Here is a 561,386-nt window from a genome sequence, read left to right as displayed (position 1 = left end):
TCAAGAGTCGGATGCTCATCTAACTGAGCCACCCAGGCTACCTGACATAATCATTTTTAATTATAATTTTGCAACCAGGGTTAGTAACCAAGAAGCAAAAGACTTACAGTAAATCCAATGAGGGAAACAAAGTAACTTCTAGGGGGGGGCGGGGGGGGGGGGAACGCAAAAAGGAAAGAAGGGTGAGAAAAACCAGACAGGCCATCCTGAGAAAAAGAGCATTTAAAAAAAAAAAAAAAAAGGATTAACAGAACAGGTTAACGTTGAGGCTGTGGGGAAGCAGCTGGCAGATAGGAAAAAAACAACCACCACCACCTTGGCTAACTAACAATTAGAAAATGACTTAATAAAGAGATTGGAAAGAATATAGTATCAGAATAATAATGACTATTTTAGGAAAAAACCTAGTTCTGAGAACGGATTGTCTCTCATTTTTATTTTTTTAATTTTTTTAACGTTTATTTATCTTTGGGGGGGGGGCATGAGTGGGGGAGGGGCAGAGAGAGAGGGAGACAGAATCTGAAGCAGATTCCAGGCTCCCGGCTGTCAGCACAGAGCCCGATGCAGGGCTCGAACTCACGAACCGCGAGATCATGACCTGAGTCCAAGTCGGACGCTCCACCGACTGAGCCCCCCAGGCGCTCCTCCTCTCGTTTTTATTGTATCAAGGCTGGGGGAAGTCTGATGGAAAATAACAAGCAGAAGGAATGAGGACTAAACTGAGTCTGAAAGAAATATGGTCGGGTTCGTGTGCTGAAATGCCCGAAGGTGATGGCTTCCAAGAAATGAAACCACTAACATAAATGATTTGAGAAATCGGGCATAACAGAGTGTCTTAGAGGAGAGAATGGCTGGAAGGAATACAAAGAAAAGAATGAAATCTAGTTCAGAGAGAGAAGGCAGGCCATCTGCAGCATTGACCGAGGAAGAGGCTTTTGTCTGACGTTTAAGCAGTGAATCGTGGCTCGAGGCAGCCACTTCCTGGTATATGTTGCACTGAGTTTGGCCTCAACAATGACTGCTGCCTTTTTTTTTTTTTAAACTCACAAAATCAAAGTATCATGGAGCTTTTCCAACCTGCCTGAGGCTCTAGGCAATGAGAGAAAAGGATGAATCATGTGTAAGAATACGGCTTTGATGAAAAAGCCTTCAATCATCCGATGACATGATCGATGTAACAATCCCCATGATGTCCGTCTGACTGAGAAATGACTATTTTTGGACTTCACGTAGAAGAAATGTATCATAAGAACATTCATGGGTATTTGTGGCGTAGGTCCACTTAGAGCATCTCGAAGTTCCATTCTTAGATGCAGCCCGGTTTTTGTATCTGTTCTTGTGGTAACATTCGTTTTATAAGAAATCATTATAAGGGGCTTTTTTTTCTGAAAAAGCAACAGCAGCAGTAGTAGCCAAAACTTAATAGTGCTTACCGTACATATGCCACTTCACACAGGTCTTCACATCCATTAATTCCTGTAACCCTTACAGTAGCCCTAATAGATTGGTGCTGTTATGATTCCATTTTGCAGATAAGGAAACTGAGGCACAAGGCGGTGAAATGACTTGTGCAAGGTCACAGGGCCAGATCGAAGCAGAGCCGAGATTCTTCTGTACCAAACTCCCACGTGACTGCTCCCACACTTGGCAACTATTCATACTTTTCCTATTTGCTTCAAGTCTTCTAATAATACATAAAAGAAATATAACGCTATACAGGAAGTTGCTGTGACATGCCTATCCCCCGTCTCATGAACGTGAGGCATAGCCTTTAGCCCCTTTTAAAACACTTTTTTCGGGGCGCCTGGGTGGCGCAGTCGGTTAAGCGTCTGACTTCAGCCAGGTCACGATCTCCCGGTCCGTGAGTTCGAGCCCCGCGTCGGGCTCTGGGCTGATGGCTCAGAGCCTGGAGCCTGTTTCCGATTCTGTGTCTCCCTCTCTCTCTGCCCCTCCCCCGTTCATGCTCTGTCTCTCTGTCCCAAAAATAAATAAACGTTGAAAAAAAAATTTAATAAAACACTTTTTTTTTACTGATGTGTCTTGTATCTACAGACAATACGTAGTATTCATTTTTCATGTTTCAAACACTTATAACTAGTAATATACTGTATTTCCTTTATGCAACTGCTGTTTTTCTCTATTATGATTACGAGCTATGTTGATACAGATTGATCTCTTAGACCGCACCACCCAGTTCTATAGCCGCTGGCTGCATTTGGACATGAGCAGTTGAAATGTGGCTGTTCAAACTGAGACGTACTTTAAATACAAAATACATAGTGGAATTCAAAGCCAGTATGAAAAACAGTAAGTACCTCTACTCATTTAACACTGATTACATGTTTAAATAATATTATGGACATATTGAGTTAAATAAAATATATTACTCATATTAATTTCACCTGTTTTTGTTTGGTTTGGTTTGGTTTTTGGGGGGTTTTTTATAATGTGGCTACTAGAAAATCGAAAACAGCATATGTGGCTTGCATTTACGGTTTGTGTTCTATTTGCATTGGGGAGCTTTGATCTACCTCATTCCTCCCAGTTGCCATCAGCCTGGGTTTTGCTCATTGGTGAAGGAGCAAGCCCCACATCTGAATAATAAGAACGAATATTTACTGTTCACAGACACTTTTCTAAGTAACTTGTATGTAATAACCCACTGAGTCCTCCTGGGAGGGTATGGGGCCGCACACAGGGAGGTCCTTCAGCTCTCCAAAGTCACACAGGCTGAGCTGGGCCTGGAGGCAAGGCAGGCTGGCTTCATAGCCCTGAACTTGTAACTACCAACTTGACCGGGAAGGCTCTTTGAGCAACAGTGTAAATCTTCCCAAGGAAGCAATGACCCAACAGCTGAACTTGGCGAGGTCTCTAACAACAGACAGTCCTTACGTATCAGGGAGCATCTGCCTTTTGGGACTCCGGGCAGAGCAGTTATGAACAGACTCACTTTTCAGCTTTAATGAAGCCGGCACAAGCAGATTGTTCTGACATCTGCTCGCAATGTTATGAAGTCAGCTTTACTCTTGGCCACTAATTATATTAACTATTTTTAGGGCGAACTGTCAATGCACCCTACGTGTTTATGCTTCCTACGTTTTCAATGTGTTTTCTGTAGCCATATCTATTTATACTTGAAGTGGTTTTTCGTTTTTTGGTTTTTTTAAAAGAGATGTCCTCATTATGCTGCCAACGATAAAGCTGAGACTTGTGATTAAGTTACAAAACACACCGGGAGGGGAAAGATGATGTGCGATTGCCATGGGTTTGTTATCGATGAGTATCACATTGCTTTTTGAATTCTGAATAAAAACTTCACTTCAACCTTTTGAATCATAAAGTTACAGAACCAGTAGAGACCCGAGGTCGCCTGGCTGTTGGTGAAGACCGTTACAGAACCAGTAGAGACCCGAGGTCGCCTGGCTGTTGGTGAAGACCGTAGATTTGGTGTCAGGCCAGCTGTGTGACCCTGGGGCCAATATCTTAACCATCATAAGCCTTGGTTTCCTCATCTAAGAAATGAAGATACTAACATCTGCCTCCTGGAGCTTTTCTGTGGATTAACTGGGACAACAATCGTGACTCTTCCTTGTACCTATTTTTACTCCACAGTGGTTGTGGTAATTACTATTATTATTACCCCATCATTATTTCCCCCAGATGGCTCCAAGCCATTTCCCCAGATGCCTCTTCAAGCACACCTGGTCTGATCCCAACAAGCCCTTCTCCTCCACTCTCTCCCAGAACTCTTAAAACTCCTCCCTGACGTGGAGAGGTCCATGGGCAGCAAGAAGAAAACCGCGCAGACCCTCCCTCCCCTTGCTTTTCCTCTGGGGTGTTCTGGGCAATTCTTGCCACAGAAAGCTGTACGAAGGACCATCACTAAAGAGCCTCTGTAGCACACTCTCCAACTTCGTACTTCCTTCTACGCTCTGGCTTCCCTGGGATCCGCCTCCGTAAACCTCTCCTGATGCATCTGAAAACCTTAGTATCGATGCTTTTCTTGGGAATAGCCACCTTGCTCTTAAGTGCTATGGCTCATCTTGCTACCTGAACGTGGGCCTGCTTGCCTCTCTTTAAGACCCTTGATGGTAGACTGAGGAAGGTTGGGGTTTTCCCAGCTCATGACCTCTCCCACCCCCTAGCTAAGCTTAGGATGGGTGTCCCGTTGCCCAGAAATTTATTATACAGCTCCCATATCATACTTGTTTTGTGAAGTATAATTACAAAACCGCCACGGGTCCCCTCCCTTTGGCCTAGGATTCTAGAGGCAAACCAGACCTTTGGAAGTCAGCCATGGATCTGAAGTCAGAAAGCAGTTCTCTGCCATGACCTCGAACTAAAGATTTTACAGATAAAGAAACTGAGACCTAGGGGCTTAAGGAACTGGCCCACAGGTATGGAGAATACCTGACCACTGACTTTCCTCTAGGATATATTTACTCCCGGCATTAGTCAATCCCCTTCTGCCTTGTATCGAAGTCAGGACGGCCTTCCCCACCCCCTGCCCACACATTTAACATTGCATCCGTCATCTAGAAGATGCATATTAAATGTTAGATTATTAGTTCCTCCCCATCTAGCCACGCGGAGCTTTTAGAGACATACAGGACCTGACCTGCTCGGTCAGGGTTTGCTGCCTCTCCCCCTGGAGGCACGCGCGTGGTGTAGGAGCTGTAGGTTCTTCATCGCTAGGTTGTTAACGCCCGTAGAGCCCAGTGCTTCACTCACTTAACAGGTAGTGGGTAAGTTGTTTACTCTGCGTGTGGTTCCAGACGGTTCTTTGGGAGGCTTTCTGGAGGGCTGGCCACGTGGAGCCTTACGTATCTCAGTCTTCCTTTTTTAGCTACTTTTGGACTCTCCTCGTCATGGGAATAGGAATAAGATGTTATTTCTGAAATAAATCTATTTCTGACTACTTAATAATTTAGCTGCTCCGTTTTACAATCAAATCCAAGCCAACCCAGACCCGTCAAACGCCCGTTGCCTCATAACAGCAGCCCCACCCCCCGCCCCATTGTCCCGCCCGCGCTGTCGCCCCGCCCACGCCCTAGTGCGCACGCGCACAATCCTCTTCCAAGTCCCTCTCCCCGCCCCGCGGGCTCCTGGTGGTGACGTCTGGAATCCGCGACGCTTTGGGGGAGCTGACGGCCCGGGTCCTGCTGACCGGCGACGTCCCGAGCGCCATGGCCTCTGCCGGGGTGGCCGCCGGGCGGCAGGCCGAGGACGCGTTACCGCCGCCGGCCGAGCCGCCGCTGCCCGAGACGAAGCCGCTGCCGCCTTCGCAGCCGCCGCCTCCGGTCGCCGCGCCTCAGCCACAGCAGTCGCCGGCGCCGAGGCCTCAGTCACCTGCCGGCGTGAAGGAGGAGGAGAATTACTCCTTTTTACCTTTGGTTCACAACATCATCAAATGGTAAGAGCCCAAGAGAGGACCAGCCACGACACGCCCCTCCCCCTCCCGGCTTCTCGTCACCTGTTTCAGAGCTTCAGTGGCCGAGGTGCTCTCGGGTACACTCCCATTTTACCGACGGGGAAACAGACCCGGGGGAAGAGGCCTTTCCCAAGGCCACACCTAGTCGCACCGTGAGCTCAGCAAACGGTTGAGCCCCGAGAGCTGCCAGACCTCGTGACGGCCAGGCGCTATTCCTAACAATGACGCCAGTGTAGGGACTGAATGCACAGGCTCTGCAGTCACTACTCAAGTTTGCATCCCAGCGATCTGGAGCAGGTCAGGCTTCTCTGAGCCTCCGTTTTGTCACCCGATGTGGGTCATCTTCCCTGTGTGGCACGCTGCTAAGTGCTGTGGGGTGTACGCCGTAAAAAGGGCCCACTTTCCACCCCCACGCTGCTCACCAGTCTGAACGGAAAAAAAAAGACATGAATGGGAATGACCCATAATTCAAAGAGATTGGAGGGTCGATGATAGGAATCGTTAAAAGAAACACAGATACAAGTTGCCCTGGAGTGCGGTGTTCTTACAGAGTGCCAAAGACGGTGATGTATCGTTCTGTTGGCCAGGCTTCAGGTCAGCCCGTTTTCAAACTGACCCTGTAAAGGGGGAAAAAAAAAAACAGTACAACCAAAAGTCTTCTTGATCCCCATGTTTGCCTAAATTATTTTTGCCGTCGTGTTACTAAATCCACATGGCACTAGGGGTCAGGGACACTAACAACTTATTCAGCCATTAAAACACCAAAATAAGGTACATTAAAACCGAGTTTTACTGGTATAGTAACATTCAGGTGAACATGAACGCGCTCTTGGATGTTTTGCTGGAATGGAATTGCTCCCCACGATACGAAAGTCCAGTGTGTCAACGGCCCAGCTTCTTTTGAGGTTAGCCAGACTAGATTCACTTGCTGTGGAATGACTTCATGCTTTTCCACCACTTTTCGAACAACTGCAAAGCCTTAGTTCTCACGTTAGACCCTGCCTTCGTTTGGTTTCCCTGGGCGTGAGCGTCTTGTTGATAGGGTGAGGCAGACTCTGTTCTGTTCTCATTAGCCTGCGGTCCTCAAGTGGCACTTCCCGGCAGCAGTGACATATGGCAAAGAAACACAAATGCAGACGCCCAAATCCCAGGGCAGTTCTGGATTATAAATGGCTTATCCAAACTCACCCAAATATATTGGCTTTAAGAAAAATGAAAACACAAGATGTATACAGTCGCAGAGACAGTTCCTGGGCCCGTGAAGAGTATATTCTCGCACCCCAGTAGAGCAGTTGGGTTGGGCTGGCCTTAAACACGGAGCAGTAAGGTACACACTAGAAAGAACATGGGCTTTGAAGTCAGGTAGTCTGGGATTCAAATCCGCACACTGATGTTTGCTTGCTTTGTAATCTTTGTACATATGTAACCTTCCCAGGCCTTAGTTCATCTCTCTAATACCTGAATAATAAGAATGGACCTCAGGGCGCCTGAGTGGCATGGTCGGTTAATCCTCCAACTTCGGCTCAGGTCATGATCTCCTGGTTCGTGGGTTCAGGTCCCGCATTGGCCTCTGTGCTGACAGCTCAGAGCCTGGAGCCTGCTTCGGATTCTGTGCCTCCCTCTCTCTCTGCCCCTCCTCTGCTTGCTCTCTCTGTCTCTCTCTCTCAAAAATAAATAAACATTTAAAAAATTAAGAAAAAAAAAAGAATGGACTTCAAACAGTGGGTTCAGATTACAGTTTTATAGTATTCGAGTTAGGTGATCTTAGCTTCTCTGAGTCTCTTCTCTTGTGAAATGGGATAACATACTTAAATCATGAGATCGTTGTGAAGTATACTCAAGAGCAGTGTTCTTTGAAAGATGGTGAGCTGATCACATGTGTTTGTCTCTGTACCCTCTGAAAGGACAGTGAAGAGTGTTTAATGAAACCAAAAAGAACAGGAGAGGAGGCAGTTATCACAAAATAGACGGCCAATGGCACATCCATCCATCAGCCCCAAGAAGCATCCATAAGCAGCTGCCTTTGACCATGGCTTCCCCCCTGAATCTCAGGAGTTGGCAGTTCCAGGGCCCTCTTGGAAACAGAGGTGAAGTAGAACTATGAACAGGAGGATTACCTAAAGTCTGTTTAAGAGTCAGATCCCATAGTTCTCTTCCCCGCTCCAGGCAAACAGGTGACTACCCTTCTTCCATCTTGGCAGACAAAGGGTTACTCTCTCCCAAGATTTATTTTTAAGGATAAGCCAGAGCATCTCTGGACTGGGGAACACCAAGCACATGGCAGGAGTTGGAGAAAGGGAGCCAATCCTGAAAAGAGGGATTAAGAGAAAGTTCACAAACTGAATTCTGAGACCCAGCCCTAGCTTTCTTTCCTGACCTGGCTTCGAGACTGGCAGCCAAAGAGACAGAGATCCCTCCTCTGGAGTGTCTGATCAGCCCCAAAGAAAAGACATTGGGGGCTTCTCAAGAAAGAACTTAGTTCATTTTAAGAAACTAAAAGAAGTATCACTCTTTTTTTTTTAAGCTTATTTATTTATTTTGAAAGAGATAGGGAGAATGAGCAGGGGACCCGACGTGGGGCTCGAACTCATGAACTGCGAGATCATGACCTGAGCTGATGTCGGATGCTTTACCGACTGAGCCACCCAGGTGCCCCAAGAAGTATCACTCTTACTAAGAGCTTGTACTGAGCCTTTTAGTGTTTTACTTTTTTTTTTTTTTTTAATATTCTCCATTATTTATTCATACCCTGCTTTTTACTAGCAATATAAAATATTTATGTTTTCTATTCGCATTCAGCTTCCCCCTCCCCATCTGATGCAAGTCAAAATCAACACTTTATCATAGGATCATGCCTTTTTCTTCTTTCATTTAGTATAGTGAAAGCAGTGCACTGTGCACATAATCCAAATAGTATTTTACTCTTAACTTTATGACTGGGCAGCCAAGGTCACCAAGCATGTGAAGAAAAGCCCTAGCAAAAGATAGGACAAAACAGAAGAGCAAAAATCCACTCGGAGGAAAATGACTCAGAGAGAAGGAAAGATGCCTTCGCCGTGAAAAAAAAGCTAGGATGTGATGTTACAATACGTATTGGCGTGTATTTGGGTCTTTAGGCTAATGAGGAAAGGAGACAGACTGTGGTAGGGTCGGTGAAGGCAGAGGAGGCCTTGGGAAGCCTGGAGGAGTCGGAAGGCTTGTTGGGATGGATGCCAGTGGGGAGTCCTAAATTATGAAAGGGAGGAGGAAGAGCGGGGGCAAGGACGTGATGCAGCGGCCTCTTGGGGGCGGGACTGGGGCAGAAGCGCGAGGCCAAGGGAGGGAGAACTGGAGGGCCGGGAAGAGCCAGCGCGCCCAGGACCACATGTGCCCCACCTGCACGGTCGTTCTGTCCTCTGGGGAATGGGGAGCTAGCGAGGACTTCCGGCCATGGAGTCAGATTAGTGCTCGAGATGGAGGTGGCTTCTCTGCCTGGAAGCCAGTGAGGACGCCGTCCTGGCAGGCCTGGCCGGAGGCGGTGAGGGCCAGGACCCGCTCGGTCATGCAGGCCCTTGATCTCTTCCTCCCCTGTAGCTTCCCCAGGGGCCCTTTTATTACGTGTTTACTCCTTGGCCAGGTGAGGAAGCAAGACGCTGCCGTGAGCTTAGGCCTTCTCTTCTCATAAAGAATTCAGAGTACTGTACCCTCAAGTACACAAAAGTCACAGTTGCAGACTCAGAATCGTGTGAAGTGAAGTTCCCTCACCAGTCGTAACTTCTACTAATTGTGAGTATCCTGGCAGGAACTGTATATGCGTGTCTTTTAAAAAATTTCTGGAAACTGAGATCCTACCGTACTGTGTTTGTTTTGCACTTGTTAGTCCGTTTTGGACACCTTTCCATTCTCACACACGAAGGCCTTCCCCAGGAAGGTGGCTGCACCACCAGTTACGTAGCCAGTGTTCTGTTCACGGACACTCGCGGGTTTTCCTGGTTATTGCCGTTGCCGGCCACCCCGGGACGCACCCTTGTATTTGAGAACGTTTATGAGGAGGCGAACCCGCAGCGGTGGAATTGCCGGAGTGGAGGGAACGGGCGTTTTTCATTTTTCATTTTCACTCACAGCCATCGCTAAGTGAAGAGGGCGACATCCTCTTAGCCGTTTCTCCAGATCACAATCCTGTAGACTGGACTCCTTCGATTAACCCAAAATGGCCCAGAAATCTACCATCCAGAGAGCATTTTTTTAAAATTAACAGTTGTTGGGGCACCTGTGTAGCTCAGTCGGTTAAGCATCTGACTTCGGCTCAGGTCATGATTTTGCGGTTCATGAGTTCAAGTCCCACGTCGGGCTCTGTGCTGACAGCTCAGAGCCTGGAGCTTACTTTGGATTCTGCGTCTCCTTCCCTCTCTCTCTGCCCCTCTCCCATTCGGTCTCTCTCTCTCTCTCGAAACTAAATAAATGTTAAAACAAAAACATTTAAAAAAAAAACAAAACCCGCTACAGTTGTAGTGGCACCTAGGTGGCTCAGTCGGCTCTTGATTTCGGCTTAGGTCATGATCTCACGGTTCGCAAGTGAGGCCCCCGAATCAGGCTCTGCAAGGACACCATGGAGCCTGCTTGGGATTTGCTCTCTCTCTCTCTCTCTCTCTCTCCCTCCCTCTCTTTGCCCCTCCTCCAGTCATGTGTGCACTTGCACACTCTCTTTCTCTCAAAACAAATAAACTTAAAAAAAATACATAAAGATTACAGTTGTAAAAAAATTAAAACTTTCAGCTGTAGATAGATTCAAAGAGCAACCCACAGATACAAAATGACAGCTGGGCCTGTCCCTCCCCTCCTCCACCTCCCTCCCGGGTCCCCAAACTGTACCGCCCTCCATTTCATGACCATGCCGTCCTTTCTGTCAACAGTTCCCTCCCCAAGGACACTCCGTGGTGTCCGGCTTTTTGCTGTTGCACTCAGAGCTGCACTGACCCTCTTTGTAAATGCCATCTTGTAAACCCTTGAGAGTCTCTAGAGTAAATTTCTAGCACAGGGATATGTGAATTTAAAATTTGGATCACAACTAGCAAATTCAGAAAGAATGTGCCAGTGTGCGCTTTACTAGCAGTGTATTTGTGTCTTTCCCCCCATATCCCTGCCCTCCCCATTCAGCTTTTTCACTGGGGCTGATCTGATAGGTCAGAGAGGATATGTCGTATTGATCTGTGTCTTGCTTTATCACATAAGCATCTTTTCATATGCAACTTATTACGTCATTTGTATCCCCCCCCCCCCCCCGCAAACTGCCCACTTCCTATTAGGTCGTGCCTCTTTTATTTTTTTTTTAATTTTTTTTTCAACATTTTTTATTTATTTTTGGGACAGAGAGAAACAGAGCATGAACGGGGGAGGGGCAGAGAGAGAGGGAGACACAGAATCGGAAACAGGCTCCAGGCTCCGAGCCATCAGCCCAGAGCCTGACGCGGGGCTTGAACTCACGGACCGCGAGATCGTGACCTGGCTGAAGTCGGACGCTTAACCGACTGCGCCACCCAGGCGCCCCAGGTCGTGCCTCTTTTAATGCGCTCTTTGTACAGCGGGGAAGGTATGCCTTTGTCAAGTGTATTGTAAATATTTTCCCCAAGTTGTTCCTCTTCTTTTGCCTTTGTTCCTGGTTTTTGTTTGTTTGTTTGTTTTTGTCATTTGGAATCATGTCATTTTCTGTGGGCAGATTTCGTAAGCCTTACCTTTATGGCTTCTGAATTTTGGTCCTTACTAGAAAGGCCTTCCCACTCTGATAAAACGATAAATATCGATCCCCTTTTCCTAGGGCTTTTAGGGTTTCATTTTTTACTTTCAGTTCTGTGAAGCTTCTGGAATTTATTTTGATGGAAAGAAGGGGGCCCTGCTTTTTCATCTTCCCACTTCTCTGACTGAATATTCATTGTTTTCTCTGCTTGAGTCGCCGCCTTTTTCGTGCACTGAATCCCCATATGTTTTCTGTTCTGCTTCTGGACATTCTGTTCTCCAGCACCAAACTGTTTTACTTCTTAAATCTCCGTGGCACGTTTAATGATCTCTCCAGGCTGCTCTTCCCTCTTTCCTTTCTTGGCAACATTTGCCCATAGCACCTTGACCTTTCCTGGCCTGCTTCCTGTAGCTGGTCTGAGATCAGAGGAGATGCTGAAATGCTGAGATTTGGTTAGTGGAACATTTAGGCTGGAATCTGTCCCTTTACCTCCAAGTCTGTTGATAACACTCATGGTCCAGGTCTTCCAACCTCATTTTTGGATCTTACAGTCACTTCTTAAATTTTATTTTAATGTTTATTATTTATTTTTTGAGAGAGAGAGAGAGACAGCACGATCAGGGGAGGAGTAGACAGAGAGGGAGACACAGAATCCAAAGCAGGCTCCAGGCTCTGAGCCGCCAGCAAAGAGCCCGACGCGGGGCTCGAACTCACCAACTGTGAGACCGTGAGCTGGACACTTAACCAGCTGAGCCTCCCAGGCGCCCCATGGATCTTATTTAGTTTCTTCTTAATTAGAAACTTAATTAGAAACTGCCTTTATCTCTCCTGTCTCTAATTCATCCTGTACATGTTATCAGTTTAATTTCTCTCTGCTCACCAGTCTCTAGGGCTCCCTCCTCTTCCCATACTATCCTTCCCAGCTGGTATCACTCCGTTCAGGGCGCTGTGCGGACCTTCTTCAGAGGCTTGCCTGGACCACGCAGCAGAGAGCCCAGAGCCCCAGAGCGAGTCGCTGTGATCCTAGTGCCTCTGTGTGCGTGGAGTCATCCAGCCCCGTGCACACTCCAGGCCCTCTGCAGCCGTGCCCTCCTGCTCTGTCTCTGCCCAGGGAAACGCCACATATGCTTATGGACCTGCTCAGAGGCCACCTCCCACACTGGAGGGCAGGTGCGGGGAGGGGGAGGGGTGGGGAGCACTCCTACTTCTTGTCTTCCTGGCTGGGATGCACCTCCCTGGCGCTGGAGAGAGGCTCCACAGACTTGCAGCCCTCCTGCTGTCTGCCCCGTGGTTGAATGAATAATTAAAACTACACATTTGTGTTAATTTTAAAGAATGAGGAAAGGGGAAAGAGAAATGTCAGTTTTATGCCGGTAAGAAATGTTAGCACTCCCAACTCTTTGAGACCTTTCCTGTCATGTATAGAAATCACATTGTAGAAGTACCTGTTGAACAAAGGAGGAATAAAATGAGGCTCGTTGGACCAGGGAAAGTTCATTGCTTTTCCCCCTCAAACTTGCCAGATCTAATCTAAGTCTGGAACCAAGTGTCCCAGCCTAGGAATTCTGAATTGCAGTTGTCAATACCTTGCCTTGATGGCTGTGGCTCACCTAGTACAAGTATTCTATCAACGTGGGTACTTAAACAATTTTTCAAGTTGAATTTTTTAGTTCCTTAAAGTGTTCTAGGCTGCTGGGTAGGTAAAGGGGAACCATCCGTGACAGTGCAGAAGTAGTTTAAGTGACGAGAACAGAGCGTTGTCCTTTACCTCGCAAGCTGGGGCCATATCGCTGAAAACAAGTCCCTTTGCTGTCGAGGCAGGTCAGCAAGACCTCAGAGCCCAGGCGAGACCACTTTCGTGGATACGGGATGTTACTGAGCTGCTGCTTCCGATGCAAGGTCTATTTTCATCTGACCGGCCCTCCCTGCCAGCTGAGGCCTGTCCTCCAGTTGAGCAGGAAGCAGCCCTCACATCAGTGGAGAAGGCTGTGAAAGGACCCCGCCGGCTCCATGGGGTTTGTCTGTGCTCATGTGACCGGAGCCCTCTGTGCCCTTCATTTCTCCTTCAGGCGAATCCCAGCGAAAAGGGGGAGCACCCAGACAGGGAATATTTACAGCCTGTTTGGAAGAATTATTTCTGGGCCAGCTTACAGGCCTGTTACCTCCTCTGCCACTTCATCTCTGTTCATCCAGCATAATTTAGGGAGCACCTGCCTGGAACACAGGCTCCGCGAAGGCAGGCACACAGGTCAGCAGTGACCTGGTGCAGCAGGACAGGTGCCGCGGGGAGCATTTATACGGAGTCTGGGGACGAGTGGGAAGTTGGGCCTGGAAGGGTCACAGGCTGCTTGTAGCTGGCCCTGAGTGGCCCCCTTCAAGTGCAGACTTGCCCGGCAGGTGTTATCTTGGAATTTTTGAGCTCAGACTTGGATTCTGTAGAGGTGGGTGGGGCAGAGGGTTTCAGGAGGAGAGGACCCAGGTCTGGAAGGGTCTAGAAATTGGTGCCAGTGAGAGGAGGAGGCAGGGTTAAGGAGGAGGAGTGGGCAGGACTGGAGGCTGGGTGCACATCAAGCACATGGAATTGGGGCATGTGGACGCACGTGTGGGGCACAGCGTTCCAGCTCAGCGCCCTCCATATGAAATGCGGCGTACCGAGGAGGCTGGGGGTCCACTTTGGACATTTGCAGGTGCCCCCAGACTCCAGGGAGAAAATGTGCAGGAACCGTTGGCACAAGGGTCCTGAAATTCAGGAAGGAGGGCATGCTGGGAGTTGTTGGCATCTGAAGAGGTCGAAGTGGATGAACACGTTCTGGGCTATTCTGTAGAGCAGTGTTTTTTTCAAGTTTCTTTTAGCAGCAGAGCCTTTTGTTGCCTCTTCCTAAAGGGAACATTTTTCACATGTAATCCTGTGGGCAGATAAAAGCAAGGGTAGGAGGTTCAGAGCCCCTCTTGGGCGCTGGCAGAACTGAAGCAGGGAAAATACCAACGGCTGCTGGCTGTGTAACAGCGTCGCTGAGGGTGTGAGGGACAAGTGTCGTGTCCACGGTCACGGTACAGTGTTTTTGGAGGGCATTTTGGCAGTCTGTCAAAAATGGTAATGCACACAACCTTCAACCTAGAAATTCACTTCTGAGAAACCATCTTATCAAAATACGTGCACAAGTACTTACGGATATAGGTACAGAAGGTCCGTCGCCATTCTGATTGCAAGTGGTAAGTTACAAACATCCAAATTCCCATCAATAGCCAAATAATTTAGCTGCATAATTGTACATGTGGTAACATGGAAAGACATCCAAGGTGCAACTTAAGTGAAAAAAGCAAGAATGGTAACATTTTTGTCAAACAAGTAACAAAAAAGTCTGTATGTTTTGAAGCGGGTCCGAAGCAGTACGTATCCCATGTTAACAGAGGTTATCTCCGGAACATGGATTAGAGGGACCTTCCTTTTCTAAGCCTTGGAGTCTGTTTCACTTGACTGGTTTTCCCTCAAGCACCTATTAAGTAAAAACAACAGCCTCCCCCTCCCCCGCCACCAGCACCACCACTGGTTTAGAAAGACTCCAGTCTCTGAAGCAGCGTGAAGGGAGGAGAGGGTGAGAAGGACTGGTCCCAGGGTGGGTCGGCCATAGGACAGTGGGGGCGTGACACCGGGGGGTCACAGACATTTTGAGGAGGAAGAAATGGGAAGGGGTCATGCTACCGCATGGTCTCAAGTTTGGGAGGAGGTTGGCTTCAGTGACCGGCTGGGTTCCCTTTGCTTCTAAGTTACCAGTGGACACACTTGCCCAGCTGATGCCAGCTGGCATCTTCAAGTCCCAAAGCACCCGTACTAAAACCTGAAGCTGCGCTGCGCTCAGCACCATTCTCAGGCCACCTTCCAAAGCCTGTGATGTTTGCCCCGAGGCTGGTGACACACATACAGAATGTCTGTGTGCACATGATGCCGAGTATCGCCCAGGGTGTGCTCAAAAGATGGAGAAGAAGTGGCCTGTCCATCAAGCCACAGCAGTAGTATTTTTGTCCACCTTTTCAAAACTCCTGCAAGCAGGACCAAAGTTCCCTAACCTGGCCCTTACTTGCACAATTTTCGTGCTTCTCGGCCTGGCCTAGTCTCCTTGTTTTTTTTGTTTTTTGTTCCCCACCACCCCCACCCCCCCTTCTAAAGTTGGCTGATGACTAACATTGAACACAAAGGCAGGCCCACTTGGAGCCTTCTGCCTTTATTCACTCAATATTTGGGCCTCTTTTCTTTTGGTGCGAGTATTTCACAGTCATCCTGGCCTAGCAGGTTCTCGCTTGGTTCGAGCCAGTTCCTGAATAGAGTGTTTTCCTCGCTCCAGGAGCTCTGGGTTATTTACCTTCACCAACTAGGGCAGGCTGAGAAGCTGGCAGCAGGGGCCTTTGCTGTAGGCTCCGTGCCCCCCTTTCCCCATAGCTTCCCTCCAGGCAAGCTTTTATGGGGCTCCTTTACCGAAAGTTTACCGGGTAAAGGATATAGGCAACCCTTGAGATTCAGGGGTTTTCAGAAGCGAGCATCCTAAGCCTGGCCCACTTTTTCTTTCAGAATGAAATCTTCTTTGGGGGCCAGGTTATGTTTTGCTTCCAGACCTGAACTGTCATTGCTTCTGTGCAAATTCTCATTTTATGTATTTTCATTTGTTTGCTTTTACCAGGTCCTTTCAGACTCATGATGTCCATCAGTTTTCTTAAACCTGTATTTTTTTTTTTTTTTTAATTTCAAAACTCCCTTGGGACTTACATTCGTAACAATGTGTTAACACATATGCCACCCAAGTATAATGATTTCAGAGATCCAGATGGATTCCATGCAGAGTGGTAGATTTGAGCTGAGATCTAAAATGATTAAAATAAAAGATGCCCCCCCCCTTTGCTTCTTTCTAAATGATTTACAATTCTCATGAATACCAATTACTCCTCCCTAGAAACTGGGATAAGGTGTACCATTAACTGTATATATTTTTTTAATTTTTTTAACGTTTTATTTATTTTTGAGACAGAGAGACACAGCATGAGCGGGGGAGGGGCAGAGAGAGAGGGAGACACAGAATCGGAAGCAGGCTCCAGGCTCTGAGCCATCAGCCCAGATCCCGACGCGGGGCTCGAACTCGCGTTAACTGTATATTTAAAGCGAGGGCATCAAATGACAAGAAATGTTTGGCTGGTTAACAGCCCCTAGAATGAGCGATTCTCTATCTCTTGCCTCTGAGTTAGAGCTATTGGGAAATAGTGAACGGGGCCCTCTCATTTGCTGGGTGTGAGCGTACCCAGTGGATCACCAGGGAAGATGGATATTCTGTCTGCGTAAGCAGAGACATGATGAATAATAAACATGAATTAGCACCATCTGGGTTGAAATTTCCCATCAGGGATGGACGCTTATTAAAAAAAATAAATGATCATTGACAGTTTTCTCCCTCCTATGCCTCAAAGGGTGACTTTCAGCACAGCTTACCGAGTTGGCTTTTAGCTTCAGTCCCAACTGTCTGTTTGCAAAAGCTCATCCACTCGCTCACTTTTAAAAAATGTACAGGAGCAACCGACAGGCTGTTTCTTTGATCTTAGGTGAGGGTTTTGTTCCTGTTGTTAATTTAGTAGTGACAAGGGGAGCCCGGATCTCTGGGCAGCTGACAATAGCTAGCTGGAAGATGAAGCGAATGATCCTGTCTTTAAAATGAGCTTGACCCGAAGGCAAGGAATTTACATGACTGGTAGGAGAAGCTTGGTACCTGCTGAAAAATTTCCAATAGCTTGTAACTAATTTAAAATGTATGAATAGCTCCGTGGAAATGGGTGCTTATGTTAACAGGTTCAAGCATCAAAACATCAGCTAAAATTAGCTCTTGCTAGCTGATAAGGTTTCCTGATTGGCCTGGAAATGTCTCAAATTCGAAGAAATGTCGTATTTCAGCAAGTTTTGCTTGCCATTTCTCCCCCGGTGTTGGTAATGATGTGTGCATTCATTCTTGCAACAAATGTTACATGAGTGCCTACAGCGCCCGGGGGCTGGGGATACAGCTCTGAACAAGGCAGACACAGCCCCTGCCCTCGGAGCTAATGCAGTGTCAGCGTCTAATTTTGCGGGCGCGCCGAGAGGAGCTGCGATGGCAGTGCTAGGTGTGGGGGTGCCTTTAGTGAGCAGCTGTCACCAAAACGGTAAAAGAAAGCTGTGAGACCATGAATATTGTTTTGAAAGACTGAAAGACTGCAGGGTGGCTTCCTCCCTCCTCCCCCCCCACCCCCCCCACCCCCCCACCCCCCCCACCCCCCCACCCCCCCCCACCCCCCCACCCCCCCCCACCCCGCCCCGAAATAGTTTGTTTCCTTTTACATTTGGGCCGGTTGTGAGCCCAGCACCTGGTCCCTGTCCTGTGGGGGTGCACAGCCTAGTGAGGGGACATAGAAAACAAGGCATTCTAAAAGATGACGTAGGAAGACCGCGAGTTCTGTGGGGTACAGGGGAGGGAAGCCAGGCGTTGCCGCAGTCTGAGCCATGAATGCTAACGACCTCCCTCTGCTCCCTGCAGTATGGACAAGGACAGCCCCGACATCCACCAGGACCTGAACGCCCTCAAAACCAAGTTCCAGGAGATGCGGAAGGTCATCAGCACCATGCCCGGCATCCACCTGAGTCCCGAGCAGCAGCAGCAGCAGCTGCACAGCCTCCGAGAGCAAGTCAGGACCAAGAACGAACTTCTGCAGAAATACAAGAGCCTCTGCATGTTTGAGATCCCCAAGGAGTAGATGAGGCTGGCTTCCAGGAATGCCCGAGAAAGAAGGGGGAGAGCACTTGGCCTTACCGTGTTCCCTGCCACCCTACCCCCCCTCCAGAGCGTAGCTCTTTCGGACTCCAGCTGTGAACTCTGTAACGGAGAGGCGGGGGCTGGTGTGGCTGCTGCCGTAGCTGAACTTGGCATTGACTAGTGTGAGCAGCCAGCGTGCGAGCTTGGCTTTGTCGGGGCCTCCTTGTAGAGTATATATCCATATGTCTAGATGCATAATAACTCGAGTGCCTGCTGGTGGAAGGAAGACTGTTCCCGGAGGCTGGGGAGTGGGTAGAGGGTTCTGCCCCTGCCTCCGGGGAGGGGCCATCTGCCGTGTATTCGGGCTCCGCGGGCACATCTGTAGTGCGCAGTGGGGAAGGAGGCGGCTCCTCTTTGCTTCCTCCCTCCCTCTTCTCCCACCCCTGGGTATGCTCAGTGTGTACCAGGTACACATTGTTCTGTTCACAGCAGTGTCATGAAACATTTGCATAGAATTCACTGGACAAATGGGGGCTACGCTCAGACGGCACGGGTTTAAAACGGTAAAGCCGTGAGGCAGTGAATACTGTTTTGAAAGACTACAGGTGGTTTCCTCCCTCCTCCCGCCCCCCCAGAATAGTTTGTTCCCTTTTATGTTTGAGCCGGGGAATGTAACTGTGTCTTTGGGGGGCGTCAACCCAGAGCCCTGGGCAGCCCCCGTCTCCAGGTTCTCTGCCACCTACGTGTTCTTGTTACTTGTAGGTCTTGCTCCCTTCGTCTCCGTCCCCTTCAGTCGTTTCTTGCTCAAGAAGGACCAGCCCACTTCAGACCCCACAGTGCTGCCCACGGGGCCGGAGGGTAGTGTTGTTTCTGCACAGGCTCACACAGGTTCCCAGGTGAGCGGGCCTTGCCTCTTCCAGCGTTTCAGATTCCTGCGGTCCCGGTTTAAAAACTCAGTTTCCCCTCTGGCCTGGTCACTGAAGAGTCAGCCACCAACATTCGCTGCACCGCAGACAGAGGCGATGGTGACGTGCTCTTTGCTCGGAGAATTGCAGCTCTGAGTGACAGCTCTGATCACCCCTCAGCCAGGTGTGAGGGTATGGTTCTGGATCGTTCTGAAGGCGCGGGGATAGCCTACACCCGGAAGGTCTACAGCCCAGTTCTGGTTCATAAATATTGATTACACCCCTCATTTCTGCCAGATGGGACCCTTATTTCTGCGCTCTTCCCTTGACTGTCAAAGATGAGGGGAGAAGTAACTGCGTATTGGTGAGAACTAGAAATGGGCACGTAAGCTGTGCTGACCAAGTCAGGGGCTTAACAGATGCCTGCCAACTGACCTCTTTGGCAGGAATATTGGTTGAAGATGTTTTTAGCAGGGGCCCCATTTGTGTTGACCTGCGGACCTGTGAAGGGGGGTATCCGGTTTCAGTGGCCTCGGGCAGAAGAACAGGCTCTGAACTGAGGTGGGTAGTGGTCACCTCTTAGACCAGTTCCCCCCGGAGACTGTTATTTAACTGAATCAGTTATTTTCGCCAAATCTCAGAGCAGCGTATGGGCCAGTTTTAAGGCTCTGACCAAATACGAAGCACACGGAACTACCAGACCCCCGGGGCCTTTCTGCAAGGCTGAAACAGACCAGGGCTCTCCCTGGGGCAGAGACAGAGCCTTTCCTGTATTCCAGGGTTTTGACTTACGGCGTTTTTCAAGAGTATAATTAAAAGAACTTGTACTCTGCTCTCAGGACATCTTGGTTTCTGTACTGAGAAGTTCATTATAGGACACCTGTCTTGGATAGTTGAGAGGGAAGATGTTCATTTTGCTTAGAGGAGAGAGAACAAACTGTGAGAACCTCCACTCTGCACCCCCTCCCCCTCGGCATGTACACGCCAAAACCAGCGTAAAAACAGAATTACCTCCCTACGGAGCTGCGTCTGGCCCCGAGGACGCAGCTGGCCTGGTGGGTCATCCCTCCCGCCTGGGACTGGCCCCTGGGCCCGGAGGGGAGTCCAGTCGTGGCAGGGAACAGCCCTCACCAGGGCAGGGCTGAAACCGCTCCCTGGGATAGTACTGAATGCCCTTCCCAGGGCCGAGCACCTCTCGAGACCACCGATGATTTGCATTACTGGGTGGCAGCACTTGTGCCAAGTACTCTGCAAACACCTCACTTACTCCTCATGGCAACCCCACGCAGAGGGTGTTCTCTGTAATTCGGGGGCGACGAATTTGGGGCTTGGCAGGTGTCCCTTGCCCCGAACTTGCAGGTACAAGTGGCAGGGAGAGCTGGGTCCCGAGTCGGGAACGGGTTCCCTCAACTGCCGAGGGGAGACCAGGAGGTGGAGAAAGCGCTGGCAGCAATGTGCTTCCAGGGGCTGGAGGGGCGCGTGTGGCCAGGGGATCTTGAACTGTCTCCAGATAGCCACGTGGCAGGCCCCGGAGAGGAGTTAGGGGACATGGTTCTTACAGCGGCCGACACTGGATTGGTCTCTCAAGGCTCCATTTCCTTTGGGAAAGCAGGGCCCTGGTGACACCTCAGGCCGACTGTGGGTTGCAGGTTTGAGGACGTTTCATTGCCCTGGACCTGTAGGGAGTCTAGGACAAAACAGCCTGGACACATCCCAGAGGCCCTTTGTGGCTGCAGCTCTAGCAAGGACCTGAACCCTTCATCGTCCTGGCTTTCTAAGGAACCATTCCCACATAGATGGGCTTTGGCCCAATCATCTGGAGCTTTTTTGGAGCCATTTCTCCCATGGAGGTGGGGGGGGGGGGCGCGATATTTTCAAAAGGCCAGGGTCATCTCCGGTCTGGGGAAGGGGAGGCTAATGCCACAGAAGTAAAAACCCCACCCCTCCCTTCTCACCCTTCTGTACCTGAGCCATTTCCAAAAGCAAAGAAAGCATGACTGTTTTAAATTATTTTATTTTATAAAAACAGTAACAATAACTTTAAGGACGGTCATACACACACGGTACAAACAGCTGGGTAAGATTTTGTTCATGTCCACGATGACATCAGAACTTTTAAAGTGCAAGGTGTGTGTTTTGTTTTCCTTTGTGCAATTTCACACACTCATGTAAACAAGTCACTTGGCTATGATCTGACCCGCACCTCCTTAAGTTTTGGGAGGGCAGAGGCTATCAGTAGCTGTCATGGCAACCCAGGATCACAGACAAGATAATGCCCCAGGTGTCCCGTCTGCCCAGGGGGCAGGACAGGTTTCTCAAAGCCCAACAGGGGTTAACTCACTCCCCCCACCCCCGTTCTTGTCTTTGTCGGAAACAAGACAAATTCACCCTCGGCCGGCCTGTGACCGACCCCCTGTCGCGGGAGTGGCAGGCGCCTGCGGGGGAAGAGGGGGAGGGGGGGGAGTCCCAGTCTCGTCCAGTTCTCTTTCCTTCCAAAGCAGATGACTGTCCCTTCTTCGTTAGTGCCTCCCCAGTGTGCGCGGGCCCAGGGCCGCGGGGAGGGAAGACGCTAGTCCGCGCGCACGCGGCCCCGGGGCGCACGAGCTGGCCCGGACGTGACTTTGAAACAAAACGGTCCTCCTCAAGTTCGGTCACCGACGCGGGGGGGACTGGGGGCTGGGGGCGGGGGGCTCCTAGCTGATGACGCAGCGCTCCTTGTCCTTGGCCTGGCTGCCGCCGCTGGCCTTCTCACGGATGTACATGAGGTCGCTGTGCACGCTGGGCCGGCGGGCGAAGGGCGCCACGATGCCGAAGGCGTCGCCCGGGTCCCCGCCGCCGCTGCCGGCTCGCAACAGCTTCTTGTTCCGCAGCGCCTTCTTGTGCAGCACGTCGCAGTACTGCACCGACACCTTGCGGTGCAGGTCCGGGCTCATCTCGCTGGGCAGCTTGGCCATGGCGAAGAGCGCCCGGAACATCTGGTCCAGGCTGCTGTTCTTCTTGGCCGAGATCTCGAAGTAGGCGCAGCGCTGGGGGTCGTCGCCCACCAGCTGCTCGATCTCGCGCTGCTCCACCTCGCGGTAGAAGTCCCGATCACCCTTGTTGCCGCAGATGACCAGCGGCACGTCCACGTTCTCCTTGGTTTTGTTCTTGAGACAGGACTTGGTGTCGAGGATCTGCTGCTTGAGCCTCTGCACCTCCTCGAAAGAGTCGCGGTTGTCCAGGCTGAACACCAAGATGAACACGTCTCCTGCGGGGAACACGGAGGGCGGAAAAGGAGCCGGTGAGGGCGGCGGCCGAGGGGACAGCTGAAGTTGGGCCGACAGGGGGGCCGCCCCGGCGCGGGACGCCCGGACCTCTCCACGTGGCGCGCGGCGTCGCGACCGGCCCTCGCCGGGCGCCCTCGGACCAGGGGTCGCCGCCCTCCCGGTGGCGCAGCTCCCTCCCCGCCACCGCCGCCCGAACCGGCCCCGCGCTCACCAGTGAGGATGGAGAGGCGCCGCATGGCGGGGAACGGGTGGTTGCCGGACGTGTCGAGGATGTCGAGCTGGTAGACTTCGCCGCGGATGGAGTAGAACTTGCGGTGGAAGTCCTCGATGGTGGGCGTGTAGGCGTCCTCGAAGCGGCCCGTGAGGAAGCGCGACACGATGGCCGTCTTGCCCACCTTGGACGAGCCGAGGATGACCATGCGGTAGCAGTTCTTGGCCGGGATACTCAGCTCCGAGTCGCTCGGGCACATCTTCTTGATCATCGCGGCCAGTTTCATTGGGCGGAGGGGCCGCGGGGGCGAACGCGGGGCCGAGAGAAGTACGGAGGGTGGCTGGGGGCGCGGCGCGGCGCGGCTGGGAGGCTGTGCTCCGCTCGGGCTGGGGTGTCGCCTGGGGCTGGGCTACGGCTCGAGCTGGGCTCCGGCTCTGGCACAAAGTCGCTCGCTCTGGTTCTCCGCGCCTGGAGGCCGCCCTTATATGCAGCCTGCGTGGCCGCCCCGCCCCGCGCCCTCCCAGCCTCTGTGCGTCACGCCCCGCGAGCCCCCGCCGCCCCTCCCGCGACCTCCGCGGGCCTCTGCCCGCTGCCGCCCGCTGCGCGCGGGGAGAAACCGAGTCCCAGGTCCCGCTGGGGCTAAGGGCGCGCAGACCCGTTTTTCCACCGCGCGGGGCCCAGCAGCCGCAAGGGCGTCGGGTCTGTAGTCCCGGCTGTGCCTCTGACCCTTCGTGGCTTGGGGCAAGGACCCCACCCGAAACGCGCACCCACACAGACCCGCACGCTCACACTCACTCTTCTTTGGGCCTCAGTTTATCCGGAGAGTAACAACAGCAGTCCAGTCATAGCAGCGGCTTGATCGCAGGCGCTAAGCAGGGCTAGGCCCCTTGCGCAGGCCCTTGCGTACCCACCTTCTCTCCACCGTACGGAGAACCAGCCCCCCGCCGAAGCCCCCTTCCCGTCTGCAAGCGCGCTCCTGTTTCCCGGAGGCAGCGTTGGCGCCGAGGTCGGCGCTGCGCGCTCTGGCCGCCAGAGGGCAGCAGAGGCCCCGCGGGCGCAGCAGGCAGGCCGCAGGCGCCGCTCTCCCGGCTGGAGCGGGGAACGGGGAACGAGGGGCAGGGTGGGGGTCTGCGGAGACGCGGGGCGCGAGGTTCCAGGCCGGGATCCGACATGAGCCGTTCACCGCCCCGCGCTCTACTGCGGGCCTCAGGGTCTCCTTTCGCCCAGCCGGGGATGCTCTGAAGCCGGGCAGGGATTTTCGGGCGGGGGCTGTCCGCATCCGCATCCTTTTCCTGGGCGGACCTACAGGACCAGAGACTTGCCCTTCGTTGGTCAGGCCTCGGCCAACGTCCCTTCCTCCCTCCCGCGTAGCATTTTGTGTCTTGAGAGTCTCTTGGGCGAACATTCCCATTTTAGAGCTGGGGAGCTGGGCCTCCCAGACACGGAGTAAGTGAGCGAGCGAGCGAGCGAGTGCATGAGAAGGCCCTGGGCACAGAGCAGCCTCTCGCCTTCTCTGCGTCCCGGGTTCCTCTTCTGGAAGATGGCGGTTCTGCTTCCCATTGTGGATGAGAAAGTACAAGCGGTTTAGGGGGCAGGAACTTGGTAGTAATAACAACAGTAAATGACCCATGAGACTGCAGGGCTGGGAGGAGCGGGGCGCAGGGGCAAACCCAGCAGGCGGCAGATTGATCAGTAATCAGGAGTGGGTTCACCTTATCCGGCCTCTCTGTGACAAGAGTTCCAACTGAACCTCACACCCTCCCCAGGGCGACGCCAGAAGAGGGTTTCTTTGTGCCATGCGCTTTTACGTGGTTGCTTCTGGCAGCCTTAAGGAGCAGGAGCTATTACTGTCTGTATTTTACAGACGGAGAAACGGAGACTGCGGGGCTGGGGCTTGAACCCAGGGAACTGGCGGTCCTGGCTCTTAACCACCGACGGCACGCCTCCTGTGGCTCTGTCCCCCACCGTGGGACATCCGTGGCCCATTTCTCAGAGTACACCCCCCATAGCCCCACCCCCTCCACACTTGTCCCCAGGCCTTGTGTCTCCTGTTGATGAGGGGGTTCGAAAGCACGTATCACAAGAGGAGCACCCAAGGGCTCACCCCTTGGGTGTCCTTTATGCAGGAGTTATGTGACAGGCCAGCTGGACTGGGTCCCCCCACCCCTCTTGACCCTGCCCTCCCCATCTGAGGTGAGAAAGAACTGAGCCGGTGCCCTGCACGCAGGGCCGCTGCGGACAGTGGGGCAGGGCTTTTCCCCACAGAAAGGGACCAGACAAGGATGCCAGCAGGGGTGGTCACGGGAGGGGCTCACGTCACCCCCAGATGAGGGGCCCTCCCTCTGCCTCCCGCAAAGGCGCGGTATGGGCAGCTGGGCTCTGAAATCCAATGGCTTCTAGCTCCTTCCTGATGGCCCGTGCCAGGCGGCCGGGAAGGCCACCGTGATGAGCAGAGGCTCAAGGGCGGCAAGGTCAAAGATTTGAACCCAGCTCTCCCTAAGGAGATCCAGTGGGTGGAACCCAGCCTGGATAGAGCCTCCCTCCCCCCATCCCAGGGCAGATGTCAAGGTTGGTGCTGACATCGTGCCCCCCAGCCCCCTCCAGCTGGTAAGCGCCAGTGGCAGGTACTGGGCCCAGCCTGGGCTCTCAGCCACAATCCCCGGTACTTTCTGGGCACGTCACCCCACCTCACAGATGCCAGGTTATGACTTGTCCTACGTGCGCCGAGTTAAGCCCTGAGCACATCCGTCATCCATTCCCCAAATGGATGCCCCCCAAAGCCTATGCACCTGCCCACCATTGTGCGTGGCCCGTGGGGCCTCACTCCCCCAGGGAGCAAGCAGGGGTGAGGCTTGCTAGTTTGGGCTGCCTCTTTTCTGGCTTTTTTTTTTTTTGCAAAGGCCTACCTCTTTGTTACAAAAGTAACACATGCTGAGGTTTTTGAAGCACTGGAACTTCAGAAAGGAGCTGGCCGAAAGGAACTGGAAGCTGGACCCCCCCCTTAATGCCCACACCTCACAGGAATGAGGCCAACTCTGAGGCAGGCACCCACCCCTGCACACAGGGATGACGCCCCCCGCGCATCACCAAGCTCTTCGTTAATTGAATTACGCTTTTCTGTTCTTCGGGGTGGCCTTGGTGACTTTACGGCAAGGCCCTGCCACAGGCTGACTGAACCCGAGTGGTCCCGGGGTGGGGACATGCCATCAGCCTGTCTGATCCACCCGTGGACATTCTGGGCAACGCGCTGGGGGAAGGAGGGGACGTGTGCACACCTCCCCTGCTCCCCCCACCCCAGCTTCCCAGATTCCCACCGCCCACGTCCCGCCAGCCCAAGCCTTGTTTTTATGTTGCCCAGGTTAACAATGGTTACAAATGATTTCCTTTTCTGTGTGTTTGGTCATAAAGCAACAAACAGCATCCGTGAGGCTGAGCCTGCTTGTAAATATCATTTACTGGCAGGGCAGCAATTTTCCTGCTCAAAGTGAAATGGGAACTTTTAAAAATATTTGACTACACGGGGAGGGCACGTTAGACAGTGGCCAGCTGGCCCCCAAGGCGAGAAATCTGCAACACGGCAGGGCCTGATGGCAAAGAGCGGTGTAGGCGTCCTTGAAAAGCTATTCGAGGAGAGCGCCGGGCAGGCCCCCGTCGGGGGTGGAGGTGAGTGGCTGTTTCCCGAGAGAACGCTGTCTGTCGTGCCAGCCGCAGCCCATCCCCGCCAGCCCCTTGCACAAAGGTGTCCTATGTCACCCTGGTCCACAGCCGCCACCTGAACGGGAGAATGGCAAAAAAGAGCTGGTGTTCCCCTCGGACAGCCTGCCTTCATCAAGCCCAGGTCACAGCTGTCTGGCAGCCTGAGCCCTACTCCCTTTACAGCAGACCCTTTCAGGGGAGCCAGCTCAGCGCATGGCTCTGGCCCCACCCTGGGCCCCTCCTCCCACAGCCGTGTGGACCCAGGGGTCAGGACGCCTGGGGCTTCTCTGTTCTGCCCTGACATTGGGGTGGGGGTGGGGGCAGCATATCCTTAAAGGCTATGTGTGCAGAGGGACCTGTGGAGGAGTAAGCTCCCTGCTCTTAGGGGTATGACAGCTGAAACAGGGATTGAAGCATTGGGTAAGATCAGACTAGATGCCTCCTGTGGGCCCTCAAGGTCTGAGATAGACTCTGGATTCCAGAAGCCAAAGAAAAGGGCTCCAGGAGCTCCCTGGGTGACAGGGGAGGCCCAGCCTGTACTGCTTGGGCGGTAGGTGCATTTACGAGGCAGGCATGGCTATGGTGGCCCCTTTACAGAGTGGGGGGCTGGGGCTTTAAGAGCCCGTGGGCAGGTGGAGTCTGGGCTCACGGCAGTTTCCCAGCACGAATGAGGGAAAGGCCGATCCTGTGTCCTTGGAGGGCTGGCGGCCTGCAGGTAAGCCTGGGGCCAGGAGGAGGGGCCGGCCAGCCCTGTCCACTAGACTCTACAGCCAGGCTTGACCAACAGGCCCCACGTGATCACATGGCCTGCTCCTCTGGTGATTTGAGGCTCACGAGGGATTAGGAGAGAAATGTCAGCATTAACCAGAGATGCGGAGTTCACCCCGGGGGCAGGGGGGGGTGAAGGGAGACTTGGGTGCTGGGCCCGGGACCTCCGGTTCCATCCGGGAACCCCGACCCCAGGGCATCGGGATCCCCCACCTCTCCTCGACGCCTCCCACCTCAGCGGGAGAGAGGGAGCGTGAACTTGGGGTGGGACAGACCTGCGCCCCCGGGACAGGTCACCAAGCCTATGCTGCCAGACGGGGGTGACCCCAGCCTGTGTGGTAGTCTCGAGATACAGCCAGTGAGGGGCGGGGCCCCAGAGCAGGTGCATGCCGAATGTCCGAGGTCCAGACCGCCCGGCCCTTCCCCTCCCCCTGCAGGCTCAAGCGTTGCTAGCAGCTCTGGGGGAGCACGTTAGCCTCACTGGTCCCCTCCCACAGCCTGTTCCACGTCATCCTTCAGGGGCATGCTATTTCCATCCAGTGCCAGGCCCCTCATAGGCCAAAGGGGGTTGCACTGTCACCACATTTGGGCTTTTCTGTTAGCCCTCAGATCACCGCACAAGGATGATGTCTCCAAGGCCAGCTCATCTGGGCTGGACCTGGCGGCTTGGGGTTCAGAGAGCATGAGGGTCACCGCCCAGCTTTCTGCAAATGCCCCACGGGGTGCCAACTGGGCCCGCTCATTGGCCCGACCCCACGGGGCCCAGCACCTCCTGGCTGATGCTCCTCACTAGCTGGGTCCTTCACAGCCTGCTGCTTGTTCTGACCACAGGGCCTTTGCATTCACCCTTCTCGTTGCCTGGAATCCTCCCGTTTGCTCCCTCTGCTCCTTTGGGTCTCAGCTCAAATGTCCCCTCCTCAGAGGGCCCCCCGCCCCGATCTCCTTGGCTGACGACAGGCTCCCACCCCCACCGTGTACCATCATGTCACCATTTACATTTTCAGCATAATGTGTTTCAGTCTCTGACGGCAGCTCACAGAGGCTGGGAGCTCCTTGGCGTGTGGGGCTGCTGGGTGGTGTGAGGACACCTCCACCTGGAGGCTGGGCTGGCTCCCCAAAGGAAAGGGGCGGAAGACGGGGTGCTGGGGCAGGGGGTGAGACGGGAGGCACAGGAAGCTCAAACATCTGGGCAAGTCCTTGCCCTGCCGAGTGCGGATGGTGATGCTGGCCTCAGGGTTGAGAGGCTTCAGGCAGAAGGAGGGCCACACCAGCCTGGCCTGGAGCCCTCAGGGGAATGCTCCCTTCCCAGGAGCCCCAAACTCCTTCCCCATCCCCACCTGGCCGGACAGAGAGCCCAAGGGGATGCTGGCGTCAGGGTGCCTTTATTGTTGACTTAGGATGTTCTGGGGGCAGCGGGGCTGGGGGCTCAGTGGCCAAATGGCCGCGTGTCCAGGGCCCCCAAGGCAGAGGTTTCCAAGGCACTGAGCGGCCCTCATCAGGCGCAAACACGGAGCCGCGGCCAGTCGCTCTGCTCCCCACCGCAGGGCTTGGCACTCGGGGCAGGCCGGGGCGGCAGACCCTCAGTGAAGTGGCCGCGGGCCCGGTCAGCTCCTCTTGCGGGACGAGGAGGCTTTCTGCTGGTAGATCTGAGCGGTGAAGGGCCTGTGGGGAGGGGGAGGGGCTCCATCAGCAGGTCTCGGGGGTGATGCCACCGCCCCAGGCCATGCCCCCCACGGCAGCGTGGACAGGAGGCCCGGGCTGCCGCGTCACCGCCTGCCCGGCCCCCCAGGCCCCACTGGGTCCGCTCTGAGCTTCCTGTCGGCCGCTCGGCCGGTCACACTCCTCGTGTGTGACGGCAGGCCTACTCACTCCTCGTACTGGATGGCGACCATGTAGATGAGGGCCACAACCACAGTCAGCAGCAGGCCGGTGGGGCTGGCGTGCCTGCGGAGAACACATTATCAGCTCCCGCGCCCGGCCTTCTCTCTCGGACCAGGGCCCCCGCCGTCCTGGTCCTGACCCGATAACCGCCGGCTGACCGCCTGTCCGGTAGGGCTCGGTCCTCCAAGGGGAGCCCACGCTCCCTTTTTTCATGTCCCCGGCCCCCGGCTCAGGACGCAGCAGGGATGAAAAGAACGTCCAGCCTCTCAGACTTGCCCGAGTGGCCAAGCATGTCCTTTTCTGCAGAGGACGATGTTCCGGCGGGGGAGGGGGGGGGGGACAAATGCTATGACTGCCCTCCAGTGACAGTGTTCTCAGGGTGTTTTCTAGAAACGGGTCCAGGGCCCCCCAACCCCCAGCTGCATGTGGAGGGTCCCGGGGACCCTTCACAGGCTCCCTGCCGGTGACCGCCACACGGAGGAGCCTGGGTGCATCTGCTGTCCAGCTGGTCCCGCTTTTTCCAGTTACCTCTGATCCCAGAGGCTCCACAGGGGCCGGGCTACAGCATCCAGATGGCCGGGAGGAGAGAGGGAAACTAGTTCATGGGGCCACACAGAGCCAGGGAGCCAGCAGGGAACACGGCCCCAGGTGGGCTCTGTGACCCCCGCTCTACCTCCTTCACAGAAGTCCCAGGCTGGGGGCCCCGGGACTTGTGTGCACCGTGCGGAGACCCTCTGCCCTGCCCACTCTCCTCCGCCCAGGGCCTCACCCTGTCTCTGTCTGGGTGCTCCAGCAGGGACAGCAAAGGCCCCACCCTCCATTCTGTGGACTCGATTCCAATCGTCCTGCAGGGCCAAGGGGTCTGCCGCCCCTCACCACTGCCGGGTGGAGATGCCAACCCCAGAGACCCTTCTGGGGCTAAAATGAAATCTGCCCTCCGGGAGCTTTACTCACGGGCCCTGGTTTGTTTTTCTGGAGTGAGCAGAGCCTCCCCACCCATAAGTCAGGCACCCGAGGAGCTGGGGAGGAGGCCCAGGAGGATGGGGCCAGGGGGCAGGGGCCTGCACCCCCCGGGACAGCCCCACACCGGGCCCTGGAGCGTGAGCCAAGCGGGTACCCCTTCTCCATTACCCCCACACGAAACTTCCCCACTTTCCACGTGCTCTCACACTCTTGACCTTGACACCCTAACAGCCCTGTGTAGAAAGGATCCTCTCCTTCTGCAGACGGGAGGCTGAGGTCCAGACTGACCCACATGCCTGGCCCCGAGCCTGAGGTGATGGCAGGGCTGGCCCTAGGGAACCGGCTGTGCACCTTGGGGAGTGGGGTGTCCCACTCGGGCTAGGGGGTTGGGAAGGTGGGGGCCCAGAGACAGCAGGAGGCCCCGGTGCCCAGTGCCCCCAGGAATCCTGCTGCCCCGGGCCCACCAGGGCTCCCCCAGCCGTGGGGCCCCTGGTGGGAGACAGATGGGCTGCAGGAGGCCTGGAGCAGCCCTGCCGGGTCAGCGTCTGGCAGCCCCAGGCAATGGCGCATCTCTAAGGAGCTCTCAGAGGAAAGGAAGGGAAAAGGGAGGGAATGTTGGGTGCACCGGCCCCGGGGGGAATCAAGAGGCTGCAGGGTGGGTCCTAGGGAGACGTTCTGTGGCCTGAGTGAATCTAGGGGCATGGAACCTTCCCACTGCCTGAGTCAGGTGAGAGGGGCTGGGCTGGGGCAGGGGGACAGGTCCCTGCGAGACCCACAGGTCCCCCTCTAGCTCCTTGCGCTCAGGGCCCAGCGCTCCCATCTGGGCTGCACCTGAAGGCAGGGGTCGCGAGGAAATATCCCGCTCCCGACACGCCACCATTTGAGACTCGTTCCTTGATGTCCTGGAACCTTTCTGGTCTCTGGGAGCCCCTGCAACATTCTAGGCACGTGGTTTCGAGCGTCCAATAAAAGCAGAACGCTTTCTGCTGAAAAACTGCCCATGGAAGAAGCCCTAACGCAGAAAACGGACAAACAGGAAGTGCTCCGGCGGGGGCGTGGTTTGAGGCCCAGAGCGCACAGCGCCCCCTCTGCCTCCCCGCCTGGGGCCTCTGGACAGCGTGAAGGTGAAGCATGAGCCCTGGCGGTCACTCAGGACCTGCCAGCCCTAATGTTCCAGGACAGGGTTGGCAGTCTGTGGTGTGTGGGCCAGGAATGATTTGTACATTTTTAAATGGGTAAAAAAAAGAGAGAGTAGACTATCCCACGACACATGACAATTCTATGAAATTCAAATTACAGTGTCCAAGAATGAAGCGGTGTTGGTCCCCGACCACAGCCATTCATTTACCTACTGGCTCGCGGCTGCTTTTGAGCATCTGAGCTCTGCCTATGGCCTGGGAGCCCCGCCTCTCCGGCCCTTCAAGAGAAAGTTCGCTAACCCGTGTTCTAGGATGTTGTTTGTTTCCATGGAGAAGAAAGTCCCAAGGAACACCTCGGCTCCACAGATGACAGAAGGCTGGCCCGTCTTCCTCAGGAGGCAGGGAGGGCGGGCAGGAAGGCCCGATACTCACATAATGGCCCAGCCCAGGTAATTGGCCGTGCTGCCCCAGTACATGGGGTTGTCCAGGATGTTGAATGGGAATGTGGTCACTCTTGCCTCCATGAGGATCCCGAAGTAATCGCCTGTGGACAAGTTGGGGCAGGACCGGAGGGTCACAGCCTGGCTGCGCAGTTACTGAGGGAGGCCCCCAGGGTGGGCACCACGGGTCTGCCCTCCAGGAGGCCCCAGCCCAGCCAAGGAGCAGGTTGTACAGCGTACTGGGTCAAGGGACAACCCAAGCAGTGGGTCCGCTCGGGTCACCAGCATGCAGACACCTCACAGGGCACAGGGTCCTGATAGCGCTAAGGCACTGAGCCTTCCCACACCGCCATCTGCTCCTTTCCCCTGTGCCTTTGCACATGCTGTTCCCTCTGCTTGGGATGCCTTTCCCTGCTCTGTCTAGTGAGCATCTTTCCTCCTTCGGCACTTCTCCCTCAGCTGATGTCACCTCCTGCAAGAGGCCCTTCCCTGCCTCCTACCCGGTGTTTCTGCCCCCACATCCTCCCTTCTCACCCAGTAGGGGCCTGGGTGAGCTCCTCCCACCCCAGGGATCCGGGGGGCCTGCTCTGCCTCTCCACCCCAGCTGCCCACCACGGCCTGCAGCCAGCCCAGAGCAGCCGGTCGCGGTGGAGAGCGCGACCATCAGATGGCCGACCCCGGACAGGCCTATCCTCCACCCCTCCGAGACACGGTGACGAGGCCTCACGTTGAGGCCGCTCCAAGAGGCCCAGGGACACGGTCTCTGGCACTGGCCGGTAGGCAGCCCACACCGCCACGGGCACGGTGCTGTTCATCCGAGGCAGAAGCAGGGCAGGGGCAGGCAGAGGAGTCTGCTGTCTGGGGACAAAGGGTGCGGGGGCACAGGAGCTGCCCGGGGGCTGCGGAAGGCTTTCTTCCCAGGAGGCAGGAAATGGGGCTGCGGGCCTGGAGGCGGATGGCACAGAAACCCGCTTTGGGGCTGACTCACAGGAGGGAAGTGGCCGCTGTGCCCTACATCCAGAGCCCAGCGGCACTTTCCGGCCGTCTCTTCTGGGTGGCGGTGTGCCGCCGGTGACTGCTATTGTCAGGCTCCTTCCCACTGCCCGCCCACCCTGCCTGGCTCCTCTGGGCGATTCGCCTCACACGGCCTTGACTAGGTCCTGCCCCGCATGCCATCCGGGGCTCCACCGGCTCCTTCCCAGCTCTGTGCCCACACCTGTGCCAGGCCCGCATGCCACGGGGCTGTTCACTCCTGGTCTTCCAGGACCTGGGCTGGACAGGACGGCGGCCCCCCTCCCTCTGTGGCCCTTGGCCCCGGCTCTGTGAGGCCTACACCGTGATCCCCACCTCCTCCCTGTCCCCACCTCACTATCCAGCCAGTCCAACCTCCTCATTGCTGGGATGAGATCTTTCCAAGCCCTCCTATGGCCTCCACGTGCCCAGGAGTGAAGCCTCAGGCCCCTGCATGGCCTTAGGGGACACATGTGATGTGGCCCCCACCTGACCTCCAGCCCTCACCTGACTGCCTCTCCCGCCCGACCGCCACCACCCCCCCCCGCCCCCCACACACACCCCGGCCAACCTGCCTGCCACCCTGTCCCGGAACTTGCTATTTGCTCCCAGGCCTCCTTCCCACTGGCCCAGTGCCCCACCCCCACCTGGCAGACCCAGGAGCTCCCACCTTCTCCTCCCAGGTTCCTGCCTGCGTGCCCCTCCCCTAGCACCGGGCACCCTAAAGCTCTGGCCTGAGCACGAGGCGCTAAACCACCTGCGGGCCCCACTGCCACAGGTGCCCAACAGGCCCAGGCCGGTCCTCGGCACAGGCCTCCTGCACACGCCGCTCCCGGAGGTCTCGTCCGCCTGTGAACACAAGCTCCTTCAGAGCTGCAGGCTCCCCGCTGCAGCCCGCAGTACCCCGGGGCCCCAGGCGACTGTGGATAGAGAGACCCAGGCAAACCAGGAGGGTGCCGGGGACATCCCTGGGCACTCGAGGAAATTGAGGCCAGGTCTATGAAGTGGGCTGGGGGCTGAGATTGGCGAGGATCTGGGACCCCCCAGATCAGCCCATCAGAGGGGTGGGCACCTCCCACATGCCGGCTGCCTGCTGGGCCCCCTCTGTGGGCCGCCTCCTCCTTTCCGTCCCTGGCCCCAAGACGGCCCTTGCTCTTCCAGCCTCCCCGGCTGCTCTCTTCCTTGGGCTTCCAAGTTGCTAGAAGCTGCTGAGGTCATGAGGACCTCTAGCTAGGCCAGCACTGGGCTCCCAGCCCAAAAGCACCTGAGCCGTAGGCAGTGGGAAATGCAGAGCAGGAACGGCACCCCCTTATGCCACACCCAATCCAGACCCGCACCAGCCCTGGCTTGGGGCCCAAATGCAGCCAGCGGAAATCCCACCTGGCCTGGCGGCCGACCAGCTGGATGAGATAGGAGAGCCCGGCTTCCCAAGCTGACCAGGCAGGGGCCTGGTGGAGGGAAGGTGCCCTGAGCCCCAGAGTTAGTGGCAGAGCAAGAAGGTGGCGAGGTCCTCCCGTGCACCCCACGAAGATGTCACAGAGGGCAGGGAGGTCGGCCACCCAGCCCCTGCTCCCCACTGAGCCCAGGGTACGTCTGCTAGTGCCCCCCCCCTCCTCGGGGTCTTACCTAGGAAGGTCCCGGTGAAGCCCAGTGCAAAGAAGCTGGAAAGCACAAACGTGCTGCCTATTCCCAGGAGCGCAAGGCCTACGCGGTAGGCCGTGGGGTTATCCAGGCTTTCCATCTTGGGCTGGCTCAGCATGGCCTGCGTGAAGCTGGGGGGAGAGTCAGGAGATCACTGCCGGGGAGAGGGGCTCCCCCAGCCTTGCCCCCCTCTGTCTCCCAGGTGACCCCCAGAATAGCCAGTCCAGGGGTCTCAGAGCCTGCTGGGGCCAGGCCGGTGACCCAAATGAGTGAGGTAGGCTGCAGGTGGCTTGTGGTGCTCCTGGAGAGCACCGTCCTGCCCCTGCAGCCCCCATCCCCCTCCTGCCACCAGTGACCAGAATGAGGAGCCTGGGCCCTCCTAAATTTTTTTATTTTTTAAGAAGCCAGAAATCATGACTTGTATGTAAAATACTCTGATTATTAGAAATAGGCAACAATGACAACTGCTTTAGACTCCCATGTGACAGCGGGCTCGATTCAGCCCAGAGACCACCAGTTTGCAAACTCTGATTCCTGTCCAGTTAGAACCACTACTTCAGAGGCAAATGTGGCTCAAAACAGGAAAGATGCATGCCCCTGGCGGTGCCCACGTGCCCTTGCACTTGGCAGATCGTGCGTGTGGTGGTGGCATCGCACGCCCCTAGAGTGGACACAGTGCCCAGAAGCCTGGGGCACACTCTGCCCCCTTTGCGGCCTCCACAGTCCCTGGGCAGGGCTGGCTGCATCCCAGGTGGCACCTCAGAGGCCCCTTAATGTCTTCCTTTCACCTCTGAAATGCCCCCATCAAGCTCCTTTTGGGGCCAAGCCATTGGAGGCCTTGTTAAATGGCAAGTGATGAAAACAGGGGGGAAGGGACTGGGCTCGTGGGTTTGGAAGTTCAGGTTCTCCAACTGGCTACTGAAGATGGGAAGGTATGGTGCAGGCAGGGCAAAGTGACTGGGCTCACGGTAATGCATAGAAGCAAGGTTCAGGGTCTGCCTCACTAGTGGGGAGCTGGCACTGGGGGGGGGGGCATACTCAAAGGAAAGGATGTGTGTGGGAGCAAGTGCGTGCGTGGACCACTAACATATACTTCCCACTCCCCCATGATCATAACACTCAGAACAGACATGGGGCTCTCCTGCCTCATGCAGGACAACTGCTTGTACTCACTCTTTACTAGGTACCTCTTACCTGGGCAGCTCACTATCTACCTACCCACCCACACATCCATCCACCTGTCTAGCCTCTATCCATCCACCCTTCCATCCATCCACCTACCCATCCATTAGTCTATCCTCCATCCATCCATCCATCCATCCACCCATCCTTCCATCATCCACCCATCACCCATCCATCAGTCTATCCTCTGTCCATCCATCATTCCATCCATCTGTCCATCCATCCATCCATCCATTCATCCAACTATCCTCTATCTATCCATCCATCTGTCCATCCACCTACCCACCCATTAGTCTATCCTCCATCCATCCATCCACCCATCCTTCCATCATCCACCCATCACCCATCCATCAGTCTATCCTCTGTCCATCCATCATTCCATCCATCTGTCCATCCATCCATCCATCCATTCAGCCAACTATCCTCTATCTATCCATCCATCTGTCCATCCACCTACCCATCCATTAGTCTATCCTCCATCCATTCATCCTTCCACCCATCCTTCCATCCCTCAATCTATCAATCTATCCCTCCATCAACCCATCCATCCACTCACCCATCCATCTACCCCATGCATCCATCTATCAGTCTATCCTGTACCTATCCATCCGTCACAAGGTACCTCTGTTTGCAAGTCTCTTTCAAGCAGAACAAATTCACCATCCTCACTCATTCATTCCACTGGGAAATTCAAATTATTATAAAACCATCCTTATTTGAGCTAAAAAACCACCCCCTTCGAACTCTCTTCCTCAACTACTTTCAGCTCTTAGAGAACAGAGGCTGCTTCTGCTTCGCTCAAGTATCTCCCAGGCACCTGGCACGCACCAGACAGGACGGGTTATGGTTCACATCAACTGAAGGAAAAGCAGCACCCGCCACCCACTACCTCCCCTCCCGCTGCACACAGAGGCCCGCATGGTGACCTGTCAAACAGCGGCACACGTATGTCAAAGCACACCTATACACCGGTCACGCTGCCCACACCCCCGGCTCTCCACCCACCACCGCCCTCCCTCAGCCTTCCTGCTGCCCAGGCTCAGGGTCACCCCGAAGGTCCAGGCTAAGCCGCTGGGATTGGCTCAGGGTCACGCACACCCTGTTGTTGTCCGTGGTCACCACACTCATGCCCCACCCCTCTCTGCCCTCACCTGACTTTCTGGGAAGCCAGCAGCCCTCACCCTCTGGGCAGCCCCGTGACGCAGGCACACCTTCAGCCCCGCAGACCCAGCAGCTGAGGCCATGGAACAGGCAGCTTCCCGCCCAGCCTCCGCACCCTCCCCACCTCTCCTGTGCGTAGGAGGGCGCGGGCTCTGGTAAGGCTGACCGCCCCACCCCGAGTGGGGCTCACCTGCACACCCAGCAGAGACGGAGTATGTACGTGGGTGGGTGGGGGTGATGCTCAGCCCTCTGTGCTCTTGTGGGCTCGAGTGAACCCCCCCGCCTGACCCTTGGCAGGTTTAGCACCTGCTCCTCCCTGCCTGGGGTGCCCCCTGGCCCCCAAACCAAGGGAAATGAGGCAGAGCGGGCACCCCCTGGCCAGCCCAGCGTACCCATCTGCCTCGAGTGCTCTGGGGGGGGGGGCACCTTATGGCAGCCCAATAAAAGAGCCCCTGGCAAAGAGCGGCACCGATTTTCAGACTTGGGTGCCCCGAACCTTGGCTTTTGCCTCTGTAGACGGTGACGGTAACCCCTCATCGCCCTGTGTGGAGCTGCGACCGATGTCTGTGCACGCTCTGGTGAGCGTGAGACACGCCGGGCTCTCCTATGGGGCTTGCGCACAGTGGGAAGGACAGAGGTGTGAACGCAGGGTGACACCGTGCGATGAAGCACCAGGAGACACGGGAGGGGCGGGCACACCTGACGGGCCTAGGAGAGGCCACGGCAAGGCTCGAGCTGGGATCCGATGAAGAAATTCATCAGGAGAAGGGCGGAGAGAGAATTCCAGAAAGAGGAACAGCCCAGGCAGAGGCTGGGGGCAGAGCCCAGCACAGGAGCTCGGTATGAAAGCAGCCTGCGGAAGAGCCTGCGGAAGAGCCTGCACCCTGGGGTCGTCTGGAATGTGCTCTGGTGAGTGGGAAGTCACTGGCGGGGAGGAGCAGAGCAGGGGACACCGTCAGCTACTGCAGCAGGAGGGCACGAACTGGGGGCCCAGGGGGCCGAGGGAGCCCAGCCACCGCCCAGAGGGGACCGATACGGGGTCCCAGAGAATCCGGCCTCGGTTTCAGGCTCCGCGCCGGGCTGGCTCCGGTTCCTCCACCAGAATTCACTCACATCCTCCAAGAAGCCCGTGAGTCGCCTGGCTCTGAGCGCATGCCGCAAAGGCAGCTATGAAAATGGAAACTTCTCGCTGACGTGCTGGCCTGACGCAGCTTCCCAGGGGGATGACCCTGCAGGAGAAGCCATCTGCTTGGAAGCAGATGGAGATTCCTAACAAAGGGAAGATCTAGGGCCAGTGATGGGCAGAAGGCCCTGAAGCGGCTGGGCAGCTGCCCAAGACTGGACCCGGGCCTCTGTCCACGTGTGGCTCCTTTTCCATGCCTTCTCCAGTGGGAAGATGGGAAGAGAAGGGGCCAGCGGAAAGCACCTTCCAAGCTCCTCCTTCCAAGCACCCACTCCCCGCAAAGCTCTGCAGGCCATTCTCTCTGGGGTCAGCAGAGAAAGCGGGCAAGGCCCTTCCCGAGGGTTCTATGCAGATGCCCTGTGCACTGCCCGGCCCACGGGCTCTCTGGGACCACAGGCGTCAGGTTTCCTGGAAGGGCAGGGCCCGGCCCCAGTCAGGTGATCCGTCGTGTTCTAGATCCTCCATTAAGCCAGGAAGGCACAGTCCATGCCCTATGGAAAATTAATGGAGGGATGAGTGGCTCTATGAGCCACGCTTCATAATAGAATGAAATAACAGGAGGCAATTTCCTTTGGAAATATTCTGCACCGGGGGTGGGAGTGGAGAGACTCATTCATTTGTCTCGGGTTCTATTTTTAAAACCTGGATTGAGCTTTCGGTCACCCGTGTGACTTGAGGATGTCTGTGCTCTGCTCCCCTGAAATCCCGGAACCCAGAGTGGAGGCGGAGAGAGGGTGTCGCAGCCCGTTGTGTCCCCACCACACCCCAGGCACCCGGCTCGGCCAAGAGACCGGCTGGTGGCCATGTCTGTCTGCAACTGACCAGCGCTGACAAACTTCAGCCCTTCAAGGACGCCCTCACGTGTTCTCCAGGCGAACCTGAACGGCGATTCACTTCACAGTCTACCTTTCAGGCTTAGGTTAGCGCACTCCTCAGGGTCCAGCCACGTTGAGCAAAACGATTCATGAACGTCTGGTGCGCGGACTTATCTTTTTCCTAATCCACATTAAAATAAACCTACAAGGGGCGCCTGGGTGGCTCATTCAGTTAAGCATCCGACTTTGGCTCAGGTCATGATCTCACGGGGTTCATGGTTCGAGCCCCGCATCGAGCTCTGTGCCGACAGCTCAGAGCCTGGAGCCTTCTTCGGATTCTGTGTCTCCCTCTCTCTGACCCTCCCCTGCTCATGCTCTGTCTCTCTCTGTCTCAAAAATAAATAAACATTAAAAAAAAATCTTTTAAAAAATAAAATAAACCTACAAGTGCTAAAGCAAAACAAAACAAAAATGTTCTCCTACGTAACCCCTTGAAAAGTCATCAGGTGTCTAGGATTTAGGGCTATGATGCTGTACTGATCCCGCACATTTGATGAACACAGCACCTTTTCAGAGTGTCTCCAAAACCCATCACAGCCAAGAGAGGGTCTGTCTTATCTTACAAATCAGGAAACAGAGCGGTTGGTGGGGTGGGGCAGGGGAGGAGCCCAGGCGACAACCAGCCTCTTAGTGGGCCTCAGGGGGCAGAGGGGTGGGCGGGCGGTGGTGCTGGGGGCAGGGCCCTATTTTTGCCTTATTTTTGCTTTTGCCAGCTGGAGGTCCTCGGCCCCCACTACCTGGGCCTTGACCCCAATATCTGGACCTACCCTGTTGAGATGCAGTGTCCTCGAAATCCAACAGCCAGGCTCCGTGTGCCTCAGAGTAGCCTAACCCAGACTCCCCGGCCCCCCTCCTGGTCAGCAGCCAGTTCTCCAGCTCTCCCACCTGCACTGAGGGGCTTCAGGCCTCTGCTTCCAAAGGTCCCGACACAGGCCCCACCCACAGCTCCCCTGGGCCCCGGCAGGATACACAGAACTCTAGGCATTCGAGATGAAAGGTGTCTGAGGGGACCCCCTCATTCCCACGTCAGTCACTTGCCCAATCACAGGACTCTGAGTCTGCGTGGACCTCTGGCTCCTCCCCAGCTCTGGCCTCCGTCTCCACCTGCCTCCTGCCCCAGCCTCCTCCTCCTGGAGAAACCTCCACTCCATATCCCACATCTAACCAAGGCCCTTCCCCAGCCTGCAGAGTTAAAGCTGACCCCACCTGCCCCTCCTGTTCCCGCCGCCTAGAACTCCTTTCCACCACGGGGTGGGCAGGCCTCTAAGGGGCTCCCCAGTACCGGCCCACAGAATTCCTCCCGCTGGGTGTGGACTGCCCTCTGAACACCAAGGCATCACTTCCTGATGGGGCTAAGTGAGGGCATTTTCAGATGTAATTACAGTTCATTGGAAAGGAGATTACCCTGGTCAAGTGGGGATGTACTGGGGAACCTTTCACAGAGGGCCTGGAGGGCAGAGAGAAGTCCAAGAGACGTTTTCTGCTGGCCTGGAAGAAGTCAAAGCACTGTGCCGTGGGGAGGACCGCATTCCCGGCAGCAGTGGGGACACTAGGAGCCGAGCACCGCGGCCCTACAGCAACAGGGATCTGAGTCCTCCTGCAGCCCGGGAGCCCCAGGGAGGCCCCACCCCATTTTCCAGCCCTGCCCTCACTGGACCCTCTGACAGCCCTCCTCTGCAGTGAACTGTCCCCATCCGCCCCATTTGCTGGCGCCTTTGAGTGGCCACTTGCCCATCGGGCCTGCCCTGTCCACATCCTGTGAGAGGTTCCAGCAGGGCCCTGGATTCAGGAATGACTGGCACACAGATGACAACAGGGACAGAGAGCCACACGTGCTGACACCCACCAATCTGGCCAGTCCGTGCACGCCGTGCACCTGCCCCCGGGGCAACTAGCACACGGAGGGGGAGAAGGTGCCCTGGCCCCGGCCCCGGCCCCGTTTCTGCTGGAGGTGCGCCCCACGCTGTGAGTGGAAGTCACCTGCTCGGCTGTCCCCATACTTTCATGTCCCTGTTTTCACCAGACCTCGGCAATTCTGAAGGGTCCTGGAATACAGCTCCATTGAGTGACTGATCAATATACCTGAGGCCCCTGATGCCCTGTGCACCTGCACATCTGCCGTGAGGCCGCGATCCTGGCGGAAGGTAGGCAATTGTAGTGCCAGCCCCGGGGAGCCCGGGCCCCGCCTGGCTGTCCACACATTGCCACCCTGGCTTCAGGCCACCAGGCTCCCACTGAGACTGGCTGTGCAGGGGATGCAGCCGGCAGGGAGGGGGCTTCGACAGAGGCCCCCCAGCCCGTCAGGCCTCCCTCTCCTTCACAAACAGGTCAGCGCTAATGGCCTCCAGATAAGGAGTCTACTCATCGTGTCCGAAGCCCCCAGACCACTCTGGTTGCCCGGCTGGGGCAGACCGGCTGACGAGGATGCCTGGCCCTCCCCCCCCCCCGCCCCCCCGCCCCCCATCAGCGGCCACGGGGCCCTGACCACCCAGCAGACCCGCTGCTCAGTGGTCTCTTGCCACCCCTGCCCAGGGCTTTGACAGCCACGTGATCTGAGCTCCATTCAGTTGCGTGCACGTGCTGTATGTGCTCTCTGCTCTCCCCCCACCCCCGCCCCGCCCCGCCCACGGAAGCTGTGGCTTCCACACAGATAAGAACAGACACATTGGAAATGTCCAGAACAGGCAAATCCATAGGGACGGAAAGCAAATTCAGATTTTCCAGTGCCCTGGGGTGAGGTGGGGGGGGGGGAGGGGGCGTGTGTTTCATGGGTACAGGGTTTTCTTTCGGGGTGAAAAAGTTCTGGAATCAGCCAAAAGTGGTTGTGCAACATTACGAGTGTACTAAACGTCACTGAGCTGTATACAGTCTAAAATGGCTAAGTGGCAGGTGTCGTGCTATGTGTATTTTACGACAAAAGAAAAAGAGAACACATCTGGAAGAATCAAATGAAGCCATGTGTGGAAAGGGGTGCTCGGGATAATGTGGGGGCGCTGTCGGCTACGGGCAGGAGCTGGTCTTGCCAGGATTCTCACCAGCCTTTCTGGAAGCCCCACCCACCCGATCACCAAGCTGGCAGAGGGAAGGGCAGTGGGAGAAGGGCCGGAGGGGAAGGAAAGAGCCTGCTGGTGGGGAAGGTGAACAGAAAACAGTCCTGCCTGTGAGCATCCTCTCTCTCCTCCCAGAAACTTTCTGGGGTGGCCAGTCCAACCAAGAGAAAAGTCATGGCCCGGAAGACAGACCCCGGGCCACACCAACACCAGTACCGAGAAGCCAGGGAGAAGGGAGAGCTGAGGAGCTATCATCTATAAGAGCTGGACGTGGCGGGACTTCCTCCCAGCTCTCCCAGGCCCCGGATGCAAGAATAAGCCAGAGAGGTCTTTGCTGGTGTATACACGTCTGAAGGTGGCCCTGTCTGCTTGGTCTCCTGGGAACCCGCAGTGCTGGGCTGGGGGCCTGCAGGAAGGAGGCACCCCTGTCAGGAGACCAGGGACCTGGGGCCTTCTAGCTCTTGCCGGAGAAGTTGCCTGATCCAGGCATCACAGATCCTCTGTTACCCACTTCCCACTGGCTCCCTAGAATGAAGCGTGAAGGTCTGACCGTCACTGCCCCAGCCCGGGATCCCCTGCTTGGCCACACACTCGGTGAGGAGCTGGTCAGTGAGGGACGGGTCACCCCTCCTCGGAGAGGATCAAGGACTCCTGCTCCGTTTCAGACAGGAGACCAAGATGGCCTCAGTGACCTGCTCAAGGCCAGCCCATCGAGAGCAGAGCTGAGGCCCACCCAGGGCACCTGCCCCTCCCCCAGGCTGCTCTGACTCCCACCGTCTCCCAGGGTCCCGGACGTCATCCTCCAGGTGGAGCTGGATGTCCAAAGGTGGCAATGGGACTTTCCTTTCATGGAGAGCAGGGGCTGGCAAACCACAGCCTGCGGCCAAATCTGGCCCCGCTGGCTGTGCTTGTAAATAAAGTTTTATTGGAACGCAGTCACACTCAACTCTTTACATGCTGACGGGCTGTCTCCAGTAGTTACAACAGAGACCGCATGGCCCTCGGAGTCAAAAATACTTATAATCCGGCCCTTACGGAAAAACTTTGCTGACACCTGACACGGAAAAGCACACAGTTATGGATCTGAGTTAGAAGGGACCTTAGTCACCCACTAGTCCAGGGGCTGACAAACTTTTTCACAAAAGGCCAGAAAATAAATATTTTCAGCTTTGTAGGCCGAGAGGCAAAACCTGGGATACCATGTAGACACTTATAGAACCATTTAAAATGAAGCTCTGTGGGGCGCCTGGGTGGCTCAGTTGGTTGGGCGACCGACTTCGGCTCAGGTCATGATCTCGCGGTCCGTGGGTTCGAGCCCCGCATTGGGCTCTGTGCTGACAGCTCAGAGCCCGGAGCCTGCTTCGGATTCTGTGTCGTCTTCTCTCTCTGTCCCTCTCCCACTTGTGCTCCTTCTCTCTCAAAAATAAATAAACATTAAAAAAAAAAAAAAGGGACGGCCATTATCAAGAAATAATAATAGCAGGCACTGGCGAGGGTGGGGAGAAACTAGAAACCTCGAACAAGGCTGGTGGGAAGCTCAAACAGCGAGAAACGGTATGGCAGTCCCCCAGAAAAGCCAACCGCAGAACCACCGTATGCTCTTCGAGGTATGGAAGAATCAAGGGCAGGGCTGGCCCACGTCCACAGTGGCGTGAATCCGGGAGCCGACAGGTGACAGTGGCCCAAGAGCCCGTGCCCGGATAGATGGGTACACAAAACATGGTATCTGCTTATAAGAGAATATCATTCAGCCTCAAGAAGGAAGGGTAGTCTTTAAAAAAAAACTGAGAATCCTTTTACTTCTTTACTGGTTTTACTGAGATAGAATTGACATATCCCCTTGCGTGAGGTTGAGGCACACAGCGCGATGACTTCATGTACGCGTGTTATAAAACGATTAGCAAAATAAGGTGGGTTACTCCTCCGTCCCCTCACATAGTGGTCGTGTGTGTGCGCGCGCGCAGTGAGGATTTCTAAGACCTACTCTGTTAGCAACTTTCTTTTTTTTTTTTTTAATTTTTTTTTTCAACGTTTATTTATTTTTGGGACAGAGAGAGACAGAGCATGAACGGGGGAGGGGCAGAGAGAGAGGGAGACACAGCATCGGAAACAGGCTCCAGGCTCTGAGCCGTCAGCCCAGAGCCCGACGCGGGGCTCGAACTCATGGACCGCGAGATCGTGACCTGGCTGAAGTCGGACGCTTTACCGACTGCGCCACCCAGGCGCCCCCCTGTTAGCAACTTTCAAGTATGTGAGACGGTATTAAGCATATAGTCCTCATGCTGGGCATTAGATCTCCAGGACTTACTCATCTTCTAACCCCAAGTTTGTCCCCTTTGACCAACATGTCCCCCTACTTCCCCCACTCCCAGGGCCTGGCTCCCACACATCTACTCTCTGGTTCGATGAGTTGGATGCTTTGAGATCCCACATATGAGCGGAATCAGGCACCGTTCGTCCTTGTGTCTAGCTCATTTCACTTAGCATTGTGAAGCAGATTCTGACACGTGTTCCAACAGGGACGAACCTTGAGGATGTTGCGCTAAGTGAAATAAGCCAGACGCAAAAGAGGAAATACCGTCTGATTCCACCTGCACCTAGAGGAGCTCGTGAGACGTAAAAAGGCAGGTGGCTAGTGGGCTTGGGCCTTTGGGGCACCGTTTGCCAACCCCTGAACTAGTTCAACAACTAGTTGGGAGGCAGAACAGAGAGGGTATGGGATTCATTCATTCATCCATTCACTCATTCATTCATTCCGAAGGCTGAGAGTGTCTGCAGGCCCTCTGGGCAAAGGCTCCCCAGGGAAGAAAACAAAGGGAAAAATCAGTTAAGCTGGAGAGTGGCTAACAAGGCTGGACTGCGCCACGATCGGGGCTGCGGAACAAGGAAGGAGCCTGTTCGGGCCTCCCTGCCGGCTGAGTTTTCCGAGTAATTGAGGGAGGAACCCCTCAGGAGAGGAAGGCTGGTGGCAGCACAGGAGGCCCGAACATGCCCAGCAGCCAACGGGGAGTGCGGGTCTCCTAACCGGAGCAGACACGAATTGGCTGTTGCCGCCTGCACAGCTTCTCTGCTGGGAGGGCACCTTCCTCCACACCCCTTCCCCTCCCTCCCCGCCCCCCGCCCCTTCCCCTCTCTTCCCCCCACCCCTTCCCCTCCCCCTCCCTTGCCCACATCCCTTCCCCTCTCCCTCCCTCTCCCTGCTTCAGCACCCCTCCAAGTGGGAACCCAAAGGGACGTCCGTCTCAGCTGCACAGTGAGAGAGGTTAGCGCAGGAGGGCAAAGTAGCCCCTTGCAAACTGAAAACCCGACCCGGTACGTGAATTCACTGCCCGGGCTCTGAACCCCCCCTGGCTCCCTCTTTCCTACCACATCACAGGTGTGCCCTGACCCCACAATCTTCCCCGACCTAACCCCACGGGCCACCCCACCTCAGCCCGTGCCCAGCCAGGCCAGGGACACCGAAGGATCACCGGGGGTGCATGTGCAGGTGACGGAGGCAGGCCCCCCATTTCATAGGAGCCCTGTGGCCACATGCCGGTCAGGGCCAAGAGTGGGCTGTCTGGGCCAGACCCTCTCTCCCCGCCCCCAGCACCCCAGGCAGTCACGTCCCCATGGGTGAGCGCGGTGGGAGGGAAAGCCAGACCTCGCTGTAACCCTGGCACTGTGACCGCAGCAGAGTGAGTGAGGCCCAGGGGAGAGAAGGACAGGGCCAAGGAGCGAGCAACTCGTTTACGTGTCTGGTGCACTCCTCAGTGTTCAGGCTGCACTGGAGCCTCTGAGCCGTCCTGTGGCCTCTCTCTCCGGGGTCAGGGTTCAGCCGGCCTCCCAGGGCAGGCTCGGTCCACTCTGCATTGAGCCTGGGTGCTCACTGAGCCCCTCTGAGCCCTCTGAGCCCTCTGAGCCCCGGAGACCAACAAGTGGCTGGAGCGGGTCGTCGCACTGGGGCTTCCACACACAGGGTGCAGCTGGGAGGTGCTATGGATGCCAGGAGCTAAGGCAGGAGGAGAGGCCAGACCTGACAGAAATGAGGCAGCAGGAAGAGTCAGGGAAGGGGCCCTGCCAGGGGAAAGGGGGAGGTGACCCAGACACGGCCGGGGCCAGGTGAGGAACCCGGGTGTCATTCTTTACCGCACAGGGGAGCGGGATGGGGGTGCTAGGCAGGGCTGACACAAGTTGACGCCCGTTCCCACAGGATCCCCGAGGGCCTCCATGCCGCGTAATCCAGAGACAAGAAGGGAGAAGGGTAGATCTCAGAGGTGGACCCGGGGTATAGATCCCAAGTCCAGATCCCAGGGTAGATCCAGGATAGACCCCCAGGGGGATCCTAGGTGTGCTGCTGGACCGAGCAGGGAAATAACAACAAACAATTAAGGATGCCTCCCAAGTTACCGGCTTGAGCAAGGGGTGAGACAGAGGCTCCGTTACCAAGGTGGGCGGGAAAATGGGAAGTCGGCACTGAGACACAGACAGGCTCCCTGAGAGGGGCCAGCACATCCGAGTCAGCTGGGTTTGCCTCCTGGCTCAACCGCTCCCCAGCCTTGGCCCCCAGCTGACGCGTGGGCTCCCATACCCACCCCCAAAGGGTTGTGGTGAAGCGTGGGGAGCCATGGTAGGAGCCCAGCACGGCTGCCCGAGCCTGGTGCTCGGGGATGGTAGCAATTCAGGGCACTGACGGATGCTTCTGGAGACACCTGGTCTGCTGCCTCTGGGCTGAGGGCCGTGGGGCCCAAGCCCTCCCCGGGCCACGTGCAGGCCCCGGTGGGGACCCAGCATGCACTGAGACCAGGGAGCCAGGACAAGGGCAAGTTCTCTCCAGCCCTCTACCCTTCCCCAGCCTCACCACAGTGACCGGCCCTCCTCCCGGCCCTGGGAGTGTGTGCCTGGAATCCAGAGAGCAGCCCTGGGGCAGGGCTCACAGAGAAGCAAGCCCCCCATCTGCCAGAGGGGGCCTGGTCTCTCAGCTTGGGCTCAAACGGGCTACTGACTCCTGCCCAGCTGAGGGCAGCCCAGGGCCCCCTTCCATTTTAAGGGGCGACACCCCACTCAGCAAGGGTAGGCAAATAGGTCCAACCCCCCTCCCTTGACCCCTCCTACACCCATGAGCCCAGCCCAAGGTCGCACTGGCAGTGTGACCTCCTAAGTGCATGGGGTCTCTTCTCCCTAACCTGCTGTCCAGAGCGAAGCAGCCTGGTCTCCCGCCCACATCAGGCTCCGTGAGCTGGAAAACCTCGAACAAACCATTGCTTCCTGCCAAGCCTCACTTTCTTCGTCTATACAATGGAACCCTTCTCTGCTCGGAGACTACAAATGTGAAAACGCTCCCTGGGGTCAGAGGGCCTGGAAGCTGGTCAGCACACGGGCCATGCAGGCCTGGAGGCACCCTAGGCAGGGCCTCGAGCCAAGCCCCTTGCCCCTCTGTGCGGGGAATAAGGCCTCTCTGGAGAAGTGTCTCCAGTGTCATTTAATCCAGGGCAGGGGCCACGCCCTCTCTGAAGACCAGGACCCTTGGGGTAGCCATCCTGGCCTGGCCTGGAGTGGAGGAAGTAAGGAGACGACAGGCAGCCGGAAAGGCAAAGAAGCAAAGGCCACGAGTCAAATGGGGCATCACGCCCACGCCTCCCCTCCGCTCCCCAGGGCCCACAGGGGAAGGCAGGGCGTGGGGAACGTGGCGAGCGGCCGCCACTTGGCTCCCCAGTGATCGCTCCCACGTGGGGGCCGGGGCCACCAGGGCTTCTGATCTGTCATGACAAGTCGGACCTTGCAATTCTCCTGTGCCATCATCGCTCATTTCTTACAGCACCGCACGGGCCATGTTCAGTCCACGAGCCAGTGTGGCGCCCACAGGGGTTCTCACAGAGCAGTGGAGGTAGGACCCCGGGCTCAGGGGTGGCCTGCAGGGCACCGCGCCTCCTGTCTGAGCATCAGCACCAGCTCCCGCCACCAGGCCCGAGGGCAGCGCTTTATCATCTGGAATCAGTTCCCCTGGCAGGAAGGTAACACGTCAGGTCCAGACATGAGCTGAACAGCTTGCTGTAAAAAGCCTGCGTGAGGCCCAGTCCCCAAGTGTCACCTGCCTTCTGCCCTGACACTTCCTGGAGGGGACTCCTGCAGCAGCTTGGTCTACACATTGAGACTGGGGACCACCTGGCCTTGTCCGCGGTGCTCCTCCGTGCCTGCACCCCAGGCATGTGGCGCTGTCGCCTTCCTGGGGCCACGAGGACTCCTCTGCGGATGGGAGTCTGATGGCCCAGAGAGGGAGGGGGTGACTGCGTTCGGACGCAATGCTCCCCGTATCTGGATGGACCCACGTAACACTGCCTGCAGGGGCTGCCCCCTCAGGTGCCCTGGAAGCCTCCAATGCAAATGGACTTTATCTGGTCGGTCGGCCCGGGAAGTGCTTACCAGTGCGAGCGCAGGACGTTCAGGAGCAAAATGGCAGCACCCAGGGAGTAGCAGGCCAGGTAGGGGGATCGGAAGACCTTGCTCAGCTTGCGGGTTCTCTGTTCCCATCTCGCCACCTAAACGGTGCAGAGGAGAGAATAAGGCAACACAAGATGTTCACTGGGGAGAATCCCGGGGCCGAGGGGGAAGCGGGGAGCAGGTCTCTCTGTGCTCTAAAGCTCTGGAGCCCCCATTCCAAGGAGGGAGAACTGCATACAGCGGCTGCGTGTGGATCTCAGCCCGTCTGGACGGACCACAAGGGCCTTCTGGAAGCACACAACAAACACATCGAGCAGCAAAAAGAGACCTGGATCGGAAGACGCACGCCAGCCAGAGCAGGGCTCTGACCAGCCTCTGGGCCTTGCTCCAAACCCAGCGTCCGCCACACACATTCCCGACAGTCTCGGCACATGACACGGAAACAGAGAAGGAGCAGCCGGACAGAGACACACACAGGAGCTGGCGAACGAAGGGAGGCCGAGGGGGAATCACAGACCCAGCGCCTACGCCTCGTCTGCAGGGCGCTCTCACCCCTGGGGCAACCCGCACCCTCACCTCTGCTTCCCCAGCGCCCCCTGAGGCACAGACTTGCAAGTCTTTAATTTTAGCCACAGAATCCTTATTGTAGTTTTTCAAACGGATCCTATCTAGACTCTCAACTTTCAGCAGCTAACAGCGGAGTGCAACGAACAGACGGCTCTGCTTGTCTCCAGGACCCCAGCCTCCTTCCGCACACATGCTGCCATTGGACTTCCATTGCACCTGCCGCCTGGTGGGGGGGGGGGGGGAGGGGGCGCGAGGGCAGTGCAAAAAGGCAAATACACAGCAGGGGATGCTGCAGGGGAAGTGGCTGGGAGTCAAGGTGGTTGGTCTCTGGTTATGCGAGCTGGTCACCCACCTGGCCCTGAATGTGTGTGTGTGTGTGTGTGTGTGTGTGTGTGTGTGTGTGACATATGGAGGGTCTTGAAGGTCCAGGGGGCCCTCTGTGGTCCTGGGATCCTACAGGAGGACCAGATCCTGGGGGCTGCTGGGGCCATTATCTCCATCACGGCCTCAGCAATGACTCTGTCTGCTGCCCAGTTCCACTTCCCAAACGGATCTGTCTTTCCCGGCAACTAATCAGTGAGACAGTGACTAGCAGATCAAGGCCACTGACTCTCTGACTCTCTCCCTAGAGGAGGCGGCTCCTGTCCTCAGATTTCCTGGGTGGTAGAGGGCTAGAGGGAGAGGGTGTAGGCTGGAGTTTACGGGAAGGAGGTAAGTGAGGTGGTTCCTGGGCCTTCCCCTCGATGGCAGATCCGCTGTTGCCATCACTATTCAGTTCTCCCAGAAGATAAACAAACCCTTTGTCCGGCTCCAGGCAGGCGGCCTCTGCTGACCCCACGGGAAGCTGGGGCCTCATTCGGAAAGGAAGGGTTGAGCGTCCAAGGGGCTGCGAGTGCACCACCCAGTGGCCTGCAGGTGGCCACAGGGGGCGCGGGGTCAGACTTCATACTTCTCATGGCCATTTCGAGATTTTTAAAAACATTTTCTGAGATAAGACTCAAAGCGTTTTTCAGCTGTACAACCATCGCCGGGGTCAAATTCCACAACACGTCCATCACCCCACACCGAAACCCTGCACCCATTAGCTGTCACTCTGCACCCCCTTCTCTAGCCCCTGGCAACCACGTATCTACTTTCTGTATCTGTGGATTTACCTCTTCTGGAAGTTTCACATAAACAGAACCTTGCGACCTTTTGTGTCTGGCTCACTTCACTTAGCATGATGTTTTTGAGGCCCATCCACGTTGTGGCATGTGACTTTGTGACCGAATGATATCCCCTTGTGTGGACAGACCACATTTGGTTCATCCACTCAGCAGGGGATGGACATTTGGGTTGTTTCTGCCCTCCGGCCACTATGGATAACACTGCTGTGAATATCCAGGTAGCAGTTTGTGTGGACGTGCGTTTTCACTTCTCTCGGGTGCGTCTCTGGGAGTGGAATCCCTGGGTCATAGGGTGAATCTCTTTTTGACTCGCTAAGGAGCTTCCAGAATGCTTTCCTCAGCAGCTGCACCATGTCGCATTTCCACCAGCAGTGTGTAAGGGTTCCGATTTCTCCACGTTCTCACCAACACTTGCTATTTTCTATTTTAAAAAACTGTAGCCGGGACGCCTGGGTGGCTCAGTCGGTTAAGCGTCCGACTTCGGCTCAGGTCACGATCTCGCGGTCCGTGAGTTCAAGCCCCGCGTCGGGCTCTGGGCTGATGGCTCAGAGCCTGGAGCCTGCTTCCGATTCTGTGTCTCCCTCTCTCTCTGCCCCTACCCCGTTCATGCTCTGTCTCTCTCTGTCTCAAAAATAAATAAAAAACATTAAAAAAAATTTTAAAAAAAACTGTAGCCATTCTAGTGGGTGTGAAAGTCACACCATTTGAAATCCCCCCGAATAATGATAACATTGAACACCCACGGGCCGTTTGTGTGTCTTCTTTGGAGAAAAGCCTGTGCAAGTCCTTTGTCATTCTTTCTATTGGGTTGATTATCTTTTTGTTGATGAGCTGCACGAGCTCTTTATATATTCTGGATACCAGCCCTTTATCAGATACATGATTCACAAATATTTTCTTCCATTCTGTAGTCTTCACTTGCTTTATAATGTCCTTTTGTTTTAGTTAAAAAAATTTTTTTAACGTTTATTATTGAGAGACAGAGAGAGACAGAGCATGAGCATGGGAGGGGCGGAGAGGGGAGGAGACACAGAATCCGAAGCAGGTTCCAGGCTCTGAGCCGTCAGCACACAGCCCGATGCGGGGCTCAAACTCACAAACCGCGAGATCATCGCCTGAGCCGAAGTCGGACACTTAACCGAGCCACACAGGCGCCCCTATAATGTTCTTTTATGCACAAAAGACTTTTATGTTGACAAAGCACTTCACCTTGTAGGATTCAACCCAACTCAACCAACTGATGTGTGCTCAGCACTGCACCAAGTACAGCCGTGGCTCAAAGACTCAGTAAACCGCCAGGCTGGCCCTCAGGAAGTTCAGCATCTCCCAGGATAGCACATGGAGTAGAGTTTCCATCTGTGTGCCTGATCCCATAGAACGAAATCCAGCCAGGCAGATTTGCACTAAATCCAGAGGCTGTCTGGGGTGGTCAGACTTCAAGACAGGTTGTGTGGCCTGCACAGGGTTCCTGCTGAAGGTCCCCCTGGAAGACACGGTCACCCTCCAAAGCAGCCAACCAAGGGGCACAGACCAAGGGGTAAAGAGAAGCCCTTTTGGCGTGACTGCCCGGCAGAAAAGTGGACGGAGGTGTCCTTGGCCAGAGGAAGCAGCCTGGCATCAAACAGGAATTCCAGACTCAAGCCACAAGGGTGGGCAGGACACCCGGGCAGAGGGAGCTCTGGTGGGAGGAGGAGGGCTGGTGACCATCCCAGAACCCTGGGGATGCCAAGAGGCTAATGATAAAAATCATAATAACCATGAATTCAAGCATCTCACAATTTTGAGTGCTTTTGCTTGAGCTCGCTTAACCCCCAAAACGAGCCTGCGGTGGGTGATATACGGCCCATTTACCTGTGAGGAAGCCACGGCCTCCCACTGGTGGGGTCACAGAGTCAGAAAGAGGAGCAACAGAATGACCCCTTGGGCTCCTTCTATCCAGGGAAGGCCCCTCTCTCCACCCTGCCAGCTAGCCAGCTGTGGTTCAAATCCGCGATCTTTGGCACATCTGTTCCTTGTATGTGATTTTTAAGTTTACCGCTTTAAAGGCCATTGATTTTTTTCCTCCCGGTCGATGGGATTATGCTTTCAAAAGGACATGGAAATCTGTTAGAAATTACATAAGGGGTCGCGTACTTCTAGCTGAGGGGCTTGTGACACTCCCAGCAAGCCCAGTCTGGAAAGCGCTAGACGGGGAATCGGGAACACTGCATGCTAGACTCAGAACTGCCCAGCGTGTTCTCCACGCTCGGGGAGGCGTTTCTCTCTCTGGAGCTGTTTGCCCAGCTGCAGAAGGAGGATGGAAGTGGCAGCAGGTGGCATTCTGTGCTCCTGGGGATGGCTCTGCCTCCCAGAAACCCGCCACGCACCGTACGGATTGCACAGACACAGCGTGGGCCACTGGCACATCCTACCGTGCAAAGGGACACTTGTCATCGACCATATGCTGAGCAAAAGGAGCCAGATGCAAAAGAGTGCCTTCTGCCTAATTCCATTTACACGAGGTTCTAGACCAGGCGGAACCCACTACAGTGACAGAAGTCAGAGCGGTGGTTGCTGGGGCTGGGGGCTGGGGCTTGGGATGAGGGCTGGGGGCTGGGGGCTGGGGCTTGGGATGAGGGCTGGGGGCTGGGGGCTGGAGGCTGGGGGCTGGGCGCTGCGGCCACGTGGGGCGCTGGACTGGAGGAGAGGGCGTGTGTGGAAGGAAATGTTCTATACCTTGATCAGAGTGGTGGTTACACAGGCACGCCCCTTGGTCAAGACTCAAACTGTATACCTGAAATTAGTGCATTTTAGAGTATGTATACTATACCTCCATAAAGCTGCTTTTAAAAAATCCAATCCTTGTTGAATCTGAGCTCTAGGGTCAGACGAGAATGGCTGTCAGTGTCACATACCCTGGCAGGCTCTTCTATGTGTGACACCACGGGGTCCTGAGTTCAGCCTCTAAAGGAGGGGCCTTTTGGGCTGCCTGGGTGGCTCAGTGGGTTAAGGGTCCACTTTCAGCTCAGGTCATGATCTCGCGGTCCATGAGTTCGAGCCCCGCGTCGGGCTCTGTGCTGACCGCTCGGAGCCTGGAGGCTGCTTTGATTCTGTGTCTCCCTCTCTCTCTGCCCCTTCCCTATGCATGCGTTCTCTTCTCTCTCTCTCTCTCTCTCAAAAATAAATAAACATTTTAAAAAATAATAATAAAGGAGGGGACGCTCCCCTGTTTCTGTGGGGCTCACTGGATGTGTCCAGGATGCACACCGGACCCCGGCCCAGAGCCCACACTCCTCACTTCTATAACCATAGCACACTCCTGGGTGACCAGGAAGAGGGTCCATTCTTCAGCCCTGCAAACCGAGGGCTGGGAAGGGCCTAGACGAGTACTCAGGCTTCTGGACTCCCAGGCTGGACCCTCTGCCAGGCCTTGGCTCTTCTGGGGATGATGGAACGTCTTTCCTCCGAAGGCCCTTTGGGGACCACGTGGCCACCTCTGATCTCCCAGGTGGCCCTCCACACCCGCCCCTTCACCTGGGGAACAGTGGGGTAATAAATGTGCTTTCTGAGCAATCTAATAACCAAAGGTGGCAGACCCCGGGACCAGGCAATGTGGGAAAGACGAAACGAGGAGTCCTATGAATAACTACTATCTGCCTTTCGGTCAGCCTGTGTTAGATTGGGCTGTTATTTCAAGGCAATCAATAAATCAGCAGCCAGTGGCCTTGCTGAAGCCAAGGTTAATTTGCCTCCCTGCCTGGCAGCCCCACCTTCCCTTCCTCGGGCGCCCAGCTGCACACTTCATCCAATTAAGGGGCCGGAAGCAGTCAGCACAGCTCGACTGCAGGGGGCTGGACGCCAGGGGCCGAGCTGTAGAATGACGCAGGTCACTGTCCCGCGGGCTGGACGGGTGGGCGTAGGCACAGGAGGCAGAAATGACCAAACGCTCTGCTGTCACCGTGCCCGGCGTTGCTTGTCTTCTAGATTTCCAGAATCCCCCAAATGGAGATGGGCGTTCCCAGCCCTCCCCTACCCTATGCCCACGTTCCCTCCTCCTGAAGTTGCCAGATAAACACAGGGCCCCCCAGGTAAATCTGAATTTCAGATAAACAGCAAATAATCTGTAGCATAGGTTGTCCCAAATGTTGCCTTTGCTGTTTACCTAAAACCCAAACTGAACTGGGGCTCTGTGCTTGTGTTTGCCACATTTGGCAACCCTGCCTCTCCCACACCCCTGAGCAAGGGTCACCAGGCTCAGCTCTGTAACGGGGAAGCCTTCCAAAGTGTTGATTCATTTTCTGTTTTTTTGCAAATGTGTCCCGCGGGCTCTGTGCCGGAGCAGAAGAAACAGGACGTGGGCGGGTGGAGCAAGAATGGAAGGGGATGGAAATCCAGGGGCACAAGTCACAATTCCTGACCGCCCCCAGCCGGCTGTGCGTCTGCAGGCAAATCACGGCTCTACCTTAACCGACTCAGCTGTGAAGTACAAAAAATAAGGTAGCAAATCCCTTCTCCACCTCCCAGTATGGTGGGCGGGCCAGAGCGCGTATGGACGAAAGCATGCCAGCCCTACAGCCTCGTCCGGGTGGAAGAGACTGTCTCTCCCTCATGTCTCTGGCCCCCGGAGCAAGTTGGCATCTTTTATACTCCTGCGCCCCCTCCCCACCCACCCACCCACTGGTGCTGATGACGATGCTGGGTCTGGCCTGAAAGGAGGCAGCTCCAAAGTCTGTCCCCAGAAGTGAGCACCCGTACCTCCCAATAGGGTGTACGCTTCTTTCTGCCACTTTCCGGGGCTTCGTTCTTGGTATCCCTTGCAGTAGCGTCCGGTGGCTCAGACAGAGGTTGCAACTGGAAGCCCAAGAAGCGTTTGGGTCAAACTCACAGAACTTTAAAAACATGTGACCCAACAACAGTTCACCATGCAGAGTTTTCCCGTTAAAAGCCTGGCATCCGGTCCGAGGCGAAAAATCTGGACAAGGAGGCCGCACACAGCAACCCTTCGAGAGGCTGCGCGGCCTACTTCCGGGCAGATGGGGCGGGCGCGGCGGTCCGGGTCGCGGCGGGCTGCGTGCAGGTGAGCTGCCGGCCGCTGGCAGCCTGCGCGTGTGTGTGAGCAGAGTTACACGAGGCGCACGCCAGGGCCGTGCCTGTGTGTGTTGCCCACGCGCCAGGACTCCTCACACGGCCTCCAGCAGGCACACCACGGTGACTTCAGACGTCAGGCCTGCAGCGCGTAGGCCCGGCCCGCCGCGTGCCCCTGAGGATGACGGCCCTCTTAGCTGCAAAGATAACCCTCATCGGCGTCCACAGGGAAGGAGAACTCTGCTTTCAGCAAGTCCCCGAGACAACGGGATGGGTTCCAGCCAGGAGCCCCCCCATCGCACGGCAACGTGTCCCTCCCGCTCAGACCCAAAGCCTGCTGGGTTTAAGGCCCAGGGAGCAGAGGCGCGAGCGTGGAACTAGAAACGTCAGTGACGCTCGGCCTGGAAGTCCTGTGTGTGTAAACGATCAAGGTCGTTGCCAAGCTCAGCAGGCCTGAGAGCCATGGGCTCTTTACAGACCGCGTGCCCTTGAGCCACTCCCTCCGCTTGAAATATGAAGAGTGCCTACCACGGAGAGTTGTGAGATTATAGAAGATCTGCATGATTGCTCAGACCGGGGCCAGATAAGAATGCGTCCTCAGGAGATCCTTACTCGGGGATGCTGGCAGGCCAGTGGCACCTGCTAGAACCAGGGGGTGCCAGGACCTGCCAAGCATCCTGTGACTGTGTGAGTATCTCACTGGGAACACAGTGGGTGTGGGTGACAACAGCTGAGAAGAAGGGCTGTGGCCACAAGGGATAGAGAGAGGGACATCTGGGATGTGTTTTCAATTTTTTTTTTTTACGTTTATTTCTTTTTTTTTTTTTTGAGACAGAGAGAGACAGAGCATGAACGGAGGAGGGGCAGAGAGAGAGGGAGACACAGAATCCGAAACAGGCTCCAGGCTCCGAGCGGTCAGCACAGAGCCCGACGCGGGGCTCGAACTCACGGGCCGCGAGATCGTGACCTGAGCCGAAGTCGGCCGCTTAACCGACTGAGCCACCCAGGCGCCCCTGGGATGTGTTTTCAGACAGACCAGGGCAAGTCTCCAGCTCTGGAAGGCTATGAGAAGCATCCTTCAGGAGCACCTGGTGGCTCAGTTGGTTGAGCGTCCGACTGTTGATTTCGACTCAGGTTATGATCCCAGGGTTGTGGGATCGACCCTCACGTCAAAGCCATACAAAGTCATTCATAACAAATGGTGCCTGTTTTCGTGTAAAATGTGTAATTTCATAATGATAATTAAAGCCAAGGATGAGGGGCGCCTGGGTGGCGCAGTCGGTTAAGCGTCCAACTTCAGCCAGGTCACGATCTCGCGCTCCGTGAGTTCGAGCCCCGCGTCAGGCTCTGGGCTGATGGCTCAGAGCCTGGAGCCTGTTTCCGATTCTGTGTCTCCCTCTCTCTCTGCCCCTCCCCCGTTCATGCTCTGTCTTTCTCTGTCCCAAAAATAAATAAACGTTGAAAAAAAAATTAAAAAAAAAAAAAAAGCCAAGGATGCCTCAATCATTGAAAGCACCAGCACCTGCCCCCCCTTCCTCTGGGAGTCCACAGACAAAAGCAAGGGCCATGGGAGGAGACTCTCAGAGTCCACGCTGGGGCCTTGAGAGCCATCTCTCCGACTTGATGAGGACCTTTTCTGGACACATACCTGCCTCTCAAATTCCCTACATGTCCTTGCAGTGAGGGCCCCTGAGGGCGGATTTTTGAAATACACCATTTGAGGTGAGATAGAGGCTTTTTCACTAGATGACCAACCGTTAAGCGTTCATCATGGCGGCCAACGGGACAGGACGCTGGCGAAAAGCATCGGGTTCTGGGTTCAAACACGAGCGAGGGCAGATCACGTTCCCTCTCTCTGCCTCAGCTTCCTGACCTGCACGGTGGAGCTGTACACGATCACATAATACGCTATCGCACAGCCTTGCTGTGAGGATGAAGTGAGTTAATGCACACAGAACGCTTGGAGCACACGTCTGGAGCGTGGCAAACTTTCAGATGTTAGCAATGCTGTTTGTTTTCATTCTGATGTGGGCGGGTGGGGAGTTGAAAGACCTAAAGAAGGCCTGGCTGTCGGCCTGACAGGCCACCACCATGCAGATGAAGAAAGGCTGATGGCTCAGTCAGTTGAGCCAAATGTCCCAGATCATCCCAGCCACAACCAGGACCTTCTCATACCTCTGAACTCCTGGCACGTGCTCACTGAGGAAGTTTGGGCCTGGCTTAACCGTCCGAATGGCATCCCACCTCTTATCTGTACCTAGTGTTGTGTCCGGCACAGAAAGGACCCCAGTGACCACTGGGGTTCGTGAATGATGAATGCGTGAATGTACGAAAGCTCAGAGGCCTTCAAGCCAACATGACTGGTGAGCAGCTTCTCTGACCTTCTCTCTGACCTGCTTCTGCCCGTCCTATAGACGGACTCCGTGGGGCCCACGCAGGCGGTTCCATCTAAAACTGAGCAAGGGCGGGGCACCTGGGTGGCACAGTCGGTTAAGCGTCGGACTCTTGATCTCGGCTCAGGCCATGATCTCACGGTTCATGAGTTCGAGCCCTGCGTCACTCAGCGATGATGGTGTGGAGCCGGCTTGGGATTCTCCTTCTCTCTGCCCTTCCCCAACTTGTTCTCGTTCTCTCTCCTTCTCTCTCAAAATAAATAAACAAACTTAAGTAGAAATGAGCAAGGGCTTGGAAGGGCCAGGAGGGACAGGAAGCCACTGACTGGAAGCTGATGGAGGGGGGGCGGGGGAGAGGGAGGGCCCATGAAGAGGGGAGGGTCCAAAGGCCCTGGAGGAAGGCAAGGCTGCCCAGCCCCAGGGAGCCCTGGGCTGCCCACATCTGCCCTTCCCTGACACCCAGCTCCCCCTGGTCCTTTAGGTGCACACAGCCCTGGCTCCTTTGTGAGCCCCACCCCCATCTGACCAGAGCACCCTCTCAGTCCTTGGAACCCTAAGTCTGGGCCAGCCACCCTTCCACGACACAGAACCAGTGGCACAGGGTCGCATCCAATGGCTTCCATAGCTACACGCCCTTTCAGTGCTGCCCACAACCTCATGCAGTCATTACCTGCTCACTGGACACTGCCTACCGGCTTCTCGAGTGAATAAATCAATTCCGAGGTACATCCGGGACTTTCCCCCTTGCAGTGAATTCGCTTCTGGACTTGACTGCCTGAGAGAGGGTCCCCGAGCCATACTCTGGAAGCCGGGGCACAGAGCTTTTTATTAACCTGACACCGGCCGCCCACCCCCAGGCAGCCTGCAAAATTTCAACCCAGCAGCACGACCGTCACACCTGAGGGGCCCGTGGCACACAGAAGGTCTCCTGCCTGAGCGTGAGACCATTTAATGTTTTATAAAAACAAAGCAATCACTAAAACTCAAAAAACAAAATAAAGGGACCTAACTATATATGAAATTGTTTTCAAGCGATTTAAAACAGTATTTTGGGGGTGCCTGGTTGGCTCAGTTGGTTAAGCGTCTGCCTTCAGCTCAGGTCATGATCTCATGGTTTGCGAGTTCAAGCCCCGCACTGGGCTCTGTGCTGACAGCTCAGAGCCTGGAGGCTCCTTCAGTTTCTGTGTCTCCCTCACTCTCTGCCCCTCCATGACTCATGCTGTCTCTATATCTCTCATAAATAAATAAACTTAAAAAAAAATTTAGAGAAAACATAGTATTTTGACCAATCCCCCCTCATGCAATAAAATAGCCTAAGGACAAAAAGCCCCAGAAAGAAACTCTAAACTGCACCCAGTAAACATACTGTTAGCAATAATAGAGGTATTGTTATTTTGACTGTATATAAATTATGTTAACATACTTAGGAGCCAGACTTCCCCTGTAAGAGAAGAGATACAAAAATAAAATCTCTAAAGTTAAGCAAAAACTTTCAGAGTGGGAATACCAGTATGAACTTATGATTTCTTTCTTTCTAAGAACTTCGTGTTTCCTAGCTTGATCCACAAGACACGCCTCTCCATTCGCAACGAGCACCTGTAACATCCAGATTGTGGTCTCTAAATATCATTTTCCACTAAAAGTCACCAGAGCTTCTTGGTTCAAAGGCCAATTCCAAGTCTATAATAGGAAACGTACAAGATGTTGAATGTGGGAATAGAAACTGACAAAGATGCATGCAGAAATGTCAGAACACTGACGAAAACTTCAAGTTGAAATATGTCAAATATATGCACACACACACACACACACACACACACACACACACATACACACACACACGGAAATCATCAATCTCTTTGGAGCTTACTAGGACACTGACACAGTATTCTGAAACTTGGTTTTTAAAAGGGGAAAAATTAAGCATTCATCCTGCCGTTGCTAAGTGCACTTCATTTCAGGGTAACCAAAGCACTGATGAGGAAAAGTTTCTATGTACAGAAGAATCACAGCTAATAAATGCAAGAAGAGTGAGAGGATGAAAACACCACCATTTGGCAACTCCTAAATGAGATAAGGACCCAGGTGACACGCAATACGACGAAAACCATCGGGAAACATGGGGGGTCTTGACAGTGGAGGGCCAGGATGACCTCTGGAATCCGCTGGCCCATCTCTGTCACTCGAAGAGGGGCTCCCAGACAGGACGCAACAGGAAGTGTGAGGCTCAACAGCAGGGCCATTCGTAGGGCAAATAGTCCAATACTGGCAACTTCATGTATTTCTTTTTTTTTTTTTTCAACGTTTATTTATTTTTGGGACAGAGAGAGACAGAGCATGAACGAGGGAGGGGCAGAGAGAGAGGGAGACACAGAATCGGAAACAGGCTCCAGGCTCCGAGCCATCAGCCCAGAGCCCGACGCGGGGCTCGAACTCACGGACCGCGAGATCGTGACCTGGCTGAAGTCGGACGCTTAACCGACTGCGCCACCCAGGCGCCCCTACTTCATGTATTTCAAATGAACATGCAGCACATTCTATAAAGGATCCTCTAGATCTATCCATTGATAGGAAAGAACATGTTAAAGCAGAAGAACATGTTAAAAAGCATCACAAAGATATAATCACCCAAACCCAGAAAAGTCTGCTGGACAAATGACTCCGTTTCTTCATTAAATAAATGACATAGAAAGAAGGGACGGGATACCACTCTAGATTATAAGGGATTTAAGAATGCAACCAAATGCAAGGTAGTTCTTATTCGGATCCCGATTCTAACACACCAATTGTAAAGAGATACTTTTAAGACAATCCGAGAAAACTGAACCTGGGATGAGTATTACATAATATTAAGATATTACAGTTGTCCTCTCTACTTCCAGCCAAGATGGGTGGAGTTTAGCCTCTCACATGAAACAACCAAAAAACAGATAAATACACAATAGATTTCCAGACACCAGACATGAAGGAATGAAGGACACTGATTTAAACTCAACCACATCAATAATCACATTAAGTGTTAGTGGCCTAAACATCACAATTAAAGACAGATCATTGGACTGGGGGGGAGGGGAGGAAGATCTAACTATATGCTGGCTACAAGAAATATACTTTACTTATAAGGTTAAGAAGTAAAACCATGGTACGAGAGACACCAGGCTCACACTGGTCGAAAGAAACCTGGAGTGTTATGTTATTTTCAGGTGTACAATTCTGTCCATTACTCGGTGCCTGTCACAACGTGTTAATTATACTGGAATTTTTAAAATAAGCAAATAGATCATTTTTTAAAAGAAAGCCAGCATATTATATTAACATCAGACAAAGTAAGTTTCAGGGCAAACATTCATACCAGGATAAAGAAGATTTCCTCAGAATGAACCAAGAGGACATAACAGTATGTTCTAGGACCACAATGGAATTAACTAGAAATTAATTACATAAAGATCTCTAAAAAAATTCCCAAACGTTTAGAAACTAAGTAACACATTTCCAAAAAACCACATGGGAAAAACAAGAAACCAAGAGGGAAATTGGAAAGATTTTTGAACTGAATGAAAATAAAAAAATAAAAACCGACCACAACAAACCCTGTGGGACAGCCCTAACGCTGCACTTGGGTCAAATTTATAGCACTGAACATCTCTATCAGAAAGAGAAGAGGGGCACCTGGGTGACTCAGTTGGTTAAGCATCCAATTCTTGATTTTGGCTCAAGTCATGATCTCATGGTTCATGAGTTCAAGCCCTGCATCGGGCTCTGTGCTGACAGTGCGGATCCTGCTTGGGATTCTCTCTCTCTTTCTCTCTCTCTCCCTCTCTCTCTGCGCCTCCCCTATACATGCTCTCTCTCTCTCTCTCAAAATAAATCAATACACTTAAAAAAAATTTTTTTAAAGAAAGAGAACAAAGTCTGAAATCATTAGTCTCAACCACCTTAAGAAACTAGACAAAGGAGAGAAAATAGAAACCATGTCAGTGTAATTTTGGAGTGGAAATCAATGAAATAGAAATTAGAAAAACATTAGAGAAAAGTCAGTGAAACCAAGCAGGTTTCCTGTGAAGACCAATAAAACCTCAATCCAGACTGATGGAGAAAAAAGAAGACACAAATTATCAATAGAATGACAAAGAGGTGACATCACGACAGAGTCTGCGGATGTTAAAAGGGAAATAAAGGAACATGTGAACAGCTTTATACCAATAAGTTTGACAGCTTGGAAAAAAATGCATATATTCCTTGAAAAACACAAATTACCAATGCTCACTCAAGAAAAAAAGTATAGGGGCGCCTGGGTGGCGCGGTCGGTTAAGCGTCCGACTTCAGCTCAGGTCACGATCTCGCAGTCTGTGAGTTCGAGCCCCGCGTCGGGCTCTGGGCTGATGGCTCAGAGCCTGGAGCCTGCTTCCGATTCTGTGTCTCCCTCTCTCTCTCTGTCCCTCCCCCGTTCATGCTCTGTCTCTCTCTGTCTCAAAAATAAATAAACGTTAAAAAAAATTAAAAAAAAAAAAAAGACAGACGAATAGATCACCGGCACAGAACAGAGCGTCTAGAAATAAACCCACTCATCTAAGGTCAACTGATCTGTGGCAAAGTGCAAAAGGCAATTGGGTGGGGAGAGAAGAATGTTTCAACAAGCGGGCCTGGAAGTCACAGGCGAGAGTGAACTTCCAACCGGAACTCAGACCTCAGGTACAAAAATGACCTCAAAATGGGTTATAAAGCTAAACGAAAAACCCAGGGCTATAAAAGTTGTGGAGGGAAACATACTAGAAAATCTTTATGACTTCTAGTTAAGGCAGTGATTTCTTAGGTTACGACAGGAAGCGTGATTCACGAAAGAAAAAAAGTCGCTAAACGGGACGCTAAGGGTGAGGTCCCTGGTGGGAGGGCCACCCCACCGTTCCCTCCAGGTCCGTGAGACCTTGGCACGGGTCTGGCTTAGCGAGTGGCTGCGGGTCCTGGAGTCCTCTCTCCCCACATGACCGCGGCGCCTAGGACACAGTCTCCCCTGTGTGGGACGAGCGCTCATGAAGGTGGTGGACACTTGCTTTCCTGTCCCCTGCCGGTGACTCCACACAGCAGCCCTATGAGGGGTGTACACCTGGATGCCTGGTCCCCGAGGGCCACAAACCCAGGAGTCACCTTCACGGCACCCCCTCCCCGACGTGGACTCCAAGCCTCTGTCCTTGGCTTCCCCTAAATACTTAAGCCAAGTCCAAAGTCCCCAGAGTTACCTGGGAGACAGCCAGCACTCCTGGTCCCACGGGGGGCCCGGGACACTTGTCACTCTCTGTCAAGAACTCGCACTCCAGGGGAGCCTGCGTGGTTCCATCGGTGAAGCGTCGGACTTCAGTTCATGAGTTCGAGCCCTGCGTTGGGCTCTGTGCTGACAGCTGGGAGCTTGAAGCCTGCTTCGGATTCTGTCTCCCTCTCTCTGTGCCCCTCCCCCGCTCATTCTCTCTCTCTCTCTCTCTCTCAAAAATAAATAAACATTAAAAAAAAAAGAGCTCGCACTCCAGGGGTGCCCCCGCTTGAGGCTGGGAGGAGGGGTAAGGGTGAGCTCCCATGAGTTTGGACAGGGCCCTAATGGCATGGGGCCCCATTCCCCTCACAAGGCCTGTAACACCTGGGGACCCCATGCCCCGGGGAGACTTCGCAGCTCGCCCCCTGCGTTGGCCGCCTGTGGCAGAATCAGCTCTTCCTCTGAGAAGGTGTTGATGCTCTCTGTACCTGAGGGAGAAGCACAAGGCCAGCACCCCCAAACCCACGGGCAATCCGCCCTTCGGCAATGCTAAAACCAGGCCCTTGCAGGTCAGGGGGCAGGTAAGACCCGCCTCCAAGCCCAGGGATGCTCACAGAGAGAATCTGGGGCTGCCCGGGACTGGACAGCAACACTGTATTGGGCTACTTTTCCTGTATCTGTCCAAGTTCCTTTAAAAATTAAAAACAGGGGCGCCTGGGTGGCTCGGTCGGTTAAGTGCCTGACTTCAGCTCAGGTCACAAGCTCACAGTTCATGAGCTCAAGCCCCACGTCAGGCTCGGCACTGAGTACAGAACCTACTTGGGATTCTCTGTCTCCCTCTCCCTGCCCCCCCCTCACTCACGCTCTCTCTATCTCAAAATAAATAACACTTGAAAAGATTTTATAAAAATTAAAAACAGGATTACCATATGATCAGACACCCAAAGGAATTTGAAGCAGGATGTGCAGCGCCTGGGTAGCTCAGTCGGTTAAACGTCCGACTTCGGCTCGGGTCAGGATCTCACGGTTCGTGGGTTCGAGCCCCGAGTTGGGCTCTGTGCTGCCAGCTCGGAGCCTGGAGCCTGCTTTGGATTCTGTGTCTCCCTCTCTCTCTGTTCCTCCCCCACTGGTGCGCTCTCTCTCTCTCTCTCTCTCTCTCTCTCTCTCTCTCTCTCTCTCAAATAAATAAAGATTTAAAAAATTAAAAAAAAAGAATTTGAAGCAGGATCTTAAAGAGTTACAATGTTATTCACAACAGCTAACATGTGGAAGCAACTCAAGGGGCCACTGACTGATGAGCGGAGAAGCAAAATGTGGTATCTCTATACGATGGGATATTAATCATCCTTAAGGAAGAAAATGCTGCAATGCGCTACAACGTGGATGAACATGCTTGAGGACGTGATGCTAAGTGAATAAACCAGACCCAACAGGACAAACGCCATACGATTCCACTTATCTCTAGATTCGTCTAGATATCTAGAATCGTCAAATTCAGGGACAGAAAGCAAAGGGCGAATGTTTTTAACACCATGAACTGTACACCCAAAAAGCGGCGAAGATGGTAACCTTCCCGTCACGTGCACCTTAACGCAATTTTTTTCATGTTTATTTTTGAGAGAGACAGAGTGCACATGGGGGAGGGGCACAGAGAGGGAGACACAGAATCTGAAGCAGGTTCCAGGCTCTGAGCTGTCAGCACAGAGCCCGATACGGGGCCAAAGTCAGACACTTAACCGACTGAGCCGCCCAGGCGCCCCGCCAGCTTAACACAATTTTTAAAAAGAGAGAGAAAAAAGATATTTAGAAAAAACGTTTTAAAAAAGAAGGAAGGAGAGAGGGAGTCCCTGCGGGCCAGCTCTGAGGTGAGAACCCTTGCTGCCTGCCTAGCTCCCATGACAAGAACTTGGAACAGCCCGGGGTTGGACAGCGACACTCTATTTGGCTACTTTTCCTGTTCCCGGGCCTTGGATCCTCTGCCTCCCCTAGTCCTGCTGCTGAGAGCCCCAAGAGGGCAGACCCCATCCCTGCAGGTCCCCGGACCCCATGCCCTCAGGGTGACGAGGGCCAAATGCAGAAGTCACCTGGCCAGGGAAGGGCACGTCCACCCAAAACACCTGCCCTTCCCCATATCCAACCCCACTCGGGAGACGCAAGCCGCCCCAGGTACCAGCAGATTCCGGAGCTCTCTCCCTGCACTGGCCCCCAACAGGATCACTGTACAACTCACCACGTTCTGCCTCGTGGCCACCTCTCCCGCCCTGATATTTGTCTGGGGAAAGGGGGAAGTGGGAGGGAGGAAAGGAAAGCCCTGAGGCTCTGCTCCTCTGAGAAGCTGACAGCCTTCTGAAGGGCTGCAGCCCTGGCCCAGGGAGGGTGGGGAGGATGGACAACCTGGGTTCAAATCCGGACTCTGCAGTGGGACCTTGAACAAGGCACTCCACCCACTCCCACGGAGCCTGCTGCATTTGGGACATGGACGGGGCTGAGTGCTGGGCCCCTCCCGCCACCCTGCCTTCCAGGGGGCTTGGGCCACATTTGTTGACTTGGAAGATGGTCACACAGCTGTGACTTGGGTGGGACCTCATCCTGGCATCCAGTCTGCTCTCAGGAGGGGACAGCTTGGCTGCAGGAACCCATAGGGTAGCCCACCCCCTCTGATCTGCTCTCCCTATCCATCCCTGCACCATGGCAGAGGGAGGACACTAAAGGAATGCCACCTGTGCCCACCTTGACAGGAAGCAGAGAGGACACCCAGTTCACCATGAGACAGCCCCTGGAACTCTTGTCACTCACTGGACACACCATGTGGCTTCTCATAAAAAGACGGCCACCATGTGTCCTGGGGAGCCCAGGGCCAGGGCAAAGGTGGACTTATATATCTCAAAAACACAGCCCTCGCTTAAGCAGACCAAAAATCTATTTTTAAATTTTACTTAATATATACACTAAAGGGGTAGGAAGAGGTAATTACCTTATCAAAAGATCCACTATGAGATCCATCTAAATAGATGCACTTTCCTACCACACTTAAATGCTTGATTTAGGATCTTTTTAAAAACTTATTTCAAATCGCGGCGCCTGGGGGGCTCAGTAGGTTAAACATCTGACTTCGGCTAAGGTCCTGATCTCGCAGTTCATGAGTTCGAGCCCCGCATCGGGCTCTGTGCTGACAGCTCAGAGCCTGGAGCCTGCTTCAGATTCTGTGACTCCCTCTCTCTCTGCCCCTCCCCTGTTCGTGCTCTGTCTCTGTCTCTCAATAATAAATAAACATTAAAAAATTTTTTTTTAATTTATTTCAAATAAAGCAAGGCCCACCTGTACAAAGCTGCTGGAAAAATAGCCCAGGAGTGGCTCTCCAACTACTAACCAAACACAGTGTAAAATCTAGTCTGCCTTCTTTGGTCAATATTTACATGGACTTCAGCCTGACTCAGAAAGGAAATTTGAAAGTATTTGGTTGGAGGCCAGAGTGGTTGTCTGGATACGCAGGGTTTCAATCGCAGCTGGGGCCTTTCCTGGGAATCTTAGGTGGGGCCAGGTGTGGAGATACAACATCAACATCAACATCAACATCACTATAATAATATTAACAGTTACGGTCAGCCAGCCTTTTTTCTTTGTTTTTGTTTTTTTTTTTTTGAAATAATATTAGTTTTAATCAGAAGAGAGTTTTTTTTAGGTCAGATTTATAGACTTAAAACTAAAACTCACATGCAATAGAAATGTACCCTTTTTAGGGCACCTCGGTGGCTCAGTCGGTTAGGCAACCGACTTCGGCTCAGGTTACGATCTCACGGTTTGTGAGTTCGGGCCCCGCGTCGGGCTCTGTGCTGATGGCTCGGAGCCTGGAGCCTGCTTCGGATTCTGTGACTCCCTCTCTCTCTGCCCCTCCCCCATTCGTGCTCTGTCTCTCTCTGTCTCTCAAAAATGAAAAAACGTTTAAAAAAAAAAAAAAAGAAAGAAATGTACCCTTGTTAATGCAGAGTTCTGAGTTCCAACAAACACATACAGTCATGCAACCACAGCCAAATGAAGACAGAGGACATTTCCATTACCCCGGAAAGTTCCCTGTGCCCTTCGCAGTCAGGCCCTTCCCCCACTCCTGCCCCCACAACCCCTGACCTGTTTTCTGCCCCCTCGTCCTACATGTGGAACCATGTAGCCTCTAACCCCCACCCCCTCAACCTCCTCGGAGGGAAGTTTTCTTTTCTTTTTTAAAAATTTTTAAAAAGTTTTCTTTATTTGACAGAGAGAGAGAGAGAGAGAGAGAGAGAGAGAGAGAGAGGGAGAGATGCACAAGCAGGGGAGAGGCAGAGAGAAGGAGAGAGAGCATTTCAAGCAGGCCCCATGCTGATAGCACAGCTTGAACTCACGAACCGTGAGATCATGACCTGAGCCGAAATCATGAGTCAGACGCTTAACCAACTGCACCACCTGGGCGCCCTTTTCTTTTTTTTTTTATAATGTTTATTTATTTTTGAGAGAGAGCATGAGCAGGGCGGGGCTGGGGGGCAGAGAGAGAGGGAGATAGAATCAGAAGCAGGCTCCAGGCTCTGAGCTGTTAGCCCAGAGCCCAACCCGGAGCTCGAACCCAGGAACCATGAGGTCATGGCCTGAGCCGAAGTCAGATGTTCAAACGACTGAGCCACCCAGGTGCCCTCTTTTTTTTTCTTTTTTTTTCCCCTTTCTTTCTTTTTTTTTTTTTTTTTTAATTTTTTTTTAAGGTGGGGACCTTTCCACCGACCCGGTGCCTGCGCCTCACTGGTTTGCTCCTTCCCGAGGCTGTGAGGGAAGGGATCCGTGGCATGGGTGGACGGCCACGTTTGGTTTATCCGCTCCCCGGCCGAGGGACACTCAGCTGTCACGGGACTCTGCTATGGTAAACAAAGCTGCCGCAGACAGGGTTGGCTGTGCACGTGCTTTTGTTTTCGTTCGCCCTGTGGCCTGCTGCGGCTACTGAGGAGCAACTGTGTCCCCTCCACCGGCATGCCAGTCCCTAGGGGGGCGGCCAGGCACAGGGGCGACAGGGAACACAGCCACCGCTCACGAGAGCACCCACACTCCACAGCCCAAGGCCCGGGAGCACGTCGGGGGCAGCAGCAGAGCAGAGGCACAAGATAGCGAGGGGCGAAGGCCTGGGGGGGCGGAGGGGACAGAGACCCCATCGTGGAAAAGAATCTGAGCTGAGACCTGAAGGCAAGACAGAAAAGAAAGGGGTGAGTGAGGAGGAGGAGTCCGGTGGAGGACCCAGCCCACAGGCGGGGAGGGCACGGAGGATGCAGGCGAGCGGCCTGCAAGGAGGGTGGGCAGGGAGCCATGGGGGGGCTTATAGGGTGGGCGGAGGGGACACAGGCCTGAGCCCCTCAGCCTCAGACCCACTTCCCACCCCTAGTTCCACGCCTCCCCACAGCCCAAGCTGCCCACCATCCGGGAGGAGCCCTCGGAAGCTCCCCAGGGTTGTGGCCGCTGGGCACCCCTCCTCGTGGCCAGCTGCCCGTCACCCACTTAGCGGGCCAGTGACGACGAGCTGTCTGCCTACTTGCGGGGTGCGCCTGTGATCGCCAGGCCTCAGCAGCAGCGGAGGGGTGGAGGGGGCGGGGGGGTGGGCGGGCTCTCATCCCCAGGAGCCTGGTCCCCAGTCCCAGCAAGCGGGACAGAGTGGCGTCCAGCAGAAGGCCACTCACCGGTCTCGAAAAGTCGGCCCCAGAAAAAGCAGAATCCAGCACATATTCTCAAGGCCTCCAGCGAGAACTGTTTATGTGCCCATTTTCCAGGCAAGGACCGTGAGGTTCAGAGAGGGGAAGTGACCTGCCCCAGAGTGCAGCGATGGGGCCAGGACTGTACCCAGGGCCGCCAGCTTGGTCTGCAACCCCAGAAGGATTTCTTCTGAGCCCCTTGCCCGGAGAGGAATGGGCCGCCCACCCTGGCTCTAAGCCCAACCGATGGGCCGTGGCCACGGGGGCCCAGCACCCAGGCCCCCACCTGCCCAGCGCTGCCTTCCAGAAGGTGCTTCAGGGCCAGCGAAGCCCCATTAGTGAATATTAGAATATTAGTGTCTGAGCCAAAAGGTGCAGCTAATCTTGTTATCCTTTAAGGCAAGCCCTGAGGAAAGTGGTTTGCCTAATTGAGCTCCCTAGAAGTTAATCCAGGAAAAGGGGCCCCGTCTCCGTGGACCGACATGACACAGCCCGCAGAACGCTGGCCTGCTCGGGTGACCCCGGCTGAGCGCGCTCACCTCACCGTGGCCCCCACATTACCTCTCCGGGCCTCACCCTGCCACCCCACCTGCCACGACCTACCCACCTCCCAGGGCACCCAGAGCTGGGCAGGGCCTGTTTCTGAGAACGGGCCGCGCCGTACCAAGGACACAAACAGGTCGAGTGCAGGGGCTTTGCGTTCTGCTGGGCTTGTCTTTCACGAAGGAAGAAAGACGAGGGCGTGGCCTCTCAGGTTTCTGTGGCTGGTCCACGTCCGTTTGTCCGACCCTCAGCAGGTGGTGAGGGGGCAAGGACTGAGTGTGAACCAAGGCTGAGCCAAGGCCGGGCCTGTGTGCAGCCGTCGGGGGAAGGGGGACAGGACCCAAGGCCACCAGGCCACACTGGGTAGCGATGGCGGGGGGGTGGGGTAGGGGTCTCCGCTTCCTTTCCTCAGAGATGCTGCCCTCTCTGGAGCCTCCTGCGGCTAGAAGGGGTTCAGACACGAGCCTGTGCTCCTCTCCAGCTGCCTTCCCTCGGAGGCCGGCCTCGCCGCCTCCAATCCAGTTCCTCAAACGCAGACCAACAGTGCGGGCATCCCTCGGGAGCGTCTGAGAAATGCAGACTCTTGGGCCCCACCCGGACCCGCCGAGTCAGTCTGCATTTTCACCGCGTCCCCGGGGATTGCCGAGAAGGGCTATGCTGCCCCAGCATTCGGAGGGACCTCACACTCCCACTCGGTTATTGACTCAACCCCGAAACCGCTTTCACCGCCAGAAAGTTCCATGGCATCGCCCTGGCCGTTCCCGAACACAGCGTGGTGGCTCTCTACCAGGCCCACGGCACCGTCGTGAAGGGACAACCCCCGAGATGCTCCGCCTCTAGAGGTGGCGGTCCTTTGAAGCAGTCGCGGAAGACGGTGCTCGCCACCTCCGGCCCAGGGCCCCTCCGCTCAGAACACAGCAGCGGCACCTCCCTGACAAATACTTCAAGGCCGGTCCCTGTGGCAGAGGCCAAATCAAGCTCATGCCTTCTTTCGACCTCTGAGCTTAACCATGCACGTGATTTAAGGCGACCCTAGTGACTGTCAGTTGCTTGTAACAACATGAAGCTTTGCCACCAGGGTGCTGGGGAGAGCTGAGAGATCCAGCTTTAAGGAACTCAGCTACTCAGCCTTGCTAGGAGAAGTCTTAACGTCTCTTCTGGGAATGGCCTAGAGGCTGGAGAGAGCACTGGACAGGGTTCAGGAGAAGCAGAGCCCTGCTTTGTGCAGCATACCATCCAGGGACTGTCCCCCAGAGTCCTCACCACGATCTGTGAGAAAAGCACTTCATCTGATCTGACACATAAAGGAACAGAGGCACAGAGAGGGTGAGTGACTCAGCCAAAGCCACACAGCTGAGCAGTAGTAAAGCCCAGCCTTGAATCCAGAACCTACGTTTCCAATCAGTAAGCTCCCAGGACAGCTCTCCTTCGGGCTGGGTCCCCCCGATTTGCCGGGACACATCACAACCTCAGTTTCCTTGTGTGTAAAGGACAGGGGGTTAGGCTAACATCCCCACCAGCTCCAACATCCCGCAGGTCCGTCAACGACAGCAGAACGGGGCTGCCTCCTTCACTGCTGGCCAGCAGGCGTGGGCGCCAAGAGCATTCTCCCACCAGACAGGAACTTCACCCCCACCTGAGACTGGGGCAGAAACACGGGCAGCTTGAGCCACCACACTGCCACCTCCGGTGTTTGCGACAAGGGAGCTAGAAATGTACGTGCTTTGGAAGGCTGCATCCAGGCAATGACAGGTGACCACACCTGTGCTGTTCCTGAGTGAGCCCACCTTGGCCCCGGGCCCTCATTAACCCCACGGGGCATTTTCCACTCCAAAGGGCCACTCAGTGTCCTCAGCTTCCACAGTGGGCCGTCTGACCTGCACGTCCTCCGGTCCTGAGCCAGGCCGTACCCCCTGGAAAGCCCGACTCTCCCGGGCACGTTGAGTGCGCCGAGTGGGACCTCAGCCATGGGTGCAAGCCATGAGGCTACAGCTCCATGTAAAGTATTTTGAGACACCTCACCCACCCCCGGGGGGACCCTCAAAAGGTCAGATGCAACCACCATGAAGCTCTACACGGTCCTGGCGTCCCAGCTCACCCCAAGAGGCCATGCACCTGCACGTGTCCCCAGCACATCCATGCCACCTGGATTCCATGACTCTCTCATACCATTCCTGCCACCGAGAAGAGCTGTCCCTGACCTCTGCCTGCCAACATCACACCTGTGCAGCCGGCCAAGCTTTAGACCCTCCTCTGGTGACCTCATCCCTGGCGGGTCCAGTCCCCAGGAGCCATCCCCACTGGCCTGGGGAGCAACACCATTTGTCCCGCGTCCTGGGTCTTGGCCTCAGCTCCTCCACCAGACTCTCGACAGCAAGGCCTAGGGGCTGGGTACATCCGATGACTCATTCATCCATTCCATTCGAGAACAAACCCTACTCCTGCCTGCTTCCCAACTTTTGCTCAGAATGTTCTCTCTTGTGATAATGAAGTTGTGCTGAGGTAGGAAATGTCCCCAGTTTCAGAGACGCTACAATGAAAGGATGAGGGGACACGTGTCACTGCACTCATGACTTCAGCAAATGTGGCAAGATGTTCTGGAATCTAGGTGAGTGTTGGGAGGTTTGTCCTCTCCACTGCTGTATACGTTTAAAATCTGTCAATTAAAAAAGTTGCCCCTGCCTGAGAACCCTATCTCTCTCCTGCCTGCCTTTTCCTACCGAAATCTCCCCAACGAAGGGGGTCTGTGCCTGTGGCCCGGCTGCTCTGTCCCCTCCAAGCCCTCGGGCCACCTGCCTGTGCCTTGCTCACAGCATAGCAACTTCTGGGCCCTGAAATCTATACCCACCTTACCTCCTCAAGCATCCTCTGAACCCTAGGAAAGGGGGGGCCATGCCTTGTTCCTCCCCAAACCTCCCGGGTGCCCTGCACTCGGACACTGGCTGAATCCCCGACGTGCTGAGTGCCCAAGCTGAGTGCCACTTCTGCATTTGCGGTGGCCCAGTCACGGGGGAAGAAAGGAAATGGCAGCATCAGGGGAGAAGAGCGTGTGCCGCAGCCAAGGTAGGGGCAAGAATGTGCTGGACACCATCGCCACCACCCTGGCCTGGCCAGCCCAGCCCACACTCTCCCTCCGGCCCTGGTGCCGGCTCTGCAGTCCTGAACCCAGCGGGTGCGCATTCAAACGGCCTGGGCTCCCTCCCAGGCACAGCAAGGCCTTCCCCAGGACATTTGCAGGAGCAGGTTTCAAGCTGGTGACAACCTCCCCTGGCCAGGCCAGGGGGCGCTGGGCGTAATAGGATTTAAGCAACCCAGAGCACTTCTAATGTTTGCTAAGTCTGCTAAGGGCACAGAGAGAAAAAGACAGAGATATGGCATCTGCAGGGCTGTGAACAGCAGCATGCAGCAGCCTTGTCTCTCTCTCTCTCTCTCTCTCTCTCTCTCTCTCTCTCTCTCTCTCACACACACACACACACACACACACACGCTGTCCAGCCCACCAAGCCCCTTGCTCATGGACACAGCACAGAGATGCTCCAAAGCCAACCAGCCCCAGAGGAAGCCACTGTTCATCCTGGGGTGGGGGGGGGGTGGTGAACAGCTACAATTGTTACCACTGGGGGGTGGGGAGGGGGGTCTGGGCATAAGAGGGAGGAGTGGCTTCCATTCAGGGGGGAAGGCTGAACTGGCCTCTGATCAGACAGCGTGGCCCTTGGTGGCCTGATGGTGCTCACAATCTGGAGCAGTCCACGGACGCCCAGTTACTTCCCGGTAATTGCCAAGCTTACATGCCGGCGAAGGCCGTCTCTTTACCCTCACAGTTGCCATCAAAGCTGAATTGGGATCATTTCATTTGCTGCATGCCGACCCAGGCCTCTGTCCACTGGGCTCAGTTTCTCCCCCTCCCCCCCCCCCTTTTAAAGGACAGAGAGGAGGTGGGGAGCGGACTGGGCCTCCGCACGAGTCTGAGCGAGCTGCAGGATGAAGCTGGGCGATCCGGTGACGAGGCTCGGGAAGCCTGGGCCTTTCTCGGCCCCCCCCCCCCCCCGAGCTGAGCGCCGCTCTGTGGCTCCAAGCGTCCTTAACAGCAAAGCTCGGCTCCCCCATCGGGTGGCACCTAATGTTCCCTATTAGCAGCTCGCTGTTAATACAAGCGGCGACGGCAGAGACGCGAGAGAATTGATTCAACAGCAAACAGTTCTGCCAGGCAGGAGCTCCGAATGCTGGTTCACGCCTGCTGATGACAGCGCGAGTATTTACGAACCAGCCCAGACTCAGCTGCAAGCGAGGGCCAGCCTCGGCCTTCCCGCCTGCGGGTCTGTCCTCTGGGCGACTCCGGGGTACCTGCTCGTGCCAGGCGTGGCCCTCAGAAGGCCTTCGGGGTGGAGCAAACATGCCAGAGAAGGCGATCTCCGGAGAATGGGTGCTGGCAGAAAGAATAGCGTGGGCTGGGGGTGTCGAGGAAGCCTCCCTGGCAGGGCGACCCTCACCCCGTGGCCTGAAAGATAAAAACGAGACCCACACAGAACACAGAAAGAGGGGCGCCTGGGTGGCGCAGTCGGTTAAGCGTCCGACTTCAGCCAGGTCACGATCTCGCGGTCCGTGAGTTCGAGCCCCGCGTCGGGCTCTGGGCTGATGGCTCGGAGCCTGGAGCCTGTTTCCGATTCTGTGTCTCCCTCTCTCTCTGCCCCTCCCCCGTTCATGCTCTGTCTCTCTCTGTCCCAAAAATAAATAAACGTTGGAAAAAAAAAAATTTAAAAAAAGAACACAGAAAGAAGGTTCCTCCGGGCAGGAAAACATGGAATGGCGCTCTCTGTCCTGCTCTGACCGCACTGCTTTCCTGCCGGGGTGTCCGCACTGCCTGAAGCCCTCACAGCCAAATCCGGGGCAGTGAGAGTGCCAGGGTCACCCGGTCCCCCCAGTGCCTGGGCTTTGGAAGAGGGGTGGGGACAGAGCAGGCGCAAAGGTTTTGTTCTGGATCTCGGACTTGGTATCTAGCAAGGTGAGGTGTCTTCACGACAGAAGCCAGGGGTACTAGGGAGGGACAAGTCTAAATCATGCAAATCAGTGACTGAGCTGGAGGGAGAGAATTGCAAATGCGGTGGCAAGGGAAACTGGCTGTGGGGGGTGAAGGCGGCAGACAAAGGCCCTAAAAGAAAGAAGGACACCTGAACTCCGGAGAGTGTTACGGAACCAGAAGCACCAACACATGAGCCGAACCCAAGAAACCCAGAGAGAGACAGGCGGTGAGGGCGTCATCGACCTCCCCCATCCTCACAAGAACCCTCTGCGGGAGGTCAGGACCCACAGTCCACAGACGGAAGACTCAGGAGTTGGTCGAACTGCACACACCAGGCCGTCCGCAAGGGCCACCGGCACCTTGGACGGGGAGCCCCGCGGGCTGGGGTTGGGGGGTGAGGGGGGCGGGAGCAGGATTCCTAGAAGCGTTGAGCAGGGCTGGGGATCATCTCGCCCCTGCCCTCGAGGGACCCAGAGGCCCCATGGCCCGTGTCCAAACTTGTCCCAGAGTCCATGGCAGGCAGTGGAATGCAGAGGTGACACAGGCCAAACACACGCCCAAATTCAGTGACATTTGTCCAGAAGGCTTACTGACCAGGAGTGGGACGGACCCCCTGCAGTGACAAACAGCCATGGCATTTTTAAATAACGTCTTATTCTCAATACTTTCAGATTCCTGGATAAGTTGTAATGTCAGCCCAGGGTTCCCACGTGCCTCCAGTCAGCTCCTCTGAGGTGGTCACCTCCCGGACCCACGGCCTACTGGTGACAACAGCAGCAGAGACATTTCAGCCATTCTTTGGGCAAAAGCAGTTCTGTTCTGCTGGGTGGGCGGATGGTCAGCTTTCCTGCCCAGCATATGGGAGGGAGCCGTGTCCCCATCACCGCCACACGGCCACACTGAGCCCGCGTGGCCCCCCAGTCCCTGTGCCCCCAGACCATGCCCACGCACCCTCCCGGAGGCTGTGAAGCGGGGAGCCAGTGTGAGCTCAGGGAGGTGTGCTAACTCCACCCAATCGCAGCGAGGAACATAAAAAAGCAGTGTCCTGAGGAAACCCAATCCCCTTCACACAGCAGTGTGACTGTCCCTGAAAAGTGCCTGACAGCTGAGGGGACAGAGCACTGAGCACGAGGACTCTCTCTTCTCGCAGGGTACAGCCTGGGTTCAAGATACTGTGTTCTGTGCTAATCACCCACCCCGCCGGAACATTTCTCGTGACCTCCAAGGACGGGGACGTCTTCGGTTCTCTGTCACCCGCAGGGAGGACGAGACAGAACAGCACAACGTCTGTCTGGCCCGGTCCCTCTGGGGACGACCTCGTACAGCTTCCCTGTGCTGCCATGCAGACTGAGCTTAAACACGAGCCCCCGCTGGACGCGCAGACGCACGGCTGGACAGCGGTTAGGGTCTCCTGTGGCACTCAGGGGTCAGAGGTCAGGCGCACCAGCCACCGGGGAGGTCTGCTCTGAGCCCCGGGGGCTTGGGCCTTCACACACTCGCCTCCCTGCCAATCTCCGTCACAGTCACGGCCACACTGGTTCTTGGACCCCGTTCCACTGAATGCAGATCCGAGATGTACTTGCCCGTGTGAGCAAATGAGCAGGATAAGGATGTGTAACCACAGCACCGTTTACGGTGGTGAAAGTCCATGGGGGAGACGAATAAACTACAGGACACCCATACGACAGCATCCTGCGTAGCAACGGAAAAGAATATCGTAGATCTATGGACAGGAAAGTGAAAATCTCCAAGTGCACCAAGAGCTCCTTGAAGAGTTCGGTAGAACGGGGCTTAGTGCTGAGGAAACACAACATTAGTTCCCATTACTCTTCTTTTTTTTTTTTTTTTTAAAAAATGCTTAACGTTTATTTTGAGAAAGAGAGAGTACAAGGAGGAGCAGAGAGAGAGAGGGAGACACAGAATCTGAAACAGGCTCCAGGCTCCGAGCCCGACGTGGGGCTCGAACTCACGAACCGTGAGATCACAACCTGGGCCGAAGTCAGACGCTTAACCGACTGAGCCACCCAGGCGCCCCAGTTCCTGTTACGGTTCTAAGATCAGCAAGCTCCGCTTTTATGAAGGAAAAGAAGGTGGCCACCCTTGTAGGAAAGAGAGTTTCTCCGCACAGAGAACCTCCCAGAAGGGAGGGCCAGGGAACAGAGTTCAAGGGAGACATTTTTATCCTATGACCCTTGACACCGTTTGAATTGTTACCATGTGCATGTGTCACTTACACTTACAATTTTAAACACAATAACTGCGGGGATACTACAGACAACAAACTGACCCTGTCCCCAGGGGTGAGGGGCAGATGGCTATTCAGGTAAGGCAGGGACCCCAGGTGGCCACCCCAGATGGCTGATCTTCAAGGTCAACCAAGGTATGCAGCTTTGCACAGGTGCCCACTCCCAGGGCCCTCACCCGTCCAAACCTGGGGCTGGTGGGGAACGCTTACTCCTGCCTCAGGTTGGCGTGCTTTTGCTTCACACATGATTCTAACAAGCCTGACTGCGTGGCTGCCCAAAACAGCAGGAAAGCGGCAGATCGGGAGGGAGACGGGACAGGTGCACTGCAGGCGGCGAGAAGCAGGGGCGGACAGGGGTCAGAAACACTGGAACAGGCACGTGGTCCTGAGAACGTGTAGCGTCTGGGGCCGTGTGCAGAGGGGCCCGCATCCTAGCTCCAGGACCCGCATCATGATGACACAGTTCCATTAGCCCGTCTGTGCTAGAGAGGAGGGACTTCAGAAAGAACATATGCATGATTGTTTTTTAAAGGGGTCTGGGTACCCCAGAGGCCCCACGGGCGGGAATGGACGGCAGCCCTCCTGGGTGAGGCCTCCTGTCCCTGGTGGAAATGCGCTTGCTTCATAATTAACAAGGGGTCAAGGCCAGCCTGCCATTCTTTTCTTTTCTTTCCTTTCTTTCTTTCCTTTCTTTCTTTCTTTCTTTCTTTCTTTCTTTCTTTCTTTCTTTCTTTCTTTCTTTCTTTCTTTCTTTCTTTCTTTCTTTCTTTCCTTCTTTCTTCTTTTAATTATCCTGCTGCTGTTTTGACATGGAGACCCAAGGTCTAAAATTAGGCCACTGGATCTCACACCTGACTTTCCAAGCTCCCCGGGGGGGGGGGGGGGGGGGCTGTCTCAGTCTGACCGCGGAAGGTGTCAAATCCGTGCTCAGGGAACAGTGTTTTCTGAACACACTGCTCCAGCCCGGCACAGGCTGGAGTAATATCTGTCCCACTACGCGCCAGGGGCAAGGCTGAAGGGTCCTCACCCGGGAGGCACAGTCAGGGTCCGACGCCCCCACTCACCACTTCCAGAAACCCCAAGCTCAACCCATTCTTCAAAGTAACCAGCGTGTAGGTTTCCATGCAGGTGTGAAGGCACCTGGTGGGCTGGGGATGAGAAAGGCTGTAAGAGCCCCTCACGGGGGCCCCAGCACCAGGCTCTCGGGGACCCAAGAAGCCACCCTCCACACGGGCCATGGCTCAGATCTGCAGCCAGAGAACAGGGGGCCAGGGCTCCAACAGCCCCCACGAGGGAGACCGGCCCTTCTGTCAGCCACCTGGCAGTTGGGGAGAGGCCCCCCAGGTCTCCAGCTGGGCTCACAGCGCTTAGCTTCTGGAATGCAGGCAGCGCTTGCTCTTTGCATGTTCTCGCCCATAATTATCCTGTAATTATCCCTGGAGGCCGTGAGGATCAGAGAGAGAGAGAGAGAGAGAGAGAGAGAGAGAGAAGGCTAATGTGCCCGGGAGACCGCCATTCCCAGCTGCCACCTGGGTTTTGTTTCAGAGGGACGCCTCAAATGCAATCATGCTCCCGCCTCCCTCACCCTCTGGAGCCCCTCTAATCATGCGTCTTTTAAGCCCATGGATGCCCCTGCCGCTAACCCCCCGCTCAGCTCATCACGTGGGCCCTCCGCAGCATCCTTCACGGCCAACAGCTCAGCAAGGTGAGGCCCCACAAACCATCCCAACCCTGCACGTCTATTTGGAAAGTCTAGCAAAATCTAGATCCTTCTTCTGTGGCTACCTATCCGTTCCCCTTTATTGCTTTTGCCTGCCTTGAAAGATGTCATATCCTTGCTGCAGCAGGGGATGGGCTACACTGGGGAGAATTGGTTCTTCCTCCCGCTGTCCCTTCCACGCAGCACATACCCTGCCAGGGGGCGGGGGCTATGCCAGCCTGGATGGTCAGAGGCTCCTGGGGGAGGGGGCATGAAACCTTCAAACTGAGAGGCCAAGCCAAGGGGCCTCGCAGCAGAACCCTGCCAGCTACGGCAACGCCAGGCGCCTGCAACGCCTCCTCTCTTCTCTCCTCTTGTCTGTTTCTCTCGGAGTCACAGCTCGTGCAGGTGCTCAGCTTTTAGTGTGAGGGGCCAGCACTAGGGCCCCGGACCCCTCCACCCCTGCCACCTGCTACGGGTGCCGGATCAGGCCTCCCTCCTCCAGAAAACACGTGAAGGGCTTGGCGGTCGACGAAGGCACCGACAGATGTAAACATCCTAGGCATTTACATCCTGCCCCATCCTGCCTTTGAGCTAGCTGTCATGGGCTCCAGAGGCATAAACGCGGCGCTGTGGGGAAGCAAGTTCTGGCAGGTGGGGAGCTCTGCCAGCAGGGGTGCGGGAAGCTCGCCTCCAGCTGGGCCCCAGCAAATGGAGCCCTTTCACTGCAAGACTGTATCATCATCAACCAGTGCAGGGTCAGCAGATATTTTTACAAGAACCGACAGCACGGAAGTGAAAGCGGCTGGGCTGGGGGGAGGGGGGAGGGGGGAGGGGGCGGGAGGCATATGTCTATGCATTTATTCACCCGACACTGATAGACTGTGCACAGCCTCTGTGCCATCTGGGGATGTGACCACAGCACGCATCTGCAAGAGTGCGAACGGGCACCCTTCCAAACCCCGCCCAGGGACCAAATCACTGAATTCTCAGAGACCCAAGAAGCAGATAGGCTCATTATGCCCATATCACAGAGGAGGAAACTGAGGCCAGCCGGTAAGTGGCAGAGCTAGGATCCACCCCGGGTGTACCCCCCACCATCTCTCCAAGAAGAAAGGTGACATCTAGGAAGAGAAGGCGGCACTGGGAAGTGCAGGGGCGGACGGGCCAGGCACGTGCTGGAGGACAGAGCTGCAGCACACGTGGCTTCTGCCCCCAGAGGGAGCCTGTTCAGCAGCCCGGCGAGGGACCACCTCCTCCAGCGCCAGGACAGCCCAGCACTGACAAAGGCCCAGGCACCCATTTGTCACTGGCTCATGGGACACCCTTGGACAAGTGCCCTCCACTCAGGACACTTTCCTCTTCTGAGAAGTGAGGAAGAACTTTTCCAGAACCAGTCTTCTAGGCATGCATCACAAAAGAGGGCAGGGGCCCCGTCTCTAAGGTCCGGCAGAGGAGACATTTGTTTACAGCCGAGTGTTTGAATCTCCCCCTTTCCTCTGGCCTCTGCAGGACCCGTACTGGGGTGCCATTCAGAGAGCACTCCCGGCTTCTCTGAAGGCTGATTTGGCCTCATCGGCCCCGAGGATGGCGGCCTGTCCATGCTGACCGCCCATGCCTGTCATGACGACCCCGGGGCCCAGTCAGGCCCTGAGCTGCCCTCCATTGATGTGTGTCCTCCACAGCTGGAGCAGTCTGTTGTGCGTTAGGCTCTCTGAAAACGTGTCTGTAGCGCCCTCTCTACACCGTCTGGCTTACTCATTTCACATATGAGGCCTCTAAGCACCGGCCACTTCAATGGGAACTAGGGCTCAGCCACGAGCAGCTGACGCATTCCTTGTCGGGGAGAAGACAGGACACATGGGCCTCACATCACACCACCTGCCCAGGCAGTGGGGCAGGGAAATGACAGCGGGGTGACAGGCAGGTAAGGAGCCTCCCCCATAACAGGGCCAGGTGTGTTTCAAGTTAACGACACAGTCATCGGGCCGTTGGACCCCCAGCCCTGCGACCCCCATTGCCCAGACAGGAGAGCCCCCAGAGGGGAGCCTGGGTGGCTCAGTCAGTTACACATCCGACTCTTGGTCTCGGCTCAGGTGATAATCGCGCAGCTTCGGGGGTTTGCGCCCCGCGTCGGGCTCTTGTGCCGGCAGTGTGGAGCCTGCTTGGGATTCTCTGTCTCCTTCTCTCTCTGCCCTTCTCCACTTGTGCTGTCTCTGTCTCTCTCAAAATAAATAAATAAACTTTAAAAAATAATACTAATAGGGGCACCGGGGTGGCTCAGCCGGTTAAGCATCCGACTTTGGCTCAGGTCATGATCTCACAGTTCGCGGGTTCGAGCCCCGCGTCGGGCTCTGTGCTGACGGCTCAGAGCCCGGAGCCTGCTTCGGATTCTGTGTCTCCCTCTCTCTCTCTCTACCCCTCCCTCGCTCACACTCTGTTTTTCTTTCTCTCAAAAATAAATAAACATTAAAATAATAATAATAGTAATAAAGGAAAGGCCCGAGGGAAGGGTCTGGTTGGGGGTACCAGCCACGGCCGGGACTGTTCCGGGACAGAGCCTGCCTTCCGGCGGATTCCTGCGTGCTGTCCAAAGCCTCCTCCTTCCTTCCAGAGGCCTCCCGAGCTGAAGAAGAGAGCCGAGGTGCCCTTCGTTTGCAGGGAAAGCCCCTGGTGGTGTTAATGGGGGAAGAGAGAGCCTCTGTAGACTATGCTGTCACCACGGCCCATGGGCTGCCACCTCTCACAGGGAAACAGAAACCAAGACTGTGTCTTCAGCAGGAAGCAGGATGCTGAAAAGGTCTGGAGAAGCCCACAGCCCCCGCAGGTCCCCAGGGCCCTACCAGAGCTCGACACCTCGGACCTCGCATCCCTCCTCCGTCTCGCTGGACCCCTGGCTGCCCCCAGAGCCTTTGGCGCTCACCGACCCCTCTGACCCCCGCCTCTGTGGAGCCTGTCGGTTTGCCCAGCCCTCCCCTCGTGGGGACGCACCCATGCAGGGGGCTCGCTCCTCCCATGGCTTCCCCTGCGTGGAGCCCACGCCTCAGACTGAGCCCCAAGCCCAACAGCCCCGCACTGGGCTCTGCTGGCCTTTGTCCCTACCCCATGCTTCATTCTGCAAAGGACGTGGGGTGCTCACGAAAATGCACACAGCAGACCGACCAGAAATGAGAAATAAAAAATGGCGCTTGGACCAAGGCTGGTGATGCACATGGAAAGACCCGGAGGAAGAGAGCCGGGGGCTGGCCCAGGAGCCCTGAAGGCCATGGCCACGGGAAAGTCATTTCCGGGAGTCTCGTTCTGGAACTGTGACAGGGATGCTCTAGCAGAACATAGCAGACCGTGGTTCATCGGGCTCTAGAATTGGCTTCCTCTTTGTCTCTAACACCTGCCAGCTCCCAGAGCTGTGTGGAGCAAGTGCCCTGAGAGCGTTTGAGGGATGAAGGGTGCGAAGCAAACCTCAGCAGGACTGCAGGGTGGGCAGTGGGGGGCGGTGGGCAGAGTGGAGCAGAGAGCGGTGCTGCGGGAGCTGGGTGCCACGACGGGCCACACTCCCCAACCTGGGCAGAGGCAGAGGTCCAGGACTGGCAGGTGTTCCCTCGAGGCGGGGACCTGGGGGAGGTAGCCCTTGGTAAAGGCACCAGCATCCCAGGGCCCGTGGAGGCTAAGTGATTTGCTCAGGGCCGGCAGGACCAGGACTGGAGCCCAGGCAGCCTATCTAAGGCCACGCTCGTCCCTCAGCGGCACTCCGCGGCAGGAAGTTGTTGGGAAAGGGGGTCCACTGGCTAGGAGCCTGGTGTGAGTGAGGGATGGAGAACATTTAGCTAGATTGCAGTTCAGGGCTAGACTCCTTGCCATAGGCCTCTGGGCCTTCACACAACAGTGGGTCCTCAGAAGCGTCCAAAAGCCAGTGTCACAGGCATGAAGGGTGGACGGGCCATCATGGTGGGTGGGGAGGCAGTTTGGATGGGGTATTTGGGGCTCTGGAGTGGGGTGAACATTCAGGCCTGTCGGCGAGTCATGGCTAGGATCCCCAGGAAACCCGGGGCACAGGATAGAGCCAGAGAACAGCCTCAAATACATAGAAGCAGAAAAGACTGTACTATAGGGGCACCTGGGTGGCTCAGTCGGTTAAGCATCAGACTTCAGATCAGGTCATGATCTCATGGTTCGTGAGTTCGAGCCCTGCATTGGGTTCTGTGTTGACAGCTTGGAGCCTGGAGCCTGCTTCAGATTCTGTGTCTCCCTCTCTCTCTGCCCTTCCCCACTGTCTCTCTCTCTCTCTCTCTCTCTCTCTCAAAAATAAACATTAAAAAAAAAAAGACTGTATTATAGCCTACCTCCCCCAGTTTCTACATGGGGAAACTGAGGCTCAGAGTGGATGAGCCTGTCCCAGCTGCCAGGTGGTCAGTACATGGCTGGACTGGAACCGCACAACGAGATTCCGTCACCCACGCGCTCCTGGGGCCCGGGTGGCCCTCCTGGATCGTCAGAGCCTTGGAGCCCTACTGGCCGCTCTAGCTCACCTGATATCTCGCCAGACCTGCCAAGACCCGGCCTCGTGGCCAATCACAGCAAAGACACAGCTGGCCCAGGCTGCAAGGCTCCCAGATGGCCAGGACCGGGACGAGTCTCTTGTGCAACACCCCCCACACCACCACTGCCAGTCCAAACGGTGACCAGCAGGTATCCGACAGAGCCCAGCGAGCAGGCCCTGGGTTCAGCAGGGAAACGCTCCAACATCACACCCCTGGGCACATGGCCTGGCCACGCCTGGGAAGGGCAAGCCCCTAGTGACGGTCCCCTAACCCCGCCACCCCCACCTGTGGACCACCAGGCCCTGGGCCCTACCCCTGATGCATATGTTTCCTCACCAAGGAAACTGAGGAGCAGAGGCAGGTCTATGCAGCCCCACGGCCCTGTCAACCACGCTATGCTTGCCTGAAGCAGGACTGAGAAGGGCCAGGAGGAGGACGAGGGTGCAGAGCCCCCAGGTGCAGGCATCAACGCCTTGTGACCAAGCAGGCCCTGACACAAAGCCACACACAGCCAGGAACAACGCAGGGACTGGGCCGGGGTCTCTGACGTGCCCACAGATCCAGTGGGCGTCATGCCTCCCCGCCTCCATCGGCTCCCTGCCACCCCCAGCGCAGGTACAAACTCCCCGGAAGGCCCCCGAGACCACCCATCCAGCCTCAGCTCCCACTACCACCCCCGACCTTCCCGAGCCTCGGATGAGGTGCGGCCCACTCTCCTCCCACCTCTCCTCCACTCACACCGCCCCGTGCTCCCGCACACTCGCCCTCCCCACTCTGGAACTGCCCTGTCACCGGCCATCTCCATGGGCCCTGGAGCCTGGGCCCAGCTGGGCACAGGCCAGGGACCCGGCGGCCACGAGCGATGTGACCAGCAAAGGCCAGAGCTTGTGTGCACGCTTTCCCATCTCTTCCGTCCTCTACAAACAATTCCCTGTCCCTTCCTCCAGGCCCCATGGTCACATCACGTGATTGGCAGGGCCAGCATGCCGGCCAGTCACCAAGCATTTCCCCGGCAGCGGTCAGACGGGACCCAGACGACAGCTCACACTTATCTGGCTTTGACTCCGCCTGGCACCGCCCTGCGTTCTGCACATGGATTACTTCACTCATCTACCACAACCCTGGGACAGAACCTTACAGTGAACCTGTTTCACAGATGAAGAAACCGAGGCACGGAACTTAGGTTGAGGACTTCGCCTGAGGTCATGCGGTCAGTAGCCGGTCATGACTTGGACCAGGCCATCGCCTCCCAAGCTGGGTGGGAAGGCCCCTGCAGGCCTGTCTGAGCCCGTCCCGAAGGACGAAAGCCACAAAGCCGCAGGACAGCTCCACAACAGAAGCTCCCGGCCGCCAGGCCTTGAAGAACTGCCAGGCACAAAGGGGACAGTAAGAAAGAGCGAGCCGCTGAGCTGGCTCAGGTACTGTTCTACCTACCTTCTGGTCCAACCCTTGAGGCCCTGACTACTGTACCCATTTTACAGATGAGAAAACCAAGGCTCGGAGAAGCCAGAAATCTTGCCCAGGTCCCTCAGCTAAGAGGTATCATCAGCGAGACAGCTTCATATGCTCAGAAACGCACGCCCCACCCCTCCCTGGCCCGGCAAGATGGGCCAGGGGGACTTGTGGGGGGACAGGGGAGGGGGACATGACTGCCCTGAGCTCCTGAGGCTGAGCAGACCGAGGATGGGCCACGAGGACACCTGTGTCAGCCCTACCCCAGCAGAGCCTTCCCTTCCAGGTGGCTGGCCTTCATGGCCACGCGCTTGTGGCCCTGCCCACAGGAAATCCACGTGTGGTCATAATATTGACACGGGCAGCGTCTATAGCAGCCCAGAAGACGAGCTGCCCAGAAGTCAGTGCAGGATACACTCGAGCACCCCAGGCTCCAGGGGCAGGGGGGCCGCAGGGCAAGATCCCAGCAGGTATTCTGAGGGCCTCTTCCCGCCAGCAGGGCCCCAGCGTTCTGCCTCATCCAGGCCAGGCCATGCTGTCACTGAGGGCCGTGTGTGCACCATGCAGGCCCTCCAGGGGACGGGATGGGGGCAGCAGGGTAATGCGCAGGAGCAGAAGCCCCAGCTGCCAGGCCCAGTTCTGCTCCCACAGCTGTGCGACCACGGCAAACCAAGCAGCCTCTCTGGTCTTCAGCTGCGGCTTCTGGAGAATCTGGGGCGGTGCCCTCCGCGGACGGCACTGTGCCTACCTAGGGCTGCTCTGCCCCTTCACTGTAGGCCACCGTCTCTTGGTCCCTACCCTCAAAGACTGGTGGGGAGACACAGAGCAGGGCCGACACATCCAACCAGCTGGCTGACCGGGGCAGGTGCCCACCCCTACCCACCTCCTCCTCTGTGACCACGCCCAAGATTCCTACCTACGTGACCAGAGACAGATTCTACAGGTCACTGCCATTCGCCGCTGGGCACAGGTGGGGGGGGGGGGGGCTCCATGCTCTGCTCAGCAGGTAGGCAGGGTCGTAGAGGCAGCACAGGTGGTCCCACGGGGTGGGAAAGAACTCGGATGTGCGCCCTTCCTCGGCAGTGAACCACGGCCCAGCTCAAGCTGCCTTTCCCGGGCCAGCACGTCCTCTGGGGGCTCCCCGGGGCCCTCAGCATACATCTGACCCTGGAACTGCTGGGGCGCCTCCGGGGAGACCAACCCACCCTGCCCCTAGCCTCGTGCAGGCACACAGACCTCGAGAACCGGTGGCTGGTAACGAGTCACACCCTGCTGATGGCATCCAGCCCAGGCCGGGTGGGAAGGGGTGGGCACAGGCAGGAGGGTACAGGCTTTCCTGGACAGCAGGGGCTTCTGGGCCTCACCGGGATCCATATGAGTTCCTGTGGGTATGGCAGGCAGGGGGCCAGGGGACGGGTCTCAGCACTTCAGCTGCACTGGGCAAACCCTCTCCCCTCCCCTCACCCCTCCCACGGAGATGTGACCACCACTGGGGCTCTGTGACCCACCGTGCTCGCCACCAGGATACTCGAGAAGTCCCAGGCTTTTGGAGGGAGAAGAGCAGACCCCCCCCCCCTCAGGAAGAAGGGGCAAGTCTGGGCCTGAAATAGAGGCATGGTCAAAAAGGCAATGAAAACTTCATGAGCAAATAGGGACGCCTGGGTGGTTCAGTCGGTTAAGCGTCCAGCTCGATTTTGGCTCAGGTCCTGATCTCATGTTTTGTGAGATTGAGCCGCACAGCTCAGAACCTGCTTAAGATCCCCCCTCCCCCCCCTCAATAAATACATCAACTCTTAAAAATAATCAAAGAAAAAACTTCATGAGCAAATAAAACTAAAAGTTACAGTAACCTCCGATATGTGTGCTTTTCCCACGACCATCAAACATTAACTCGGATAACCATCCCACGAGACTGCCCCTGACGTCTGATGCCGAGTTCAAGTCCGGTGGTCATCCATGCTTCTGACCGATGCATATAAATTAGGGGGTCCAGTGACCACCTCCTCCTCCCCCAGTTTGATTAATTTGCTAGGGCAGCTCACAGAGAAAAATTCACTTCCGAGGTTACCAGTTTATTATGAAGGATGTTAACTCAGGAACAGCCAGGGGGAAGAGATACAGAGAGCGAGGTGTGGGGAAAGAGTGTGAAGATTCTTTTTTTTAAACGTTTATTTATTTATTGGGGGGGGGGCGGTGGGCAGAGAGAGAGAATCCCAAGCAGGCTCCATGCCAGGGAGGAGCCCAACCCAGGGCTCGATGCCATGAACCGTGAGATCGTGAACTGAGCCAAAATCAAGAGTTGGAGGTTTAATTGATTGAACCACCCACCCCAAGGGTGTGGAACGTCTATGCTCCCCAACGCCTCCACTCTCCCCTAAACTCCACATGTCCACCAACCTGGGGAAGCTCTCCAAACCCTTTTGGGTCTTTATGGAGGCTGCATTACACAGGCATGAGAGATCAAAGCATTGTCCACTGTAACTGAACTCAATCTCCAGCCTCTCTCCCCTCCTGGGAGGTCGGGGATGGGACTGAAGTTCCAACTGTCTACGCAGGGTTGGCTCCACCGGTACCCAGCCTTAGGTGACCCAGGGACTTCCCATAAGATACCTCATTAACATAGCAGAGACTTTTTTTTTGCGGCTCTCATCGCTTAGGAAATTCAAAGGCTTTAGGAAGCCTGTGCCAGGAACAGGAATGAAGACCAAATGTATGTTTATTATAAATCACCTAACTCCTTCTGCTCGTACTTTGCTTTATTGCTTACAAATCCCCTTCATGCCTCTTAATCATGGAATGCCCATGACAGCTCTGCCTGCCGTATGGGCGGACAGATGGGGACTCAAGGCAAAGGGACTGATGCCTATTACGTGCCCGGAGTGTCACCCGCCCACCAAGCTGTATTCCCATCTAAGCCACAGGATAACCCTGAAGGATAACACCCCACCCCACCCCCCAGTCATGAAGCCGAAGGGCTGGCATCCTCACGGTCCTCACTCCATGATCCTCTGCCTGTGAGCACAGCCCTGGAAGGCTGGAGAACCTCACACTTGCTGTGTGTGCCATTTCCCGGCCAGTGGCCAGGAGGGTGAGAGCAGAGGCTTCTGCATACCCAGCCAGCACGAGCGGGCCCACCAAGTGGCATTTGCAAGCAGGGGCATTGGGACAGAGTGAAAAGTAGCAAAGATGTGTTAGCAGGCGGGGTGACCACCTAAACACCTGCAGAGCCTTGTACGGGGTCAGAGCCCCGGACAAGAGGCACCTGACTTCAGAAACTACCGTTGGGACATTTGCATAGGCTCCACCTCCCACCCTCTGCTCCTTGCCTACCCCCCCCCCCCAGGCCCTTCCTAATTCCCCATTTTCCAACAGCTGGCCTGGATTCTCCACTCCTCTCCACCCAGGACTTCCAGACCAGCTGCTCAGCTTTGGTTCCAGCCTCTCTTCATGATCTCTGCCCCCTGCCCAGTGCACACCTCAGTGTCTCCCAGTCAGTCCAGGCTCCCTGGACCACCAAAACCTCAGGAGCCCAGCACCCCAGGCCTATACTGTCCCCTTGTTGAACAAACTACAACTGTTATCCCATGTCCAGCAGGCACACATGCACGGGAGCCTTCCCTGGAAGGCAACGGGGCATCACCCAGGGGCTTTGGAACCCAAGCCCCACCTTGGTCACGGCGCCTGACCACCTCCCATCTTAGCCCTCTTGAGTCTCCCTGTGCCAAGACAGGGAAGGAGGAGGGCAGGAATCGGAGACAAAGGTGGCAAGAGCGGGGCCGCCTCTCGGGCAACTTGGTGAACCGGAACTCCCCAGCAAGGCAGAGGCACCCAACAACGTAGCAGAGCCTGCGGGTACCGCTTGGTGAGGCGTGGCCCCAGAGCACTGGCCAGCAACGTGCATCCCCCTCATCTTCTGAATCAAAGTCTCTCCCTGGCTGATTCCTGACTCCTGGGGACAAGGAAGGGGTCACCAGCTCTAGAACTCCCTCTCCAAGGGGTATCTGTAGGCCCTGGAAACTTTCTGGGCAGGAGATTCTGGAACAAGTGAAAGCACTTGGCCTAAAGCTTGGGAAGTGGCTGGAAGGATAAAGGCCCTGGGAGTTTCCACTGATGCAAGAGCTCTTCTGGGCGTGCCTGTGACCAGACAGCCCCCACGGCTGCCCCTCCTCTGAGCCAAATATGACACCGGACACTTCATGCCTCCAAACCCTTTTGCACCCATTCCCTCCCCGACAGCCTTGCTGCCAGATGGCAAGGAAGTCGGGCAAAGGCTGCTCCCCCAGACCTAAGATGAGGCAACTGAGGTCTAGGGAAGCAAAGTGACTTGCTCCGGTCACAGAGCAAGTTAGCAATAAAACGAGACAAAAAACTCAAGCCCTGGAAATTTTCCATGGAATCTCGGCCTCAGAAGAAGACCCGGGAAGGAGGCAAAGCCAACAACACCAGCAGGCCAGCTCCCAGGCTGCTAAAACACTCATGGCTGCATCTCATTACTTCCCGACAGGGCACTCAGGGGGGCATTAGTGGGGTCAGGACCTGCCACCCTCCTCACAGATGGAGAAAGGAAGGCATGACCTTGCCTGGCCCACCACTCCCCGGGCTACTCAGAGCTCACCCTCGATGAAGGAAGGACACGTGTCCATCCACCCCTTCTAGCGCTGGGCTAGCCCCTGTCCTGAGCTCCAAGACACCGTCCTCCACTTCCAGGAGCACTCAGTCTGAGGGAGGAGGCGAAACATGAATGCACAGGGCACGTGGGCGAGCAGAGCAGCTGGGCGGGAGAGCCACAGAGGGGATGCTCAGCCCTGTCTGCTCGGGCTCAGGGCTCAGGGCAGGCTGGCACAGAATACCCAGGAAAGGCTAGGGTAATAAAATTCTGCCCCGGACCCCTCCATGAGGGAAGGATCCCAGGATGTCCCCTTCCCCAAGCCACTCAGCCAGGAGCCCTTTCCAACGTGCACATTTCAATCCCACACGTACTAACAGTGCCTCACGCCCTCACAAAGCCACAAAGTCCAGAACGAAAAACAAATCATTAATGGAAAAAGGTGCTTGGACCCCCACCCCCCACCCGGCACGGAATTTGTAAGAAAACTCAAATGGCATCTCCAGAATATCAGGAAGCTGAGAGCAAAGATGAGGTCATTGCAGAAAGCTGGGTCCACCAGTGTTTCGCCCGGGCTTCACGTAGGAGACAGCCTCCTTCCGCTTTTCCCACTTCTGCTCTTAACTATGTCGCTCCAAGGGATCCTGGCAAAGACTGTGAGCTGACCCAGTTCGAGGCGCCATATGCACTTCATCACCACGTTGCTCAGACACAGGGAATCTAAAGTTAGACATGGCCAATGTCACGACGCTCCCCCGCCAGGCCACTGCCCGCAGCCCCACAGAGTGACGAGTGCAGCTCTCCGTTCAGACAGGGATGGGGCCGCAGGGGTGGCCAGGACTTCATCCAGCTAAAAATACCCATCTACTCCCTGGCTCAGAAAAGAACACACACACACACACACACACACACACACACACACACGTCATGGGGCATCTTGCACTTGAGCCGACATTGAGATGTCAGAGGGGCAAAGCACGGGTCCCTGGTGACAAGGAGCTGACCTCCCCAGCCATGGAGCCAAGACCGGACATGTCATTAGTTCTGCAGAATCCAGCTCTGAGCACAGCTCAGGCAGGGACAGGGAGAGCGCCAGGGCTGGGGGAGGGCTATGGTGTCCCAGGTGATACCAGTCATAAGAGACAAGTGGCTGGCCAACCAGTTCTGTGCTCTCTTGGCTCTAGGAGCCAAGGTCTCAGTCACGTCCAGCCAGCCAGCCAGCTCTGCGCAGTGAAAAGCCCTTCCTGTGCCACGGGCTATACCAGCAGGCCCAGCTCAGCATTCCCACAAAGGCAAGACGCACCCTGGCAGAGGCAGATGTTTTCAGATCCGGAAACACAGCCTCAGAGCCCAGTGGGTACATGGCCATGCCCTGGGAGCCAGCTCTCAAAGCCAGGTGGGGGCGAGGGTCTCAGACAGTCTGGGTTCACGCCCTGTCCCAATTCCCCAGCCTGTCTGGATGAGATGCACACACACACACACACACACACACACACACACACGCATGTTCATGTACACTCACACACTCTCACGTGCACGGCCACACACTTACACACTCACACACACACACACTCACACACACACACACTCACTGCCAGCCTGTAGCAGACAATCGGGGTGGCAAGCCAGTGTTCAGGGTCCTGCCTCCGGGGCCCCAGGCCCATCTGTCCACCTTCTCTCCATACACACCCCCTTCTCTTGGGTCTTCTCGACTCTTGCCCCCACCCTTCGCCCCTGCCACTTGTCTAGAAAGCCCAGCCATACCTCAGCAGGCCCCATGCAGCTCACAAGCCCGGGAGATTCACAACCCCTCTCTTGTCTCCTCTCTTCCAGATTTGTCTCTACCGGCAAGCTTTATTATCAGTCAAGCCCTGACTTTTAGATCGCACTCCCGATAAACGACCTTACCTCAGTGGCCCAAGAGCAGGTTTCCAGGCGGGCAGGGACGTCTGCTTCCCCTGGACCCAGCAAAGGGACATTCCAGGGCAGCACTTGGTAAAGTGGGTGGGTCACAGTGTCTCAGAGCTCGATAGGACCTCAGCTGAGGGTCCTCACCTCACAGATGGAGAAACCAAGGCCCAGAGTGGGGTGGGAACTACAGGGGATGGGACCCGGGCCTCCCTCCCAGGGGCCCTCCCAAGGGCCAGGCTGGTGCCCTTGCTTCAGCCCAGCGGCGTCTTCAGGGTCAGCTCCCTGGCACCTATGGGGGTCCTCTGGGGCGCCTGAAATTAGCCAACGGATTGCTGGCTGGGGCTCTGAAACCAGAAAATGAGGGAGCAAGGCAAAGGCACACTGAAGGCGGCAGGCCCACCTGCCTGCTCTGCGCTCGCCTTGCCCACAGCGCCACCTACTGTCCTGCCTTTCTGGCTCCCTCCAAAGTCCCCGGCCGCCAGCTCAGGTATTGAGCCAACAAAACACCCCTCTGCGGAGGGACCCCCCACCACTGGCTAGATGGCCAGTGCCCCTACTTCCTGGAGAGGAAGAGCTGCCTCCTCCCACGCTCACCCTCTGCAGACAGGGTGCCCAACCCAGGACCGACAGGCTCTGGGGAAGCAGTAAGTTCAGGGCCAAACCCAGGAGAGGCCTGGCCAACAGGCAGGCTGGCCATCCTGCAGATGCGGGCTGCCCTAGACACAGGCTGTAGATCCCACCCTCAGAGAGAGAAGTCTGAGGCTGGGACACAGTGTGGGACAGCCGGTCGTGGGGGGCTCTGGGGGGGGGGGCGGGAGGGGCGCTGCATGTGGACCCTGGAAGGATGGGTGGTGGGTCTCAGGCAGGAGAAACCCCGCAAGCAGGCTTGGGTGTGAGACAGCAGGCACTCCAGGAGGAGCAGAAAGCTGGGCCAGGCTGGCCGGGGATCCCCATTCCCACCTGCCGTCCCAGCCGGATCAATAGTAACGCCCCTGTAGCTCTCCCAAGGGCGAGAGTTTAGCACGGGTCCAAACATGCTGATAGGCTCAATCAGCTTTGACGTCCGTGACAAAGCAGTCTGCCTTCGATAATAGTTAAGACACCAAAGCCTGCAAACCATTTTCTTTCGTAAACAGCGAGAGGGCTCAAGGCTACCTCATCATCACCTGCCTCTGGCTCGCTGCGTTCTGACTCTGGAGGGAGTTCCCAGAGCTGGAATGGCGCAAGGCTTCGTCTATCTTATCTCTACCGAGATGCCGTGAATAGCTGGGCGCACTGTGTTTCACTCCCCCCACCATCCCTTCCTTTGCAGAGTCTCAGTACGCAGATGCAAATGTCACAGATGGAGACGCCCCCTCCTCCGATGCCACGGCAGAAAACTGGGGAAGAGGCCAGCTGCTGAGAACCCAGTAAACGCTGGCTGCAGGTCTGTGCCGGCAGCGCTGGGTGCACACACGGAAGGGTGAAGCAGAAACTCTGCCCTTCCTCATGGCACACGGTGCCGGGCACAGGCCAGGGTCGGGGGGACAGGGGAGCAAGGCGGGGGCTGCTCCGGCTCTCTTGGAACACTCGGGCCAAGGGGAAGGCCCAGGGGAAGCAGTGACACCAGAGGGAACACAGGACACATGCAGGGGACACAAAGGGCTGCCTCACTCAGACCAACCAGGGCAACCATGCCCCTCAGGGACCCTGGCAACATCTGGAGACATTTGAGGCCATCGGGACACCTAGTGGGTAGAGGCAGGCGACAGTGTTAAACATCCCACAGAGAAGAGGATGGCCCAGAATGTCAACAGTGCCAGTGTTGGCAACCTTGACCCGGAGGGTGGGCTGGGGAGGGGGTTTGTGAGAAGCAGGGACAACTGCCTGGAAGAGGTGACACGGGGTATGCAAGAAGCCCCCGGCAAGAGGCTGAATCACCAGGGAAGGGCAGGGACCAGGATGACTGAGTGTGCAGACAACGGGATGCCCAGCAGAGGGGCTCCAGGGGCCGGGGAAAGGGCTCACACCTTCTGCTGGAAGGTGTGGGGCACCTACCTTTAAGCAACTGAGAGCTGGGGCACTGGGTGGTTTGGCCCTGGGCCCTGGCCTGTGTTCGTTCACAAAGGAAGGAGTGTGCGGTGTGGAAGGCTGGAAAGGCACAGGGGGTGCCGGGGAACCTGGCTGGGAGGCCACAGTGCCGACTGGGAGAGCAAGTGGACTGCTGAGGACAGGTCCTGGCGGGTGGGCGACAGTGAGGAGTGAAGGCTGGCCCCTGGATCTCTGCCCTGGGCCCCTGGTAGGGGAGCACACAGGGAGGTTCTTGGCCAGAGTTCAAACAGCAAGCTCTCTTTTGGGCCTGGACGTGCCCAGGTGGAGCCACAGGTCCTGGTGCCCTGAGATGACTAATTGGGAAAAGCCCCAATTAGTCCCTCTGCAGCACCTGACCTTTTCACCATTTTAATTACAAACCTATTTGTGACCTCTAACAATGGAGACCGGGCAGCTTTATTCCCTGGGTCCTGCAGGCTCGCGCAGCACCTGGCACACAGTTTGTTGTGTGCTATGAACGTTTGTGGAATGAGTGAATGAATGAATGAATGAATGAATGAATGAATGAATGAATGACAGGCAGAGGAAAAGCTGTTCACAAGGAACAGCCGAGCGAGCCAGAAAAGCAGTGTGAGGCACAGGGTTTCAAGAAACAGTGAAGGTCAATAGTGTTGGTTTCCCCAAAGCTTCAACAAGGAGAGGGCAGAAGCAACAAAGAGTCCTTTGCGGGGAGAGGAGGGGGCGGGAAGAAGAGAGAGATGGGCCCGGGGGCGGTGCCGGTGGGGAGGATGTGCCTACGCATCTACCCGCCTACACTGACAAGTGGGCAGGCCCCTCCAGCCAATGGCGTAGCTTCTTCAAGGAGCTACAGCCCCGGGGAGGCAGACAGTGGGCCATGGAAGAATCGGAAGGCCCGGAGCCAAGGCCAGGCTCGGCCTAGGCGGCCACTCTCTGTGACTCCAGACATCATCACCAACCCCAGCCATTCCACTGCCCTGAATTCTAGACCCTCAAGGCCTGCGTCCCCACCGAGAATCTCCCAGGCACGGGCAGAACAGAGGTCTCTTCCCCACGGCCCTCAGCCCCTAGGTTGTCCCACGTGGCCATGCCCTCTACAAGTCTGTACCCACACATCCAACCAATTCTCTGACGCTAGCTGGCGGGCGAGCGGGGGGAGGGGGAGTCCTACAATTCAACACAAGTCTGACACTATCTGCCCAACTCACAGACCTCAGGAAACCATTTTATTTGCTTGATGACCAGTTTATTACAAAGGATACTAAAGGGTACGAATTGTCACCCAGAGGAAAAGATGAATGGGGGGGGGGCGGACGGGGAAGGGGTGCAGAGTGCCCACGCTCTCTCATGCCACTCTCTCCACATCTTCATGTTCACCAACCCAGAAGCTCTTGGAACCCATCGTTTCGGGTTCTAATGGAGGCTGCGTTACAGAGGCAACTGATTACATTATTTGGTAGCCATTGGCTACTGAACTGACCTCCAGCTCCTCCCCCCTCCCCGGAGGTCAGGTGGTTGGTTCCTCTGGCAAGGTTGCACCCTTCCCCAGTCCTTAGGATGGTGTGGGGGGGTCACCTCATTAATAAGCCATTAATAAGTCACCTCATTAACGTAACACAAGACACCTTGATGACACTCAGCACCTAGGAAATTTCAAGGGTTCGGACAGCTGTGAGCCAGATTGAAGACCAAATACCTATTTCTTAGGTCCCAACTAGAACTCTCTTGCACTTCCCCACCAAACCAGGGTAAATCCCGTTGACTCTTCCTGCTCTCAAATCATGCCCAGACTCTGACCACTTCTCCCACTCCCGCTGGTGCCACCCTGGTCCAGGCCACCATTGGGTCGCAAGCGCTGTGACAGCCTCCAGCCCCGCCCTCGCCCCACCCTCACCCCTCATCTGCTCTTACCAGCCCACGCCAGCCTAGGAAACCGGAGTCAGATCAGGCCATTCATTCCACGGCTCCCCACTCAGAAACCATCGCACGTGCTGCCCACGGCCTACAAGGCCTGCTCTGTTAGGCCAGCCCCCTCCCTGACCTGCCGCCCTCCACGCTCTCTCTGTCGGATTCCAGCCTTGAAACCACCCAGGACTTTTGCACTTGCTTCCTCTTCTCCAGATACCCGAGGGCTCCCTCCCACACGAGGGCAGGTTTCTGCTCAAAGGTCACCCCTGCCCTGACCAGCTTCCCCCCTTTCCCTGCCTCATCACCAACCCCCCCCAGCCCCAACCTGCTGTATGCAGTGCGTGTTTTTACCCACACGGTGTCTGCCTCCTGGAACGTCAGTTCCTTTAGAACCAGGGCAGTGTGCCGCCCGCGCCTGGCATGCAGTGGGCCGTCAGTAAGTAAGAGACGAGTGGACCTCTTGGAGGCTGGTTTCCCAAGGGGATAATAACAGCCTTTGCTGTGACAATCAGCTGAAATCCTGCGTGAACCGCACTCAGCACAACGGCCAAGCACGGGGAGGGAGGACTGAATCGACGCTCATCAAAGGCTTCCACAGGTGTGACCTCCCTTACTGCTGGGATTCCCGTCCCCAGGGTGTCACAGAGCTGGGGTCCCACTCAGACCAGTTCTTCCAGCCTCCCGGTCCCGTTCCCACTGCCCAGCCAGCGGCAGCCCGCTAAACCACAATGTGTTTCCGTAACTTCTCCCATTCTGAACGGACCGAAAAGCTCTCCCTCCCGCTAATGACCACACACCGTGCCAGCGTACAACTTCTGCAGAAACAAGGCAAATCAAACGCTACGACAAAAGAAACAAGCCTTACGGCGCGCGCACAGACACGAGCTGCCTGCCTCGCAAACCTTAAGCGCCTCAACCTGGCTGTGGGCCACCAAGTGACTTCAAAACGAACTTGCGAAGCCACACTGTTGGAAGGCCCAGCGGGAAATAACGGAAGGGGCTTGTGCATGAAAAAGTGTCCCGGGGACCCACTGCGCACCCAGCAGGCCGGCGAGCCGAGCCCCCAGCGCGGGGAGGCCAGTGGGACTGGCGGTCAAAGCCAGGCCTTCCGGGGGAGGACGGTGAACAGGGGAGAGCACTGCACACTCCTAGCCGACCAGGTTCTCCTCGCAGGGACCAACAGCCTGTCTCACACCCTGCACCAGTTTCCCGTGGCTGCTGTAACCAATCACCACAAACCAGGTGCTTTAGAACAACAGGAATGCACGTTCTCACAGCTCCGTGGGCCACAAGTCCAAAATCTGTGTCTCTAGGCCAAATTAAGGAGCCAGCAGGGCCCCCCTCTCCCAGAGGCTCTAGGTGAGAATCCAGTCCTGGCCTGGGCCAGCTTCTGGTGGCCCCGCCTTCCCCACCGGTGGCCCCGCCTTCCTTGGCTGGTGGCCGTATCACCTCAGTCTCCAAAGCCAGTGCGTTCACATCTCCCTCTGCCCCCCGCCCTTATAAGGACACATGTGACTACATGTCAGGCCACCCCAACAATCCACGGCAATCTCCCCATCCAGACATCCTTAACACCTGCAGAGCTCCCCTCTTCTGCCATCCAAGGTAAACCTTTACAGGTTCCAAAGATCGGGGTGTGGACATCTTTCGGGGGCCACTTTTCAGCCTGCCACATACCCTTTTTACCCTTCATTGTCTTCTGCTGCCGGAGGAAAGCTGGGGGGTGGGGACGGTGAGTGGCAGAGAAGGAACGGAGAGCAGAAATGAACAGGGAGGCGGTCCCGTGTGGGGTGTGGCGGGGGTCCCCGAAGTCCCGAGGAATGGTTTTAGGCAAAGCAAGCCCTCAGAGCTCATCCCGCCCCTCAGGTCGCCTTCAGCCGGGGGCCGCCACCAACCACCTCAGGGTGGGCCCAGCGTGTTCAGGGCGGCCAGAGGAGGGACAGAACATTCCGAATGCGGCCTCCTTGAGATGAGCAGCCCCGCCCCCACCCCATCCCCCGCTCCCACCCACCTCCGACCTCCCCAGATAGAGAAAAGACCTAACTCATAAACCAGATGAAAAACATGTCCTGTTCTGCCCCTGGGACCAAGTGGTCACCTGAAATGAAAACAGTCTGGAACAGCGTGTTGCTAACGCTGAGCTTGGCCTTATTCTTCAGGCTACCCTCAAGGGGGATCACAGGATGTCCGTGGCTCTGCATCAGCAAACCCGAGATCAGGCACAGGGCAGGAGCCTCAGGGGGCACCGCCGCCGCCCCTTCCCATGCTTCCAGAAACCCCACGAGCTTCCCCCACATCCTGGCAGGGGCCAGGAGAGACTGTCCTGCATTCCCACACCTTCCTCAGAGGGTTCGGGGCCCCCTTCCCACACAGCCTGGTCCCACCCGGCTCTCCGTGCTCCAAGCGTCCCCTGGGCGTCCCCAGGACCCACAGAAGAACTGGGTGCTGCTCTGTCTCCTGTTTTCGCTGCCACCCAGCCCACAAAGTCCAGCGATGTGCGGACCCTTTTGCAGGAAGCCTCATTCAGGACAAATAATCATGTTTCTGGAGCACATCCGAGGGGGCGAGGATTCCCAAGAAAGCGGCTTCCCTGCAAAGCATGGCAGAGGAGGAGGGCAGCCCCCAAGCCGAGGCCGTCTACTTCACCGAGGAGAAGGCTGAGATCGTCGGGCACAGCTGGGCAGCCGCATCACAGGACAGCCCCACTGGCCCAGCCCACAGCAGCCCAGGGCTGTCGCTGTCAGGATGCTGTGGGATCCCCAAAATGAGGGGCTTCCCTGGTCCGCATCCCCTACCTGGGCTCTGAGACTGATGGGGAAACAGAAAGGACGATTCCACGCTGGCAGAGACAGACGTGGGGAGGGAAGAGCCATCCATCTGTCCGTCCGTGCAGCTGGCCCAGATAATATGGGCGCAGGGTACTTACCACATTCCAGAAGAGCGGGTTGAAAGTGATGGTGAGGATAGCAGCCACAAAGCAGGGATCCGAGGGGTCCACGTAGCCCAGCAGCCGGGTCATAACGCAGAGGTCTGCCTGCAGGGACACAGCCAGCGTCAGCAGGAGACCTGCTTAGTCCCCGCCGGCCCCCACCTGCGGGACAAGGAGGAGTGACAAGCCTCCGGAACTCGGAAACAAAGTTACCCTCCGGGAACACGCCGGGAGGCGCGGGCACAGGCAAGTCCAGCGAAGGTTACTACTGTGTAATCATAAAACGGAAGATAAAAGGCGAAAGCCAATCAGCCGTGTGGTGCCCTGTCGAAGGGTGGCCGGGCTTGCAGCAGCAGAGCGGAGTGCGGGGACGCTACGCCCGGAAATCGGTGGCTCTGAGACAGGATGAGCAGCCAGCACCCTGCAGGGGGGAGTGACCCCGCCGGGACCAATGTCTGGGTCACCAGGTGCTGTCACTGGGACCGTGCAGAGGGCTTTGGAGCAAAGCCGAGGGGCTGGCAATCAGGTAAATGCAAACTGAAGCAACATCAACGAGCCTCCTCTCGCCAAACCTGACGACAGATAGTCTTGAGCGCTGAGGAAGGTGTGAACTGAGAGCTGTGCTCCTACTGCCTGCGATTTCACTCCCGAGCACCTGTCCCAGGGACGCGCCCATGAGTGTGCAAAGCGCATGTGCAAAGATGTTTCCATCTGGCACGCCTGTCACGAAAAGCATGACCACTTAGCTGTCCACCTGTGGAAGAAGGATAAATGGAATGTGGCCCATTCCTAACGGAGCGAAACTACAGAATTTAAACAAACTGGCCGTTTGTGTCAACTTGTGACATATATATTTTTTTAAGTAGGCTTCACACCCAGCACGGACCCCAACGCAGAGCTTGAACTCACCACCCTGAGATCAAGAGCTGAGCTGAGATCAAGAGCTGGACGCTTCACCGACTGAGCCCCCCAGGCGCCCTGACTTGTGATATTCTTCAAAACATGTGCTGGGGCGCCTGGGGGGCTCAGCCGGTGAAGCGTCCAACTTCAGCTCAGGTCATGATTTCGCTGTTCGTGAGTTCAAGCCCCGCATGGGACTCTGTGCTCACAGCTCAGAGCCTGGGGCCTGCTTCGCATTCTGTGTCTCCCTCTCTCTCTGCTCACCCCTGCTCACACCCTGTCTTTCTCTCTCTTTCCCTCAAAAATAAACATTAAAGAAAAGCATGTCAGATGAGGGGCACCTGGCTGGCTCAGTCAGTGGGAGGATCGACTCTTGATCTGGGGGTCGTGAGTTTGAGCCCCATGTTGGGTGGAGAGATCCCTTAAACAAATCTCAAAAAAAAAAGTCAAATGAATAAAGAGAGCTGTAGATTTCCCACAGCATATATACACATGTTTAGAAAATAACACAAACCATACGGTGCTAAATGCTCTTTCTGTGCGTGTGTTTTAAAAAAAAGACTGGCATGCAACATGCTAACACATTCACACTATTTTCCACATCCGTAGTGGGGTCTCCTGCCCTCCACTTTGACACTTGGGGCAGGATCACTTTCTGTGGCGAGGCCGTCCCTGCACCCTAGGGTGTTCCATCGCACCCCTGGCCTTCATCCACTGGGTGCTGGTAGCTCTCCCCAGTTGTGACAACCAAAAATGTCTCCAGGCATGGCCCCGGTGCATCCCCCCACGGGCAGAATTGAGACATCCTGCCTCTGGGGACAAGAAAACGGAAGAGCTGAACACTTGGAACACCGATTTCTTTCTTCAAAAAAAAGGTAGGGGGTGCCTGGGTGGCTCAGTCAGTAGAGAGCCCAACTCTTGATTTCAACTTCGGTCACGATCTCACAGTTTGTGAGTTCAAGCCCCGCATCAGACTCTTCACTGACAGTGTGGAGCCTGCTTGGGATTCTCTCCCTTTCTCTCTCTGCCCCGCCCCCACTCATGTGTGTCTGGGGGGTGGTGCACGCTCTCTCTCTCTCTCTCTCTCTCTCTCTCGCTCTGTCTCTGTCTCAAAATAAATAAATAAAAACTTAAAAAAAAAAAAAGATAGGGGCGCCTGAGTGGCTCAGTCGGTTAAGTGTCCGACTTCGGCTCAGGTCATGATCTCATGGTTCATGAGTTTGAGCCCCGCGTCAGGCTCTGGGCTGGAGCCTGGAACCCAGTTCAGATTCTGTGTCTCCCTGTGTCTGCCCCTCCGCTGCCTGCACTCTGTCTCTTGCATTGTCTCAAAAATAAATAAATATTAAAAAAAAAAAAGATAGTAGGGCACTTCTGATTTTGAGTGGCATTTGCTGTATCCCTGCATTACTCTTTGTACTTTTCCTTTCTGCTTTTAGAAAGGACTTGAGGGCCAATGCACTGAAAATATGGTGACTCTCCACGTCAAATCAAAGTAAAAATAAGCCTAAATTGTAAAATGAGTCTAAGTCCATCAGAGTGACAGCGTTGTCATAATGTTGGCTTTTTTTTACATTTTTTTTTTAACGTTTTATTTATTTTTGACACAGGGAGAGACAGAGCATGAACAGGGGAGGGTCAGAGAGAGGGAGACACAATCTGAAACAGGCTCCAGGCTCTGAGCTGTCAGCACAGAGCCCGATGCGGGGCTCGAACTCACGGACCGCGAGATCATGACCTGAGCCGAAGTCGGCCGCTCAACCGACTGAGCCACCCAGGCGCCCCTCATAATGTTGGCTTTGATGGTATTTTCTGTTCTGTTTCGCTTTGTTTGGGGATCCTAATAGTATCCTTTCAAGGAATATCTCCGTCTCTACCTTTCTTGGGGATTGAGTAGGCAATGCTCCTGACCTGGTCGGCCCCACAGGTCACCCAGCCCTGGAGGACAAGTAGCCCCCCTACTCCAACTCTTGCTTCACCGAGCCCCCTTCTCCCGGCGTAACTCAGCCTGCCATCTAGACAGTGCCCAAGAGTGTGGCGTGGGAAGATTCTGGAAAGTCACTGAGCATGGAGGACACGGCCCGGCACATCCTTCCCAGGCAAGGGCAAACCTTCACCTCTACGAGGCCAAGGGCAGAGCCAAGAATGAATGAACCCAATGAATGAACCAGCAAAGCCACAAAGGCACCACTAAGTAAACACGTGGATGAGGTGACCGAGGGGCAAAGTGGCCACACGGGCACACAAGCCCATTATTAATAAACAAATGACGCAGGAGGACCCACTCAGCGAACGGGGAAGGGTGACATTCAAACAGACCCTGGCCTCACAGCGACCACAGCCTCTGGGCACCCCGGGTGCTGCCAACACCCACGAGGCCAGAAACCCCTTGGCCTGCCTTCCAGCTTCCTCCTCCGTCTGCTCCCAGGTCAGAGGTCCCCCTGCGCCAGTACCAAGCTCTCAGGGCAGGCCCCTCATGAAGCCTCGGGCCATGACAGAAATTCCAAGTTGCCCTGGAGCACACGCCAGGAGAGGCGGAGCCACTCATGAAGGACAAAACAGTCAGAACAGGCCTCAAAACAGGCTGCCCAACCTAGAGAGAGACATGCACACCTCAGCCCCAAAGCCTCTAGAACCCGGGACTGAACCAAAGGGCGTTCTGTCTTCTGTGTGAAAAGAAACATTCATCAAGCACCCGGGCCTGGAAGGACCCGCCCATTGAGAGTCTGTGATGGGGCTGAGGGTGGGGTTTCGGGGGGGATGGAGGGAGAGCTGGTCTGGGGAGCCACCAGAGTGCTGCTCTGGGCCTGCTCAGCCACTTACAGAGCAGCACCTGCCTCACTGCCCCTCCTCCCCGGTCCCCATCTCAACCCTCAACACCCGGCCACAACTTGCCCGTCATTGACCCTTCTCCCCTCTCGTCCATGACTCCGATATGTCCGTTGACCCCACTGATCCCACTGCCCTCAGGCTGGGGCACTCTAGCCCCAGCCAGCTTCCCATGCCTCACCTCCTGCCATGCTCTGATCCCCAGGCCTCCTCCCCTGCCCCGGGCTCACCCATCCCAGCGCTCACTGACAGGCGACGAACTCCCCTGCGTCCATCTCACCTGCCACCCTTCCTGCCCCACCCTATCACTCACACCAAACACCTTGCTCCAGACCCTTTTACCATGGGTCTGCACATGTCTGAAATACTCTCCACGCCTCTGACACCTCTAGGCAAACTCCTACTCATCCCTCAAGACCCAGTGGGAGGGGCGCCTGGGTGGCGCAGTCGGTTAAGCGTCCGACTTCAGCCAGGTCACGATCTCGCGGTCGGTGAGTTCGAGCCCCGCGTCGGGCTCTGGGCTGATGGCTCAGAGCCTGGAGCCTGTTTCCGATTCTGTGTCTCCCTCTCTCTCTGCCCCTCCCCCATTCATGCTCTGTCTCTCTCTGTCCCAAAAATAAATAAATAAACGTTGAAAAAAAAAAAAAAAGACCCAGTGGGAGCCTCTCCTCTAACTTCACCCAGGGCACTCTCTTTTGTGCCCTTAGTGTCCACCCTGTTGTGAGGATTTGGTCATCTGTCCCTGTAGCGTAATCGTTCCTCCAGGCTAAGGGCCATTTTTTTCCTCCCTCTCCGTATCTTCCATGAGTAGTTCTCATTTCATCATGAGCAAAAACCAGGGGCTAAAGGTACATCCCTAAGGGGCCCTCCAGCTCAGCTGCCTGTGCTCCTGGGACTCCGGTCCCCTCCCTCCTGGTTTCAAACTGAAGGCAGGAAATTGCCCAAGTGGCCGCCGTGGAGATTCTGCCGGCGGACAGCCGGCAGGCGGCCGGCGGATCCCCCTGCTTCTGAGGCCGCAGACTCACCAGCCGCCCAGATGCTGCGCTTCGGAAATATTTTTACGGCATCTTTTACACTGGGAAATCCAGCAGTGTTCACAGGCATTGGCGGGAGGTGGTTTGGCCAGACCAGGGGCGGGGTAGGGCTTTCTCAGGTTCTCAGAAACCCCAGGGATGGGATCTCTTCAAGACAGGTCAGTCTCCCCGGGTGGGGCCTGCCCGTCCGTAGGGTGGGAGGTGTGTGTAGAGAGGAGCACCAGGGATTACTAGGAGTCCTGAAGTCCTGACCCCCCCCCTTCCCTGAATTCCACTACCCATCGTCCCCTCCACATACTACTCACCCCATTTATCAACCCTATAAGCCAGGCGTCCTCACGATCCATCCACCCACGGCTGCCCACAAAAGGTCCTCTAAGACCCAGGCTTGCCCTCTGAATCATCAAACAGCGGAGCTTAGGGCCAGCACACCTGACACGTGAAATGTACTTTTCACCCTTGCTAGCTTTCACAAGAGCGGACACTTCCCACGGGAATTCATACGGCAACGGGACAGACAAGGATTTTATTGTTAGCCAGACTCCCTTTTAGGGCCACTGTTCTTCTAAGCCAGAACTCTCTGTTCCTGTTCGCCTGCCCTCCAACACAGTTAAGGCAGCGTTTGCTCAGGACAATGAAAAGAACAACAGTCAGGGTCTGAAGCTGGCAGTGGTCTATTCTCACGAAGTACGGAGAAGTAAAATATCCTCTCCCACAGCCCTCCCTCCAGCCCTCTCCCCCGCCCTCATCAGCATCCTCATTTCAAGGATAGGCAAACTGCGTTATCTGCGGGTGTGATTCTCAGGGCTCCATTCCATGCCCACACAGCCTGCGCTGCCTTGGGATTCCCAGCTCCTCATCACTTTTTGCCGCGAGCTAGTGGCTGGCCGAGGACAAGAAATCTCAAAGTCCCAGGCAAACCTGGCATGCCCTCAGCGTGGCGCCTCCCGTCCCACGGGCTGACCCTGTGCCAGCGTGATCAAGCCAGAGGAAAGAGGGTGAAGCGTGAGGTACAGAGCAGAGTCCCAGGTAGCTGGAGACAGGGTGCAGACGATGGCCAGGGCGTCACGGCTGGAAGCCCAGGCCTGGGGACACTGAGCAGGAGAGAGCCGGACCGGTGGTTCAGCGCAGGCCTAAGAAGGCGCAGCCACCTGGACTGTGACCGCCTGGGAAGCAAGGTGGGGCACTGACTGGGAGGAGCACAGGGAACTTTCTGGGGTGATGGAAATATTCCCCATCTCAACTGGAGCCTGGATAGCCAGTCAGGAGCTTGCGTGTCAGACCTTCCAACTGGGCGCTAAGGTCTGGGCATTTCACTGCATGTAAATTACACCTCCCCAGGGAGGAAAGTGAGCAAGAGCCTCAGCCTGGGAACTGGGAACTGTGTCCCCTATTTCCCCACCAGGCCCTTGGGGGAAAACAATGTCCTCTGGAAATGCGGCAGATATTTTTAAGGATTCAACTCAATGTCTTTCTGAGCATCTACTAGGGAGGCCCTACTCTGGGCGGGGGTCTGAGGACTGAGACCTCCTTCAAGAACCTTCACGATGCCAGGTCCCACAATCAAAAAGCATTTATTTAAAGTTCACATACCTCATCCCGGCAAGCACTATTGTAATGCCCACTTTGCAGATAAGAAAGCCAAAGGCTCAGAGAAGCTCCCAGATCACAGGAGGAGAGCAGAGCCAGGCCTTGGCCAGATCAGCCCTTCCGGATTCCTGACAGAAACTGGGGCTTTCTGTTGGGACTCAGAGGTGCTGCAGCCACTGCTTGCTGCCGGTGGGGCAAGGACAAAAGTCTTGAACGCTCCCAAAGAGACACAGCAGAGGAGCAGGAGAAATATGCTTCTTTCTTTCACCCTTTGTGGGAGCTGAAGCAGAGAGGGGAAACTGAGGTACTGAAAGGTTAACCAGCTAACACCTGCCGAAGCTGGCAGCAGGTAACATCAAGCAGGATCCCCCAACTAGGGCTGAACGGGTTAAAACCGAAACCTCGGCTCCCACCCAGGTCTCCGTGCCCTGGGGTCAAACTGTCTTGCTGGGAAGGAAGCATCCAGTCACCTCGGTCACCTTGAGAGCGGGGGATCTGCGTTGCCTGGAGAAGGGCCTGCTCAGCAGGGGAGAATGACTAATGGTCCACAGGGGTATTCCGGGCAGCAGAGGGGAGGCCCTTCTGGCTTCCCACTCCAGAGACCTGAAGGTCCTTTCCTGATTGTCATCACTTCCCAAAACTCACCTGAAAGGGCGGACCTCCCTCCTGAAACTGGATCAGCAGAAAAGAACAAAACACCCCGGGTCACACTTGAGCAGATCAGGAGGGTCCTGGATCCCTGGTCCCTCGGTCACCCCTGCACACAAGTGGGCGGCCAGCCTTGACTAAGGGGAGGGTCCCGCACCCCTCCCGTCCCTGCCCCCAATCTTGTTAAAGCAGCCAAAGTCCTGGCTTTCTCTACCGGCTAATTCTAAGAATGGAACTCCGCTCCAAGGTCACAGACTGCAGACCTCTGTGTTTGAACAGAGGAGAGGCGCTACCTACCCAGCCACGGAAGAATTCCACTCAGGTCACGGACGAATGGGCTCAGCTCCCGAAACGCTACGAGTCGGCAAGGAAGCGGCTCATGGCAATTTCACTGTACTGCCTACAGGCTTTGAGGACACTTCAGGGAAGGATTCACCGCAGGTCAACAGCACCCAGGGTCACATTGTGACATCCAAACAAACAGTAGAGGCCCAGAGAGTCAAAGTCACATCGATCGCAAGTGGGATCCACACACCACAGACAGCAAAGGGCAGGAGGAGCGGGGTGAGGGTGGGGGCTGCCTTTCCCGGGGGACCCCGCGGGCCCCTGGCGTTCTCGGTCGATTCAGGCAACATTTACTGGGCAGCTTTTGGTTAGAGCCCTGTGTCTGACACAAGAATGAATGTGCTGGAGTCTTTTTCCTGAAAGAAGTTTTATACTCAGGCAGGCTCCCAACCGCATTTTAGCTCCTCTGCATGGGAGCGGAGGGGGGGGGGCATCTGGCTCAGAAGAAGGTCTCCGGGCAGCTCACAATCTGGGCTGGGGTCAGGGTACTCCCACCCTCCAGGAAGGACCACTTGGGCAGACCTTCCGTGACCAGTCTCAGCCCAGGGTTTCCCTTTGATGAAGTAGGGGTGATAAGACTGCCCCTCGCCCCCCAGGTTACATTCTGGGCAGAGGAGAGAACGAGTATCAGAGTACGAGGTGCAGAGGGTGCTTCTAAGGCTGAGGCTCTTCTGTCCCCTCCCTCTGTTTTGCTGGCAGACAGACATCTCGCCTCTTCTGGAGAGGCCCTCCAGGAATACAGTCATCCTAAGGAAAAGGTAGAGAGGGGACACGGATCCAAGGAAGGTAGCCCCCAGCTGGCATTTGAAGCGCTCCTAAATCCCACAACAAAAAGAAATGGCCAGCAGCTGCTCTAATTCCCCCAAATCCGCAACTCCTTTCAGGAAGGGGGAAGATGTTCATTCCTGCTTCACTCAACTCGTGTGTCCCGGGCCAAGTGCAAAACCACTCTGGTGGCTCACGTGCACCCTAATCAGTGAGCCCCGGGCCTGGGAGTGGCATCCACGGGTCCCGTGCTTCTCAAGGCCCTCACCTCACCTTGGGTGCCCTCTCAACTGCGCAACGTGATCGTGAGCTGCAGACCCCTTTTCTTTCGTTCACCCTCAAGGGCCCAGGACACACCCCACTAGGCCGATGCTGCTGAGTACATTTATTTAAATAAGTGTCATATATTAAGAGTAATCGTGACAATAAGCCAGCTGACCTTCACTGGGAAGTTACCGGGCACCCAGCCGTGGCTTTAATGAGGCAGGACAGAGAGCACAGTCCTAAGACACGGTGCACCCCAGCCTGGTCGGGCTCCACAAACCCTTCACAAGCTTGGGCAAGTCAAGTGCCCTCAGTAAGCTTTGTGTGTTTGTTTGTTTTATTTTTTTTTTGTGTTTGTTTATTTATTTATTTTTTTAGAGAGAGAGAAAGGGAGGGGCAGAGAAAGAGTGACAGTGAAAATCCCAAGCAGGCTCCGCACTCTAGGGCAGAGCCTGATGTGGGGGCTCAATCCCACGAACCCATGAGATTGTAACCTGAACAGAAATCGAGAGTCGGACGCTCAACTGACTGAGCCACCCCCACGAGCCCGAGTAAACTTTGGTTTTTTTAATGTTTATTTATTGATTTTTGAGAGAGAGAGCGTGAATAAGCGGGGGAAGGGGCAGAGAGACAGGGAGGGAGAATCCCAAGCAGGCTCCGCACTGTTAGCACAGAGCCTCACTCGGGACTCGACCTCACAAATCGTGAGGTCATGACCTGAGGAGAAAATCAAGAGTCCGGTGCTAAACTGACCGAGCCACCCAGGTATCCTGCCCTCCATAAGCTTTGAGGTAGCGGTACCTCCTTCACAGGACTGTCAGAAGGATTAAATGAGATAATGCGAAGAAAGCATTTGGTACCGTGTCTGGCACCTGGCAGAGTCGGATCGATGTTAGTTATTGTTGCTGTGTTATTCAGTCCACACGACAACACTGTGAGACACGCCCATCTTGCAGATTAAAAACTGAGGCCGACACATGAAGAAAACACCGACGGAACTGAAAGAAGAAACAGACAAATCCACAGTGACAGTTGGAGACCTCTCTCAGAACTGAGGGAGCAGCTAGGAAGCAGGTGGGAGCAGCAGGAGCGAAAATCAGTAGTGACGAGGACGGCCTGAACAATATTGTCAACCCCTTGGCCTAGCTGACGTTCATAGAACGTCCCGCGATAACAGCAAAACACATTCTTCCCAGGCGCATGGAAACATTCACCAAGACAGACCAAATCGGGCTGTAAAACAAATCTTAAATTTCCAAGAATCAGGGGGCACCCGGGTGGCTCGGTCAGTTAAGCGTCTGACTCTTGATCTCAGCTCAGGTCATGATCTCGTGGTTTAGGCTCTGTGCTGACAGCGTGGAGCCTGCTTGGGATTCTCTTTCTCTCCCTCTCTCTGTTCCTCCCCCGCTTGTGCTCTCTCTCTCTCTAAATAAGTAAACTTAAAAAAATTTTTTTTCAACGTTTTTATTTATTTTTGGGACAGAGAGAGACAGAACATGAACGGGGGAGGGGCAGAGAGAGAGAGGGAGACACAGAATCGGAAACAGGCTCCAGGCTCCGGGCCATCAGCCCAGAGCCTGACGCGGAGCTCGAACTCCCGGACCGCGAGATCGTGACCCGGCTGAAGTCAGACGCTTAACCGACTGCGCCACCCAGGTGCCCCAAAAAAATTTTTAATAAAAGAATCAGAAAGCATAAAAGAATGCTCCTGAATCATGACAGAATTAAACTAGAAATCAATAACAGACAGATATTTGCTAAAGAACACACTTCCAAATGATCCATGGGTCAAAGGGGAAGTCTGAAGGGAAATTTTAACATATTTTGAACTGAACGAAAATGAAAATGCAATATCAGAAATTGCGGGCCAGAGGGCTAAGAGATAAGTGTTATCTTGATGAAAAAGAAAAGGCTCAAAGCAGTAACATAGGCTTCACCCTTAACATAATAGAGAAAGAGAAGGAAATTAAACTCAAAGCAAGCAAAAGGAAAAAATAAAAGCAAAAATCAATCAAACTGAAAACAGAAAAAACACAGAGGAAAAAAAAAAATCAAACCCAAAACATGTATTTTGGGAAAAAATACCTCTAGCTACATTGACCAAGGGAAAATGAAGACACAAATTACCAATACCGAGAATATAAGAGGGGCCTCCCCTACTGAACTCACAAACATTAGAGGGGTAATAAAGGAGCTTATGCCCATAAGTCAACAACTCAGATGAAATGGTCCAATCATGGAAAGACATAAGCCAACAAAGTTCATCCAAGATATAGCCCTATATCTACTAAAGAAAATAAATTCCCATTTAAAAACCTTCCAAAAAAGAAAGCTCCAGGCCCTGATGGTTTCATTGGATGAATTCTACTAACATTTAAGGAAGAGATAACACCAGAACCACACAATTTCCCCCAGAAATCAGTACAGGAGGGATGATTTCACAACTCACACTAAGAGGCCAGCATTACCTTAATACTAAAACCACACAAAGGCACAACAAGAAAACAACAAACCATACTCCTCATGAATACGGCCACCAAAATCCTCAACAATAAAACAAAGCAAAGCAACTCTAGCAACATACACAAAGGATTAACACATCAGGATCCTGAGTCACCCCCGGAATGCAGGGCTGGTTCAACAATCAAAGCATCAGTGTGATTCCCCACATTAGCAGACAAATAAGGAAGAGCCGCATGATCATTTCAACAGAAGCAGAAGAAACTGAGGTTCTGTGAGTTTAAATGCCTTCTCCAAGGTTACAATGAGGGGCAGAAAAAAGCCCCAACCCTCCTGTCTTGACTGATCCAAAATACCGAAATAAAGATTATGTCCTTGAGAACTTCACAAAATAAGTCATCCAATAAAACGGACTGATATTTATTTAAATAAAGTAATAGCATCAGAAGATTTTTAAAAAATTCATTTGAGAGGGAGAATCTTTTTTTTAAATTTTTTAAATATTTATTTGTGAGAGTGCATACATGAGTGAGGAACGGGCAGAGAGAAGGAGGGGGAGAGACAGAATCCCAAGCAAGCTCCACGCTAACAGCAGCAAGCACGATGTGGGGCTCGAACTCACGCACTGAGAGGCCATGACTTGAGCCAAGACCAAGAGTCAGATGCTTAACGGACTGAGTCACCCAGGTGCCGAGAGAGAGAAAGAGAGAGCGAGAGCGAGAGCGAGAGAGAGAGAGAGAGAGAACATCTTAAGCAGGCCCCACGCTCAGTGCAGAGCCCAACGCGCGGGGCTTGATCCCACGACCCTGGGTCAGGTCTGAAATCAACAAGAGTCAGAGGCTCAAATGACTGAGGCACCTGGGTGCCCCAACATCAAAAGATTCTTTAAAAACAATTCGTATCGCAGGCAAACATCTTCCCCGAAAGGCAGTCAAGACATCCCACACCTGCCACAGGGATTTTGTCTCCAATGGTTTTCTCAGGCTCCTGTATCACCAACGAGGACCGTACAACTGTCGCCCCCATTTTACAGATCCAGAAACTGAAGTGCGTCTCTTGACACCTACGCTAAGTGACACCATCCATCTGCTCACGAGAGCAGGTGAGTCCGTATGGAAAAGGGCATGAGAGGGGCGCCTGGGTGGCCTGGTCGGTTAAGCGTCCAACTTCGGCTCAGGTCACGATCTCGCGGTCCGCGAGTTCGAGCCCCGCGTCGGGCTCTGTGCTGACGGCTCAGAGCCTGGAGCCTGCTTCGGATTCTGTGTCTCCCTCTCTCTCTACCCCTCCCCTGCTCATGCTCTGTCTCTCTCTGTCTCAAAAAATAAATAAGAATTAAAAAAAAATTAAAAAAATTTTAAAAAAAAGGAAAAGGGCATGAGAGGCGCCCATGCGACTGTGCCCTGCCACACTGGGTTCTCCAAGAAGCCGGGACCCCTAGGCCCCACTGGAGCCATCTGCTGAGTCCTGGAGGCACCCCTGCCTGTGAACAGCAAACTGGCAGGCTGGGGAGCAAGGCTCTGGCAACCCATGGCAGGGAGGGTAGGGAGGGCCAAAAACGACCTCGATCGGTGAGGTCACAGCAGGTAAACTCCTCATCCCAACGAGGGACTTTTTGAACTTAAAAACAAAACCAGGGGTGCCTGGGTGGCGCAGTCGGTCAAGCGTCCGACTTCAGCCAGGTCACGATCTCGTGGTCCGTGAGTTCGAGCCCCGCGTCAGGCTCTGGGCTGATGGCTCGGAGCCTGGAGCCTGTTTCCCATTCTGTGTCTCCCTCTCTCTCTGCCCCTCCCCCGTTCATGCTCTGTCTCTCTCTGTCCCAAAAATAAATAAAAAACATTGAAAAAAAAAAAAACCCAACATTCCGTACCAGCTGGAACAGGCACAGGGTAAGAGCGTCGTACCCAAGGGTTGCCCTGTTCCGTCGAATACGGCAGCCACCTGCCACAGGTGGCTATTGAGAACTTGCAGCGTGCCACATGACGAAATAGTATTTTTCAGGTATTAGGCTAAATAAAATATTCTGTCAAAAGTAACATCACTGATTTCTTTTTTTTTTTTTAATTTTTTTTAACGTTTATTTATTTTTGGGACAGAGAGAGACAGAGCATGAACGGGGGAGGGGCAGAGAGAGAGGGAGTCACAGAATCTGAAGCAGGCTCCAGGCTCCGAGCCATCAGCCCAGAGCCCGACGCGGGGCTCGAACTCACGGACCGCGAGATCGTGACCTGAGCTGAAGTCGGACGCTTAGCCGACTGAGCCACCCAAGTGCCCCTTAGACAAGCTTAAATGATAAACGGGACACATTTTATTTCTATCGGATGGTGCTGGGCTAGCACAGATGTCCATGGAGTGAAGAGAAACCTTGGTGCTCACTTGGGCCAGGGACTGATTAAAACCAGAGATTTTGGGGGGCGCCTGAGCGTCTCAGTCGGTTGAGCATCCAACTCTTGATTTCGGCTCAGGTAATGATCCCAGGGTCATGGGATTGAGCCTCGCATCGGGCTCCCTGCTGAGTGTGGAGCTTTGCTTGGGATTCCCTCTCTCCCTCTCTCTCTGCCTCTCCCCACCTCAAAATAAATAAAAAATAAACATTAAAAAAAACAGAGAGATTCTGATTGAAGGAGGAGAACTACCACAAGACAAATACATAATAATGTTGTGTTGTTGTCGTTTTTAAGAAAAAAATCCTTCGGTAACAGGAAGCTTATCTGTATCAACAGCAGTGGAAAAAAGTGAATTTTAGTCAGCTGGGGTCACCCTGACCTGTCCCTGGAAACACTCCCCGTTCTCTCCGACCGCACAGCCCCACCAAGCTCTGGAAGGGAGAGAGCAGAAAAGCCCTTCCCACACACACCCAGTTAATCATCCCTTCCCCGTGGCTGATTCTCACCCCTGCAGCCAGGTCTAGAACACAGGCCTTGCTCAGATTAGCCGGCAGCACCCTAGCATTCCACTGGGCCTGTGCTGGGCCCGCTGCCCCCTCCCATGGTGGCCCCCGGCTCAACGACGTCCCACCTCAGGTCAATGGCGACCCACCCTTCCACCCGGAGTCATTCATCCAGGAAGCATCCACCCCCTAAGCCAGGTCCCTCTGGCATTCCAAACTCCTAACACTTGCTAAGGCAGAACACAAGAATCGCAGTCCCACCACGGACCATGTGGCCCAGAGATCCCTGGATGGCCATTTACAGTTCATGAGTGTAAGGGGGCACCTGGGTGGCTCACTTGGTTGAGCGTCCGACCGTGGCTCAGGTCATGATCTCGCAGTTCACGAGTTTGAGTTCCACGTCCGGCTCTGTCCTGACAGCTCAGAGCCTGGAGCTTGCTTCCGATTCTGTGTCTCCCTCTCTCTCTCTGCCCTCCCCCACTCACGCTCTGTCTCTCTCTCTCTCTCTCTCTCTCTCAAAAATAAATAAACATTAAAAAAAAAAGAGAGCATAAGGATTCCATGGGATAACATCATCCTCACGAGGCCACCTATCCACTTGAAGTCATCCTGCACTCTCTCAGGGTCAGATGCTAGCCTGCTCTTTGTTGGATGAACAAATACTCCCCCCCTTCAAGGCCTTTGCCCTGCTGTCCCTCCACCCACGGCATCTGGCCCCGCTGGCTTATCACTCGGGTCTCAGATTGCAGGTCAACTCCTCACAGATACAGGGATTTCAATCCCACCTCTCCGCCAGCTACTCTCTAAAACATTGACCAGTTTTACCCCCATCAGAGAAGGTTCTATGCTTCTGGGCTTACTGTCTCTCAAAGTTCTCAAAGACTGGCTGTATCAGTGAATGAATAAAGGGGGGAAGATGCTCTAGATTAAAGAAAGGCCGCTTGGGGCAGAGGCACATCTCCCGGGCTCCTTAGAGAGTGGCTGACAAATGAAACAGGTAGAAAGGTGGAAGGGTGGAAAGGAAGCTGCTCTGACAGGAGGGAACACCCTGGAGAGGAACAGCCATTAGAAGGGGGAGTCTGGGGAGAGACAGCAAGAAAACACAAACTCTCTGGCCTATGACTTTGCAAAGGGGCTGACTCGGGCAGCTGGGTCTCCAGCCAGCAGGGCCCATCCCACCCCATCCTAGCACAACACTGAAAGGTTGTAAACTCTTTCTACCCATCCAGCCGGGAAGGAGGCGACACTCTGCAGCCGGCTCAGCGCCAGGGGGTGGAGATGCCAGGGTGCAAACCTTTCTCTTGACTCCGCTGCAGAGCTGGCCTCCAGCCCGGGGAAGGGGGGACGCAACTGCGGCAGGGGCCTCCCATGTCCCACACAGCCACATGCTGCCACCACGCACACTCCCAAATACACCTGCGTGGCCTCCCTCACACGCTTCCACGCCCAGTCCCAGTCCCACACACTCACACTCAGGGCACACACTCTTGGGGCAACTGACCACACAATCCCAGAGGCGCGCGCGCGCGCACACACACACACACACACACACACCCCGCCCCCCACACACAAAATCTCAGGCACTCGTTCTGAGACATCCACGATCCCTCTCTCACGCGCGCACACGCCAGCGCCCCGCCCCCGAGCGCGCAGTCCCGCCCCCACCGCGTCCCGCCCCCGCTGCCTGGTAACGGGTGGCCCCGCCCACTGGGCGTTGGCGGCGGCGGCAGAGCCCGGAAGACCCACCTGGCAGCGGGATCCCTCTCCCCGCCTCCCCAGCCGCGCGGCCCGGTCAGTACCTGCCTAAAGTCAACATTGCCGAAGCCTCCGCAGCAGTCCGGCCCCGCCACCGAGCTGCCCATAGGCTCCGCTCCCGGGCCGCCAGATGCTCTCAGCCGGGCCGCCTCTAGAGAGCCTACGCCGGGGCCTCGCGGCCGCCGCCAACTCGCCCCCCGCCCCCCGCCCGAAGCCGCCCTGTGGTGCCGGGAAGCTCTGCCGCCCGGGGCGCTTTGCCTGTGACCCCAACTCCTCCCGGCCTTCTGGGAAATGTAGTCCCCTGTCCTCGCGAAGCGCCACTTTCCTGGAGTTCGCGACGGCATCTCGCGGAGCCCAGAGCTATTATGTCCCAGGGTCGTGCGCCGCAGTGACTGCCAGTTCCGAGGCGGCTCTCGCCTAGACCCTTCGGTCCCCGCTCCCGCACCCGGCCCGCAACTGACCTGGCCTCCCTGTCCTTGGCTGGCGGTGGGGCTCGGAGGCGGCGGCTGCGGGTCCTAGGTATAAGTAGCTTCCTGCGCAGCCCCCTGCGGACTTGGACTTTGGCCCAGGCTCGGGGTCCCCTGCCCCCTTCTGAAATTTGCTTTCGCCCAGAGGCGGTACAGGACGAGCACACTCTGTAGCCTCCAGCAGAGGCTACTCCTCGGGACCCTGGGCCCCCGCCCCTGCGGCCTCCCTATTCTTTGGCTCGGTCAGAGACACCTCCTCCACTTCTTTGTTCATTCATTCTCTGGTACACTCACCGGGTGCTTGCTGAACTTGTCTGTGTACTGCGGGTACAGTAGGGAACAACACAGGTCCCTGCCCTCACTGTTTCCTAATGGAAGAGACAAAACATGAATAACGGATTATAACTTGGGTAAATTCTATGATGGAAGGAAACTGGGGGCTGGGTCAGATGATAAGGCAAAGTGCCTGAGAATCCCTTGAGGGGGGCCTGAACACAGGAGAAGGTGCAAGGCATGTGAAGTGTGAGGGCAGGACAAATTGGGAAGAGAGGCAGTATGTGCAAAGGCCAGGAGACAGGACAGGACTAGGGATATTTCAGGAATCCAGAAACGGCTGATGATCTGTGGAGTGGTGGTGGACGAGGTGCCCACTAGAAGGGGAAGGAAGTTTAGAAAAGTAGGTGGGGCTTTAAATTTTTTTTTTCCAACGTTTATTTATTTTTGGGACAGAGAGAGACAGAGCATGAACGGGGGAGGGGCAGAGAGAGAGGGAGACACAGAATCGGAAACAGGCTCCAGGCTCTGAGCCATCAGCCCAGAGCCTGACACGGGGCTCGAACCCACGGACCGCGAGATCGTGACCTGGCTGAAGTCGGACGCTTAACCGACTGCGCCACCCAGGCGCCCCTAGAAAAGTAGGTGGGGTTTTAGATGGTCAGGTCCCAGAGAGCCCCTTCTGTAGCCGGGTGTTACGTATATAGGGAAATAGACTCAGATTCCCAGAGATTTGTGCAGTCACCCAGCAAGCTGCCAGCCCACGCAGGACGTTTGCAAGGCCAGCTGCTTCCTGATTTGGGTGACTTGCTTCTCTCCCCCTTAGCCCTGGTGTGCTTGCCCCTGTGCTGACTGCTTTACACCGAGTCCCAACCTTCACCACATCCTTAGGATGGAGCAGGTCCACCAACAAGACAGGAAGGGCAGGAAGGACCCTGGCTTTGGAGCATGCACCAGCTGTATGACTATGGGCAAATTTCAGTTTCCTCAAAAGTGAAAGGGAAATACATGTCAGTGAAACTCAGCACACATGATCTGACCCACGGGAAGCACTTAATTACCACTGGCCACAACAGAGCTGAGTACCCAACAGGTGCTCAAAAGCTGGTTTGCCTCCTGATCAGTTAGTTACCAGAGGCGGGAGGGCTCTCTTCCTCGGGGTGTCCAGGCAGGGCCTCCTGGACCCAGAGTCCGTTCTGGGGAGCCTGCCAAGGTGGAGTGCTCCTAAGGGCCTTTCCCCTACCCCCACCACGTGTCTACTTTGCCGAAGCTCCAGTTTCCTCCTGACCTACCTGGCTGCTCTGGTTGTTTTATGAAGCCAGAAAAATTAGTTTGTGTGTGTTTGGTTTATCTGGGAACAAAGAAAGGTAAATGTCAGAGGTCACACCAGAGCTGATGCAACTAGAGAAATCCACTCCTCCACCCCTAATCCACCCCCTGCCACCTTCTGTGAAAAGAAAACACCCAGGCATAGAGAAGCCAGACTGCAGACTCAAATGTGATTGGGGCTGTTCAGATCAAAAGCCTCCTGCGGAAGATAGTTTGGGGCAGAAGTCTTTGCTCGACCACTGGAAAACTCCCAGGTCTGAAAGCTTGCAGAAATCATCCAGGCCAACCTCTCTCACTGGAATATTCCTTTCTCAGCATCCCTGGCAAATAGAAAAGCCACTTCTGTTTACATGCCCCAAGTGATGGGAGACTCATCACTTCCAAAAGTAGCCTGTTCCACTGTTGAACAGGGTGTGTATTAATGATACAAACCCAAAGTCACCCTTCCTGAAGTGGTAACAAACAGAGCTCTTTTCCACCCTCAGGGTTATCTCTCTTTGCCCCTTGGTTACTCTTCAGATATGGGAAGCCATTTATCACACAACATCTCCTAGTCGGCTCCAGGGCAAACATCTGCTGATGACCTTGCTGGCCAGTGGCTGGACACTTGCTACAAAAGGAGATCAGAACTAAAAGCCACTTCTTCATTTCTTCATTGCCTTCCCCTCCTCTCCCTACCCTCCCCTGGCCTTGGATCTGGCTGCGTGGCTCCCAGCAATCACTAAATGGGCTTCTATTACTGAAATCAGCGTTTGCATATTGGGTGACTTTGGGTAAAACTGAAGCCTCTCCCTATTCTGAATCACAAAATAGGCATAATATCTCTTGAGCAAGACTGACACGGGGATCAGCGTCGGTAATAAGCACAAAAGCGCCCAACACGCCGTGGGTTCTCAACAAATGTTTGTCTGCCTCTTCTGTATATAACGGAGGCTCAGCTCTTAGATCACATTCGTTACCCTCGTGGACATGCTGGGGTCTAGGGCCAGCCCAGCTCAGAGGCCCCCTGAGTTCCCAGGAAGAGAGGGGGTGAGAAGCCAGCAGAGCAGACAGCCTGGGGAGGGGGGGGGGGGGCAGGGATGGGGGGCGGGAGTAGGCATCATGCACTGGAGACCTCATGCATGCTGTCTAAAACCAGGACGATAGGGGCGCCTGGGTGGTTCAGTTAAGCATCCCACTCTTGATTTCGGCTCAGGTCATGATCACATGGTCATGAGATCTAGCCTCTGTGTCAGGCTTATCGATTAGCATGAAGTCTGCTTGGGATTCTCGCTCTCTGTCCCTCTATCACCCCACGCCCCCCCCCACCCCGCCACACGCACGCACTCTGTCTCAAAATACATAAATAAAAATAAAAACAGGAGGGTAATGAGGAGCCATAGCCACAATGCCCAATACCTCCCTCCTGTATTCAGGCCCCCCTGTCCCCACTGTGCCCGAGGAGTGTCCAGGAACCAGAGAGGAGCAGGTTCAGCGGGAGCCGGGGTGGGAGCTGGGGCAGGGCAGTGCTAGTGGTAATGAGTAAACCCTCCCTTCCTCCCCAGGCTCAGGAAGGAGCCTCTCTCCCAGTGACCTCCTATGGCTGAGAAGAGGGCTCACCTGAATCCATCCATTGAAGGCCAGCAAGGAGTGGGTACTAGCAGGGCATCCCTGACCCCTCAGCGTCCACAGAGCAGACAACTCCTGCCTTCCTGCTGGCCTCTCTGTGGTTCCTGGAACACCCCAGGCACACCCTCGCCTCAGGGCCTTTGCACACGCTGCCTTGCGCCTTCTGCCTGGAATGCTGCTCCCTCAATGTCCTCAGAGCTCCCTCCCTCACCTCCTTCAGGTCGAGTATCACCTTTCTGCTCTGTGAACATGTCAACCTCCCCCTCCAGTCTCCATCCTCTTCCCAACTTTATTTCCCTCCACAGCCCCTATAGTCATCTAACAAATTGATTTAGTTTGCTTATTTATTCTGTGTAGTATCTGTCCCTCTCGCTAGAATGTGAGCTTCACGAGGATGGAGATTCTTATCCCTTTTATACACAACTTTCTCCGTGGCATCTGGATCATGCCTGGCATAAAGCAGGCACTCAATAAGGAAGGAAGGAATGAATGAATGAATGAATGAATGAATGGTTCTACCACTCCCACATTTGGGGTGTTCTTGGGCAAACCACTTTTCTGGGCCCCAGTGACCCTGTCCATGGAAAGCGGAGAGGGATGGGATCTGTGAGCAGGAAATCAAAGCATCAAGTGAGACCGGAAGTCCCCCTCCCCCCCAACTTTCTGGCTGTGGGCCTGGGGCAAGTGACTTACCCTCTCTGATGCTCAGCAGAAGAGAAAACTCTACCAATTAAAACAAACAGCCAAGCTCTTCAAGCTCTTACAAAGCTACAGACTCAGCTTAAGCCTCGGAACTGCCCTGTGAGGCGGGGAGTGTTATTCTGGCTTTCCAAATGAGGGAACCAACTTCTGGGGAAGGGACCGGCCCACAGGCAGACAGCTGAGTCAGTGATGCGCTTCAAGCCAGCCAGCCCAAAGCCAGCCCTGGCCTTTTACCAGTGTGCAACCCTGCCTCCCTAGGATGGAGGAAATGACCTAAGAAGCCCAGCACAGGACCCAGTGCAGGATCAGCACTTATCCAAATACTCAATGCTCAAAACACATCGTGCTTCTGCTCCTATCTCTTTCCATCACATCCACCCTTCAAGGTCCAGTTAAAGTTTCATCGTTTCTAAGAAGCCTGACTACTCCTCGAAGGACTGAGGTAAGTCATCACTCCTCACCATGGCCTCCAGAGGTCCCATATGGCCCCGCCATTCCAGTTCTTGTGTCTGTATTCCAGCCACACTGACCTCTTCTCAGGTCAGGTGGGTGAAGGAAGGCCAAAACTGAATTCTAGTCCAGTGAAGTCGTCCCTCAAAAATGGAAACAAGGAGGGGGGCGCCTGGGTGGCTCAGTTAAGCATCCAACTCGATTTGGGCTCAGGTCACCGTCTCACGGCTCTCGAGATCAAGCCCCGAGTTAGGCTCTGCGCTGACAGCTCGGAGCCTGGAGCCTGTTTCCGAATCTGTGTCTCCCTCTCTCTCTGCCCCTCCCCCACGCATGCTCGCTTGCTCTCTCTCTCTCTCTCTCAAAAATAAAAAACATTATAAATAAATAAAATAAATTAGATGGTGAAACTAATAAAATCTTGTGGGGTTAAAATGTTTGTCTCGGTAACTGAGGGAAAAAGCAGGAAAAAACCCTGTGGGGCTACACATTTGAACGTGAGGAGCCAACTCTATACCGTGATCTCCTCAGAAATGGCCCTCAGGGTACCTGGCAGGCTCAATCAGTAGAATACCTGACTCCACCCCAGGGTCGTGAGTTCAAGCCCCATGTTGGGCGTGGAGCCTACTTTAAAAAAAAAAAAAAAAAAAAAAAAAAAAAAAAAAAAGTCCTTCCAGCAAGTGCAAAACATACATTCTTTTCAAGGTCATATACAACATTTGCCAAAATCAACCATATGCTGGGGCATAAAGCAAATCTCAACAGATTTCAAGGGATTCCAATCACATAGTTTATTTTCCTAAACACTGGGATTAAGCTAGCAAGCAAATCCCAATGTTTGGAACATCTCCCAACGTCTGGAAATTAGATAATACGTTTGTTTTTTAAACCCCAAAGATGAGGGACACCTGGCTGGCGACTCTTGATCCCCAGGTTGTGAATTCGAGCTCCACATTGTGTGTAGAGATTACTTAAACATAAAATCCTAAAAGGGGCGACTGGGTGGTTCAGTCGGTTGAGCGTCCGACTTCAGCTCAGGTCATGATCTCACAGTTCATGGGTTTGAGCCCCTGCGTCGGGCTGTCAGCATGGAGCCTGCTTCGGATCCTCTGTCCCCCTCTGTCTCTGCTGCTCCCCTGCTCGCTCTCTCTCTCTCTCAAAATTAAACATTTGAAAAATAAAATCCTAAAAAATAATAAACCTCAGAAATGAGATCCATTTGCTTCCACGCGAGCCAGGTGTCCATCCAGGTGGCTGAGGGTGTGAGAACTATACCTTTGGGTCAGGTGACCCACCCCAATCAAGCAACGGTGGCCGGGGAATGGCGAGCGACCAGACTCCAGGAGAAGATGGCATTTCCCATTTATTGGCTTGGTTCCAGAAACACTCTGGTGGGGGTGGGGGCGGAGCTCTGAGTGCTACTGAGTGCTGGGGAGGCAAACAGGGGCTGCCACGGGTACAGGAACAGGCAGCCGTGGCCCCAAATGCTAGAAGGTGACTTGGAAATCTCAGCAGGGGTGCACCCAGAAAGGAGGCGGGGAAGCAATGAGAACTAAGGGTTGCCAGGCCTCAGCAAAGACATTGCCTCTTGGGGCACATGGGTCATCTTAATGTGTGAAGTCTGGTTTAGGATTATTTCCTTAGGATTCACCCCCAGAGGCAAAGGGTCCAGACAGCCAGACTCCTTTCCCAAGGAGTGCAGCGACATGGATGAACCTAGAAGGCATTCTGCTAAGAGAAATGAGTCAGACAGAGAAAGACAAAGGCCATATGATTCCACTTATATGCAGAATCCAAAGAACAAAACAAATGAACCAACAAACAAGAAGCAGAAACATCCATAAATAGAGAGAACAAATCAATGGTTGCCAGAGGGGAGAGGGAGCTGTGGGGGGGATGAGCCAAAGGGGGTGAAGAGGGAGAGGGAGATACAGGCTTCCAGCTCTGGAATGAAGAAGTCACCGGGACAAAAGGCACAGCATAGGGAATACAGTCAGTGGGGTTGAAAAAAATAGCGATGGATGGTGACCCACGGTCGCTACACTTGGCGGTGAGCACAGCACGTGGACAGACTTGTCCTATCACGATGTCATACACCTGAGACTAACACAACATCGTGCATCACCTATACTTCAATAAAAAATAAATAAGGCTTTGTGCCTCTGCAGAAGGGTGAAGTTTCCATTTCCCTGACCTGCCCGCAGCGAATATTATTATTCCAAACATATTTACATTGATTTAATAGTTGAATAGTTATACCTTACTTAATTTGGTTTCTTTCTCCCATTATTTACAATTTTGGGCATTTTCCCCAAGTGCTTTTCTTTCTGATTAGAATACTGCTTATTTGCACTATTTACCAATGCACTTCCTGTGCCTTCTTTCAAAAAGACTCATGAGCCTTACTCTTTTTTTCTTGTTTTTTTTTTTTAAATTTTTTTTTTCAACGTTTTTATTTATTTTTGGGACAGAGAGAGACAGAGCATGAACGGGGGAGGGGCAGAGAGAGAGTGAGACACAGAATCGGAAACAGGCTCCAGGCTCCGAGCCATCAGCCCAGAGCCTGACGCAGGGCTCGAACTCACAGACCGCGAGATCGTGACCTGGCTGAAGTCGGACGCTTAACCGACTGCGCCACCCAGGCGCCCCTCATGAGCCTTACTCTTTAACAATCTCTTGAACTTCTCAATGACACGAACCAGACTGCTGCACATTTTAAGTGATTAAAAACTTTTTTACCTGGAAAATTTCCCAACCCACCAAAAACTTGCAGGAATTATACAATAAACCGATATACCTTTCACCTAGGTTTGCCTATTATCGTTTCCCAGCATTTGCCTTGTCTGTTTATATGTAATTGTTTTTTTAATGTTTATTTATTTTTGAGAGAGAGAGAGAGTAAGAGTGGGGGAGGGCCAGAGAGAGAAGGAGACACAGAATCTGAAGCAGGCTCCAGGCTCCGAGCCTGATGTGGGGCTCGAACTCACCAATAGTGAGATCATGACCTGAGCCAAAGTCGAATGCTTAACCAACTGAGCCACCCAAGCACCCCATATGTAATCATTTTTTTTTTTTTTATCAACTATTTGAAAGTAAATTGCAGACTCTTCGCGCTAAATACTTCAGTGGCTATTTCCTAAGAACAAAGATGTTTTCCTACGAAACCTCGAGACTGTGACCCAAATCAGGAAGTGTATTATTGCTACAAGATCATATCCAACATATAGGTCACATTCGAATTTCACCGATTGTCCCGAAAACATCCTTCCTGGTGCGTTTTCTCATCAGAGCCAGGCTCCAGCGCAGGACCACGTGTTGCCTTCCGCCGGCTTTGATGTGGAACATTCCTTTCGCCTGACCTTGTCTTTCACGACACTGACACTTTGGGAGAACACAGGGTATTTTGCAGACTGCCCCTCGGGTGGGTTTTGTCTCCCATGATTCCCCGAGGCTGTGCCTCTGGCGGCCAGGACGTCACCGAAGTGCGGCTGCGCCCCGCCTCCTCCCCCCCCCCCCCCCCCCCGCGTGTGGTGGTGTCGCTGCCCATCCTGGGGCCGTGAGCTTTGATCGCTGTGAGCGTCTGATCGCTCCTCCGCAGAGGTGTGCGTGTCGTCACCCGCTGGCGTGTTCTTGTTTTCATAAAACTGGGGCTTGGCAGCCCTGTTCAGGAGAGTAGCGCAGGTACAGCTGAGTTCCGGCGGGGCCACCCCCGGGAAAGCTGTCATCCCACCCCCTCACCAGTGACCCTGCTGCCTGCTCCATGCGTCCTTGGTACATGGCATCCCAGCGGCAAGCTGACATGCTGTATTTACCGAGGAACCCCAAGGCCACCTCCCGGTCTAGCCCCCACCCCTCCTCAGGCGATCTCTCCATCTGTGACACGAAGTGCCCGCGTGAGAATCTGTCCGGTTTCCGGAGGAGGGCACTCAGCATTTGAGCCAGACCATTTTTTGCGGTGTGGGCGGGTCTTGCAAACATGGAGTGTCCCCGGCCCTCGCTTTGAAATACCCGTCCCCCCAAACATTTCCAAATGGCTCTGGGAAGGGGGTTGCGGCCCCCAGGCGAGAACGGCTAGAGACAACAGCCAGTAACATCAGCTGCTGTCTGCTGAAGGCTTCCCACGTGCTGGCCTCGTAGCAAGCACTTGATCTACATCATCCCATTGGTACTGCACACAACCCGTCGCACAGATGAGAAAAGTGAGGCCCAGAAAGCTTAAGCAACAGCCAGGAAGTGTCGGAGCCAGGACCTCCACCCCAGGAAGCCTGACCCTTAATGTCCCATCCTGTGCAAGGCTATCCGCCCACGGAGGCAACGTCACATACGGGTGGTGAGCCCGGGGTTTCGGAGTTAAACCTGAGCGTGAGATTGAATTGTCGCTCAGCGGGTATTCACCCTCATTCTTCCCCTCCCGTTGTGGGGAGAGCAGACTTCCCCGCGCCATTGACTTTGGGCCTAGGCGGCTTGCTTTGGCTAATGGAACAGGAATGGGTATAACATAAACAGAGCCCTCAAATGGGCTTGTGCGGTATGCTCTGCCCTCTGGTGCTGTGGTGACCTACCATGAGAAGCACAAATCCTGGGTGACCACCGCCCCTTTAGCCTGAGCCCCAGAACAAACCAACATGGAGGAGACCAGCTCACACTAGACCAGCCAACCTACCCTCACCCCACAGACACGTACAGGAGCATAAACGCTCTCCGTAAGCCCCTGCGTCCGGGCTGGTTTGTTATGCAGCATTATTGTAGCAAGAGCTGACTGATACAACCTGGGTTCTAAGACCAGCTTGGGCAGGGTGTTTTGCCTCTGCTGACCTCTGTGTCCTCATCAGCGTAATGGTACGAGGCTAGTACTGATCTTCTAAGCTTGTTGTGAGGGTCAAAGGTGATAATGCTCTCAGCACAGTGCTTGGTGCACAGAAGATGTTTAGCAAATCGATGCTCTTCAGTAATGCTGTCACTGCTGCTGCTATTACCGTTAGCTGTGACCGTCAGGATTCAGTAACCGCCACACTCAAGGACTCTGACAGTCTGAGGTTAAGGAATTGGAAGGAGACGTGGCCCTAGGTTAAGGGGAGCGGCCCCTAGGAGCACTCCGCCCTGGTCCCCGAGTTGCCCTCTCCCTGATTCCTACTCTCCCCAGTGAGAGCAGCTGGAACCGGCTGCCTGGGCACCAGATGGCTAAGTGCCTGTGGTGAGGCCTGGCCGGGTCAAAGTGACCCACAGGCCACGGGAAACTCAGAGCCAGCCTGTTTCCCTCTCCTCCAGCCCAGGACTTAGGTAATCAGCACTTTTAAATTGCAGGCTGGAGCCCAGCTACCGAGCCCAGCCCCTCATGGGAATGTGTTACTGTTTGGGTCTGTGTTTCTGCACTTGTACGTGTCTGTGTGTGTATGAGTTGTCTGGGTCTATGTCTCACTGTGTAGGTATAAATGTCCGTTTCGGGGTGTGTGTGTGTGTGTGTGTGTGTGTGTGTGTGTGTGTTTCCAGGTGGGCGAATGTGCTTCAGCATCTATGCGAGTGCGTGTCTAGTTCACACGTGGATGCGACTGTTTCAGTGTGAGTGCAGGTGTGTGTCCATGTGTGCTTGCCTGTATCTCGGTGCCAGCGGGTGTGTGTAGGTGTGATCCGTGCAGGGGGGAGTATACGTCCATGTGTCAGAATGTGTGAGTGTGCATCTGTGTCTCCAGGCCAGTGGGTGTATTGTCTCCAGACTCAGGGCATTGCTGTCCAGGGGCTGCCTGGGAACTGACCCAACGGCAACGCCCCTCTCCTGTGCACACTGGGACCGGACACACCCGAGGTCCCAGCCAGGCTCTGCCACTTAACCACTCATTGATCCTGGGCAAATGTCCTGACCTCCCTGAACCCTCGATTCCTCACGGGCTTGTCATGAGGGTCAAAGGCAACAAACAAGCCCTTTGATGGGCTCTCTGTAGGCAGCCTCTGCTGACCAAAGGGAAGCTCGGTCATTCAGAAAGAGGAAGGGGCGAACCGTGGCGGGGCCAGGGAGGTGCAGGCTGGCGGTGACAACAGTAGATGCACAGGGAGGGGGTCCCCATGCCTAGTAGCTTGCAGGTGGTGCCACGGGGCCCGAGGCTACAGCTTTCCTACCCTTCATGGCCACCTCGTGTTTTTCTGTGTGTTTTGTTAATTAATACACCTTAGAGTACTTTTAGCTTTCTGGGGAAAGTGAGCAGAAAGTACAGAGACTTCCCATATACTTTAAAAATATTGGCAGGGGGGATCTGGGTGGTTCGGTAGGTGGAGCACACAGCTCTTGATCTCGGGGTCATGAGTTCAAGCCCCACACTGGGCACGGAACCTACTTTAAGAAGTTTTTTTGTGTTGAGATAAACTTCATTTTATTAACCATTTTCTTTTCTTTCTTTCTTTTAAAGTTTATTTATTTATTTTGAGAGAGAGAGTGCGAACAGGGGAGGGACAGAGAGAGAGGGAGGGAGAGAATCCCAAGCAGGCTCTGCACTGTCAGAGCAGAGCCCAGCACAGGGCTTGAACTCACGAATCATGAGATCATGACCTGAGCCAAAATCAAGAGTCAGACACTTAACCAACGGAGCCACCCAGGTGCCCCTTAACCATTTTCTTTTCTTTTCTTTTTTTAACAATTGGTAATCGATGTATGAGAAATGCCGCTTAAAGCACCTGCAGTGGTCACTTCAACCTTGACCGCTGGCTCGCTGCTGATGGAGGTTATGTCTGCCGAGCAGCCGCAGGACAATGTCAACCAGTGAGCGGCTTGCGGGTCCTCATCTGGCAAAGACCCCAAGTCTTAGAACCTTCAGCACGGACAGTTTTTCTTGCAGTGTTTCTCACAGCCTTGGTAGGTATTCAAACTGGTCCCTCCACAGTGAGATTCTTTTCCTTTGCACCTCTGCTCAAGTTAGCACACACCTTCTCCAAAGATTTTACGTTATGGCTGCTCAGAGTCATCCTAATTTGGTGATCCACCACCTTGGTTCCGCGGCTGTCTTTCCACTATCTCAAGAAGCGGAAGCCGTGCTGTGGCCTCCTGACTGACCGGTTCCTCATTCCTCATTCCTCGGGGAGAGGGAACAGAAGGGAGGCAGGGGCAGGAGTAGGTAACCCCACCTCTGCTGCAGCTGCCACCCCATCTTCCTCAAAGAACTATTTTAACCATTTTAAAGTGTACTGGTCAGTCATTTTTAGTCACATTCACAATGCCGTGTGACGATCTAATTCCAGAACATTTCCATCACCCCACGTAGCCGTCACCCTGCACCCCGTCCCCACCCCAGCCCCTGGCAGCCACTAACCTACCTTCTGTCTCTACAGATTCGCATCTTCTGGAAGAATCACACAACACGTGTGACCTTTTGTGTCTGGCTTATTTTGCTCAGCATAATGTTTCTGAGGTCCATCCACATGGGAGCACGTATCAGTATTTCATGCCTTTCTATGACTGAATCATATTCCGCCGTATGGCCATACCACATTCTGTTCATCCGTTCATCCGTTGCTGGATACTGGGTTGTTTCCGTATTTTGGCCGTTGTGAATAATGCTGCCGTGGACATTTCATGTACAGGTTGATTGGTTTTATTTGTTTCTTTTTTTAATGGATTCCATTTTCATTTCTCTTGGGTGTTCTCTAGCAGTGAAATTGTTGAGTCATACTGAGGCTTTTGAGAAACTTCCAGACTGTTTTGCACAGTGGCTACCCCATGTTACATTCCCACCAGCAGTTCGTGAGGGCTCCAACTCCTCCCCAGCCTCAACAACACGTGCTCGTTTCTGCCTTTTTTTTTTTTTAATTTTAAAAATGTTTACTCATTTTTGAGAGAGACAGACAGAGCATGAGCAGGGGAGGGGCAGAGAAAGAGGGAGGCACAGAATCTGAAGCAAGCAAGCTCCAGGCTCTGAGCTGTCAGCAGAGAGCCCAATGCGGGGCTTGAACTCACAGATTGTGAGCTCATGACCAGAGCTGAAGTTGGACACTTAACCAACTGAGCCACCCAGGCACCCCTTGTTTCTGTCTTTTTGATACTCGCCCTTCTCCTAGGTGTGAAGCGGTATCTCCTTGTGGTTTTGATCTGTATTTCCCTAACGGCTAATGATGTTGAGCATCTTTTCCTGTGCTATCAGCTATCTGTTTATCTCCTTTGGAGAAATGCCTGTTCAGATCCTTTGCCCATTTCTAATTGGGTTATTTAGCTTTCTATTATGGAGTTCAAACGTCAAGGGTAATTACACAGGAGGAGTCATTTAAAACGGAATGTTGGCCATCTCAGCTTCTCAAGGGTGTCAGCCCCTGTCTCTGAGGAAACCCTGTCTCTTAACGGCCTGCTCCTGCCCTCCGGCGTTTTCACATACACACACCCATTCCCCATCTCTGGGGGAAATGGAGCACTTCTCCCCCTTCGACCTTGCTTCCAGGCAAACCCAAGACCTGTAACCCAGCCAAGAGCTCTTTCGACTATTCTTCCAAAGGAAAGTTGCTCTTTCTCAGAACATCAGGGCTGCGACTGCCTTGTGTGTTTGCAGAAACAGCTACAGCCAGCTTCTGAAAAGTGGAATTACGTGTTTGTTCTTCCAGCCACTACACGTGAATGACTCCTAATTTTCCATTGCTCAGTTGAACTTCCCTTTCAGACCCCAGACTCTCCCACCCACTGGACTCCTCCCCACAAGGGGGTGTGTGGTCTTCCAGGCACCTCGCTCCCAGCCCCCTCCACTCCTAGTCCGTGACCCTAGGCCCCCATTCTCTGCACCACCCAGACTCCTCCCTCTCTCCCTCCCTGCCACAACGAATCAGTCATCAACAACCGTTTCTCTGAAAGAGCTCTTCTCGGCCCTGATCAGCTCCCACCTGAACAGTCACCACAGCTGGCCTCCCTGCCTCCACCCAACAGCAGGCAACTCCCCTGCTCAAAACCCTGCAATGGCTCCTTACCGCACAGACCAAAGTTCAGTCTTGTTGTGCTGGATCAGTTCCTTCATTTATTGATTGATTGCTTCATTCATTCAGTAGCCTGAGCACCTACTATGTGCACAGCACTGGGACACAGTAGGACAAAAGACAGGGTTTAGAGAAGAAGCAAATCATTGCAGGGTGACCAATGGTACAGTCGGCCTGTACGGGGACAATAGGGACAGAGAGGCGGGGGCTAAACCCAGCATGAAGGCAGACTCTTGGACGAGGTAGCTCACAAGGACCCACTCCTACTCCAGTCACATCAAAGCACCTCCAACTCCCAGAATGCACCGTGATGCCTTTAGAGACCCACCGAAGGCCTTTGGGCAAAGTCCTCCAGCCTGTGACCTGGTTGAAGTGCCTCCTCCTTTGAAAAGTGCCCTGATCCTGTGCAGTTGACCTGACGGTCCTGCCTTTGGAACACGCCCAGCCCTACAGAGACCTCGTTACAATGTTAATCTCATCTCGTTGTTATTTTAACTATGATTTTCTGGTAAGTGAGTTGCCATCTTGGTTTTATTTTCTGCTGCCACAGACGTGCCAGGACACAACGTGTGCCTCTCCCTCCTTGCACCTCAGCCGTCCACCAAGGAGAAGGCAGCCTTTTTTATCTAAAGTTCTGGCATCTCCTAATGCAGCGTTCTCAACCAGGTACGATTTTGCCACATACACACCCCCAGGGACATTGGGCAACGCCTGGAGACTTGGTTGTCACAGCTGGGAGGTGCTATGGACATCTTGTGGGTGGAGGACAGGCACGGTGCTCACATCCTACCGTGTGCAGGATAGCCCCACCACCAAAAGCCATCTAAGCCAAAACAGAATAGTGCCGAGGTTGAGAAACCCTGTTCTAACCCCAGGTGTGGGTGGCTCCAGAGAAGAGGGCCCTTCCCCGGTCAAGTGGGCTTCCTGGAGATGGCCCATGCTCAGGTGTTTATGTTGGGAAGGTCCAGGTGCTCCAAGGGCCTTGACTGGCTGCTCTGTGAGGAGAAAAAGCTGTAGACAGGGGCTTGGAGAGATGACGAAGGGAGACCGCTGGCCATCACCTCTGAGGGCCAACAAGTGTCCACAATATCTCTGGGCACACAACGAGACTCCATTTCCCAGCCTCCCTTGCTGTAAGGGATGGCCACGTGACCAAGTTCCGGCCAATGGAACGTGAGAGGAAGTGATGACATCGCTCCCAGGCCAAAGACCCTCCTATGTGCCGGCCTCATCTCTCCTTCCCCATCTCCCTGCTGAATGAGAGGATCCCGAAGACCTACCTAGAGGAAGCAGAGCCACAAGACGGAAAGGCTGCACCAAGCTGACCCCCATGTGCTCACCAGCTCCCACCAGCCCACACCCAACTCACACGAACAAGAAATAAATCTTCACAGTGCTGTACCCTGAGACTTCGGGGTTTCCTCGTTATAGCAGCTAATCTTATTTAACGAAAACCAGACCGGGTCCGCCGAAATGTGAAAGGCGGAAGACAAAGGTCCCCTTCGATTTTTTAGGGCTGACCAAGCCCTAAGTTCCCCGGTGATCCTGAGCAATTGTAGTTTTTGCCAACCTTGGTATGTGGGCCTTGGAGCAGGGTTTCATCTGACTTTGCAAAGGGAAGGGATTTCTTATACCCGGAGCATTGTACAACAGTCTGTTCCAATGAACAATTAGTGTCCTCTTTTTTGATGGACCATGACCCCCTAGAGGGAAGGGTCTGGGCCCGATTTGCCGGATGTCACCAAGGCCCAGTAAAGGCCTTAGCACACAGCAGTCCTGAGGAGCAGTTATGAGCCTCTCTGAGCACGCAGGGTCCCTGATGGGCCCGACCCACCCTCTGCCTTCACTTCGGTCTCAGTTAGGAACACATTCGCCTGCAAAAAACAAAACCCAGCCGATAGAGGCTTAAACACATAGGCAGGGGGTTCTTTTTCTTTCTCACATAACACAACCAGAAGCAAGCAGCTGCTAGGATCAGGGACTGTGACTCCACCTTCCCTAATATAATTCACCCTCCATCCTCGTGCTTTGGCCTCGGAATCACAAGATGGCTGTGCCATGGCCCTAGTCCTCACACCTGGATACAAGACAAGTCCACGGACGGGGAAAGGTCACGGGCCCCGCTAACTACACCTGCCTGTTTTCGTCCGGAGAGCAAAAGCTTGCCCAGAAATGCCCCGAGCAGACCTTCTGCTTCAGGACTGATTGCCGGGGTCACATGATCAGCATGAGCATTTGGTGACAGAATGGTCACGGCTGGCTCTCTTGATCAAAAAGCCAAGCGATGTTTTGTCAGCACAAACAGAACAGGTATTAGGAAGTCGGTCGGCGGGGTCTGCCTCAATCCCCAGTCCTGTTTCTGGGGCTGTTGTCAGAAAGTCCCGTTGTTCTAGGACTGAGAAGGCCACCAGGCCTGGTCTTCTCCAGGCCCGAGGCTCTGTGAGGAAATAATGGCAGGAGAGTTCATGGCTCCCAACCCTGTTCTCCCACATCTGCCTGCTGCCCTGTCCTGGTGCTTCTTCCCAGTAAGCCTTCAGCATAGACATGACACCCTGTTCGCATGGCCTCTCCCAGCAGAGACCATCCCAGTCACTCTGGCAAAACTATGGAAGAAGAGTCCATGGGTCACTCCCCCAGGGAGGGCAGCTGGGTCACTGGTTTCTGCAGAATAAACATCGCGTTCCCAGTTACTCCCATTTGGGAAGCTGTCACATCGCCCCAAAGCCCTGGTCTTCTCATGTGTGCTGCAAATGACCACTGAGACTCACATCTAGAATCCAGAATTCCAAGGAAATAGAAATAAAAACAGCCAGTGGAACGAATGGAACTACAAAGAGCCAGGCAGACAACGCTTAGCCAAGTGCGGGCATCAAAGGCCAGGGGACTGGGGAACAGGGTAGCATTAGCCAACGCGTGCCAAGTACCTACTATGCACGAGGTACTAAATGGAGCCCGTCACAGACCTCAGTGAGCTCCGGTCAGATAAGGTTTCTCTCCCAGCCTGGTGATTCCCTCGCTGTACTTAAACTCCTCGTGCCTCAGTTTCCTCACCCATGCGATGGAAATGACAGCCGTCCCTATCTCACAGGCCCACTGGAGAGGCTCAGTATATTAGTGTCCATGGAGCATTCAGAAGGGCTGGTGCCAAATAAGCCCTCGACATACGTGTGGCAGAATTGTGATGCCCATTTCACAGGCGAGGGGATGAAAATTCATGAACAAGCAAGCACATTTGCCCATGGTCATGCAACCAGGGAAAGGCGGAGCCAAGGGCCAAAGCCGGGTCTCTCTGACACCAGCCCACACGCTCGAAACCACCAACCGGCGTAATAAACGAGCACAGATTCTACGCGCATCAGACGGCCCCGTGGGTCCCCCGTAGGAGACCACAGGCAAAGCCAGGGACGAGCGGTGAGACTGTGGCACTTCATCTTGCAGCACACGGCCCAGGACATGCCTCTCTGGGCCTGCGTCCCCCGGCAAAGCAGTCCAGAAGAGAAGGGCTGAATGACTTGCAAAGCCTCAAGTCACTCCCATCGGTGGGTCTGGATTACATGCGTCCTGGGACACGCTGCTCCGGGGAAACTGGGAGGCGTGGAAAATGGCTCCCCTGGGGACTGGTGAGGTGGGGAGGGAGGCCCTATAATATCATCTCCCTCTTCCTCGCTCACAGAGCTCTGGTCTTTGCACAGCGACGTGCCCAACTAAGACTGCATTTCCCGTCCTCCTTTGGAGCTGCCGTAGCCAATGATCTGGAAGCTTTTGAGTGGGACTAATAGAGACCCTCTTTAAAGAGCCAATTAGAGTAGGAGGAAGGTCTGTGCTCCTTCTCTTCTCTTCTTCTTCTTGCCTATAAAACAGATGAGACAGCTGGAGCTCCAGCAGCCATCTTGGGCTATGAGGTGACTTTGGAGATGGAAGCCATAAACTGAGGACGGTGGAGCCTGGGGCTCTGATGATTTTGTGCAACTGCCAAGCCAGCCCTCGACCCCACCTCCAGTCATCTCTTAAGTGACAATTGATCCCTGACTTACTTAAGGAACCACAGTCAGTTACATTTTCTACACCTTTAGAATCACCCAGAACTGGGTTTGAATTACGCCTCTACCACTTGCGTGACTAGAGTGAATCACTGACCACTCTAAGCCTCAGTTTGCTGGTCTGCTAAATGTCAATAATACTTCCATTCTCATAGGGTTCTTGTGATAAAATAATCCACGTAAAGTGGGTCCTCCAGGGCAACCCACGGGAGCTGGTGTTAGGAGCCCTGACTCGCTAGTTCCCACGCACCTCTGTGGCTGTCACCCACTCCCACGGTGGCTTCCTCTTCCCTTGGACCCTTCCAGACCATTCCCACATGGTGAGCACCAGCTGCAGGCTGACCGCCTTGGGGAGACAAAAGCGTTTAAACACATCTCTATTGTGGGCCCCACTGCACACGGACGACGTGCCCAGAGGAAGAAGATGTCCTTGAAGATGCAGGTCAAGTGTCGCTCCCTCTGAGAGGTCCTCAGACACCCAGCCCAGCAGAGCTCTCCCTTCTTATCCCTCAGCACCCAGATTTGTGTAGTTCTCCCACCAAAGCAGGGAGCTCAGACTAAAGTCTCTAGGTGCCTTGATATGTAAGGGAAGGGTACAGCCCGGCATCCATCGAGAGCAGGCAGGCCCGCCCACTGCTCCTCCTGGGCCCACAGCATCCCACCAGTCTCGGGTCTCAGATGGGGCCTGTGTGCTACCCCCCGTCCCATTACCCAGCTGTAGCTGCTGCCCCGGTGCCCTCTCTCTCCCCTTTACCTGTGAAACCACCACTGCCCGAGGGCTAGGAGAGAAGTCCTCACCTCTGACTTCTGGGAGATAGAGTCCTGGCCACAGAGTTTTCCCGTGGTGCACAGCACGGCCTTCAAGGCACGAGACCTGCTTGCCCAGCTAAGGCGCCCACGATGTTGGGGAGAGCAGGCACAGCCTCTGAGAGCCTGCCTCCACCTCCACCCCACCCCGGCAGCCCGGGAAACATCTCGCAGGCGAGCGGTGTGGTCCCGCAACAAGCCCGGGGCAGGCCGAGGCAGGCACTGGGAAACTGGAGAAGCAGGCTGCCAGGGCTTAAGGCAGGCAGCCGCTGACATCACAGACAGGAACAGCAGATACTGTGCGTCTCCTGATGGAAGAACCCAGCATTGCCTCCGAACCCTTCTCGCCAGAAACAATCCACCCCGAGTCTGCGTAAGCACTGGACCCAACCACCAAATTTCAGGAAATACAGGAGACAGAAGAACATACCAAACGCCACCACAGGCGCGCAGCCAGGAAAAATCCAGACCGTGGAGACTCTGGGGGTCAAGAGCTGGTTTCTCCAACAAATAAATTGCAAGGGATCAAAGAGATGGACAAGAAGCCCATAGATTAGAAGACACACCATTATTTTGTTTTATTTTATTTTAAGTAAGCTCTACACCCACCATGGGGCTTGAACCGATGATCCCGAGTTCAAGAGCCGCACGCTCCGCCGAATGAGCCAGCCAGGTGCCCCGAGGCTTTGTTCTCTAGAGGGAACTGTCAAAATATTTGCAGACACAATAATACGATGTCTGAGATTGGCTTCAAAGTAATAAAGAGAGTGTTGGGTAGGTGTGGGAATGGAACAAGGTTGACCAGGGGTTGATAACTGTGCAGCTGGGTGACAGGTCCCGGGGGTTCTTCACCCTGTGCTCCCTGATTTTGTATCTGCTTGAAATTATCCCTAAGAGAAAAGGTGATGTCTTGGCCAAGGGCGGTTCTGCCCCTAGGGGATGTTTGGCAACATCTCGAGACATTTTTAATTGTCACAAAGGCGAGTGCTCCTGGCATCTCTGGGGTTGAGGTCAGGGATGCTGGACGTCCTACAATGGTCAGAGCAGCTCCCCCAATGGGGGGTTATCCACCCGCAGTGTCGGCGGTGCGGAAGTTGAGAAGCCACCCGGTCAGTGCTAAGCCGAGGAGTGCTAAGGTCTGCATTTGGGCAGCCCCTTCCAAGGGAGGTCTGGAAGCGAGAAGCCAGAGCAGGGAGCTGGGCAAGGGCCGTCGATGGTCCTGGAGAGGAAGGATGAGGCCCAGCCAGGACTGTGCCCTGAGGAGCCAAGGGGGGGCGGGCTGGCTGCTCTCTGACCGTCTGTGAGCATCGCCCCAACAATTCAGACAAGGCAGTTACGGACGAGGAAAGCCTCTGCCCCGTTCATCGATGGTGATGAGGGTTCTGAAGAAAAATGAGGCAGGGAGGGCATGGGGGGGTGCAATTTTAAGTAGGAAGGTCCCCTCACTGAGAAGGTGACTTTCGGGTAGAGTTTCGAGGGCGTTTCAAGGCAGCCATAGCAGCTGACAAGGTACAGACGTTCCTGACCTTCACCTTAGGAACCATCGCTACACAGGTAGGGACGTTTCAGAACAGGCCCGGTGCTGCCCTTCCTACCCCGTGGTCTAGCCCGTGGTGTGTGCCAAGTGCTGGGTGTGATTCTGGTTCTCTGGACAAGCCCTCCCTGAAGCCAGAAGAAGTCGAAAGTTCTCAAGGGCACGGGTATTAGCAGGGAGGGGCATGGGAGCCCGGAGGATTTGCAGAAGCAGAAAGCACTGAGGCAGAATCCAACGCTGCTCGTGCCAAAGGGATGAATCTTTTGCCAGAAGAAAGGGTTCTGAGGGGCAAAGACGAAGCCGGGCTCCCAGGAGGCCGTGCTCAGGGCTCAGCTCTGGCGGGCCCGCAGGAGGGCGAGGGTTGACCAGCTGGCCAGAGGCCCCTGCGAGCCAGTGGCCAGAAGCCGCATGGGGCGAGAGGAACCCACCCAGCTGGTATGTTCCGTTCATCCAGACCACAAAGACCCCCCGACTCGGTCCCAGGCACTCAGGAGTCAGCAGGGGTGCAGCCTCAAAGGTGGGGAAGAGGCAGCCCTGGAAAGTCTGAGGAAAGGGGGAGGGGAAACCATGCAGAGGCCTGGAGGAGGAACCCCGGGGATATGCAGAGGACTGAGCCCTCCAGGGGCAGGTGAGGTTCTGGAGCCTGGGGGCCCCACACCAAATTTGGGGTTATTGTGAGGGCATCTGGGGAGCCGTGGGGGGAGGGCAGTTGATCAGACCACATCTGATTAAATTCTGTATTGATTGTGGTAAAACACACATAACCAAATCTGCCATTCAATGTTTTAAGTATGCAGATGAAGCAGCATCTCGTTCTTTCGGTCACTGCCCTCTCCCTGGCTCCACAACACTCCCACCACCCCGAAAGGAAACCCCGAACCCCTGGGCAGTCACTCCCCATCCTCCCTCCCTCCAGCCCCTGGCAACCAGCCATCTGCTTTCTGTCCCTGTGCATTGGCCTCTGCTGGCTGTTCATATACAAGGAATTATACAGTAGGGGGCCTTTGGGGTCTGGCTCCTCTCGATTTAATTTCTCAGAGGCCCCTCTGGTTGCCACAGGGAAAAGAAGGGTCTGCAGTGGGGTGTCGCTGAGGCAGGGAGGCCAGAAGGAGGCTGGAGCCCTCCTCAGGTGAGGGATGCTGGCCAGCCTGGACACATAGGAGGTAGGGAGGTGAAGAAGGAGGGGACCCAAGTGTATCTAGGAGGCAGGACCACCAGGACTTACTGACCTGGGCCGTGGCAGGCAGGGACGTCGCGGAGTCAGGGAGGACTCAGGGCTCGGGACCTGAGCAACCCGGACAATGGCGGTGGCGGAGGGAGATGGCAGAGACCAGGAGAGGAGGCAGAAGACACAGGGGCGAGTACATCGAAGTCCCCCCCCCAAGAAATTAAGAGTCAGATATGGAAGGGTTGCTGCGGAGACTTTTAACACAAGCCAAGTCTGGGCCCGCTGGAATGTGGGGGGAGGGGAAGGTAAGTGAGACATTGTGCTGGGGACATATGCAGTGCTCATCAATGAGGGTGGGCCATCCACCTCCAGGTCCCTTTTGTGGAACTGGTCAGTTTCTCCTGCTCAAGGGGACGCAAAGCGACAAGAAGGCAAGCACACCTGCCCTCTCAAAGCTTCAGGGGACCCACTCACCTGTCTACCCAGCGGAAATATTTCTGGAGGCTCAGGGCCACCAGGCACTGTTGCACAGGTTGAGCACTGTGCAACAGAAAAAGGGTACTTTTACGTAGACTGGTGTTCTCCCTGGAGTTAGGCAGTGCACAACGTGCACAGTGCTGCCTGGCAGTCATGGTCATTGTAGAATTGCCATGTTTGTAAGTAACGGGGCTCCCTTGAGAAGAGATGGGAATGTTTGTGAGAAACAGGACAACGTTCTCTGCTTCTGAAGGTCAAATGAAGTCTGGCATTTAAACACAGCTGTTGGAGTTGCCCTACATCCCGTGTTTTCTTTCTAAGAAGAGGAGCTCGGCCAGGGAAATGTCAACTCTGAGGCACAACCAGCTGGCTCACACACACCACAGCCATTGATGAGCCGTGCTATGTCACCACGTCCTCTGGGGCAGCGGGAGGCTCCCCGAGTTGTGCACACAGGACCCGACTCTCAGGTCAGAGAGGACCCCTGCTTTGTTCAGTCTTGGGGCCAACAGACAGAACCTCCCAGGGCTGGGCTGCCGTGTCGGGTCATCGGGGCTGCGCACTGCGCAGCAGGGATCTGCACTGGAGGCCGGGTAAACATGACCTGCCCTTCGGGCAGCTTCGCGGGGCAGGTCAGGAGAGCCCCGGGCCTGGCTCAAATCCCAGCTCTGCCGCTGGCTCGTTGTGCGACCTTAGGCAAGTCACTTCGCTTCTTGGAGCCTCGTTTCCTCTTCTGCAAAGTGGGGACCTGTTGGGGCTGCCGGAAGGGGCAGGGGGTGTGTGTGGAGGGTCCCTGACTGATCCTAGGTGCTGGGCTACGATAACCCTTGTCATGATCCCCGTCCCCGTTCTGGGGGAGCCGAGGGGAGACACTAACATACACTCACTCACACACTCGCAAATTCACACACAGAAGCCTCGCCGAGTTTCACAACCCTCTAAATACCCATCCTAAGCCTCTTTAGTTCTTCCTCTTTTAAGCAAAGTATCTAAAATACAGAAAAAGCGGGGCACCTGGGTGGCTCAGTCGGTTAAGCAGCTGGCTTCGGCTCAGGTCATGATCTCGCGGTCCGTGAGTTCGAGCCCCGTGTCGGGCTCTGTGCTGACAGCTCAGAGCCTGGAGCCTGTTTCGGATTCTGTGTCTCCCTCTCTCTCTCTCTCTCTGACCCTCCCCCGTTCATGCTCTGTCTCTCTCTGTCTCAAAAATAAATAAACGTTAAAAAAATTTTTTTTTTATTTTTTTGCTTTCAGTCTGCCATTTGCCTGTTAATTTTTGTGTGTGGTGTCCTTCATGAGACAGAAATCCTTCATTCTTATGTAATCAAATTCACCGCTCTCTCCTTTGTACACATGTTCTCTCTCTCTCTCCCTCTCTCTCTTTCTCTCTCTCTCTCATGCATGGGAGCACACTTCATGTTTGGGACATTTGCGATTCATCTTCCCCACCCCAGGATCACAAAGCTATCAACCCATGTTTACTCCTATTAGCTTTACCTCTTGGACACAGTATATGCAGTTTCACTTTTTAAGAGTTGGATCTTGAATTCACTGGGCCCCTCCTTTGCTCTGCTGTGAGGTGGGATCGACCTTGTTCCAGAGGCTGAACCATCACTACTCTTAACCAGCCATCCTTCTCCCAGCTCTGTGATCCCACCTTGATCCCCATCCCACGGAGAATGGAAAGGAATGTTTTCCTTTCCACTGGAATGCACGCACCTCGGCGGGGCGGCGGGTCCAGATGTCCATGAAAAGCAGTGAACTAGGAGCACCCGAGGCTCCTGGGAAAGATCGTGATGCTCAGTTAGAGTGCTAAGGAACGGAATGAGACCTAACGCGGCACCAATTGAAAACCAAGTGGCGAAAAAAAAAAAATTAAAAAAAAAAAAAAAAGGGGGCGCCTGGGTGGCGCAGTCGGTTAAGCGTCCGACTTCAGCCAGGTCACGATCTCACGGTCCGTGAGTTCGAGCCCCGCGTCAGGCTCAGGGCTGATGGCTCAGAGCCTGGAGCCTGTTTCTGATTCTGTGTCTCCCTCTCTCTCTGCCCCTCCCCCGTTCATGCTCTGTCTCTCTCTGTCCCAAAAATAAATAAACGTTGGAAAAAAAAAATTAAAAAAAAAAGAAAACCAAGTGGTATATTTTTACAAGTACAGAAACACACCCAAAGATGAAATATCAGTTTTCTTAAATTTTTTCATGTTTATGTATTTATTTTTGAGACAGACAGAGACAGAGAGACAGAGTACGAGCAGGGGAGGGGCAGAGAGAGAGGGAGTCACAGAATCCAAAGCAGGCTCCAGGCTCTGAGCTGTCAACTCAGAGCCCGACGCGGGGCTTGAACTCAACTGTGAGATCACGACCTGAGCCGAAGCCGGACGCTTAACGGACTGAGCCACCCAGGCACCCCAAAATATGTTTTCTGAAGTGGGAGTCTTGGTTGGGGGGGACGGGAGCGGGGGTTGGAGATACAAGGGAACCCGTCACAGAATAAAATGAATGAGAGGTGGTCTCCCACGGACTGGTGATGATACCGCGCCAAGACTTGACTCCTGCACAGCAGCCCAGGAAGTGCAGAGGGCAGGACAGACAGCTCCGGAAAGCGTGAGGGGCTCCAGAGGGACCAAAGCCTGAGTCTGAGGGCACCAAGTGCAGGATGATGGGTTCTCCAGGGGCAAGAGGCAGAAGGGGCCTGTTTCTTCCCTACCAGAGTGGTCATGGGGCCAAGGCTCAAACTGCCTTCAAGAAATCACACCAGGGGCTCTATTTCATAGCTGAAGAAGGACCCTTAGAGAACCAACGATTTTATTCTATTCTATTCTATTCTATTCTATTCTGTTTTTGGTGCGAAAGGTGATTTTATTAAAGCACAGGCACAGGACCCGTGGGCAGGAAGAGCTACCGAGAACCAACTATTTTAAATGTTGAAGTAGGGGCGCCTGGGTGGTGCAGTCGGTTAAGCGTCCGACTTCAGCCAGGTCACGATCTCGCGGTCCGTGAGTTCGAGCCCCGCGTCAGGCTCAGGGCTGATGGCTCAGAGCCTGGAGCCTGTTTCTGATTCTGTGTCTCCCTCTCTCTCTGCCCCTCCCCCATTCATGCTCTGTCTCTCTCTGTCCCAAAAATAAATAAACGTTGAAAAAAAAAATTAAATGTTGAAGTGAAGGCCACAGGAAGGTTGAACCCAGTGAGCTGGCCTGGAACCACATCTCCGGCCCCAGCCCGGGGTCTCTCCCCGTAGACGACCCTGGACCTGCCCCAGCGTGGCGGCTCCAGACCCGCAGAGCGCAGCCGGCTGCCGCGGTTCCCTCTGGACACTTTGGCTCGATGCCCAGGCTCGGCCCAGCCCTGCCACGGCCGCGTGAGGAAACAGCTGCCCCTTGGCCTTCCTGGGATCCGGAAGCGGGTTCAAAGCTTCACCCCACGGGCTCTGTGCAGGAGGCCCGAGCGGCAGCCCAGGCACTCAGTGGCCCCTGCTTTTCCATATTTATTGGGTTTTCAGATACGCACTCGGGCTCCTGTCACTCGGGCTGCGACTGCTCTCCCTCTGGCTCGCTCTCTCTCACGGGCTTCTCTTCCTTCCTGAGACCCACAGACAAGAAAACCAGCTTTGCAGAGATGTCGGGGCAGAGATCTCAGACAGGGGGGGCCGGCAGGTACTGAGGAATGCCCAGGAACCCAGTGTGGTTGAGGGGCCGTGACAGAGGCACGGGGAGGTGACACAGGAGGGTGGCGAGCTGGCAAGGCCAAACCCCAGCCAGGGCCGACCCCCAGACTGAGGCCAGAGCTGGCCAGCGGGGCGAGGGCAGGCCAGTGAACCCTGGCCTGCCCATGCCTGGGCCTAGCCGAGAGTTCAGGGGCATCTGCTTCCTGGTGAGCCATCTCCGTGAGCCGGGCCGCGGCTGTGCAAATGCAGAGCTGGGGCTGGAGAGGGTGGTCAGGACAAGGTGCCCCAAGAGCCTGGAGGGCCTGCCCTAGCCCTTTAGCGCCCCCTAGACTTGGCCAGTGAAGAAATGGGGGCCCCATTATAGGGCCGGGTGGCTGGGGGATCGTGGAGAGCCGCTGAGGATGGTCACCATTCAGCCCATGGGAGGTGAGGAGCTACTATTATACCCATTTTCCAGCTGAAGAAACCGAGGCTCAGAGACATCCTGCGGTTTGCACAAGGTCACACAGCAAGGCTGGGATGCGAACGAGAGTTCTTCAGGGAGAATTCTCTCACCACTTTGGCCAGGGCCTGGGAGACCTCACAGTCAGCTTCCGGTCAGCAACCACACGCTCTCCCCAGCTGGGAACTGGACACGAGCCACACAGCACACAGTTACGTTCCAAATCCAACCAAATGTTACCAGGAGCCTGGCTGGCAGGGCCACAGGCTTTCCACCCTCACCTCCCCCACCAAGGGACTCCAGCAAAGTTCCGGCCCTGGCGTGGGAGACCTGGCCCAAATCGGGCTCTGCCCCAACTGGCCAGAGCTCCCGGGCCAGGCGCAGTCCCCCTTCTGGGCTGTGAGCTACTCGGTTGTGCGACCATGCCACGATTTCCCTCACCCAGTCCACGAACAGTGCCACTCGCGTTGTTTCTCACCAGTGTTACCACCAGCAGTGCCACTGAGAATGTTCGGGAACACTCGCACAGAGGTCCGCGGGCTCTCTGGGCTCACCCAGACCTCCTGAGGCTGAAACTGCCTCCCGACAAGATTTCCCAGGTGATCCGCATGCACCAGCTCCAGAAGCCCTGCTCCGGGGTCCACTCCTTGAAGCAAAGACGCATCTCCCTGACTGTGCTAAATAAGGCCACGTTGTCTCCCCAAGTGGCTACACCAGTTTGCATCCCCACCACGAGTGGACGAGAGCTCCCGTGGCTCAGCATCCTTGCCAAAGCTTGGCATCATCAGACTTCTTAGGATCTTCCAATCGAGTACAGAGAAAACGGTCCTCTGGTCACCTAACAATTTTCATTTGATTCATTTCTTAACTTTCACCTCCCCTCTGGCTCTAACACCCACGCAATCACTTTCGACGCTAATATCTGTTTTCTCCAATACGGACAAAAAGAGACGCCTATCTCTGCGAGCGTGTCTCCTTACATCAATGAGAAAGAACACCCCCCCCCAGCACAGCTCCCCGGGGAGCCAGTGGCCTCCACGGTGGTCGGTGTTTGCTCTCCCCCCCACCCCGGGCCCCGCCCCCGTCCCTCAGGAGCTTTGACTGCCAGGGTCACATAGGGAGAGAGCAGTGGGGGTGGGATGCACACCGGAGGGGCGTCCTGGGTCTGACCTCGCGCCCGTCCCAGTGTCGGTGAGCAGGCAGTGCGATGCCCTAGGGACAGCAGGCCGTGCTGCGGAGCCGAGAGGCCAGTGCCGTCTGTGGTGAGGCATTGTCCGGCAGGGAGAGGCACGGAGGGTCTCAGCTGGCCCTCAAGAGGGGACTTCAGGGCGGAATAGCTTGGGCTGCCCTTGGCTCCCGGCACCTGTCAAGAACAGCCACTTCTGGGAAGAACGCAGGCCTTGGGCTCCCAGGCTGCGGAACGGTGGGTCCCTCGGTGCCCTGGGGCGCCTCGCCCCACTAGGCCTGGCCCTCAGGAGGGGCCGCCGCCACCGTAGTGTCCAGCCCAGCCTGCCCAGAGCACTTGCCCCGCTGAGCCCATACATCTTGGGCACATTCCGGGAAATCCAGTCCAAGGACCGTGGACACCCCAAGGGGAGATGACGTGAGCCACACAGTCAGGCTTGCGGCGTTTCGAGGCCCAGCCTGGCTGCCTTGCGGCCCTGTGACCGATCTCAGCACAGCAGCACAGGTGGCCGGCGTCTGTTCTGGACCGTGGGACGGGGCTGTGAGTGCCTCAGGGACCGCGGGAGGAGTAAATGCCACAAGCACTCGGTCTGGCCCCTGTGGGCTCAGTGGTGTCTCGGCGGGGGGGGGGGGGGGGGGGGGTCCCCTCACAAGCAGACCCTGAGACAAGGATGCCGGAGCAGTGACTTCTTTGGGAGGTGACCCCCGGCCCCCCGAGAACCCTTGGCACCTGAGCCTGCCCGTCTCACGGGCTGAGAGAGTCCCAGGGAACGCAAGGGCCAGGGGCCATGTGAACCGGGAGGACACCTCCACGTGCAGGAGGGCCCGGCCCAACTCCTGACTCTGCTCTTTCCTGGCCGCTGGCCGCAGGCAGGTTACCAAACCTCTGGAACTCCGTTTCTTTCCCCGGAAGATGAACGAACACCTCACAGAGCAGCTGGGAGGGCGCGGAAGGAAATCAGGCAAAGCGCTTGCCCGTGGGCATCCCCAGTGAGCTCATCGCTGCCCTGGTTGGTCCAATTCCCCAGAAACTGTTCTGGCTGCTGGCTATGCCAGCCGGAACCCCAGGTGCCCAAGATCCGCAGGTGCAGCCGGAGGGCGACAGAGGAAGACACTCGAGCACCAAGCCTGCTCGGCCTTCGGGACCAGGCTCAGGGGAACTGGTCCAGGAGGCACGGTCAGAGGCTGGCCTGGCCCCACAGCCACTGGGCTCTTCCTCCTCCAGTACAGCCCCACCCCCACCGCCGCCACTCCCCTCTTCTCTCCCGGGCCACCACGTGCCTGCCAGGGGTCACCCTCATGTACTAGTGACCTTGTAGGACCCACGCCGGGGTCCTGACAGCCACGGAGAGAAGCCGTTGGCAAACATCAGCTTCTCCCCCTGTCAGATGCACAGCTTTAACCAAAAAAATGTAAGCAGCGGCAAACCCCTGCTGTCTGGGATGTGAGCCAATATTCGACACTCGCCACGACACAGGTTTATGTCCTCAGAGCGACATCCTACAGCATCCCATCCCCTTGCTTATCATTCTTTAAATTTTTTTTTTTAGTTTTTTTTTTTTTAATGTTTATTTTTGGGAGAGACGGAGAGAGACAGAGTGGGAGCAGGGGAGGGGCAGAGAGAGAGAGGGAGACACAGAACCCGAAGCAGGCTCCGGGCTCTGCACTGTCAGCACAGAGCCCAGCGCGGGGTTCATACTCATGGGCCTCGAGATCATGACCTGAGCCGAAGTTGGACGCTTAACCGACTGAGCCCCCCAGGCACCCCAATAATAATCTTTATATAGATGTGAGCTTAGGTAGACGCTGAAAGAAAAAAAAAACCCTGAGTGAACCCACACCAAATTGCACTGCGAATGGAACTATGTATGTAAGGCTTCACATTCTCCTGTAAGCACTTTTTTTTAAGTTAATTTATTTATTTTGAGAGAGAGAACGAGCACAAATGGGGAGGGGGGAGAGAGAGAGAGGGAGAGAGAAAATCCCAAGCAGGCTCCACTCTGTCAGCCCGGAGTCCCATGTGGGGCTCGAACCCACAAACCAAACTGTGAGATCATGACCTGAGCAGAAATCAAGAGTCAGATGCTTAACCGACTGAGCTACCCAGGCGCCCCTACAGCAAGCACTTTTGAGGAACTTAAGAACCTGTTTATTGTAGGCAATCTAAGGTCCCACCGTGGAACTAAGGGACTCGGGGAAGAGGAGGGGGCCACCAAAGCCTCTTGGGAATCATTTAGACGTCAAGAAGTTGATTCCCCGCGTCGGGCTCTGGGCTGATGGCTCAGAGCCTGGAGCCTGTTTCCGATTCAGTGTCTCCCTCTCTCTCTGCCCCTCCCCCGTTCATGCTCTGTCTCTCTCTGTCCCAAAAATAAATAAACGTTGAAAAAAAAAAATTAAAAAAAAAAAAAAAAGAGGGGCACCTGGGTGGCACAGTCGGTTAAGCGTCCGACTTCAGCCAGGTCACGATCTCGCAGTCCGTGAGTTCGAGCCCCATGTCGGGCTCTGGGCTGATGGCTCAGAGCCTGGAGCCTGTTTCCGATTCTGTGTCTCCCTCTCTCTCTGCCCCTCCCCCGTTCATGCTCTGTCTCTCTCTGTCCCAAAAATAAATAAACGTTGAAAAAAAAAATTAAAAAAAAAAAAAAAAAAAAGAAGTTGATTCCCCTGAACTTGGAAGGGCTGCAGTGAGTTTCCACCGAGCAGACCTTACACATCTACAAGCACTGTCCTGTTTCATTGACCACCTGCTCCAGGCCAGACACTGTGGACTGATTTTACTCCTCTCGGCAAAATTTCAAGATGGTACCAGTTCCCCACTTACGGGGTGGGTAACAGACTCTGAGAGGTGGTTCGCTCAATGTCTCAGGGCTAGAAGGTGGCGGAACTGAGACTGGCCTTCGGATCTGCCCTGACCCTTCTCCAGAGGACATGCTAAGCCACTCACATCTGAGCGCAGGGCTGGTGTCTGCGAGGATTTTCCCCACTTGGCCATTCTTGAGAACTGAAACTCTGGCGTCTCTCTATTCCTTGCCGGTGCTCAAAAAAATGCCAAAGGAAGGGCAACTCGGTCCCAACACCAGGTGAACAGTGCCACCTGGTGGAAGACAAAGACACTACAGGTAGTGCATGAGCCGTGGGAAATGGTCTCAGGTGCCCGTGAGATTCAAAGCGAAGGGTAGAGTTGTTCCCTTTGAATTCATAAAAGGGACAGGAGAGAAGGCCCAGGGTGTTGTCACAGATGAAAATCAGAGGTCTGGCCCCTCCTGGGTGCTTCTGACAGTGAACCCAGACTTCAGAGGTGTTCCAGCATCCAACCCAACTCTCGAGTTCTCTCCACAGCGTCCTGCCAGGAGACCATCCAGCCTGGCCTTGAATACCTCCAGAAATGGGGTGCTCACTCTCTATTCGTCTTCTTCACAAAGTTCTCCCTCTTCTCTCCTCATCACATGTGCTCTTTGCTCCTCCTCTTACCTCTGTAAACAGTTCATCTGACCCCTCTCCCCTCTGGCAGCCCCCCAGAAGTTCAAAAAACCCACCAGCCAGGTAGGCTTCCTCCAGCGTCACTCCTGGGACGTATGCCTGGTTCTTCTCCCCAGCATGGCTCTCCTCGTGTTAAGTGCTGGTATTTAGGGGGTGGGAAGTGAGAGACAGAGCACAGCCATTTAGCTGTTTGCTCTGACTGGTATGCTCGTCCCCCAACACTTCCCAAGGCTGGAATCTTTACCACTCGGGTCTCAGCTCGGATGTCACCTGCTCAGCAAGGCCTTCCCTGACCGCCCCAGGCTAAAATAGCCTCCCCTCGTCTCACTCCTGCCCATTCCCTGCTTGATATTCCCAGAGACGTCTTGCTATCTACAACTACATTGCATGTTCGTGACCCTCCTCACTCTACCCCCATCCTGGGCCATGAACTTCACGATGCTGCGGGCTTTGTCTGCTGTGTTGGGTGCTGAGTCCGGGGCCCCAGGGATAGCAGATGATCCACAGACACTGCATTTGCTCACGTGAGTCTCCCCAAGTCTGGGAGCCAAGCGGGGCTGTGGCTCCAGTGGGGCCCCCAGAAGCAGACCTTGTGACAAGGATCTGAGGGCAAGTATGGGCTGTTATGGGTTGAACTGTGCACCCCAAAATACATATGTTGGAGTCCTAACCCCCAGCGCCTCAGAATGAGACCTTACGTGGAGACAGGGTCTCTTCACAGAGGTGATCAAGTTAAGTCATTAGTCACAATTTCATTGAGTCTTAATGAGGTCATGAGGGCGGGACCCAATCCAATATGACTGGTGTCCTTACCAAAAGGGGAAATTTGGACCCAGAGACAGACATGCACAGACAATGTGAAGAGACACAGGGAGAAGACAGCCATCCGCATGCCAAGGGGAGAGGCCTGGAGCCGGCCCCTCCCTCACAGCGTCAGAAGGACCCGCCCCCGCACCCCCACCCCCACACACACCTTGATGGGACTTCCCACCTCCAGAACTGTGACACCGGAAGCTTCTGTTGTTTAAGCCCCCAGCCTGAGGTGCTGTGTTATGGCCGGCCTGGGGAGCTGCCACAGACATCCACAGAAACTGTCACAGGCAGAGTTGGGATCCCCACTAACAGGGGAGAAGGCCAAGCCTGGAGGTGGGAGTGGCTTGTCCGCGGTCACCCAGAGCCAGGCCACAGACTCAAGTCTCTGAACTCCACACAGGGTTAGAACAAGTCCCCCATCCCCGGCCCCCCTGGCTCTGCTCGGGCAGTGCGGAGCCTGTTTGGGATTTTCTCTCTCTCCCTCTCTCTCTGCCCACCCCCCGCTTGTGTTCTCTCTCTGTCTCAAAATAAATAAACTTTTTTTTTTAATTTTTTTTAATGTTTATTCATTTTTGAGACAGAGAGAGACAGAGCATGAATGGGGGAGGGTCAAAGAGAGAGGGAGACACAGAATCCAAAGCAGGCTCCAGGCTCTGAGCTGTCAGCACAGAGCCCGACGTGGGGCTCGAACTCATGGACCGCGAGATCATGACCTGAGCTGAAGTCGGACGCTTAACCGACTGAGCCACCCAGGCGCCCCCAAAATGAATAAACTTTAAAAAATGTTTTTAAAAAAGCACTGTTCTAGGCAGAATAAACAGACACAAAAGGTCACGTAATGCATGATTCCATCTACGTGAAGTGTCCGGAACAGGCAAATGGACAGAGACCGAAAGTGGATTCGTGGTTTCCAGGACGCGGAGGGAAGGGACAATGGGGAAGCACAGGCTTTCTTTTGGGGGTGATGAAAATGTTCTGGAACTAGATAGTGTTGGCTGTGCACTGCGAATATACTAAAGACCAGGGAAATGGACACTTAAAAATGGTCAGAACAGTAAATTTTACGTTATTTGAATTTATCTCCATTTTTAAAAAATATTTCGGTGGGGGCGCGCCCGAGGGTCTCAGTCGGTTAAGCGTCCGACTCTTGAACTCAAGTCTTGATCTCAGGGTTGCGAGTTCAAGCCCCGCATGGGGCTCCACGCTGGGCATGAAGCCTTCTTAAGAAAAAAAATTTTTTTTTTCTTTTTTAAGAAAAGAAAGGCAGAAAGGGCTTAGCAGGCAGTAGAAAAGTGAAATCAAAGGCCTCGAGGCCTGAAGCTACAGGCCGTCTTCCAGGAATTGCAAGAACTGAGCAGCGCGGCTGGCAAGAGAGAAGGCATCACCCTAGAGCCAGGAAAGGGATTTGGTGCTGAGTCGTATGCCAGTGGGCAGCCATGGTGGGTCCTAAGCAGGAAAGTGGCTGGGAGTGGAGGCAGGAGGGGGTCAGGGCTGCGAGGGTGAGGGAAGCGAGTCTGGGGAGGGGCAGCAGGACTGAGGGGGAGGTGAAGCCTGTCAGAGGCCAGCGCCAGGGGACAGCAGGATGGGAGGCAGGGGAGAGAGAAGACTCGGGCTGACAGCCAGGTTTTAGGTTGGGTGACAGTCTCTGACGGCCTCCCAGGTGGGAAGCACCAGGCAGGAGCACTCTGGGAGGAAGATGCATAGGTTCGTTAACGTATTGGCTCGGAGGCGCCCAAGAAACATCCAGGACTGGGTCCAGGAAAGTCTGGGCAGGTTACAGCAGCCCAGAAGAATCTGACTTGGAAATAAGGCCACTGTTTCAGGTTCTGTGTCTCCATCCCTATGGCCCTCCTCCTTTGCTTCTCTCTCTCTCTCTCTCTCTCTCCCTCCCTCTCTCAAAAATAAATAAACATTAAAAAAAATTTTTTTTAAAGAAAGTAAGGCCGCTAGATGGAGGAGATGACTTGGGACAGTGGCTCTGAAATTTTGTGACAACCCAGAGGGGCGGCTTGCCCTGTGGGCTCTGAAACCACGTGGCCTGGGCTCAAATCTGAGTGCTGCCATTTTTTTTTTGTCATTCCAGGACAGGTAACACTGAGCACTGCCATTTAGGAGCTCTGTGGCCTTGATCTCTCTGAGCCTCCTTCCCCGTTTGTGAAGTGTAGGTGGTCCTAGCTCCTATCTCACAGGTGTGCAGGGGGGACTCGATGAGTTAACATTGACGGAGCGCTCAGATGGGCACCTGCCGATCACGCAAGAAATGTTGGCTACCAAGCAGTGCGCCAAACGGCCGTTTAGGGAGCCGATTAAAGAGGAAGCTTCCTGTATTCCGTGCCCACAGGCTCCAGTGTAGACAGTTTCTGATGAAGCCTGCCAATCTGGCTTTTTAACAAGCATCCCACCTGCCCACCCAGTGCCATCCTGTTGCAAGTGGTCACTGGGCCTCACAGAAGGAGGATGAAAGAGCCTTGGGGACGCGCATAATATGAGGAGCAAGAAAGAATACCAAAGCACACGAGGGTGGAATTTCAGGAAAAGACAAGTGAGCCATAGAATCAAATGCTGCAGAAAGGCTCGGCCAGATGGGGACAGAGCAGCCTCTGCCCGGCAGACAGATAACAAGAGGATGACTGGCCACCTGTGGGGAGCTGGTTCCATGAAGTGGTGGGAACCGGACCAAGGTAAAGCGAGGCCATTAGAATGCATTCTATCCAGTCTGACTGGTGTCCTTATAAGAGGAAATTTGGACACAAGCGTGACAGAGAAAGGACCATGTGAAGACACAGGGAAACGTTGGCCATCTACAAGGCAAGGACGGAGGCCTCAGGGGAAACCAACCCTGCCTATACCTTGATCTCAGATTTCCAGCCTGAGGTCAGAACTGTGAGAAATAAATGTCTGTTGCGGAAGCCCCCCATCTGTGGTACTTCACTATGGCGTCCCCAGCAAACTACTGCAGGAGGTGAGTCAGCAAGGCTCATAAAGATTCCAGATACCACCAGAAATCTGGGGCAAGCCTCTGAGGAGGAAGACAGAGACTCATATCAATAAACATGAAAAAGCAAAAAAGAAACAAACTCTGAAGGAAGAAGAAAACTTTAAAAATGAGTAACAAGATCAATAATATCTTCGGAAAGATGAGAGAATTACAGCAATAAAACAAGAACAGGATGTGGCAAAAAAAGAATCTTCATAGAACAGAAAAGGGTCCATGAAAATTATATCTATATCTATATGTTATACTTATACTATATATTATATTGTTGGTAAAATGTATTTATAGATACATAGACATACAGAAATTAAAATATCAGTGTAAGGGTTAAAAAATAAAATTGACTTTTTCAAGTGCAATGAGATAATGAAATAAAAAATGGAGAAGATCAGAAAATGGAGCAGATCTGTACAGGAGCATCAACATCTGAGTTTTAGGAGTTCTCGAAAGTAAGAACAGAAGACAAAGAGGGAAGAAATCATCAATCATGGAAGTTAAGAAAAGGTTCCAGATTGATGGGGCTTTTCCTGTCCTTTGCAGATTGAAAGGGCTCCCCGAGAACTCAAACAATGGGTGAAAATAGGAGTCACATCAAAACATCATTGTGAAGATCAGTGACAAAGAGAAATTCCCGCAACTTCCAGAGAGGGGAAAGAGGACTTGGTCTCCTACAAAGGACCAGAAATCAGACTGACTTCAGACTTCTCAACAGCAGCACTAGAAGCCAGAGGGTGATGGACTAGTGCTCCGGAAATAGTTGAAAACGAACTACTTCCCACCTTCAATTTCATACTCAGCTAAACTAGAAACCAAATGGCAAGGTAGATTATAGACATTTTCAGACATGAAAAGTCTCAGTAAATGTACTTCCTACATACTCTTTCTTGGGAAGGGTGGAAAACCAAAATAAAAGGGGGAAAAAAAAACACACAAGAAAGGAAATCACAGACCTAGGAAACGGGAAATCCTCCTGGGGAGAGAGGTAAGAAGTGACCTGAGAGTGATCTAAGCTGTGCACCAGGCAGAAAGGGTGGTCAGGCCAGATTAGGGCAGGGCAGAAATCTCTGGAGAGATTTCTTCAAAATAAAACTGATGACACATATGATACATAAGAAGCGAAATTTGGTCCAGACAAATGGCCGAGGCAGGGGGTTGGGTTCACGGTAAGCACATACAAAACAAAGCAAAACCTCTCTGTTCTAGCCGCAAGGAGAACTAAGTGCTGTGCCGGGAAGCACATTTCATCTCGGTAGACCGCATGACTCAGCGGGGAGTGGCGTTCACTTGGGCATGATGTCCACACCGAATATTGCTTGTGTCTGGTCAGGTTCTCCGGGGAGCAGCAGCTGAGATGATGCGAGAGCACAGAAGTTTGCTGGTGAGTGACGCCCGCGAGAGATAAGAGGGAGGAAAGCTGAACCGGACAGCGAGGTCACTGGACTACCACGCAAATCTGCAAAAGTCTTGTCCAACCCAGCCAGGAACTCCAGAGCAAAGACTGCCCGCTTCAGGAGTTCCACGCTGGGGAGAAGTGGCTTCGGTGCATGCCGTCCCCCGTGCTCAGGAATGGCCGAGGGCTTTCCCAGAGAGCATCACTTCAGCCCAGATGCTGCCCTGAATCCCAGGGGTGCCACAGCTGGACCACACTCCTTGTAGCAGAACGCATTTTTTCTTAAAGGGCGGCACAAGCACTGTACCTCCCTGGATGACACTTTGATCCAAGTCATGGCTAATTCTTTTTTTTTTTTTTAATTTTTAATGTTTATTTATTTTTGAGAGAGAGAGAGAGCATGAGCAGGGGAGGGGCAGAGAGAGAGAGGGAGACACAGAATTTGAAGCAGGCTCCAGGTTCCGAGCTGTCAGCACAGAGCCAGACGCGGGGCTGGAACCCACGAACTGTGAGATCATGACCTGAGCCGAAGTCGGACGCTTAACCAACTGAGCCCCCCAGGCGCCCCCAAATCATAACTAATTCTAATAGAGGGTGGGGGGTCAAGATAGCCCACGTTTGTTTTGAAAGGGAGGAGGGAGAGTACTATATCTCCATCTTCTAGAATGGGAAGGCTGAAAAAGCAACAAGCCGTAAGATGACCAGTTTATTTAGAGGCATGGAGATAAACAGCAAAAGAACCAGCTAAAAAGTTCCAGAAGTGGCTTCCTCTGGGGAAGGAGGCAACTGAGGGAACGAAGAGAGACTGTTGTTAAAACTATTGTACTCCTTAAGCTGTAGGCATGGATAATTTTGAAATAAAAGTTAAAGTATAAACCATCAGAACAAGACTTTGGTTAAGAACTCCAAGACCTTCAGCAAAGCTGGTCAGGAAAATCACTCTGAAAAGACGGCATCTGAGCTGAAAGGTGAAGGCTGAGAAGCAGCCAGCCTAGAGGAAGGCAGAGGAAACAATCTGTGCAAATGGCCTGGGGCAGGAGCAAGCTTGGCAACTTACAGAACCAGCAATGAACTTAGCGAAGAAGGGGGGAATGTGGGGGTTGATGAGGTGAGAGAGTAGGCAGGGCTGGGTCATGCAGGAGAAATGGGGGTTTTATTTTAAGGATGACAAGAGGGACACCTGGGTGGCTCATTTGGTTAAGTGTCAGCTCAGCTCAGCTCAAGATTTCAGCTCAGGCCACGATCTCACGGTTCACGGGATCGAGCCCCACGTTCGGCTCCATGCTGACAGCGCAGAGCCTGCTTGGGATTTTCTCTCTTGCTCTCTCTCGCCCCCTCCCCTGCTCACTCTCTCTCAAAATAAATAAATAAAATTTTTTAAAAGATGATAGGAAATGGGGTGGGCAGTGTGGTATAGGGCAATGATGTGGCCTGTTTGAATCCTTAAGCACTTTGGCTGCTGTGTGTGGACTTTTCAGGAAGGACAGAAGCACCACAACCCTGAGGGCTGTGGATGGTGATGGCAGCAGGATGGGGGACAGTGACGGGCTAGGGACTTCGTTTGCAGGTAGAGTGGGCTGACCTTCAAGGACCAACATGGTGCCAAGGGGGCAGAGAGAGTCAAACACCCAGGACCTCACCAGGCCTGTGCCCAGCCCACAGACACTTTTTCTCTTTCTTTCCTCCTAATGGGGCTTCCTGGCGCTCTACCCAGGTCCCAAGGCCTCAGTCCCAGTCTGGGCAGACCCGGTGGGCCCTGTGGCGCATTGGGCCAGCGGGTCCCACGCAGCCCCTTCCTCTAACCTCAGCACTGACAACCAGAGCCATGAATATCACCGAAAGGGAGCTAGGGGCCCGAGTGGCCCACGGCAACCGCATGCCTGGTCTTTTCTGGGACAGCCCGGTTTACGCAGAACGGCTGAGCCTCCTCTCACTTCAGAAGTGGCCCCGTGTGGCCGGTCAGTTACAGCAGGGGCCGGCAAACTTCTGCACGGGCCAGTTCTGCAGGCCACATGGTGCCTGCCACAGCAGCCGGGCCTGGTTTTGTGGCACCGAGGCCACACTATATACCGTGTAAACGAGTGAGCGTGGCTGGTCCAATAAAACTTTATTATAAAAACAGGCAGCGGGCTGAATCCGGGCAGGATGGCAGGCCAAAGTTTGCTGGCCCCCAGATTAAATGGTCACCCTACTTAACCCTCAGTTCGGACCGGGGAAGGGAAGTGTTCTCTTCCCTTGCAGGAATTCCCAGGCCTTAGAAGCCAGGATTCTGGAAGAATACCTGTTTCCCCTACATCCCGCCATGGTGACAGGATGTTTTTCCTCATCCTCCCCTGCTTTGCCCTCAGGGCTTCCAAAGGCCTGTCCACCCTTATAGTACTGGGTCCTCCCAGTGGTCTGACGGGCTGTGACTTGCTCATCTGCACACAGCAAGTTGGGAAAAGTCAAGCTGGGCGGACCCCAGGGCACACCAACCCCTTTAGGACACATCAATCCCCAGGAACGGCCCCACATGTACCCTGCCCGCCCCACCCACCCATCGCAGCCCTCGGATTCCACCCCCACAAGTCTCTGAACTGAACCCCCTGCACAGGGGGACAGGTGTTGGGTAGTAGAAGCACAAAGGGGGGGTCAGCACTCTCTGCCCTCCACATCCTGTTTCCTCCCCCAGGCTGTCCTGGGGCTATCATTCCAGCGTGGGCTCCCGGGCTCCCAGCCCTCTGGGTAAAGAAAGCTGGGGTCCAGTGTTTTTACTCCCTTTGCTGCTGTAACAAAGTAACACAGAGGCGCCTGGGGGGCTCAGCCCGTCAGAAGTGATCTCGCAGTTTGTGAGTTTCAGCCCCCCCTCCCCCATGTCCGACTCACTAGACTCACTACTGATCGGCTCAGAGGTTGGAACCTGCTTCAGATTCTGTGTCTCCCTCGCTCTCTGCCCCTCCCCTACTCACCCTCTGTCTCTTTCTCACTCAAAAATAAGTAAACATTAAAAAGAATGTTTGTAACATTAAAAAAAAAAAAGTAACACAAACTTGGGGGGCTTCAAATGGCAGAAATGTTCTCTCTCACAGTTCTGGAGGCCCGAAGTCTGAACTCAGGGTGGCTGCCCGGCTGTGCTCCCCCGAGAGGCTCTAGGGGACGGTCCCTTTTCATGTTGTCATGGAGCCTCCCGCCATTCCCTGGCCTGTGGACACATCCCTTGAATCTCTGCACCACCGCCTGTCTTCCCCTGGCCTCTGTCGGTGTGCCCCGTGTCCTCTCCTTTTCCTGAGCCAAAACCAGGAGTCGGACACTCAACCAACTGAGTCACGCAGTTTCAGGAAGGCGGTGCCCCCCTTCCCACCCCCCTGTTGTGTTGATCATGGTCAAGTGGCCCTTCGCGCCCATTCCCACCTCCTTCTCCTGTGTCTCTCGGGACAGTGAGGCTGGGAGGCTGAACCCATGTTCCTGGATCCCTTGCAGCTAGGGTGGGAAATTGACTCTCCATGTGCTGTCATTCAATGTACCAGCCCAGGAGACCAGGAAGGAGGGAGTGAGAGGGGGGCTTCTCCCCGCAAGGAAGGCGTTTGCAGCAGCCGCCTCCCAGGCTCCAGGGTGCTGCTTTCTGAGTACTGAGAGGTTGCTATGGTGACAACGGCACCCTGACTTGGCTCCTGGACTAGATCTTGATCCCCCACCGTGCACATGGTAACAGAGCCAGCAGCTCTGCTGGGCGGTCAGCTCTGCAGCCTGGTTCTGCAGGCCAAGCAACAATTCTATTGTTAACTGTTGCATTCGTCAGGACCAGCAAGGTTATGCTGTGGTAGGAAGCGATCCCAAAACCTCAGCGGTTTTTAAGCCTTAAAAGAACAACAGTTGAGCAACGACTTTTTAGATACAGCGCTAGAGGCAGGATCCATCAAAGAGTCGCTAGGTTGGCCCTCGTTACATTTTAAAATTTCTGCTCTACAAAAGACACGTCCAAAGAATGAGGGGGCGCCTGGCTGGCTCAGTCGGTAGAGCACGACTCTTGATCTCGAGATTGTGTGTTCGAGCCCCGCGTTGAGGGCAGAGATTACTTAAAAAAATCTTTAAATAAACAAAAAACAAACAAGTAAATAAATAATCCACAGCACAGGCATCAGATGCTGACAAGGACGTGGAGCGAGGCAACTGTCATTCCCTCCTTGTGGGGATGCAAAATGGTACAGCCACCCCGGAAAAACCGTTTGGCAGTGTTATGGATGGATATCTGTGTCCTCGCAAAATTCATACGTGAAAGCACCGGCCCCCAATGTGACTATATTCAGAGACAGAGCCTTTATGGAGATAATTAAGGTTAAATGAGATAACCTTAAATGATTCAGTAGATTCCTATCCTTATAAGAAGAGACACTGCTTAGAGCTCTCTCCTCTCTCTCTCTCTCTCCTCTTTCTCTGTCTTCCCCACCCCTACCATATTAAGTCACACCAAGAAGAAGGTGTACCTCCAGAACTTTGAAAAATAAATTGCTGTTGTTTGGGGCACCTGGGTGGCTCAGTCGTTTGAGCGTCCCAACTTCGGCTCGGGTCACGATCTCACGGTTCCTGAGTTCGAGCCCCGTGTCGCGCTCTGTGCTGACAGCTCAGAGCCGGGAGCCTCTTCCGATTCTGTGTCTCCCTCTCTCTCTGCCCCTCCCCCACTTGGGCTCTGTCTCTCTGTCTCTCAAAAATAAATAAATGTAAAAAAAATTAAATTAAAAAAAAATAAATTGCTGTTGTTTAAACCACCTAGTCTGTGGCATTTTGTGATGGTAGCCCCAGCTAAGACAGGCAGTTTCGTGACAAAACAAAACACAATCTTACCATGGAATCCAGCCACCACGTTACCCACACGACTGGAAAACTTACGCCCTCCCAGAAACCTGCACAGAGATATTTACAGCAGCTTTCTTCATAATCTCAACCAAAACGTGCTTCAGCAAAAATAGATGGATACCCTGTGGTCCATCCACCCACCGGAATAGGATTCGGCTCTAAACAGAACTGAGCTCTCAAGCCATGAAAAGACACGGGGACAAGTTAAATGCAGATTACTAAGTGAAAGAAGCCGGTCTATAAAGGCTGCACACTACATGATTCCAACTATATGGCATTCTGGGAAAGGCAAAGCTACGGAGACAACAGAAAGATCCGTGGTTGCCGGGGCTTGGAGAGGAGGGAAGGGTGATCGGCAGAGCACGGAGAGCGCGGACGATTTTCAGGGCACTGAAACTGTTCTGTATGATACCATCACAGTGGATACATGCCAGTGTGCCTTGATCAGAACCCTTGGAACCTGCACCACCAAGAGTGAACCCTAAGGTAAAGTGTGGACGGTGGGTGATAACAATGTGTCAGTGTAGGTTCATCAGCTGTGACGAATGCTCTGCTGTGGTGAGGGACTCGAAGCTGGGGGAGGCTGGAGGGAAGGGTACATGGGAAATCGCTGTACTCGCCATTTAATTTTGCTGTGAATCTAAAACTGCTCTAAAAAATAAAGTCAGGGGGCGCCTGGGTGGCTCAGTCGGCTAAGCATCCAACTTCGGCTCAGGTCATGATCTCACAGTTTGTGAGTTCGAGCCCCATGTCAGGCTCTGTGTTAACAGCTCGGAGCCTGGAGCCTGCTTCAGATTCTGTGTGTGTGTGTGTGTGTGTGTGTGTGTGTGTGTGTGTGTGTCTGCCCCTCCCCTGCTCTCACTCTGTCTCTTTCTCTCTCTCTCTCTCTAAAATAAACACTTTAAAAATTGTTTTAAGGGGCGCCTGGGTGGCGCAGTCGGTTGAGCGTCCGACTTCAGCCAGGTCACGATCTCGCGGTCCGTGAGTTCGAGCCCCGCGTCAGGCTCTGGGCTGATGGCTCAGAGCCTGGAGCCTGTTTCCGATTCTGTGTCTCCCTCTCTCTCTGCCCCTCCCCCATTCATGCTCTGTCTCTCTCTGTCCCAAAAATAAATAAACGTTGAAAATAAAAATTTAAAAAAAAATTGTTTTAATAAATAAATAAATAAAGTCAGGAAGGAAGGAAGGAAAGATGGGAGGGAGGAAGGGATTCCTCTCACCCATGCTGCATGTCTGACCCAGGGGAGCAGGAAGACCCCCCACATGTCAGAGTCACTCCAGGGTCCAGGCTGACCAAGACTCTGTCCTGACGTGGGGTCAGCAGGTCAGGGAAAGGGAAAGTGAAGACTTGCACACCAGCCCTTGAAGTTGCTTCCTAAAAGTGACAGGCTCACTTCTGCTATTTCATTGGCCAGAGCAGGTCACCTGCCACCCCTGAAGCAACTTCAGAGCAAGGAGGGAGTGCATCCTGTCTTGCCTGGTGCTAGGAGGGGAACCAGAGTGCTCCTGATAGCCACAGACCACAGTAGTCTCCAGGAGTCCCCGCAGAAACCTTCCCCTCCCTCTTTCTCTTACACACACACACACACACACACACACACACACACACACACACTCCTCCTTGGCAAGATCCTGATATCCTCGTCACTCCTGCCTCACCTGTTAAGAACAGGGGCCTTGGGGCACCCGCGTGGCTCAGTCAGTTAAGCGACCGACTCTTGATTTCAGTTCAAGTTCATGATCTCGCAGTTCATGAGTTCAAGCCCTGCCTGGGACTCCACTCTGTGACAGTGTGGAGCCTGCTTGGGATTCTCTCTCTCCCTCTCTCGCTCTGCCCCTCCCATGTGCTCTCTCTTGCTCAAAATAAATAAATAAACTTGTAAAATGAAAAAAAAAAAAAAGAACAAGGGACCTCAATGTTCGGCAGGAATCATTTCCAAATCAGTCAATCAAATATTTATTGAGAAACTACCCTACGCCCAGCAGAACCAGAGGTCATGGTTTACGGCCAGAGATAGTGAAGCATAATTTACACACATGAAATATATCCATTTTTAGCAGACTGTTTTATGGGTTTCAGCAAATGTATAACAGCGTGCGACCACAACCCCCCTTGTGACATTGAACACTTCCCTCACCGCCCCCCCGAAAAGTTCCCTCATGCCCCCTTGTGGTCAACCCTTTCCCCACCCCCAGCCCCGGACAACCACTGACCAGTATTCTGTCCCTATAATCTTGACACCCCCAGAATGTCACCTAAATCGAATCATAGTACCTAGGCTTTTGATCTGGCTTCGCGCACGCACCATAACGCATCTGCGATTCACCCTTGCTTTTTACACGTACCCGGTGGTGATGCCAAGAGTTCACTCTTTTTTATTACCAAATAATATTTCATCATACGGATGTATCACGTTTTGCTTCTCCGTTCATCAGCTGATGAACATTTGGGTTGTTTTCAGTTTGGGGCAATTACGCAGAAAACCGCCATGAGCATATGTGTGGACATATGTTTTCATTTCTCTTGGGTAAACACCTAGAAGTGAAAAGGGTTGCGTCATATGGTAAGTGCATATTTAGCTGCATAAGAAACTGCCAGAGCGTTTCCCGAAGTGACTGCGGTATTTCACCTCCTCGCAGGCAACGTACGAGAGCTCCCATTGTCCCAGATTTTTTCACCAGTACTTGGTATTAGCCGATTTTTACATTTTAGCAGTCCTAGTGGGGGTGGCGTGGTGTCTCCTGGGGGTTTTGACTTGATTTCCCAGATGACCAAGGACGCAGAGCCTCTCGTCACGTGCTCGCACACCTCCTGCACGTCTTTGGAGAAGGGTCACATCTTTCGCTCGCGTTGATGAGGTTCTTTTCGTGTCGTCGGGTTGCGAGAGTTCTAGGTTCGCTTTGCCAAGCCCAGCGCGCACGGGAGCCAGAGCAGAATCCCTCTGTGCAGGAGGGGAGGACTGTCACCCGCCTCCCGGGCCCTTCATGCATCTTCAACACCAGTCCCCAGACGTACGGGGCCTTTCCTGCGTGAAGACCTGTCCAGGCTTTCTTGGCCCTAAACCCCATCCCCGGGCCCAGCATCCAAGCCCCCAGCCTGCCCAGGTCTACTCTCTCTTCTCCTTCCGTCCACCCCCTGCTACCTCACAGCCTTCTCACTGGGGAGCCCACGTGGTTCCAGCACATCGACTGTTCCACGGGCACCCGAACCTCGCCCAACCTCAGGGCCTTTGCATTTGCTGTGCCCTCGGCTTGCAACACCCTCCCAATGACTTTGTCCCTCCTTCCATCAGGCCTCTGCTCAAAGGTCACCTCCCTGACCACGCCACCCTCAGAATTCACCCCCCATGTCTCGGCACCCTCGTCTTGCTGACATCGCTGTGCTGCTATTTGCTCACTTGGACCTTGTCCGACTTCCACCAGGCTCCGGACTCCCGAGGGAGGGAAATTTGATCACGCTGTAACCCCAGAAGCTGGCACGTCATCAGCCCTCAATAAATACGGGTTGAATGAACGCATTTACCGATGAGGGTTCCGTGAGCTATCGAGTTTGAATGCCCCTCACACCTTGCCGTGCTTCCGGGGCTCCAAAAGCTACAGTGACCCACCAGGGCCACACGGAGCAAAGGACACCTGAGCCCACATCCCTCCCCACCGAGCCAGCCTCCCGCCCACCCTGCCCTGGGGCCGGCATCCCAGAGACACACGCCCCAAACACCCAGACCACACACAACTCCGGCGCCACCCCTCCGTGCTGAGTCACCCACAACACCGACACCCCCGGCCCCACGCCTGCGGGAATTCTGCTCACGCTCCCACGTGCAGGCGGGTGGCCTCCGTGCCCACAGGAATTCTCTCCATACGGCCATACACACAGGAGCATTGCCTTGCACACTCGAGAATTTCACTCGCGCACACACACAGGCGCACGGATTATGCGCACCCTGCGTCCCACACCCTCCTGCCGATGTGCCCGCAGCAGCAGGCCGAGGTGACTGACGGGCCCAGGACTCCGGTGGGCCTCCGTCGCCATGACAACAGACAGCTCCTGTGTCTCAGGCTGCACGCCACGGCCCGGGGAGGGGTGCGCGGCACAGCCGCGGTGGATACTTTCCAGAGCAGGAGTGACCCAGGCCTCCTTGTTAGACCCCTAGCGCCGGCCCCTCACGGCACAGAGCGGACCCTTCAGATGTGTATAGAAGGAGCACTGTCATTGTCCACAGAAAAGATGTGGCCCCCACTCTCGCGTGCCTGCTGTGTGCCTGGCACAGGCGTGTGCCCAGAAGCTTGCACGCGCTTCCTGCCACCCCACCCCACCCCCCCCCCCCCCTTTCTCACGATGTCCTGACGTGAATGCTGCCGGGAAACCCATTTTCCAGGTGGTGAAACTGAGGATCAGAGAGGGAAAGTCTCTTGCTCGGGGTCACACGGTGAGTCACCAGCAGAGCTAAAATCGGAACCCAGGTCTGCCAGATCATGAGGGTCCTCTTTCCACCGCCCTGCACTGTATCTGAGCCAGGAGGGCTCCTTCAGGAGCGGCCCGGCTGTCCCCTCATCTCATCTTTTTGCACACACCCTTTCCAGACAGGAGCAATCAACGATCAGCCCTCACTAGTGGAAGAATTGGGACTACCCTTATGGAGCTTGATAAGTAGTGAAACCCCTGTCATGAGTGGCATTCAAGCTATCAGAGCTGCTATAGAGAAGGATCAGGCATCAGGGAGTAAGGGGTGAGATGAGATGGCCCCTTAAGATTAGTCTTTGAGTCACAAATGACAGGAAAAAAATTATTGGCAAACGTAACTAGAAAGAAACCAGCTTCAGGAACAGCTGGATCCAGCTCTCAGATATCAACAAGAACCTTCCTCTGGATTCACTTTATTCTCAGAGCAACTTTCCCTCCCCCCAGGGTGGCCCCCACAGCTCCAGATCTATATCATACAACTTATAGCGCCCCCCCCCCCCCCGCAAAGCCAGCTCAGTACGTGTTCATCAAGTGAGTGCTAGAAGCATGAATAAGATTGGGTGTCTGACTCTAAGCAAATCCCGGCCCCGAGGCATCGGTGGTCACCCTGATGCACTCTGGCTTGGAAATTACTGTGTACCTGGCGGTGTCCTGAGCATTTTACAAATGTTAACTCACAGAAATCACATGGCAGCCCCAGGAGGCTGTCACAATCTCCATCTCATGCATGGGGAAACTGAGTCACAAAGGAGTGAAGTATCAGGCCCGAGACAGGGCTTGGAGCCACACAGCTCCTTAACAAGCTGAGCTCGGCCGGAGGGGGGGGGTGCTGTACCTCTAAACAAAGACAGGACTGTTCTCCGGAAGCCAACTTCCCCCAGGGATGCAGAGGATGGCCCCGGGGTGAGTGGCCTGTCTAGTCCAAGCATCCCCACCTGTAAGACGGGCAGATTACTCCTTTCAAAAGGGTAGAACTTGGGGCGCCTGGGTGGCTCAGTCGGTTAAGCGGCCGACTTCGGCTCAGGTCGTGATCTCGCGGTCCATGAGTTCGAGCCCCGCGTCGGGCTCTGTGCTGACAGCTCGGAGCCTGGAGCCTGTTTCGGATTCTCTGTCTCCCTCTCTCTGACCCTCCCCCGTTCATGCTCTGTCTCTCTCTGTCTCAAAAATAAATAAACATTAAAAAAAATTTTTTTAAAGGGTAGAACTTATGCCAGTGCTAGAACTTTCTGTAGCAAGTTCTGTAGAACATCCTAACCACACGCAGCTTCCGAAAATTTGAAATGTAGCTCATGTGACTGAGGAACACTGCATTAAATGTTTTTGTGTTTCATTTTAATTAATAGAAATCCAAATCGCCACACGTAGCTAACGCCACGACACCTCTACGGAGCAGCACAACTGTACTGTTCTAGATGAATACCGGATATTAATTTGGGTTCTGTTCTATTTTTACCCACCCCTGCCCCACGCTCCGATTCCAGGCAGACTCCTTGCATTTCCTGTCTAAGGGAGTGTTGCTGGTCTCTCCACCAGCCAGGAAGTGTCGGTTACCTGTCCTGACCCACAGTCCTGCCAGAGGTGGTAGCCAGGCTGTGTGGCCCCAGGACCTTTGCATCACTCTGGAGGGGAAAAGGAGTCCCAAGAATAGCGGAGATGCAATTTTCCACCAGTCAGCAGAATGGGGGCTTAGAACAGGATTTAAGTTGATTGAAAGAAAATTATGTAGGCTTTTTCTGGGACACCTGGGTTTTCAGCTGGGCCTCTATCACGTGCACATGCACCTGCTCCCTACCAGTACGGGAGGGCTGCATCTGGGCCCACATATATATGTACATGCACCAGCCCCACCCCCACAGACACACACAGATGCGCGTGGACACACAGGCAGCCGCCACCTACGCTGCGGACTTTTTCCTCCCACGCTCCCTGCGTGCGTCTGCATCCACGGGTGACGACTTTCTGTGCCCTCTGGGGAGGCTCGAGGGGACCTGTGGCTTCCCCAGGGAGGATCTCAGCTCCACTCCAACCCACAAAGGAGCTGTGGAGAGGTCAGACGGGGCCAGGCCAGGGCAGCCACTGCTCCCAGCATCCCTGGGGATCCCAGGCCCGAGTTGAGGTCCAGCAGCTCACAGAACGCCAACATTGTCCGGGCTCCCCTCCACCTGCCCTGTCCCCCACCAGCCCCTGGGCCCCCGCCGCTGGCCTGCAGGAGTGAACGAACACCTACCCACCGACCCTACCCGATCACGTCCCAGCTCTGGTGAGCAGCGGGCAGGGAGGGGGCTCAGGGTGGTAGTCGAGAAATCCTAAAATGTACGTGTATTAGTTTCCTGTGGCCGCTGTAACAAATTACCACAAATTTGGTGGCTTAAAGCACAGACATTTATTCTCTCAGTTCCGGAGGCCAGAAGTGTGAGATCAGTATCACGGGGCTGACTTCCAGGGGTCAGCAGGGCACCCTCCCTCCGGAGGCTCCAGGGGGTAAAATTCATTCCTTCCCTCTTCTTGCTTTTGGTGGCTGTGCCCTTCCTTGGCTCCAGCCGCATCACTCCAGTCTCTGCCTCTGTGGTAACGTGTGTGACATCATGTGTCACACCCCCCCCCGTGTGTGTCACTTCTCTTAGAAGGACGCTGGTGATGGCATATAGGGCCCACCCAGATCAGCCAGGACGATCTCCCCATCTCAAGGTCCTTAACTAAGTCAGACCTGTTAAAGACCCTTTGTGGGCCACAAGTTCCAGAGTTTAGGATTTAGGTATGTTTGGGGGCCCATTTTCAAATTAAAAAAAAAATTTAAATGTCTATTTATTTTTGAGAGAGAGAGAAAGAGAGCAAGTCAGGGAGGGGCAGAGAGAGAGGGAGACACAGAACGCGAAGCAGGCTCCAGGCTCTGAGCTGTCAGCACAGAGCCCAACATGGGGCTCGAACTCATGAACTGCGAGCTCATGACTTGAGCCAAAGTCGGATGCTCAACTGACCGGGCCACCCAGGCACCCCTGGGGGCCATTTTCAGTCTGCCACGGTGAGCCACACGGACTCTGAGCTGGAGCTCTGTGGCCAGCTCCTAAAGCCAGCCGGGTAACCGAGCAGGGCCATTTACAGCGACAGCCTTTGGAGACCCTGTGTGGTACCAACGTTGTGGGTCTGGTGGGCCTGTGGTCACAGCCTAACGAGAGCTCCCTAGAATTGGGGTGGGGAGTTCCAGAGAAGCAGAGTGGGGAGACAGGGAGACAGGACTGGGTTCCAGGGCAGGAGAAAGGAATGAATGTGGGGAAAAGGCGTACCGTGACCTGGGCACTGAGTGACTACCACAGATAGTGTCTCTTTTTATCTTCCCTCAGCCCTCCTTGACAGATTAGGAAACTGAGGCTCACAGAGATAACAGCTGAACAACCCCCACAGGACAGGTGCTATCAGCTCTTGGCTCCTACTTACACAGGGAAGAAGTGTCAGCTCAGAGAGGTGAAGTGACTTGCCCCAGGTCACACAGCAGCAAGTGGCAGACTTAAGTACCCCCTGGCTGACTCCAGGACCCACCTTGCTGGTGTCTCACCAGACTCCTTAAAACCAGAGTTTGAGGGGCGCCTGGGTGGCTCGGTCAGTTAAGCGTCCGACTTCGGCTCGGGTCATGATCTCGCGGTCCGTGAGTTCGAGCCCCGCGTCGGGCTCTGTGCTGACAGCTCAGAGCCCGGAGCCTGTTTCGGATTCTGTGTCTCCCTCTCTCTCTGCCCGTCCCCTGTTCATGCTCTGTCTCTCTCTGTCTCAAAAATAAATAAACGTTAAAAAAAATTAAAAAAAAAAACAAACCCAGAGTTTGAGCTGCTTTTGGAGGATGGACAGGAATTGGGGGAGTGGAGAAGGAAAGTGAATGCATTCTGAGAGCTGAATGGACCAGTGGGATTCTCTCTGGTTTCTGGAAGGAGGTGACGTGGAAGGTGAGAGCCAGTGTCTCTGCTCTTGGGGAGGTGTCCCCTCTCAGGGCCTCCAGGACAGACGCCACCAGCTGGTGGTCCCCAGAGAAGGGGTAGACCTAAAGTGCCCATTTTTGCCCATAAATGTTTCTCAAGCACCTGCCATGGCCCCTCCCTCCCTGGTTTCCTCTCTCTCCTGTCTGCTCCCAGCCCACAGGCCCTGGCGACGGCAGGGATGAGACAGGGCTGTGCACACACACACCTGTCCCCACACAGCGGGGCCTGAGAGCAATGATCAGACGCCCACAGAGACACAGCACCAGTGGCTCAGGCCAAAACTCTGGAGTGCCCAGGACGCCTCTCTTTCTCTTCCCACATCTGCAAATCCTGTCAATTTTACCTTCAAAATATATTTGGGATCCGTAACTCCTCACACCGTCCCGGCTCGCACCCTGACTAGGCCCTGTTGATGCCCATCTGGAGTCACGCAGCCGCGGCCTGGCGACATCCGTGCTGCTGCCCCCCGCCCACGTCTGTTCTCTTCGGCCTAGGATTGTTGTGGGGGCCTCAAGGGAGATCACCCACTCACCCAGCGTCAGAGCCAGAGGCCTCGCTGTGGCCACCCAAACCTTTCCTGACCCTCTGTGCCCTTGCACCCACTCCAGCCCCCCAGGGGCTAAGCTTCCCGGCACACTCCTGCCTCAGGGCCTTTGCACTTGCTATTTGCAGGGCCAAGCATGTTCTTCTTTAGTTCTCCACGACTTCCTTACAGAACTAAGAAGTCACTTCCCCACTCTCCCACCCCCTCTACGAGTCCCTGACACATAATTATCCAGAGTCTCCCTATTTACTTTTCTGTTTTATTTGTCTGACTCTCCACCCCCAAAAGTCGACCCCAAGAGGAAGAGGAGTTGTGTCTGCCTGGGTCACCGGTGCACCCCTGCCCAGCCCAGCCCCCGGCATCGCAGGCACTAACACCCGTGGAGCGAAGGGACCACATAGGCACAGGTGGACACCCACGGAGACTGGCAGGGGCAGGTGATCCACACATATCTATACACTTGGGGGCGGCGAGGCCCAGCCGCCCACACGCATGCGCACACAGGCACGTACGCGTCCTGCGGGGAAGCCGCTCCCGGTCCCCGGAGGCCCTGGACAATGGCCCTGACCCCGGCCCCGGCAGCATAGACGCCTGGAGCGTTTGTCCCCAGCGGAGGCCACTGGGTCCTTCCCCAGCCGTGGCTGCCCATCCCGCAGGTGGGCACCTGACGAACCTGACGCCAGTTCCCGGGAAGAGAAAGGACAAGTTCCCTGCGGCTGGACCTCCGGGCACAGAGAACGGCCTCACAGCCTTCCACACATCAGCCAGATCCCCAGCCCCTGTCTCGTCCTCTCCGTCCCTGACTCCGCGCGCGCCCAGCCCAGGTGTAACTGTCCCACTGGGCACAAGGGGCCAGAGGGCCAGAGCCGATGAATGCGGCTCCCTGCCCAGCCTCCCGATCCGCCCCCAGTCCTGGTGGCCACCCTGGGTGCCACGGGCGGAGGAGTGTGCAGCCGTCATGCGCACTCCCACCAGCCAGGCCCCTCCAGCCCCGTCTTGGCTGGAGGAGCTTATCACTGATGACTCTCCCGACAAAGATCGATAGAAAACATTTTATCTCCTTCCCCAGGGGCAGCTCAGCCTCAGAGCAGCGCGGACTGCGGTTACCATGGCGACCCTCCCGGACCTCCCATCTCCCCCCTCCCCCACTCCCCACTTCCTAATCCCTCCCCTTCCTCCATCACCCCAGTCCCCCCTCCCCCTCCCTCTCTACCCCACTCCCCACTCCTTCCCCACTCCCTCCTCCACCCCCCCCAGGCTCTGTACCCCCACTCCCCACTTTGCACGCCCTCCCTACCCCCAGCCCCCCATTGCTTACCTCCCACCACCTTCTCTTTGCCCCCACCCCACAGCCCAGGACCAGCATTCTCTCCCCCTGGAGGCCTGGCAGCTGGACAGAGCCTTTACCCCCTTCGGCTCCAGCATGGCTGTGCCTGAACCTGACAGGGAGCGGCCTGGGGGCTGTCTACCCAGACCAGACCTTGCCGGCCCTCCATTTCCCCTCCAGACTGCAGCTCTGGAGCCCAGCTCAGCCTCGTCCATCAAGTGCCCTCAGTGTTCTGTGACTAGTGGCCGTACTATTAAGCTCAGTTTCCTCTCTGTACCTTCATGGGGATCACAGTACCTCCCTTACAGGGCCCCTGTGAGCACCGCCCGAGCGCACGAACCTGTGAAATATGGTGCACAGGGTGTGGCCCCGGCCATGGTTGACAGTCGATGCTCAAGAAATACCAGCCGCTGTTGGTAAGTCTCAATCTGCACATCCATAGAATGGGTATATGAGGGATGATGGTTGTAGAGACTCAATGACAGATGGGAACAGTTTGACCCACTGCCTGGCACATTCTAAAGACTGAATTCTCAGCAAAGACCCTGGTCTGGGCCCTGCTGACCACCGGGGATGTGGGGACGGGGAGGAGGTGGGAGGAACGGCTGTGCCCTGACTTGCTGGCAGTGGCCTCGAGGCCTCATCAGGGTCCAAGTAACTCATGCCCCACCCCACTCGGGGGCACTTCTGTGTCGGCTGAATACTGGCCCCCAAAGACAGCCCCAAACCCCGAACGCTTTGCACGTGACCTCAGATGGCAAAAGAGACTCTGCAGTGATGAAGACAAGGATCTTGAGATGGGAGAGGAATCGCGTATCCGGAGGGCCCAATGTCATCACAAGCGTCGTCTAAGGCAGAGGCAGCCGGAGATGTGACAAAGAGGAGAAGGAGATGTGACAACAGAAGCCCGAAGCAGCAGTGACTGAGGAAGGGGCCACAGGCTGAGGAACGCAGGCGGCCCCTGGAATCTGAAAAGAAAACGACACGGGTTCTCCCCCTGGAGCCTCCAGAAAGAACCAGCTCTGCTCAGAGAAACGGATTCTGGACTCCTGACCTCCAGAACAGTAAGAGAACGGATCTGTGTTGTTTCCAGCCACTAGGTTAGTGGTGACTTGTTACGGCGGCCGCAGGCAACATACACACACACCTCCCCGTGCCTCCCCTCCTCATCTATAAAATGGGCTGATTTAGTACTTCCCTTGCTGGGCCCTTATGAGGCTGAAATGAATTGGTAGGTACAAAGAGCCTAGAAGAGGAATCGGTACTGTTTTTAATCATTGCTGTGCAAAAACTATCTGCCAAACCCTGAAGAGGACAGCACTCCTGCCCTCAAGAAACTCTCCACCCCGAGCAATTAAGACTCATAAAAAATAGCGATCACCCAGAATTCCATGGGACAGTAAGCGTCCAGGCACCCGGCTGAGGGAGTAAAGGCCTGATTTGACCCGAGGAGCTCCGGGAGGGCACCCTGGAGGAGCCCACTGTTTTGTTTTGTTTTGTTTTTTATTTTTTAATGTTTATTTGTTTTTGAGAGAGACAGAGCGCAAGTTGGGGAGGAGCAGAGAGAGGGGGAGACGCAGAATCCGAAGCAGGCTCCAGGCTCCGAGCTGACAGCACAGAGCCCGACGCGGAACTCGAACCCACGAACCGTGACATCATGAGCTGAGCTGAAGTCAGACGCCTAACCAGCTGAGCCCCCCCAGGCGCCCGGACCCTGGAGGAACCCACTCTCGAGTTGAGCCTGCAAGGGTGTGGAGGGAGCCCCCGGACAGAGCAAAAAGAGAAAGGTGCAGAGAGAATAGCAGGTGGGGACGCTGGGAGGAGGAAGGGAGGGGGCTGGGAAGGACACGGAAAGGCCAAGCCAGGCTTGGGCGGGTTGCGGGGTGGAGGGAGGCAAGCCCGGGAGGAACACACTGGAAGGGAACAACTGTCTGGGCCACCGTAAGGAGGGCGGATGTTGGGGGGTTAAAACTGAAGGCAAGAGACCGGTTCCAGAGGCTGTCATTGGGGGACGACCAAAGGCTGAAACCGTCAGGATTTCATGACCACGGGACCAGGGGTTGAGCAGAGGGAGGAGGGTGACAGTTTCTCCACTGAGGGGAGTGGCTGGGGGTGGGGAGCAGTTCCTGAAAAGCATGACAGTTCCAACTAGTGCTATAACTGAGCACTTAGTACACCCCGGGGCATGAGCAGAGCCCTTGATCCACCTTATCTCCAGCTCGGCCCCCACAGCTCTGAGGGTGAGGGAGCCCTGAACAGCAGAACAGGGGAGGCGGCGGGAGGGGGGGCGCTGGAGGTAGAGAGGGGGTCATGGAGTTGCTTTTAAAAATTTTTTTTTAACGTTTATTTATTTTTGAGACAGAGAGAGACAGAGCATGAACGGGGGAGGGGCAGAGAGAGAGGGAGACACAGAATCGGAAACAGGCTCCAGGCTCTGAGCCATCAGCCCAGAGCCCGACGCGGGGCTCGAACTCACGGACCGCGAGATCGTGACCTGGCTGAAGTCGGACGCTTAACCGACTGCGCCACCCAGGCGCCCCTAGAGTTGCTTTTATAAACACAAGATGAAAAACTCTTTGGGGACTGCTTTTGTAATACTTTTCTATTATTAAAAAAGAAAGAAAGAAGGAAGGAAAATATATGTTTTCTTAGTGGCTAAGTGCTTTTATTTTTACCACTGGCAATCACAAAAAATTCTGCAGGGCCCAAAAGTATGGCAAGTCTCACCCCTCGATTTAAGAGAGACCCGTGAACTACATGTCCCTTGGGCCTGTGCGTATGTAATAAAAGCTTAAAGACCAGCAAGGGGACAGTGGGGGTGGGGGTGGGAGTCTGCCATCAGGAGCAAGGCTGCATTGGCAAAGTTTTATTTCTTTTTAAAAAAAATTTTTTTTCCAACGTTTTTATTTATTTTTGGGACAGAGAGAGACAGAGCATGAACGGGGGAGGGGCAGAGAGAGAGGGAGACACAGAATCGGAAACAGGCTCCAGGCTCTGAGCCATCAGCCCAGAGCCTGATGCGGGGCTCGAACTCCCGGACCGCGAGATCGTGACCTGGCTGAAGTCGGACGCTTAACCGACTGCGCCACCCAGGCGCCCCGGCAAAGTTTTATTTCTTGAGCTGACAAGAATGGATTCAGGGGCGAGCGCTGAATTACTGTCTTATCTTCTTGAATATTTGAAATCTTTTTAAATTTTTTTCATTACTTTATTTATGTTTGATAGACAAAGAGAGACAGAGCATGAGCAGGGGAAGGGCAGAGTGAGAGGGAGACACAGAATCCGAAGGAGGCTCCAGGCCCCGAGCTGTCAGCACAGAGCCAGACGCGGGGCTCGAACCCACAAACCGCGAGATCATGAGCTGAGCCGAAGTCGGACGCTTAACCGACTGAGTCACTCAGGCGCCCCTTGAAATATTTTACGATGAAAAATGGCGAGCAAATGGTATTCTCCAGCTCTCCACTGAAGCTGGTCTGAGGTACGGAGTCATAGTCAATTACAGGATTGCCGTTCTAGCCAGCCTCAGGCCCTTGCATCACATCCTGCTTCTGTTTGCGTACCCCCAGAGACAGGAAGTTACCCTCTCCCTCCAGGTGGCGCGGGGTCCTCTTTGAACAGCTCTAACTGTGGGAAAGTTCTTCCTCATAGAGCCAACATCCTGCTCCAGATCCTCCTGCCCACTGGAACCACACAATCTGTATACAAGGCCAGGGCAATCCTTCGGCTCTTTGGAGATAGTGGCCCTGCTCTCATTCTCACCTTCCTAATTATTCTTCTCCAGGCAAAGCAGCTTCGGTTCTCTCTGAGACAAGCAACGGAAGATCAGCTCACACTAATTTATGCAAACGGGCGAATGTATTGGTTTGTGAAACTGCAAGTCCAGGAGTTTCTGAGCTTCAGGCATAGCTGGATCCAGGCGCCCAGGTGGTATCTCTGGGTGTATCTCCAGACAGCTTCTCTCCATATTGGCTTTATTCCCAGGCCCACAGCCAACTGGCTTAACAACTCCTGGAGGGCCTGGCATAGCTCAATGCTTCCAGCAAAACTCCCAGAGGGCTTGGGTCCTGTGGCCTTTCCTGAATCAGTTACGGTGGCCAGGCAAATAGGGCATTTTGGTTGGCTAAATCTGAGTCATATGACCATCTCTGCATCCCAGAAGTAGATGTGTTATTACCACCAAAAGACAAGGTTCTGGAAAGAGACCCATAATGGCTGAGACAAGATGGAATTTTATCCCCCCCCTCCTATAATTCTCGATGCAACCGTTCTTGGGCTGACCCAGCTAATCCAGGTGATGGGGGTCCCCAGCAGCTGAGCATTTGTTATCTGCATTGGAAGTAAAAACTGTTAAAACGTGACCAGATTTGCCACTGTCCTGACGGCTTACAAACTTAGCCCCCACCCCCCGCTGTTTAGCACCACCTCTCCCCCGGCCCCTGCCGTGGGCATCTTTTCCATCAGTTTCACTTACACAAGTTGATGGTGAAGGAAATCTTCTAATCTTAACCAAAGCTGTACAATCTCACAAAGTTCGTGAGAAGGATATTGGAGAACTCCTGGGGGCTCGTGCCCCGTGGCTGACAAATCGCGGCTCCATCTGGCTGGGTCAGCCCCATCTCAACAAGGAAAACCCCTAACATGAAGTGTCTCAGAACAGGATGGAACTCAGTGGATGGAATTCAGTGGCCTGAAGAATGCCCGGACTAAGCCGACAGCTACAAGCACTGAGCTGACCAATTCTGGGAATGTTCTCTCCCCTCTCTGGGCCTCTGGTTTCTCATCTGCAAAATGCAGACAGTGAGTCTCCACCTCACAGACCAAAATGCACAGGGCCTGGCACATAGTAAGTGCTCAGTAAATGCTGGCTATGTACTTATGAATGGGAGGCTGCTGCACATCCTAAATTCTGCCTTGAGCCCCCAGGTGCTTTGGCCCTAAGACGGGAGGCTGGCCGTGCGGTTGAGCTCCAGCAGGGCACTTGGACACCCCCGAATCCCGCTCTGTACTTTCTTGCTCTAGGTACTTCCCCTCCCTGGCCTCAGTTTCCTTGTGTGAACCAGGGGGCTATTTGAATGGGGGTGTCTACCCAACGAGGCTGAGGCTTGGTGAAAGGCTCGCTTTGTATTCTGTTGAGTGAGCAAATGATAAATAAGGCTGTTCGCTCAGGATGCTGGATCCAATCTTGAGAAAGATCCTTCCCCTTTTCCTGTCCTCCAGCCCACAAGGGTCTTTCTCCCTCCCCTAGGTAGAGGTCTTTGTCTCCTTTCAACCTGTGACAAAACTAAGGGTAGCCCAAGGCCAAGGCCACACAGAGGCGGAACTAGGTCTTAAGACCCCTGGGAAGAGGGAGGGTATCCAAATTCAAATGCATCTGGGGATTTAAAAGAGGGTATAGTGGGGCGCCTGGGTGGCTCAGTCGGTTAAGCATCCGACTTCGGCTCAGGTCATGATCTCACGGTCCGTGAGTTCGAGCCCCGCGTCGGGCTCTGGGCTGACCGCTCAGAGCCTGGAGCCTGTTTCAGATTCTGTGTCTCCCTCTCTCTCTGACCCTCCCCCATTCATGCTCTGTCTCTGTCTGTCTCAAAAATAATAAACGTTAAAAAAAAATTAAAAAAAAAAAAAAGAGGGTATAGAACAAGAAGTAGAATTTATATTCCTTAACGGTATCTCAAGGGTGACTGGGTGGCTCAGTCAGTTGAGCATCTGACTCTTGATTTCAGCTCAGGTCATGATCTCATGATTCGTGGGTTCGAGCCCCACGTCGGGCTCTGCACTGACTGTGGCAGAGCCTACTTGGGATTCTCTCTCTCTGCCCCTCCCCTGCTCTTGCTCTCTCTCTCAAAATAAATAAATAAACTTAAAAAGAAAAAAACAAACCAGGTATTTCAACTCACCAAGAACTTAGACTCCTTAAAGGTACTCAACTCCGAGATTTTCAAACACTTTGCTCTCCTCTCCAGTCCAAACAAACCCAGCACCCTGGATTCCACATTCAAGCTGCAAGTTTGAGACTTGTACCAACAGCGTCTTTACTGGGAGTCTGTTGCACGGTGGCCCCCTCCCTCCTGGCCCTCTTACCGCATCTGGCTAAGGATGACGAAGCAGTTCTCAGCAGAAGTCTCTCGGGCACTGGCTTTGCTGACAGTGACCCCTGTTCAGTTCCCTGCTGTCTTCTGAGAGGCCCCATGCCCTCCCCTGACTAAAATCACTCTTCAGATCTCAGCTCACAGGTCACCTCCTTCAGGAAGCCTTTCCGGAATTCCTTGACAGGCAACGGGTGAATAAACTCATGTGCTGGATGACCTTGGACAAGTGACTTCACCTCTCTGAGCCTTGATGATTTTCTTATCTGTAAAAGGAGTTATGATGAGGGAGAATTCAGAGAATGCATGGAGTGTGAGGCTAAACAATGACTCACAGAGATATTCATGTCTTAATCCCTGGCCCCCGTGGATGTTCTCTTATATGGAAAAAAAAATCGGGGGGGGGGGAGGGGGAGGGGGTGAGGGTGGTGTCCTTGCAGGTGTGATTAAATTAAGGGTCTGGAATATACAGGTGTCCCTAATGTAATCACAAAGGTCCTTAGAAGAGGAGGCAGGAAGGTCAAGGGAGGAAGTAGGAGGCGGGACAACAGAAGCTATTGTTTTCTTGCCTTTTCTAGCTTCTGGAGGTCACCGCGCCATCACAAGCCATGAAATGCAGGTGGTCTCCAGAAGCTAGAAAAGACAGGGAACAGATTCTTCCCTAGGGTCTCCAGAAAGAGCCAGCCCTCCCAACACCTTGACTTTAGCCGTGGGAAGCTGATTTCAGACTCTTCTGGCCTCTAGAATGGTAAAGAGTAGATGGGTGTTGTTTTAAGCCACTGAAATTGTGGTCATTTGTCACAGCAGCTGCAGGAAATAATACATACGGAAGGCAGCGGGTGCACATAGGTGCTCAACAATGGCAGTTGTGAGTATTTGGACCCCACGCAATCTCCTTCCCGCAGCGAGGCCGCCTCCTCCAGCTCCCACTGAGGTTCCTGGCGTCAGGCCTGCCCCTGGGCTCTCCCAAAAGCAGGTTAAGGCAGGGAGGGCAGGAGAGTGGACCATGGTGGGGGTTAAAAAGCCCCTGAACGGACGAAAGCGGCCATTCCCACTCAACTAGTATTTGACCTCTGGGCTTAATGCTTCACCCACCTTACTTAATTCAATCCTCTCAACAACCCCAGGAAGCAGGTACTGCTGTGACCCCCATTTTACAGATGAGGAAACCGAGACTCAGCAAGTCAAGTGGGTTGCCCAAAGCTGGCACAAAAGAGCCAGATTTAGAAACCAGGTTGGTCTCCCCCCAGCTCCCCCCAGAACGTGTGCTTAGAACTAGCTTAAAACGGTGCAGCTCACTTTGTGACCCAGCCCCTTTGTGACCATTCGCCACTCTCCGTGGGAGATAGGTGACTGAGCCTCAGTGGGAAGGGTGCAGGTCTTGGCTCTGACACGTTAGCTTGGGAACCTGGGCGGGTGATTTCACCACTCTGTGCTGCATGAACAAAATGTGATGAGTGAGCCAGCCTCACAAAAGGGCTGCCAGGATCGAATGAGACAACCCATACAAAGAAGGACAGTATCTCAGGGCACCTACGTGGCTCAGTCGGTTGGTGAAGCAGCTGACTCTTGATCTCGGCTCAGGTCACGATCTCATAGTTCGTGAGTCTCAGCCCCGCATCTGGCTCTGCACTGATGGTGTGGAGCCTGCTTGGGATTCTGTCTTTCCTTCTCTCTGACCCTCACCTGCTTGTGCTCTCTCTCTCTCTCTCAAAATAAATACATAAGCCTTATAAAAGAAAGAAAAAGAAACAAAGAAAGAAAGAAAAAGAAAGAAAGAAAGAAAAAGAAAGAAAGAAAGAAAGAAAGAAAAAGAAAGAAAAAAAGAAAGAAAAAGAGAAAGAAAGAAAAAGAAACAAAGAAACAAAGAGAAAGAAAAAGAAAGAAAAAGAAAGAAAAAAAGAAAGAAAAAAAAGAAAGAAAGAAAAAAGAAAAAGAGAAAGATACAGAAAGAAAAAGAAAGAAAAGAAAAGAAAAGAAAAGAAAAGAAAAAAGAAAAGAGAAAGAAAGTATCTGGCACAGAGTAAGGGCACTGTACCTACTACAGTCCCTATTTTACCAATGAGGAAGCTGAGGTTAGATAGGGGACCTCACTAGCCCCGGGTCACCTGGGAGCTCTGATGCTTTGCCCTCCCCTCCATAGGACCAACAGACCCCAGAGGCTGGGGGGCTGGTGGGGAGGCTCCCAGAGCAGGTGTCTGTGGGTTTCTGCCTGAGCCCTGGTGAGTCAAAGCTTTAGAGCAGCAATTGTCTATAAGTTCACAGGCTCATTCACTCACTCGTTTATTCAACATTCCTCTGCTTAAAATCTGCCAACGGCTTCCTTCCCGTGGCACCAGAATCGCATCCAAATTCCTCACCAGGCCCTCTGTAGCCTTGAAGACCGAGGTCTTCCCTTACGGTTCTGCCTTCAGTGTGCCCACCACCTATCTCCTGGCCCTTTACACATCGAGCTGTCTCCTGCCTCAGGGCCTTTGTACTTGATCTTCCCTCTGCTGGGAATGGTCTTCCCCTGGCTCTACTCATGGCAGGCTGCCTTCCTGTTTTTCAGTTCTGTGCTCAGGCCCCCTTCTCTCACTTCCAGCTAAGTAGCCCCTATCTGTCGCTTCACCTGCTAATTTGCTTCCTAGGACTCATTACTCCCTGAAATTATCTTCTTTACGTATGTAAGCATTTGTTTGTTGTCTGTCTGTCCCCCACAGGAGGTTAGCTCCCTGACAGCTTGGGACCATTTGTCTCTGTTGATTCCCCAGCGCCCAGCAAGGTGCCGGGAACCCAGTAAGTGGAGAAATGTATGTCCGACCTATTGAGTTTAGACGTCAAAAATGTTTCCCACCCTGTAAAGAGGAGGTCACGGTGACGGCTGATGGTGGGGCGAGGGTGGGAGCCTGGCCTAGGAACCAGGCCAGAGACTGGAAGCATCTGAGGGCAAGGTGCCAGTCCAAATCCGCCCGAGGTTCCAGCCCTCACCCAGCCCCCAGTCCCACGGCGTCCCCAGGACTCAGGCGGGGCGTGCGAGTCCGGGAGGGCTCCACCTGGATCCCACGCAAGGCGCCCTCCCCCCAAAGCCGGCGGGCGAGGGAGGGAGGGGGGTGACGCGCAGTGGGGCGCGCGGACCGCCAGGGGGTGCTGTCGGGGCGCGCACGGCCCACCTGGCGCCCGGGGCCTCGAGCGAGCGCAGCCAGGCCGCCCGGGAACTTTTTTCCTCCCGCTCTCGCTCTCCTTCTCCCCCCGCGCGTCGCCCGCCCGCCCGCCCGCTCGCTCTTCCTGTGCGGAGGGGATCGCATTTCCCCGCGGCACCCGCGGACACCAGGCAGGCCCGGCCGGGTGCGCGGCCAGGGCCCGCTCCCCGCGCCGCCGGCTCCCCGCGCCCCCGGGCGCCGCCCCCGCCGCGGCTGGGCTCGGAGAGTCGAGTCGGAGAGCGAGGCGGCGGCGAGGGCGAGAGGCGAGCCGAGCAGGCCGCCCTGCCCGCCGCCCGAGCGCCGGCGCGAGGAGGGGGCGCCGCGGCCCACCCTCCTTCCTGCCTGGCCGCCGGCCGGCCGGGCCGCCGCGCCCTGACCCCCATGGCCGCCCGGGCCTGCGGGCCGCGAAGTCGCAGCGCGAGACCCAGGACCCCCGAGTGAGCGCGGGCGCCGAGGTGAGCACGGAGCGCTGGGGCGCGGGGGCTGCGGGGGGCGCTGCCGGGGTGGGGGCGGCGCGAGGCGTCGGGAGCCGAGGCAGGGTGAGGAACGGAGGCGGGCTCGGGGGCCGAGCGCGCCGCGGGCCGCGATGTGGGGGTCCGCGGGGTCACCGCTTTGTGTGGTGTGGGGGTGCGCGAGGTCACCGGAGGGCCGCCCCGGGGACGGTGCGTGGCGTGGGGGCGCGAGCGGCGAGGGGCGCGTGTGGCCCGGGGCTGTGTGTGCGCCGGGGCGCGGAGTGCTGCCGCGCGGGGCGTGGGGACGCGGGGGGACACTCGCCCGGCGCCGGGGCGGGAGGGGAGCTTTGTGAGTGCGCCCGGGGTGGGGGGCGGGGAGCCGACTTGAGCGTGTGGGACTCGGGGCCTGGCGTGCGGCACGGCGTGGGAGGCAGGGCGCCGGGGGCGGTGAGGGCCGTGCGTGGGGGAGATGGGGCGCGCCGGGGGTCTCCGCGGTGCCCCCACGCGGGCATCGGCGCCCGGGCCTGTGCGCAGGCCCCGCGACCGGGCAGGAAACGGCCCTAAGGCCCGGGGAGCTCCGGCGCGGCCAGGCCCCGGGCTCACGGGCCCTTCGGGGGTGACGTCACGGTCGGGGGCACCGGACGCGTGAGCCCCGAGTCCCCGGACAGCGGCGCGGCGAGCCGGCCGGGTCCACGGCCCCCCGCGCCCTAGGAGGCAGGGGCCCGGGGAGGAGACGTGGAGGCCGGGCGCCAGGCGGCGTCGCCGAGTGCGGAGGGGGCGAGGGGGTGTCAGGGCGCGGGGGTGACATTTGGAGCCTTGGTCGCGCCGGGGGCCTCGGAGGAGGGGCGGAGGGGAAGCGAAACATCAGTCAGGCCCGAGGCCGCTGCGGCCCCAGCTTCCTGGGGCGCCCGTTTTCCCAGCGAGCCCGTTTCCCTTCTGGGGGCTGGGAGTCCACGCCGAGGGCTGGAGTGCCGGCCGGAGCTGTGCCCTCTTGGAAGCCCTCGATCGGGGGAGAGGGGGCGGGGAGCGCCGGGGTTTCGGCTCCGGACGGACAAAACCGAGCGTAACAATGCGCTATTGGGGGGCTGGGGGAGGGGAGGCAGCGCGCCTGAATGGCGGACCCGGGCCCCGAGCTGCCCCGCTCGTAGCTCTCCCTCCCGCAGCGCCTTCCCCGTGGTTTCGGCAGGCTCGGATCCCAGGACCCACGCGGGACCCGCACGGTTCCCTCCCACGCAAAGTGCCGCACCTCCACCCCCCTCCTGCTTTTATTTCTCCAACGCAGCGGTGTGTTGACGATTCAAGGGCATTACATCTGGTTGCAATCCAGTTTTCATGCCGCTGCCGGGCTGTTAAAACCTCGCGCTGACGTCAGAGCAGGGGAATTACTTCTTTTATTTTATCTTTTTTTAGTTGTCTGCTGCCCTGGGAGGCGAGGCGGGGGTGGGTTCGGCGAGCTGCGAAGTGGGGGCGCCAGCGCCCTGGGAGCCCCAGGCCGGGGGCTCTGCTTCTCTTCCCCCACCCCATTCTCCATAAAGACCTCTCTCTCTGCCCAGGTCGGGCTCACCCAGGGTGGGGGCAGCCCTCGCCGCAGACCCAGTGGAGGCCCCTCCCGATTGACCACACAGCTGTGTTTCCAGAGGCTTCCCTGGGATGTGGCTCTGGGGATGTGGAAGCTGCAAAAGAATCTTGCTTCCCACCCCGCCCGTTTGACGGCAGAGGGTGTATATGGGACCCCAGGAGCATCCTTAGGAGCTCTGGGTGCCACAGACGAGTGAACACAGGTCTCTGGGAGGCTCGTTCCCAGAAATCTGGCCAAGCCTCTCACAGGCAAAAAAGCCTTGGAGGGAAGCAGTCTTATCAAGAGATGAGCCAGGCCCCAGAAGCCAACTCTGGAGTGGGCTAAATAGGGCTTTTCCAAGAACCAGGGGCCCCTCTGGCTTCTTCCCAGAGTTGGAACTCACCCACTTCAGACCGGACCAAGAGGCTCTTGCAGGTGCCCCCTCCCCCATTCCTTTTAGACGCCCCCCCCCCAAGTCTCTACCCATGGTTTTCAAACTCTTGCCAGTAGGAAGAAGTACATGTTAGGTCACAATCCTGTTCACCCCACTATCTAAAACTGAAACAAAAGTTGAGTGAAATAACTCTTTTCTCTACTTTGCTGAGCGGATACTTTCTGTTCTAGCCTATTTGAAAAAAAAATTTTTTTAAATGCCGGTTGCAGCCCACTAAATTGATTTCACAATCCACGAATGGGTCATACCCAGACTTAGAAGAAAACAGTCCCACAAAATGAATTTGGCTTCTATTCATTCCACACGCATAAACTGAGGCCCTGACAAGTTCTCCCTTTTTAAATTACTCGCCTAACACGTGGATTCATGCTTACTGTGAAAAATGCAAATAACCCAGAAGTATATAGAATAAAAGTAAAAGTGTCCTCCACAACGCCCCCCCCCCCCCAGGTAACCTTAGTTAAGAGTTTGAATGTATCCTTCTAGATGATTTGCTACTCGCATACATATACGTGTATCATATATACCAATATATAGCTTTCTTTTACCCCCAATGAAAATGTATCTCAGGCTCTTACTGTTTCGCTTCCTTTTTCCTTTCCATTTGTCTTTGGAAAGTCACAGGGCGAGGTGCTCCGGGGCCAGGCTTTGGATTGACTCCTGGTTCCCCCCAACCCCACACACACACTGAATGAGTCATTTACCTCTCTGTGTCTCAGTGTCCTATCTTTTGTTACTTATTTTGAGAGAGAGCATGAGTAGGGGAGGGGCGGAGAGAGAGAAAGAGAGAGAATCCCAAGAAGGCTCTGTGCTGTAAGGGTGGAACCTGATGCAGGGCTTGAACTCACTGAGCATGAAATCACGACCTGAGCCGAAGTCAAGAGTTAGACGCTTAACCAACGGAGCCACCCAGGCGCCCCTGTCTTGTTGCTTGTGATAGCCACCTGTGGTTGTGCCCCCTCCCCCCTTTTAATGTGTGGCTCACAGGGAGGGACAAGGTGAAGCCATGCGCAGTGCGAGCAGTGTTTCTGTGGGAAAGGTGCCTAAGCTCACCGGCCGCAAGGGAACAGGTGTTTTCTAAGGACCCAGCATTTCCCAGGCCCTGTACACCTGCCTCCAAAAAGGTCACAGCCCAGTGGATGACTGAGACCCAGATGATACCCAAGGGAACCAGCATTGTCATGGGAGCTCGAGCCAGGTTTCAAGCAGGAAGCAGGTCCCCCGGTGAAGGCACCCTGTAGGTGTTACGGGGATAATAAGGGCAAGAGCGTGGGGCAGCATCTTGGGTAAGACTTGCCCCCGTGAAGAAGAGCAGAGGGAGCCACTGCAGAATTTCTTTCCCAGATGGGTGGGACAGAGAAGTTGGGCTTTAGGATTCAGTCTTGACCAGAGTTGGGAGCTTTATGGAGGCAGGGGCTTCAAGCGCAGGTAAGTAAGAAGAGGGGCGTTCCTGGCAGAGGGAACACACAAGCAAGTGTTTGGAGGCTGGAACGGACGTGGCCTGTGTACCGCGGCCAAGAGGGGTGGAACTAGCTCAGAACGAATGGTGGCCAAAGAGGTTGTGCTGGGCCTCACTGGCCTCCCTGCCTCCACCCTGCCCCTCCCAGCGGGGTCCACACTACCAGAGTGATCTTTCTCAACCTCAGCAGATAACTTCCAAGGGCTCCTGCTGGACTGAATACAGGTCCGGTCCGTGGTCCTTCCCACACTGTAGGGGCCCTTCCTGGTGTGTCCCTCCTCCCCCCCCCCCCCCCCCCCGCCTGCTCTGCCCTATTCAAGCCCCTTCCTCTCCCTCCAGCCACAGCACAGCCTTCTTCCCAGGACTCAGCCACGGACATCCCTGCCTCCGTGCATTTCCCTGGTCGCTGCTTCCACCTAGGATGCCTTTCACCTTCCTCCCTGCCTCCCAAGACCAAAACAGACGTCCTGTCTCCTCCTCCTCTGACCTGTGAGGCACACTGAGTCATCTCCCTTTGTCTATACCCGTGGCATAGTGTTTATCATGGAATTATCGGTAATTCTGTCAGTGTCTGTCCTCCCCACCAGGCTGGAGCATCTAGGCCTGAGAGCACACCTCCCTCCTCTCCCAGCCCCAGTGCCAAGGGCGAGGCCTGGAACATGGGGAGACGCTTGGAAATGCTTCCTGGCAGGAAGGGCTAGGTGCGGTGGGCCGGGTGAGAGCCTGACGCTGTTTCTGTGGGCCCCTGAGATCTTTGGCAGGTGCTCAGGGCCCTAGTCAGAGGATTCTGTTCCGTCAGACTTCTGAGTGACAGGCAGGACCAGAGAGGGGCCCAGCACCCCCAGGCTGCCCCCTGAGGGGGCTGAGGAGAAACTGGCTCATCCTGTTTCCCCAGGGATCAAGGAGATGACGGTTTGAGGCAGGGCTGTGCCCTGTGCCGGGGTGGGTCACTGGGGATCTGAGACTGGAATGTGATGGGGGGCGGGGGGTGGGGTGGGGGGGATGCCAGGGGCTGGAGGCAAAGACTGGGGCTCCACTGGCAAAGGAGAGATTTTGTTCTGATGGTTCTTCAACTCTGAGTGAATAGTGTGTGTGGGACGGAGGGAGGGAGGGAGGGAGGGAGAGAGGGAGGGATGAAGGTGAGGCCGGAGAAGAGAGAAGGCAGGGGAGAGAGAGAAAGACGCGGAGGGAGGGGGGAAGGAGATGCTCCTGAGGCTAAATTGTATGCTCAGGATCAGCAAAGGAAGTATCCAGGAGTTCTAGGCCTCTGACACTGAACCTTGCTTCCTTCCTTCCTTCCTTCCTTCCTTCCCTCAGCAGACATCCCCTCGGGTTTTTGGCCTCAGCCCCGTGCTCACACTGGGCCCCAGAGAAGAACCACCTGTGGTCTGGCCTTCCGGGCCTTCCAAGTCCAAGATCCAGGTGGACCCTGAACATCCAGCTTCTATATAAAGTGATCAGGCTCAGGTCAACAGGCGCCCGGGGTGCCACGGAGGGGCACGAGCGAGTCCTGGGAGGGGAAACAGATACAGCTGGCCAGGGACCGGGCACTGGCAGCCATCGGTGAGGAGCTGTGGGGACACGTCCCCTCTTCCCTCAGGCCTCCGTTTCAGCTGTTTAACTGGGAGAAGGTCAGCTGCTTTCAGACTGATGGTGCGTGAGCCCAAGTCAGCAACTCTGCATGAAGAAAGTAGGGGACCGAGTGGAGGGAGCAGACAGAACAGGGGACGGCGGGGGCTCACTCAGAGCGTGGGCAGGCCCGGGGCTGGGGGTCCAGAGGCAGGACCTGCAGACCAGAGCAGAGCTGGGGCCCCCTTTCCTCGAGCCCCCTCCTTGGAGACTGTGCACAGGACAACGTGGTGGGGGAGCAGCAGAAGCGCTGGTCGAGAACCAGGAAAAGGTTTCGTTCCAGCTGCTGCTTCAGGCCCGGCACCTCCCTCCCCCGTCAAAGATGCGAGCGTTAATTTCTGCAAACATTAAACGTGCTGCCAGTGTTAGGGTGTCTTAGGATCTGGGACGCAAGGAAGGATCTGAACCTGGGGCCACAAACACAGGCTTTGGGGTTCGGCCAGCCTGGGCCAAATCTGGGTACTGACTGCCCTCTCTAGGCTCCGTACCCCCACCTTTACGATGAGCATGATCAAAAATAATAACAACGGGCATAATCACAGGCCCCTCCTGAATGCGCGCAGAAAAGATGGCAGGTCTGTGCCAGGTTGCCTCTAAACCTTCCCCGCCGCGACACTGGCCAGAACAAAGTTTCTCTTCCAGCCCGGTGGAGGAGATGGATTGCGGGGGTCTTTGTTACACAGCGGGGCAGGTGAGAATTCTACGAGCTTTCTGGCCAGAGCTTCTGTTTCCAAAGAGGCTCTGTCCCAGCGCTGTGGGTGGGCTCTGAGAAAGCATCCGGCAACTTGTGACTTTGGCGGCAGTGGATGTGGCCGTGTAACCACAAACTCACTCATTTGTTCGTTCAGTCATTCATAAATCACACATTGAGACCCTGTTGCACACCAGCGTGCTGGGAGCACAGCCACAAGTGTGATGCCTCTCTAATACGGCCTCGCCGACAGACGAGCGCTTGTATTCGGAGTTCAGCGGCCGCAGTTCACATCCCCAGCTCCGCCACTGACTAACCGGCACAAGTTACTTGTTTTCTTTGCTCGTGTGCCTCATCTGTAAGATGGAGAAGATGGTGACACCTACCTCATAGAATTGTTGGAAGGATTAGTGAGTTAACGCAGGTAACATACAGCAGTGCCTGGTACATAGAAGGTGCTAGGGAATGGTTCCTCCTTGTTGGTTTGTTTGTGTTGTTTTTTTAAGTTTATCTGTTTATTCTGAGACGCCGAGGATGGGAGAGGGGGAGGAGCAGAAAAAGAGGGAGAATCTCAAGCAGGCTCTGTGCTGTCAGCGCACGGCTCATGTGGGGCTCGATCTCATAAAACCGTGAGATCGTGACCTGAGCGGAAGTCAAGAGTCAGGTGCTCAACCGACCGGAGCCACCCAGGTGCCCCCGCTCCTGCTTGTTTTTTATTCCCTCCCTGAAGAACCTTAACCTTCTCTGTGCTGGGGGAAGTGTTTCCCAGCCAGGGCTCTCCTGAGCAGAGTGATGACACCCCAGGAAGGGAAGGGAGCGGTGGGTGGCTCTCCAGACCCCATCAAGGCAGACCGATTTCAATTAGCACTTGCCACCTCCTGGACTTTGTTGGACCTTTCTGTGGTGACCTGAGCTCCTTCTCTACCCAGGGGGCTCCCAGGGTGAGGCCTGATGAGAGGAATAAGGCCGCAAGAGCCTTAATCACTGGGAAAGGCGGGCTTCAGACTGTAGGAAAGATTTCGGTCTTCTGATGAAGGGGCGCCTGGGTGGCTGTCAGTTAAGCGTCCCACTTCCGCTCACGTCTTGATCTCGCGGTTCGTGGGTTCGAGGCCCGCGTCGGCTTTGTGTTGGCAGCTCGGAGCCTGGAGCCTGCTTCGGATTCTGTGTCTCCCTCTCTCTCTCTCTCAAAAGTAAATAAACGTTTAAAAAAAAAAAAAAAGTGTTTTCTGATGGAGACATTCTCAGGTGCCAGAGGCTACCAGACCACATATGCGTGTCTTAGGCAGGCCCCTCCAGCGCTCTGAGCCACTATTTCCTCACCTATCAAGAAACGAAAATAATAGTACCTGCTTCATAGTTTTCTTTTTTTTTTTCAACGTTTATTTATTTTTGAGACAGAGACAGAGCATGAACAGGGGAGGGTCAGAGAGAGGGAGACACGGAATCTGAAACAGGCTCCAGGCTCTGAGCTGTCAGCACAGAGCCTGACGCGGGGCTTGAAGCCACGGACCGCGAGATCATGACCTGAGCCGAAGTCGGCCGCTTAACTGACTGAGCCACCCAGGCGCCCCTTTAGTTTTCTTTTTAAGGGGATTGAATGAGATGGTGCCTCTAAAGCACTTAGCTGTGCTCGGCACATTGCAAAGTGCTTTATCAGTGTCACCAGTTTTGATAATAAAAATTCTCAGAATATGTAAATGTAAATTGAAAACCACCGGAAAGACTCGTGTCCAGTAGGACAGAGACTTGTGACAGTGACTGGAGAGACACCGACGCCCAGAGAAGTTTAGCTAGCGTAGCAAAGTCACACAGTCATCCAGGGCATTGGCAAAGGGGGAGCCAGAACTAGGCCTCGGTCTGGTGCTCTCTGATACCTTGAGAGTTGTTTTTCCAGGGAGTAGTTATGGGCAGTCAGCATTGCTACACGGCTGAGGTCACATGGGCCTGTCTTCTGGAAGCTTCTGGTCCGATAGGGAAAATTAATTTTGCACATGATTATGATAATAGGTAAAGAGATAAAAAAAAAATCGCCTGTTCTGTTAGGGGAAGGAAGGAGGAAGCACGCATTCATTCATTTTCGGAGGGCACTGTGCCAGGCCTTAGAGCTGTAGTTCTCAGGTGGGGGCGAGGGCACATGTGGGCCACGTCTGGAGACATTTTTGGTTGTCTCAGCTGGGGAGGCGCTGGCATCCAGTGGGTAGAGGCTAGGGCTGCTGCTAAACATCCCAGGATGCACAGGAATAGCCCCCACAACAAATGATCCGGTCCACAATGTCAACAGTGCCAAGGGCGGGTGACCCCACCCTGTAGAAACGGCGGTGACCAAGTGGATGCTGCCCCTGCCCTTTTGGAGCTTAGAGTCTGGCAGGTTCGCAGACATTAAAGACGTGATTGCATAGATGCGGATTTAATTGTAATTGCGTTGCAAGCCAAGAAGGTAAAGTGCACTCTATGGAGCAGAGACCTTGGGGGAGGTTTTTCCAGGCAGAGGGCACAGCCCAAGCAAAAGCTCCCAGAGGTGGGGAGGAGAGAAAGTTCCGGTAGGCGCTCTCACCCTCCAGCCTGGTTTGAGGGAACTACAGCTGCCGGTGCTCTGGGGGCCTGAGCTGTGGGGGCCCCCGCTGAGACCTCATGGGTGGGAGTGCTGCCCTCCTGTGGGGGCCCGGCCTCCTCCCTTTCTCTCATTTGCATCCCTCTGATAGGTGGGAAAGAGAGGCAGAAAAAAGGAAAGAGAGAGAAGAGGAAGAACATATTTTCATTTCAAACACAGGAGGGGTGGGGGAGGTAGGAAGGAATCCGGTTTAGGGTACCTTTGAGACAAGCACAGAAAATCCCCACCGTGGCCCGAAATAGCACTAAAAACAGACGTTTTGGCAAATCAGACTTAATTGAGTGGTTCTCTTTTCTGGAGTCCAGCAGGATGTGGACGGAGCTGGCTTTGTTCCCTTAGGGTGACATTGTCTCCTGGGGCCCTCACCCTGGCTAATTAAACAGAGAGGCCCTGATCTCCTAGGCAGGACGGGAGCCTGGGGAGCTCAGCTTGGCAGCCCTTGGCCTTAGCCTTGAGTGTTCCAGAGGGCCAGAGAGGGTGAGTTGGTGGGGGGAGGGGGGACCAGGGGACCACTGGCAACAGGGCCAGATGGGTGAAAGCAGAGGTGGAGAGGTCTGGTTCCTCTAAGGAGTGGAGGTCTCTCTGGATGCTGAAAGGGATCATAAAGAAAAGCCATCATTTAATGAGTGCCTGCTATTTTCCTGGGCATCTGTCCTCTCTGAGCCTTACCAGCTGCCCTATACAGATTCTCAAGGAAGCTGAAGCCCAGAGAGGTTAAGCGACCTGCGTGAGGTCACACAGCAAGCAAGTGGCAGAGCTGAGATTGGATGAGATTGGATGAGTGGTGGTCACTCATCCACTTGGCAGATTTCACTGGCCGTGAAATGATACTGCAGCCTGGTGGGAAGTTTTTAGGGCTTAGAGTCCGACAGAAACGAGCCTGAATTCTGAGTGGGGCAATTGGTCTCTGTGGCTTTCTCTCTTAGGGCCTCCTGTCATTTGTCAAGTGAGCATAACCATGCCTTTATCCTGAGTTGCTGTAAGGGTTAAACTCTGCGTGGAGGGGACAGGAAGGGGAAGAGGGAGGCCCAGGGAGGTTAGGACCTGCCCTGGGCCACCCAGTGTGGCAGGGTGCAATAAAAGAGCCCTGGGTTGAGGGAACCAGGAGAGGTTGTTGTATCTTGTGCAGTATCAGTATTGGGTTTCTTTATTTGAACGGGGAGAGAGGGCAGCCCCTACTCTGCAGGTAGAGAAGGTGGTGTGGAATGCGGGTGTTTATTTTTCTTTGCCTGTGAAAGCCCTGTTTCAGCTCAGGCTGATGAGGCTTCCCAGGACACTGCAGAGGGTGCCCGAGGCTGCACGCTCTGGGGTGCCCACCATGTAGAGGCATCTTCTCAGGTGCCTGCCCCGGATGGGCACCGAGGGGGCACCTACCGTGTAAGGCTCCCAGTGCAGCCTGTAAGCTCTTGTCCCAGAGCCCGGGATACCCAGGACGCCCCAGAAAGACTGGTGGGGGGAGGGCCATAAAACCAGGGTGTCCCTCTGCCGCCTCCAGTTCAGCCCTCCTGGCCCCATTCATCTCCTTATCTCCTGGCAGCCCGTGGGTTGCTGGGAAGTCAGGGCAGCCTTCCTGATTGACGAACAAAACAAGCCTTGCTCACAAAAGGAGAGGGGAGGTTGGCTGGGCCTCTTGGGCTCCCCTCCCCCTGCCCCAGCCCCTGGCTGCAGGCATCTTTCCTGTTCCATCCCGCGGGCACCCTCCCGTTTTCTGAGAGGCAGCAAGGGGGCTGCAAAGCCATTGTGGGTCAGGCTGCCCCAGCTGGGTGCCCTGGCACTGGGGAGGTGGATTCGAGGAATGTTGGGGTGGCTGTGAGGCAGGGCTTGCTGGAATGGCCGCCCCCTCCTTCCCTTCAGCTGGCTGGGAGGGCAGCTTGGAGAGGAAGCCGGGCCGGCAGGTAGCAGAGAAAGACATCGGATCCAGGGGGAGCAGCAGAGAAAGCAAACAAACAGGGCTTTGTGTGGCTGCAGATTGGCGTCTCAGAAGGGAAGCCAGGCCTGTGGTGGTGGGGAGGAGGAGGGACTGGGAGACCAGGCCATTGCTCTGGGCCAGAGATAGGCAGCCGGACCAGCCCTCGCTAGGCGGCCTGGGAGCAGGGAGTGCCACTGTGCGTGGACAGGCATCCGGAGTACTTCACTCCTTAACAGATCTGGGCTTGTTTGCCCACGGAACCTGGGCAGAGTCACTCACATGCAGGACTCGGGAGATAGTCATCTGGCCAAACTGGCCTGGCCCAGTCAGTGTGAGTTCCCATCCTACTCTTGTCCCTCATTGTTGCTGGGAGAACACAGGGTAAGAGGGAATCAGGGTCTCCCTAGGGGAGCTGTCAGCTTAGCTGGATCTCCTGGAAGGGCAGGGATGGCTGCTCAGAGCTGCGGGCGCTTTGGGGGCTTCGAAGGCAGCCCCACTGAAGGGGAAGGGGTCCGTGCTGTCCAGTAACAGATGCCTCGGGTGTAGGTGGGTAGAGGCTGGCATCTCAGGCCCCCAGACCTGGGGAACCAAATACTGTCCGCTCCACTGGCGCACTTGGTTGGGGGAAGGGACACAGCCAGGAAGACGGGGGCCTTCTGGGACCTTCTTTCCGAGAGGGCGAGGGGGCGTTGGGGGGGGGGGGGTGCGCGGGTGGGGGGAGGGGACGGATGTCAAATTCTGGATCCTAGCGCGGGCTGTCCCAGCTCGGCCCGCCTCTGGGGGCCGGGCAGACCTCGGGCCTCCGGGGAAAGGCTTAGTTAGGTAGGAGCTGTCAGGCCAGACACACTGGCAGCTCGATTATCGCCTCCGGGGCCATTTCCTCTCCTCTCCTCAACCTCGAGAGGGGGCGGCGAGAGGGCAAACGCCCGCGCTTCCTGCCCTCCCCTCCGCTCCCCTCCCGCGGCGCCCACCATCTTGGCCGCGCCGGGGCCTCCTCCGCGGCGTCCGGCCTGACAAGCCCCGGCCGGCGGGCCGGCGACGCCGGGAGGGGTCGGGAGCCTCGCGGCGCGGGGGGCGGGGCGGGGCGGGGCAGCCCGCTCCCGTCGCCATGGCAGCGCTCCGTCCCGGCGTGCTCCGCGGGGGCGCGGGGCGGGGCTACCGAGGCTCCGCCCCCCTCGCCGAACCCCTGGCTTTCCGGGAACCCGGGACTGAGGGTAGCGGCCTCCAATCCCGGCGCCGCGGCTCGAGGCCCGCCCGAAGACCGGGCTCTGCGTCCGAAGCCCCGCAAGCCCACGTCGGGGGCAGCAGGAAGCGCCTCCCGGGGCCAGGCTCGTGGGAAGGCTGCACCGCTGACTCCCGCGGCAGGGAAGTTGAAAGTAGCGGCCAGCCTCCAGGCCGCGCTGCCCCGGAGCAGCAGGCTCCCGGCGGCCTCCAGCTCTGTCCTTCTGCTGCTGCCCGTGGGTCGGTCGGGCCTACCTCCCCGCTAAGGGCCAGGGACGCACCCCACGCACGCACCACGTCGTCCAGGCCTGGACTCTGCCGCTCAGACGGCCTGCCACCAGCCCAGGAGCACGGGCCTCCCCTAGTTGGCAGCCAGTGGACTGTCTGGCCAGGAGACACATTCCTACCTCCCTAGCCCGGGCACTTCGCCTGCCCTGGGGGCAGCCTCTTCCGGAACTTTGCTGCCAACGCCTTAAGACCCGGCACTCCAGGGCCGGAGTGCCGCCTTCTTTCCCCCAGTCTCTTCCGAGGTACCGACCCAGCTGACCCTCTGTTCCCTCCTACCTGGATTGGGCAGGAAGCAAAACTTAATGCCAGCCTTTAGGTGTTGGAAGGGAGGCTGTGTGCCTGTTGGGCAGCTGCCCTTCGGCCTTTCTCAAGCCTCACCCGGTGCGCACACACGGAGGGAGAGTGAGTACGTTCAGTGTGACCCCTCAAGTTGCAGCAGGAGAGACTCAGGCTTGATATCAAAAAGAACTTCCCAGTCCTAAGCGTTTTGTTTTTAATGAAATTACCATGTTATTAATATGTTGAATTTAGAAAAATCTATATACAGGAAAACAAGTAAAAAATGCCGTATGTTTCTACTCCTAGGACATAATCTCTGTCAACATCCTTTTCTAGACATATGATAAAGAATATACGATAAATACATGTAAAATATGGGACCATTCTATATATTTGGTTTTGTAAGGCACTTGCTGGTTTTAGTAGCTTTTTTCCCTCTATAAAAGGAGGACAAGCTTATTATAGACTTTTGGAAAATGTGACAAGTGAGAAGAAAAACAATTCACCCATAATCCCAGTCTCCGAAGGCAGGCACATTTGACTTTGCCCCCCTGTTCATTGGTTTTGTGTTGTTCAAGCATGCCATAGCTCATCCTGTGTATACCATTTGATATCCTTTTCCCAAAGTTGTGTAACACTCTCCTTTTTCCTGAGTCTGTGGGAGTTTTGAGAGAACTGGAACCACGTTCTTGTGAGAACTTCAGAAAAGCCAGACTAGATGATCCCTTTCTCTTTTTTTTTTTTTCCAAGTTTATTTATTTATTTTGAGCAAGTGTGTGGGAGGGGCAGAGAGAGGGTGAGAGAGAGAATCCCAAGCAGGCTCCACACTGTCCGTACAGAGCCTGCCGCGGGGCTCAGACTCGCAAACTGTGACATTATGGCCTGAGCCGAAAACCGAGAGTTGGCCACGTAACCGACTGAGCCACCCAGGTGCCCTTAGATGGTCCCTTTCTGACTTTGTTTATCCTCTCTCCATCTGCATACCCCAGGCAGGAGCCCTTCCTCATTGCCACTAATAATGAAATAAATAATAAAAAAAAATGATAAAATAATAAAAATAATAAAAAGCAGCTTGGGCCAGGAGGTTCTGCTAGCTCCGGGCCAGGAGATCACCTGGCCTGGTCCGGGACACTGAAGACTCATGGCCCCAGCTGAGATTCAGGTCCCAGCAGCAAGGGGCTTTTACCGGCCCCAGCTGCATGAGGCTGCAGTGAGGTCTCATTCCAGCCTCCTCTGCCCCAGCCATCCTCAGACCCAAAGATCCCTTGTTGGTCCTGGAACACACCTTCTGTTCCCTCTCTACATCCTAGAGCCATTTTTGCTGCCCGAAGCTCCTCAGCCTCTCCCTGGGGGGTGGCGAGCCTGGCACCAGGCTCAGCCTCCCTATGCCCGGCTGCCCTTCAGGCCTCGCTACAAGCTGGCCTCGCCCCCACTGATCCCTGCAGCAAGGGCTTCTGTTCTTCCCCATTCCTGAGCAGTTCAGTTCTAACACATCCAAGCCCCGTGTGAAACAGGCCTTGGAAAATCACAGTTGCCAGGGATGGATTGGCATTTAAAAGGCATCCAAGGCTTGGGGGGAAAAAAAGCCAAAGAGACAAGAGAATGCAGGGCCCTGTCTCTGAGCAGCAGCTGGATTTAGTGGATGGAAAATCACAGAATGCCCCTTTCCCTGGGAATAACACCCCTGGCAGAAGGGCAGCGGGTGGGGCACCAGACATCATGCCCCAGTGGCCACCACCTGCCACCACCACGTGCTCTCCAAAATGAAAAGAGGTGGGAGGGATATTGTGAGCCTACAGCCAATGGCCCTGTAAATTACATTCTCTTAACGGGTTTATTCATTTATAAAATATTTAAGACCCGTTTCGCTTTACCTGCAGCAAAGAGGCAGCCAGGTTGGGGCCGAGATTGATGCTCTGAACATGATTTATTTATCTGGATTTGCTCTTCTGGGCTGGGCACCGCCTGCCATGTGGAATTTAACCAAGTGGCAAGATGGGTGTGTATGTGTGTGTGTTCCTGGGCTCGGAGGCCTGTGTGTGCAGCATGTGGCTGTGTCCGTTGAGGGGGGGTGGGTTCTGTACATGGAGGGGGTGATGGTTCTCCTGTGCTGCCGCATCCAGGCAAGTGTATGAGTCTATCTGTGCTAGATTGCTGAATGTGTGCCTGTGTGTGTGATTTGTGCGTATTGTGGGGGTGTCTGTGTTTGTGACTAGGATCGATGTGCGGTTGTATGTGTGTGGTTTTGTGTGTGTGTGTGTGTGTGTGTGTGTGTGTGTGTGTGTGTGTATGTCTTGGAGAAATGACAGAGGGTTGGTTTGTCAGAGCATCTCCTGGGTACCCATACGTGCAGTGGTACAGTAGGGGCGCCTGTGCGCCTCTGTGTGTGAGTGTGGTTTGTGTGTCTGTGTTTGTGGGCAGAGAACCTGGGTATGTGGCTGAGGGTCTGTCTTTGTGTTCGTGTGTATATCCTGTGGTGCGAGGCCTGTTCCTGTGTGCACGTGGAGTGCGGTATAAGACTTTTTCCACCTGCTTTTTATCAATGGTAGAGGGAGTGGTCAGTGACTGGGTTGCTGGGCATCTGTTTTTCCCCCCAGCCCTGGGCACCGGGAGGAACTCGGCACCTAGGAAGTCTGAGTTCTGTGACCCCTGTGTGTAGCTGTGCCTCAGGCTCCAGGGAGGGCTGGCTTTGGGGGCTGAAAGGACACCGATAATCCCTGACCCTAGCCCAAAGGCCAGAGGAAACTCCAGGGTCACTGTGGTCCAGGCCTGTGTGTCACATATGGGGAAACTGAGGTCCAGAGGCCAGACAGCTTATTAGTGGTCCAGCCAGGACCTTAATGTGGAGCCTGGCACCCACTCTAGTACTCTGCTCTGGAGCAGCACCTCCCTGGGCCTCAGTTTCCTCTTCTGTTACACGGGAATGGGTTCCCAGCTTTCCTGGGTTCCTCTCACACAGAGCATTGAAACTGTAAAGGCCGAGGCACAGAGAGAACGGGTTTGTCAAGGATCACTCAGTGAGTCGATTCCAGCTAGGAGGCAGGCAGCAAGAACAGCGAGAATTGACGGGGAGATCCCTGCTCTGGGCCCTGAGACCCAGGGGTGAGTCCCAGCTCTGGGGGCGATTCTGTACTTGGGGCATTGTCTGTGTCCCTTCCCCAGCCACAGCCCCTGGCACAGATGGGGCCCAGTGACCCAGGAAGTGGCAGGCATTTGGTTTTCTTCAGCCTTGTGACAGCCCTCAGGCACCCCCCCCACACACACACACCCTTAGCAGCTAATGCGTCTGTCACTACTTTCCTAATGAGGCTGCTGAGGGCCCCCCTGGGACAGATACCTTTGCAGGCCAGCCAGCAGCTGAGGGGGTGGGCTGGCCGCAGGGTCAGGTTAGGAAGAGGGGGGCTGAGCCCCTCTCCTGCCTATGGAGGCATTGAGGCCCATCCAGGTCCATGAGCTAGCTGTGTGGGGATGTGCTTGGGGATGCATGTCGGGGGGGGGGGGGCGGGGGGGGGAGGGATGTCTGAGGGCTTGGGGAAGCAGGAAAGCCCACACCAAGCATTTTTCTTTGGCACTGTGACTGTTTATAGTAATAATACTTCGTCTGGTGGACAGATACGTTTGCAAGCCTACTTCGTTCCAGGACTGAGATCCGCCATGATCTGGGTTTTCGTAATCCCTGCCCCTGGGATGTGTGGCCAAGGGGGAAAAGACAGTAATCAAACAGTCAAATTGCTGGTGTCGTTATACATTCATGTATGGGAATGCACATCATCACAAGCCAAGACAGAGGCATGAAGATACGTGCAGAGCTGTTTATGGAGGGAGAAGTCCTGTGTTTTGGCTGCAGGCCGCTCCGGACACCTGCTAAGGGCATATCTAGGACTGCATGAGTCAGGAGATTTTTTTTTTTTTTTTTTCCTTTTTGCTGTGTGGCCCCTGGCAACTGCCTACCTTCTCTGAGCTCCTCGGGGGCCAGAAGTTTCCTTCTAGCTCCATCCCCTCGGAGTGGAACTCAGGCGGCCTGTGTCTCCTCTTCCCGTGCTCTCTGCCTTAACCACCAGGCCCTCAAGACATCTTTCGGCAACAACCTTGACTTTGGAATGCCCGAGGCACTGCCCCAGGGGACACCCAGAGCCACAACACAGCAAGGCTGCCTCGGGCCCCACCTGCCATTTCGCCTTAGCCCTTTTGCTCTCGCAGAGCCACCTCCTGAGCCAACGGAAACCTGGAAGAGATGAAATCCGAGGACCGGTCCCGTCCCCCTCCCCCCAATGCTGTAGAGGGAGGCACGTATCCGTGCATTCACTTGTTCATTTGCTCAGCCCGTGTTTCTTGAATTCCTATTAATTGCCAGGCATTAGACAAAGTGGCAGACTGGTTGTCCTCTTGCCGCATCTGGCCCAGACCCATTTTGAAGGCCCACCAAATGTTTGTGGGGGGAAATCAAATGATTGCCAGTGAATAATCAATCCTGGGGCACGATTTTACCCACAGTTTCCAGTTTACTGGAATTCTGTATTATTACAACCTGCTTCCCCCAAGGCCATGATTGGTGGCACTGGCTACAGTCTGACCCCCAGTTGGGGTGGGACGGACCGACCCCCACCTAGCCACAGCCCCCTCCTCCTCCCTGGTAACCCCTCCTGGCTGTTGTGTGATTTCCCGGTTATGAGCCCCGCCTCAGGAGCCAGACTGCCCTGGTGCAAATCCTGCTGTTGGCTTTTTACCAGCCATGGGACCTGAGATAAAGTCCGTCTCCCAAGCCACATTTCCCTGCTCCATAAAATGGGGATCACAATTGCAAGTACCCACTAGCTCCTGGTGTTGCTGGGGGTGAGGGATCAAGTGAGAGAATTTCTGCTAAGTGCTCAGAAACAAGGCAAGTGTGGGCTGCTACTATGGTTAATAAAGGAACCACTTGCAGGCTGAGACTTGGGTTCTCGCTCCCCGGTTGTGGGACCCCCTGTGTGAGTCCCATGGCACCTGCAGGCCTCAGTTTACCCAACTGTTTCTTTGGGAGAGAGACACCTGCCCTCGCTGGTGGGCCTCCTCCCTCGCCCTCCAAAGACCCCTTCTTGGGACCTGGGCGCGGTCGCGGCCAGACCTACACCCCTCTTCCCTGGCGGGACGCACGGCGGCGGGTGGGGGGGGGGGGTTCGTCCCCGGGGCTGCAGGCTCTGCTCGAGCCCCCGGCTCTGGGCGGCCGCACCCCGCCGCCCCTCCGGCGCTCGCCCGCTGCCCCTGCGGGGTTGCCGCCATCAAAGCGCCTTCTCGTTCTTATGCTAATGAGCTGCATTAATGCTTAATGGCCGCGAACGCGCGGGTTTAATTGCACCTGCCCGGGCCGGAGGCGCGGCCGGCCGCGGAAGCAGCTGCGCGCCCGCCTGGACGGCCTTAATTACCTGGAAAACGGCGCCCGGCGGGGAGGGGACGGAGGGAGGGAGCGGCTGGGCCTCGGCGGGCGCTCCTGCCTCCGCCGGGCCGCGGCCCGGCCCCGCTCATCCTCGGAGCGCGGCGCAGGGTGGGGAGAGGCTGGCGTGGCAGGTTCATTTAATTAATTTATCGCCCTGCCTCGGCGGAGACCTGCTCCGCCGGCGGCCCGGCGTTCGATCGCGCGGCGCTCCCTCCGGCCCGCGGCCGCCGCCGGCTGCCCAGCACCGGGCCACCTTTGGCTTGGCGTTCAAGGCCCTTCGGGACGGCCGCTGCCCGCGACCCGGCCGGTGCCACGCTGCTCGGCGGCAACAATAATGGTGGTCGCTGGCTGTGGGCCAGGTGCCCTGGAGGGCGTTAGCGTGACCTCTCAGAGGCCCCCAGATGCCTCCTCTCTCACCGCCTTACCTTCCTTGCCTTTCAGAAACTGTCCCTGCTGCCTGGAACGAGGGCCCCTCTCCTCCCTCTCTCAACCCGCCCTGAAATCCATCCCCGTCCCCTCCAACAAGGCAGCCTCTGTCTTTCTGCTCCCTCTCTTGAGGGAAGGGGCGGCCCAGGATGAGGGGTATCTTGGTGTCTCCTGCTCCCCCAGACCGACAGTTCCTTGGGGCCAGTCTGGTCTGATTGTCCCAGCATGCAGTGCTGCCCTGGGCCCTCTGCCCAGACTGGGGGTCCTGGGGGCTGTAGGAAATGATAGGTCAGGACACCTCAGACGGCAGGTGTTCTCTGTGGGACCTGCCTGTGCTCCTCCCCTCGGGGTGAGCCACTGGCAGGGGCCTGCACCCCGGGTCTCTCCCTCAGTCCTGCTTCTCCCCACCCCCCATCTCGTCTCTGCAGACAGAGGGAGAAAACGGGGGGAGCAGGCTCCTCCTGGTCTTATGGTTTCTCCAAGTTTCTCCCCAAACCCCCTTCTTCACTCCTCCCTTCTGCACTGCCCCTTGCCCACCAGCCCCTCCTTTCCGCTGCCCCCGCCCCAATTTCTCTTCCCCTCTGGTCTGCACCAATGACCTCGTTTCCCCAAGTGGGCTCCTGTGTCCTTCCTTTGTGCCATCTCAGAGACAGAATTCTAAAGGCTAAAGTGGTGTCCGTCAGGAAACCACCGATCCCTGCCCTGCCCTGTGTCAGGCAGTGCCGGGGCACGGAGGGGAGTCAGATCAGGACTCTGCCCTCCAAGGACTCCTGTCGGGGCAAGGTGGCCCGAGAAAGGAATACTTGTGCTCTAATGTAGGAAGGACCAGTTTGCAGGAGGCAGAGAACTGACTTTGAGCCCAGACGGGGAAGGTCCGGAGAGGCTTCTAAACTCAACATAGAAGGAGAAGCATGAGCTAATCAGAAGGGCCGGGAACGGTTTGAGGGGAAGAACATTTGGGGCAAAGACTTGGGGCAGAACATCGACTCATAGTCTGAGTGGGGGGAGTAAGGGACAAGTACAAAAAGCTCAAGCTTACTAGAGGGTGGGGAAGCACGAGGTTTGGGAGGTGGGCAGAAGTCCCTCTCCTGGTCAGCAACCTTCTGTGGCTCCCTATTGCTGAGACATCAAATTCAGTTCCTCTCATGGCCAGCTCGTACTACCCACCTCATCTCACGGCACAACCTAGCCTCAGCCCGTTCCCCACCCCACCTAGGATGTCTACTGTGGACCTACTGTGTGAGTGCAGCGTGTGTGCGGTGTGTCGACAGTGACCTTGTGTGGGCTCAACGGCTGTGGGGCCCGCTGGGTGAGCCTCTTCTGGTTTGCTGGGGTCCCAGCATGCCTGGCCTTCAGCCAGAACTTGGCATGCTCCGTCCCCATCCCCAGATGTCCTTGCAGACAAGATGGAGGTGAATGGGCAGGCTGCCAGGGGCGTCAGGTGGCATCCTAACCGGGTGGACAGTCCTTTCTGATTAATGAGGTGGTGGAAGCCTGGAGGGAGGTCTATTCTGGCATGCCTCGGGACTCTGCCCTTGCCCAGTCAAGGCGAGGAATGAGGCTGAACGTGGGTTGACCTCCTATTATATGCTGGGCTCTGTGCAAAGCTCTTGGTACCCGGAAACTTGTCACCACCCACGAGGTAGATTCCGTTACCATCTCATTCTGCCCATGGAGACACTGAGGTTAGTGGGGGTGATGCCGTGTGTCCAAAGTGTCTCTCAGCTGGGAGGTGGCAGGATTGGGCCTCGAATCCAGCTCTGTGCAACTTCAAAGCCTGTGTTAGTAACCACCGGGCTGTGGAGCGTCACTAATGCATATGATGTTTCTGCTGCACTCTGGGCTCACGGGGATGTGGGGCCATGCCCTTTCAACTCTACCTCTCTTATGGTGCTTGGCATGGTGCTCTGCATGTAGTAGGTGTTCAATAAATGCTTATGGACTGGATGATTGGGGCAGGGAACTATGCGTAGGATTCATAGGCAGTGGAAAGGCTCCAGGAGCTGGGGGACAAGGGGCGAAAGGTTAAGGAGACTTGGAGGCTCCGGGCTTCCTAGCAGAGGGTGGGCTCAGAGGAGGCTGGGAAGGCCTTGACTTCCTGTCCACATTAGGAGGGTGGCTGCCCTTGGAGGCTGAGCTGCTGGGGCGGACCACGTTGTGAGTCGCTGGCACTGCTCGGGGGTATGCATGCCACGCAGGGTTTGCGTGCAGGGTGGGGGCCCATTCTGACCAAACTTCGAGGCATAAAGTCTTTGGGAGGAGGGGCTGTGTGAGGGGAATGCATTCTTGGGGCCGCCAGAGTGAGAGTCTTTACCCATAACCTTTCTGGTACGGAGGCCCCACTGCAGCTCAGGAAAAGTTCATCATGGTCTGGGGCCCAGGTTTGGGACGGGAGGTGGAAATTGGTGGGCAAAAACAGAAAAAAAAAACCCTAAAAGAAAACCCAGCTGCAATCATAACAGCCACAGTGTTTGTTGAGTACCTACTAGGTGTCAGATATGGGCTATGTCAGCTGTAATCTTGATCGCGACCCCATTTCACAGATGACAAGACTAAGGCTCAGAGAGATTAAGATCACAGAGCAGGGCTGGGATCTGATTCCAGGTAGGTGTCTCTGTCTCTCTCTCTCAAAAATAAGCCAACATTAAGAAAACCTTTTTGAGGTAGTTGGGGACCCTCAGAGCACCGTGGACAGAGACTTAAGATCTCATCTCAGCCCTGCACAGCCCAACAGTGTGACCTTGACTCAGTCACTGGTCCCTCTGAGCCTCAGTGTCTCTCTCAGTAACATCTGGGACCAGCCTCATCGCCTTCAGGGGTTGGGGCACTGGAGAAGTCTGGGAATGTGCTGTGGCAGAGTGAGGAGGGATGGTCAGTATGGCCTTCTGCATGAGGGGACTTCTGGTCTGAGGGCCATCCTTGACCCCAGGGCAATGGGTGCACAAGGGCCTGGAATCACAGATGTGAGTTCCGATCTCAGCCCTACCAGCTACAAGCTGTGTGACCGTGGTGAGTCGCTTCACTGGCTGGACTCCAGCTGTCTTTTCTGGAAAATGGGGATATTCACAGCAGCGGCCTCAGAGCGATCCTACGAGTATTAAGTAAAACTCCACTTCCAGTCCTAAGCTCAGTGCCCAGGACACAGGAAATAATAAATGGCCTCTGCTGTTCATAGTGTTGTTGGTGTTTCTGGAAGTGTCATTAGAGCTGTTGGCCAAAACTTCAGTTCCTCATCCTCCCAAGCCCATGGTGGGATCATGCTTCCTGGACGGCTTGTGGTTGGGCGGGGTCACGTGACCGGTTCTGGCCAATGATCCGCGCGTGTCTCTCAGGCTGAACATCTCACTACTGCCGGCGAGATGCCAGAACTCTCTTTCTCTCTGGCAGCCCAGAGCGGTGACTGCTCAGTGGGCGGGAGCCTCCCTGCCACCCTGCTGGATGCGTGGTGTGAACGAGTGAACAAGAAGTAAACTTTGGTTGTTTCAAGCCCTTGAGATTTGGGGGGTTTTGTCGTAGCAAGGTAGCCTAGCCTAGGCTGACAGGTAGGTCTGTTCATATCATTGTCACTCAAATGTCATTCCCACACACACCAGGGGTCCCTACAAGGGAACAGTGAGCCGTAGAGAAGGCCTGCCATTTCTAGAATGACCTATTTCTAGAATTGTCCCACTCAGACTCTCACTTATTCACCTCCTTCCTCATTTGTGTACATCATTCATTCGTTCGTTCATTCATTCATTCATTCAGCAAATGTCACATGGGCACCTGTTTCATAGGCCAGGGGAGCTGACGATTGTTGTGCAGAGCAACAGCACGTGGCCCAGGGGGGACGGGGTGGGCTCCCCTGTGGGGCTCAGAGGTGGGGAATGCTGGAAGGGGCAGGGCGGGCCTCAGACTCGCAGAGCCAGGCGGAGGGACAGACTGGCCTTCTCGGCAGTGGGTCCTGCTTGAGAAAAGGCGCAGGGGTGGCAGCTGGGTCTGGCCAGGCTGCAAGGAGACTTTGGCCTTGGGCCTAGTTAGTGCTCTGGGCTGAAGGATGAGGAGGCCACGTAGGTAAAATGAAAGACCAGCCGTAGGAGGGAGGGAGGGAGGGAGGCCAGGCCAAGGATCTAGGTGGGTGAGGGTTGAACAGCGGTCTGAAAAGGAAGCCCAGGGACCGGGAGAGCCCAGGGCTGGGGGCCGGTGGTTGTGGGCAGCACCTGCAGCCTGGGGGAGCAGTGGGGTGGATGGGGCTCCCTGCACGGTTACCGAGAAGATTTGGGGGGTGGGTGTAGAGTCAGTGGCCCAAGCAACATCTAGGGTAGCTGTCCAGGAATGGGGGTTGCTTAGTCGACTGAACATGGAAGAAAAAACGAGTTCTGCCTGTCTCATCCAGAGCAAACCATTGATTTGGGGGTGGGGCCCAAGCTGAGAGCGGATGGCACAAGTTTCCTCCCTGCACTGTCTCAGAAGAAAAAAAGAATTGAAACTCCCACAGGGGTAAGGTTTCTAAAGATTTCACCACTCAAATGGAAGCCTTCGTTTCTCGAATCACAGGGCGTGCTATTCATTCCCCCACATGGTTATTGATCCCCTACTGTGTGCCCGGCACTGTTCTAGGTGCACGTCGATGAACAAAGCAGAGACCCCTCCCCTGGTGGAACTTCTGTTCTATTGGGAGACAGTACCTCAGAGTAGGCTAGAAGGCACCGCGTGCAACGAGGAAAATAGAGCAGCGAAGGGGCTCGGGAGTTGGAAGGTGTTTGTTTGTTTACATGTTCATTTACTTGTTTTGAGAGAGAGAGCCGGGGAGGGGCAGAGAGAGAGGGAGAGAGAGAGAATTCCAAGCAGGCTCTGCTCTTTCAGTGCAGAGCCCAGTGCAGGGCTAGAACCCACGAACCGGGAGCTCATGACCTGAGCCGAAATCAAGAGTCTGATGCCGACCCGACTGAGCCACCCGGGCGCCCCTACAGTTTTAACTTCGGGAATCAGGAAGAGGCCTCGCGAACAGGTGATGTGTGAGGGAGGCAAGCGAGGTCTGGGGGGGGGTCTGGGGATGGGGCACTGCGGGCAGAGGGAGTGGCCGTGCAGAGGCCCGAGGCAGGAACGTGCTTCATGTGTTGCAAAAACAGCAAAGGGGCCTGTGTGAGGGTGGTGTGAGGGGAGAGGGTTCGTGAACAATCTGCAGGCCGTGGCCAGGACTTCAGCTTTCAGTCTGAGTTGGGGGGGTGGGGGGGAGGGAGGCCTCTCCCTCCCCTGTCGCCTCGGGGCCTTGGTCAGGGCGGAACCGCCGTCCAGGCTCCCTGAACCCCAACACCAGCTTCAAAGTGGTGTGTGTCTGGGCAGAGGGCCTGGAGCTTGGCTCTGAATCCTAAGGGGGCACACAGATACGAGGCCCCTGCGCACGCGTGGGTGCTGCTCGGGGGGTGGGGGGGTGGGGGGGGGGCTTTGGAAACCCCTTTGTCATGGAGCCACAGAGCCCGAGGTCCCGAGGAGGCGTCTCAGCCTGGGCGGAGGCCGAGCTGGGGACTGACTGGGGCAGTCCGGGAGCTGGCGCTCCCGGCAGACATCCTCTCGCACGCACAGCCCTAGATGCCATCCGCTGTGGCACTACCCATACTCACCCACGCTCAGACACACCCACACACCCCTGCCACGTGTGCTCGCATTCGTGGACGCTCACACCCCCCGAAATCTGTCACACATACGCAGGCGTGCTTCCCACTGCTCGCCGGCCCTCGGCCAGGCGACCACTTCCGCGCTCGCTTTGGGGCTCTGAGGACGCGCGGGCACAGGGAGACGCGTGGGTGAGGGCCCCCGGGCTGGTGCACACACCCACCTGTCAAAGGTGACGGCTGCAGTGAGGGTGACTGAGAAGCTGGATTTTCACAAAGAAACAGAGCCCAGAGGACGCTTCAGCCCCAAGAGAGGGCATGTGAGGGAGACCCTCTGCACCGGCCCCCCCCATCCTTCCCTCACGTGCCATGCGTCCAGACGTGTACAAGCACACGGAAGTTTGCACACAGTCCTTATCGATTTGGACCACCGGCTTCCAGCATCTGAGCCACATGACCACAGTCTCCTGTGGGACCTGTCCACCCCCCCGCCCCCACTTGTCCACGCATGCACACGCCCACCCACGTACACGCGTGCACGCACGCACGGGCATACAGCCACAGCCATTTTGCTCTTCATTGCTGGTGTGGGGATTTTTCCTCCTTTTCCCAGCACTGTCTCATCCCCACCGCCCTCCCTCCCCCCAGAGCTGGGGTCTGCCCATAGAGACACTCCTGATGGCCTGGCCCCTGGCTCTGTGACTCAGACGCCCAGTCCCCCTAACCCCCCCCCCCCCCAGCCCGGGGAAATGCCTGCACAGGGAGGCCTCAGTGCAGGAGATTGGGACTTCCTGTGGGAGGACCCCCTGGCCCAGCGTTGGGGCCTGAGGCTGGCCTGGGCTCCGTGATCGGTTGGCACCAGCTGCTCTGCCCGCGCTGAGGCCCCCTGTCCAGCTGCACCTGTCAGATGTGCCCCCTGTCCCCTGTGCCTACCAGGCCCTTGCCCTCTCATTTCAGAGGTGGGGAAACTGAGACAAGGCAGCGGGCAGGCTGCTTTGAGGACACCCATGGCGTACACACACACACACACACACACACACACACACACACACACACACGCTGCTTCATTTGATACAGTTTGCCTTGGAAGCCTATGCATCCTGGAGGGGGAGACCTTCAGGGTCATTTTCTCCAGGGGCCCAGAGAGGGCAGGGTCTCGCCCAAGGTCACACAGCAAGTCCGCGGTACAAGCTGACCAGACTCTTATTCCAGAGCTTTCCTGGTCCAGGGGATGGGACGCATATGTGCATGGGAGGGGGCATCGACGATGATGAGATGACGGAGATGACGACAGGGAGCAGGAGAGAGGGAGGAGGCGGGGCTGGGTTTGCATCCAGCCTCCCCTCTCCCCCTCCCCTGCTCCCTTCTCTCCTTTGCACGCAGGGGTTTGTTTGGAGAATGACTCACAGGAATGCAGCAAAATCCTGATGGATGGGAAGGCAGGGCTGCAGTACCCTGAAAACCTCTTCAGGGTGGGGAGGCGGGACTGAACCATGGGGCTAGAGAGGGTGATGATCAGGGGAGCCCTGCATCAGGGGAGACTGAGGCCCTAGGAGAATATCGGACACTGCCCGCCGTGGAGCCCTCCTTCATCAGCATGAGCAGGCACGCACACACACACGCACACGCACACGCACAACTGCAGCAGCACACCCGGGCTCCAGCCGTGCCGCCTTCTCTCTGGACCCGTCTCCCCCCTGCTGGCCCTGCCCAGGTTTTCCGTCTTTGCGCACTGGCCCACAGTAGGTGACTGAACAAGTGCATGCTGGCAATGACCGTGACCCAAGCCGGACCCTCCCAGGTGCACGTGTTATCCCTTCGCTCCTCCAGCCCTTAAGGGTGCGTGCTATTCTCCTAGTCCTTTAGCCAAGCTTCCTGAGGGCCTACTGTGCGCCGGGCACTGCCAGGGCTGGGGAGGCCGGGATGAGAGGGTGCCACCCTCTGTTCTCCACCTCACAGTCAGAAGGAGGTGGCGTGTGTGTGTGGGGGGGGGGGGTCTCAACGGGCCATCAGGGTCAGGTGAGGCCCCGAGGATGAAGTTGAGAGCAGGCATAGGGCGCGGTAGCTGCAAAGGGTGACCGTGCTTGGTGAGCCCGGGCAGGTGCCGCTAGCTCACATGGCTGGAATCTAAAGGTGGATGAGAGATGAGGCTGGGGTCAGCCAGGGCCCCCGATGCTGGGGAGCAGCCGTAGGGGAGGCCTTCCTCCAGGGTGCCACATCTGGGCATCTCTGAGGAACCACAAGGCATTCACCTGGCAGGACCTCGTGGCCTCCCACTGGGGGATGGCCCCCCCCCCAGCAGAGGCAGCCCCCTAGCCTGGCCTCAGACCCCAGAGCCAGGACCCTAGCCCCCCCCACCCCCACCGCCCCCGGGCCCTGCCTCTCAGTGCCTGCTGACAGTCGTCACGCGGGTGTGCGGCCCGGGATGACCAGATCTGTGTTTTCAAGAGAAACCGGAATTTGGATTTTTATGTGAACGCTCCTGGCTCAATTAACAAAAGGCATAGTGTGGTTTAAACCGCACATGTCCACAGGCAGAGGGCCTCGTTCATAACGTCTGCTCTGTGGGGCGCTTGGTTTTTTGCATTTGTCCCTTTTATGTTGCTGACTTCACTGGAGACAGCCCAGATATTCACTGAGCTGCAACTCCACGCTAGGCGCGAACAAGACGCCAAGCAATGGAGCTGCCATTTTAGCGGAGGGGAAGACAGCGGACAGAAAGACAGATAAGGCAGGTGATAAGAGTTAAGGAAGAAAAAGCGGGGCTGCAGAGACGGTGGTGGGAAAAGCTGAGCAGACACCTAGGAGAAGGATGTTGTAGGTAGCAGGAGCAGCCAGTGCAAAGGCCCTGAGGCCGGGGCGTGCCGGATGCATTTGAGGAGCCTCGAGGAGGCCCACGTGCCTGGAGCAGGAGGAGGAGGGGGAGAATGGGAAGAGATGAGGTCGAGGTAGTAGAGATCAGATTGTGTAGGTGATTGTAGGCTGTGGTACAAGTTTGGTTTTAACTCTTGTGTGAGGTGGGAGGCATGGAGTGAGGGAGGGATGCATCCGACTTGGGTTTCAGCAGGCTCCCTCTGGCTGCCGGGAGGGCCGAAGGGGGCAGGGGTGGGCCCAGGGAGGCTGAGAAGAAGCACTTGGCACTTACGTGTAAGACAGAGAGCAAATTAGTGGTTGACAGGGGCTATGGTGTGGAGTTATGGGGAGCAACTACTAATGGGTATAGGTTTCTTTGGGGGCCATGAAATTGTTCTGAAATCAGACAGTGATATCATAGCTGTACCACGCCATGAATATTCCCAAAACCACTTTTAATTTTTTTTAATGTTTATTTATTTTTGAAAGAGAGAGAGAGAGAGAGAGAGACAGACAGACAGACAGAGCATGAGTGGGGGAGGGGCAGCAAGAGAGGGAGACACAGAATCCGAACCAGGCTCCAGGCTCCCAGCTGTCGGCACAGAGCCTGACGCGGGGCTCGAACCCACGGACCGCGAGATCGTGACCTGAGCCAAAGTCGGACGCCCAACCGACTGAGCCACCCAGGCGCCCCCGAAACCACTTTTAAAGAGTGAATTGTATAGTATGTGGATTGTATCTCACTTAAAAAATATATATATATTTCTAGCGCATACTAGGACTTCTAACCAAAATAGATGCCCACGGAGAAGAGTGGAAGGAAATATTAACAGGAATTGTCGCAGGGTGAGGGGGATTCACCCTGTTTTGTTTTGTTTTTCGTTTCTACTTTTGTATACTTTCCAGCTTTCAAAATTGAAAGTAGGTATTTCCTTCTAAGAAATGAATGCTTTGCGATGTGGGAGGTGGGCAGGGGACTGATGGGGAGGGCTGGGCCTCTGTCCGCTGGGCTTTCACGTGACAGGTTTGGAGCAGGAGAGCGCTTGTCCGGGCCCCCAGCTCTGACCTTCTGGGATTCCATTCCTGCTCACATGGCCTTGGTCAAGTCACAGGACAAGAGCTCCCAGCCTCCTCCCCCAACGAGTGTCTGAGCCGCCCCGCGTGCCGTCTCCACCGAGAGACCTCCTTCTTTCCCTTGCACGCCTTCAGCCACGGGTCGCTCACCACCTCCCAAGGCAGTTCACTCATTCCATTTCTGGGCAGCTCTGCCTGTTAGCAAGCTCTTCCTTATATGGAGGCGAAATCTGTCTTCCTGTTGCTTCTACTTCTCCTGAGCTCCCTCTCTGAGCCCCAGTGTCTGGGTCTGCAGCACCGGGCCTCCGCGCCCCTTGCTTGGTTGTGGGGTGGGTGGTGGTTGTGAAGGGATCTGGGGACTAGCAGCCCAGAGCACATGTCAGTGGTCACTCAGCACGGGGGACAGAGTGCGGGTGGGCCTTCGCCCCGGCAGCACAGCCAAGTAGGATTTCCGAATTAAATGTTCAGACCACCACCGTGAAATTGAGACTTGATACTTATCCCAGCGATCGAGAACTCCCATCTCTCCGTAGACCAGGAGGGACTAATAGCCTTCAGAGCTGGCATTTTCCACGGGTTGGCGATGAGGCAAACCCCCTAGTGACTTTCACGTGCCCATTGCCGTGCCTCCTCAACACAGAACCCAGGCCCTGCCAGTCTCCCATTTTACAGGTGAAAAGACCTGAGGCACATCACGCGAAGCAGCTGGGTGTGAGTCCCTCGTCACGCGTTTCGGGAGTGGTGTGGACTGTCTAAGAAAGTTGACCGCAGTCCTCCCCACCACAAAAATGTGTGGAAACAGGGCCGGGGGGACGTCATACTTGTGGCTGGCCGGACCTGGCTCTTGGCCCTGTCAGTCTGTCTGGTGAGAGCCCCTTGTAGCTGCCTCGTCTCGGGGGCCGGGCTGGGGAGGGTTCTCCTGGTCTTGGACGGTGGACCATGTGCCAGATTTAGGGAGAAAGATTACAGCTTTTAGAAGGTTGCTTTCCGGCCCATAACCCCCCCCCCCCCGCCCCCACCATGAGGCAAATAGCAGGAGCAGAGAAGCATCACCTCTCTTCCCAGCTGTGGCGACTGTGGCCCAGAGAGGGTGCACAGCTGCCCAGAGACACACAGCCAAGGTGTGGCAGGACCGGACTTGCACCCGGGAGGGCAGAGGCAGCCCTTTTCCTGGTTTAAGGTGTGTGGGGAGGATGGGAGCCACGATGGCATCACCCCGTAACTCTCCTGGAGGTCAGAACCCAGGCAGGCGTGCGAAGCCGGGGGTTCGACTCCTTTCCTCCACACTCGTGCCCGGGCTGGACTGCTCTGAGTCGGGCCCCGGATGGAACAGGTGAATGAGAACGGCTCCCGAGACAGGACAGTGGTTCAGGCTCCACCCAAAGCCACTCAGACCTCGTGCTCTCCCGTCTGCACATCTCCGTTTCCACATCTCCAAAATGGGCTAAGGACGCCTCCCCCAGAGGATTTCTGGGAGGATTCCACACGGGTGCCTGGCAGAGTCAACACCCCTCCCCGCCCGCCACCCCTGCCCCGTGGCACAGTCACCTGGGTTCCGCCGGGGAATTTGGGGATGAAGCCAAACGGGGAGGAAAAGCATTAGAACAATAATCCCCTCCTCCTCCCACCCCTCCCTCCTCGCCCCACCCCTCCCTCCTCCCTCCTTGCCCTCCCCACCGGCGCCCCTCCTCCTCCTCCTCATACACTCGTGTGGTAAAAAATTCACACCGCACAATTAGCATCCCTCCCACCCCTACCCTCCTTTTTGATCAGCAGTTTCTTCTCCATCCTTCCAGAGGCAATCATCTGCACAGATTGCCTCTGGAAGGATGGAGAAGAAACTGCGATTCAGGCACCCCCTGAAAAGGGCTTTCCATTTGAATGTTCCTGGGGACTCACCCACCCTGGGAGAAGCTGAGCAGGGCCTGGGTCTCTTGTCACATTCCCACAGCTGACAGGTGGAGGTGACAGGGCTGGGTTGTCCCCTAGGAGCGAGGGAGTTGGCCTACTTGTGCCAAAGACAGAGGGCATGCCGTAGCCAGCCCAGGTCCAGGCGGGACGAGGTCAGGAGGACTTCGGGGGTCCTCACCTGGCTGGGGTCAGGAACTGGAGGCCGGGAGAAGCCCCGGGGCAGCATCCCCAGTGCCACCAGGCAGAGGGAGGGCGCAGGCCCACAGAGCTCTCGGTTGAGCCAGGAAGGGGCTGGAGGGGCACCTGAGGAGTGGTTGAGCCACCTAGAGTGACCCATGGTCTCTGGGGTCCCCATCCCTGGAGACTGCGGGGTCAGGGAACAAATGATGTGTGGAGGCAGGTGTGCCTACGCACTCTTACACAGAGGAGTCTCTGTGTGTCCTTACGTGTGCACTGTGTCACTTTTACACGGGTACATTTGTGGAGGTCCCTGCAGTACACGTCCTCGCATGCCTACGAGCACATGCGTGTCTCTGATTTTGTGAGTGTGCATACACATGGACGTGTGTGCCTGTGTCTTTCCACCTAGGAGACCCTGTGTGTTTATGCACATCCTGGCCCCCCTCCCCGTCTGCTGTGTGACATGGGGCAGGCCCTCTGTGTAGAAAATGGCATCCACGACCCCCCTGAATTGGGAGGAGGGAGTAATCCTTGGGCTCTTGCTGGGTTCTCTTCCCCGGGGGGCAGAGGAAGCTGCTGGGGCTCAGGGTAGGTTCCACATGCTCTTGGAAGGAGAGGAAGAGGAGGGAGCTGTTGTCATTCCCATTCTTGGGTACCTGGGGAGCCGCTGGGCCCGGGCCAGAGGAGCCGTGCGGCTCAGTGAAAAGGGGCAGGGACACTCCGTGTGTGCGTGCATCTGGTTCCATGGCTTTGCTTTACATCCGTGTGCTGGTACCTGTGCATCTCGGGCTCCGTGTGTCTTTGCAGGTGAGTTTTGGTGTGGGAGCGTCTCGGGGGCTGGGCTGCCGGGTCTGACTGTGTGTGTCAGTCTGTCAGATCCTGAGTATGTCTGTGTGTTTGTCTGGCCTGCTCGCTCTGGCCCAGGCAGGCTTCCCGCTCCGCGCCAGTGAATTCTGCTTGGGGAAAGTGTCAGTGGCCTCGGGCCCCCACCCCTTGGTCACCGCCTGACCCTGAGGTCTCGGCGTGGGCCATGTACGGGGTTGATGGTGCTTCTTACCACGGCTCTGCGCTGGGCCCCACCCGTCTTCCCACATGGTCCCCAGTGGCCTGGGGGAATGTGTGCGCAGGATGGTCCCCAGAATGGCAGAGGGCCTCTGCCAGCATCGGGGTTCAGGCTCAGGCTGGGACTGGGGCCCCAGGTCGATCCCCAGCAAGAGCCAGATGTTGGTCTGCGGCTAGGGACTATGGCTGAGGTCAGAAGCCCATTCATGGCAGAGGGCAGGGGTCAGTCTGTGGCTGGAGTTGGGGCAGGAGGCTCACACTGACTGGGGTCAAGGGTCCAATGTGGCTGTGGCTAAGGGTCGGTCGGTGGCTGGGTCAGGGGGCCATCTGTGTTGACGTCGAGGACCGGATAGGACTCCCAGCCCCTTGGCGGCTCCCTCACCATGAAGACAGGTTTGAGCCCTGGGCTGCAGCTGCTTGAGAGGTGGGGGCTCAGGGGCAAGAAGGTTCACATGGCTCCCAGCCGGGCCACATGTGCGAGGAATTGGTGGCATTGGTCACAGCCGGGAACGAAGGGCTGTCCTCCAGACGCAGGACTGCTTAGGAGAACATGTGGCAGGGGCAGGCCGTCCCCAGGCTGAGGGGATGCTGCCTGGCGGACCTGGTGCCCTCCCCTCCCTTCATCCCTGTTGCCCTGTCATCCCTTCTCCCCTCTCCCCTTCATTTGCTCTCGCACCCTCCACACACTTCCTGCTCCTCAGCCAGCTGCCTTCCCCTGTCCCTCCTCTGTCTGTCTAACCTGCTGTCCTGTCCGGCCCGCCTCTTTTTCCCACTGACTCCCCACACAGCCCTGACTGCGGCCTCCGCCCTCTGACTGCAGGGCCTCGCCACCTCCTCCGAGCTCAGGGATACAAGCCCAGCACCTTCTAGCGCACTCAGATGCTGAGAAAGGGAGGTGACTGCCCCCGGGGGTCAGGCGCCAGCCTGGATCGCCCCGGGACATGAAGGCTGTAGGGGCTACGGGGTGAGAGAGAGTGTGCGCCCCCCTGCACAGCGTTCCTCCTCTGGGGCCCACACCCAGTGAAGGGTAGCCCGTAGCGGGTGGGCCTGCCCCGTCTGAGCCTGAAGCTGTGTGACCTCATCTGGTGGCCTCCCACAGCCTAGTAAAGAAGGATGGACAGACAGACAGATGGCAGAGAAAGCCACAGACAGCAGAGATCAAAGGTCATGCTGATCAAAGGCAGGAAATGGTTTGGTGTCTGCAGAGCCTGATGGGCAGACCAGCCCAAGGCAGATTGTGAAGGACTTGCCCCCTGCCCCCAGGGCTTTCTCCTGCCCCGACTCAGGCTGAACCCGAATAAGGAGACCCCAGACCCTCCTCTGCCCTCCACTGCCTTCCCTGAGATTTGGGGCAGGGGGCATACCAAGTGTTTGGAATGTTCTAAGAGTTTAAGAGGACTTGGATGTTTATGATCCTGGTCCCCCACCCCCAGAAGCTGAACCGCCCAAGTGCTTTGCTTTCAAAGAAAAAACATCTTCTCAAGTGTTTTTGCTCTCGGTCTCACATGGTGGCCCAGCTCTTAGGAAGTGCCAGGTGGGTAGAGGGTTTTGGCAGGGGACAGAAACTAACAGGGCTGGAATTGCTTAGTGACCACGAGGGCAGGGGGTCTGTCTGTTTTGTGCATTGTCGTCTCCCCTGTTCCCCCCAACAATGGCACTTGGTGGGCACTCCAGAAATGCACCCTGGAGCAGAGATTTGCAGAGTGGGTCTCACTCGGTTGGCCTGCGAGAACAGCAGTGGCCACAGGGAGGGAAGGCCAATCGGGCCCTCGGGCTGCTGCCCTGGACTGACGTGTTCCCGAAAAGGGGAAACTGAGGCTTGGAGTGGGAAAATGACTCGGCAGGGCACTACTCCTAGTACATCCGATAAAAACGGGGCCTCCTCAGCTATCTACTCTGACACATTGGCATGAAGTTCATTAACCTGTCAGATGGGGCAGGTTTGTGCCTTTCCTAAGGAAGTGCCCTCCCCCTAGCCTGGGGCACCTGCCCCAGACCACTCTGCCAGCAGGCCTGGCTGCTCCGTCTGTCCGTCTGGTTCCTCAGGCCAGATGCACCAGCTAGTCCTGTTAGCCCCGCCTCCAAAATAAAGGCAGAATTCTGCGCCGTCTTGGCTCTCCACGATCCGCACCCTGGCCAGGCCCTGTCCTCGTCCACCTGGACCTCTGGCCTCCCTGCTCCTGCCCTGCCCGCATGTCTGTTGTCTTCACGGCTGCTGGGGATACTAGCAGGAAGGCCCTCAGAGAGATCGTGTCCCACTTCTGCTCAGAACATTGCAGAGACACCTCTCCTCACTCCCTATAAAAGCCAAAGTTCTTACAAAGGTATATAGGGTCCTGTGGTGTGGCTTCTGTCCCCTCTCTGTCCCCATCTGTTCCCACTTGCCCCATGGCTCACTCAGCTCCAGCCACACCAGCCTGTGCTGTTCCATGAAAATTCTCACCCTGCTTCTGCCTCAGGACCTTTGCACTAGCTGTTCCCTGTGCCTGCACAGCTTTTCCCCCCGACATAGCTGCACGCCCTACTATCTCAGTCTTTCAAGTCTGTTCTCAAATGTTTTTAAGTGCAAGTTCCCTGACCACCCAACGTGAAAACACAGCCCTTCCCCAGATGCTCCCAGTCCCCTTCCCTGGCTTTATTTATTTTTCCGCCTAAGTGTAACATACTATATAATTTACCCATTCATTCTGTTTCTTGTCTGACTCATGACCACAAAGAACAGAAGCTTTGTCTTGTTCCTTGCTCTGAATGCTCAACACATAGAACAATGCCTAGAACATAGTAGGTGCTCAGTAAATATTGGCCAGGCAAATGGATGAGTCCTTCTGCTACACTCAAGTTCTGTGACCTTGGACAAGTCAATTGTTTGGACTTCAGAGACCCCGTCTTTGAAATGGTGACTGATGTGAGGGAAAGGTAGAGATTTGAAACCTGACTCTCTATAAATATGTATAAGATAGATGTTGCAATCTGCCTGGCCCACCTCTGACCCGGGGCCTGCAGACTTGCGTGTCCTCTCCTCGGAGAGCCATGGCATCTCAAAGCCAGGAGGGCCTGGGGGTTACCAGATCAGTCAGGGCTGAGCTTGAATGAGACTTCGGTGTCTCAGTGGCACCCGCCTAGCCTGGTAGGTGGAGTCTAGGCCCCTCTTCTCTGCCTGTTGTGCCCACCTGGGTGGCCCTTGGCTAACCCCTGTCCCTGGTGGCCCGTCAGTGAGCCTAACATCTGGCAGCTCCACTCACCCCATTGCCTGTTCTCCCCAGGCCCCTGCCTGGCGTCTCCTCCCTGGCTCCTGTTTATTATTTAACACTGGAATGGTATTTGGACACACACTTTGCAGGAAAGCAGCTCTATCCAGATTGCACTGGGCAAACAAAGGGCTGACCTGTCCAGGCCCAGGCTCTCCTGAGCACAGCCGCACCTCCCCAGGAAGCATCTGGCCCTTTGACACCCGTGAGCACTCCCAGCACTCCCACCGTGGCCCATAAAACTCTCCTGCCAGCCAAGCATGAGGGGGTCCCCCTCCCTACTGAGCCTGGGGAAGGACTCATGTGGTGAGCAGTAGAGTCAGACCCCTGGCCGGAGCAGGGAACCTGCCAGATAGACAGCCTCCCCGGCCAGTCATTCCCTCAGCATTTATGAAGTACCTGCTATGTTCTGGGTACTACCACCATGATCCCATGGTCACGATCCCATGATCCGCGCCCCCCCCCCCCAACCAGTGGGGTCTGATGGAACAGGTGAGGGTTCGGGGGCCATGTAGACCTAAGTTTGAACCTTGACACTGTCTCTCCTTCATTTGTTCACTTGCTAAATGCATACTGAGCACCTGCTCTGTGCCAGGCAGAGGTGAGCAAGGTTTCCCTAGAAACTAATAGTCCAGTAGGGATCAGATTGTCTTCCTGTGTGTTCTTGATGCATCCTGAGATGGCTCTCAGCCTGGGTGTCTCCTCTCAGAGATGAGTAGGTCCCCACTTGAGGGGTTGTCTTGGTGACCCTCTGTGACAACACTTATAGAAGGGCTCTTGGTCAGGTTGGGGGTTTCCAACCCCCCCCCCAGCAGATGTGAATCTGGACCCCTCTTCTACACTGCCCCCAGAATAACAGAGAGACCCCTGGGACAGATGAAGGGCTCTGCTCTCCTTTGGGACAAGCCATCCCCCCACCGTGTTATTCCTCCAAACCCTTAGGACGTGTGCCCAGATTCCAGAATGGGTGAAGAGTACTCACTGAGTGACCTCGGATGAGTCATGTGATGCATCTTGCCGTGATGTTCTCCATCCCCTTCCCCCATTCTTCTCCAAGGGGGCTATTGGTTCAAAGAAGAGAAAGCCCTGGGCTGGGATAGGCTCCCAAGAAGAGGGCTTGGGTCAACCTCATTCATTCATTCACTCGTTCACTCATTTCTTCATTCAATACCTACTGAATGTGTGTCAGCCTCCATTCTAGGTACAGAGGGTACACAGTGAGCGCACAGACAAAAATAACTGCAAAACACTTAAGTAAACAAAGTATATGGTAGATTAGAAGGTGGGGAAGAGCACTGCAGCCAGAGGGATAAGCGAATGCAAAGGCCCTGAGGTAAGAGTGTGTCTGGTGAATTCAAGGACCATCTAGAAGACAAAGTAGTGGGTAAGGGGGAGGGGCATGAGGCCAGAGAGGTAGTGGGGGCCTGACTGTGTGGGATTTCATCAGAGACTGTGAGGACTTTTACTTCACTCTGAAACCAGAGAGGGGAGGGGAACCTGTCCCTCCCCTCCTGATAAAGGGGGCACACGCTACCACCCTCACACCCTACCTGCCAATCTTGACCTTGTGGGTGACTGTATGGAGGAGGTGGCTGAGTCAGATGTGACAGGGACAGTCTGAGGCTGAGGGGTCAGGCAGCACTATGATAGGGGTTGCAGGCCAGTCTGCAGCTGGGTTGGTGATCCCCAGCAGGGATTTGGGGTGTTTTTTTTTTTTTTTTTTTTGTCTAATGTTGCCTTTCCGCAGCCTCAGGACTGAGAACCCTGGTTCCCAAGGCCAGATCATTGAAGATAGGGGCTAAGTAGCCTGGGTTCTACAGATGGGAAGACCAGAGCTGCCCAGGGCTTGCCTGCTGGGAGTGGGTGCCCACGGTTGACTTCTTTGTTTTTGCTGCATCCTTAACACGTGAGCTAGGGGTCAGCCCAGAGGGCACATTAGGGTCCATTTCTGGGAGTGAGGCTGGCTCTTTGCCCCTGGGTAGATGCACCCAGCAGTCTGGGGAGCCTGTAGGACGTTCCAGGCCAGTGACCACTGTCGAGCCTGGCTATAAGCTGTTGATTCCTAGGCAGGGGAAAGAGCATGTACAAAGGCCCTGGGCACTTGGATTGGTTAGGTGTGGGCTAGGGCCCAGGAATCTGTGCTTTTGGTTTCCCACTTGACGCTGTACCAATGGTAGGTTTGGGAGTGACTATTCAAGCCACTGGGGTACTGGCGGCCTCTGTGCCATCAGGCCCTAAGCCTGCACAGCCCTTAGCCAAAGACCTGGACACACAGCAGTCCATGAAACCCCTTCTAGTCCCCATTCCTCCCTCCCCTCCCCCCAGCCTACAGGAGGCTGGGCCTTAAGTTGCCTGCCACTGCCCTCTCTAAGGAGCCACCAGACCTCAGGGAGGGCCGGCAGGGTGGGGAGAAGGCTCCCCACACCCAGTTGGCTCATAATTGCTGCGGGAGTAGAGTGTAGGATGCATGGAGAGGTTAGTAGGGGCAGGGTGGGGGTTAATAGAGGAAGTCGGGCAATCACTGAACAGCAAAACCTAAGTGTGATAGAGGTCGTGGGTGCACTCCTCCCCGCTTGGCAGAACAGAGAGGGGCCCCGAGCGGGGAGCATCGGTGGGGGGCCAAGGAAAGCAAGACAAGCAAGACTGGCAAGCAGGAGAGAGAGTGGAGAGAGCCGGGTCTGACACGTCGGTGTGATCCCTGGCGCGATAATTGGGTGAACGGACGAAAGGTCGGACACGTGTCTGGATGGAAGGGTGGGTAGAAGGAGAGACGGATAGATGAATGAATGAATGGCTGCGTGGGCGGTGAGCAGCCTGGCGAGGGGCGGGCCAGGCGAGCGCTCAATCACAGCCCCGGGGCGCTGGCGTCCGCCTGCTAAGCTCAGAACCCGCCCCCCCCCCCCCCCCCGCTACGGCGGCCCCTCCCGGGGCGTGTAATTCCGTGCCCCCGGGGCCCTGGAGCTGCTCCCCGAGGCGGCTCCCGGACTGGGGCTTAGAGGGGCTGCGCCACCACACCACCGCCCCGGGGCTCCACGCGACAGCCTGAAGCGCGCGGGCTGGGCTGCCCCTCCGCCGCGGGGGGGAACCTGGAGGTGCGGTCCCGCCTCGAGGCCCCGGCCCCGCTCTCCTTTGTCTTGGCCCAGTCCTCTGCCGTCTCCAGGCTGCCGCCCGCCTCTTCAGGCAGCCCTCGCCGCGCACTTGGGAGCTGCTCCGGATCTCCAGAGTCTCAGTTCCCACTGCCCCCACCAGCCCATAGGCGTCTCCCCCGCCCAGCAGGGTCCCCCAAACCCAGTGCCTCTAGGACCGCGGAGCCGGCAAGTACCAGGATCTCCAAGCTGCGTTTCTGGTGCGGAGGTGGGGGGGGGGGGCGCAAGATGAAGGCCCCCTCGTCTCCGCCTTCTCTACCCGCCCCTCCTCCGCCACTACTCGTCGCGCTGCGCCCCGACCCCAGCGCAGCCTGTTCGCGCCTTAAACGGCTCTTCTGCGGCGGTGCCATCGTCGACACCACGCGGAGCCCCCCTCCTGACCCCCGCGCCCGCCAGGCCTCAGACCCGCACGCAGAACACAGCCCTACGCAGCCACACACAAGACCGCCTGCAGACGCACACCACAGCCTCACGTCGACCCACAGCCCTGCACAGGCGTACTGCCCCCTCCACGCGCAGACCCACAGCCCCAACAACCGCAATCCCACTCGCAAACAAACCCACACAGACACACAACAGCCCTGAGGCACACTCGGGCCCACGCAGACACAATCCGGTACACACAGCCCCTCGGATACATGCAGCCCCACATGGGCGCAGTCCCACCCACGCAGTCACAGAACCCTCCATAAACGATCGCACACAAACACAACTCCACGCAGGCACCGCATCACTCAGTTCCTCCGAGGCCCAGCAAGACACTCGCAAGCTCGTAGCCAGACCCCCCAAACCCCGTGACATTCACACGTCGGGCAGACCAGAAATACACGGCCACACCGACACACACACGGACCTAACCGCGCAGCCAAGAGCTCACCCACGGGCTCGTAAGTCACTGGAAAAATATTAAAGCGTTTCCCTCCCTCCCCTTCCATCTCTGACACACGCGCGCGTGCGCGCGCGCACAAACACACACACACACACACACACACACACACACACACACACTCACCCCCACCCCCGGTCCCTAAGCGCCTTGGAGCCTCCTAGCCAGTGACCCCGAGCCCCCGCGGTGAGAGCCGCGGGAGCGTCTCCCCGGCGCTCCCTCCTCCCGCTCCCTACCCGAGCTCACCACTCCTCCCCTCGCCTCCTCCCTCCCTGCCCCCTCCTCCTCCTCCTCCCCCTCCCCCGCGTCTGGGGCGCGGGCTGCGCGCAGCCAAGCCCCCTCGTCGCGCGCCCCTCCCCGCGCGCACCCCGAGCCCGCATCGCGCTTGCAGAGTGGATGCGGCCACGGGGCGGTCTCTAATTACCTCCTGTCCTCCGGTGGCCCGTGAATAATGGCTACTGAGGGCGCTCGCAGGGGCTGCTGAGAAGGAAACGCGGGGCGCGAGAGGCGCGGCGCGCGCGGGAGCGCGAGGGAGAAAGGAGCGAGCCCGGTGCCGCCGCGAGCGGCGGGCGGAGAGAAAGGAATCGTGCGAGCGCTCACATTTTTTTCTCCCAAGGATCTCATCTGGCCGCCGCGTTCTGGAAGAGGCGAGGGGGAGAGCGCGCGCGAGAGGAGGAGGAGGAGGAGAGAGACGGCGCGGGGAAGGGGAGACGGCGAGACGCGCAGCGCCGGCGCCCGGGAGATCCAGGAGGAACCCGCAGGTATTGTTGGCGGCAGAGCTTTGTGTCTTCGGGGGGCCGTTCCGGGGCGCGAGGGCTCCCGGAGCCCCCGGGACGCCGCCGCGCTCAGACCTGCCCCAAACCCGGGGCTGCCTGCGCTGGTGGCCGCCGGCCGCGGGCACCCCTCCCGCCGCGCCGCGATCTTGGCTGGAGTTGCAGATTTGCCTGTTTGGGGGTTTTCCACGCTGGTTGAGGGAATCGGTGTCAGGAGAAGGAATTTCTTTCTTTCCTTTTTTGTTTGTTTCTGTTTCTTTTTCTTCTCTTTTTTTTCTTTTTTTTTTTGTGTATGTGGCCGCAGTTCGGTTGTGTTGGGGACTTCCCCCTCCCCTTTCTTCCACAATACATTGGTGAGAGGTCTTGGCGACTGTGGCACTGGTGGACGACAGGGGGCTGAGATGGCGGGGCTGGTGGCCGCGGATGGGAAGGTGAGGGACGCCAGAGACGAAGGAGTTTTGCTCAAGTTCGCAGTTTGCGCGCTGGAGCCGGTCAGGCCGGGGAGGGCCGTCTGCGCACCCTGTCCTGCTCCAGGCAACCGGTGGGAAACTTCCCGAGAGCGCTGCCTCCCCGGGGACTCGGCGCCCCCGACGCCTCCGGGCGCTTCCTCCGGCCGCCGCGGCCCCTCCTTGCCGCCTGCGAGCGCTTAAGGTCGCGCTCTCCCCACCCCCGCCTTCCTCCCTCCCCCGGCAGCTTCCGGATCTGGACAGAGCTGGAGGAGCAGCTTCAAACACTTCCCCTGGAGACCCCTCCCCACTCCCCGCGCCGGAGCCTGCCACACAGGCCCCCCTGCCCTGCACCCCCGCCTCACGCGCGCCTGAGTGGCCAGGCTGACAATGAAATCTCGCGCCTTGCCGTCGGGGGTGGGGGTCGTAGCTGGGTCTCTCTGGGGGCTGGTGACCCGGAGCAGGGGGAGGGGGAGGGAGGACTTCTTGGGGGAGGGGCTTGTTTGGGTTAGAGACGTTGACGTCGGATGGTGCTGTGCTGGGGGAGGGGGCGGGGGTAAGGTGGGGTTCTCGGCCCGGCCGGGGGTCGTGGATTCTAGACCCTCTTGGATTTGTTGATTGGCTGGTGACTTCAGGCACGTCGGACGCCCCCCCCCCCAACCTCCTCCCCTCCCCGTACAATGCGGGCTTCAGAGGTGATCCCGAGGGTGATTGTGTGTGTGTGTGTGTGTGTGTGTGTGTGTGTGTGTGTGAGAGAGAGAGAGAGACAGAGAGAGACAGAGAGAGACAGAGAGAGAGAGAGACAGAGAGAGAGTGACGGAGTGTTTGTCTCCTGCGATCCACAGCAGACGCCGCTCCGGTGACCCGGAGATCCGGACGCCTCGCTCCCTCCGGGGGGGTGGGGGGGGGGAAGAAAGGGGGAGGGGAGTGGTGGGAACTTCTCCTTTTCCCACTGGGGCCATGGGAGGGGAGTTCTAGACCGGAGAATTTCTGGGGACCGCAGGCCTGTGAGGGTATGCTCAACGCAAAGTAGGGGTCTTGGGGTCAGAAGCTTCTCGTCACTTCAAGCGCCCAGATCCTTTTGCTCTGGGGGGGAAGGTGTGGATCGGGTGAAAGGCTAGTTGGAACAGGACTAGGGGCCGAGAAGAGTCCATGGAAATCTGCCTCAATTGATTCCCAGGCGAGCTTCCTGGGCTCCTCCTTCCCGGAGTAGGGAGGCCCAGGGACCCCAGGCTGGCAACCCAGGCCGGGGAAAGAAAGCCTTTTGCCTAGTTAAAGAGAGGACTCCTGGGCAGGGGGGCGGGGCGGGGGAGGGAAGGCACCTTGGGTGGGGGTGCGGGGGGGGGGGGAGGGTGGCAGACTGTTTTCAGGCTGTTCTGTGGCTTGGTTCAGGAATATCAAGAGTTAACCCTTCCCAGAAATCTGTCAGCCCCCACACAGCAGGGACACACTGTGGGACCCTTTGACGTGCTAACAGCGTGACACTGGCTGACAGGAGCTAGCAGATTCCATACTCTGCTTCCCTTCTCAGCAGCCTCAGGCAGTGGGACAAGGCCTGGCTGGGTGGTGCCTTGTTCAAGGGAAGCAGAAATCAGAGCCCAGGGAGGGTACAGCAGCCAGGTAGCCACCGTGCGCCAGGGTTATGGGAACGTGAAGTGGAATCACCATGTGGGCTAAGGGGTTGGTCTTTGCCCTGCTCCCCACCTTGACCCTTAAACCACCCACAGCTGGATGGTTGGCGGTTAAGGGTGAGTTTCTGACCCGTGGGCTGGGCTAGGAGACCATAGGAGCTGAGGGCAGGCCTGGTGGAGGCCAGGGGGAGGCAGGGCTGAAACCTGCAAGATTGATTTCTGCTCCCTACCCCCCAGGGCCCCATTATGGGGGAGTGCCTTGGTGTAGCTGTCTCCCTACCCCCCCACCCCCCGCCCACGCATTTGTTTCCGGCAGGTGAGAAGTATTCCCTGCAGATCTTAGAGCCCTGGGCCTGGCACACCGTGGGCACTCCGCTTTGGCTGGACAAACACAGGAGTGAATGAATCAATGATGAATGAATGAATACATGAATGAAAGGGGAAAGTTTCTCAATAGCAGACATGTAGTCATTAAAAAAAAAAAAACCTTTTCAATATATATACATTTTACAATATGGTTCAGAGAACCATCTGAGATCTAGAGAAAGAAACAAGGTTACTGACAGTGGGCTACGACAATGTTAATATTTTGATGTTCTTTACAGACTTGGTGGTTGGTTGGTTTTTTTTTTTTAAAGACTTTGTAGCCATTCTCTGTATTCAGATGTATATCCTGCTTTCTTGGTTGGCCCTAACAGGAGTCTTTTCCTGTTTTGTAACCAACTGTTCATAAACACCATGGTTAATATTTTCAGGCTTTTCCAATCGGGTGGATGTACCATCATTTACTTACTATTCCCCTTTTGTTCAACATTCCGGATGCTCCTGATGCACGAGGTAGTGAATATATTTTGCACAGAGCACTTTTTTTGTGATGTTTAAGATGATTTCCTCAAAATGACGTTGCTGTTGCTGAAGATTCTGACATTTCTGCAGTGGAAGAAATGGGCTTCTCGTTTTCCCAGAAGTGGGGCACTATTCCCCTTCCTTCCTCATAACCTAGAACCTTCTGTCAGAACTGAAAAGAGCCTGGGCAGTGAATCACCTGTCTGAGCCCCCTCCTTTGACAGAGGAGGAAACCGGGGGCCCAGAGAGGGGAAGTGAGTCCCAAGGTCACACAGCAGTCGCTGGGCCTTGCAGCAGCCAGGAACCAACTAGTGATCTGTCATTTTGGTTTCTACGTGTGGGAAGAGTTCCCAGGGATCTTTTAGGCTGACCTTGTCCCATTTCAAGGATTGCAGGGGTGGGGGCACTGAGAATCCAAGAGAGGAGAAGCCCCCAGCTTGCCCCTGGCATCAATGGCCAGCTGGAGCAACAGATAGGCTCCTAAGTCTGTCACATACTTTCTGTGTCACATACACTGGCCCTGCCCACAGGATCTGGGGTCACCAAAGTTGCTAGCCTGTGGTTGGCCAGCCGGGGGCTCCCGTGTTGCCCCTCCTCAAAACTCCTCCTTGCTCTCTGCCGTCCCATTTTCCAGAAGGAGAAGTCGAGGATCCAAAGCAGGTGCAGTGAAAGGAGTGGGGTTCCTGTCAGAGGATCCCAGTGGTCGTGCCCTTACCCCTGTGCCTCGGCTTATTTGTCCAAAGATGAAGCTCTGGGTCTGTTCAGGAGCTGGGGGGGTGGGGGGGGGTGGGGGGGGGCAGGTGTTGGCACAGATATCCACTGTGGGGGAGTGGGGAAGGACCAGCCACATCTTCAACTTGTTTGGATCTTAGATTGACCTCAGGAGAGCCCCTGGGGAGGAAGGGGGAGGAGGGGGAAAGGGGGGGGGGAGAGAAAGGAACTGAAGGGGAGATCAGTGAGGGAGGGATTAGAAAAGAGGGAGGGGAGCTCAGGAAGGAGGAGAATGAAAATGAAGAAGAGAAGAAGAGGGCACCCAGAGGACAGACTGGGGGACATCACTTCCAGGGCAGGTGTCAGGGCTAGCCAGCGCTGGACCACCAGGAAAGGCTGGATGTTCTGGGGTGGGCTCTGTGAGGGCTGAGTGAAACAGCTGTTAGCCGGGCTCTGGGATCAGAAGGATCCAGACCAGGTGCGTGGCAGGGAGGCAAGACCTGGGAGGCTTCTGTTCCTGGGTTTCCCTGCAGGGCAGGTGGCGGGGCACCAGGGAGGGGGCTGGGGCAATGGGCACTCCTAGGGGACAAGGTGATTGTGGCTCTGACTTCCCATCGAAGGATAGGAACCTTCTGTTTCCCCACTGCCAGCACACCAGCTGGCCACCGAGGTTCAGAACAACCCTCCCATGAGCGTCGGTTATTTGGGCATTTCTGTGGTGCATCTCTGTGCTTGGACATGTCCCCGTGCATGTGTACACATCCACGCATGCCTGTGTGTGCATGTCTGTGTGTCTGATCCTATTTGTATGGGGGTGGGTTTGCCTGCCAGCCTCTGCGTGCGTGTGTGTGTGTGTGTGTGTGTGTGTGCCATGTCTGTCTGCCTTGGACCCTATTTGTATGTTTTTTAAGGGGTCTGTGTGTCTTCCAGCTTGGGCACGTGTGCATGCACGCACGTCTGTGTGTGTGTGTGCGAATCTGTGTGTAGCCCTGTGTGTGCCATGTCCGTGGGTGTGTGCATATGTCTCTGAGTCTCTGATCCCATTTGTGCATTTCCGGCGGGGGGAGAGCGTGCCCCTGAGCTTGGGCACGTGCATGTGTGTCTGTGTGTGAGCACACACTTTCCTCCTAATGGCCCCAAGAGGGATCCAGGCAGCAGGCTTTTGTGCTGCTTTCAAGGTTGCGGCTGGGTGGGTGAAGGGGGGGGGGCGGCCTTCAACTGGGAACGGGGGGAGGCAAAAGAAAATCTTAAAAGACCGTCTTCCCTCTGGTCTCCAAGGAGATCAGCCTGTGAAATGATCCGCACGTTAATTAAAAACGATTATATCCTGATTGAGCCATTCCTGCTCACATCCCCCGGCCGGGAAAAGCTGAGACTGAGGCCAGAGGATGCAGAATGGGGCAGGTCTGGCTGCAGGGCGCAGCCCAAGGGAGGGGAGCCCGCCTGGGGAGGGGGCACTGAGTGGCCGGGTGTTGGAGTTATATGCCCAAGACAGATTTGAGCTTCTCCTTTGAATTTTAAAGACCACCACCCCGCCCCGCTCCTCCCCTCCCCCCCCCCCCGCCCCCACCTCCCAAGGTGGTGCTCTCCGAGGTCCTGGGAGCTGGTTGGCAGGATCCCAGACTTCATGGATTCCCCACTCGTGGGCTAGACACTGGCCTTGTCGTTAACACAGATCCTGAAAGTCACTATTCATGGTTCAGGTTTTACAGAGAAGTGACATGCTTGAGGTCAAGGAGTCAGAAGTTAGGGACCCCAGGCTGGACCCAGTTCTCTGACCCTAAGCTCCAGACCCCACTTCCGAGCTCCCAGCTGCCCCTGACTCTCACGATTAGGGATCCTCCCTTTGTAGGACCCTGGGACGCTGAGGTGTCAGTGACAGGCCTTCTTATCCTTCGTGGCATCCTGAGATTGTTGCTTTCTCATCCAAGCTGCACAGGGCATAGGGCTGTGGTGTCCATTCACGTGGGGAGCCAGATGGCTCCCTGGCCCTGGGCAGCTCTGGTCTGACTCTTGTCACTTGCGCCATCCTGGGCAGGGCCTCTTCCTCCTCCCTCCCACTGTCCCCCGTGAGGTGGCTGACACTGTGACACCAGACCAGCCACAGGTGCTCCTCAGTGCCTGCTGGATACTGTGTACCCATAGTCCTGGGTATCTGCCACCAAGACCTTTCTGGAAAAAACCTGGGCCTGGTCACGCTCTGCCTTACCTGGTTATCTCGCCCCCAGTCAGCCTTGGAAAGACTACTGTCGTAGAAAGTAGTCATAACAATAATAAACCAGGTGACCCTCAGCTTACACCCCAGAATTATGTGTTGCCCTAGTTCATAAGTGCTAGGTGCTTTGGTAAACCCCTTTAGCTCAGCATTTGTGAGGACCCAACTGTCCACAGGCATGGCCCGCTGCCCTATCCCTGCACGCACTTGTGCACCTAGGCCCAGCTTCTCCGAGAGGAGGAGACCCTTCTTTAGGTCAGCCACACCCAAAAGCACATGAGAACATTGGCCTCAAGCAAGGACTTTTCACTGAGCCTTGGTTTCCCCTTTGGGCAGTGGGGATCATGGCTTTTTCCGGACCGGACTGTCAGAAAAGTAAAGAAAACCAGGTCAGGTTTGTTCAAACGTCTAGCAGCATCGGGACGCACAGAGGGCCTCATTAAGCATTCATCTGTCCATTCAGGGCATCTGTGTGTGAGCGCGACAGGGGCCTTGGGTTTGCTGGCTTGTAGGGTGGGAGACATGTTGTATTCCATGCTTTCTAGGAGACAGTCTGGGGTTGAGGTGACTGTCATTTCATTAGAAACCTTCAGGGAGCCAAGAATCTCACTGGACACCCCCTGCAGGTGCATTATCAAAGATAGTGTCTGTGAAAAGGAAGGGGATGTTCCTCCTGAGCCAAGTTCCATACTCTAAGGGGGACCTTGACCAAGGGGAGGGTTCTGAGATCAGAAATGATGTCATGGGGAGTTAGAGGGGCAGATGGGACCCAAAAAAGTCAGCATCCACCTGTTCCCAAGGTCAGACTTGGAAGAGAGGCACGCAGATGTCACTCACCGCACAAAAAGCATTTTGAGCTGAAGCAGGCGGAGACACTATGCCTACCCCAGGTCATCCCTTGCAAGGTGCCACCTCCCAGGAGCACTTTGACCCATAGGGTGCCTGCTTTCCCAAAAAATATCTGCTTCTTGCCTTTCTCAGGGCCTGAGATGCCTCCTTTCGTCACTGCCAAAGGGTCAAAACATTGAAAGTTCTGCTTAAAATGCAAACCTATTACTTTGCTGGAGTGATCAGAAGCTGAACTCATGTTTGCATAATGTGGGGGCCAGCAACCTCGAAGTCCCACAGGGCCAGTGGGCAAAGCTAATGAGGATGTGAGGGCTGTCTGGCCTTCGTGGGGCTCAGCAGCTCAGCTCTGCCAGGGTGGCCTGTGGGGATGCAGCCCAGGGTGCCTGTCACCTACCTTCTTAGGAAGCAGGATTGCGATGTTTACATGACATCTCCTGGTTTGTGTCTGTTGTCACCTGATCCAGCAACCCACCTGTGGCCAAATTCAGACACCCCCCCCCCCCAACCAGGCTGCCAGTCTGGAGCCTCTTGGCTTAATAGCTATTATCCAGGAGGCACTATATCCGCCCTCTGTGCCTGGCCTTGAACCTCAGTCTGCAGGGCCCTGAAAAGCGTGCACGGGGCCAGCCTCGTGCACATCCCACACTCACCCTGGCCCTTGTTAGTGGTCTTAGAAGTGAGGGTGTGGGAGCGTGGAGATCACACACAGGGGTGCTGGGACCCGACTGGAACAGGTCGGCCTGACCCTGTCCGTGTGGCTCACCGTGGCCTGACCCAGTCTTGTACATGCACGACTGAGTTCCCACAGCTGCTGCCATTGACGGGGCTCAGCGGGGGGGGGGGGGGGGGGGTTGGGTTGGGGAGGGACAGCAGGCATCTGGTGGGAGCCTGGTTTATAGGTCGAGTTTCATTTCCTACAATCCTTCATTCGGCGGATGTTTGCTGACAGCCCAGAGAGGCACATTCAGGCCATGTCCAGGGAGAGTCAGGGTGGACCTCCCAGTGGAGGAAACATGGGCCCTGGGTCTGAAAGGGGGAGCATTTGACCACAGGAGGGACTGTCACTATACAGCCTGCCGGGAAGCCCAGAGGCACAAAAGGGCCAGGAGAGCTCTAGAAAGACAGGGGTGGGGGAGGCAAGGAGGCAGAGGGGCAGGAGTGGAGGCTGAAAAGGAGTCTGGGGCCTTGACCGTGGTGAAGGGTTTTACCCTGAAGGCAGTGGGAAAAGAAGGCTGTTCCAGGCAGGGAACACAGCTGGAGTCAGGGCTCGAATGAGCCAAGGAGGAGAAAAGCCAGGGATGATCAGAAAAGGACCCGGTGGGGCTGTGAGTCCTTTGGCCGGCCGGCCAGTTCTCCTTTCAGAGCCTCTGTCCTCCCTCAGCACTGAGGCCTCCAGTTCTAAGTGCTGGGGCCTGAACTGGACGAGAGCATCCTCCCTCCGTGGACGGAGCCTTCCCCGACCCGATGCCGAATTCCTGCCTCAGTTCGGAGCAGCTCCGCCCAGCCCTGCGGCGTCTGAGTCTTGGGAGGGATGATTACCTCTCGCTGGGGAGAGAGGTGGATGTCCTCGGGGACCAGTAATTAAAGCCCAGCAGATTGTAATTCCCTAAAAAGAAGGCGAAGCACAGAGAGAGAGGAGTGGTACCCAGGGCCCCAGGGAGGACAGGAGGAGGAGCAGCATGGGGGATGCGGGCCGCACAGGGTCGGGGGTGGTAAAGTAATGCCTGAAATCCTATTACTCGGAATGTTCTCTCAGCGAGGCCTCCCCAGTGCTGGGTCCTGAGCTCTTGGTTATTTCCCGTCTTCACTCCCATTTCACGGGGTGAAGGAGGGAAAGGTCCCACCATCCCCATTCCACAGATGAAGAAACTGAGGCTTGGAGAAGTCAGGCAACTCTGGTTCAAGGGCCCTCTCGCCTAGTAAGAAGCCGGGGACGAACCCAGGGCTGTGTCTGAGCATGGCCCTCCTTGCTGGGTATTTGTGGTGCGGAGGGCACTGCCCAACCCCAGGGGAGGCCCAGCGGGGCACCCCTCCTGACACTCCCCATGTTTGGAGTCTCCTGTCTAGGGGAGGAGCAAGGGGATCATGCGTCCCACTGTGGTGACTGAAAGGAGTCTGTCATCCAGGGCTGACACTGTCATTCAGTTACTCACCTGCTCTGTGATGCGAGGCGAGAGCTGCTTCCCCCTGGTCATCTCCTCATCTGTAAAAGGCTCGGATTATCTTAAGGTTCCTTGTAGCCCAAACAGCTGGATTGGCCAGTAGGGCAAATCCTGACAGCGGAGGTAAGTAACCTTTGAGAATTTTGCGCCCTCGGAGCCCTTTGTGATGTTAAGGGGCTTCAGCTTTTGCATGCTGGAGGGAGGCCGGCTCTGTTATCATCCCCGTGTGTCACAAAAGCACACAGAGGCTCAAAGAGGTCCCTGCTGCTCTGGGGAGAGCCCTCTCCTAGAAAATTAAGACCTACTTTCCACAGTCCTGCTGCCCAGCCCTAACTCCCCTTCTGCCCTCTTCCAGGGAGAGGTAGAGAGACCAGGGCCTGAGAACCCAGACCAGAAACTGTTGGCTGTGTGATGCCCTCAGATGGGTGCTGTTTGAGCAGCGCATAGTTTAAAAATTTTTTTTTCAATGTTTATTTACTTTTTGAAAGAGAGAGAGAGACAGAGCATGAGCGGGATAGGGGCACAGAGAGAGAGACACAGAATCTGAAGCAGGCTCCAGGCTCCAAGCTGTCAGCACAGAGCCCGACGCGGGGCCCGAACCCATGAACCACGAGATCACGACCTGAGCTGAAGCTGGACGCTTACCAACTGAGCCACCCAGGTGCCCCGTCCGGCACACCAGTTGAAAATATAACCTGAGATTTCACATGAAAATCCTACTTTTTGCTTCTCTGAAACTAGAAACCCACCTATGCCCACGGGGTGCTAAAGGCAGAGCTGAGATGGGCTGCCACCTTCTGCCCGGTCCTGTGCAGTCCTCACCCCCCACCCCCACCCCACCTCCATCCTGCCTGGCCCTCTGTTCCCAGCCTGGCCCCTGGCTCTCACTTGTCTTGGGTAGATTACATCTTTGAACCTCACCTGTAAAATGTCAGAACCAAGGAACTGATTTCAAACTGTGTCTTGAAGTGTTTTCCAGAAATTCTCCAGGCTGGGGGGGGAAAAAAAAAAAAAAGGAAAGGGTGCCCCACGTGGGGGGGGACCTCCTGGAGAAAAACGTGCAGAAGGGCTCAGAGTAGGACTTGAGGAGAAACATCGAACTCTTCTTGCCTGTTACCGCCATGCTTGAGGGGGCCTGGATACAGACACCCGTTGGACTCTTCTGGTTCCATAGCATGGTTCATTCATTGCGGTCACTCATATGGCCCTCACAGCACCCCTGATAGAGCACCATTGTGGGGGCTTTTATTCTCATGTTTACTGGACAGAGAGAAGTGGAGGGCAGAGAGGTGAAGTGACATGCCCTGGGTCCCAGCGAGGGCGGGATTCTGACAAGGGCCCTGTTCTTGACTGCTGGCCCAGTGCTCGTTCTGATCTAAGATACTGTAAAAATTGGCTCTTAGGTGAGCTGCTTTTTCCTGTGCATTTTAAAAAATGCTCTTTTAGTTAATATGCGGGAGGGATTTCGATGTTCTCGTACATAACCTTTTGCTGAAGCGACAACGTGCGATAAAAGGGTCCCAGGAGAGCTGGTGTAATTTGGGCTGTGAGGGACAGAGAATACCAATGCAGAAGCCTCTCCAGAAAGCCCGCTGCTCCTGGGAACTGGGATACGGGGGGTGGGGGCAGCCCTCTCACCTCACCATGCCGAGGCCAGGCCCTGAGCTGTCTCCCAGCTTGGACCCTGGGACCGTGTGTTCATCCAGATCATGCTTGACTATTTGGCTTTTTTTATTCCCTCACAGTTTTGAGTGAAGGTCTCAGTTCCTACGGGAGGAGGTCAAGGTAGAGAGGAACAGAGTGTCCAGAACACAAAGAGCCTAAGAGTGGGGTGGTGGCTATGGGACAGACCCGAAAGCCCCATTTGTAGGCAAGAGCTGGCCAGTTGGCGGGGAGGTAGACAAAGGGGCCCATGCTGAGGGCAGATTGAAGGGCACCTTCAAGGTCTTTTCAGCATTTGCCCTTGGTCCCAAAGGATCCAAAAAGGGGGCTTGGGAGGTTCCAGTTAATTGAGGCTGATTCTAAATCGGGAGGCTTAATAAATGGTAATTAGCATCCTGTGGGAGCAGACCAGGGCTCCCAATGCTGCCAGGAACAGAGATCATGGATCCAGGGCCCCTTTCCCCTCCCACACCTAGAGGCTTAGAGCTTCCACCCGCAGAGGGGTCCGGGACCTGGTGCAGACCAGGGGCCACCCCCTCCTGTGTGTGGGTCCCGGGCATGAAGGTGTATGGCATCCCTGCCTGTGTGTCTGCACGTGAGATCTTTAGACACTGAGGCACATCGCGTGTCTGCATATGTATGAGTGTGCATGCACGCACGTGAGTGTGCATACGCGTGTGCCGGGCGGTACCGGGCCACCCTCCGCTCAGCCACCTCCAGGCCCCCTTCCTTCCCCACCCGTCAAGGGACAGAGAGAAGAGACTCTCCCATGTAGGATCTCAGCAGGGCATGGACTGTGCGACTCTGGAAAGCAGTGCCCTGTGGACAGAGGTGACCGTGCAAGGTTTTGGTTCCACCCAAAGAGGGACTTCTGTCATGTAGAGTGTCATTTAGCAGAGGTGGCCTGGGGGGGTGGCTGCTCCAAGGGGAAGGGAGTGTCCCCTCTCAGCAGGTTTGCAAGCAGATGCCGAACATGTACTTTCCTGTCTTTTGCAGTCCCTTCTAAGCCCAGGTCCTGGCGCCGTGAATCCCCTCCCCCCACACCCCTCCACCCCCACCCCCACCAACCCCCCTCCCTTTGCATCAGTCACTGAGGCCGCTGCTCCGTCTTGTCAACCCAGACTGGTCTGAGGGACTGGCAGAGGGCTTCTGCCCCTTGGTGTCCCCAGAACTTGGCTCAGAGAGCCCCAGGGAATGTGGATGAGGAGGATAGCTGTCAGTGTGTGTGTGTGTGTGTGTGTGTGTGTGTGTGTGTGTGTGTGTGATGGTGGATTTGTATGTGTATATGTGTTGTGTGTGTGCATTTGCATGTGTTCTGTACACTTGAATGAGCAGGGCTGCAAGTGTGGAGTGTGGATCTCCATGTAGAGAGTGTGTAATGTGTGTGGCTCTGAGGGGTGGGAGGTGGGCTGAGGGTGTTTCCGTGCACTGTAGGTATTGACCATCAAGTGTGCATGTGGGCCAGTGGATATGCTTGTGACCAGGGTGTGTGGGGGGGGGTGGGTGGGGGCTCTGTCCTGCCAACTCCTTCCTGGTCCATTTCTTCCCACCCCAGGTCCCTATCACCACCCTTGCCCCCAGATCAGATCCTCAGGGGCTTCCGGCCACCCCAAACCCTAACCATCCTCACCCCCACTGATGGGGACCTTGACACCTGCCAGCCCAGGTCTTGACTTCATCCTTGCTTCTAGCACAATAGCAGGCCCAGCATGGGGCTGAGAGATCCCAGGGGGCATCCCATAGGGACAAGGGAGGAGGAGGAAGAGGAGGCCACCGGTTCACTGCTCAGCCCCTCCCCAGAAGGTCCTGAAGGATGTGGGTTTCTGTGTTTCTGCAGCCTCTGGGCCACACAGGGAGGGAGGCCTTTCTGGGGCTACCACCGGCATTTCTAGATGCAAGCCGGAACATTTCCAGAGATGGAATGTTTTTAGAACGTGAGACCTGGCACTTCTGGAGACAGGATGAGGACGTTTCTAGAGATAAGATGGAAAGCATTTCTGGAGGAGGGACAGGTGTGAGGATGACATGGGGGCATTTTGAGAAACGAAGTCTGAACATTTCTGGAGATAGGGGAGGGCATTTTCTGGAGTAAAGATAAAGCCTTTCTGGATTCCAAACATTGCTAGAGATGAAACATTTCTGGAAATGGACTATTTCTAGAGATCAACTGTAGTACCTCTGGAAATGGAGTGTTTTTGAAGATGATGCAGGAGTATTTCTGGGAATAAAATAGGGCATTTCTGGATTTGAGGTATTTTTGGAGCTGAAATGGAACATCTCTAGAGATGGGATGTGATATTTCTGGAAGTGGAACATTCTCGGAGCTAAGATGGAGCCTTTATAGAGAGCACTGGCATTTATGGAGATGGATTATATTTGAAGATGAGAGAGGATTTCTGGAGATCAGATGGAACGTTTCTGGAGATGGAACATTCTGGAGATGGAATGTTCTGGAGCTGAGAATTTCTGGATTCAAACCAAGCGTTTCTGGAGAGGAAATGTGTCATTCTCAGAAAAGGATCAAGGATGGGATATTTCTGGAGATGGTGTTTTCTGGAGATGAGAGGGCCGTTGCTAAAGCTGGCTGTTTGCCTCTTGGAGTAGTAAATGGGAGAGGGTCTCCTGGGGGTGGGGGGGCAGCAACGTCCCCCTGCCTGTGCAGGAGATGGGCCTGAGGTCCGGAGGGGAGGCCCTTGCCCAAGCCCACTCCTCCTGTGAGTGGCAGAGCAGCCCTTCTGGGGACCTTTCCAGAGCCACCCCCTCCCTCAGGCTTGTGCTGGAATCCTCTCCCAAGGGAGGCTAGAACCCTCCCAGTTCTGTTCTTGGGGTCCCCACCCCGATCCTGGTGGGGCCCTGGCAGTCTCCAGGCTCACTGCAGGAACAGGCAGTGACTGAATGGTTAAATTTAATTTAATTCCATTTCTTTGGAGCCATCTGAGGCTTACTCCCCAGCCCCCTCTGCCAGGAGCCTCCACCCTCTCTGGAGCCAATATCCCCACCACCCCCCTACCTTGGAGCAGCCCTGAGGTTGGCCTTGCTTCAGCAGAAGGGAAAGAGGGGTACAAGGCTGAACACCGGTGAAGGTCCAGGTCCCTCCCTGCTCAGGCCCAGGCTGACCGTGGGGGTGCCAGGCTACCTCCCCCCACCCCCCGCCCCAGCCCCGACTCCCAGGAAGCGGCTATTGAGGCCTGTCAGCACTTGAGCCGGCCTGGAGCCCCGGAGTAATTATTTCTCTTCCTTAATTGAAATTTCAGCCTCAGTGATCCTGCCTCAGAAGTGTGAGGTGGGGGAGGGTGGGGAGCCCCCTTCCCTGCCCCCAGTGCCAGCCTCCATGCCCCAAACGCTGGTGGCAGGCATGGGGTGGAGGGCCGCAGCTCAGGGAGATGAGGGTTAGGGTTAGTTACGGCCACACTGCAGTTAAAAAGCTGACCCTTTCACCTGACGGTTTGGGCGAAGGTCGAGGGGCGGAGGGCGGCCGGCCTGAGGCAGGTGTACAATTGGGGGCAGCCACGCTGGGGGGTTCTGAGCCAGGGTAGCAGGAGGGAGTGGGCTTCCAGGGGCGCCCCTGCCTCCTCCCGGATCTGGCAGGGATCTGAGGGGGTGGCCTGGGGGGCTGTGACTCCGGCCGAGCAGGCCATGATGGCGGCAGAGGCCCAGTTCCTGGTTCAGGGCTGGGTGAGGCAGCTGGCCTGGTGGGGTGGGGTGGGCTGTGGCTGGTGGGGGCAGCTGAGGAGGCTGTTTTCCCAGCTGCGGTCAGGCTGGGCGGAGCATCCGGGCTGGGCGCTGGGTCACCACACACACACACACACACACACACACACACACACCCTCTTTCCCTCTCTCTCTTTTCCTCTCTCTCTCTCTCTCTCTCTCTCCCCCTACCCTCCTCCCTTTCTCCCTCTCCCTCTCTGTCTACCTGGGTGGTCCCTGCCACCCCACAGGGCCTGAGGCCTGTCTGCTGGTGGAAACGGAGGACTCTAGGGGCCAGCCAGGAAAAGCCATGGGCTCCAGACAGGCCAAGAGCCCACCCCTCCTGAGCTTCTGAGAGGCGGCTCTGAGGGGCTCAGGCTAAATGCAGAGGCTCCCAGCAGCTTCTACCCACAACTGCCCAGACTCAGGCCAGTGTTCCCATCACAAGGGAGCAACTGTGGTCACCCTCCCCACCCCACCCCCAGCCCCTGGTGCTTGCTCTCAGGGTCTCAGTCTTCCCCAACTGGGAAATGGGGTTTGTGGTCAGCTTCGTGGGAGTTTTCAGGGCTGAAATGCCTGCCAGGTGCTTAACGAACACTGTAAGCACAGGCTGTTCTTCGCGCTGTTGTTATTAATAAATGTGCCTAAGCCTGAGCAGGCCCAGGCCAGCCCCCCGCAGGTAGTAGGAGCTCAGGGAATGGCAGCAGCTGTCATCACGGTTGTTACCGGGAGGGTGTTTTCCCGGCACCCAGAAATGTCTGTCGGGGAGCTCCCGGCCTGGGGCCTTCTCTGCCCCTGGGTGGGCAGGTTTTGTGACCAGGGAGACTAAGGCCTTTGGGAGTCAGGACAGGGTGGGGACAGAGAGCAGGAGATGGCTGCCTCCTCCGTGCACACGGCTCTCACTCACACACACACACACACACACACACAGAGGGCATCACACATCATCCATTAAGAGCTCCTGGAAAACCCACTGAGGGAAGAGCCCTGCTCAGCAAGGCCATGTCACTGCAGCTTGCCTGACCCCTGGGTCGCAGAAGCTCACAGCCCATCTTCAGTGGGGAGCGGGCTACCACTGGCCTCCGAGGACAAGAGGGACAGAGGGAGCTGGATGGAGGGGACAGGTCAGCTCCAGCAGCTGAGAAAGGGGGCTGAAGAAGGCAGCGCCCACGAGTGGCCCATTTGCTTGGGGTGGGGGGTGGGCAGGACAGACACAGGGGGAGATGGGGAGGGATGAGGGTGCGGGGAGACGACCTGGCAGCAGGCGTTGGGGGCCTGTGGCATTGGAACCTGAGCTTGGCCCAGCTGCGGGATGCCTGCTGCTCATCTGGGCTGTGGCCCCCTCCGCCCGCAGAGCTTGGGGACCTCTGTTCTGGCTCTGCTCCAGACATATTCCAATACCTGCCTCTTCCCCTGACCTCCTGCTGCCACACTGGCTTCCCTTGCCCCTCTGCGTGCGAATTTTGAGGCCTTGAGCCACCACCTGTCAGGAGCTGGGCTTGGTCCTCCTGGCAGTGGGGGCCTGGGGGGACTGGAGCAGTGGGGGCGCCCCAGAGGCCGCCCGGGGTGGGTCCCAGGCGCCAGTCCAGCTCGTCAGTCGGCTGCTGGGCTGACCTTGTCACCTTGGGTCCAGAGAGAGGGCAGCCCCTCCCCCACACGCACAGAGCCAGCAGAGCTGACATGACTCACCTCACCGGTGCAAACAACTCCCTCTTCCCACTGGGGGGAAGCAGGAAGCTTCCTGAAGCTGCAGCCCTCCACAGCTGGCTTCCCAGAGGATATGGGGATCGCTCACCTCCATGGGTCAGACCCTGTGCCGCTCCAGGACCCACCCAGAACCTTGGGAGATCTTCGGGACCGCCACGTTTAGGAGGGAAGGAGGTACGCAGACACGCAGATGCGGACCTTTGCAGTCCCGTGCTCAGGGCCTCCCAGCTCCCTCTCCGCCCACAGAAACCCTGGGCCCCGGCGGCCAGTGCTGTGCCTTCTCCCTAACAAGGCTGTCCCTGGAGGATTGGGATCACTGTCCCCCCGATGCGTCACATCTACCGAATTGGAAGAGTGGCGCGTCCCCTCTCAGCCTGGAGATGGCCAGTGTGGGGAGAGACCTGACACTGGGTCAGGGGCTTCCTATGGGTTGAGAGTAAAAGAACTTACACCAGGCCACACGGCTAGGATTTGAACTGGCTTCCGCCAGCCACAGCTCCCGGGCGGAGAGGTCCAAGCAGCACAGGCCTGTGGGACAGTGCTATTTTTTGTATTTACTTCTGCCCCCCACCCCTTCGCCCACCCTGTCAGGCCTCCAGGGCAGACCCTGTCTTGATTTTCCCCAGAACAAAGCGGCCTCTACTAGACATGCCAAAGCGGAGGCTTCAATCAGAGCAGGTGAAAGGGAACTCCGTCTGGCCTTTTGTTACTCAAGGAGGGAGTGAAGGAAATGGATTTGCCCTTGAACAGGGAGAGAGGGAGACCAGGGAGGGGGTGGGGGGCATGTGCTCAAGGATGGGGCACACCTGAGATGAGACTTCTCCCCACCCGCTAGAGCATCGAGAGCGTGGTCGTCATTTTAGTATTCCGCATGCACACGCACGCACACACACTCACACGGGTGCTCGCACACACTCAGATGCACTCACACGTGTCAATCCCATCTCCCCCCCCCCCACCCCCCCCCCCACCGTCTGAGGTTCCCTCCAAACCAGGAAGCAGAGAAAAAAAAAGGAGAAAGGGAGAGAGAAAAAGAGATTAGTGGGAAGAAAATCCTATTCTGGAGTTACCTTAGTTACCAGCTCTAATGACTCGTGGGGCGGGCTCGGCCACCTTCCTGCGCAGGAGGACCCTCCCTCCCAGGCCCCTCCATCACCCCATTAATAAGACGGGGCCCTTGTTCATGAGTTCTGCAGCAGAAAGGGAAGAATCAAGGACTTTTCAATAAGAGAGAACTCCCTGGGTGGTTTTGAATAGTTGCTTTTTGTGTGGCAGCGGAGGGACTGTCCTCTCCTCGGCGCCCTGCCCTGCCCGCCTCCCTCCGCTGCTCCGTCTGGAGCCGCCTGCTCCTGGGTCTCCAGATGGATGAGCTTGTTTCTCGGGAGCCCAATCTTTTATTGTTCCTGCCTTTCCCTCATGATACCCTCAGCTTACCAGAAGCCAAGGGCAGCCTTTGCATCTCAGGAACGCTAGAGAATCCCCAAGGTAATTCTAAAAAGGCTTAAACCCAGGGAGTGGGGCTCAGCGGGAGCACCTGGTTCCTGTCCTGTGCCAGGAAACAAAGGCACGCTCCCCACATCCCTTCCCAGGTGATAGGCCTGCTGGCCGAGGCCAAGCTCACGGCCATTGCTTCGGTGCCAGTAGAAGGGGCGTGAATGGAGGAGAGACGGGCCAAGGGGAGATGTTGGTGGAAAAGGAGAGAGACAAGCAAATCCGTTTTATCAGACACTGCATATCTTAGGAAAGCACATTTCAGCTCTTTTGGCTTTTGGCAAGCTGGTCCTACCCTTTAATTTTCTAATAAAAAGGAATTACGTTTGCTGAAAAGGCAGTAACCAGTTTCATGTCAGTATCTCTTGTAGAGACCATAATTCCCGTCTTGGGTGCCTGCCGGCTCAGGGATAGGGGGTGGGCTCCTGTGACCACCGGTGACGCTGTACAGGGCCCAAGGGGCAGGGACATTGGGGCAGATGGCAGGCAGTGCCCCGTGGCTTTGCCCTGCCCGGCCTGCCCTGGGCTGTCCACCCCCAGCCAGGCCTCAAGCTATGGTTCCAGGCTCACCACCAAGGCCCCAAGACTCATAGCAGACGCTTAATAAATATTTGTGGCATGAATGAAAGCACGAATTCCTATAGCTGGGGCCTGGGGTAGCCGGCAGGATGCTCCGAGTGTTGGATCTTTGTAGAATGAATGGATGCATGAGCGCGTGCATGAATCCATGCTCTCCAGTCTGAAATAACCTATCTGGCAGGATGTACCAACCCTGCACCACTCCCTGCCCCCACCCCCAAACCCTGGCCCCGAATTTACTGCAAACTTCGCCAGAAATCATCTAATCTTCTTTTTTTTTTTTTTTAAAGACAAAACAGAAGTGTGTAAAGTTGGAAGTTTCTATCCCCACAGCTCTGTGCCTGAGTCCCCAGAGTCAAGGGCATGGGCCTCATCCTTTACCCCTTCCTCCTGTCACTGGGAATTCTGTGCCTTAGGTCCAGTTTGGGGGTTTCCTCCAGGGGACCCTTTCACACACACTGTTCTGGGGCGCCGTGGGGCTCCTTAGTCGTCCCCTGCCCACTATTCAACCTGGGCCAAAGGAAACACGCGGGAGGTACTTTTGGAAGTGCCTTGTCTCTGCAGGGTGGACACAGGACGGCTTCCTTTTGTTGTTACAAATACCTTCATTCCAGTCCCAGTTTTAAACAAGCTCATGTAGGCAGAATACTTCCCACAGGCGGGCATTTGATAAGTGGTAGCCTTTGTGATTTGGAAGGAATCTGTTCCATGCCCCAAACGTTTCTTGTACCCCTTCTGTGTGCCAGGGACCCCACGGTTCCGGAGGGGTGAGGAGGCCCCTGAGCCCAGCTGCCCCTGCCCCCCACTCCCCCAGCAGCTCATCACTGCTGACACCTGGGCACTGTCAGACTGATTTATGCCACTGGAAATGCCAGGGCATGCAGGACAGCAGATCTCACACACAGCATTCTTTCTGGGGCTGACCGCAGTGTGAAGGCATGGAGGCAGCCCCCTGCCCCTGCCCCACATCCAGTTCCCAGGCACCAGGCCCCTGTGCTTCCGCCCACAGACACGGGAGCAGCCTGGGGCTCATCTGCTTGGTCACTTGGGAAGAGACACTCAGAAATGCCCAGCATAGCGTCCTTGGGCCTGCCTGAATTACAGTCCCTGGGGGCGGTCAGGAATTGGAACTATAATAAACCCCTCAGGTACTGCTGTATGCCAGCCGGGACTGGGAACCAATATAAGGTGCGGCAATATCCAGGACATCTTTTAGGCTGGCCAGGGCCTGCTGCTTTTGGCAGTGGGAGAGCTGATGGGCCCAGGGTAGGGAGGGGAAGGGAGACAGAATTGAGTACTGGTGAGGGCACCAGCAGGAGGTGTTGCTTCCTAAGATTCTGGTTTGGGCAGTGAGATAGGTCACCTTTTTGTCTCCTGCACTGTCCTTTGCACATGGTGAATGCTTAACAGACTTTGCTTACAGACACAAGTGACTTTGTGAATCGTGGCACTTGTGTATATGCTGACTTTGGGGTCCCTGTGGGACTGCCCGGATCGGCCCCACTTTCTCACCGACAGCCAACTTGTCTGGGGGAGACCCAGCTGCAGCCTGGGGTATCGTGGGTTTCAGGTTCCCCATGGTTCAATTGCCAGCTCATCTGCCCTGGATGACCTTCCCTGCCCTGAGCCTCTGTTGGCTGGTCCGTAAAGTGGGCCACATCATCTTGGCACACCCAGCGTGGCCATGAGTGTTAGCAGCCAAGGAGGCAAGCCCCTGCACAGAACAGGGTCGGTATCAGGAGGTTTCCCCTAAGTCTCCTTGCTGTGGTTTTCCTTCAAAATCACTTTTTAATTACAAAAGGAGAGAGATGATGGTTGTAAATAGAGAAGAAACGTTGCAGGTACATAACATAATAGGTCAGAGCCTCTCTGCACAGAGGCTTCCTTGGAAGTCATTACTTTCCTAGTCTAATGTGGACCTTTGGATTCGAGGGAGGGGGAGCGCGCGCGCGCGCACACACACACACACACACACACACACACACACACACACGCTTAATTCTTCGTTGAGCACCTACTGTGTGTGGAACTCTGCGCGTTTAGAGACGACTCAGAGCCGGGCTCTGCCTTTAGGGGGCGCTCTGGGTCCTGCCGGGGAGGCTGACAGGAAACTGATCAATTACCCTTTGACGGGGAGCCTGCTGTAAGAGGAGGTAAGAGGGGGTGCACAAAGGAAGGGGTTAACCGTGGGTGGCACGGTCGGGAGGGGGAGTCGGGAAGGGCTTGACAGGACCCGTGGGGTTTAAACTGGGCCTGCACAAACGCTGGTAAGTGTTTAGGTGGAGAGGAGAGGGGAGCAGGAAAGGCATTCGTGTCGGGGAGAGGGAGGTGGTTTGGGACGCGCGGGCTTTGGGATCCCGGCAGGACCGCCAGGGTCAGCCCCTCCGTGCGAAGCCACCCGTGAGAGCCTGGCCGGGGCGCGCCAGCGTGTGTGTGCTGGAGGGCGGGTGGCGCGGGGCCCCGAACCCCTGGGCCGGAGTTTCTGCTGTGCTCTGTAAGTAATAGGAGCCACTGAAGGCTTTTAAGCCGGGAAGTGACCTGGCCCGGTGTGTGTGTTTGAAAACGGTCTCCCTCGAGCAGGGCTTGCAGGAGGGTGAGAGGGTCAGGGAGCCCCCCCCGGGAGGCTTGTGCGGTGGTCCGGGGCGCTGCGGAGCAGCGCTGGTGGCCGGGACGTGGCCAGAGGGGGGGGGGGGGGGGGGGGGACGGGCTCGGCGGTGGGGGTGGGAGCGGCTGTGCCGGCGGCGATTGGACGCGGGCGGAGGGGGCGGGGTCTGGGGCGAGGACCGGGAATGGACGGTGTGCGGCTCCTGACGTGTGCGGGCGCGACGTGGGGTGGCTGGGCCTGCGTGGCCTTCCTCTCCGGCCGGGGTCCGCTCTCAGCTCCGGGCACGCCTGCCCATCATCAGGCCTCCATTCCCCCTTTCCGGGCAGAATGCCCTCCACCAGCACCTGGCCGACCCGCGTTGCAAACAGCAGCGGGCGGAGGCCTTTGTGCTTTCCAAGTCCTCCTCCAGGGACGCGGGTGATGACCGAGCCGGCAGATGCCCCGCTGGTGTGCCACCGCCGCCACCCACCACCCTCTGACGCTCAGCTGCTCCCCAGAAAGAAAGACCTTGTCACAAAGGGAGGGAGGGAGAGGACGCGCTTCCGCGACGCAGCCCATCTGGGAGCCAACGTTATTTTCCTGATTCAAGGAAACATCTGTTCATGCGTCTCCTTTCAGAGAGAGGCGGGCAGCCGACCCAGGACGAGGGAAGCCGCGAGGCTGTCCCTGGCGCTGGGCAGGACGGTGGAGATCGTGGGCTGAGCCCAGGACCCCTGTCCTAAGGGGTTTCAGACAAACCACCACCGTTCTCTGCCGGATTTCCACCCACCTGCTGCCGCCTGGCCTGCCTCTGGCCCTCTGTGGACTTCTGGTCAAGAGCTCCCACCACCCCCTAGGTGCCCGTGGCTGTCACTGCCTCCTCTCAAGTACAGGGGCTCCTGGGGCAAAAACTGTAGCCTCCCCCAGAGTGCCATATGTGTTTATCGAGGGACCCCTTCATTATTTCTCACACACAAGCCATGTTTTTGAAAGATACGGCTGCCAAACAAACTGCATTTATTACATAATGATTAATTCATTGCCCCCATTTCTTATTAATCAAAGACATCCATAACTGCCTATCCAAGCTTTGGGTGGGGGAGATAGCCAGCAGGGCCTTGAGCTGACAGCCTTCTGGCCCAGAGCAGGGGTACTGCTAGATTTGTGTCACTGTGGCCTCGTTTGGGTAAATGCACAGTACCCCTGAGGTTTCTAGAAGAAATACAGACAGCTCGTGGACCCCCCCATACATTGCCTCGCCAACCCCCTGGGGCCACCTGGGATGTTTTATCACCCCCCTCTCCAGCCAGCTCTGAGCTCAGGCTGGCTGCTTGGCACTTGGCCACCGGCTGACCGGCGGCTTGGCAGAGAATGAGGGAGATGGAGTAGGCTTGTCCCCATCCCCGGACGCTGCCGTTAGTGGCAGCCCAGGGAAGGAGCTGGGGGCCTGGGCTGAGGTCAGGACCGTTTTGGGCAGAGTCAGAAGGCAGCTGACAGAGCACTGTCCTGGCAAGCTGGTCCCAGGCACAGAGGCTGAGAATCTTGGGGTTCCAGGGCATTTGAGATGTTTATCCTCTCCCCTCCCAGGGGCAAGGCAAGCTTGTGTTTTTAGCTCTTGGGATACATGAGGTTGGGCCAATGCCATCCATCCCTTCTTCACTTACCCATCCAACACTGAACGTGTGGCCTGGCACCCACCAGGGATGTCCCTGCCCTCAAGGTGTTCACAGTCTAGTGGGGACAGGGGCAGATGCCCAAACAAGTCATTGCTGTCCTGTGTGGTGTCCAGCCACAGGTTGCCCAGGAAGGTAGGGACCAACAAGAAGGCACCCAACCCAAACGGGGACATGTGGTCAAGGAAGCCTTCCAGGAAGAGGTGCTGTTGCTAAGTGCTGTTAGTTAATTTCGCTTTGTTTTGTTTTGGTCTACTTTTTAAATAACTTCTTTGTGCCACGTGCCATTAGGTGCTTTTCACATACGTTGTCGTGTTTAATTTGCACCAACAACCCTGTGAGGTAGGAAATAGCTTCCGCATGTTCTCGATGAGTAAGCTAAGTATCAGAGGGGAGGTTGCTTGGCCAGCTCACTCAGCCAGGATTAGAACTCCAAGTGGTTCTCAAAAGATGACAGAAAAGATGTAAGGGGATGGGCAGTGAGTCTGGCAGGCCTGGCAGAAGCAACCGCAAATGCAAAAGTATGGCTGTGGGACCAGCTGGGGCATGAAGGTCTGTAATGCTAGAGCGAGCAGAGGTGGGCTTGGGTCATGGAGAGCTGGCAGCAGAAGAGCTAGGGAGCCACAGCAGGTATGTGAGTTGGGGGTGATGTCCCACTGCACGGGGCTCCCTTGGTCTCACTCAGGGCTCCAGCTCCTAGGCAGACCTCCCTTGCCAGCACTCCCCACTGCCTGCCTGTGTCTCTTCAGGTACCTGGCTACAGGCACCCCTCCCAGATCTGGTACATCTCTTCCTGCTTCTGACCTCAGGAGACAGGAGTCAGGCTGGCATCGAGCATCAGGGAAATGCCCAACACGTCAGTCCCCGAGGGCCTCCTGGACCGCTCCACGAATCCTGCCGTGCCCATCTCAACTGTCCCTGTCCACAAAGAGGCTGAATGGCGGCCAGCATCTGCCCGTCAGCAGAGAGTTCCCGCTCTTAGCACCAGCTCGCTGAGCTGCCTCCAGGGACAGTCCTGCCCGCCTCCCCAGAGAGCCAGCACTTCCGCTGCTGCCTAATGGCTCTCCCAGCTGGAGACAATCCTTGATATTTAGCCCGCGTGGCAGGAGCCTTAATAGCAGCAACTCTCCCTCCCTGCTCCTGCCTCCTGTGCCCCAGAGACAGCCCTGCTCACCTTCTGAGCTGACCACGCTACCCCCATCAGGCAGAGGCCTTTCTGCCCACTCTTGGTAATAATCTGGAATGAACAGGCACCCAGCGGCACCGTGCATGTGGTGTTTTTTCTTCTGAGATCCAGAGATGCCCTGTGAGAGAGTGTTATTAGTGTGGCCTCCTTTTTTTTTTTTTTTTTTTAGACAGAGAGTGAGTAGGAAAGGGGAAGAGAGGGAGAGAGAGGGGAGGGGAGAGAGAGAGGATCCTAAGCAGGCTCCACACTGAGTGGGGAGCCCTATGCATGGCTAGATCCCACGACCCTGGGATCATGACCTGAGTGAAATCAAGAGTTGGATGCTCAACCAACTGAGCCACCTGGCACCCCAGCCTCCATTTCAAAGATGAGAAAACTGAGCCTCAGAAAGGAGCCGTGATGAAGACTGATCATTGTGGCCTCACCTCTCTTCTCTTGGTGCCAGGAAGTGGACTGCGTTCCCTCACGCCCATAGGACCTTTACGGCTGCTGGTCTCTCTACCCAGAACTCTATTCTCCCTTCTCTCCCCCTCCCTGTCCCAGTGTGCCTGCCCTTTGTATTTACTAATGATGGCCTCCCTCTATACACTAGGTAAGCTCCACAAGGGCAGGACTCCCCCCCCCCGCCCCTCTGTATCCCTAGCACCCAACAATGGGGCATGCAGGCCCTCAGAAATATTTACTGAATGAGTAAATAATTGAACAAACCCTAACGTTTCTAGAAGTTTATCCTCCGTGTGTGAGGGCAGCAAGAGTTCCTGGCTGGTGGACGGTTTCCCCCATGGAGTGATAGATTTTAGCCTTCCGACCTCAGGGTGGTCCTCATACCTGGAATGGGTGCATAGATCCTACTCAAATTCCATTGGCTAGAACTCAAGTCATGTGACCATGTCCATTTGCAAGGGAGGCTGGGAAATGTAGTCTAGCTGTGGCTCTGAGGCCGGACACCGGTTTTGTTGACTCCAAAGCTTCCTGTTCAGGTCTCTCTAACCACCACAGCCAACCTTTACTGGGTCCTTACCATGGTTCTAAGCTTTTCTCACGTTGGCCCGTTGAGTTTTCCTAACAGCCTGCAAGGTGGGTATTATTATTGTCCCCATCCACAAATGAGGAAGGAGGCCAAGGTCAAATGACCTGTTAAGGGGCGGAGCTGACTCAGGGACCCTGCCCTGCTTCCTTAAAGTACCTGCCTCCACACAGCTATTTAAGTAAACAGGCCAGTGTCCAGAAGAAATGAACTACATGCAGGCTGAGCGGCAGTTGCTGGCTTCCCTTTTTCCCGGTCTGTGAAGGTTCTGCCCTTGCCTGAGATGGGGGCTACATCTCCCTGAGGGCTCCGCACTCCCATCGTTTCAGCTGCCCGTTTTGGGAGGGCTTCTTCTGTTCCTTGCCACCTCCCCAGCTCCAGGCCTGCGCCTGGCACCACCTGTGACTGGTGGGGTAAGACAGGACCCAGCCTCCCACACAGGAGGGGAAGGCACACACGTGGCTACCGACTATTGGCCGTCCACTTTGGGTTTTCTCTTCCAGCCCCTATGACTGGCAGGTGCTCTCCTGCGGGCCTTTCTGCCACTTAGCAGCAGCCCCCCTGCCTCTCACCCCATGCAGAGAAACGACAAAAGTCCCTGGTAGGAAAGCTGCAGGGGAACGTGCTGTGATTGGGTCTCTATGGAGGACAGCTCTGGGGAGTGGCCTCTTACCAAGTCAGGTAGCCCAGGCTTCCTGGAGGAGGTGACATCTGATTGTCCCTTGAAGGCTAAGGCAGTAGTTTGTCAGATTGAGAGAAGGGAAGGGCATTCCAGGCAGAGGTGACAGTTTGCACACAACCTAAAGGAGTCTGGCTTCTTGGCTCCTATCTCTGCCTTCACCCCCAGAGCCAGGTTTGTTGCCCAGACCAGTGACCCAGGTCCTTCTGACCTATGCTGATAAGGGAATGTCTCCTAGTCCATGGAGGAGGAGAGGAGGCATGGGAAGAGAAGAGGAAGGAGGAGGACACCCTAAAAGGAGGAAGGTGAGGAGGGAAAAGGAGCAGATGTTAACCGGGCTGAGCACCTGCTGAGGCCTTGAGGGGCCTGGATCTTTTTGCTGTAACCTCAGGCCTCATCTCCTCTTCTCCCCTTGTTCACTCAGCTATGGACGCAGTGGCCTCCTTGTTCTCCGTCAGGCACACTGATGCCTCAGGGCCTTTGCACTGGCTGTTTGTTCTGGCTCTGGCTCTGATTCCAGTGCTCTCGCCACAGATGGCCATGCAGCTGATTCCCCCTCCCCTTTAGCCTTCCCTCAAAGGTCACCTCTTGAGGAGACTTACCAGATCAACCCCATTTAAAACTACAGACCATCCCCCTTACATTCCCACTCCCCTTACTCCAAACCTGTTTTCTCCAAAGCACTTAGTCACCTTCTAATGTCCTGTATGCTTTACTTGTGTTTTTGCTTATTGGCTGTCTCCCTTCCCCCCACCCCCAACTTCCCCACCCCCCAAAGTATAATTCCACCCCAGGGCCGGATTTCTTTTAAGTAAAGTCTACCCCCAAGTGGGGCGTCGCACTCACCACCCCAAGATCAAGAGTCGCATGCCCTCACCGACTGAGCCCAGCCAGGTGCCCCCGAATTTTTGGTATTTAATCCGTCTGCATCTCTAGCCCCTGAACACAGTTGGCACTCAAGAAGTGGTGAAATCGATGAGGGAATTCAGCCCTGTGACCCCATTTCACAGACGAAGGAGTAGAGGCCCAGGGTCTCGCGGCCACGTGGTGGGGGGGCGGCCCAGCATCCCATGGTGAGAGATATTTACCAGTCTCTAGCATCCTGCTGTCATAGCCGAGGGCTGGTCCCCCCACAGTGCTCGGGGCGGTGCGAGGGCGCAGGTAGTCATGGTTACAGCGCCAGAGACGCCTTGTATTTCCTGCCTTTTGTGTTCGCACAGGCCCCAGCCCCCAGCCCAGGCCGCCGTCCCTGATTAGCCGTCACGCCGCGGAGGGGCGGGGCGGCCCCATGAGCCCCGCCCGGCCCCGGAAACGGGCGGGGCTAAGACGTGTGGGCGGGGCACCGGGGTGAGGCGTGTCAGTCCTCAGGCGCGCGCGGCCCGTGATTAACAAGCCGATGTGGGCGCGCGCGGCTGGAAAAGGGCGGGGCTTCCGGAACAGCAGCCCTGGGAGCTTGGTTTGGGGGGTGAGTGCGCCATGTTGGCGGCCCCCAACAAAGGGCGCCTCGTGCCAGCGGCTCTGTCTCTTGCAGTTTTTTCTGGTCCCCCGGGGTCTGAGAGTGAGAGGCCCGACTGTGCCGGCGCTTGGTGGTCTACCCCTGCTGACCTGTCCCTAGTGGCCGACCCATCCCGGGGGCTGACCACCATACTTTCACGCCGGCCTGTGCCGCCCCTTCCCACCGAAGGGCCTTTGCACACCATTCTCTGTTCCTGGACATTCTACTTCCCTTTCCCTGGCCAGTTTCTCACTCCTCCTCAGGAAGCTTTCCACATGGGCTACTTGCCTGGTTCTGCTTAACAGCTTGTCTCCCTTGCAATTGTGCCTTTATCTGTGCGTCCTCCTCCCACACCAGACTGAGTGCCGTCGGGGCGGGGGTCCTGCCTGCGGCCTGGCACACAGTAGGTACTCAATTTGTATTGTTGAATGAACCCATTCATCAGGCTGCCCTCAAGGCCTCCTTGGCAGGCCCAGTGCTGGATGCCGGGACTTGGGAGAAAGGGAGACAGATGCTCCTTCACTCCCAGACACAGAAGAGCTTGTGTCCAAGGCCAGGCCATGGGGTGAGTGTCTGGCCTGAACCCCAGGCCAGAGGAGCCTGGTTTGGTGTGTGCCCTTGGTGAATAGCCCACTGTGTTGGCCAGATGGGGAGCCCTGGGGCTGGCCCTAGGAGGCAGGCGTGAAACAGAAGTGAGCTGGTGAGGGCTGCTGAGCACACACTGGGGCCAGAGGCTCCTGGGAGGCCCAGCCGGCTGACTTCTTTGTGGAGCACTCACCGTGCCCTTCCCTGGCTTGATGGGGTGTGCATGACCAAACCTCCAGAGGCCTTACCCCGACAGCACTCTGATGATGAAAAGGGAACTAAAGTCATGAAATCAGTTAGTTATATACATAGATATGCTTTTGGGGGTTTCGATGGACTTTGGGGTGTATATGTTGGTCCGCACCGATACCAAAAGAAACGCTACAACCCACAGCAGAGCCAGTAACAATGTAGTATTACATCAGACCTTCAGGAGTTTTGGAATTTGTACCAAGGTGATTCCTGGGCCCAGGGCACCCCAAATCACAGATCTTAAGGGGTGGGACCCAGGAATTATCCCTTTTTCAAGCCTGTGTGGTTTTGATGGTCAGAATCTTAAATCCAATTTTTTTTTTTTAATTTTTTTTTAACGTTTATTTATTTTTGAGACAGACAGAGACAGAGCATGAACGGGGGAGGGGCAGAGAGAGAGGGAGACACAGAGTCGGAAGCAGGCTCCAGGCTCTGAGCCATTAGCCCAGAGCCCGATGCGGGGCTCGAACTCACGGACCGAGAGATCGTGACCTGAGCTGAAGTCGGACGCTTAACCGACTGCGCCACCCAGGCGCCCCTAAATCCAATTTTTGAGAAGCAGAATGGCAAATTTTGTGCTCTTGAACACGTTCAGATCCCTTCCCGGGCTCTAGCAAGACCCCCCTCTACCATTCTTTAGCCCAGACCTAGGCCCAGACTTCAGGGACTCTGAACCCTTTGGGAATTGGGAAAAAAAGCTCTGCGTCCTCTTCAGAAAAATGTGCTGCGCACCCACATACACACAAACTTTGCAGGTGATTTCAGGAAGTTCTCACACCTGGCTTGAGTGGTCTGAAAAGCAGGAGAGACCTGTTTGGTAAAAGGCCTCCATGCCGACGCTCACCTGAACCAGGGCCAGAGGGCACAGTTGTATGGGTTGTATATGGCACAAGGGCTCCTGGCAGAAATCCAGCGTGCCCTCCACTAGCTGAGCTGTGCAGCCTGGCACGTGGGGTGTCTTTTCCTATTTTGTACAAAGGCATCGTATAGCATGCCCTAGCCCTCCTGCCTCCCGTGACAACTCAGGTTATGGCACTAATGAAGTTGGAGAAATGGTGCCCCCTATTGCTGACTAGATGACCTTCCGGAAACCCCATTATTAAAGCCATAGCGAATGACCCAGCAGCCCTCACCCGCCAATGCTTAGTTCCTGGTGCTTCTAGAATCCTGGGCTTTCACTGGGCAGTGGTTGGGGGCTGTCCACAGGCTTCACTTGGGATAGGAAGATGGTCAGGACAGCTGGGCCTGTCTCTCAGCGGGGAGTGGGGAGAATAGTGGGTAGAGGAGCACCTACTATGTAAATGTTGATCCACTCGACATGAGTGATTTCGTCGCGTCCGTTCTATACATTAGGAAAACTGAGGCCCTGAGATAGCTGGAGGTTTGGAGTGGAGATCTACCTGTTTGGGGAGACTTGATGAACAAAACCTCCGGAGTAGGACAGAAAGGAGGCCAAGGAGGGGAGAGGAAGTCGCTAAAGCCATACCTGACTACACCTCACAGCATGCAGTCGGGCTCCTGGAAGCCTCCCCTGACCTTTGGACTGGTTAGAGGCCTCCTCTGGGCTCACACAGCCTGGACTTTGCTGTCATGGTGCTGCCCCCCTCGTTCGGCAGGCCCATTTCTGCACTGTCTCCCCCAACAACCTGGCAGCAGCCCAGCACTAAACTGACAGCCCTAGACACAGGGCCTGGCGCATAGTGTAAAATGCAACTTTGTTGAGTGAGTGAGTGAGTAAGTGGCTGATTAAGGGGCCTCTAGGCTCCCGGCACCTTTGTTTCTAGACCCCCGTGGGAGAAGACCTGGCCAGTGGGGTTGGTCAGAACAGCAAGACTGGGAGGCCTGGGGTGGGAGGAGCTGGGGCAGGAAGGAGAGGCACAGGCCTGGGGTTAGGGAGGCCAAGGGGAGCATCGGGCACTGGAGCCGTCTCCAAGGGTGAGTTGGCATTTCCTGTTTGCCAAGGCCCCGGCGGCCACCCTCAGTGACCTCCCGTCCCAGCTCAGCCTGCCGAAGGGCAGCGGAGCCCAGACGGTGAGGCTCTGGGAGGCTGGAGGCTGCCAGACATTGAAGCAGAGCTCTCCACACCGGGGTCTGTCTCCACTGGGCGTCTCTCTACTGGACACCCGCAGACCCTCCCCACCTGCAGGCTGCGCACAGCCTCCTGGGGGATCCCTGCCCTCTGGGGACTAAGGGCCCTGAAGATATCAGGGGTCCGTGACCCTTTAAAGCCCCCTCCCCAGGAAGCACTCCCAGTCACCATCAGTCAGCGTCCCCACCAACAGGGGTGCTTTCCTGAGCCAGAAAAGGGGGCACCCCTCACCCCCTGTCTCTTCCCTGCTTATCCCTCCAAGCCTGGGCCCCCCTCGCCCTCAGATATGACTGGGTCACTTCGTGGCTCCTCACCCGGCACCTGGGACACCGCAGACCTGCTCCACACTCTCCCATGAAGACAATAATCGGTGTGTCCCTTGGGGTGCCCTCCAGCTGGGGACCAGGTCCAATTCCTTCAGTGTCCCCAGCATGTGCCCCACAGGGCCTGGCTCCGAGGAGGGCCTTGGAATATTCAGTGAGTGAGTGATACCCATAATTCCTGCAGGGGCTGACTTCCCGGAGGAATGTGACATGGGGGTGGGGCGGGGTCTCGCCCAGGCAGGCAGGCAGGAGGCCTTACCTCCCAGGAGAAGCCTCTGCCTTGAGGCACAGTGCCTACGGCGGCCCTGTCAGCACCTGGGAGCAGGGCGCTGGTACAGCCTTCCATGGTCCCAATCCTTGCATGAGTCCCAACCACTCTGGGAGGGTCAGGAGGGCCAGAGCAGCTTCCATTTGGGGTGTGGGTGATTATTTAAGAGCCTGTAGGTGGGTCTGTGTGCCCTGGCTCCCCTTCGGATGGGAGCTCCAGGGTCCCCCACTTGAGAGCATTCTGAAACCTGGGACACTTAAATGCCTCGCACAGGGACGGGTATAGGGGGTGTCTGGGGACGCGCGAGTGCAGCACGAGTGAATGAGTGAATGGATGAAGAAGGGGTGAGGGAGAGCGGGATGGGGCAAGCCCGTGATTATACCCATGCCCTTGCACCCCCCTACTGACCCCTGTGCCCCCAGGCCAGCCCTGATTTATGTGAGGGCTCAGGAAGGGCTTGTTGTACACACAGGAGGGGTTCGTTCGTTCATGCATTCGTGCATCATTTCATTCCTTCTCTCCTTTATCCGTTCAACTTAACCCCTGTCATACACCTGCTATGTGCCAGGCTGTCCCAGGTGCTAAGGGCACAGCGGTGGTCAAGACAGACAAAAACCCTTCTTTGTGAAGCTGATGTGTGAATGGGAGGCACTGAAAAAAGGAGATGAGCCAGTCAGTGATGGAGCAGGGAGGTGGGATGGGGGGGCCAGGGGAGGGGGTTTCTGTAGAGGTGGTCCGAGTAGGCCTCTCTCTATGGGGTGGTGGGCTCACCCGCAAGAATGGGGTTCTGGTCATAGTTATTGCCACTGTTATTGACAGCATTGCCACAGCCCTTCAGAGTTTGGGGGCCCTCATGTGCTGCCCCAAGAGGGTGTCTGTGGGGGAAGGGGTGTCACTCTCCTCCTCTGGCCCCATGGTTGCTTGTGGGTCCACACTAGGCCCGTGCTGAACGCTGGGCACCGGCTCCCTGCACGGGGAAACAGAGGCCGGAGAGGGGCAGGGTCCTCCCATCTGCTCGGTAAGTGAAGGCCCCTGGACACGTTCAGGGTCTGAGGAATGACGCAGAATGCTGAGCCCAGACATACCCACATTTGTAAGTGGGAGATGATGTGATTTGGGGGGACAGAGCTGTGGAGGTGAGGGGATGTCATCTGGGTGTTGGGATATCCTGGCCCAGTTTCTCTTGCCCAGAGACCCGGGTCTCAGGGATTCAGGGAGGAGAGAGCCCATCTGGGCTGCCGTGTCAGGAAAGATTTCCTAGGCTGGAGTGAGAGGCCAAGCAGGGTTAGACGAAGGAGGCAAGAAAGAATTCCAGATGAAAAGACCAGCATGGGCAGAGGCTTGGTGGGGAAAGTCCAAAGGGAAGGCACCCTCTAAAAAAACCAGCTCAATTTCGGGGGGTGCCGCAGCAGGGGAGCGGCCCCACGGCAGGGTGGGGTGGCCTGAGCCCACGTTCAGGCGTGTGTCCATCCGGGCATGCGTGCGGGGGACTGAATGGCAGACCCAGTGGCCACATTGCCTCCAGGACAGCCCCCTGCGCCCTTGCCCCCACTTCCCCCCCCCCCACCCCGCCCCTCGGGCTCTGAGCAACCCAGCAAACGGCTCTGCTTCCTGCCCAGCCTCACCGCCTGCTCTCCGAGGGAGGATATTTTTCCCCCGACTCAACAACAGCCGCCACTTGCAGCTAAGCAGAAGGGAAGTTGGGACTTGCATTTTGCCTTCCTAGCGCCTCTAATCAGCCCCACACAGCCCCCGCCGCAGGCTCCCATCAGTGCCGCTTCCGGAGACTACTTGAGATACACCTGCTCGCGCTAAAAGGAGAAGCTGCAATCCATCAAAACAACCCCAGGCGCGGGGCGGGAGGGGCCGGGACTTAGTTTCTCCTCCCAGGGACCGGGGCGGCAACGGGGCATCTGGATCCCACGGCTCCTTGGCTTCTCCCCTTGGGCCTCGGTTTCCCGGCCTGTCAAAGGGGGCAGGGGGATGAGCTCCCGGCTCCTGCCTCTGGGCCTCCTCCCTCGCCCCCACCCTCATTTCTCCCTTTCCAGAGACATTATAAATCAAACGGCTTAGAACGTAAGGCATCAAAAATTCTGAAACCTTCATCTATTATTAACGCTGACAGTAAATTCCCCCTCCGAGCGTTTTACATAGCAACTGTTACCAAGACTCGCTGGTGGAGCTGCCGCATCCCACAGCTCCGGGCGGGATGGCAGCCTCACCCGAGCCTGTACCCGACCGGCCGCCACCTGGGCACCTGCCGGTGCCTCCCCGGGGGTGGGTGGGAGGGCCCTCGGCAGGGGCAACGGTTGGCTTCCTGCTGCAAGGGGGCCCAGGCTGCTCTCGGTGAGCCCGGCCGGAGGTGCCCGGCCAACCTCAGCTCCTGCCTGGGGAGAGACAAGGGGCCCCCCAAAGCTCTTCGAAGGCAGCGGGAGCCTTCCCTCCTCGCTGCCCTGGTGAGATAGAGGACGGGAAAAGGCTTCGTAAACTGTAAAGGGCTGTGCAGATGTTGTTTACCAACTCACCCACCTGTCAGCTAGACGCTCCCGCGTGCCTGTTTGTCTGCAGGCGGTCTCTGGGCACCAGGGATTTAAAACAAAGACAAAAAGGCCCAGTCCCCGTCGCGTCCGGTTTGGTAGGAGACAGACTTGTCAACCCCTAATTGCATTGAGTGTGATAATCAATGTGTGTTTGAAGAGCAGGAACGGGAGGGGTGAGTCACCAGATCTGGGGGAGGGTAAGGGATCAGCAAGCGTTCTTCGTAGGAGCCTGCACCTGGGCAGGGTTTTGAAGGATGAATAGGGGTGGGTCTGCCTGTTCTGGATAGAGGGACTAGCATGTGCAAAGGCCCAGGGGCGTGAGGCAGACCCACTAGCAGGTGGGTTATAGGCTGGCCTCTTTGGGTGGAGGAGAGGACCTAGGGGAGGGAGCAGGTTTCAGAGGGTGCAAGACCTTAGATAACAAAGCTCAGAGGGGCGTGGTTATTTCAGGACGCTGGGGAGCTATGAAAGATTTTAGACTGGGGAGGAACAAAGTCGGATTTGGGCTTGCAGAAGAACCATAGGTGTCGTCTGTCCGGTTCCAGTGTGGGGATGCTGCGGTGGGTGATTAGCTAACATCTGCAGGGGCTGCTGTTAGCGGCCTCCTTGTCCTGGAGAGGTGAGACCCCTTGCCAGGTGTGAAGCAGAGGCCACTCTGTGCAAGCTGTTATTTTGCACTTACTGTATGCCCAGCCCCGTGTTGGGCCTGTGGTCTCTGCCTTGGGGAACTTGTCATCACAGTGAGGGGCCAGATGACTACAGACCCCCTGAGGGAACCGAAGCATACGCAGGCCGTGTGAGGCCTCTGCTGTTGGGGCTGGCAAGGGCCCAGGTGAAGGTCTGGGTGACTGCCTAGAGAAACACTGGCTCCCAGGCCGGGAGCCTGCGAACCCCTTCCCATGAGGAGTTCTGTCACTTGCTCTGTGCTGCTCCAGAAAGCAGGACACAAACCGGGACACAGACTTCGGCCCAGCCAAGTGGAGGCGTTGATTGGCAGAGTTCCCCCCTAGTGACGAATAATATACGTTCATTGTGGAAAATTCAGCAAATAGACAAGAGTCTCATGAAAATAAGGCTCCCCTGGGATCTTTCCACCTACCAGTGGCCGGGTCACATTTTGGGCCCAGTTGCTCCCGAACCAGGGACGGTTATACATTTTTTTAAGACAGCAGTGGCATCATATTCTTTCCGCGTCCCTTTGGTGACCTGCTTTTCTCACTTAACGCGTTGGGAATAGTTCCCCACGTCCTCACAGATCCAGGGGTGAAGTTTGCCAAGGGCTGAGCCACCCGGAGGGGACCCAGCTGACCTAGAATGTCCAGTGCTTGTTTTGGGGCAGAGGCCATGGCCCTCCTACTGTTACACACGGCACCCAGCACAGAGGCTAGCACCCAGTGGGTGCTGAGTGAAGAATTATAGGAAAGAAGTAAGCGCTCCAGCCCCAGAGGTGAGTGAGCAGAAGTGGGGTGGAGCCCACAGGCATCTGCGAGTTAGACCTGGGGTTAAGTGGAGTTTGGGGTGAGATCTGTGCTTACCGAGAATTCCCACTGATTAGGGTTGGGGGGGGTAGGGTGTTCAGAGAGGGCTTCCTGGAGGAAGCGGGCCGTGGAACATGACAGAAGGGAAGTAAATGCGTAACGGTCCATTCAGTCATCTAACAGTTGCTAAGGGCTCCCTCCTGGTCAGAACCCTACCCTGTGTGGGCAGGTCTGGGGACCTTGACAGGGTTCTGCCCCCGCGGTGCCGCCAGGCTTGAGGGAGAGACAGACAAGTGCCCAGGACGTGTGGGTGTCCAGTAGCCCTTGGCCTTTTGGGAGCTTCTGGGCGCCGGGGGTTGTTGGCAGCTCAGTTGGTTCCCCGGTCCCAGGTTTCCCTGCCTTGGAGAAGGGCCCCCGCAGCCCAGTGCCCACTCCCAGAAGCCAGAATTGGAAATGCAGCTGTGTGGCCGGGGGCAGATCCCTTAACCTCTCTGAGCCTCGGTTTCGTCAGCCGTCAGATGGTGGCGCTGCCCACCCTGCAAGGCCCCGGCTGCCCAGGGCCATGCTGAAAAAAGGCTCCAGGGAGAAGCCCTCACCTCCCAGAAGTGGGGGATGGGTGAACGGAAAGAGCAGTTTGGCAACAAGTTATGGCTGTAGCCCTAGGGCAACAGGCGTTCGGGAAGGAACGCTGACGCTCAGCCCTTCCTTCCCCAGAGCCCCTGGAGCCTCCTAGAACTGCATGCTTGGATGGCAGTGGCCCGTCTCCGTTCAAGACCCTGTGTTTTGGAGTCCAACAGACCTGGGTTCAAGTCCTAGCTCCCTCACTTCCCGGCTGTGTAACCTTGGGCTAGTTCCTTGGCCTCTCTGTCCTCCGCGTACCTATCTCTACGTTGAGGATGGTGACGACGCCCGTGTTGACTTGAGGGTTGAAAGAGGAGACCCTTGTGTGAGTGGCCTCAGCCTAGTGCCTGGTGCCCAGCAAGCACGTGGAAGGTGTTGTTTTTCCTGTTGCCCGGGGCAGTGGGGGTGGCAGGCTCCTCGCTGGTGTCTTAGGTCCCTGGCACACGTCCAGCTACCGGCTTCGGCCTCTGGAGTCACACGGCACCGGTCCACTCACCAGCCCGCGCGCGTCCTTGGCTCTCTCTGAGCACCTACTGTGCGCCAGGCACCGGGGCCGCTGTGAGGGGACCAGAAGCTGCAGCTCGCCGGGAGGCAGACAGCTGCCGATCCTGACAGGCAAGTGACCGACGCGACAGTGGATGGTGGCGGGGGGCTGGGAGGGAAGCCAGGAAGGTGTCGTATGGAAGGTCACAGCGAGAGTTGAGAGGAGATGATCTTGAGCTGAGGTAAGAAGGCCTACTCGCATTTTGCCAGGCGGACAAGGAGGGGGAGGCTCGCCCCAGGATCGTGCCCAGTGTGTTCAAAGGCTGGGGGGGGGGGCATGAAAAGAGCTGGTAGGTGCGAGTAGCTCCTGGGGGTCCAGCGCTGCTGGGCTTGAGGTTTGGGGGCCGGGAAGGTGGGTGGAGGTCACCCCTGAATGCCAGGCCAAGGAGGCAGGGACATTGTCCCATGGTGACAGGGGGCCGGGAGGGTTATGAGCAGAGGGCAGGGCCAGGAGATAGATGGTGGAGTCTGAGGGGGAAGGGAGGGCAGGAGAGGTAGAGCGGGCTCAGGACGTGGGCCAGCAGGTGCAGGGTGAAGGGAGGGAGGACCTCTGGTCTCAAGGGCCTGCAGGCTGAACCTGAACATGAGGATGTCCTGGGACACAGAAGTAGCCCCAGGCTTCAGTCCCAGCCCCGGGCCCTGCGCCTGGGTCAGGACTGGGAGTGCTGGCATCCACCACCGTCCCTTCAGCAAGCATGTGCCTGCTGTGTGCTCTGACGAGATAGACAGGCCCCTGCCTCATGGAGCTCACCATCCTTGGGGCAGACAGACAAAAAGTGAGTCAACACATACACGAGGGAAGTGATCTCAGAGAGTGGGAAGAGCTGTAGGGGTGGAGGGCTGCCTAGGCCAGCAGTCAGGGAGGGCTTCCAGGAAGAGGTGGCTTTTGAGCAGAGAAGATTTAGGGGCCCAGGCAGAGGGAAGGATGTGCACAAAGGCCCCGGGGGGTCAGAGCCTGATGTGCAGGAGGAGCCGGTGGGAGCCAGTGGCTGGAGAACATGTGGGGCAAAGGGTTTAGAGATGAAGCTGAAGAGGGGTGGCCTCAGAACAGTGCCGGCTGAGCCAAGGGGTTCAGTCTGACCTGAAGGGAAGGTCTACACCCCTGGCAGCCAGGGAGCCCCCCACCAAGGCAGGAAAGCTAACCCACTATATTAATTAGCTTTCCTGTGTGACTTTGAACAAGTCACCTGCCCTCTCTGAGTCTCCAGGCTCTCCTGTGGCAGCGCAGAGGAAGACAGGTGCTTGCTCAGAGCCCTCCCAGCTGTGACTGGGTGGGCGTTTGGGACTTGGGACGAGCAGGTAGAGACAGCTTAGTGGAATCAAGGGAATCGGGACACAGCGGGACCAGGAGGCCTTTGATTCCATGGCCGATCGGCTCCCTGGTGCACCCCCAGATTCTTGCCCACGCAGCTCCCATTCAGCCCTCTCCTGTCACCAGGCTGGAGCAAGCTACAGCCGAGGTTCCCCCAGGACTATGCAGTGATTGGCCACTCTGAAACCCTGCTGCTCTGGGAGGTTCCCTGGCAGCCTTTGTAGCTGGGAACCAGGGCCAGTGCTGAGCTGGGATCATTTATCACGTGGCCTCAAAGGGAGGCCTTTCTGGAAAAAATGTTCTTCCCCTGGGGTTCCAATCTGTATCACCTAAAATAGGTTAATCGGCAGCACCGTTTCCCCCAAGGGGCCCCAGATCCTTCCTTGTACCCCACAACTCTCCCCAGCCGGCAGGAGGCCCTCGGGTGGGGGTGGCGTCCCGTAGAAACGTGAGAAGGGCGAGGAGGTGTAAGACAAGCCGTGTGGAGCTGTAGGAGTTGGCAGAGAGCTGGGACACTGGGGAGGGGGGCCTCGAGATCCACCAGGCACCTGGCTCACGCAGGAGCTTCACTGGAGGTCCCTCCTGAGGAGCGGGGGGCCAAGCCTGTGTGTCTTTACTTCCCTCCTTGCTTGTTCTCGTGGGAAATAATGACTGCCCACCGACAGCAGCAAAAGAGGGTGATTCGGCTGGGGTCGTGGGATCCAGAAGGGGAGCAGCCACAAGTGGCAGTCTGCCTGGGAGGCAGGGCAGGGGTGGGATGCTGGGGAGTGCCAGGGGCACAGGATGTGAAAAAACAGGGTGCGTTCGTACAGCCGATGTCCCCGCGTGCTCAAAGCCAGAACGTTTCCATTTCACAAAGCTGGGGAGGCTGTCAGGGCACAGGCCACAAAGACCCTGAATGCCTGGTGTGCTAGTCAGGATGGGCTGGTTACGCCACATAACAAACATCCCCAAAAGATGAGCACCCTAAGACAGGGTTTGTTCCTCGTCGGTGCTGTGTCTGTGGCCAGACAGGAGGGACTGCTCCCTGCTGTCACTCGGGGATCCCAGCAGACAGAGCAGCGGCCTTCTGGAACGCTTGCGTGTCACAGAGGGAAAGAGACAGAGGCAGGTGGGCTTGTGGAGCTCTCCCCTAAAGCAGCACTGCCACTGTCGCTTGAATTCCATTGACCAAAGCGGGCTACACCCACCCTGACTTCTTGAGGGGAGGGGACGCACACGCTACCTGTGGCCGAGAAGACAGGGACATATCTGGTGGTGGGTTGACGTTGACCACCTAGGCCAGGGTGGGTTCTGTACTTTGTCTCAAGCCAAGTGAGGAGCCTCAGGAGGCACTGAGTAAAGGAAGCTGAAGTCTCCTTTGTTTTAATTTTGCACTTTTCCTTGACTTGCATACAGAGAAGGGCACAAATGAACAGCTGATGAATTGCTACCAATTGAACATACTTGTATGTAACCAGCACTCACATCGACAGAAAGAGCAGCACCACCCCCGAAGCAGGCATTGCCTGCCCAGGACCCATTTTTCAGCTTGCGAATTTCATCCGTATGCAACCTCATTGGTCCGATTTCTTTTTTTTCTTTTTTAACGTTTATTTGCTTTTGAGAGAGAGAGAGAGAGAGAGCGCGTGCGCGCATATTTGCATGAGCCGGGGAGGGGCAGAGAGAGAGGGAGACAGGATCCGAAGCAGGCTCTGTGCCATCAGCACAGAGCCCAGTGCTGGGCTTGAACTCATGAACCGTGAGATCATGACCTGAGCCGAAGTCTGACGCTTAACTGACTGAGCCACCCAGGCGCCCCTCGTTGGCCCGATTTCTTTTACCCAACAAGCCGTTCTGCCCGTGTTGAGTACGGTACCTGCTTTCTTCCACTGCTGTGTAGTATTCCATTGTGTGCATATAGCAGTTTGTTTATCCCTTCTACCTTTGATGAGCATTTGGGTAGTTTACAGGTTGAGGATCTTATGAGTAAACCTGCCATGAACATTCTAGAGCATGTGGTTTGTGCCCCAGCATAGCATTCCCACTGGCTATGTGCCTGGGAGTGGAATTATCATGGCCTCGTGGTATGTAAGAAGTCTCCTGGGCACTGTGGAGACACCGAGGCAGTGATCCAGGCCAGGAGCAGGGAGAGGGACAAAGGAATGGGCCAGGCCCTCAGCTCCCTCAACCCCAGAATCCGGAAACATCGCCGGCAGTCCCTCTTCCACAGAACTGGGGCATCTGTGTTGTGAACAGAAGATGAAAATCACATATAGTCAGCGCCCCCTAAAATCACGTTAAAAAAGGCCCGCACCCGGGGCTGTGCGCTCAGCCCCAAACCATAGCCTGTAGGCCTTACTGTGAGTCATGCGGTGACATAGCACGTTCTGGTACGCAGGCAAGAATAATCGTGTCATATTTGAATGCATGGAACTCACATCTGCCAGGCGCATGTGCGAGGAGCACCCTCGTTCCCAAGTCGTCCGGTTGTGCCTCCTCGCCCACCTGACGTGCAGGAAGACTGAGGCCATCCAGTGAGTCAGCAGAGGGGACTTCTTCTGGGGCAGCCCGACTGGTCGAGCCCCCCCCGCTCCTCCCTGCTCCTGGCTGCACAGGATCAAGGGTCCGGGGTCATTTGCTCAGAGGGTGGTGAGACTTGCTCTGTTATCTCTTGGGGCGGCATTTCTTAATAGAGGAGCCCAGAGAGGGTAGTTCTTCGCCCAACGTGAAGCCAGGACTGTTGGGGAGCCTTACCTGCAGCTCGCCCTGGCCTCTCTGCCTGGCCTGCCCTCATTCACAAGCGCTGAGCAAGAGAGCCCATGGGCCCTGCAGCCAGAGTCCCCAAGCCGGGGCCTCAGTGCTGGGCAGACTTGGCCTGTAGGCCTGGTCTGTGATGCTGGACAGGTGACCTGCTCAGTGGGGCTGTCTCACACGTGAACTTACACGGGTGCACGTGAGGCCACTGTGTGCGGCCAGCCCGCATCCTGCCAACACCCTTTTATTTGTCTGAGGCCAGAGAAAGGCTCTGCTGAGATCCTTAGACCCATGTGGTTGGATGCATGGCCCCTCCCCCCCAGGCCCTTCCGGGTTGGTGGGTTTTCATTTTGTTTTTGTTTTAATAAAGATATGGCGTGGTTATTCTTTTGGCTGACCTCCCCTGGCCCCATGTCTGGGTGACCCAGGCACGAGGTGGTCCCTGAGACCCCCCCCAACTCCTGGAGAAGGCCAGGCGCTGAAGGTGGGGGGCCAGGGGGCACCCGGGGAAGCAGAGGGGGGGGGGGACACTGGCCAGTCGTGAGAAGAAATGCATCTTTGTCACAGACACATGTGGGGCTCTTAATGTAAATTGTTTCAGTGCCCAACAGGAAGAAGAAAAATGAGGCTTTGCTGTAAGCCGCCGCCTCTCGGCCTGGCGCGATGTCACTCAGGCGCGTCTGTGGCCCGCTTTTATTAAGGAGCTGTCTCAGCTCTTCTCAGGCCAGAGACCCAGGGGGCTCTCCGGGCAGGAGGTGGCTCGGAGCTGTCGGCGGAAGGCCCAGCGTCAGCGTGGGGGGCGCTGGGGGCCCCAACTCCACAAAGGGCACAGGAGACTGTTGATGGATTCTCTGAGCACTGCACTAGGCCTGGGAGCTGGGGACATAGAAGGACATGGCCACCTGCTCTGGGCGGAGTGGGTGCGAGGGCAGGTGTTCCAGGAAAGGGACTGCAAAGGCGTGGAGACAGGAATGTCCGAGGAGCGAGCCGTGGTCTCTGAACACTGGCCGTGGCCAGAGAACGCTGGGGGCACTGGGATGAGGCCAGAAAGAGGTAGCAAGGGCCCACTGTGGGGGAGGGGCAGGAGTCTGGTCTTGTGGATCTCGGGGATCTGATTGGCTGTGATGCAGGGGGCAGGGGGTGGGGGAGGCGGGAGGCTCTGGTCTGAGGGAGGCCTCTGGGATAGGACAGAGGGAAGTGGGGACCAGTGGAGGGCAGAGTGGCTGTCCAGGCAAGATGACGGAACACATTGGGACACACTTCATAACCAGCCAGGGTGACACCGAGACTCCCAGCTCCCGGAAGCCCACACCATCCAGAGCATTCAGACTTCCCTGGAGAACCAGGCAGAAACAACCCAGGAATAATCCCAGGCCCCCGGATCCTGAGGAACCTTCTGAACCCTCCTCAATGAAGGGAAGAGGCACCCAGACCAGCACGGCCCGAAACTAGTCTGCTGTGGTCTAGTTCTTGGGGGGTATGTAAATCCCTGCCTGGTATCTATGGTAACTCTCTATTAACCACAACTTGCTTCCACAGACTCCTGTTCCCTGTTCATTCTAAAAAACTCAGAGCTGTTGGTCTTTTGAAAACAAATGTTCTCTCACTGGAGAAAATACAGAAAATACCAAAGAGGGAAAAGAAGAAAACAGAAGTCCTCTCTAGGCCCCTCTGATGAGAAGACACTGGCGTTAAGCATTGTTGTGCATTTCCAGCCAGTTTGTTAAACAAAATCAGGATCATGAGCGCTTGCCCGAGGGGCAGAAAAGGGTCTTTGGAAACAGGGCTGCTGGGGACTAGGATTGGGGGTGCTGCTGCGCTCTGTGGCCTTGTAAGAGCTGGTCGTCCTCCGCGGAGCCTGTTTCTGGGTCTCTACGAGGAGAGGAGAGGTAGAGCCCACATCGGGAGTGTAGATGTTTTGACTGCCGCAGTGGTCTGTCTGCTGCAGGCTCGCCCCCCCGGGAGAGCCTGGTGATGTTTGTTGCAGGGTGGGCACGGGGTGGCGCCCCTGCCTGGCCAGTGGTGAGGTTGGGAGGCAGCCCCTGGAGTCCAGGCAGCCGGGGCTCACTCTTGCTTCCAGCACTTTCCCACTGTGCGATCTTGGGCAATTACATTGCCCTTCCAAATCTCCATCTCACAAGTTATAGAAGTGGGTGGTTGTGATCGTTTGCTGACTCCATATGTGCAAAGCACTGAGCACATAGTAAGTGCTCAGCAAATGGGAACTATCATCAATATTACGGTTCGTGTTATCTGTGACTTCTCAGGTGTGACTTGGGGCTTAAGTCACAATCTTCCCGCAGTGTTCCGTAGAGCGCTTGGGGCCTAGGGAACGTGGCCAGGGTGTGGCAGCTGGTACAGTGACCTTCTCCCAGCCAGGGCCGGCTTCGTGACCCCGTGACCTGTGCAGCCACACAGGGGCCTGCGCTCAGAAATGCCCTGTGCTTGGTCTGGTGCTTTGCCGTCGCTGTCTTAAGACTCATACTTTTTTTTTTTTTAATGTTTATTTTATTTTTAGGAGAGAGAGAGAGAGAGGGAGAGTACAAGCAGGGAAGGGGCAGAGAGAGGAAGACAGAATCTGAAGCAGGCTCCAGGCTCCGAGCTGTCAGCACAGAGCCCGATGCGGGGCTCGAACTCACGTATTGAGAGATCATGATCTGAGCTGAAGTTGGCCGCTTAACCGATTGAGCCACCCAGGCACCCCGAGGTTCATACTTTTTGAGCAGGGAGGTTCCTGCATTTTTATTCCGGACTGGGCCCTCCTCATCACAGAGCTCGCCCCGGACTTCACAGGATTCCTCACAGCAGTCCATGGGCTTGCCTGGGTCCCCACGTGGAGTCTGTGCTCAGAGCTATTCTCAAGGTAGAAGCCTGGCCAGGCAGGCCCCCCCCAGCCCCCGATCAGAGAGAACACTCCCCTGTGAGGCCTGGTGCCGTGCCCCAGGGCACACGTGGAGGCAGGCGCCGAGGAGGGCTCCAACTGTCACGCCAGGGGCTGCTGGTGCCGTGCTTGAAACCTGCCAAGGGCAGGAAGCCGTCTGGGTGGAATGCCAGCCGGGGCGGGCAGGGCAGAGCGGAGCAAGGGGCCTGCCGAGCTGCGGCCAGACAGACTGGGGAGACGCAAAACGACTCAGGTTGGAATCGATTGAAAGCGAGCCAAGCACTCGGGCCGCCGAGCCCACGTGAAGAGGAGAGGGCGGCACACCCACCCAGCACTGAAATGTTCGGGTGATCTGTTCCCCTCCCTCCGATCTCGGGGAGGCGGGCCTGATGCGCGCCCCCCCCCTAGCACCCAAACATGCAGGGAGAGAGAAAAGGAGCAGGCAGCAGGCCACGTGGTGTCGGGGAGGCCAGGGCAGCATCACAGGACAGGTGGGACTTGGGTCACCTGCATGTGCAGGGAAGGGGCATCCAGGACCCCGGTGGCCGGGCTGGGGGGGGTGGGCGGGGCCTCTGGCTGGTGAAGGCAGCTCAGCAGAAGGGAACAGAAGAAGCGGAGGAAAGACAGAGAAGGAATACCTCTTGTGTCTTCCCAAGGTGCACATGCCTCCCCACGAAGGAGCCAGGGTACCCGAGGGGGTGCCTGCTGTCTCTCTGCTGGGTCACCCCCCGAGGGGTGCTGGCCCCAGAGAGAGAGTGACAGGGGGTGTACCCAGAAAGGAGAGGGAGTCAAGGAGAGGCTCCGCCTTTAAGCATCCCATGTCGGCCTTTGTGGGGTGACTCTGACACAGGAAGCCAGGTGCCCGGTCCCAGGAGACGAGGCACCCCATAAGACATAGGAGTCCTATGAGGGGATTATGTGGATCCAGAAGAAAGAGAGGAATTTCATCTAGGGAGCAAGTCAGGGAAGGCCCTCAGGGGCCTCTGCTGCCTTGCATATGGACCTGCAGAGGTGCGGAAGGGTCGCCCAGGAGGCGTGAACCTGCCCGGTGATGGGACAGCTGAGGCCTGATCCCCACCGCAGAGCAGGGCAGCTGGAGCCGGCTCTCCCCAGGGTGCTGGGGCTGGAGAGGTCTGAGCACCATACTGAGAATAGGAACTTGAGTAGGTGAACGTACTGAGGAGTCACTGAAGGTGTTATCACAAGGGAGTGCCCTGAGCCAAGCCCGTGAGACTCCATACAGGGCTGAGGCTGGGAACCTGGAAACCCAGCATGGAGCTAGGTCATGGAATTTCCGGCAGGAGGCGATGAGGCCAGATTCTAGGCTGTGGCGATGAGGGTGGGAAGGAGGGGTCTGACGAGGACTTTGAGGCCTCCTCAGAGACAGGCCACAGAAGGACATGGGGCAGAAGGCAAGGTCTTTGGACGGGAGGGGGCCTAGGATGTCTAGGATGTATTGGATCCAGGGGTCTGGAGCTGCAGGGGTGGTTGGGGTGGGAGGAGGTGGGGGAGCTTTGTCCTCAGGAGGCGGCCAGGGCTCTGGGAGGAGAAGAGGTCAGCCAGAAAGAGAGGCCAAACGATGGGACTGAGGACCAGCGCCATTGGGGAGGTGGGCGTGGCCCAGGGCCCTCCTGGACCCTGGTGTGGACAGGAGGGACGAGCTGTAACGGGAGGGACGGGGGAGTGGTGTCAGGAGGGCCTGGCGACCGGAAGTCTGCATCCACAGGGCCGCCCTGAGTGAGTCCTCTGGCCGAGGTCCTTGTCCACCTGCTGGGGGAGGACGGCCTGTCTCCCAAAGGGCGGTGGGGCTGCCAGGCCTCAAGGACAAAGGCAGGCGGGGGCAGGGGAAGGAGCTTGTGGCTGGGAGCTTAATGGCCCCGAAAAAAAAACCATAAAACTGGAGAATTATGGGAGACATAAACAGAGCTGTCAGGGATTAGCCTGGGGAAGGGATGCCAGCGGCTGAGCCGGGATCCTTGCGTGTGCATAAAAGAGACAGAAGTTATAAAAGGAGAGAGATTAAGAAGATGCTGCCTCCACGCTTGGGCTCCCTGGCCGATTCCTTTCTCACGCCCTGGCGGAGGCCCCAGCCGCATGTTGACCCCGGGGGCCCCGGCCTGCGTGGCCTGGCCGGGGCAGGGGCCGGGCCCGCCGGAGGCGGCGTTGCAGGGACCGTTGGGGGGGCGGGGGGCGGGGGGGGGACTCGGCCCAGGCGGGCGGAGGGGCCGGGGGGCCGGGGAGCCAGGCCCAAGGACGGAGGCGGCGCCAGCTCTGACAATTTATGGGCGCTCACACACCCTGCCATCTTCATTTTCGCCGTTCTGCTGATGTCATTAGCCAAGCACTAATGGGCTTAAATTTCACCTTAAACCATCCCCACTGTCCTCAGCAGATGACAAACGCCCTGCTCTCTCCAGCTCTGCAAAGCTGCAGGGCGGGCTCTGGCAGCCACCTGCCCCTCCTTCCTCACACGCCCTTCTGGCCTCCCAAGGAGAGGCTCCCTGGGACCCCCGGCCTGGGGACACCCGACAGGTCAGGGGAATTCCCAGGGGTCTCTGGGAGCCGCAAGGGGCGGGGGGCAGGGCGCAAAAAGGGGAACTTCGGAGGATGTGGGATGACACGACCTGGGGAGGCAGGAGCCCGGGGTCCAGCGGGGCTGCTCCCCTCTGAGTGAACCGGCCCGGGTATCATGAAAGGTGGCTGCAGAGGGGACTTCTAGGACCCCGGGAATTACCTGCCATGTTCTCGTAAGCCTTAGGGAAATCGCATTTTGTTCAAGCTAACAAAAATAGCCATGGCTTTACTTGGGGCTGGAATCCCATTCCATCAGCCCACGCGCCCACCCACACCCATCCCCCATCCTCCACTCATTCATTCCACAAACATGCAGTCCACGAACCCCTGGCTTGCTCACGTCCATCAAAGGCCCCAGTTAGCAGTCGGATCCCCACGAGAGAGAACAGGGGGTGAACTCGAAACTCAGTTTGTTTGAGAGACAACATCTTCCCAGCCGCGGGTCTGAGGGTGGGAGGGGTAGGGACAAAGGAGCTCAGGGGACGGGGTGTGTGCGTCCTGTGGACCTGATGGCCCGTCTGGTCCTTGAGGGGCATGTGTGCCTGAAAAGGAGGGACAGGAATAAAGAGAGTGCCTAGGGGGCGTCTGGGGGGCTCAGTCGGTTGAGCGTCCAACTTCGGCTCAGGTCATGATCTCACGGTCCATGAGTTCGAGCCCCGCGTCGGGCTCTGTGCTGACAGCTCAGAGCCTGGAGCCTGCTTTGGATTCTGTGTTTCCCTCTCTCTCTGCCCCTCCCCTGCTCATGCTCTGTCTCTCAAAAATAAATAAATGTGAAAAAAAAATAATAAATAAAAATAAAGAGAGTGCCTGGGCAGAAGCACAAGGTCAGGCGGCTTGGGGGTTTCCCTGCTGATGTTTGCACATGCCCATGCTTGTTTCGCAGTGAGGGGCAGATGCCCAAGGAGCTGGCTGGGACTTACCTGCTAGTAAAGCTGGCCTGTGGGGGCCAGGCCCCTGGGTTCCCCTTTCCCATGGGAATCATGCTCCCTCCCAAGTCCCCAGCACCAGCCTTTCATCACTGTGTCCCACCACGCCCAGACAGCCTGATGCCACGCTGTCCCTGTAGTGAGATGGCGAGGGAAGACAGGAGGCTGGAGATGTGGACCTGGAGGGGTCCGCTCTGAGCCGCTGTGCCGCCTGGCCTCCTTGCCCTCGCTGGGATCCAGACTCGAGATCTGCCACCTAAGGGTGTTCGCCCTGTTGGGCGCTGACACGTTGGCAGCCACGAGCCAGACTCGGGTCAGCGATACGTCCAGGAGAGGCTTTGGTGGGGCGGGTCTGAAGGGAGCCGGAGGGTAGGATCACCTCACAGTTGGGAGAATGGGCTCTGGGCAAACCCGGAGGGTGGTCCCCTCTTCTCCACCACTGTTTGGAATTGGCCGTTGAGTCCCAAAGTGCTCTGTTCCTGACATTTCTAGAATCTCACCCTTCCTGTCTGGCCTGGCACCCCTCATTGCTCCCTGGGAAACTGTCCTAGCTTTCTGGCCCCCTCTCCCCACATTCACCAATCTGCTCTCCACCACTGCCATACCGGGAGCTTACAACACACGTGTCCCGTAGTTCACTCACTCCCTTGCTTGCCCTCTATGGCTCCCCACTGTCGACGCACAATATCCAAGATCTTCATGTGGCTCACAAGGCCTATACCGTGTGGGCCCTGCCTGCTTCTCACCTCCTGCCCCTCACTCACGTTCAACTTGCAAGCCATGGTCAGTCACATTTTTATTACCTTCGCCTTCCCTCTCTCATCTTCCAGAGGCCTTTCTTCATCCCTTCACTGACCTCAGGTCTCAGGCGAGGGCTTTCCTTTGGGAAGTCTTTTCTGATCCGCTGTTCCCACTCAGGTGTGATTTGGGGGCCTTCCCTGTGTTTCGGCATTACCGGCTTTCTCTAGAGGCTCTAAAGCCCACGGCTGTCTCAGTACCTAGCACGTCTGTGCTACACAGGAGGCACTCAGTAACTACTTCTTCGATGGATGGATGGATGGATGGATGGATGGATGGATGGATGGATGGACGGATGGACGGATGGATGGACGGATGGATGGATGTGAGGGTGGGTGAGTGAGGGGGTGGATGGATAGGTGGATGAATACACGGAGGGGGTGTGAGGGTAAAGAAGGGACTGTGTGGTCTGTGACAGGAGCCCATAGGTACCCGGAAGTGGTTCTGAGCCATGGAGCAAATCCCTGCCTTTCAGCGGGCCTCAATTTCCCCATCTGTAAAATGGTCCACCCAGAACCTGTGGCTAGTAAGGAGGCTCACGGTGAGGTGAAGTGAAGGCATAAGCCCAGAAGCAGCAGATCGGATGTCCCAAGGACAGTGCATGGGACAGAGCAAAATTTCTGGGAATCCCTGCAGTGTCCAAAAGTCTCCCTTCTTCGGGGGGGGGGGTCTCTGATGCCCACTGTTTTTGCTTGTGCCCAGGATCCTCGCCCTGAGTAGTGGACTTGGCGCCAGACGAGCCGAGTTTAAGTCTAAGTGTTGCTGCTCACCAAGAAGTTCCCTTTGCCTCCAGACCTTAATTGCGCTGTCTGCGAAATGGGCACGCTTATATATTGCTTACACAGTTATTCTTGGAATTAAAATGCTGTGGCAGGGAAGAAGGCACCTCTGTCGATGCCCTGCATATGGAGGGCACCCGGGAAACAGGGGACTCAAAATCCCAGTGCCGAGAGAGCAACTTCTGAGCCAACTACCACACAGTGCTCCCTCCGGGGACCCCAGGAATGGAGTCTGAAGCTTTCAGATCCTAGGCCTGACTTCGTAGCGTGAATTATAACGCTAATGTCAGACTTCCCATCACTGACCTACTATACTGCTTCGGGCTCCTCACGAGCTATGTGACTTCGACCAAGCGACCTAACCTCTCTGAGCTTCTGTTGCCTCACCTGTAAGAGGAGTTAAAATATGCACGCTGCTTCTTAAAACAGGGCCCTGCACACGTAAGCACTGCGTGAAAATTAGTTGCGAGGGTGATGATGACAGAGCATGTCCATTTTCCTGTTGGGTCTTTGCTTAACCCGTGGGGGGGGGGGGGGAGGGGTACTTGTCCCAATCCACATTTGACAGGGGAAGAAACAGAGGCCCAGAGAGGTGGGGTGACTCACCTGGGGTCACACAGAAAGTCAGTGCAGGGCCTTGGGTACTGGATGTTCTTTCCAAAGACTCACGAGGCTCTGGTCTGGAAAAAGCCAGCCTTAGAGCCGGGTGGAACACAGGAGGCTTTCTGAGCCCTCTCTCCACGGGCCTGGGGCTGTAGAGGCCTCCGGCCAAGTCTGTTCCACCCGACGTGCCAGCTAGGGAACACAGACGGCCAGCCCCGCTCCGGCCACACTGCCTGCCTGTGCCAGGACTGTGTGCCTGCCCACCCGGGCAGAGACCAGCTGCTCCTGGGGCCGGGTGCGTGGGGGAGTGCTGAGCTAGGTTCTTGTCACTCCAAGGAGCTCCCCACCACCACCCCCCCCAGCCCCACCTCCAAAGCCAGCTAGGACCAGTCAGGGATTTTCCTGAACTTTCCCTCTGTTAGAAAAAATTATATAAATATTTACCCTTTAGAAATAACAGCTCGCTTGTTGGGCCCTCCTCTGCCAGGCATGGCTTGGATGACTGTCCACTTTCTCATTTAATTCTCACCCACCCTCTGAGGTACTTACTCATACTGCTGTTTCACAGATGAGGAAACTGAGGCACGGGCGCTGGAGTGGCCTGCTGAGGCCCCACAGCTCAGTGGCGTGTCTAAGCCAGGATTCGGCCCCAGACCGTCCTGGACTGCCTCCCGATCAGGCCACGCCCTTGGGGCCCATGAGCGCCCAGAACGGCCCCTGCTTTTAAGTTTTATAATGTGTGTTGCCTTTGTTCTGATGACTGAAGGAAGCACACTGTGGTAGAAGTGGAGTGGAACACACAATCTCACACAACACCAGGAGTGGTCCCGGGGAGTTCTGCGCCGGCCGGTGGTTTATCAGTGGCCCTGCTGCCCGCACAGCTTGGGCACGTTGTGTCCCCCAAGGCGGTGCCCCCAGAAGTGACGATCCAGACTCTAGGGGGATTCAGGTTTGGTCCCCCACCACTCGGAGCCTCAGTTTCCCACCTGTAAAATGGGGAATGATCCCCATCTTGCCCATTGCAGGAGGCAGGAGCGCTGACTCCTCTCGGCAGCCGGCCTCAGGCCATCCTACTGATGAGGAATCCGAGGTCACGTGACCTGCTGGCCTCTAGACCAACAGCATGGACCGGGCCATGTCAGATTGGAGCGCAAACCCCAGGCTTCTTCAGCCACCCTGCATAGCCCAGAGGATGGACATTCATTCATATAATAAGTTTTAAAACCTTTTTGTAAGGGTTATAGGCTCACGGCATAAAAAAAAAAATTTTTTTTTTTTAAATGCACCGTACCCTTTTATGCGACAGAGCACCTCTGCACACTTTCTGCCCTGTGCCTTTCTCCCCAGCTTGGAGGCTGCACCCCCTGAATACATGGGGCCCTTCCTCACTCCCCAGACTCCACTCTGGAATTCCCCAAATGTATTTCTTTCATCCCCCTCACACGGACATTTTAGGGGATCTCCAGTCTTTTCCCTGCTGCAAAGGACATCACAGTCCTAGCCCCGTGCGGAGGAATCTGGGCCTGGCTAGGAGCCGGACTGCAGGGCGGAGGGCGCGTGCACTTTTTATTTGGGTCTGTCTTGCCCCCAAACTCTCCAGAGAGATTGTACTGGCTTCTCCCCACATCCCCAGGTGATTGCGGTATGCCATGCTCACCCCTGCTCCGTGCCCAGAAAATCTAACTGGGTATTCCCCACAAGGAAATCCTCAAAGGCCCCCATGTACGGTTGGGGGTCAGGCTGGGGAGAATCTCTGAGTCCAGTCACTGCGGGCCCTGCACCCCTTCACAGCGGTGTGACCTCGGGCAGTGGGGTTTCAGCTCTCTGGGTTGCAGTGTCTTCAACCCATAAAACAAGGGTGATAACAGTACCCCCCCCCCACCCATGGAGCTGTCCTGTGGGTGAGGTTTGTACATGCAAAGTGCTTATTAGGACAGTGCCCGGCGCAAAAGACTGTCAGCAAGAAGTGGCTGATGTTTGTGGTTAGTCTGGGTGACCTTTGCAGCCCCTTGGGTCCCCCCCCTGGGGTCAGTGCTTGGGTTGAGATCTGTTGTACCTTCGGAAGGGGTCTGGGAAGGGAAGAGGGTGTGGGGAGCCATCAATGGCAGCCGTGGGATCAGTTTATCCCAGCTTCCCGCTGTGCCGACGGGGGGGCACTGAGGCCCGGGAAGCCGGGAATCGCAGCGTGAAGCTGCCTTTTATCGGCGTGTTGCGGCCAGGAAGCGGTGCCAAATGCAGGGTCCCGGGGGCTCACACCACCGCAGGGACTCAGCTCTGAGGTGCAGAACTCAGAGACACAGAGCCAGAGCCTTGTACTGGGTCCTCAAGAGGACAGGACAGGACCCGTAGCCCTTGGCTGAGCCTCGCCTCCAGGACTCAGCGGGACCCGAAGTGTTGGAGAGCCGAGATCTCACTCTGCCTGGAGAGGCCCACGACTCTGATTGCTGAATCCTGGGCCCCACCCCCAGCCCGCCACAGCAGAATCTGCCTCTTCCTAAGATGTGCACAGTAGTGTATGAGAAACACCGAGATTCCATCCAGGAAGACAACCCTCCTGCCATGGGGGGACAGGGCACAGTCTGTGGACAGGACTTAACGTTCAGTCCCAGAAGCTTCCCTGGCTCTGGGGGTACATCATCCCCCATAAGGCCCTACCTACCAGAAGACCTGCTCTGTCTCAGACACACAGAGTTCCCTGGAAGACGAGTACAACGCTTGGCCCTTGCCCCCCAGGGACAATGCCCAGAGGCTCCGGAAGTTACCACCCGTCCCTGGGGTTCTACCACGTAATAAAACAGCAGATCCTTCCCTCTCACGTCAACCCTGTGAGTGCGGTGTAAGTAAGAACAGGTTGCAGGTTTCATGAAGCCCAGAGAGGTTAAGTGAATTGCCCAGGGACACCCAGCAGGCCGAGCGCAGAACTGAGATCTGAACCCAGAGCTGTGTGGCATCAGGGCACAGGCATTTACAGTCAGGGTGGGATTGGGGGAAGATGAGCCTCCCTGCACCCCAAAGCCACACAGCTAGCCGCCTGTGAGCCCTCACAGCTGGCTGGCCTGGCCCCTTGTGAATCTGACATCTCTCAGGAGCAGGAGAGGCCTGCCATCACCAGCCCCACAGAACAAGCCAGGAAGCATTCTCCTGCAGCCTTCCAGAACAAGACAGCGCTGGGGTCAGGCTGAGTTAGCTCTGTAGGGCTGGAAGAGGCTCTCTCCCCCAGATGCTGAGTGACTGGAAGCCAGCAGGGAGGGAGTTCTGGCAGGGCCTGCTGCCGCTGGAGGTGAGGCCCGAGGGGGCTGGGCCTGAGGCTGGGCAGAGGGAACACGGGGTGCAGAAAAACGGCGCACAGGACAGCGACAGAAAGTATTCTGTTCCACCTTGGGAGAAAAATAGTGCTGTTTCAAACGGCCAGACACTGGACTCTGACGGTGGCCCTCCCTTCATTTTGACCCTTAAGCACCTCCACATTTCACGTCTGTGTGGAAGAGAGGGAAATCAGGCAGGATGAGGCGGCAGCTGAAAACCAAAGGCAAATATTTTCCGTCCTGAGGCAAGCGGTCCCAGGCCGCCTCCGGACCAGCCTCTGGGGCAGTGGCTGGTGGTTCGCTTTCCCCAAAGGTCAATGCTTGTGGTCACCGGGCTACGTGTCCCGGGGGGGGCTGGCCAGGCTCCTCCCCCACCCAGAGATTTCTGGGGGCATCACGCTGTCCATCCAAGCTTTGTCCAGAAGCTTCCTTCCTGGAAAGGGGCGGGGGCAGCCAGGGCAGTGGTGGACAAGGTAGTCCCACGGTCCCAGCTGTTCATCGGTAAGGGGTCCCCCGACTCGGCACCCAGTCCTGAGCCAGAGACGCCTTTCATGTCAAAATAGGAGCTGTTAGTCTGTTGTTGGGGGCAGGAGCATATAACCACACAGAGCCACTAGGCCCTAAATGAATTTGTAATTTATTCATCACAACGGCCGTACGCATTTGAAGAGCGCAATGGTACATGGCTGTGTGAGATTTATATTCGGGCTACAGATGAGTAAATGAGGCCTGTGTGGACTCCAGGCCTCACTACAATAACTCTGCAGCCCCAGGAGCCAACCCCCCACCTGGGAACCCTCAGTAGGGGGCCTGGCGCCTTGGGTAACTGGATCTGCCAGAGGAACTGGGTGGAGGGAGTTGGTGGTGGGCACTGTGACTTCTCTCTCCAGTTTCCCCCACACCAACCCCTTGCCCTTTTTTTTTTTTATCTCCCAAGGAAACCAGTTTTCTGAAATTGCCGAAGGAGCAAACCAGGACCTCATTATCTTGCGCCCTCAAGCCCCTGGGCACCTCCCTGATGCCCAGCTGCCGGGAAGCAGAGCAAACAAGCTTGAGGCCCTACCCACGGGCCCAGGCAGGGGGACTGAGAAAGGTCCCCAGAATGGCCCCTTCCCCCCTCTGGAGCTCAGTTTCCACGGCTGTGAAATGAGAGGTGACGTCACCTCCTAGAAGGGCAATTTGAGGGTTAGAAGTAAAATCTATCAAGGCACCTTGGCCATAGGAGGGGGCCAGACAGCATGCCGTCTGATGCCGCTGCTGTTACACCCCAGCTGACAGTCTGAGGTGACTGAGAACTTTCTAGATCTGAGGGTGGCCCCGGGCTCAGTATCCAGGCTGGCTGGGGGGAGAAGCCCCTTAAGAAGCCCACTCTGCCCTGCCAGGTCCTGCTTGCGCTAAGGGACCCTCTCTCTCCTGCCGCCTCTCTCTCACCTCCAGGGCAGGCTGGGCCCCCCAGCTGCAGCTACTGGCCCAGAGGTGTCATCAGACAAGCCCAGTGGCACCTGCTGTCCTCACATCTGTGGTCCACATGCATCTTTTACACCCTCTGCCCGCCGCTGCCCCCCCCCCCCCCAGGCCTGCCAGGCTTACCGTAATCCTGGCCAGAGGCTGCTCCCATGGGGTGGGGGCCGGACCCTCCCCCACCTTCCAGCTAAGCTGGGGAGAGAAATCCGGCTCGGATTCCCAAATACGCTGTGTTCTTTCCTGCCACTAAGCCAGGCAGCTCCTTGCCGCTGGAACGCCCTTTTCCCTCCTTCTCAGCCCACCACTTCCTCCACAGTTTTCCCCTGTATTTTGCAGCGGCTGTCTTTTACCCCACCTCATTCAGGAGGGGGTCCTTAGGGGGCCCTGTGCCTGTGGGTCTCCAGGATTGGGCGTGAGCAGAGTCTGGAAAATGTCAAGTGCCTGATCCAGTCAAAGCCCGGAGGGGGGTTCTGAGCTCAGCCAGCTCTTCTCCTGCCCCCTCCCTTGGGGGTAAGGACAGGCTGGGGTTTGGGTGGGTGGCCTTTTGGAGAGCAAAGTAATGGGAATGGACGTGAACTTCCTGCTGCCTCATTCCCCCAGAGGAAGGGGGGTGGGGGTAGGGGTCTGGGCTGCTGGGCGCGACGGGGAAGGGAATGGGAGGGAGGGGCGAAAGGGGGCCTTACGGAGGCCAGAGCCCGAGAGGAGGGAGACAGGCTGGGGAAAGAGGCCCCCCGGTGCGCCTTGGGCACGGGCACGGGCGGGGTCCGCCTTGAAGTTGGTGTGCAAACCCGCTGCTGTTTAAATGGTGTGTTTGTTTGGAGTGGCTCAGGGAGGAGGCTGAGATGGGGGGAGGCAGCACCCCACTTGGCGCCGCCGCTGCCGGAGGGTCGGTGTGTTAGAAGCTCCAGCTTTGTCGGTGACTGAAGGGTGGGCGTTGAGGAGTGAAGGGCGAAAAGCGAAGGGGGGCTCGGCGCCCCGGCCTGGCCGCCCCCTGTTTTGCGGAGGGAGCGCCGGAGCCGCCTCTCGCAGTCACGGCAAGCAGGGAGGGAGGCGAGGGGACGAGAGCGCCGGGCTCCCCGCCCCCACCCCACCCGGTTCCAATATTTCGCAGAAAGGCACGCGGCTCCTAATCGGTCCTTTCCAGGCTGAGATTTAGCCGCGCGATGCCCGCGCAGGGGCGGGGGCCGCGGGCCGGGGGAGGCGCTCAGAGGCCGGAGCCGCCGAGCGAGGTGAGGAGCCCGCGTCCTCGGCTGGTGGAGCGGGCGGGCGGGCGCGCAAACCCGAGAGGCAGATATAGAAAGGGGGGCAGGTTAAAAATAACCCTCTCCGGCTGGGAAGCTCGCGCGCGCTCTCTCGCCTCGTTCGGTGCCAGAGGACTCCAGGGGAGGTGGCGTTGGGGAGGGCAGCGCGGGATTCCCCCTCCTCCGCGGGGCGGGGTGCCCGCCTGCGCGCCGCGGCTGCACGTGTGCGGGGCCGCGCGCCCGGGCCCCCTGCACCCGGCCGGGGGGCGCCCCCTCCCCAGGCCCGGGCGCAGCTGGCGGTGGCCCCCGCCCGCAGCCTGCGCGGCTGGAGGGAAGCGCTCCATTATTCATTATTTACGAGCGTTAATAGGTTTGAGGCACCGGGGTGGGGGGGGGGGTGGGGGACGAGGGCGCCGTGGGGACCGCGGCCTTAGGGGAAGAGGTGGGGAGGGAGGGGGCAGGGCGGGGGCGGGGCTGCGGCGCGGGCCGCTAGGAAGAGGTCTCCGCCTCGGCCCCGGCGTTCCGGGCGCACCTCCGCCCGCCGCCTTCTGGCAGCCGGGTGCGGGGGCTGCGCGGGGCGCCGGGAGGGAAGCGCGGCCCTTTGATTGTGCCTCTCGGCCTCTGTCCTCCGCGTCCTCGCCCTTTCCGAGGCGCGGGGAGGGGGCGGTGGGCCGTACGCCCCGCCCTGCGCGCCCCTCGCGGCCGCCGCCGCGTCCCCGACGCAGCCCGGGCCTCATTTATCATCATCTTTGGTCAAGTGGAGTGTGCAAGGAACAGCTGCTTCACTCGGCTGACTTCCGAGGGCGGATACAGCGGGAATCAGGGAGATGAATGATGGGGGCTGGGGGGGGGGTGCAGAGCCCCCCGGGGTCCCAGCGCTGGCAGGAGGGAGGCGCGGAGCGTCCAGCGCCGCCTCCGCCTCGTGGCGAGTGCAGCGCCCCCTTCCTCTCGCGCCCGGTGCCTCCAATTACCGCGGATCGCGGACGGGGGGCGCCCCGGGAGGGGGGCCGGGCGCGGAGAGGCACCCCTCGCCGGCGGACGACTGGCGGGCGCGCTGCTGGCGGAGCCCGAGGTCGCCGTGACCTTGCTGGGGTCAGCGGGTTGGGCTGCGGAGGAGGCGGCGCGGCGTCTTTGGTGGCGCTTTCCGGATTGGCGCAGAGGCCGGGAAACCGGGCGGGGGCGAGCGGGGGTGTGAGGGGGGAACACAAATAGAAGGTGAAATTTTACCTGCCCCTGAGGGAGTCCTGCGGATTTTCTCCCGGCAGCAGCAGGCGCTCTGCCTTTGTCTTACACGGCTGAAACATCTGTTGCAGAGGGGCGGCGAGGCCGCAAACAACCCCCACACACCCAGCGCGGCTCCCCCATCCCCAGCTCGGCCGTAGCCGAGCTCCCGGACTCTCGGCACCGCGTTAACCCTGCTCGCGCTGGGGCGCCCGCCCCGCAGCCCCCCTGCCGCGGTACGCACCGCCTTGCGCGGCTCCCTGCCCCCCAGCCTCGGAATGGGTTCTCGCGGGGGGTGCCCGGTGACCCACCCCCACTTGGAGTGGGTGCGTGCTATCCATCGGGGGTGGGGGGGGGGCGGATGCAGAAAGGGTTAATGGCCTAGTCGCAGACCCTAATTGTCAGACCTGGGCCCCGCTTCGTTTCAATTACCCTAAGTAGAGACTGAATGCGCAATTAACGAAGTCAGCTTGCCAACTGGAAAGCCGTCCCCGCTTTCACATTGAGCAGAATACTCCACCAGCTGACTTGGACTAAGCAATTTCCTCCTCTCTCCCTTTCTCTCTCTCTCTCTCTCTCTCTCTCTCTCTCTCTCTCTCTCTCTCTCTCTCTCTCTCTCTCTCTCTCTCTCCCCCCCTCCCTCCCTCCCTCCCCTCCCCCCTCCCCACCCCCTCCCTTTTTTTCTCTCTCCTTAATAATAAAATTATACCAAGCAGTTTGCGGTGTGGCAGGCGGCCAGAAAAGCGTTTCTTTAAACGCCGCCGTCTCACAATTAGGCAGCAAGAGGATTTGACACGCCGTGGCGGCCTGACAGGCGGCTTCCTCCCCTGGGGGCTGGGGGGAGGGGGGGGGCGCCAATTCCCTGGCTCCCCCAGGTGGAACGGGGCTGGGAGGGGCTGGTTTGCTGAGCCTCCCCGACTGGGATGCTGACTGTGGGATGCTGCGGAGAGGGGGTGTCAAAGGCAGGGAAGGGAGAGGTGGTTCCCGCCCAGGCTGGGAAAGGCGGGGGAGGGGGGCGCATTCCCTGGCTCCTCTGGGGTGTCCAGCTGGAAGACCTTGACCCCTCCTCTTTTTGGCTTCCAGCTCTGAGTTCATTTTCTGGTTGACCAAGGGGCACAGAGCTGTAGAGGGATCTCAACCCTGCTGGACCTCTTGGACGAGTCACTGGCCCTCTCTGGGCTTCGGTTAATCCTTCTGCAAAATGAGGGGGGAGTTTGACCTAGAATGTGCTCTGTGGAAAGTGGCTTCTGGTGGCTCACTGCTGCTAGCAGCTGGCCTTGTTGGCGGGAGCCAGAGGTAGGCAGCACCAGGTCAGAAACAAGCCAGAGACCCCTCTCCAGCTTGGACCCCAAAGGCACGTGGGAGAGTGTCCGCCACCCCCCCTCCCCCAGCAGCCATATCGGCAGCTAACAAATCGGGGTGACTTTGCAGGATTGCCAGGGATTGGAGCCATGAGAACAGAGGGCATTTGACCATTGGCTGTGGCAGCCAGGCCACCTGAGGGGGAGGAGGGGAGATCATGGTAGTGGCCCCACTTGCTCAGTCCTGCCTCCGGCCTCATTCAGGCCGTTCCTTCCATCTGGTGGGCCCTCACCCTTTCTCACATAATGGCCCCTTCCTTCCAGCCTCCCCGGACAACCTCCCCTCTCCACCGCGCAGCCTCCTGAGGGTCTGTTGGCCTCAGGGGGGGCAGGGGCCCTGCTGCTTTTTCCTCTGGATCCTCAGCACCCAGCTCTCCCCCACCCCACTGTAAGCTGAGCCAAAAAGGACCTGACCCGAGAGGGGAGGGGCTGTGACCCAGGTCTGGAGTACAGAGCTTTTTGTCTTTCCTTCCTGGTTGGCTATTGCACGTGTCCTGGCGGGACTTCAGGCCTGTCATCATCAGGCTTCTCTTTGGGCAGCATCCTTTAGAGCTGTGGTGAGGATGGCTAGTGCACTCAACCCAGAGCCGAGCCCCTCACCCATCCCGTCTGCCCGTCTGTCCAGGCAATGTTTAATTGGCACCCAGTCGGGACAGTCTCCGCGATTAGGGCTTAGGACCAAACAGATGAAGAAGCCCCTGCCCTCATCAGGCTGCATTCTGGTGAGGGAGGCACACGTGACACAGCTCATCACACCATTAATTATGTAATTGCCACCGTGATAAGTGCCACCAGGGAACCCCGCAGGGACCCAGCAAGGGGGGGGGGGCGGGCAGCAAGGCCTCCTCGTTTGGTGCCTGGGGTGGAATATGCCCTGAAGGTTGTGAGCACCCCTGGGCCCTCAGCTCCCCCACGGCTCTGCACCTCCTTTCCGGCGCTCCTCAGCTCTGCCCTGTTGCTCCACGACATCGCTGGTCCGTGCTGGTCTCAGGACTTCTCCCAGGGGCCAGGGAAGGTTCTGGGTGCTCCTCCTGTTCTCATTCCTTCACACTGAGCTCCTGCGCGTGCCATTGAGCACGTGCGAGGTGCCCAAATTCTCCCAACGAGGCCCTGGCTCTGCCCTAGCAAAGCTCTGTGTGCCTCAGTTACACAGCGCTTGACCCCTGGGAGCTTGTGATGGCTTGAAGTCCACGTGGCTTCTCCTGAACTCCGGGTGTTAAGACTTTTTACTTGGTTGGTAGCGTATGTTAAAAGGCGAGACTTCCCTTTAAGTGCATATATATGTGGAAGACAACTCAGAAGCTCTGGAGTCCAGTGGGGCTCCCCCTCGCTTTGGGACCAGGACCCTTAGTTTGCCTCCGTCCCCACCTGCTCACTTCACTCACGGACATCGCCTGCCAGGCCCGAAGGAGATTGTTCTTTGTCGAATGAATGAGGAGTTGTGGCGATAAGCCTCCCGTGCCCCGCCCCCCACCCCCACCCCACCCCGGCATTCGTTTTGCCATCGACTGCTCGTTCTGGATATTTTCTAGAGTTAATGTCACATTTACACATTATTCGTTCAACAAATATTTATTGTTCTGGGATACGGGGATGTAGCTGCGAACAAAACCGGCCAAAATGCCTGCTCTCACGGAACTGTAGTTCTAAGAGGAGACACCAGTCATAAAGCCCGCCAGCCACATGGCGTACTAAAAGGAGGTGAGCACTCGATAGAAGCAGGGGAGGAGGAGCGCAAGGGGTGCTCTTCCAAGCACAGCGGTCAGAGAGGGGTACCGGGGAGGGTGACCTGAGCAAAGGCTTAGAGTCGAGGAGCAAGCTATGTAGATATCAGAATGGTATTCCTAGCAGATGAAACAGCCAGTGCAAAGGCCCTGAGGCCCGGGGAGGCGAAAAGGTTTGCCCAAAGCCACAGAGTCCACAGCGGCACAGGCCACTGGCTTGGGGCCTTGGTGCTTCCACTTCCGCAGGGAAGTGATGGTCCCTTGGGGCACATGCGACAAGCTGGGGTGAGAGGTTGGGCTCTCTCTCGCCACCTTTGCCTCCCCTCAAAGCCAGCAGACACACAGATCCAATGTCATATCCACACTGTGCGGTTGCCTACAAGACCAGGGACTTCTGGGGGGTTGGTGGAGAGGCTAGCAGAGCAGACTGGGAGACCCCCTGTGGGTCCCTGAATGTGTGGGCCACCAGACCCCAGGCCTCTTAGCTGTTTGCATCTCAGCAGTCAATACCTCCCGTTTTTCTGGTCCTCATTTTGACGATGGGGAGAGGTGGTGATTTTGTTTTTCTTGAATGGTGAATAAAATGATCTAAAAACAATTACTGTCCACAAGAGACTGGTAAGTACGGAGCTGAGAATAGTTGAGCCCTCCCCACCCCAGGGGGGCTCTGGAGTACCAAGGGCACAGCTGCTGCTGAAATACCTTCTTGCTACCCCCACAGCTCCCAGTGGGGGAGGGCTGGCTGGCCATCTGCCCCTTCACCACACCTGGACCGTGCCCCCCCCCCCCACCGACGGCCCAGATCTGTGGGCCTGCTGGCCACCGCATCCCAGAAACCACACCATGGGGCAGTGGGGTGTGGGTGCGGAGCGGGGCTCAGCTTTAGAAGTCAGGCACCCAAGTTGAGATCTGGCTTTTGCTGCCCAGTCGCTGGGCTGTGGGACTCCTGCGGTGACTCCTCCTGGAAATGGTGTTGTGGCTTCCTAGCTGGGCCTGGAGCTTCCAGGAGTTAGCACACTTCACATACCCTGCCTGTGCCCCAGGGCCGGGTGGGGTGACCTCCTGGTGGGTTAGACCCTGAGGACGAGATATTCGAGATATTCGAGTGCCTTAGGAGGGTCTCTGGGGCCTCCGCAGCTGGGTCCTTGGAATAGACAGCGTCGTCCGTGGGCTTTGAGGGAAGGCTTTTCAAACGTCTGGAGTGTCCAGAAGCCTCTGCTCCCTATTCAGACCTCCTCCAAAGAGCCCTGAGATCCCCGCCTCACCGGGGGCTCCTAGTCGCAGCTACAGAGCCTGGCTGGGGACCCGCCTGATGTCTGGAGAGCATGCTGAGACAGCCTTCCAGTTTCTTGTCCTTCTTGCCTAATATTCAGGACCTCCAGCCCCCAGCTCCTCCCACCCAAGGCCTGTAGAGGGGTATGGCGGATTGGGTTCTTCCAAGAGCACGCATGGATGCCCACCATGAGAAGGGGTGCATGCCACGTGTGTTGGGGGGGGGGGCGCCCACATGAGGTGGTCTCGAGAGACCATCCTTTGAGGTGGGGCTGCCTTGTTCTCTGGGATTCTTTATGCCCCAGGATCGTTCCCCTGTGCCCCAGGCAGGGCTCTCCCAGCTGGCTCCAGTCCCTCCCTCCCAACGAGCCCCTGGGCCCGAGGACCCTAACCTGTCCCCGGGGCCTGCAGGGACTGGGCTGTTTGTCTTGTGTGCTCCTTGGGAGTTCGTCCCTTCCCCTGTTCAAGCCAGGCCCTTAGTATTCAAGATAGACCCCACAGGACAGCAGGAAACCTGGCTAGTGATTTATCATTTTAATCAAGGCTTCATATTTAGTATTCATGACCCACCGCAGATGGGGAGGCTTGAGGTGGTCCTACATGCTTCCCTCCTCCCTGGACACCCCCCGGCCCCATCCCCAGCCTCTTGACCCAGGTAACTTCCTCCTTCCTAGTTCCCAGGCCTTGAGTGGGTTGGGTTTTTACATTTTTCCCCTGCAGCTACAGATCAGGAAACCGGGTCAGAAAACAACCTTGGATAAGTGGGTGGGATGGAACCAGTGGCCTCAGAGCCGCTGCTGGGCAACAGCTTCCTTCTCTCTCTCCTTTCCTTCCTCTCTCTCTTCCTCTCCATCTCCCCACCCTTCCCTTCTCCCACCACCCCTCACTCTCAGGAAGACCTCCAGCCACGGCCTCCCAGCTGGGTTCCAGCAGGTCCCCCTGTGGGGGCCGTGGCCGCTCTGGCCCACACTGTGCCCGTGTCCCTGACCAGGGGGACGGCCCTGGGGAACTGGAGGGGCTGTGGGCCCAGGGACAGCAGTTACCATGGTGATAGTGGGAGGCCAGTGAGCCCCACTGCTCATGAGTGGACCTCCCTAAGGTGGGTCTGGCTCCCTGAATAAAAGGGGGGTCCTGGCCTGGTTTCCAGGGCCTCACATGCTGCAGAGGGGACCGCTGCCCTTCCCCTGCAGCACCTTCTTGCTGGTCACACTCCGAGATGTCTTCCTCTAGGTGGGAGTTCTTGGTGTGGGGTCCAGGGGAGGGGACGTGCACCCTTGGTCTGGTCGCAGCTGCTGCTGCAGGCATCCCACAAAGGGAACTTCGCTGTGGGTGGGCTCGAAGGTAGGTCTCTTGCCCTCTGAACCTCACCCTTTTCTCTAGAAGGGCAGAATGTCAAAGCATGCACTGAGCAAACCTGCACAGACTAAGCACCCAGGGCCAAAGGATGCCCCTGCGCCCTTGGACCTGTAGTGACTTTGGCGGGGAGCCGAGAGGCCTGGGCTCATCTCCCCCCACCCCTCCAGTTTCATGGCTGTGGAAATGGAGCGGGGAGGAGTAGTGAGGCCCATTGCTGTGCTAAAGGAAGTCCTGGGGCACTGGCTGCAAGGGCCGGGTCCTTGAACCAGCTGTGTGTGGCCTCGAGAGCGTGCCTGTCCCTGATACGCTCAGTCCAGTGGCCGGGGAAACCAACTTCCAGGAGTTGTTATAAGGGACTTCTGTCATAAGCATTGCAGTCTGGTGCCTAGAGGACACTCAAGACTGACCTTCCCCTCAAGAACTTCAGAGATCAGGCCTTGACCAAGTGTCCACAAGAAGCAGGTGGGGGAGGCGAGGATGGGGAGGCTGGGCTGGCCCAGAGGGAGCCCCATGAGGATGTGTTGGGGGGGGTGCCCTCCCCCGACCCCCACCCCTTCTCCCTCCTGCTGAACCTACAGAGGCCGAACGCCCCAGGCTGCTCCCCCCATTGTCCCCTCTTGCCCTCCCCGGGTGGGTTCAGAGGTCACCATCTCTCTGCCAAAGGGGCCTCTCTCTGCCCCCTCTCCTGGTGCCGCCCACCCCTGCCTGCCGCCTGCCTCTCTCCCCCTCCTTGTCCTTTCCTAGTGCTCTTGAAAAGTAATCATAATCATAATAATTAATAACAACAGAGCCCGTGGCAGGCCTGAGGCAGCTCTTAAAGAGCCAGAGCCCCATTTTCTCCTGGCAGATCCAGCGGACCTTGTTGGCTCAGAGAGACCGAGACCGGCATCGGCTTTGATGCCGTGCCTTTGTTCCCGCAGCCCTCCCTCTCCCCCTCCCGCCGCCTGGGGTTGGAGGGTGGTGTTGGGGTGAGCATTTTTGCCTGCGTTCTCCATCAGGCACTGGGCTTCTCGTATTTTAATTGAACTGTCTTTTCTTAGAGATAGATGCTTTCACCGCATCCAGCTGCTCGTGTATTGGGAAACCCGCCTTTAATACGGCTTGGCTAAATTAAAAGACGCAGCAGCTGGACTGATTAAAGGGGGGGGGGGACACTGGTCCTAGTACTCTCTCTTTTTAAGTAATGTTTCTGGTAATGCATTTTGGAGAATGTGAAGAAAAATAAAAAATAAAAAAATAAAAAAGCTGTAGAAATGTTAATGATGTCCACAGGACACTCAGCAGGAAATGGGAACGATCTGGGACTAATAAAAGCCGAAATGTAATTTGTGCAGATATACGAGGCGCAGCCTCCAGAGTGGTCCTGGGTTTGCGCGTTTCGGGCTCATAAACACAGGCCGGGGAGGCAGAGCGCCGTAGGATGTCCTCGGGAGCGGGCCTTCCTCGCCGCTGCCTGCCAGCCAGTGACACCCGAATAAAAGTGACGGCTGCTGCCAGCCGGTTGCGTGCCTGTTCTTTTCCTGTGCCCGAGCATGGGAGGGGGCCGCCCGCCCGGCAGCCTTCTCTGGAAGGTCAGGTCAGGAGGCACGGGGCCAAGCGATGCCTCCCGCTCCTCTGGGTTGGCGTGTCACAGCAGGCACCCCCTGTAACGTTTGATCCCAGCCGCCAGGGATGGGATTGAAGTGGGTCAGAAGGGCGGGCGCGTTTTTCCTGGTTGGGGTGCCTGTGATAAATCCAGGGAGAGGCGGGAGGGAAGGAGCAGGGCTGTGTTTGCCAGGGGCCTGCTGGCTTTGATGGGCCCGGTGGGAAGGGGCTTGCCTTGTGGGACACTGGTCCCGTCTGCAGCCAGGGCCTTCTGTCCCCGAGTCGGGGCCGGCTGACTGCCGAGGTCAGGGGAGGTGGGCCTGGGCCGTGCTAACAGACTGGCCCTGCAGCCCCAGACTGGCCCTGCTCGGCCGGATGGAGCCCCCCCCCCCCGCCCCCGGGCCCCAGCACTGAGAAAGGAATCTGAGTGGGATCCAGGGGAAGAGCTGAGGAGTGAGCTGGACCTCCTGGGGGAGCCCCCATCCCCCACTCCTCATCACTCTCTCTCCTCGTTCTCACATCTGCGCACATCCGTCCGTCCGTCCGCCGACCTCTCCTCTGTGTCTCTTTTTCATTTCTGGTCCCTCCTATAACTCTGGGAGCTTGTGGCCCCCGGCAGGCCACCCCTTCCTCTTTCGGTGTTGGGAATGAATGGCTGGGAACTGGAAAGTCCCTGGTGCCCCTCTGGGGGCCTGGGCCTTTCTGTCTGCCTCTTGGCTCACCCACCAGCGGCACACACAGTCGTGGGTTAAATCCTGACCCCCCTGGGCCTCTGGCTGAACGCCGGACTCCTTGATGTGATTTCTCTTGAGCCTGGAACGTTCCTCGCTCCTGTCTCCATCCCTCCCTCCTCTGAGGGTCTGCTGGGGTGACCCGGCCCCCGGTCAGTTAGGGGGACCGTTAGCCTGGATGCTTTGGGCCAGCCTGTGTTTGTGACTCTGGTTGGTCTGCCCTGAAGGGCCCACTCCTTCTCCGGGGTCATTTCCTGATCCAAGATCCTGCTTTGGGGCTGGTTAGACCTCACCAGGGGCGCGAGCCCCTAAAATAGTAACCAGATGGGCTCTTGGCCTGGTGTGCCCTGATCCTGACCCTGTAGAGTCGGAGACGGGAGGGGCCGACCAGGAGGGCTGGGGCTGCGTCACACCCAGCTGTGGGGCGCTCCTCCGTGGCCAAGGGACTGCGGCTGTGTCCCCCATTAGCATGCACTCCCTCACTCTGGGCCACGTAATCTGTTTACGCACCTATGATATCAAAAACAGGAGGCAGGTGCCGCTGTCCTGCGTTACTGGGAGTCAGAGAAGGGGACGTTTTATGCCTACAATGGCTCCACAGCCCCTAATCGACGTCTGCTAGAAGGAACAGACAGATTCCAGATGGCATGGCAGTGATAGAGGAGGTGTGTGTGTGCACGCGCGTGCGGGCTGTGCGCGCGCCTCTGTGCGTCTGTGTGTGTGTGTGTGTGTGTGTGTGTGTGCGTGCGCGCTCTCTCTCTCTCTCTCTCTCTCTCTCCACAGGCCTTGGTGAGTAGCTTCTCTGGGCAGGGGCAAACCTTCCTTGGTCCCTGCATGGCTGGGTCACGCCTGAACACTGCCGCGCTGGGACTGGATTGCAGGACCCAGGCGGCCCCAGAGTGGGGGCGGGGGGGGGGGCAGGGGAGTGGGATTGCTCTGCTAAACGATTTTACTTACGCCAGCAGGGAAGCGCTGGGAGTGCTGGGGGTGGGGGGGCGTGGAGGGGAGGAGCTGGCTGGGAGCAGGGTGGGGTGGCGCCTCCCGCAGCGCTGGCCATCCTTGGCAAGGCTCAGCTGGCAGCGGGCGATGTCGGAGCGGGAATTACAGAGCACACCTCCCTGACACAGAAGTTGTCAATATGTGCACAGCTGGTGGGGAGGCTCAGGCAAAGGGGAGACCGTTAAGAGCTGCGGGGAGAGGGCAGGGCGGGAGAGGGGTGGGAGGCAGGCGTTCTGAGGGGAAGGGAAATGGCCCGTCTGAATCGCTCTCCCTTCCCCCCCCTCCCCGCCCCCCCCCTTTCTCTTTTCACAGATAACCAGCCCGAGTCATGCAGTCTTTTCGAGAAAGGTGTGGTTTCCATGGCAAACAACAGAACTACCAGCAGACCTCACAGGAGACATCTCGCCTGGAGAATTACAGACAGCCGAGCCAGGCCGGGCTGAGCTGTGACCGGCAGCGGCTGCTGGCCAAGGACTATTACAACCCGCAGCCGTACCCGGGCTACGAGGGCGGCGCAGGCTCGGCCGCCGCCGCGGCCACCGCGCGGGGCAGCAAGGGGCTCCCCTCCCAGCAGTCCCTGCAGGGCAGGCCGGCCTTCTCGGGCTACAGCGTGCAGGACAGCAGCCCGTACCCCGGCCGCTACTCGGGTGAGGAGAGCCTGCAGGCTTGGGGGGCCCCCCAGCCGCCGCCCCCCCAGCCGCAGCCCCTGCCAGGGGGGGTGGGCAAATATGAGGACAACTTGATGAAAAAGGCCGCGGTGCCCCCCGGCAGGCAGTACCCAGAGCAGGGCGCCCAGCTGCCCTTTCGGACTCACTCCCTGCACGTCCAGCAGCAGCTGCCACAGCCCCAGCAGCCCCTGGCGTACCCCAAACTCCAAAGGCAGAAGCTGCAGAACGACATGGCCTCACCTCTGCCCTTCCCCCAGGGCGGCCACTTCCCCCAGCACACGCAGTCCTTCCCCGCCTCCTCCACCTACTCCTCCCCGGGCCAGGGCGGCGGCGGGCAGGGCGCCCACTCCTACAAGAGCTGCACCGCACCGTCCGCCCAGCCCCACGACAGGCCGCTGACCGCCACCGCCAGCCTGGCCCCGGGGCAGCGGGTCCAGAACCTTCACGCCTACCAGTCCGGCCGCCTCAGCTACGACCAACAGAAGCAGCAGCAGCAGCAGCAGCAGCAGCAGCAGCAGGCCCTTCAGAGCCGGCACCACGCCCAGGAAACCCTCCACTACCAAAACCTCGCCAAGTACCAACACTACGGGCAGCAAGGCCCTGGCTACTGCCAGCCGGACGCGGCCGTCAGGACTCCGGAGCAGTACTATCAGACCTTCAGCCCCAGCTCCAGCCACTCGCCCGCACGCTCCGTGGGCCGCTCCCCCTCCTACAGCTCCACCCCGTCGCCCCTGATGCCCAACCTGGAGAACTTCCCCTACAACCAGCAGGCGCTCGGCACCGGGGCCTTCCCCGCCGGCATCGCCGACCACAGCCACTTCATGCCCCTGCTCAACCCCTCCCCGACCGACGCCGCCGGCTCGGTAGACAGCCAGGCTGGCAACTGCAAGCCGCTGCAGAAGGACAAGTTGCCTGAGAACCTACTGTCGGATCTCAGCCTGCAGAGCCTCACGGCCCTGACCTCGCAGGTGGAGAACATCTCCAACACGGTCCAGCAGCTGCTGCTCTCCAAGGCGGCCGTGCCGCAGAAGAAGGGCGTCAAGAACCTGGTGTCCAGGACCCCGGAACAGCACAAAAGCCAGCACTGCAGCCCCGAGGGCAGCGGCTACTCGGCCGAGCCGGCGGGCACGCCGCTGTCCGAGCCGCTGAGCAGCACGCCGCAGTCCACGCACGCCGAGCCGCCCGAGGCCGACTACCTGAGCGGCTCCGAGGATCCGCTGGAGCGCAGCTTCCTCTACTGCAGCCAGGCCCGGGGCAGCCCCGCCAGGGTCAACAGCAACTCGAAGGCCAAGCCCGAGTCCGTGTCGACCTGCTCCGTGACGTCGCCCGACGACATGTCCACCAAGTCCGATGACTCCTTCCAGAGTCTGCACAGCAGCCTGCCGCTCGACAGCTTCTCCAAGTTCGTGGCGGGCGAGCGGGACTGCCCGCGGCTGCTGCTCAGCGCCCTGGCGCAGGAGGACCTGGCGTCCGAGATCCTGGGGCTGCAGGAGGCCATCGGCGAGAAGGCCGACAAGGCCTGGGCCGAGCCGCCCGGCCTGGCCAAGGACGCCGGCAAGCCCCCCTTCTCGCTGGAGAACCACAGCGCCTGCCTGGACTCCGTGGCCAAGAACGCGTGGCCGCGGCCGGGGGAGCCGGAGGCCCTGCCCGAGTCCTTGCAGCTGGACAAGGGTGGCAGCGCCAAGGACTTCAGCCCGGGGCTGTTTGAAGACCCCTCCGTGGGCTTCGCCACCCCTGACCCCAAGAAGACGGCCGGTCCCCTCTCCTTCAGCAGCAAGCCCACCCTGGGGGCCGCGGTGTCGGACCCTGCCGCCGCGGCTTTTGACTGCTTCCCGGACACGACCGCCGCCGGCTCCGCGGACGGCGCCAACCCCTTTGCCTGGCCCGAGGAAAACCTGGGGGACGCCTGTCCCCGGTGGGGCCTCCACCCCAGTGAGCTCACCAAGGGCCTGGAGCAGGGCGGGAAGGCCTCGGATGGCGTGGGCAAGGAGAACGCCCACGAGGCTTCGGCCTGCCCGGTCTTCCAGGAGGAGGAGCCCCCCGGGGAGAAGGCCACGGTGCCTCGGGACTCCGAGCAGGAGGAGGCGGGTGGGGTGAAGGAGGAGGTGGGCGGGCTGCTGCAGTGCCCCGAGGTGGGCAAGGCCGACAGGTGGCTGGAGGAGGGCCGGCACTGCTGCTCAGCGGCCGACTTCGGGGACCTCCCCCTGCTGCCGCCCACCGGGAGGAAAGACGACCTGGAGGCCGAGGAGGAGTACTCCTCCCTGTGTGAGCTCCTGGGCAGCCCCGAGCAGAGGCCCGGCATGCAGGACCCGCTGTCGCCGAAGGCCCCGCTGATGTGCACCAAGGAGGAGGTGGAGGGGGTGCTGGACACCAAGGCCGGCTGGGGCTCCCCGTGCCACCTCTCCGGGGAGTCTGTCATTCTGCTGGGCCCGACCGTGGGCGCGGAGTCGAAGGTCCAGAGTTGGTTCGAGTCCTCCCTGTCCCACATGAAGCCAGGCGAAGAAGGACCCGACGGGGCGCTGGCTCCAGGGGACTCCGCCACCCTGGCCCCGGACGCCTCCCTGGCCCAGAAGCCGAACAAGCCCGCTGTGCCCGAGGCTCCCATTGCCAAGAAAGAGCCTGTGCCGCGCGGCAAAAGTTTACGGAGCCGGCGGGTGCACCGGGGGCTGCCCGAGGCCGAGGACTCCCCGTGCAGGGCCCCTGTGCTGCCCAAAGACCTCCTGCTCCCCGAATCCTGCACGGGGCCCCCCCAGGGACAGATGGAAGGAGCAGGGGCCCCGGGCCGGGGGGCCTCAGAAGGGCTCCCCAGGATGTGCACACGCTCCTTCACGGCCCTGAGCGAGCCCCGCACACCCGGACCCCCGGGCCTCACCACCACCCCCGCGCCCCCAGACAAACTGGGGGGCAAGCAGCGAGCCGCCTTCAAGTCTGGCAAGCGGGTGGGCAAGCCGTCACCCAAGGCGGCATCCAGCCCCAGTAACCCGGCCGCCCTGCCCGTGGCCTCCGACAGCAGCCCCATGGGCTCCAAGACCAAGGAAACAGACTCGCCCGGCACCCCGGGCAAGGACCAGCGCTCCATGATCCTGCGGTCCCGCACGAAACCCCAGGAAGTGTTCCACTCCAAGAGACGGCGGCCCTCGGAGAGCCGGCTCCCCAACTGCCGTGCCACCAAGAAGCTCCTCGCCAACAACCACCTGCCCGCCACGTTCAAGGTCGCCGGCAGCCCCCAGAAGGAGGGCAGGGCCAGCCAGCGGGCGAGGGTCCCCAAGCCCGGGGCAGGCAGCAAGCTCTCCGATCGGCCCCTCCACTCACTCAAAAGGAAGTCCGCCTTCATGGCGCCTGTCCCCACCAAGAAGCGGAACCTGGTTTTGCGTAGCGGCGGTGGGGGGGACGTGAAGGAGGAGGGAGCCGAGGACTCCTCCACCCTCTTCAAGAGGATGTCTTCCCCCAAGAAGGCCAAGCCCGCCAAGGGCAACGGTGAGCCCGCCGTGAAGCCCCCGCCCCCGGAGACCCCGGATGCCTGCCTGAAGCTCGCCTCGCGGGCGGCCTTCCAGGGGGCCATGAAGACCAAGGTGCTGCCGCCCCGGAAAGGCCGGGGCCTGAAGTTGGAGGCCATCGTGCAGAAGATCACCTCGCCCAGCCTGAAAAAGTTTGCGTGCAAAACGCCAGGGGCCCCTCCTGGCAATCCTCTGAGCCCATCTCTCCCTGAGAAGGACCGAGGGCTCAAGAGCGCCGGGGGCAGCCCAGTTGGGGCAGGCGAAGGTCTCTTAAACGTGGGCACCGGGCAGAAGCTCCCAGCAGCTTCGGGGGCCGACCCGTTATGCAGAAATCCAACCAACAGATCCTTAAAAGGCAAACTCCTGAACAGTAAGAAACTGTCCTCGACTGAGTGTTTCAAAACTGAGGCCTTCACGTCCCCGGAGGCCCTGTTGCCCGGGGGGACTGCCCTGGCGCCTAAGAAGAGAAGCCGGAAAGGCAGGGCCGGAGCCCTCGGACTCCCTAAAGGTCCCCTGGAGAAGCGGCCCCACCTAGGCCCGGCTCTGCTCCTGACTCCCCGAGACAGGGCCAATGGCACTCAGGGGGGCGGTGAGGACAGCTCTGGTGGAGGAGGCAAGAAGCCAAAGACGGAGGAGCTGGGCCTGGCCTCCCAGTCCCCTGAGGGCCGGCCCTGCCAGCCCCAGACAAGGGCGCAGAAGCAGCCGGGCCATGCCAACTACAGCAGCTATTCCAAGCGAAAGCGCCTCACTCGGGGCCGGGCCAAGAACACCACCTCCTCCCCCTGTAAGGGGCGTGCCAAGCGGCGGCGGCAGCAGCAGGTGCTGCCCCTGGATCCCGCAGAGCCTGAAATCCGCCTCAAGTACATTTCCTCCTGCAAGCGGCTTCGAGCAGACAGCCGCACCCCGGCCTTCTCGCCCTTTGTGCGGGTGGAGAAGAGAGACGCGTTCACCACCATATGCACTGTTGTCAACTCCCCGGGGGAGGAGCCCAAGCCCCACAGGAAGCCTTCCTCCTCTGCCTCCTCTTCCTCATCCTCGTGCTCATTCTCCTTGGATGCGACCGGGGCCTCCCTGGCCACGCTCCCTGGAGGCTCTGTCCTGCAGCCACGCCCCTCCCTGCCCCTGTCCTCCACCATGCATCTGGGGCCCGTGGTTTCCAAGGCCCTGAGTACCTCTTGCCTTGTTTGCTGCCTCTGCCAAAACCCGGCCAACTTCAAGGACCTCGGGGACCTCTGTGGGCCCTACTACCCCGAACACTGCCTCCCCAAAAAGAAGCCAAAACTCAAGGAGAAGGTGCGGCCGGAGGGCACCTGTGGGGAGGCCTCGCCGCCCCTCGAGAGAACACTCAAAGACCTTGAATGTGCAGCTGCCGCTGCCCCTGGAAAAGCCCCGAGGCCCGACGGCCCGGCCGACCCCGCCAAGCAGGGCTCCCTGCGCACCAGCGCCCGGGGCCTGTCCCGGCGGCTGCAGAGCTGTTACTGCTGCGACGGCCGGGGGGATGGGGGCGAGGAGGTGGCCCCAGCTGACAAGAGCCGCAGGCATGAGTGCAGCAAGGAGCCACCGGCAGAGCCTGGCGGGGACACCCAGGAGCACTGGGTGCACGAGGCCTGCGCCGTGTGGACGGGCGGGGTCTACCTGGTAGCCGGGAAGCTCTTTGGGCTGCAGGAGGCCATGAAGGTGGCCGTGGACATGGTAAGAGGCCAGCCCAGTTGCGGTGGGGGAGCTCAGGGTCCGCAGCTGAGGCAGGCAGCCAGGCAGTTGGGAGTCCCCCCTCATCTCTCCAGTGCCACGGTTTGGGCCAAACACACCCACGATCACAGACTCCCGTGTGAGGCGCTGGGGGGTGGAGTCGAGGCGGAGGCAGCACGGGCTCGCCCACCCCTGTCCGGGACCTGCGGCTTCAGCCCCTCACACCCGGCCCATCCCGGCGCCCCGCCCCTCCCCCATACACACGCCTGACACCCACCGTCGGGCTCCCGTCGCCCACCCCCAACCCCCAGTCCACCTGGCCCCGTCTGGTGCCATCAGCTGACACGCCAAGACCCCCCCCAAAACAGGCAGCCTCCCAGAGTTGAACATCCGGGCAGCCTAAAAAAAGCAGGTGCCCCCCTTCCAGTACGTGTCTCCTTGGCCTCTGAGGTGGAGCACGGACCGAGGGAAAGAGCCTCTCGGGAGGTATTTGGGATGCGTCCCCCTCCCAGGGCCGGGGGGTCTGGGAACCTCTCGTGAAACAGTCACAAAATGCTCCTTGAGGAACAGTCACAGATCCGTGAGCAAGAACGCAGGCTGGCTTTTTGGTTCAGACCCCGGCACCGCCCGTCACGCACCGTGTGACTCTGGGCGTGGGGCTCAGCCCCTCTGTGCCTCCGTGTCCTCCTCTCTGACGCGGGCAGGGTGGTTCCCCGCCGCGGAGGGGCTGTGGGGCCCGAGCGGGTTCGTGCCCGTGAAGCTGTCAGAGCCGTGCCTGGCCTCCGTGCCCGCCGACCGTCCTCTGCTCTCTGCTAGGCCCAGTGATAGCGGCTGGGCCACATCACACTAGGTGATGCCTCCAGTCCGGCTACCGGGGGATCTTGCTCCTCACGCTCCCTTCTGAGGGGTGCGGGCGGCCGGAGTGAGCAGGCAGCCGGGGGGGGGGCATCTGGGAGCCCCCTCAGGTCTGCCTGGTGGCAGTCGGCGGAATGTGCCCAGACGTGGTGGTGGGGCCAGCATTCTGTTCCTGAGACCTGTGCTCTTGCCCTGCCCCTCCCCCACTGGACCCACCCCCCCCCCCTACTGCCTGTGCTGGGGGTCCCCACCCCCAGCCACTGGGACCCGCCCCTGTGCCTGAGGGCCTCAGCCTCCCCTCCTTTCCTGCACCAGACCTTACACAGCCCCGGGGCCGTGGTTAGAGACCTCTCCTCGCCCAGGCTTCCAGCCTGACTGAGGCAACCCCAGTTCCCAACGGGACATCTGCTACTTTCTTGTCTTCCTCTCTCCCTGTCTCCTTCTCTCTCTCTCTCTGTCACTGGCTCCCGGCTCCTGCCCAACCTGTCTGACATAGGCTCAAGTCTCTCCCATCATTAAAAAGTAATACCCTCAAATCACCGCCTCCCCCCTCCAGCACGCACGGCCCGCCCACCCCCAAGCGGCTCTGGCCTGCCTGTGCTGCCTCTCTGAGCCGGGGCCTGACCCAGCCTTTTCCCAGCCACCTGCACCCATCGTGGTGGGTAAGCTGCCCACGTGCCCCAGCCTGTTCGGGTGCCCTGGTCTCCCCTCGCGGACCCGCACGCGAGTCCTGTTGGGCCGACGAGGAAGCCGGGGTCAGAGCGGCGCCGTGCCTTCCTGGTGTCCCGCGGCTGTTGAGTACCGGAGCTGGAAGTCAGCCCGGTCGGCCCATCTCTGCCCGCTGTGCCCTATGCCAAAAACGGTGTGGTAGCCTGGCACCACCGGGGGCCTCCCCGGGAAGGTCGGGACGGGGCCACGGCAAGGACACACAGCAGCAGGCACTTGCCGTTCGCCGGCCGCACCTCCCTCCCTCACCGGAGGCAGCTCAGATGGGATCTGAAGGGCCGCCGCGCCAGAGATGGTCCAGCCAGGCCAGGGCTTGTGAGCCTCAGAGGGGATCGTTAAGGCAGCCCCCCCCGCCCCAGCCGGAGGAGCAGACTGTGCCACAGAACGCTCTGGAGAGACGGGCGGGCTCTGGGACTTCTGAGGGGCACGGCTCTATGCCCCCTGCTCCCATAGCCCGGGCATCCTAGGCCTCCTGTCCCCGCCAAGACCTCTTGCTGCCTGGACAGCTCAGTGGCAGCACACTCCCTTAGAGAGACGCAGACCCGGGTTCGAATCGCAGCTCTGCTGAGGGCAGGTTCTGTGACTACAGCAAGTCACTGGCCCCTGTGAGCCTCAGGAGGCCAAACCCCGCTGGCAGGGCCGCGGGGCTGCGGGGCTGTGGGGGTGGTCTTCCCTCCCCAGCACGCAGTAGGGGCCCTGTGCATCAGGGCTCCAGGCCCCGGCACACCTGTTGCTACCTTGACCTCACTTTTGCTCTCTGGGGGACAGAACTTCCGTGTGGGCCCTCGGGGGCCGCCCTGTTTCTTCTCTGTCCCCTCCCGAGAGCCCCCACACGGCTTGCTGTCCCTGAGCCCTACCATGCCCACCCCCTGGGACCTCGGGTTCTCTCTCCACCAGCCTGGAGTCCTTTGTCAGGTTCACAAGCCCTGCTGGGGGAGCAGAGGATCAGAGCCTGGGTGTGACAGTCAGAAGGGCCCAAGGCCTCTGTCCCTCTGTCCCTTGATTTCTTCACGTCTGCAGTGCCACTCGGGATTGGGGGAGGGGGGGACACGGTGCAGGCATGGTAGCGTGAGGCTGCTCTTGCGACTGTTGTCCTTTAAGCGACAAAACCCCTGAGGGCGCAGCCCTGGTTTGGGCCTCAGTCCTGCCTTATTCCCTCCTTGTGGGCCAGAAATTGAGGGAATTTGGGGCCTCACGGTCCCAGGAGATCTCAGCCCTGACCGCAAGGAAACTGCGCGTCTAAAGGCTTTGTATGAAAACCTGATGTTCCAGAATATACCCAGCCCCCATCCCTGCACCTCCCCGCTCCCAGCTTGATGCCAGAGGGAGCATTCCTGGGCATCTTCCCCAGGAAGGTGGGAGAAGACTCTCATTCCTAGTCTCCCCCAGATGCTGGGGGTGGGATCTGTCTTAGTCCTGGGACCTGGCATGGAGCCCCTGCCTCGAACAGTATGGGGGGGTGATCGCCAGCCTGTGCTCCAGCCGGGCAGCTGGGCTCAAAGCCCGGCTCGGGCGACTTAGGGGCTGTGTGCCCTCAGGCAGTTTAATTAGCCTCTCTGAGCTCTCGGTAACCTGGGTAGAATTACGAGAATGTCAACATAAGGTTATGGGGAGGCTGCTTCCAGGCACATGGGGCACATCGTAAGCTGCCGTTACCTGTTGGTGGCTTAGCAACCACAGCTTAGTCCTGCCACAGCTGCGCTGCCCTCCTGTGTCTACTCCCCAACGCATACAGTGAGGCTTCTCGTTTTGCGTCGCCTCCTTGGCATCGCCCAGCTGTCCCGGCCACGTCCCTGTTCAGACAAGTGGGCCGGGCGTGGGGCAGAGTGGGCTGGCCGCTGTGCTGCCTCGCGTGAGATTTACATCACCTCGGCATGTCAGGACTGGCTGTGTCCTCTTCTCCGGGGATCTGGCGAGGATGAATGGCCCATCGAAGGGCGGGAGAGTGTCTTTCTGGGTAGAAAGCAATGCTTCTTGCCTTCACTCTTGCCTGGAGCGGAAGCCTCAGTTTCACCATCTAGAAAATGGGGTTTGTGAAAGTTACCTGTCTGAAGGGCCGGTGGGAGGAACCAGTGGGTAAGGACACACCCGGTGCCTCGGACACACAAACCTGCTCAGTGCTGGCCGGTAGCCACAGCCGTAGGGTGAGTGGCCTCACGAGTTCTTGTCATCTGCTGGGCACACTGCGTCTCTTATTCAGTCGTCACGACTGTCCCATAAGGGAGGCACTGTCCCCACTGCACAGACGGGGCATGGAGAGTTTGAGTTAGCGGCTGAGGTCACGTGGGGCAGAATGGCGGAGCTGAGATTTGAACCCAGGTCTGTGTGATGCCTAGACCCTGATATTTATCCACGAGATTAGACGTTTTCCTGCCCCAAGAGGGTCCCCTCGTCCAAGGCACAGCTCGGAATTCTGCCACAAAATCGCCCTTGGGGGCACTTGTGCCCCGTACTGACCCTCCTTCCCACCGATGTCCAGGGAGCGTTTCGGGGGAAAGGACGTGGGGTCCGTGGGAGAGCCTGTCTATAAAGCCCGCCTGCCGGGCTCCTCAGCCCTAGACTCACCCGTCTTCCCTCTCTCTTCACCAGACCTGTTCCAGCTGCCAAGAAGCCGGGGCCACCATCGGGTGCTGTCACAAGGGATGCACCCACACCTACCATTACCCGTGTGCCAGCGATGCGGGTAAGAGCCAGCCCAAGGGGACAGGAAGGCCCTGGAGGCCCACCTGAGCAGCCCAGGGGGACCCGGGCACCCCGCTCCTTGAACCCTGCCCCAGTTGACACCTTGCCTGCCCTCCTCTCCTGCCCCAGCAATTTATTTTCTCGGCTGTCTCTCCCCTGGGACCCATGATGGACAATGCTAAGGCCACAGAGAGGAACCAGTCCCGAGCCACCTGCTCGAGGGATGCCCAGAGGCATGCATTACAGGATGGAGGGCTAGCTCAGGAGCTATCAGTGCTTAGGAGTGGTAGGGGCTGGGGAGGATCTCCAGCCTCAGAGAGACAGGGGTACTGGGGCTGGGTCTTTGAAGGCTGAATAGGAGTTCACTGGGTAAAGAAAGATGGGAGGTACAGACCTCAGCAAACACCAAGTGAGGTAGGAGATGGGGTTCAAAACACTCCTACTGGGGGCGCCTGGCTGGCCCAGTCAGTGGAGCATAGGTCCCTTGATCTCGGGGTTGTGCGTTCCAGCCCCATGTTGCACACGTGGAGCCTACTTATAAAAAAACAAACAAACAAACAAAAAACCCCTCCCGTTGGCTACAGGCAACGGTTGTAGGTTTTCAGCAGGACACTGGGGTCTGGAGACAGGATCAGGCTTCCCCTGCACCCTCACCCACCTCATTCTCTCCTCTTACTCATTCATCTGTTGCATGAGCGTTTATGAGCACCCACTGTGACCCAGGCACACAGAAGGACAGACTGCATGGGCCGGAGAGATCCGGGAGTCCCAAACCTCATCGAGCAGGCAGGGAGACCCAGGCTCACAGACAGTCTTTCGATTTCATCCAAAGAAAGAGGCTGCTTATGGCGGTGCCGTAGTCACTGAGAGGCAGCTCTGGCCCGGATTCAAACCCCCGTGGCATTCTTACCGCGTGGACTTGGGCAGGTTCGTGGATGCCTCTGCAGGTGGGCTCCCCATCTGTAAAACAGAGATTAGGATCATCCCTTTTTGCTGCGGCTGCTCGGAGCAGTGAGCGAAGTAATGAATGCCGCCCAGGGAAGTGCAGCCCTCGTCCCGTTTGAGGCCAGTCCCCTGGACGGTGGCCGCCTCCCCCTGCTCCCCGCTCCCCCCCCCACCCCCACCCCACCCCCGCCTCTAGCCTGGAACCCGGGTGAAGTTATCAATGACTCTGCCTCATGGATGACGGAGCAGAGGTGTCTCCCAGTAGGTCCTCCCATTACCTGGAGCCCCCTCCTCCCCACCTGAATGCCTGCTGGCTCTGCCCTGGGCCGAGGGGACCACTCCCTGCACCCCCACCTGCCCGCTTGGTCCCGGGCCAGCAGCAGCCCCAGCTAAGCCACCCCCGGGAGCACCCGCAGGACTGAGTGATGACAGTTCCTTGGCGAGGGCTGAGGTGCTCGCACCGTGCAGGGAGGGGGCCGGCTGGAGCGGGATGTGGGGCTTCTCGCCGGTTCCGCAGCCCTACTCTGGGCAGCAGGAACCAGATTTTAGTGTGGACTCAGCCACTTAACCAGACCCGTGGCCTTACCCCGGTAATAGATAACTACCCCAAGTTGCACCCCTCCTTCGACAGTGATTAACTTAGCACCCACTGGGTGCCAGGCCCTGCCTCGGGCCCCTGTGCTTTCCCGGGCTGCATCTTTACAGACAGGCTGCCTTTCCCATGGCCACACAGCAGGACAGACCAGGATGCGACTACTTTGCCTGTCTTGCTCCCCATCCTGTGTTCTCTCTCCCACCCCAGTACCGTTCAGAACCTCCCGGGGGTTCCCGTTTGAGTGAGACAGAGAGGAAAATCATGATCTTTGCCCAAAGTTATGGCAACCAGGAAGGGCGAAGAGTGTGTCCCTTGGGACAGAGTCACCCTGTCTGAGCTGGGGGAGGGGGGTGTGTGTGGGAATCCAGGAGGACTTCCAGGAGAAGGTGCCATTGGAGCCCGGCCCCACCAGGTCAGTGGAGGTGCCCCGCAGCTGGTTAGCGGTGGGATGTATATACCAGGCCGGACCCAATACGCTTCCGCTCGAAAGGAAATCTTCGAAGGATTTCCCGTATGATAGGGGTCTCTGTAGAGCCCCAGAGCTTGCCACGGGAAGGGGCCCCGGAAGCCGGGCAGATGAGACACTGGCTCAGCCAGAGCCGACGGGGCCAGAGGTGGTCCCGGCGGGAGACGAGACCTGCTGATGCGGACAGAGCCTTCGCTGGCACTGAATGTGCAGGCCTTAGGGTGAGGGGCGACGGGGTGTGGAGCCTGCCATCCAGCTTCCCCACGTTGGAGGGGACAGGTCTGGGGCAGGACAGGGGTGTGCCGAAGGTGTGTCGGCTACCGGCTCTCCCAGGCCCGGCTTCCTGGCTTCAACGCCAGTCCCTGGTGGTCTGTGCCAAGGGCGTGGTCAGCCGGCGGGCTCCGCTGCTCCCGCCAGCTGGCGGACCTCCTCGCCACTGACTTGGGTGGCTGCGGTCGCGTGGCCTCTCGTGCCCCCGCAGGCCAGGCTCGGCACCACACGGTTGACCAAACCGAGTCCCCCAGCCCGCCCAGATTCACAGGATGGATTCCTCTTCTCCCCGAGAAGAGCGACAGAGCCACAGCGCAGAGGATAGTGGCCCAGGGAGGGGGCCTGGAGCTCTTCCGGCAGTCTGTCCGTCTGCCACACGGGGCTGCTTCCCTCTGGACAGGTTGCATTTGAGGCGTCAGCAGACGTACAAGGGAAGTTGTCCCAGCCGGGCTCGGGACAGAGGCTCGCTGGCCATCAGCCCCGGGGCTCCTCAGGGCGCTGGAGGGGCCGGGGGGGGGGGGGGGTGGAAGGGGCATGGGCACCGCCACTTAGCAGCTGGCAGAGGAGAGCGGGTGGAGCCCCGGGCACTGGAGGAGCAGCAGCCAGAGAAGCTGGGAGAACAAGTGAGCCTCCGGGCGGCAGGGAGGGCTGGTCACGGCCCCCCTGACCAGGCAGGAGGCTTGGGAGACAGAGGAACTGGGGGAGGAGGCTGGGGAGGCCATCCAGCGTTTGGCAGACAGGAGCCCCAGGCTTCTGTTGGCACCTTCCACCTACCCGACCCCTTGGGCCTGCGAAGCGGGGGCCCGTGGGGCTCTCCAGATGTCTGGGTCACTCTCTCAGACCGTAGGGCATCAGGGCCGTCCCGTTCTGCCCTGGCTCACTAGCCCTGTCCCTTCCACCCCATTAAGGACCACCTCGTTGGGGCTAAGTGACTCAGAATCGCTGGCAGAAGCCAGCAAGCCATGGGTCTGTCTGAGCCTTTCTGCACTCAGGCCCCGGGGCCACTTTGTCAGCTGGGTCCCCAGGTCCCCAGGTGCAGACACCAGGAGAGGTGGCCTGGCCCTGTCCTGCGGTTCCCCTCCACACGTCCAGGGTCCAGGGTGGATGCCGGGGGCGTGGCTGAGCAAGCTGGTTTTGGAAGTGGTGATCTCCTGCCCTCTGCTTCCAGAGACCCGGAGCCTGTAGGGCCCGAAGTGGGATGTGGGGCGGGGATGACATCACATGTGCAGGCCTGGGGTTTTAGCTCAATGCTCTTTGGAAGGTGTGAGTTCAGTCCCGGCACCGCGTCTGGCCTGTCGGAGCGTAGAGAAGAGGAAAAACTGACGATCCGCCTCCAGCCGCTGGCCCTGGAGTGCACAAACCTCGTGGGCAGTTTTCGGTCTCAGGCTCCCCAGCTCTGGTAGCGGTCGGTCGGAAAAAAAAAAGGGGAGACAGCCACAGGCCTGGAGCGTGCCCAGCCCTGTTCTCAGGCCTGCAGACCTGCCCTTCCCCGCCCTGCCTACCAGCCACCACGCTGCCGTGATGCCACGGCACAGAGCCACGGCGTGAGCAGGAGGAATGTGCTGGAAGGAGAGGCCTTGCTTGGCCAGCTCCGGCCTCCGGCTATTTATGGGTTTGGGGTTTGTTCAGAGCAGTGGCCGGCAGGGTAGGGGTGGGGGTGAGCCCAGAAGGGGACGAGGGGGTGGTGACTGGGGGCTCCTGGGGGAGAAGCCGGGGCCTCCCTAGGTGGCATCAGGCAGTGGGGTGGCAGCTTGCTATGAGTGCACCCCTGGGCTGAGGTGGGCATCAGGGACTGGCCATGCTCAGCGTCCTCTCTGTTCCCCCAGGGTGGGCACCCAGATGCCTGCTGGGATTCACTGAGACCCAAGACCTCAGTCCCGTCTTCCCCTTGCCCCCAGACTCAGGTCTGCCTCCCCCCTCGAGGCCCCCACAGGGACAAGCCCGTATCCTGAGTGTCTGCTCTGAGCGGCACAGGTGCCAGTGGCTGGTGAGCAAGTAACCGACACATAGACCAGTAGGAGGAAGTGACAAGCGTGGCCGAGTGAAGTGAGGCAGGGGCAGGGGAGAGACACACGCATAGGGGATCTGCCATAGGGAGGGAGTCAGGAAGTCCTCCGGAGTGACAGGCAAGCCTTGGGGGGGGGGGGGCGGGCACGGGGAGAACAAAAAGCACACAGGCCCCTCAGCTCAGTCGCCATGGGGTGGAGACCTGGAGGGTTTCAAGCATGGGCTGCTTTGCTTTTTGCAAAAAGCCCTGTAGCCTAGGGTCTCGTGGGCGCTGGGCCCCCCTCCCCGCCTGGCCCCCTGATGAGACTCCTGCCGCCATCCTAACCACCCAAACTTCTCTTTGGTGGCAGGTTGCATATTCATCGAAGAGAACTTTTCTTTGAAGTGTCCCAAACATAAGGTAGGTGACCACAGGCCTTCCCTGGAAGGTGTCCAGGCTGGAGGGGAGCCCCTTCCCTCTCCCCACCCCTTGCCCTGCGGACCCTCAGCGGGGCCCAGCCCCCACCTGCCCGTCTCCAAAACTTCATTATTCCTGGTTTATCCGCAGCCTTTGGGGCAGGTCTAACGAGGCAGGTCCTGAAGGAGGGGGCCGTCCGGGGTGGGGGCCAGTAAGGGCAGACAGGGGCACGGGACGACGGGCACGGAGGTGACGGTGGCAGGGTGCGGGGAGAGAAAAGTTCAGGCCTAAGGTGAGGCTCCGCTGCCTCCAACGATACTCGCGCCCGGGGCTGGCGGCGCGGGCAGGGGCGGAGCCTCACGCGGGGGCGGGGTCATGTGGGGAGGGGCGGGGCTGGCTCCCGGCGCTCGTCCGCCACCGGCAATAACGGGCACTTTGGCGTCTCTTCCCCTGCAGAGGCTGCCGTTGTAATCCACCCCAACGGCGGGAGAAGCCGCCGAAGCCCGCCTGCCCGCCCGCCGCCGAAGGAGAGGAGCCGCCTGCGCAGCCCCCGGGCCTTTGAGCTGCTCCCAGCGCGGGTCCAGAGCCGATCCTTGATCCGGATTCCGGATCTTGGATCTGGCCCCTAGGGCTGAAACTTGCGGTCCCGGGTTGGGAAGAAAACACGTTCCGGAGCCGCCTGCTTCCGGAACAAGACAACACTGGGCGTTCCCGCCCGCACCCCCCCGGGCCAGGCTTGGAGAGAGGGAGCCCGTGGAGCGGCCAGACTCCTTGAGGCACCCAGGTTCCGGCGGGGATTGGAGACCCCTTTAGCCTGGGGACACGCTTCTCCCCTGGTAGTTCCAAGACGACGTGGCACACATTCCACGTGGGTGCTGCCGCCACCGCAGCCGGTCGCGGCTTGCAGCTGGGCGCCCTGGGGGTGGGAGTGGGGGTCCAAAGGGCCCAGGAAGTGGCCAAGGGCGGCTCCGGGCTCCGAGGCTGGGTGGGGTGGGGAGGGAGCCGAAACCTTTCCGGAGAGGACTAGGCCGGCGGGGGAGGAGGCCGAAGGCTTTGGAAGGAACCTTTCGAATTGCGTCCTAAAGCCCTTCCCACCCACCCAGCCTTGGCCAAAACTTTTCGTGCGGTTTGGGCAGAGCCAGGGGAGTCCGGGACCCATGCTCAGGGGATGCGGGCTCCCCGGGTGTGGGTGGGACTGGGGCACCCCTTTGGCTTCTGTTCGTCCCCTTTCCAGCCCTCTGCCCCACCCCTGGAGCGCGACCTGGGAACGCAAAGGAAAGGAGTGGTGACCAGAGCGCACCTCCGGCGAATGCGTGATCGTCCCTCTGCACGACCACCCGTCTCCAGGGACAGCAGCGCCCACTCGGCACGGGAGCAGAGACAGCGCTAGATTCGTGTACAAACCTGTGTACCCCTCTATATATATGTTACATAGAATGTATATATGTTGGGAACATGCTCGCTTCTCCCGTGTGTCGCCGCCGCCCTGCGTCGTGCGTCCCTCAGCACGGGGCCCTTGCCAGGAAGGGGGCTACGGCGACGCCCCCCTTCCCCGCGCAGCCACCACCGGCCCAAGCCAGTCCCCGCCAGTCCGTCCGCCTGTCCGTCCGTGTCCTCAGCTCTGTCCACGCTTCGATAGGCCTGATGCAGCCCCCAGACTGGGGCCGCCCTAGCAACTTCCTGTACATATGACTGTAAAATGGTAAACGTGTGTATTATATCTGGCCTCGTTATATAGTGTATATATATGTATACATATACATATATATAATATATATGAAGACTGTAAATGTTAAGACGACTAGTGTTCTTATTAGTATATTGCTTCACACTGAAGATTGTGTGTATCGAGCTGTTTCTAAAAGATGTTTATTTTCCTTAAGAGTAAAAAACAGTCATTGCATTCAGAAAAAAAAAAAAGTCAATAAAGATACAACGATTGTTTTGGAAGTCTGCAGCCCGTGGATTCTAACCAGATTCCGCTGGGAGAGGGGGCTAGGCTTTGGGGGGGGGGGGGGGACAGAGAGGAAGGCTTAGTGGGGCACAAATGGATGACAGTCAAGGATCTGACCGGTTCTGCTGGGAGGGCACCCGCCCACGCACCCACACTCCAGGTGGCCTCGGGCTCTGGGGTTGCCAGAGGGGTGCAAAACTCCCCCAAGTGCAAGAGACAGAGAAATGGGGACGGGTGGGGGAGGGGAGACGCACACCCCAAACAGGGATACCAGTCTGCAGTTCCTATCACAGTAGGTCCTAAGGACATGGCGTCCTCTCATGTCACCGGAGAGCTGATAGGGGTAGAAGTAAGGACGTGGGAAGGGACAGCCGAAACCAGAAAGCTCTTAAGGATTAAGGGTTGATACAGTCCAAACGTGTGGCTCACAAATTGGGGGGATCCAGGTCACCTAGAGGTCGTACCCACAGGCCTCCCATATCGAAGGGGAAACTTTAGTCCCTAATGGCGGATAAGAGTGGGAAACCTTTGCCTGGGTCTAGGGCAGGAAGCGGGTGGGGAGGGGAGACCCAAAGGACCCCCTCTGGCTCTTCTATCAGCAAAAGCGCACGCCTTCCGCCCCCAAAGAACAAAACCCGGATTATAAATAATTTCATTTTTTATTCTCTGTACAAAACTTCTCACCTATGAAAATAAAGTTTGCAAAAGGCAAAGTAACACTTGAGCCTCAGAGGCCAGGAGGCTGGTGCGCCTGATCTACACTATGTACAAGTCTCTCCAGAAGGGAGAGAGGCGCCTTGGAGTAGGGCCCCCTTGCTGGCTGGGAAAGCCAAGTCAGCCCCCCTCAGCTCAGTGAAATGTACCCCTCTCTGAGACAGAAGGGGGCCAAAGCCACCGGGTGCCTACAGAGCCAGGAGGTGACATCGGCCGGCCAGGCCCCTGCAATCCCCCGATCGGCCACCAGAGGTCAGCACCATGCTGGCCGCCGCTCTTCCCTCTTGGGTTGGGGCGCAGTCGGGGTGGTGGGCTCGCGTCCCCTCCGGCCTCCCAGGTCAAGAGGCAGCAAAAGCACCTGAGTGCCTCCTATCTCCATTCCCCCCCCCCCCCCAGGAGACAGTGCCGTCCGTGGGTGGACCGTCTCTGTCGCTGCCTTTGGCCGTCGAGGCTCCGTCCCGGCACACGGGCCGAAGGATACCGGGGCGCTGGGGCCGCCGGCGAGGGGTCTAGCTGGAGGTGACGGTGGTCCCGCCGCCCAGGCGCATGAGCATTTGCTGGCAGTCGTGCAGCAGGCGGCGATCGCCGAGCTTCTCGAGCGTGCGCGCCGCCTCAGCCAGCATGCCCACGCGCTGCCCTGGAGCCGACAGGAAGCCGGGGGGCAGGTAGCAGGAGGCCAGTAACAAGGCCTCGGCGTGCTCCCTCCGCGTGGGCCGCGGTTCCAGCTCCGCCGCCGCGCCTGTGCACACCGCACGCGCGTCAGGGGCAGGGCCGTGCCGGGTGAGATCTCGGGGCCTGTCCGCGCCCCACTGGCCGCCCTCCCCGCGCGCCTCGAGGCGCACCGAGTGGAGCCTCAGACCCCTCCCCAGGGCCTGTCCCGTGCCACTGACTCAGAGAGGCGTGCCCAGTCGTCCATCCCACGGAGGACGGTGGCCCCCGGTGCATTTGACAGGTAGGACATCGCCATCAGGCAAGCACCACTAAGTCCCTTGGTCTCTGCCTCTCTTACCCAGTCTCCCTCCGCATCCATCACACCCCTGGGCGGAGAGGGGAGGGGAGGCGGGGCCAGGACCCGCCCCCTACCAGGACGGTGCCCCTCTCACCTTTGCCGCAGGGGCCCGTCCTCCTCCTCAGACTGCGGTCCAGGAGCTGGTGTGTCCGCGTGGGGCTGGCCCCTGCCATTAGCCGGGCCGTGGCCTCGTGTAGGAACACCTGGGCACGAGGAGGCCGGGGGGAGTCGGGGTTCAGGCCAGGCCCCAGCTCTCCCCGCACCTGCTGCTTCGTGGCCCCGTGGGCACTCACCCTCCGCATGGCAGGCCGGAAGCTCTGCGCCAGGCGCCTCAGGCCGCTCAGGTCCCGCTGGAAGCCACGCAGTTCGAGGGCGGAGGCCTGGGCCCCAGTGCCGGGGCCCTGCGAGGCCTGGGTGGGCGCGGGCGGCTGCTGCCGCCGCCACAGGCTAGTTCGTGCCACAAGGAGCAAGTCACACAGGAGCAGCTGCATGGCCTGGGGGTGGTGGGCAGGGCAGGGGTCAGGGGGGCTCCGGCTCTCGGAGGGGAAGGGTGGGGGCCCGCGGTGCCAGGGGCCGGCTCCGGGCTGCACTGCCGAGGCACTGCACCCGCCTCACTCACGTGCAATGCAACAGCAATGCACCGCGGGGCCGCCCGCCTCTCCAGGCCCCCACACCTGCCGCCTGCCACAGGGGCAGCCTCCAAAGAGGGCTCTGCCAGACCACTCACCCCACCCCTCCTCCTGGGGGTGGGGAAACTGAGGGCGGGGGCAGAGGGGTGGCCACTTTCCCCTGGACCCAAGCCTCAGCCAGAAAAGCAAGGCGAGCCGGGCCTCAAGTCCTGTACTGTCAGGCTAACCCCACAGTCTTCGGCAACCCAAGGAAGAACGTCCGGGGAGTGGAAAGGCGGCGACCGCCCCCCAGACCTGCGAGGCCCCCGGCACCAACCCTCACCTTGTCAATGGAGCTGCCAGCTGGTGTGGTGGCCAGGCTGTCCTGCAGGTACCCGCTGGCCTTCTCACAGATGGCCAGGCTGGCCGGACCAGACTCTGCCTTCCTGCGGCCCAGGACGGCCCGGGCAGCCTTGAAGGAGTGCAGAGCCGCCCTGGGCAGGGGTCTCCTGTTGGGGCCAGGGCAGAGGACTGATGGTCAGACCGGGCCCAGGCCCTCACTAAGCTCCCCACTGCCCTGGTTGTGGCTTCACGGGGAAGAAAAGGCGGTGACCCCAACGGCCCGGAACAAAGGCTGGGGGGAGCAGCACTGTGCTGGGGCGGGGGGCCGGGAGATTCCGGCCGGGACTCACTCGGACTCCTGCAGGGCGCGGGGCAGGTGTTCCACCAGCGGGTACAGCCGCTCGGCCGCCTCCTCGTCGCGCCGCAGCCAGTGGGTCACCACGGCCGTCAGTGAGGCCCACCACTTGGCCACGGGGTCTGTGCCTGTAGGGAGCAGGGGTGTGGGTGGGGAGGCTCCCTGCAACTCAGCCACACTGTACCTGAAGCTGAGCTGGGAGTCACAGGGCAGGGGCCTGGGGGCTCACCGGTGGCGGTGGCCATGCTGGAGCTGATGGAGAAGCTGCAGGCTGGGGCCCCGGCAGCATCAGAACAGCTGTTCAGCAGCTGCAGGTACCCAAGGGCGTCTGAGAATTCCCTGCATCAGAAGAGAGGACTGGCAGTCAGCGCAGGTGGCAGGGGGCCTGGGCAGGCCCCAGCCCTCCTCACCTCCCACCCGAGCGCAGCCTGATGTGCTGGCTGTACCATGCGGCCATCTCGTCCTGCCAAGCCGGGGAGGAAGCGGACCCGGGGAGGAACTGAGATGCGCCTGGGGCCACCCAGCGGGTGGACAGCAGCCCGGCTCTGGCCACCCACACAGGGCCCTGGACGTAGCCACTCCCAGACTTCACCGTGGAGGGCGCCTGCCTGCAGGGGAGCGTAGGGCCCCTCACCTGTCCCCATCAGCTGATCCAGGGCTGGGACTGGGTTGAGCCACACAATTCAGTGCTCGCTCCAAGAGGTGTTCGCGGAAGAGCTGAGTCACCTGGGCCAAGGGGTCCACTGCAGGGAGGAGTGGGTGAGCAGGGTGGGAGGAAGGGCCCCCACATCCACCTCTCCCCACCAAGTGCTCTTTCCTGGTCATGCAGGTGGGACAGATAAATGCTCCCACCCCTGTCCTTGGATAGGATGACCCACCTTGGCCAGTGCAGTCTACTTAATAACGTGCCTCTGTCAGCCTGTCCCCTTCCATCTGATCTCCTTACTGCACAATGAATGGTCTTGCTTGGGATCACCTCCCAAATCAACCACCTGCCCCCAAATCTCTGTCTCCCTTTTTGCTTCTGAGGAGCCCCCACTGAGACAGAGCCAGTCTTCCCGTTCCTGCAGCCTCCACAGCAACGACAGACGGGGGGCATCATGGGCACGGGGGACAAAGGAAGAGGTGGGAGGACAGGGGATGGGCACAGGAGTGAGAGAGCACCTGGGTTGCCGGCCAAGCTGTACAGACTCTCCCTCGGGGCACTGCACACGGCCCAGTCCCCATCCACGAAGAAACGGTGGCCCACAGGGTGGCACAGCCACTGCATGGCAAGAGGCACCGAGCCACTCTGGGCCAGGCAGGCCTGGCGGGCGCTACTCAGGAAGAAGCGCTGTAGGGGAGGGGAGCTGGGCTGTCACACTGGACCCAGACAGGGACTCAAAACCAGACCTTGGCCCGAGACCCGAGCTAGGCCCGGGAGCCCACCCGTGACCAACTGCCTCCTCCAGTGCAGCCCCTGGTCAGAGCTGCAGGGACACGCCCCCAGCCCTGTCCCCACCAGCCCGCCACCCACTCACTGTCAGAAAATGCAAGGCCCTCGGGAGACTGGTCTTGACCCTCAGCGCGACGGCCACATAGATCTCAGCCAGTGTGGCCAGGGATACAGCATCCCCCGCGCATTCCGCCAGGTTCAGGGCACTCAGTGCCAGGTTGACGGCAGCCAGGTGCCCGCCCGTGTACTTCCCTGAAAAATGGGCAGGACGTGAGGCCGGGGTATGGGGCAGGGGCGGCAGGAGCCCCTCAGGCCCGGCTCCCCACCCTTCATACCCATGGTGTGCAGCTGGTGCAGCTTGTGGTAGGCGAGCGCTGCGTCTCGGGCGCTGGTGCGGGCATCCGCCTGCAGGGCGCAGTCCCTCTGCAGGCCCCCTGCCCGGCCTGCCAGCCAACGGCCCACCCACAGCCGTTGCAGCAGGTGGCGGATGAGGTTCCAGAGCAGGCTACAGGCCAGGTCCAGGTGGGAGGTGGGCAGTGGCCGGCCCAGCGCCCGCAGGGCCAGCCACAGCTGCTGGGCGGCCTGGGCAAAGTCCCCCTGGGGATGAGGGTTTGCCAGGTAAGGAAAGGGGTGTCAGGGAATCTGAGCACGCGATACCCCTCCTGCTCTGAAGATCCTTCCACCTTGGGCTGTGCACCATGACCCTAGTGTCCCCCACTCAATGGGAGTCTGAAGGCTAGACAGGAGTGGGGAAGACAGGGCCCGATTCACCATGACAGGGAAGGGACGGGGAGTGGCACCCAGCACTTTCCCGGGGGCTGCCTAAGTCCCGGCCCCGCCCAGTCCCCCCAACCCCACCTCCAGGATCTGACCCCTTACCCGGGCCAGATCCAGGTCAGCCTGCTTGCGATGCCTCCAGAAGTGCACGGCGGGGCCTGAGTGGGGCCGTGTGACCGGCTCGCCGTAGACAAAGAGGAGCGCCAAGAAGACCAGCACCAGCAACCCATTGGTCAGCCAGACCAGTGGGGGCAGCAGCCAGGGGGCCCAACCAGGGCCATCTGGGGGCAGACAGAAGGATGGGGGACACAGCTCCCCAGAAACCCAGAGCCCCAGCTCCACGGGCCTAGGGTCCCCCCGAGTATCCCTTCCCACCTCTCACCCAAAGATACCCACGCTGGCCTGTCCTACCTCTGCCCTCAGTGCCCAGCACGCTGCGCCCAGGACGGTAGTAGGTGCTGCTGGCATCCGAGGGGGTGGGGAGACCCCGGCTGGCCAGCAGGGAGGCCAAGGGGTTACAGGAGAGACAGAGGAAGACGAGTGTGCACAAGGCCAGGCGGGAACGGTCCAGCATGCCCCGGCCGTGAGGGGACAGCAGCTGCTCCGGCTTCACCTGGGGGGTGGTGGGCAGGTCAGGGAGGGCAGAGGGGGAGTAGCCCAGAGAGGATGGAACAAGGAAGAAGGGCTCAGCACCCCACCCACACTCGCTGTGGGACCTCACATGACTACAGGCCTCGGTTTTTCTGTCTATAAAACGGGAGGTGGGATATGTTAGGGGCCTCTTCCTGACCTAGTCTTAGGGCTCAGATGTTATCACAGGGAGACAGACGGGGGGCGGGGGGCGGGGAGGGAACAGCAGGACCCTACCTGGCTGTCCTCAAAGACTGGGCTGTCGGGCTCTGAGTCACTGCCACTGCCACCACTGCCACTACTCCTGCCGCCAAGGGACAAGGGGCTGCTCTGAGAGGGCGAGCCGGCGTCGGAGGGCGGCGGGCTCAGCGTGTCCACCACCTCGGGCTTCATGCCCTCCATGGGCACGTCTGTGTTTCCTCCACTGCCACAGGCTGATACCAGGTCCTTCAGAGATTCTGCGGGCCAGAAAGGAGCAGGGCTGGGGGTGGAGGCTAGGATACCCACTCCAAGTCAGCTTAGGGCCCTGCGGAGAGGGGAACTAGGAGGTTGCCCGGCTCTTGAAGGTCAAGTTGGGGCCAAAGGAGGGGCGAAGGGCCCTCACAGGGTTAGAGCTTCAGGGGCAGGCAGGGGCGGGGGAGGTGGGCAGAGCCGAGGGAGGGGCGAGGCCAGGACTCACTGCTTTTGTGGGCGGCCGTGCGGAGACTCAGGTTCTCCTGCTTGAGCTTCTGGTTGCTCTGTTGCAGGAAGCGGATATAATCGATGGCCTTGCGCAAGACAGCGGACTTATTCAGCTGCAGGTGGTAGGAGAGAGACAGCACAGGGAGCCGGTCAGGCCTGGCAAGTAGGCGCCTAAGCGAGGTGGGTGACGCTGCTCTACAACACCGCTGCCTCAGGCCCTTTGCATTTGCTATGTCTTCTACACGGAATGCTCTTCCCCCAGGAGACCCTAACTCCCCGGATGGGCATCAAGATTAACACGTCAAATGCATACAACAGTGTCTGGCCAACTGCTATTATTATTACCGTTTTCATGCCTCACTCCCTCACTTCCTTCAGGTCTTTGCTTATGTAATGTCACCTTTGTGAGGTGGTTGAGATGTGCAACTCTCACCATCCCTCTTCCTGCTTTATTTTCCTCCACAGCACTTACCCCCATATGGCGTGCTCTAACGCTTACTTATTTATCCTGTTTCTTGTCACCCCCCGTCCCCCCTAGAACGTCTGTTCCTAGAGAGCAGGGTTTTTGTCTGTCTGTTCGCTGCTGTATCCCCAGTACCTAAATTAGCCCCCGGCACACAGGGGAGCCTCCCTCCATGAAGTGCAGCTGAATCACTGGCCCTGGCCAGGCCCAAGGAGGCCGAAGCCCACGGCCCAGGCTCAGTCTCAATCCTCCTTTTTGCTTCCGGTCACCTCCTTCCCCAGGGTCACCCCAGAGAGCGCCTCTGAAAACTGCTGCCCGTACCTTCGCCTCAGTGCCCACCACCAGGTCCTTGAGCTCGACGATTTTGTCGTTGATGGAGGAGCGGTAGCGTTTCTCAATCGCGTTGTGGGCTGTGCGCTTCTCGCCACGGCTCTGGGCCGAGCCCGGGGCCTTGCCGCCGGCTGCCAGCCGGTTGATGGGCAGCTTCTCGGTGTCCACTACCAGCGGCACTGTGGCCAGGATGGTTCCTCCGCTCACCAGGGTCTAAAGGGCCGGTACGGGTCACCAGCCGGGCATGCACATGCGCGGACCCCTTGACCTCCTGCCCCACCCATGCCACCGACCTGCAAGGGCCCTGTCTGTACAGCCGTGCCAGGGGCCAGGGAGCTGATACCCGCCGTCTTCACGGTGGCCGCCACGTCTGTTTTCATGGTCGTCAGAAGCAGAGAGTCCGCCTTGATGAAGTGGGGCTGCAGCAGGACCTGGGAGAGGGGGACGCCTCAGCCAAGAGCTGGGAGTCTGAACCAGGGGCTGCCACCTCCCTGACACCCGGCCAGCCCTCCTCACCGGGACCTGCTGGATCTGCGAGGTCACGGTGGTTGTTCCAGGGGCTGCTGTGGGGGTGGCCGTGGCTGTCAACAGCTGCTGGGGGGCCGCATTCTGAACCTGGGTGTACAAGGAGACGGGCGGGACCCCTGGCAGGGAAGCCAGTGGCAGGCCAGGCAGCGGCTGCGGGGTGTTCCCTGGAGGGGTCCCTGCAGAGATAAAGGCTGGGGCTGCGGGCACAGGCTGCCCTAACCCACTTTCAACCTACCTTTCAGGGCCCTATCACCCTATGGCCTTGGATGAGTCATCACCCCCCGGGGCCTATTTCCTATGGGGACAACCCATGCCTAGAGCTCGAATGCAGATGTACAGGCTTTCCTGGCGGGAGTTTGTCTTTGGAAGGACGGCGTGGATGTGGACACCCCGGCAGAGTGGGAGGCAATGCTTCACCCCACAATAACAAGAACACAAGGACTGCTAGTACCGGGGTGTCTGAGGCACTAGAGCAGAGGCCCAATGTCTAAAGTCTGCCAATTCCTCTCCCGAGACCGCAGCAGACCTTCCTCTCTGTGCTCCTGCTGTCCCCGCCCCCCACGCCCCCCCCCCCCCCCCACTTACCTGTGGAGAAGCCTCCAGTGGGGCTGGGATAGCCCAACACAGGGGCAGAGCTGAACTGCGGTGGGGCTGGGGCCGGAAAGCTCTGGGGCAAGAGGGACCCCGGCAGGGGCTGCGGGGTTGGGGGCTGCAGGATAGTCAGCGGCAACGGCTCCTCCTTGATACCAGGCCCAGGGGAGAAGGCAGGCACAGACGGGTACATCTTCAATGAGGTGGGTGCAGGCTGGGGAGGGGACAAGGGTGGAGGTGTCGCCTTGGGTCCCCCCAGGAAGCCTTCGAGTGGGGAGCTCATGGTGGCAGGAGATGGAGACAAGCTGCCCGGGGAGCTGGCATCAGGACTGGCAGGGTCTGTGCCCCCTGCCCCACCGCCAGCATAGGGTGGGTCGAACAGGCCCGGGAAGTCGCTGTCTTGGTTGTTGATGAGCTGAAGCATGTCTGGAGAAAGGAGAAGAGGCTGTGTGAGTGACAGCAGGGCAGGGGCTGGCCCCTGTACAGGGCATCATACACTCCCTGCCTCTTGTCCACACAGCTGTACGTGTGGAGCAATGATGCAGAAATAGAAAGCCACCCACATAAGCCCGTGCCCCCAGACACACAGCCATTGCTTGGGCACCTGTGACACCTGAAGCAATGCCTGGTGCTTCGTATGTATCCAACAGTCCTTGCAACAACCGGACAAGGTCAGAGCCCTGCAGGGACCCGGTCCCACGAGGCCCATTCACTTGCCCCACACCTACGCTGAGGCAGAATTGGGGCTTAGGCCCAGGACTGCGGACGTCAGGGCTGCCATCACCAACCCATTCCTCTGTGGAACAGGCCGAGGCTTGGGGCTGAGCCAGCCGCTGGCCACGTGTGTGCCAACCAGTGTGTCCCTGCGTGTTCTGGGCGCAAGCCCAGACCGACCCTGCAGCCAAGCAGCCTCGAGACCAGGCCACTCAGTTTCCCCTCTATAAAAGCGAATGCTGTCTGTCCTGACTCCTTCCTCCTCGTACAGACTGGGACACACTCCCCGCCACTTGCCCCAGCCTCTCCCCCAGCTGGCGGGAGACTAGCTGCCTGGCTGTGCTGGCCCGGGGCCCTCTAACCCAGCAGGGGCAGCCACCCACTAGGTTAAAGTGCTCTGCAGGACCCACGAGCACAGCCCTGGGACCCCCGCGGGCGCCCGAGGTCCCCAGCCTGAGCTCCCGGCCCTGCTCGCCACTGTTGGCCTGGGCCAACAGCCTCCTCTCACCGGGCCTCAGTTTCCTCGTCTGTACAACAAGAAAAGATGAAGCCCTTCACGGCAGGGCTGCCCCAAGGTTTTGCGGGACAGGAAGCTGGCCCCCCGTGGGACTCACTGTTGCCTGCCTCCTTCCTACTGACAGGTGCCCAGGCAGGGAGGGGACCTCCTTATGGGCTGCAGCAGCATGAGACGGGGGGGTGCCGGGCTCAGTCTCCCTGGGTCCTCCAATGGAAACACGGGTTCCATGGGTCCGCGGGGGGCGGGGGGGGGGGGGTTGATGCAGGTGGGAAACGCATACAGCACTTTCACTTGCGGGGCTTTCCATCCCTCACCCCAGCCCTCATGAGCCCCTCTGACAGATGGTGAAACCGAGGCCCTGAAAGAAAAACTGACTCCAGGTCTGGGATCCCAGATTTGACTCACGGGAGCGGGGTGGGGGGCGCTGGGAGATGGGACAGCAGGACTCCTCCCTGGAGGACTTGGGAAAGCCACCCTCTCACTCCAAACGCCTGGGTGGGGGTAAATAATGGGGGGGTGGGGGTGGCCCACCAACTCCAGTGAGAGCCGGGAACTGGCACTCCGCCCCCTCAGGAACTGGCTCTTCCTATTGGGAGCTCCACAGCCACTGCATACACACGCCCCCCTCTGAGGGAACCAGGGGTGGTGACCCCGCAGCGGAGGTGGAGGCTCTGTGATAAAGGGGTGGGGGGGTCCTCCAAAAAATACCTTCGAACGTGCAATCCATGGCTCCGCGGCCCGCGCCCGCCGCCCCTTCGGGGCGCCCCGGCGGCTGGCCTGCCGGTCTCCGCGCACCGCAGACCACCTGTCAGGGCTCCGCCGCGCTTTAAAGCCCGCCGAGCGCCCCGCCCCCCGCCTCGCCCCGCCCCCGCCGGCTCCGCCCCCCCCGGGGCCGCGGGCCGGGCATGGGGTGAGCGCGCGCGGCCAATCAGCGACCGCGCCACTGCCTCACTAGGGCCCCGCCCCTGCCCCCGCCCCACCCCCGACGGCGGCTAGGGCTCGGGTTTCACCCCGCGGCACTGAATGGGGCCGGGGTTACTCGCGGGCGCGGGCCCTTAACCCGTTCGGCGCCGACACCCGCCGGGGTTACTGGCGGTCACCGGCCCCTTTAAGGCCCCAGCTCCGACCACATCCGCGAAGCGCCGCGGAGTGGGCTCGGGACCGGGAGGCCCCCGGAAGGGATGCCCCAACACTCTTTGGAAATCGCTGACACTCTGGGCGGCTCCCCACCCCTAGGCCTCAGTTTGCTTCTCTAGACAATGGGATGATCACATCTCCTTGGGCCTCTAATGAGAAAAGTGGAGGAGAAAATGGGTGCTGCGCTCAGTACCAAGAAGCGCTGACGTAAGGCCAAGCGCCGCCTGGTCTTAGGTGCGGGGACCTTCCCTTCCTGGGCCATCCCCCAGCACATGGATGACTAATAACTGGCCACAGCCGGGAAACTGAGGCCCAGGGTGAGGAAGGAAGACCCTTATCCCAAACTACTCATTCAGGTAATACTGGAACCTGAGTCCTCTGTCTGTCTGCACAGATGTCCTTTTGCAGAGAAATCTGGGTTTGGGGTGGAGGGAAGGAGGTCAGCAAAGTCTGCCCTGGCCCCCAAGGTCTCACCCCCACCCCCCCACCCCCCCACCCCCACCCCCAGCAATCGCCAGGTATAGCCTGACTCACTTATTCACTGCAGGGTCCTGGGAGCCCAAGAGGCAGCCTAATCCCTGGGACAGAAGGTAAAGAAGGCATGGGTGACAGGCTCTGGGGGTCTTTTGAGGAGGTACCTAGGACTGCCTCCCCTTCTGAGTAAGGTCAAAGTTCGACACACACACAGATGAACAGAGCCTGGCAAGCTGCCCAGGTTGCCAGTTTGGGCTTTTGTGGCCAAACAGACCACCAGCAAGTCCTGCCCCAGCCTTCAACTGTAGCACGGGGGCTTGCCCCTCCTCTGTCTCTGTCTCCTGCGGCCTTGGAGGGTGGCTGAATCCTGGGCAGGCAGGCAGGCAGGCAGGCATGGCAGAGTGAGCAGCGTGTTCAGGCCTGGAGTCCCTCCTGCCCCCAATCTCTCTCCCTCTCCACCAGCCTATAAACAAGGAAACTCAGCCCCATCTCCCTTACACACATCTACTTCCTGATCTTTCTAGATCTTTCCACGGCTTTGCAGGGGGTGCCAAGGATAAGGAAATTCTCTAGCACCTCCACCTCCCTCTCTCCTCAGCCTATGGGTGTTCACACCCTCTCTCACCCCCCCCCCCAAAAAAAAAACAAAACAAAGCATTGCTGCTGGAAAGACTGTGACCTCATCCAAAGCATTGCTGCTGGAAAGACTGAAGACAGGTTAGACACCAAGGCCTGAATTCAACGCACAAGTTTCAAAAGCAGACCCTCACGGCTCTGTTCTTCCTTACCACGTTCCCCAGTTCTTGAGCCCAGAATGTGGCAGGACCGACAAGTAAATACTGGCCTGAAACTTTTCAGGGCAGGGCCAGGGCCAGGGCCAGCCCTGAGGGTGTCCGGCCTGGGACACCCACTTCCTGTCTCATCCTTCTCTTCCCTTCTCCACAGTTTCATGCCTTTTTGTTTTCCATTTCCCACATCTTTGTGCGCTGCCCCCATTGCATCCTGAGGAGGTAGGAGGGAGAATGGTCACCCAATGCCCCCCTGAGGGTAGCAGGAGTCAGGAAAGTCTCTTGAGAGGGGGCGCTGGCCATGGGGCAGAGGACACGGTCTAAACTAAGATGCAGCGGGAAAGAGGGCCTGCGTGTCACAAGGCATCTGGTGGCATACGAGGGGCCAGCCTTTCCCCGAACTCACGGCCTGAGCAGCCCCCCATCTCACTCTCCCCTGGAGCTGAATGTGCCCGCCAATTCCAGCAGAAGCTGGGTGCCAGAGCTAAGGGGGGGGGGTAAATTTGAGAGCAAGCCCTACGGCCTACCTCTTCCCCATACGGCCAACGGGGCGGGCCTTCCCTCTGTGCCTCACCTGCCATGTAATCCCAGGCAGGTCACTCCCCTTCTCTGAGCCTCCACCCCTTGTCTCCAGAGGTGACAGGGGTGGGGTTCTAGAAGAGCAAGCATATTTACTGCAGCAGTATTTACAAAAGCCAAATTATGGAAGCAGCCCAAGTGCCCATCAACAGCTGAAAGAAAAATGAACATATACAATGGAATATTACTCGGCCATCAAAAAGAATGAACTACTGCCATTTGCAACGACATGGATGGAGCTGGAGAGTGTGATGCTAAATGAAAGAAGTCAGTCTGAGAAAAAGAAATACCATATGCTTTCACTCATATGTGGAATTTAAAAAACCAAAGAGAAAAAAGACAAAGCAAAAAAGAGACTCTTAACCATAGAGAACTAACTGGTGGTTACCAGAGGGGAGGAGGGTGGGGGTGGGGATGGATGAAGGACATGGCAGGGATTAAGAGCACACTTATCATGATGAGCACTGAGTAATGTATAGAATTGCTGAATCACTATATGGTACACCTGAAATTAATATAACATTGTAGGTTCACTGAAAAAAATGAAAAAAAAAAAATAATAAGAGAGCAAGTGTATGAAACACCCAGCATTCAGCAAGATCTCAATAAACGTTAGTCCCTCTGCAGCAAATAAAATGGTCTAGAACTGTTAAGGCAGGTAGTGAGTTGCCCATTACTTGCAACATTCAAGTCGGAGCTCCGTGACCATTTAATGAAGATCGTTTTACGCAGAGTAAATTGGGCTGGGACTAGGGCGAGGCAAGAGAAGTGCCCAAGACAGCAGGCCCCAAAAAGCTGGCCATGGCTCCCAAGTGGTGGACCCTTCTCCAGTGAGCTGAACACTAGGCTTTCGGCATAAAGAGAGACTCAGAAGGCCCGAAGGTCCATGCCCTTGAACACAAGGAAGAAAAGGAGGCATAGACTCTGAGCCTCAGTGGGCCCATCTCGCACCCCCTCCAATCTTTCACCTTCCTCACCTCCTCCCCAAGCCTGGATTCCTCCCTTTTCCTCTCCTTTCTCCAGTCCTGCCCTGATTGTAGCAGGGCCCAACAGGAAACCTGAGCCCCTCTCCCTCCCTGGTTCTACCTTGAAACCTCCTTTGGAAGGCAGATGTGGGGCAGCCTTTTATTCTCTGGCCTGTTTATTCTGTGAGGCCATGATGGAAATCTTGGGAGGACCCAATACCACCAACTGGCAGGAGCCCAGATCTGATCATCACAGAAGCCTCCAGCCCATCCAACCTTCATGAGGCCTTGAACCCCAAACAAGCTCTGTGTGCAAGCCTCTTAAGATAGGGAGCTCACCACCTCCCTCACATGGCCTGGTCCGTGAAGCCCAGAGTCGTCTCTCTGACGATATCTACTGCCTTATCTTAAGTGTCTGCTGTGTGTCAGGCCTTTGCCAGGACTGAGGGTACAGGGACAAAGCATAAAGGCCTTCCCTCGTGGAACTTATGTTCCAGTGACCGACAGTCTGCAAATACATGGAGGAATTGTGGGTACAGATGGTGACGGGCACCGTGAAGAAACAGAGGCCACATAAAGACAGTGCGAGGGGCCGCTACACATGTGATCAGCAAGCCTCTCTGAGGAGGTAACATCTGAGTAGAGGCCTGAATGAAAGAGGCCAGGAGGGAGGAAGAATGTCCGGAGCAGAAGGAACAGCGAGTACAAAGGCCCTGAGGTAGACACAAGCTTGGTGTGATGATGCTGAGACAGCAAGGAGGCCACTGTCGCCAGAGCAAAGGGAGCAAAGAGGGGACAGAGTTCAGGGAGGCAGCCAGGAAGCTGAGATTCCAGGCTGTCTGTTGCCTGAGCCAAGGACACCAATTCTCCAGGAAATGGGCAGGAAAAGGATTTGCAAACTGTCCCGTGCAACGCAGATCACAAAGTTGCACAACTCTGAGGAACAGTGAAGGCTATAAAGCCGCACCGTCACAGGAGAGGACATGGGACAGGGCTTATAGGACGCCCGCAGCATTCCACCTCTGCCTGCTTGAAGGGCACGAGGCGGGGATGGGACACTCGCCGAACATTCTGGGAAGCCAGGGCTACGCTCTGCCTGCCATTCATTCCTGCTGCTCCTACCAGTGCCTCCTTGATCCTCCTGAGGATTCAGGTCAGCAGGTTTGCACGACCTCGGCTGGTCATGGATGCAACGGGGACAGACTGTCCTTTGTGCACTCGGGGCTGCCTGGGGGTGCAAATGTGTGCTGGCTCTTCCTGGAAGAGGATGGGCCCATGGCTGCAGCCCCAGCATACCTGGGCATGGGCCCTCGAGACGGACCAGGAAACTAAGGCTCAGAGAGGGGCCGTGTGTCCAAGTGGCTGCCTCTGCCAAGGAGAGAATCTGGGACTCAGACACAGGTCCACCAACCCCAGAGTCCACACTGGTCAGCTCCAGCCTGCCAGAGACAGGAGAGGGCCCTCGCCCCAGCCTGGCTCTGCCCCAACCTGCTGGCAGCACTTGTATCCGGTCAGGAGGTGTGTGTGGTGTGCAAGAACGGAAGAGGAGGCAGCACAAAGCTCAGCAAGGCTCAGCTCTGGCACTGCCCCTTCCCGGAGGCCTTCCTGACCACCATTAGTGGCCGGGCCTTGCCTGGGAGGGCCCGAACCCTGGCATCACTCGGCACAGGGCTGAGCACAGAGGGGACGAGAATCAGAGGTTTGTACAGCCAGCCAGCCACCGTCCCGCTGCCGGTCTCCGGCCACAGGGCTCTCTCCCTGCCTCACTTTCCCCGTCTGCTTTCCGAACACGCCGTGCTATTCGGGGCTACCATGCATTCGCCCAGGCTGTTCCCTCTGCCAGGAATGCCCTTCCCGGTAGCCTTTGTCTACCTAGCAAACTACTGCTCCTCTTTCAAAACGCGATCTGATGTCACCTTCTCAGGTTTTTCCCTCCTCTGTGTCACTCCACACGCTAGTTCCCAACTGCACACACCAAACAACCCTGAACGTGACCCGGAAGATGGCCACTATACCAGGTGCGAGGAAGCACCAATTCAGACATCTTGTCATAGGTGAAGGCTTGGGGCACCTATTCCTCATTTTGGCAGCTGAAAACCAACCCAGGGCCCGAGACAGTGGCAGTTTGGGGGCAGTCCCCTACCGCTGAGCAGCTGTCCCCTGTCTAAAGAGTAGTGCCGTACATCTATTTCCCCCTTTTGGGTTGTTTCCCTGCAGCCTGTTTTCAACCTGAAGAGGATGTATTGGTTCGAAGGCCACGTGCTGCTGTTTTGTTTAATGTGTATTTAGTTTTGAGACAGAGAGAGAGAGAGAGAGAGAGAGAGAGAGAATCCCAAGCAGGCTCAGGGCTGTCAGCACGGAGCCTGACATAGGGCTCATTTTCACAAGCCATGAGATCACGACCCGAGCCAAAATCAAGAGTCAGACATTTAACTGACTGAGCCACCCAGGCGCCCCTAGTCTCTTTATCTTTAATGGTAGCTGAGGACTGGGTGTTGCTCCCCTGGGGATCGGGCAGGGGGAGAGATGAGAGGCTCCCCACTTTACCCAGCCCCACCTTGTCTCCCAAGCAGAGAGCCAGAATCAAAAATGGTGGGTGCGCAGAACTTGGAACCACAGCCCGTAGAAACTTCCAACATAGGATCCTTGGATAATAAGCTAAACATGTTAGGTGCCGGGTCCTGGTTAAGTGCTCTAAAGGATGAAAATTGGTTGAGGGCCTACTATGTGTCCTGTGCTACGTAAGCCCTTGATCTAAATGAGCTCATTTAGAGGCTGAGCTCTAAATGGGCTGAGCTCTAACGGGCTGATTGCCCACAACTCCAAGAAAAGGTTTTCATTTGTTTGTTTGTTTGTTTAGACAGAGAGATCACGTGAGAAGGGTACAGGGGCAAAGGAAGAGAGAAAGAATCTCAAGCAGGCTCCGTGCACAGTGAGGAGCCGGACATGGGGCTCGCTCCTACAACCCCTGGAATCATGATCTGAGCTGAAATCAAGAGTCTGAGGGGCGCCTGGGTGGCGCAGTTGGTTAAGTGTCCGACTTCAGCCAGGTCACGATCTCGCGGTCGGTGAGTTCGAGCCCCGCGTCAGGCTCTGGGCTGATGGCTCAGAGCCTGGAGCCTGTTTCCGATTCTGTGTCTCCCTCTCTCTCTGCCCCTCCCCTGTTCATGCTCTGTCTCTCTCTGTCCCTAAATAAATAAATAAATAAATAAATAAATAAATAAATAAATAAATAAATAAACGTTGAAAAAAAAAAAAGAGTCTGAGCCACCCAGGCACCCACAAGAAGATGCTTCTATCATTATTCTTAGTACACTGAGGAAACTCTGAAGGCCAGATAGGTTAAGCCACTTGTTCATGGTCACACAGCAGGGGTTGAATTTGAAGACCCCTGCGATCTGGTGGGAACCCCAGAGCCCTAGGAGGGGTAGGCCTGGCATGTGACTGGGAGGGACAGGCTTGCTGGGAGAGAGCTGGAGCGTCACTCGGGGGGAGGGGGTGAGCTTGAGCAGGGTTCCAGGTGGGGGTGGGCCTTTCCAGGCCACACACTCTCCCTGTGCCACCTCCCAAACTCAGCATGGGAACCACACACCTGGGGCCAGCCTCAAAGACCACCCTGCCCCTTCAGGGGCGCCTGGGTGGCTCAGTCGGTTAAGCTTCTGACTTGGTTTCAGCTCAGGTCATGCATGATCTCATGGTTCATGAGTTCAAGCCCTGTGTCGGGCTCTGCGCTTACAGGATGGAGCCTGCTTGGGATTCTCTTTCTACCTCTTTCTCTGTGCCTCCCCTGCTCGTCTCTCTCTCTCTCTCTCTCTCTCTCTCTCTCTCTCTCTCTCTCTCTCTCTCTCTCTCCCTCTCTCAAAAAAATAAACATTAAAAAAATTTTTTTTGAAGATCCCCCCCCTGTGGGAGCCCCAAATCTGTCTCTAAGGCTCTCCTGCCTCCCCTCACACAACCCCCTCTGTGTAGCCACATGGGACATAGGTGTCACACGAATGCCATCCTGGTCGGGTCTGGGGATCAAAGGGCACATCCACAGGGCCGATGGCTGGCAAGAGACAAGGCCAGAGATACTTCCTCTGGCCAGTCAGTGCTGCCATTCCCAACTGAGCTGCACCTGTTGTTCAGACAAAGTCCAGATCCCAGTCCTCCGCCTGACGGTGACCCCTGCCTGGGGTTGACCAGGTCACTCAGGATGTTTGCGTCCACAGCGAAGTGAACATTGGACAGGAGGTAACCCCCAGACACCTCAACCTACTCCCAGCATGCCTCTGTCCATCCCCCCGAAGAGACAGGTCTGGTAAGCCCTGCAGGTCAGGAACGCCATGCTGGGACAAAGGAACCTTATCTTGGGGGCACTGGGGAGCCATCGCTGTTTGGGGACTGAGGAGTTGTATGCCCGGAGCTGAGAGCTGAACAGTAAGCAGTCTTGCACTGTATTTCCTCTTGGTGGGACTGGGGGAAGAACTGGGCGTGAGATAACATGGGGAGAGGTGGGGAGGGGGGTGGCAGAATGGCCCCCAATGTGTGTTCTCTCCACCAGGACTGCCCTGGAGCCAGAAAACAGCCAGACAGGCCTGGACTGAGACCTAGAAGGCAGGCCCTCCTGTGGTTTATTCAGGTACCTTGACGGACCCCAGGGCCGGGAGAGCGCCAGAAAACACTGCCAGTGCTGAGCTGGGGCGGGGAGGGGTGAGATCCAGGAAGGCCACCCTGTCTGGGAGGACTGCCGGGGTATGAAAAAGAGTGAAGGTGGGGATACCCGGGCAGAGAGGAGAATGAACTGTGCCACCAAAGGCTTCAAATAAACCAGCGCCCCCAGGGTGACTACTCAGCCTGGCCCCTGCCGGAATCTCACGGCCACTTGCCTCTCCGGCATTTAAAAGCATGTACAAGATCTGAGAAATTAATCAGAGAAGTGAAACCTGCCCGGGGCTTAACACTAATCCCAAACATGGCACAGGACTGCTCTCCCGTTGCCTCCACCCACTGCCACAAGGACCCCCAAAGCACAGAGCCAGAACAGGAGGCCCTGGGAGGAGACGGAGCTCGCCGGAGGTTGGGGTGTACCGGGCCCAGGCAATGCCTTCACCCACAGAACTAAGGGCTCATGCTGGCAGCTCCGCCCCCAAACCCGTCATAGGACAGAGGGTTTGGCAAAGCCGGGCATCAGGGCTGGGTGGAGCTCAAGGCCTTTGGCCCCTTGCCTGGTGACAGTCCTCGTCTCATGACTCAAGGCTGCTCTGGGCTGGGAGAGGGAGGTGACAGCGTGGCCTCTGACCCTTCTTTGATCTACTCCCAGGCCCCCAGCATAGCCCCACATGGAGCAGCCTCCAGGGCTCCCTGTTCTATTGCTTCCCACCCCCACCCCCACTCTTAGGAGTACAGCAGTTAAGAGCGTGGCCTCTGGAGTCCACAGCCTGAGTTTGAATCCTGGTTCTGCCAGGTTCTGGCTATGTGACCTCAGGCAAGTCACTTAACCTCTCTGTGTGCCTCAAGGCACTCACTCATCTGTAAGACGAAGATCTGAAGTCTACCCCACTCAGTGTTGTCAGGGGGACCCAATGGTCAGCTAGGTACCGGGATACAGTAAGTGTTCAGTTAGTGTTGTGATTCCCCCACTCCAGCGGCCAGAGGAAGCTTCCGACATATAACCCAGGCATGGCAACGCCTTGCTCCAATCCCCCCCAGGGCTCCCCACTGCCTCCGAGATTCAGTCCATCTACCCTTTCAGGCACTCGAGGCCTGCCTGGCCTACCTCTCAACCTTCTGTCATCTCAGGGGACCTGGAGACCGTACCTTTCCCACACCCAAGTCACATCTCTCTAGACCCTGAATCTGCCTCTCTCCAAGGCCTGGTCTCTGACTATAAATTCCCCTCCCAGAACCTCTGCCTACACAACTAAAGAAGGATCCATCCAAGCAAAGACTGGCCTGCGGTGTCCCCTGCAGTACAGTTTATAAGAACAGAACAACCTGGATGTCCATCAATGAGGGACCCAGTAGATAAACCAAGGAACTCGACTGCTGCCTGGCTGTAGATACAGGAACAAAGCAAGTTACAACCTGCTGTGAGCTAATGGACCCTATTCTCTATAAAAGTATACATTAGCGGTTGCCTGGGCTGGGTGTGGAAGGCTGGGTGTGGACCAGGGAGCAGTTGTAAATAGAGGGGATGAAAATGTTCCACAACTAACTGGTGATGGTCAACACAACTTGGTCAATGTAAAAATTTATTGTACACTTAAAATGGGTAAGTCTTACGAAAGGTAAATTGTACCTCAATGATGTTTTCAAAAAGTAGATCACAAGTGTAGAACCATTCAAAAACAAATATATATATATTATATATATATATTTATATATATATTTAATATATATATTTATATATATTTAATATATATATTTAATATATATATTATATATATATTATATATATATATATATATGGACATACACAGAAAATAATCCCCCACATAATTAACACAGCTTATCTCTGTGTGATGGGTTTAAGGAAGATTTTGGTTGTTGTTTTTTTTAATTTTTGCTCACCTGCACTTTCTAATTTTTCTATAATGCAAAGAGATCCTCTGTGTAACTGGCGGGGGCGGGGGGCAGGGGGCGGACAGAAAGTTTGGATAAAAGCTGAGAAATCTACTGTGGCAGGCAAACATCAAGCCCCAACCAGCAAGAGGCCCCAGTGTTTTCCCCTTCTCTCACAGAGTAGAGCTGATGCCTAATTGCCCCCAGCCCCCAATGGCTGGGAGGGCCTGGCCTTTGGGCCTCAGGACCTAATGCTTCTATGAGTCAATAAGAAAGGTCTATGCCAGACCTGTTTTCTGGATACACCTGCCCTGATTCCATTCTCCCAACTCCCCTAGGAAGGGAAGCATTTGTATCCAGAGTGGGAAACTGAGGCACAGAGGTTGAGAGAGCTTGGGCAGGACGTCAAAGTAAGTGAGTAGTGTCCAGATTCAAGTCCTGCTTTGGAAAAGCCCCACAATCAGGGTGTCTCCTCCCAGACCCTCCCCTGGCCTGGCCCGCGGGGAAGGGGAGCTGATAAGACCCCAGGCTAACAGCCAGCTGAGCTACCATGCAAGGCTGCAGTAAGACAGGAGTGGGTGACTTAGATGTGTCTGTTTTGGTAACCCCAGGTGCCACGGGCTCCATGGACATGTCTGTCTAGGTTGTGGAAGGTTTGAGTCCTGTGCTCTTGGCCTCAGGTTCCCCATCGACCAACCGCAATTTAGCCGGTGTTGCTGAAACTGCGAAGCGACCACGGAGGGCAGTCTGCTGGGGACTGTGGTTTGCCCTATCTACAAAGTGGGGCCACAGCCTCCCAAATGGTACCTGCCGCACTGTCCCCAAACCCCTCCTCTGTCAAGCAAACAATGATGCTTTCAAAGATGTGAGTAAACCTCAGTCCTAGTCCGCCCTCCAGCCCACAGGGGATCCTCTTTTTATCAACCGTCCCAACCTCACCTCCAGTGCATTCCTCTTAACTCCTCAAACTCAGGGCCTTCGCCCTTGACACGCCCTCGGCTGGGAAAACATCCTTTCCAGGAGGGCCCAGGGCTGACTCTCAGTCTCAGCTCAAAAGTCTGCTCAATGAGGTCTCACCCCACCCCTGCTCCACCCCAGCTTGCAACTAAATATCCGTTTGCGGTTTTTCTGGTGGATTTACGTACTCCCAAGAAAAGGAGGATCCCAGGCCGGCCTGTGAATCCCCCCTCCGCACAACGCCTAGGAAACGGCCTGGCATTCAGTAAATGTTGAATGATTTTTTGCAGAAGCGATGCCCGTCTTGGACCAGGGGAACCGGACGGGGGCGGGGTGGAGGGGAGAGGGAGGAGAGACAGGAGGAAGCGACGCGCGCATGCGCGTGAGCTCTGAGCCGAGCTGAACTCTCAGGCCGGAGGGAATGACCGCGAGTAACCCTGAGCTGACGTCAAGGCTGGAGCAGGGGCGGGGCCTCGGCGACGCCCAGGTCTCAAGCTCCCGCCTCGGCCAACACTGGGCTGAGGACTCACGGGCTGCGCGGCGTGGGGCCCGGGACGCTCAGAGGCGCACGTGCCCGGCCCTGAGCCTCCAAGAGACCCGGCGAGGCGTGGCCCGAGACGCCAGGGCGGGCACAGGGACGCTCAGAGCGGTCTGGACAAGGAGGTCCACAGCGCGCGGCCCAGAGACGCGGGGAAGCCCCGCGCAAGCAGTACAGAGCCGGCGCCCCGCGCCGGCCGGGGAGACAAAGGCCGGTCGCCGCCTGAGCTCCCGGCTCCCGCGGAGCCCAAGCGGCCCTTGACGTACCTTCGATGTCGGTCAGCAGCGCCGCGTCCAGCTCGCACGGCTCGGCCAGCGCCTGCTCCAAGGCCGCTTCGCTGAAGGGCGGCTCGTCCATGGCGCAGTTGCCTCCTCCGGGCGGCCCGCCGGGCCCGCCGCCGCGTACGGACTTTCGCAGCGAGTGTCGCGTCCGCCGGCCCCGACCCGCTGCCGCCGCCGCGCGCGTTCGCGTCCTGTCCTGGCCCCGGTGGCGGCCGGGCGCCGGCGAAAAGTTCCTCGGAAACTGGGTTCCCCCGCTGTGGCTCCGCAGGGAGGGCGGGGCGGAGGCGGGGCTCTGTCGGGAGGTCCCGCCCTCCAGGGTAGCCGGCCCCACCCTACCTGGAGAGAGCCGGGACCAGGCTACCGGGTCAGCCTCGAAAACCTACCTCCAACCGGCCCCTCCATCAGTGTGCCCTCCAGTCATTCATTTTATCCAGCCTCTGGCCCACTGCTGCAGGGACGCTCGGGCAGGCAATGGGCCCTCCCTGGGCCTCAGTTTCTCCAACACCAAGCAAGGGGTCTGGGTGGAAACTCCAGGATAGGGCCTGTCCCAAATGTCTCTGGACTTGGGGCTGGTGAGCTGTGGGGTCTGGACAAGTCTCACTTCCTAGATTTGGCTCTTTAGAACAAGACAGATCTGTCCAAGATAGAGCGAGCTGTAAAGACCTGCTGTGAGCTCTCCTGCCAACTCTGTGCTTTAGTTTCATTAGCTGGAACTGGAGCTTGGTGCTGCTTCTCCATAGGCTGGTTGGGATGTTAGTGATTACATGGGGGGGGGCAGGGGGCTGGGCCTGTGAGATCAGTCTGCAACCCCCACCCCCACCCCCAGTTTCCTTAGATCAGATTGGTCTCCTGATAAGAGGATAGCCCAAAGGGAGCCTGGAAAAGACAATTTCCCTTCCTGATTTAATCAGGTTTCCTCCCAGATCCAGCTGTGGTGACAGTACAGGCAGGGATTTGGGAGCCAGTGGACCCAGTACAGCCCCTGGAGGTGAGCTGGCCTCAGTAACCGGGAACACAGGAAGACCCAGAGTTCTAACTGCCCAAGCACACAGTTACCCAGGGACAACAACGGGGCTTCAGGGCTATCTGACTCCAAACTCGGTGCTTAGCACTGGCGGCAGCCAGAATGGGGACACAAGGAAGAGGTGGATTGTGCTTTAGACTTGAGCCAGGTTGCCCTGGATCATGACAGGCTGGGTCTGGGTCAGAGGAGGCAGTTTGGCTAGGAAAATGGCTGGAGGCCAAACCCTGGGCCCTGTGGACTGGGGACAGAGCTAGGTGGCAGGGGAGGGACCCATGGAGACGGATTGAGATAAAGTAGAACATTTGAGTATCGGAAACTGGAAAGGCAGTGAGCTGCCTGTCCCTGGAAGTATGCAAGTGGAGAGTAGCCAAGAAGACCCATCAGAGGTCTGGACCCCCAGTCTCTCCTAGCCCCTGACCTCAGTGAGTCATGCCAGCCCAAATACTGTCTTGCTCAGGCTCCAGATATAGCTTGTCTGGCCACACCTTCTGAGGGAGTAAAATTAGTGGGGCACTTTAGAAGGGGGGTGCCTTGGCCAGGAGAGACTTGGAGGCCCAAGTCCCAAGGGCTCAGCCTGTACATGCAGCTCTCTTTGTTTCCCTCCCAGAAGTGGCTGCTGTGGAAAATTACCCAGAACAAGAGTGGCCAGAAGCCATGGGGGTCTCCAAACCGCATCTGCCCCCCAAATGGCCCTGCTCTGGCATCCGCCCAAGGATCTAGATGAACTTCTGCTGGGGAGCATAGAGGGATCTGTGTTCTCCCCAACCATCTCTCATCTTGCCCCCCTACCCAGTCCCTTACCACCCCAAGCAGGAGCCAAGCACCCAGGAGGCCTTGGGAATCTGGTGACTAACCTGAAAATTCTAACAGTCCTTCCCAGGGAGAGGAGTGGGGAGAAGAGCGGCTACTGAGTGAAGCCTATGAAGGCCACATTTTCCAGGGGCACCTGGGAGGTTCAGGTCACGATCTTACGGGTGTCGGTCGTGAGTGATCTCACGGTTAGTAGGTAGAGCCCTACATAGGGCACTGACAGCTCAGAGTCTGGACCCTGCTTCAGATTCTGTGTCTCCTTCTCTCTCTGCCCCCCCCCCCCCGCTCTCTCTCTCTCTCTCTCAAAAATAAATAAACATTAAAAGAGGGGGGGCACCTGGGTGGCTCAGTCAGTTAAGCATCTGACTTCGGCTCAGGTCATGATCTCGCGATTTGATTCATGAGTTCGAACCCCGCGTGGGGCTCTGTGCCGACAGCTTAGAGCCTGGAGACTGCTTGGGATTCTGTGTCTCCCTCTCTCTCTGCCCCTCCCCCACTCACGCTCTGTCTGTCTGTCTCTCTCTCTCTCTCTTTCAAAAATAAATAACATTAAAAACAAACAAACACCTTTTTCCAGAGTCAGGATGCTGGCCTGGCTTTTCACCCGCTTGCTTAGTGACCTGGAGCCCTTCCACTTTTCTGAGTCTCGGGCTGTTGGATTGTGAAATGAGAATAACCCTTCCTGCATCACTCTGCAGAGGCAGGTAGGGTGTGTTGGAGTCATCATCACAACATACCTGCCTCACCGTTCTTTAAATGAATTTACCGGATATGTAAAGAGCATGAGTCAATAAATATGCATGCCGTAACTGCAGGAGTTAGGAGAAAGAGGGAAAGGCAGGGTCAACAGGAGACCTGCAGCCCAGGCCAGAAATGCCAATTGAAATTGAAGCCCCTGCCATGGGTGATAGTTGGGGTGGGGGGTGCTTTATACCTTTGCAACCTAAAAGACAAAAAACTTTGCTTCACAGCCTTACGTTGCCAAGGGCAATTCTCAAGGTGAGAGTGAGGAAAGACAGGATGGGGCTCCGCAGTTCTCAGGGAAAGCTCTTGGTGGCTCCTCCCCCTAAATAGCTTGAGACTCCCAAACAAGCCCCCCAGACCTCTCTTGGCTGGAGTGATCCGAAGTCACACAAGGAAGGAGTGTGCCAGGGCACGGAGGGGCACAGCCGTGGTGATGTGGTGATGCCCCCCCACCCCCACCCCGTCCTGGTGTGTCTAGGAGGGGCAGGGGTCCCAGCCTGGCCGACAGTGATGCTGGCAGGCTGTGTCTGCACTGGCAACAATCTTTGGACGCTTACCGGTGTTAACCCATGTTTTCCTCCCAACAATCCCAGGAGGACGGGGCTGTAATTCCCATTTTACAGATGAGGGCACTGAGGCACTGGGAGGTAAAGCGACTTGCCCACGGCCGCACAGCGCTGTCGTCCCTGATTTTCTCAGGGTTTGGGCAGCCGGAGGAGCGGTGCTGGCTCCTCACCCGGGGCAGGGCAGCGGCCGGAGACCCAGGGGAGTTGGGGCGCGGAGCCAGACAAACCCCGCCCCCACGGGCCGGGGCGCAGCCAATGGACGCCCGGCCCCGAGTGGGGTGACTCGGCGTCAGCGCGAAACTCCCGGGAGCCGGGCCCTGGGTCACATGCACCGCGCCCGTTCGACCCGGGGTGGGAGTGGGGCGGGACCGCGGTGCGGGCTGGCAGGGTCTGGGCCCTCGGGACCAGTTGGGCCTGCTCTTTCGGCCCGGCCTCCAGGCCAGACACCTGGCTGGGACTGCCGCCAGGTGTGCGTCCGGACACGGGGGCGGGGCTGACCTGGGACGGCACCGCCCCCTCCTGCCCGGGGCCCCTCCGGGCTGTGAGGCCCGCCCAGCTCCCAGAGGCTGGGTCACCCAGCGGGGCCCCTGCCCGACCTCGGCTTTGCCAACTGTGAAATAGGGGTACCAAGACATTTTGGGCACGGACAGGGCCTCGGCTACTCATCTTGGCGGAGCCCAAGGATGGGTAGAGGGGCAGGCACTAGCGTTGCCAGGGCTGCTGGCACTGTGCAACCCTGGGCATTGCCCAGGAGAATACTAAGACCCCTCCCCATTCCGGGAGTCCCCCTGCAACCCTGCCTGCCCCCATGTATCCTTCATTTCTGCAGTAGCTAAGCTAGCACCTGCTCAGGTTAGGGGGCCAAGCAGCACAGAGCCAGCCTGGGACTCTTTGCTTGCTCTTTCTCCATCTGGACGGCTGTTGACATGGACGATTCTGGTCCTGGATGACCCTATATTCTCATTCCGTGTTGACCTCTGCTGTGCACTGGACAAATTATTTCTAGCCCTCTCTGAGCTTCTTTGGGTCAGCTTTGCCCAAACCACCTCACTAACAGAGGTCACCTCCAGGTTCATCAGTGAGTCATTCAACAGACACTCCACCAAAGATCCGGTAGAACCACCAATTCTGCTGCACCGTGAGGGATGAAGCTGACAGCAGTGAAGAATGGGGGGGGGGGGGCAGGGGGACGTTTTTCCCCTGGGTGCTAACAGGCTATCTGGGGTGAGGCCAGATGTAGACTCAGGGGGAGTCACAGAATGAGGTGGGTTGAATTGGTAGCAGGAAGAGTACATGGGGACCCCAAGACATCATCTGACCTCCACAAGCCAAATCCAATTCTGCGTGGGTTCTGATTTTGAATTAATTGTCAAGTGTGGAAGATTCCACTTAAAGGCTGGATTTCTGGTTTTTCTTGAAAAATGAGAATTTTGAGTAACCCTGGGCTCCACAACTGGGTGCCTTGTAGCCAGGGCTGTGACCTCCCCGCCCCCCCCCCCCCCCCCCCCCCCCGCCACAGTTCCTATCAGCCCCCAGGTATCACACCTGGGCCACTTCACTCATAAATGAGGCATTGGGTTTACCACCCATGATCCCAATTTATAGATCAGGGGAGTATACACCAGGAAGGAGCAAGGACTTGTTCAGGGACCCACAGTGAAGCCTGCAACCCCTGCTAGGGTGCTCTTAGAGAGGGCGTGGGGGCAAGAAGGGGATGGCACCGGGCAGAGGAGTCCACTCGGTTTCCAGAAACATCCCGCTGACCCCCTAGTGCCGAAAGCAGAGATTTTGCTTGCTGGGATGCCTAGGGCCCGGGCTTGGAGGCCCTGACCAGACTCCCCTGAGGGCCACCCAACAAAAATGGGCAGGGGCTTGCTCTGAAATAAAGTGGAATTTCTGGGTGGCTCATGCCTATTCAAGTCCTCTTGTTCTGCCCCTGGTCCCTGGGGACCCTAAGGAGACTCTTTTCTTGGAAAGGAGATGGGTTGGAAAAAAGACTGTCCTCCTCAGGTGCTTTAGCGTGTGACTGGTGAGCAGGGGGACCCTGCGTGAGCCATGAGAAGCCCCACAGTGGTCCCACAGTGCCCCCTCCAGATCTCTGGGGAGGGCACCTATAGCTAGAAAGCAGCTCCTCTCAGGCTGTGATGAAGGGAGACAACCAAAGGTTGAGGAGGAATCCAGAAGCTTGTCTCTGTCCAAGTCTCCACCCCTCAGTGTGTCAGTCCTATCTCTGGCCCTCTCCACCCACGCTGCAGTGACTAATGATGCTTCCTCTATTTTCCTTTTTTTAAAGATTTTATTTTTAAGTAACCTCTACACCCAACATGGGGTTCAAACGTACAACCGGTGGTGCTCTGCGACTGAGCCAGCCAGGTGCCCCGCCTCCTCAGATTTCATCCCTTCTCTGCTAATAGCCTGGTTTCTCAGGGTGGGTTCTGGGACTTTGCTTGAACTATTAAGAAGTACCTTCTCTCTGCTTATGGAAAGTCAGCCAGGGGTTGCAGGCAGCCTTCAGTTAACCACGTGGAAGGGCCAACCCAGAGGAAGCAGAGCCAAGACACGGGGAGGGACAAATTACTAACCAAATCCCTAAGCACCTGGATCCAGCTATGCCTGAAGCTGAACTATCAGAACTTTTCAGTTACAGAAGTCAACAAATCCCTCTTTCTGACTAAATCAAACGTCTTTCTACCACAATGAAAAAAGTTCCAATATGGCATCTCTGAGCAGTTTGGGCCACAAACCACCTTTATCTTGACTAAAGAGGTCTTAACACTGCTTAACTTTACTTCTACATTTCCCAGACTGTTCTCCATAGAACCCCTTTTGAGGAGCAGCTGTTAATGTACTGGGGAAATGCATGTTGGCAAGTCCCTGCCAGGGATCTCGAGGTCCCTCCCAGGAGTCTGGTCAGTTAGGTCAGAGTTGCCTCACCACCCTCTCCCTCCTGTGGCGGGCCTGCCCAGTGCAACTTCACACAGCAGCTCCTTACTCTGGGCCTTGCCTGCTCCCCCAGAGCCTCCTGGTCCTGCAAGCCCTGGAAAAGGGCTCCAGTGCCTCCTGGCTGCAGAATGTCCTTGATTCTGGGAACTGAACCAGGCTGGGAGCTCCCTGAGGGTAGGACTCGAGCAGCCCCTCCCCTCCAGCACCAACCTGGCACACAGCAAACTCTCAGGAACACGTGCTGACCGCGTGTCTTGGCAACTCCACGGTGGTTATCTCAGGGCCAAGCCACTGTCCACAGAGCTCGGGCCTCTTCTGGCACTCACAGTGCCTTGTACAGGGCTGGGGGCAGAGAATGGGCTCAGGATCCACACCTTCTATTCACCGGGACTGGGGACTGGGGGTCTCCCAACCTTCAGAGGCCCACTCCCACACTCCCCTGGTGTGGGAGCCTCTCATTCTCACTGGCCAGAAACAGGCAGAGCTCCAAAGAGCTCCCTAGAGCAACTGGGAGCTGGGTGCTGCCACTTCTAACCTGGGATGGTCCCATTGCGGCCCCCTGTCGTGGTCCCTCCTGCCCTATACCAGGAGGCAGGGCAGCCCCCGCCTGAGCCGCCCTCCTGCAGGGCTGGTGTTCAAGGTGGATGGGATGGCCTCGCCTGCGAGGTCTGAGTTGGAGCGCTGGGCAAACCCAGGTAAGTGCGTGGGTCTTCCCGGCTCTGTCTTTTCACCTGAATACAACAGGTTGGGTAGATGTCTTTGCAATTCTTCCAGGTTCACCTGGGGGCTTGATAAGCCCACCCCACTTCAGATCCTCAAACCCTGTGTGGTGTAGGGATTAAAGGGCTCTCAGGCTCCTCTGAGCCACTCAGAGAAGATGCAGGCACCACGTGGCTCCCATAATGTGCTGCTCAAGGACCCCTGCGCCTCTGGGCCTGCTTCCTGGAGGACCGTGGCCTGGCAGCAAGCACCCAGAGTGGCCAGCTCCCAGGAAAGGACAGGACAGAAACCTTTTAAAACGGAGAGCGCTGGGGTGTGTGTGTGGGGTACTGCTTTTTGGGGTGATGAAAATGCTCAAAAATTGATCATGGTGATGATGCAGGGATCTTGAGGTCCCTGCACAACTCTACAAATAGACTGAAAATGACCTAATGGGACACTTAAAATGGGTGCATTGTATGCTATGTGAATCAGATCTCGATAAAGCTGTTTCTAGAAGGGGGGAGTGGTCCTTGGAGCAGCAGCTTTTAAACTCAGTGTGTGGCGCAAGCTGTCCAGAGGATTCGGTGGATGCCTGCCTGACTTTGGGGAGCCCAGGAGGAGATGGCTCTGGCCTGTTTGCCCAAGGCCTGGATACCTGGGACAGGGCTGAGGGCCTCCCGCAACATGCCTAAGGCCTGGCATAAGACGTAGGAAGAACCACGGGCTCTGGTAGAGCTCGCAAGCAGGCCATGGCAGGTTTCCAGCTGCTACAACCAACACCCCCAAACCAGCCTTGTGCCCCAAGACAGCCAAACTGGAACACGCATGGGGATCTTCCTTTAGCCCAGACTCACCGGCACCCTCAAACAGCCTGGGCATGGGTGAAGGGGGAGTGGAGCAAGCTTCCAGAATGGCTTCCTTTAGCGGGGCCCCTGGGGCAGCCCCTGCTTAGAGAAAGCAGGTGCCCTTGGGCACCTGTGTGGTTCAGTGGGTTACGTGTCCGACTCTTGGTTTCAGCTCAGGTCATGATCTCACGGTTCGGGAGTTCAAGCCCCGTATCGGGCTTTGCACTGACAGTGCGGAGACTGCTTGGGATTCTCTCTCTTCCTCTCTGTTCCTCCAGCTCTCCCTCCCTGCCCCCTCTCAAAAATAATTAACACTTAAAAAAAAAAAAAAAAAAAAAAGCAGGTGCCCAGAACTGGCAGGTCCTTTAGACAGTCACAGTTGACTCCATAGAGATCACAGAGGAACAGTTTGTTCATTTATTTATTGTGTATTTTACATGCAAGAACCCAAACTAGAGAGACAGTATCTGGAAGGAGAGCCAGTGGGTGGATGGACGCGCTGAGCCTCGAGTGCACCGACCCGCCCTCCAGAACCGGCTCTGCCCACAGAAACGCACAACAGTGACAGAACATTAGACTTCCAGGACTGGACAACGAACTCAACACGTCTCTCTTTCAACAACCCCCCCCCCCCCCATCCTGAGACCCTCACAAATTAAGTGCAAACTTTAGAAAACAAATATCCATCCCCCTTTCTCCAGGGGAGCCTGGAGATTTCAGACACGAGAGGAGGAGCAGAACTTCAGGGCTGACAGCTGGTGGCCGCAGGGGCAGCCTGGGTTGGACCCCCATGGACAGGAAGGGCCGGAGACGAGCACTGGGAGAGGCGGGTACCACAGGGGGCATCTTCTGGGGGCACGCACACTCAGCCATGGTGGTGAAGCTGGCTGTTCCCCATGGGGGTGGACGAGCAGAGGGGCCCAGAGTCCCTACAGCACATGGAGGACAGGCTCGTGGTGGGCTGGCTGGGGCCAGGCAGAGAACACGGCACTCCTGCATGGTGCTTTTCCCCTGCTAGCCCACAGTCCTCCAGAAGGCTGGGTCAGACTGAGTTAGAAACGTGTGTAGCAGACGTGGAGACAAAGTGGGGGTGGGCACCAGGAAGGAAGAGGAGGGACAAGAGTGTAGGAGGCTGAGCAACTGTCTGCCCCATGAAGCCGGAGGGGTCCAGGTGCCTGCTGCCACCGCTATCCACAGCCCTTGCCACCACCCTTCCTGTGGGAGGCCCTGAGTGACAGTGAGGGCCCCACAGCTCCCCAGGCCCCCTTGCTCTGGACCCCAGGGGGAGGAAGGGAAGGGCAGTGAGCCAAGGCAGATGGCCCAATCACTCACACCGATGGGGCTGACAAAACAGAAAGACAGGACGGACCACAGACGAAGTCACCCTTCCCTCCGGCCCCAGCCAGCATCAAGCCCTTTCAGCTCAGAGACCCCTTGTCCCGTGCCGGCTGATAAGCAGGCGGGTCACCTCTCGGCCTGGCCCCAGTCGGCCTGCTCAGTCCCTGGGAGGGGGGCTCCCAGGCAGGGACTGCTCTGGGCCAGGCTGGCCCAAAGCCCACTAGTGTGCCCTGGGTCAGCTGCCCACTGGCCACAAAAGTAGGCAGGAAGAAATGGTTAGTTTTCTCATCTCAGCACACAATGAACACAGAAAAGGTTAAACACATTCCCAAGAAAATATTTTGACAAAATAAATATTTTAACCTATAATCAGGTATAATTAGTGCTTATAAGGAATCCCAGCAATAATTTAGTGTAATTAAGTACATACTGTATCTGTGATTTCTAACACTTGTGGAGCGGCTGGTGGCTCGTGAGGGTCTCACTCTCCCGGGGGGTAGGCACTGGCCAGCTTTCCTGCCGGAGCTCGGCTCCCTTCCCCAAGCAGGGAGCCTGGGAGCTGTGCTCCCCACATGGAAGGGAACCAGTGGTTGAGTGGCCTAGGGTGCCTGCAGGCCGCAGGACAGAAAGGGCTGAGCAGCACCCCCTTAAGGCCACCTGGGCCCCTGCTTGGCTTTTTGCGCGGGCCTCGCACATGTGTCACCACAGCCTCCAGGTAGGGGCAGGCTGCCTCTGGACAGGACTTGTCGACAGGAAGGGAGCCGCAGACTGGGAAGGCAGGGGGCTCTCCCCTGTGTGAGCCAGTGCCTTCCTGCCAGCCCACAGGCTCCATCACCATCTGCCGCCCAGGGGCGGCCAGGACTCTCCAAGCCCTGCCTGGAGTTGGGGGGCAGCTCTGGACTGTGGGTACTAAGAGCAGCTGTGCTGGGTTCTCCCCCAGACAGACACAGGCCTCGACTTTACTCTCTGCCAGGAGCCTCCTCTCCCCTTGGGCCCTTTAGGCTCCTGCTCTTGGGGGGACTTCTCCTTCCACAAGGCGGGGATGCTGGCTCTTCCCTCAGAGGCTGCCGGGCTTGGCCACGGAGGGAAGGGCCCCTGGCCCTGACAGAGACCAGCGCTCCAGGCCACCGGAGGGTACTAGCTGGGTCGCTAGGTGTAATCAGACCATCCCAGCCACCTTCTCGGCAGCTCACGTCAAGCCAGCTGACTTAAGACTTCCTAACGTCCAAATAGGCAGACCTCAGGGGTCTCCGCCTGTGAGCAATGTTGACAAGAGGAGGAGAGGACCAAGGGGTGAGGGGGGACAGTAGAGGCGTGGCACTGGCTGCCAGGGAGGGCAGGGCTGGAGTCAGGCTGGCTGAGCCCTGATCTCTGAGGGGGAGTTTCCTGCACGTCCTCTGAGGAATCGGGAGTGTGACACCCCCGGCTGGTCCTGCCAGGAGGGCCCCCAGCCAGACCCTGGACCAGGGCACAGGGTTCTGGGCTAGGCAGCGCCTCGCTCTCCACCAGAGGTGCTGGGCCGTGGCCTAAATGCTTCTTCCAGAGCCTGAGGCACTGGTGTTGGCCTGCGCCCAGCCCGGCCTCTTGACCCCACTCCGGCTGCCAGGTGGGAAGGGCTGGCCACGCCACAGCTTGGGAACACGTCTGCCCCCGATACCTGGGCAGCGCCTTCTGGAACACTGACCCGGGCCCCGGGGACTCACGGGCTAGCTCGGAGCAGCTGCCGCAGCATTTTTCTTTTCCTGGCCAACCGCGGCACAGGGGCGGGGCGGGCTGCACCCTGGACCGCACCGAGCCTGAGCGTCCTGCCCACGGCCAAGAAACACCCAGTGACGGGAGCAGGTATCCTCAACCCCTAGCTCTCAGCCCCAGGCTGTTAGTCTTCTAGGTTGGCTTGGAGAGAGGGTACAAATCAGCAGCAAGGGGGGTTGGGGGCAGGGAGAGGTCAGGCTGTCAGGACGTTCTGTGGAGGAAGCGGAGAGCACACCAAGGAGCAGTGCAGGGACCCTAGGGTCACTCCAGCCCCTTGGTCACTGGATCTCCAAATATGGTGCAGAGCCATCTGCTCCTGGGCCCTGGAGGTAGAGGCACAGAGGCTGCCACGGACCAGGCCAAAGCCCCGAGCCTGGTGTGCTCACAAGCCCACCAAGCTTTCCCAAGCAGCCAGAGCAATTCCTCCCCGTGCGGGCCCCTCCACAGATGGGGACGTGGGGCAGTTTGGTTTACGGTTGTGTGAACTCTGCAAGAGCTAACCCGTGTGCCTCGTGACCATCATCCGTGGGTCGCGTGCCGTCTTTGCAACTGCCTTTGGCTCTCCCTCTCCCTAGGTCCATCAGGGACCCCTCGCTCCCAGGCTCAGCTGCTAAGCCAGCCTGGCGTGGGCCCGGGTTAGCAGCTGAGCGATGGAGAGAGGGTCAAGAGGGTGAGAAGCCTCACACAAGGGCACCCACAGAGCCTTCTAAAGTGCCGAGCACGCCAAGTGCCACAAGGTGACACGCGTCAGGGAGCAGCATTCCAGGGAGACCAAGCCCATAGGTGCAGACAAGCCCTTTCTGGAACAGGGGCATGGGAGCGTAGGCCGGTCCAAGGAGACCCACTGAGTCAGGTAGGGGCAGGGCACAGGGGGGAAGGGGCTGGGGTCGGACCCCCTTCTCTGTGGGCAGGAACCGGAGGAAAGGCAGTCCAGGTGTCTCCTCAGGAAATGGTCCCACGGGGACTGCCCTGCCTGGGGCTGGGTCCCACTGCCTGTTCTTCTGGGGAGGACACATGGGTAGAGGGAGCCTGTGGGCCAGAGGGGGGGGGGGCAGGGGAAGAGAGCCTCTGGCTGCATCGATGCTGTCCCACCACCCAGAGAGAAAAAGGTGGCTAAAGCTGGTCCTGACTAGTGGGAGGCCTGGGAGCAAACACAGTGGCGTTTCCATGGAGACACAGCAGCACAGGACCGAGTGAGGACTGGGGATGGGAGGAATGGCCAGTGCCTAGTGTGGACCGGGGGAATAAGGAGTGACCTGCCATCTGGGGAGCCGAACCGCAGCACAGCTCACAGGGCGAAGAGGGCATCCTCTGACCGCTCAGGCTTCTTCCGACCGGAGGGGTTTGAGGCTGGGGCCGGGGCCGGGGCCTCCCCTGGGGGCGAGGGGAGGTTGGGAACCATTTCAGCAGCTTTGGCTCTTTCTTCGAGGAATTTATCGAATTCTGCAATACAAAACCAGGGCAAGGGGCAGCGTTGGTAGGAGGCTAGGCCCACAGTGAGGCTCTAACCACCACATCTCACCTGCTCCCCTCGGAGCCCCATTCACTGTCCCCACCCTCAGCACATTAGCCTGGGCTGCCTGCCAGGGAAGGAGGGAGGCAGGGAGCGGCAGGGGAGCAGCCAGCCAGAGCTAGGGGTGCTTCTGGGCCGTCTGCTGCCCAGAGACCCAGGCTTGATTTCCCCCTCTGCCGCCTCCAGGGCAAGCAGGAAGCCTGGCTACCCGCAGATGGTACAGGGGGAAGGGGCAGGTACGATTCCAGCCCCACCCCTCTAAATTGGGGCTTTTCCATGCACCAGATCAGCACTGGAGGCAGGGCAGAGAAAGTTGGAGGGGCAAGTCCCCACTTAAACTTGGCAGAGAACATCCCCCTACCCTATGCTCATCCTCCAAGCAAGGTTCTGCCAGTGGAGGGGGTCTGACCAGATGGTCTGGCAAAGCAGGGAGGAGGCAGTGCAGAGGGGAGAGTGGCAGGAGTGGGGGAGACAGGAGGAGCAGGGGAGAGAAGGAGAGGGCGAGATGGGGGGGGGTTGGAGGACCTTGATGGGAACTTCCCTACCCGACCCGTCATCCACTGGCCCCCCAGAAGTGGGGTCCCAGAACGCCAGGCCCGATGAGTTCCCTATGCAGCCCTGGGGACTGCACAGCATGTCTTGTCTCTCTGCTAGATTAAGAATTCGGGGGTAGGGACAAACTGATTAGGCTTGCAGATCTGGGGGTCACGCTGACCTGGGATGGCAATCGGGACCTACTATTCACTAGCTCTGTGACCTTCTTAAAGTCACATGTTCTGACACTTCCCTCATCAGCACGGGGCCTGGCTGGGACAGAGCAGAGAAGCCCCCGGCCCAGGAGGCCAGGCCAAGCAAGGATGGGCACCGGGAGATACGTTGGCAGTGGAGGCTCCAAGACAGTGGGGTGCCTGCCCCTATGCACCTCAAGAGTCTGGGACAGGGGTAGCCAACAGAAGGTGGGGAGCTGTCAAGGTGCTGGCCCAGTCGTACCTTCACTTGTGACGCCCTCTTCCAGGTCGTCGCCCTTCTGTGGGAGGAGCAGAGAGAGCAGTATTAGGGCCCAGCCTGGGCCAAACCCCCCATTCCCCGTGCCCAGAGCTCTGTGACAGTAAAATACTGCTTGTCTTACTGAAGACACGTAAACTTTTGTTTTCTAGAAAGCAAAAATAAAACCACCCCAAACTCTGTAGTTCTAGGCTTTGATCCTCCAGAAGAACCAGAAAGAAAAATCCAAAAAAAGGCGCAGGCTGGTTCTCTGGGTTTAAGGCTACGGGCAGGACCACAGCAGGCCTCTGGCCACCCAGTGACACTCCCAGAGCAGGGCCCCAAGGAGGAGGCTGAGCCGCGCGCGTGCCCAGGACCCCCTCAGGTGCTCCTTCACTCAGCAGCCACAGGACTCTGGGAACCCGCTGTCCATGCCAACAGCTGGGAACTGCATGAGGCCTGGAAGGGACAGAGCCATGAAGTCCATGGCACAGGGCCGGATACCAAGCAGTATTTGGCAGTAAAGCGCTGTCCGGCCAGAAGCCATGTCCCACGGCCTCCTGTGGCCCAGATTCCGTCACCTGCTGCCGGTTCCTGAGAAGCCATGGGAGCTCGGAGAGCTCTTAACGATGACAGTGGATAGGACTTGATTTCTGTTTGGAGAACGCAGTGGTCACTGGGAACTTACTGCACAGTGATAGGGAAGGGAGCTGGATGGGGAAGCGGACAGGGCCTCGGGCTCAGCCAGGAGACGTGGCTTCCTTCCTGGCCCTGCCACTGATCTGCTCAGCCTTGTCAGACAGGTCCCTCCCCCTTTCTGAACCTTGGGCTCCCCGCCCCCCCTGCCCCATGAGGTGAGGGCCTTGCTCCTTCCTGCTTTGTCTCTGTGACAAGAGCTAGTTCTTTTCCAGGCATTCCCTTGGGAAAAATACAACGTGTTTTCTTCCTCCCCTGGCATGGCACCTGGGTGCCTGCCTCGCTGGGCAATGAGTGTCTTCAGAAAGCCTGGCCTTGTGGGGAGGTGGCCCGGAGCAGTGGGAGGCCCTACCCTAGTACAGAAGGGGGCCAAGTCGGCAACCCACTGCCAGCCAGGCCAATCCTGTGGTTACCGATGCTCTGCTCTGGGGACAAGGTCCCCTGAAGAGGTGGCAGCTAGGAACAAGAGATGAGGAGTCTCTAGGACTAAGGGAGAATCTGCCCAGCCCATGACCTTGGGCAAGCCACTTCCCCTCCCAGAGTGCATTTCTTTGTCAGCCCCCCTGGCCAGCAACCCCACTCTGCCTCCCCTGCAGCCGCCTGAGAGGGAAAGTGCTTTGTAAGCAGCAGGAGGAGGGACCAGCCCCTGCAGCCCTCCCTTTCCTGGGACCTGCTGCCATCTGCAGCTGCGTGACGTTCTCACCTTCCTGTCCTAGCTCTGCGGGTAGAGACAACAGTCTCGAGGGTAAGGGTTCTTTTAAATCCAGGATACCAGAACATACTGGGGAAGTGGGATGACAAGTAAAAAATAAAGAAAAACGAGAACAAAAACAAAAGCGAAAACACCAACCAAAAAAACCCCACAAAAAAACGAAACACCTGGCTCATCTCTGTATATACAGCTTACAGTGAAAAAGAAAAAATAAAAATAAAACCCACAAAATCCCCCCCAAACCCAAACAAAACCCCAAAGCAAAAGAACCCAAGCACACACACACTAGATACAGAAAAGTAACCGGAGGCGAGTGTGTGTGGTTTCGGAGCCAGCCGGAGCCCTGCCTGCCGAGGCCCCGGGGCCGCGCGCGGAGCAGGTGCGCTGGGCCCAGTGGGCTTTCCTCCTCTGCCGCCCCAGTGGGGAGCAGCCCCTGGCCCCGGGCCTGTCTTCAGAAGCACCTCTGCCTTGCCACGCCCCACACGCAGAAGAGAAAAGTCGAGTCTCACCAGGTCCGTCCTGAGCCACACCTCAATGTCGTCCATGACAGAGGGCTGCGCAACGGGGATCTATGGAGGCGGCAAGCAGCGGGTCAGGCAGCCCCACAGCCCGGCGAGGAGAGACAGAACACCGAACAAAATAAATCGTCAAAAGCAACCCCAGAACGAAACCAAAACGTACACAGAGCAAAAAAAACACGTTGGCACGGCAGGCGCGGGCAACACAAGGCAGCCACACATGAAATGGCGGGTGAGGGAAGCAATGAGGTGGCCAGTTCTAAGAAGCAGGGCTGACCGGCGGGCGCTGGGGGGGACGGGGGGGGCAGGGGGGGAGAGGAGGAGGGAGGGCAGCAGTACGCATTCTTGAAATGGATAACTTTTTGACTACTCTCAGCCCAGGGCTGCAAAGCACCTGCTCATCTCAGGAATGCGCCGGTCCCACAGGCTGGTTTTGAACTCATCAGGTTAGGACCCTTGGAAGAGTCCTGCCTACCCGCCATCGAGCCCAGCCCCTGGGAGTGACTGGAGGAGACACCAGGAAGCCCCTGATGCCACTGGGGATCCCAGGTGGCAGTCTGCCCGGAGCAGGGGGTGCAGGTGGCCAGGCGGGCGCTGAAAGTATTTCGGAATGTGTCCCAGTGCGTCTCTGAGTGGGAGGAGGGGAGCACCGGAGCCTGGGTGTGGCCTGGCTGACAGCAGGCGGGCACATCTCACCACCAACACAAGCGGGCAAAGCTGGGGCTTTGATGACCAAAGCGACGTTGGGGCTTTAGCTGTCTTTGTCTCTCTTCAGGGGAGAATCACGAAGCAGTCCTGAATGCAGTGGCTCCTTTAGTCTCACCCTGCCTCCCCAGCTCTCAATGGCTGGCTGTGCTTCGGGAGCCAAAGAAAAGTTCAACTGAGAACTAGGGAGCGGTAGCCGGGGTGGGGGTGACTGGGTCCCGAGAAAACAAAGACATGCCTCATGGGTGCCTGAGCAGTCTCCATGCCTGGCCCACCTGTGGAAGGCCTCCGGGGCGGTGATTCTGAAACGTCCATTTGGCTAGAATGCAACAGCGGCTCACAAGTCCACTATTTCTAGAAAATTCTCTACCACTGTGTCTATAGCTGGTTTCCCCCCAGCGTCACAGTCTAGGGTAAGAATACAGTTAAAATAAGCACCGGGAAGACTGCCGTGGTGTTTGCCAAATCTAAAAAATAACATGAGCTTAACAAAGGAAAAGAACAAAGATTTCCTATTCCCAGCCCTGCCCTGATGGGACAAGCCGCTCCTTAGAGACGGAAGCCTGCTGCTGGCAGAGTCGGGGGTGTGAGGTAGAGCGAGGGCCCCTAGGGCGGCCCGAGTGTGCCCCTAGGGCGGCCCGAGTGTGCCGAGCAGGTGTCCCGTGCACACACGCACCTGGCGAGGCCGGCAGCCCCCTCGCTCTGGTAACCTGGAGCGCCTTCACGTATATCGTGCCACACTACAGACCCAGCGTGGGCACCCCACATGCATTTTCATAAAGGCTCAAGCCCACCCCTTGATCAGATTAGGAAGACTCTGTCTACGCTGTCCTTTTATCTCTTTGACTTACTGGGAATCTCGTGTTGGAATGAAAAAACCGTCAAGGAGTTCAAATCACCCTGAAATGACTCCTAGGAACAAGAAGCACAGGATTCTCATTCCAGAGGGCACAGATGCCCAGCGTGGATGTGCTAACAGCACCTAAGGCAGCACCCAACTCCTCCATCGAAAAGAAAGCAGTAAAGGCACGCGGAGTGCGATCTGCTAATTTTACGCTTGCTGGCAGGACTTCTGTCTTGACACGTTCCTGTGACAAGAAGATGCCAATTTTCATTATCTTGATGCTTTTAAGTCAGAAAGCTGGCCTCTGGGAGGATGCGCGCCACGCCAAGTTCCCAGAAACAAAAGCTTGGAAAGTTAGCGGCATCTCCAAAGAGAAAACATGGCCAACCACCGTTGTTGGGAGTGTGTGCTGGGCTTTCTTATACCCACCCAGCTTCAGTCTATCGAGGAGAAATGGGGGTTCGATGGGTAGAGCTTTCCAGTGTGCTGCAGAAGCTTGAAAAACAGCCACTAAGGGGTCATGGGTCTTAAACCTTCAGATACGGCTTTACAATATTTTTGTTACTGCTCAAAAATAAGTCCCTCGAGGCTGGGTATCACGCTCCAGTGTTCTTCTTTGAGGATTAATCTTGAAAGCCAGCACGCTCAGAAAACAAACACTGACATCTGAGAAACTCCTCACCCCCTCAAAAACAAAAATTTCCCCAAAGCTGGATCATGGGAACGCTTTCCTTCCCCCTTTCAGATTCCTCCAAATAAGTAGTGTTTATGGAAGGGCATCCTCCAGGCAAAGCCCCAGGAGCCAGGCTGATGACAGAGCACTGGGCGATGGGTCGGCTGGGCTGGGTTAGTCAGATCCCTGGAGCAGATCACTTTTTTCTGGGCTTCTTTCTTCACTCAGGAGCCCTGGAGTCTCTGCTGTCCTAAGAAGCCTCAGGACTTTGGGTAAAGAGGCAGAGCAGGGACAGGGGGGCTTGGGCAGTTCTTGGCCTCAGTCTCCCCATCAGAGAAGTGGCGTGATGGCTAGGTTCTATTTAGTTTTCACCCCACAGGACTCCGAGCCCCTTAACTTCCAGGTCAGGGTTTCTGTTTTCTAATTCAGAAACCAGGAGTATCATGAACGATCGGAATTGACTCCTTCCAGTATGAAAGGCACTTGGCCTCAGGGCCGGAATCTCCGTGGAACTAGGGGGAGAGCTAACAGTAAAGCTTATACAACACAGGGCAAGGGTTGACCTGCTTGTGGTTGCACACAGTAACTTACCTATATACACCTCCTACCCTGGTAAATCAATGCCTTGAGCGTAGCACTGGGGTAAAGTTCCTTCTAATAATGTGGATGCCACCAGACAGACTCAACGTGCACACTGCTCTCCAAACAGGAACTACGGAAACTGGGAGGGACGAGGAAGCTCCCTCGTCCATGCCGATGGAAGGGAAGGGAGAGGCCTTGGCCAGCCAAGAGGGCACTGGACTCTGTCACTGCCCCGTGGCTTTGGGCACGTCACCAAGCCCCTGGGAGGCCTCAGTGTTCTCATCCGTCAGATGAAGCCTGGCCCAGCTGATCCCTAAGAGACCGTGGCCTCTGACATGCCACGGTTAGAGCACCTTCTTGGGCAACGATTGAAGGCTGAAGGCTAATCCAAGGGTCTGAAGAGGAGTGTGTTGGGGGAGGGAGACAGAAAGGGAAGAAGACGCGAAGTAAAAAAAAAATAAGAGAAAGTTGGCACAGGACCACCCTCCAATAAAGGCTGGCGCATACGGGGCTGGCTTGGCTGAGGCAACGGTGAGACGCGCCCACCCATCTTCAGGGTCCAAAGAGAAAGCGGCGTGTCGGGGGCCAGAAGTGGCAGATGTTGACGTGGGCGCTGGGTGAGCTGTCTGCCGTGCGCTGACCCTCACTTGGCTCCACTTAGGGGGCGGCAGGTGGGGGGCAGTGGTGCCACCGGCTCGGCCACAGCCAGTGCTATTTGTGACTCTGGGCTTGCTGTGTCGGGGGGTCTGCCGGACCGGATTACGGCACCCCTCCATGCATGGGCTTGGGCCGTAGCACACTCCTACTACTAACCTACTTCTGCTCTTGTTGGGACCGACGCTCGTTCTTCTCAGGGGATCTTTCTGGCTGCATCCTGCTTATGGCCGGGGGCGGAGGTGGGGGGGAGAGGGCAATTTCCCAGCAGTCTCCAGGCAGAGCGGCTCATGACGCTGCTCAAGGGTCTCTTCAACTGGTAATGAATCTGGTATTGTCAACTGTGGTGTTGGGAAGTCTAGACCCCTGAAGTCCCAGGAGAGCATGGGCCCATTTCACGGCCCCCAACCCACGGGGAAACCTCAGAGTCTGATTTACAACGCAACAGGAACACTTTCTGAAGAGCTCAGGTGTGCTATTTCACGAGGACTGAGAAATCCTCCCTACAACATGGTCCCCCCAAACATGAGCCGCAGCCTAAAAGCCCTTCAGCCTTACTCAATAGTACAAAAAGTTTCCAAGTAAAGAATTTGTACTTGGGGGTTTGGAAGGGCTCAGGGCTTCTACACTATGGGAAATAAGGCAAAGCAATTAATATACATTGTTTAAAAGAAAAAAAAAAACACTGCAGTCAGGCAGGTGAGATACCAGGTTAGCTGTTAGTTGGGTTTGTTTCTGGAAAGTCGGAGACTGGAGCTCTAGTGGGGGGCGGGGGGGGGAGGGGATCTTGTGTGGGCAGAGGCAGTTGCCACCACCAGCTGCTAATGCCACACTCAGGGTAGTTTGTTTGGGCAGTATCCTTTTTCGCAGGATTAACGGGCACAAGGACACACGGCTGGATCCTCCCAATTTGGAACTGGCGTGGACATGGTCTCCAGGAGTCCCGCTCTAAGGTCACCCACACATGAGGACCACAGCCCTAGCCTGTCTCTGAAGTAAATGAGGGGCCTGGAGAAGCCTGTGTCTCTACGAATGGCTTTGGGGTCGCGTGCAGGAAAAGAGCAGTATAAAGTGCCTGCTGCTGACGGATGGAGGAAGGCTGGCCCCACCCGAGTGGGGCTGCGCGAAGGTCCCTAGCTCCAAGCTGGGGTGGTAGGAAGATACCCCCACCCCCTCGATTCTGATGGCTCTGTGCGGCCCCTGCATGTTGGCCACACCTTGCTCAGACAGGTGACCCCCGCCGTGCCACCTACAGCCTCAGACATGCTGGCCTGCCCGAACGCCCCTCCGCCGGCCACAGCCTGGCCCGGGTTCCAGGGGTCGGTTACGCTTCTTCCCCAGTGTGTGTCTAGTGTCTGCCTGGCTCCACCCCGGAGGCTGATGCCTGACTGCTTCCATCGTCCCTCCCTCTGTGCACCCTCTCCTGCTCCAGCCCTGCCACACACGCAGGCACGCACAGACCTTTGGTCTCTATGTTAGAGGTGCTAGGCGAGGACGGTGGCTTCATTAGAAGCGTAATCATCACGCCGAGGCAAGTGGCCCGGAACGAGGTCACCCTCTCTCTCTGTAGCAGACTCAGGGCCACCTACCTGATCAGATGAGGCAGGAGGGGCCCACTCGGGTCTCTGTGGCAGAAAAGCTCTACTTGATGAGAACTGTGTTGATGACATTCAACTCCCCTGGCTTTGTCTTCTTTTTATTCTGTTCTATTGTGTTTGTGTGTTTAAGACGTCTCAAATTCCTCTGGGGGACGTAGTGGGCACACATTGACTCCGTTATAAAAACCCATCAGCCTAGGACTGCCAGATCTAGAGGCTGGAGGGGGCTTCTCCAATTGATCAGGTGCTTTTGAGTCTGTTCTCTTAGAAATGTCCCCTCCTGACAATAAGCAAAAGCCACAGTAACTTGTGCTCATCCTGGAAAAGCGAATACTGCCGAGAGCTCCAGAGACAGTAAAAGGAGGGAGAGGGCCCTCCCCTCACTTCCACAAATGTCCCAGACCCTTAAGGCCCAGGGGCACGGACCTTAGCAGAAAACCAGAGGCGTTTCTAGGACTGAAAGTCTGTGGCTTAAGGAGATCGTACAAACACAAGACGTTTTGGCAGGGGGAAATTTGGCATCCAGTCATTAGGAGAGAACGGCCTTGTACTGTCTGACTCACAAGGGCTCAGCAGGTGACACAGGTAAGCGCTGGGGTAGACAGGGGGCTCGGCTCAGCTGGTGACCTCTCACCATTCCTTGGGTTATGAGCCAGCTGTCTATGGGCTCCAGGTCAGAGTCCCCACCTTTACCTCTCTTCTGGGCCGAGGACAGAAAAGTCCCAGAAAGAAAAGTCACAGCAAGACCCAGGATAAAGAAAGCAACAGTATATATCATGGAAATGGAAAAGTCACTGTTGAGAGTTGATCTTTTGCCACGTAAGGAGATGTGACCCACTGCCCCCGCCCCCCTCCAGCATGTCCCCCTTACCTTTCTGGAAAAGAGAAGAGAAGTTTAGTAACCAAAAATCCCAACAGGGTAACATAAACTCATGTCAACTATTCCCACACACTGGGAAAATCTCCACGAGGTCACAGAAGGCTGGCCACGGCCACTTCTCCTGATTAGGGCGGGCTCTCGGAATTGGCAAAGGGTCAACTTTTCAAAGAGCCAGCTTTTACCAAATCATTTCTCCTTTTTTTTTCTAAGTTATTTCTGCTTTTTTTTTTTTTTTTTTTCCTCCTTCTCAGTTCCTTGGGTGTTCTTTTTCCAAACTCTTAACTTGAACACTGAATTTGGGCATACTGCTCTTTTTGAAGTCACAAAGGTATTTAAAGTTAAGACTTCTGATTGGATTGCACTGTGGAGGTGTGGCTATACAATTTTCTCCCCTTCGCTGTGTTCTTAATTTCTCCTTTGGCCCAGTTCTAGTATCCAGGTCGGTACGGTTCAGGATATGGAACATCATGACCTGAAATACTGGCCTCGAGATGCATGTGAGTGAGGGTGTGCGCACACACATATACGAAGGCACAGACGCACACACAGACACACACAGACAGGGATATACATACACTCACACAGACGGACACAGGCACCACAAGCCCTGCTTCCCCTCATCGAGCAGTAAACATGAAAGTAATCTGCCTGCCATCAGGTGGAAAACATGCTGGAGTCATCAAGATCTTTGAAAACAGGGAGATGGGCCAAGCCACACGCCCAAAGGGTGAAGGGCGGGAGGCTGGCCACATCTCCTGAGCTTGGATCCAGGCCTAAGCACTAAGAACAGCAGAGGTGGCACACCCTGGCACGGACGGGGGCAGGCCCTGGGGACGGAGTGGGAAGCAAACCAAGTTGGCCTGGCTGAGGGACAGAGCTACAGGCCAGGTCAGGGTGGGCCAGGAGGAGATGTCCTCACCTGGCAGTGTGCTGGTGGCCTCAGCCCGGTGGTGGGCCCTCCTAACACCCTCTCTCGGTTCGGGGGGACACATTCTAAGTAATGGGAGAAATGGAGCCACGACCACTACGCAGATTTGGGGACTCCGGGTCCCAGGGGTGGAAAGGCAGGGTGCTGAGACCCGAGGCAGTTGGGCTGGCTCTTCTGTGCCCCCTAGTGGCCAGTGCAGAGGGCCGCACACCCCTCCCACCCAGTTGGCTGAGCCAGAAGAGAGGGACAAGTCCCTTCCCCAGGGTGAACCTTCTTCCAGAAACCAGGCTGCAGACTGCTGCCTGCCTGGGCCCATTTGGACAGGGGCTGCAGGAGCCCAAGAACCGTTGTTCTGAAGCAAACCTCCCCGTCCAGTGGGCAGATGAGCACTGCTCCTTTCTAACCCAGCTGGGGGACCCTGACAAGAGGTCCAGCCGTTCCGGGGCCCTTATCCCCACAGCTCTCCCCCTCCCCGTCCCTGCAAACAGACGCTCATTCACACACAGCCACACGCATTCCTAGGCGAAAAGGGGTACGATCTCATGAGAAGCATTAAGACACAAATCCTTTCCCCCGCAGTGACCTGAAATCGTACAGAATCCACAGCTGCCATCTGGGGCTCAAACAAGCACCACCCTCCACTTCCAAGCACCTCTGCCTTTAGCCGTGCTCCTTCCAGACACGGAGCTGCCCAGGGCACCCTCCTGGCCTCCACCCACTGCTCCTCCCTCCTCCAGCCCCAGATCCCCAGACAAATCCTGCCCATCAGCTGCCTTCTAGTGGGTTGGTACTGCTTCTCTAGGCCAACTACAAATGATCAGCAGAGATGCGGCTCAGGTGAGCATTTCCCTTCCTCGTAAGGGCCGTTATTTTGTCGGAGCACTGCCCACCCCCAGGGCTGTGTAACATTTGGGAAGAGGCCCTATCTGGCTGTAGGAGACCTGCGCCCTGAGAGCTCAGGGCCATCAAGGTAGGAAGACAAGGGGCTGTGGAGCTGGACCTCCTAGGACAGACCCCCACTTGCCATCCACACTCGGTGCCCAGAGTGTGCTGTCCCTTCTCTGGGCCCGTCTGCTCTGGGCTTCATGGGAAAGCTGACTGGGTGGGCATCACCCAGGGGCTGGAGTGAGGACGCAATGAGGCAGCACAGTGCTCTCACGCCCGTCTCCCCCAGTGTGTCCTGCCCTCCATGCAACCCAGCTTCTGCTTCATTACCCCGCCAGCTTTACGACGCTGCCCGACTTTCCCTCTGGAGGACTCTGGGCAGGTAAACAGGGTGAAAGACCTACCACTTCGGAGCTCTGTTTCCGACTGTCTAGTGCAGAAGCGAGTCCTCCAACAGCCTGGGGGTCCTCGTAGGTTACCCTGGAGACAAGCAACGCAAGCAGTCAGTACCCACCCCAGTGGTCCCAGGGGACGCGGCGGTGACCTGTAATCACTTTCTAGTTTCCCGCAGACTTGGCCTTCGGGCGGAGGCTATGGTCCCAGCACTGGCTCAGCCCCTCATTTCCTCTGGGGTCTGGGACACCATACACCTCGTTGTTCCTCTCAAGTAACAATACCAGGGCATCTCTAAAGCCCAGTGACGAGACGTCAGAAGTGCCCTGACGCTGCAAGTAATATTATTTCAGAAGCGGCAGCCTCGGTAGCATCTGACAAGGAAGGTGGTCTCACGGTCTGGGATTGGGGTCTGTCACTGACTGTGGAGGTTCTCTCCCTCTGCATTCTGACCTCTTTTGCTGTTAAAAGCAACTTGTGCTGGTGAGAGGTGCATGGCGGCCTTGGGTTTCTGGTCAACTTGTTGATGCCTGAGCATGGGACTGAGAAAGCTGAGGTGCTGGGCTCCAGGAAAGCACCTGCCTGCCTTAAGGCTGAACAAGAAGCTCCAAGCATGTGTCTATGCCTCCCTGAGATGCGGGGGAGGGTGTCTATTTTAGGATCAATTTCCCCAGTTTCATATGGCTTATCCTGGCCAGAGCTGCCGTCAGGGAAGCCTCTGCCCACACACTCGGGCAGGAAAACCATGCTGCTAGGCCCTGCCCGGCTGCACCCTCCTAGCTCCTAGTTCCTCTTCAGCAGCAGCACAGGGAGCAGAGAGAATGAGGAGCACTCTCTTGCGGATGGGAGAGACCCGACTACAATCAACCCCGAGGCGGGGAGGTGGGGGTTGGGGGGGGGGGTTGGTGTTCATTCAAAATCTGAGCCTAATGCCAAGTTTTCACAGCCATATTTCAACGTTCTTGGCAGTCCTGGATCTGGTAAATAAAAGGCGTCTTTGTGTTGGCCTGTGACCAGGCCTGGATCAATCCTCCCCCAATACCTTCCGAGAGCCACTGAAACGGTCCCCACATACGTCTTGCGTTGCTCGGCCAAGGAGTTCCCTCTCGTCTGGGCAAACATGTCAAAGCCATCACGGGGATTACACTGCTGGAGTGAACTGAGGGTGCCACTGACGCTCTCTGTCCCCAAGTCTGCGGCAACAAAACAAAGGAGGGTAGGGTGAGAATAAAATGTGGGCCGTGGGCTTAATGAAGGATCCCCAAGTTAGGAAGCCAGTGGGCAGGTTAGAGTTCTGGGTCAGGCAGGGGGAACATAGGCCTCTCCTCTGCACTCCCAGCCCACCACATGCAGGAGGAGCCATGGTGGGACCCAGTTGGGGGACAGAAAAGCCACTGAACCTCACCCGCCCCCAGGCTACTCAAGGTGGGCAAAGAGTCCTCATGAATGGAAGCGAAGACTGCTGGCAGTGGGGAGGGGCCCAGGGCCAGTACCCCTGCAGATTTCCCACAATTCTCTGACCAGTGCGTGCCTCACTAACTCTGTCAGGATATCTAAGGGCCTGGGTCACGTATTTACTGGACAAATATTTTGCAGGCACCCACCACGTTCAGAGCCAGCTCCTGCGTGCACCAAACTGAATTTGACATGGTCCTCGGCCTAAAGGAGTGCAATGAGTAGGTGGGAGCCAGCCAGACAATACCAGTACCTAGCTTGAGACACTGGAAAAGACTCAAAACTGACCCAACAGTGGGGCTTGGAGGCCAAGTGGACTCTGCTGCAGGGAGAAGGGGGAAAGGTAAGTACCAAGGTACAGAACCTGAAGTCCAGGGTGTGTGAAATGAAAAATGCTTGTGGACAGAGACTGAACGCTAGAAGGAAGGCAGCTAGGGCACCTGGGTGGCTCATCAGTTAAGTGTCCAACTTTAGCTCAGGTCATGATCTCACAGTTCGTGATTTCGAGCCCCGCATCAGACTCTCTGCTCTCAGTGCAGAGCCCCCTTCCGATCCTGTCTCCCTCTCTCTCTCTCTCCCTCTCTCTCAAAAATAAATAAACATTCAAAAAAAGAAAAGAAGGAAGACAGCAGAATTCAGTTTGAATTTTGGATTTTAAATATGGTGGCCATATGCTGGATGGATTCAAGGCAGAGAAATCTGTTCCGAAAGAAAAACAGTAGCTACAAATATAGGAGATGCCGAGAAGCCAGGATTATAGTAACTGACAGGCCACTAAATAAAAACCCTGTTTGACTGAAATGGAATAAAGGTATAAAGAGAAATACTAAGAAAAAAAAAGGAAACAGAAAAGAGCAAGACAGAATTTTGCAAGGGCCATGCATTATTATTTCAATACTGTCATTTTGTTATAGATTCGTATCGTCCAGTGTATTTGCAGCATCTAGAATCATATACACACTTTCAAACAGAGAAGTGGAAAAGTGGTGAGTTTCTTTTGTTTTAGGTTTCAGGCAGTGGAGCACTTTAGGCTGATGTTAGTTCAAGGAGAGCAAATGTATCAGTGTCATCGCTTCCTACTTCCAAGTCTGTGGCAGACATTACCAATCAACTACAGACTCATCTTCCAAGCTCTGATGTGGCTTCAGCATCCTTCTTAGACCTGTGTCCCAAGTAGCCAATGAGCTAAAACCTATTTGCCATCCTTGGCCTAATTTATATTGAGAAGACAATCACTTTAACCACATGGAATATTCCAGACAAAACACAGCAGCTACCTTTCTTTTAAAGCAAACAACTTCCTGTTCCTTGGAACTCCCTCCACCCCTTCTTTCCAACTCAGGTTTAAACTTTTAAGTTTAGGGACAAGAGTCATGAACTAAAAATGGTACAATTGGCCAGGCCTCAGGAATACACTTTCCCACGGATTCCTCAAAATGCTCTCTCTGGGACTTCCAACAGAGAGAGAGAAATGGACCCTTGGCCCAGACTCACAATTACGAAGTGGCCTGCAAAGGAGACCCTCTTTGTCCCTATGAGACACTTACCCAAGCCTGCAAGCTGGGAGGAGAGAGAAGATGGGGGTGCCGTGTTCCCCACCATTGGGCTCACCACAGCTGGAGACCCCGGCCCCAGGTCTATTAAGTTGTCTTCGGTCACTTCGTTCAGTACCTGCCAGAGCATAAGACAGCGGTGAGCCTCGGAGCCCTGGTGCTGGGCTCCAAAGCCAGCAGGCATCGTGCATGGTCCCCGAGGAAAAGCATCGACGTTTCCCCAATACAGGAACAAGGCAGTCTCCCTCACCTGGGTTTCAGGGAACTTCAAGGGTCCATGGTGGGCCTGGCTGTTAGTGAGCTCTGCATTGGCTCCTCCCCCCACCAAAGGAGGCAGGGCTGAACCAGCCACCAGGACAGTCACTGTCCCAGGAGCTGTAACTTGGGGCTTCTTTGCCACCCTCCTGCCAGGAATGTGCCTGTTAGCTCTTCCTCAGTATCCCACCAACCAGAGCTTGCTCTGTATTTTTTTTTTCTGAAGCTTATTTATGTATTGAGAGAGAGAGAAAAAAAGGGCACACACACAAATGGGGAGGGAGGGGCAGAGAGAAGGAGACAGGGAGAGAAAGAATCCCAAGCAGGCTCCAAACTGCCAGCACAGACCTAGATGCAGGGCTCGAACTCATGAACCGCGAGATCGTAACCCAAGCCAAAGTCAGACGCTTAACCAACAGAACCACCCAGGCGCCCTGAACTTGCTCTTTTTTTCTTTTTTAAGTAAACTCTACCCCCAATGTGGTGCTTGAACCCATGACCCCGAGATCAAGAGTCACACGCTCTACAGACGGAGCCAGCCAGGCGCCCCTAATTGCTCAAATGTTGAAGTCCCAATTAGAAAAACCAAAGGTGAGACAGAATGGAGATAGGCCTCCCAGCCTCTGGAGATGAGAGAATTCTGAAGGAATACTTACTCCGTTACTGGCATTTTGAACTGATCGGCCTGACCTGTATCGTTCGAACCTAATGGGGAAGGGAAAGCAGAGTAAGGGGCGTGACGTGGCACAGTGATGCTCCCTGGTCCCGTGAAGAGCTCCTGGGGACAGAGCCTCCAGGAAAGGAGACCAATCGGGGCCACCTGGGGACCAGGGAAAGTGGATCTCCCCACACACAACTTCACCATGCCTTCCTCCATAGGGGGCACTGCCCTGGAGGAGAACCAGCCTCCAGGCTCACCCACAAGCCGGCTGAGGGGAGGGACGAAGGTGCTGGCTGGCACATCCAGGGGACCAAAAGCTTTCCCAGCTGTCCTCTCACATACTGGGCCCAGAGTGCCCCTCTTGCCCCTAGAGGGGGTGGCTGGGCCAACCACTTTACCTGGGGGGCGCTCAGAGGTCTATTTGCAAAGCCAGGAGAGACGCGCAGCCCCCTCCCTATTTCACAGAGCCGCGCTAGGAGTGATTAGCCTGTGTCGCTAAAATGCCCCCAGCTCAGCTTGCTGGTGGAAAGGGGGTGGGGCGCACACAGGGCAGAAAGCCAGAGGAGGAAGACCAGCACAGGCCCCCGGCAGGGCCAGAAGACTCGCCAGTAGCTGAGGATGGGACTCAGCTTGGAGCGACCACAGTGAGCTTCTCCTGTGGCATACCCAAGTCACTCTCACACCAGGTGGGAACACAAGAGCAATTGTGAGGCACGTGTGTAGGCTGCCCTTGCACTGAAGAGTTCTGAAACGTCATGGGCAAAGCAGTAGCTAAGAGACTTTCTCCAGCCAGAGGCTAGAGACAGCAGGGTTTATGGAGATCTGCTGTCCTTCCACATAGGTCTCCCCACTGGCCGGGGTCTGTGCCTGGTGACCAGTGATCCCCAGGAAGGACCATCTGGTTAGGCGATGTGTATCCACTGTGGTCTCAAGAAAGACTTGTGTGTTTTTATGAGCCATGGCCCATAAAGAGAAGGGGAGTATCAACCCATCTGAAAAGTTTCTAATCCTGGGGTACCTTTCCCCCACCATCTTCGAGGGACGATTAGTCTTATCAAAAGGTCTCAAGCCAGAATGGTACCTCAGGGCCTGCTGGCCCAGGCTTTGCTTCTGAATTTGTGGTCAGACTGGGCATGGTAGACTCGGGAAAATGCCCACTTTAGCCCGTCTTCCTATCCTAGGAGGGGCTGAAATGGGTTTACAGGTGAAAGGCCACGCCCATTAAAAGTAGAGAAACCAGAACCACATGACAAAACTGAGGGGTCTCGGGCTGGGAGTTGAGGCACCCCAGATCTGCTCCCCATCTCCAACAGACACACGAGGCTCCTGGGTAGCTCCACATTCTTACTGCAGAGGTTTCTTTGTCTGTCAGATGGACAAACGACCCCCCCCCCCCCCCATCCCTACTATCAGAGTCAAAGCTGAGACAAGGCCCAGGGCTGGGACACCCAGAGCAAAATCACCCTTGAAGTCCCCTAGATGCAAGTTATCTGTCACACTGACCCTAACTGATGCCAGGGCCCCATGTCTCCGAGGGCCTCAGACTTAGGAGAAGGTTGGCCTGGTCAAGGTGCTTTCTGGTGCCTTCACTGGGGGGAAGCCCAAGGTACAGGCACCGGAGTGATGATATGGGAGCTGTACCTGCCATTACCTCCTATTGACAACTGCTGCTCCCGGGGGAGGCTTTGGAAAAGGAAAAGAATTTTCAAGTTGGTTACCTCAAATCCAAAAATGATTTGGCTGCAGAAAGAACTCAAATGAACGTGTATGTACCCATGTGAGTGTGTGTGTGTGTGTGTGTGTGTGTGTGTGTGTGTGTGTGTGTGTTTCCCTAAGCAGCAGCATCCGGCACTTACACCCTGCCTTCTTTGGAACACTCTAGACACACTGACATTTGCAAAGGGAGGGAAAAAATCTTTTTCTTCTTTTTTTAAAGATGGGAAAGAGGAAATCTTTTTTCCTTAGTAGAGAATCCCCCCCCCCCCCCCCCCTTAATCCTTTTCAAACTCAAAGGATCTTCAAAGGAGCAGGTGCGAAGCTCTGGGGCCCTGCCCTCCCCACCCTCGAGGGGCTGGGGGTACTGGGGAAGGCTGGGCGGCCTGAGGCTTGCAAAGGGCAGAGCCGAATTCCCCACGTCACCTTCCGCCCAGCCGGCCTGGTTCCCAGGAGAACCGGAGAAGCATTTTCCCAGTCAGCCGGGGAACACATTAGCATCTCTGCTGACCGTTTTCCAACTCTAATCTCTCCCTCCCCCTCTCTCCATTGTTGAGGAAAGAAATCCCTCTGCCAGGGCACCAGCCTTTCCCAGGGAGAAGAAGGGCCCTAACCCCCACCTCTCGTAGCGGAGGAAGACGTTGTTGAGGTCATCGTTGACGTGCAGCAGCTCCTCGGTGACCTCCTCGTTGGACACGCGGGAGATGAGTTCCACGATGCGCTGCTGCATGGCCCGGCAGGTCCTGTTCAGCTCCTAGGGAACACACGCGCCTCTGGCTAGCCTGCTGGGGACGCTTTTGGTCACATTCCACTTCCTTTGGGAAAATGTGCGCCAATTCTTAAAAGTCACAAAAAGAGTGCACGCTTGTCCAGAAAGCTGGACGTGGGTGGGATGCAAAGTGGAAGGCTCCTCTCTGCCTCCTGTCACCGCAGGGGAAGTAAGCTCTTGTTCAATAGACGGACAAGCGTCCACAGCTAGCCGTCGTACGTACATCGGTACGTGTTTGCGCAGACCGTTCCTTACATCTAAGAACAGGATTCTTTGCAGCTTGCTTTTTCTCTTCAGCAAAATATTCTCGACAACCTTTTTTCCCACGGCTTTGTACAGCCGACCTCGTCCCTTCGTGTATTATAATACACTTCCCCTTCCCCCCCAACTGCTGGGCATTCAGGCTGAGGCCTCTTTTTGGCCGGCCCAAACACAGCACCGAGGAACATTCGCGCACACACGTGCTCCTGCATATGTGCCACAGGACAAGCTACTAGAAGTGGAATTTCTGGGTGAAAGGGCGTGGTCCTTTAGAACACAGACCGGTAACGGCAGAAGACCCTCCAAAGAAAGAGATCAGTTCATTTTACACTCCCGGCAGCACGACCACACCAGGTGTACTTCGGTGGCGCGTCTGACATTTCGCTGAGGTCTGAGCTCAGCAAGCTCTGATGTTTCTTCCCAGCTGATGACTCTCGTGAGCTCCCAGTCACCACTGGGGCCCTCTCTACCCCCGGAAGGACTATCCCTCTGAAGACAGACCCTTACCACTTCATAGCCTGGCTACCGAAGGCTTTTCCTGTTCCAGATGGCAGCCTGACTTAGGCTCTCATTGAAACTTGCCTGTGGAGCTCCCTCACCTACCTGCCAGGGCTCCTTGCCATCCTGTATCCCAGACTGGCCCTGCAGCATCCCTGAGTACAGGAAGAGCCTAAGGACAAAAGCTCCGAGTCCCAATGGGGGCGAAGCAGGGGACAGCTTGTCCCTGCCCACCTAGACGCAGGAGGCAGCTGATGACCCAGTGAATGAAGGGGCTGAGGGCAGGGGCAGAGGTCCTTCCTTCTCACAGCTCAGCCTCAAAACCACCTCCTTTTGAAATGTTTCTGGTAGGAGTCACTGCTCTACTCACTGCACATACACGATCTCTGTTCAGCTTTGTATCTTGTCCAGAGCTTGCCTAGAACTAGGTTTCTCCTCCCACTAGACCATTAAATGCCATGAGGGAGGTGCCACCATTTATTCCCCCTCATGCCCTGTGCGGAGCTACACGCAGGGAAAAGGCCCAGGAATTATCTGCCGAGTGGACCACAGAGGTGGCCAAACGCAAAGCAGGGACCCAGGCACCCAATGGCGCCCTGTAACACTGTGCTCACTGCACATGGGGTGTTATGACCGGGCTCCTGGTCTGCCTCATGCTCTACACTCTACACTGAAGCTTCTTGAGGGCAGAGACGGCATCCTTTGTCCCCGTTTCTCCAGTACCCATGACTGACACGTAGGAGCTACTCCCTAAATGCTCCAGGGAGAATTACTGAAGGCAAGTTGCATTCCTTCTGTCCACACTCGGTCCACGGCACCGAAGTAGTGCTCCCTTACACGCATTCACACACACATTCTTGCCTCGCCACTGAAGGGGGATGCGTGTCCTAGACTTGATCCTGCAGGTAAGAGCAAGGTCGGGACTTCGACGGACCTGTCCATCACAGAATAAGTAGACCACGACCAGCCAGACACCAGGCCCGGACACGGCTTCTGCTGTCACCCCTCCCCTGGCTGCTCGGCCTGCGGGGGCTGCTTCCCCAAGAACGGAGGCAGCTGAGGAAAGCAGCTCAGCCCACGTGGGTCAGCCCAGAATCACCCCACTCCAGCTGTAATTCCCAAGACAGAAGGTATCTAGATTTGGACAGCTGGGTACAAACTAGTCTGGTGTTTACCGGCAGAAAAACAGCTTCACCTGGAGATTCTCTGGCTTGTTGCGCCCGGTCTGTCTGGTTATGGAAACACTGCCTTGGTCGTGGGTCTACCCAGTTGCTGGCCCTCTGTAGAGTTAGAATGCTAATGTTTCTCTTGGTTCTAGGGACAGCTAGCCCAGTGTCTAGACCTTCTAATTTTTTCTATGAACAGATTCCCACTCTTGGTTCTCCTAAGACCCCCATTCTTTGTTTGGGAGAAGGCAGGATCAACCTGGAAATAGGAGGCTCCCAGCAAATCACTGGATAGTCAAAACTCCTCTCTCCCTACCCCCGAGCTGGTACTTCCGGTGCCAGCTGAGCCCTGGCCAGATCAGCCCAGGCAGGGAGTGGCATTCCCACCAGCAGGAGATGGAGAGGAGGGGAGGTCAGAAGCAGGCTGAGGTTGGAGGAAGAAGGATGGGGGCCTGGACTCTACGGTGCTCTGAGTCCTCGGTGCATGCAAACCACCAGCTCCCCATCACTGTCCTCACTCAGTTATCCACATCAGCTTAGCCTTCTACCTAGCACTCTCTCCACTCAGAGAATGGGGAATTCTCCTTCACCTAGAAATCTAATTTTCCCTCTCCAGGACTCATCCCAGGCCCCAGTGACCCAGTAGTAAGCACTTATAAACATACAGCCATGTGTCTGAATAACAAGAGGCAAATACCAAAAATGAATTGCACAAGACATTATGCCCAGTAAAGAGTGAAATACCACAAAATGGCCACTCTCTACCATTGTGAATGGCTCGTATCCCCAGGCCGGCCAGGAGAGGGGCATTCAGGAACTGGCCTGGGACTTGGAGCCTTTCCAGAACTCGAGTGATGGACTGTCACACTAACTGCCATGGATGCTGGTGGACACTCACAGGTCAAATCCAGTCACCACGGGAACAGTCAAAGCCAAAGGCCCAGTGGAAACCCAAATTAGACACAAAGTACGCTCATGAGTGAGGGCTAAAATGAAGCCAGGCCATCAACATAAAACAAAACAAAACGAAACGAAAGCCCACAGAGGCACTTATGAAAGAAGCCATTACAGTAGATTGCATGAAGGATTCCAGGAGCCAGGACTGACATGAACGGTATAAATGATTGTAGTATTTCTAATACACTGTTAGAGTTCAAGGAGCACCTGCTTAGGGCCAAGAAGGAAACACGGATTTAGATGAACTTTAAAAGACCAGCCCCCGTCAACCAAAAGAAAAAAGACGCTTGGCCATTCTCGGGTAGCAGATTAGCAGATCCTGCCCAGCGCTTTGGAAGACACGCCAGAGACCAGCCAAAGAGCATGGGAATGGAGGAGTGGGAGAGACGGAGCCCGGGGACACAGGAGGCCGGGCAGCGGACAGAGCAAAGAGGCGCAGCGCCTGCCTCTCTGCTGTCTGCCAGGACCCCTTCCTGGGCCACCCTGTCACTCCCTCTCCCTGGGTGAGGGCGTGCCTGGTATAGAGGAGACCGGCACTCAAGGTGTTTGCCAAAAATCTCTGAGGAGCCAAAGGAGCTCGATCTTTTCTGGAGACTCCCCCCAACCCCAACCTTCTCAAACTTCCACATCACTCTGGACATACCTCTACTCGGGGCTGCGGCCCCAGGTCGCCAGAGCCCCTCCATCAGAGCCTCAAATAAGTGAAGACCAGCCCTTACCCCCACCCTAACCACTGGAAGCCTCAGAACGCAGAGCAGCCCTCAAGGATGGTCTACCGGAACCCACGGAGAATCAAACTAGATCCCTCAGAAGATGGCAGGGAGCGTCTCAGTAACATGGCTCCAGATGCCCAAAGCACAGAACCACTAGAAGAAAAAGGGCAGGGCTGGATTCAGTCTCCCCCACGGAGCCCAGGCCCTCCCGTGTTCTGGGAACCAAGTGGCAGGCAGCAAGCAGCCATGACTGACTAGATCAGCTCTCCGAGCCTCCAGCACCCTCTGGAACTGTTTCTCTCCGGGGAAGGAAAAGGGGGTCAGCGAAGTGCTGAAGCTCTGCAGAGTGCCGCTAAAGTGCCTCCACGGCATGGGGTTTTGGGACACCCCACCCCACGGCAGCTTTTATCTATTTTAAACAGTACAAGGGCGTCTGAGTGGCTCAGTCGGTTAAGTATCCAACTCTTGGTTTCTGCTCAGGTCATGACCTCACGTTCACGGAATCGAGCCCCGAGTCCGGGTCTGCACTGACATGGCAGGAGCCTGCTTGGGATTCTCTCTCTCTCCCCCTCGCTCTCTGCCCATCCCCCGCTCATGCTTTCTCATACGCTGTCTCTCAAAATAAATAAACACTGCAGTTCTCTGGAGAATTTTACTTGTGGAGACAAGGGTTCCATTTCTTTACAGAGGCGTTTGGAAAGTGCTAGATGATTTCTGAGACCTCTCCTGGCTCTAACATTACGACTCAGCTCTTGGGAAGAATGAGACCCAAGGGCAGAGAATGTGTGATCTCATGAACTGCAGGAACCAGAAACACTTGCTCTGAGCTTGCACCTGCTGCCTTGCTCCCACAGCCTCCAGCTGGCGTGGGCAGTGAGATGGCCCCCGACCCACCCCATGGGCAAAGCCTCTGTGGCCCAACCCGAGAGAGGTCCCCAGGCACCTCCCAAAGAACTTTGCCTAAACTGGCCCAGAGAGTCTGGCCTGGAGCTTCTAAATCAAGGATGTCCAAGGGTCTCTGCACAGAGAAAGTTTTACCATCTCCTTCCTTCAAGTTTTTAAGTCACCACCTTCTTTTTGTTTGTTTAATTTTAAAGAATCTCCACACCCAACGTGGGGCTCGAACTTCACAACCCCAAGACCAAGAGTCGCAAGCTCCACTGAATGAGCCAGCCAGCACTGAATGTGATCCTAGGTCATCCTCATTTTTTTTTTTTTTTAATGTTTATTTTTGAAAGGGAGAGAGCGAGCACAAGAACGGAGTAGGGGCACAGACACAGGGAGACAGAGGATCCCAAGAGGGCTCCTCCCCGACAGCAGAGAGCCGACGCAGGGCTCAAACTCAGAAACCGCGAGATCAAGACACGGGCCAAAGTAGGATGCTTAAGTGACTGAGCCACCCCGGCGCTCCCATCGTCTTAAAATAAATAAACAGTGAGAAAAAAGACAGAGATCAAAGGGGAGAGAAGAACCAGAATGTTGAGATTTCTGCCACCAACCACCAGCTGGCCGCCTGCATGACCTTCATGGGGTCACACGCAGCCAGACCCCAGGGCAGGCGCAGCTGGGGAGACCTTCCTCTGCCTGCCTCCATCTCTAAACCAACCAAATGGAGCGACCGTCTTCTGGCCCGAAGTCTTGCCCAGGTCGTCCTCCCCACTGTGCCAACAGCCAGGACAGGAATTTCCTACGTGCTGAAGATTTCGGCTTCTCAACAGAGGAGGAGAACAGCTGGTCAGTGTTCTTTGTGCGAAAGCCCTCCATCGATCAGAACGTATTAAAATATCCTCTTTCTGTCTAATTAATCCCAATGCCTTTATCTTTTCTTCAAGGGACATTCTCATCCCCACCTCATAAAACAATCTTTTAATCATCTTTATGGATTTCCTCTGAACCCTCTCCAAGTTCTAAGGAGCACGGAACAAGGTCCTGAAGATCTCTTTTCTATAGCTGCAAAGGAAGGGGGGGGGGAAGGAGGAGAAACTCTTTGTTGAAGAGAAGGGGGGATAATGAAGCTAAACATGTAGAATAAACTAGATTTCTCTAGAGAAAATGGTCCTGGACATCCTGGTTTTTGCTGAAATGATGCAAGACGCAAGAGGGGATATACCATCTGCTACTTGAAGAAACAATGTGGAGGAGGGCTTCTTTTATTATCTGACGGATGGCCACGTAGGAATGCCCAATTTTGGCATCACTGGATTAATTAAAAGTTATTACTATTTGAAGACAAAGCTCAAGAGGCTAATTTGGGAGAGACAGAGAATACCGAATGACAGCCTCGGGATCTTTTAAAGATTTCAAACACTGGACTCACGGGCTGCGGCTAAGGACGTGAACTCTAGCAGACACAGATGCAGTCTCAAATTTCAGGCCCGGACCCAAGTGCCCACACACAGGATGGGGGAAGACCTGGCTTACCGGCCATATGAGAAAGAGATGGAAGGTCTTGTGTTGATGGAAATGCTCTCCATTTACAGCATCCGACTCCTGCTGAGAACTGACAGGTCATCTACGAGGTGGGCGGCCAACAGCCACGTTTGTCCCACACAGAGACTGGGCCGTGGAAGGGCTTATGGCAGTCCTCAAACATTTAAGGACCCACCTTGCCAAAGAAGACTTTGTTTTGTTCTGTCGTCAAAGATGACAGACCAGGGTAGCAGCTACAGGGAGACAGACTTTAGCTCGCTGTATAGAAGGGGGTGCCGATGGTAATCACGGGGGCTCCAACTTGCGTATGATGGGCCTGTGCGCCACCTTAAATGGATGATTCCTACCCTTCTAAGCTCAGTATGATCACTCTGGGCCCTGAGGGGTAGGCGACTGGCCCAGTATCGCCCAGCCTGTCAGCGGGAGGGCCTGGATGTGAACCCGGTGGCTCCTTCTGCCTCGCCGCGGCGCTTCCCAAAGTCTAACTAGGACGTGCATTTGGAAACGAAATGCTTCCATGGGCTCACGTGAACAGCCTGTCTTGTCAAGAAGACGTTGAGAAAGATGAGGCAGGGACACCAGGCAACACGCTGTAGGTGGTATCCGAGCACATGTGTGGAGCCGGACTGCCCAGGACGACTCTCCCAGCTCAGGGAGTGGAGGATCCCACACGGCACAGTGTTCCCTCTGGGCACCCTGCCTCAGTTTCCCTCAGGGTCTCCGGCTACGCTGACAGCACAGCATGAGGAGTGGCCTCCGCTTCCCTTGAAGCAAATGGCTCTCCTGCTGAGGTTCGCTGTGGCTCTGCTCAAGGCCACACCTGAAAATGCTCTGCCAGGCACAGGAAGCAATTGGGACGTTCCCGCCCGTGGTTATGGTCGCCACACCGATGCGTCCCGGGACCGACACCTACAGTTTCCTCTCTTTGCATCTCCTCCTACCCAGCAGCTTACACTCCAGTCGGGAGCAGCTTCTGTTGGCGTGAACATTTGGGGTGGTGACAAATGGGTTTATTTCCATGGCCCTGGCCAGCACTGTGAGCTCTGGACAGCTTCTACCCTGAGCCATCTGGCTGCCCTCCAGCTCAACTGAGGGGTCCTCGGGGCACATTCCAATCCCATCATTTTCCAAGCAGATGGTGGCGTTTTCCCATGTGGCAGTCTCGCTGTCTGGGGTGGCCCTGGCCTTTGGGAGCCCCTGCCCAGCTGGCTCCAACTGTCCCAGGAAGAAGAAGAGGGAAGATGTCAAGAATGACTGAGGAGCGAGGCCAGTGGCAAGGAGAGCCGTGGCTGTTCACACAGAGCTGCCCAACTCCTGAATCTCCCGTGTTGGAAGGCCAGCCTCCCACTGGCACCCGGAGTCGTTCCTTCTCTGTTTGATTTATACGATAGCAGGGAGGGCTGGTAGGCTTGGAGTTGGAACAAAACAGAGGGAAGGAAAACGTCATGGGAAGCAACCTATTTTTGAAAACTGTGAGCTGATGCCAGGAGATTAGGTTCTGTTTGTCTTGGCTGATGGGCTTGTTTAAACACACACACACACACACACACACACACACGCACGCACGCATGCACGCACGCACGGAGTATGCTTGCTGTCTGGGTCTGCTATGGCTGTCTGGAAGCATGCTGGCTTTGTTCGGCCCACCCCCTGCTGCCAGGAGCTCAGCTCTGTCCACTGCAAACCCCCTGTCAGCAGGAATTCGGACGCTGACACAGCACAACGCTGCCTCAAGAGGCCCTCTCAGTTTCTCGATTGTTTCTGGACTGCTCTCAGATTCCAGTGCCTGGAAGAACTCCCCCTGCAGGCTGGGAATGGAGGTCAGTGACGCATTAAGGGGACACTGGGTCCCCTGCAGTGGAAAGCTGGACCTGCCAAACAGGCCAACCTGGTCTGCTGCAGGTGTCAGGGGTGAGGTCTGCGAGAGGCCGCTCAGGGCTCCTCGTTCGGGCCGGTTGAGAGTACTCGGTTCGGCTTCAAGAGCAACCCGATGTCACGGCTTCGTGGAGAGGAGCTGTTTCCTGTCTGCCTCCTGCACCAGGCTGGGAGGTCCTCCAGAGCAGAGACCACACTCCACGTACCTCTGCTTTGCTCGGTGTCAGCCCCAGAACAGGCCTTCACCCACCCTCACCTCACCTCCTTAGGAGCCGACGGCTTCCCAGGAGGAAGCAGGCACAACAAGAGGCTGCCTGGGACCAGGTCACTTTCGCTGTGCACACTGCTGAAAGGCAGGGCCATCAGAGCCGGGCCTTCATAGGCTGCGAGCTGTGTGCCAGCAGCAGGGTGGGAGGTACGGCGCCTGGGGGGCCAAGACTGACGACTCTGAGCGCCAGACAAGAACAGCAGAAGCAGGCACGTCGTGAGGCACTCCTGCCAGCTCGCCAAGCCAGTCTGGCTCCTGACCTGTTTACTCAAGCATCTTGCCTCCCGCTGAAAAGATCCTGGCACCTGCAGTTTATGGCACCCTCTCTCCACCCCTCCAGAAGGTCACTGCTTCTAAGGGCAGTGCGGGTGCCATTTTCTACAAGTGCCAGAGTCGTCTGAGATGGGTGTGGTGGAGATCTGGTCACTAGCTTTGGATCTGGCTGGCTCAGACACTAGTCTGAGGGCGGCCCTGCAGGCTCTGTCATGCCCCCAGACCCACTCGGCGTCCAGGGGGCGAGGAGACCAGTTAGCAACGGGTCCTCAGGAACCATAATGTTGGCGACCCCAGCCCAGAATCCTCAGTATTCAGTAAAAGAAAAGGAGCTTCTATTTAATTTCAGTCTCAGGAGTCTCTGGGGGATAAAGTGTGGCGAGAAGGGCTCCCTCGTGTAGGAAAGGTTGAGGAGGTCCTGTCACAAATGTTTACGACATAATGTTGAGGAAGCAAAGCAATACACAAAACGGGGCACATAATAGGATCTCAACTACACCTGAAATGAAAACAAACGTGAAAAAAATGCATCAAAACATCGACAGGGGTTACTTGTGGACGCTGGAATCAAAGAAAACGAGTTCTCTTCTTCCTTATACTTCCTTCATCTTTTGGGGGGCACGTGTTCTACAGTCGGCAATTTATTATCAGGGCAAAAAATGTTATGAAGGCAAATAAAAAGGAGAGCCTGGTGCCGGCATCTGATCGCTGCCAGGAAACATGAGGCTGAGTGTGAGCCTACATGTCCCTTCCCACGACAGTCCCCCCGGGCTCCGCTCCTGCCTCACTGCCGCTTCCCCAGGTCCAGACCTTCCACAAGACGAGGCCCCCCCTCACCTGCAGCAACTCCAGATCGGACGAATCCTCCTGCCCGGGAACCATCTCTGTTAACATCTCAGACATGACTTTTGTGTTTCCTCGAACGACGTCCAGTTCACTCCGAAGCCTGGCAATCTGTTAGGCCGGGGAGGTGGGGGTGGGGAGGAAAGCAGGAAGGAGACGTCAGTCAACCTGAACCTGTCTGGTGACAGTCCCATTCACTGTGACATGTAGGTCACTCCTCTGCATGTGCTGGGCAGAAGGCGGCTTCTTATCTCACTCTGGTCTGGGTGTGAGGGCGATGGCAGCTCTAAGGGAGAAGCAAATGCGGGAGTGAGGCCACCCCCACGGGGCCCTTGGTTAACCAAGAGTTTGTCACGGGTGACGCTGCTGTGACACTGAGGCAGTGCTGTACAGGGAAAGAGCGCCGGGTCCAGTGTGGACTGAGCTGGCTTGTGGCTCGGCCCTCCCGCAGCAAGACTCTGAGTGGGGCATTAATCTCCCCAGGCCTCCGTCCCTATTCTTGCCAGTGAAAGTGGTGGAGTGTGTGATCCCCAAGGGCTCTTCAGGACTGGGGTCCTCATAAGGAACCCCCTCGTTACAGACTCTGGCCCCAGGAGTGCACAATCTAAGCACTATGGTCCTCTGAGAGGCTGGCTGGCGTTAGCTGCGCTTTCCCAGTGTGGCAAGAATGAGGGAGAGGGACCAAAAGAAGACTCCAGGGGAGACCCCCTTGCAAGTCAGCTCCCTACCAAGGTCCCTTTGAAAACTACCTGACCTTCCCATCCAACAGAGCTCCCCAAGGCCTGGGCCTGGGCCCTCCTTCTTGCAGTAGGGACACCGTAAAGGACAGGTGTTAATCTGAGCCTCAGTTCCTCAGCTATGCAAAGGTGAAAACGACGGCCTCACGGGGCTGCTGTGAGTAACCCAAGTGAGACCCTGCAAGGTGCTGGCCCACAGGCACCCAGTATCGATCCCTCTTCCACTAAAACATCCAGAGAACTGGATTTGCTATGGCTCTTAACTGCGCTTTGACCTAATTCAAATGACACCTTCTCTCCTCACTGAAGCCTTTTCTGACTCTCCCCTGCCGTCCGTCCCTGAGGCAGAACCAAGCAGCGCAGCTCCTACCGCAGACCCCCGCCCCTGTCCTGGCTGACCTCCTGGGGACAGGGACTCTGCTGAGTTGAGGTCTGCACTCCGAGCACAGGGATAGCGACAGGAGACTTCGATAAATACGTACTGGATGGAAAATGGACAAATGGTCAATGAGAGCATTGGGTGAGATCCCTAGAGGCTCTTCTCCCCTCCGCTTCCTCCCAGTGGGCGAAGTCCTCCCCAGTCTTAGCCAGAAGAGCTTTCTGACCCTGGAAGCTCAGGAATGCAACAGACACCACATGGGATCAGAAGGGCCCTCAAAGCCAGGCCGCTCTTCCACTCTCCCCCTTCTCCAGACTGTTCTGGCTGCTGGCAGGGCTCTTCCCAAGCTCCCACGCAACCGACAAAGAGTCAGTGGAGGGTCTCAGTGACCATCCAACTCCAGACATGTCAGACTTCCCTCTGGGCAGAAAGGGACACAGTTTTGCCCGTAGCAGCAGAGCCTGCCGCCAGGGACCCTCTTCCCCAGGGCTTCCCTTCTGGGGACAGGTCCTGGCCACCGTGAGTAGCGAGCAAGGGCAGAATGGAGTGAACAGAATAGAACGTTATCGTACAGCCCGTGTTTTAGCTGTGGGTTTCGACCTCCTCTCCTCAAAAGGGCACGCGGCACTCGGGGGGGACTATCACGAGGCCGCCCCATCCAGCTGCCCGACAACCTCATGTCGGGTGGGTAAGAGGAAGAACCACCGCCCCGTTCTACTAACAGTCGACGGAGGTTAAAGTGACCCAGCTGAAGCCTCACAGTGAGGAGCAGAGTGGGGACTCAAGTCCAGGCCCGCCTGACCTCCAGCTCACCTCCTCCTGCTCGCCTCCTCGGGGCCGCCAGAGAACGGAAACGTGAGCGACCCTGGCACAACACTTCGGTTAACCACGCCTCATCGCTTGACCCCTCTGTCTATGTGGGCTTCCGTAAATAATGACGTTGTCACAAACACTGGAATGGATTTTCTTTTTTCAAGTCTGATCGGTTCTCAAATTTTACTGAATGGCAATTCTACAGATTCATCTAAATACCAGTCTCCACGACTCGTCTAAAAAAATCCAGGTTGGGATTTCAATGGCATTGGCCTCTCAGGAAATAACTCAGGGAAGGTGGGCAGGGTTTGGAATAAAGGCAGGAAGAATGCTTCCTAAGGGCCTTCCTCATCCCGGCCTCGGCCTCATGGCACCTTGCTGAGCGGGTCACCGGCCTCTGATGGCTGACGCCTCTTACAGGATCAATCCAAACCGCTCCGCGTGACTCACGAGGCTGTTCACAACGCAACTCCATGGCCGTGCGCTGGCCTCACCCTCTGTCTCTCCGATCCTGCACCTGCACTGATCCCCCAAACCCTCCACCTGCTGCTCCCTCGAGCGCCCTGCTCCTCCACGCCTCCGGCGCATGCCTTGTCAGACAAGCCCCGCTCCGGCTTCGAGAGCCTCAGCAGCGTCGGCTCCCGGGGCTCCCCTCCAGGTAGCACTAACTCTCAGCTCCTGCTCCCGCAACCGCACCACCACACCGTCCACGCAGCCTCCGCACCCATCTCCCCACTGCACGGTGGGCCCTCCCTTCCGTCTGTGGGTCGCGGACACTAGCACAATGCCTGGTCAGGGAAAGCATCCATACATCTCTAGGAAGGGCGAGCAAGGACAGTCGGCCGACTTGCCTATGGCCTGGAAGTGTGCAAGTACCTGTTCTGAATTGGCCGTGATGGGGCCAGTCACGCTCAAAGCCGGGGCCTGCGGAGCGGAGTAGGGAGCAGGAGGAGGCGAGGAATAGGAGCTGGCACTCGTCCTCTGCTGCGACTGGGGCCTGGGCATGGTCGCGGCCGGATCCACTTCGGGGACGCTCTGGCACGGCAACAACAAAGTCCTCTGTTCACCTGGGCTGCCCGTGCAGCTGGGCCCGGCGCCTACCCGCCCCGGCAGCCCCTCCCACCACAGCCACCTGCAGGGAGGCAGCGGGCCTGGCTCTACGGCTCACCTGTGAGGCTCGGGGAATCCCTGCCCCTTCTGCACCCAGTCTCTCCGTCCACAAATGGGGGGTACCAAGGGCTCCTCCCTCTACTTACCTCCCAGACAAACCAAGCAACTCAGAAAGGCAGCGCCAAGGGCACTCCATGAGAGCTCTGGTCAGGGTTCCCGTTATTAGGGCCCCCCAGAATCCGAGTGGAGGGGGGCTGCCATGAAGTTTTGCTAATCACACATCCCTATCTGGTACCAGAAGATTATATTTTGGCCTTTACAAGTAGACTAATATAAATAGCAATTATGCAATTTACCGAATGTTCTTTGTAATTATAGGCACAAAACAACACTGTTCTGTGTCATTATTAGAAAAATAAAACAGGTTACGTTTATTCCACAAGGCATGGTAAGTGGTTTGGAGGGATCATAATGAGAACAAAGCTTTGCAAAGTAGAATTCCTTATGCTTTCCCTTTTGAGCATCTCAGAAAGCCTCAACGTTAACTGTGTTCACAGAAGAGACCTGCACAGGCACTCTGGACTCCTTGTCCCCATTTTGGAGATGGGCAGATGGGGCCAGTGAGGCAGAGTGTGTGTGCTGGCACAAGGCGCCTCTCTCCCAGATCCTGGAGCTTCCTGGCTCCCCCCACCCCGCCCCGGGGGGCCAGGCGCTGATTCCCAGCCAGTAGAAGTACTCGCTTCCCAGGATGAACGGTCACCATCACCTGCGTGCTTCTCATTCTGAAGCACAGAGCTGCCTCACGTTGTAAGAGGCTTCAGTGGGAGGAGGCCTTCTCTGGGCTTTGAATTCCAAGGCTGGAGGAATTCAAGCATGTCTGGATTGACACCGAACACTCAGTTCAAAATAAAATTTAGATCTATTTGGCTTGTACAGTCTAAAAAACTGAAAGCTGCCCTCTGCCCCACGATCAGTGACGTCACCAGCTCCTCTGCACTGCCGTGGACACGGAGGTGCTCCGGCACTCCCAAAGGGAGATTCCTGGGCCCTCGGAAAAGCGGGTGCTAGTGACCCTCACGGGATGGGCCCTCACAGGCTGGCTCCACCCAAGCAGCCATTTCCAGGAAAATCTCGGAACCGATCCCTCTGTTATATCCTCTATGCACAGTCAGATGAGAAGTGGGAGCGGGGGTGGGGGAAGACACGGCTGCCACTTAATCACCAGTCAACCAGCCGTCTCACTCCTGCATTCCCCTTGTTATTAAAAAGAAATGCCCTCGAGCTTTAAGAACGCGTGATGACAAGCTGAATAATTCAAACGGAGCAGCAGAAGGGTGGTGGCAGTGGCCTGCCCGTTCTGCAATAGGTCTTTCTAGAAAACGCCAGCTGGAAGCTTACCCGCTGTGGTGTGTGTATGGGAGACAGAGCATCCAAGTCTGCCATGGGAAACTCGACCCCTTTCCTCTTCAGCTCCTCGTATATATGCACAACGCCGGTGAGGTCAGGACTGCTTCGAAAGGCATCAGCCCACGCCTGGGAGGATAAAGGAGGGCCTGTCAGGAAGCATTTCTCACCAAGGGCAGCCCAGGTCCTCTCTCAGAGGCCAGTGCCCTCCGACCCTCAAATGCCAATCATGCTGGCCAAACCCACTCTGCCCCCGCGCCCCCCGCCAGCGCTGCCACGACGGGGCTGGCGAAATCTGGGTTTGCAATGGTGCTGTTGAGCATGAACAAAAACACAAAAACTTAATTCAGCGTGTAGCATTTCCTTGGAGAAGATGCGGAGAAATAACACCTAAGCACTGTGGCGCATCCTAAAATGCAGGCATTTCCCTAATCGCCGGGAAATCAATTCCTGGCGATGCTTAGCTGAAGGGCGTGCGGAGGCTGCCTCGCTGCCGTGCCCGCGGGATGCCATCGGGACCGGAGTGCCGCGGCTCTGCTCGGCAGAGCTCCCGTGGGCGGAGGCAGGAACCGTAGGCAAATTGAGCAGAAAGGAAAGGAGAAATTGATGTGTGGCGGAAATAAAGGCTAATGCAAGGTCTCCTCAGTGGATCAGAGAGCGCAAAAGCGGAGACCACCTCGCCTGGCCGGAAAGGGGAGGTGGCAGAGGCTCAGGGGAGGGAGAGCCCGGAGCTGCCCACCGTGGCAACGCCCACGTGCCCACATCGGAGAAGCCACTGGAAAGCACGGCCACAAGAGCCCCTTCGCTGAAAACACAACACAGAGAGCAAAGAACGAACATCCCAGTAGACACTGATCATTGATTCATGACACTCAAAAAAGAATTTAAATATTTGGTTCTTTGGAAGTTACAGGATCAAAAAAAAAAAAAAAAAAAAAGCAGCATCTCCAAAGGGCTCCCCCAAAACGAAGCCCAGCTCTTCAAAAAGGTCCTGTCACCCTATACGTACCCAGAAGAGGCGGCGCGGCGTCTCGCGCCCACGGTTCCGTTGCCAATTCTGCTGTTGTCACAAGCATTTCCCTGCCTCCCTGGCTCTAGCACTGTGTTCCAACCAATCCTGAGGCAGCCCCAGAAACTCTATCTCTAACCACCAGACCCACTTGAAGTTAAAAGGTCAGTTTCCAAAAAGCCTTGCTCATTATGACTGATACATCTCACCACAAACATTACTGTCAGCCTGGCTTCCTTGATCCATTTATCGAATGTGCACACTCAGGGATTTAATGCCCGCTTGAGGACGGCCCCTCTCGGCCGACACTTCCTCCTGGATTCTGAGTGGGGCCCATGGTGCCTGCGGAGGCCCATCGGAGCACCAGCTGGAGAGCAGCACCCCTGAGGCCTGCCCCCCAGGGAGTGCCCCGGAGCCCCATTCTCCACCAGCTGCTTTGGCTGCTGCCACCTGATTCAAAATCCAGCTGAGTCCTGCGACTCTAGCTTCAAAATGCAGCTAGCGTGTTCGTTTAGGGTCTAAGGCTAGGTTTACAGTCTGTGGTGGGAGGCCAGGGAGAAAAAAGCATGATGGTCCTTCCTGCTGCCACTTCCTGCCTCGATTTCAACCGGAGGACCAACAGTTCCAGGGGACGGCTTGTCAGTTATCTTGTTCTCCACCTCAGCCAACTCCAAGATAGGAAGAATGGAAATTAAAGAACCATCACTGTGCTCTCCAGACGGGGGACAGTTCTTGGGGCACCTGCCCAAACGGCGACTCAACAGGCCCCCTTTCTCCAGTACTATGTATTCTGTGGCACCAAGAGGGAAACACACACCCCAAGTTGGGCCAGTCAGCTTCCCCTCCACCCAGGAGCTAGGTCCCGGGCTTGGGGAGAGCTGGGCTGCTCTTCTCGGGTAGGTGACACTGTCCACTCTAGATGTGGGCAGCCATGTGCCCAGCGGGGACCAGGGAGCAAGAGCTAGCTTACATGTGGGACGTTGAGACCAGTGTGCTGAGAGGTACAGACGAGAGGACTGGCGGGCTTTTCTGATCCCTCCTGTCCCTTCCCAGGTCCAGTCACACCCAGGGTTCTGGGAAGCCCTACCTTGTCCTGACAGACTCTCCTCTTTGCCTAGGCCAGCTGGAGTTAGAATTTGTTATCTGCAACCAAGCAGTCTTGGCTAAGCTACTCACTTCCCACCTGCCACTGTTTCGACCCCTGTATGAGACCCCTGTGCAGTGTGGCTGAGGTGGCCACTAACAGCACATACGTTCCTGGCAGCATTCTCTCCTGAACAAGATTCTGATGCCAACAGGGAACAGGGCAGGGGCACCTTTAAAGGAGGAGTCGTAGGTGGAAACACAGAACCAGGAGAAACCCAGAGACGCTACATGCCTCTCTCAACTTCCGGGGACAATGCCCAAATACCTGTGCTCCTGTCTTCTCTCCACCAGGTCAGACGTTTGAAGGCACACAGCGAGTCTCGCCCTTGCAGAGAAGGCAGTCAGACGTCATTTGTCAAGTCAGATTGAATTTCGTACTCAAAGTTACCAAGCTCCATCAGAGAACACAGGAAGATGGCCAGAGAGGCTGTCCACATTCTGAGGTGACAGTGACAACACAGGAGCCTCTCTACACGATTGACCCAGCTGAGATTTCAGACTCTGCTCTAGGGGAGAGGTGGAAAACCTCGAAGTCTGGTCTACTCTGGGTCCCCAACCTAAAGCCAAGGAGCCACAGGGGTGGGGCTGGCAGGCTGCCCTATAGGAAAGCAAAGTGACACGGCAGTGCTGGCACTCTGAGGGGTCCCTGTCACAGGGGCTGGCTGGCTAACAACAGAGTGACCACCTCACTGCTCTTTATGGAATTCTCCCTTTTCGGGCCTATGCCTACAATGTTAGGGGGTCGAAAGGCCCAGGGGAAGGTCCAGGAAGGAGAGAAAAGAGAATTTCATGCTTCTCTCTCCTTCGCTCCTTGGGATTGTACACCAGACCCCAGACAGAGGCCTTATACCAACACAAACCGTACCCGACTTGCTTCTAAATCCCTCAAATTTTAACACAGTTTTAAATCATCAACTTTCAGATCAACGAACGACTGCTCATTTACACGATGGGTTCTGTTCTTCGCTTCTGCCACGTTCTGCTTATGCCCCCAGATCAGACCTCCTACTCCTGGTGACAGGGTCTCCAGAGAGCTGCCAGTCCATAATCTGGCCAAAGGTCCGGCCGCCGGGTCTCTGACACCTTCCAAGAACACAACACCTCCAGCAGCTCCGGCCCCCTCCTCCTCCCCAGTCAGCTCACTTTCTTTGGTGGAAAAAAAAAAACCCCTTCAGTGGAAAGAGAGTATTTTTAGACTCTGTTGCTAGGAGGAGGGGGGTGGGGAGGCAGGGCAAGGGGTAAGGGGGGGAGGCACGCAGGATAGGCATGGCCACCAGGAGGCTACCCTACTGGGATGGTATCATTTCTGTTCCTGAAAACAACCGAAGGGAAAGGCAGAGGGATATGGCACAGAGCACGAGTATCCCCGTCTTCTCAACAAATGGGACCCCCCAAGAAGAAACGGAAAGGCTTGCAGCCAAAGCCCAGCCGAGGGACCAGGATGGAGAGGGTGCTAAAAGTGGCAGGCGGTTCAAAGGCTGGGAGCGAGAAAGCAGCTCACCAGGCTTCCCTGCTCTCTTGCTGCAGAGAGACCAGCTCCCCTCAAGACGGGTCAATCCCTGGGTAAACGCTTCCAGCTGCCCTGCCTGGCAGTTCACGCACTGGGCTCGGAGGGCAGTCTTCCCCAGGCGTTCTGAAGGGCGGGGCCCCTGGCGTACACAGCCTGAGGGGTGTCTCTTTTGGGGGGGTTCAGTGGAGCTGGGGTGGCTACAGATGGCTAGAGGGCAGCCAGGGACACAGACGCCTCAATGACAGGAGGCTGGGATGTGGGGACGAGGGACAGGTGTCCACGGATTCTCGGTAGAGGGCTGCTGATGGCAAACATGTGGCTCCGGGAATGGCATCTGTGTGACCAATCTCAGGCCAACAATGCCTGTGATCAGCATCCCAGGAAAGGAATCAGAAGAAATGGTGGGCAGGAAGCCATGGGGACACGGAAGGACAAGCACCCATTTCTCTAAGGAACAGGGAGGCTGTTAGAAAAGCTGGTTTGGGGTGCCTGGGTGGCTCTGTCGGTTAAGTGTCCGACTTGTGATTTTGGCTCAGGCCATAACTTCATGGTTTGTGAGTTCAAGCCCAGCATCAGGCTCTGTGCTGAGAGCGCAGAGCCCGCTTGGGATTCTGTCTTCCTTTCTCTTCACCCGTCCTCCACTTGCCCTCTATCTCTGTCTCAAAATAAATAAAAATAAACTTAAAAAAAAAAAAAGAAGGGGCACCCAGGTGGCTTAGTCGGTTAAGCGTCCCACTTTGACTCAGGTCATGATCTCACAGTTCGTGAGTTCAAGTCCCGCGTCGGGCTCTGTGCTGACAGCTCAGAGCCTAGAGTCTGCTTTGGGTTCTGTGTCTCCCTCTCTCTCTCTGTCCCTCCCCCACTCATACTCTGTCTCTCTCTCTCAAAAATGAATAAACTTCAAAAAAGTTTTAAATAAGTAAATAATGAAATAAAACTGAAAGAGAAAAGAAAAAAGAAAGACAAGACAAGAAAAGAAAAGAAAAGAAAAGAAAAGAAAAGAAAAGAAAAGAGAAAAGAAAAGAAAAGAGAAAAGAAAAAGCTCCTACCAGAGGTGGGAAGCAATCAAAGGGACAGTGGGCTCAGGCCATGCCTGGTTGTCAGAGCCACAGGTCTCACAACTACCAGGAACACCAACCAAGCATCCTGGGACAGGTTGGGTAGCGGGGCGGGGGGGGGGGGGGGGGGGGCACTTGTCTATATAACCCCTTGGCCTCAAAAGCTTTTCAAGTGCTGTAGTATTACTTGACAATCAAAAAGAATGAAATCTTGCCATTTGCAACTATGTGGATGGAACAAGAGGGTATTATGCTAAAAGAAGTTAGAGAAAGAAATATCGTATGACTTCACTCATATGAGGACTTTAAGACACAAAACAGATGAACATAAGGGAAGGAAAGCAAAAATAATACAAAAACAGGGAGGGGGACAAAACAGAAGAGACTCTTAAATATGGAGAACAAACAGAGGGTTACTGGAAGGGTTACTGGGAGGGGGATGGGCTAAATGGGTAAGGGGCACTAAAGAATCTACTCCTGAAATCACTGTTGCACTATATGCTAATTTGGATGTAAATTTAAAAAGTGAAACTAAAGATAAAAATATTAAAAAATTTAAAAAAAAAAAGCTTTTCAAGTGTCGATACGTTCAGAGTTTAGGGCTGCCCCTCAAATATCCCCAAGCCAGCTCAAGTGCTCCCCGGGGAGGCCCTTGGCCCTCTATCATCTGCAAGCTTCTGTCTCTCCATAAAATCGATAGCTCCCCAAGGGCAGGGCTGGGACTGGGCCGGTGCCACTTCCTGGCAGCTGGACTCCGGAGAGCACCAGGAAACATCCAGATGGCAAGGATGGTGAGGAAGAACCTGTTGTGGCTCTGGCACTCACACATTTAACTGAACCTCTTTCCTGTCTAACTGCATTTCCACTGTGGCCTGCTGCCCACTTACGGGCTGGCACAAGGTCCAGGGATCTGTCACCCCCTGCCCTGTTCTGTGTTATGGTGGGAGTAGCACATGCTCTCCGGGGGGAATATCAGACTCTCTGGGCGGGGAGGCGGGGGTGGTGCAGTTTTTAAACGTATAAATAAAATCTTCTTCCTCAAAGGAGTTGAGGGGCACCTGGGTGGCTCAGTCGGGTAAGCGTCCGACTTCAGCTCAGGTCATGATCTCATTCTCATGGTTTGTGAGCCCCAGCCTCATGTCGGGCTCCGTGTCTGGAGCCTGCTTCAGACTCTGTCTCCCTCTCTCTCTCTGCCCCTCCCCGGCTCATACTCTGGCTCTCTCTGGCTCTCTCAAAAGTAAAGAAACATTAAAAGAATTTTTTTAATTAAAAAAAGGGGGAGTTGAGAACAGGTTGACAAGGTGCAATGCCTCCACACAGGCATCAGGTGGGCCAGAATGAGGACGCGTTGGTGAAAACGGGGCGCAATGAAAGCTCTCACATGCTGGTGGGAAAGAGCAGCAGGGATCTGCCAGAGTAACCACTCAACCAGAGCGCGGCCGTTCCCCACCCAGCAATTCCACTCCCAGGGATGAGGCTGAGCCACGTGAAACTGCTAATACGGGACTGTGCTTGGCCAACAAAGACACAACTTCACCCACGTGCCTTAATACGTACCTAATAACAACGAATACGTATGTTCACCCAACGACACGTGCTAGCTGTTCACAGCAGCGGTTTTCCCAAAGGCCGCAAACTGGAAACACCGAGTGTTCAGTGGAAAGGAGACACAAATGGCGGCGCGTTCCGCCAAAGGGACCCGTTGCAGCGACATGAGCAGGGGGCACGGGAGGCCTATCTGGTCACACCAATGACAAGGTGAGGCCCGCAAACAAGGCCCCAGACACACAGACCTGACTGAGTGCTGCTGCAGAGTCCACGCGGATGAAGTTCAAGTATGGGAAAAAACCTGGGGCGCCTGGGTGGCTCAGTCAGTCAGTTAAGCCTCTGACTTTGGCTCAGGTCATGATCTCACAGCCCGGGAGTTCGAGCCCCGCATCGGGCTCTGTGCTGACAGCTTGGAGCCTGGAGCCTGCTTCGCATTCTGTGTCTCCCTCTCTCTCACTGCCCCTCTCCTGCTCGTGCTCTGTCTCTCTCTCAAAAATAAATAAACATTAAAAATAAATAAATTAATTAAAAAGTACAGGAAAAACCCATCTAGGCTGTGAGGTGGTCACCCCAGGCAGTCGGGGCTCTTTGGGGGCAGGTCACATTCTGCTTCATGACACAGAGGCTAGATTCTACGTGTGTGTTCAGTTCGTAAAAGCTTGTCAAGTTGTACATGCTTTTTTAACGTGTGATTTCCTGTACGTATAATTCAATTTTAAAAAAGGCTGAAGATCCTGTTTATACTTTCGTTCACCGCATTATAGAAGCCAAGCCATCTGCCAGCTCTGAATGCTATCTGTTTCTGTTGGTTGGCCACGACCAAAGATAAAAGTTCTTCGTGAAGCTCCAGAACCTGGAGAAGGACCCTCCCCCCCAGGCAGGTAAGCAAGCCCACCGGGAACTATACCCTTATCCAAAGCCCGTTGGGTTTTCCCAGTTGGACCAGGGAGACTGTCCAGTGCATCCTGGCCGGACAGGAGCGAGCAAGCGAGCGAGGCCCTCAGGGCCCCTTCCTGCTCCCGCCCCTGCAGGCGGTGCACATGCACTGCTGCCAGGCCAGCAGGGGGAGCCCTCAGAACACGGTGCCGGCCGCCATGCTGCCTCCGGGTGACCTCTGGGACCAGGAGTAGGTTAGGCAGGAACACAAGGCCCCCATTGTACACATACAGAGGCAGAAGCCCAGAGAAGTTAAAACACTTGCTGCGGTCACACAGCTGGGAGAAGCAGTGCGGAGAGGAGGTGGTGACCTTGATGGGAAGGTCGGGCTGCCCCTGGGAACAACCACAGCCACGGTCAGTGCACAAGGCTCCCTGTGTCCTCAGCCAGAGGTCCCCGCACAGTCCCAGTGGCACGGATCACAAGCCTTGCCACGGCCGCCCTTGTCAGGAGGTGGCCGAGCACAGGAAGGACTCCTTCCACGTCTGACTACAGAAAGACCTTGCCTATGGCCACAGTGGGCCTGCCGAGGGTTCAGGCGGGGGTGCCCCCCTTTGGTGAGAAAAAGCCACTATTTATTGTCTTGCCATCAAATACTGGGGGTCTTGAGGCAGGGGAGTGTACTGGGGAAGTCCAGAATGAGGGAGTCAAGGGCAGAGGTGGGGGTGGGGAGGGAAGAGGGTAAGGTGGTTTGCACCTGCGTGTGCATGTGTGTGTATGTGTGTGAGAGAGAGAGAGACAGAGAGAGAAAGGGATGGAGAGAGGTGGAGGAAGAGAGAGAAGAAGAGTGGGGAGGGGGAGGGAGGGAGAGACATGGAGATATGCCAGGTGGGCAGAATGAAGAGCTAGGGGAAACCTAAGGAACCATGGGAAGGGGCCCTGCTGTCACCCACACTCCTCCCCTTCCTTAGAGCTTCAGCAAACTACATTCACCCACTCATTAAGAAAAACAACTTATCAGACAGCTACTCTACACAGTCAACGGCTCTAGACCCTGGGGATATAATGTCCCTGGGCTCTCAGGAAACTCAGAGTGAGGCAGAGGATAGAAAAGTGAGCACAGAAGCAGAGAAGACCATAAAAGAGGATGACAGGAGAGGGGGAAGTGCTGTCAACCTAGTGGTGGGAGGGCTCTGGGAGCTGTCTCAATGATGAAGAGGGCTTTCAGGCAGAGGACGCGGGAGAGAACAGACAGAGCCAGCAGACCTGTCGGCTGGGGCCCCACTTTCCTCTCCAACCTCAGGTGCCCCCACCACCTCGAATGCCCCGGTGCCCACCCCGATCACAGTGCCTTCTGCCTGGCCCCACTCCCACCCTCTCCTTTTGGCTCCCGCCGGCCCTATCTTTCCTCTACCACAGCACTAATCGCCCCACCTCGGATGTGCTCGTTGGCCTATGTGTCTCCCAGCCTACCACCAGGGTGCTCTGTCTAGAATCGAGATCTAGGGGTGCCTGGGTGGCTCAGCCGGTTAAGCGTCCGACTTCAGCTCAGGTCACGATCTCGAGGTCCTTGAGTTCGAGCCCCGCGTCGGGCTCTGTGCTGACAGTTCAGAGCCTGGAGCCTGTTTCGGATTCTGCATTTCCCTCTTTCTCTCTCCTCCCCAGCTCATGTTCTGTCTCTCTCTTCTCAAAAATAAATAAAAGTTAAAAAAAAATTGTTTTTAAATCCAGATCTGTCTGCGTACGCCTAGCTCAGAAATGTGCAGTGGTTCCCCGCTGCCTACAGGACAAAGCATAAAACGTCAGCATGTATGGCCCACAAGACCCTGACCATCCCTCTGGCCTCCCCTCCCAGCCCCAGCCACTCTTCATTACACTCTGTGCTCCACGTGATGGTTTTAAAACATCCTCTCTCTTAAGAGATGCAGCTTGATTCCCATACTCTTGACGCCAGATCTGGTGACTCCCTTCTAACAAACAGAGTATGACAGAAAAGACGGTGTGTGACTTCTGAGACTCAGTCCCAAGAGGCACCGCAGCTTGGATCACTTGCTCTAGGGAAAACCCGCTGCCATGTTACGAGGACACTCAGGAGTCCACACAGCAAGAAACTCAGGCCTCCTACCAACAGTCAGCAAGGCACGGAGGCCTCCTGCCAACAGCTATGTGGTGAGTCACCTTGGACGTGGCTCCTCCAGCTCATCGAGCTTGCAGATGAGGCAATTCTGGCTACCGTCTTGACCGCAACCTCATGAGAGCTCCTGAGCCAGGATCGCTCATCTAGGCTGCTCCTGAATTCCTGAGCCACAGAAACAACAAGGTACTAAACATCTGTTGTTTTAAGCCCCTAAGTTTTGGGATAATCTGCTACAGAGCAATCAATAACGAATACATCCCAAACGTGTCAACTGCTGTCTTTGACGCACGTGTTATTCTCTTTGTCTGTGCTACTTACTTCTCACACCCTGACCTTTCCGCCAAGTTCCTCACATCCTTCAGGGTCCAAGAGAAATGTCATCTCCTTAGTGAATCACTCCTTAACACCCTCTCCCCCACGCTGGCACCACCTGCCACAGAGCTGGCTCTGACCCTGTGCCTCGCCAGCCCCTGCATAGGACTCTATCATGGCCCTTCCTATCCCACAATGTCCCTGATGGCTCAGAGGCCTATCAAGGTCTCCCACCTGCCCTTGGGGGTAACAGAGATCCAGGCACCCAGAAAACTGGTGAAACCTCTGTCGACTGGCTTGTGGGCTACCACTCAGGTTTTTATTCCAGCGGGAGGAATGTAAAAAACTGGTGCTTTTTGCAACACGTATTTAAACCCAAAGGGCCTCCCTCCATTCTTTCCTCCAAATGATGGGAAAGCATGAAGACCCACTGGTCAAGGGCCCCATCTTACTCCGTGCCAACAAACCCGACAAGGGGAGCTGACCCTACCTGGATCAGAGCTAGCACCTTGTCCTGGACAATGGTGGGAGGGTTGTTCTTGGGAGAGATGATTTTGACCAGGACGCTGTCGATGAAATCTCGGTTGGCCACAAGGATGTGGAAGCGGTGGCCACAGTTCTTCACACATGTCTCCAGCACCTGAGGAGGTAGGAAAGGAAAGAGAGGTCACCACCATGGGACCCAGAGGAGCTGCCCAGGCCACTGAGTTTCCACCCCCACCCTGCCCCCTTCCTTCTCCTGGATGGTCCTTCCCACCATCTCCTCCAGAGTCAGACCTGGATGGTACCACATCCCTATGCTCTAATTCAGTTGTCCCTTGCTGTCTGAAGTTGCCTGTCCCTGAACAAGAATCAGGCAATTAGTTGGGAACTGAGGCACCAGTTTTGCATGAGAAGGACGCTGGTGTTTTAATGAGATCGAAATGACAGAGTGGTCCCTGACAATTAGCATTTTAACTCCTCTCTCCGGGCTTCTGGGTGTGAGACCTTAGCCAATGGGACATAGGCTCTGTCACAGAGAGGGCTGCTGTGACAGCCCAAATTACCCTGTGAATTACTTGCCCTTTTATGCGAGGAAGCGTGCGTGCACACACACACACACACGGGTGCACACGCCCCACACGACCCTGCCTCTGCAACTAAAATTGGCAATGACTAAGGATTTTGTACCCTGAATAAATGGTTTGTGGGCCTCAGCTGCCAATCAGCTTCAAGGTCCATGTTCACCGCAAACCCTGTTCGCCCATCCCTGGTCTGGAAAAAATGAGTTACACAGGCCGTAGCCATTAAGAAAAGCACAGCGCATGTGGGTTCTGGCCAGACGGCCATTGTGGGCTCGAATCTCAGCTCTGCCACTTGCTCCCCTAATGGCCCAGAATGAGTCTGTCTGTGCTGAGCTTCCTCATCTGTAATATGGGCACGTGAGCGCCCCCTTGCAGGACTGTAGTAAGGATGAGGGAGTCTGTCTGAAGCATCTAACACAGCGCCCTGCGAGGAGTGCGGCAGTAAAGGAGGACTATGGTGATACGATCATCATTTCGAAGGCTGTCGTACACACTTGAGGAACGGGAAAAGCTCTCCCGTCCCCACACGACAGGGGAGAGGCTGGCTGGAATTCAGAGGCACCAACTGGAGTGTCCCCCAGCCTTCGACACACCTTTCTGAACTTCTCAGCTCTCTGTAAACCAACCCATACGATCACCCAGCCCTTCCCACACCAGTACCCCCCAATGCCACAGTCAACTAGCAGGGATGTGACGGACAACAGGGGACATTTCTGGCTGCCTCAGTTATCTTCATTTGCCCACAGTGAGCTGATCACTGGCTACCTTAGGCAGCCATTCCACAGGGCTGGGTTCACGCAACGAGGCGTCACCTTGACAAAGCGTGACGGTTAGGAAAGGCCCACACTCTTAACGTTAACTGAGCACAGACTACACGCCAGGCACTGTGTGGGAGCCCCCACATTACGGCATTTCATTTTAGACTCACAGAATTAGATTCTCTTTAAGTGGGTCAGGCTTCTCTGGAGCCCTTGTCTCCTCACCCACAACGAGGCCACAGGGCCAACCTCCCCCCATGGCTCTCCTCGAAGATCAGCTGGGAGTCCCTCAGATGACAGGCGACAGGTACTAGATTTCTTGTTCTTTCACCTGGTCCTTGAAATAGCCCTGTAAGGTGGGTGTTATCCCACTTTAGAGATGAGGAAGCTGAGGCCTGGAGATGCCAGTAACTTCACTGAGGAGGCCAGCGCTGGCATGTGCCCTGAGCCTGGCAACCACAGAGCCAGTCAAAACTGTTCCTTTCCCCCACTGCTGCCTGCACTGTGAGAGACCCTGGGTTCTGCTCGGCTTGCCAAGGAAGACCTCAAAGCTTAGCATCTTTGGGTCATCCGCAGCCAAGGGAGGGGGGCATTCTCTTTCTTAGCCTCTGTACGTGCTCAATTCCAGACGATCTCAAGGTAACCAGCACTCACTCTTAACAGTGACCATGGGGGCTACAGGGATGAACCAGAGGGGTTCTTCCTACCCTCCAGGAACTCACAGTTCCCCTTCTTTCTAGGATCCCCTCTCCTAACTTGGCCTATGCAGGCATCAGGCTGCTGCCAAGGCAGGTGGCAGGAAGAATGGTTTATTTGGTCAGGAAGAGGTGGGGAAGGGAAGGGAGGAGGCTGGGAAGAAAGCAGGTGTGGTGGAAAAAGAGAAAAGAGGAGCAGGAAGGCCAACATGGCAGGCCAGCTGTGGCTCTCCTGCCAGGCTCAGGGCAACAGTGGGCCAGGACACCTGTCCCAGGCACACCCTTTAGGGAGCACGCCCTTACATCTTCCAGGACAGCAGACTTTAAAGCCAGTGTGGCCTAGGCTAGACCTTCGGGCTCACACACAGGTTTGGAAATGCCCTGGACAGAGATGGCATGTGCTACAAAGCAACCCTGAAGCCTAGCAGAGCAGGAGGAAATGCAGGAGGTCGTCCCTGGCTGGCAAGGGCCACTGGGCCACTCTAGGGACTCTGTCAAAAGTGCCTTTGGTGAATCGGTGTCCCTGTGGGTTGTAGGGCATGAAACACACAGCAGCCGTTTTCCAGCAGCCAAAGCCCACAGAATAACAAAAGTGCCTCTAAGCAATCATTAACAAACAAGCGAAGAAAAAAGCAAAACACTCAGGAATAAATTTAACTAAGGAGGTAAAAGATCTGTACCCTGAAAACTATGAGACAATGATGAGAGAAAGGAAAGACGACACAAATAAATGGAAAGATGTCCCGTGTTCGTGGATTGGAAGAGTATTATTAAAATGTGCATACTACTCAAAGCCATCTACAGATTTCGCAGAAGTAGAAGAAACAATCCTAAAATTCATATGGGACCATTAAAGACTGAATAGCCAAAGCAATCTCTAGAAAGAAGAATAAAGCTGGGGACATCATACTTCCTGATTTCAAACTGTATTACAAAGCTACAATAACCAAAACAGTATGGTACTGGCATAAACATAGACAATGGCACAGAAGTGAGAGCCCAGAAATAAACCCACATATACATATAATATTTGATGAGAGGCAAGAGGACTCAATGGGGGGAAGGACAGTCTCTTTGACAGACGGTATTGGGACAACTGCATAATGACATGCAGAAGAATGAAACTGGACTCCTATCTTACAGCACTCAAAAAACTAACTTGAAGTGGACTAAAGACTTAAACTCAAGACGTGAAACGTAAAACTACCAAAAGAAAACACAGGAAAAAAGTTCCCTGGTCTTGGCAAAGATTTTTTTGGATATGACACCAAAAGCAATGGCAACAAAAATAAAAATAAACAACTGGGACTACGTCAAACTAAAAAGCTTTTTGCACAGCAGAAGAAACGATCAGCAAAATAAAAAGGCAGTCCACAGAATGGGAAACAATATTTGCAAACTATCTACCTGATAAGTGATTAGTATCAAAAACATATAAGGAACTTAAACAACTCAATAGCAAATAAATAAATAAATACACAAACAAAAAAACAAATAAGCAAAACCAATCCAATTAAAAATGGGCAAAGATGGCCTGGCTGGCTCAGTTGGAACATGTGACTCTTTATCTAGGGGTTGTAAGTTCAAGCCCCAGGATGGATGTAGAGATTACTAAAAAAATAAATAAATAAACTTTAAAAATTGGTTTATTTTTAACAGAGAGAGAAGCAGAGAACAGAGGGAGACAGAATCCCAAGCAGGCTCTGTGCCATCAGCGCAGAGCGTGATGTGGGGCCCGAACCCACAAACTGTGACATCATGACCTGAGCCAAAACCGAGCCAGACGCTCAACCAACTGAGCCACCCAGGTACCCACAAAATAAATAAACTTTTTAAAAAATGGGCAAAAAAAACCCTGAAATAGACATGTCTTCAAGGAAGACGCACACATGGCCAACAGGCACATGAAAAAGTACTCAACCACTTATCATCAGGGAAATGCAAATCAAAACCACAATAAAAGATCACTTCACACTTGTTACAATGGCTAGTATCAAAAAAACAAGAGACAAGTGCTGATGAGGATGTAGAGAGAAAGGAACCCTTGGGCACTGCTGGAAATGTAAATGGGTGCAGCCACTACGGAAAACAGTATGGAGGTTTCTTAAAAAATTAAAAATAGAGCTACCATACGATCCAGCAATCCCACTTCTGCGTATCTATCTAAAAGAAATGAAAACAGGGTATCAAAGAGATATCTGTACCCCCATATTCACGGCAGCGTTATTCACAATAGCCGACACACGGAAACAACGTAAGTACCCACTGATAGATGAACGCATAGACAAAATGTTGAGATATATGTGTATGTCGTATTTCTTTATCCATGCGTACAGACACACACTGGAATAGTATTCAGCCATAAAAAGGAAGGAAATCTTGCCTTTTGCAACAACATGGAGCTTGAGGCCATTATACTAAATGAAGTAAGTTAAATAAAGAAAAACAGGGGTACCCGGGTGGCTCAGTCTGTTCAGTGTATGACTCTTGATTTTTGGCTCAGGTCATAATCGCACGGTTCGTGAGTTTTGAGCCCCACATCAGGCTCTGCACTCACGGAGTGGAGCCTGCTTGGGATTCTCAGTCTCCCTCTCTCTCTGCCCTTCCCTGCTCATGCTCTCTCTCCCCCTCAAAAATAACTAAAATTTAAAAAAAGAAAAACAAATACCTAGTGTTTCTCACTTGTATGCAGAACCTAAAAAAGCGGAGCTCACAGCCACAGAGTAGAATGGTGGCTATGGAGCACGGGATATGGGGAGACATTGGTCAAAGGGTACAAATTCCCAGCTATGACTAAGCTCTAGGGATCTAATGGACAGCATGGGGACCATAATTAACAACACTGCAGTATATATTTGACAGTTAAATTAGATCCCAGGGGCGTCTTAGGGGTGTCAGTCAGTTAAGCATCCAACTCTTGATATTGGCTCAGGTCATGATCTCACAGTTCATGGGACGGAGCCCTGCATCGGCTCCATGCAGACAGCACAGAGCCTGGGTGGGATTCTCTCTCTCCCCCTCCAGCGCGTGTGCGTGCTCTTTGTCTCTCTCTCTCTCAAAAATAAACTTTAAAAAAAAAAAAAAAAAGAAATTGGATCTTCAATGCTATTCCCCTCCCCCAACAAAGGTAATTACGTGAGTAGACAGAGGTGTTTACTAACCTTATTGTGGTAATCATTTTGCAATATACACATGTATCAAATCATCACACTGTGTACCTTAAACTTACATATGTTACATGTCAATAATCTCGTTAAAACTGGGAGAATAATAATAACAACAGACCTGACCATCAGGAAATGTTCAATGCCGTTCAATGGTCTTCCAGCAGGAAGTAAAGGCAGAGACCCCTTTAGAAAGACTTCCATCCAAGCAACACGATTACCGTTAGGTTGGGTGTGTAAAGGGGTAGGTACCAGGAAAATGTTCTGATATGTTAGAACTCATTCCCTGGTGATTTTAGCTACTGAAAACAATTCGTTTTGGGTATCACCCTGGGTTTCACGAATGCCAAGGATCAAATTCTGAGCAAAAACCAAAAGCTTTCAAGTCACTACTTCTCAGCTGGTCTTTTTCTTCTTTGTTATTCAAACCCCAATTCCCTGGCAGAGAACTCTCTCCTAATAAGTCTTGGGTTTTCACTTGGGTGAAAAATCCAAACAGTTTTCCTGCTTTAAAAGGAAACATGTTAGAGCTGTTTGGGATAAACAAACTATTCAAACCTACAGAAAAGCCCACGTGCTGACCTGTTAACAGTTTTCATTGTGAGAACTCACTGTGGCCCAGATTTTGCCACATCTGAGTAACTGTTAGCTTTCTGGACAGAAATAACACCTGAAGTTGTCCCTTTGAATTTCCTAACATTTTAAGAAAGGGCAAAAATCTGATCTGTTCCTTCCTGAAAGGAGTCACTAGGCTGACTTTTTCCAGAACCTCTGCACCAATGACCAGTTTTTACCCCATAATTTACAGCCGGGCATTCACTAGCCACGAAGTCTGGGTGAACCCCCGGACCTCTCGGAGTCTCCATTTCTTCATCTGCATGAGGGAATGATGAAATCTGTTTGGGAAGGTTACTGTAAACAATCGCTTTACCCCCTGAAAAGCTCAGCACAGTCCCAGGCAGGTTCTGGGTGGAAGTCGGCAGGTTTGGAAGCAGGAACCTTGACACCTGGAGAGGCAGCTGGCCTCGCTGCGTCACAGCAGACTGGTGGCAGCAAGGACAGCCAGACCCAGGCCTTTCTTCGGCTTCTCTGCTCTGGGATTTTGTAGCAGTCAGTGCTGCCCATGCCTTATCTTCTGCTGGTATGGACCAGACTGCAGCCCATCCCCCATTTCAGGGGAAGGCAGGAAAACCCAAGGTCACTACGGGAAGGTTCTGCTGCTCTCCAGTGGCACTTGCCCCAAGCCGTCCACAGGCCACGGCTACCGGAGGCTGTGCTGAGTGGACAGTGGGAAGGCTCTGTGGGTGGGGCAAGGCCAGGAATGTGGATTTCCCCAAATGCTTCCCCCCCACACTCCCATGCCCCATGAGGGCAGCACTCACTGTTAACGCCAGCATGACTTCTCTGTAGTTCCGGTTCCCGTTGAGCCGCTTCTTCAGGGCTCGAATGGCGTCCTTTGGCCTGGAGAGAAGGACATGTTAAAACCCTCACGAGTTCCACTTGGGGCACTGACCCACAGATTCACCCCCGTCTGTGTGGACTAGCATATATACGAGGTTGTACGTTATACACAAGGTTATAGGAGCCATGTTTATAAACATAAAAGATTGGAAACAAACTAAATCTTCATCAATGCGAAACACGTTAATTTTTGTAACTTTATTTATTTTCAGAGAGAGAACGCGAGTGGAGGAGGGGCAGAGAGAGAGGGAGAGAGACCAAAATCCCAAGCAGGCTCCGTGCTGCCAGCACAGAGCCCGATGCAGGGCTCGAACTCACAAACCATGAGACCATGACCCAAGCTGAAGTCAGACACTTAACCAACTGAGCCACCCAGGTGCCCCTGAAACACATTAAAAAAAAAAAAAAATTTTTTTTTAAGATTTATTCTTTTTTAGTAATCTTTACACCCAAACGTGGGGCTCGAACTCATGACCCTGAGATCACCTTGGCGCCCTGAAACAGGTTAATTTAAATCATGTTTATACACACAATGGAACACTACATAGCTGCAGCCAAGAATAAAGACACTCCTGGGCACTTCGGTGGCTCAGTGGGTTAGGTGTCCGACTCTTAATTTCGGCTCAGGTCATGATCTCATAGTTCATGAAACTGAGCCCCGAGGCCCTCTGCACTCTCAGCACACAGCCTGCTTGGGATTCTCTCTCCCTCCCTCTCTGCTCATGCTCTCAAATAAACAAACAAACAAACAAACGTGAAAAAAAAAAGAATAAAGACACACTCTATGCACCAACATGGAGGGAACTCAAAGATATGAGAGTAGAGTCATCTGTAGAAAGTGTATAATGTATGCTATTCTTTGGCTTATAAAAGGACAACATACATACATACATACATACATAGTGCACGTGACAGCAGAGGAAAAGAATCCCTGAAAGGAGACCCAAGAAGCTGGCAACTTTGGCTGCCCCTGAAGAGGGGAACTGGGTGACAGAGGAGGGGGTGGGTTTTTCACTGGACCGCTTTTTTACAGCCCTTTTGAATTTTGCCTCAAATTCAAGTATTATTTATTCAGAACAACAACGAACCCACTAAAGAGACAACAGACACAGAAGCAGAAGAGAGAATGGCCAGGTCCTTGCTGAGGCCTGGCTGTTCTGCTCCTCCCCAATTCCATGGAGCTCCTTTTTGCCCTGAGAAAACTTAAGTCTCCTCAAAACCCACAGAACTATGTGCTTTTAGGTAATGGAGCGGATGTGGATTCCCAGAGGCAGGTTCATAAGCTGATCGTTTGGAACCTGGAACACGTTCTTTCTTAAATCATGGATTAGAGCCGGGAGTTGGGGTCCCCAGCCAGCCCTCTAGAAGCACCTAGTAGGTGCAGCCCGTGCGTCTGACAAGCTTATTTACTTTATTCTAAACCAGGATCCAACAAAGCTGTGGGACCTCAGGGTCACCTCTGGCATGAAGGCCTTGCCCTCTGACACCCAGCACCCGAGCTCCGGGGAGCCCCTGGGCCAGCTGCAGGCCGGCCCTTTGCTATCATAAGTGGGCTCCAGCCCTCCCCTGACCAGCGTGTCAGTACATCTGGGTCTCTTGAAAAACTCAAGGTCTGTCAGTCAGGGACCTCCTATTCCTGCAGCTCAGAAGTGTTTATGATTTCTTCACCAAATGAAAAAGTCCTTTCCAATATGTGTGAGGAAGCTGGGGGAAGGGAGGGTGGGAACTCTGCTAATCAGCCCAATTTAGACAGAAATACACAGGAGCAAGACAAGGCTTCTAGAAGAAATTTTAAAACACTGAGTCACCTATTTCCCATTCCCAACTTGAAACGTGGCTGCCTGCAGGAATTCTTGGCTCCTGAGCCCAAAGGCTGATGGGACGAGCTCTCTGGGGAAGGGGTCCCTGCCAAGTGTGTCTGCAGTACGGCTGCAGTTTCCAAATAGGGATGCTGATTTCTGCAAATACGGGGCTTGACAAGCTCCTGGCTTTGAGGACTGTTTGTGGACTTGAGCTGGTGAAGGTCAGCGGCTGCTGGCCAGGAGCATGGATTGATTTCCTCTTTCTCAAAGGCTCTGCCAAGCCACGGTCAGCCCTGACCCCCGGCTGCCGTCCCTCTCCATCCAGCTTCGTCCCTCTCCTCTTGAACTTCCACGGAGCAGAAAAATGGGCACAGCCTCCAAGGGCTGCGATCACTTCTAGCTCACAGAGCATGGCACGCACAGAGCTCTCCCAGTGTGGGGGTGATGGTGGTGGTGGGAAATCAGAGAGTCAGCAGGCTCCTGGGTTAGAGTTAAAATGGAAATTCAGCGGCGGGAAGTACTGCCTCAGAGTGACTGGGTGAGCACAAAAGCAAGTATTTATCTCTCTCCCCGGGGGAGAAGCTTCAGAGAGGAGGATCAAAGTCATGTCAGAGGAATTGCAAAGTTTCAAGCAGCAGCGGCAGATTAGACAGCAAGGAGCTGGAAACAGGGAAAAAGGAGAGAAGGAAGAGTCAAGAGCCAAGATGGAGCAGGGAAAAGGAGCAGGAGGGGGGGAAGGGCCCCGTGAGATGCCCCACCGCCCTGGCAGCCTTCAGCAGAAAGGGGGGCCCCTCAGGGCAGCACCCAGGGCCTCAGGATCCGGCCTCTGGGCCATCTTCAGCCTCCCATAAGGTCTCCTCCACCCCAGACTCGTAAGAACCCTTCTTTCCAGTCATACTTGAACCCATCTTGGCCTTTGGCTCCAGAACTGCTGCTTCTGAGCCGCTTGCTCCTTACTCCCTCCCAGGAGGACATGACTACCCCACCTCCACCACGGCAGACTCTTCCTCTCCCTCCCATCCTCCAGCCCTGCCCCCCCCCCCCCCGCCTTTCTGCTGCCATCGTGGTCTACTGCAGTCATGGAGGTGGTTATTCCTGCGCACACCCTCCAGCTTAAGAGGCTGGCGCACGAAGATGCCATCAGCAAGGGAAGGTCTAGAGGTGGTCATGAAAATGACCCAGGTCAGCGTCAGAATCACCTGGGGATTCAAACCCACACACCTGGGCCCTAACTAGGAAGGTCTGGGAGAGGCCTGGTAAACTGGGTCTAAAACATTCCCAGGTAGATTATTCAGTCAGGCGCTCCTGGTTAATGGCCGATGGATGATTCAGGGTATGGGGGACTGCCACACAAGGCCTGGGGATGGAGGGGATCTCAGCCTTGGACATTAGGGAAAGCCCAAGGAGGGGCCTGTGGGGCCGGTGACCGACTCTGTACCCACCAGGACCGCCACCTGCCAGAGGTGTGGCTTTGAATAACTATGTGTGGGCAGAACTATGGTGGCTGGAGCCGGGGCAGATTGCACTTCCGTCCGGCCTCTGTCCCTTTTAGCTGTGCTGTGGGACCTTTGGCAAGTGAGCAAACCACTCTGGACCTCAGTTTCCTCCACATTAAAACAGGCTGTCCCTACCTTCTGGGGTTGTTGCGGGACTGAGTGCACGAGCGGTGCAATCCAGGGCTTGGCATGGGGGCCTGGCATATACACAGCAAGTGTTCAGAGAATGGCAGACAGGGTAAGGGCAGCAAACCCACAGAGATCACTACCAAGGACCGGCCAGATAACACCACAAATGAAAAGTGAAGAAGTCACGCCAATGCGAGTCTTTAACGTGTATAAAGAGCAAACTCCTATGTAGAGCAGGATATGGACACATATACGGCCAAACACTTCACAAATATTTACTCCTTTAATCCTTGTAACCACCCCATGGGATAGGCACTGCTGGCACCCCCATTTTATAAATGAGGACAGTGAGACACAGGGGTGCACAGCAAGGGAGTGGAGGACCTAGAATTCCAGCCTAGGCAGGTGGCTCCAGGCTCCCGCTACACTCCCCTTCCTACGGGCATGCTGCACACACTGTCCACCAGCCCGGGCGGCCACCTCCCTGCCCCACCCCCCCACCATCCCCCCACCTTACCTGGCTGGTGCCCTCATCTGCTGTAAGACTCCACTTGGGTGTCACCTCCTCCAAGAACTTTGCGCTGACAGCCCCAGGGCCAGCCAGCCGCCACAGCTCTAGTCTCTCTCAGTCATATGCAGCTTCCCTGGTCTCGCCGTGTTAGGATTATGTTCTGTATTCCTCATCAGACCAAGTCCCTTAGGGACTCCATCCATTTACTCGCTTCCTTAACTAGTGCTTGCCAAGAGTCAATTATGTGTATGTATACTGTGCTAGCGTTGGGATAAAATGGTCAGTGAAACAGAATCCTGCCCTCATGGAGCGCACAGTCGAGGGGGGTCCGCGGGGGGATAGCCACTCTAACAAGCATCGGGCAAATATGTAAGTTTCAATGGTGAGGGGTGTAGTATAACACACAGTACCGTGAAATCACAGACAGGGCACTTGTCCAAATCAGGAGAGGGGTGTCAAGGAAATGAGATTCAAACTGAGATCCAGTGAGTGCCAGAACTAATCAATGAAAGGGAGAGGAACACCAGCACCAAAGCCCTGAAGCAGGGAGGAGCTGAAGGGGTGCCCGACCATTAGCTGACCTTTTAGAGTTTTTCTCCCAATTCAGAAGAGATCTGACACGCCCCCTCACTGCAGAGGCTAAGACAGAAAATCCCCAGGCGTCCATGAGGCCCAGGGCTCTCACTCAAAACTTCAGGAACAGGAGCGTGGGCCACTGTGGGAGAAGGGGACTCAGGGGTTGGGAACGGAAGGTGATCCACCTCTTAGACCTGGGAAGGAGGAAGCTCCACTCTAACAGATATTCATATATGCCCACATTTGTGGAGAACTGCAAGTGGGAAGTTCAAGGAATTGAAAAGATCAGTGGGGCTAAAGGATGAGGACAAGGGGAGAGGGCCCCAAACGGAGTGGCAGAGGGACCGGGTTATCACGCAGAGTTCAGTCCACTAAAGACTTTTACTGTGAGCGAAGGCTTGTCTTCTGAAAGACAGTCAGGGGACGAGAGGGAAAGGGCAAAAGGTAGAGCACCCGGAGGCTACAGCCTGACTCTAGGGATGACACAGGAATACGGCTCTTTACAACCCGACCGACCTGAAGCGCCATGCCAAGCCCTCCCTCCCCAAGGGGCACCCCCTCCCCACTATTTCCCTGCTCGTCCAGATCGCTCGTGTCCCCAGCACACTGCCCTTTCGTGCCACTCTGATCTACACGCCACACTGCTTTCCCTGCCCCACTGAGGTCCAGCCCGGAGCCTGCCCCTCTGTGTCTGCTGCAAAGGGCACACACCTCGGTCACAGCCTGCCCGGCCCCACCGGGTGAGCCCCTCACCCGGTGAGGGACACTCATCTCGACATCCTGGCAATGGCTGTACCTCCACCTGTGGGGTCAATGAATGTGGCTGGACAACCGGACAAAGGAGGCCGTGAGAGGGAGACAAGAGGAAGAAAGGAGCGCAGTAGCTCCAGTATCAGAAATGCACAGTCCCCAACAACTCTCCGTGACTCGGCTGTGTGCCAGGCACCAAACTGACCACCGCCACTTAGGAACAGCAATATGCCATCGTTCACGGAAGACCCCAGCACCGAACTCACACCTCCAGCGCAGGCCGCTGCCCCCAGCTCCATACCCCTCTGTGCCAAGGACCCGGCAGCACCGCACCCAGCGGGCAGCTCAGATCTGCGGGATTTTAGCCGACCTTCTGATCTCTGCCCCTCTGCCTGCTCCCCCTTATGGCAGCTCAGTTCCAAACACTGGAGAGGGGGCGCCTGGGTGAATTAGTTAAGCATCCGACTCTGGCTCAGGTCGCGATCTCATGGTTCATGAGTTTGAGCCCTGCACTGCCTCGGACTCCCCGCGGTCAGCGTGGAGCCCGCTTAGGATCCTCTGTCGCTCTCTCTGTCTCTCAAAAATAAATAAAACATTAATAAACACCAAAACAGTGGAGTTTTCTTGGCTCTTCTCTCATGCCCCCATCCACCTCACAAACTCCACTGGCTCCACCTTCTAAATATGTTCTGAATCTGACCATTTCTCTCTCCCTCCTCTAAGGTCTTCTGGATCAAAGTCACCATCACCCCACACCAGGGTTATTGTATTATTCTAACTGGCTTCCCGTTTTCTGCCCTCTGTCCTTCCCACGCTCGACCAGACCATTCTGAACATGGTAGCCAGAGTGATCTCCTTAAAATGAGTATTAGACCATGCCCCTCTCTGCTCAAATCCCCTCCCTCCACGTCAAGGCCAGAGCCCCGTGGTGCCCACACTATTTGGATGGGGACAAGTCTGACCTCACCCCTCCTCGCTCTCTCCGCTCTGGCCCCAGGGACCTCTTGTGATTCCTCCAACATTACTACCTGCCCTTTGTCCTGGGACTGCCATGCTTGCTGTCCCCTCCGTCTGGAAGGTTCTTCCCTGGTGTCATCCTCACACCTCACCCCCTCATCTCCTTCAAGTCTTTCTTCAACGTCACCTTCTCAAGTGAGGCTCTCCTTGATTTTTCCACTTAAAATGGCTAACTCTCGGCTTCGTTTCTCTCCAATCTTGTCACCAACTGACCATGTAATGTGAACACGTAATGGCTTCAAGGGCGTCTGTCCTGCTCCCTGCTGTGCCCTGGGCACTCACCCTGGGGCCCAGCACGAGGCTGTCACTCAGCAAGTATCTGTTCAGCCCCGGTTTACACAGGGCAAGGCCGCAAGGGCCAGAGCCAAGATGTAAGCCGGAGTCCGGACGGTCCTCCTCATCACTCTAGGGAGGGCTGGAGAGGGCTACGGCAAATACCATCTTTTACGGTGTGGACAGAGGGCCAAACACAGACAAATCGGGAAGAAGCGTAAACAGAATGCAGCTGGAATGCAGCTAGAAGAGGACATGAACAGCCAGAAGGACCGACCTGGCAGCACAGGAATGTGAGGGGGTGGCCTGTGGGGCAAGAGACACTCCGTGCCTCACGCGGACTTCCACTCCCTGCCTCCCTCTGTGGACACCGTGGGCCCTCTCTCCCTCTTGCGGGTCCAGCCCGGCAGAGCAGGGCAGAGACAGCCTCGCTCTGGGGGAAGGGGAGGCAGAGCCGGGGAGGAGGGACCAGAGGAGGTGACAACCACGGGGGACCAAGTACCCAAGCAACTTCAGTTTCACTTGTGAGTCAAAGCAGGTTAGTAAAAGAGGTCGTCACTGCTCTAAGGCAAGCGCTGCTGATGGGGGGTGGGCTGGTGGGGGGTGGTGGAGGCAGGAGGAAAGACAGAGCGTCAGTTTATTAAATGCCAAAGCAAACAGATGAAAAGCAAAACAAAAAGTACAACACTGCCGCCCTTAAGCCCTGACGGGCTTTGAGTGACCCCCCAGGACAAGTTTCACATGAGGTGGGGGTGGGGGAGGGACACATACCCTTCCTCCGTCTCATTGATAATGTCGCAGATCTCCATGTTCAACGTCCAGTCTTCGCTTTGCAGGGAGCCATCTGTTGCCTTTTCTGTAAAGTCAGAGAGAAAACGGATTTACATTTTTCCCAGAATCAGGGGGCCCTGGCAGGAAACACGAAGGGGCTGGAACCACCACACCCCCCTCCCAAGCACATGGGCTGGGCCGACAGAGCAGTTCTAAGGGTGCTATTTTCACAAGGGAGCATCCAGAGAGAGATCTGGCCCTGAGTGTTGCAAGATGGAAAGTCCCGGAGATTGGCTGCGTGACAATGTGAACGCACGGAACACTTCAAAAAATGGTTAAGATGGTAATCTTCACGTTACGTGTATTTCGACACAATTAAGTTTCAAAAATTAAATGAAAACACTCACAACCCCCCTAAGGTAGGTATTATTCCCTCCTGCGTTGAAAAGGAAGGAAACAGGCTCAGAAAGGCTGGGTACTTGTCTGGGATCTCATCATTGGGACTGGGGGTACCGGCATCCAATCTCAGGTTGCTTGTCTCCAAAGCCTACAAAGTTGCATGATCCCGCCCCACCTGCTAGTAAAGCTGGACTTTTTTTTTAAGTTTATTTATTTTGAGAGAGACAGAGACAGCAGAAGTGGGGGAGGGGCAGGGAGAGAGAGAGAGAGAGAGAGAATATCCCAAGCAGGCTCTGTGCTGCCAGTGCAGAGCCCGACGCGGAGCTCGAATCCATGAAACCACAAGATGGTGACCTGAGCAGAAACCAAGAGTCCAGCGCTCAACCTACTGAGCCACCCAGGTGCCCCTAGGAAAGCTGGACTTTGGATCTGGGGTCGTAGCTTAGACAAATTCTAAACGTGCCCCATCCTACCTGTACAGTTCATGAGAGGGATAACATCACCACCATTTTCTTCATACAACCCACACTTCCACTGATAGATAAGAAAACAAACGACCTCTGTACGTGCTGAAATTGTCCTTGTTTTACTGGATGCAGCTCTGGGGAAGTGACACTTGTTTTTACATAACATACTAGAACTCACACATCCAAACAAAGGCTGTACTTATAAGCAGTGACAATATACTCCAAAAATGTAGCTACTGCTCAAGACATTTGTGCAACAGCTTCAGTCTGCATGTAAGTGCCCCATTGTTTTAATTTTTGCCAAAACTGACACATCCCCAACTTTTCCACCCTCTTTATTCATCAACCTTAACACCCAAAGACCCGTGGAAACAAGCAAGCGCGCCCATAAATGAGGCGGCTCTGTGTCTCAGGCGAATGCTGGGCCTGCAGCGGACTGGGCAGGGTGCTGGGAAGGCTCCGAGATCTGAGGAACCCTTAACCAAAGTCCACGATGGTGCCAGGCTGGCAGGGACAGAGGGAGTATCTGGTGTGTGCCCATAAGAAAAAAAGTGTGTGTGGAGAGGGAGAGGCAGGGGTGAGAACCCGTGTCGGAGACTCACTGGAGGCAGACAGGTCCCCGACACGCTGCTCCCCTGCCCTGTCCACCGCCTGCGTGTGGAAAAGAGCAGCCACAGCAGGAGAGCTACCTGGAGGGTGAGGGTGGGGACAGACAACAGCCACCGTGGGAAGGGTAGGGGCAGGTCCCCAGGAAGAATGGCCTGAAGCACCGGTCAGCTTAGCCTAGAGAAAAAGACTAAGAACTAGAAAAAGACTAGAGAAAAGAGGCTACAGGAAGGCAGAGGGGACAGGCATGAGGCAGCATCTGGGAATCACCCAGCAGCGTGTCCCCTTGGCACTGCGCATCAGCCCGAGGCGGAAGGCCACAGCCAGGTCCTGGAGCCGGTAACTGTGTGAGTGAAATGATTCGCGCCTCTGGCCCTCTGCTCTCCCTGCCACGCTCAGCTGTCTCTGAACGGCCCTCCCCTTCAAGGTGTCCACTCCCAGACGATGTGACTCCCCCCAAGGTCTCACACAACAGGGGAGCGTCTGTGGCCGTGAGTGCAGAGCACATGCTCAAGAGGAGACCAATCCCAAAAAAGCCACTCTGCCCGCAGGCCCGGGCTTCCAACCCTTCTCAGCCGGCCAAGGGAGAGGCCAGCTGGCCAAACGGCCACTCCGAGCTGGTCATCCGTCCCTGTCACAGCACCGGCTGCGGCACAGACGCTCATGAGGAAGAAAGTCTGTGACTGCACTTTGGTAGGGCCATAGGGACACTGTCTTGGGAGGCTTAATAGAGGAAATATTAAATCAATGAAACCTCATTTCCAAGTTCGGTTTAGCAGCAGAATCCATTAACCTTATATTCACCCGCTCCCTTCCTCTAATAATACCGGGAAGGGGTTCAAAGGCATGATAACTTATCCTCCGGGTAGCGCATTCTATTCAATTACTGGGATTCTGAGTTTCCAAGCTAAAAGATATATACTCGTTTTGATTATAAAGAACCAACCCAAAAAGAATGCTGCTTTCTTTTCATTTTGCTGGAAATGCCACATAAATACAACCGTGGGTATTTGGCTCTGCTGAAACAGACGAGGGAAGTAGGGCTGACAAAGGAGCTCAAATCAGTTCTTATTTTTCTCTGCTCATAAAAGAATTCCCAGCAATGGGAACAAAGTTGTATCTGATTGCCCCTGGAACTGCAGCCACTCAAAGCGTGCTCCCTCACTCAGTCCTGTCCCCGGGCCAGAGGAAGCAAAATTCAATCTCATTTCTTTTGTCACGTAAATCGTCAAAACCTAAGATAAATCCTGGTGCAACAGCAGAAACACAACGCTCCAGGGAGCGATGGGGCAAGTCATTCCCATCAGCCAGCCCTGGGGACGGATAAAGATCAAAACACCAGTGACCCTGGCTGCAAACGCTAACCTTTCAGAGTTCTCTGGTGATATGCTAATGGCCAGGGGCTGAACTGGGCAAGACCAGGCAGGGCAGGGCTGCGCTGGGGCTGGGCAGGGCAGAGCAGGGCTAGGTAGGGCAGGTCTAGGCAGGGCAAGGCTGAGCAGGAAGGGCAGGGCTGGGATGAGCAAAGCAGGGCAGGGCAGGGCTGGGCAGGGCAGAGCAGGGCTGGGCTGGGCTGGGCAAGGCAGGGCAGAGCAGGGCTGGGCTGGGCTGAGCGGGGCAGGGCAGACCAGGGCTGGGCTCAGCAGGGCAGAGCAGGGCAGAGCAGACCAGGTCTGGGCTCAGCAGGGCAGGGCAGGGCAGGATAGAGCTGGGCTGGGCAAGGCAGGGTTGAGCAGGGCTGCGCAGGGCTGAACAGGACTGGGCAGGACTGGATCGGGCAGGGCAGAGCTGGGCAGGGTAGGGCAGGACTGGGCAGGGCAGGGCTGGGAGGCCAGGGCAGGGCTGGGAAGGCCAGGGCAGAGCTGGGAAGGCCAGGGCAGGGCTGGGAAGGCCAGGGCAGGGCTGGGAAGGCCAGGGCAGAGCTGGGACGGCCAGGGCAGGGCTGGGATGGGCAGAGCTGCGCAGAAGCAAACACAGCTCCCATTAAACCTTCAGTGCAAGACAGTATATTATCCTAAAGCTATTGACAAGGCATTTTCTCCATTCACAAAAGGCTGCCTCCAGCCAGGTGGGAGCTGGGAGCCAGGATGCCCTGAAGCCTAGACCCTGAAGGCAATGATCGTGTTCTCTCAGGCTTGGTATTTCTGTACCCCCACCCCCACCCCCACAGTCTGAAATCCCAGGCGGTCCTGCTGGGAGGAGCCTCACAATCCAGTGGCTTGGTTTCTTGGCTGCTGCTGTCTACACTTTGATGTTAAATATAGTGACTTCAGAGCAGCTAGCACCAGAAGGCAAAAGAGGGCTGGCTTTAGCATTTTGCATTCAGCAACATCCTTTTGGTGAGAATGGAGAAAAAATAGCCAAATTATCTACCTCCCCAACAATCAAGAGTGTGGGTCGCAGCCCAGAGGCACTGGCACAAAGGAACATGATTCAGGGTTCTTTCATGCCAGGTATTGAGGAAGAAGAAAAGGGGGTTGGGGTGGGCAGGAAGCTCCTCTGATAATATGCACCAATAATAGGAGATGAACCTTCTCGATTACTACATGCTAGTGAGGCAGGTTGGCATATACCAGTCGGGTGGAAAGAAAAATCAATCCTGACATTCTACACAGAGCCATTATTGTCTATTGCTTCAAATTCCTAACATGCTTTGTGAATGTTAATTGCAGCTGCTCCCCATCCACCGGAGAGACAAGAGAATGAATTCCAAATACTCATCCCTATTTTATAGGATGTCCTTTTCTATGACAGCTGTCCCTGCTCCTCTCACACCCCTCTAAAGGAAGGTAACAGGACAAGAAGAAGGTATACAAAGTATGTCTGGTCAGCCTGTAGACTATTGTGAGGCAGCTTTCTCTGTAACTTTAAGGCAAAATAAAACCCCACGGTGCCCGTGCCCTTCGCTCTAGATTGGCAGAGCCCGAGTCGTGCCATGCACTGCACTTGAAGATGACGAAGACCCTACCTTCAGAGGTCAGTATAATGGGAGAGGCCTCTGGAGAGTCAGACAGGCAGTCGGTTAAGGTACAGTCCAGTCTGAGCTGTAAGAGGACAACCACAGCCCTCTGAGTGGCTTTGATACCTGTGCCCTGGTGCCAAGGAGCCGGGAGGAAATTAATGGCACCCTGCGCACACACTGTGACAGACAACAGCAGCTTCTTTAAGCAGAACACAAACGTTGACGAGATAAACCAGAAAGAACCAGCCAGTGACCGTGTGACGGCCCCAGAGAGACGACCACGCCTCTCTCTCACACACCCCAGTGAGAGAGCTCCAAAGAGGGCAGGAGGTAGGACAGTGCTTCCCAAACGTGGCTGCAAGTTAGAATTACCCAGAAGCTTTTTACAAATATTCCTGCCGTGGTCCCAGTCCACACCTTCAGATCCGAACCTTTCGGGCACAAAGCCAGGTACTGACATGTTTTAACAGCTCCCCCCCGGGTGGCTCATCATACAGCCAGGGCTGAGAACACTAACTCAGGGGAAGGAGAGCCAACAGAGTCATCCAGCCGCCACAAATGTACTATACAGCTACCAATGCTGGACACTGGGGACACAGAGGAAGGCAACACAGCCTAGAGTCTGCCCTCACGAAGCTCCTGGCCCACAGGAGGACAAGGAGTCAAGTGATCCTGGCTCGGCCTCTGTGGATGCTGAGCTCCCGGGACTACTTACTCCCGTTTCTTCTCTGGGCGTTAGCTTTCCTGACAAGTGAGCCAACAGGCCGGCGTGATCTCTGACCCTCACGCTCCTCGCCGCTCACCCCATTCTGACAGTATGTTGGCCGATGTGTCCTTTTTCTTCTTTTTTGGTAATAGTGGGGTTTTCTTTTTATTGTGGTAAAATACACAGAACATCAAATTCACCGTTTTAGCCTTTTGAAAGTGTGCAGATCAGCGGCACGAAGTACATTTCCCACTGCTGTGCAACCATCACCACCACCGTCCACCCACAGAACCTCATCTTCCCAAACTGAAACTGTCTCCATTCAACACTGTCTGCTCACTCCCCTCCCCACAGCCCCTGGCAAGCATCATTCTGCTTTCTCTCTCCGCGAATGTGAGGACTCTAGGAACCTCGGAGAAGTGGAAGCATCCACTGTTTCTCTTTTTGTGTCTGGCTTATTTCACTTGGCATAATGTTCTCAAGGCTATTCTGCATTGTAGCAGGTTATCAGAATTTCATTCCTTTTTAAGGCTGAGTAATATTCTGTTGCATGAATATACCCCACTTTGGGTATCTCTTCGCCTGTGGATGGACACATGGGTTGCTCCCACCTTTTGGCTACTGTGAATGCTGCTAAGAACATGGGTGTGCAGACAGCTGTTTGAGTCCCTTCTTTCTATTCTTTGGGGTATATACCCGGAAGTGGAATTACGGATCATATGGTAATTCTATGTTTAATGTTTTAAGAACTGCCAAATTGTGTTCCACAGAGGCTGCATCATTTTACATTCCCACCAGCAACGGACAAGGGTTCCAACTTCTCCATGTCCTCGCCAACACCTGTTATTTTATGTCTCATCGTGGTTCTGATTTGCACTTTCTAGTGACTTAGTGATGTTAAGCACCTTTTCACATGTTTACCGGCCATTTGTATACCTTCTTTGGATGAATGTCTATTTGAGCCAATTTTTGAGTTAGGCAGTTTTGCTAAATCTGTTTATGGGTTCTGAGAGTTTTTTTTTTTTTTCTTTCTTTCTTCACGAAATCTTTAGGGTTTTCTACACATAAGGTCATGTCATCTTGGTGAGTTGCATAAGCTCTTTACATATTCTGGATATTAATCCTTTATCAGATGTATATTTTTTCAAATATTGTCTTCCATTCTATAGGCTGTCTTTTCTTTGCTTTTTTTTTTTTTAACACTTATTTATTTTTGAGAGAGAAATAGAGCACAAGTTGGGGAGGGGCAAAGAGAGAGGGAGATACAATCTGAAGCAGGCTGTAGGCTCTGAGCTGTCAGCACAAGAGCCTGATGCGGGGCTCGAACTCAAGGACTGTGAGATCATGACCTGAGCCAAAACTGGATTAACCGATAGAGCCACCAAGGCATTACAGGCTGTCTTTTCACTCTCTTGAAAATGTCCTTTGATGCCCCATAGTTCCTAATTTTGATTAAGTCCAATTCACCTACTTTTTTCTTTTGTTGCCTATGCTTTGGGTGTGATAGCCAAGAAATCACTGCTAAATCCAATGTCATGAAGCTATTTCCCTGTGTTTTCTTCTAAGACTTTTGTAGTTTTACCTCTATGCTTATGTCTTTGACATATTTGAATTTTCCTATAGAATAAGGTAAAGGTCCAACTTCAGTCTTGTGTCAGTGGATATCCAGTTTTCCCAGCACCATCTGTTGAAAAGACTGTCCTTTCTCTACTGAAAGGTCTTGGCACCCTCGTCAAAAATCAATTGACCATGTGAGAGGGTTAATTTCTGGGCTCTCCATTCTATTCCATTGGTCTAGGTCTGTCCTTATGCCAGTACCACATTGTTCACTGTTCTGAGGACAGTGAGTTTTGGAATCAGGAAGTGTGAGTCCTCCAAATGCCTTTCCTTTTCAAGGTTGTTTTAATTATTTAGAATCCCTTGAGATTCCATAAGAATTTTAGGATGGATTTTTCTATTCCTGCAAAAAATGTTGGTGGAATTTGATTGGGGCCATATTGAATCTGTAGCTCATTTTAGGTAGAATTATCATCTTAAAAATATTAAGTCTTCTATCCATGAATATGGGATGTCTTTCTATGTATTTATGTTTTCTTTAATTTCTCTTAACAATGTTCTGTAGTTTTTGTGTACAAGACTTTGCCTCTTTGATAATTCCTAAGGATTTTATTCTTGTTGACGTTATTATAAATGGATTTTCTGAATTTCCTTTTTAGATTGTTCATTGTATAGAAACAGCTGGCTCTTGAGTGTTGATTTTGTACCCTTCCATTTGGCTGAATCTGTTTATTAGTTGTTTTTTGTTGTGTTTTCTTCCCCATGAAGTCTTTAGGGTTTTTTTTTTCTACATACAAGGTCATGCCATCTGCAAACAGAGATAATTTTACTTCCTTTCCCATTTGGAAGCTTTTTATTTCTTTTTCCTCCCTAACTGCTCTGGCTAGCACTTCCAGTACCTTGGTGAAGAGAAGCTGGTGAAAATGGGCATTCTTGGGCTAACACACACTTTTACAAAACCTGATCATATGCTGTAAGAACAAACAAAGCTGAAGAGAAGACCCATCTGAGTACTCACTGCACGGAAAAGTAGGTTACCTGCTGGGCGGGGCCGGGGAGGGTGTAAAAGCAAGAAGTACACCAGAATCCAGAGGACTCTGCAATCCAGGGGGCCTTGTATCTCTGCCTCCAGCCCTGAAGAAATCACCTTAGACTTCCCTGGTTGTAAAGCCTTCACACCAGCTAACTCGCTCCAATCCCATAACCTTTCCAGAGCCCCTTTCATGCCATCCCCAAGTGATGCCCTGAGAGGAGCTTCCCAGCACTTGAAGGCATAGTCTATGCAAGGATGAGCTTTCAAAACCATTCTAACGCTAGCATTCTGAGTTTCTTCCAATCTCACTGGCTTGATGAGCCATAAATATATTCTTGGCTCCATATCTAAACCCGAAGCTGCATGAAGGCAGGGCATCTTCAGTTCCTCAGGAAGGCCCAACCTTATGCTGAGGAGGGCCTTTAATTTTTTTTTTTAATTTTTTTTTTCAACGTTTTTATTTATTTTTGGGACAGAGAGAGACAGAGCATGAACGGGGGAGGGGCAGAGAGAGAGGGAGACACAGAATCGGAAATAGGTTCCAGGCTCTGAGCCATCAGCTCAGAGCCTGATGATGGCTCAGAGCCCGACGCGGGGCTCGAACTCACGGACCGCGAGATCGTGACCTGGCTGAAGTCGGACGCTTAACCGACTGCGCCACCCAGACGCCCCGATGAGGGCCTTTTAGAAGTAAGATGATTACTGTAAATCCTTCCAAGGCCCCTGGGTGATAGGTCCTGGGCAGTCTGGCAAAAGTGGAACTAGGTTCCCAGCTGTTTCTGTGTTCTCCCTTTGGACTCTGAATCAGGAGAAATGGGCCATGATAGTGCAGAGTGGAGAGTGAACAGGGGGTTTGAACTCAGACTTTGGTGAATCCTGGTTCTGCCATTTACTGTGTGACCGCAGGGCAGTAATTTGACCTGTCCAAGCCTTTCTGTCATCGATAAAGTGCTATACCAGTAACAGCACTTCTCACAACAGTTGTTATGAGACTAAACAACACATACAAAGCACTGGACAGAGCCTAGGATACAGACTTTCATTCCTCCACAAGCCGTGATAATGGCTATTGCTTTTATTATTTTTTTAAATGTTTTTTTTTCCCAACTTTTTTTTTTTTTTTTATTTTTGGGACAGAGAGAGACAGAGCATGAACGGGGGAGGGGCAGACAGAGAGGGAGACACAGAATCGGAAACAGGCTCCAGGCTCCGAGCTATCAGCCCAGAGCCCGACGTGGGGCTCGAACTCACAGACCGCGAGATCGTGACCTGGCTGAAGTCGGACGCTTAACCGACTACACCACCCAGGTGCCCCATTAAATGTTTATTTTTGAGAGACAGAAAAAGAGAGAGAGAGAGAGAGAGTGAGCACAGGGAGGGGCAGAGAGAGAGAGAGAGAGGGAGACAGAGGATGTGAAGTGGGCTCTGAACTGATAGCAGTGTGCCTGATGTGGGGCTCAAACTCATGAACCGCGAGATCATGACCGGAGCCGAAGTCAGACACTCAACTGACTGAGCCACCCAGGCGCCCCAGCTTTCATTATTACTGCAGCTTCTGTGAAAGGGATTCTGCTAACATTCCCCTGGGCGCCCCTTCCTTCAGCATTCCTGTGTCACCAGTGCCACCTACAGGTAAATAGCTATCCACAGGCTGTGCCCAGCAGATTCAGTGCCCTAGGATCATACTAGGATCTCCAGCCTTCCTGTTTTCCGAGTTTCTGAGCCAGGAGACCTCCATGCCCAGAAGCCACAAGGGGCTCCTGTTCCAGAAGGAAGCCCCCAAACAGCATGGCCCATCAGCAAGGTAAAGAAATAGCCACGGCACAATTTCCTGAGGAAGCCAAATGTTAAAACTCCAAGAGGTGTGAGAGGCCATCCAATAAGAAGATTCCCCATGAGTTACTCAAAACAGGTATCACATTTCCTGGACTTCTAGAAATGGGGCATGGGGAGGGAGATATGGGGGGGGGGGTACAATGTTGCTGCTAGCTTCCCAATGACAGCTTCTTGCCCTCAAAGCCAGCACTGAAATACTGCTCTCAAGTCTTCAAGGAAACCAGCTCTCATTTCTATCACCCCCCCCCAAAAAAAAGGAAGAAAGAAAAGAAAAAAGAAAGAAATCCAAAGTCTACCAGGCACAACATTCTATTTGGGCCAGGTTCTTCACTTGTGTTCCCTTATTTAACCCTCCCCTCCCCCTCCAGGCAGGGTAGCCCCATTCTGACAGGTGAAGAGTATCATCAAGCCCAGGTTGGTGACTAGTCCAACAGTGCACAGCTGGCAGGTAGCAGCACTGTCATGACCCAGGTCTTCCTGGTAGACCGCACCTTGGACTTGGACTCATCCCCAAACAGAGGACGGTGGGGCAAAGAAAAGCCTGTGGCCTCAGGAGTTCCTGGATGCAGGAACCCTCCTGACCACACAGATGAGGGCTTAAAAGACTCCTGGGGTCTGAAATGTAAAACAGAGTGCTGATAAAAGAAAGGTCAAGTCCAATTAGCTGCTGGATCCGTTTTTTCCCTTCTTTTTTAAATTTTTAAATAAACTTTTAACATGGGAATAATCTTATCTTTCCTGAAAAGTTGCAGAGATTATACAGTCCCTATATGCCCTTCTCTTGGTTTCTGCGAATATTAACCTCTTACATAACCGCTGTCCATTTATCAAAACTACAAATTACCACTGGCACAGCACTATTAACGAAACTCCAGACCAGACTTGGATTTCTCCAGTTTTCCACTCATGCCCCTTTCTGTCCGCAATCCAATCCAGAATACCACACTGCGTTTAGTTTTCCCTTCTTTTTGATCTGTTTTCTTTAAAGATGGACAGACCCACAACATCCCGAACTTCTTCTCCTGTCTGCAGAGCTCAATTCCAAAGGGCAGCTCTGTCTGAGCCACAATTCCACGCCCTGGCCTAATTAGGACACCACATGCTCCCACTCCCCAAACAAAGGAGTCCTTCAGGCCAGCCAAACAACAGAGAAAATAGAAGCTTGTTAGCCACACAGGCCCGGGGCTGCTGATCCAAGTTCTTTTTTAACTGGAATTCCCTTGAGAGGGATCCACAGATTTTAAAATGCATTCGGGGTGTGTTCTCTAGAAGCAGAGCCACTGGTTTGATGTGCTCTCTTCTTTGTACTTACTGGAATATTTTATGTGTGGAGTAAACGAGTGTGCGAGAGAGGAGCTGGGGGAAGACACGGATTGAGGGCCGGGGTGGCAGTGGGCAACTGGGGGGAGGAGAGGTCTCTGCAGGGGCCAGGGCCAGGGCCAGGCCGGGGGCCAGGAGGAGGGTGTGGTAGTGGGCTGGGCCCAGCCCAGCCAGCCCAGCAGTTTGCTCTCGTGACAGCCAGGCAGGTGGGCCAGTGGACCACGGGGAAGATAAAAGGTCCCCGGGGAGCTGGTGCTAAGGTTAGAGCTGCCTTAAAGCAGAGCAGATATGCTGCTGATTCCTTCTTCCCCAGAGTGCCTCTCAAGGGGCCGTGCACCCTGAGAGCAGACGGGCGCGCCTGCAAATTTCACTCCCTGGGCAGCGCCCGTGCTCAGCGACTCCTGATTATGGAGGCCGACGTCCTCGAGGAGACTGAATGCCAGCCCTCGGGGAGCGGGAACATGCAAGGCCACCCTAAGGCTTCTCAGTTTAATTCAAAAACTTTAACTGAGAGGCCTCCCCCCGCCAGGCACTGTGCTGGAGTGGGACAGAAAAATAAGCAAGACGGAGCCCCTGCCCTTAAGGAGGTCACCAGGCAGGAGACTTGCAAATAAGCAGCCAGTACAGAATGTGGGGAGTGTTCCAACAGGAGTGTGCGGGAGGGAGGAAAATAGGAAGACTGATGGGCAACAGATGACTGGGGGAATAGTTAATCACGCTGGAGAGAGGGGAGGAAGGGCCTGTGAAAGGAAACGGCAGGAATCTGGAGGAGGAGGAAGGGTCCTCGCCCGCAGCACCAGCGAGCAGAGATGTGAGGACGGCAACGCCGGGCTGTGGTGAAGGGAAGCAGTGACAGGAGGCCAGCTGGGAGAGCCCTTTCATTTTCTGTAAGGAGTGTGCGCTTTCCGCAGGAGGCAACGGACGGGCCTTTCCAACCCGAGTGACAAGAATATTTGCGTTTGACACAGACCCCCCCCCCGGTAGCAGCATGGGGGCTGTACTGGAGCGCAGAGACTGCCGGCAGGAAGCAGGGGCAGGTTACCAGACCGGCTCCGTGGAAAAGCGGAGACAGGAAGGGCATTTGGTCAAGGGCATGGCTGTGAATTTGGTGTTGTAGGCGTCAGTCCTGGGTCATTCGACCCTGGGCACAGGTCTTAAACTCTCTGAACCACAGTTCGGTCTGCCATGAAAGGGGGCCAAAGAGTTGCTACGCCTCGGCGGAGTGGTCGTGAAGATTAGAGTGACTGATACAAAACACCAGATGGGGAACCCAGCACACAGGGAGAGTGTGGGGAATATGAACTACAACTCTAAACACACGCCTTCCGCGCCCTGGACCTGGGGGAAGACCGAATTCGCGTGCAGAGGGCAGAGGCGGGGGTAACAGTCTTCAAGGCAGAGGCTGAGGAGGCCACCCTAAGTCCCTCCTAGAGGGACCGTGACAGGGCTGCACTCTGTTGGCCAGGCACCAATCGGCCTACTAGACCAGCCAGAGACCACAGGCATCATCCTGAACCAAACTAAAAAGGAAGGTCTCCTTTCTGCCTCAAAGAGCGATTACAAAATTCCAAGCCCAAGCTGGGAGAAAGACTCCCCAAAGTTCCCCCGGGCTCACTCCTGCTGTGCTCAGTAAAGCCAGAGTGCTTTGACTAACTCCTGCAAAGCGCTGTCCTTCAGAACTAGGTAAAGAGAAACACTCTCCCTGCAGTCAAAGCATTTGTGGGGAGCAGTCAAAGGCAACCCAGCAGAGTAAGGCTCAACTATAAGCTAGTCTTACCATCTGGAGGCCTTGTCTTGGGAGGCATAGCGGCTAATAAAAAACAGCCCCGGTAAAACAATAAAGTTAAATTCTTACTCTTAAATTAACACACCGTTAAAAGAATAACACGCACTGCTAGGAAGGTTGATGTGAAACCAGAACATAGGTTCTTGAAGGTAGCATACACTTAAGAACTCTTTGGAAAAACAACTTGGACAATAGCTATCAAGGGGTATGCTGTAAAAGATTCTAATCCTTTGACCTAATACTCTCTTTAGGACTCCACTTAAAGAAACATCTCAAAGAAAAAAGCCACCCACCCCAGCAATTCTCCTCATAGGCATACACACCCAAGAGACATGAAAACGTATGTCCACACAAAAACCTGTACATGAATGTTCATGACAGCATTAATGTAACAGCCAAAAAGTTGAAACCGCCCAAACGTCTACTGAGTGAGAAAAAGATAAACAAAATATGGCATATCCATACAATGGAATAATATCTGGCAATACAAAGGAACAAAATTCTGATATGTGTTTCAACATGGATGAACTTAGAAAACATTATGCCAAGTGAAAGAAGCAAAACATAAAAGGACAAATACTGTGGCTCGGTCGGTTACGTGTCTGACTTCAGCTCAGGTCTGTGAGCTCAGGACTTCTCACAGTCTGTGGGTTCGAGCCCCACATTGGGCTCTAAGCTGATACCGTGGAGCCTGCTTCAGATCCTCTGTCTCCTCTCTCTGCTCCTCCCCTGCTCGCCTGCTCTCTCTCTCTCTCTCTCAAAAATAAACATTAAAAAAAAAAAAAGGACAAATACTGTATGACTGCACTTACGTGAGGTATCTAGAATAGTCAAATTCATAGACTCAGAAAGCAGAAGGGTGGCTGCCAGGAGCAGCAGGGAGGTTAATGGGGAGTTAGTGTTGAATGGATATAGTGTTTCAGTTTGGGAAGATGAGAAAGTTCTGGAAATGGATGGTAGAAATGGTTGTACAATAATGTACACTTAATGCACTTAATGTACTCGATGCACATAGGGGTGGGGCAGACGGGGGGGGAGAGAGAGAGAATCTCAAGCAGGCACCACACCAGTGCAGAGCCTGAAGCGGGCTCGATCTCACAACCATGAGATCATGACTTGAGACAAAAATCAAGACCCAGACGCTTAAATGACTGAGCCACCCAGGTGCTCCACGTTACATTTTTAATGGGAAAAAAAGACCACAGGTTGTAGGAGTCCATGAATACAAAATGTCCAGAAGAGGCAAATCTATGGAGACAGAAAGTAGATTAGTGGTTGCCTAGGGTTGAGACAGGAATGGACTGCTAATGTGTATGGGATGATAAAATTGTTCCACAATTGATAGAGGTGACGGCTACACAACTCTGCAAATATGCTAAAAACCACTGACTTGTACGCTTCAAATGGGTGAACTGCCTACTATGGGAATTATATCTCACCAAAGCTGTTGAAAAAAGGGGAAAAGGCTATACACAGGAACATGTTCAATATAGAATTGTTTAAAATTCACAACACTAGAGGCGCCTGGGTGGTTCAGTCAGTTGGGCATCTAACTCTTCATTTCGGCTCGGGTCATGATCGCACGGTTAGTAGGATCGAGCCCCGTGTGGGGCTCTGCGCTGATAGCGTGGAGCCTACTTGGGATTTTTCTCTACCTCTCTCTCTCTGCCTCTCCCTAGCTCACGCACACATGCCTGCATCCTCTCTCTCAAAAAAATAAACTTAAAAAGAATAAAACTCACAAAACTCCAATATGAAATCGAAAAAGGATGGCTAAGGAAATTATGGTACATTTATCAACTCAACTGAGTATCATACAGCCATTATTAAAATCACATAGAAGCATTTTATGATGGCATAAAGCAAACAAGACACAAAATTGTTTAAAACAAACAAAAAAAAGATGCACCAGATATAAGGCCTGGGAGAGAAATAGAAAAAAGTGAAAATAATCAGTATCTTGAAGCATTTGGCATAGAGACATATCTTTTAAAACGTGTTCTGTCATCAGGGACGCCTGTGTGGCTCAGTCAGTTAAGTGTCCAACCCTTGATTTCGGCTCAGGTCATGATCTCATGGTTCATGAGTTTGAGCCCCGTATCGGGTTTTGACGGACAGCACAGAGCCTGCTTCAGATTCCCTGTCTCCCTCTCTCTCTGCCCCTCCCTAGCTTGTGCTCTCTCTCTCTAAAAATGAATAAACATCAAAAATTTTTAATGAGTTCTCTTATTATTGTTTTATAAACAAAGAAACGGAATATTGTACCGCAACAGAGAAATAAAATGGCAAGTTCATAACCAAAACTAAAACCCAGTTATTTAAATTCTTCCATCAAAAATATCCAGGCACCAGGAGCGCCTGGGTGGCTCAGTCAGTTAAGTGTCCGACTTCGGCTCAGGTCATGATCACACGATCCGTGAGTTCGAGCCCCGCATCTGGGTCTGGCTCTGTGCTGACAGCTCAGAGCCTGGAGCCTGCTTTGGATTCTGTGTCTTCCTCTCTCTGACCCTCCCCCATTCATGCTCTGTCTCTCTCTGTCTCAAAAATAAATAAACATAAAAAAAAAAAAAGCCAGGCACCAGGCATAAGGCTGTCCTGAACATAAGTAAACCTTTTTATTGACTCTAGAGACTATTTTCCCTAAGAATAAAAGCCCTCTTACCCTAAGATCTAAAAGGCATTTGCATCCTGACCAAGCCTATTAATTCCCCCTTTTCCTAGACTGGGTTACTCATGACTTGGTTTTTCTTTTGAACCAGTTTATTTATTTATTTATTTTTTAAATATTTATTTTTGAGAGAGTGCAAGCAGGGGAGGGACAGGTTGGGGGCAGAGAGAGGGGGACAGAGGATCTGAAGTGGGCTCTGTGCTGACATGCTGACAGCAGTGAGCTTGATGTGGGGCTCAAACTCACGAACCGCGAGATCATGACCTGAGTCAAAGTCAGACGCTCAACCGACTGAGCCACCCAGGTGTCCCATGACTCGGTTTTTCACCACCTAGTAGGGGCCCCAGCTAGTCAAGAAGGAGCAAACAGAGAGCAAGCTGGGCTGGCACAGGGGAGGTGCGGACATGATATACACATGTGATTAGCATTCCAAAGACAGATACAACAGGATTCTGAATCATCTGGGAAATTGCTCCTATCCATCAACATAGAAAAATCAGGAATATCAACATTGAGAACAAACAGGGAGATTACATTTAAATGTAACCATATTTAAATATGAAGAAGAGACCAGACACAGCATGTATTCCTACTTGTACAATATTCAGAGCTAACAGACTTATCACACACAGGTTGTATAACTTATTAATGACAACGTGACTTTAAACAGTGGCTCTAACTGGGTCACCTTGAATAATACCAAACAAAGCCTGCCAAGGGAAACATGCAAATAAGATGATCATGTGGGGAATCCAATGGGGAATAGGCATTTCCTAGCATCTAGGAATTTTTATTGTAGAAAAAGAAACATAGTATCTATCTAGCTTCTTTAGCACCGAAGAAACAGCATGAGGATATTTCATTCTTCAATGGAGCGGAGTCCAAAGGGAGAAATGAGCCTGACGTTTTCTGCACATCGCACCCAAGTCAGGCTGGTATGTGGATACGGCAGTGCAGTCAGATTTATCCGAGGAAGCCTGAGCAACGGGTGGATAGCACCTATCACCCCGTGTAGCACATGCAGCACGAAATCACACAAGACAAGTAGCAGAGGCCCTGAAAAGAGGCCTCTCCTCTCGCATTCTCTGAGGCCAGGACCCGCGGGCAGGGCACCCTTTTCCCTAAAGCAATCCCAGCCTCCGAACCGCTTGTCAAGTGAAACCTTCCCTCCTGTACACACCGGTGCAAACAGCCATTTGGCCTCCTGAAAATGGTCACAGAAAGTACTGGGGAGGGGCGCCTGCGTGGCTCAGTCAGTTAAGCATCCGACTTCGGCTCAGGTCATGATCTCACGGTTCGTGAGTTCGAGCCCCGCGTCGGGCTCTGTGCTGACAGCTCAGAGCCTGGAGCTTGTTTCAGATTCTGTGTCTCCCTCTCTCTCACCCTCCCCCGTTCATGCTCTGTCTCTCTGTGTCTCAAAAGTAAATAAACGTTAAAAAAAAATTAAAAAGAAAAAAGAAAGTATTGGGGAATCTTAATCTTTCACCTGGTGACTGGATATTTTACGTTAGGAATTTTGGTTAATTTTTTTAGATGGGATAATGTAGCTATGAGTATACTTTTAAAAGGTTCCTTATCCTTTAGAAACACACACTTAGGTATTTATAGATGCAATTATATGATGTCTGGGGTTCACTGCAAAACAATCCAGGAAAGGAGATGGGGTGGGGGAGGGCGGTATAGATGAACTGAATCGGCTATGAGTTGATAGCTATCCAAACTTGCTAATATGTGTGAGTTCATCATCACAGCCTCTCTTTTCTGTACATGTCTGAAAATTTCCCTAATAAAAAGAAAAGAACATTCAGTAGGAAAGGCATAAAACCATTCATAACTTTGACCCAGCAGTATGCCCCGAAGGAAGTAAGTTAGGGGGAGGGGAGAGCTGATTCTGCAGATGCCTAATTGCGGAAAAACTCTGTTACTCCCAACAAATGAGACGATGGCCAAGCAGCGAGGGTACATCAATAAGGCAAAAATGCTACGTGGCTTTTTAAAATGATAAATACTTTGGCCTCGTGGCTAAGTGGAAATCGGTAAAGGAATGCTAAATGAAAAACAGGCAGCATGAAATATTATGTGCATACTAATCACCAGAAGGTAAAATGCGTGCTCACATAATGAAAAGGGTCAAAAGAGAACACAGGAGGCTACCTCCTTCCTTTAACAACCTCCTGCCTCCGCTCCGTGAGGCCCCCAACACCCTGCACGCACACACACACACACGCACACGCACGCACACACACACGCCGGCTGAATTAATTGCGTTCTTCTGGGACCCACAGCTCTGGCTTGTGGATTCTCTCCAGCCCCTATCACCCTGCAATGGCTCTTCCTGGACCTGCTGCCCCCAGTGCTCCAGGAATTCTATCAGCACACAGTAGGTACTCAATAAATGCTTGTCCATCAGATTAGAACAGAAATAGCTGCTGTCTATGTCTTAGAGGTTTGGGTTTTGTTTTGTTCTGTTTTTTTCTGTAGAGCTGTTTACATCCACAGTAACCATTCAGGAAAGGCATTTCTCAGTGACTACCAGAGAACAAAGCTTCCCTTTCTGGTTCACAAAGTGCTTCTGCCGCCGTGGGAGAGCAAGGCAAAACAAAGTCAAGTGACTTCCGGGTCCGGAGCCTCCCTGGACCACAGAGAAAAGCCTCATTTTGTTTTGCGAGCTTGTCATAAGTCTCAGTGCTATGGTTCCTAATCCCAAGTCTGGAGATATTCCCCAAGTACAGCTTGGAGAACAGGCCTTTCCTAAACCACCTGAAAGGGGAACGCTGTGTGGCTGCTCTCAGTGGCTGGAGCAGCGGTGAAGGGCAAGAGCAAGAGCACAGCCGGGAGACATAAAGGCCGCGGGTGCACAGCAGCCCCAGGCTGGGAGGACAAGAACTGCCCATCGAGGCTGGAGATGGCACTTGAGTTTAAAGGGCTCTGCAGGCAGCTGCACAGCCGGCCCCAAGACCTTCCAGGGCGGCTCCCACCCAGTCTGGGTGTTTTCCAGCCTTCTGCTTAGAGCTGCTTCGAGCAGCAGGCTCTGGGGGAAGTGGTTTCATACGGATATTCAAGAATGTTGGGAAGAAATCCATAGGTCATTTTTCATAGCCGTGGTTCGTAACTGTTTTGGGATAAAATGTTGAAGAATATATTCCCTTTGAGAATCGGGTAAGACCTTTCCAGAAAAGTGCACACACGTACACAATTCTGCACACACTTTCAACAGGTTCTTCAAGAACTCCTGACCCCAGTCAGAGACCACTCCTGCCCTAGAGGGTCTCAGGCGCTTTAGCCGCTGCTATTAATAAAACACTTTAAAAAAGGCTAACGGCAACATGAATTTCCACTACAGCAAGGCAGCTGTGATATGTGACGTACCAGCATAAAGTGATGTGCAGCAGGTCTCTGGGGAGGGGCCTGTGGCTTCACAAAGACCACCAGGAATGACACAGAGAGCCCATGCCTGGGCTCCCAGAGGAAGGCAACGTATAGCTAAGACAATCTACCCTGGATCTTCAGACATGAGACCGCCAAGCCTGACATCCTCAGGGCCTGTGGACCCTGAGACGGTCTTCTTTTCGTTGGACTGGCAAGCCGACACCCGACTCATCATGCAGTGTCAATTTACCGAGGGTTTCCTTAAATGCTCCAGAAAGTGGGGTGTAGAAAACTGCCGACACGCTGTAACTGTAATTCCTTCCCCTAATTAGAGCCAAAACATTGGGTCCCAGTGGTCCTGGGGAATGACCAAAGCAGACACTGCTGTGACATGGAAGAAAAGGTGGTCTGGGCATGGGAAGGACAACTTCAACTTGGCAGGGGCAAGGGGGGGGGGGCTGCAGAGAGCCCCCACAGCAGACACACACACGTGGCAGGCCCCTCATGACAATCTGAGGCCTCTCTGGACCCCTGGGGTTCCCAGCGAGTGACTAATGCCATTCGCTGTCCCAAAGATACAATGCCCTTCCCAGCAGCCTCTTGCAAGCAGCCCGTCAAGACGCCACAGAAGCTTTTGTCACTCACAGTCCTGTTGCAGCTCCTTGTTGCCCTATAACAGTGCAACAAGTCAGTCTAAGTTTCTTCTTACCTAGCATTAAAATATACTTAAAGAATATATCCTGCCTACTTCCAAAAGGAATTTCAGGTAGTTTTTAATAATAATTTATACCCAAGGCAAATAAATAAAATAAAATAAAATAAAATAAAATAAAATAAAATAAAATAAAATAAAATAAAATAAAATAAAATAAAAGCAAGACTGGAAATCACATGAAACAAAAGATGAATTTTTTTTTTTTTTAATGTTTATTTTTGAGGGAGAGACAGAGCGTGAGCCAGGGAGGGGCAGAGAGAGAGGGAGACACAGAATCCAAAGCAGGTTCCAGGCTTTGAGCTGTCAGCACAGAGCCTAACGCAAGGGCTCAAACTCATGAACCATGAGATCATGAGCCGAAGTCGGACGCTCAACCAACTGAGCCACCCAGGCGCCCCTGAAAGATGAAATTTTGACCAAGAACTGGAGAGATAAAACAGTAATTACAATTAAACAACAAATCAGGCCTGGGCTCCCTGGTAGCCTGGGCAAAAAGGGAAAGATATGGAGTTCCATAGTCTTTGCTTTCTGATTAAAAAAGGCAGAATAGAAAACATTCCACTGAGGAAGATGGTGATTTTTTTTGGCTGAAACTCAGTTCTAATATGAAATTATGGCAGCCATCCTTTACATTAAGGAATAATGAGTAGCATAATACAAATCGTCTTCAACGACAGTTTTACATAAAATACAAAATGTTCTTCCTATAACTTAGTCAAGCGTTGAGTACCCTTCAGAATCTGTCCCAGGGGGCGCCTGGGTGGCGCAGTCGGTTAAGCGTCCGACTTCAGCCAGGTCACGATCTCGAGGTCCGTGAGTTCGAGCCCCGCGTCAGGCTCTGGGCTGATGGCTCGGAGCCTGGAGCCTGTTTCCGATTCTGTGTCTCCCTCTCTCTCTGCCCCTCCCCCGTTCATGCTCTGTCTCTCTCTGTCCCAAAAAATAAAAAAATAAAAAACGTTGAAAAAAAGAATCTGTCCCAGTTACTCTCCCAGCTTCATTTCCTTCTTCCTGTCCCTCCCATCCGCACGAGGAACTACATATTTCAATCAAACCAGACTTCTCATTCCAGGAACACACCTAGTATTCTCCTTACTTACCTTTACTCACCTTAAACTCTTTTTTTAATTACACTCTTTTTAAAGTTTATTTATTTATTTAGAGAGAGATGGAGATCGTACATGCACGAGGAAGGGGCAGAGAGAGATGGAGACAGAATCTCAAGCAGGCTCTGTGCTGACAGACTTGAGGCTTGAACCCATGAACTGTGAGATCATGATCTGAGCCGAGATCAAGAATCAGCCGCTTAACCGACTGAGCCACCTGGGTGCCCCAAACTCTTTTTTTTTTTTTTTAAGTAGACTCCATGCCCAATGTGGGGTTTGAATCAAAGAAATGTGCTCTACTGACTGAGCCAGCCAGGTGCCCCCTCCCTAAACTCTCTCTCTTTTTAAAGTTTTCTTAATGTTTATTTATTTTTGAGAGGGAGAGAGAGAGAGTGTGTGTGTGTGAATGGGGGAGGGGCAGAGAGAGAGAGGGAAAGACAGAACCTGAAGCAGGCTCCAGGCTCTGAGCTGTCAGTGCAGAGTCTGATGTGGGGCTTGAACTCACCAACTATGAGATCACAACCTGAGCTGAAGTCAGAGGCTTACCTGAGCCACCCAGGCGCTCCTAAACTAAACTCTTAAATTCCTGCCTCTTTGCAAAGATTTCTCCAGTTCTCCCAGTCAAAGAGGTCTCCTCTCACACCTCCCCAACCCTGCCACCACCTCAGGGCAGAGCACCACGGAGGTCACACAGGCACAGACAGGATGGGTAGGGTCCTAGGAGTCAGGTTGACCTGAGCTCAAATCTGATGCTGCTATTTATTGACTGTGAGCAAGCAGCTAACTCTCTCTGAGCCTCAGTTTCCACATCTGTAGAACAAAAAACCACAATACCTATACCTTGCAAAGCTTTGTAAGGACTGAATGGACACCTATAAAGGCCTGCACAGGACTGCAGCCCCCAGGAAAAGGGGACGTGACAATGGCTGCTTATGTACAGACTTGGGTATCTGTCTTCTCTCCTGCACTACAAAAGGAGCTCCCTGAAGGTGACAGAGTGAAGTCCCTCCCCAAATGTCTTCCACATAGGAAGACCTTGATAACGGAGTGTTTTTTGGAAGCCTATTTGGAATTACGTCAGAGATCCTGACACGGGGTGGATTCAGACCCAGGCCCAAACACAAACCTCCTAACTCCCGGGCCACACTTTATCCACACAATGCTGCCAGCCCCTTGAGGCTCTCAAGCACTCCGACTTCCTTTGCCCACAGTGAAAACCCTCTCCCCCATCAGAAAGTCATTCTTATCATACAGGTCTCCAAATACCCATGCAAATCACATTATTACAACCTGAAGTGGCCACCTTATCCAAAGATCCTATTTGAAGAGAGCTGGTGTGTATTTAATTGTTATGAATGTATAGCACTGACCAATGCCTTGATGAACTAGAGATAAAATCTATCAGCCCTTGATGGCTAATTTGGTATAACATGAATACTGTGAGTTCTAATAACTCACAGGAGACTACTCTAGCACTTACAAGCTATATGTCTTCCACACTCATAAAACAACCATAATTACCTTTCATGGGTGAGATGTTCTAGTAATTCCTAAGTGACTTAACCCTAGAAAGTCTACGGAAAAAGCTAATTCAAAGAATTTTTGTTTCCAAAGCGGAAGGCAAGATCAAGAACCTATGAGCCCATTTTTTAAACAAACATTCCAGAAACCATACATCCCTTCATTTCCTGGGGACATATATGTGGCAGTGACGCCATCCTTTGCCAACAGTGTAAAACTGTGTCAAAAACCGCTTTGAATTTGCTGTTTTGGAAGTTCCTTTCAGAAGCCGTGCGGCTCTGTCGTGGGGTGAGAAGTGAGGCCTTCCTGGAACAGGCAAGGGGGTGCACTTTGCAACCAGACAGATCTACATGTAAATCTCACTTTAAAAAAACTGGGATAAGCTATTTAACTTTCTTGGGCCTCAATGCTCTCATATATAAAATGGGAATAATGGCATTAATGAATGCAGAAGTGACTCTCCCATTTTACAGTGCATCAGAATCACTTGGAGAGTTTGCTAAAAATACAGATACGTGCGTTCCATCCCCAAAGATACCGTGTTAGTGTGTCTGATGGGGGGCCCAGAAATCTGTGGGGATTTAAATTATTTTTCATTTTTAATTACACAATATGTAAATACATTTCCCCCTTGTAAAATATTAAAACATTACCTTATCAGTTATGATTGCATTCAGCTGCAAGCAATTAAAAAAACTAACAGTCGCTTCAACAGATGGGGGGTGATTTTTCTCATGGAACAAGAAGAAATCTAGAAGCAGGCAGTACAGAGCTGGAGCTGCCCCTCGCGGATTACATCAAGGACCCAGGACCCTTCTGTGTTCTTGCTCTGCCATCCCTGGCCTGTGGCTTCCATGCTTATGACTGTAAGAGGCAGAAGGTGACACGGGGGCCGAAGGGCTGTGCCGTTTTATTTATGAAGGAGCGCTCTCCCCAGGAGCTAAGAAAATGTCTTAGCTAGGCACACAGCCAGCCCAAACAACATCAAGGTTGTGTCAGTACAGGAGCGAGGCATGGGAGTTAGACAGCAAATGAGCAGTGCCTACTACAATTACGCTGAAGGTTCATGTCCCCTTGGCCCTCTCTTCCCAGTGCCCCTAGGGATCCTGGCCTTGTGGGCATCTGTACCAAGCTCCTGAGGAGATTCTGATGGCCACCGCGTGGCTGTTGGACCCCGCCACGCGTACGGTGCTCATGCAGAGGCTTAGGTCTGGCTCTCAAGTGCTCGGCCTGGTAGAGCCATCCCAGCGTCCAGCGAACACCCACCCACCCTCTCCTCCCCCACAACCCACCCAGAAAAACCTAATCTCACGCTGCAGCCACAGCTCAAGTTTGCTTTGCTCGGCATAGGACACTGGGGCGTGGTAAATCACTGGCTTGTTTTAAAAATCAAATCCATCCTTCAAAGCGTGATAATCTGTCACCTCTGGCAGTATTTAAAGAAGGTGACTTGCGTGCCCAGATCTGGCTGAAACCATGATACCCTGAGTGAGATGACAGCGCTGTCCCACAGGGGAACACAAGCCTAGGGAGGCTTGCTTGCCCTCTACTGACACTTACAGCACTGGGTCAGGGGGAAAACATCTGATGGTGGGCAAGTACTCGTCACATATTAAGTGGGGGGGAAAAAAACAAGATAAAAATGCTACATAGAGTTTTGTATTAAAAAGTGTACAGCTATGCAAAGCAAGAAAAGCCTGGAAATCTAATCCTAATTGGTAACAGCAGGGGACAACGTACTGGGGAGAGTAATTATGTTTTATTCCCTTCAGGTCTTTGGGGGAAGGGCTGGTAACTTTCCAAAAGTTTCTACGAAAAACATGCATGTCTTTTGTAACCAGATTTAGGATTTAAAAAAAAAAAATTGTGTCAACCTCTAACAGTCATCAGGAATCATAAAATAACTTTTGGAAGGCCTCTGGTGGGTCAGCTCATCTAACTCTATGCCATATCTACGCTATCTGGTCTTCGTGTAAAATTCAAAGGCAAGTAAGAAGGACTTTAGCCAAAGCAAGGGCATGACCATGTGTATGTAGGGCACCGTGACACAGCCGCTGGCTACAATGGTAGCGTTTTAACAATCTGCCACCATTCTGATTTAACAGGGGAAAACACTCCAGAATGAAACACGGGCTCAAGGTCCCTGTGACTTCCTAATCGAGGAGCTGCAAAGAGAAATGCAGGGTCATTACTCAGCCACCGTGTGCGCTCAGCTATCCTGCACACAGCAATTAGGGCGGAACTGGAGGTGCCATGCACACTGCATACAAAGCCAGCCCCCATCTGGGAAGAACCAAAAGGCACAAGACCCCACAGCACGGCAAGCATCCAGCTAGTAAGAAAAGTTTTTCCAATCAGGGTATGCTCTTCGCAAACCCCTGCCTGCAATTTCCTCAGGAAGCCTGTGGCTATCAAACAAGCAAGCTAATAAATATATTAATAGGCACGATCTGCAAGGTGGATGCTGTTAACTTTGGGGAGGCAGCGGAACTGTGAGTCGAGTCTGGGGAGGTAAACTTCACACCTAAGGCTCTATTCTCTACTCACCTTTTCCATTCTAGCAATTGCTTATGGCCCGCTGGCAATAAACAGCCTTGGCTGGGTTCTTCTACAACAGAGCTGTTCCAATCACTAAGGATGCCCTGGTTTAAATTGAGTTTGCTGCAGCGGCTCAGTTAAGCCTCTGACTCTTGATTTCTGCTCACAATCTCAAGGATCATGAGATCGAGCCCCGTGTCGGGCTCTGTGCTGACAGCTCAGAGCCTAGAGCCTGTTTGAGATTCTGTCTCTCCCTCTCTCTCTCTCTCTCTCTGCCCCTCCCCTGCTCGTTCTCGGTCTCTCTCTCTCAAAAAATAAAACATAAACATTTTTTTAAAATAAATAAGTGCTTGCTGCACCTGGGCCTCTTTTTCCCAATCTGATGGTAGAAAAGTGACCTCTTTCTAGTCAACAGACCCTGAGCCTGCTGTACTGTGCTTTCCAAGGCCCCAGTCATGGTGCCTGCTTTGGGAGGCCTGGAGAGGACAGGGGATGGTGCACCTTGGAAGCTACAACCGTGGTCCCAGGGACCCAGGGCATGACCTCCCCTTGCTAGGTTTCCAAGGGCTCTGATGCAAAGCTGAATTATGTGTCTGGCCACACCATCTTGAAGTGTGCAGGGATGGTGCCTATTTAATGTTCCAAGAGCCTTCAGGTCAGAAATAATGAAATACAGTTGGCAAATCAACATAAAAGTATCCAACCTCAGTAGGAATTAAAGAAATGGAAATTTAGATGAAATGTACTTTCTCCTGCCAATTTATCAAAACCTGAGAAGCCCCTCGTGTGCAGCAGTCCTAACCGGTCTCCCAGAATCCCTTCCTGCCCTGTCCTATCCATCCTCTACATAGCAGCCAGAGTGACCTTTCTCGAGTTGCAAACTTCATCATGTCACTGGCCTGCTTAAAGCCCCTTTATGGTTTCCTGCTGCTGTTAGGGTACGGTTTACATTCCGTCACCAAGCCTTGCTGACTCTTGTCCTGCCTTCCTCTCTAGCCCATCTCACTGCACCTCCGTGTCCTCTGGCCTCAGCATCTCTAGGCCTGTGCTCATCAGCAGCTCTGGGGCATTTGCACATTCTGTTCCCTCTGTCTGGATTTCTAGGACAGTCTCTCCACATGATCCCCATCCGCCTCCACCTTAGTTAATGTTCAACACCTTGAGAACATGGCCTAAAAACCCATCTTCGAGGAAGCCTTCCCCAACCCCATTCCACATACTTGTCCTTAGGTCCCCAACCCAGACCGGGTTAGGTTGGATCCCAATGAAGGCTGAGCACATAAAAAACAGGACCAATTTTTTGGAGTAAGAATCCTAAAAATCAGCATCCCCTTTGACATGGCAATTCTATTTAAAGGAATTTATTATAAGTAAATAATCTAGGGGCACCTAGTTGACTCAGTTGGTGGAGCATGCCTACTCTTGATCTCGGGGTTGTAAGTTCCAGCTCCACACTGGGCGTAGAGCTGCCTTAAGCAAAAAGTAAATAAATAAAAAATGTTTTAAATTACAAAATTAAAAACTCATCCAGGAAATGATAAAAAAATATGTAAATCATCTAAAATGCAGACAAAGATTTAAGCCCTACCATATTTATTGTTGAGTTAATTATAACCGCCCAGGACAAAAGAAACAGAAACAATCTCAATGTCCAGCATTTAGGTAATGAATGGTAAAATCAATGACAATACATCCATATGATGGAACATTATGTAGTCATTTTAAAATGATACGTATAAGCTGTGTTTTAATTAAAAATGCTTACTATATGTTAAGTGCAGGGAAAAACAGGGCGCAAAATTGTATTTACAGTATAATTTCTGCAAAGAAAAATGCATTAACCATACAAGAAGGAAATATGCCAAATGTTTATAGTGACCTTTGGGTAGTTAGATAATGAATGTGTTTCTCTCCTTCTCTACATTTCTTCATGCTTTCAGATCCTTGGAGGAAAAAAACAAAGGTGTAAGAAGCTAAATTCAACCTCTCCAATTCTCCCACCTTGCTCTAAAGTGGCCTTACACCACGCAAGGTTGGCTGGAGTGAACACACCTCCCATCCACTGCAGTGCTGACCTCCTAGGACTGTTCCGCTCAGGGTCTCCTGACCCACAGCATGTTTTGGCAAATACTAGGGGAGCAGGAGGGCTGAGGCCATCAGTCCCTGCACCCCAAAGATAAAGGACAGCAATCCCTGGCAGACTGTCCCAAGTTATCTGGTCACCTCTAAGCAGGCTGTTGAATATGACCTCTTCCTCCCACAGAAATGTCTCATTTATCGTCCCGGTCTTAGAACAGGCATTCTACTATAATCTTATCCAAGAAATACCAGAATTGTTACTTTTATCTTTGATAGGAATCAACCAACAAGGAAATGGCAGCCTGTATGTCAAGATCCACCCCTGATGAATAGCTAGCCCATTCAATGCATGGCATCTGGTTCCATCGGGTTTGGAATTAGGGGAATTTCACAGGGGTGGATGGTGAGGGCCAAAGATCTTTAACAAGTAGAGGCTGGCGCACAACAACGGGATGGAACAAAGATTCCTTCCTGCTTTTCTGTGTCACCACCGTGGGAGGGCCTTTCCCAGTGATGGAGGAGCCCACAGCACGCAGGCTCTGCATCACCGGCTGGTGTCGCGGGCTCTCTGCTCGCTAGCAGCTTTCGAGGCTGACAAACTGCCCGGCAATGACACGCAGCCCACATGCTGCAGTGTCTTTTCCTGCGGGCTGTAGGAACGGGAGAGCGCAGGGATGAATGGCACTAAATAATGCAGGGGTGAGCACCATTCACGCGGGAGCATAACAAAGGACATCTGAGAGAGCCGCAGGGTGGAGGGGGCATGTGAGAAGGTTAACACTTCACACCAGGCTCCAAATCATAGCCCGGAAGCTTAAGGCAGTTCCCACGTCAGTCCCCCTCATGTCTCACCCATCCACCTGCATCGGACACTGTCTGATAGAGAATTACGCTCCATTCCTGACACGACGCTCACGGGAAGGTCTCCACCCTTACCCACACAAAGGCAGTGCCACATGCTTGGCACCTCTGCTTTGAGGGGGCTCTCTCAAGAACACAGTGCCACCAAGAGCAGAGACCATCTCCGTATTACTCCCTCACCCTAGTCATCCACCTTCTACAGCAGCGTGGTACAATGGAGACCGCACCCAGGACTGGCAGGTGGAAACGAAAGGGAGGCAGATTTCAGATAAAACGAAGACAAGCCTTGCTGTTTCACTGGAGAAGAGGCCAACGGTGCTTACGCACTGCCTGTGAGACTAAGCTTTCCACCACTGGAAGTATACAAGTGTGGGCTGGCAGCTACCTGGCAGAACGCTCTAGAAGGGATGATTGCTTTGCCAGAGATGTTGCCCTTGGTAACCCACTGGGCTCCTTCCACCTTTGAGACCCTGGGTGCCATTGACTTCACTGAAGGCCCAAAGCTGCCTTCTTCATTCACAACGTAATGTTGACAACAACCATACACCCAATTAGATGTTCCACACGATAAATGACTGCCAGGAGAGGCACTGGGGAAGAATAAAGGAGCCACTCACTCCTCCACTAGGGAATGGAAGGCGGACTGGCCTGGAGGAAGCCTGTGACACTCAAATCAACCAGGAGGCTGCAAATCTCTCCAGACTCCACTTCTACCCACATATACATGACTTATTCCAGAAGACAGATGACTGTAAAATACCACCAACCAAACTTACTGAGCTCTTATAATATCCTAGGTGTCTTACCTCTTTACTTTAGTTAATCCCTGTCATAATGCTAACCTGGAAACTTCTTAAAAAATGTTTACTCACTTATTTGGGGGCAAGGGGCAGAGAGAGAGGGAGAGAGAGAATCCCAAGCAGGCTCTGTGTTACCAGCACAGAGCCCAACGCAGAGCCCAGTGCGGGGCTCGATCCCACGAACTGAGATCAGGACCTCAGGCCAAATCAGGAGTCAGACGCCTAACCGACCGGGCCCACCAGGCGCCTTTCATGTGGAAACTTTTTCTTCTCACCTGGGAGGTGAGGCTCAGAGAAGCCGAATGACTGCTCAGACACACACAGCAAGCAGCAGGACCTGGACCAGAATCCAGTTCTGTCCAACTTCAAAACCCAAGCACTAGTAAGTTTACCCACTAGTAAGTTATAATGTACCTACTCAGAAAATGGTAAAATTAAGAACCCTGATATGCAGACAGTCTCTAAATAATTTGTTTTCACCCAATACACAGAAGTATCTTCCATTTGGGGGTGCCTGGCTGGCTCAGTCAGAAGAGCAAGCGACTCGATCTCGGGGTCGTGAGTTCGAGCCCAACGGTGGGTGTAGTACATTACTTAAATAAATAAACTTAAAAAAAAAAAAATCTTCCGTCTAAATTAAACCTTTCCCTGGGCATGCAAAGTGAGGCCAGCCCTCTCTGGTGTGACTTTTCCATCCTTAATACTGCTTTCCTTTTGGTGTTGAGACTGATACTGGGCAAAAAGTTGGCAGCTGGCATTTACAGCTGGAAGGAACCTTAAGTCTCATCCGGGTGCAGGCCGCCAGAAAGGGCTGTAACCACCCACTGCCCCCAATCACACACTGCACTTCAGGCAGACCCAGGTGAGCACCCAGGCTGCCTGACACTCCCCTCGCCCTCTTCCGGTCCTGCCACACACCAAGCCACACCCCAAGCGTCCTCGGAAAGACTGAGGGTGGGGCGTCCGAAGTCAATGGGAGAATTTAATGCCTTTCACAAGGAGGGCCCTTCCTTCCTTCCTTCCTTCCTTCCTTCCTTCCTTCCTTCCTTCCTTCCTTCCTTCCTCTTTTTTAAGTTTATTTATTTATTTAAGTGATCGCTACACCCAACATGGGGCTCGAACTCATGACCCCGAGATGGAAAATCACATGCGCTTCCTACTGAGCCAGCCAGGCACTCCAGAGAGGGCTATTTCTTAATGACCGGCCAGTGAGCCAGGATGTTGGAAGAGGGGCAAGAATTCATTAATTAGCACTAATTCTTACGGAAGTCTTTTTTATGTCCAGCCCTGGGACAGGCATCATGAAGAACAGGCCCTCCAGGTAATTAAAATCCAGTTTGGAAACCATTCTCTAATCCCTAAAGAATCCATGGATCTAGGCACTGATCGACACTAGCTGCAAACATCACAGAGAAAAAAGACAACCAGACTTCATGAGCCTCCCGAGAAAGAAATACAGCACCTCCAAAGCAGTCTCGTCGAAAAATTAAACCTGGATTTTACCAGACTGTAGATCCAATGTCCAGGTTACGTGAAATACAGAAAACAGGAACATGTGAACGTATTCAACGATACCATGGAGTTACAATCAGCAAACTCTATAGTGGGAAACTCTATAGGGTAAAGGACCTGGTTTCTTTAGCAAATAAACTGCAATGAAATAAATATGGAGGAGGAGCAAATTACACGAAAAGAGACATAGGAGACATATCAACTAATTGTAATGTTGGACCTTCTCAGATCCTATTCAAACGAACTTAAAAAAAAAAAAAAAGACATTATGAGACAACTAGAAATTTGAATACTAACTGAACATGAAATATTCAGGAATAACTGGTGATTTCTGAGCACAATAATGGTATTGTGGTTGTTTTTAAAAAGAGTTCATTTCCTTTTAGAGATACACACTGAAATATACGGCTGAACTCTACAGCTGAACTAGTATGATTTGAGGGATACACTTCAAGATAATACGGACGAGGGGCGCCTGGATGGCTCAAAGGAGCGTGCAACTCTTGATCTCGGGGTCATGAATTCAAGCCCCAATGGGGTATAAAAATTACCCAAATAAATAAAACTTTCAAAATAATAATAACATGGACCGGGACAGGAAACAGATAGGCATACTGACAAAATCTAATAGGCTATGAGTTGAAAATTGTTGGAGTTGTTTAAAGGGTAAGTGGAGGGTTCATTATACTATTCTATTTTTGTATGTGTTTGAAATTTTCTGGAACACAAAGCTTAAAAAGTAAGCCCAGAGTTGAAGGTAAGATCGACAGACTCAGTATTCGCAGAGAAAAGTTAAAGCAAAAACTACAGGGCCTAGACCACACATTGCATGGGCATTAAGATGAGGGAGACATTTAGACTCAACAGGTATTTATGCAGTGCCTATCCTGTAGTAGGCTCTGCATCGGGCAGTTTCCACCAGCCGTGTGATCTCTGCACCTCAACTTCCTCATCTACAAAATGGGGGACGTTAAGAATTCTGCTTCATCCTGTGGTTAGTAAGAGGAGAGGAGCTTAAACACATCAAGCACTCAGAACAGTACCTGGCCCACAGCAAAGGTTCTCAGTAAGTGGTAGCTTCCTGTAACGCTCTGCAATAAATACTATTAGACCCATTTTATGGCTGAGGAAATGGGGGCTCAGAAAAGTAAGGTAACTTGTCCAGAAGGGCATGCTGCTAATAAGAGGTAAGAGCCTGGATTTCAGAAGCAGAGCTAGGTCTAGGCTGGGCTCCCTTGAGCATGCCAAGGGCAGGAAAGGGCCCCGTGACTGCTGGAGAACACAAGGAATGAAAATGTCAAGGGAAAAAATGAGCTCTGCGAACAAAGAGTAGGAATAAGGTTAAGGCTGAAAGAAGGAAGGAAGAAAAACACTCAAGACCCTCAGAAATGCCACTCTGATGAAGTTCAGGGCAAATTCTTCTTCTAATTAAAGACTGGTCTCCACAGCTGTCATTGGGGTGACCTCACTAATTCAAATAAATAGCCACGGGGTTTCAGAGGGAACAATTTTAACTCTGCTTTCCATAATAAGGATTCTGGATTACAGCCCAAAGCTTTAGCTAGTTAAGTGTGTGGGTCAGTCTCATAAATTGTTTTCTTGGCTGAATCCCAAGAAAGCCGGGCTGTCATTCCAGCAATGAGGTGATGGGTTTTGCATCCCTACCCAAAAGGAGGGAGGCTTCTCCACTCCTTATACCGCTGGGACTCTCAACCTGCCCCTAAAATCTGTTCTAGTGCTGGGAAAATACACTGTTGAAGACGGCTGTCCAGACAGGTCACCCCAGAACACACTCCCCAACCCCAGGAGAAGACCATCTCTCCACTAAACAGGGGGACAAAGGTCATCTCAGTAGCCAAGCCTTCTCTGTTTGCTGACCGCCACATCTCCTACCACGGCAGGCCGAGCACCTTGGGGAAGAGCTCCAGGCCCCTGGAGTTTCTGTTCCGACCGGGCAGTTCTGCTGTTCACATGCTTGAGGGGGCACCGCTGACAAGCATTTTCCAGAGGCCTCTGTGCTGGTGCAGGAAGAGGGCTGGTTGTGGTCCGAACATGCCATTCAAGTCCTCGCTCTGCCCCGGTGGCCACAGACAACTCACTTACCTGCTTGGCTTCCTTGTTTATGAAGCTGGGTAACACGAGAACCTCACCGCACCATGAAAATGCAACACGTGTGGAATGCTAGACAAAATGTTGACCACTGGTATGATGACGCGCACTCCCATCAGGCCAGGACCAGACCAGATCTTTCAGAACAGGATTCTGAGCCAGTGCTTCCTCCCGGAGAGCAACTCTCCACTCCTTCCCTCTGGGTCTCGAACCTGTCTGCCCCCGGGGCAATATGGAACAATGGGCCCAGTCAGGCGGTGAGCTGGTCGGGTCTGGGTTTGATTTCCGGCTCCGCCACATTATCTTCATTTTCCATTCCTAGCAATTTTACAGTTGAAATGGATAAATAAGCCTTGTCCGCTCCTCACTATCTTGGCCGATGGGAAAACAAAAATCCACAGATAACCTACGAACCTCATTTTGCCGTAGAGTTTCAGCCTCTTTTCACTAAAACTTGGCACAAAAGGGCTGATGTGAACATTTTATCTGAATTTTCTTCCTCGTCCTGCTCTCGTGATTTCTCTCCAGTGCAGGTGCTGACGAACACTGACAAGCTCCTAAAACGAGCAGCAGGAAAAAGGCAGGAGACACGGACAAAGGAGCGTAGGTCTGCAACGCGGATCCTCAGCTTGCACAGAACGAGGACTGGCCAAGGTAAGGACCACGTGACCTTGGTCTGCCTGACCCGAGCTCAGCATGTTCTTTTTCACGAGGCCGCATAGCAGGTTTCAACAAGGAGGCACAGTGAAAGTGGGGGTTTCGGGGGCAGCCAGACCTGGGCACAAACTCCTGGCTCTGCAATTTATGTGCCCCAAGACCTCAGGCAAGTTATATCGTCTTGCTTTTAAGTCTCCGTCATTTCATTTGTAAAATGGGGCAGAGTAACTAAAACTTCGCAGGACTGCTGGGAGAATCAGGACTAATATCTATACTTAAAGGATGTTTAAGATAAGAACTACTAAAAAAATAAATTAAAAGAATAACAACTACTGTGTATTAATGCTTCTTATGTGCTGACACGTAGTCTCATTTAAACCTTAAAACTACCCTAGGAAGTAGCGATCACTGCCTCCCAAATTTAAAGATGAGGACGCGGAGGCTCAGACTAAGTTACGTGCCCCGAAGACACAGGAGGTGAATGTTGGGGCTGAGAAAAGGGCCCTGGGACTGTCTTCCCCCATGGTTGTGCTCTTAGTGCTATGACGGTGCCTGGCGCCCAGCAGGTTGTAAACAAAAGACGGCTGTGGAATAGATCCTGGTGAAGGCCTTCACACACCTTACTCACACTAGCCCTGGATGAGGAAACTGTCATTTCCACTGTACAGGCAAGAAGGCTAGGGCTCAGACAGCTTAGAATCCCCAGCGCAACAAAAAGCCCTTTCCTTCAGAGACACAGACTTCAGTGCTTACGGATAAAACTATACGAGGTCAGGATTCTGAAAATAATGCGGCGGGGGAGGTGGCAAGATTAAACAAGATCGGATGGGCCAGATGTTGAGAACCTTTGAAGCTGAGTCACGGGCACCTACACAGGAGTTCATTACACGGTTATCCCTGTTCTCGTTTATGTTTGAAATTATCCACAACAAAAAGTGCAAACAAAAAGAAAAATCACTTCACCTCCTAGAGAATGTGTAAGGCAGAAGTGGATCTCAAGCTGAGGTGTGTCTGTCCCCAAATTTCGAGTCCCCTCCAATCCACTGTGATAATCGCTTTAAAGTACTCCTCCTGCCCTCCGGTACCTTAGAGTCCAGCCCCGCGAGGGGACAGGCATCACTCGAGAGCCCAAGTGCTGCTATTCTGAATCAAGGAGTTCTGAGAGGCAGGTAGTCTCTACTGAGGGTCAAATGGTGCCAGCCCACGCTGTTGTGGGGGTGCAGAGGAAGGGGAGCCTTCCTTCCTGGAGAGTCCAGAAAAGGCTTCAGAAAGGAAGCTGGACCAGGGTGTGGAGAGGATCTAGATGATCTGAAGGGGAAGGCAGGAATAAAAATGGGGGGGGGGGGGAGGGTGCGCCTGGGTGGCTCTGTCAGTTAAGCCTCCGACTTCGGTTCAGGTCATGATCTCATGGTTCATGATATCGAGACCCACGCTGGGCTCTCTGCTGTCAGCGCAGAGCCCACTTCAGATGCTCTGTCCACCCCCACTTCTCTCCAAACTAAGAAAGAAAGAAAGAAAGAAAGAAAGAAAGAAAGAAAGAAAGAAAGAAAGAAAGAAAGAAAGAAAGAAAGAAAGAAAGAAAGAAAGAAAGAAAGAAAGAGGAAAGGAAGAAAGGAAGAAAAAAAGAAAAAAGAAAAAAAAGGAAGGAAGAAAGAAAAAGAAAGAGGGGGAAGGAGCAGTGAGTCAAACAAAAAGGGGGCTCAGGCCACCTCCTTGGCTCTCTTCCTGAGGTCCCTCGCTGGCCTCACTTCCACAGTCTCCCCTCCTACAGCCCACCCTCCACACTACCCCAGGGCAATCTCCCCCATACAAAAATCTGATCACATGCTCCCCCTGCACATTAAAAACCTCCCTGAGCTCCCCCATTAACTCCAGATAATGTCTGCTCTGTTCAACCTGACTCTCAGGGTGACTGTCACTCACCAGCCCTCACAGTGCCACCTCCCCCCTTGCCAGGTCCCCATGCAGGCAACAGAGCCTGTGGTCTGGCTGCGCCCCCCAACAGTGCCTTTCTCTAATGTCCCCTCTTTCTAGCGTGCCCCACCTCCTCCTTAAAAGCTCCTGCAGGGGACCGGCTCAGATGTCACCTCTTCACTCTGCTCCAGCACAGCCCTGTTGTCAGGACACCCCCATGCTGCACTGGTTTGTGGGACTGCCTCTTGATGAGAACATGGGCTCTAGGGCAGGGAGAGAACACCCCTCTCATTGCTCCCCATCAATACAGCAGGTGATCGATACAAGATGGCTATTATCACCATTAGTGTCTTAAACACTGTGGCTCCCGGGCAGGCAGGCAGAGGCTATGCCAGCCATCACAGTGCCTGGCATGAAGGGGCTTCCAGAAGGGGCTTCCAGAACAGTGACCGGACAGGGGAAGACGGCAGGACACTGAGCAGAGGGCCCCTTCCTGACCTTGGCTGAAACAGTCTTGCTGTGATACCCTTCGTGTGTCTGTACAGCCCGCAGCTGCAGGAGGCTTATCTAGTGCCTAAAAATGCCGTAACAGTTTCCTTCCAAGGGTTCCAGACAAACAGAAAATGGTAACGACAGCTTGACACTCCCCTTACCTCCATGGCTGCAAACCTAAAGAATATTTATGATCCGTGAGCTCAGAGACTTCATGTCTTAGAAGCAAAGAAAGGTCACAAGATGAACTGACGCAGACCATCTGCTCCTGGGTGGGGACAGCGATCCCCGGATTCAGTTATTCCCCCCAACGTACCAGGCACCTGCTTTTCTTGCGAAAATCTGGGAGCCAACACAACGATTTTTATTTAACTTGGAATAAAACCGACGTCTCCTACAAGGAGGGGTAAAAAGCTGAACACAAACATGCCGACTCTCAGGGAACTGAGGAACCTTCTGGCAGGTAACGAGAGACCTCCACACAGGGCCCACAGCCCTCTCAGGGAAAGGGTACTTGTGCTCTCCATATTAAATTCTTAGCGACAAGGCTTAACGGAGGAGAACAAATGCTCCTAGAGATGTTTGCATGATTGCAAACGGAGAAAAACTCGTCAGGGGCTAGCGCTAGAAGAGCTTCCCTCCTCCTACATTTTTCATGGGCCTGCTGCTCCTGCAATTCCCAACACCACGCTTCTGACATTACAGCAGATGCTGCCTGCCTGCCGCCGCCGCCGCCACACTAATCCTTCATCCTCGGGGGCCAATGGAAATGTATGATTTCCCATTAATCAGAGCCGTGGACACCAAAATAGCTCATCTGACCTTTGCAAATACCAAAGGGTGGATTTAAAGCGGAAACTGGCAAAAGATAATGCAAAAGTCTTTAGCTTTTCTTTCAGAGATGATTTTATGTCATTAACCAAGAAACAGACTGCCGATAGGGCCAACGGGGTTAAAAATTGGGTAGAAAACAGTCAGATTGGAAGTGAGGCAGCCACCAATGTTTCAGTCCACGCGCGCGCGCACACACGTTCTTTGGTGAATTATTTAACGTATATTAAAAATATATACGGCTCAGAAATCTTTTGGATTGAAAACAATGTCAAACTGGGAACTAGCAGTTCTCTGAGAGAATACACACACAAGGAAACACACATGGATTTCAATGCCCGGCACCGTTTGGACTCCATCGCACAAAGAGCTAATACTGCTACAAACCGCAGATCTGCTACTGGTGAGAAGACAGACCCTCTCTTAGGAGACGCACATTACAGCTCATCAAATTCATTATTAAGCTTCAGCACATACATACCCACTTCCTCTCTATTTATAGGCCTGTAAATCTTAGTCAGTGGTTGATATTTTAGGAGCAAAAGTGACCCCTTGATATTTCATGGGGATTTTCTTTGCATTGCTAGCATTCAGCACCACACAAAATTGGATCCCAAGTAATCTTTATGAGATGTAGGACTCCGGGTTTCTCCACTTTAAAAAAGTAATTACAGAAAACTTAAGGAACAGAGAAAAGAAGAAAAGCCATTCGCATAAGCCTGCCACCACCCTAATTCAATTTTTTTATAGCAGCTCTATTGAGATGTAATTCACGTACCATAAAATTCACCCTTTTGAAGCGGTACAATTCAGGGGGTTTTAGTATATTCACAGAGTTGTGCAACCACCACCACCATCTAATTCCAGAATGTTTTCCTCCACCCAAAAAACTAATGTCGTCCCCATCAGCAGTCACTGCCCATTCCCCCCTCATCCCAGGCCCCCACAACCACTAACCTGCTTGCTCTCTGTATAGATTGGCCTATCCTGGACATTTCCCATAAATGGAATCATATAGTATACGGCCTTTATTGTCTGGCTTCTTTCACTCACTGTAACATTTCACTGAATTCGGTGTTTATTAGCACTTTTGTTAGGTTTCCTATCTTAATTTTTATACACTTAAAGCATAATCCTTTGCTAACTTTACAAAGTCAAGCCTGGGTTTTGCTGAACAATGAGTTACTGACCTTAGAGCCGGCCCAGGAGCTGAAGGAAGCCTGCCTGGTCTCTAAACGTGAGCCTACGATATTGGTCTAATTTTAACAGAAAGTACGGAAGATAGTGAATAGCACTACCAGCCCTCAGGACAACCACACACATTAGATACAATCTGCGGCAAAGAACAGTAAAGAATTCACCAACACAGAGTTAAATAGGAAGAGCTAGCCACCATCCACTGAGTTGTTTTGCAAATGTTATGGGTAAAATTGTATGTGCACTAACCCCCTGCCCAACGCTCCTGAAATTCCTATGTTGAATGTGACTATACTTAGAGACAGGTCTTTAAAATAATGGTAAAAGTAGAATGAAGCCACTAGAGTGGGCACTAAACCAAACTGACTGGTGACCTTATAAGAGGAAATTTGGACACACCAAGAGACACCAGGGATACGTCCAGTGTCAGGCCGTGTGAGGACACAGCAAGAAGGCAGCCATCTGTAAGTCAAGGAGAGAGGCCTCAAGACAAATCAAACTTGCAGACACTTCCATCTTTAAATTCTCACCTCCAGAACCATGAGAAAATAAATTTTTTTTAATTTTTTTTTTAACATTTATTTATTTTTGAGACAGAGAGAGACAGAGCATGAGCGGGGAAGGGGCAGAGAGAGAGGGAGACACAGAATCCGAAACGGGCTCCAGGCTCTGAGCTGTCAGCACAGAGCCCGACGCGGGGCTCGAGCTCACAGACCGTGAGATCATGACCTGAGCTGAAGTTGGACGCTTAACCGACTGAGCCACCCAGGCGCCCCATGAGAAAATAAATTTTCAGCCACTCGGGCTGTGATATTTTGTTATGGGACCTCTATCAAACTTATCTCATACCCTTAAACGCTCTTTAAAAAGTAGGACTAGTGGGGTGCCTGGGTGGCTCAGCTGGTTAAGCAGCAGACTCTTGATTTCAGCTCAGCTTGATCTGAGATCGAGTCCCGAAGTTGGGTCCTATACTGTCTGGAGCCTGCTTAGGATTTTCTCTCCCCCCCCCCCTCAGTGCCCCTCCCCTGCTTGTGCGTGCTCTCTCTCGCTCACTCAAAATAAATAAATAAACATTAAAAAAAAAAAGGACAAGTATCCCCATTTTACAGATAAGGAAGCTGAGGCTCAAACAGGTTAGTAAAGATGAGACTGAAACTGAAGTTTGTCTGATTTCGAAGTTTTGTTCTTTCCAGAAAGTACACTATTGTAACCTATTTTTAACTTTTCTGCAGCACAAGGGGTCAGACTGTTAAAGTAAAACTTTTGTTCCATTTTTTAAAAACCCAGTATGTACTCTTCCCAGCAACACTTTCCAAATTCCAAATTCATTCATTTCAGAAACTTTAAAAATTTATGGGACGCCTAGGTGGCTCAGTCGGTTAAACATCCGACTCTTGATTTTGGCTCAGGTCATGATCTCACAGTCTGTGAGTTTGAGCCCTGCGTGGGGCTCTGTGCTGACAACTCAGGGCCTGGAGTCTGCTTTGGATTCTGTGTCTCCCTCTCTCTCTGCCCCTCCCCTGCTTAGGCTTTGTCTCTCTCTCTCTCAAAAATAAATAAACATTAAAAAAAAACAATAAAAACCCGTTATTTTCATTTGAGTTTCATTATTTATTTTGAGGGGGGAGGGGCAGAGAGAGGGAGAGAGAGAATCCCAAGCAGGCTCTGCACTGTCAGCGCAGAGCCCAACTCGGGGCTCGAACTCACGAACTGTGAGATCATGACCTTAGCTGAAACTAAGAGTCAGACGCTTAACTGACTGAACCACCTGGGGGGCCCCTAAGGATTTTATTATTTTTTAAATGTTTATTTATTTTTGAGAGAGAGAGGGAGCGTGAGCAGGGAGAGGCAGAGGGGGAAGGGGACAGAGACTCCAAAGCCAGCTCTGTGCTAACAGCAGTGAGCCTGATGTGGACCTTGAACTCATAAACAGTGAGATCATAGCCTAAGCTTACGTCAGATGCTCAACCCACTGAGCCACCCAGGTGCCCCAAGATTTTATTTTTAAGTATTCTCTACCCCCAATGTGGTGCTCAAACCCATGACCCCGAGATTAAGAATCACACACTCCACCAACTAAGCTAGTCAGGCACCCCCTTAGAAACATTTTTGATGGTGGAAAAGACCATTTGATGTAATGAGTCAAGTGTTTTATATGCATTATCCAATTTGAGCTAAGAGATACATAGTAGTCATAACTGAGGAAACTGAGGCACAGAGACTTTAAATATCTGTATCATCCTGGCACTACCTTTATCTTCCATTAAGTCCTCCAGTCTAATAGTTTCATTTTGAAAGACCAACTGAACTAAACTCTAGGCACTGGCCTCTCATTGAAACTGGCAGTGTTGGGCACTCTGTATACCAAGATGAATGTCACCTGGTCCCTACCTAGAAGGGGTGCGGAAGCCAGCAGGGGAAGGCCACAGCTCTCCAGGGCCCCTGCCAACCCATACGGAGTTTCCAGCCAATGAGACAAAGGCTCATTCTCAAAGCAGGAGCGGCCCCAGAGCTCCCGGGGTTCAGCAGCCCTGTGCCTCTCCCCGCCATCCACACCCACTCCTGCCAAGAAGGAAAGCAGCAAAGTGCATGGAAAGCGATGGAGCGTTCGCTTCTCTCGCCCTCGCTGGCCGCCTCACCCTGGACCCACAGCCTCCCTCCCATACCCCTCTGGACCAAAGCCAGCCAGGCCATGAGATGCAGGCATGCTAACTCTGGGAGCGGGGTGGGAGTACGGAGCCAGGCCTACTGAAGGTGGGTAGCGGGGAACACCACAAAGTGACCGTGCCAAGCAGGGGTCGTAATGCCAGAGGGGACCACATGACGAGGAGATTGTCCCAAAGACCAGGTGAATGCGGAGCGGGAGCCAGAAAGCCAAAGCAGGTCAAAGGCAAGAGAACACCAGGGCCCCTCGGCACCTACAGAGGACCTGACTTTGCCACACTGTTCGATGCTGCTGGCACCCTCCATGAGGGCTTCATGCCTTGCATTTCTCCCACAGGTGCTTTCTACCCTAGACAGCTGCTCCTGCCACCTGCTGCTCAGGGTCCCCACGCCCGCCTCTTCCCAGTGCTAGGTGCCGCTCTACAGCCGAGAGTGGCAGTTGTGGGAACACTGGCTGGGAAGACCCAGCTCACCAGCGACACTGCCTGAACATCTAGCACGGAGGAACAGAAGGCTCAGTGCAGGGAACAGCACACCCTGAGGCTTCCGTTCTATCAAGAGCCTGTCCCACCCACAGGCTTCCGGTTGACTTGGAATAAATGGCTGCAAAGCACCCCTCCCCACAGCTCAGAGTCACCACACAGGATAAACGTGCGCGCGCACACACACACACCCTACTCAATCTATAATCTGACCTGTGCCAGGATGCCAGGATAGGTCTATGAAAAATGTAACTGGAGTAACCAGGACATCTGGGGTGAGGACGACAGTCGCTCTGGGATCAGAGGCCATGTCTTAGTAAGTGTAGCATTGGAGCCACACCTTGCAGGAGGAGAACCTGACCATGAGAGCAAGAGAGGCAGAGAGGAGAACCCATCCTGGTGGAGGCAAGGGCAGAAGTGAAGGCTCAGAGACAGGCAGTGCGCCTCGATCCAGGCACAATCCAGGGTAGCCAGAAGCTAACGGAGCACTCCCCAAAGAGTGGGCTGGACCACCAGTGGATGACTTTAAGTGGGCCAGGGAGGTGCTGTTCAAACACTGAATCGGTTCTCTTGAGATTCTCCTGCTTCTGCCCTAGTTTGGCTGTTCCAACACTATGAATGCTCCCTGTTCTAACAAGGAGGGGGGCCTCAGCTGGGAGCCTTAGCAAGGCAAGAGGATCCAGCTAGAATAAGCTTGTTTTGCTCTCTCTGTATTTATTTTTATGTTATTTTGGATTACTGCCAAGTGGAACTGGTTTTCAATTGACAGTAGTGCCAAAGGTCCTTTAAAAGCAAATTTGCCCAAATAAAAGAAGTGACTCAATATAAAGAAAATATCCTATAGATAGCAGCACAGGTGACCCCTGGATACATGAAAATCATGAAGGTGATCCCCCGGGAGTTCATGGAAACAGTGGTATCCAGGAAACCCCGGGCCAGACAGAGCCTAGACATGCAGGAAAGGGAAGGAGGAGATACGCAAGTTTCTTCCAAGTGACCAAGAGACCTGGAAGGCCCACTAGGAAGGAGGTCCTGGTTCGTCTTCACCTCTAGGGGGAGGATCTCTGGGATGGCAACTCTTGGGATCTGCCTGGAACCAACCTATGAGCAGAACAGCGCTTTATGGCTAACCTGGGTTCATGGCTTGGCTCTGTCACTTACTCCCTGGGAGGTCTCCGGCATGTGACTCAGCCTCGCTATAAATCAGAGAAAATAACACCAGTGCGTGCCTTAAAGGTTGCTGCAAGGAGAATGGCCAGCAACCTTCACTAAAGGGCAATTTCCCCCTCACCCACTCCCTGGCTCTCTGGCAGAGAACCAAAGCTGAAATCCAGTCTTTCACAACGTTCCTCAGATTTGGAGGAAACCAGAACTTTACTCCTCTGCTCGGCCCCTAATGAAAGGATTTGCACAACGCCTGACTTTACTCTACTGGGTTAAGCAACAAGGAGGGAGACCCTGTGGATTCTCAAGGTTCGCATGTCACCAGGAACGTGCAGGGGACCAGGAGTGTGGGCATCAAAGCTGCCGCCCTGGAGCTGTCCCTCAGGGCTGGCAGGCAGGCAGGGAGGGCCAAGAAGCGAGGCACCTATATACTTCCTATGAAAGTCAACTAAAAAATGCTGACCAAAAGGGTTCTTAGGAGCAAACCCTTCAACAAGAAAAGCAAAGGTCCTGGCTGGCCTGACAGAAGGCAGAGGGAGGCCAAGGAGGCAGGAGGAACAGAGCGTCTCCGCAGCTCCGCCAGCAGGCATTTTCTACCCTGCATTTCCATACGACGTGGCGCTCCAGAAGGAAGTCAGCCAAAGGCGGAAGCTTTCATCCACACATCTCAGAGACAGTTTTCCCTTTAGGGAGCAGGGACCACCACCAACCAAATGCCTTTTCCCTCCTCAGATGCGCAGAAACGGGGAAGATACCCAGCACGGACGCGGGTGAAGGGAAAACGGGCACTCTGTCCGTTTCATTTGCTCCAAGAGTCTGACCCAGGCTTTTACCTCTGCGAATTTAAACCAAAGAAATGCGTAAGTGTACCAAGACACGTTGCTACAGCATTGTTTGTTAAGGATGAAAATCCGCCGCCTCCGAGTAGGAGCATGGCTGTATAAACTGCAGATCCACTCTAAGGAGTGCTATGCACAATGAAGTGCATCTGACTATGCTGCATGGAAAGAGCTCCAAAATCTACAAAGGCATGACAAAAGCAGGCTGTAAAATGAAACCTACAGCAGGATCCCATGGCACAAAAGAAACTTCAGGGCATAAGGACCACACACTAAGCAGCTGGAGGGGTTGCCTCCGGGGAGCCAAGTGGGGGTGGGAAAGTAGGGACTCACACTTTACACAGAACATACTTCTCATTGTCTAATTTTTAAACAAGGAGGAGTGCACGGGTCAATGCCCATTCACTGAAAGGCAAATAAATAAACAGTTGGCACACAAAAAAATAAATAAAGAGCAGGCAGCCTCTGGGTAGAGGAGCCGCAGAGACGGGGGTTTGACTGCTGGCCCCCGCTGCAGAAGGCCCTTGGCCACCCCGAGGTTCCCCTTCCCTCTCTGTCTCCACCAAAGGAAGGCTGCCAGGGAGCGGGGCCCTTTCTCAAAGGCCGCCTTCTGACCACCACAGTGGGACTGCAATGGGGCTTCTGGGAGACCATACCCAAAAGGCTGCTCCCTTCCCCTTTACCCGCACCCTCCTGTCCCTTGTAGGACGCTGAGGCAGGTGCCATCTCACACCCCTCTCCCTAAGTGTATCAAGTTTGGAAACCAAAGAGCCCTTGGGACATTCTCTCAAACAAAAGCACACATTTGCTTTAAGTTTTTTTTTTTTTAACGTTTATTTATTTTTGAGACTGAGAGAGAGCATGAATGGGGGAGGGGCAGAGAGAGAGGGAGACACAGAATCGGAAGCAGGCTCCAGGCTCTGAGCCGTCAGCCCAGAGCCCAATGCGGGGCTCGAACTCACAGACCACGAGATTGTGACCTGAGTTGAAGTTGGACGCTTAACCGACTGGCCCACCCAGGCGCCCCCAAAAGCACACATTTGAAGAAGTTCAATAACAAGCCCAATGGCGGGCTCCCTCCTCCAACTCTGTTCTCTCTCTTTCTGGCCAGCTCCTACTGGTCCATCAAAACCAGGTTCAGGCAGGGGCACCTGGGTGACTTAGTCAGTTAGGCGTCTTGGTTTCGCCTGAGGTCTTGATCTCACAGTTGGCGAGTTCGGGTCCCACATCGGGCTCCATGCCGACAGCGCAGAGTCTGCTTGGGGTTCTCTCTCCCTCTCTCTCTGCCCCTCCCCTGCCTATTCTGTCTCTCGGTCTCAAAATAAATAAATAAATTTAATAATAATTTAAAAAAAGAGAGAGAGATTCAGGCAGCGCTCTCAGGGAACCTTCCTTCTGCTCTCTGAGCCTCCCATGGGCCTTGTCCCCACTTCTATCCCAGACTCCCCTGGGCACTGAAATGACGTGTTCATCTCCCTCTCAGTGGAAAACTCGCTGAGGGTGGTGACTGTGTCTCACCAGGGGGCTGTCCCGCTTCCCCCCACTCCCACCCCATCACACTGCAACCTGACTGTGTGCCCAGGGCAGTGAGTTTTCCCGAAGATAGGAGGTGTCTTCTCCTGGATGACATCAATTCACAAGGGGCCAAGATAATGGTACCAGCCCAACTGAGGGCTCTAATTGTTACTCTGTCACTGAACCCACAACTGGACCCCTCAAGTTCTAGCTCTAGTCCATCATCGCCTCTAAATCCGGAAGGCTAGGTGGGTACCGACAATGCGATTTTGTGTAACCACCACCACCATACAGCATCATTTAGCAAACAGGACATGCTGGAAAAGGAACATACCCCCCGTGGGATGGATGTTCTGCCTTACTCCAGATACACATCCTTCACTTAGGCTCCGAACAATCCTGGATCTACGTAGATCCTGAAGGACAGACTCCCCCCAAAAGTGTGCAACCACCTCACACCTATGACGATGGCTACTATCAATAAAACAATGTCAGCAAGGGTGTGTGGACACTGGCACCCTCGTGCACATTGGGAGGAACATAAGTAAGATAGCACAGCCGCTGTGGACCAGTATGGAGGTTCCCCAAAAAGAATTAAAAATAGTGGTACCACATCTAGCAATTCCACTTCTTGGTTTATACTCAAAATAACTGAAAGCAGGGACCTGAACGAGTATTTGCACACCCATGTTCACAGGAGCATTAGTTACAACAGCCAAAAGGTGGAAGCCACCCAAGTGTCCAAAGCTGGAGGCATGGATACGCGAACATCGTGTATCCATACAATGGAATATTATTCAGCCTTAGAAAGGGAAAAAAAATTCTGACACATGCTCCAGGATAGATGAATCTTGATTATGCCAAGTAAAACAAGCCAGTCGCAGGAGGACAAATGCGCTACGATTCCATTCATAGGAGGTACTCAGAGTCATCAAATTCATAGACACAGAGTTGTCAGGGAACGGGGAGGGGCGGGGGGGGGGTGCGTAGGGGGGGAGGGGAAAATGGGAGTTGTTTAGTGGGTACACTGTTTTAATTTGGCAGGATGAAAAAGGTCTGGAGTTGGATGTTAGTGATGGTTGCACAATAACGCATGTACTTAACGCCACTGAATAGTACACTTAAAAATGGCTAAGATGATAAATTATGTGTTATGTGCACTTTAACACAGTCTTTTTATTTTTATTTTTGAGAGAGAGTACGCAAGCAGGCGCACATGAGTTGGAAGGGCCAGAGGGAGAGAGAGAATTTTTTTTTAATGTTTCTTTTTATTTTTTATTTTTTTTAAACGTTTATTTATTATTAAGAGACAGAGAGAGACAGAGCATGAGCATGGGAGGGGCAGAGAAAGGAGATGACACAGAATCTGAAGCAGGCTCCAGGCTCTGAGCTGTCAGCACAGAGCCCGACTGTGGGACTGGAACTCACAAACCACAAGATGATGACCTGAGCCGAAGTCAGACGCTTAACCGAATGAGCCACCCAGGTGCCCCAATTTTTTTTTTTAAGTTTATTTATTTTGAGAGAGACAGAGACAACGCGAGCTGGGGAGAGGCAGAGAGAGACGAGAGATGGAGACAGAGAATCCCAAGCAGGCTCCGCACTGTCAGCACAGAGCCCAATGTGGGGCTCAAACTCACAAAACCGTGAGATCACGACCTGAGCCAAAACCAAGAGTCAGACACTTAACCAGCCGAGCCACCCAGGCACCCCGAGAGAGACAGACACAGACAGAGAGACAGAGAGAATCTTAAGCAGGCTCCACACTCAGCACAGAGCCTGACGTGGGGCTCGATCCCACAACCCTGAGATCATGACCTGAGCCAAAATCAAGACTCCTATGCCCAACCAAATGAGCCACCCAGGCAACCCTACCACAGCATTTTTTCAAAAGTATGCAGAGTTGTTCTGTGCCTTTGAGAATGAATTAATCAGGAAATGGCAATTTGGTCTCAGAATTCTTCCCCCAAACTGATGGAGACAAGCAGGCAGGCTGCATTCCCTGGCCCCAGGAGGATGAAGAACCATAGTCCCCACCCCCCAAAGGGGTTCACTATTTGGGGAACAGACAAGTTCCCAAACAAGGCCGAACATGGGGGCAGAGCCCTAGCATCACCTGGCCTCAACACAGAAGGGAAGTCGCAGCCATCAGCATACACACAAGTAGGATATGGAGCCAGCCGACACCTGACCCAATGACCTGTCCCCAACACCACAGAAGCCTGGGAAGGTGGGTAGGAAGCACACAGGCTGCTGGAGACCTCACTGGGTTTCAGTCCTGCTGGTTGCGTGATTCTGAGAAACTCACCTCGGGAGCGAAAGTGCCCAACTCACAAGGTCAAGAGGGTTAAATGAGATAGAACCAGTGGAGGCCCCAGCACTGTTCCTGGGTCACGTAGGTGCTCCATGCACACTGGGTCCCTTCCCTTCCTTCTACCCCACACACAGAAGCTTCCCTTTGGGCCAGTGCACCAAGCTCCTCTCAGGGCAGGCCTGGGGCATTATTCAACTTGGACTTCAAATTCCCACCCCCCTCTACATGGTACACTAAAACAGTCACATAATTATTAAATACACAGCAACAAACAGAAGCGCCACCACAGTTCATGAGTTTCTGGGCTAGCTTTGTGGCAGTGGGAGAATCCAAGCCAGGTCTTGAAGGACAGATGGATCTCAAGCATGAACAAGAGAGAAGCAATGCCACGCACAGAGCAAGCGTGAGGAGTGCAGGGAAGGAGGGCGCACGCAGAGGTCCGGGAGAGAGCCGACAGGAAGAAGCTCTATCAGTGAGGCCTTGAATGCCAGCCTAGGTTTAGAATTAATTCTCAAGGAGACACGAGTTCCAGAAGGGTTCTGGTAGATTTGTCCCAAGTTTTGAGTGGTCACTGTGTAGAAAGGGAGGGAGAATGGAATGAAGGAGACCGGCTGGAAGGTATCTGCAACGGCCCAGGCACGACCAGGGCTGGCCTAAGTTAGAGGTGAAAGCTAAGAAAAGGAAACAAAGGCTAAAGATATTATGAAGAAAAACAAACACACAAATCCCCTCCCACTAACGCTAGGCTCCACAGCCAAGAGAGGCCCCCAATACCTCCATCACCGTCTGGCTCCCCAGTCCGTCTGCTGGGCCCTTCCGGACCTCCCTTCCCCTCCCTTCCCCTCCCTTCCTTTTGCTCTTGCTCCCTGGAGCAGTCTGCCTCTCTGTTCAAAAGCATTCATGAGATTGAAACGAGTGTATCTCACGGGCACCTTGTCAGAAACGTGCCATTACAAGTGACATTTTCGGGTGTCAGAGTTAGTCTCTTTCGTCTGCTGGTAGATCCAATTTGCCCAGTTGACAAGTGGGAAGGCTGTGACACCAATAATTATAGAAACAAACCCAACCCAGTATCTGGAAACCAAGCTGTTCTCTCCGTGTCTTCCCTCACACTCAGCAGGCAATATGGTGACCCACTGGCAGAGGGCCCTCACTTCTCAAAGCACAGGAGCTCACGGGGACCGGCAGGACCCCAGACCACGCGACTTTTCAAGACAGCAGCTGGAGGGAATGCGTATGACTTCTTAGGACTGAAGGAGAAAGCAGAACACTTCTTCAAAATACTACTGGGGCTCAAACAAAAGAGTACACGCTGTACAGCTCCACATATAGAAGCTTCTAGAGCAGGCAGAACTCCTCTCTGGTGACAGAGCTGAGATCAGTGGTTACCTCTGCAAGGGGTGTGTTGGAGGGGAGGGCTGACTGGGTAGGGGCAGCAGAGAATGTCCCAGGATGAGGGTGAAAGTCTTTATCTTAGTAAGGGTGTGGGTTACAACTAACCAAGAATTTGTTGAAACTAACAATTCAAGATTTGTGCGGTTCACCATAAGTAAATTATATCTCAGGGAAAAATGTTACAAAATCTGTGTGTGTGTGTGTGTGTGTGTGTGTATAATACGTACATAAAATAAAAAATCCACACACAAGTATATAAGTTGGATGCAAAAGACATCAGAATCTCCTATGAAGGCTAACGGTCTTAAGAAAAACTAGGGGCACCTGGCTGGCTCAGTCGCTTAAGTTTCTGACTGCGGCTCAGGGCATGACCTCATGGTTCTTGAGTTCGAGCTCCCCATGAGGCTCCATGCCGATGGTGCAGAGCCTGCTTGGGACTGACTCTCACTCTCTCTCTCTCTCTCTCTCTCTCTCTCTCTCTCTCTCTCTCTCTCTCTCTCCCCCCCCCCCCTTTCTGCCCCTCCCCGACTCACACCCACACACGTTCTCTCTCTCTCTCTAAAAACAAATAGGGGCACCTGGGTGGCTCAGTCGGTTAAGCGTCCTACTTCAGCTCAGATCATGGTATTACAGCTTGTGAGTTCGAGCCCCACATCAGGCTCTGTGCTGACAGTTCAGAGCCTGGAGTCTGCTTTAGATTCTGTATCTTCCTCTCTTTCTGCCCCTCCCCACTCATGTTCTGTCTCTCTCTCTCTCTCAAAAATAAATATATTTAAAATTTTTCAAAATAAATAAAGTTAAAAAAAAAAAAGAAAAGAAAAGCTAAAAGCCGCCTTGATTCAGGTCTTAAGCTTTCAGCATGAAAATGAACTTGGGAGACTCTGTTGTTCAATCCACCCTTCTCCAAATGAGTTCAGGTAGGACACGACCAACCCACAGTCACACAGCAAATCAGCTGCAAAGTGCTGACCAATGCCTGGCCTCCCAAGGGCTAGCCTGGGATTAGGGTGTCTACTCTGGACTGGTGCCAGAAAAAGCAGCTGAAACAGAATAAATACCAAAGGTGATTTTATGAACTAATTTCATTTCAACCTTCAAACCTAAATAGTCACCCCCACCAAATTACGTGTGAGTGTGATTAACTTTCAAACATTAAAAAAACATCTGCCTTCATGAGCCTGGGTCAAGAACTGCCTTTCAAGGGCATCTGGCTGGCTCAGTAGGTGAAAAGTGCCATTTTGATCTTAGGGTCATGAGTTCGAGCCCCACACTGGGTGCAGAGATTACTTAAAAATAAAATCTTGGGGCGCCTGGGTGGCGCAGTCGGTTGAGCGTCCGACTTCAGCCAGGTCATGATCTCGCGGTCCGTGAGTTCGAGCCCCGCGTCAGGCTCTGGGCTGATGGCTCGGAGCCTAGAGCCTGTTTCCGATTCTGTGTCTCCCTCTCTCTCTGCCCCTCCCCCGTTCATGCTCTGTCTCTCTCTGTCCCAAAAAAAATAAAAAACATTGAAAAAAAAAATTAAAAAAATAAAATAAAATAAAATAAAATCTTGGGCTGCCTGGGTGGCTCAGTCAGTTGGGTGTCCGGTTCTTGATTTCAGCTCAGGTCATGATCTCACAGTCATGGGATCGAGCCCTGTGTTAGGGTGCCATGCTTAGCACAGAGCCTGCTTGAGATTCTCTCTCTCTCTCTCTCTCTCTCTCTCTCTCTCTCTCTCTCTGCCCTTCTCCCCTTCTTGAATGCTATCTAAAAATAAGAAAAATAAAATAAAAGATAAAACAGAGGCACCTGGGTGGCTCAGTCAGTTAAGCGTCTAACTTCAGCACAGGTCATGATCTCACAGTTCGTGAGTTTGAGCCCCGCATCGGGCTCTGTGCTGACGGCTCAGAGCCTGGAGCCTGCTTCAGATTCTGAGTCTCCCCCCCCTTCTCTGCCCCTCCCCCACTCACGCTGTGAGACTGTGTGTGTGTGTGTGTGTGTGTGTGTGTGTCTCCCTCTCTCAAAAATAAACATTTAAAAATTAAAAAAGAAAAGATGAAATAAAATCTTAGGGGAAAAAAACCTGCCACTTCATTAAATGGCAGGCTGCTACTACTTTCCTTAGCCTCCCTGCCCATATACAGATATCCTTAACTGGGCAAACGACAGGTAAGAGGAAAGACAAGCCCCCGGTTTTACCACTGACTCACGTGGGACCTCGGCAAGTCACTTTCATACAGTAGGCAATACATATTTGATCTCTGTCCCTAGTTCCTGGCACACGGCTCCCCAAGACCCTTGGACTCTCTGGAGTGCTAAGAGCGTCTTTTGTATGAGAATGGGATGACGAGTTGGCTGGGGCCCCTGGACGGCTTCACGATGGGGGCCGGACACCAGGAAGATCAGGCATCAGAGGACTGGGAACTTTCACCCCCGCCCCCACCCCCGCCAACCTCCAGGATGAGAGAGGGGCTGGAAAAGGAATTCATCACCAGTGGCCGATGACTTAACCAAATGCGCCTACATGACGTGGTTCAAGGAGCTTCCGAGTTAGCGAAGACCCTGCGGTGTGGGGAGGATGGTGCGCCCAGAGAGGGCACGGCCCTCTGCGCCCCTTCCCCTCATACTTTGTCCCGTGCGTCTCTTCCAGTTGGCTGCTCTTGAGTCGAATCCTTTACGATAAACCTAAGTATCTTCCTGTATTTTGTGAGCCTTTCTAGCAAATTCCTGAACCTGAGGAGGGGGCCATGGGAACCCTCAATTTATAGCCAGCCGTGAAGGACAGGTGGCAGCCTGGAACTTGGGACCGGGGTCCTAGTTGGGGACAGACTCAGCCTTCAACCAGCAGCATCTGCAACAACTCCAGGTAGGTCAGAACTGAATTGTAGGACACTGAGTTGGTGTCACTGACCTACTTTCCCTGGGCCTCAGTTTCCTCACCTGTAAAAATAAGGGGGGGGTTGGACCGAATGCTGCTAATGCTCCTCTAGCTTGAATTCAATGAGTCTTTGAATTGCTGGATTAAGAATTTACAGAGTTAACACGAGGGATTCTCACTCTCTGGAAGCCACTAGCAAATTCTGCTTCCCAACGCCAAGCAACATCATTTCTCAGGCCTCATTTCCCATTTTGACTAATGATGTGCCAGAACACTGTGTGGTTTCTCCTTTGAGAAGTGGCAAAAAAACTCAACAGCGTCCTATTACAGGGCTCCGTCCTTGTCCCCAGCTCTCAAAGATGTGCAGCCCAATTCTTGGAGATGAAGGAATCCGTCTCTCTCCATTACACTCGATTTTAAACCAAAACCTGAAACAGAATTTTTGACGTGCCTTCCAGACTACAAGGCTGGTGCTTCATGAATGATTAAAACAGCAGCTGGTAACATCTTAAAGGCAAGTTGGTCAGTTAGACAACTTAACATCTGCTTAAATCCCCTCTCCCCCCACCTTCCAGCACCGCAGTTCTAAAACTAATCCAAAGAGAAAAGTAAATCCAAAGAGAAAGTAAATACGCGGGTATACACAGATCTTTCATGAGCAAGAAGAGCCTCACTGAGTTGTAAGAAAGCACATCCTTTGGGGTGCCTGGGGGGCTCAGTCAGTTGAGCGCCCGACTTCGGCTCAGGTCATGATCTTGCAGTCTATAAGTTCGAGCCTCACGTCGGGCTCTGTGCTAACAGCTCAGAGCCTGGAGCCTGCTTCGGATTCTGTGTGTCTCTCTCTCTCTGCCCCTCCCCTGCTCATGCTCTGTCTCTGTCTCTCTCTGTCAAAAATAAATAAACATTAAAATTTTTTTTTAAAAAAAAGCACATCCTTTAATAGAACTCTCAGAAAACGTGCTGGAAGGATGCAGACACTTGTGCACTGAAACACTAACAGTGAACTTGGTGAATAATTTCTAACACGAAGGCACATCTGAATTGGGGACAGCTACTGTCAGATTTTCAGCTGCCAAGTTCATTCAGGTGTTCATTCATTCAATCACAAATAGTTACTGAGCTCTCCAGTTTAGTGCTAACGAGCACTGGCTCTGGAGTGCACAGACTCTCAAGTCCACAGACTTGGGTTCAAGTCCCTGCTCTGCCACTTATTATCCACAGACCTTGGGGAAGGTACTTAATTGCTAAGCCTCGGTTCCCTGCTCTAGAAAATGTGAATGATGGCACCTGCCTCGCAGAGCTGCTATGAGGATGAGAGGAAATGATGCATGAAAGGTACTTAGCCCAGTTCCTGGTGAAGAGTCATGCTGACCAGCAGTGCTGGCGTCACTGCTCTGGTCTTCAAGTCATGTGTTAGACTCTCCTGAAAAATCAGGGCACGACACCACAGGCAACAAAAGAAAAAAAAAACTGGATTTCATCAAAATTACAAACTTTTGTGCCTCCGAGGACCCGAACAACAGAGGAAAAAGGCAACCCACAGAATGGGAGACAATTATTTGCAAATCACGTAGCTACTATTAATAGCCAACGTATCGAGAAAGGTCCTAGACCTCAGCAACAATCACCACAACAAAAAAACCACCTGATTAAAAAAACAAGCAAAGGATTTGGACAGACTTTCTCCAAAGATACACAAATGGCCCATAAGCACATGAGAAAATGCTCATTGTCACTAATGATTAGGGAAACGCAAATAAAAACTGAAACGAGAGATCGCTTCACCAAGTAAGATGGCTACCATTAAAAAAAATAATAATAAAATAAATAACAAGTTCTGGCGATGGCGTGGAGAAATCGAGGCCCTCTGCCCTGCTGGTAGAAATGTAAAAGGGTACAACCGCTGTGGCAAACGGTATGGCAGGTCTTCCTCAAAATATCAAAAACAGAATTACCTTGCGATCCAGTAATTCTTCCTCTAGGTATATATATCCGAAACAACTGGAAGCAGGGACACGAATGGGTATCTGCACACCCGTGTTCACAGCAGCATTGTTCACAGTAACCAAAAGGTGGAAGCAGCCCAAGTATCCAAAGATGCAGGAGTGGATAAATAAAATACGGTAGATACATATAATGGGATACTCTGAGCCTCAAAAAGAAAGGAGATTCTGAAACATACTTCCGCGTGAAGCAATCTTAATGCCATTACGCTAAATAAAATAAGTCGGTCACAAAAAGACCCACTTATGTGAGGGTACCGTGAGTAGTCACAGTCAGAGACAGAAAGTAGAATAGTTACCACCAGGGGCTGGAGGAGGGGAGAGATGAGAGCTATCAATGCATCCAGAGTTTCAGTTAGGCAGATCGAAGGAAGTTCTGGAGATGGATGGCGGTGATGGCTGCGTGCCAATGTGAATGTACTTAAATGTCACTGAACTTTATTTTAATGGTCAGAATGACGAAGTCTATGTTAGATATATTTTACCCCAATTTTTAGAAGTAAATCAAAAAATAAGTACAAACAAAAACAGGTGCCCTCATGGAACGTTTAGTCTGATGCATAGAAGGAGCTCTAACGTAACACCACGTTTTGCTTTTACGTAAGGTATCTCGTTGATCCTCTTACCCCGTAAGACACCACAGAGCAGGTATTCTCGTCACATACACACCTCCCTTCCCTGTTTATGGATCAGGGAAGTGAATATTAGAATAGTCAATGGCCTCACACGGGCCAGTCACACCAGAGACAGAGACAGGACTAACTCGAATCTAAAACAAAAAGTGTCAAATGTTGGAAGAGAACAAAGACAGGACAGAGGCGTCCACATTGCTCTAGAATTCCTTGATGGGACTATGCTAGCTTCCGGAACTCCCACATGCAATCAGTTAAGGCCCGTCCTTGTCTTAATGGAAACAGACCAAGCTTGCAATCTACAAGGCCCTGGGAATACAAGCCTTGGAGCTTGATCCCCTGAACCTTGGGCAAGTTTCTCCGCTCCTCTCCTCTAAGCCATTCCTTCTCTGTAAAATGGAGATCATACCACTGACTTAATGGAGTTTTCAGAGAAAATAATATTGTAACAAGCTAATGTGTGTCACAGGATGCCTAGAAGACGCTGGAGGATCAGTAAATGATGCCCAATATTTTGAACTCTGAAAGACGCTAAACAATAAGATTGATAGAAAGAAAACTTTGGAGTAACTATGCAGAGTGTATTCTGCCACATTCTGTGAAGGTCACAAAGAAACAGAAAGGCATCCTGCCTAAGGGAGGCTCCAGTCTCATTCAGAAAATAAGGGAATAAAACACGAGAGGAGACATAAAATAAATAACCTCAGGAAACTGCACCAGGCAGGACGAAATGAATCAACAGGTCTGTGTATATTAGTCTATTAGTTGAGTGCAGGACATTGTACTAGAGACTTTATTCTCATTCTCACATTTCATCTTCACAAAAACCTGGATAGTAAGTAATACGCTTTTTTATAGGTGAGGGAAGACCCAAAGCAAATAACAAACACTGTTGAGTTCAGAGAAGAGATTCAGCACCATAAGCAGGGCGGCCTAGGAGAACTTCCTGGAGGAGGAGGCAGGTGCTGCCAGACAGCAGGCATGCTAACTAGAAGATCAGCAACATTCTTCCAGGTCAGGAGGATTAGCGGGAGCACTAAAATAAGCACCAAGTCTGAAAATGGTGTTTACTTATTTATTTTTAGTTTTATTTGAGAGAGGTGGGCGAGGGACAGAGAATCCCAAGCAGGCTCTGCACTGCCAGCACACAGCCTGATGCAGGGCTCCAACTCACAAACCGTGAGATCATGACCTAAGCCTGAATCGGACACTTAGGTCACCCAGGCCACCCTGAAAATGGTTTTTAACAGCCCCTCTCCTAGCCACAACAAGGTGGGTCACCACAAAAAAAAAAAAAGAAAAGAAAAAAAAGCAAGCCTGAATGTTATTTATATCTTTTCAGACTACTAGGTTAGCCTAAATTTCTGAGTGATTTATCTGCTAGGTCAAGAACAATAACGCTTAACTGAAACTCCTCTGGGCACTGTGTTTACACTCTTCCTCACTCTACATCCACCCCCCTCCAAGAAAAAAACAAGTAAATTACACAGCAATACACAAGAGTATTTATACAATGTTGCACCTCCAAGGCATGAGCAAACAGGGTGAAATATACAAGTATTCCACTTATTACATGAAATGAGAAGAATCTCAGTGAGTTTATAAGAAAACAGATCATGGTCATTTTTTTTTTTCTCCTTTGCATTTTTTTGTACATTTTTCAAATTTTCTACATGGATAAGCACTGTTCTTTAAAAAACGCAATTCTATAAGAATTTTTTATATCCCAAATAGTCCACTCTAAGCAATGACAACACCTTCAGCAAAGCCCTGTGAGTGCCTTAGCTCCTTGGTCTTGCACATGGAAAGCAGGGCAGGACAAGGAGACGCTGACCCTCACCACAGGACTGACTGGTGTTTTATAAGCTGTCCAGGCAGTTAAGGACAAATGATCTCAGAACCCCAGATTTCCTCCCGTGGCCCAGCAACCTGCCCCAGCACTTCTCCTCTCTGATGGGGGCTCATAAGGAGGGCCATATCCCAAACCTGGGAGGAATGAGCAGTGACTGCTACTGACATCCCTGTAGGACCCCTGCCCTGCGCACATAGGGGCTTTGATGGTAAGAGACAAGAATGACCTTTGGTGACTGCCAAGGGGAAATCTCCCCGCCTCTGTAATGATACCCATGCTACTCTCCTCCCTAGATGTTCTTCCTGGCTCCCCAGTGCCACTAATGAAAGAGCCCAAACTATCTGGCCAACCTTTGAAGCCCCCTACCCTCAGGCCTAACCCTACCTTCCGGTCTCACCTTCCGCCACACTCCCTTGCTAGGCCAGTAGAACCCATGGTATTATGCACCTCCCCCCTCAACATCAGCCTGTGCTCAAGATGCTTGCTGTCTTTGCCAAGAGAGCCCCCTAGCCTCCTTCTCCATTTCCACCGGTCCATCAAAGCCCTGCTCAGCAGCCACCACCTCCTGAGTTTTCCAGAGTTCTTCCTTCCTAAGGTGTTCCTCCTCACCCCTCCCCTGCCGAGGGCAGCACAACATAACAGCACACCAGCTCTGGAGCCAGAATGCTGGGGAGTTCCACCCCAGCTCCCTTCCCTAGTTGTGTGACCTTCTCTTTGCTTCGGGGTCCCCGTCTGCAAAATATAGACAATAACAGTACCTCCCTCATGGTATTGTTGTGTGGATGGATCATAGGACTGCAAGGCACTGAAAGTGACCACTTCAGTCTCCAGCACACAGTAAGCCATTGGCTATTGGTGTTACTACTGGAGGTAATAAGCCCTTCCATCCTCCACTCTCCTACTTCATTTATCTGTCCAGTCTAATGCCACTCCTTTTTACCATAGCTGATTTAGGTACTTGTCTTCACTCCCTTACTAAACGGAGCATCCTGGTAAATGCTCAGCTTGATACATACACAGAGGCAAGATAGAGCCACTGAATGAATGACCAATTTCTAAATGATCCCACTTATGGTCTGTCCATAAGAAAACCCATATTTACCATTTGAAGAAAGATAAAGAAAACATTAAGGAAGCAGAACTTTTCAGAACTTTTCATGTAGAGCAACAGCTCTCAAAAGTGTGGTCCCTGGATGAGCTGCAGCATTAGCATCTCTTGGGAACTCAGAAATGTAGAATGCTAGGCCGCAGCCTGCACCTAGTGAATCAGAAACTCCAAGAGTAGGACCCGGCAATCTGTTTTAACAAGCCCTCCAGGTGATTCTACTGACCACGAATCATGAGACCTGAAGAACAAGAAGCAACATGGCAGCACAAAATGAGCACTGACTGGATCAGGAGCGGATTCCAGGCTTAACTCTGGCACCAATCTCTCGCACAAGGCCGTACACGAGGCTCTTAAACCTCTCAGGGCCTCAGCTTCCTTGTAGGCAAAACACTGAGACCATTAAACACCAGCAATAACACTGAGACCATGAAAACGCTATTGGGATTAAATGCAATCCCTCGAACAGAATTTGCATACAGTAGGTGCTTAATGGTTTTAAACTCCTTTCAGTCAAAAGGCGTCAAAAGGGCTTGGCAAATTGCAAAGCACAATAGCAATCTGAGGGATAACTAATTCTTCTTGGAACAAACCCCCAGGCTGTCAAACACCTAGCATTCCCCGGGCACTAGGAGGCTGTTTACCTCTAACACCACCCAACCTATAAGCACAAACTCTGCAACAGAGTATCTGCTTCTTACCTGTTTATGAAAGCTGAACCAGGAAGAGAATAGATGGTCCTCCCTGAACCACCTCACCCCCCCCCCACAATATTCCCATCAGAATTAACTACTCACTAATCTTTTAATTTAAATGATTCCAAACTTCACTCTTGGAAAAAGAATAATCTGAAAACGTCCTCCAGCCAGTAAAAGGAACTGTCAACTCTTGCAGAGCATCATGGACCTGACTTGGGGAACTCCTGGTATAGGACATCCAACCCCCCGGCGGTCATGGAGGGTTTAGATTATGACAGAAATCTTCCTGGGGCACCTGGGTGGCTCATTTGGTTTAGCGTCCAACTTTGGTCCAGGTCATGATCTCACGGTTTGTGAATTCAAGCCCAGCACCGGGCTCTGTGCTGACAGCTCTGAGCCTGGAGCTTGCTTCAGATTCTCTCTCTCTCTCTCTCTCTCTCTCTCTCTCTCTCTCTCTCTAGCTCTCTGCCCCTCCCCCGCTTGCTTATGCATGCTCTCTCTTGAAAATAAACAAACATTAAAAAAAAATTTTTTTTAAAGACAGTAACCGGGGCACCTGGTTGGCTCAGTTGGTTAAGGGTCTGACTTCCACTCGGGGCATGATCCCACAGTTCATGAGTTTGAGCCCCACGTCGGGCACTGTGCTACAGCTCTGGGCCTAGAGCCTGCTTTGGATTCTTTTTCTCCCTCCCTCTGTCCCTCCCCCAGCTCACACGGTCTCTGTCTCTCAAAAAATGAGTAAATGTTAAAACAAAAATTTTTAATAAAAAATACAGTAACCTTAGGAAATTTGTTTCAGAGGAGAAAATCCAGAAATAAAAGTATTTTTTCTTCCTCCACACTTCTTAGTTCCTTGTACTACTGCTCATTCTGCTCTAAACCATGCATTCTACTAGGGAACCACCTTCTAGAAGGACAGGTAAGATGGAAACAAGTATACACAGGTGACTATGTCCGACTGGGGGCTTATCTGTGCATTCAAATAGCACCAGCTTACAACGTCCATGCGAGGCCCCAGGCATAAAATAATAATTATCCTACCCCTTTCCAATCTGGACCCAGCAGAACAGCTCCCACAAAGCAGGGTGGTGAGAAGGGCCATTCTGCCATCAACGAGGCAGTGACCAGAAAACACACCATCAACTTTCACAAGAGCATCCATGCGGTGGGTTTCAGGAAGAGTGCCCCTCAGGCCCTCAAAAAGATCCAGAAATTTGCCATGAAGGAGATGGGAACTCCAGAACTCCCAGATGTGTGCACGGACATCAGGCTCAACGAAGCTATCTGGGCCAAAGGCACAAGGAAAGGCGCATGCCGGAACCTTGCAGGACTGTCCAGAAAGTGTAATAAACATGAAGGGTCACCAAACAAGCTATGCACATTCTCTACCTACGTACCTATCACCAAACTGTGCTTTCCAAAATGTACAGTTAATGTGGGTGAGAACCAACCAGACTGTCAAATAAGGATATAAAACCACCAACAACAATGATAAAAATACTAATTATCAAGCCCTCAGACTACAAGCCTAATGCTTTGCAGTTCCACCACACCTTTGGTGAACATGTTACCTCAACTGAAAGCTCCCTGAGAGCAGCTTGTAAATATGTGTAGCCCAGAGCCTGGCACCCACAGGCACTCAAAAGGCCTACTGAACCAAACGGATAGGATTCTTTCTGTACAAGCCCCACGCAGCTGTTGAGAGGTATTATTTCATGAGTGGGTAACCTGAGGACCAGAGAAGACTGAAAGTTGAAGTCAGAGAAAGAATGTTATCTTTGATGTTACCCCCCCCCCCCAAAACAAGGCTTCACCCTGGGCCCAAACCCAACTTGCCACTGTTCCCCAAAGCCACCTCTTTTCCACTCAGACTGGTGAACACAGATGTGCTCACACCCCGCTCCCTGCCTCATGTACCCTTCCCCGCACATGGGGTGTCCTCTTCCCTAATTCCCACCCACCGTCGTGAGCAGCTCTCGGGCTCCACGAAGCCAGTCTCATCTCCCCGGTTCTTATGAATTCTTTTGGACTCCTAAGAGCACTGAAAATCCCCACTACTCCGCTGAACACTTAACTGTGGAGTGGCCTTCTGTCAGTGATCATTATTCTGTGCATCTGTGCTCTCTCGCCTCATACCATAAATCAATCCCTTGAGGACCAGGACGGCTATGAAACCCCAGCTCTCCCTTTTACCAGTTGACCAGTGGCTTTCTTTACTCCCCTGAGCCTCAGTTTCCCCATCTCTAAAGTGGGAAGGACAATAAAGCTTACACTGCAGAGTGGCCCTAAGAAGCAAGTAACGGCTGTAGAATTGCTTCCTGTAAGCTATAACTGCTGGTGTTAATCACCAGCTTTGTTGTTTTATTTCTGTATCTCCTCCCTCCCATCAACCACCTGGCAATACTTTCAAAAGAATACTAACAACACTAAATGTCATGAAAATCACTTTTATGCTTTGCTCCAACAGCACAGAATATATACTAGAACCTCATTCCGTCCTCTAATTACTTATCTGAACTGTGAAATTAGCTAGGCCTTGCCTGTTGGCTAACTGGCAATGAGGAGGCTCTGCTCTCTTTATGTTCAAGCGTCTTTTACAAGGGCTGCTGGATCTGGGACCCGGTCACAGGTCACAGATGGGCCAGTTGTCCCACATATCCTTTCCAGATAGCAAATTCAACCTGAACTTAACTATTCTGTTATTAACAGTGACAGCTATGATTTATTGAGCCTCTACTATGTCCCAGATACCACGCTAAGTGTTTTATATCCATCATCTCACTTAAACTGTACTACTACTCTGTATGACTCTCTCTCTCTCTTTCTCTATCAGCAAACTAAGGTTCAGAAGGGTCACACAGCCAACAAATGGGTAAGGTAAAATTCAACTTAGGCCTTCCTGACAGAAGGATCATGCTCTTTCCACTCCCTATGTACCCCTATAGCCCTAATATTTGTAGATTTTTAAATGTCCTTTAACTTCTACCCCTTATCAATTACCTTGGCACTTCGAAGGTGTAGAACTTCCTACTGTAATGGAAGGAGGAAAAAAAAAATCCTTCCAAGTTCGCCAGGTCCCTCCAGTAACTTGCTGTAATTCAATACCCAAGTGAGAAATGAGGTTTTGGAATATGGCTGCAAGTGAAAGACCCCTGAGGAAAGGAAATGAAGAAAATCTAGATAGACATCGTAGTCCATAAAGGTGGGAAGAGACCCTTCCAGGGCCCAGTGTCCATCATCCCTCACCAAAGACCTTATACGACAGAGAAAAGAAAGGCTTCAAAATGCCAGTTAGCCGCCAGGAGAGGCCTCAGTAACTTCACATACCCCGCTAAAGGCTGCTAAGTAAACTGGAAAATCGTAAGTGAAGCAGGAAATAATCAAATCACTACTGACAAAACCAGCCAGGTCCATAAGGACAGGAAAGGTCCGGCTCATAAAAGACGTTTTACCAGTCCTTCCACCAACTAGGAGGAACCCGGTTTTAAAAGAAACCAATCAACATTCTCAACTAATCACTTGGCTTAAGTTCCTGCCTTGGGTGAAAAGGCAAGTTGCCTTTTAAGTAAAGAAATCCCATACAGGGGGGCCATTCTGGTGTTCTTTTACCTAGCCTTGGGCTTTCCTTACCCAGGATACTGGTCACCTCTGGTGCCCTTTTCCAGGTGTCCAGAGCCCCCATATAGGATTAACAGGTGCTGCACAGTACCCCCTCTCTCTGCATTGTCACCAATAGACTTCAGCTTTGGGCCAACTTAACAGAGCAGGAAAGCAATAGTCAATGTGCAGAGACTACTATAAAGAATATTAAAACTTGAGAACTTGAAGGCACCTACCATATCTCACCTCCAAAACCCTCAAACCACAAAGAGCAGTGACACGGAAAATGTCAAACTAGAAAGAGCAGTGACTCGCACAAGGTCATACAGGGAAAGTCATTGGCAAAGACCCTACCGAAGCCCAGGTTTCATGATTCCCAGTCCAGGGCTCTCATCATTAAATAACGCAGGCTCCCTTCTTTCCCAGAGGCAGTCAGGCATGCCATCCCCACGCCAAGATAATCACCCTCTAGGAACACTTCCCCACAATCCCAGTCCCTCCTACAGCCTAGCTGAGTTGCAATTCTAATTAGCAAGTCTCAGAGCAGGCAGTATTCTCTGGGAGGGTGCCCGGTGTGAGGGCTGCTGGTACTGAAAAGAGGGACAAGGATGGAGGAAGAAGGGTGTGGGAGAACTAGGTTCTGCCGGCAGTGGCAGCGACACGGTCAGCCTGGATGAGGACGCACTCACTGGCATCTCCCAGTAGGCGAGGAGGTAAGCCGACCAGCAGCCAGCACCACCTCTATCAGCCAGGAAGGGCTGGGCCCTGATCCGGAGGGACGCGCGGAGCATCTCCGAGTCCCAGTTGGGCCTCGGGGAGCCGCCTGGCAGGGTGGCACCGGCGCCGTGAGCAGGCGCAGACAGCCCGTGGGCAGAGGCGCGACGGCGAGGATGCCCGGCACGCCGGTGAGGTGAGGTGGCACCGGTGCCCGGCAGAGGCCCGCGGTCCTCACCAGCCCCGTCCACCGCCGCCGCCCACCCAGATTGCCCACCCTTCGCGCGGCCTTACCGAGGCACTGCCCCACCGGGGTGCTGAACGGGTTCCCCAGGAGGAACTCCATCTTGAGCGGACAACACGGCAGCGGCCCGGGCCCCCTGTCAGCCGCCCGGGTATCCGCTGTCCCCCGCCGCGCTCCCGACCTGACTGACACTTGCCCCCGCCCCACCCTCTCGAACGCCGAACGCCCGGCCCCTGACCCCACCCCTTGTCGCGTCCCTATTGGGCAACGCCTGCCAAGCCCTTCTCCGATTGGCCCCCACACCTCCCTCGCGAAGCCCCACCTACCCCGCGGCGTCCGATTGGGCGGAGCGGCGAGCTAGGTCACAGGAATCTCCGTCAGGCGTAGCGGCACCGCCCCTGGCCCGCCCCCGAACGGGAGTCTGTGTATTTTGATTCATCTATATGTTGGTCAATCTAGTGAATCCTTACTATTATTGGTCAAGAGGAAAGTCAATCACTCCAATAGGGGGCGGGGGAGAGGCGGGGCTACTAATATCCCTGCCCATAGAAGGCGCTGATTGGAAAAACATTTGTTTTTTCTACTGCTGGTTGGTGGTAGGAGTATTTCCCCACCCAAGAAATGCTGTCACGTGACCGTCAACTTTCACCCAGGATGTCTACCTCGAGACTTCCCCTTAGCAACCGACTGGCCGCGCTTGGTTCCCTTAGCAACCGAGCGAAGCCTCTGCTGCATGGAACCAGTCCGGTAGCCGGCGCTTCAGACGGTGAGACCCTGGACCTGAGAGTGCGGGAGGTCTCGCGTGGGCAGACAGAACCCCGACTTAAAGCTTTCCTCTGGCCTTTTTTCTCTGGGAGTCGGCCCGGCGCTCCTCACCTATAAAATAAGCACACAGGTTCTCTGTCAGCCACTTACGGCCGCGCTGAGACCCTGGGCTTCCAGCCTTTGGATGAGAGAAAAACGCTAAGGAAGCATTTCCCTGGGGGAGCAGGGCCCAAAGAGATTTTTAGGGGTTCCACCCCGCGCCTCCTGGCCTGATCTCTTTTATCGAAAGTTACCCGGTCCATTGATAACTTCTTCAGGTGTTTAACCCTCATATCCGACCTCTTCACTGTCATAAAATTGTGGCTCTTCTTTATTTTTATTCTTTACCTTGGTGCTGTATAAAGTATTTTGGCTTGGGATACAGTTACCCGAGTTCCTTGTCTGCCTCTTGTCAGTAGTTCATTGTATGACTTTGGACAATTTCCTTCCCCTCCCAGGCTTCAGTTTCCCTACCTGGGAAATTAGAGAATTAGGACTCCTTTCTCCAATGGCTTCCAGAGCCGACATGTAATCAAGTAATGAATGTGCACTTAGCACCCAGTAAGCACTCGGTAAATAGTTGATTTTTCTTATTAATCCATGGCCCATAGGGGCTTTGTTTTTCAGATTCAAATGATCCCAAGTTCTTGTTTCACTGGACAACTCTGGTTTTGTTTCTCCGTGAGGAGGCTGCTCCATTGACAGTGGTGTAAAACTCGCTGCTGCTTTTCCCATCTCCTGCCTCTGGTCTTCACCAACAACACCATTGTCAGGCAAGTCAACAGGAACCCAGGTTGGGTGGTAAATTATTGCTAAAATCCCCGTAGGGGAGGAGCGGTCGGGCCTCCACCCCGAGCCAGAACAGCTGTGAGAGACTCTGTGCCCTGTGACAATGAAAATCCACAGTGCCCTGGGTACGATTGAGTCAGGATTAAGGAAGTAGGCTCTGGAATCCTGCTCTCCGGCCTCCGCCGTGTACCATATAGATGTATTAGGCATATTACTCAGCCTTTCCAACTAGCTTCCATTTCCTCATCTGGAAACTGCAGCTGATTAGTCCTACCTGTAAATTAAGTTCCCTTTAAAATTTCTTTTTCAACGTTTTTATTTATTTTTGGGACAGAGAGAGACAGAGCATGAACAGGGGAGGGGCAGAGAGAGAAGGAGACACAGAATCAGAAACAGGCTCCAGGCTCTGAGCCATCAGCCCAGAGCCCGATGCGGGGCTCGAACTCACGGACCGCGAGATCGTGACCTGGCTGAAGTCGGACGCTTAACCGACTGCGCCACCCAGGCGCCCCAAGTTCCCTTTAATTTGACCACCACTCCCCTCATCTCTCCCCTTACAACCCTTGCAGTTCTCTGTACTGTAGCCAGAGTGAGCTTCTTAAAATTGAAAGCTGTTCACATCGCTGCCCTTATTAAGCCCCAGGAGCTTCCCAGGGATCCTAGAATAATAAACTCCTGTAGGCCTCTTCGACCTTGCATCCCTTCAGCCCAAAAGTAACATGTCTCATTCTCTCCCACCTCGGGGCCCTCACTGTGCAGTTCCCTATTCCTTCTTTCCTACCCATCCTTCAGATCTCGGCCCTGTCTCCCCTGGCCAGGTCAGGTGCCCCTGATGTATGCTGTCCTAGTTCCCTACATCTACAAACTTGTCATGGTTTGTAATTAAATGTATGATTATCTGATTCACATCTGAAACAGAGGGAAGCAGATCTGTTTTATTCACAGCTTGTAGTAGCTGTGAATAAAAATGTGAATTCATTACACATGTGTGGGCTACACATACGATCTTAAACAAATGTAGGAGGGAGGAATTATCCATTTTTACAGATGGGAAATCAAGGGCTTAGACAGGTGAGGTTAGTTGCCGAAGGATGCACGCTCAAGTTCCAAATCCTGCCCTCGTGTGCTTCACAAAGATTGTGCCTCATAACCGTTCCACGCTGCAGAGTGACTGTGGGCTTGACTGAAAGCAAGCCTGATCCTTCCCAGGTGCCAGGCCTAGATGAGGTGGGAGTGATGAGAATTCAGTCAGAGTTTTGAAATCGGAATTAAGAAGCATTTCCCAGAGTACGGCATTTTTCTTTGAAAACGCACAAACACTTTGCAGGTAACATCTGCCAAATCCAGCACATTAAAATTTCCCCAAAGGCAAGCTGGTGTCAGGTTATAGGAAGTCTTAGAAAAAATTGTTTCAAAAGACTGGGGAGATGGAAAGAGGGGGAGGACTAGAAATGTCTTTGGGAGTTGATTCATTCACCCTAAGGAGTTGGAGCCAGCATTGAGAGCCTGGAGAGGGGAAGATGGAAGGCGCAGGTGGAGAAGGGGTGGGGGTTAGTGCGGGGGGGGGGGGGGGGGGGCTGTGGCTCCTAAGGAGCAGAAGGAAAGGATGCACGAGAGTTAAAGGCACAGGAACATTTGATCACGGACAGCCCAGAAATGGAAGATGCGTATTTACATAAGCTGCATCCAAGTGGATGGTGGGAGAGGACCGATGAGGGCAGCGGGCAGTGGCAGTCTCTAAGACCAGGTGGCAGGATTGCCCGGCCCACCCCAGTTTGCAGTGAACACCATCAGCCCAACACCAGGAGTCTCTCCAGCAGCACTCAGTGGAATAATACAGGGACTGCCCAGCATCAGGGAGGAGGCCTGGGTGCTGGGGACACAAGAGGGTGAAGGTAGATGGTGAAGCCAGCAGGGAGGAGAGACACAGGAGTGGAAAGAAGAAGGGAGGACTGAGTTTCCAGAGGGTTCAGGAGGCAGAATCTGGGAGCTTCCAATAGGGGGTGCCTTCCTGCAGGGTCCAACCCTTCTGGATGTTGATAATGATGAGAATGAGGTTGGAGTGCCCAGGCTTCCCAGGGCCATGGCTCCGTCCAGCCAGGAACAGCAGCCCAGGGTCAGCCTACGACTGACCGACTCCACAGATCCCCCGTTGGCCTGCAGAGTCTCAGCCAGATCCCTTTGGCCCATTAGCAGTAGAAACCTAGGGGCGCCTGGGTGGCTCAGTTGTTTAAGTGTCGACTTGGACTCAGGTCATGATCTCATGGCTCATGAGTTCAAGCCCCTCATCTGGCCCCTTTCCCACTTTATCTCTCTCAAAAATAAATTGAAAAAAAAAGAAAAAAAAGAAACCTACTGGTGTCAGTTTAACTAAAAGAGGATTTAATGTGAGGAGTCAGGAAACTCTCACAGGGCCTGGAATTAGGGACACTAGGGGTGGGACAGCCAGCAAAGACTGTCAGTCTGTCCGCCCTTCTGTCTTATTTTCTGGATCACCCAGGTTCCCATCTCTGTTTCTCTCTGTCCATCTGCCTCACCCCCCTCTTGTTATCTCCACTTAACCACACGTCTGGCCAGCCCATGGCCCCCCCAGTTCCTCCCCAGCTCACACAGGCAGCTCTGATGAGACTTTCATCCCACTGCCCCAAGTTCACATTCCTCAGCGGGAGAATACGAATGGCCAGCGTAGGTCAGTGTCTGCCAATATCCATGCACTGGGCGGCTTGTGGTGAGATGGGGGGAGTACGGGTACCACTGCCTGATGGGGACGAGTCTCTCAGAAGGGGAGCCCCCAGCTGCTATGCCTGGCTGGAGCTGCCAAGGATCATGGTCAGCGGTTGGTGGCAAGACACTGAGTAACGGTGGGTGAGGAAAGCCAGAGGCTTTGGCGGCCGTGGCCATAGGGCAGCTGAGCTCCCAAGGCTGAAGAGACCGGTGTGGACCACCAGTCCCCGGGGTGGGGGTAGGGTCACGGCCATGGTTGTGGGACCAAGGGGTGCACCCCTGCAGACGGGTGCCAGGCAGGACGGGTACAGACGGTTGCTGGAAAAGGCCTGGAGAAGCCTCAGTGCAAACGTTCTAGCCTGTCAGTGCGGCGGGCCACGGACTGGGATGGGGGCAGCCTCAGAGCATCCGTGACTGTCGCCATGCTCCTTAAAAAGACCCCAGCCAAACCCTGTCTTCAAACCAAGGAAGGAGCAGATTGTGGAGGAGGAACGTGCTGTTTTTTAGGGAAAATGAACTGGCTGTACGACTCAGTGGAGCCAAGAGTGATGGACGAGGACATGCTCAAGCTGGCTGTGGGAGAACAGGGCCCACGGGACGAGGCTGGGCAGCTGGCCAGGCAGGAGGGCATCCTCTTCAAGGATGTGCTTTCACTGCGGCTGGACTTCCAAAGTGCGTATCCTGGGCTGGGCTGGGGCCACCAGGCGGCCCAGCGCCCCGCCCCTGGCTTCTCTGCCCCAGAACGCCACGCAGAGTCCAGGATCACGGGACCCACATCAGCGGGCGGGCCCGCGTGGGTTAGAAGGCATAGGAATGGCAGAGAGTGTTTGAAAAGTTAATACTGAGTATCATTAGCATTTGAATATCCACGGCACTGCTGATTCTGAATAATAGGGAAAAAGATAAAATTCTCCCACTCCAACTCTAAATGAACCCAAAGGCCCCGCTGCTTCCGTCACAGATCCCACATGGAATTCTTGGAGCAGGGTCCCTGGCAGGTGGCACCCAGAAGGGTGGTCCCACGCAGCCAGGAAGAAGCCATGGGGCGGAGGAGGATGTGCACTGGGGGCAGGAAGCAGGAGAGGCGCCTCAGGAGCAGGAGGACAGCCTCGTGGGAAGACAGGTCCTTAGTGCCTCTGTGTCCCCTTCTGTAAAATGGGAGGATGATAGTCCATGTCTCAAGCTCTGGTTAGGAGGAGAAAGTGAGGTAACACACGCACAGTGTGTTCGCTCGAGAAGGCCAGCGGCTCAGGACAGAGGGGGTGCGAGAGGAAGCGAGAGAGGCGGGCAGGGTGCTGCGTGTATTGTGCGGGTGGCTCTACAGCAGTGACCCGGGCTGCTTCACATTCCTGCTCTGTCCTGGGGTTCTGTGCTGGCCTGCCGGGACATCCAGGAGACGACAGGGGAATTACTGAGGCCCTGCCTCAGCCAGTCTGGGGCGGACCACGGGGACACAGCAGTGGGCAAGGCAGGCACAGCCCTGGCCCAAGCCTCATGAACCCACAGGCCTCCCCAGAGCATGGCCTCCACGGCTGACCACCCAGAGCAGGAAGGGACCCTGGGCCCAGCCACCTCAGCGGTGGGAGGGGTGAAGGGACTGCAGAATGGCTGTCACCAGAGGGGGCTTTAGCCTCCTTTAGCTCACCTCCTCCCCTTCCTAAGGTTCATTTTGCTGGTATTTATAAAATGCCTCTTATATGCTAGGTGCTGTTCTAGGCACTAGGGATTCAACTGTGAACAAAAAAGACAAAAACCCCTGTCCTCATAGAACTGATGTCCAGGTGATGGGAAAATTAAAATAAAAATAGTGTATGTTAAAGGTAATATGTGCTATGGAGGAAAATCAAGGGGAGGGAAAAAGGGGAGTTGGGGGTGGAGCACGGTGTTTTATTGGGTGGTCAGAGGCCTCATCATGAAGGTGACAGTTGAGCAAAGACTAGAAGGAAGTGAGGGAAGGAAGCACGCAGAGATCCAGGGAAAGCATTCCAGGTAGAGGGAACAGCCAGGGCAAAGGCCCTGAGGCAGGCACCCCTGTATGGAGACAGATCAGAGAGGTGAGGAGGTCAGCTAGCATCAGTCTTGGGGGCCAACAGGCAGTGTTTGGCTTTTATAGTGAGTGAGATGAGAGCCCCGGGAGGGTCCTGAGCAGAAGAGGGACGGGATGGGACTTAGCTTTTCACAAGATCCCACTGGCTGCGGGAGGATAGAGTGTGGCATCCCAGGGCCAGAGCAGAGAGACTAGTGAGTGAGACAGTTGCCGCTGCGGTCCAGGAAACAATGGCAATGGGCTGAGACCAAACCGGGGGTAGTAGAGGCAGATCCCATGTCTATGTTGAAGATTAGAATTGGATTTTTTGAGCAGTCCTGTCATTGCTAGTAACTCATTTAGAACTGGTGAATACATCCTGGTTTTTGTTGTGTTGTTTTGGCTTTTCCACACGAACTGCTGATGCCTAAGGAAAAGGCAGCACATAGGTGTGCAAGGCAGAGCACCCGGAGTGCGGGAGCCACCCACGGGAGCAGCATCTCCGGAAAGTCAGTCATAGCCAAGAGCTGTCAGTCTAAGACCAGGGCCAGAAAAGGCTCCTGGAAAATCCAGACCAGGATGGGCGGTATCTGAGGTCCTGGGTATCATTCTGGGAAATCTGGCCACAGCGAGCTGGGGAACAGACACCAGTCCCACTTGCCCCTGGGAATGGCAGAGGCAGGGCCCTGGGGGAGAGAGATGCAGTCCACCCATCCCCACCCCCACCTGGCTTGGGGAGGGCAGCCAAGAGGGGGCACCCGGCCTCCTCCAGGACCTCACAACCTCTGAATGAATGTTGAAACCACTGCCCCCCAATGTGTGGTTATTAAGTGTGCTTTTTTTTAACCCCTTTTACTTCTATATTATTTCAGTTATTTTAATGAGCATATTCTAATTTTATAAGTTTTAGAAATCCTTGCAAAAGCAAATACAGAAAAAAAAGGGGCATGTAAATGACAAAGCTATTATGGCTGCTAGAGGAAACTGGGGGCAGGTTTAGGCCTCCAGAATTTTACGTACGTAGCATCTCCTTATTTATACGTCAGCGTAGTTCAGAACTCTTCTGGCTGTCAGCAACAGAGACCGAACTCTGCCTGGCATCAGGAGCAAAAAGAATGAGTTGGCTGCGTGTCTATGAAGGTGGTCTTTAGGGACAATGGGTCAGGAGCTTCAGTGACATCAGGAACCCGCCTCTCTGTCGTATGGGTGATTTATCCCGCTCCCCATATAGGGACATTTGTGGGTCCCCCGATCTTTTTGCCTCTCATGTGCCTATAGGTATTTCTTTGGGCACACACGCAAGTGTGCCTTTGCAGACAGATTCCGAATAGAGGAATTGCAGGGTCAAAGGCGACAGGCATTAAATATTTCAGTTAACTCGGCCAAATTGCCCTCCAAAACGGCTGAACTAGTTGACACGCTCACCAACATGCAGGAGGGGTGGGTGGTGCAGGCATTCACCCTGCAGCCTCGTTCTATTTGTCACGCTGTGGCAGGAAGGACGCTGTTGGTGTCCTGTGTCCTGAGGTGTTACAGGCTCCCGAGAAGCCTCCTAGCTGGACATTAGAGGTGGCATGACTGAGTCCCATGCCCTGGGCAGGTCCAGCCCACACTCACGATGACCCTCCATAGGCCTTTGAGTTCTGCTGCATTCCTGGGTAGAAGCACTGATCACTGCCCGCTCTGCACTAATAGAGACTCTTGGGTGCTTAGCCCACATCCCCAGGTCGCATGCTCCAGGTCAGGGCGGTGGAGTTATGGGCCTTGTGAACGGTTAGTATTGGCCGTTGCAATTTTTTAGTGCACCTGCACTGAACTCTTAACCCTAACCCCAGGCTGGAAGCAGCCAAGGCGCCTCCTCCAATCGTTTCAGACATCCTCCGCATAGACAGCCTCTGGCAGTTTGAGAACTTGAGGAAGCTACAGCTGGACAACAACATCATCGAGAAGATCGAGGGCCTGGAGCGTCTGGTACACCTGGTCTGGCTGGGTAAGGGCCCCTCCTGCGTGTGTGTCTGCCCTAATCAAAGGTGATGCACTGCCAGGGTCATTGCCTCGCAGGCAATTTTCCGCTGCCCGCCCGGAATTAGCCGGTGTGCAGCTGAAGGTCCGTCTACTGGGAACAGGAAAGCTGCTCTTTTTAAAAGCCTGGGGCCTTTGCTGTGCAGAGCCAGCAAAGATATGCTTGGACACACCAGGCCAGAATATTCTGACCCACCTGCCAAACCTCCCCATCTGGGAGAGAGTCAAGGGAGCAGTCTAGTTACTCTAGACCCAGGGTGACAGACAACTGTGGGCCCTGCCAGTCAGGGGGGCCCAGATCAAGCCGGAAACAATTATCACAGCTGCTAGTGTCCCTTGAGCACTACCTGCTAAGCACGGGCCTGTCTGCTTTCCTTGTGAGGCCTTTTAATCCATCCATTTGCATCCCCATCGTAGAGATGGGCAAACTGAGGTCTCAGTGAGTAGTGAGGGCATCAGGCTCCCAGCTGAGCTCTGTCCGAGTGTAGAGCTCTGGCCCTCATTGCTAAGGCCTCAGGGGGTTTTGGTGAACGAGGAGAGGGGGCTGGCCAGAGAGCTCTTTGTATCGCTGTCTTATTTAGCCCCCACGGCAATCCTAAACGGTGAGTGTTACAATCCCAACGTGGAGAAGAGGAACTGAGATTTTGTGAGGCCAAGGCACTTGCCCAAAGCTCCAGCGGAGCTGCCACACAAGCCCGTATCTGTGTGACCCCGAAGCCCATGCTCCCTCCGTCTGGTCAGGCCGCTCCCGACAACGGGCAACCCGGGGCATCGGCACACATCCGAATTTACAAGACACTCTCAGCTACAGTGGCCCCGACAGTCACCAGCCCACAGCAGCCCCACAGACAGGATTACGTTGCCATTTTGAAGATACAGATGCAGCAGCTGACGCTGGGCGGCTGACGGACCCGATGGGGTCACACGTTACAGGCAGCGGAGGCGAACCACAGCCAGGTCTCCTGACAGCTGGGCCCGGGTCTTTTGCCCCAGGCAACCCCTCCTGGCACCCCAGCACCCATTAATGCCGAGTCTGGTCTTGGCAGCCCACCTCCTTGGCATTGCCAGGAGGCATCTTCTCTGTAGGAGATGAGAGGGATAAGAGGGTGCCGGGCCAGCCCCGGCCCTGAGCCACGCCGCCTCTGGAACACCTGCCAGGTACCAGCTGTCTGAGTGCCATGCTTTCAGGAGAGAGCCACCAGGCCCAGCTATCTCTCAGACCTAAAACAAGTGTCATGGGCCCCCGTGCAGTACTCCTGTGATACTATGGGAGTGAGAGAACAGGGGGGACATTTCTGGTAAGAGGTCAGGTCATCCCCCTGAGAGAAGCTGGCCTTTGTCAGTCACAGCGTTAGTCACCCAGGGACCCAACCACAGCCAGGAAGATCTGGGTCCCCGGGGTGCAGGGGGTGGGGCAGACGGTGTCTCCCACTGTTCAGCAAGCCCCCGCCTCACGCGAGGCCCTGCTGGTGGCGTGCCGCATCAGCTGTCCCAGGGCTGAGGCTGTACTGGAGCCAGCCAGGACTGGCTCTCCAAAGCTGATTACACACGACTAGTCCCAACTGCGCCTTCAGGGATGTCAAGCCGGTAGCTTGAAATTGGCCACGATGGGAGGATTTACACCACAGAAATGGGCAAGTGCTGCAATTCAGGGCCTCCCCGCCTCTGCCAAACCCTGCCCCGCCCCCTGCCCCGGTTAAACATTTACCAGCACGCAGCCAGTTCTAGTGGGCCAGGCCCAGCCTCTGAAGAACAGAACTGTGTTCTTGGCATCTCGCAGACTGCAGTTCAAGCCTCAGCTCTGCTCACGTACTGACTCTACACCAGTTCCTGGAGCCTTCTGAACCTCAGCTTCTCTATGTGCTGGGTGATGTTGGGCATATACCCCCAGGCCCTTGAATCTTGGTTTTCCTCCACCAAACGCAGAAGATGAGGCCTATGTTGTGAGCATCAGATAAGATGACACACTTAGAAAGGGACGATAAGGGGGCGCTTGGGTGGCTCAGTCGGTTAAGCATCCAACTTTGGTTCAGGTCATGATCTCCCAGTTTGTGAGTTCGAGCCCCACATCAGGCTCTGTGCTGATAGCTTGGAGCCTGCTTTGGACTCTGTGTCTCCCTCTCTTTCTGCCCCTCCCCAGCTCACGCTCTCTCTCTCTCTCAAAAATAAATAAACATTAAAAAGAAAAAAAAAAAGAAAGGGACGATAAGTTACCATTAGTCTCAACTGTAAGCCAGTGAGCGTCTCCTGATACGCCAAGGAGGCTAAATTCAGGTGTGGACAAACCGACTTCCCAAATCACCGTTAAAACGTGATGGCCTGCAGCTATCATGAGCATATTTCCAAGCTCATGAAAAATTCCTAGTTTAGGCCTCTGGGCCCTTGGTGTTCCAGGACAGAGTTGCAACTCCAACCCCAACCGATCCCGGAAAAGCACGGTGGGAAAAGAGCAGTTTTATTCCCCGGGATGTGAAACTTGGGCCACGGAGGGCCTGGCACCTCAGCTCAGGTCGGGGTTGGGATTTTGGAGGACCTGAGTCAGCTGGGATGTGGCTGGAGGGTCCTGGCCTGCCGCATGTCCTGGGAGGAGCCCTGGATGGACTCTGGCACCACCATGGTTAGCTGTGTGGCTTTGGGCAGATCACTGAGCCTTTCTGAGCTTCAGCTTCCCAATGCTCAAACGGGGAGAGAAATCCCAAGCTGCCACTCAGGGCTGTTGTCAGAAGACTTACTCATAAGCACTTGATAAACTGGGAAGCGCTAAGCAGACAGGTGGTGTTATTATGAAAATGCCCATAGATGTGAGGGAAGGAGGCCCTCCAGACTGTCTCCTCCTGCTCCAGGATGCACCATTGTGGACCTCCCATTCATCATTTCCATCCCAGAACAACAGAGCGCAGACTTGAGTATTTGGCCACATGTGCCCAGCCAGGAAGACAAGTGGCAGAATTGGAGAGGGTGGCAAAAGGTTGAGACAGTAGGAAAGAATCCGTGCATGGCTTCTAGAAGACCGTCAGTGAGTCAGTCAGTGAGTCAGTTACTGGCCTGACAGCTTGGTGCTGGCTCCCAGAGCATAGGTAGTCCCGATGGGTTTGTCCCAAGACCGTCCCACCCCTGACCCCAACCAGTGGACCCTCACAGCCCTCTTCCTTCCAGACCTGTCCTTCAACAACATCGAGGCCATTGAGGGGCTGGACACACTGGTGAACCTGGAGGACCTGAGCTTGTTCAACAACCGGATCTCCAAGATTGACTCTCTGGATGCCCTCGTCAAGCTACAGGTGTTGTCGCTGGGCAACAACGAGATCAGCCACGTGACGAACGTGAGTGCTCGGGGGCGGCGGGCACCAGGACTGGAGTGGCTGCTCTGGCCGCTCCTGCTGGCCTCTGGCCCAGGGCAGACCCTGGGTCCGGGCGCCCGAGGGCATTGCAGTAGCTGGGGGTGGGGGAGAAGGGTCTGTCATCTGGGGTGGGGGGGGGGGAGGGGAATGCAGCCTTAGCCTTCCAGATCGTCCCCCTTTCCTAGAAAAACCAGAAATCCAGATTATTCTACCAGAGATTTGATCACGTTTAAACACCGCGCTTAGCCCATCGGTGGCTACCAGTCCGTACTTGAACCTCTTTCCCTGAGCCCCATGCTCACTTCACAAATATTTGCTGAGGTGAGGACCTACTGGAAGTGGGGCGTTTGGCCTGACTGAAAGAGGGCTCCCTGTTATTTTCTCTCATGCCCCATTTTTATATTCTTTTTTTTTTTTAATTTATTATTGAGAGACAGGGGGAGACAGAGCACGAGCATGGGAGGAGCAGAGAGAGGGGGAGACACAGAATCCGAAGCAGGCTCCAGGCTCTGACACGGGGCTCGAACTCACAAACCGCGAGATCATGACGTGAGCCGAAGTTGGACACTTAACCGACTGAGCCACCCAGGCGCCCCTCCATCTTTGTATTCTTACAGCACTTACCCCCAACAGTGATGATTTTATTTACTCTTTAAAGCATTCCTGGTCCCTGCCAGTAGAATGTGAGCCCTTGCTCTAAGGGTGGGGACCACGTGAGCTTTGTTGCCGCTGCAGCCCCGGGGTCTAGCACTGCCTCGGAGGCCTGGTAGGTGCTTAATCCTGTTGCACAAACAGATGACTGGGAGGAACCCTCCGGAAAAGCATGCTTGGTTCCTTCCCCACCTTTTGCACCGTCCAGCGTCTGGTGTGCAGAAAAATGCTCTCAAATGAAACAGTAGCTCTCTTGTTGACTTTTCCCCCACTTTCCTAAAAATGGAGTAGAGGAAGACTAAATGGCAGGTAGCGGATGTCCCAGTGTCATCCAGCTAATCCAAGGTTAACTACAAATTGGGTTCCGTTTAATTTAAGAGATCTGGCCCCTCCACAGAGTTCACGGTGGAAAAGCGCGCCTGTTCCGGGGACCAGCAGTAACAACAGCAGCAACAACTACCACCCTTTACGGAGTAGGCAGGAGGCACGCTTCTCAATGTTTCTCATAGCTCATTTCCTTTGGTCCTTGGAACACCTGTGACACACATAATAGCACCCTTATGCCCCTCTTACAGATGAGGGAACAGAGGCTCACAGATGTTAGGCAACTTGCCCAAGGTCCCACAGCTGGGCTTTGAACCCAAGCCTGCTGATCAGGACAGCCGTCCAGCCTGGAACCCGCCCCCCCTCCGCCCCCGCCTGCTTCTCTCTTGTCACCCAGGCAGCGTGGAGGGTGTCGCGGCCAGGTCGCAGACCTTGGCAGAGCGACGAGGGGAGAGGCCGCTGGAGGTGTTTTCTGCTCTGCGGCAGCCAGGAAGATGGGTTACTCTCCCCCCTTCCCCCCCAGATCATCTACCTGCGGCGGTTCAAGGACCTGCGGACGCTCAGCCTCTCTGGAAACCCCATCGCGGAGGAGGAGGATTACAAGATGTTCATCTGTGCCTACCTTCCTGACCTCGTGTACCTGGACTTCCGGCGCATCGACGACCACATGGCAAGTGTCTTCCTCGGGGTCTCCTGGCTCTGTGAGTCCGTCTTCAGGCCCTCCAGACTGCACGGAAAAGGGTGCTGGGGCAGAGCCCCTCTGAGATCTAACTCCTTCGACCTGCCCCCGTGGGCACCATGCCAGCAGGACCCTCATGCTAGCCGTTCAGTGCCTGCTCACGGTGGCCAGGTCCCTCCATGTGTTGCCTCCGGGCCACGTCCAGCCACCCGGCACTGTCTGGTGTTCTGAATGAAGAAGCTGGGGACACCAAGCGAGGGCCAGCAGTTAGCATCAGCGGCTCGTGGCAGAACCGGGAGCAATAGAACAGCTAACTGTCCTCCCGTATGCGTCCGCCACGCACACGTTGCTGTTTGATGTCGCTTTCACTACAGCCTGTCGGGGGCGGGGGGGGGGGGGACCTGCTCTTGCCCTCAGCTGGCCAACCGAGGGCTGGCACCAGTGAGATGCCTCGCCGGGGAGCTCGCAGCCAGTGGTGGTTGGGCCGGGAGCCGGAGCCAGGCAGCCTGGCAGCAGAACCCAGTGAGGAGGGCCCTTCCCCCGCCTACCGCCTGGTCTGTCCACGGCCGCCGCGTTCCTGTCCCCCTGCTATGAGCTGCCCCCTTTCGCTCACCCCTTGCTCTTTGCAGTGTGATCCTTCTCTGGGTGCCTTCCCCACTGGAAGGAAAGAACCTGGCCCAATACCTTGGGCCTTTGGTGGCAGAAACGGATGTCCCTGCATGTTGGATGCTACGGAGACCAAGGGACTGTTTGACCTGCCTGCTCCTTCTCGCGGGAAGCTGGTGCCTTCCTGAGAGAAAGGAGCCTGGGCGTGGGGGCACTGAGGTGATGGGGAGCACCTGGGAGAGCCCAGCAGGAGCAGGGAGGACTCGTCCACAGGTCTGAAGGCTGACCCTGCCTGGCCTGGACCGTGTTGCAGAGCCCCAGCGCCCAGGTGGACAGGGCCACCTTTCAAGTGTGGAGCCCTCTGCTTGCCAGTGCCTTCCTGGGAGGTCCACAGAGATAGGGTGAGGTCAGAGAGGTGCCCCTCTGAGGACCGTGGCTTTCTCTGCTTCCCGTGACAGCACCAAAAGCTGAGACTCGAATTCTAATACTCTCAAGTATTTTTTGCTTCATGTAGATAATAGTTTGGAAGTCATCACGGGCTCCGATGCTTGGAATGGGCCAGAGAGCTGTTGGGGTAGGTTTCAAAGTCCGTCGTAGAACCAGGGGACAGCCTGACACTGCACAGTTCCAAAGCCCCTCCCCAAGCATTCTCTCCTCAGTCCCCAGAAGCTTCCATAAAGGGAAGACAGCCCAGTCTGGGCATCCCCGTTGTGCCGCAGCAAAACAAAGGCTCCTTTCATGATTCAGAGACTTGCCTAGATGCATCAAGATAAATAATGAGTAAAAGGCTCTAAGAGCAGAGTTCTGCAAAGCAGGGGCACTTGAAACTTCCCTGTCCACACTACTGCCTGCCCTGAGGCCAGCCATAGCCTGCCCCAAACCCCTGGCCTCTTGGTGCTGTAGGGCGTGGGCAGCAGAACAGCTGGGCCCAGACACAGGCCAACCAGGGGAGGGTCCAGGATGTCCCCTGGGTCTCCGGCCGGGGTGCTGGATGACTGGGGGGCCGCTCACCTCAGCGGGACTGTGGGAGGACAGAGGTTCAAGGGCAGGCTCTTGAGGTGCCTCTCGGCTCTGTGGAGCTCTCCCCCTGTTTTCATCAGGGCCCTTTTAAGTCGAGGCCCTGGACTGTGCCTGAAGGCTGGCCCTCCCCTCAATCCAGCCCCGAGGAACAGAGGACAGTCCCCCACAAACCACATGGAATGGGCAGGTGCTATGAGCTTGAGGGGCTTTGTGTGGGGAGGTGGGGACACAGGCAGGGGAGGCAGGGGTCAATCAGCAGGGCCCTGCTGGGGTTTAAGGCTTCTCCGATTGAAGGTGGGGGCCCGTGGGGAACCCTGAGCGGTTCTCAGCAGAATTCTTGATGTGGTCCGCAGTTCAGGAATCTGGGAGACAGAGGATATAGAGAAGAGATGTGGGATGAGGTGGGGAGGGGGGAGGGAGAGAGGGAGAAGGCAGGGCTGTGGGAATGGAGAAGAAAGGGTGGCCCGGAAACTAGAGACTTTTAAAAATTTGGGACACCTGGGTGGCTCAGTCAGTTAAGCATCCAACTTTGGTTCAGGTCATGATCTAACGTTTGTGGGTTTAAGCCCCACATTAGGCTCCATGCTGATAGAGTGGAGCCTGCTTGGGATTGTCTCTCTCCCTCTCTCTCTGCCCCTCCCCAACTCATGCTTTCTCTCTCTCTCTGTCTCAAAAATAAATAAATGAACTTAAAAAAATAAAAATTAAATTTCCTTATTAAAGTATAAATATGTAGGGGTACCTGGGTGGCTCAGTCAGTCAAATGTCTGACTCTTTGATTTCAGCTCAGGCCATGATCTCACAGTTTGTGGGGTCAAGCCCCATAACGGGCTCTGAGCTGGCGGTACGGAGCCTGCTTGAGATTCTTTCTCTCTCTCCCTCTCTCTTCCCCACCCCTTCTCTCTCTCTCTCTCTCTCTCTCTCTCTCTCTCTCTCTCTCAAAATAAATAGATAAACATTTTAAAAATATTTTAAAAATAAGGGCACCTTGGTGGCTCAGTCAGTTAAGCTCCCAACTTCAACTCAGGTCATGATCTATCTCATGGTTCATGGGTTTGAGCCCCGCATCAGGCTCTGTGCTGACATTTCAGAGCTTGGAGCCTGCTTGGGATTCTGTGTCTCCTTCTCTCTCAGCCCCTCCCCCACTCATGCTCTGTCTCTCTTCCTCTCTCTCTCCCTTGCTCGCTCTCATAAATAAACATTAAAAAGTTTTTAAAAAAGAATTAAAAATATTTTAAAAATAAAGTATGAATACGTAAGAAAACAATATAAGCATACAGCTCAATGAATAACAGTTCTTTAGAAGGATTTCAGCTGTGCAATATAAGCTATTTGCAGCCAAGGCCCAAGTTAAGGCACAAAACTGTAATGATACCTATACTCGCATCACGTTCAGGAGTAAGACGGGATGGGCTTCAGGCAGCACAGGAGAGCCGAAAGAAAGCTCAGTATCTGGAATCGAACAGACTCCGAGGAAGCCCTTACCTTCCTTTGTGGTGCCAACGCACAGAGACAGATCCTCTCACAGATACGTGAAAATACCAGGAGGTGTACAGGGCGGGGGTTGGTGGTTTGAAGCGTAGGATGAGCAGGAGTTGGCTGGTGAAGGGCTAGGGTTAGGACAGAGCACATGTAAAGGCCTGTGGCAGGAGGCAGTGCAGCGAGGGAGCCAATGGCTGGCGCTCAGAGAGCTGGAGAGAGAGGGTGGCAGGCAGGCCTTGCAGGCCACGGCTGGAGCTTGTCATTACCCTACGGCCAAGAGGAAGTCCTACAGGGCAGGCAAGGGACCTACGAGATTGGGTTTGCATTTAACAGAGGTTTCTCTGGCTTTTTGCTCGGGAGCAGTGGACAGACTGGGTGAGGGGACAGGGTGCACGGGGGGAGGCCAGCTAGGAGGCTGAGGCAGGGGTCGATGCCAGAGAGAAAGGATGGTGAGATAGGATTAGGAGCTAGCACAGACAGGCCAGGGCACAGCCTGGGTCTGCTGGAGGAGGGAGGGTCCCACATGTGTCCCGGGTCTCCGGCCGGGGTGCTGGATGGCTGGGGGGCCACTCACCTCAGTGGAACCATGCGAGGACAGAAGTCCATCTCGTACATGGTGAGGGGGCAGTGTTCTCAAGGCAGCTAGGGGAGAGAGGCTCTCAAAGGCAGGGTCTGGGCTGAAGGTAAAGACCCGCATGTTGTCTGAGGGTGGAGCCATTGGACGTGCTTGCACTTGACCTTAGCACAGGTGAAATCACCTGGGGTGTGTCGAGTGAGGCGAGAAGGGTGAGGACTGAGCCCTACAGGCTCCAGCAGTGCCCGCTGGGTACAAGGGGATGAGCAGGAGGGCTGGGAGGAGAGCCAGGAGGTGGCAGGGCACAGAGCCAAGGTCCGAGGCCCTTGAGACCAGGCCTGTGACTCGGGTAACTCACTTTACCTGTTTCCCATCGTGCATCCCTGGAAGAGAGCGGGAGCACCTGCTCTGGGCATGTGCACCCGTCCGGGACGTGGCCCTGATCCCCGCCGCCTGCCCGTGCTGCCTTCCCCCCCACGCTGTTGGTCCTTCCCCTCATTTCCCTTAGACTCAGGATACTTGGAAAAGGCCAGGAGGAAGCAAGCCATCCTTGCCCACACAGCCTTCACTAGGAGACTGTCCACACCCCCACCCTCGCTAGAGAGGCCGCGGGATGGCAGAGGCCGGCATGGCCGGGAGGGAGGGACCAAACATGCCCCAGTAACGGTGCCCCTTCCCATCCCCCCCTCAGAAGGAGCTGGCAGAGATCAAACACCAGTACGGCATCGACGAGCTGAAGCAGCGAGAGAACCTGACTCAGGCCCAGCTGGATGATGAGCGGGCCCAGCGGGAGGAGCTGGAGGAGCACAAGGTACATTCTGTCGGGAGGAGCCCTGCCGCCCACCTCCCCCTGCCCTGGCTCCAAGATGCCGGCCACAGGGTACGGGCCCAGCTGGATCAAAGCCAGCAGGGCCCAGGCCCCAAGAACCGCTCTTGAAGGCGAACATATGCCGTGTGGCCTCTCCTGGCTGTGGCGGAGCATGTACATCACCCACAGGCCAGCGCCCTGTCCCGCCCTGTCCCCTCCTTGCTCTGCTCGCCACAGAGCCAGCTCTGTCTCAGCCCGGATGCCACCTGCCTTGTCTCCTTGCCAGCCTGCCAGGTCCAGCACGAGGGCCTAGGGAAACAATCTGAGGGAGGAGCTCCTTTTAAGAAAAGGGCAGTTCCACGGGCAGCCGGGAAGGTTGAAGTCCTTCCCCGGCACGGCCCCGGACCCACTCTGCCCACAAGCCGCACCCCTTCCTCCAGGCACACTGATCCTCGTGCAACCTTCAGTTGATACCTCTGGACCTCCGCGTATGCCAGGCCCTTGGCCCGGCGTGCCTTCCCTGTCCTCCTGGAGGGCTAAAGCCCAAGGGCAGTGTGCCCTCCCCCACCCTCTGCAAAGTGTCCACTGACCCCAGCGCCCAGCACAGGGCCCCACCCATGGAGCCCTTGCCAGTGGATCAGCGTCCCCCAAGCCCTGCTGTGTTTCTGACTACAGGCCGCGTTCGTCGAGCGCCTGAACGGCTCCTTCCTGTTTGACAGCATGTACGCTGAGGACGTAGAGGGCAACAAGCTGGCCCACCTTCCCGGCGTCAGCGAGCTCCTTCAGGCATATCCTTCCAAGTTCATGGCCACCTCCCCTGGCAGAGCCCGGGCCCCACACCACCAGCCTGCCGGGGGCAGGTCCCCTTCTGCTCTGGGCCTCGGTTTCCCCATTTCTCTTGTGAGACCCTGGAAGATAAAACCCCTCCTTCACAGCCATGTACCCAAGAGGCAGTGGAGAACCCAAGAGGTCAGCTGAGTGGCGCGGGGAAACGCTGCCTGGATTTCAGGGGACGCACAGCATGGCACGGGGTCCGCTGTGCTCGGCAAGCCAGGTTGTCAAAGAGGGAAAACTGAAGTGTGGGTCTATGGCGCTAATCTGTAGTACTTATATTCTCTTGCTGTGAGCTTTGCATACAGTGTTTATAGTTTCCCAACTGCCCAGCAGATGGGTGCTGTTATTATATTAATCCCATTTTATAATTGGGGAAGGTAAACTTGGAGAGGTTGACTTGTCCAAGGTCATGCAGTTAGAAGCTGGGATTTGAGCCCTTGTCTGTCGCTCTAAGAGCCGGCATCCTTTCCCCCAGTCAGCTGGAGCCCAGAGGCTGTGACTGGCACTTGTCATGGCCGAAGCCATGATGACCTCAGTTGGCATAAACTATACGTTGAGGGACTCAGGTTAGACTCACAACAGACTGAATTAGCGCTGAGACTGGCAACGAGTCACACAGTATGTCTGTGGAGCCGCCATCACTGGGTAGAAAGAAACTTTCTCTTAAAAACTCCACGTTTGGGGCGCCTGGGTGGCTCAGTCGGTTGAGCGGCCGACTTCGGCTCAGGTCATGATCTCGCGGTCTGTGAGTTCGAGCCCCACGTCGGGCTCTGTGCTGACAGCTCAGAGCCTGGAACCTGTTTCAATTCTGTGTCTCCCTCTCTCTGACCCTCCCCCGTTCATGCTCTGTCTCTCTCTGTGTCAAAAATAAATAAACGTTAAAAAAAAAAAAAAAAACTCAACGTTTTGGAAAGGGTGGGGGAGGGGATGGAGAGGGTGTGAGGCAAAGCAGAAGGTGACAGTCAGGGCTGTAGGCCAGACAGACGGGCTCCCGGCCTGGCTCTGCCATCCCCCAGCTGGGTGACCTGGGCTCACATCTGGGCCGTAGCACCTGCTGACCTCAAGGACTCCATGCTGCAGGTGAGGAAGCCCAAGTCCAGGCAGGTGAAGTGGCTTGCCAGAGAGGAGGAGCAGCAGAGCCAGGACTTGAACCCGGACCTCTCTGCGTCCAGCCTGTGGTCCCCTGACCTTCGCAGGCTCCCTCGGCGCCCCTGCAACAGCTGAGCACAAAGACAGGAGCCCAACAAAGGCCCCCTAGATATCACGGCAGAGACAGAAACATACACTGCCCAGCTCGCTGGCTGGGGCTGGCTCCGCCTGGGCTCCCAGCCCCTCCCCGGCCCCTTTGGGTGCCCAGGATGCCTCTCCTGGGGCCTTTCTTAGCATGTCTCTCTTCTGCTCTGTAGCGTCCCCCCATGGCCCCTGCCTCCTTCCCGAGACCAGTCCCTCACGGTGAGGATAGGGATGCCCCAGCACCACATTAGACTCCAAATCTCAACTCCCGGCCCTGTGCCAGGAGCTGCCACCACCCTCGACCTGCATCCTCCCAGCAGCCTGCCCCCAAGACGGCTTCCTTAACGGCCTCACCTACAAGGACAAATTCGTCATCATCTGCCTGAACATCTTCGAATATGGCCTGAAACAGCAGGAGAAGCGCAAAGTGGAGCTTGACACCTTCAATGAGTGTGTCCAGGAGGCCATCCAGGAAAACCGGGAGCAGGGTAAACGCAGGATTGCCAAGTTCGAGGAGACGCACTTGCTGGTAGGCTCTGCCCCTCCCGTGTCCCCTCCCTGCTTCCTGCTCCAGATGCTGACCCCACCCCGCGGGCCTGGCCCCACTGGAGGGGCTGCACACCCTCTACCTCTGACGACCCCTAAGACCCGCGGTCACTGTCCCCGTTTGCCAGAAATCACCCAGCTCAGTGGCAGAGCCAAGGGTTTAGCCTTCCACCGGTGCCACCAACCACAACTCCAGCACCATGGCAGAGCTGAGCCCAGGGTGATGCCTGTGGGTCCCCTTCACCTAAAACGCCCCTGGGGGCTAAGGCGGTGTCATCCTTACTGTCAACAATGGTGTTCCCGTTGTCGCTCCTGTTATTAGCAACGTCAAGAACTGCTACTTTGCTTTGGTTCATTCGTTCGTTTAGCAGACATTTTCTGAGCCTCCGCTCGGTGCCTGGCTCTGGGCAGCCAGACCAATGCTGGCCGTGGCTCCTGCCCTCGGCGAGCTCCCATGTGGTGTGGGGTGCAGACCCGGGCCCTCCCTGTTGCGGTGGTCAGTATGACACTGGAGGGGAGCCCAGGGAGCCTCTGGGAGTTGCTGGAGGGACCTTAACTCAGGCTGAGGCTCACAGGACAAAGAGAAATGAGCCAGGGGTGGTGGAGGAAGGGCATTCCACCTGAGCGAGCAGGCCTCGGTCGTTCGGGACCTGCTGGACCCAGGCCACTCAGGGCCATGTGCGCTTGGTGGGACTTGCTTCTTTTCGTTAGCATCATGTTTATTTTATTTAATGTTTATTTTTGAGAGAGTGCAAGTGGGGGAGGGGCAGAGCGAGGAGAGACAGAGGATCGGAAGTGGGCTCTGTGTGCACAGGCTGACGGCAGCGAGCTCGATGCGGGCCTCTAACTCCCCAACCTGCAGATCATGGCCTGAGCCGAAGCCAGATGTTCAACCCACTGAGCCACCCGGGTGCCCCTAGTTAGCATTATTTTTAAAGATGGGTTCTTGTTCTAAGTCACAGATCTTCGTGAGACTCTAAGGAAAGCTATGGACTTTCTTTCTCCTCAAAAAACTGTCCACATACACCGCGTGTGTGGGCACTCACCTGCAGTGTCAGGGGCTTCAAGGAAGCCACGAAGCACCGTCTGGTTGAGAACTCTTAGTTTAAGGTCAAGCAAAATTCCCCAGATAAAGCACGTTCAGATATAATAGGGTTAGCGATGAGCTCCCAGATGCTTCCCGGCCCTCCTCACTCCCGTTCCCCAGTCTCGTCTCATCGGCCTCACCAACGACCTCACATTCTGCGCGACTTAACCCTCAAGACCCTCCTCCTTATGTTTTAGGGTGGGGTGTGACTGCGTTCACCCAGAAGTTCAAGCCTGTCAACAGAAGAACACGTTTGGCTCACATATGTGTTTTATTTGGCCTGCAGAGGATTTTAAAACGTTTTGAACATCCTGCTGACGTTAAAAATGGGAAGATTTCACAGAAAAATTGTGGTTGCCAGCTTCTGTGGAGGCACTTGTCAGCAGGGCCTCAGTGGCAGTGTCCCCTCTGGACAGGCCACGTCTCCAGTCCTCCTGGACCCTGTCCGGCACATCCTCCCTGAGGTTTCTTTTTTTTTCTCCTTCTTCTTCTTCTTCTTTTTTTTTTTTTTTTTAATTTTTATTTATTTCGAGAGAGACAGAGACAGAGCACGAGTTGGGGAGGGGCAGAGAGGGGGTGGGGGAGACACAGAATCTGAAGCAGGCTCCAGGCTCTGAGCTGGCAGCACACAGCCTGACGCGGGGCTCGAACTCGTGAACTGTGAGATCATGACCTGAGCCGAAGTCAGATGCTTAGCCGACTGAGCCACCCCGGCGCCCCCTCCATGACATTTCTTATCTGGTGCCTGCAGCCGCTGGGTTTGGGAGGCCTGGACACCAGCCAGCAGGCTCCTCCCAGGCCTGGGCCCGGCCCCCTCAGCAACACATCCCCCTGGAGAAGCAGGACCTGGACCAGGCTACCGCCAGTGCTGTGCTCTTGCTGGCGCCAAGCCTGACTTCCTAATGTTCAGGGGGTAGTTCTTCGGAGCAGGCCGGCTCCCCCGGCTTCTGAGGCACCGGGCCCCACGGCCCCCATAATGGCGACACCCTCAAAGGCTGCCTGGGTGCCTGAGCACCCCTCTCCTAGAGCCTAGAGTAGTGGTTTCATGCAGCCCACACACCAGCGTCCATAGGGACCCCACAGGGCTGGGGCTGACGCCCCAGCTCAGGGGGTGCGGCACGGCACTGGGATTTTCCAGAGCTTCCTAGGTGCCTCCTGCTCAGCCCAAGCTGAGCCTGCTGTCTTAGAAGTTCACAGGACTCTGTCGGCCTGAGGCCCCAGTTCTCTTTCCTCACGGGACCTCTTGATCTTGTCCTATCCCCCTCCTGCCACACCCACTAGACCAGGGCTCCTTCAGCACCTCCTCCTGGTGCCCAGCGGGGCACGGCTTGGGGTCAGCGGTCAGCAGAATGCTCACACGGACCCCTCACTGGTGACCCTCTGCTGGCTTCCGTTTCCTCATTAGAGAAATGGACGTAACCGCCTCCCAGAACTGTGGGGGGGGGGGACCAGTGGGGAGCAGAGCAGGCGTAAAATTGTGACGGGCAGTCTCTAGATAGGTAATGCATGTCTAAGCATGGGCACAGAATGACAAATGTAGATGGGGGTTGGGTACAGTCAGTCCAACCCTTCTGTGTGTGTGTGTGTGTGTGTGTGTGTGTGTGTGTGTGTGTGTGATGAAAGTGTACCATGCTGTTTTGCCCTTTGCTTTTTTATCTATGCAACTTAGAGATCCTTCCAAAACTCGAATCGCCTTCTTTTTTAATAGTTGTAACATCTCTCATTGCATGGATGAGCCATGATTTATTAACCCAGTCCCTGCTGACGGACAATTCATTTTTTTCCATTCTTTCGCTCTTTCAAGCAGTGTTGCAGTGGGTAAGTTGGCGCGAGTCTAATCTGTAGGATGAAGTCCCAGAGGTAGACCTGGGTATTGCTGCTCTTACCAGTTACTGCTCAGCCGTGCTCCGCGGAGGCCGTGGCTTCTGCCCCTCGGCCTGCTCCTTGTCAGACCGGTGCTCTCAGGCTTCCTCGTCTCTGCCAGTCTGGCACACTTGGAGCATGTGTTTTTTTTCCCTTAAATGAGGATAAGCATTGCATGTTTTATAAACATTTGTGTTTCTTTTCTTTTTTTTTTTTTTTTTTTTTTTTTTTAGTGTATTTATCTTGAGAGAGAGAGAGAAAGACAGAGAGAATCCCAAGCAGGCTCCACATTGCCAGCACAGAGCCCAATGCAGGGCTCAAACTCACGAACCATGAGATTGTGACCTGAGCCGAAATCAAGAGTCGGACACTTAACCGACTGAACCGCCCAGGCTCCTCTAAACATTTTTATTTCTTTTTCTGTGAACTCTTTGTTCTTCTAATATGCCCTAATCCATTTTTTTTCTGTTTGGTTTTTGATCTATATCTCTTTCTTTAAAAAGAAATCATTGCTTTGTACAAGCTCTTTATAGATTGAGAAATTAGCCGTGTCAGTGAAATGAGTTGCAAATATGTTTCCCACTTTGTTGTTTATCGTGTCGTTTTTTTGTCTATGGTGCTTTTGCTATTCAAAATTTCTACACATTTTATGTAGTACAACCTATCAGTCTTTTTTCTGGTTATACTTAGAAAGGACTTCTCTACTCTGAGATTATTTATTAAAGTCCATCTATTTTTCCTTCTAGGACTGTATGGCTTCACTTTGTATGTTTAAATCTTCACTCTGTGGAAGATTTGTTTTCATGTAAGGTTCGAGGTAGGGATTGAACCTGATTTTTCTCCAGACGGGGTAACCATTATTATAAATATCATTCATCGCACCGAATCGTGCCAAGGTACTCTGTCCTCCTTCCCAACTGATACCATACATCAGGGCACCTGGGTGGCTCAGTTGGTTAAGCGTCCAATTTCGGCTCAGGTCGTGATCTCACGGTTTGTGATTTCAAGCTGTCTGTGCAGACAGCTGAGAGCCTGGAGCCTGCGTCAGATTCTGTTCCTCCCTGCCTCTCTCTGTCCCTCCCTTGCTCTCTCTCTCTCTCAAAAATAAACATTAAAAATAATAATACCATATATCAACAGAAACAAGTTGACAGTGCACCTGATGGCCGAGTCCCCGGGACCTTTGTTAGTGAGTGTCTGGGATTCAGTGCCAGGCTTGGACCCCAGGGTGTTTTCCGGCCCGTGAGCATCCTCTCATTCCAAGGGGCCTAGCATCTGTTCACCGCTGGCATCCCCTTGCTCAGTGGGGTGCTCTGTGGGTCCAACTGGTTTCCTAAAGAGTGGATCTGTCTTACGTTTCCAGTGTCTCTCTGTCTCCCTGTGCCTGCTGTGGACCTTGTATTGGACTCTGTTAGCCGAGGCCCCACCGTGAACCAAGAGTTCATACACACTGCTAAATCCCCACAACTTTGTGACACACACCTCTGTCCCACTTTACATAAAGAAACCGAAGCTTAGAGAGTGGAGGTGGCTCACTCAAGGTCACACTGCTGATAAGTGACCCAGACAGGATCCGAATTCAGGTTCACCCGACTCTGAAGCCATCGCTCCTTCCACCCAGCCCAGCCACCACTAATGAAAACCCGAGCTAACGTGGACCGAGAGCTCACTGACTAGTGCTGGCATCTGCTGTACCTGCCTCGAGGCATGGGGAGGGTGAGTAGCTTCCACAAGTCCACACAGCTGACAAATGGCAGAGCCGACACTTGAACGTGGACAGGCCAAGCCCAGAGTTCACATTCGTACCCACAAAACCGATCGTCGCCTGTCGTTAACTAATTACGCTTAGTTGTGGATTCCTAAAACCCAGGCTTTTGTTTCCAGAGTTTAAATGCCATTCGAGATGAGTCCGAAGTGACCAACCTTGAGATGAAGGTAGCGGAACACAGCAAGGACATCACTGAGCTGTTCGACATGCTCATGACACTGGAGATGCAGTTGGTAGAGCAGCTGGAGGTGAGGCCGAGCCCCTGGGGCACAGGTGTGATGCGATCGCGCCCTGCCAGTCTCCTTTGCAAGAACGTAGTGGATTCAGTGGCAAAACCGTATTTTATTTTATTGTTTTTTTCATAATTATTTTTTGAATGTTCATTTTATTTTTTTTTTAAGTTTTTTTTTTTTCAATGTTTATTTATTTTTGGGACAGAGAGAGACAGAGCTTGAACGGGGGAGGGGCAGAGAGAGAGGGAGACACAGAATCGGAAACAGGCTCCAGGCTCCGAGCCATCAGCCCAGAGCCCGATGCGGGGCTCGAACTCATGGACCGCGAGATCATGACCTGGCTGAAGTCGGACACTTAACCGACTGCGCCACCCAGGCGCCCCTGTTCATTTTATTTTTGAGAGAGACAGCGCAAGCAAGCGAGGGGCAGAGAAAGAGGGAGACAGAAGATCTGAAACGGGCTCTGCGCTAACGGCACAGAGCCCCGTGCGGGGCTTGAACTCACCAACGGTGAGATCGTGACCTGAGCTGAAGTCTGATGCTTAACCAACTGGGCCACCCGGGTGCCCCCAAATGGTATTTTAGCTGGAGCCCTCCCAGGCGCTCCTCTGCTGTGTGACTCAGCACGGCGGACTAAAGCTTTCTTTGCTCATCCGTCCTGTGTTTGCTTTTAATATATTTCAGTCACTTAGATTGCAGTTGATTCTCACGCCCACATGTAGAGGTGAGCTCATTCCTCTGGAATGTACCCCCTATCCTGGAAGCACCCAGAGCCTCAGCAGGGAGAGGTATTTCTGATTAGACCGCAGGAGTCATCTGGGTGCTTGAAAGACAAAGTAGGCCCCCACTCTGGGACAAACAAAGGCTCCTCCGCATTGCAGTGCGTATTTGCCGTATCTCAGGGCCGGCGCGCGGAGCCTGCGATTCAGCACGAAGCAGCGGAAATGCAGAGCGCCGCTCTCTAAAATTCCTTAGCAGCCAGAGTGCCTTGTGTGTTCACAAGGCAGCTGAGGCCGGGGCCTCTGAAGGCTGTGATGAATCAAACCTCATTGGATGCTGCCGTGGTCGGGCCAAAAGATCGCGCCTAATCAATCCCTCACATGTCAAGGGACACCTCAGACAGGGATAGATCTCCCCATCACGTCACATGGCAGGTGTCGGCTCCCGCCGGGAGTGCTCAAGCGCTGCAGGAAGCAGCTCGTAAGCGGCGGGGGAGGCTTAGGCAGCGACTCCCAGCCTTTTCATGCAGGGAGATCCCCATTGCAGCGTCCCCAAAGTCCCCAGATGTGTACATGGTCGGTCGTACTTGTGTCACCAAGCAGCCAAAAGCTCTAAGGTGCAGTCTTGCTTTCTAACGACCCCATTTTTATTCATTACAACAGTGCTTACACACACATTTGAAACATGTGTAATTGGCTCGGCCTGCAGACAGGAGTCGGAGTGCTGTAGATTCCCCGGGGCCCTCGGCCCACCCTGTAGCCCCGGGAGTCTGTGCTAGATCAGGGGCATGGCCTGGCCTGGGGCTCACAGGGGAGCAGGCCTCACATCACCTCTTCCATTGCTCCCTCACTCAAGTCCCATTTCAGCCCTGGGGGGCAGCTAAGCCCTGGGGGGCAGGGTGCCTCGGAGAGAGGTGGAAGGCATGCAGACAGCCACACTGATGGTGACAGGTCTGGGGCAGCAGCCAGCATCACCAAGGCACCTGGCAAAGCATTTCGTGTGAAGTAACTCATGTAAACTTCACAACTCCATGAGACGGGGACTACAAAGGAAACCCATTTCACAGATGAGGATGTTGAGCCCCAAGGACATTAAACACAGTGGTGGAGCTGGGATACTGATCCAGGCAGTCTCTCAGCAACTCTCTCCCCTGTTTCTCTGGAAGTGATGGATAGATGCCATCATCGAGAAGCCCAAAGGAAGGGGGTTAGCTCTATGTGTGTACGTGAGGGTTACGGGGGGGGGTGGGACCCGGACAAGTATTCCTGGCAAAGGGACCAGCATGTGCAAAGGCCCGGAGGAAGCTTTGCATTAAACCTTGTCGGGGAGTGAGTAGGGTGAAATGGCTGGAGAGTAATGCAGCTGTGAGAAAGAGGTCAGGAGAGGGGGCCATTCATAGGCATCTACCTGGGAAGGTCAGGGTGGTTGGTCTTTACCCTGAAGGTCTGTGATTAAAGCAGGCACCTGCTAAGTTCTAAGGAGTGCCGTTTGCTCTGATGATAGGTCAGTCAAGTTCATGTCTAAATATGTTAACTGTGCTCTTTATCATTTCCAGGAGACTATAAACACATTTGAAAGGAACATCATGGACTTGGTGGCACTCTTTATTGAAAACGTCCAAAGCCTATATCCTTTTCCCAGATGACCCTCCATGGGGAGACGCTACTGGCTCGTGGGGTTATCCTGGCCCACACCTGGGCTCCCCCTGCCTCCAGGGGAGCCAGAGGAGAAGCACCTGCATTTTATTTTATTTTTTATTTTTATTTTTTTAATGTTTATTTATTTTTGAGAGACAGACAGAGACAGAGCACGAGTTGGGTAGGGGCAGAGAGAGAGGGAGACACAGAATCCGAAGCAGGCTCCAGGTTCTGAGCTGTCAGCACAGAACCCGACGTGGGGCTCGAACTCATGAGCTGTGAGATCATGACCTGAGCTGAAGTCGGCCACTCAACCGACTGAGCCACCCAGGCGCCCCAGCACCTGCATTTTAAACAAAAGGCAGAGAAGGGTTAAAGCTTTATCACCAACTAAGCAGGATGCAAATAAGTGGTCCCCTCCCAGGTCGCCACCTTTGGGGTCACACCTACCCCCTCCCACTGCCACCAGGGCCCTAAACATGTTGGCAGAGATGGCCAAAAAGTCCATACTTTAGAATACTTCACTTTTTGCCAGAAATACCTGAGCCCCAGTCTGATGTACAGAAAGATCTATACCTGTACCACGATGATATCCACCCCATCACAGGACCCCATTTAGTGGGAATCTCGACCTGTGACGTTAGAGGAATAGAAATCCTCTAGTTTTTCACCACAAAAAAAGCTCACCTTCAAAAGATGGAGATTTGGCAACTACTTGGAATGTTCAAAGAATGTTCCACAGGGTCTGAGGGAGTTTCCCATCTCTCAGAACAATGGTGCCTTGTTAGCGTAAGGGTTTGGATACCTACCGGGCTTGCTGTGTGGGGCCCCATCGATTGCAGTATAAGGCCTGGCATATTTGTTCTCAAAGGAGGGATGTTCACGGAGAGACCACACCCCAGAATCCCTGTCTGCTTCCTACGTCGCAGGTACACACACCGTGGGAGTGGGACAGATACTGACAAATCATTTAGAATGAGATCGTCAGGTTAAATGTCAGGGTTAGAGCATTTAGGGCACGACCAACCTTTCTGCTACCTGAATTCAGGGCCCTGCCGTGTAGGGGACAAACTGCTATGCTCTACCCCAGAAGTAGCCTCCTAGTCCTACCTTTCTGGGTCCACAGTCGTGCAAGGAGACAGAGTTATGGAGGCAGTAAGTGAGCAGCCCACACAGAGATCAGGGCCAGGAGCCTCCCTGAGGGAGGGTCCACTGAGAACCTGATTGTGGGCCAGAGGGACAAGGCAGAAAAGTGGGGAGGACATCCCAGGCAGAAGAGGCAGCCTGTGCAAAGGCCTTGAGGATGGGTCACAGAGATCCAGTTTCAAGACGGGGTCTTTAGGCCACAAGAGAGAGTGGGGAAGTTCCTGGAGAGCCATAGCATGGGAGGGATGAGGTCCGGTTACCTATGTTTAAGAGCGTGCTGGCTGCTGTTGGGAGAAAAGCCTAGAGCGGAGAGACCAGCTCTTTGCTGTCCAGTCAGGAGGCGGTGGCAGGGAGAGAGGTGTTGGATGGAGAGGCTCTGAGAGAACCCAGCGCCAAGGGTCAGTGGTGAGCAGGTGTGTGAGTGTTGATGGGGGTGGGGGGAGGGGGAGTGGGGATCAGGATGGCCCTGGGATTTCGTGCATGTGTACCACTGGCTGTGAAGGAGGTGATGCATTGGCACCTCCAGGTGTGCCCCTCCACCCTTCAACGTCCGTTCTTGCCTGGAGGAAACGGCCCCGCCGTCTGAGGGTCTGCAGACGTGCGGTTTGAGGGTCTGAGGGTCGGAGGGTGGGGACGCGCCTGGTCTGCTCCGATCCCTGGCCTTTGCTTAACTTGCCTGCACGATGGCTCAGTGCCGGGACCTGGAGAACCACCACCACGAGAAGCTCCTGGAGATCTCCATCAATACCCTCGAGAAGATACTGAAGGGTGAGCTCGACGAGGACCTGCCCTACGACGTGCGCGCTGTGAGCACTGTGGGCGGGGCTGTGGCTGCGGTGGGCGGGGCTCGGGCACAGTGGGCCCGCAGAAGGTGGTGGGCGGGGCTGACACCCCCCTCCCCCGCCCCCACCGCTCCCCCCAGGCTGACTGGCACAGAAGCCAGACAGATGCGGTGGGGCCGGCTCTGTGGCTCTGGTAAGCCTGAAAGCCTCCCAGAGCCTCAGCTTCCCCACCTGCAGAAGGGACAATGATGCCCTTTGCAGAGTGGTTGGCAGATGAAATAGGCCAACAAATAGAACAACCTTGGGTGCTCAGTGGGGCCCGACTAAAGAGGAGCTCATGATAATGAAGTGGTTTCAACTTACCGACAGGTTGGTTTCCAAAAGGTCGTTTCTGCGGGGCTTCTGGCAGTTTCCAAGAGAGGCAGTTGCAAATAGAGGTTAAGTTCTGAGATTTCCCCGCAGGTTTTCCTAACCCTTGAGTGTCTGCCACGGGCAGCACCGTTTCTGATCCGGCATGTCGCCCCTCCCACCCTCTACCAGCACTTTTGGTGATGCCTAGTCCCAGATCAGCCGTCAGCCAGAGCTCGTGGGTCTGCTCACCTAGGGCGCTCCCTGGGTCCCCTGCGTTGGGGTCCAGTGGTGGCGCTTGTCTCATCTGCATTTACCACCCAGTCAGGCCACATTGTCCTTTGCGGGGACCGCTGGCCTCCTCACTGCCCTCCTACAGGCTGTTCTCCAGGCGGCAGCCAGAGAGCCTTGGGAAACCACATCATTTTGTGCCTTTGCACAACGGCTCTAACGCTCTAACGGCCTCCCGTGACCCGTGGAGTAAGCACTTCGCTGTAGTGCACCAGACCCTCATGCCTGGCCCGCCTGCCTCAGCGGCCCCCTCCCCTCGCGCCCTTGCTCCCCGGCTCGCTCCTTTCGTTTGATATTCCACCCAGCAGACATGCCCTTCCCTCAGGTCTCCAGGTGTCTGGCTCGTCCTTGTTCAGCTCTCCGCTCAAATGGCAGCTCCTTGGAGGGGCCTTCCCTCGTCACTTCCCTGGAGAATCTCCGTCTCTCTATCACACACCCCGTCCGTCGTTGTCAGAGCGCTTATTACAATTTCAGGCTCTCGCGCTTGTGTTGATTCGCTTCTGTGACCATTCACAGCAGATACAGGCTCGCAGGGAAGGCAGGGGTGGCATCTTCTCCAGCATGTACCTCCCCGGTGCCAGCGAGGGCGCCCGGCACGGCTGCCGCAGCTCAGCCCGAGTGCCGGGAGTTCTCCAAGCCCCGCTCTGTCGGTGCTGGCTGAGTCCCGCAGACAGAGCCCGGCAGTCCCGACGCCCACAGCCTCTGTCCAGGGCAGAGACAAACACCTAGCTCAGTGGCACAGGGGCGGGGCCTCCCCAAACACCTGCCGACTGCTGTTGTTGACCAGACACAAGAAGATGTCATTTTCCCTGAGCCCTGAAATAACGCTGCCCCCAAGAGCCCACTCTGCTATCCCCTGGATGGACCACCGAGGGAGGGGTCATGCCGTTCCCTCACGGCATGGCTCCCAGGTCCGTGACACCTCGTGGGTGCAGGAACGAAAAATCCCTCCCTGATAACTGAAATGCACAGAAAAAGAAGGGCCCCGAAACTCAGTGGCAGACAAGCAGGCTGGACTGTCGGCAGGGGGGAAAAAGGGATGCCCTGACTGTAAAAAGTAACAATAACAACAAACAGCTGACATTTACCGAGGGCCTCCCGGGGGCCAGCTGTCTGAGAAGCCCCACGCAACGTATTTGCTCTTTCAATCTCCGCATCAACACGGTAAAATGGGTACCATTACGGTTCCCTTTTACAGATGAAAAAACTGAGGCACCGAGAGCAGAGTAACCTGCCCGAGGACACGCAGCGTAGAAGCGGTAGAGTTGATCTGAACACAGGCAGTGTGATTCAGAGCCTGTAGCAAGACAGGGACGTACCCAAGAAAGGATCTGGCTACTCTTATCTAATTATCAGTGAGCATATCACGGCTCAAAGTCCTACCGATGACGTTGTTTATCTCTTTAAAACTCCTCTCATCCAGTTGAGTGATTGTGATCAGCTCTTGCCGAAGTTCGGGCCAAATCTGTCTTTTGAAGTCCTTCACTGCTTTGGAAGGAAAGGCAGAAGGCGCGTGCGTGCTCCAGGAGCAAGCCTGGAGGGAGGGGGCGGGAGGGGCGCTGGAGCCACAGCTGCCCGTGGCGAGGTCAGCGTGGCAGCAAGCACACGCCGCTGCTTCCCTCCACCGGGGCCGAGGGCACTCAGCCTCGTGCTGCGATGAGCCACTGCCACGTTTAGGGGGCAGAAGGAGGTCAGACTCGCTCCGGGGCTCTGAACAGCCGTGTGGCACCTAGCTACAAGGGGCCGCGAGGGGAATCTGGAATACTCTACCCCTAAGAAGTATTCTGAGAGGGCAAACTGATACAGCCATCACCCCAGTTACTCCAGGACACCTGAGGTCCAGAAACAACTTGCATTTTAATTTTTGAAAATGTTTGCTTATTTATTTTGAGAGAGAGAGAGAGAGAGCGAGCACGCGCGCACGTGTGCACACAGAAGAGCACAAGCAGGGGAGGAGCAGAGAGAGGGAGAGAGAGAATCCCAAGCAGGCTCCACGCTGTCAGCACGCAGCCCGACACGGGCTCAAACGCATGAACTGCAAGGCCATGACCTGAGCTGAAATCAAGTCGGATGCTCAACTGACTGAGCCACTCAGGCGTCCTGCAACTTGCATTTCAAAATCCTTTCTTTAAACCAGATTCCTTTGGTTTGTATTCTACAAATGCCACGGTTCTTCATGACCAGTTCTAACTTCATCAGTTTCTAAGCAGACTTTTACTTCCACAGTTCCCAAAGCATATTCTACATATCCAAACTCAGAGGGTGGGGGGGACGACGTCTCCCCTTGGCTTAGAGACCTGCTACGACCCATTTTTGTATAAGGTTTGTTTATTTTTGAGAGAGCGCAAGCAGGGGGAGAGGCGGAGGCGGGGGCGGGGGGGGGGGGCAGACAGAGGATCCAAAGCGGGATCTGTGCAGACATCAGAGAGCCCAATGAGGGGTTCAAACTCATGAGCCGTGAGATCACGACCCGGCCCAAAGTTGGAAGCTTAACAGACTGAGCCACCCAGGGGCCCCTGACCCATTTTTCAAAACCACCAGGAACATCTTGTGATGAGTGAGTGCGGCTGTAGCTACTTCTAGGTCATCAGGACATGCTCCAGGACAGGCTGCCTCAAGCTGACAGGCTGGAAGGGCGTACACATCTTTGAGCCCTTCCCAGAGTCTGGCCTGGGAGCCTCTATGCACAGAGGAAGATCTCGATAACTTCCTGTCATTTGTCCCATGTAGCCGTGCTAGCCGGTCCCCCAGGTGCCCATTCCCTGCCCCAGCTAGCCGGGCTTTTCTACATGGGATTCGATGGAAAACCACCAACCCACAAGGTGTTCACAGGTATTACTCTGAAAAGAAGCCTGTGGCCAAATAAACTGGCAAACCAAGAGGAACAAACTTAAAAGGGTTTATACTTTCCAGAGCCTTCTCTGGAAAAATGTTGTGCGCCCTGTGAAATTCAGGAGGGGCCTAGGGTGTGCAAGGCTTTCCCAAATGCATTCGACCAAAGAAAAAGTTTTTTATCTCAAGATTCCATAGAACATATTTTTGGAGACTATTAAGTTAACCACTACTAGATTACAGAAAACAAACAAGTATTTATCTGCTCTACAACGTAGAACATTCAGGTCCCCTGCCTTACACAAAGTACCTTCCTTCAAAGTGGAGGCAACTGTTGGCTAAGGCTTTGGAAGCCTTGCCCTACTCTGGGAAATGATTCCACCTGATTTTCAACAAGAGCTGCAGTGTGGACACCTAAAACCGGCCAGGCCTGGTAAGGGGTGGTCATTTTCAACAACTTTTAAAACATTTTTTTTAAACACTTTTTATGAGAGACAGCACAACTGGGGTCGGGGCAGAGAGAGAGAGGGAGACACGGAATTCGAGGCAGGCTCGGGGCTCCAAGTTGTCAGCACAGAGCCCGATACGGGGCTCGGACCCATGAACCGCGAGACCATGACCTGAGCCGAAGTTGGACGCTTAACCGACTGAGCCACCCAGGCGCCCCGTTTTTCGACAACTTTTTAGAAGGCAGAAAACAAGGTCGGGAACAAGAAGGCAGGAGACCCCAAGTGTACTCCAAGGTTCAATCTGGCTAACATGAGGGGCAATGGAGAGACAACATGGGGCGCAGAGGCATCGATTTACAGGGCCCTCTGTCCTCAGAGCAGCCTGGAGACCCCTCAGCCAGACTCACGCTTCCCACCTGACCAGCCGGTTTCAGGCGAGTCAGACTTGGGGGCAAGCAAGAGAGAACCACTGTGAGAGCAGACGTCCTGAAGAAAACACACTCCCAACTAGCATTGCAAAGTCGACGCCATGGTGGGCCCTTTCCCCATAACATTCGCCGCTGCTCGGGTCTAGGAGGCGTTGTCCCTGGAAGGTGGGCTGTGACACGAAGGTGGGTTTTCCACTGGGCGCTGAGCAGCTGCCTCCACTAGCCAGGGGACACTCAGCTGGGTTTCTCTCTGGCCCTCTTTGTGCCGGGGCGGAGGGCGGGGTGGGGGTGGGGGGTGGTAACGAGACACACGCTCCCTTGACCTTTCTCGCTCACCAGCTTTTTGTCGACAAAGACACGATTGTTAATGCTGTTGGGACGTCGCATGACCTCCACCTCCTGAAGATCGACAATCGAGAAGATGAGCTGGTGACGCGGACCAACTCTTGGTGCTCACACTTAGTGGACGCGGTGAGTGAACGCGCGTCACGTACGCACTGTGCCCAGGTCTCTAGCTACCGGCCGGAGAGAAAGGGGAACTCTTTCCCCGGTAGCATAGACTCTTTGCAATAAGAAATAAAGTAGGATTGGGGCGCCTGGGTGGCACAGTCGGTGAAGCGTCCGACTTCAGCCAGGTCACGATCTCGCGGTCCGTGAGTTCGAGCCCCGCGTCGGGCTCAGGGCTGATGGCTCAGAGCCTGGAGCCTGTTTCCGATTCTGTGTCTCCCTCTCTCTGCCCCTCCCCTGTTCATGCTCTGTCTCTCTCTGTCCCAAAAATAAATAAACGTTGAAAAAAAAATTAAAAAAAAAAAAGAAATAAAGTAGGATTAAGGATGGCAGAATTCCACACTGAAAACAGCGTTTGCCCCCACAGACTTTAAAAACCCCCGTGCTAACCCGTCCTAACTCCTGCCTCAAAGACACAGATAAGTGGATCGAGGAGGCTTTAAAATAAACGCGGATGGAACTATGCACATTTCAAAGAACGATTTCCTTTCCCCCAAATCGGACTCAGAGAACGTAAGCGAGTTCTCTGACTTAAGGACCTCGGGCTTTGGTTTCATCCCTCAGATCCACAAGGATGAGATCATGAGGAACCGCAGGCGCGTGAAGGAGATCCATCAGTACGTCGACCACGTACAGAACGAGTTGGACAACCTGGAATGCAGCGAGATCATAGATTAGGGCCGCGCCAGCCCACACGGTCCTTCCCGATGCAGCCCTCAGCCCAAGAGCACACTCACGCGACCGACAGCCTCAGAAGCGCTTCTGGGAATTTCTCAACCCAGAAGCCTCCTAACCCCATTCTTCCCCCACCCCTGGGAAGGGTAGAGAAAAATAAAGAATTATGTCATCTTTTCTCCGGTCTTTAAAAAAATAATCAGAATTCCCGTTCGTTCCTGAGCAGGAGAAACAGTCCAAGACAAACAACTGGCCAGCCTACTGACAGCGACCTCTTGAGGGGGCTGCCAGTGAGCCAGGAGACTCTTGGCCAGGGCCCGGTGACAGCTGTGCGCCCACCGTTTCTGACGCGCCCAGGGCAGGCTGCCGGCAGTAGGCAGAGGAGGTGGACATGGTGTGAGCCCTTCTCTCCTCGTGCTGCGGAGTGACGCCCGAGGCCGCAGACCCCAGCATAGCCCTGGGGCCTGGGCCAGCCCCCCAAGGCAGAGGCCGAGGCTCCCTGTGGCTCTAAGGTTGGCTGCGGGGACCAGAGTACCCTCTGGAGGTTAAGGGCACGGGCTGGACCTCCCCCATCACCTCTGCAGCCTGAGCTTCGTCTATGAGGTGGGGGTACGACAACAGTGCCTCCTCTGAGCACGGTCAAGGGGGTCAGGGAGGGCACGTGGAAAGTGTGGAGAAGCACCCCCTCCACGAGGGGGGTGATGCCATTTTATTACTCGGGTACCAGGACAGGCGACTCAGACTCTTTTGCTGCCCAGACTCTCGGATTCTTCCTGCTTCCCTTGCACTGGGTCCTGGCACCAGGAGACCCCAGCTGCCACCCAGGGCAGAGCAAGTGGCCACGTCGGGAGGACACGGAGGGCTCCTGGAAGCAGGACACAAGTCAGGTGGCCTTGCCCTGCCTGCCTGGGCTTTTAACCCACAAACAACGCCGATTTTCTATTTTCGAGAGTAAATTATTTCTTCTAAAATACCAGGAACAGAAATAACCAGCTTAGAACAAAAAGGACTCAGTTTCAAAAGATGGTTTGATTAAAAACCGGGGGTGGGGGTGGGGGGAGGCTTCAGGCCGAGGGCTGCACAGAGTTGTGTGTTGACGTGATTTCCCCAATTGCGTGAGGCTCCCGGCCACGGGCGGCAAATAGCAGAACGTGCCGTGGGAGGGAAGCTGTTTGACCTTGGTGAAACCCAGACACGACAAGAGGGACGGAGAAAAGTGGAGGTGCAAATGAAAACAGGGCTCCACATTTCCAGGGGAGAGAAATATTTAATAAAATCAGGTTGGGAGGAAGTCACTGGTTTGCTTGGCCGGCTCGCTGGCTGCCGGCCGGGGCGGGGGCACCCAGCTTGGACCTCGACAGCCGCTCTGGGTCCCGGGGGCATCTCGGGGCAGCGCCAAGCTGGGGCGTCTGTGGCCGTGCGTGCAGCCTCTGTCCCGCTGGGACTGCCCGCCCCGCCTCACTGCTGCAGGAGCTTGTGTTTCACCGTGGCGCTCTCGGAACAGAGGTGGACGAAGAGGGTGCCGGCGGCCGTGCGCGCCCGCAGCTCCCGCAGCTCGTAGTCGTGGGCCCACTCGATGTTGCCCCACTTCTGGATCTGAGGGGAGGACGTGACATGCCGCTGGGTGACTGGCCAAGTGTCCGCGTGCCAACCGGCCAGAGCCCCCATCTTGCCAAAACACAAGACCCCCGCGGGGGAGGCGGCAGGTGAGAACACGCAGGTGGGCAGAGCAGGCAGCCATGCTGACGGGGTGCGGACAGTTTGGGAGCGGTGCCGTCCAGGTCCAGGGCCCAGAGGCACCCACTGCCACAAATGCCACGTGCATCTCCCCCCAAGGGGGCCCAGCCCGAATGCCATCCTCCTCCCACAAGGAGGCTGGTGGGAGGCAGCCTGGAAAATGTCATCCTCTGCAAGCTGCCTCGCTGGGCTGGGCTGCAAGTGCCCCCCTGCCTACCGCCCCCCCCCCCAGCGTGGGTGGGATAAATAAATCAACCAAGGCCACACGGTCGCTTCAGTTCCGACTCCCCGGGGGTGCTGCAGAAACCTGTGCTCTGCACGCTGGAGCCGACTTGTGGATTGTCTCCAGGGCTCTAACAACTGCAGGGGAGAAGCCCAGACACGCAGTGTGGCCATCCAGATGTCAGCGGGACTCCAGCCAGGCCCTGCTGGCTCCTCCCTGGCCACAGGCCCTGCTGCCCCAGCCCATCCAGGAACTTGGGATCTGCCACGCCACACGAGCTACTGGGATCTTTGGGCAGCCCGGTCAATGTGGACAACTGTGATCTGTCGTCTGAAGAGCACTTTACAGCTTTGGAGAGGCCTCCACACGTAACCCAGGTAACCCCCTGTTTTGTGGCAGATCGAACCTAGTTCAGAGACTGATGGCCTGGCTCGGGTGCCACCTTCAAATGCAGAGCCCAGAATAGAGGGCAGGTTTCCTGGCGCCCCCCCCCCACCTCCCAAAGCCCTCACACCCCCACATATCACTCCCTGCCTGTTTAATTGTTCCTAGCTGGCCTCTTTTGCGACAGAGAAACTGTTTTTACCCCTGGCATTTTTCTGAGCAGATGACTAGACGGACTTGGGAAATAATGTCATTACAAAAGGGTTTTCATCATGCTAGGAGCCGATTTGTAATAGCAATTAACCTTCTGAGGTTGGAAAGAAAGCAGTAAAAAGACTGCAGAGAACACCATAATTCTCAGAGTTAAAAAATGCAAATGACAGTGTAGCGAAACCATATTAATTTCAAACCCACTAAATGAAAACTTATGTACAAACAGCAGCCACCCGTGTTTGCTCTGCCAGCCAGATGACCCACCGTGTGAGTCAGGGCGCCAAGGCTCAGCTTAGCCTCTGTGTGAGCACGAACGTGGCTCCTAGTCCTGTTAGCGGGGCCCGTTCTTCGGGGCCCAGGCAGACGACCTTGATCTGCCTGTGAACCTCTATCTGTACATAGTGGGGAAGGCCTGGAGTCACCCAGACCTGGCTCCCAACCCTGGCTCCAGCATTTTCCGGGGGTGGGACCCATGCCTCAGTTTCCCCCTGTGTAAAAAAGGGATAACAGCAGCCCCCACCTGGCCAGGTTGTTCAGAAGAGGTGAGGCGTGAGGGGAGAGCTAAGCATCGTGTTAGAACACAGTGGGAGCCCTCCTTGCCCTTATTTTGTGTTATTATTTCTTGACAATACTTTCATCGGCCCTTAGTTTTGACTTCTGGATGTACATGAAAGTGACAGAAGGCCAAATCTACATAAGAACATTTTAGATGGGCTAGCTCCCACCCCCAGTTAATCTGAGTCAGGGAGAGGAGAGGAGAGGTGAGGCCCTGAGGTACCCCACCTCGGGCCGCTGGCTGCCTCACCTGGTACTCCTCCTCCAGGCGTGACAGCAGCACGGCCTGCTCCACTGTCAGGTGCCGATCAATCAGGCCCAAGGTCAACACCATGGACTTGAGCTGGGTCACCACAAACTCAATCCCTGCGGGGATACAAGCCAGGTCAGGATCCAGGGCCCACCCCACCCCAAAACAGGGCAGTCACTGGACCTACACTTTGTGAGTCCCTGCAGCCCTAGAGAGGTACAAAAGCATGACCTGGGGGAGAATGGTCACAGGGGACATGTGCTTTGCGGTCGGCTCTGTATTCTTTCCCCACTCTTAGCCCTCTGGTTTCCCTCGGGGGTGTGATCCCACTTCCGCTCCTGCCCAGAGTGGGCACGGGACCTGAACCTATGCTGTCAAGAGAGCTCCACCCTCTGCCCAGTGACTGGTTTGCGGATGGCCACGTGACTGGAGCCAGGCCAATGAGATCTGCAGTTGAGATGCCTGAAGAGGAGAAAGCCAACCTTCTCCTGGGAGGGTGGGGAGCCTGCTGTCCCCCTTGGACTGAGTAGAAGGGTTAGCATCGGGGCCACCCCCTAGAGTGCCCCTGTGACACTCTGGGCTTCGGATGCCTATGCCCATCAGGCCGCCCTCCCAGGCCCGTAGGAAGCGCCTCAAATACCTTGTAGGGCCCACATGTTGTAAGAGGCCAGGTGGCTGGTGAGCACTTCCCGAGTCCTGGCTGGGATGCTGGGCCCCATTATGCTGGTGGAGGAGCCGATCTCCACATCGTATCTGCAAGGAAAACGCTTCGCTGTGTCCTATTGCGTTGAAGCTGGCTTCAACAATGACACATTTTCAAGAACGGTCCTAACCATACAAGGCACAGGAGAAACATAATGGAGTAAAGGCAATTTTTGTCATTTTCTTTCATATGTCACTCATTTTTCCTGTTGGTTTAGAAATATTCTTGCTGAAATTTCTAATAGTAACACCGTGAATGGCCAGGTTGTTTTGTAAACCATTAAGGATGAGAATCTCAAGTGCCACCAAAAGCGGATAATTTTGTACCAGAGCAAAGATCTCCAGGCACCGACGCTATCGTTATATTTCATTAAACTCTGCAGTGACACCGTGCCTTCAGAGCCCTTACACAATGCTGTAGTGGTTACATTTTATGGGATCCTTTAGTGCAGTGGCTGTGCCTTTTACTATAAAACCCAAGGATACCCGGCACACTGTGGGCATTCAGGAAACGCGTACAAATGAGACTGACCGATATCACTTCGGTGAAAAATGGTTTGCCAAAAACAACTCTGTGTACGCTTACAAAATACTACGGTCAGAGCAGTACCATGGTAGGAGCCCTTCCAAACTCCCCCGGAATGAAATGAAATTGAATTCATGTTGCCACCCCATCAACAGTTTGTTCGACTTTGCACAAAAGGACCTTTCTGCTAAGGAAACATGCTGGGTATCGTCAATTCCTAGAAGCCTTACATTCACAGGATAAACGTTACCAGACTCGTCCTCACGTGCGTACGTATCACACACGCCGTTTTCGGATTTAGTTTAATGGTACAGCACTCGTGGCCATGATAAAGACGGTAACTGCCCAGATCTGAGTATTTACCGTGTACCAAGCGGGATACTGGGCATCACTTTGTTTGCTCCTCACAATACACTAAGAGGTGGGGATTATGAGGACCACTCACAGACAAGGAAGCTCAGAGAGCTCACGGCACTAGCCGCGGGTCACCCAGCCAACCGTGGCAGAGCTGGGGCTCCATCCCTACGTTCAGCACAGCGCGAACGGACGGCAGGTGCTTGGTGCGTGGTGACTGATACTGACTTGAGGAGGATTTTTTCCCAAGGTGCCCAGTCCCGTCCCTAAACATGCGAGAGGTGCTGAATTCCGCAGGTCAATTAGCCAAGGGCTTTGCTGGTCCAGCGTGCCCCCTGACCGCACCAGCCTGCCCAACACTGTGGGGCCGCGCCTCTTACCTTTCTTCGGCCCATTCGATGATCGGGTCCCACTCGTTCCTTTGAAGTTCCACTAACGTCGCTGGCTCATCCACCCTGTAGCTAATTCATTGCAAAAGTCACCTTCGTTACTAAAAAAGTACAATTCTTTCACTCAGTGACAGACGATGGAAAAACACAAAAGGCCACCGCAAAAAACCTCTCCACTCAGTTCCCCCCACCCAGCCCTACCAGTCCTTCCTGAGAGCAGTAGTTCTCAAAGTGTAGCCTTGGGGCCAGCAGCAGAGCGTCACCTCAGAACCCGATAGAAATGCCAGTTCTCTGGCCCCACCCCCCATCTATGGAAAGCAGAAGCTTGAGGGGTGGAGACCAGCAATCTGTGTGGTTTTTTTTTTTTGTTTGTTTTTTTGGGTTTTTTTTAGCGTTTATTTATTTTTGAGACAGAGAGAGACAAAGCATGAATGGGGGAGGGCCAGAGAGAGGGAGACACAGAATCTGAAACAGGCTCCAGGCTCTGAGCTGTCAGCACAGAGCCCGACGCGGGGCTCGAACTCACGGACCGCGAGATCATGACCTGGGCCGAAGTCGGCCGCTTAACCGACTGAGCCACCCAGGCGCCCCCAGCAATCTGTGTTTTAACAAGCCCTCTAGGGGATTCTAATGTAACCTTGGGTTTGAGAACCACTGTCCTAAATGTCCCCAGTCATCTGACAGGCCAAGGCTTGCAATGCGGTCGATGCCATTCCGAACACTAACACTGCACCCGCAGATCCACAGGATGCTGATCCTACGATGATCAGGATCCTGGGATGCTGTGCCAGCTCAGTCACTGCGTCCCTACCTACCCTAACCCTTCCGAGAGACCGTGCCCCTGGCCACAAATTGCCCGTGGGCACCTCGTGAGCCCACATGCAGCTCCTGGCTACACATGCAGCTGCTGGCTCGGATGCCTGACGCCACGTGGTGCCACTTATTGTGACAAACAGACCCAGAAATGGGAGTCGGCTGAGGGGAGCTGCGCGGCAAAGCCTCACGGGGAGGGAAGACGAGGGGACACCCCGGAAGGCCACCGTGTGGCGTGAGCAGAAGGGAGAAGAGACACCGTGAGTGCGCAGGAAAATGGGCCGCTGCGATGATCAGGCTGTGGGACAGCTCAGGATTCTAGAGCACTTGGGCTGGCCGACACGTGCCGCTCAAGCACTTCTGTCCTTCCCCAGCTTGCCTTCAACACCACGGCCCAGTTAGCTGAAGAACACTGGCACGGCGGGGGAGGATTCAGAAGTGGAAGCAGCCAGCTCCTGAGAACGAGTGACCGTCTCCGGGTCCAAGCTGACGAGTGAGAACAACGATGCCTACGTGAGAGTGTGCCGGCGGCCACAGGTCCAGCATCGAACGCCCACCGGGAGTTGGCCAGTGACCCCCTTGGTCCTGGAGCCCATGAGAGCTACATATGCTACCCTACCCCGGCCCGGACAAAAGGACAGCTGCCGGGCTGCAGAAAGGAACGCCCGGGGCTCTGCCACTGGTGTACCCCGAGGAGCCCTCCCTCCCAGGGACGCGCAGGGCGGGCGGCTAAGCGGTGATGTCAAGCAGACCGCCTCCCTGCCCTCTGAGATAAAGGAAAAGGGTCTGCGTCTTCCGCTGATAACTGTCTGGGCAAATGAGGCAAACAGCCCAAGGGACCCACTCAGTCCAAGGGGAATGCCCATCTAAATGTCAATTACCAGATGGTGTCGGTGTCCAGAAACTTCACAGCCGCCTGGATCAGCTGGTCCTTGTTTCGCTGGGTAGGGTTGTCTAGAGACGTGTTGCACAATGTGGTCTGAATCAGGAGGCAAAAAGCCCCGTCACCACCACAGGGCCCAGGCAAAAAGCACTGCGTCCCAGGGGACACTGCCTCCAACCACAGCAACACGGAGAACCAGACAGCACCGCCCAGGAAGTGCTGGCGCCAAAGCGAAGCCCCCGGCCCCACGTGTCTCCACAACTCCAGCTGTAGCACATCTACCGAGAGCTCCGTGCCACACGCTGTGTGTGACAGCCCGTGGGCCCGTGGGCTTCTCACAGCAGCCCTGGGAGTAATGAAGCTGCCCAGGTCTCGTGCTCTCCACTACCAGGCTCTGCTCTATGTAATTGAATCCTTATGACATCCTTGTTCTGAGCAGGGGGACTGCAGCGGGCCAGACCAGCAGGGGAAGGGTCAGCACGCTCAAGGAGGCGAGTGTGGCTGGAGTCCACCCCTGAGGGCCTCATCTGAATTTGGAAAAGACTCTCAATTTTTGCCAGGTACCCTAGGAAGCCAGCAGTCGGGGTATACGTTCATGAACTTGTTACCAGGTGCATGGTGTAGAACTTGATGGTGTCCTGCTGGGAGTCCCATTCAGTGGCCACTGCGATGGCCAGGGCCTCGCTGGGGACGGTAAAGAGCTTGGCTTGGGGAGTTTTCAGCTTCCTGTGGTCCAGGTTTATCTCAAAGCCACCTTGAAAGATCAAATGAAAACCTCTCAGGGATTGTTAAGTGGAATCGAGTGACCATTCCTATATTTAGCTACTTGAATTGGTGCAGACAAAGACAACTCTGAGTCCCTTCACGGAGGGCTTACAGAAACCTATCCAACAAAAGCGCGAAGGGTAATCTCACTGCTGAAACCAGCTAGGGATGAAAAATGTTTCTACCCATTCACAGAAAAAAAAAAAAAAGAAAGAAAGAGAGGCAGTCAAAACTTCAGACACTCACCTTCACCCTGTGTGATGCTGACATTCTGATAAAACCTCTTCCTTTCTGTAAAAAAAGATTTTTCAAAAAGGCAGTTTAAAATAACGTCGAGACGGCTCAGGAAGTGACAAGACCGGCTAGTGTCATTACTGCTAATGCTGATTGATTGGCTTGATTTTCATATCACTATTCAAGGTCTGCCCTACTCTACGCGGCATAATCAACAGCTTCTGATTAAAGTTGGAAGGAGGAGGGCATGCACTCTCCAGGGATGAGGGAGGAACAGGACATACTGGTCATGCCCCCGCCAGCCCCCGAGCCCAGGAATAGTCTGATCACGAAGCATTGCAAAGCTGCAGACTGTCTGACGTGACGGATTTTTCCAGCACTTTGTGCTTTAACGTCTAAGCATGCTACTCCCCCAACACCACCCCCACCAGCACTGCCCCCATGCCAGAACAACGTGCTCCCATCCAAAGATCGTATCTGAATGTGATAAAGCCCGAGATCCATTTTGGGCAAGGGTCTGATGCCTCTAAGTAGGCAAGAGAGGAAAGCCAGTGTGGACGTACGTGTGCACGTGTGTGGTAAGGGGAGATCCCAGGAGCATTTCTCATCCTCTCTATCCAATTAATTAACCTAATTAACCAGCTTGCCTGTGTATTCAACAAGAACTCCAGGCAATTCCTTTTTTTTTTTTTTTACTTAATTTTTTTTAATGTTTATTCATTTTTGAGAGAGAGAGAGAGACAGAGTATGAGCAGGGGAGGGGGAGAGAGAGAGGGAAACACAGGATCCGAGTTGTCAGCACAGAGCCTGATGTGGGGCTCGAGCCCATGAACCGCGAGATCATGACCTGAACTGAAGTCAGATGCTTAACTGACTGCGCCACCCAGGTGCCCCTCCAAGCATTTCCTTTAAGAATGGGGAAACAGGGGTGCCTGGGTGGCGCAATCAGTTAAGCGTCCGACTTCAGCCAGGTCACGATCTCACGGTCCGTGAGTTCGAGCCCCGCGTCAGGCTCTGGGCTGATGGCTCAGAGCCTGGAGCCTGTTTCTGATTCTGTGTCTCCCTCTCTCTCTGCCCCTCCCCTGCTCATGCTCTGTCTCTCTCTGTCCCAAAAATAAATAAACGTTGAAAAAAAAAATTTTTTTTAAAAAAAAGAATGGGGAAACAGGGGCGCCTGGGTGGCGCAGTCGGTTAAGCGTCCGACTTCAGCCAGGTCACGATCTCGCGGTCCGTGAGTTCGAGCCCCGTGTCGGGCTCTGTGCTGACAGCTCAGAGCCTGGAGCCTGTTTCCAAGTCTGTGTCTCCCTCTCTCTCTGCCCCTCCCCCGTTCATGCTCTGTCTCTCTCTGTCCCAAAAATAAATAAACGTTGAAAAAAAAAAAAAAAAAAAAAAAAAGAATGGGGAAACAGGAGTGCCTGGGTAGCTCGGTCGGTTAAGCATCTGACTCTTGATTTTGGCCCAGGCCGTGATCTCACAGTTTCATGAGTTCAAGCCCCATACTGGGTTCTGCGCTGACAGCACAGAGCCTGCTCTGGATTCTCTGCCCCTTCCCCTCTCATGTGCCGTCTAGCTCAAAATAAACTTTAAAAAAGTGGGGGGGGGGGGGGGGGGAGAGGAATATGTGTCCTATGATATGTGAAAATAACTTGAATAAAACCTTGTATGAAAATGTAAACAAATCCCCCCTCTTCTGCTTGGAGGGCTTAAAAACCAAGAGGGCCTCATAGGAATTATGCAGATTCCTTCAGCTAATAAGGAACAAGTAGGTCACATTTTGGGAGCTAAAAACCATAACCCAGTCTTAACCTTTGTTAGCACAAAACCTTGACTCTTTCATTCGTTCCTGCTGTTCCATATTCACTGGGTGCTAAAAGCCTTCAGAGTCCATTAGTGAAGTTACTTGTTGGAAATAACAATGCAGCATGTGGAGGAGGGAACTCATTAGATTTTAATGCTTTTTAACTTCTTTTAGTGCTTAAAAAAAAAAAAAAAAGCAAACCAAACATAAAATAAAATGAATTCAGGGGTGCCTGGGTGGCTCAGTCAGTTAAGCATCTGACTTTGGCTCAGGTCGTGATCTCGCAGTTTGTGAGTTCAAGCCCCATGTCAGGCTCTGTGCTGTCAGCTGAGCCTGGAGCCTTCTTTGGATTCTGTGTCTCCCTCTCCCTCTCCGCGGTTCACACTCTGTCTCTCTCTCTCTCAAAAATACACATTAAAAAGAATTAATTCAAATAGACTATGAAAATCAGGAGAGCTTCGTTTGTGCATGGCGGGGGTGGGGGGGTGGGGAGGTAAAACGGAGGCAGAGTATCTGGTCTTCCTCCAAACGTGGTATTTTCAGGTTTTCCACGACCCATCAGTTTTTCCCAAATTTCGTGTTCTATCATTGATGCTTCAAGTCCAAACTGCATGTCCACAGTCACGCTTTTACTAAAGCCCAACGGGTTTCCCACTTCCAAAAACCGTATGCCTACCAGGTGCCAGGTACTATTCTAGGTATGTGGGATAAAACCATGAATAAAAATGACAAAAATCCCTGTCTTTATGGAGTCTAAACACTTAAAAAAATAAATAAAGTGGCAGGGTCTGGCCACCGAGATGCTCCTGCATTATTATGGCCCGAGTTACCACCTTTCCCTGAAACGGTAACAGTGATTCTCTCACACATTTGACTCCAAGATAGAAAGTCTGCACCATCCTGGTGCTTTCAAATGCCCCTACTTCACGTGCCATCCCGTCACGTTCGGGTAGCAGATGAAACACGAACCTGGAGGCCTCCTTGCATAGGTCTGGAGGCACCCGGACCACATCCAGTATGTTCTCCAATGCCTGAGCTGGGCAACGTGTCTAAAGCCAGGCCAGACAGGAAGTGGGAAGAGATCTGAAAGCTGACTCATCACCAGTGGGGGAAGGATCTGCCCCCATCGGCAGGAAGCGCCACCAGCGAGCATTCTAGCACACAGCGCGACACAGCCCCGGGAAGTGGGCCCAAGAGACCTGGACTTGGGGCAGAAACTGACAGCACAGGCTGAGCCTTCCAAAGCTGCCAGGACAGTGAGGTTTCCCACGAGGGAAGTCTTTTTTTCTCTGCTTTGCTGGTCAGGCTTTGGTTCCTCTGTCCTGGCCAGGTCCCCCTCTGAATCTGATTCAGAAAACTGGAAGGGAGTGGGAAGGCTAGAAGGGCAAGGATGGGTCAACCCAAATTGCTCAAAACAGCAGTAAGCCATGCAGAAAGAGACGACGGCCCTGGGCGAAAGGGGCACAAAGTCTGCCGGGCTTCAGGACAGGGCAGGCCCACGTGTGGCGTGTTTTAAACACGTGAATGCAGTGGACACGGGGAGGGGCAAACTTCAGGCTTAGAACAAACTTCCAGTGAGTAGCGACCCTGTTCCAGGAAGGGGAATTAGACCTGGGGGTCAGAATCAAAGCTCACCCCTGCTCTCAAGGCACTTCCTGTCTCCTGGGAAGCTGAACGCGAATCCAGCCAAACAGTAAAGTGATTTTGAAGGCCCAAGTACAAGGAACACTGGAAACACACACAAACACACGCACACACACCAGGAGAGCCTAATCTCATCTCATCGCGGGCTAAAGGAAGATCTCCAGGCAGTCAGATTTCATCTGAGACCTGATGGAGAGGCCGGAGTTGGCCAGTCTGCACTGATGGATTCTTTTTTCGGAGGGGGGGTGGGGGTGTGTGTGGAAGGAATTTCCAGCAGAAGAAACTGCTTACAGGAAGATCTTTGGCCTCATGAGAGCATGAGAGTTTGGAGAACTAAAAAGATGGTCAGAAGGACAAGAATGTAGCTATCCTGCAGAGGATGGTTCGAGATGCCCAGAGAGGGGGGGGTGAGGGCCAGATCTGGGGGAGGGGGCTGGGTAGGTCACAGTACGGAGACAGAGGGAGCCAAGTTAGAGGTTCACATAGGAAAACAAAGCCAGGATCTGGAAGACTAATTTGGTGGAATCCATGCCCCCCAACAATGTCAAAAGGTGGAGGTTCTTCACCTGAACCCTCAAAGGTCTTGGGTCACGTAAAATAAATCGTGAGACCAGGAACCTCGGAAGCACCCATATTCTCAGTGAACACAGGACTAGCTGTCAGCAACAGGGACCTCATCTTTAAAGATGAAATTAACACCTAAGCCTTGTAGGATCACACAGAACTTGGGTCTGTTCTCAGTATGAATCGCTCTCTTTACAGAACATCTGTTTCAGTGGCAAAAACACGGTCGGTGCCTTTTACACGTGGACTAACTATGTAGATATAAAGACATAGGTATGTGAACAAGTATTGAATTTTAAAAGCTAGCCCCAAGAAAATAGGCTACATACACAGAGAAGCAGCGAGCGACTTTAAAAACCTGCTCGTGTGATGAGTGACTTGGAAATTAATGACCATCAGGTCCTTCTCCTATGAGGTCATTTCAATCCATAAAAAGAAACAGGCCTGTTGGGGCTCAGTCGGTTAAGTGCCCGGCTCTTGATTTCAGCTCAGGTCATGATCTCACAGTTCCTGGGTTCGAGCCCCGTGTCGGGCTACATGCTGACAGTACTGAGCCTGCTTGGGATTCTCTCTCTCTGCTCCTCCCCCACGTGCACGCGCGCACACACACTCTCTCTCAAAATAAATAAAAAAAGAAAGAAAGAAAGAAACAAGCTGTTTTCTGTGTCCCTTCTCCTACATTCCTCCTCCTGTCCTAGGCTTCATGGACCAGTGAGCAATCTTTCTACCAGCCTCAATTTTCGCCAGGCCTTTGCTTTGGAAAGACTCAAAGCTTCAGAACTACAACTCCCACAGTGCAGCAAGAACAGAGAAAGTGCCCTCTGGAAGGTCTCAACACCTTTATCTTTTTAAACAGTGCCATCTGGTGGGCCTGAAGCCTTAAAGCTAGATTCTGACTTCGGGCATGACTCCATCCATAATCCTAGGGCGGCTCCAGACCATCTATTTCAGAACTGACAGCCTGAAAATAAAAAAGACAACCCAACTAAAAAATGGTCAAAGGATCTGAATAGACATCTCTCCACCAAAGAAAATGTACAAAAATTACCACATGAAAAAGATGCTGGACTTCATCACCATCAGGAAAATGCAAAACAAAAGCGGGAGAAACCACTTTGTAACCACTGGGCTATAATTAAAAACAGGTAATGACAAATGTTGACAAGGATGTGGCCAAATTGGGACCTTCATGCAGGGCTGGTGGAAACGTAAGCTGGTACGGCCACCTTGGGAGAGTGTAGCAGTTCCTCAAAAAGTCAGTTACCAGTTGACCAACAATTCTACTCTCAGATATGTGTCTATGAGAAATGAAAACATACACCCACGGGGCGCCTGGGTGGCTCAGTCGGACCTCGGCTCAGGTCACGATCTCGCGGTTCGTGAGTTCGAGCCCCGCGTCGGGCTCTGGGCTGATGGCTCGGAGCCTGGAGCCTGCTTCCGATTCTGTGTCTCCCTCTCTCTCTGCCCCTCCCCCGTTCATGCTCTGTCTCTCTCTGTCCCAAAAATAAATAAATGTTTAAAAAAAAAATTAAAAAAAAAAACAAACATACACCCACATAAAAAGTTGTACACACACACAACTTGTACACAAATGTTTAGAGCAGCATTTGGAATAGCCAAACGATGTTAACAACCCAGACGTTCATCAGGAGATGGATGGAGAAATAAGATGTGATATGGCCATACAACTGAATATTACTCAGCTATGAAAAACATGAGGGTACTGATACATGCTACAACTTGGATAAACCTTGAAAACAGTCTAAATGAAAAAAGAGCCTGCCCCAAAAAGACTGCATTCCATTTATGAAATGTCCAAACTAGGGAAATCTACAGAGACAGGAGGTAGAAGAGTGGTTATCTAGGGCTAGAGGGATAGGGAGGGAAGGAAAAGGTGATGGCTAAAGGGCACAGGGCTTCTTTTGGGGGTGATAAAAGTGTTCGAGAACCATGGTGATGGTGATCCTCTGTGAGGATACTAGAAACCACTGCATTCTACATTTTAAATGAGTGAATTGTAAGTGAATTGTCTCTCCATAAAGCGGTTAAAAAAATTTCTTCAGGGTTGGGGTGCCTGGGTAGCTTAGTCAGTTGGGCATCTGGCTCTTGATTTCGGCTCAGGGCATGATCTCATGGTTCGTGGGATTGAGCCCCACGCCGGGGTCTGCACTGGCAGCACAGAGCCTGCTTGGGGTTCTCTCTCTCTCTCTCTCTCTCTCTCTCTGCCCCCCCCCCAAATAAATAAACTTTAAAAACTCTTCGGTGCAAATACATCTGCCATAGCAATTAATGTAAATGAGCTAAATCACTAAACACGTTTTTTTCCCAATTGCTCTAGCATCCTGAGGAGGGGTTGGCCAACTTTTCCCATAAAGAGCCAGAGTAAATATTTTAGGCTTGGCGGGCCATATGGTCTCTGTTGCAATTAGTCAGCTCTGCAGTGAAAGTAGCCTTAGATTATACGAAAATGAATGAGGATGGCGGTGTTCCAATAAAACTTTATTTACAAAAACAGGTGGCAGGCTGGGGGCTCTGTCTACAGAATCTCCCGCAACCCAACACAGCCGCTCTATAAAGGCAGGGCAAGTAATGCCTCTGAGGTGGTAGAGATTCTGAGAAGCTAAATGACTTGTCCAGGTGACAATTTAAATTTTTTTTAAATGTTTATTTATTTTTGACAGAGAGAGAGAGAGAGACAGAGCGTGAGCGGGGGAGGGGCAGAGAGAGAGAGAGAGAGGGAGACACAGAATCGGAAGCAGGCTCCAGGCTCCGAGCTGTCAGCACAGAGCCCGACGTGGGGCTCAAACTCATGGAGCGTGAGATCATGACCTGAGCTGAAGTCGGACGCTTAACTGACTGAGCCACCCAGGCGCCCCATCCAGGTGACAATTTAAACAGAGGACACCAGCCTGGACTTTTGCTGGGCATGGCACTCAGCCAGACAAGCAGCCTCTCTGGAACACCTTCCCCGTCTATAAAGAGCTGGTGGATCGCGGACAAGCAGTATAGAGCTGGACAACCCCACACCCTCACACAGGTCTCCTTGCTGCAAAATCTCCTCCAACACCCCAGGGACCCTTTCCCAAACCCCTCCTCTCCTTCTGACACCCTTCAGCGGCACCGCCATTCCTAAGGAGCCAAGTTCAATCTGCTTGCCAACCAAGTCTTCATGGAGAAGTCCCCCACCTGGGTTTACTATTCCGCCATCCCAGAGACTCACAGAATCTCAAACCGGTAATGTCTTTGCAGTGCACTCTTTGGCCTGGTTTCAGGTACCTCCCTCCCACCGGGCTTCATTCTTTCATTCCTGTTTTCTTTCATGTTTGACTAACTACCACGAGCCAGATACTTCCAAGAGCCTAAACTAGTAAAGTATGCAGTAGAAAGGAAGCAGAGATGGTGGGTCGTGGGCCACCATAGTGGGAGGTGGCATCCACGAGTCTAAATCAACCCTCTGCCTGTGCCAATTTAAGTGAACTCCCGAATGTGTCCCTTTGCTTGTGTCATTATCTTCCTGGGATGTTGTAAAGGAAACTCTTCGGTTTCCTTTACACATTCACACAGACACCCTGTACTCCAAATGTGTGGGGGTTTTGCCACCCATCAACTCTGTGACACCAGTGGGTGTCCTACAATTCAATTCAGTTCTGACGGTATCCGCCTGGAGATAGCATCGGATCCCACAAGGGCTCAGTCCCCCAAGACTGCATTCCCCGGCTCCCTGCAGACGCCAAATGCAAGCCCAGATGGTCGGTCTCCTATGCTGCTGACCTACTGGCTATAAATCAGAGGTTCCCAGGACCCCTCCAATTTGCCAGAGTAGCTCATAGCACTCAGAAAAAAAGATTTTACTTACTAGATTACTAGCTTATTATAAAAGGATACAACTCGGGAACAGCCACACAAAGAGATGCACAGGGCAAGCTATGGGGGAAAGGGTATGGGGCTTCCGTGCCTTCTCGGGGCATGCTACTCTTCCAGCATCGCTACGTGTTCACCAACCCAGAGGCTCTCTGAACCCCACAGTTCAGGGATTTTATGGAGGCTTTATTATATGGGCATGATTAATTAAATCACAGGCCATTAGTGATCAAATCAATCTCCCGCCCTTCTCCCCTCCCCAGAGGTCCGGGGGTGGAACTGAGAGTACGAAACTCTAATCTTGTGGTCGGTTCCCCTGGCAACCAGCCCCCCCACCCTCCTCAGGTGCTTTCCAAAAGCCACCTCATTAACATAGCCTCAGGTGTGGTTGAAAGGGCCTTAAGAATAAAACACTCCTTCCGGATTTTGTATCTCTGAGGCTATTTTAGGACAAGAGACCAAATAGCGTAACAAAAGCTTCTTCTGTAGGTCTTACTGCTTAGTAATTACAAGGGTTTTAAGAGATGCGTGCCAGGAACTGCAGGAAAACCAAATACATACAGTTGATCTTTGAACAACATGGGTTTGGGGGCGCCTGGGTGGTGCAATCGGTTAAGCGTCCGACTTCAGCCAGGTCACGATCTCGCGGTCCGGGAGTTCGAGCCCCGCGTCAGGCTCTGAGCCATCATCAGGCTCTGAGCTGATGGCTCAGAGCCTGGAACCTGTTTCCGATTCTGTGTCTCCCTCTCTCTCTGCCCCTCCCCCGTTCATGCTCTGTCTCTCTCTGTCCCCAAAATAAATAAACGTTGAAAAAAAAAAAAAATTTGAACAACATGGGTTTGAACCGCGCAGATCCACTTATACCTAGATTTTTTTGTACAGTACTGTACATGTTATTTTCTCTTATGGTTCTATTATAATTTTCCTAATAACATTCTTTAATCCAGTTTACTTTAAGGATACTGAATGTAATACATATAACATACCAAATGGGCGTTCATCTACTGTTCATGTTATGGCTAAGGTTTCTGGTCAACAGTAGGTTATTAGTAGTTCAGTTTTGGGGGAATCAAAGTTACATGTGAATTTTTGCTGGTGGGGGTTGTGCTGGTGCCCCTAACCCATATGTTGTTCAATGGCCAACTGTATATTTCTCCTTATAGCTCACAATATCACAGATGCCCTTCCCTCTTTACTGGCTCTTCATGGCCCACGTCCAGGCCTTTCAACTTGGACCCTGACAGGTAAAAAAGCTCAGCTCCTTGCTGCATCCAACTCTCTCCATTTGCATAAAATTATGAAACTTAACAGAAGGATCCTCGAAGGCAACCTAGTCCTTCAACTCACAGAGGAAAATGAGGCCCAAAGGAAGCAGTCTCGTGCCCGATATCACACGGTGCCTCACAGGTTCAGCCAGCATTAAACCCCAGACCTGTACTTCGGCCACAATGCCAAACTATCTTAGAGTTCTAGATTTTCTAAAGCAGGCAGCATTACAGCAAGGTTCCTCACCCTCTGCTGTCATCTCTGAACTTGTTCTAGCCACCAACACTCTTCCTCCTCCTCTCCACTGAACTTCTACTCATCTGTCAAGATTCAGCTGAAACGTCCTTTCCATCCAAGACCCTTTCTGGAGCCTCAAAACCCCCGAGGTGGAAACAGGTGCTGCTTTATGTTCTCCCAGCTTCCTTGTATTTCCCTTATCACAAAATACTACACACTATTGCTTAATCAGACTATTATAACCTGCAGTTGACAGTGAACATCATTAGAGGGAGACCACGACTGCCTGGAAGGCCACCGTGCCTCCAGCTCTCAGCACAGAAAAACTAACTGAATGAAAAGAGAGTGTTACTACTCTTCACTCATTTAAGGCAGTCACTCCCACTCTTTCCCTAAAAATTGTCCCCAGAAGCAGTGACAAAGCCACTACCTTCTTCTAGGCCTTATCAGTCAGAAGGAGAGGAAGGAGGCATCGGGGTCAACTCCTTAGCAGAAACGGCAGGGATCGTGGTAGGCCAGTGGGAGAGAGGGCCAGAAAACCCGCAGAGAAACTGGCCAGGATGGAAGATGAATGCCGACCGAATGCCCCCGTTCCAGGGTCCTTCTGTGCCCAGCCATCGGGACACAGAAAACAGGCCGATCTTTGCCCTCCACAAACTTCTCACAGAGTCTGCTCTGTGACCTTGGTGTAGTCCTGATCCAGAACCCAAATTTCCCTGTCTGAAAACAAGAATGCCATCTGCTTTCCTTACTGGAAAGGAAAAACCATAAGCGCTGAGAAAAGCTGCACGTGCCCAATGACCCTCAAGCGGTCTGCCCTTGCCTGCGCTTCTCTTCGCCCTCCCCCCACCCCCATCTGTAGCAGGACCCGAAAGCACTGCGTAACTTCATGAGCCTGCATCCTTCCTCGGTTACCCTGCCCTGCACAGCCGAACCCCTCAGCCCATCTTAGACCGGCTCGATCCCTGGCCAACAGTGAATCTGCTCTGACCTCCCTCACCTGTTGGGGGGGCATAGGCCCGGGCAGGGGACAGGGGGTTTGGCTCCGGCCCCACGGAGGCGGTGAGGGCACCCCGAGGCTGGTTCAGGAGGCGGCGCCCCGCGTCCCGCAGCCGGAGGCAGCTCCTCCACATCGCGCCCGAGAGCCTGGGAGGACGACCCGCGCGAAACCTGAGAGCAGGAAGCAGAGTGAAGGGATCCCCAAGCCGCACGCTCGGGCTGTACGGAAACCGCTCACCACCTCCCCAGAGCCCTCAGCCTCCCCTGGACGCCGCCATCTTCCGCTTGACACCAGCGGCGCGCCGTCGCTCCGGCGCGCCTCCTGCGCACACCCCCAGTCAATCAGCATCACAAACGCACCTCGCCCCGCCCCCTCCACGCCGCGCCTCGGGATGAAGACTACAAGTCCCAGAGGGCCGCTCGCGCACCCCGCCACGTGTTTTCTTCGCCCGCCAATGGGTGGAAGCGCCGCGTGAGCCTGTTCCCGCCCCCCGGGCGCGCCCGAGCCAATCGGAAGGGTGGTGTGTGTGCGAGGGCAAGTGGGGAGGGGGACTCAGCTCAGGACAGGGAGGCCCTGCTCGCAGGTCCCGGGGTCCCGGTGGCAGCCGGAGCGCTTGGTCCGCAGGCAGCGGGCGGGTGGTCCCCCCTCCGCCCCCACCCTGCGCGTGCGCGCCCCGGCCCCTCCCTCCCTGCCACCCCCCTCGGCTCCCGCGCGGCGGCGGCGGTTCCTCTCCCCCTCCCCCCAACCCTGGCTCCGGGGGACCCCGCGATGCCGGTCCGCACCGAGTGTCCCCCGCCGGCCGGTGCCTCGGCCGCCTCCGCGGCCTCGCTCATCCCGCCGCCGCCCATCAACACCCAGCAGCCCGGCGTGGCCACCAGCCTGCTCTACAGCGGCTCCAAGTTCCGCGGCCACCAGAAGAGCAAGGGGAACTCGTACGACGTAGAGGTGGTGCTGCAGGTGAGCGCCGGGCCGCGCCGGGCCGGGGCCCGAGGGCCTCCTCGCGGCGCTCACTGGCCGTGCCCGCCCCCGGCTCCTCGAGCCCGCAGCCGCGGACCAGGCCCTCGCCGCCGGGCCTCCTGCACCAGGCGCTTCACCCCCGGGACCTGCCCAGCTGGTGTCTCACACTTTCCAAGCCCCAACCCTGACCTGCCCCTCACACCGGAGCCTGTCGTGGGCAGCTCCTGGCCGACCCTGAACACTCTCCCAGACTCGAAGCCCGTGACCGGCCTGCCTGGGATCCGGAAGCCCCCTGTGACTGGCCACCCTCAGACCTGAGTCCTTCCTCCCAGGACCTGTCGCCCCAAGATCAGCTCTCCCTCCAGTCCCTCCCAGAACCTGAAGAACTCTCCGTTGGTTTCTCCTGCCTGGGAACCCTAGCCATGGCTGGGCCCGCGTCAAATTATCCCAGACTTGAGACAATCCTCCACTCCTCCCCTTTCCTCAGTTCCAGGGATCCTCAAACCTTGGGGCCCTCCTCCCGGGATTTCTTCCTTGGGAGAGCCTAGTGCCCCCTCAGACCTGGGAGCATCCTCCCTCCCTTAGCCCCTGAGCCTGAGAGCCCCCAGTCCACAACTGATTCCTCGCCTCTGGTACCCCCTCAAGACCAGGCACTCACATCCTGGGTGCTGCTGGGTGGAGCTCCTCCCAGTCTGTTACGATCTTGCCTCCTGGGGCCCCCACTGCCCCCCGGTCTCTAACTGGCGCAGGCACCCAGCTGCCGGCAGCCCCAGGCCTCCTACTCTAGGCTTTTCATGCTCCCTATCTCCGTTCTCTGGCCACCTCCAGTCCCCTCCCAGTCTCCCTGACCTGTCTCCCCATACCTCCCCAACCCCTACCTTCATCTTCCTTCTCCTTGGCTCCAGGGGACCCTCTTTCTATGGTCTTAACTTTTATCTGCACAGCCAGGGCTTCCTCCCGGTGTCTGATACCCATGTGCTGGGAAATCGAACTCACCCAGCATTATCTCTCACACAGTATTTCCTTGCTGTCTCTACCTCCCCCCCGTCTGACCTGAATTTCTGAGTACCTGCTGCCAGCCCCTGATAGCTTTGGAGCTCAGCTTTACCCACTCTGGCCCTTTTCCGCACCTCACCCCTCTCATGCAAGTGGTAACACACTTGATATTTTTTCCCAGCCGGAGGAGGTCAACAGTAGTTATTACTCCTTTCTGTCCCCCTTCCCTGCAAAACTGTTCCTCCATAGCTACCCTTGCCTGCCTCAGGACCCAGTTTCCTCCTCCCTTTGCCCCCTTTTTTCCTTAGCCTGACGCCCCACCTCCTAAGCTGTTCCCCAAAGCCCCTCCAAACGTCTGGCCCCTTGAAAGGCCTCACAAGAGCTCTGAGGACCTAGCGTGCCACCTTACTGCCCCCATGCGTGAGGACAGAATGTAAGCTGTGTCTTTTCCTTATGTGCCCTTGGCTCTTTAAAAATGTTAAATCTTAAACAGCCTCTCCTCTGAGCAAGTGGGTCTCCCACCCAAAAGTCAGTGGGGATACATTTTCTTTTTGCTAACAGCAGGGCATCCTTAACCTCTTTTTTCTTACTGTTTTGTGGGAATCAACAGTTTCCTCTTTTTTCAATTGGGAAAACCACGTTAATCGTATCTTTGGTCTGTAAACTTAAGTTGCTATCATGAGCCATGATATTTATTATAACTGGAAAACTAATGACTGAGCCATTCGTTCTCCATAATTAGATCTATGATAGGGTGATCCCTCTTCCCTTCTGCTTAAAATGTGAGAATTTACTATGAAGTAAAGGCTTTTTTTTTTTTTTTTTCTGCAACAAACCATAAAATTCTGGAAGTGAGATCCTTGGTTGTGGGTCATGTTTGGAATGATCTTGAATTTGCACCCATTGTTTCATTTGATGGTTTCCGGGGTGGTAGGGGACGACTTGGCAGGGTAGCTAAGTGTCAAAGAGAAGTTGTCTTTGGTTCTCACAGCAGCCACCCCCTTCTGTCATGGGTGTGTTGTTTCTGAAGTCTTGTCAGATGCCCATTTCCTCGCGAACCAGTGTACGTGGTGATTGAGTTGGCGCGTGACTGGTCTCAGGGTAGCCCAGAGCGGAAACCCGGCTGATGGCTGGAAGCCGCTCCAGTAGGATGTCTTGATGGTGGGAGCGGTGGTCATGCCCAGGAATGCTGCCCTGCTTCTGGGCTGGTGACCTGTTTGTCCATCATTGAGACAGTCAGTGACGTGTGACTTAGTCCATCACCTGGTTTTACAGCCAGGACTAGTTTCTTAGACTCAGCCTTCTTAGAATACTTCTGCCTTTCATACCTGAGCCTCCTTCCTGCTTGCTTTCTTTCTTTTTTTCATAACAGCTTTATTGAGATACAATTCACATATCATACAGTCCACCCAATTTAAGGCGTACAATTTCAGTAGTTTCTAGTAGAGTCACACACTTGGGTAAGCATCACTGCAGTCTAACTTTAGAACACTTCCATCACCCCCAAAAGAAACACCACCCCTTAGCCATCACCGCTTCTCAACTCTAGGCAGCCACTAATTTTATTTTCCCTAAGATGTGCTTATTCTGGCCACTTTGTACTAAACGGAGTCGTAGGCTATGTGACCTTTTGTGTCTAGCTTCTTTCACCAAGTATCATGTTTTCAGCGTTCACCCATGTCATAGCATGTCAGTGCTTTATTATTTTTTGGGGGGGTGCATAATAATCCATTGTACGGACGTACAACATTTTGTTTATCCTTGGAGCAGTAGATGGATATTTGGATTGTTTCCACTTTTTGGCTCTTGTGAGTAGTGATGCTGTGAACATTCCTGTACGAGTTTTTATGTAGGCGCGTCCTCATTTCTCCTGGGTAGAAACCTAGGAGTGGAATGCGGGGTCCTATGGTAACTCCATGTTTAACATTTTAAGGAACTGACAGACCGACGTCCAAAGTGCCTACATCATTTTGCACTCCCCCCACCGGGCGATGAGGGTTCCAGTTTCTCCACAGCCTTGTCAACACTTGCTATGTATTTGTCATCTTTTTGATTGTAGTCATGCTAGTGGGTGTGAGGTGGTTATCTCATTGTGGTTTTGATTGGAATCTCCTTACTGGCTAACGATGTTGCACATCTTTTCCTGTGCCTTTTTGGAGCACTTTCTTTTCTTGAAATTCCGGTTTAAAGAGCTCCCCCAGACCTTCGTGAGATTCTGACTAGGTTTTTGTTGTTGCCATTGTTACTTAGACGACTCTGTTCCTCCTCTGCCATCCAAAGAGCCAAGAGTAACGTGAAGGCCAGGGTCACCGTGACAGCATATTAAAAAGAGCAGCTGTTGGACACAGCTGTGCTGTCAGACTTCCTTGCCTAACGTTTGCCTTGTCATCCTTCCCATGGAGATGCCGGTCCGTCGTTTGGTGAAAGTTCTCTGCGTCGTAGTGTATTTGAGTTCACCCACCATCACCAAGATCAATTGGGGCAGAATGGGAGAGACCCGTGGTTGAATGGAGGCCAAACTGCAATTCTGATTCTCAGGCACGTGATAATCCACGCAAAATGTTAGCCAATTTACAGTTCAGTTTTTAATCTCATTAGCAGGTATCCTGGCCACCTGATACCCTTTCCAGCAGCTGTGAAGCCCCAAACTATATTGAATTCAGTGAGAATTGCATACGTGAAATTTAAGGCCTCAGGTTAGAGCTGTGTGTCTTTTAATGAAAGTTCTTTGCTGAACCGTGTGAGTGCAGATCAGCCACTTTGGATGACGTCCAGCGCCGAGGCCCGGAGATGAGGATATTTTAAATGCTTGGGCGGTTTTCACATGGAATACCTTTGTCACCAGCACCGAACTGTGGGAGCGTTTTAGCTTTATCGAAGCCCATTTGCTTTGGTGCTGACCTCATCTGGCTGACTGCATTCATTACAGTTTTTAAAGATGGCCTTAGTGTTTGATTTCTGGTGTAATTGGAAGTCGTTAAGTCCCCAGACCTGATAAACACCACAAGACTCTCCAAGTTGCTTAAAATGAGACCTCGCTTGACACGAAAATCTCAGCGTGCTGCAGCACCGGGGTGCTTTGTCTTGCTTTAATTCCGGGGGTTTGCTTTGTCCGTGAGCCCAACCAGCATGAAATCTGAAAAGCTGCCTGTTGGGGATCAGTCCATCCGGATTTGGGTGAAATGGCTCGTTTAGGGTGCACTCAGCTGTAGGTAGCCATACCCTTTTCGGAATAGTTATAAGAAGGGGTGAACCTGCTGTCTCAGGTTACAAGAAGCCTGGAGGTGGCTTGGTTCCAGACTGGCTCATGCGGGGGCCCGTTTCCTTCCACGTTTCCGTGCCGCCATCCTTGGCATTTCCCGGCCTGTTTCCCCTCAGGGTCTTTACGTGGCTGCCCTGGGCACCGCGTGCAGGTGCTGCCACCGTCACGGGAAGAAAGAGAGCCTCTTTGGAAGCCCCAGTCTTTCCCAGCAGCACCCAGGAGACTTACACACATACCTGATTGGTCAGAATCGGGTCACTCACCCCCAAACTGATGACTCACAAGGGGACAGGGGCACGGGTTTGCCTTGCACCCGTCAGGCTGATCGGGTCTTGTGGGGGCAGGGTAGGTGTCAGAACGGGATCTGGGCCCTGCCGGCATGGAAAAGGAGGAATTTGGTTGTAGGGTAGGTACCGGGCCATGTCGCAGCAACCCGTAATTGGTACATACTACACCTCAAAATCTATGTTGCCTGTTACCCCTGTTTATTTTAGGCTCCTAACTCTTCATCAGGAGACACAAGCATTCATATATGAAATGGGCAGCGTGGCCCCTCCCAGTATTTTCCATTCTGGGGTCAGCATCTTGGTTCACAACTGCAATTTTTGCCAGAGAAGTCTTCCTAAGATGCCTTGCCGGGATGTGCTGCCCATTTTGTAAAGAAATAATGCAGGATGGTGCTGAGTATAAATATGGGCGAGGCGTACATTTTTTAGACCAGTCGGAGACCTGTGTTGAGCAGGCCCACTGTTCCAGAAAGGCACTTTGGTCTCAAGATACTCAGCTGAAGGAGGTTGAGAGGGTCCTGAGATCAGGTAGCCTCTGAACAGGCACGGGGGCGGGGCGGGGCAGGGGGGGGGGGGGGACTCCCAAAGGTCTCAAAGGCAGGTGAGCCCTGGCCGTGCTAGGCGCCCACCAACCTCCAGGCCTCCCTCAGCCCACCTGGCCTCTGATGGCCGGGCACACGGTTTTCCGCAGCAGCCCCAGCTGGTCTCCCAGTGGTTCCTCCGTTTGTAACGAGGCTGTGTGTCCTTTCTTTCCAGCATGTGGACACGGGGAACTCTTACCTTTGTGGGTACCTGAAGATTAAAGGCCTTACTGAGGTAAGCACTCACTCAGACGAACTAGAACTGGAAGGTGGACCGCGTGCTCCTCGTGCTCAGAGTGTGGAGGGCCAGCAGTCAACTCTGAGGCCTGATTAAAGTGCCCTGTTAAGTGTCATTCTCATACAGTGAGCTCAAAGCATGTGGTTTTCATGTGCCCTGTTGGAAAGTATACAGAGTCACAAATCTGTAGAAGTTTATAAATACATCGTGTTGTTACCAACACTGTTGATTTCATTTTTAATCCTTTTGTGGAAAAAAAAAATGTGGTAAGAACATGGCTACCACCCTCCTCACCTGCCGTCGGAAGTTTTAAGGTTTCTAAGGCAAGCATTAATCCTTCCAGAGCCAAGGTCTTTGGAATTCCTTAAACCTTTTAGTTCACTGGAACAATGAAAAAGTCATCATCCAGTTTCTAACAGGAGTAGCTGCTATGGGAAATGTAGACTGTTTTCCTTTCCTTGAACCAACTTTTTAAATCTCAGAACTCCTGGGAATATAGAAAACAAGAAAGAGCATCCTTTGTTTTCCTGCTGGTGAGTAAACAGGAAGAAGAAGGAGGGGACTGGACTGGCCGCCTGACTCCAGCCCGACCTGGCTGCAGAGCCCTGTGGCCTGATCAGTCCTCACTGTCTCCGTGGCCCAGCAGTGTTGAGAAATGCTCCACAGAGCCATAGAAAGGTCAGAGTGACCTTGTTGCTTTGCCCTTTACTGGTGCCATGGCCTTAATAAGAATGAAAAATACCCGCTGTGTCTCCTCAAGGGGCTTATCCTAGTGGGAAAGAAAGAATGTAAGAGTAAGAGGTATAGGGGCGCCTGGGTGGCGCAGTCGGTTAAGCGTCCGACTTCAGCCAGGTCACGATCTCGCGGTCCGTGAGTTCGAGCCCCGCGTCGGGCTCTGGGCTGATGGCTCAGAGCCTGGAGCCTGTTTCCGATTCTGTGTCTCCCTCTCTCTCTGCCCCTCCCCGTTCATGCTCTGTCTCTCTCTGTCCCAAAAATAAATAAACGTTGAAAAAAAAAATTAAAAAAAAAAAAAAAGAGTAAGAGGTGTAGACTATAGTATAATACAAATGAGGGGGGGTGCTAACTAAGGCACAGACCATCCTGTCTTGAAACCATTGTTTCCATCTCTTTGATTCCATCTGGTTCTGCTTCTCTATTGGAAGTTTGAGACTTTTCTATGAAGTCTGGTGTTGGCATGAAAAGATAACTACTCCTCCCTTCTAGAACCTTACCCAAGCTAGTAGGGGTAGAAAATGAGGGCAAAATGAAGGATTCCAGCCTTTGAGTTTGCGGTAGAAGGAAACAAAAGTGAATAGAGTATACCCAACTCGTACAACAGGCAGCCAGATGCATTCACTGAGCACAGAACACGAACACTTAACTTCATAAGGAAGCCAGCAACATCTGTCACCTGGAATGTTAGCACTGATTCTAAAACCAGCCACTCTGGTCATAGGAAGCTGCACGGAAATGGCAGGTAGCATTAAAAATCCCCAAACCGTGTACAGAACCTCTGTGACGTTTCCATCAGGAGCAGGTAACCCTAACGAGGTGGGGGAAGCTCTGAGTCATGAGCAGCAGGCTCCCTGAGGAGCTGCTAGCTCGGCCCTTCGCTGGGGCCGGTTCGGGAAGGGGACTTAGGCTCATGACAGGGATGAGGAGACCATCCCCCTGGCCAGTTCTTCCCGCCCGCACACGAGCGGCCTCACAAGCACATGGCCCCCCCCGACTGGTCTGCGCCGGGTTGAGCCGTGGACTCAGGTGTGGCCCTCAAGTGGCATTGAATTAGAGAAAGGTGGCTGTGTTTCCGAGGCTCCTAGGGCGTCAGGGTTCTTTGGATTTCATCTCTTTTAAGAACCTTTTTAGTTGCTTTACTGACATACAGTTCACATACCACACAGGTCACCCATGTAAGATGCAGGGGGTGCCTGGCTGGCTCCGTCAGAAGAACATGTGACTCCTGGTCTCAGGGACGTGAGTTCAAGTCCCACGTTGGGCATGGAGCCCACTTAAAAAAAACAATAATAAAACGTACAGTTCATTGGCTTCTAGTATAGTCATGGTGTGGTACAACTATGGACTCACCTTTGAAATTCTAAATCCAGTATGTGGTCACTGGACACGATCACTGAAATGCCAGAAAGGGTGAGGATTCTCTGAATGGCTTTATACCCGTATTCTAAAATACAGCTGTTCGTGTTTGTTTGCTTTAACGTTTATAGTTGTTAGGATATCGAATATGTAATTGATTTTAATAAAAGCATTTAAATGGTTGAGTTTTAGCCATAGTCTTCCTCGTGTACACCACATGGAAAATTAACTATTAAGTTGGAGATCATTGGTCTCTTGGCTGCCTCACGTTCACGAACGAGCACAGTTATTACAAAGTTCGTGTGCCTTGTGGAAATGGAATCCCAGAATTGTGAAGAATGGGCGTCAGGTAGCATTTTTTTTTTTGCAATTCTGAGCCCGCCACCAGCAGAAAGAAGGGACATTTCTAGGGAGGCCCAGAAGCTGGCACAGGGCCTAGGAGCCCAGCCTTGGGAGAGTCACGGCCAGGTCCTCCACTCACTCACTAGACAGGTCTGAAAGCTTCTGCTGAGCTTGTGCTAGACTTGCTCTGAGCCAGGCCAGGGAGATAGGTCACGCTAATCAAACTCAGCAGGACTGATGTATAAACAAGAATGCTCATTTACTCATTTCTAAAATGAGGTACATGCACGTTCCAGAAGTCCTCTCTGACTTAGTAGCCAATGGGTGTTAATCCCCCCAGAAGGCAGGTCTACACGGAAAGCCAGACCCATTACTGGAGAGTTTTTGGTGGGCCTGTTAACCGTGCGGGGAGTGGTTTGGACGAGTTAAATGCCCCGACTGCTAGGCCCACTGTAGTAAGCCCACGCCTGTTCTGGGGGTGACAGTGGGGGGTGCTAGCCATGTCTCTTCTCTCTGACTCGTTTTTTTGACGACCTTCCCGCAGACAGAGTTTTTCCTTTGAGTTTATACGTTACCGCCACTTTGGCTGTAGTCAAGTGCTTAAATTTCCTGGTCCTGCCCTGAGAGATAGTTCGTGGTTTTGGTAACTTCTGTACATATTGACTCGCACTCATTAGGCAGTATTTATTTTATTTTAATTCTCAGAGTTAAGGGTACCTTGCAGTCACCCTTATCTACTGCCTGAGATATTTTTAGAGAGATGTCTGTACAGAATCAACTCACTAGGAAGACTTTCTATTTGAACCATAAGTATTTTCTTCGTATTGTAAGAGGGCCCATTTATCGTTTCCTTCTTTTCTCTCTTGTGGAAGCTAAAAAAAGTTAAAACCTCAGAAAATCAATATGTATAGCTTTTCATTTAAAATCTCAAGCCTGGGGGCGCCTGGGTGGCGCAGTCGGTTAAGCGTCCGACTTCAGCCAGGTCACGATCTCGCGGTCCGTGAGTTCGAGCCCCGCGTCAGGCTCTGGGCTGATGGCTCGGAGCCTGGAGCCTGTTTCCGATTCTGTGTCTCCCTCTCTCTCTGCCCCTCCCCCGTTCATGCTCTGTCTCTCTCTGTCCCAAAAATAAATAAAAAACGTTAAAATCTCAAGCCTGGATGGCGTAGGTGGTTAGGCTTCCGGCTCCGGCTGAGGTCATAATCTCACGATTTGTGGGTTCCAGCCCTGCGTCGGGCTCTGTGCTGACAGCTCAGAGCCTGGAGCCTGCTTCGGATTCTGTGTCTCCCTCTTTCTGCTCCTACCCCGCTCACGCTCTGTCTCTCTTTGTCTCTCAAAAAAGAAGAAACATTAAAATAAAATAATTTAAAATCTCAAGTCAGGTACCGATACAGAAGTTTCTCCCTTAGCAGTTCTTCCTAAAACAGATGAGGATAATTTATTTATACCTTTAAAATCAGGTTTCCATTTAGGAAATCTCTTTAATTTCTTCACTCCGTACATATAAATACCTGAACGAGGAACCCGGCCACCGTGTCGGGGGTAAAGGGTTGAGGTTTGGTGGGGGTTGGGGGCATTATATATCTCAGAGTTCACTGTGAAGACAGCCGCCAGCCTCGGTGGTGGGTAGTGAAGCAGGCCCCTTCAGTCTGCTCCTGTGCGGGCGGGCGGCCATACTGTTTCCTGGGAGCTGCTATCTCTTAGCGACGTCCCCAGCTACATCATGGCAGGCCAAGCCAAGAGAAATAGCAAAGCCATCGGAACAGATTTATTTTATTTTATTTTATTTATTTTATTTTATTTTATTTTATTTTATTTTATTTTTTATATAAAAAATTTTTTTAATATTTATTTTTGAGAGAGGGAGAGGATGAGCTGGGAATGGGCAGAGAGAGAGAGACAGAGAGAGAGAGAGAGAGAGAGAGAGAGAGAGGGAGGAAGACAGAGGATCCAAAGTGGGCTCCACGCCGACCACAGTGAGCTTGGTGCGGGGCTCAAACTGATGAACCGCGAGATCATGACCTGAGCCGAAGTCAGACATTTAACTGGCTGAGCCACCCAGGCGCCCCAGAACAGATTGATTTTAAACACACGTAGATGTTTGATGCAGAATAAGAGGGGCATACATAGTGTCTGAAGAAGAAAGTGGGACCTCTAGTCCCAGAGACATTAAGACTGTAATCCATGGTTTGCCAGGCCACTGACCACCATTACCGTGCTTCCAAGAAGCACCAGAGGCTGGCAGGCTGGGCTGAAGGGTTGGTTAGTTGGTCAGTCAGTTGATTGGGTTTTACAAATGCAGAGAAGTGGTGGACTTATTAAATTGTTAACTTTTTCTTCCATTAGTATTTTTCAGAATCTTTGGTGCCTTCTTCTTAGCAGATGAACAAATAGCAAATAAAACTGACAAGAGCATTCTAAGCACCCAGTTAGGATGACAGCTTATTTTTTCCCGTTTTTGTGGGGTTTTTTTTCCCGTTGTTGTGATTTTCCATTGCAGACGTGATTTATGTGTATTTTCCCTAGTATAAATTGCCTTAGTTCATATGATAAAATTAAATGTTACTCTAACATATCAAGGTATTCTTTAAAAAAAGAACACAAAACAACCACAACGACAACCAAAAAAAAAAAAAAAAAAAAAAAAACACAAAAAACCCACTCCCCGGACGGGCACAGGAGACAAATGACTGAGCTAGTTTGAGAACCAGTGGGCATGGCGTCAGGGAGACTGAGCTGTGAATGCTGTGATCGTGGAGCCTCCTGGGGTGTTTTTCTTGGAAAGTAAAATCAACTTAGTTACCATCTGCTTTGTATCCTAGAATACTCAGAATTTACTTGTTCAGGTTCTTTTCGAGTGATTAGTACATAACAAACGAAGTCAGGGAAGGGTTCTCTGCTTCTGGCAAAGTTCATAACGTCCAAGAGACTTTGTGGGCACCTCCAATTCAAGCTGACTCCACAGCCATCGGCAAATCTCTGGACCTGACTCTGGGTTGTTGCTTAGCCAGTGTGACCATTTTTTCAAAGTCCTAGGGAGAAGTTAAAGAGCAAGGTTGATTTTTCCTTTGGGAAAGGTTAAAACTGCTGTTCAACATCTTGTTTTGGTATTTGGGTTTTTACCATAGGAGTATCCAACTCTCACGACCTTCTTCGAAGGAGAAATAATCAGCAAAAAACACCCTTTCTTAACGCGGAAGTGGGACGCAGATGAAGACGTTGATCGGAAACACTGGGTGAGTAGGTGTTTGGTCCACTCTGGGCCACCCACGCGCTGCCGGGAAGCCAAGAGACTTAGCTCTCGGGGTCTTATCACCGTGCCCCGTCCTGCCCACCTGTCCACTGGGCTTCTCACCCCAGCTCCTGACGGACACACCCAGGCTCAGCTGAAGTACCATCAGGATGTCACCGGAAATGCCAGTGCCCCTGCTTTTCAGTGTCAAAAGTGGAGTGTGTTCTAGCTCACCAGTAGGGAGCACTTGGAGACAACTCATCGTCACTGCCCTCAAGTCTTTTCATTGGCTTTCACACGAGTTGTTGTGTCTTCAAAAATCCATTTCTCTACCTGTCAAAATAGCCTTCCGGTTTAACTGACCAGGGTGATGATGAATTTTGGTTTAACACTAGGGAAGTCCAATGTGCTCACCCTCTAAACCCACCAGAAATTCTTGTGTCAGTAATGAAGATTCTAGAACTCTTCGTGCTTCCCACTGCCACTCACACCCGGCTGTTCAAGTCTCTCCTGATTCTGGCACGATACTCCTTGGAGAAAACTCCTGACCGCAGACCCTCGTCTGGGTTAACATCACTATAGATTAGCTGCTTTGCTTATTAATGTTTCCTACTTGAGATAGGAAAGGAACATCTCTCAAATGTTGAGTTTCAGTTAAACTTAAGCTTTTAAAACCATTTTTTGGTGAGCTACATGTTTTGACTATTGTAGCAAATAGAACTGAAAGTCAGTCATTTGCGTGATACTAGAGAATACTGTAGAATACTGCGTAATACTCTAGAGGATACTAGAGAATACTGTAATACTAGAGAATGAACAAGAGCCAAGTCTCTGGGGATTCTCAGTCGGGGGATCACTCAGTGGCTCAGTCAGTGAAGTGTCCAACTCTGGGTTTCGGCTCTGGTCATGACCTCACGGTTCATGAGTTGGAGCCCCGCGTTGGGCTCTGCGCTGGCAGCTCGGAGCCCGCTTGGGATTCTCTCTCCCTCTCCCTCTCCCTCTCTCCCTGCCCCTCCCCTGCTCGCTCGCTCTCTCTTTTTCTCTTAAATAAACTTGAAAAAAAAATACTCAGTTGGGGAGCCTGAGTGGCACACGGTCGTGCGGGCATCAGAAAGTGGTGGAGGGCTCCTCGGTGCCGTCTGACCCCACCCTGCCCAAGGCCAGCTCTTCCTGCACAGCTCGACACCTCACGAGGTGGCTCCTTCCTCTCCCAGACAGTCCCCGTGAGAACAATCTTCCTGATCTTTCTTGTACCGAATGACAGCCTGTCTCCCATCCTGCTTTGTTTTCCAGCTCAAATTGGTTCTGCAAAAAAGCAAGGTCTTTTGAGACTCTATGAAAAGTCAGTTTTAAGTTAGGTTGGCTATGAATTAAATACATAGAAAGCAACTCTTAATTTTCCAGACTTCCATTAGAATACTGGGAAATATCTGTTCCTACCTCTGTTAGGCTAAATTGAAATATTTTGAGTGAAAGAGCGTCTAAGAAGGCCTCCCTGGGTCCTTCTCGGCATGCTAGATGGGGGAGGACCAGGAGCTGGGCCTAAGGGCTCTTCTTCACCCAGCAGTCTGGTGACCTGTGCAGGACTCAGAGTCTCCCGTAACTCTCCCAGCCCATGCAGGAGTCCCCGATGCCCATGTGGGGCTCCTGGAGCTCTGTACTGCACCTCTGTCTGTCAGGGATTTGCAGCACCTGATGCAGGCCTGCCTCAGAGATATTGCAGGGTCCATTCCGGAACACTGCAACAAAGCAAACATTGCCATAAAGCAAGTCAAGTGAATTTTGTTGGTTTCCCAGTGCACGTAAAACTTACATTTATGCTACACTGTACTCTGTTAAGTATGCAATAGCATTGTGTCTAAAACAATGTACATACCTTAATTTTAAAGTACTTTATTACTGGGGCGCCTGGGTGGCTCAGTGGGTTGAGCGTCCGACTTCAGCTCAAGTCATGATCTCACAGTTCTTGAGTTTGAGCCCCGTGTCAGGCTCTGTGCTGACAGCTTGGAGCCTGGAGCCTGCTTCAGATTCTGTGTCTCCCTCTCTTTCTCTGCCTCCCCTGCTCATGCTCTGTCTTTCTCTGTCTCAAAAATAAATAAAACATTAAAAAAAAATTTTTTTAATTAAAAAATAAATAAATAAAGTATTTTATTACTAAAAAATGCTAACCATCCTCTGAGCTTTCAGCAAGTCCCAATCTTGCTGGTAGAGGGTCTTTTTTTTTTTTTTTTCATTTATTTATTTTGAGAGAGAGTGTGGAGGAGGGAAGGGGCAGAGAGAGAAGCAAGAAGCATCCCAAGCAGGCTCCACGCTGCTAGAGCCAAACCTGACGTAGGGCTCAATCCTACGAATGGTGAGGTCGTGACCTGAACTGAAGTCAAGAGTCGGATGCCTAACCAACTGAGCCACCCAGGCGCCCCACTGGTAGAGGGTCTCACCTGATGTTGATGGCTGCTGACTCATGAGGGTGATGGTTGCCAAAGGTCGGATGGCTGTAGCAATTTCTTAAAATAAGAGAACAGTGAAGTGTGCCTCATCGATTGGCCGACTCTTCCTTTCACAAACAATCTCTCTGTGGTGCGGGATGCTGTTTGATGGCATCTGACCCTCAGTAGAACTTCTTTCAAAATTGGAGTCAGTCCTCGCAAACCCTGCTGCGGCTTTATCAACTGAATTCATGTAATATTCTAAATCCTTTGTTGTCGTTTCAACAATCTTCATGGCATCTTCACCAGGAGTAGATCTTATCTCAGGAAACCACTTCCTTTGCTCACCCATCAGAAGCAACTCCTCATTCGTTCACGTTTCATCCCGAGATTGCAGCCATCGGTCACGCGTTCAGGCTCCACTTCTGACCCTGGCTGTCTGGCCATCTCTACCCCGTCTGCCTCCACTGGAGTCTTGAATCCCTCAAAGTCATCTATAGAGTTGGAATCAACTTCTTCCAAACTCCCATTGATATTGATTGTTTGACCTCTTCCCATGAATCACAAATGTTCTTTTTTTTTTTTTTTTTTAAATCACAAATGTTCTTGATGGCACCTAGAATGGTGAACCCTTTCCAGAAGGTTTTCAGTCTACTTTGCCCACATCCATCAGAGAGATCACTATCTATGGCAGCTATAGTCTTATGAACTATACTTCTTAAATAAGAACACTTGAAAGTTAAAACTACCCCTTGACCCATGGACTGCAGAACGGGTGTTGTGTTGGCAGGCATGAAAACAACATTAATCTCACCGTACGTCTCCACCAGAGCGCTTGGGTGACCAGGTGCATTGTCAGTAAGCAGGAATCTTTTTTTCTGAGCAGTAGGTCTTAACGGTGGGCTTTAAATATTCAGTAAACCATGTTGTAAACAGATGTGCTGTCATCCAGGCTTTTTTCTATTAATAGAGCACAGGCAGAGTAGATTTTGCATAAAATTTTAAGGGCCCGAGGATTTTCAGAATGGTAAGTGAACATTGGTTTCAACTTCAGGTCACCCACCGAATTAGCCCCTAGCAAGAGAGTCAGCCTGTCCTGTGAAGCTTCGAAGCCAGGCATTGACTTCTCTCTGGCCATGAAAACCCTCGATAGTGTCTTCACCCAATAGAAGGCTGTTTCATTGAGTGTGGCCATCATCATGAGTTATCTTAGCTCGATCTTCTGGATAACCTGCCACAGCTTCTGCATCAACACTTGACATTTCACCTCTCACATTTATGTTACGGAGATGATTTCTTTCCTTAAACCTCCCAAACCAACCCCTGCTAGCTTCAGACTTTCCTTCTGCACTTCCTCACCTCTCTCAACCTTTACAGAATTGAAAAGAATCAGCCTTGCTCTGGATTAGGCTTTGACTTCAGGGAACATTGGGACTGGTTTGACCTTCTATCCAGACCATTAACGCTTTCTGCACATTAGTAATAAGGCAGTTTTGAGGAGGCGCCTGGGTGGCTCTGTTGGTTAAGCTCCTGACTCCTGACTTCAGCTCAGGTCATGATCTCATGGTTCATGAGATCGAGCCCTGCAATGGGCTCTGCATGGAGCCTGCTTGGGATTCTCTCGCCCTCTCTCTGCCCTTCCCCTGTTTGTGCACTCTCTCTCTCTCCTCTCAAAATAAATAAATAAACAAACATTTAAAAATAAACAAACAAGTAATGAGGCTGTTTCGCTTTCTTATCATCCATATGTTCACTGGAGTGAACTTTTCCTTTCCTTCAAGAACTTTGCATTTACAACACGGCCGTTTGGTGCAAGGGGCCAAGCTTTCAGCCTCTCTTGGATTTTGACATGCCTTCCTCAACTAAGCTTAATTGTTTCTAGCTTTTGATTTCAAGTGAGACACGTGCAACTCTTCCTTTCCCTGGAACACTTCGAGGCCATCGCAGGCTTTTTAATCGGCCTCATTTCAGTATTGTTACGTCTCAGGGAAGAGGGAGGCCTGAGGAGAGGGAGACGGATGGGGGAACAGCCAGTGAGTGGAGCAGTCAGAACACACACAGCATTTATCAGTTAAGTTTGCTGCCTTATATGGGCCCCCAAACAATTGCAATAGTAATATCAAAGATCTCTGTGGGGCGCCTGGGTGGCTCAGTCTGTTAAGCCTCCGACTTCGGCCCAGGTCATGATCTCGCAGTCCGTGAGTTTGAGCCCCGCGTCGGGCTCTGTGCTGACAGTTCAGAGCCTGGAGCCTGTTTCAGATTCTGTGTCTCCCTCTTTCTCTGACCCTCCCCCGTTCATGCTCTGTCTCTCTCTGTCTCAAAAATAAACGTTAAAAAAAAAAAAAAAAAGATCTCTGATCATAGGAGTGCCTGGTTGGCTCAGTTGGTTGAACAGCTGACTTCAGTTCAGGTCATGATCTCACAGTTCATGAGTTTGAGCCCCATGTCGGGCTCACTGCTGTCAGCACAGAGCCTGCTTTGGATCCTCTGTCCCCCTTCTCTCTCACCCCTCCTCTGCTTGCACTCTCAAAAATAAACATTAAAAAAAAAATCACTGATCACAGATCACCATAACAAATAAAATAGTAATGAAAAAGCTTCAAATATTGCAAGAATCACCAAAATGTGACACAGAGACACAAATGCTGTTGGGAAAATGGCACCAATAGCCTTGCTCGATCAGGGTTGCCAGGAACCCTGGCAGTTTGTAAAAAAATACAACATTTGCAAACAGCAATAAAGTGAAGTGCAATAAAACCAGGACTTCCAGGGCACCCGGGTGGCTCAGTCAGTTAAGCGTCTGACTTCAGCTCAGGTCATGATCTTGTGGTTCATGAGTACAAGCCCTACCATTGGGCTCTGTGCTGACAGCTTAGAGCCTGGAGCCTGCTTCAGATTCTATGTCTCCCTCCCTCTCTCCCCTTCTCCTCTCATGCTCTGGCTCTCTCTCTTTTTCTAAATAAACATAAAAAAATAAATAAATAAAACTGGACTCCCCGTAAACTAGATTCAGAGGCACTGTATTATTTCATGCTCAGGTTTTCCTGAGTGATCATAAAGTTGGTATCATGGTGGTACCATAAAGTCCAGATTCCATAAACTTAATCTACTGAGGATAGAAGAACATGTGTGACAAATTCTATGGGTTAATAATTCTGTATCTTAAATTTTATTTAAGGTGTAATTCTTATAAAATTCTTACATGCTTGTTTTTAAGCATTTGAATAAGTAGAAAAACAAAAGGAAAAAAATCATCTATAATAATAATACCAAAGCTAAACAAGTATTGACCTCTTTTTTTTTTATTTTTTTTTAATTGTTTTTTTTTTCAACGTTTTTTTTTTTTTTTTTTTTTGGAGGGGACAGAGAGAGACAGAGCATGAACGGGGGAGGGGCAGAGAGAGAGGGAGACACAGAATCGGAAACAGGCTCCAGGCTCCGAGCCATCAACCCAGAGCCTGACGCGGGGCTCGAACTCACGGACCGTGAGATCGTGACCTGGCTGAAGTCAGACGCTTAACCGACTGCGCCACCCAGGCGCCCCCCTCTTTTTTTTTTTAAATAAAAATAGGATCCTGAGACACAATTTTGTAATCTATTTCTGGTGTCCCTTTTTTTTTAATATATTTAATTTCTTTTTTAAATTTACATCCAAGTTAGCATATAGTGCAACAATGATTTCAGGAGTAGATGCCTTAGTGCCCCTTACCCATTGAGCCCATCCCCCCTCCCACAACCGCTCCAGTAACCCGCTGCTTGTTCTCCATATTTTTTTTTTTTCAACGTTTATTTTTTTTGGGACAGAGAGAGACAGAGCATGAACGGGGGAGGGGCAGAGAGAGAGGGAGACACAGAATCGGAAACAGGCTCCAGGCTCTGAGCCATCAGCCCAGAGCCTGACGCGGGGCTCGAACTCACGGACTGCGAGATCGTGACCTGGCTGAAGTCGGACACTTAACCGACTGCACCACCCAGGCGCCCCTTGTTCTCCATATTTAAGAGTCTCTTCTGGGGGCACCTGGGTGGCTCAGTCGGTTGAGCTGCCGACTTCGGCTCAGGTCATGATCTCGCGTTCCGTGAGTTCGAGCCCCGCGTCGGGCTCTGTGCTGACAGCGCAGAGCCTGGAGCCTGTTTCAGATTCTGTGTCTCCCTCTCTCTGACCCTCCCCTGTTCATGCTCTGTCTCTCCCTGTCTCAAAAATAAATAAAACGTTAAAAAAAAATTTTTTTTAAAAAGTCTCTTCTGTTTTGTCCCCCTCCCTGTTTTCATATTATTTTTGCTTCCCTTTCCTTACGTTCGTCTGTTTTGTATCTTATAGCCCTCATATGAGTGAAGTCATATATTTGTCTTTCTCTAATTTTGCTTAGCGTAATACTCTCTAGTTCCCTCCATGTAGTTGCAAATGGCAAGATTTCATTCTTTCTGATTGCCCAGTAATACTCCATTGTATATACATACCACATCTTCTTTATCCATTTATCCATCAACAGACATTTGGGCTCTTTCCATACTTTGGCTATCGTTGATAGGGCTGCTGTAAACATTGGGGTGCATGTGTCCCTTCGAAACAGCATACCTGTATCCCTTGGATAAATGCCTAGTAGTGCAATTGCTGGGTCATAGAGTAGTTCTGTTTTTAAATTTTTGAGGAACCTCCGTACTGTTTTCCAGTGTGGCTGCACCAGTTTGCATTCCCACCAGCAGTGCAAAAGAGATCCTCTTTCTCTGCATCCTCGCCAACATCTGTTGTTGCCTGAGTTGTTAATGTTAGCCATTCTTATAGGTGTGAGGTGGTATCTCATTGTGGTTTTCATTTGTATTTTCCTGATGACGAGTGATTTTGAGCATTTTTTCATGTGTCGGTTGGCCATCTGGATATCTTTGGAGAAGTGTCTGTTCATGTCTTTTGCCCATTTCTTTGCTGGGTTATTTGTTTTTTGAGTGTTGAGTTAACCCTTTATCCGATATGTCATTTGCGAATATCTTCTCCCATTCCGTCGGTTGCCTTTTAGTTTTGCCGATTGTTTCCTTCGCTGTGCTTTTTATTTTGATGAGGTCCCAATAGTTCATTTTTGCTTTTGTTTCCCTTGCCTCCGGAGACGTGTTGAGTAAGAAGTTGCTGCGGCGGAGTGGGAGAGAGCCAAAGCATAAGAGACTGTTAAAAACTGAGAACAAACTGAGGGTTGATGGGGGGTGGGAGGGAGGAGAGGGTGGGTGATGGGTATTGAGGAGGGCACCTTTTGGGATGAGCACTGGGTGTGGTATGGAAAGCAATTTGTCAATAAATTTCATATATAAAAAAAAAAAAAAAAAAAGAAGTTGCTGCGGCCAAGATCAGAGAGGTTTTTGCCTGCTTTCTCCTTGAGGATTTTGATGGCTTCCTGTCTTACGTTTAGGTCTTTCATCCATTTTGAGTTTATTTTTGTGTATGGTGGTCCAGGTTCATTCTCCTGCATGTCGCTTTCCAGTTTTCCCAGCAACACTTGCTGAAGAAACTGTCTTTGTTCCATTGGATATTCTTTCCTGCTTTGTCAAAGATGAGTTGGCCATACGTTTGTGGGTCCATTTCTGGGTTCTCTATTCTGTTCCTTTGATCTGAGTGTCTGTGTTTGTGCCAGTCCCATACTGCCTTGATGATAACCGCTTTGTATACATACATCTTGAAGTCCATCTGGTCTCCTTTTTTAAAAGAAATTAATCGTATATTACCCACTTCCTGTTTCTTCTTCACTAGCTGGCCCCAAGCCACTCTACTCTGTCAGAGGACCCCACTGTAGTAAGCCCTCTCTCCCCGTTCGGTGAGACATGCTGGCTCTCAGTTGTTCTGCATGACTCTTGTTGCTACTGTTGACTCCCTTACAGAGATGTCACTAGTCATTCCTGGCTTTGTGCAAAAGTGTCCTGAGAACGGGCCCCCAGAATAGCATCCATTCCCAACCCGGGGCCTTTCCTCAGACAACATGAACTAGGCACGCGTAGCCCCATGATGCCTCAGCTGGAGTCCAGCTCTGAGGTCACTGGTGGGGACCTTGGGCTCCCCTTCCAGGCCTCGGCCTTTGGTGCTCTGGTCAGGCCACCTCCAGCAACTGGCACGCGTTTGCAAAGGCAGTCGCCGCCGGACACAGAAGGGTCGTTCTGACAGCAGCCTCTCCCTCCGTAGATCAGTTCTCATGCTGTGTCTTTTGCTTTCAGGGCAAGTTCCTGGCTTTTTATCAGTATGCAAAATCATTTAATTCAGATGACTTTGATTACGAAGAGCTGAAGAATGGAGATTATGTCTTCATGAGGTGGAAGGTAAGGCCCCACCCCAGGCGGTCTTCCGGCTGTGCCAGTGCCTGCATTGGACCCACCGCCCCGTCTGCCCTGTCCTCATGCGGTGCCTTTAACGCTCACGGAAAGCGGGCACAGCTCCAGGCCACTCTGGCAGACTGCTGCCCTCCCAGATGGTTTCTCTTTGGTTAAACTGTTTGGTGGTCAGCTGACGAATTCGTGGCTAGGGGGTGGTCCCCCTCGGTACCTTTGACCGTCCAGGTGGAGTCCTCCCAAGTGTCCTGTGGATTCAGGGGAGAACCAAAGTCAGTCACCCATCACCTCCGGTGCCACAGGCTGCGACACCCCCTTAAGGGACCGCTCCCTCACCACGTCCTTGCTGAAGGCTCGGTGCTGTCTCAGCTTGTCTGGTTCCCTCCAGCTCAGGAAATGAGGGACCAGGAATGGAATTTGGGTTTTCCACTCACCAGCCCTCAGAGAACTGCATCTGGCTGGACTCGATAGATTGGCTTTGGGGCTGACAAGGCTTTTGTGTTCCCTGTTTTGATAGCATGGTATTTACTGTGTTCCAGCTCCAGGATAGCACAATCATGAAGCCAGTTTGTGAAATCACTGTGTGAACGGACACCCACTTCCAACCCCTGGTCCCCAATCTGCGGGGAAAAGCCGTTTTGTCTTGAAATCTCGCCAGCTTTCCGAAAAGCCAATCATTTAGAGTAGTGATTCCCAATCTTTTTTTTTTTTTTTTTTTTTTTTTTAGTATTTATTTTTGAGAGAGAGAGAGAGAGAGAGAGAGCACGCGAGCGAGCGGGGAAGGGGCAGAGAGAGAGTGAAACGCAGAATCCGAAGCAGGCTCCAGTCTCTGAGCTGTCAACACAGAGCCCGACATAGGGCTCGAACTCATGGACCATGAGATCATGACCTCAGCCAAAGTCGGTCGCTTAACCGACTGAGCCACCCGGGCGCCCCAGTGATTCCCAATCTTTAGCTTGTATAGCTAATTTTTTTGGGGGGTGGGGGGGGATCATCACTTTCTGAGTGGACGCTTGCCAGGCGTGGAGAGTCAGAGCGGGGTCCTGCCCTGTAAGCTTGCCATCTAGTGGGAAGTGTGCCGGTGAAATAACATGTTGGAAGAGGTATCCTCCAAAGTTCTTATTTTAAAATTAATTTTAAAAACTACCATTCAGAGGTTTAGGAAAGGAAAAGATGAGAGTGTTTTGGAAAAAAAAAAGAGTTGAGCACCTGGGTGGCTTGATTTTGGCTCAGGTCATGATCTCGAGGTTTGTGAGTTCATGCCCCACATCGGGCTGTGCACGGCCAGTGCAGAGCCTGATTGGGATTCTCTCTCTCCCTCGCTCTCTTCCCCTCCCCCACTCTCTCTTTCAAAATAAACTTAAAAAAAGAACTTCTCAGGGTGACTCACTGTGGGCCTTCAGGAGACCTCCTGGAGCCTTGGGGCCACCGACTTCATCTTACTGGGACAGTAGGTCCTTTCAGCTTGGCTCTAGCCAGAGATAACAAGCTTGCCTCTTCCCAAGGTGCTGTTCTGATGGCTGTCGCCGAGGCGTAGAGCTTTTTCAGGGGGTGTTATGGGGTGTGATCTGCCCTCAGAGTGAAGTGACTTGCTGTTCTAGAGGTGATCAGGAACCTAGCACCAGTTCCTGGGGTGGAGCAGAGAATTTCTCTCCCTGGGTGGTTCTGTCTGTGGGCTCTGAAAGGTAGGTAGGTATCGATTCACTTACGAGATATGTAGACCATAGGACCTTCTCTTCACTGCTGACCTCAGTGAGCTCAAGACACAGGCTCCTGTGTTAGCATGTAGAATACTCGAGCAACACACGGATGCTATTGGCAGGTTGGGTTGAAACGCACATGTTGGCCATTGTCCAGCAAGTCTGGGCAAGGCCGTGTGACAGTGGAACCTTAGAAGCACCTGGAGGCTAACGAGGAACGCCAGAGGTGGCCGGGCCACACCGTCTGTTACTAACCTCCTCCGTCTCTGTGCAGGAACAGTTCCTGGTCCCAGACCACACGATCAAAGACATCAGCGGTGCTTCCTTTGCTGGGTTCTATTACATCTGCTTCCAGAAGTCGGCAGCCTCCATAGAGGGCTACTATTACCATAGGAGTTCAGAATGGTAAGGAACCCCGGAGGTGCAGGGGGCGGCTTGCTGCTGTCCCCCTGGCTCTTCCTTGGCTTGCCAAACCAAAAGAAGACCTCTCCCCTGTCTCTGCATAGCTTTCATGCTCTGTCTGCATGCAGAGGGCCTCTCCAAGCGATCTCAGTTGCTGGTATAGGGGCTCCTGTCCCTCTACACGGAGCAGAGTAAACAAGATGAAAGTGAAGTGTAGATAAAGGAACTCATTGCTGACAGCTTTCAAGCAGTTCTGTATTATCAGCAATGTTTCTCCCAATCTTGCTGCTCTTGTATTTCCTCCCAAATTTAATCAGTAACTAAAATGTAAACTCCAACTATGAATTTTGCTGGGGTGAATTTTGCTGTCAGCAGCCTTTTCGATTTTGTGGTCACATTCTTCAGATGCTGGCCCCACATTGCACTTGATCTCGGTCTGGTGACCTAGGGTCCCCCCGTGGAGCTGGCGGTCCTGCCCTGTGTCTCACCTGAGGTGAAGGACTGAATGCTACCTCGGGTGCTAGCTTCTGTCACCTCTTGGGGGGAATCTCCTGCCTCCTCGCTGCTTCTCAAAGCACCTGGCTGTACCTGAAGAAGGAACCATATCGTAAAATACCTGATTTCCTCTCTGAATGTAGAGACCCCCTCATTCCCTTCCAAATTTTTCACACTTTGGTGACTTGTAAGTGATGCCACCCCAGCTTGACTCAAATTCCTTGTTCAGTGGCAGCACAGTGATACCTGCAAATACGTGGCCGTGGCTCAGTGCAGTCTCAGCGCCTCTGAGAGCCACAACTCTCAGGGTTTCAGTAGTTGTTCAGTTTTCAAATGAGTTTTCAAAACATGTTATATCCTGTTTTAAATGACAGCTTTATTGAGATAATTCACACACTATTTGGTTTGCTCATTGAAGCTGTACAGGTCAGTGGTCTGTGCAGCCATGACTGCAGTCAATTTTAAAACATTCTCATCACCACAGGGAGAAACCCTCGTACCCCTTGACCATCAACCCGACTCCCCATCCCCTCCCGGCCCTAGGCAGCCACTAATCTACTTTCTCGCTGTGTAGATCTGCCCGTTCTGGATATTTTATATAGATGGGACCATACACTATGTGGCCTTTGTGTCTGGCCTTTGAAGCTTCAGCCTTGTTACAGCAGGTGTCAGCACTCCCCATTTTTATTGCCGAATAACTTTCCATGGTCTGGATTCACAGTAGCCCCTCCTTATCTGCGGTTTTGCTTTCCGGGGTTTCGGTTACCCGCGGTCAGCTGTAGCCCAGAAGCAGACGATCGTCCTCCTGACAGTGTCAGAAGGTCAGTGGTAGCCTAACAGCCCGTCACAGCGCCTCTGTCATTCCGTGTTTCGTCTCCTCCCGCACCCATTTCATCATCTCACATCCTCACGGTACAATAAGGTATTTTGAGAGAGAGCCCACGTTCCCATAACTTTTATTGCAGTATATTGTTATAGTTGTTCTATTTGCTGACTAGTTATTGTTGCTAACCCCTTACGGTGCCTAATTTGTAAGTTGTACTCTGTCACGGGTATGTATGTGCAGGAAAAACCATACCATACGTACGGGGCTCGGTACCATCCACGGTTTTCGGCATCCGCTGGGGGTACCTGAGCGTATCCCCCACAGATAAGAGGGGGGGACCACTGTACCACATTTTCCTTCTCTGTTCATCAGTTGCTGGGCACTTGGGTCGTCTTCACCTTTTGCCTGTTGTGAATAATGCTGTTGTGAGTGAGGGTGTGTAAGCATCCGAGTCCCGGCTTTCAGTTCCTTTGGGCAGATACTAAGAGTGGAATTGCTGGGTCATATGGGAATTCTGTAACTTTTTAAGGAACCACCTCCCTGTTTTCCAGAGCAGCTGCACCCTGGTACATTCCCACCAGGGCCCAAGGGCTCCAGTTTCTCCACATCATTCCCAACGCTTGTTAGGATGTCTTTACAATTACAGCTCTCCTAGCGCGTACGACATCTGCAGGTGTCTTGTGGTTTTGATTCCCATATTCCGATGGCTGATGCATAATCTTTTCTTGATTTTTTGTTTTGTTTTGTTCTTTGCTGTTGTTGTTGAGAAATAAACTGCTTGTTCCTGTGCTCCTCCTCACTCCTCTGTGAAACAAACAAGAGGAGAGCTGACGTCTACCCCATCAGCTCTGATCGTCCCTGGGGGTTATCATCCCCTTGTGTGGATTGTCCCGGCCGCCGTTTCCCTTTCATCTGCTTAGCTCCTCGGAGCAGCCTGCCGACGGGGCAGAAACATACATGTCAGAGCTCTGATGTTCTCAAAGTCTAATAGCCGTGTCTAGGGAGGCCAGAAAATGAAGCCAAAGGGTCAAATAAGATTCACGGTTAGCGAGGAAGTTCTCTCTTCCATGGCCTGTTTGCATTGCATGAGAAGTGGGGTGTGCCTGTGTTACCCACGAAGTCCCGAGGGTGCTCCAGCCTGACCCACGGGGGAGCTGAGGTGCTGGCGTGGGAGGCCGGGCAGCGTGGCAGGTGAGGATGAGGCCCGGGGCCTCGGTCTGCATCTCTCCCACAGCGTACTCCGCCTCTCCTTTTGCAAGACGTACCGCGGTTGCTTCATGGTCAGAGCAAAAGGGAAAGGCCTAAAAACAGCTCCTCTTACCCCCATTCGGGAGAATTAACCAAAGAAACAAATAAAACCAGAGTCGGTTCAGCTGACGAGATCTGAGATGAATTTGCGTTCCGGTCCGAGAAAGTGGCCCGTCAGGCGCTCCGGTGGCAGGGAGGGAGTTTTGGGCATCCTTTGTTTGGTTTTCAGGATGCTCAGACTGCCTCCCGTTTCTCTCTCTTCCCACATTGCAGGTATCAGTCACTCAATCTAACTCACGTTCCCGAACACAGCGCACCCATCTACGAGTTCCGGTGACAGCGGTTCAGAGCAGGAACCAAATAAAACTGAACTTGGCAAAAAAAGAACTCTGCCAAGAAAATCGTGTACCTGCCAGAACCAGGAGAACGTGTGTTCCTGTTTCTTCACGAGCAGACTCGCATCAGAAAGCATGAATGTTAACCCACAGAATCCAAGGAGCATGGCCAACCAACGGCAGGTGGAGGGAGTGTTCTCTGTGCTTCCTCCCTCTCTGTGGCAGTTTGGTCTTAATCTGTTGTAAGCTACCTTAAATGCACTTTTCCTTCCTGCACAGCTAACTTCTGTATCACTGAAAGGCCCATTCCTTCCTCCGTCCCCACCTCCAGCCGAGCAGAAGGTCAGCCCCCCAGTCACCCTCAGCCTTGGTGCTCAGTGGTCTCGGCCCAGGCCCCAGCCCTGCGCCCCCCACCCCCAGTTGCTCAGTCCGGTAGCTCAAGAGAAGGCAGAGCCCCAGCACACGTGTGCCGCCCCTCCCCCCCCCGCCCCCCCCCCCCCCAGAGCTCTGCGCAGGGAATCGGTGACCAGCAGCACCCGCCAGTGAAACGTGAGGCGGAGGCCGATTGCTTAACGGGGTCCGCTGGCACTGCCCAGCCCTGCAGCGGTCACGCTAAGCTAGTCAGTGGCTGCCAGGTTCTCTGGGCCTGCCATCGGGGATCACTAAATTTCAGGCTTCCAGATCCCTGGCAGGAACGGATTCCAGTCCTGCTTTCTCAGCACGTTTGCTCCAAACTTTTGAACTTGAGGGCAATACTAAACTTAAAAAAAAAAAAAGAAAAAAGAAAAAAAAAAGAGTTTTTTTATTACAAAATTATTTTTATGGTCCCTTTAACAAGGACCCTATGGCAAATGCACAATTATTCAGAATTACATTTTTATCGTTTTCACATTGAAAACAGCAAATGTTGACTTAGTAATTTTTATACCTATATCTATATGTAAATGTATATTTAATCAACCAGCAGTTTAAAACTAGTCATCCTGGTACAAAAGTTTTGCAGCATTGCATAAATTCTAGTGCTAAACTTGAGAGCTGTTTTTTGGGGCCAGTTTAGCATTTGTACCTCCTCCTTTTGCTACTCAGAACAGCAGTGCTTCGTGGCGACCTTTTCCGTCAAGCAGAAGGGGCCGTCATTCTCCTAAAACAGCAACTCTAAAATGTTGGGGTGGGGGAGGGGCGGGAACACGAACACGCTCGAAGAACTCAAGGCTCACGTGCCAAAGTGTGTGTGGGGGTGTGGGGTTGGGGTGGGGTGTGGTTTTGGGTGGCGGGGGGGGGCAGTTGTTTTTTTGTTTTTTGTTTTTGTTTTTTAATGTTTAAAAAGCTTAATAGGTTGGCATCAGTCGTAGACCGCAGAGACAGGCCGGGCTTTGGGGGGCATCGCGTTTGCTGGCGGTTTACAAGACTCACTCAGAACACAAGACAGAAAGCTACAGCCCACGGGAGCACAACCAGCTGCAAGCTGCAGATCCACGGGCGGTGTAAGGAAACACAAGGCCCTTCGGTCTAGACGAGCGGTGTAGGGAAACGCTTTATTCTTAACAAGTGACTTTCCTTTTGACGACACATGTACTGTATGTTACTGAGACTGAATGTCGGGGAAACCTTAGAGGAGAAGTACTTGGGATTCTAGTCAGTGGGCATCGGGACACCCAGGATGCGTAGTCCTAAGGAGGGGAGACCAACCCATCTGGGGAGGCCAGGGTTTTGGAGCCCCAAAACGTTGCCCCGGCGACTGCAGTGGAAAAATGATTCACGTCCGTTCCCAGAGATGAGTCAAATGTTTTCTTGATTCTGAAACTCCAGAAGGCATCGGGACGGCTGGCTCTGGTCACACCAGCTGATGGCAGAGTACCGAGGAGACCGCACTCGCGTGGCCTCAGTTTAGCTGGCAGGCGTCGCTTGACAGTAAAAGGAGACTGTGGGGCCGTGCTGGCTTTCCCTGGCCACACGGGCCGGCCATTTCACCCCAGATCCCCTCTCACGGCAGGCTCCTAAATCTTGCCTGAGTTTTGCAAGCTCCTTGAAGGATCTAGGCCCCGCTCAGAACCCAACGAGGGGTGAGCTCATCGGGGCCCTGTATGTGTGGCTCAGAGGTCAGCCGGGCAGTCAGCGGGCAGGGAAGGCCGTTTGGAAACGCTGCTATTGTTCAGCTAGCCAAACGGGCCAGGTCCTGTTGGAGGATTTCTTCCTCCCTCCCTCTCTTAGCTAGGTAATGAAGTTGTACTGGGGAAAATCAAGTGATACCTTTGCTGGATCTTTCGGGCACATCCGAGGTGAAGGTTTGCTTGCGTAAAAATCTGCCCATTGAGGACAGGGAAGGGATTACCTGCCCACCTCCTCTTAGTAATTCCCAAAGAATCCACGTCAACTCCTTCTCTTTCTCTCGGTTCCCCAAGGAATGTTGGGGATCACCCCCCTCTGTGGTTATTCTTTCCTGAACCTCCTCCGTGGTTTACGTGCCTCTGGTACTCTGTGCAATAGTTTTGGCTGACGCTTGCGTTCATCATTAAGAAATCAGTGCATGGGGCGCCTGGGTGGCGCAGTCGGTTAAGCGTCCGACTTCAGCCAGGTCACGATCTCGCGGTCCGTGAGTTCGAGCCCCGCGTCGGGCTCTGGGCTGCTGGCTCAGAGCCTGGAGCCTGTTTCCGATTCTGTGTCTCCCTCTCTCTCTGCCCCTCCCCCGTTCATGCTCTGTCTCTCTCTGTCCCAAAAATAAATAAACGTTGAAAAAAAAAGAAATCAGCGCAGGATGCAGGTTTTCTACCGTCTTCCTCCACCCCAAACAAACCTGCCATGGGGTAGGATCCTAGGGATTTGGCTGTTCTTTCCACTGCTCAGAAAGCTTCCATTCTGTACCCCCAGCCTCGTCTCTCCTCTGTGCTGGAATTATCCCTCCCCACCCACCCATCCTCTCAAACTTTACAGCATTTCAGCTGCAGCCCCAAAGTAACTAAGCAAGCCTTCACATGAAGTAGAAAGTCCCATCTGTGTGCTGGTTCTGTTGATAACGTGGAAATCACAAACTCCAGGGGAGCAAAGGGGCTTTTCAACGTCTTTTGCTTTCAGAAACAGGGAATTGATATTCTAAGGCCTTGAATTGATTTTTTTTTCCTCATAAAATAGTCTGATAAGCTAATTTTTAAAAAGAAATGCCATTAAGTATGTTGCATTGTGGTTTAAAATTACTAACAAGTTCTGGGAAAGAAAAATATTTGATTTTGAATCTTACATGTTTTTAAAAATTAGATTTGAATGGGCACAAAGTATGAGTATTTTGTTTCTTTAGGGAGGACATGTGGAAAGGGTTTGAGGGTCTGGGATGGGAGAAGTATTTTGCAGAGCTATCAATGTCCAAATAATTTTTAAAAAATAATAAAGGTATTTAAGCAGTGACTTTGTCCTATTTCTTTTTTTTTTAGTTTATTTATTTTGAGAGAGAGGGAGAAAGAACGAGTGGGGGAGGGGCAGAGAGAATCCCAAGCAGGCTCCACGCTGTCCGTGCAGAGCCTCACTCGGGGCTCAGTCTCACGGACCACGAGATCACAACCTGGGCCAAAATCAAGAGTCGGACGCATAACCGACTGAGCCACCCAGGCGCTCCTTGTCCTATTTCTAAATCAAAACCGTTCTGGTAGAAGAACCCAGCCCCCCTTTCTGGCCCTGTGTCTGTGGAGGTTTCCGGGCCGAGGCCCCCTCTGGGGGACTGATGCGGTCCGTGTCCTTGTCCCTCCTCACTTCGGTGTTGTCAACTGCTGCTCAACACTGATGTTTGAGCTCCGTTTTGTTAATCTCCACACTTCTTTGAACATGTGGGAACAATTTTTTTTTTTTTTTTTTGCATGTGTTTAGGATGTATGCTTTTACTTAACACACAGAAAATTAACAGAGGTATTTGTTCACTGGCTGCTTCTCAGACCGGCGCGGGCACCCGCAAAGCGGACGGGGACTGGTCCTCAGAGGAAATGCCTGAGCCGCAACGCACTCGGGCTCCCAGATGGCCGCACCAGCAACGTCCTGAAGCCAGATGTCAGCGGCCAGTTCAGGCCCTTGAGTTCTCCGCACCCTGTGGCCGAGGGCCGTAGCCCAGCCAGTAAGGCCTGACTCCGATTTTTACAAACCACCCCAACGGGCGTTGCCAGGACACCTTGGCTCCCTTGCTCTAGCGTTACGTTTCTGGTACCACCTCCTTAGGCAGCGCCAAGGAAGACCGCGGAAACTCCATGTGAATGCTGAGAAAACGTTAATAATGTTGAAAAGGTCTAAGGTTGAGCAAGTTGAAACGCTAAGGGAACTTACATCCATGTCAGGGCACAGTTCCTCTGTGGATATAAAGTATCATCTGATCTCCTGTTGTTCCAACAACAGTGATAATAAACTTCCTCCCAAGATGGGTCAAGAAAGGAATCGGCTGTTCACAAGGCTGAAGCCCTACGGTTGAAGACACCATTTACTGGTGGTTTTGGGGGAGTAAGGTGTGGGATACCTGGGCTCTCCCTCCCAGATCTACCTTTAAGGCCTAGAGGGACCTCCCATGTACCAGCTAAACCCTCTGAGCCTGGAAAGCGGGAGGAACAATCTCCACATAGGTCAGAGAGTTGAGGGGCTGGAGGAGGTGCTCCTGGAAGCACCTGTTAAACCGTAGAAATGCTCCACCCATGTAACATGTCATTCTTGCTTGGATAATAACACAAAGTATTTGCTGAGGCTTGCCATGTGCAAGGTGCCGTTCTAAGCATTGAGGCAATGCAGGAGCATTCCAAGCCCACGCCCTGGGGCCTCAGGGAACTACCAGGAATAGAGTGGAAATTGACATTTTTCTGATCCCCACCAGGAGTCAAGACCCTCTTTCTTAGCGCTAGGTTCCCACTTTTAACCTTTCCTTCACTTTGCTTTTAAGTCATCCTTGGGCATGGCGGAAAATGTGTGGATTGTAGTAGGCGTGAAACCCACTGCAGGACAGGACAAAGGAGAAATTATAAATATCAACGCTGCCTGCATCGACCTCAACTGCACCTGAGGAGGAAAGCATCAAAATTGCTCGGTAATGAAACAGGCAGCTGGCTTTGACACAGAAAAGGGCCCGAAAATTGGATTGCAATCGAGCAGCTCTTTCTTCTAGATTTTTCTTCCAAAATATCTAAAGATTGAAACGCCCTACTTGCACACAGCAAGCAAAACGTGCGAGGCTTTTCATTTGTAGAGGAGCAGAGGCTGAAATTCAAGTTCATTTTGCCATTTTTTTTTTCCCCTTCTGATTTTTCCTCTCCCTATTTGCTCAATGAATAGCTCCCTCCCTCCACACCTTCTCGAACTGGCACTGACTTGGAGCGGTGCTTCTCAAACTCCGTTGAACAGCAGAATCACCTAACTCATTTAAAATTCTTTTGTCCAGCAGCACCCCAGACCAGTTCTATCACAACCTCTCCAGTGCCTTGAAGTTCCCAGATGATTCCAGTGTGCAGGGCAGGGTTGAGCTTCCCACAGAAATGAAGACAAGGGCTTTCAGGCTTGGGATGCTGGTTGGAGTGTGGAGGCAACATAGTTTGTTAGTATCTGTCAGAATAGCAAATGCCAGCCTGATCTTGTTGGCTCATGTGTGGACAGAGCCAGTGAACATTTCACCCCCATCTAGAACTTCATTTCTTGTGTCAGTGCTTATGTTCATCAGGGCTTTCACTCATTTGGCAAATGCTTTTTAAAAATTTTGATTATTAAAAACAGAACAAACTGAGGGTTGATGTGGGATGGGAGGGAGGGGAGGGGAGTTGATGGGCATTGAAGAGGGCATCTTTTGGGATGAGCACTGGGTGTTGTATGGAAACTAATTTGACAGTAAATTTCATATAATAAAAAAAATAAAAAATAAAACAATTTGATTTTGAGAGAGAGCACGAGCAGGGGAGGGGCCAAGAGAAAGGATCCTAAGCCAACAGCACAGAGCCTGACACGGGACTCGATCCCACGAACTGCAAGATCATGACTTGAGCCAAAATCAAGAGTCAGATGCTTAACCGACTGAGCCCTCCAGGCGCCCCTTGGCCAATGCTTCTGAGCACTTACTGTGTGCTAGCCACGGTTCGGTGTGCCTGGGATGCGACCTTGCACAACAAATCCCAAGAATGGCCTGTGTTCTTAAGGGGAGGGCTACATAACAATAGCATAAAAAACTCCCGTAGTATCAGATGTGTTGTTAAATGATAAGCCTTACAGGAAGAGTAAAAGCAGACTGGGAGCGCCAGCTGGGGTGTGGGTTGCCGGGCCTCACTGGGCCTCACTGAGCAGGTGACGTTTGAGCCAAGACCTGGAGGTGGGGGGTGAGCCAAGCAGATGTGTGAGGATGAGCACTCCAGGCAGAAGGACAGTCCGGGCAGAGTTCCCAAGACAGTGAGCCAGCTGTGCTAGAGGAACAACAAGGAGCTGAGGAGGAGGAGGAGGAGGAGGAGGAGGAGGTGAGAGCAGAGGTGACAAGAACATGGCCGTGGGGGGGGCAGTGGGGGAGACACATAGGAGAGTCAGCCCCTGCGGGACCTCATTGATCATTGTCATGATAACGATTCGGGCTTGCACTCAGGAGTCGCTGGAGGATGTGAGCAGAGGAGGGACGTGACCTGACGCAGGTTGTAAAGGATTTTGGTGGATGGTGGGCAGCCTGAAGGAGCAAGCGTGCAAAGACGGCCATCAGGAGGCCACCGTGCACCTGGGCGACGTGGTGGTGCCACAGCAGAGAAGAGAGGAGAGGTCCTCATCTGCATGTGTTTCGAAGGTAGAGCCAAAAGGATTTGCTGATGGGGGCGTCTGGGTGGCTCAGTCGGCTGAGCGTCTGACTTCGGCTCAGGTCATGATCTCACGGTTTGTGGGTCCCATCCCCGTGTCAGGCTCTGTGCTGACGGCTTGGAGCCTGGAGCCTGCTTTAGATTCTGTGTCTCCCTCTCTCTCTGCTCCTCCCCCGCTCATGCTCCGTCTCTCTCTGTCTCAAAAATAAATAAACATTACAAAAAAATAAAAAAAGAATCTAGAATTGACTAGTTTTAATAATTCCAGTGGGCCTTGGGGCATGTGGCTGTCCTTAGTTGTCTGGAACCTGGCTCTGGGGCGATCAGGGCGAGGGATATTGGCTTGGTGTGTGAGCATTTGATAAGGAGGTGGCTGGAGGGCTGGGGTGGAGATTGGTGGTTTGCACATGAATGGCATACTGGGAAGTGGGGAGCCCTTAGCTATCTTTAAGAATTGGCTGACCCTGGGGGGCGCCTGGGTGGCTCAGTCGGTTGAGCGTCAGACTTCGGCTCAGGTCATGATCTCACGGTCCGTGAGTTCGAGCCCTGCGTTGGGCTCTGTGCTGACAGCTCGGAGCCTGGAGCCTGTTTCGGATTCTGTGTCTCCCTCTCTCTGACCCTCCCCCGTTCATGCTCTGTCTCAAAAATAAATAAACGTTAAAAAAAAAAAAAAAAAAAAGAATTGGCTGACCCTGGGAGGGGCGGTGTCTCCTCAGTCAGCAAGGCCACAAATGCCAGAGCATCAAGAATAAAGAAAAGAGGAAAATACATAGTTAAAAGTATGGGTCCTGTAATGTAATGAATGGATGCTAAAGGGATAAACCTAAGAAAACAACAGTTGGGGCATCTGGGTGGCCCAGTCAGTTAAGCGTCCGACTTCGACTCAGGTCATGATCTCATGGCTCGGCTTGGGAGTTCAAGTCCCACATCAGGCTCTCTGCTGTCAGGGATCCTCTGTCCCCTTCTCTGTCTACCCCTCCCCAGCTCATTCTCTCTCTCTCTCTCCATAAATAAATAAGTAAACTTTGAAAAAATAAAGAAAACAGAACAGTTGTGTATTCCAGCTGCTAGAAAGAGACACCCTGAACTCTCAGGACTTGAGCTAATGGACGTCTGTTGGTCGTTCCCACCAAATCCAGTTGGCACAAGGTGGGTGTGGGTTCTTCTCCACCAGTCATCACCAGTCATCAGGGACGAGGCTGTGCCATCTTTAACCCCTGCCTTCCGCAACCGTCCTGGGGGAGGCAGAGGATCAAGCTTCAGGCTTCCATGCGCCGGGTCTGGAAGGGGTGGGCATCGCTTTTCCCTAATCAGCGGCCGCACCCAACTACAAGGGTGGAAAAGGGGCCTAGCTGGTTGCTTGGGAGGACAGGGGAATCGATCTGGGGACCAACTGGTCAGTCTCAGGTACAACAGCTGCAGGTGGAAGAGGTCTGGAGGAAGAGCAGAAGGTCAGCTTCGGATGCGCTAAGTCTAGATAAATATGCGTTAGATTTCCAAGGGGTGATGATGTGTGGCTCTGAACCTCAGGACAATGTCTGGACTGGAGCAAAAATGTAAGGGGCGCCTGGGTGACTCAGTCAGTTAAGCATCCGACTTCAGCTCAGGTATTGATCTTGTGATCCGTGGGTTCAAGCTCCACGTTGGGCTCTGTGCTGACGGCTCAGAGCCCGGAACCTGCTGTGGATTCTGTGTCTCCCTTTGTCTCTCTGCCCGTCCCCCATTTACGCTCTGTCTGTCTCTGTCTGTCTCTCTCAAAAATAAAACATTAAAAAATTTTTTTAAATTAACATTAAAAAATTCAAAAAGTATGTTTCCAGGGGCGCCTGGGTGGCTCAGTCGGTTAAGCGTCCGACTTCAGCTCAGGTCACGATCTCGCAGTTTGTGAGTTCGAGCCCCATGTCGGGCTCTGTGCTGACAGCTCAGAGCCTGGAGCCTGTTTCGGATTCTGTGTCTCCCTCTGTCTCTCTGCCCTTCCCCTGCTCACGCTCTGTCTCTCTCTCAAAAACAAACATTAAAAAAAATATTTCTACAGTCACGGTAGCAGCGTCTCCAGAAAGTCTGTAAACTCTGTTTCAAAGATTCCTCAAGTGAGATGAACAAACAAGGCTTCCCAGGTTTGGGTTTGGAGAACCCAGACCTTCTGAACAGAAAGGGCCAGTTACCTAGACAATGCTTCATATTCAGCTTATCTCTCTCGATCCTTGAAGTAGGAATGAGTCTCATGTAATTTACGAAGCAACTGAGGCCCACGGGGACTGTGACCGAAGCAGACACAACAGCAGAGATGCCAGGACTCTTGGAAGGTGAGTCATATTTCAGAACACTTCTGTTTCCCCAAATGGAAACTTTGTAGGCACAAGCATAGTTGGAAGAGCAGCCCAGTGAGCCACGTCATGTCCAATTTGGAGGCGGAGGAGTGTTGGAGACCTACTCCCGGGTAAGGGCTCTTACAGACCTCCACGTTGGCATGGGCCTCCCTAGGTCTCAGAGGGCTTTCACAGAACCTTCTTGAAAGCTTACCCAAACCCTCACACGCAGGTATTCTCAACCACAGTCTATTTTGTTATGTTCCCTTGGGGTCACTGGACTTGGAATTGGAGGCCCTGCTCTCAAATCTCAGCCCTGCTATTGAATAGCTTGAGCCACCAGACCAGGCACTCTGCATGGCTTAGTAATCGCACTTTGTAAAAGGTGGGTGAGAATTGCAAACTCAAACCTCACAGAAGCCCCCCTCGAGCCTAGAGCCTGGCCCATGATAAACATTCAATAAATGTGGGTGGAATCTGAGGAGGATGTGAGACCCACAGGGGAGAAATCACTTACAGTGGCCCTGACATTCAAGAAAAACTTAGGGGCAAACAATGTGCCCGGTGCACATTTTCATAACAACCGTGTTATTCCCAGTTTTAAGATACAGAAAGAGATTCAGAGGGATTAAGACATTTAACCAAGCTCGCGCTGTTATGAACCTCAGATCTGAACACAGAGTCAATTCCAAGGACCCACTTTCCACCCCCAACTTTTTATGAAAAACATACAGAAAAGTTGAAAGAATAATTCAATACACACCTACACACTGTTAACATATGGCCCCATTTACTTTAGCGTCCTTTCTTTAAATGTATACATATTTGGAACTATTTAAAGTAAGATACAAACATCATGTTCTTTAACTCTGGTATAGACTGAATGTTTGTATCCCTCAAAATTCATATGTTGAAGCCCTAACCCCCCGATGTGTTGGTATTTGGAGATTCGTCTTTAGGAATCTGACCCTTCAGAAGGGTCAGATGAGGTCATAATGGGATCCACGCTCTTATAAGAACAGACACGAGAGAGCTCCCCCTTCTTTCCTTGTGTGCACGCACCTAGTAAAGGCCATGTAAGGACACAGCAAGAAGGTGACCGTCTACAATCCAGGAATAGGGCTCTCACCAGAACCCAACCATACTGGCTCCCTGATCTCAGACTTCCAGCCTCCAGAGCTGTGAGAAAAATAAATTCTGTTGTTTAAACCACCCAGTGTGTGGTATTTTGTTATGGCAGCCTGAGCAGACTAAGACAATCCCTAAATGGCACTGGGTACATCTGTTAAGAATAAAGACATTCTCGGGGCACCTGGGTGGCTCAGTCGGATGAGCATCTGACTTCGGCTCCGGTCATGATCTCACCGTCTGTGAGTTCGGGCCCCGCGTCGGGCTCTGTGCTGACAGCTCAGAGCCGGTAGCCTGTGTCTCCCTCTCTCTCTGCCCCTCCCCTGCTCATGCTCTGTCTCTCTCTCTCTGTTAAAAATACACATTAAAAAAAAAAAGAATAAAGACATTCTCGGGGCGCCTGGGTGGCTCAGTTAAGGGTCCAACTTTGGCTCAGGTCATAATCTCGCAGTTTGTGGGTTCGAGCTCCACGTCAGGCTCTGTGCTGACAGCTCAGAGCCTGGAGCCTGCTTCAGATTCTCAATCTCCCTCTCTCTGCCCCTTCCCTGCTCGCACTCTGTCTCTCTCTCAAAAATAAACATTAAGAAAAATTTTAAAGAATAAAGACATTCTCCTACATAATCATTCATACCCATGAACATTAGCAATGATTCCATAATATCTAATATCCTATCCAAAGTCGAAATTTCAATTGGATTAAGAATGTCTTTTTAAATGTTAAACCAGATTCTAGGCAAGGTCCACACATCGTATTTAGTATCTTTTTTATCTGGAACAGTCTCCCTATCGCACCTTTAGTCATTGACAATTTTGAAGAGCCCTGGCCACGTGTCTTACAAAACGTACCCCGTTCTACATTTGTCTGATGGTTCCTCGTGTCTAAACTCAGATACGGTATTTTTTGGCAAGAATGCCACGTAGGAGGTGCTACTTTATAATGCACCACATCAGGAGGCATCTGATGGCAGGTGGTTAAGGCTAAGTTGGAACATTTCGTTAACGTGGTAAGGGGGACCCGCTTTCAACCTCTACACAAAACAGGAGCCATCAATCAAGCTTTCAGCTCAGCGATTTTTGACACCAGCAGAGCCAGGTGCGCTTGGAACCCAAAGTTCGGGGTTCCTCACCCAACATTCCCTCTTTGTCTCCCAAGCTTGCATCCCGCCCAGCTCGCGCCTGGCCCAGTACAAAATGGCCCCGCCCCGCCCCGGCCTGGCCCCGCCCCGGCCCCGCCCCAGCCCATCCTGGCCCCGCCCCGGTTCTTAGTTGGCGACGGTGGGGAGGCCAGCCCCGCCGGCCCAGCGGGCGGAACCAATTGTGTCTAGCACTCCGCTCGACGTGGCCGCCCGGACTCTGAATCCCGGAGCGCCAGGCGCACGAGGACGCTGTTCTCCGTGCGCTTCCGGGCGCACGCAATTCGGCCGCCGCCGAGAGGGCGGAATTCCCGGTGCCGCTGCCGTCTCTGTCGGTGCGCCCGGTTCAGCCGCCACCATGGGGATCCTGGAGAAGATCTCCGAGATCGAGAAGGAGATCGCTCGGACGCAGAAGAACAAGGGTGAGGGCCGGCCTGGCGGGGCCTTCCTTTCTGCCCGCCTCAGTTTTCCTGTCTGTAAAATGGGGGAACAACTCCAGCGATAGAGCTGAAGCGGGCTCGAAGGCCGCAGAAAAGTGCCAGAGACGTGACCTCGTCTCCCAGCGCGCCGAGGCAGGCAGGACCAGGCAGGATCCGGGTCCCAACGCGCTGGTCTAAGTGCAAACGATCCCTGTGAGATCTGCTTGGTGCCAGACCAGGTGACCGAGTAGAGAAATCCCAGCGCGCAGCCAGCATCTGACCCAGAGAGGCATGGTCTGGGTTCAAACCCGGGTCTCCCGGTGGTCGGGCCTGGGGGAGTTGGCGCTCGCCCCGCTTTGTGCTGGCGAGTCCAGGAGGACCCCTTTTACAGGTACCCAGCACCAGGAGGTACCCCTTTTCCAGCTTCACCCAGCACCTCGGGAACAGAGGCCATCAAGACTCGAGTCTGGCGGACCTGGATTTGAACTCCAGCGCCACCAGTACCTGCCGTGAAAGCTTGGAAAGTCACTTCACCTCTTTGCGCCTCAATGTCCTCATTTGTCCCTGTCTCATCTTAGCCCACAACTAGGTTAAACTAGATAGCATGTGCAAAGTACTAGGCACATGGGAAACACTCAGTATTTAGAGTAAACCCCCGACAGAGGTAGCACATAATGAAGGATCAAATCTAGGCTTCAGATTGTAAGGGCTGGAAGAGCTCACCGGAGAAGAGCAGTGGGGAGAAACAAATGATGACACCCAAGAAGGCTTCCAGGAGGAGGTGGGGCTTGAGCTGCTTAAGGGGAGGATACTGCAGGTGAGGGGCACTGTGGAGGGAAAAGCATGGGAGTCCTGGTGAGCGTGGTGTGTTCATGGGACTTCTAGGTCTAAAACATTCTAGAACAGAAGGAGGATCTGGAGTAATGGGGGATACGACTGGCCAGGGCGAGTGAAGCCCAGTGCCTAGCCAGTCCTGCTTTGGGGTTGCAGGAGCAGGAAGCAGGGGATATTAGGTGGCTAATCTCAGTGTCTGTCCTTCCTTGGCTCCATTTAGTTCTGGAGGCTGAGAAGTTGGGGGCATCTTTCATTCATTCATTATGTAAGTCTTTTTTTTTAAAGTTTATTTGAGACAGAGAGCATGAGCAGGGTAGGGGCAGAGAGAGGGGGAGAGAGAGAATTCTAAGCAGGCTCTGCACTGTCAGCATAGACTCCAACGAGGGGCTCGAACTCACAAACATTGAGATCATGACCTGAGCTGAAATCAAGAGTCAGACGCTTAACAACTGAGCCACCCAGGTGCCCCTCATGATGTAAATCTTAGCAGAGCCCTTATCGTGTGCTAGGCACTCTGGTTAAGGCCATCAGCACAGCAGGCACATCCTTGCCCTCATGGAGCTGACCTTCCAGTGGGTAGTCTGTAAACTAACAACCAAATAAGATTGTTTCATCCAGCAATACATGCTGTGAAGGCAGACCAGGGTGACACAGCAAGGGTGGAGGTGGGGGCTGGGCCTGCTAAGGTGAATGATCAGAGAAAACCTCCATGAGGCGGGGACATTTTGAGTTGAGGCCAAAATGAGAGGGTACCAGCCATGCAAAGATCTGGGGCCACGCTGTTCCCAGCAGGGGAACGAACATCTCTGAGGCAGGAACGGACTTGGCTTGTTCAAGGATCTGAAGGTCTGGGGCTGGAGTGCAGTGATGGGAAAGGAAAGGGCCAGTCATGTAGGGCCTTGTAGGTCATGGGAAAGAGTCTGAATTGTGTTCTCAGGGCAGCAAAGTAGCAGGGAGGCCAGACGTGCTGCCATTTTGACAGTGGTAGAGAAGGGGATGGAAAGGTGATTTAAGGATTAAGACTTAGTCCTTCCCTTCAAGAGGTGCTTAGAATCTCAGCGACCTAGGGTGCCAGGAAGGTCCAGATGAACCTGACGGTTGCCAAACCCATTCTTGACTACTCCCTGCCATCCATTCACTCATTCACTTGTTAGACGTTTCCTGAGTGCCTGCCCTGCGCCACGGGAGACTGGGGATCCTGCCCCGCTTGAGTGAGGGAAGTAAAGAAACAAGATAGTTTCAAATGGTGGTAAGAGCCATGAAGACCATACACAGGGTCATGAAGCAGAGCGGGGGCCTGAGGAAGGGCAGGGGTTACTGTGGATCATGATAATACCCAATTTTTCCTGGGTGCTTAATGGTGCTAGGCATTATTCTTAGTGCTTTAAGCCTTACAGAAATCCAGTGGAGTGGTTACTACTGATAACGTCCCCGCTTTGCAAATTGAGAAACTGATAGACAAGAAGATTAAGGAACTTTCCCAAAGTTAAATGGCCAGGAATGATAGGGTGGGATTCTAGCACAGGTTACTTACCGTTGCGGGACACTGCCCGCCGCCCCCTCCGCCCCCTCCGGCTGAGTAGGGGAGGCCTCTTTGAAGAGGTGACATCCGAACTGAGCCTCAGATGTCGAGAAGGAGCCGGCCCCGTGAAGACAAGGTTGAAACGGAAGGGATAGCAAATGCAAAGATCCTGAGGCACGAAGGGTGTCAGCATGTCCCGAAGAAGCAAAAAGAAAGCCACTGTGGCTGGAATATAGTAAATAAGAGAGAGTGGAAGGAGATGTTGGAGCAGTAGTGAGGGACCAGGTTACTAAGCCACAGCCCACTTTTCTAGTGAAGATTTTGTGACACCTTTACTGTCGTGAAATACCACTCCCCGTCACTGTGCAACTTTTGTACACACCGAATTTGAGAAAAATCAGTATCGTGCACTAATCCTAATACAAAGGCAGAGCGAAAGGAAAGTAATTTATAATTAAAATAGCGTTTATTTCAATATTTAAATGTTGGGGCACAGCCAAGGTACAGCGACGTTATAATGAAGTGAGATATTTGCACCTCTGGGCAGAATCACCGGGTATGTGGGCTTAGCCACGATCTACACCGGTGTACAGTGTGTTATGTTGGTGACTCAGGTACCCTGCAAGAAGCATCACTGTGAGCAGCCTGGGATCCCAAGATGGTGAGCACCTCTGGGTAAAGTTTGAAACACAACATGCTAGACTCTTTCCTTGACGTACACAGCAGTCGCATTCCTGGAAATTTCAGTGTTTATTAACGCTGTAAGAAAATGTCCTGGGGGTTTCTTTTTGTGAAAGAGAGTTAGGCTCTAGGCCCTGGTGCTCCTAACCCAGGTTTTCCCTCCACATATGTCTTAGGGCTGTGAAAAAATCCTATGGGACACGGGACAATTCTTGGCTGTGCCAGACTGACTCACGCTTTGTAGGGCCACTGGTGTCCCTGGCCCCTGTCTGGTAAATGGCGATGGGGACCTCACCATCACACTGACCACAGAAAACATCCTCCGGCACGCCCCAGGGAGTGGTGCTGTCCCCTGGTGCTGACGTGGGGTCATGCGGTCTTAATAAGGACACTGGCTTGTATCCTAAATGAAGTGAGAGGCTAAGGCGGCATTTTGAGACAAGGAGTGTTTTCTTTGCTGATCTCCTCGACGATTGCCATCCGGTTCTGATGTTTCCAGCCAGCCTTTGGTTGTATGTAGGGTTGCACCTGACCCACGGGGCTTGGATACCCTGGATACTTACCTTCTGTCTTGCTTTCCGTCCCTCAGCCACTGAGTATCATCTGGGCCTGCTGAAAGCAAAACTCGCCAAGTATCGGGCCCAGCTGCTGGAACCGTCCAAATCGGCCTCATCCAAAGGAGAGGGTTTCGATGTCATGAAGTCGGGTGACGCCCGTGTGGCGCTGATTGGATTTCCCTCTGTGGGTAAGGTCAGTGATGGTCAGCGTGGGCCTTGGGGAGGAAGCAGCCTGTCTTCCGAACACGACTGCCTGCGCCTCCTCGCGCTGCCTTTCTGAATTCGCTCCAGGGACCAAGAAGACCCAGCCTCCCCCAGGATCAGGTCCCACCCCTTTTTTTTTTTTTACTTTTTTTTTTTTCAACGTTTATTTATTTTTGGGACAGAGAGAGACAGAGCATGAACGGGGGAGGGGCAGAGAGAGAGGGAGACACAGAATCGGAAACAGGCTCTAGGCTCTGAGCCATCAGCCCAGAGCCCGACGCGGGGCTCGAACTCACGGACCGCGAGATCGTGACCTGGCTGAAGTCGGACGCTTAACCGACTGTGCCACCCAGGCGCCCCAAGTCCCACCCCTTTATCATCCTGCCTGGTGACCATCGTTTCCTGTCTCCGCTCAGCCTCTGACCCATCCATCATGCACAAACGTTTATTGAGTGCGCACCCTGTGCCAGGCTCTGCGAGGCACTGGTAATACGATAGGGAACAAGATAGTTCTGTCCCTGCCCACACGGAGCTCCCCTTCTTAGGGGAGAAAAGACAGTAAGCAAACAGTGGAAGACTGGTGAGGACTGTTGTGGAGGAATATGCAGGGCAGGGGTGGAGTTTATGTCAGGGAGTTCAGGAAGGCTGCTCTGAACCACTTCCTTACCTTCTGGTACCACCGAGATACTTCAGGCTCATCATGTATGTTCCCTGCCCCAGCCCTAGAATCGGCCGTTATCTCCAGGGAGCCCTGGTTCCTTTTCTTCTTCTGAGAATGCTGTTTAGAAACCAAGATTTGGGTGTTAACTCACTTCGTAGCAGAATCGTTCTGGCTGTTGCGCAGATAATAGGTCGGAAGCGGGGACCCCAGCTCAGATATAGGCCAAGGGAACAATGACCAGGTGGCTTGGACAGACGCTGGTGGACTAGCATCAGGGGAAGTTGGTAACAGCTCTCGCTTCCCGAGTGCTAACTACAGGCTGAGCGCTATGCTTTGTACGGGTTTGGTTTTGTTTTCCCCTTGGCCTATATGATGGGTGTGTGTATCACAGGAGGTGGGAATTGATCTTGCGCTCTGTCTACACACAACACACACACACTCTCTGAAAATGGGATTAGGGCTACATTGGGCCCTGGCATTTTCACTCCCCTGTGGGTATCTGTCTCATTCATACATTAGAGTTACCTCCTCTCTCTCTTTTTTTAATATATATATATTTTTAACGTTTATTCCCTTTTTGAGAGACAGAGACAGAGTGTGAGCAGGGCAGGGGCAGAGAGAGAGGGAGACACGGAATCCGAAGCAGGCTCCAGGTTCTGAGCTGTCAGCACAGAGCCTGATACGGGGCTTGAACTCGCGAACCATGAGATCATGACCTGAGCAGCCAAAGTTGGACGCTTAAGCAACTGAGCCACCCAGGCGCCCCAGAGTTACCTCCTCTCTTAACAGCTGCCTAGAATCCCTCACTGTGGTCATAGTGTCATCAATAGTCTGCTCCTTCCCTCCTCTGCCATGGTAGCTAGGTCACCCCCAGGCTTTTGTTTGCCCACACAGTGCTGTAGTCACTATCCTTGTGCGTGGATCTTTGTGAACTGGAGCCGGTATTTGTGGAGGACGCATTTGGCCAAGTGAGCACAGCAGCTCTAGGATGTGGGTTTTAGAAATGGCCGTCAGCACACTGCCATTTACCCCCCAAAGGAGCTGTAGCCAACACCATGTGGGGACAGTAGGAATGTCTCTAGTGTCTGCTCACGTACCCCTACACGTGATGCTGCATCCGCGCTGGGCTGTGAGCTGGCCGAATCTCTGCCTCAAGGTCTGCAGAAGGGTTCCTTCCCGATGACAGGCAGGTGCTTCTTAATCTTTGGGAACGCTGTTACCCCAGTTGAACCTTATTATCAGTACCCAGTTGGGTGGGTGCACTGCCCCCTGCCCTCCATCTGTGCGGGCTCGGGAAACGACGTCATTTTCGTTATCATCCGTGCAGGTAGGATGAGGACGGGAAGGTTGCTGTAGCCGAGGGTGATGAATGCCCTGGAAGGGAGCCACTGTGACCCCCCTCCCCCCAGGCCGCTTGGCGTCCATCCAGCCTGCCCCTTTCAACCCTCGTGCCAAACCCGAGCACCTGTTTGGCGTGCGGCTACCTGGCCAGCGCTCAGATACCTGTAGTGATGGTGCTTATGACTCCTCAACTGGACGCCGAGCAGCGCAGGGGCCTCCCGCCTCAGCCCTTCAGGAGGAGCCAGCGCTGCAGGAGCCCCTCTGGAGAGGTGGGACTGTCCCCAGCCGTGCCCTCTGCCAGCTGGCCACCCGCACAGTCTTCAGTCCTGGTGTGGTTTCCAGATCCCTGTCTTTTTGTCTCTTTCTCATTTTTCCCAATTTTGTGTAATAGAAATTTCCAAACTTGCAGGAGAGATGAAAGAACAAATACAGTGTCCCCGCCATCTGGGTCCATCAGTTTGCCATATTGCTCCATCTCCTGGTATTTGTGTGTATTTGCGTGCGTCTGCCAGTGGGCTTTTGTTGTTTTGACTGAACCATTTGAGACTAGATTACAGACATCATGCTTTGTGACCTTTGACCCCAGTATTTAAGCTTTATCTCTAAAGGATAAGGATATTTTCCTGCTGAGCCACAAACTATCACACTAGACAAGATTAACAGTAACATAGTAACCACCTAATGCCTGGACCATATCCTGATTTCAACACTCGGCCCCAAAATGACCTCTGCGGCTTATCTGTCCAAACGGAGGTCTGTTCTAGGACCACATGGGGCCCCTGTATGTATTATTCCTCCATCTGCTTTAATCTAGAACAGTCCCTTTTGTCAAGACCCTAGCTCTCAAGAGACCGGACAGTGGTCCTACAGAAAGCCCATGCTCTGCAGTTGTCTGCTTGCTTCCTTGTGGTGTGCCTTAACCTTTTCGTCTGTTCGTTGTTCTTCCTGTGAGCCAGAAGTCAGGTAGGAACCTGGGACTTGGGGCCTGGTTCCACATAGGAGAGGGGGTAGACCTCGTTTTGCACCATGCCGGAAAGCCCCTGATAGCTGGTTGCATTTCCAGAACCACTGGGTTAGGGGGAGGGATACCCTGTCTCCCCTCTGCATAGTGGCGTTAGCCTCCCCATCCCCCCACCCCCACCCCAGGGGACTGCAAAGTGCCCTGCAAGGTGTGCCTACAGTAGTGTGCAGAAGTCAGGCCCCGTTGACGTCCTCTTGGTGTCCTTGACACCAGAGAATTGTCCTTGCCTGTGAGTTTTGTTAGTGGTTGCAGATGTCGACTTTCTAGTTCTCTTCTTCCTTCCTCACTAATTAGCTGATGTTCCTCAAGAGAGTAGCACTTTCTCTCATCAGTGTTGCTGTCTGGTTAGCCTGAAAAAGTTCCTGGAAAGGCGGGACAAATGCTTATGTGTTGCCTATACATGACCAGCAAGATGTTGGGTCATAGCTGTCCCACAGAGTGACAGGTAAGTATTTTCAGGTTTTAATTCTTCAGGTGTTTATCATGGACTCTATCCGTTTTCACCTTTTATTTTGAGTTTACTTTCCAACCTGCCGAGGACTTCTTTTCCAGATGAGAAGCCCAGGCTGGGAGAAGCCATCTTGTTTACCAAGGGCTATGCCCTTGAGGGTCTGCCCTGTGGCCAGATGCCACCGTCCTGTTGGGGATCTGGGCTCTCCAGCCATGGGAGGGCCCAGCCTCCCCGCTGCAGAGGCCAGAGAGCCTTCCGTTAGCGTCCAGCCGCCATCACTCAGCGTCTCGGCAGCCGTTGCTCTCGGGCTGCCCCACCTGTCCATACCTGTCTACCCCACCGGGTTTTTATCTTTCCTTGAGTTTCTAAGAGGTCCCCAGAGTGGAGAGTTTCTGGATTCGAGGGCAGTGTTTCCTTCAAGGCCTGAAGATATGTGAGTGAGATGTGCCCCCAGCCGTTCCGGTTGCCAGCGAGGGGCACGGTCCAGGCGGCCCCGTCACCACTGCGTCTCAGACTTTTTATTCCAGGTGTCCTGCGACTAGGATGGGGGCAGGAGGCCAGGGCTGGCTTTCTTCCCCTTCTGGCTCTGCCCACTGCTTTGCTGGCCCTCTGGGCCACTGCATCCATCGCCGTGGTCTCGCCATGCTCGGGGCTTGGCGCCTCGGGTGCCTCATCATCTTTAACCCCACGTGGCCCCATGCGGTAGGGAGCGAGCAGATGGCCAGCCTATGCGTGAGGACTCTAAGCTCAGAGGATGAAGTTTCTTGCCCAGGGGAGCCACATTCTAACTCCCCACCAGGCCATGGCTCTGGTCCCGCAGCGAACCGTGGCATAAATGTTCCCATCAGGACCCTTCCTGCCTGGCAGCCCCCTCTCCTGCCGTCTGGCTCTGTCTCAGACCTCATCTGCCTCCTTGCATATCTCACCCCTCCCTGGGTGAGCAGCCACTTTGAGTGCCACAGGCTGTTGCCTGCTTGAAGTTCTCTGGGGCCCAGGAAAGGCTGGAGGGTTTGGTGGAGCTAGAGAGGGGCCCCTGATTTAGTTGGGGATCCCACTTAGAAACCAGGTCCCTGTGTCCACCTGAGATGGGCCCTGACGCCTCCGAGGAATAGAGTGTCCTTCTGGCGCCCTACCTGCCCTGGGCAGAGCCAGAGGCGACTTTTCCAGCTGTTGTTTTCTTTCTAGCTACCCAGGTCCCCACCCTGAGGCGGAGGAGGGAGTCTCTGTGATGCCTGCATCCGGCAGGCTCCTGGCCTGTGGGGATTCTCGAAGGAGGCTGGGACAAGACTCCTCACTGCAATGACCTCTTTTTCCTCCTAGTCTACCTTCTTGAGTCTAATGACCTCCACAGCCAGCGAAGCTGCGTCCTACGAATTCACAACCCTGACATGTATCCCTGGAGTCATTGAAGTAAGTCGAGGTGTGCTGGATTCCAGAAGGGGAAAGGGTACATGCTTGGGTTTGCGATTATATATTTGTAAGTCATGAGTGGAGGTGTCCCTGAGGGGGGCGGGGGGCGAAGGGGGGGTTCTGAACTGAGCTTCTTTGCTCTCAAGCAGTGGTACCTCTGAGGATTCTGGCTGCTGGGACCCCAGAGATGCCTGCCTGGAACCCTGACTGGTTCCGGGAGTCCGGCCAGCACCTGGCCGCTCTTGCTGGTGCCCCTTTGTGTTCCGCTGGCCCGCGCCACCCCGGCTTGGGTCACTTGGTGGTGGTTGGCTGTATCCCTCTGTTTTCTGTGAAGCTTCAACGCCTCGGGTAGCTGGGGTCCTATGGCCCAGAGCCTCCGCGGTGAAGTGATATTTTTGTAAGGTGCTGTTACCATCAGTGATGGGTGGGTAGGATTACAAAAACTCCAGAGTCTGTGCCTGGGGGCTCCTCAGCTTGCAGGATCTGGAGCTGGAGCTGTGCCAGGCTGAGCAGGCTTAGACCTGGCCCCCGAGGCTGAGCCCTGGGATTCCCAGACCCCTGAGCTGCAGGCCAGAGTGGGGGCCCTGGGTTCAGGCAAGCCCTTCCCACGGTCACCCCTCTTCACCTTACCTTCTCCTCTGCATCCTAGTACAAAGGAGCCAATATCCAGCTCCTGGACCTTCCTGGGATCATTGAAGGTGCAGCACAAGGTAGGGAGTGGGAACAGGCGGGTGGGAAACAGGGTGGATCTCTGCACCCCAGCCCATCCTCTTCTGTAGGGATTTGCTGTACTGGCCTCACCGTTAAAATTGGACATGGCTGCAGGGCTCAACGGGTAGGGGTGGGTTCAATGCCCTGTGCTTCAGGGACTCTGGCCTCATACGGTCCTGGCAGACCCCGTATTAAAGCCGAGGAGACTGAGGCCCGGCAAGGTGAAGGGACCTGTACAAGGTCGTGTAGCTTACCTGGCAGGTTTGAGTTCCCACTTCCATGGTGTGTCCCTGGACAGACCCCTGCAAGGACTGGCCCCTTAGCAGCTGGCTAGTTCAGGCCGTGCTCCTAGTCCTGGGGCCCTGTCCTTTGTTTTGTCTTTGTTTTGTTTTTTTTTTTAAGAAAAGGTTTTTTTTTTTTTTTTTTTTTACGTTTATTTTTAAGTTTATGTATTAAGTTTACTAACTTTTTTAAGTTTATTTTTTTAAGCTTTTTAAAATATTTTTTTAAGTTTTTTTACTTATTAAGTTTTTAAGTTTATTTACTTATTTTGAGAGAGACAGAGACAGTGTGACTGGGGGAAGGGCAGAGAGAGAGGGAGAGACAGAGAATCCCAAGCAGGCTCCGCGCTGTCAGCACAGAGACCGATGTGGGGCTTGAACCCATGAAATTGTGAGATCATGACCTGAGCCGAAACTGAGAGCCGGACACTCAACTGACTGAGCCACCCAGGCGCCCCTTGTCTTTGCTTTCTGAGATAGGAACATGCCTGTGGCTTCCGGTGGCTTCCTGCAGCATTGCGGACACGGTAACCAGCTGATGGTTATCCAGCACTGGCTAAGTGCCGGGCTCTGCGCTGACCATTATCTCACTTAATCCTCACATAGTCCTGTGACTTGGGAAGTGTCATTATTTCCCTTTCATAGCCAGGAGGAACCGCAGGGACAGACAGGTAAAGGGTCTGCCCTAAATGACTCTTCACCCGTCAAGTGGCAGGGCCAGGGTCGGTGCCCACCTCTCTGGTTTAGTAACCCTGTCCAGGCTGGGCAGCGGGACCTCTCCCCGGGGGTCCAGTTGCCATCTCCTCTGCACGTTTCCGTACCCCACTGCCCCCATCAGGGCAGAGTCCTGCCTACTTGAATTGGGCTGGTGGAAATGGTGATGGTCCCCCAGGAACCTGCTGTCCCAGCAGCATCATGGGGCCCTGGTGTGGTCTGGCCACTGTGGGGGAAGTACGTTTGGTAGTGACAGGAGACCCCTGGCTTGTGAAGATCACTGGACACAGCCCCCCATTCTCCAAAGAGGGAGGCAGATCATGGTTGAAATCTATACTACCTGGATCCTAGTGCTGTGACCTTGACAAGGTGCCTGACTTCTCTGGTGGTGCAATAACCACATGGTCTGACCTTTGTGTGGCAGTTCCTAAAGTACCTCTTCCTGTGGTGTCTCATGTGATCCCTTCTGCAGCCCTTGGATTGGGGGTGGGTTATATCGCCCCATTTCCAGAAAGGGCAGACATGTTCAAATCCTGATAGCACACTGGCTCTGTAATCTTGGGCAAGTGATGAGCTCCAAACCAAGCCTCAGTTTTCTCATCTATAAAATGGGTTTGATAACACTGACTATATAGGGTGGTTGTGAGGAAATGTTCACGAAGCGCTTAGCGTGTGGCCTATTGCAGGGTAGGGACAGAAGGAGAATGTTACTTCTCCTGAGGTGGTGATGTCAGATTACCTTCTAAAACAAGTCTTCAGGAGGAAAACAGCACACGGATTAGTGAAAAGTGGCAAGGAAATCACAGCCAGGGGCTGGCATATGGCAGAGACCATGATGGGTCTGTAGAGGACAGGAGTCTGGGGCTCCGTGGCCTGGGTGGGGGTCACACGGGTTGTGCCTATGTCACTGTGTAACCGTGTCCCTTCCACCTGTCCAGGGAAAGGTCGTGGCCGGCAGGTGATTGCTGTGGCACGCACGGCTGACGTCGTCATCATGATGCTGGATGCCACTAAGGGAGAAGTGCAGAGGTCTGCAGGGAGTGTGGGGGGTGGGGGAGGCTAACATGTCTGGGGGGCAGTGGGGATCCCTGGGCATGCTGGTAGGACACTGTGGCTCCAGCTGCTGTGTCCCTGATCATGATGGGTGATCCACGGGGCGCTTGGGCCTCTCACACGTGGGAGCAGCAGCAGGACTGTCCACAGGCTAAACCCGTGCAGTCAGCCTGGAGCGTCCTCTCTGAGTGGCTTACATCTGGCGTGGAGATGTCTGGAGGCTGGGGACTGTGGTACGCTGCACCGACTGAAGCCTGTGTCACCCGTGAGCCCCATGCTGGCTCTGGCTCCTGCCTGCAGAGGCCAAGGTGCCTCAGTTGCTGCCCAGAGCCCAGTGGGAGCCCAGGCCCAAACAACAGAAGCCTTATTCATGCCCTGACCTGCTGGCTAAGGGGCACAGCAGGCCTGCCTCTGCGTGCCAGTCGCAGGCCCAGCCAGTCTCCCTCGAACTGGGCAGAAGGTCCAGAGGCTCCTCAGCAGCTTTGGGTTGTTGAGGAGGAACGTTCTGGGTTCCCAGTGGTGGGTAGGAGGGCATTGGCCTCCCTCTGGAAGGGCAGGGGCTTCCTGTGTAACAGGGAAGCCATTTGGCCTGCCTCTGGACACCTGTGAAGGCTCGTGGGGGTTCTTCCCAGGTCTCTGCTGGAAAAGGAACTGGAATCAGTGGGTATCCGCCTCAACAAGCACAAGCCCAACATCTACTTCAAGGTGAGGCCCCCCCTCACCAGGAGGCCAGGCACGGGCGGGTTTGGGATGACTGCAGCTGCCCCTTTGTGAGCCGCTCTCCTTTCCTCTCTCCTCCAGCCCAAGAAAGGCGGTGGCATCTCCTTTAACTCCACAGTCACACTGACCCAGTGCTCGGAAAAGCTGGTGCAGCTGATTCTGCACGAGTACAGTATCCTCCCAAAAGCAGCAAGGGAGGGCCCAGAGCCCTCAGGGCAGGGGAGGGGCCGCCCGAGACCGGAGGGAGGCCTTGCGGCCCAGGATGATCGCAGACCACCCCAGGCCCCCCCGGCTCCATCCGAGCGACTGCCAGGAAAGCGGCAGTGACGTGGGACACTTCCCGTCCCCCCTGCCTCCATGCTCACCAAGCTGCGGGCTGGCTGGGCCAGAGCCGTGAACTCAGCAGTGGCTTCCTAACTCCCTGGCAAGTACTAGGCACTGGCAGCCAGTCACATCTGGAAGGAAGATGAGATGGTGAGGGAAACAGCGCCCGAGGACTGGGGGTTCCTGGCCTGGGGAAGCCTCAGGAAGAACCAGGGGCCTGGCTGCTTGTCGGGGGTGCTGGAGGACAGGGCAGGGCCCCAGAGGCAGAGCAGCTCAGCATGTGAAGAAGTCACCTTGGGACAGGCTGTGTGCAGGGTGATGAGGCCCCTGTCACTGCAGGTATGCAAGCCTCCAGAGGAGAGCTTTGCATGAGGGAAGCTGGGTTAGACCGATGCTCGCAGACAGTGCTCCTGGCACCGAAGCCTGGGGTTCCACTGAGGTGCTTTGGGGATTCTGGCAAGTCCGTTTTTCTTCTTGCCTAATGGAGAAGATGGAAACCACTGACTGAAGCTTTATGTATCGTGGCTCCTTTTGAAAAACGACGAGGGCAGTCCCCAAACCTCAAAAGCTCGTAAAACCTCCAAAGCAGATGACCTCCGAGGTCCCTTTCGGCACCGTGTTTCCTAACCGGCTATCCGGGCCCCTCTCCTGCGGGGGCGCTGGTGGCTGCTGGCGCTCAGGTGGCCCTTAATCCGAGCCCCTCAGAGATCTTCAACGCAGAGGTGCTCTTCCGAGAAGACTGCTCCCCGGATGAGTTCATCGATGTGATCGTGGGCAACCGGGTGTACATGCCCTGCTTGTATGTAAGTGGCACTGGGCCCTGGGGCGCACATGTGGGAGCGGAGCTGGCCCCGGGGTGACCCAGATGGGAGACAAGCTTCCCCGAGGGGCAAGAAGAGCACGGAGCTGCCTTCACCCCCCTGCCCCTCTTCCCTGGCGGCTGCATGAGTTTTGCAGACCTCCCTAGCTTGACACCGGGTTCTATCCCAGCCTTCCCTTCTGGGGAGGGACAGCGGTCCCAGGACCCTGCACCGTTTCCCCACCCTTGAGGCAGCAGGGGAGGGAGGACGCTGGCATCGGCCCCTGCCCCTGTTGTGTTCCGGCACGCGGAGGGAGGCACTGTGGGCAGGGCCGCGGCATTTGGGGACCCGGTTCCTGCGCTACTGTATTCTTTTCCTTCCCCGACACCCACCTCCATCTTCTCAATCCCAGGTTTATAACAAAATTGACCAGATCTCCATGGAAGAAGTGGACCGCCTGGCCCGGAAGCCCAACAGTGTGGTCATCAGGTGAGGGTCCCAACACCTTCTTGTGTGCGTGTGAGCCCGTCAGGCCTCCCCACCACGTTGGCCAGGCAGAGCCCCCACACGCACCCAGGCCAGAGTAGACCATCTTAGTAACGGCTTTGACCTTGGCCTGGTCCTACCCTGGATCGGCCTGGGCAGAGTAGATGATGTGGGATGGGCTCTGGTTAAGATAACAGAAGGATTTCATCCACCAAGGTAAATGGATAAGAATTGTTAACAGGCTTCGTAGCTTAGTAGTTAACCGCAGACCTCAGAAATCCCAAGGGGCGCCTGGGTGGCTCAGTCGGTTAAGCGTCCGACTTCAGCTCAGGTCATGATCTCACAGTTCGTGAGTTCAAGCCCTGCATCGGGCTCTGTGCTGGCAGCTCGGAGCCTGGAGCCTGCCTCAGATTCTGCGTCTTCCTCTCTCTCTGTCTCTCCCCTGCTTGTGCTGTCTCCCAAAAATAAACAAACATTAAAAAAAATTCTTTAAGAGATCCCTAGGGTGTGAGCCAGCTGCTTCTAATCCTCCAGAAGATGCGGCTACCACTGCATGGCAGAGGGAAGAGGGAAGTTAAGTCCTCGGGTGGGGGGTGGGGGGCATCCTTGCCCTCCTTGGAGCGGTGGGTCCTGGGGACTGTAGTTCATTTTTTTTTTTTTTAACGTTTATTCATTTTTGTGAGACAGAGACAGAGCGTGAGTGGGGAAGGGGCAGAGAGAGGGAGACAGAATCCGAAGCAGGCTCCAGGCTCCAGGCTCTGAGCTGTCAGCATGGAGCCTCATGCGGGGCTTGAACTCACGAACCGCGAGATCATGATGTGAGCCGAAGTCGGACGCTCAACCGACTGAGCCACCCCGACACCCCTGTAGTTCATTTTTCAGTGTCCTTGCAAGTTCCTCCTTGGGAGCAGCCCGACCTGTGTGCTCCGCTCTCTGGCTTCCCGGCTATCACAAGGCAGTCTGTAGCCTCACACTGAGGCAGGGCTTACGGGGAACCAGATGCTGAGCGGCCAAGGGGGCGGGGTGACTGGTGCAAATGATGGGTGAGGGTCCCGGGCCCCCTCCCAGGCGTTGCCAGCTACCGCCAAGAGCAGGAGAGCGCTGGCATCCCTCCTGAAAGACCGCCTCAGTTCCTCTCCTGCCGCTATATCCCAGGCTGCCTTCAGGGGCTGCCCAAGGATGTGCCAGTTCTCAGGGCATGAGGTCACCTCCTCACCACACCTTCATTTGCTATGCCAACAGCGTGTCAGTGGAGGTCAAGGTGCCCGCTCAGGCTCATGCCTCTACAAACGATCAAGCCAGGAGCCACCCCCTCAACAAAACCCCCGCCTGGGCTGAGCTGTGCTCGGCATTCTCCTTCCAGCAGGTGTCAGGAGGGAAGCCCCACCCCCTGGCGCCCTGTGTCCCTCAGAGATGCCACGTGCCCTCCACAGATGCCACCGGGACCCCCAGGAGAGACCGCTGAGCTCTGCTGGGCGTGACCGTGGTGGTGGCCGGAGGTGCTGGCAGCTGAAGTGTCGAGCCGCCGTCAGAACTACAGGCTCCGTTCCCCACGGCTCCCAGATGGGCCACGCCGGCCTCTCTCCCCGGGCCAGCCAGATGGAGGCTGTCCCCTGCAACAGTGAGAAAGCAGTTCTCACTGTCGAGAACAGAGCCCATGGGGCTACTCTGACCGGCCGCTTTCCTCCCTGGCAGCTGCGGCATGAAGCTGAACCTGGACTACTTGCTTGAGATGCTTTGGGAGTACTTGGCCCTGACCTGCATCTACACCAAGAAGAGAGGACGTGAGTTAGGCGGCGTGTGGCCCAGGAAACAGGCTGAGCCTCACCCTCCCATAGGGCGGCCACGCTCTGCGTGCGGACCCTGTGCCCCTGGCTCAGCCTGTCCCGTACAGATCTCAGCTTTTCTCCCATCTCGGAATTGTCACCGCCCTCTACCCCAGGCTGCTAGAGACCTCGGCTGAGCCTTTACAGTACAGAGGGCCACTTCCTGGGACTGCTGGTCTTGATGAATTCCTTGGGAGCTGAGGCGGGGAGGGGCAGTGGGATAGAGGCTGTCCTGTGGTTCCCCACTGGCTACAGCAGTAACCCCCCTCCCAGCCTCCTTGAGCAGGAGCACGCCCCCTGGGTCAGGCCAGTGAATACACAGGAACCTTCATTCTGTTCCCCCCCCCCCCCCCCGGTTGCACACCTCACACGCCCTGTGACCTTGCAGTTGAGTTCTGGCACTTTGCATCAGCCTTGACCTTGTCGGCAAGGGAGGAGATGTAGCAGCTCTGACCGGTCCCCGGCAGCTGGCTGCCATGGCTTACCAGTTCCATCCAGATGCTTCACGTGGCTGGACTTATTCTCATGGCTGACCGGGTTGCCGGCCCTCCTGGATGTGGGTTTATTTTTATTTTCTGTGTTAAAGTCAAGGTTGTAGAACCCTGCAAGAGGACCTGTAGGGCAAGTGTGCCAAATAGTGAGGGGAAGGTTGAGCCAAGGCTGGAAGGGGCTGGAAGGGCCTCTGTCCCCTGATGGAAGGGCACAGAGCAGCTTGGGGCCGTAACTGTGGTTGCCTCCCTCTACCTTTGCAGAGAGGCCGGACTTCACAGATGCCATCATCCTCCGGAAAGGGGCCTCCGTGGAGCACGTGGTGAGTTGCCGAGACCTGTCGGGACAGTGGGGTCAGGGAGCTCTCTGTCCCTGCTGCGGGGTTTTGCTGAGGTTCTCCCGTTGACTCTTAGATGCCGCCGGCTCAATAGCAGAGTGGCCCAGCGCGGGCTCTGGAGTTAGACCTGGGGTTGCATCCCGGCCCCCCTTTCTTGCTGCGTATGAAGCCACCGGGCCTCTCCCGCCGGCAGGGCTGGCACTTTCTACCCCAGTGGTGGTTAGAGGACGGGGTTGAAGGAGGTCCAGCGTGTGAATAGTCAGCGTGCCGCCTGGCACTTGGAAGGTGTCCAGGAGGCGGTGGTCGTCGCTGTCCTGTCACGTCTGGGTGTTGCAGGCTCAGAGCCACAGCTGTGCAGGTGTTCGTCGGGTAGAGCCACTGCCCTGGGGCGTTTCTGTGCTGTCACTCCACATTGTGTTTCCCCGGTGCCTACGGCTCAGAGCTACTGCCTCCATGCCCTCGGCCCCTCCTGGCTTCCTGTCCCTCAGTCAGCCCCCAGCAGCCCTCCCTGCTCCCACATCCTGCCCCCCAGCCCAGGATGGCTGTGATTGCTTTTTACACTCAACACACATTTATCGAGCACCAACGATAAAGCAGCCCCGGTTCCTGCCAGAACAGGGTCCATCGGGGTCAAAGATGCCAAATACCCAATCCCAGAGCTAAGCAGTCACACATAACGGGGAGTGGAACAAAGTAAGGGAACGGGGAGTGACCCTGAGTCTACACAGAGAGGCCAGGTGGTCTTGGGGGGAGGTGTCCTCATGGGGGCCTGTAGACCAAGTAGGACCTGACAGTGAAGGTTTAGGGGTGGTGGAAGCCCTCCTAGGCAGGGGTGCAAGGTATGCAAAGGTCCTGAGGCAGAGGGGCTCTGGGCTGAGCCTGTGGGCTCAGGGAGAGGAGGGTGCATTTCTGTGTCTAGAGTTTTGTTGCAGGCACAGCTGTCACCTGTCCCTTCAATGTGACCCTGCACCATCTTTTTCAGAGGTGTATTGGGCCCTGCGGGAGCAAATGATGGCTCAAGCGCCTGGAACAATACTCCAGGTCGACACAGGCAACTTCTTAGGCTTTGGTTTTTTGGGGGTTTGTTTTCCATCTAGTTCATTTCTTCTCAGGATGTGTACTGTGGACAGGTGGTAGGCCAGCCTGCTGTCTGGGCTCATGCGTGCATTCAGTCAGCAAGCCCAGCCCGAGGCCTCTGCCAGCTAGAGGTTCCTGATACAAAAGGGCAGGGCTCGGCCTTGAACGCTAGCACGCCCGGCAGGAGCCGCATCCCTCAGATCACTCCTCATGACGGGGGGCGTCCCTGCCGCTGCAGGCCTATTTCGGAACCTGTGACTGCTGCGGTGTCTCTTGGGGACCCGGCAGCTGTCGATACGGGTGCCCCCATGTGCTGGCCCTCTGTGGAGTTACCCTGCACCTTCTGTGGGTACTTTCCTCAACCCTCTCAGGCCCTGGCTGCTTGCCCAAGAGGATGTAGGACTTCAGCCACTCCCGGGAAGAAAAGCGGGAGATAGCAGTAGGAGAGGGTTTTCCAGGTGGTGGGACTAATAGGTACCAAGGCCCAGAGGCAGGGGTGAGTGTGGGGAATGCTGGCTGTTTGTCATCAGCCGCACGGGGGTAGGAGGTGACAAGGGTCCAGTGAGGTAGGGGAGGGGCTCTGGGGGCCTTGCTCCAGAGCCTGGACTGGCCTCCTCCTCCCTGCTCACCCTCCCCACAGGTGCTTCCCTCCTGGGAAACCCAACTGTCCCAGATGCCACAAAGTATAGTACAGGCCTGCTGGAAGCTGGCAGCGGGGCCCCAGGTAGAACAGTGGAGCCAGGCAGACCGAGGGTCATATTCTGGTTCTCCCCCATCCTGTGTCAGCCTCCCTGTGCCTCAGTTTCCTCATCTGGGGGTAACTGAACCCCCACCCCCAGGGCCTTTGCGATGCACCCAGCCTAGGCCCCGGTACGGATTCAGTGAGAGCTGGCAAAGGCCTCGCTTCCAAAAGGGTCGTGGGCCGTAAGCCTCCAAGGCAGAGAGGACCTTGCAGGGCTCTCAAGATGGGGGGGTACAGTGGGCACTGAGCAGCAGTGGTCTTCCTGTCGTCGAACGACACGTTCTTTCCCATAGTAGAAAAGACGGCCGTCCATGACCTGCCATTGTCCCCCATTGCTAGAGATGCGAGTGCGGAGAAACTTCTCCGAGCCCCGTGGTAAATGGCTCCTAGTGTCACAGACACTAGGGTGCGGTGGGGCCTGTGGCAGGCTGGAGGGCGCGCGCCCTGTCTGCCTCGAGGGCAGGAGCACCCGCTCCGTGCTCCCAAAGCTGTCAGGGTCCCAGGGGAGTCCTTGCGGGGGTGCGGCCCTGCTCCATTGTTGTGGGTCAAGCTGAGGAAGACATAAAACCCAGAGACGACCCCTGGGCCAGCGGATTTCATTCTCTGCTCTAGAAAATAGCATTGGAACCACTTGTGTGGGTCTCTGTGCTCATTACTGGCAGCAGTGTCCTGGCCACCACGGCCACCTAGAGGCGGCCCCGTCAGGTCGGCTGCCTGTATGTGCTCAGGAAATGTTCTTACAGGCTCAGCATCCCCACGGAAGCTGTCTCCCCAGCCCCCCTCCCCTGCGCAACCCGGGGCCCCCGGGAAAGAGCTGGCCGCCCTTGCAAGTTCCCCTCCTTCCAGCTTCCTTTAAGAGCTCTGGGATTCCTGAGGTGGAGGTGGATGATGTCATGGGTGGGAGGCTCCAGGTCACAGGGGACAGTGGCCAGGCATGGTGACTCCAGGCTGAGGTGGGGTGACCTGAAAACTACCGTCACCCATCTGAAGGAGCATCTGTCAGGGTTGGCATTCAGGCAAGGCCAGCGGAAGCCTGCCGACAGCCAGGTCCAGACCTTCTTCTGATGGCTTCGAGAACGTTTCTAGTGAGCTCCATGGCCTTTGGGCCAACCCGGAAGTGGGAGTATCAGAAGAGCCTGCAGCCATGCACGAGACCGCCTGTGGATTGAGCCTGTGGTGTTCACAAGGCCAGTGCTGTGTGAGCACCTGCCTTGGGGATTGCTACTTGGCGGAGGCCTTGGGCTTGGGTGTGTGGCTAGGCTCGGTGGGCTTGGTACTTATCTCACTGTTACCCTCTCCCGTCCCCCAGTGCCACCGCATCCACCGGTCACTTGCCAGCCAGTTCAAGTACGCGCTGGTGTGGGTGAGTCTCTGGGAAGGAGGAGGGCCGGGGTCATGCCCAGCATAGCAGCATAGCCTCCGGGTTAGGCAGAAGCAAGGCGTTCACGCCACTCCGCGTGGTGTCCCAGTTTACGGGGTGTGCGTGCTGACCCGTACTGGACTTGGGCCTCTCCCATCTTGGGATCCGGGGATGGTCAGTCCACTGGGGACATCTTCCTGTCTGGGGGGGGGGGGTGTTGCCAGTGATGGGGCCCCCACTTCAGCCTCTGGCATTCATCTATCCCGTAACATATACACCCACCCACCTTCCTCCCGTAATAGCTATCAGCCTTGGCCTTGCTCAGTGCAGAGGCTGACAGGGCCCGTCTGCCTTGTTCCCCACCTAGGGCACCAGCACCAAGTACAGCCCGCAGCGGGTGGGCCTGACCCACACCATGGAGCACGAAGATGTCATCCAGATTGTCAAGAAGTAGTGCCTCTTGCTGGGCGCCCTGCCTGCCCGCCCTGCCTCCCTGGGGAGTCGGCCCCAGCAAGACGCCCCAAAGCCCAAACAGGAAAAATACAAATACATACACCCCAGGAAGGGGTCTCTCAAGTCTCTGCTGTTTCCAGAAGTTTCTTCAGTAGGCAGATGATGAAGAGTGTTGGGGCAAAGGGACATGGTTGGGGGACCTGGGCTGGTCTGGTGGCATTTCCCATGAGACTAGCCCCTCGTGTTTGGAACCCTCCCCCTGGCTCCCTTCAGGCACGGGAGAAGCAAGTTGCCCGCTGCCCCACAGCCGGGGCCTGACATCGATGGCGCTTGCTTGGTGCTGGGGCTAGGAGCTGACCCTGCCCGGGTCCCTGGAAGCCGTAGTTACTGTTGTTGCACCTTGGCCCTTTAGAGCCTGCTGGCGCCTGGGGAGGGCGCCTCCCAGGACAGACCCTCGGCCCCACCCCAGGCTGCTTCATGGTGGCTGTAAGCCCCAGCTCATGCCTTCCTCAGCCTGAGGAGTCCTAAGTATTGCCCTCCGAGGGCAGCCCCTGCCCAGCACGGACCCCAGGACCCAGAGCCTGCAGGGACACCTGGAGCAGAGGCTTTGGCTTTTGGTTTCTGTATTTTTTTCTCTAAGCCCCTGGTCTCCGCTCTCCTTTCTGAAATAAAGAGTGAAAACAGTTCCTGTTCAGACTGAGGACAATTGTGTCGGTTTGGTGAAGTCTGTGGCCAGGCTGGGTCAGGGCCAGCAACGAGCGTGATGACCAGAGGGGGGGTGGTGCCTGGTTTGGGAAAGAGCAGGCCCAAGTCCGGGGTGCATAGGAAATGTGGGGTCTTCCAGGGCGGTCTCTGCCCTAGAAGGTTGGCCGGAGGCTGTGGGCTCTCCGTGTGGCACCTCCTGAGGCCGGGCCTGGCTGCCAAGGTAAGCTGCCTCCCCAGAAGGTCCTTGAGCACTCACAGGGGAGAGCAAGGTGGCTGGGTAGAAGACCCGTTGCCTCGGAAGGCGGAGGTCGACAGGCCTTGGCCTGGAGGGTCCTCGCTACGTGCCACGGTCGGTGTGGAGCTGTCTCCACAGCAGCCTGTTCTCTAGGGGCAGCACCTTGCCCTGGGCTTCTACAGCTTCTAAGTGCAGAGCTGGGATTTGGACCCCAGCTGGGTCTTCTGGGCCACAGGGGAGGCTTCCTGGAGGAGGTGTGCCTCTTGGGAGTGAATGGTAACAGGTTTTGTGGGGCTACCAGGCACCGGGCTGGCAGGAGGCATAGAGGGCTCCCCTGGGGTCTTCGGATCCAGCTGGAGTGTGGAGCAGGCCCACTGCCCAGCTTTCCAGGCTGTTCTTGGCTCCTCTGTCAGCTGCTCAGGCTCCTTTCCGGAGACAAAACAGGAATAATAGACATCATTAAATATACATGGGGCCCCAGGCGGTCGGCGTGGTGGGCTGGGCCTCCCTTCCCCGCAACACTGAGCTGCTCTGCTAGGCTGGCCATGCTCCTGGGGCCAGCCACAGGACCCCCGTTAGGCGGCATGCAGGCAGGGAGCAGCCCACAGGACTCAGGTAAGAAGACCCCGGCCCAGGGCCCTTGGGGTCTGCCCAAGTACCTCCCCACAGGTTGCAGCGAGGGGAAGAAGGGAGGGGGGCAGTGGAAGAGCTGGGCCTTGCCCCTAACTCACTGTGAGGTGCTTCCCTGGGCCTCAGTTTCTTCATCCATAAAGCGGGCATGATGCCCATACAGCTCCCCTCTTAGTGATGGTGGTATGCCAAGACAGGTGAGTACTCAGTGGCTGACTTCAGCCCTTCTCCCGACTGCCACAAGGCCTGGCCATGAGGTCCCAAGTAAGCATTTCTGCCTGGGTGATGGCCACTGCCACTTCTTGCCTTACAGTTAGGGAAGGGGCCTGTGTTCGCAGAGCATCAGATCCAGGCCCATTCTGTCTGCCAAGCTGGCTGTGAAAGGGTGGGAGATGAGGCCAGAGGTCTGGGCGTCCCCAGGCTACGGGCTCAGGGCAGGCATTGTCAGTCTCCAGCCACTGGGCCGCCGTGTTCCTCACCACGGACGGACTATTTCCTGGGCCAGGTCTGTGTGTTCCTAGATCAGGGCAACCGGTATCTCTGTGTTGAATTTTTGGCTTTCCGGGGTCGGTGGCTTGGCATGGGCCTGCGTGAGAGCCAAAGGAACCGCATGCTGTGCACCCCCAGGTCGGTGTGAACTGGCAGCTTGCAGTGCCCGATGCTAGAGGAGGTACCCCTAGGGCTGGAGGAGGTCCCCACCCCACCAGGGTGAGCTCCAAGGTTTGGGCACCCCTGTTGCCACCTCTCACCCTCCCTGGGCCTTCTGTGCTAGGAGGCTCTGGCCGGGCTGATAGAAGTCCCTTCCTGCTCAGACAACCTGATTGTCTTTGTGAAGGTCAACAGTACCCAAGCCCTCTCTCAGCCCTGTCCGCAGACTACAGGGCTGCTTTCCCAGAGGGCCCAGCCTGCAGCTTTACAAGACTCAGGTGCAAAGGAGCCCAGGGCAAGAATGTTCACCCCTGTGTGTCTGCCTCCCTGTCCCTCAGCTTCGCTGAGATTCCACGCTGCCTCTGTCCCCAACCCCCTTTGGCAAGAATCCTTCTCAGCCGCCCTCCAGATGCCCTCTGGCTTGGCCCCGGAAACAGTGCTGGGAAGCTCGAACCACCTGTGGGGGAGGGTCTCCGACTGCTTCGGGCACCCCCTCAGCAGCTCTTCTAACCGCCCCCTGCTCCCCTTGGATCCCAGCTAGGAAACTCCTCACCCCCAAACGCTTGTGTTCATCTGCACCCACTTCTCCATGATGGAGAGGCCAAGTCCGGGCCACCTTCTCAGGGCTTTCACACTGCATGGATAATTCAACCTCCCTCTGTTCTCTCAATCTCTCTCTCCCTGTCTTCCTGAATCTGTCCCATTGACCTGCCAACGAGTCTATTCGTTTGCTCCTGCGGCCGTAACCAAAGTGTCACAGACCGGAGGTCCTAAGCAACAGAAATTTATTTTCTCACAATTTCTGGAGGCAGGAAGCTTGAGATCAAAATGTCAGCGGGGATGGTTTCTCCTGAGGCCTCTCTCCCCGGCTCACAGGCCCACAGCTCCTCCACGGAAACAATTACGAGCCCCTGGACGTGTCATTCCCCGTGGCCACCTCTTTTTCCTGGCATAGCTGCTCTGAGCACCCCTCCCCCGCGTCAGTCTGCCCCGGCCCGATGCTGCACATTGCTGAGCAGTGACCATCCTTTTTTTTTTTTTTTTTTTTTTAAGTTTATTTATTTATTTTGAGAGAGAGAGAGAGAGAACCAGTAGAGAAGGGGCGGAGATGGGGACAGAGGATCCGAAGCAGGCTCCTCACTGACAGCAAAGAGCCAGATGTGGGGCTCAAACTCACGAACCATGAGATCACCACCTGAGTCAAGGTCGGACACTTAATTGACTGAGCCACCCAGGCGCCCAACGGCGACCATTCTAACCACGTTTACCAGGCCCAGCAAGGTTGGCACAGTCCGTGCCTCACCTCTACCCCACACAGTCGTTAAGGGCTGGCGTGGGAAGCCCCCGACTTCTTGCTCTGTCCTCCTTCACAGGCTCATCCCACCCCCTGCCTCTGTTTCATCTGCCCTGCGGGTCTAAGTTTCCCCGACTTCCCTCTGTCTCCCCAACCCTCCGTGTCCTAGACCAACCCCGTCGTATTCCCGCCTCTCCCCGCTCATCTTAGCGAATGATTCCCCCGTTCGCGCAGCTGCACCAAGCCAACCCAAGGGTCCCCCAGGCTCCACCTTCCCCCCAGACCCCGCGCAGCCCCTCACTGGCTGTGTTGAGTGCGCTCCATCACAGCTGTCCCAGATCGAGCCGCTGTCCTCTCTCTCCCGGCCTCCGCTGTGCGTCCCCTCCTCATCCTTCGCCACACGGTGGCCCAAGAGCTTTTCCCGCACCACTTTCCAAGAAGCAGGGAGAGGCAGTGGGTGAGGGCATGGACACTCTGGAGCCGGACTCCCCGAGCTCGAATCTGGTTTCAAGCTGTGTGGCCTCGGGCAACTTACTAGACCTCTCTGGGCCTGTTTCCCCACCTGTAACGTGGGAAGAATAACAGTACCTACTTCCCGAGGTTGTAGTGAGGGTTGAATGAACGCTGTGTGGCCCAGTAGTTCTCACTTCCTCGCTGGGGATTCTCCGCTGAGTGATGTAACCTAATAGAGCACCCTTCATCTAGAAGACGGGAATAGCAGTTCCTACCTTAACACATCGTGTGAATTCAGTGATGATAGCAAAGCATTCAGGACCAAGCCTGGCACAGAGTAAAAGTTGTCAGTGTTGGTTATTTTTACTCTCAAAATGCATATCTGGTCATAGCATCCTGGCAGCCTGAAATCGTGCCAAGGGTCCCCACGACCTTAGGGATGGAGACCAAGGTCCCACTCCAGCCTCCCTGTCTCAAGGGGCAGGTCCCTCCTGCCATCCTGGCTGCTTCTCGCTTTACATGCTCTGCATCACTTTGCCCCTCTCACCACTTGGCCTTTGCACATGCTGTTCCATCTGCCTGGAACCCTGCTCCCTCTTTCATGTGATCAGCTCTTTCTCATCCTTCAGATCTTGGCTCAGGGTCACCTACTCAGGGGCACCTTCCTGGTCTTCCAGTGCACTGGGCTGTGGCCTGGCCTTCAGAACTCTTCTCACAGCTGCAGTTTCCCCTCAGTACGGCTTTTTGCTTCGAGTCTGTGTCCCCGTGACACCGGGAGCTCCACCAGCACAGAGACCATGCCTGGTGCCACTCAACCCTGTGACCCCCCCCTCCCCCCCCCCCCCCCCCGCCCCGGCACCCAACACAGTGGCTGGCACACAGCAGACACACAATCAATGTCAAGGAATGAATGGACGGATGAGAAACGTGATCCCCTTCTGTGCCTGCTGCAGAGGCTGGGGACACCGAGAAGGAGGTGGGACCCAGGCCCACCAGACAAAGGGTAGCCCTGGTCGACTGGGGACACTATCCCTATAGCCTGGGGCAAGCCTGGGCCCCAGGGACCAGAAAGGGTCACGGGAGCAGGCCCTGCTGCTGGCCCTCACCCAGACCACCTTCCCAGAGCGGACGGGAGCAGCCGGCTGTAATAACGATTCCAGCAATAATAAAATAATAATAATAAAATAATAACGACGATGATAAAATACGAATACTAATAATATTACTACTAATAACGGCAGTTTACTCCAGGCTAGTCACTGTGCCAGGCTCTCGCACTCATTTGATGCCGCGTCAGCCCTGGGAGTGGGAGGTACTATGAGCACGAGGAGACCCGGGGGCAGAGGCTACATGACTTTGCCGTGGCCTCAGTTTCCTCAAACGGCACATACGGTCAGAGAATGGGGTTGGATTTTGTGGTTCCAGGCCCTGACGTTCTTCCAAGAGCTCCTCGAACGGGGTGTTTCCACTCACTGTTTCCAATTCCTTTTTTCCACTTCCACGTTTATTATTATTATTATTATTATTATTTTTAAAATGTTTATTTTGAGAGAGGGAGAGAGCGTGCACGCCCGAGAGCAGGGGACGGGGAGAGAGAAGGAGAGGGAGAATCCCAAGCCGGCCCCCCACTCTCAGCGCAGAGCCCGACGCCGGACTTGGTCCCACGAACCGCGAGATCGTGACCTGAGCCGAAATGAAGAGTTGGACGCTTGATTGACGGAGCCGCCCAGGCGCCCCTACTTTTTTCCTTTTTAAATGTTCCTTTTTGGTGTGTTCATCTGGATCCGAAATACACTTACATGCTTCAGAAATCCAACCGATAATGGGAAAGTTGACAGCAAGATAGCCACTTTCATGAACTTCGTGAATATCTTTCCTAGTGTCTCTACATGTAAGTCAGAGCAAATTAACGTACATTCTTCCCCCCAACACACGCACCTATGACAGAAAGAAAGGCCTAGGTGTGTGTTATCCGCCACGCACTGTTGGACAGTCCAGCATGGAATGCGTCTCCGTGCAATGCGTAGCTTGGTGTGCACGCCATTCCCCTGTGCGCAGCGGGCTCCGCAGGATGGACTCCCTGCAACGGACTCCTTTCCCTCCCTCTTCCTTTTTCAGTAACAGCTTTATTGACGTGTAATTCACACACCTTATGATTTACCAACTAAATCGTGTGTGGTGCAGTGGCGTCTGACACGTTCACAGGCACGGACACCCCTGTGACCACCACATTCCCTTCTAGCTAGAACCTTCTCCCGTCGGGCTGTAACTACCCTCACCCCCACTGCTCCACTGGGGCCACCCTTATGGCTCCGCGTTGCCACATCCAGCGCGTCCTCAACTTACCTGACCCGTGTGCCCATTTGCCGCAGCGCCCTGCCCCCCTCCACGGCCACTCACTGCCTCCTTGTCCCCAGACGGTGCAGACCCCGGGGTTCATCCCTTCTCCTCCATCTGCACTCATTCCCTGGTGCCATCCTCCAGAGCTGTGGCTTCAACACTGGCTGGATACCACTGGCTCCCGAACTGATGTCATCAGCCCTGACCTCTGCAGAGTGCCACCCCCCCCCCCCAACTCCCTGGCAAGGCCAACATGTGCAACGCTGACATCTGGCTATTTGTCCTCTACCTGCTCCACCCGCGCTCCTCCTCCTTTCAGCCACTGGCCTCTCCATCCTCCCCCTTGTTCAGTAAGGAAACCTCAGAGGTACTCATGACTTCTCTGTAAATCCTGTGGGCTCTACCAGCAAAATACGCCAGCATCCCACCACCGCCCTCCACCTCCGCTGCCTCCAGCCCGGGCCAGGCCCCCGGCGTCGGTCACCCGGACCACCACGCGGCAGCTTCTATGCCAGTCTCCTGCTCTCGCCCTCACCTCCTGCAGCTCTTGGCCCCAGTGTTACTTCCTGGTGTCACCTTCCCCAACCCCTACTCAACGCTGCACAAACGCCCCTTCCCTGCTTTATTTTAACCCACAGCACTTACCCACCAACTGACCGATTACATCTCTCATTTTCCTTGTTTGTTGACAATCCCCCCCAGCCCTGTAATGTCAACGCCACAAGGGCAGGGTTTTCCTCGGTTTCCTTCTCAGCTGTATCCCCTGTGCTCTGACAGTGCCTGGCCCACAGCAGGCTTTCAAATACTACTGAATGGATGAATGAATGAATGGACCAGCGAATGTGTGCTGCCTCCAGCACCCCCGGAGGGGCAGGGGCCGGGCTGACAGAGGAATCCAGGCGGGAGCCCTGAACACGGACATGGCCTCCAG

The 561,386-nt window shown here is 54.7% G+C and overlaps 11 protein-coding genes and 2 long non-coding RNA genes across 39 annotated transcripts; 7 read left to right on the top strand and 6 right to left on the bottom strand.

Moving 5' to 3' along the window:
- Positions 1 to 5,109: 5,109 nt before the first annotated feature.
- Positions 5,110 to 19,645, top strand: MED9 (mediator complex subunit 9). Its single transcript, XM_011288814.4, has 2 exons — positions 5,110 to 5,413; positions 17,693 to 19,645. Exons 1-2 carry the CDS (start codon positions 5,187 to 5,189, stop codon positions 17,907 to 17,909), a joined length of 444 nt encoding a protein of 147 aa, XP_011287116.1. The 5' UTR covers positions 5,110 to 5,186; the 3' UTR covers positions 17,910 to 19,645.
- A 1,165-nt stretch (positions 19,646 to 20,810) lies between these two features.
- RASD1 (ras related dexamethasone induced 1) lies at positions 20,811 to 22,738 on the bottom strand. Of its 2 annotated transcripts, none has more exons than XM_003996349.6 (2): positions 22,291 to 22,736; positions 20,811 to 22,060 (listed from the first exon to the last, which is right to left on the bottom strand). In XM_003996349.6, the coding sequence occupies exons 1-2, from the start codon at positions 22,574 to 22,576 to the stop codon at positions 21,507 to 21,509; spliced, it is 840 nt and encodes a 279-aa protein (XP_003996398.3). In that variant the 5' UTR covers positions 22,577 to 22,736; the 3' UTR covers positions 20,811 to 21,506. The 2 variants fall into 2 exon arrangements, with proteins under 2 accessions (XP_003996398.3, XP_011287117.2); XM_011288815.4 differs by having other exon boundaries at positions 21,904 to 21,986; positions 22,291 to 22,738.
- A 203-nt stretch (positions 22,739 to 22,941) lies between these two features.
- On the bottom strand, positions 22,942 to 27,980 carry LOC109494219. Its single transcript, XM_023244566.2, has 2 exons — positions 25,197 to 27,980; positions 22,942 to 23,839 (listed from the first exon to the last, which is right to left on the bottom strand). The coding sequence occupies exons 1-2, from the start codon at positions 25,218 to 25,220 to the stop codon at positions 23,159 to 23,161; spliced, it is 705 nt and encodes a 234-aa protein (XP_023100334.2). The 5' UTR covers positions 25,221 to 27,980; the 3' UTR covers positions 22,942 to 23,158.
- A 137-nt stretch (positions 27,981 to 28,117) lies between these two features.
- On the bottom strand, positions 28,118 to 112,824 carry PEMT (phosphatidylethanolamine N-methyltransferase). 6 transcript variants are annotated; one of them, XM_019817279.3, is made up of 7 exons: positions 112,670 to 112,824; positions 96,732 to 96,839; positions 47,683 to 47,798; positions 33,815 to 33,960; positions 31,170 to 31,281; positions 28,624 to 28,698; positions 28,118 to 28,416 (listed from the first exon to the last, which is right to left on the bottom strand). In XM_019817279.3, the coding sequence occupies exons 2-7, from the start codon at positions 96,822 to 96,824 to the stop codon at positions 28,359 to 28,361; spliced, it is 600 nt and encodes a 199-aa protein (XP_019672838.1). In that variant the 5' UTR covers positions 96,825 to 96,839; positions 112,670 to 112,824; the 3' UTR covers positions 28,118 to 28,358. The 6 variants fall into 6 exon arrangements, 5 of the variants coding, with proteins under 5 accessions (XP_019672838.1, XP_006939975.2, XP_019672836.1 ...); XM_006939913.5 differs by lacking the exon at positions 112,670 to 112,824 and adding an exon at positions 112,253 to 112,424; XM_019817277.3 differs by lacking the exon at positions 112,670 to 112,824 and adding an exon at positions 104,030 to 104,184.
- On the top strand, positions 112,153 to 120,535 carry LOC123382130. The gene is made up of 3 exons (XR_006590054.1): positions 112,153 to 112,244; positions 115,822 to 117,029; positions 120,323 to 120,535. It is a non-coding gene; the product is annotated as an uncharacterized LOC123382130 (long non-coding RNA).
- Positions 120,536 to 211,325: 90,790 nt separating this feature from the next.
- On the top strand, positions 211,326 to 292,421 carry RAI1 (retinoic acid induced 1). Of its 3 annotated transcripts, XR_006589662.1 has the most exons (6): positions 211,326 to 211,463; positions 275,987 to 281,531; positions 285,699 to 285,792; positions 290,425 to 290,474; positions 290,928 to 291,339; positions 291,706 to 292,421. XR_006589662.1 is itself a non-coding variant. In XM_023243910.2 (5 exons), exons 2-5 carry the CDS (start codon positions 276,003 to 276,005, stop codon positions 290,940 to 290,942), a joined length of 5,688 nt encoding a protein of 1,895 aa, XP_023099678.2. In that variant the 5' UTR covers positions 211,326 to 211,463; positions 275,987 to 276,002; the 3' UTR covers positions 290,943 to 292,421. The 3 variants fall into 3 exon arrangements, 2 of the variants coding, with proteins under 2 accessions (XP_023099678.2, XP_003996421.4); XM_023243910.2 differs by having other exon boundaries at positions 290,928 to 292,421; XM_003996372.5 differs by lacking the exon at positions 211,326 to 211,463 and adding an exon at positions 267,902 to 275,340 and having other exon boundaries at positions 290,928 to 292,421.
- A 644-nt stretch (positions 292,422 to 293,065) lies between these two features.
- Positions 293,066 to 314,631, bottom strand: SREBF1 (sterol regulatory element binding transcription factor 1). 5 transcript variants are annotated; one of them, XM_045044817.1, is made up of 21 exons: positions 314,367 to 314,630; positions 313,531 to 313,544; positions 302,828 to 302,924; positions 300,883 to 301,314; positions 300,286 to 300,473; positions 300,063 to 300,200; positions 299,761 to 299,982; positions 298,975 to 299,089; positions 298,533 to 298,753; positions 298,077 to 298,278; positions 297,768 to 297,946; positions 297,224 to 297,485; positions 296,974 to 297,140; positions 296,618 to 296,786; positions 296,088 to 296,196; positions 295,683 to 295,792; positions 295,449 to 295,581; positions 295,100 to 295,265; positions 294,442 to 294,642; positions 294,243 to 294,351; positions 293,066 to 293,878 (listed from the first exon to the last, which is right to left on the bottom strand). In XM_045044817.1, exons 1-21 carry the CDS (start codon positions 314,455 to 314,457, stop codon positions 293,649 to 293,651), a joined length of 3,555 nt encoding a protein of 1,184 aa, XP_044900752.1. In that variant the 5' UTR covers positions 314,458 to 314,630; the 3' UTR covers positions 293,066 to 293,648. The 5 variants fall into 5 exon arrangements, with proteins under 5 accessions (XP_044900752.1, XP_023099680.2, XP_023099679.2 ...); XM_023243912.2 differs by lacking the exons at positions 302,828 to 302,924; positions 313,531 to 313,544 and having other exon boundaries at positions 300,286 to 300,461; XM_023243911.2 differs by lacking the exons at positions 302,828 to 302,924; positions 313,531 to 313,544 and having other exon boundaries at positions 314,367 to 314,629.
- Positions 305,608 to 313,851, top strand: LOC102899172. Of its 4 annotated transcripts, none has more exons than XR_002148897.2 (4): positions 305,608 to 307,761; positions 310,274 to 310,481; positions 310,606 to 310,683; positions 311,948 to 312,336. It is a non-coding gene; the product is annotated as an uncharacterized LOC102899172 (long non-coding RNA). The 4 variants fall into 4 exon arrangements; XR_006589664.1 differs by lacking the exon at positions 305,608 to 307,761 and adding an exon at positions 313,217 to 313,851 and having other exon boundaries at positions 310,271 to 310,481; positions 311,948 to 312,133; XR_006589663.1 differs by lacking the exon at positions 305,608 to 307,761 and adding an exon at positions 312,944 to 313,851 and having other exon boundaries at positions 310,271 to 310,481; positions 311,948 to 312,133.
- Positions 314,632 to 322,418: 7,787 nt separating the features above from the next.
- Positions 322,419 to 443,179, bottom strand: TOM1L2 (target of myb1 like 2 membrane trafficking protein). 6 transcript variants are annotated; one of them, XM_006939908.4, is made up of 16 exons: positions 443,033 to 443,179; positions 381,867 to 381,951; positions 374,463 to 374,541; positions 367,890 to 368,039; positions 357,798 to 357,932; positions 356,166 to 356,324; positions 353,355 to 353,471; positions 343,928 to 344,061; positions 341,590 to 341,638; positions 340,673 to 340,796; positions 338,746 to 338,863; positions 337,682 to 337,757; positions 335,219 to 335,284; positions 329,520 to 329,579; positions 327,609 to 327,645; positions 322,419 to 326,548 (listed from the first exon to the last, which is right to left on the bottom strand). In XM_006939908.4, exons 1-16 carry the CDS (start codon positions 443,082 to 443,084, stop codon positions 326,394 to 326,396), a joined length of 1,596 nt encoding a protein of 531 aa, XP_006939970.1. In that variant the 5' UTR covers positions 443,085 to 443,179; the 3' UTR covers positions 322,419 to 326,393. The 6 variants fall into 6 exon arrangements, with proteins under 6 accessions (XP_006939970.1, XP_006939971.1, XP_003996394.1 ...); XM_006939909.4 differs by having other exon boundaries at positions 335,219 to 335,281; XM_003996345.5 differs by lacking the exon at positions 335,219 to 335,284.
- A 397-nt stretch (positions 443,180 to 443,576) lies between these two features.
- On the top strand, positions 443,577 to 478,389 carry DRC3 (dynein regulatory complex subunit 3). 6 transcript variants are annotated; one of them, XR_006590071.1, is made up of 15 exons: positions 443,586 to 443,748; positions 444,398 to 444,559; positions 447,807 to 447,971; positions 451,199 to 451,315; positions 454,504 to 454,670; positions 456,187 to 456,333; positions 457,463 to 457,522; positions 460,716 to 460,835; positions 461,508 to 461,620; positions 463,254 to 463,428; positions 468,280 to 468,411; positions 470,672 to 470,742; positions 472,582 to 472,667; positions 477,369 to 477,500; positions 478,101 to 478,389. XR_006590071.1 is itself a non-coding variant. In XM_023244617.2 (15 exons), the coding sequence occupies exons 3-15, from the start codon at positions 447,812 to 447,814 to the stop codon at positions 478,212 to 478,214; spliced, it is 1,632 nt and encodes a 543-aa protein (XP_023100385.1). In that variant the 5' UTR covers positions 443,594 to 443,748; positions 444,414 to 444,559; positions 447,807 to 447,811; the 3' UTR covers positions 478,215 to 478,389. The 6 variants fall into 6 exon arrangements, 5 of the variants coding, with proteins under 5 accessions (XP_044901329.1, XP_019672826.1, XP_023100385.1 ...); XM_023244617.2 differs by having other exon boundaries at positions 443,594 to 443,748; positions 444,414 to 444,559; positions 472,582 to 472,705; XM_019817265.3 differs by having other exon boundaries at positions 443,594 to 443,748; positions 472,582 to 472,705.
- Positions 478,390 to 479,458: 1,069 nt separating this feature from the next.
- On the bottom strand, positions 479,459 to 496,923 carry ATPAF2 (ATP synthase mitochondrial F1 complex assembly factor 2). Of its 2 annotated transcripts, none has more exons than XM_019817272.3 (8): positions 496,610 to 496,923; positions 486,252 to 486,296; positions 485,849 to 485,994; positions 485,239 to 485,336; positions 483,536 to 483,616; positions 482,214 to 482,326; positions 481,574 to 481,689; positions 479,459 to 479,879 (listed from the first exon to the last, which is right to left on the bottom strand). In XM_019817272.3, exons 1-8 carry the CDS (start codon positions 496,740 to 496,742, stop codon positions 479,670 to 479,672), a joined length of 942 nt encoding a protein of 313 aa, XP_019672831.1. In that variant the 5' UTR covers positions 496,743 to 496,923; the 3' UTR covers positions 479,459 to 479,669. The 2 variants fall into 2 exon arrangements, with proteins under 2 accessions (XP_019672831.1, XP_003996392.1); XM_003996343.5 differs by having other exon boundaries at positions 479,459 to 479,807; positions 496,610 to 496,920.
- A 239-nt stretch (positions 496,924 to 497,162) lies between these two features.
- Positions 497,163 to 525,726, top strand: GID4 (GID complex subunit 4 homolog). The gene is made up of 6 exons (XM_023244619.2): positions 497,163 to 497,566; positions 502,868 to 502,927; positions 508,489 to 508,596; positions 517,211 to 517,312; positions 519,296 to 519,426; positions 522,266 to 525,726. The coding sequence occupies exons 1-6, from the start codon at positions 497,378 to 497,380 to the stop codon at positions 522,327 to 522,329; spliced, it is 654 nt and encodes a 217-aa protein (XP_023100387.1). The 5' UTR covers positions 497,163 to 497,377; the 3' UTR covers positions 522,330 to 525,726.
- An 8,183-nt stretch (positions 525,727 to 533,909) lies between these two features.
- On the top strand, positions 533,910 to 554,836 carry DRG2 (developmentally regulated GTP binding protein 2). The gene is made up of 13 exons (XM_003996342.6): positions 533,910 to 534,098; positions 537,722 to 537,882; positions 542,688 to 542,777; positions 543,427 to 543,487; positions 545,422 to 545,512; positions 546,169 to 546,241; positions 546,338 to 546,428; positions 547,286 to 547,383; positions 547,793 to 547,869; positions 549,562 to 549,650; positions 550,445 to 550,503; positions 553,647 to 553,700; positions 554,065 to 554,836. The coding sequence occupies exons 1-13, from the start codon at positions 534,035 to 534,037 to the stop codon at positions 554,149 to 554,151; spliced, it is 1,095 nt and encodes a 364-aa protein (XP_003996391.1). The 5' UTR covers positions 533,910 to 534,034; the 3' UTR covers positions 554,152 to 554,836.
- Positions 554,837 to 561,386: the final 6,550 nt, after the last annotated feature.

This window comes from Felis catus, chromosome E1, assembly GCF_018350175.1.
Source record: "Felis catus isolate Fca126 chromosome E1, F.catus_Fca126_mat1.0, whole genome shotgun sequence".
NCBI lineage: Eukaryota > Metazoa > Chordata > Mammalia > Carnivora > Felidae > Felis > Felis catus.
Note: the sequence above shows the minus strand (reverse complement) of the source record. Positions and strands in the feature narration are given on the sequence as shown.

What these genes read in the sequence shown, in the direction of transcription:
- RASD1 (XM_003996349.6), bottom strand. Translation starts at nt 22,576, where the DNA reads ATGAAACTGGCCGCGATGATCAAGAAGATGTGCCCGAGCGACTCGGAG. An exon ending in GCGCCTCTCCATCCTCACTG is followed by an intron (nt 22,061 to 22,290) that starts GTGAGCGCGGGG and finishes TGTTCCCCGCAG; the next exon opens with GAGACGTGTTCATCTTGGTG.
- TOM1L2 (XM_006939908.4), bottom strand. Translation starts at nt 443,084, where the DNA reads ATGGAGTTCCTCCTGGGGAACCCGTTCAGCACCCCGGTGGGGCAGTGC. An exon ending in CCGATCTGGAGTTGCTGCAG is followed by an intron (nt 344,062 to 353,354) that starts GTGAGGGGGGGC and finishes TGTGTTCCCTAG; the next exon opens with GAGCTGAACAGGACCTGCCG. An exon ending in TTGGCCGAGCAACGCAAGAC is followed by an intron (nt 337,758 to 338,745) that starts GTATGTGGGGAC and finishes GCTTGTCTCCAG; the next exon opens with GGTAACCTACGAGGACCCCC.
- GID4 (XM_023244619.2), top strand. Translation starts at nt 497,378, where the DNA reads ATGCCGGTCCGCACCGAGTGTCCCCCGCCGGCCGGTGCCTCGGCCGCC. An exon ending in AGATTAAAGGCCTTACTGAG is followed by an intron (nt 502,928 to 508,488) that starts GTAAGCACTCAC and finishes TTTTTACCATAG; the next exon opens with GAGTATCCAACTCTCACGAC. An exon ending in ATGTCTTCATGAGGTGGAAG is followed by an intron (nt 517,313 to 519,295) that starts GTAAGGCCCCAC and finishes GTCTCTGTGCAG; the next exon opens with GAACAGTTCCTGGTCCCAGA.
- LOC109494219 (XM_023244566.2), bottom strand. Translation starts at nt 25,220, where the DNA reads ATGTGTTACTTTTGTAACAAAGAG. An exon ending in GTTACTTTTGTAACAAAGAG is followed by an intron (nt 23,840 to 25,196) that starts GTAGGCCTTTGC and finishes AATGGGAAGCAG; the next exon opens with AACCGCCATCTTCCAGAAGA.
- DRC3 (XM_023244617.2), top strand. Translation starts at nt 447,812, where the DNA reads ATGAACTGGCTGTACGACTCAGTGGAGCCAAGAGTGATGGACGAGGAC. An exon ending in AGTTGGTAGAGCAGCTGGAG is followed by an intron (nt 468,412 to 470,671) that starts GTGAGGCCGAGC and finishes TATCATTTCCAG; the next exon opens with GAGACTATAAACACATTTGA. An exon ending in TGCCCTACGACGTGCGCGCT is followed by an intron (nt 472,706 to 477,368) that starts GTGAGCACTGTG and finishes CTCGCTCACCAG; the next exon opens with CTTTTTGTCGACAAAGACAC.
- RAI1 (XM_023243910.2), top strand. Translation starts at nt 276,003, where the DNA reads ATGCAGTCTTTTCGAGAAAGGTGTGGTTTCCATGGCAAACAACAGAAC. An exon ending in TGAAGGTGGCCGTGGACATG is followed by an intron (nt 281,532 to 285,698) that starts GTAAGAGGCCAG and finishes TCTCTTCACCAG; the next exon opens with ACCTGTTCCAGCTGCCAAGA. An exon ending in CCCGTGTGCCAGCGATGCGG is followed by an intron (nt 285,793 to 290,424) that starts GTAAGAGCCAGC and finishes CTTTGGTGGCAG; the next exon opens with GTTGCATATTCATCGAAGAG.
- MED9 (XM_011288814.4), top strand. Translation starts at nt 5,187, where the DNA reads ATGGCCTCTGCCGGGGTGGCCGCCGGGCGGCAGGCCGAGGACGCGTTA. An exon ending in GTTCACAACATCATCAAATG is followed by an intron (nt 5,414 to 17,692) that starts GTAAGAGCCCAA and finishes TGCTCCCTGCAG; the next exon opens with TATGGACAAGGACAGCCCCG.
- ATPAF2 (XM_019817272.3), bottom strand. Translation starts at nt 496,742, where the DNA reads ATGTGGAGGAGCTGCCTCCGGCTGCGGGACGCGGGGCGCCGCCTCCTG. An exon ending in AGTTCTACACCATGCACCTG is followed by an intron (nt 485,337 to 485,848) that starts GTAACAAGTTCA and finishes CTCCTGATTCAG; the next exon opens with ACCACATTGTGCAACACGTC. An exon ending in ATCGAATGGGCCGAAGAAAG is followed by an intron (nt 482,327 to 483,535) that starts GTAAGAGGCGCG and finishes TTTTCCTTGCAG; the next exon opens with ATACGATGTGGAGATCGGCT.
- DRG2 (XM_003996342.6), top strand. Translation starts at nt 534,035, where the DNA reads ATGGGGATCCTGGAGAAGATCTCCGAGATCGAGAAGGAGATCGCTCGG. An exon ending in AGCCCAACATCTACTTCAAG is followed by an intron (nt 546,242 to 546,337) that starts GTGAGGCCCCCC and finishes TCTCTCCTCCAG; the next exon opens with CCCAAGAAAGGCGGTGGCAT. An exon ending in TGTACATGCCCTGCTTGTAT is followed by an intron (nt 547,384 to 547,792) that starts GTAAGTGGCACT and finishes TCTCAATCCCAG; the next exon opens with GTTTATAACAAAATTGACCA.
- SREBF1 (XM_045044818.1), bottom strand. Translation starts at nt 314,457, where the DNA reads ATGGACGAGCCGCCCTTCAGCGAAGCGGCCTTGGAGCAGGCGCTGGCC. An exon ending in GCTGCTGACCGACATCGAAG is followed by an intron (nt 301,315 to 314,366) that starts GTACGTCAAGGG and finishes TCCTTTCTCCAG; the next exon opens with ACATGCTTCAGCTCATCAAC. An exon ending in GGATCAGCTGATGGGGACAG is followed by an intron (nt 295,793 to 296,087) that starts GTGAGGGGCCCT and finishes CTTCTGATGCAG; the next exon opens with GGAATTCTCAGACGCCCTTG.
- PEMT (XM_006939913.5), bottom strand. Translation starts at nt 112,315, where the DNA reads ATGGGCAGCTCGGTGGCGGGGCCGGACTGCTGCGGAGGCTTCGGCAAT. An exon ending in AACGTCCTGCGCTCGCACTG is followed by an intron (nt 33,961 to 47,682) that starts GTAAGCACTTCC and finishes CTCTCCCCCCAG; the next exon opens with CTTCACGCAGGCCATGCTGA. An exon ending in CTTCACCGGGACCTTCCTAG is followed by an intron (nt 31,282 to 33,814) that starts GTAAGACCCCGA and finishes ACTTGTCCACAG; the next exon opens with GCGATTACTTCGGGATCCTC.